The sequence below is a fragment of the Rattus rattus genome, chromosome 4 (genome assembly GCF_011064425.1).
Source record: "Rattus rattus isolate New Zealand chromosome 4, Rrattus_CSIRO_v1, whole genome shotgun sequence".
In the NCBI taxonomy this organism is placed as follows: Eukaryota; Metazoa; Chordata; class Mammalia; order Rodentia; family Muridae; genus Rattus; species Rattus rattus.
In genome coordinates, this window is record NC_046157.1 from 15,626,983 (window position 1) to 16,193,450 (window position 566,468).

The 566,468-nt window shown below is 47.1% G+C and overlaps 3 protein-coding genes and 1 pseudogene across 3 annotated transcripts; all 4 read right to left on the reverse strand.

Annotated features, from left to right (window-relative positions):
- Nucleotides 1-242,223: 242,223 nt before the first annotated feature.
- On the reverse strand, nt 242,224-372,675 carry Xxylt1 (xyloside xylosyltransferase 1). The gene is made up of 4 exons (XM_032900069.1): nt 372,107-372,675; nt 343,263-343,410; nt 302,156-302,288; nt 242,224-244,192 (listed from the first exon to the last, which is right to left on the reverse strand). The coding sequence occupies exons 1-4, from the start codon at nt 372,566-372,568 to the stop codon at nt 243,796-243,798; spliced, it is 1,140 nt and encodes a 379-aa protein (XP_032755960.1). The 5' UTR covers nt 372,569-372,675; the 3' UTR covers nt 242,224-243,795.
- Nucleotides 372,676-379,362: 6,687 nt separating this feature from the next.
- Nucleotides 379,363-487,253, reverse strand: Acap2 (ArfGAP with coiled-coil, ankyrin repeat and PH domains 2). The gene is made up of 23 exons (XM_032900071.1): nt 487,092-487,253; nt 444,744-444,801; nt 441,870-441,989; nt 440,817-440,870; nt 429,392-429,450; nt 427,160-427,343; nt 422,438-422,482; nt 419,196-419,291; nt 417,084-417,158; nt 413,198-413,310; nt 405,214-405,265; nt 403,014-403,114; nt 401,805-401,910; nt 396,224-396,432; nt 395,821-395,890; nt 394,357-394,448; nt 393,421-393,581; nt 392,410-392,502; nt 390,916-391,103; nt 390,012-390,121; nt 388,587-388,697; nt 386,610-386,671; nt 379,363-381,307 (listed from the first exon to the last, which is right to left on the reverse strand). Exons 1-23 carry the CDS (start codon nt 487,142-487,144, stop codon nt 381,207-381,209), a joined length of 2,313 nt encoding a protein of 770 aa, XP_032755962.1. The 5' UTR covers nt 487,145-487,253; the 3' UTR covers nt 379,363-381,206.
- A 42,154-nt stretch (nt 487,254-529,407) lies between these two features.
- Nucleotides 529,408-553,184, reverse strand: Ppp1r2 (protein phosphatase 1 regulatory inhibitor subunit 2). Its single transcript, XM_032900072.1, has 6 exons — nt 552,799-553,184; nt 542,307-542,414; nt 538,826-538,903; nt 538,200-538,294; nt 534,034-534,201; nt 529,408-531,132 (listed from the first exon to the last, which is right to left on the reverse strand). The coding sequence occupies exons 1-6, from the start codon at nt 552,918-552,920 to the stop codon at nt 531,086-531,088; spliced, it is 618 nt and encodes a 205-aa protein (XP_032755963.1). The 5' UTR covers nt 552,921-553,184; the 3' UTR covers nt 529,408-531,085.
- On the reverse strand, nt 542,618-544,814 carry LOC116898753 (annotated as a pseudogene).
- Nucleotides 553,185-566,468: the final 13,284 nt, after the last annotated feature.

Sequence of the window (566,468 nt, forward strand, 5' to 3'; positions counted from 1 at the left end):
GTGAGGCAGTGTGAGTTGACAACTCTGTTTCTGAACAATCCATTACTTATTCAGTGCCAGCCACGACCCAGCAGGTGTCAGAGCTAAAATAAGCTTGCAGGGAAACACCCACAGGGCCTGAGAGACAGGAAGAGTGACAGCAACCTGGACACCAATGAAGGCTAGGAGTGCTGTGTGAGCATCTCCTCCCGCTTGGAGTAGGAGAGCTTACATGTCCCCCCAGTATGCTGGGGGCTATACTTGACCTACCCATATGTAACGACCTTGGTTCTCATCATGACCTGTGGAGCATGTCATTCTCTCCACTGTACGGACAAGCGAGTGAGACCTTGGCTGGTGGTGATGTATGTGAGGGCATGCAGGAGAGAAACTGACAACATGACCACTCCATCATATGGTTACAGTTTTCATTGTAGATACAAGAAAGGGAGTAGCCAGAGGCATCCAAAAAAGAGCAGGGAGAGAAGGAAGTGGATTGGACATGACCAGATCTAGGGAAGGAGGACAGTGAGAGAGTATAGTGGAAATGGTGAGATAGCAAAAGAGAGAATGGAGAGAAAGGTAGACAGACGGACAAAGTCTGAGTAAGAGATGGAGAATGTGTGCATGGTGGGACTAGCTGGGTTATAAGAAGAATGAGTAGCCGAGGTGAGGGAAGGCTATGGACTGGAGGGAGTTTAGGGTAGGGGAGAAGGTGAGAGGGGCTAGGGTGCTAGCTACCATGGACTTTAAATGCTGAGAGAGCTTGTGGACTTTGATATGCTCATAGGCCCTACAGGTGACCATGTGTCCCTTCTGCTAGAGGTAAGGGAAGTGACCTCTTTTGGTAGATGGGAACTGGTTTTACAAGTTCCTGAGGAATGCTGGATTTTATCTAGCCACCAGACATCCTCCCGTAGTCCAGCTGAGCTCATGTCTGGAAAGCTGGACAGCCTTTGAGACCTCACAGTGGTTAGTTACACAAGGACACTGCTCCCACGCAGCCAATCCTGAGTCCAGAGCTCTCTTTTCAGTGACATATTTTCAGGGCAGGTGAGTGGTGTAGTGACTGTCCCAGGGAACTCATTTTGCTATTCGTACCCTCTTGTATCTTCCTTCCGTGTGGGATCAGGGATGGCCATATGTGGTTATGGTAGAGTAGGTAATGCCGTGAGATTTCTGAAGCTAGGGCCAGATGCCCTATAGCTTATTAGCTCTTAGATGTTTAGATGTTGAGAGAAGCCAGGGGCTATGGGAGATGTCTGGCTTCTTGAAGACTACCATGCTGTGAGGAAGCCCAAACTAATCGATGACATGAAAGGTTATATGGAAAAAGATGCCCTGCTTCTCTCCAGATGCTCGAACTATCCCAAGTGAGGCCTAGATCACATGAGGGAGTGGTCATTCGATTCCCAGTAGTGTCTTCACAGGACTCCACACCTTAGCTGTTTCCTGGTGATAACTACAAGAGGCATCATGGAAGAACTGTCCATCAAAGCACAGATGACCCTCAGGATTGTGGAAAATAATAAAGCATTTATGTTGTCCAAAACCAGGCTTTAGGGTAGCCCATTTCTCAGTGACTTAGTGATATGGTAAAACTCAACAAAAACAATTAGGTTTCAGGATTGTTTTATCCATCACAGACATGTCCAGTTTGTGTCGACATTTATTACGTGTCAAGGACTATGTCAAATATTCTTTTTAAAAAAGATTTTAAAAGTTTTAAATTGTGTGTGTGTGTGTGTGTGTGTGTGTGTGTGTGTGTGTGTGTGTGTACACATGAGTGCGGGTGCCTGTGAAGGCCAGAAGAGGGTGTTAGATCCACTGGAAGTGGAGTTACAGATGGTTGTGAGCAACCTGATGTGGGTACTGGGACCCAAACTCTGGTCTTCTGCAAGAGCATTTAACTTCTGAACATCTCTCCAGGTGCCAAGTAAGTGTTCTAATTTTTTTTTTTAAACATTTATTTATTTATTTATTATGTATGCATCATACAGCTTTCTGCCTGCATGTATGCCTGCAGGCCAGAAGAGGGCACCAGACCTGATTACAGATGGTTGTGAGCCACCATGTGGTTGCTGGGAATTGAACTCAGGACCTCTGGAAGAGCAGCCAGTGCTCTTAACGTCTGAGCCATCTCTCCAGCCCCCAAGTGTTCTAATTTTGCTATTCCACTTGGCTTCCATAAGGGCCTTCTGAAACAGTACTTTTGTGGCCCCCACATAGGAGTGAGATCACAAAGTGTTTGTCTTTCTGTGTTTGGCTTATTTTACTTAACATGATACTCTCTGGTTCTAACCACAACACTAACGATTAGAGGATTTTATTCCTTTTTTTCTTATTGTTTGTAACTATCCAGTAAACTTCGTGTACTAGAAAGGTTCCGGCCCAAGGTCACATACGAGTAAGCGGTCAGGCTTCAACTCCTCCACAGTACAAACTCCTAGTGCTGGTGCCTCTTGTTAAGCTTTGAGATAGGAGGCAGGTGACTCTCAGGGGACCAGACTGATGAGCGGACTCAGATCTGGGCATTTGCCTTGGAAATCCTGGCCGAGCTTAGAGGGCTTGTTCTGGAAGGGTCAGAGCTGCCACCTTTGTGAATTCATTCACATGGAGAAACAAATAGCTGTGACCTTTTCATTTTGAAATGTTTTTCAAGGGAAGCCAATGCTGCCAGCAGGGTCTAGATTGATGGCCTTGGATGCGGAGACACCGAGCCTCTACCTGTGTCACTTCAGTTGGCACCTCAGGACAGATCAGTCAGAATCACATCCAGGTTCAGAAAGGTCACATGACTTGCTTACTCAGAACACGTTCTCCCTGACTTTTCTCCCATCTGGATTGCTTTTCTGGTCTGTGGGACGTGGGGGATGTGATAGATTTCATGTCTGTAGGACAAAAAGGGACAAAAAAGGAAAACCGAGTCACGAACCAGAAAGCACCGATAAGGGAGGTGAAGACACATAGGCTGACCTGTTTGCGGCTGCTCCCTCTCCCTTCAGGTGGGCCTTGGGACTAGAGGTCAGAAGAGTGCAAAGTGACTGTGTCTCTGTATAGCATGGCCCCTGAAGGGCGGCTTGAGAACAAACTTCTGGGCAGTGCTGACTTCCTATTGCTCTGGGTCAAGCTCTCCATGTGGAAGGGTTCTCAGCGTCAGCCCCATTGATCTGCTTTCTTCCAGAGGAGCTCACCTTGGTACCTGACCTGCATATCCAGGGCCCTACAGAGGCATGAAACACTAGAGGGGAGGAGAGAGGGTGAGGAGTGTGGCCTAGACAACAGCATGAGGCAGTGTTGAAAGGCAGTAGACGTCCTCTGTCTACCAAGAAGAATCAATTTGGACCAGATCCTACATACCCTTTTTTGAAAGACTTTTTTTTAAAGATTTATTTATTTATTATATATAAGTACACTTTAGTTGTCTTCAGATGCACCAGAAGAGGACATCGGATCTCATTACAGATGGTTCTGAGTCACCATGTGGTTGCTGGGAATTGAACTCAGGACCTCTGGAAGAGCAGTCAGTGCTCTTAACCACTGAGCCAGCTCTCCAGCCCCCTAGCCTCAGCCTCTTAGGACGTCCATCCTGCATCTGAATTCCCTTCTCACTTGGACCCTGCCTTCTCCTCAGAGTCTGCCTGGCCTTCTTCACCATCGGGAAAGCCTGCTCTCTACCCTGGATATTTTGCTTCCCAAGCCTCCCTTTAAATACTGATCACCTTTTGTTTTCTATACCCACAGGCCACACGTGTTATTACATTTACTTACCTCATCTTCCATAGATTGATTCTTTTACTGTCCTTAAATTGGCTAATTTCGAGAGGGGAACAGTGTGATGCAAAGCAGAACCACCTGCTATAAATAGGAGTCACCTGTATGAATAAATACAGCGTTGGCTGCCAAGGGCCTGGACTGCCCTGTGTTTATTGAAGGGAATAGTGCCATCTGTGAAAGATACAGCACAGAGAAACTCTTCTGCAGGGAACCAAAGAATCAGCAATGCATTGACTTCTCAGCCTTCCATTAAAGCTACTTAATGTTGGGCTGAGGGTCACTTCTCCCTCCCACGGTCTGATTTTCCTGTCTTGATAGTCACGGTCGCCCCAAATTCAGGCCTGTCCTTCAAGGGTTTCTCCCTCCCAACGTCTTTCTTGCTGTTGTTCTATGGATATCATTGACTGCTTTCCCCAAATATTTACAGGAACGGGTTGACCTATCTCCTAGATATCCTCAGCTCTGGTTCCAGCCCGCCAGAGGTCTCAGGCTCTGTGAGTCAGTGACGCTGCTCTTTCTGGCATGTGTGCAGGCTACGCCAGCTGCAGGTTTGCCCTCAGCATCTTCTGTGAGGCTCGCTGAACACTAAGTGAGGTCTGTGGTGCCGAGTGGAACTTAACACCTCGTGGCTGCTAACTGCCTCGGGCTTCTCTGAAGATGATTTCGCCGCACTGTATCAAATAATACGCATACAAACAACTTCCCAGCTCGAATCAGTCAATCATCCCTTTCGATGTCCAGCTCAACAAATTCTGTGCAACAAAAGGAATCAGCGAAATCGAATGTGTCTGAAGGCTTGTTGTCTAGAGCTGTACAAGTTAGAGGAAGCACTGGAGACCCATGGACTGAGTAAACGCATTGCTCTCTCACCTACTCAGCAAACCCTAGCAAAACATCTGCTTCATGCTGGGCCTGAGGGGACTCTTGGAAGGAAAAGGGAAGTAAGTAACGTTTCTGCTTGGAGAGGCTCATCATTCAGAAAAGGTGATACCTTGAGAGCAGAACAATCAATGGATTGCAATTCAACGCACCGGCCAAGTGACAGGAGACCTGGGGAGCCCTGGGTTCTAACGGAAAGTTCTGGAAAAGAAATAACACAGTGAGATGACCTTTGAATTAAGCTTTGAAAATGAGCCAGACTTGTCAGAGAAAGAGCAATCCAGGCTAACAAACAACTGGGAGCAGGGGCCCAGAGGCTCCTGTCTGTGCTCTGAAAGGACCGTAGCCAGGGCTGGCTATGGTCTGGAATATCTGTGGGGAGGGACAGGAAGGGAACAGAGCTAGAGAGAGAGAGTGGCAGTCATTAGACCTGAAAGGGCCTTCCTTGCCTAGCAGAGAGGAGTTGTTGGGGTCACCTCAGGGAAGTGGGGTGTAACAGAGGTGGCTGATTCCCAACTTACAGAATTCCGCTGGCACAGAAGGCTGCATGTTCAGCTTCCCATGCAGTGAAGGGACAACACCTGTGGGTGAACAGAGAGCACTGGGCAGGGAATCTAGGAGGCTGCTCACGGGGGCGGGGTGTGGGGGAGAGAGCAGTCGTTAAGGAGAAATGGATCCTTTGGGACATTCTGTAGTTACTCTCTTTGGGTTTGGGAAATGATGGTTGGCGTTTCATCAGCCCTTTTGGACAACAAAGCTGCTTTGAGGATGGAAGTCAGGCATGGAAATGGCAGAGGAAAAAGAGCAGATACCGATCTTGTATGTCATCTCTTCTATGAAAAAAATACACACAGTACATGTGTGTGTGTGCGCACCCAAGTGCCTGAGCATGTGGGTGCACCTGTATGTGTGTGTGATTATGTGTGTATATGTGTGTGTGTGAGCATGCATGTGTATGTGTATGTTTCTCTCTGTGTATGTGTTCTCTCTCTCTCTCTCTCTCTCTCTCTCTCTCTCTCTCTCCCTGGACCTCCAGGTTAGGCTAGACTGGCTGGCCAACAAGCTCCATCTTGCCCCTTGGATCCTCCTTTTCCACCCTCCCAGCACTGAGATTTCAGGCACAAATTGTTACCCTTAACCTTTAAAATGGATGCCTGAGCTTTGAACTCAGCTCTCCCCGCTTGTAAGGCAAGCATTTTACTGACTGGGCCATTTCCCTAGCTCCCCAACCTAAGTAGTTTAAATTAGTTTACTATGTCCAGCTAAAGCATTTGAGAATGACGACAAGCCCCTCTGTCTTCAAGGCCATGCTGATAACTTTCCTAGTCCGGACCTTCTTGTCTCTATGGTGTATTGTTTGATAGTTGTGGCTTTTGTTTTGTTTGTTTGCTTATTGAGTTTTAGTTATTTGATTTTGATTTCCCTGGTGATTTTTGCTGACTTTTTGCTTGTTTTATTTATTTATTTTTATCAGAAAATAGAGTTCACTAGCTACCCAGACTGATTTTTAACTCATGAAGAGGCTCAAGCGATCCCCCTGCCTCAGCGTTTCCAGTGACCAGGACTACAGGCGTGCCTGGCTTTCAGGTCATTTTTTAATGGGAAGTTACACATGTATAAAGTAGTATTATCAAATGCAGGAGCATTCTATACAGAAGTCGTGTGTAGCTTTAAAAATTATGGCGACACAGAATTCGAACTGCAGTTCCCATTTCCCGAGGGAACACTGAGTGTTCAGCTCTATTTCCCCAAGGCTGGGCTGCTGCATACGAAAGGGCAAACGTCTCACATGGCTCATGCCAAGCCCTCTGCTTCCGTTTTGCTTCTCTCAGAATCTTGGCCTTTCACGAACCTTTGGTCTTGGTAGCTCTCCAATGACTTTAGGTGGGTTTCTGAAGTGCATATTTTATGCAATTTTCTAGCTATTGTTGGCAGTCTGATCCGTACGATCTAGCTGGAATTCCAATCACGTTTCTGCCACGGGCACTTAGAGCAAAGGTAGTCTGGTGGAAGAGTGTAGGGAAAGGCAATTGGAGCTTGAGTGAAGGTTAGGGAAGGAAGGAAGATGAAGTTGTCTAGTCCTGGCTGGATCCGTGGGTGGGGGAGGAGCTCAAGACAGACTCTCAGGCCTGGCCCTCTGATGACTTAGGCCAGAGGGTAGGTGCGCCATTGCGACCTTGTGGAAAAGAGCTAGACTTGGGAAGAGGTTGTTTGGATGGAAGTGGGTGTCCTAGGCCAGTGACATCGGCTGTGACAACTGTGGCTGCTGCTCACTGGCAGGGCAGGAACAACTTCCCACGGGAATCTGTCCTGTGCCTTCAGTGTGCACTCGCTGACTAGCAGCTGCGGTCTCCCTCCTTCTACTACCCCTCCCCTTCCTTTTCTGCTTGCTTCTCCAGTCTTCAGGGCAATTCTGAACCAGTCTCTAGAACTCCGATGGGCAACAGCACATTCATTCATAATAGCCAATGTCCAATCACAGAGGTTTCTCCTTGTCGATAAGATTTCATATAAACCCAGCAAGCTTGCACATCTTATCTCTCAAATACCTGTGGGATAGAAGGAAAGAGCTGGAAGGGAGACATGGAATATGGAGCAGGGTGGCTCTTTCAACTGGTAGTATAACATCTATGCTTCATCAAAGCCATGAGGATAGGCAATAGTTCCCAGAAACTGTGAAGCCCAAGAAAGAAACAAAGTTTCCAGGTGTTTATCTTTTCCTCTCCTCCCCCGCCCCCAGACAAACTGCTGATCCTTTCAGTGATGTTGAGTCAATTCCAGGGGCCCAGTATGACTTTCTCCCATCATGCTGCTGTGTAGCCTAAACAGAGGTTTACCCACATTTATTCTTCAGCTGGAGCATCAGGGGCTTTGAGAGACCCTCTCTCCTGGGGGTGGCTTATCCAACTGAAGAACACTCTCTGTTTTCTGCCTGGCTTTAAGGCTGCCTGGTGGACAAACTGCTCACCCAGGGGCAGGTCCCCTGAGCTGGAGGCTCAGAGGCAGAGGCCAGACTTAAGAAGTCCTCAGATCAGTGTGGCTCTCAAAGCCCGGCACAGGGTAGGAAGGGACCGGGACGATGCCTGGTCTGTCAGTTTCTGCTTTCCTGACCCAAGGCCCAATCATGGATGGCCCCACTGGCATTTGGTGTTCTCTCTGGGTGCTGTGAGGAGTCAGGAAGTTAAGTGACTTGATTTATTCTTTGGAAATTTGGCTGTGAATGACAGACATGAAGGGAAGAGATTGTGAAAACAGTTTGGATCTGCAGTAGCAGGAGAGTAGACGGGAACATTGGATCTTCTGTTCACACAGGGGACTGTGGGGGCATGGAGAGGACATAGACTTAAGAGGGTGTGGGCAAGGTCAGGGTGACCTCTAGATGTGCTTCTTTGAGTAGACTCTCATGCATAACCACAGGATTAGGGAACAAGACAGCCCTGTTTGGACCCGTGGTTTCAAATGTCTGTGGAAGGTTTAAGAAGCTGCATAGATTATGAGCTAGAGTCACAGTCGGGGCTTAGGAGAGAGATTTCTTTGGCCTGAGTGGACCTCTCTCTGATTCTCCATACTTCATACTTCCAAAGGTGGACGGTGTCTATGTGTGGGCTGCACCCTTAGCTTACACTTCTGCTCACAGTGTCTCACGATGTCTCTTCTTTGGCTCCTGCAGAAGGCTGTGCTCCGTGGGTGGCCATGTCTGTGATCCCGGCCCCAACAATCAAGCCAGCTGTGCTTGTTAGGAGCTGGAGTTTGGACTGGCATATGCTTGATTACCCCTAAATTTTTTAATGACTCCTTTTTATTACTGTTATTTGAATATTTTATAAATTATTTGAGAGCTTCCTAAGTGTATTTTGATCACATTTACTCCCATCCCTCACCCAACTCCTCCCCAATCCACCCCTACCCTCCTGCCCCTCTCAACTTCATGTCCTTTTTTATGCTTTAAACTTTTTAAATTTTATTTTATTTTCTTGTGTATATAAGTACTTTGCCTGCACGCTTGTTTGTGCATTGTGTGTGTGCCTGGGGCCTGCTGAGGTCAGATTCCCCAGACATGGAATTAACAGATACTTGTGAACCCACGTGTGGGTGGTGGGAATTGAACCCAGGTCCCCTGCAAGAGCAAGAGCTCTTTAACAACTAATGGCTCCAGCCCCTCTTCTCTTACTTCTTTTAATGTTTTAGTTTTTACTGAGTAACCCACTGAGTCCAACTTGTGCTGACTGTATTCTCATGGATGTGGGACTGTTCACTGGAATGTGGTCGACCCACCAGGACTCACCTCCTTAAAGAAAACGGGTTGCTTCTCCCTCAGAAACCACCAATAGCTCCTACTTCCTCCGTGCTAGAATGTTGAGCAGCTTGATCTTGTACAGATTGTGTGCACACAACCACGGCGCTGAGAGTGCGTGGGCGCAGTGGTTCCTGTCATGTACAAAGCACTGTCTGGCTTCAGTTCTCCCCCCACCTCTGGCTTTTACAATCTTACCATCTGATTCTAATTCCTACGGACTGAGACCCCAAAGACACAATGCTTTTCTATCCACATCTCAGAGGCTCAAAGATCTTGCCAACCTATATAGCAACAGGAATCAAGGAAGGCTTCGGGGAAGGGTTGCTGGGTGCAGCAAACAGGGGCAGTGCAGAGGGAGGGAGGAGAGGAGGGCAGATGTTCACAATAGTAAGGGACATAGTGTATGCTCGGTACAGGAAGGACTGGCTTTAGTGGGCCAGGCAGCTCCTTCCTTAATCCATTGGATTGCTTGTTGCATCTAGAAGACTGAAGGGGACCATTAAAAGAGATGAATATCCCAGTGCTCCCTGCCATTTAGCTAGAGGAGGAGAGCTGGCCCAGGGCCTCGAGAAAGGAATGCTGACCGCACTCCAGGGCTTGTTTTATGTCCTAAGTTTATTTGCGAGTCATCGGAGGCTTGGCACATCTGTCTTTCATATTTGCCAGGTGCCGCATGCCGGGCTCTGTACCCAGAAGGTGTTTCGTAAATGCTCAGTAGGGAACTAGCAATCAGCCAAGCAGCCTTGGAGGATTCTGTTCAGTGTGCTGGGGGGCAGGGAGGAGGCTTGGGTAATTTTCCGAAGCTTTGGAGGCCTGGTGAGGCTGACGTGAACTCGCAGGAGTAAATTGCTCACCTCTGAGAAGTGAATGAGCTCTCCCGGGGCACTGAGTGGTTAGAGAAAGAAGTAATTCACTAAATGGTGCCTCCTGCCACAGAAGCGCGCGAGCTTGGAAATTAACTCATCACTGAACATTCCAGAGGAGCATTCTTTTATCAGGATTGCTGGAATCGTGACTGGAGCTAATCCTGAGACACCACAGGCAGGCAGGTCTTGAGAAGCCGGGGTGACATCTGTCCGTGAGTACTTGTGACTATAAAACACGGTCACATTTCAATTCCAGCAGCTCTACCGGGAAACTGAGGCTCAGAAAGTGGAGAGGACCCCAGAGCCACTCCTAGGACCCCAGAGTGGTCCTTGGCTCCCAGAGTGGCTCTGCTGACTTCTCAGAGCCCTGGGGATGTTCTCCTTCCTGATCAGAGGTCACTGGATGTGTGACTGGGTCCCTCTGTTGTACCTAACATTTTATATTGTAGGTACTTCCCCTCTGTCAGCAGATCAGACAAGGTCCTCAGGAGCATTAGAGCCTCCTGCCCTTCCTGGGTAAACTGTGACCAGTCTGTGGTGTCTCTAAACAGCGAGAGCCCGTTAAGAGTTGCAGGTCTCATCCCTTGGTGTGAGAATTTGGTAAAGGAGCCGGGAACCCAGAAAGGGGAAAGGCCTGTTATTTGTCCAGTGTTGTGTGTGTCCCTTAGCCTGGGCACTTCATTATATAGGTTCATTCCAGGTACTATGGGAACAGGGGCTATAAAACTCTGTGGAGGTACACACTCAAAATCCTTGGGCCTCCCCAGTGAGGTTGCTCAGAGGATAAAAGTGTTTGCTCCCAAGCCTGACAACTGAAGTTTTATTCCCAGGGCTCAGATGGTAGGAGAGAGCCAGTCCCAACGAGACGTCCTCTGACTTTCACACATGTGCTATATATGACACACACATGGCCTTATGTACTTACATGCACACACACAAATAAATAAATAATTAGATAAATGTAATTTTTCTGAAAGAAAATACTCTGACAGATGATGTACACTCTGACCGAGTCAGTCATGGCGAACAAATTGTCCAAGTTCTCTTCCGACAAATGGAATTGCTGGACAGAACCGCTACAGCAGCGGTTCTCACCCTGTGGGTCATGACCCCTTTGGGAGGACCCTTTCACAGAGGTCACCTAAGACCTGTCGGTAAACACAGATATTTACATTGTGATCCATAACGGCAGCAAAGTTACAGTTGTGAAGTAGCAACGAAAATAATTTTATGATTGGGGGGTCACCACACTTGAGGAACTGAATTAAAGATGGCGGCATTAGAAGGATGAGAACCACTGCTCTAGAGCCTTGGGGTTGGAGCTGCCCTTGGAACTCACCCACAGCTTTCCTCCTCGCCTTCCTGGTGCTGTTCTACATTTTCATTCCAGCTTTACTGCTTTTTCCCCCCCTTCAATCAGCAATTACTCCAATCCAAGTCTTTTGGCCTACAAAATCACCGCTCTAGACTGCAGCCTATTTCGAGACACCCACTCACAGATAAGCAGAAAACCTCCTTGGGCTCAGATAACTACAGGGCCATTTCAGAGACCTTGGCGGGGGGGGGGGGGGGTTTATCTATGACTTTTCTCTCAATATAGGTCCCTAGATAGTGGGTCAAGCTGCTGCTCTCCCCTGTCCTGGCTGAGGGGGGCTGACATGAAGGTCAGCAGAGTCCAGATGCTGGGCACTCCCTGGGACACAGGCACAAGCCAGAAGGACACAGGGTTAGGGACAGAGGTTGAGGACCAGCCTCTCACCTCAAGGAAGCTGAACTCAGTTTCCCACAAGAGTCTCTTCTTCACTCCTGCCTGTCTCTTTCCAGGAGGAAGGGTCGGAAGGAAGAGCTCCGAGGTAGCTCCTAGGAGTCATGATTGTGCCTACTGGGCCCCGTGTCTATATCATTGTCCTATTACTCATTGCCCCACTCAGATGGGGACGTGAGAGAGTGGTGAGGTGCTCTGCAGAGCAAAGGACAGGCTCAGGTGAACAGTAAGGCTGACTCTGGTGGCCTCGCTAAGGGAACCTGTACTCTGGAGGGAGATCTGCAGGGGTGCGGACATCCAACTTACCCAACAGGATTTTTGGCCCGTTCCTTTTCGCGTTCCCGTTTAGGGCCTGGGCTGCCTACTCTATTTGGCTCTAGGGACAAGACCCAACCTTCTGAACAAGGTCATACGTCCGCCCATGTAGAGAAGAGGACGCCTCTGGCTTCTCTCTCCGGGGATGAAGGAGCAAGTTCGCCTGGTTATTGGAAAGAAAACAGTGGTTGGACCTTGTGGTTCTTCTCACTTCCTGTTGGGTGGGTTGTCTGCTGGAGGCCCCACGGCCGATCGCGATCTTCGGGAACCTTGTGCCCTTGGCCCAGCCATCCTGTGTCTACTTGAAAAGCTCCGGCAGAGAAAGGTCTTTCTCCGCTCCACAGATCTTTGTCCCCATGTGTCTTATTCCTTTGTCTTTTCTCGGCTTTTTACAGAACTGGGAAAGATGAGATTTGTTTTAAAAGTAAGATCTCCTGAGCTGAGCAAAGTGTTTGGAGGTGTCTCTCCTGGAGTTCTGACGAAGTAGGTCAGGGTTATTTGTAGGCCGTGCCCCAGAGGGAAAGCAGTAAGGAAGCTACCTGCTGAGGCCCCTGCACCTGTTTTGCACAGCCCAAGCTCTTAGCTCCTGTTTCTCAGAAGAACCGCAGTAGCTTCAGGCCTTTGGCCAGATTCTGAAGAACAAACAAGGTTTCAGGCAGAGGGAGGGTGGCAGAGGAGCCAGGCAGGGAGGATGATCTGGTGTAACTGGCTACACTTACTGCGCAGGGAGGTTTGTAGAGATGTTGACTGCACCAGCTCCTGGCAGTATTAAATGGCAGGGTAAGGGGTTTCGACCTTATCGTGTGGGGTTATGAAAGCTAAACCCTGGGAGGCATAGAGGTGGTGGCAAGGGACAAGACTGAAGGCCTGGAAGAGGCTGCTGCAGGGACCAGGAGTTACAGTCACTGCAAGGTCACCTTCTGCTCCCCACCCCCTCTCCAGTCCCACTCTCCTGAGCTACTCCGAGTGAGTGGCTGGGGCGTGTTGTTTCCCACACATTTCCTTTTGTACTCACAAACAAATAAGGGCTTCTGGAGCACCCTTTCCTGCCAGCAGAAAAGCTGAGGGTGATCACACCACACCCATGCTTCTAGAACGCGCCCCTCCCCCCGCCCCACTTCACACTATTCAGCAAGCGCCTCCTACCTACCGCTCAGGACTATATTTTAATCCACATATAAAGCTTCCATAATTTAGTCAATCAGTTTCTCACTGATGGGTATTTCGATTATTTCAATTTTTTTTTTAACACGAAAGAAAAGGCAATACAATAGCTGTTCTTAAAATCCACTTCTGTGTACTTACTTCAACATTTATTTTAGCAGAACACAGATGCTCAAAACTAATGCCTTGAGGGCCAGTGAAATGGCTCAGCGAGTAAAGGTGCTTGCGGCCAAACCCGACAACCTAAATTCCATCCCAGGACCCACGTGGTGGAAAAAGACAACTGATTTCCCGTAAGTTGTCCTTTGACCTACACACACACACACACACACACACACACACACACACACACACACACACACACACACCTTGGCACGTGTGCGTGAGAACACACACAAATAAATAGATAAATGTGATTAACATAGTTTTTAATCCAGTAATACTACCAGATTAAAGAGAAGTTCCACTTTAAAATTTTAGTAGGTATGTCTACATTGCCTCTTAAAATAGTTTAGTAATTAATTCTCACTGCTGTACGGATGAATTTGATGGCAGGAAAGGCAGAGTCTGGGGAGACATGGGTGGGAGAATCTTTTCATTAACTGGATCTCTTGTATTGTCCTCATTGAGGTACAAATTGGTATAATTATTTTGACAAGTAATTTAGCAATTATCTTACAAAATTGCAATGCATTCAGTGACCCAGCAATTTCACCACTAGGCATATACAGAAGGAAAATGCCGTCCTCATACAACCATATTACAGCAGCATTCCTGTCAAAAGAGGGGGAGGTACAGAAACAACCATGCCCTTTGACATGTATCCTGGCTAGTTTTAGGTCAACCTGGCATAGGCTAGAGTCATCAGAGAGGAGGCAACCTCCTCTGAGGAAACCCCTCCAGAAGGCAAGCCTATAGGGGCACATTCTTAATTAGTGATTGACGTGGAGAGCTCATTCCATTGTGGGTGGGGCCAGCCCTGGGCTGGTGGTTCTGGCTCCTGTAGGAAAGCAGGCTGAGCAAGCCAGTAACCTTGCTCATGGGCTCCTCCATGGCCTCTGCGTCAGCTCCTGCCTTCAGGTTCCTGTCCTGTTTGAGTTCCTGCCCTGATTTCTTTTGATGATGAACCGTGATGTGGGAGTGTAAGCCAAATAAATCTTTTCCTCCCTAACTTGTTTTGGTCATGGTGTTTCATCACGGCAATGGTAACCCTAAGACAACATGATATTGGATATATACATTACGACAGAAAAGATGAGTGAACCATAGCCTCATATCACTAAATTTAGTCAATACAAATACTATGTAACAGTTACACTGTATTTACATGCAAAGAGTATTTGTAATTAAAAAACTCATATCTCTTACTTTCTAACCTATTTCCTGGCCTCTACAGGTATAGAATAATGAATAAAATTAAGGCGTGGGAAACTATTGCTTACTACTATAAACAAAACCATGCATAAAGCAAAACGTTCTTTTTTAAAAGATTTATTTATTTACTGTGTATAAGTACACTGTAGCTGTCTTCAGACACACCAGAAGAGGGCATCAGATCCCATTACAGATGGTTGTGAGCCACCATGTGGTTGCTGGGAGTTGAACTCAGGACCTCTAGAAGAGCAGACAGTGCTCTTAACCACTGAGCCATCTCCCCAGCCCCCAAACATTCTTTAAAAGCTGTAAACTGATAAGAGTTTGCCAAAGGTGTAGGGGAAAGGGAGGTCTGGTGGAGGAGAGTTATGCAATGAGATATATGTCGACATCGATATTCTGGTCCCTTGAAGCCATTTGTTTGAGTTGCTTACAGATGCTCACAAATCAATGACAACCAATTAGTTGGCTTGCGAGTTAATCAGTCCATGCTGTAAAATAAGACCATTTGTGTCAGAAAAGAAAAGGGAGAGTAATAAAACTAACACCAAGGGATGGGAGATGTGCCTTCAACAGTGGGAGGCAGGATCTCTGCCTAATGGCACATCAGGATTCCCAGCCTCTCAGATATGGATCAGGGCTCTTTCAAGGGATATCGACACTCAGTACAGGGCTGCTGTTACTGGTGAACTCTGTCATACGAAATGTCACAGGTCCCCCCTCCCCCTTAATGGCAGCCCTCTGTGTGCCCATGACATCAGGGTCTGTCATCGTAAAGGTTTGGCAATGATTAGTTTCCTCCTATTCTGTAGGTTCCATTCTTTGGAAATTTTTATCTTATCGTGGGCTGATGGACCATTGGTCAGGGTGAATCAGTATTCCTCTCTGTGGTTTGGGCTTCAGCACGGACTGTCTAGGGTTGGGTGCGTTGACTAGAGGGAAACCCCTTTCTTACTCTGCAAAAGACATGCTCACCTCCATGTCACCTCTCTGTTGCCCCAGCCAGCTGACAACACCCGGAGGCTCCCGGAAGGGCAAGGCAAAGGGCGCAGCAGATTGGAATGGGGAAGACCATCGTCGGGAGGAATTAAGAGGGACCACATCTAGTTGGGGCCCTTTGGTTTTAAGCCTGGGATATCTGATCCCGCCCTGAGGGGTTTCTGCACTGAAACAATCAGCCAGCTCAGAAGGGTAGCCAGCCTTCTGTAGTAAAAGAGCGACTCAGCTACTCCTTGGGGTTGTGTCGGAGTAGGTGGGTCAGGATTGGAGCGTGGGTTTGCATCTGCGCCTGCGTCCTGAGGTTTAGAGCAGAGTGTCTCGGGGAACAGCCGTAATTGTTTAATGACAGATGAAATAGTCACTCTGCCCAGCAGCAGGAGAAGACGGTGAGCTGTTACTGTTATTATTTTTGATTTAGGAAAAGAGCGAATCATAAGGCCTCGGGCCACTTTGCTAATGGACACATAATTCACCAGGTGCTCTCTAATGCTTCCGAGCTAGCTCTCTATTTCTCTCCAGCCTTGGCCTGGTGGACCTGGAACAGCACAGTTGGACTGCTCTGAACAGCAGAGCACGCTCCTGTCCTTTCCCATTCTAGACCCCAGCTTCATGGCGCAGGCAACAAGAGCTTAATTTATACGCAGTAAGATTATTCACCAAAGAAGGCAGAACCACTGTCTTTACCTTTAGACTTTCCTCCCTGCAGATATAAAGATCTGTTCTCTACACTCCCTAATTCCCTCTCAATAAACACCAGCCAGTGACATTGTCTTTGTAATTTGAAGTGTGATCTACCCATGGAGACTGGACTCCCTTTCCAAGCTGCCACCTTGAAATTCTGCTTCTTTCTAAGTTCTAAATCAAATGGTGCCTCCTCTCTGGAACACCTTGCCTTTCCTGGTTGAACTCAGTACTTCTTCTGCACATCCTCCTCTGGGGGCATCTACATTGTGCTGTGCTGGTCTGTGCTGGTCTGTGCTGGTCTGTGCTGGTCTGTGCTGGTCTGTGCTGGTCTGTGCTATGCTGTGCTGGTCTGTGCTATGCTGTGCTGGTCTGTATTGGTCTGTACTGGTCTGTGCTGTGCTGTGCTGTGCTGGTCTGTGCTGTGCTGTGCTGTGCTGTGCTGTGCTGTGCTGTGCTGTGCTGTGCTGTGCTGTGCTTTGCTGTGCTGTGCTGTCCTGTGCTGTCCTGTGCTGGTCTGTGCTGGTCTGTGCTGGTCTGTATTGGTCTGTGCTGGTCTGTGCTGGTCTGGCCTGTGCTCCGCCCTTCTCCATGGCTTGAGGCTCCCTAGAGGGCAGGATCTGAGGTCTCCAAGGTATGACAGGTTTATCAGAGGGCAAGCCAGTGTTAAGGCAACTATAGCTGGCTGGTACTGTGCTTTGACCAGCCTTGGCACAGGGTAGGAAAATTTAGCTTTTAGCTGAACTCGTAGAACAGAGAGAAGGATAAAGAGGCAGACAGGAAGCAGGATGAGGGTTTGTGAGACTTCTGAATTATTATTTTTCTAGGGGAGACAGAATTATAATTTCGTTATGATAAAATTTGTTATAACTTGGGGATTTGCTCCAATTACCAGGCTATTTGGGAGTTTGATGTGTTCTCAATTTGGTTTCACTGAGTACAAGAAACTAATTAGACTGTGTGATTTGAGCTGCTTGTGCTTAAATATTCCCTGGCCTCGGGGAATCTAAACCATGCGTGTTGTCACTAGGCTAGAGGAAGAAGACTGCTTTTTTTTTTTTTTTTTTTTTCGAGCTGGGGACCGAACAGGGCCTTGCGCTTTGCTAGGCAAGCGCTCTACCACTGAGCTAAATCCCCAACCCCAAGAAGACTGCTTTAACCATCATGTACCCACATGTGCGGGCTTCCTGTTTAGTCCAAAGTGAGGGAGGTATCATCATTTAGAATTTGAAACATTTCGTTATACATGATTTTAATTTTCAAAATATTTATAATAACAACAACAGTTGGCCTCCAAACCCAGCTGAGGAATCCAATATTCTACTGCCAAGGGCAATCTGTTGGATTTATCGCTTCACTTCAAATAGTCTCCGTGAACTTGGACCACTTGGGGGAGATGAATATTAGCCGCTGGTTCCACTGCCACCACCACCCCCCCCCAAACACAGCATTTAATGAATACCCACTTATCTCCAAACTATAAAAGAGTTCTTCGAGGGGTTGGGGATTTAGCTCAGTGGTAGAGCGCTTGCCTAGCAAGCGCAAAGGCCCTGGGTTCGTCCCCAGCTCTGAAAAAAAAAAAAAAAAAAAAAAAAAAAAAAAGTTTTCAAAATGAGTAACATCTCTCCATTTTAAGAGCACGGTTGGAAGTCCAAACAGGAGAGGTGGCTTTAGCTTAAGTCTGAAGCTGAGATTCAAACTCAGGCCCAGCGGTCCTTAGGGCGCCATCAAAGATCTCCCAGGAGGCCAGGCTGACTTCCGTGACGGAGCAAATATCCTCAGTGAGTGTCCTCATGCGTGAGACAAGCACCAAGGACGTACGATGCAGCCAGGCTATTTGCCAGGGAGGTTGTGGAGGGCTGGGTCTTTCCTAGGAGAGAGGCCCTGCTGACCCCTTCATGTCCACTAAAAGGCAAACCCGGACATGAAATGCGGCTGCGCAGAGTGGGAGGAACTCCGGTGTCTGAGACAACGCGCATGCTCTCAGATGCAGTTCTGTCAGGCGGTGGACTCCAAGCTGTTTCCCGTGGGGAAGTCAATTAGTCTTTTTATTTTATTTTATTTTATTTTATTTTATTTTATTTTATTTTATTTTTTGAGATTTGGCCTCCTCTTTACAAAATGAAACGAATAAAATTCTCTTCCTGGGTCGTAAAATGATTATACCATTTACTGGATGATGGTGCCTGAAATAATACATAAAACGCGTAACCACGTCCCTCAAAGGGTTGACATAGATAGCGAGTGACAGGATTTGGACCAAAGGCTTAGTTAATGAAAAGTACTGGGTGCACTTGGATAATAGCAGCCCCGAGCCTTGGGGTAAGCTTGTGATTTATCAGGTGCTTTTTGTTTGCTCACTGAGGAAGTGGATGTGTGTCTCTCTACTGGACTAGGGAGTTCCTCCTTACTGTCCTTCATGGGGCTGGGAATGTTGGGCATCGGGTAGGCAGGAAGGTGGTCTGACTTAGGACCTGCAACAAAAGAGAGAAGGGAAAATAAAGACAAACTTCAGGAGTGCAGTTTTTTTCCTAGGGCGCTCTTAAGCAATTACCTTTGTCAGAAGGGCAGAAAAAGCAAGAGGCTCTGGCCTAGTCGCGTGGCCCAAAGAGTTCGTCGGAGGAGACAGAAGAGTAGTTAAAACTCAGCTGACAATTGTGGATTCTAGAAGCACCTCTAATGCTTATCCCAGCAAGCTGCAGGCAGGCTTCTCAGCAGGCGTGGGTGATTGATGGACGTAATATACCACAGCGGCTCTGGGCGGGGCCTTGACTGCATTAGCTCCCACACCCCGGAGTGTGAAACATAGATTCCATTCCGGTCTCTGTGAGTGGGCCTGCCCAGTCACATGTGAGAAGTAGGGAGCAGATCATGACCAAGGACACATGGTAGTAGGGAAAGCAGGGGACCTGGGCGACATGGCTGCCACCAACGATGGCACCTTGGACTGGAGGAGCGTGGGGCCCTGCTGTAAAACTGGACCACTTCTTCCTGTGGTTGCTTATCACATACCATTGATTCCATTTATGATACAGTGGGGGAGGCGGTCAGAGAATAGGTGGTAGCAATATGTAATTCCAGAACCTTCTCGGCTTTGTTTAAAATTTGTCTTCTTTTGTGCCTCTGCCTTATTTTTCTTTGCAGTGTCGTAGTTTTGCGATATTTTGCAGTATCGCAAAATCTGTTTATTGTTTTTCAGAGCCTCTGGCTCACTCAGGCAAAAGGGAGCTTGGATTAGTGAAGGGAACATTTGATTAGCAACTCATAAATCTAACTGGCTCTGAGATCTCGGCAATTTTACTCTTTCAGCAAACATTAGTACAATGGTTGTGCGCAGGGGGTTCCTACCTAACTTGGAAGATGTCAAGATTTACAAAACAGCTCCTGCCTTTCGCTTTCCCTGAAAGTCGAGCATCATGGGATATTCCCAGTAGATTATAGTGTGGACCAAGTTTGGGAATGCCCAGCACCCCAGGGTGACTCAGGACAAAGGGTGCTTAGCAAATCTGGCAACACCGCAGGAAGGACTTTTTCCCCTATCCTTACCTACCAATCATCTTATTAGCAGAAGCCTCTGACTTTCATTTTAATAAAAGGCACTGGGCCTAAGGATATGGCTCAGTCAGCAAGGCAAGCCATCGCATGCAAGCAGGGGGACCTGAGTTCAGAACCCCAGCACCTTCCTAAGCAGCTGAGTGTAGCAGTGCACACCCTTAACTGTAGCATTTGGGGGCCGTTGGGTGAGGGGTGGAGCCAGCAGATTCTTGGAGTTGTTTGCCCTTGCCAGCCTAGCTGATCAGTGAGCTTCAGAATCAATTCTCAAGGAAGAACATGATGGAACGGGGCACCCAACATCCTCCTCTGGCCTTCATGCTCGCACAGGCATACACGCACTACACACACTAGCACACATGTGCATGCACAGACCCCGCACCCTAAAATACATTGGTTGTGATCCACTTTTGCTGATCTAAGGATATACGTAAACTCAAGGATTAATTCAATAAATTCAACCTTTAGGTAAGTCTGAGGAAGTTAGCTGCTAGGGCAGGAAGAACTTGGCAGCAGGTGCAGGGGACTACTGCTCATGTCACTGTTTCCATAAAGGGCCGTGAAAAATACACAGTATGCAGGAAGGGAGGAAGAAATGAGTCCCGGCTTATCCTGTCAGCAGCTGGGGCAGCTAGGCCACAGACAGAGCCTGAGGACATCTTGAGTCAGCCACTCCCTTCACCACAGGAGGGAGGGGAGAGGTCCTCAGAGGCAGTTTGATGAATGGTGTGGTGCAGTGCGTGAATTCCCCTGTGAGCCAGCAACATGGGAAAGCAGAAGCTAGGTCTACAGGGCCCAGGAAGGCAGAGAGTTGAGTGCTCCTCTGGGGATGAGGGTGAATGTGGCTTATCCAAGTGTTTTCTCAATCAGTTTCGTCGCCTCTGGGTGTATGAGTGAAGTGGGGTGCAGTCCCTGGATCCAGAGCCCTACCTTTGTTGGTGCATAAAGACAGCCCAGGGAATGGTTGCCTCTGTGCAAACCTCTACTACTCCCTGTATCAATCCGATTTCTGAATATATATATATATATATATATATATCAACTTCATTAAGTTTTAAAGAGGTTTGCATTGGCTCATGGTTTTCTTTGGGTCTCTAGTGGAGAGTATGTGGCAAAGTAAACTCTGCATTGCATGTCCAGGAAGCAAAAGAAAGAGAGGAGACCATAGCCTCACAATCTCTTTTTAGAGACTTTAATTAATGGTGAAAGGAATACCCATTAACTTCCCTGTAAATGTTCCACAACCTCTCAATAGGTCTAACCTGGGGACCGAGCCTTAAACACATGGACCTTTGGGAGACATTCAACACTTCAACTAGCATACTCCCCTCATGTCCTGGATCTCTCAAAATTTCCCTGGTAAACTTCACTTGCCAGCCACGAGTCAGCTCAGGAGGAGGCTGGGGGATTTTAGACCACAGCCAAGAAAACAGAAGTTGGAAAGAGACGCTCTAACACCACCTCGGGTCATTGTGAGAGGAAAGGAGAACCTGCAGTTCATTGAACAAGCAAAAGGGGTTCAAATCCAGCCATGGATTGCGTAATGACTGGGATATGTGCAGAGAAATAGTCATCAGGCGATCTTTGTCACTATATAGTCTGCTTTCACAAACCTAGGTGCTGTAGCCAAGGTATGGAATATATAGGATACACACATGCACACACTCAGAGACAAAGAATAGACTACTGCTTCTAGACTCTCAGTGAACAAAAAAAAAAATGAGACTAAGTCAAGTGCAAGAGAAAAAATTTTAAGTGTGAGCCCACTGTACCACTGTAGAATAACAACAAAAGTAAAGTATTGTAAATCTCTAAACGAGGAACACATTCATTAGCAAGGATCGCACGCACTTTGCTAAGCATTTGTTTATGACTGATAGTGCAGCGGTGTGTTTACGCCAGCCCCCCCACAAACACGCGAACAAATGTGTTACGTTCTAGAACTCTGATACCCAGGGCACCACTTGGCGACGGGGAGCTTTGATTTTTAAGTCCCATCTTACGGGAACACCATTGTATGTGCGGCTCATAGCACGGTGCATGGGTTACATCAATTAAACTCACCCTTAAAAGGACTAAATCTAGGGCTGCAGATCTGTTGGGAGGAGTGAATACTAATCCCTATCCATCAAGACAATGAACAACGTCAAAAGTTAATGACTCAAGAACTAATATAGACTAGATGTGTGGAGGTGGCTACGGGGAGCTACCATCCCTCTGCTACCACAAAGGGAGTGTAAATACTTGCTTTGGGGGTGGGGGGGGGAGGCTGGAACTAGGCTGGAGAAGGATGGAGCTTTGTCTAAGCTCTTAATAAGCACTCTTGTTTTTAATCATACACGCATTGTTTCGAGGTGTTTAAAAAACAATATTAAGTGCCAGATGTGGTGGCACGGGCCTGTTTTATAATTGGGAGCAAAGATACATCTTTCTTCTCTGTCTCCATGGGCATGGCCCCATTTTGTCAGCAGAGAGGTGTGTAGGCAGGTGGGTGGGTCAAAATCTTCCAAGCCATGGTATCCCCCCTACAGCCGAGCAGTCCAAGTTGCTTGGCTCAACCCAGCCTCTTAAAAGCCCTATAGTCCTACGGTGAGGAGCCCATGGACTGGGCCTGTGCCAGGAGACCATGGACTTGCCTCTTGTCCACGCTTCGGGAGTCTGGAAGCAAACATGAGCAGAGAGATGAGGTGCTGTGCCTGCTCTCTCTCTCCCTTTCCCTTACAACCATGGTCTCACATTACTCCCATTCTCAGCTCCTCTCCACCTTCCAGGACCTGTGGGAGAATGGCATTTCATTCTTCAAGTAATTTATCTGAAAGGACATTAACCATTGGGCCAGTAGGCCCACTGGAAGGCAGTGGGATGCCACCTTGGTGTACAGAGAGAATATTCTTTGAGCACCTAGTGAGACACAGGCCCTCTCTTGCTCTGATACTTGTAGCCAGCTGTGCTCTCTAGCCGGAAGACTGGAGAAACTGGGCAGGGGGAGGAGCAGACCTGGGGTGTGGGGAGGGCTCAACAACAAGGCCAGTTTATTCTCTTATTACCCATGCACCAACATTCATCAGGCAATGACTGGGCTCCTGTCGCTCTTCTGCAAATGCCCTGGACTCTTCAGCTCTTGCTTCCTCTTCTGCTCCTTCTCATCTGGCGGTCCTCTGAAGGTCTGAAAATCTAGCTGTTCTTCTCTGTGGAGGGACAGAGTCCTCAAATTTTATCACTGTGACCCGTGATCTTGTCACACATGACATTAACAGAGACATCAGAAAGAAATCATCATCCCAGAGCTGGGACCAGAGCTCCTGCCCCAGCTCCTTCCTTCCCTTGGGCTGTGTGGCACCAGATAGCTTTTCTCCAGCTTCCTCCCATGGCACTAGACCCCTGGCCACCTGCTCAAGACCCCTCAACTTGGCTCCTAGGATAAGACTCGCCTGAAATCTTCGCTCTTCTGCTTTTGAACCCTCACGAACTCCTAGTTCAGATTCTGTACCTCCCAGCAAATTCCCTGAGATCACTTGGCTGCACTCATTGGCCATTCTCAGTGCTCACTCACTCCTGACTTGTTTATATTTGTTGTGGGTTAATCACCCACTTGCTTAGAGGCTCCCTACACACTACTATCTAAGACTGAGGCCAGTTTTCTGATTTGGTGTCATGACTGCTGCAGTCAAGCTCAGTATGGGGTATTGCTGGGGCTCTGTGTGTCTGTGGTCACTCATAGGGAGTCGCTCTGAAGAGTAGGCCCTGCCTGACATTCTGGTGTCACTCCCTCTGAGCGGGGCTCCATGCTGTCTGTCCTCTTGGGCTCAGGCTTCTGCAGGGACTGGACATACTTGTGCCGTGTAGTGCAATCCTGGTTTTCCGTTTTCTTTCCCTATCCTGGAAGAACTCTTTATTTCCTTGTTCTTCCTTCCCATGCCAGGGAAAAGAGTCACAAATCAGGTCACTTTCTGAGGGTTTGGCTATAAGAGGATTGGTGCTTATATTACCTGGCTGGAAGGCAATTTGTGGAGAGCCTGCGGAGTTAGCACTGATAAACTTTGCTAGGAAAATATCAGAGATTTATGGAAATAGAATGATATCGGTATCTTAATATGTTTACATAAAAATGCTTTCAGATGCAATATTATCTTTAAACAAGAAGTAATTCTATTGTGATTTCCTGGTCTTTCGGCTCTTCCTTACTTTGCTGACCCCCTCTCCCCACTCCCCACCCCACGCCCCCCACCAGACCACCCCCAGCTCCCTTCTCCCATGTCTTGTCTCTTCTCTTTGGAAGGCTGGGTGGTGACTAGGAGAGCTGTTTCGATTGGACATTTCTCTAGCAAACCCCTCTGCCTCACTGAGAGTCTGAGGATAGATTTCTCATTCACCACGATCAATGTCTTTAATCGTATGCTTTTCTCCCCACCCTCCTCCTTGTCTTGAAAACTCAGAATAACGCAAAGCAAACTAAGCACAAGCTGAACAATCAATTAATTTATTTGAGATGGCAAGAAAAGGTCCCAGCTATGTTGTGTTGCCTCTTTCCCTCCCTCCTGCAACTCCCGCTCTGGGAACCAGGGACCATTTTCCCTTCGGGCAACTGTCACATGTGCATAGTGGTAACATTCTAAGGGGGGTCCTCAGTTTTCTAAGGCTATCTTACCCCCCACTCCATGAATAGTCTATTCAGAGGTGAGATGTTCCTCCTTCCCCAGTTCTGCCCTAGGAACTGCTCCAAATTGTGACTAGGGGAGCAAACTGCTAGTGTGGGGGAGAAGCTACTTTCCCTACTCCAAAGTCACTACCAGGGTCACTCCGAGACATTTCTAGTTGTTCCTGGCTCCCCCCGTTAATTGTATTCCTTTTCCTTTTCCTGAAAATAAATTCTTTTCTCACACAGTATATTCTGACTACAGTTTCCCCTCCCGCTACTCCTCCCAGTTCCTCCCATTTTCCCTCCTGTCCAGATCCATTCCCTTTCTGTCTCTCATTAGAAAAGAACGAGCTACTAAAAAATAATAATAAAATATAACAAAACAATAAGATAAAACCAAAACAATCACATCAAAGTTGGATGAGACAAACCAACAGAAGGGAAAGAGCCCAAGAGAAGGCCCAAGAGTCAGCAACGCACACTCATTAGCACACTCAGAAATCCCATAAAAACACTAAAGTAGACGCCGTGCTATAATTGGTGCAGACCCATGCAGGCCCTGTGCTTGCTGCTTCGGTCTCTGTGAGTTCATGTGAGCTCTTCTCATGTTGACTGAGAGGGACTTGCTTCCTTGGTGTCTTCCATTCACTCTGGCTTTTATGCTTTTTCTGCCTCGTTCCCTGAACTCTGAGGGAAGGGATTTGATGGCCATATCCCATTTAGGTCTCTAACTCTCTGAATAATGTCTGTCTTTGGGTCTCTGTCTTTGTTCCCGTCTGCTGTCGAGGAAGCTTCTCTGATAATGGCTGAAGAAGACATCATCTACAAGGATAGCAGGATATCACTAGGAATCATTTTATCACTACTTTTTTTGCTAATAATGTTTGATTTTATCCTTGGCCCTTGGGATATCTAGTCTCTGGTTCTTGGTCACCCCAACAGGGTTGAGTATGGGTTCAACCTTTTGGAGTGGGCCTTAAGTCAAGCCAGGTGTTGGTTGGTTACTCCCACAAGCTTTGCACCATCATTGCCCTAGCATATCTTGCAGACACGATGCCATTGTAGATCCAAGGGTTTGTGGCTTACTTGGTTGCTTGGAGAAAACCTTTGGTGGCGTGCAGAGCGACTTCCTGTATCAAAGATGCTAGGATGCGGGGAGAAGGCTCTACGTAGGCGCCAGCTCCACGTTTCTATGTCTAATGAGTTGCATGGGTGTTATCTTCATCAACGGGGCCTTGTTGTCAGTCTATGAAGAGCAACCTACTATCTCCGAAACAGTCTGGGTGGTTTGGGGGCTCCTATGGAACTCTCTTGGCTAACAAACTCACATAGATGTAACTCAATCCCAATACCGGAAGCTTCATTTGGTGACAATCGATGGCCAATGGGATTTTCTCTCCCCCATTCTTTAGCAATGTCATTTAGACTGCCGACTTATATGTATGTATTTCAGAAACTTTGTACTGTATTAGGTTTCTATACTACCCCTCAAATGCCTCTTAATTTTAGCTGTCTCTCCCTGCATCCCCTCCCTCAACCCCTTCTCTCTTTGCCCTCCCCACTTGGTCATCCTACTCCATCCCCCTTTTATTCACAGCTATCTATTCCATTTCGCTTTTCTAAGAAGATCTGTCTGCACCCTCTAGTCTCTTACTCTATGCTTACCTCTGCAGTTCTACAGAGCTTGGTTATCAGTAATTAACAGGTAATATCTACATATAAACAAATATATACCATATTTGTCTTCCTAGTCTGAGATTTCACCTCACTCACTATTCCTATCCATATGACTACAATTTCATGGGTTTTTATTTTTATGGTTGAGTAATACTCCATTGTGTAAATATTTTCATTATCTATTATTCTGTTGAGGGGTATCTAGGTTGTTTCCAACTTCTGGCTATTATGAACAGAGCAGCACTGAATATGGTTGAGCAAGTGTCTTTGTGATAGGATACCGTCCTTTGGGTATAAGCCCAAGAGTGGTATAGCTAGATGTTGAAGTAGATTCCCATCTTTCTGAGGAACTGCCACACTGATTTCCATAGCAGTTGTACAAGTTTTCACTCAACCAGCCATGGATGAGTGTTTCTCTTACTCTTCATCCATGTCAGCATGAGCTGTCACTTGTGTCACTGACTTTTGCCATTCTGACAGGCATTTCCCTAAGGATGCTGGACGTTCCTTTAAGTGTTTCTCATTTGAGTTTCCTCTGTCGAGAAGTCTCTGTTTAGATCTGTACCCCATTTTAAAAATTGGATTGTTTGATTCTTGATATCTAGTTAATTGACTAGGTGTTTATGTATTTTGGATATTAGCCCTCTATCAGATGTGGAGTTGGTAAAGATCTTTACCCATTCTGTAGGCTGCTGCTTTGCTCAAATCAAATCAATTGACAATGTGTTTTGCCTTCAGAAGTTTTCAGTGACCTGAGGTCCTGATTATTAATTGTTGATCTTAATGCCAGAGCTGTTGGTGTTCTGTTCAGGAACTCATCTCCTGTGCCAGTGCATTTAAGGCTGTTCCCCACTTTCTCTTCTATCAGTATAGTGCATCTGGTTTTATATTGAGGTTTTTGATCCAGTTGGACTTGAGTTTTGTGCAGGGTGATATATATATATATATATATATATATATATATATATATATATATATATATATATATATATATATATGTATTCTTCTGCATGCAGACAACTACTTTGACCAGTACCATTTGCTGAAGATGCTGTGTTTTTCCAGTCTGTGTTTCTGGCTTCTTTATCAAAACTCAGGTGTCCATAAGTGTATGAATTTATGTCTGAGTCTTCAATTCCACTGATCACTGTGTTTGGTTTTGTGTCAATACTATTCCATTTTGGGTTTGTTTTTGTTATTATTACTATAGTTTTGTAGTAAAACTTGAAACCAGGGGTGATAATATCCCCAGCAAGATTATTTTATTATTCAAGATTATTTCAGCTATCCTGGATTTTTATGAAGAACTGAAAATTATTCTTTCAAGATCTATGAAGAATTATGTTGGAATTTCAATGGGTATTATATTGAATCTGTAGATTACCTTTGGTAGAATGACCATTTTTACGTTAACCCTGCCAACCCTTAAGAATAGAAAATCTTTCCATTTTCTGATATCTTTTTCAATTTCTTTCTTTAGCAACTTGAAGTTTTTATCATACAAGTCTTTCACTTGCTTGGTTAGAGTTACTCCAAGATATTTTATATTATTTGTGGCTATTTAGGAAAGGTTTTATTTAGTCCACTTGCCATTTGTGTATAGAAAGGTACTGATTTTTGTTGTTAATGTTATCCATCTAAATGTATCCAGCTACTTTACTTAAAGTGTTCATCAGCTGAAGGAGTTTCCTGGACTTCTTCCTTTACAATTTGTGTTACCTTGGTCTCCTTCAGTTGTCTTATTTCTCTAGGTAAGACTTTGAGTACTATATTGAATAGGTATGGGGAGAGTAGATCACCTTGTCTTATTCCTGATTTTGTGTAATTGCTTTGGTTTTCTCTCCATTTAATTGATGTTGGCTATGGGCTTGCTGTAAGCTGCTTTTATTATGTTTAGGTATGTTCCATGTACCCATAATTTCTCCGGAACTTTTATCATGAAGGGGTGTTAGATTTTTGTCAAAGACATTTACTACATTTAAGGAGATGATCATGTTTTGTTTTTGTCTTTCAGTTTGTTTAAATGGTGGGTTAAATTTTCTAAATTTCATATGTTGATCCACCTCTGCATCTCCAAAATGAAGCCTACTTGATCATTGTGAATGATCTTTTTGATGTGCTCTTGGATACTTACAGTTTGCAAGTATTTGATTGATTATTTGGCATCTATGTACATAAGGGAAAATTAGTCTGTAATTCTCTTACTTTGTTGTGTCTTTATGTGATTTGGGTATCAGGATAACTGTGGCCTCATAAAGTGAACTGGGCAATGTTCTTTCTGTTTCTACTTTGTGGAATAATTTGAGAAGTATTGGCATTAACTCTTCTTTGAAAGTCTGGTAAAATTCTGCCCTGGGTTTGTTGTTGCTGTTGGGAGACTTTTAATGACTACTTCTATTTCACTAGAAAGTCATGGGTCTACTTTAATTGTTTATCTAATCTTGATTTAACTTTGGTAAATGGTATAGATTGAGATAGTTATTCATTTAGATAATGTTTGTCAATATTATTGATTTTCTCAAGGAACCAACTCTTTGTTTCATTGACTCTTTATACTTTTGTTGTTGTTGTTGTTATTTCCATTTTATTGATTCCAGCCCAGAGTTTGATTATTTCTTGCTATCTACTACTTCTCCATTTGGGTGAGATTTCTTTCTTTCTTTGTTCTAAAACTTTCAGGTGTGCTGTGAAGTTGCTAGTTTGAGATCTCTCCACCTTTTTATCAAGACACTTAGTGTCATGAACTTGCCTCTTAGAACCACTTTTGCTGTGTGCTACGAATTTTGATATTTGTATATTCATTTTTATTCAATTCTAGAAAGTCTTTACTTTCCTCCTCCTCCTCCTCCTTCTTTGAGGCAGGGTTTCTCTGTGTAGCCTTGGCTGTCTTTGTACTCATTCTGTAGATCAGGTTGGCCTTGAAGTCAGAGACCCACCTACCTTTACCTCCTGAGCAATGGGATTAAAGGTGTGCCACTGGGGTGCTCAGCTAATTCCTTTCTTAATTTCTGTCTTGACCTATTTTTCATTCAGTAGACAGTTGTTCAATTTCCATGTTTTTGTTAACTTTGTTGTTGTTGAAGTCCGGCTTTAATCCATGATGGTCAGATAGGATGCAGAGTGCAGAATATTCTTGTGTTTGTTGAGACTTGCTTTGTGACCAGGTATGTGGTCAATTTTGGAGAAAGTTTCTTGAGTTGCTGAGAAGAAGGTATATTCTTTTGTGTTTGGGTGAAATGTTGTGTAAACACCTATTAGGTCCATTTGGTCTCTCATTTAAGTTTTTGTCTTGATAACCTGTTTATTGGTGAGAACGGGGTATTGAAGTTTCCCACTATCAGTGTGTAAGGTTCAATATGTGGATGGTTTAAGCTGTAGTAATGTTTCTTTTACAGATGTAGGTGCCCTTGTATTTGGGACATAGATGTTAAGAATTGAAATATCCCCTTGGTGGGTTTTTCCTCTGACGAGTATGTATTGTCCTTCCCTATCTCTTCTGATTAGTTTTGCTTAGAATGGGGACACCATTTTCTTATCCATAAAGAAGTCAGGTTGAACTCTAATTTTATATACTTGCTCTTTTTCACTTGCAGTTTTTAATACTCTTTGTTCTGTACATTTAGTGTTTTGGTTATTATGTGCTGAGGGAACTTTCATTTCTGGTTTAGTCTATTTGGTGTAGTATATGCTTCTTGTACCTTTATAGGTACATCCTTCTTTAGGTGAGGGGAATTATCTTCTGTTATTTTGTTGAATATATTTTCCGGGCCTTTGATCTGAGTTTACTCTCTGTCCCCTATTCTTATTAATTTTAGCTTTGGTCTTTTCATGGTGTTCCAGATTTCCTGGGTGTTTTGTGCCAGGAATATTTTAGATTTAACATTTCCTTTGATTGATGTATATATTTCTTCTATTGTTTCTTCAATGCCTGAGAGTCTCTCTTCCTTCTCTTGAATTCTGTTGGTGAAGCTTGCCTGGCTAGTTCCTAAAATGCTACTAAATTTTCATTTTCAGATTTCTTTCAGTTTGGCTTTCTTTTATTGATTCTGTTTCCATTTTCATGTCTTGACTGGTTTTATTCATTTTTTTCCACTGTACTTTCAGAGATTTCTTTAAGGGATTTATTCATTTCCTCTTTAAGGACCTGTATAACATTCATAAAGGCTATTTTAAGGTCGTGTGTGTGTGTGTGTGTGTGTGTGTGTGTGTGTGTGTGTGTGTTTCAGCTATGTTGGAGTATCCAGGGCCTGCTGTGGTAAGGTTACTGGGCTCCAGTGGAGACATATTGTTCTGGCTGTTATTGACTTTTAAGTTAGTGTCCAGGCATCTGGGATTGAGAAAACTTAATCCTAGGTGGTAGTGTATGGTCTTGTCTTTGTTGGGTGGATGCTTTGTTCCTTGGTTTCTGCTTCCTCTCTGGTTCTTAGGAGAGTGACACCTGCTAGGAAACCTGATAGATGTGACCATTAAAATGTGACCAGGTAAAATGTGGTTTAGAGTATTTGGGAACCTAAGTATTGACACTTAGGAATGGGGAAGGGATTGGGGGCAGGTGTGTGAGGTGGCTCACAGGAATGAGAAAAGGCAGTATGTCCCACCAGGATCTGCTTAGTTAGTCCCCTGGGAATGGGGGCAGAGAGTACAGAGAGGCCATGGCAGAAGGTCTGCTACAGAGCTGAGGAAAGAAACAGGGGATTGGATTTGGAAGATCAGGGGGAAAGGTGAAGATATGCAATGACTTCCTTCCCTGACCAGAGTAGCCTGTGGGTCCCAAGGGAGTACCTGTCAGAGTTGGGGGCTGAGATAAAGTCACAAGTTGGAGGATGGAGGTTAGGAGGAGATGATCTGTGGGATCCAGTAGAGGTGGGTGGGTGGCTGCCACAGGTTCTGTTGCAGAGGTGGGGATGAGACTGAAGGAGAGGATTTGGAGGAGCAGAGGAAGAGGTGATGATCTGGGGCTAGCCCATTTATTACCTGGTCAGACTGGGCTGTTCCCAGTTAGTTTTTTTCTTTCAGAAAATAATCCTGGCTTCTTCTTATTCAGTGAGACATAGCCTTGGTAGCAGGGGTGAAGTGTAAAGAGGGAATGGCAAGGGACCCCTGCCTCCCTCAAGTCTCTGCTAAAAGCCTGTCAGCCACATGCTTTCTCCTAACAGCTCGTGTCTCTCATCTGGATTCATTCAAGACTTCTGACCCACGACCTACAATCAAAGGCTACTCAGACATTTGCTGTGCCCCCAGACCTCATGCAAACATGTCTGGTCTAATTTATGCACACACGCACACATATCCACCTCCTCCAGAGAATATTTTAGGACAAAGTAGGCAGATGGTTTGCACAATCAAACCGGGCATGATTAGGAATTACAACGCCCACACATTTGGTAATCCCGGAGTTACATGCCCCGCAATAGAAGAGAAGGTGGAAGAAATCAGAAGTTCTGTGGGCGGGGCCCGGGATGAAAACACGCGTCTTTGCACAGTGTTTGAAGGAATGCGCTTGAATTCCAGTTTACGCAGGTCAAATCAGGTAGAATGGCTGTTTCCATCACCCTCCCCTGACTTCAGAATGCCTTTACCCACAGGCATGATCCCTCGCACCTGATTTACTCAGGAGCTCGTTCGTGAAACTCCTGTTTTGTTTTCTTGCCAATGTCAAAACTGAAACCTGAGTTCAGAACTTAGCACCGTTGAGGGTCCTGATCATTTTATTGTGAGCTAAGATCTCTGGTCAGACAAAGGCAGGTTCTACTTACTTGTGGGCGGGAGCAGCTTACCTTGTTCGAAGTCCCAGAGATCCATGGTGAATCTTATCAAAGAGGTAACAGCTGGACTAGTTTTAACTCACAGGCCACAGGAATGGTCAGAGTCTTAATTAACTCTTAATTATGATCCTTGGGTTAGTCCCTCAAATGGTTCCACACTTCTGCTTAGAGCTCTCTGACAGGAGCTCACCACCTTCCAAGGCAGCAGTCATGGTCTGAGTGCCCTTCAAGGGTTCATATGATCAGAGGGCTGCTCTCTGTAGTGTGGCTATTGGAGGTGGCGTGGTCTTTGGGGGGGGGGTGAGGCCTATTGGGTGGTTTGGGATTCAGTAAGAACATGAAGCAGTTCTCACATAACCCCTCTGTAGTTCTCATGAAGCAGTTTTCGTTAAAGCAGGGGAATTGGACTGCTATCCCTGTCTCTGATTCGTGATTTAAAATGTGTGCACTTGTCCTGACACATCTCTCCACCATGGCTCTCTCTCTCTGCCATGACAACCCCCATCCCAATGATGCAATGCAGGTACCAGGCCCTGCATGTACTTCCCAACTGTGAACTAAAAAATATGCATTTTCTGCATAAGTAGCCTGCGTCTGATGCTTTGCGATGGGTACAGCAGCCTGTCTTATTGGTTTTGTTGAATTTGTTAAAATCTCTCCCTCTGGGTCAGCCAACCTGTCTCTCTCGCACATGCATGACAGCTCTTCTAGTGCTTGCAGACAGGTCCCGTCTCCCTCAGCCTTGCTCCTTACTCCAAGGTCCCAGTCTCTTCAGGGCTCCTGGAGTCATCACTCTCCAGGCATGAGGCAAATAGGAACTGCTTCCCATCTGACGTGTGCTGCGAATCTGATAAAATTGCTATGGTCAATAAGCTCTCACCCAGGAGAGTGAAGATATCATTGCTGAAGACTCCACCCCTATTGGTGCTCCTGACTATAGGGCAATGCAGCCAAGAAAAGGCTGCAGTTGTGGGATTTGGCGAGTGCCACAAAGCCTATATATTCTGACAGACCCCAGCTCAGGTTGGAGTGAAACAACGACAGATTTGAAACGCCCATCCTTTTCGCTTCTCTTCTCCCACTTCCTCGCCTCAGTCATTCCGGGTCCTCCCTCCTCCCATCCAGGCCCAGCGAGACTTCCTGTTTCCCTCTTTTGAGTATGTGCTCTGATTCCCTCTCATCTTGATAATTGTCCTTGCCTGCTTTATCTCTGGGAGTCTGTCCCTGTCCCCTCCCAGCTCCTACTTCATGTTTATTCAGCTCTCTCCACGAAAAACACAGGCCCATTGAGATAAAGACCTTAATCACTCAGAACCTCAGGAAACTCTCCCAATTAGAGAGCAGCTGAGGACCACAACCAGGAAGAGTTCTAGTCTAAAAAGATCCGTTTACAGGAACCCTTTGAATAGCTGTTGTTTGGGGTTTCTGCCCTCCATCACTGGGCAGAGAATTCTTTCACCTTGTTCAGCTGCTCGGTAAGCATCTGGAGGGTCATAGGTATAGGAGAGTGGAAGGCTGGGAGCTCAGAGTTACTGCAAAGGGACTCCTCAGGGTCAGAGGTCACATCTGTGGCTGAGAACAGAAGGCAAAATGGGCAGGAAGTGGCACACTCCTGGTAGATGCATTCCTAAACCAGGGCCTAAGTGGCTAGGAAGTTCAGCCTCAAGGTGACCTGGCTCGAATGTGTATGCTGTTACACACCACTGTGCGGACATGTGGGTGCTTTGGTATGGAAGGCATAGATATGGTTCCTTCCTAGGTCTCACAGGTGGGAGGGGCCATGCTCAACGGCAGCTTGCAGAGAGACGGAAACCACAATATGTCATAACAGCACATTGCCATCCTCCACACATATGGCATTGGTCCTAGAGTTAGACATTTTCAGTTTGAAGGGAGCCATTTATGTGTTGGAAAAAAATTACAAATGAAAATGTATTGATTTTTTTTTTTTGGCAAATATTCTCCAGAAGCAAGAATTAGTGTTTTCAGCCAGCAAATATCAGAGTGCCTGTTTAGCTACTCATTTAAAAAAAAAATATCTTGTGATTTGGAAATACAAATTTGGGGTCACCCCCTACTCTGCCCACTGTGTGAATGAAGACCAGCCATGGTGGGGACAGGGAACACGGTAAGGAGACATCTATTCCTGGTAGCTCCCTAGAAGCTGTTTGCTGTTAAAACAAAAAGGGAATTTCTGGAGCAGATTCCAAAATTCCAGGCAAATTTCCTCACTTTCAACCACGTGCCATGAGCTCATGTTCTGGAATTTTCCCCCTGTGTGTGACCTTCCCTGTCCTAGACTGGACGTACGGGAAGTGCAGGTGGGGTGTAGTTTCTCTCCAGGCAACTACAGCAGACCTTGGGACAGTTTGAGCCCTCCAGGGAGGTCTTAATGGAGGTAAGCACCCAGAGCCCAGAGTGTGTACTCGTGGCTACCCTGTGGTAAGCACACACATAGACGTCCACATCTATGGAAATATATCTATTCCCGAATTTACACATGAAATAGCAAGGGGCTTAGAACCAAGAACATCAAGCCTGCTTTGAGCACCTGACTTCAGGCATTCATGGAGGGGAGATATGGGTACTTTTAGGCAGATGAGAAGGAGGGTTGAGACCCACCGTTTTACAGATTTCTCTCAAAAGCTCACCTCCTTCCAGACTATGTCCTAGCTTGTTCTCTTCCTGGAATTCCACGCGTATCTAACTTCCTGCTTAGTATAGCACTCACTGTAATGGTAGGATCCTTCCTTTCTCCTGCCTTACTCAGTCTGCCTCTTTCCTTCACACCTCTTAACTACTTCGAAACACTTTTAGAATCTAATCTTCCTTTGCCAACCTCCTGGACTCCTCCCTTGGTCCCATCCTGGTCACCTGAACCGTTAGATGGTGTACAAGATGGCTTTCTTCTCTGAAGCCTGACTACCCCGCCCTCCATGGAGCACCTCTGGGATTCTTAAAACCTGGCTGGGACTGCACTAGCCTCTGCTGTAAGCCATTGGACTCCCTGGATCACAGGCAGCCTGCACCATGTCCCCTCCGCACCTCCCCCCACACCCCTTTTGCACCCCCCCCTCCATACCCCTCCCTCTGCACACACACACACACACACACACACACACACACACACACACACACACACACACACACACACACCCGCCCCACACACACTCTAGCAGCCAGCCTCTACAGTTCCCTGGCTCTGGCCCTTACTCACTTACTCTTGTTTTCAGTTTTCACAAGCTCCTGGCTTTTCAGGCCTTCCGGGCCCACAGTGCCTGTTTCTATATCCTACCTAACCCTCAGGGCCCCAATATAATTACTTTTCTGAAGAAGCTTTTCCTGGGTTTCTGTCCTGGTACTGTCACCTCCTAGAGCAGGGACAGTGTCTCAGCCTAGTGCAGAGAGGGCTTTAGCTTATGAATAGAATAAATTATGTGTCAATGGAACGAGTGAATGAATGAATGAATGAACTAACAAACGAATGAGCAAATGAATTATGATTCCTCCTGTGGTTACTAGGCAGGAAAGAAAAGCAGAAAGATGCTGAACCAGTGTGAAATTACTTGAAGTCATCACCTCAGGACACATCAGAGACCACCTGTGCTCTATCACATCACTGAGGTGATAACAGGGCACAAATACTCCTCGTCTCCCAATCTCGCACCTATAGGCAATAACAACCCTTGAGTAGAGGTAGTACCGTGATCACCGAAGCGGATGCACACGGATATGCTTTCAAAATTATAAAGGACGGTTCAGACGTGCGAGGGGAGTGTCCAGCATCCCCGATGGGCAGAAGTCTCAGTGCCTACCGGTGATTCAGAACTCAAACAAGCATACGGCAGACGTAACGGTCCCATCGTAGTGGGCTGAGTCGTAGCCCTCTGCATCTAGCAGGGTCCCTAGAGAAGGATATGGCTTCCCTTGCAGCATGGGCCTTTGCATAGGGAGCTTCCAGATGGCCAGGGAAAAGAACAGTTCCTGGACTGACTCAGGGTCCCAGTGGGAATGGGCTCTGGTTTGTTGCCCTGTGTGTGCATGCGGTGAAGAACTCTGCCTTCTCCGGCTGTGGCTTGCAGCTTCGGAACCTTAAAAATAGCACTATAAGGATATTTTTAGTGCGTTATCCTGAGGCGTGGCTGGCCCCTGTGGGGCCGAGGGTGACGCATGAAAACAGCTTTGGTCTGTTTGCAAGTGATTCAGACAGCTGGTTTAGAGCTTCAGTAAATACACAAACAAGTGAGGGGGTACTGAGTTCTAACTATAGGTCAGTCCACACCGGCACATCTGGAAAACTGCTTCTAATGAAGCTCAGGTGAGCCTTGGGTCTTGGGACCTTTTACAAACCACAGCGCTGCTTACAGGGGGCTGGGTGCTTCCAGCTGGCGGACAGGACAAAGCAGAATAGCTCATTTTCAAGGGGGAAACTGAGGATGTGAGAGAATGCTTCTCCTTGCCAAAGTTGCATAGTCGATTTGTGACAAGGTGGCTTTTCCAAAGCCTGTGTTTACTTTTCTGTTATTTTGTGTGTGTAGCCAGGGCAGGCAGGGTGTGTGTGTGTGTGTGTGTGTGTGTGTGTGTGTGTGTGTGAGAGAGAGAGAGAGAGAGAGAGAGAGAGAGAGAGAGAGAGAGCGCAATGTTCATGCGCATGCGTGCACAAGGATGCAGTGGTCAGAGGATAATCTTGGATCTTGTTTCTTAGCTACTGGCCTATTCACTTTTGTTTATTCTGAGAGGCCTCTCACTGGTCTGGGGTTAGTCAGGTACCATCAGCTCCTGCCTCCAGGCTGCTGCTCTGTTTGAGCTCCTGCCTGACTCTTAAAGGACAGACTGTTACCTGGAAATGTTAAGCTGAGTAACCCTTTCCTCCCCATGTCACTTTTGGCCATAGCATTTCATCACAGCAATAGAAACCCTGACTTAGATACCTTCCAAAGCCAGTTAGGTTTTCTATGATGAGACCATTTCAACCCCTCTAGGCATTCTAAAGGTCTCATCCGACTTGGTATTCCTGTGAGACAACACCGTTATTCCGATTTTGCAGGTAATGAAGCCAATACTCAGACAGCAAGGAGGTTGCCCACCAGGTCACAATTACGGAGCCCTTAGGCCACACCAGGGTCCTGAGACCCAAATGCTTTGCGTCTCTGACAAAAGTCAATCTCTACAAGTGGATGAGATAGACAACCAGGGGTTATAGCCACAAGTGCTGCAGGTCCTAGCTGGCTGGGAAGGGGTATGCATGGCCTCTGCCTCTCTTCATGATGTCCTTCTGAAGGACAAAGAGACAAATGTCAGTACGAGGGAGAACAGGCTGCACAGACCATGGACTTGTGCCCTCTGAACCAGTTGGGCAAGTGGGCTTTGAGGGTGGGCTGTCTGCTACATCTTGTCCGTGTGTCATCCTACCACACACAGCCGTTTAGCACTGGTGAGCACCACTTCTTTCAGGCAACTGTGTGTAAGCAAAGACACTCCAGATCATCTGAGCCCTGCCTTGACTCTCCAGCCAGTTATAGAGCAATAAGCACAAATCCGTCGCCGCCATCTTGTACCACGCTCTAGGACAAAGACAGACACACTCTGAATTACTTACCACAAGCTGACCTTTCTTTGACCCCTATCATTTTTATTTAAGAGTAGAGAATACAAAGAGGACGGGGTGGGGGGGGCGATAAAGACACGATAGCTGAACCGCTGTTGTCAGGTGACTTCCCGCACCTCCTCCATCTTTTAATGTAAGAGAGCTCTGTACCAACTCTGCCACCTTTACCACGGAAGAGACCTGGAGACGCCCTAGAGCAGGGGTTCTCAACCGTTCTCACTCTGAGCTGCTTTACTACAGTTCTTCCTGCTGTGGTGACCCCCCTAACCATGCAATTCTTTCCTTGCTACTGCATAACTGTAAATTTGCTACGGTTATGAATTGTAGTGTAAAGATTTTGAGAGGTAGAGGCTACCAAAGGGGTCGTGACCCACAGGTTGAGAACCACCACTCTAGACACGTTAGAGCCACACCTGGGTGTGTGGACTCCTCAGCCATCACAGCTTCCAGAGAGAGAGGGGCGCGGCACTTCTTGGCACACATTCGTCTACACTGTGCTGCTGGAAACCCATGTCCGTGACTCGCTGATGGCTGTGCTGCCTTGGGAGCAACCGAGCCCCTGAATTTCATTTCCTTTACAGACTTTTTCCTTTTCTTCCTTTCTTCTTTCCTTCCCTTTCTCCCTTCTTTTTGAGAGTGAAGTAATTTACGTGCGTGCGATTTTCCTAATTGCCAAGGGCTCTAAAATACGAAGCTATCATTTTGTTATTTTGATTATCCAGCGGTCGCTAACATTTCAAATGCCTGTGTTTTTAAGGAAAAGATTCACTTCACTGCTGATGCATCATTGCCCTTAGCTGTCCTTGAACAAGGTGGGAAGAACTCAGGGCGGGCCAGCCAGACTCAGCTCATCTTTCCTGGGACCGGCCTCCTTGCGCCACATTGAGTCACTGTGTCCCTTGATGCTCTGCTCTGTGGTTGTCTCCATGAGCGGTAAAGTGTGTGATCACGCCTGTGATGAACTTAGAGCCATTTAGACAAAACTTACGTTGTTAGTCACAATGACAGCTGCACTGAACATTTGAAAACAAACAAACAAACAAACAAAACTAGGTAGCCTTTCATGACTCAGTCCTCTTTAGTCTCAAGGCCACTTGCAGAGTCCTGGCAATAATTTTGAGACCTCTTCACCTTGTGTGCTAGCCCCGGATTTTGTGGCCTCTATTGGGGAGATACCTTTCTTTCACTTCGTGGCCTTTCATAGAATTTCACCTTTTTACAATAGTGCTTAGGGCCTGATCAGAGATGTATTCCCACCCCTCGTCTTTGGAACCCGCAAATCTCATCAGCTGTGTAGAAAAACCCCTCCACCCCCCACCCCCGAAACACCCCCATCCCTACCCCCCACCCCTCCACCCCCCACCCCCGCCAGTGGACTTGCTCTACAGGAATCCTGGGTTACCAATTAGGAGGAAATAAAGCCCTGGCTCTGCGGGCCCAGGGAGAAGTCAGTCGGAGCTGTTAGCAATTAGACTGTGAGGATCAAGTCCTCACAACAGTTCCTGCTTCTAATTATGTCCTACGCTACTTAGGGGCTTTTAGGAGGGTCTTTTTGGGGCATGGTGGACCTTTGACATCCCTACACCAACCCAGGAGAGTTATGTACAATTCTTACTGGAAGAGTGAACAGAGGAGATGGCAGTGTAGACATCAACGCATGGAGAAACCAGTGCTGTACAGATAGAGGCAGCACAACCTATTGTGCAGGGGGTTCTGACCACGTGACTTCCTTTAGAGGGCTTTTGTTATGGTAAGACTGGCTCTGACACAGAGCCTGGGATTTCTCTCACTGCGACCATTGTCTTAGTGAGTGAATTGGTGCAAACATTTAACAGGTTCTTGCCTTCAGAATGAATGCTGGGAACCAGTAGAGAGGATCTTGAGGTCTCACATTTCCAGAAAGAACAGACAGCTATGCAGCCAGGGAGCGCACCGCATGGCAGTGACCCAGCATGTATACCAGTAAGCTCAGGAACACGGTAGGGCTTCCCAATCTGGCTGCTGCAAAGGACGAGGGTTGTAATGGAAGGCACTGAGTATTCGAGAAACATGTCTCCTATCGGGGTGGTGTCTGGCACAGTCTTCGAGATTGATTAAGAATTAAGGAAGGGAAGGCAGAAAGAGCTAGAAGGAAGTGCATCCTGGTCACAATCTGGAGGCCAGAGCAAGCAGGGCAGATGGGCAGTCACAGCATCTGTGGAAGAGAATAAACACACTGAAGAATAACAATAAAGGTCAAGCTATGTAGTCTAGATTGTCCTTCCTTCCAAGTGCTGGTATTACAAATGTGCACAATCAAATGTGCAGACACTGGTGAGATTGCAATGTAGTAATGTAGTGAGGAAATGTATCTCTATCTCTATCTATCTATCTATTTATCTGTCTGTCTATCTATCTATCTATCTATCTATCTATCTATCTATCTATCTATCTCATACACTATTATGTTAGGAATACTTCCCCCATCCTCTCTCTCCCCACACTCCAAGGACAAGCCCTAGAAAACAGTTACTAAGAGTGAACTGCCTCTAAGGAACGCATCATAGGTAGTCTGCAGGACAAAGCTGAGGCTAAGTATACCCAACTTAGATGTAAGCAGTTCCAGCTGGGTGAGAAGAAACGAGCAAGCTGCAAGCCATCTACCTATGAGTCAGAACAGGAGAGTCTTGGGTGTAGGTGAACAAATTGTAAACAAATGATAGCAAGATGTCAGAACCAGGGAAAGCTCCCAGAAGGTACCTCAGAAACAAGAACCCCCTGGGACAGTACCCACGTATAAGGCTGTACTCAGGGCAAGATCATTCTGTTGACATCCCTCTGTATTGGTTGCCTGCCTGACACACAGGGATGCTAAATGCGAGTGAATGAATGAATGAATGGTCAGTAGGAGTTGTAGAATGGTCCTCAGCATGGTAGGCACAGGTCTCTGTCTTCTGACAAGGCCAGCTATGCTGGAAAAAAGCTCTGTGTTTCATCCATGACCTCCTGGGATCTCATCTCAGAGGCATTTGGGGGGCTAGGCTCTAGACAAGCAATCTAATAGGTAGAAAGGCATCACAAGGCTCCCTTTGTTCCTCAGTCCTCTGAAATGGGGACTTCCTTGGGTATCCATCAGAATTCTAGCAGGGCACCAAGGAAAGCGCACCCACTCCTCCACGCCATGTCTGAATGTGGCTGTAGATAAAGGCACTGTGACGGTGACTAGGGAATGCATTCAAAATAGTTCTCTATCTTTACTTCCTTGCTGGAGACCTTTTGTAGGAAAGGTAGCAGTCCTCGGATGGAGGTTGGCAGAGTGCCTTCTCAACAACAGAATCAACGAAATGAACTGGCTATTGGGCTTCTCACAAGGCCAGGTATGTGGCTCATCCTTGTGTTATTAGACAAATGGAAGGTACCACAAACTGGCTTACATGGTGGGGGCACAAACTGGAATCTCAGAGCGTTGGGATTACTGCAGAGCCCAGGAGGAGAGCACTTCCTCCTAGTTTCTCAGCTCTGTATAGAAGAGGATGTGAGACGATATCCTTCAGATGAACAAAATGTTACCATGATCGAAGAGTCCTTCAGATGCTCGAAGGTACCTGGCAAACGCAATGACAGAATGGGGCTGGACACAATATTTAAATGGCAGATAATCTTGGTTGGGAGAACTCACATAGAGAGAATCCCAACACATCATCCATTTATCCTTTTAAACCTATCATTCAATGGACTTCTAAGTCTAATGCCCATGCTCTGGGTCCTCAGCTTGGAGCTGGTTTACAAGGCACCTAGCAAAACCACTTTTCTCTTGTTCACATGGTACTTTCAGTCTAGAGGGGAAGAGACGGCAGGCAACACAGCAAGAACGTGGGGAGGGTAACAGGAAGTACCTGCTTTTGATGGGCAGCCGCTTGGGAAATGTGACATTCAGGTTGAGACCTAGAGGTTGAAGAGCATTCAGTCAAGTGAAGAGCTTGGGAAAGGACTTGCAGAGCAGAGGAAACAGCTTCCACAATGGTCTTGAGCAGGGATGAACTTGGCCTTGAGAAGAAGACAAGGAATTGGGGGTGGGGAGGTTCAAACGACTTACAAACCAGGAACCTGGTGAGGGCTTGAGTTGTATTGTGAGGGTAATGGGAAATTGCCAGTAGCTGTTAATGAGGCTAACTCCATGGTGGGCTTTAGGTTTTTAAACAGTTTGGTGGGATTGGGAAAAGCGAGAGAGAAAGGAAGGAGTACAAGACAGTGGTTCCGAGTGGAGGAGAGGGGAAGAATGGTGTGTGTGTGTGTGTGTGTGTGTGTGTGTGTGTGTGTGTGTGTGTGTGTGGGGGAGGGGTTCAAGGAGACTAGAAAGATGATTCCAGATGGATCAGACAAGAGTTGAGGCTCAGGGGGGTGTGGTGGTGTCAGAGGGAGGGAAGATCAAACATGACTCTCGCGTTTTAGGTTTAGACAACTGCTCATTTGTCTGAGTCAAGGGCAAATGGACTTGACATAACATTTAAAGATCCCGAGAGGGCAATTTCACCAAGCACTAACTGAGCGAGGCTCCCCCCTGACCTAAACACCAACACCACAGTGGCCTGGTGAATGATACTGAGGCGTTCCCACTCACTCAGCTCATTGATATTGCTGCCCCGACTTTCTGCTTACTGAACTGAAGAAGTAAACAAGACTGGGAGATGGCTCATGGTCAAGAACCTAGATCATGAACTTCATGGGCAGTGATCCAATAGAGAACGAGATGGAGGCAGGCATGGGAACCTGTGCCTGTAACCAAAGTATTAAGAGGTTCGGGCAGGAAGATCTCACATTTGAGACCAACTTGGACTACATGGTATGACCCGATCTCAAAATAAAACAAAATGGATGGACTGTGGTCTCAAACCACAGCATTTCCTGTTTCCCAGAAACCTTAGGTGGGGAAGATCACCACACAGTGAATTTAGGAGCCCAAGCAATAGAAGAGACAACTGACCAGGTCAAGAAATAAATATCCACGGTGGGCAGGTTCAGGAAAACGGAAAGATGATCTCAGGGACAAAGGCATTCTGAGTATCAGTCAGGAGTCAGGGGTCAGGGGACTGGCCTATAACCACAGAAAGAGTTCCTTGGCCCAACCCAGACTTCAAGGGGCAAAGGAAAAAGGAAATGTGACCAAATGACAGCTATTGTCCCCAATAAAAAGCAAGGAATGAAAGGACAATAGCCACACGGCAGAAAGCAGAAAGCGTCCTAGGTTCATAGGAAGACCTTAGGAAGGGAAGTCCCACAGTTGCTGGGGTTCTGATTAGAGCAGAAGGGCTGCCATGTTTATGAGCCTCCCACCCAGTCTCCCTTTCTCTCTCCTCCCCATGCTTGCAAAGCCACAGTGCCCACTTGATAGGCTGGACTAGGCTATGGCTGTAAGGCCTGCCTCCCCCAGATACAGCCCTATCTTAGCCATCGTCAGTCCAGATGACTAGGCAGGACACTGTCACCTGCAGGAGCACACAGATGTGACAATGACAATCATGACTCGTAGCCTTCAAAGCGGCTAGGGAAAGGGCTCAGGCAGCAGTGAGTTGACATGAACCAACCAAGGCAGGATGACAATAGAGAACGCGAACTGGAACCGACTGGTTGACTGTCTGATAGTAAAATATGACTTGGGAGGGAGGGATAGAAGCCAGGGAGGGAGGTTCAGCCAACAGTTGGCCAGGGCTCAGGAACTTCAGCCTTCTAAAGTGTAAGAAAGCTAGCTCCACCCCGCTGAGGGAGCTTAGAAGTGGCTTGTTCCCTTGTCAAACCTCCTGAGGAGCACACAGCCTGACTGACACTTGGACTTGAGCCCTGTGAAATAAACAGAGAAGCAGCTGGGCTGCGGCCATGCTCCTAACCCACAGAAATGATGAGATAATAGTGGGCGTTGCTTAAGACTCTATAGTTGGGGCGATCTTAAAAATAAGCAATAGATTCCTAGTTGTTGGGAAGAAGTCTGAACCCCACTGGGGACTTGGTAACATTGCTGTCATGGTGCCATCAACAGCGTGCGTGAGGCCAGAGACAAAAGTGAGAGTCTGCTGACTGGGTTTGGGAGGCAAGGCTTCTGCAATAGGGAGGCTCCCAAAGAGGAGTAATCCATAGGAAACCATTGAGGGTGTAGTGGGGGATGAGGTAGGATACGAGATCTGAGGGGAGCGGTGGAGAGGCAGCATCTATGTGGCCACAGCTGGTTGTTTCCCTCCTTCCACAGCTGGGGGCACAAAGGTCAATAAACAAGATCTGCTCAGGAACCTCAACAAACGGTCCTGTAGTTTCCCGTTGTCCGAATGGAAGGAGAGAGTGAGCTAGAGGCCATCAGACCTCTAGCTCTAGAAACGGGAGTGCCTGATGCAGCCATCCTGGAGCGAATGGAGGGTCTGCCAAGGAGGGGAAGGGCGGTGGGAAAAGTTGGGGGGGTGGGAGCCGTGGAACAGCAGCACATCATGGGGCTCAGGTGATGGTATCCTCAAAGTATAGCTTTGGGAAATAGCCACATCTGGGGACACGAGTCCTGCTGGCATTGAAACTGTCAAGTATTACAGAAGACGCCTCTGTAATGAGGAAAAAAAGCGCTCCTCCTAGAGGGGGAATCTGGTCTCCTGCTCCTGGAGTTTGATTAGGGGATCACGGGCTGGACATATTTTCAGTCACCCTCATGAAGAGAGCACTCGGGGTAGCTGTGTGTTGAGACCTCCCCAGTGCAAAAGATGAGAGGCTCTGGGGTCAGGGGCATGGCCTGCTGTGGTTTGCCTCCAAAGTCAACAGTCACTATCTACCCATCTCCAACTCTCTAAATGTTTTGTGACTTGCACCACTGAGGAAACACATCTATGAATGGAGCGGTCAGGCTAGATTGCCCCCTGGGTCTGTTTTGCTCTCACAGGCTGCCTGCTGTGACTGTGAGTTCTGGGAGGGCAACTCGTGCCTTGGCATCCCTGTGGAGGCCCAGCCTAGAGAAGCTCAAAGAGCCTTTTGTTGACTCAGATGGAGTACCCAAGAGGGCCTGAGGCTGGCCGCCGCTTGTGACAGGGAGCACAAAAGTCTGCGGGATAGCAAGCGGGCTGCTTGACAGAGAATTTTAAAGTTTAAAATGTTGACTCTTCCTCTGCATTCACTTGCAGGCAACCCCGCTGCCCTCAGCACACTGGCTGGTTGTTCCGGAATCACAGAGCGAGGCAGAAAGGCCGGATGGGAACAAACGCCATGGCCCCTGGCAAAGGCTCTTGCTGTTTTTAAAGGCCACACAAGGCAGGCCAGCCCATGGCCCTGCTGTCCTGGCTAGCCTCCACTGTGTCTTTTAACCACCATGCGCCTCAGCGTTCAGTACCTTCTTCTGGCCAACTGCAGAGCTGAATGTGTTTCTTGGGCCAGTTTCCCAGGGTTCTTTCCTGTAACAAGAACCCAAGCCTCTGCCTTCCAGAAAGAAATTAGGCCAGGGGGTAAGAAGTCATTAGAGTCAGAACCTGTGGAGGGTAGCAGTCAGACCAGATTCATTGTAATCATTCAGAGGTTAATAATTCAACTTAATTATCCACATTAACCTTGATAATCCAGAGACAGCTGGGCAATGAGTGCGCGTCAAAGAGTTTATTTATTTAACGAACGGCATGCAGGCGACTCTCCTATAGGCTGTAGAGCTGGACACAGCAAGTGCCAAGCTGGAAACTCCAGGTCTTTGTCTTCTCACCCCTAGCCCAGTGGAGACACGTGACCTGGGTCTTGGTGGTTGTAAAGTGAAGCAGAGTGAGAGGAAAGATACCGCACAGGGTTCCGAAGCATCTCGTGGGCTGAGGGAGAAAGTTTTATGGCAAAGTGGCATCTGCGGTCATCCTTGAAAACTGGGTAGCCTTTCTAAAGGAGACAGGCAGATTAAGCAGTCTGGGAAAACGACAGTATGGGGGTTTGGGGAAGGTGGTGGAGACCTCGTGTATGATGCCCAAGGAAGAGGAGTTTCAGATGGTACAGCTGGAGTGATGTTAACAGCCAGGGTGGAGGGCTGTGGTGACAGCTGTAGGCCATCGGTGGGGCAATGGGAAGCCACTGGCCAGTTCTGAAGAGAAGGGTGACAGGCTCAGGGACAAGCTTTGGTAAAGTGATCAGGCAATTACACGAGGCTAGAGCACATAACCAGGGGAAATATCGAGGGCCTGATCGATGGGGCAGCAGGTGGTTAAAAGTAGACTAGGCTGGGGAAGGTGTACCAGCTTAGTCCTTGAGACTGAGAACCTAGGCTGGCGGAAAGCAAAGTCATGATGACGTGGCGAGCGAGAGTCCCTCTGACTTGGGGACGAGACGTGGTGTTATTACTGATACCCCAGGCTCCAGAATCGTTAGTACCGAACCTCCCCTCTCATTCTGGGGTTGACTCAAAAACGGGGAGACCAGGAAAAGCGGAGGAGCTACAAAAGACCACAAAGAATATAGTCCAGAAAGGTAGCTGTGTGGCTGGAAGGAACCAGCTTTTCCTCTCCAGTCCTGTGTCTTCACCTGTGAAGAAAGGCTGCTCCAGGTCCCTTCCAACACCCACAAGGCATGGTTCTGTGAGCAATCGTAGAACCCACACTCAAAAGCCCAAACAGATTCCCTGAGACAATGTGTTCAAAACTGGTCAGCAAATGAAGCGATGACCTGCAGTGAGGGATGACAGGAGGTGCCGGGAGGCTAGCAGGTTCCTGGGGTGGGCTGTGGAACGACAAGAAGGGTATTATCCCACCAGAAAGATAGAAACTGCCAACCGGGCAGGGTGGGCTCCTGAGAGTGGCAACTTCCTAGGCTATAGGTGGTTGGTGGGGGGATGTGGAAGCAGGAAGGGGTGTAGAAGAGTGCGGATGAGTCCAAAATGGCTGCTGGAGGCCCGGGAGAGGAGCTCATACCTGGACTTGTAGGTACTTTACGCTCACCTCTCTGAGCGTGGCTGCACTGATTCTAGGAGAGGCTGCCTGAAGAGGGAACGCACACCCGGGTTTTGCTGAGTTCACATGCTCTCGTGGTGTGAGCTAGAAGGCAAGGCTAGCCTCACAGGGAGGGGTGATCCCTCCTGTAAGTCCCCCTGAGGTCTACAGACCCCCCGCTGGCTGAACCGATCAGAAGGTGCGTCTTTAATTGTTGCCTATTCTTGTGCCTCAGCTTTCTCGCAATCAACAAAGCAAGTCAACCAGAAAATTGCTTGCTTCCCAGGGAACAATGAGGACCATCAGCCAGCGGCACCTTCCCCACCCTCCACTCCCAGCCCCCAACTCAGAGCCTCTAGGCTCTGTCTACAGCATGAACGGAGAGCTGGTCTACCCAACCTCCTTTCCCAAGACGCTTCAGAAACTCCAGCTGCTTTCCAAGAAACACTGATCGAGTCTCACGAGACTTGGGTTCCAGTCCTGTGCGTTCTATCTTCTGAGTAGCTTTGGGAGAGGTGTCATTCCTCCCAGGCTACAGGGTATGGTGTCCTCATTCAGAGAGACAGAGAGAAGGGGGCGGGGCAGGAAGAAACCCACTGTGCCTCCTTACAGGGCGATGGTGACGCACAAGTCAGATGGTGGATGTGAAAGCTGGTTTTGCCAGTCACAGGATGCTAAACCACTCACCTTTCAATGACAGTGGGGACGTAGGGGCCAGAATGGTACAGGGCTGTTTCTGATGCACGGCTCTGCAAATATCACACGAAGAGGCGGATTCCTGGTACTAATCGCCTAACTTCATCTGTCTCGTTCAGCTCTGGCTTCTCAAGCTCTCTTGAAGCATCCATTTTCAGCTTGCTGAAGTGTGGGTGAAATATCTCAGAGCACTCTTCTCTTTCCAAGTCTAGCAGCCCCTCCCATTTCCCTCTTCAGAAGGAAACCAAAGCCACAGGACCCACCCTGAAGCCAGGCTCTCGGTGGTTTCACCTGAAGAACGGGGAGGCCCTCGATCTTTGCCATGTTCCAGGCTCTACATCAACGCCTTGGAGATCACGACTTACTGCGTGCATACATATCAGTGACCAATGGTACATTGTACACATTGTCATTCTCATTCCGAGAACCCATAACTCTATGGCACCCCCCCCAACACACCCTTACCATAGGTAATCAATCACAACAGGTAAAAGTCGATTTAAGATAGGCAGATACGGACACGGTGTTAGAGAAAGGGGAAAGGGAGCACTAAGAAAAATGAGTTTTGCGTGGTTATTACACCCTGAGCCAACAAACGTCATAACGCCAAGCCTCACACACTCCCTGAGCATGCAGAAGGACCAGCCCTCGGTTTGAAGTGATGTGAAGCCTGATCCCAAAGTCCAGGGACTTCGAATGAGGGAAGCAAACGGAAACATGGGAGCTCCCCAGCCTAACCTAGAATCTCAGAGAGTGTGTGTGTGTGCATGTGCGTGTGTGTGCATGTGTGTGTGTGTGTGTGTGTGTGTGTGTGTGTGTGTGTGTGTGTGTGTGTTGGCTCCACTGGGTTCTGTAAGACCCCCTCTGAGACACTTTCCAAAGACAGTCTTTCTCCTGGTTCCATATGTGAAGATTTGTACATTGAAAAAAAAAAAAAAAAGCCAACACAACTTACAATTAAATTATTCCCCATCGTCTATGTTTATTTGCTTGTTTGTTTTATGCATGTGTATGTGTCCCTGTGAGTATATGCCCATGTGTAGGTGAGGGAAACGTTAACTGGACTCCGCTGTCACCCACATCTATTCCTCTGAGGCGGGGATCTGCTCTCAACCTAGGGCTCACGTTTTCTTGGCTCAGCTAGAAGCTAGCAAGCGCATCGATCCTCTCAGAACTGGAGTTACAGGCGTGCACGTGAAGTCCAGCTCATTGCATGGCTGCGGGATTCTAACCCCCATTCTCAGGGTTGTGCAGAAACCACCCTTACCCACTGAACCATCTCTCCAGCCCAATCTGCCCGCTACCTCCTGAAGAAAGGCATTGATACCGATACCCCTATCTGCTTCTGTTCGTCACAAGAACCTCAGTCTGGGGAAGCCATAGCATGTTAGTGGGAAGCAGTAGGATTTGATTTCTGGTCAAGTTGGCTCTTTCTAGAGACCTGGCTCTTGGAAATCACAGGCACAACACTCTTTGTGGGCACTTTATACAAGGAGTGCCACACTCTCACCTTCTGGACTCAACCAATTCTCATTCCGAGGATGAGACAAGCGGTGTCCACAGGCAAAAGTAACAGCCAAAGGCCATGCAGGATGATGGCAGATCTGAGACTTGCCCTGGCCAGGCCTTCCAGCCTGGGTCTTGAATCGTTCTCTCAGCACTTAGCCAACCCTTTGGCTGGAGGGCACAAAGGTATAGCAGCTCTCATAGGAGACTCCGGTGCCTGGGTCCTCCCATGCTTTTACAAAAGACTCGAGCAGAAGACAGTTGGTTCCTCTCAGCTGCTGTAGAATTCTGTGCTGTCAAGTATCATGAAACCTGGCAGAGCTGACTGAGACACACTGTCTTCCAGGTGACTCATCTGGCAGCAATGTGAGTCCCAACCAAGGTCACGGTGACATCCAAAAAAGCCCACCTGCCGGTCCCTCCCCAGCTCATGTTTAATCCAGTCTGTCTGTGAAATCAAGCAAGTATCAGTCAGGGCTCTCCTGGCTGGGCCTGGCTGGCACTCACTGGAGGGGATGTTATTTAAACAAAAGGTTTATCATGGAAATGTCAAGTGAGGGAGACAGCGTGCTCGCTCTGGGGGCCGTATTTGCTGTTGAATTCTGGCTCTTGCGATGTCCTTTCCCTTTCTCGTGGGGGGCTGATGAGAGGCTTTATGACACTAGTGTGTGTGCCTTTTATGAAGGTGAGCTTGTGTGCAGTGCTCACAGCAGCAGCTCCACTGTGGTCCTAACTGACGCCATCCATATACACTCACAGCCCTGCTTCTGCAGAGGTCTTGGAAAGACAGAAGCTCTGTAGATGATGGAACTTTAAACTGGGGCTCCCTAGGAAAACCTTCCAATAAATCCTCCGTGTGTGTGTGTGTGTGTGTGTGTGTGTGTGTGTGTCTGTGTGTGTGTGTCTGTGTGTGTGTGTGTCTGTGTGTGTGTGTCTGTGTGTGTCTGTGTCTGTGTGTGTCTGTGTCTGTGTGTGTCTCTGTGTGTGTGTCTCTGTGTGTGTATGTGTATAACCAAATTAAGTATGTGTAGAGACACACACAATACAGACACATATATTAAACAAATAAACTAAGAAAGGTGAAGAAATAAATACGGCTTGCATAGGGCAACCTTTATTTTTCCAACCTCTTTATAAACACTCAGTGTCACTATGTATCCTGCTCTGTGCTAGGAGCTGAGGATGAGTGAGTGAATGGGGAGCAGAGCCATGAACAAGGAGCCACCCTCTGTCTTGGGTACATATTGGAGCCACCTTTATGCTCTTTCGCCACGATTCTGAGTATGTACTGAATGTCTGTTCCCCTCAGAACGTAAGCCCTGCACTGCAAAGACTGTGTCTGAGTTGTGACTCTGAGCCTAGCCCCAGGCGCAGCCGTATTTGTGAACTGAGGCATGGGCATGGTTGATGAGAGGAAAGAAGGGGTTGATAAATGAATGGATAAAATGGAGGTAATGTGTTTCGTTAAATATTTCATACCGTCACTCTAGTCGTTTTACGTGTCTTTCCATAACGTATGCAGTGCCTTCCATTCTATAACAGTAGTTGCCAGTGTCATTGTGTGTCAGGTGTCATGGGCAAGCTGCGTCTTGGCTCCTGATAAAAACCTTACATTGGGGATTGTTGTCAAGTTTTATAGGTGAACAGAACGCCTCCAAGGAGCTGGTATAAGGGTGAGTGTTGCCACAGTACAATCTTACTGTACCAGGCATCTTCTAAAAGGTGAGAGTTTTAAATTTGGGCTTTAAAGAAAACATTTTAGAATGTGTCATTTAAAGTGGCCATTTCCTGGGCCCCTGCCCCAGGGAGGGAGGATCGTGGAGGGGTGCGGAAGCTCGAGGCTTGCCTCCTGGCGCCTTGAGTGTCACGGTATAAAAGGCAACACACCCAGCTGACAGCAGTACTTTTCCATGGCATTTTATTAACCTTGGGGAAACGAGATGCCTTATAGGACAAAGATTTATTTTCTTGGACCCAGGCAAACTAACTATTCCAGTTGCCAGTGTAAAACCACATGCGGGGGGGGGGGCTGGCTTCTGGGGTGCTGTGAAGAGGTCACAGTGTAGTGCAGACAAGGAGACGAATGCTCACAACACAGCGTGATGAGAGTGTTGGTGAGGACTCTTGGGCAGAGAGCAGGCAGTCCGGACTGGACTTCAGCGGAACTCCCCAAGACGCCAGTGAGACCAAGGATGCAGGGCCATGAGAGACCCAACGTTGACTTCAAACCCTGAGCTGGTCTGCTTGGCTTTCGCATGCTGTGCACAGAGAGCTGCAGACTGGAGCATTCTAGAACACATACTGCAAAGGATGACCGGGGAAGCAGAGGCCGGCGGCGGCAGAGAGGTCGGTTAAGGGACACTATCTGGCGGCAGGGAAATGCCAGGCCTGGGTTAAGGCCCCGAGGGAGGAGTGGTGGCTCAATTCTGCTGCAGAAGGAGCTGTGAAAAATACCGAAACCGCTCAGGAGGCCAGGCGACTGGAGCCTTCTGGTTTTCAATTCCAGCCGCTCCTCCTGGGTTCCGCATTTAATCAACCTTTACTGCTGGAATCTAATTCATTTCAGAAGGCATCAGCACTCACAGGGGCGAGAAGAAGAAAAGACCCCACACTGAAAAATGACATCAAGCAAATTAGAGCCTTTTTCTGTCTAGGTTCATCCATCAGTAATAGTGTTTTACTTGGACTTTCAGTAGATAATTCTGAATCTTATTAATCACCAGGAGTAAGGGGATGGCAAATCTTCAGCTCCAATCTACTTGAAATGGCTCTTCAGAGGACTGTCTACGTCTGTAGTCAGTGGCCTGATGTACCATGGCCTGAGTGCGTCCTGGGTCAGAAGGGGGGCATCCTGGGGTTGGTTGTGGGAGTGGGGGTGAGGGTAGAGGTGGGAGGGTAGGGGATGGGGAGAACAGTGGTGGGGGGAGTGAGGGGTGGGACATTCTGGAGTGGAGAGGAGGTGGGAGTGGGGGTTGGGGTGAGGCATCCCAGGGTGAGGGGTGGGAGGGTGGGGATGGGGATACAGGGGTGGGGGATGGAGGTGCAAGGGGTGGGGGTGAGGATGGCACAGTCTAGGCCTCAGAATGTCAATGCAGAAGTCCCCAGGTGACTGAGAAGCTCTGAAGGGGAAGGAGCCCTGACTGTGGGTTCAGCTTCTCAGCTCCAGAACATTATTCCATGAAATCTTTCTTTAACATTTAGTTTTTCTTGACTTTTCAAGAGGATGTGAACTTTAACCGGAAATCACCTGCAAACAAGAGAAGACGTTCACGTTTGAAAAGCCCTACACTCATTTCTATGCCCTGCTTCCTATATGCACAGCACACAGCCCACCTCAGAAGGGCCCAGCCCTGCCTAACCTGACAGACAGTTCCTAGAAAGGGGGAGCCCAAGGTCACCTGCAGTCCTCTCTACCAGGCTCACTCACTCTTTCCCAGGAGAGCTCAGAACTCCTTGTTATTTTTCCTTTCATAGGCCCTGTGGTGGTTTGAATATACTTGGCCCAGTGAGTGGCACTATTGGAGTAGGCGTGGCCTTGTTGGAGGAAGCTCGTTACTGTGGTCTTTGAGACCCTCCTAGTTGCCTGGAAGTCAGTCTTCTCCTGACTGCCTTTGGATCAAGACGTAGAACTCTCAGCTCCTCCAGCACTATGTTTGCCTGGACGCTCTGTGCTCTCACCTTGATGATACTGGACTGAATCTCTGAACCTGTAAGCCAGCCCCGATTAAGTGTTGTCCTTATAAGAGTTGCTTTGGTCATGATGTCCTTTCTCAGCAGTGGGAACCCTAACTAAGACAGGGCTCGATGGCAGAGAGTAGGAAAGTCCTGCATGGCTGTGGCAGAGCCCTGGAAAGTCCTCAGATGCTGCCCAAATAAGTAAGAACAGAAGAAAGAGTGAACCTGTAACAGTGGGGACAGCGACGGGTGTTTGTGGACTTAGGTGAGGGCCGTGTTGTACCCAGAGACGATTTCTTGGCATAAGTGACTTCTGCTCCAGACTCCATTGATAATCACGTTTCTACTTCTTGCCTTTCCCATCTATAAGGGTGGGGGTGATAATAGGGAGCTTTGAGTGGCCCCTAATATTAGAAGGTTCCAATGGGGGTCACTCTCAGGACAATTCACAGAGCACAGTGTTAACATTCTCCCTGGAACATGCAGCCCAGCAGGAGAAGGCAGAGTGGAAGAATGAAGATTTTAGGAGGGTGGTTTTAGAAGCTTGAAAGTCTGGATCATACAACCTCAAATAAGAGCGAGGGGACCATGAGGCAGCCCCTCAGCCTGAGCCACGATTGTAAAACACAAGGTAACAGCACACAGACTCTGTAGGCCAAAGCCCCTGGTTTCCCTTGCTCTCTGCTGGAGCGGCCCTTGAGAATGCCATAGACTCTTGTTAGGGGGAATTCAGTGCCAAATGAATACACCAAAGGGCCCAGTGGGGAGCTTTTGGAGTCTGTACCAGTTTCCTGCTTTGTGCCTTGGAGGGAGGAAGAGAAGGAAGAAGAGGAAGAAGAGGCAAGGGGAGATGGGGAAAAAGAAAGGGAAAAAGAGGAAATGAAACTATATGCCTAAGAGAAACAGTCATAAGGAGAGTTTCAAATACTAAATGAGTATGCACAGTAGTGAGTATCGGAGAACACGAAGGGGTGTGTGTGTGTGTGTGTGTGTGTGAGTGAGTGTGTGTGGTGTGGTGTGTGGTGTGTGTGTGTGTGGTTGTATGGTGTGGTGTGTGGTATGTGTGTGTGTGTGTTTGGTGTGGTGTGTCTGTGTTTGGTGTGGTGTATGTGGTGTGGTGTGTGGTGTGTATATGTGTGGTTGTGTGTTGTGTGGTGTATATGTGGAGTGTATTGTGTTGTGTGGTATATGTGGTGTATGTATGTATATGTGTGTGGCAGTGTGTGTGTGGTGTGGTGTGGTGTGTGTGGGTGAGTGTGTGTGTGTGTGTGTGTGAATAAGGGAGGGAGTGGAAACGGTGAGCCAGGAAATGGATCTGATCCAACTACTGCCTTCAGACGGTTCCTGTAAAATCAGGGGAAGACAAACATGAAAAGACACTGCTCTAAGCTGAAAGGAAAGTCTCACTTCGCCTTCATCTTTAGACATACCTTGCCTCGCACCAGAAAGAATTTTCACTGTAGTTGTACACAAACTACAGTGAAAGTATGGGACTGGAAAGAAGGAATAGCAGGAAAAAAGAGCAAAGGCCGGGTGTATAAACCGGGACTGGGGATTGGACTACCAGATGACACGTAGGCTGGGGGTGAACCATGAACTCAGCCTGATGCTTCAACTCAAGGGAAAGACCTGGTCCTGGGTCCATTAAAGAAGATTCCCTCCATGGCTCAGCAGTAACTTCTGTGTTCTTCCTGATAATCCTAGGTAAGGACATTGTACAATGAAAGAACAGTGTCCTTCTTCCACCTTGTCTGCAAGCATCCATGGATGCTCGCTACTGTGCGTCCCAGTGCATTAGGGTTTCTACTTGACTCTCTCTCTCTCTCTCTCTCTCTCTCTCTCTCTCTCTCTCTCTCTCTCTCTCTCTCTCTGTGTGTGTGTGTGTGTGTGTGTGTGTGTGTGTGTGTGTGTGTAGCACACACGGCATTAAACTACAGCACTGAGCATCTCAAACGGAGCTGATAGGCAATCCATGAGGAGAGAAAAGGAATATCATTTGGGAAAGTGAAAGGGACTTTGCACAGTGTGTACAGGACAAAGAGAAATGGATCCTAGGTTATGTAAAATGGCCTCTTTGTGTTCCAGGCAGAGACCCAGCCTCTCTACAGGAACTGGGCTTTTTTTCTCACGTGGCTACAGGAAGATAGAATCCACCGCAAAGCAATTTGGTGGCTGTGAAAGGGAAAAAATTGGGGATGGTGTTAGAGCATTGGTAGACCCCAGGACCATTCTGTTCCTCTGGACATACTTGGTAATGTCTGGAGATACTCGTGGTCAACCTTGGTTGGTAAGTTCAGCCCTTGGCCATTTTGGACTGTCATTATAGAAGAGGCCATAGCAGCTCAGAGATAGTAAGTTCTAGCTCAAATTCAGTTTCAAGCTGTAGTGTTTGGTTCTTAGTGGAGATGGTGGAGCAGTGGCTGTGGAGAGGTGGGGTGATGCAGTGATGCGGTGATATGGTGATGCGGTGATGTGGTGATGCGGTGATGTGATGTGATGATGTGGTGATGTGATGTGGTGATGTGGTGATGTGATGTGGTGATGTGGTGATGTGATGTGGTGTGCGGTGATGTGATGTGGTGATGTGGTGATGTGATGTGGTGATGTGGTGATGTGATGTGGTGATGTGGTGATGTGGTGATGCGGTGATGTTGTGATGCAGTGATGTGGTGATGCAGTGATGTGATGTGGTGATGTGGTGATGTGATGTGGTGATGTGGTGATGTGGTGATGTGATGTGATGATGTGGTGATGTGATGTGGTGATTTGGTGATGTGGTGATGTGGTGATGTGGTGATGTGATGTGGTGATGTGGTGATGTGGTGATGTAATGTGATGATGTGGTGATGTGGTGATGTGGTGATGTGGTGATGTGATGATGTGATGTGGTGATGTGGTGATGTGGTGATGTGGTGATGTGATGTGATGATGTGGTGATGTGATGTGGTGATGTGGTGATGTGATGTGATGATGTGATGATGTGATATGGTGATGTGGTGATGAGGTGATGTGATGTGATGATGTGGTGATATGGTGATGTGATGATGTGGTGATGTGATGTGGTGATGTGGTGATGTGATGATATGATGTGATGTGGTGATGTGGTGATGTGGTGATGATGTGATGTGGTGATGTGGTGATGTGTGATGTGGTGATGTGGTGATGTGGTGATGTGGTGATGTGGTGATGTGGTGATGTGGTGATGTGGTGATGTGGTGTGGTGGTGATGTGATGTGGTGAGGTGATGATGTGGTGATGTGGTGATGTGATGTGGTGATGTGGTGATGTGGTGATGTGGCGATGTGGTGATATGGTGATGTGGTGATGTGGTGATGTGGTGATGTGGTACAGTGGCACCCAGGCTCTGAGAGGAGTGGTATTTGGCATGCTTGCTCAGCATGGCACAGGAAGTGGCAGCCTTTTCTTGGGGACGGTTCTGTTGCTGTGCTCAGCCACACAGTGGCCTTCCCTCTCCATTAGTTTTGTAGTTCAGCGGCCAAGGTTTGGGCACCATTATCCTTTTGCACTCCTCCATTTTGGTTTAAAAAGCCAGAATCCGTTCTTGCTCTATACACGGATCCATGACTGCCAGACTGTGGCCCTGGCTTCATTTTGCTTCAAGCCTCAGCTCTCTGTAGAGCTCAGCATGGTTCTCCAAGGCCCGAGGAAGGGCCCAGGTCAGGATTCTAGATACTACTCAGTCATTAATAGCCCCCAGCAAGAGGTTCTGTGGCATTTGCCTGGCTCCTTCTTCCCAAAGGAGGGGTGCTCTCCCCAGGGGTTCATTCCTTCTGTCTTCCTATAGACTCTGTGGGTCACTTTTCAGAGGATCCCAGGTATGTGTCTCTTCCTGGAAGCCATGTTAGCCCCAGATATCTGTCTTTTAAATGCCTCTACTTGGTCTGGGATCCATGGCTGTGAAAGAATTGGCCCTCACCACAGCATTCAGGATCCCTACTCCTAGGGACAGCAGCCAAGGTGTAGAGAGAGGGACCATGAATGGAGTTTGCCATGTGCAGGGATGCTGGGACACCTCTCTGGCCTCCTGAGGGACAGCCAGTACGACAGAGCTCTTTTGGCACCAGGAAGCTACAGGTTCATTGCTGGAGCCCTCCAGCTCCTCTTCCAGCTGCCCAGTGAGGTTGGTGGACCCATTGTTCCTTAGAACAAGTTGAATCATGTTTCTTGTGGGCACTAAGGCCTGGCATGCAGCCACTGGCTGTGGAAGGCAGTGTCATGCTGAGTTCCCCCTTTGTGATATAGGCAGGGAAGACCAAACAGGAAACACAACTCCTGGGGTTCCTAGGAGAGGTCTTAGGGGATCGCCCCAGGCTCTATGCCCTGTTTAAAAGGAGGAAAACCCTTCCTTCTGGTTAGATAGACAGAGAGCATTAGCTCTAAGCTTTAAACAAGAGACCTGACAGGTCTTTGTTTCCTTCCCTTAAGTAGCTAGTACATCCGGCACACTGGACCAAGGAATGGGGAAGCTAGCAGGGGACCCCAGTCTCCTCCCCAGACATGGAAGCCCTTGCTGAGGTGTGGGGGGTGTGTGAGCATGGCCCTCTTGGCAATGGCTCTCGTGTCTCTTCCCTCATAGCCTCTATTCTAGCCTGTGACACAGCTGACATACTAACGGGTCCCTGATGAGTTCTCTTTGTTTTCTTCTCCCACGGCTTCATCCCCTTGTTGAGATGATTAGAAGTGACTTCCCTTCCCTTCCAGGAACACCCAAGAAAGGGAAATGGTTACAGTGTTTGGGAATACAGAGCTCTTACTATTTATACAAATGTATCAGTTTGTTAATTGCCTTGAGGTTACACAAAGTAAGGTGAGACTTCCTAACCCCACATCACATTAACAGTGTCTACTTTTCCCTCATGTCTACTTTTACATCCTCCCCTGAAACCTCCCGGTTGATCCAGAGAGTGAGGCAGAAATGGGACATTATTTTTCTAAGCTGCCATCTGCCTCCAGCCCTGCTGGCTGAATTCATCCCCTTCTTGGCTGATTTCAAGAGTCACCTTCATAATCAAAGAACGTTCTCCTGTGTTGTTGGACTTTATTATTTTGCCCCATTGATCCGTTTCTTTGTTTTGGCATCATTTGCTCTGGGAAGATTTATGAAGTCAAAGCAAACATAACTGATTTGATTAGCCAGCACCTCTGTGAGGCTTTACAGCAGGAAAGCCGCCTGCTGCTGGGAGTGTGGCTGGAACCGGTGGGGGGCAGGGTGGCTTGCTGTGGTGGTAGGGACAGGTACTGGCCAATGGGTAGTGGTCCTCACCTGTCCCCCACAGTGGGAAGCCAGAAGGACAAACACAATCATGTCGGATGGAGACAGAGGAGGTCACCTCATTCTCCAGTCAGTCTCTTTCCTTCCCAGCTCTGAGCCTGGACTTGAGGCCCAGAGAAATAGAGTAAGGACCTGCTGGGCAGACCTGAGTTCTGGCTGGGAACTCAGAAGGTCAGTCTGTAAGCTGCTCTTTGGGCCATTTTTTGTAGCAATAGTGACCTTTGCCCTATCACCCTTCCCCTGGTCTCTACTTCCTCTAATTAACAGGAATGTCTGGGCCAGTTTCCCTCCTCTCACGTGTTGGAATCTCATGAAGTGTCACAGTACCTGATGTCCAGGTCTTTTCCACTCTGGCATCATCTGAATTATCTCATTTTCCTGCCAGCCTACCAAATAAGCTACAACCAGATGGACAGATACTGTGTCCTGTGGGTTTTCCTTTTTCTCTTCCTGGATCCGCCAAACCACACCTGCTCTTTAAAGACTACTAGTCCAAAGGTTAACGGAGTCCTCCAGATTCCAGAAAGGTTGAAGCAGTCGTCCAGTTTCCTATTCCTCTTCATGCCCGAGTTACTCAGCTTCCTGTCACTGTAATAAAAATAACCCAAAAAAAGTTATCATAGAAAAGAAATGGTTTGGCTTGGCTCACAGTTTTGAGTGTTCTAGTTCTGTGCGCTGGGGTCCGTGTGCAATAACAGTTGGGAGCAAATGTGGCAGTGATGTCAAGAGTTGGAGCAAAGTGGGGAAAGAACCGAGAGCCTCGCAGCCCACTTTGTGGGGGAGGTGTACCCACGGCCATTGAGAGACAGTCAGCGGCCAAGCTGTAACGGTACTAAACCAGAAGGCTCGTCTCTTTCCTTTGGATGCCATGCTTCCTTGGAGACTCTACTTTTCGTGTCTGCTTCGTGTCCGGTTTCCCCTTGACCTCTGCTCTCTTTTATACCAATGTTGTAACTTCCATAATCTCACAGCTGAACCCCCCAGATCACCTCACACGGCTGGTGAGAGCTGAGCAGCCAGTATAACACGGAGGGCTTTCTAGACAACACAGGATGGAGGAACAAATGGAAGATCTCTTCTCTTACTACTCTACGTGAATTGGGAGGGGATGTCGCTCAAGACCGCTGAAGGAAGAACGACGTCGCTAAAACAAAACGATGGGTTTGGAGCAATGGGGCTGGCGTTGGGAAGTGGAACAGGCAGTCCTGTGAGGAGGGTATGGGGTTGGGGATTTAGCTCAGTGGTAGAGCGCTTGCCTAGCAAGCGCAAGGCCCTGGGTTCGGTTCCCAGCTCCGAAAAATAGAAAAGAAAAAAAAAAAAGAAGAGGTGGGTATGTTCTGAAAACAATGTCGGGAAGGTATGGAGTGTACCTTAGAACTATAGGTTATACTGTTAAAAGATGTGTTAGGGATGTTTAGCATAGTTTTTATGAAAGAATGGGTGATAATATTGAAATTATTGCTTTCCTTGTCCGTGCAGTCCTCACAATGACTGTGAAGAATTTGCCCTATTAGTAAAGTCATTTATAGATATGACTAACACTCAGAAAGGTGAAATTGCCCCCAAACTGTGTAACTCTCCAGCAGGATTTGATCCTAGACCTTCTCTTCCTGAAGGTGGTCATAAAACCTGTCGCCAGGGCCTAACCCCCAAGTTAGGACACACCGAGTGTTTAATTTCACTCCCCCGGATTCTGTGTCAGCAATGCCACACACCTCAGACTGCGTTAATGGGATTGTTCTGCCTGGAGTCAAGGAAGAACCAGTCCTGTTCTGGTGAGAGCCGAGCACCAGTGTCTGGAACGCCTGGCTCAGGGAGTTGGGCAAGCAGGGGTAGCTTCTGACTCCGTTGCCTTCTGCCCCCTTCTGGGTCGAACACCAGGGCATCTTTTAAACGGTGGATACTTCATATTGCTGGGCAAGGGGGCGAACTGGGGTCAGGTTGACTTAGCAGGTGACATGCGGTCTGGCACTAGGGCCTGCTCAGAAAGCGTTGGTCTCGTTGTCTCTGGCTGCAGCTATAAGGGAGGCTGTCAAAGGAGAGCCTGTTCAAACAGAGGCCTCCAAGAGAGCCTCTGATGTTGTTCCTGAGGAATTTGGCCCAGGGCTATTGAGCTTGGAGTACATTTAAAGCTCAAATCCTGGAGCCTGGAAACAGGGTTCTCTGAGCATAATATCTGACAGCTCCTTCCATATTGCCCGGGACCAAAAAAATTATAGATTGCTTCTTCCCCTGGGCACACCAGCATGGAACGCTCTGTGGGGTGCTTCACGAAACTGCAAAGGTCTGGAGGTTAATTATCTCTTGAGCTGGGCATGGTGGTACATGCCTTTAATTTCAGCACTCAGAAAGCAGAGGCAGGTACACCTCTGTGAGTTCGAGGTCAGCCTGCTCTCATACTGAGTTCTAGGACAGTGGTATGTACAGAGATCCTGTCTCAAAAGCACAAGAATAAGACGTATGTGTAGGCTTAGCTTCTGGAATTGCTATGACTCCGGTTTGATATGTCCCCCAGAGGCCCAAGGGTTTGGACACTTGCTCTTCCGTTGGTGGTATCGTTTCATTAGGTTGTGGAACATTTAAGAGGTAGAGCCTAAGCTGGAAGGTGTGGGCTGTAGGGCTGTGGGTTGTGAAAGGTATCCCGGTTCCTTGTTGAGCTGAGGTTTGAAACCCCAGTGACCCTAAGGGAGAGTAGGCATTTCTCTAAACTCCCAGGAAACCAGGCCCCCTGTAACATAGCTACGGCCCCTCCCACAGCCCCCTGTAGAGAGGTTTGTGACCATCGGTCACATAGGAGCAGCACCCCAAGTCCTCCCATATGTAGATGAGGTGTTCCCAAGCTCTCAGACCAAGCCAATAGGAAGTACCTACTGTCATACCCTGACCAACCCCGAAACTGTATATAAGAATCCTATCCAGAAGGAACAAAGATGTGCAAGAATTACTCCGCCGTCTGAGAGCTTCTGTCACTAGAGCTGTAACACTGCTGCTTGGGGGAAGAGATCCGCTCTCCCAAAATCACCACCAGAAGCTCCCCTGCACCCCTCGCTGGCTAGTCAGCCTCCTGCTGGCTCAGCTCAGCTGATGTCTTGGAGCAACTGAAGCGGCAGCGGGGGCAGCGGGGGCAGCGGGGGCAGCGGGGGCAGCGGGGGCAGCGGGGGCAGCGGGGGCAGCGGGGGCAGCGGGGGCAGCGGGGGCGACTCCGCCTCCCTGCTCGAGTTCTCTCGCCTTCGCCTGAACCCTCCCACCTGGCCGGGCCAGAGATCTCCGTGGAAAGCCTCCAGTACAAAGGCCCTCAGTGGGCCAATGAGGTGAGGTCTTCAGGGGTTGTGGCCCAGCCTCCTTCTGGTCCTAGCTCTGCTTCCCGATGGCTGTCATGTTCAGAAGCTGCTGTGGTTGGAGTCTACCCTGTATCTTCTCTACTGTGATGGACTGACGTCCTTTGAACTGTGAGTCAAAGTCAAGCTGCTTCTACCAGATATTAGGGCACAGTGACAAGAAAGGTAACATAAAACACAAAACAAAACAAAAGAAAACATTGAGTTCAAAAGGCCAGACCTTTAACCCAGAAGTCTCTCCTGGCGGCATTCACTGCCATATGCTGACACCTTTAGGACTGTCCCAACTTTCTGGTGGCGGACCTCACAGGACTGAGAGGTGCCATACCCATTCTCCATGTGGATCAGTTTCTTTATTCACACCTATTGAAAGCATCCTCTAGATCGTCTCCCAGCATCCAACCAGTCACCCGCGGGGAGGAGAAGTCCCTACTTTTACCCACCCTCCATCCTGATGAAGCCATTGTGAGCATGAATTTGCAGAACTATTGTCATACTTAAGACATCGGGAGGGCCATGTGGGTGGGCCTTCTCCTGACACCACTTCTTGCTAACTCTCCAAACACGAAATGGAGACGTTCTATTCCCTAGAGATAGTCAGCACCTATCTGGCCAAGAAAGACATACAAACATGAAAAGTACATTTGGAGACCCGCGGCAGTGCCCCGCACAGCAGCTGCCGATCTCCGTAAATGCTGCTGTAGGCCTCTCAGCCTCAGTAGGCTCTCAGGCACGCACCCCCATGCGTTCAGAGGCTCTGTGTGTTTTACAGCTTCATACCCGTCTGCCAAACTTAATTATTACAGTAACTCGAGATCACATTAAAAGACGGTGATGTCCCGCTTTATTCCTTCCATGAATTAGTACTTGTTCCCTCTAGAGATGGCTTCCCGATGCTCACCATTCTCACAAAAGCTGATTGGCTGTATTTGTATTAGAACCTCAGGCATTGGGAGTCCCTCCAAGCTTCCCTATCTCCCAATCAAGTCATATGCAGTCTCTGATCAGGAGAACCTCCTAAAAACAGACTGGCAACTATTACAGGGAAAGAAACACTGGCGTCTTTTTTTCCCCCACCTCCTTTTTGTCCTGAGTTGCAACCCTGTAGGAACAGGCTGACCCTGATTAGTCACACTTTCTCTGAGAGTCCCAATTTTTAATCTGCAAAATGGGAAAGATTGCTGTGGGCGTTAAGAGTGGGGAGAGCCGCGAAAGTGTGTGATAAACTGAACCATCATAAAAATGTGATTTCTTTCTGTCCCATAAGCCTTGAAGAATGGGCGTCTTTAAAGGCCCCAGAGGAGGAAGTGACAGGTGCAGAATCACCCCATAAGTTATGGCAAGGCCTAGAACCCAGGATTTAAAAAGAAATCACATTCAGATTTCTTTCTGCTACCCCAACCAATCAATCAGTCCGTATGCGCTGTGCTAGTCTCTTGGCATCCAATAAGCGCTGAACAACATCCATACATTAATCTTGTGGAGCTCTTCCTTCCTCATGGAAAATACCATTTCTTTTAGGCAGAACTCATGTAAACCATGGAAAGGCCACACCAGGGATGGGAATGGCTTCAATACTTGACTAACTTTATGAAAATCACATGCCCCACATTTAGAGTCTCTGGAAAGTTCTGCAAAAACTGGAGCCAGCCTTGGCCCCCTCCTGTGGCTTCCCCTGCCTACCTCCTCCACCCAACCCCTACCCTGAGCCCCACTGCTCCATTAGTTTTTTCCTCTTGCTGTTTTCTCCTTTTCACCTCTTGTCCCCTCTTTCATTTCTCAGTGATTTAATGACTATGTGCCCAAGTGTCAGCATTTAATTAGTGTCCAGAAAATATTTATTTAGGATGAATGAATGAGTACGTGTAGTCACGCCTCACAGTTTTGGGCTTTCGGTGACACGGGACCTGGTTTCAACTCCCAAGATGCTGAGTGATGTTTGCAGATATGTGGGTGGAGAAAAATATGTGGGCATTGCCGTGAGACAAATATGTCTCAGGAACCTGGCTCTGTGTGGATGTGGGCAAAGGACACAGCCAGGCTGGGGCCTAGTTCCCTGGTTAATATACTGAAGATATCAATGTCTACCTCATGAGGCTGCTGCTTTTAATGTCACCCCCTAGAAGCTGTCCAGTGTAGAACAGGCATGGAGTATGATCAGGATCACACATGATTAGGAACTATCTGAGAAGCAAAGAGACACACACACACACACACACACACACACACACACACACACACACACACACACACAGGACTAACGCTCAGGCTTCATGTCAAGTGGCTTCTTGTCTGAGGGGAGCAAGACATCTAAATCAATCCTGTGACATCCTCTGAGGCTCCGTTCTAAGTTCTGCCAAGCTTGCTCCCAGTTCAGACATGCCAGGGACAGGGGTAGGTGGCCAGACACACTGACTCTCCTGATCTGTGTGGCTCAGAGATACTCTGCTATTCTGAAATACCCACAGACTGACCAAGAAGCTCCTGGCTGACATTCGCTACTAAATCTCTCTGCAACCCAGCCCTACGAAGCCTCTTCTCCTTAGTCAAAGTAGGTCTTCAGCACACGATTATTACATCTGAGCCTGTCTCTGTCTCTCACTGTCTCTGTGTCTCTCTGTCTCTGTGTAGGAATAATCTCTTATGTACTGTGTGACATCACCTGTCAATAAAAATCTGATGCCCAATAAGCTGGGGCAGGATTAGAAGGTGGTATATCTGGTAGAGAGAGAGAGAGGAACTCTGGGATATAATCAGGCACAGGACTGGACTCAGCCTGGACTCAGGGGAAGTTAGATGTATGGTACCGAGGAGGGGTAACTAGCCTTGTGGCCCACATAGAATAGTATAAAAGGGTTAATGTGAGTTATGAGTTAGTTAGAGAACACGCCAGAGCTTATGGCTCAGGCATTAATTCATAAATAAACAAGTTTCCATGTTGTTATTCGGGAACTAGGGCAGGGGTGGAAAAGCCCAAGGTGGCATATCTCTCTCTCTCTTTGTCTGTCTGTCTCTCTGTCTCTGTCTCTGTCTCTGTCTCTCTGTCTCTGTCTCTCTCTCTGTCTCTGTCTCTCTCTGTCTCTCTCTGTCTCTCTCCCCCTCTCTCTCCCTCCCTCCTGTCTCTCCTCCCTTCTCCTTTACGTCTCCATCATCCCTCCTTCTCCTCCTTCACATCTGCATCCTTTTAGAAACGCATGCTTCTGAAATAAAAAGTAAACCTTGTGTTTTCTTTTTTTAAACATGGTCTCTCTATGGGTCGAGCTTGCCTTCAGTCTCCCTCAGCCTCCCAAGTGCTGGGATTACAGTCATGAGTCACCATATCCAACTCTGTGTGCCTTTCCTCTGCTTGAGTGCTTTAAGGGGCTTATAGGAATCTATGCCCCCACACCACATTTAAACCATCACTGCTACCATAGCAGCTGCAATCACATTGTTACCGGCTCGCAGTACATTTTCCATTATTAGATCCTAAGCTTATCGATGGACGGGTCTTACTAATTTTATTTGTCGATGACTCTCAGAGTGGAGCACAAAGCCTGACGTGGGAGAAGGCAAGAAACCATGTTGCAGAAATGGTAAGTGGCTAATCCAGGAAGCTCTCCTAGTTAGGTCTTTACTGCTGTGGTGCAGACAACTTGGAGAGGAGAGGGTGTATTTCAGCTTATCCAGATCGCAGCTCATCACTGGGAAGTCACTCAAAAGTAGGAACCTAGAGGCAGGAACTGAAGCCCAGGCCATGGAGGGTACTGCTTCCTCGCTTGCTTCCCACGGCCTGCTCAGCCTGCTTTCTTATACCATCTGGGGACCAGCCCAGGAGTGACCCCACGCACAGTGGCTGAGCCCTCCTACATCAATCACCCCACAGGCTTTCCTACAGACCGATCTTCTCAAGCGGGGGTCCCTCTCCTCAGGTGACTGTGGCTTGTGTCCAATTGATAGAAACAAAACAAAAAATCAACAACAACAAAAGAAAAAATAGCAATACAGAGGCTGGGGATAAACAGTTGCACGTTTCCAGAGAGCTCTCAAAACTTGGTAGAGTGGGTAATTGCCAGGGAGCTAGCATGTGTGTGTGTGTGTGTGTGTGTGTGTGTGTGTGTGTGTGTGTGTGTGTGTGTGTGTGCATGTGTGTGTGTGTGTGTGTGTGCATGTGTGTGTGTGTGTGTGCATGTGTGTGTGTGTGTGTGTGTGCATGTGTGTGTGTGTGTGGTGTGTGTGTGTGTGCATGTGTGTGTGTGTGTGTGTGTGTGTGTGTGTGTGTGTGTGTGTGAGCTACAGTTGGATTCCAGCTGAGTGGACCCGTGGTGGAGCTCTGACCTTCAGGGTCTGAGAGATCACAAGAGCCTCACTTCAGGATTTCTGTTTGTGTTTCTTTTTACCTGCAAGGAGAGGTGAGGCAGGGGCTTGTGTGTTGCCTGATCCTGTCAGTTGACCAGTTGGTTAATCTTGGTGGGTACGAGCAGGGTGATGGCTCACGGTTCTCCCGCTGCTGCCGTTGAACATGCCACCTCCCATCTGCTTTCCTCCATGCTGACATTGAAGTGCATGCCTCTGCTTGCCTGTCACGTTCAGCTCTCTGAGGTAGCTTCCGGTTCGAGTATTAAGACATTGACGCTGGTGCTGGAGAGAGGACGGTCCCACACCTTTTAGTGCCCATTGCTCTTGCAGAGGACCTGAGTTTAATTCCCAGCAGCTCACAACCCTCCCGCCCAGTGTCAGGCGGCTCACAACCACCTGTGAATTCAGCTCCAGGAGATCTGTAACATCCTCTGGTCTCCTTGGACAACTTAGCTCACGTGAGCACACCACCACCACCACCACCCCTCCACACACGCATAATTAAAAAATAAAATCTTAACAAAGTTTAAGCCAAAAAAGTCAACCTCATACCCAGTTCAAAACTCTTCTTAAGCCTGGCTGTGGGAACCTTCACTGGGGAAGAGAGACAGAGGTCTTGACTGTCCATCTGTCCATCCACCTATTTGTCATGCCTCCACTCACTCCTACTGCAGCTCCCTGGCTGGGGGCCTAGGAAGGGCCATTTACAGGATCAGGCTATCTTGCACGATGGTTTACTATGTCTCTATCTGGATACTACGCCCTCTGCTGAGTTTGGTACCCACCAATCCTGTCTGGTTTATGGGTTACATTTGTATATTTGTGGTCTACATCTCCCTGACTCCATGGAGACCCGCATGCTTGTCATGGCCCTAGAATAGCAGGATCCTAGGTGAATGTCTTCTGAAAAGACCACACACACACACACACACACACACACACACACACACACACACACGCACGCACGCACGCACACATTTTATTTTATTTTTGTAATTCACTCTTACTGGCTTTATAAGATGCTATTATGGTTTGGCTATGGCTTGTTCCTCCGTGTGGTAATATTGAGGAATAGTGGGTGTTAGGGAGATGGGACCTGGTGAGAGGCTATTGAATTAGTGAGGGCGCTGCCTCTAAAGAGATTAACACCACAGATCTTTTGGGGTCTGGTTAGATCCTACAGAAGAAAGTCGTTATAAGAAAACATGCCTGACTGATTCCATAATCTTTCTCTAGCTTCTGGACTCATTATATTCTCTCTGTCTCTCTGTCTCTCTGTTTCTCTCTGTCTCTCTCTCTCTCTCTGTCTCTCTCTGTGTCTCTGTCTTTGTCTCTGTCTCTCTCTCTCTCTTTGGGTGTGTATATGTCTTTCTCTGTTTCCTCTGTCTCTCTATCTCTGTGTCTCTGTGTCTTTGTCTATCTGTTTCTGTGTGTGTGTATGTGTGTGTCTGTCTGTGTGTGTGTCTGTCTGTGTGTGTCTGTCTGTGTGTCTGTCTGTCTGTGTGTATGTCTGTGTCTGTCTGTGTGTGTCTGTGTGTCTGTGTGTCTGTGTCTGTCTGTCTGTCCGTCCATCCATCCTTGTTTTTGTTTCTTTTCTGGGCACCACCGTGATGCCATCTGCCGTAGTGTGACACATTCAGGCAAGTCCTTCACAGACCCAGTGTCAGGCTGTTTGACTTTATGCTTCAGGTCTTCTGTGACAGCAACAGTCAACAGCCATCTAACTAGCTAACGCACCTTTTAAAGAGGTGCCCCAACACGCCCGCCAAACACAGTGCACCTGACAGTCTTCTAAATTATTCTCTTGGTCTGTGGGGGATTCCTACCCAGCTAGCTGGACTCGATGCCTGCTGCTCTGCCCTCTGCCTTCCTTTATCACCGTGAGTCACAGAATGCAGCCAGCCTCCCATCTCACGGTTACCTGGCTCTGGGCTGGCCTCCGATCATCATGTTACCTAATCCCTAACACCGCAGGATGCGAAACTTCTCTCCAATGTATCTTCATCTTCAGGTGGCCGAGCCAGCATCAGGCTAAGGAGTGGGTTCCGAGGTCCCCTTCTGCACATGTTCCCCACTGTTCTGAGGCCCCCTTTCCCAACGCTCCCCATTGTTCTGAGGCTCTCCTGCAGACACTTGGTTTGGAAGAGGCCTCCTACTTCCTCCCTCACAGGAATTGAAAGCCCCTTTTAACTTTTATGAATTTTCTGAATTCGCCGAGCTTTGAAATTGCTGGGCTTACGTTATCGAGGCTATGGGGACATGGGCTCTGCCATCAGCAAGTCCCACCTGGACATACTAATGGCTTTCTGAGAAGGGGGGCAGTTTTGTTCGACTTTCTCTGTGATACATAAGAAATAGACCATGATGGAAAAGAAATGCTAAACTTGCTTTTTTTTTTTTTTTTTAAGAGAGAAATATTTATTATTCAAGAAAGTTTGGAAACTGCAGGTGTTAGCATTTGGTTCCGCCCCACAGTTACCTGGCAAGAGCCAGGTGTGCCCGACTCACTATAAAAGGGGCTGCTCCCCCCTCCCCTCTCTTGCTCTCTTGCCTTCTTGTTCCTGTTCTGTCCTCTAGACCCCTCCCCTCTCTCACCATTGCCCTCCTCTTCTCTCCACATCCTCATGGCTGGCCTCTACTCCTCTTCTCTCTCTCTCTCTCTCTCTCTCTCTCTCTCTCTCTCTCTCTCTCTCTCTCCCCCCCCTTTTACCTCCTCCCCCCCATGCCCTGAATAATATACCTGTGGCTGGTCCCTCAGGGGAAGGGATGCCCCAGCATGGGCCCACAAAGGCTCCCCCTTCCCCTACACCTGACTACACATCCACCAAACATGCTCCTTCTTTCTTTATTTTTATAAAACACAGCAGCAGATGTGGAGAGTAATGATAAAATAGTACTATGATCCGATGTACAATATCTTTCAAGCTAGTGGAGGATTTAATGTCATAGGCTGGCAACTGACTTAGGGCATGAGAACCTTGACCATTTGAAACGCGTGCATACTTCTTTTGAAGTGCAGGAAGGAGAATGAAGGGGCTTAGGCATCTGATTAAACGCTCACTCTGCTGCAAGAGATGTGACTTCTAAACCTCTCCAAGGTCAGCTGGGAAAGGTACTCCCAGCTTACCACAAATTTCAACTGAGCTGGGCAGGAAGACTTTGGAAAACAACTCACACTTGATTTAGCTTAAAAATAAATGCAAGGACTAAAGGGATGTCCCCTGGTGGGAATCAAAGCAGAAAGCATCAATTGCCCAACAAAACCCAGCATCTCAAGTCAGCGGGGACCTGTGTATAGTCTTCACTACCAGGGAGAACAACTCCCAAGGCCGGAGGCCGAGGCAAATGTCTCAGTCGGAAAGGGTATAAACACAGTCGCAACACAAAACGTTGAAAAACAATATAGGCTTTTGATCTGAAAATATCTACCTTAGGTAGGGCTGTGGAAGTGGCTCAGCCAGTAAAGGGCTGGCAGCACAGCACAAACATCAGGATCCCATGTAAAACATGTCAGCACGGTGGTGGTGCTAGCTTAAGATCCAGGTGCTGGGGAGAAAGTCAGGATGCCTCAGGCTTGCTGACCAGGCAGCCTAGCTAAGCCAGTGAGTGGCAGGTTCAGTGAGATCTGGATTGAGGGAGATACAGGATTGACCTCTGACCTTCAGGTGCAGGTGCACACTCATATACATGGTATATACATGGTCCCGTACCCCAGCATGTGAACAGACATACTTACAGATATAAAATAAAATACTGTGTATCGTGGTATAATCTAAATGAAACAGCTTCAAAGGGTAAAACACTTGCCTTTTTTAGATGCCTGTCCCCATAGGGTCAGACACAGTGTGCTACTGTGCAGGCTCAACAAATAAGCATATGCCGGGGAGGCCAGGCACTAGCGTTGACATCTTATAAGCAGGTTGGAAAAGGTCTGAGCATTTTAGCTACAGATTCCCTAAAAAAACACTTAGCTTTTTTGACTTTGAAAATCACAAACGCTGACATTTGCAGCCCTCTTTAAATGTGAATAAACCATTGACATTTCCATAGATAGAATCCCAACCCCAGGGGACCTTATTTCCAATCTAGTCACTCCAGCGTCAGCGGGACTGTGAACTCTCCTTCCCTGGGAGAGTTGCCAGAACGACAATGTTAATGATCAAGGTCACATAACTGTCACCAGGTTGAGTGTGAAATGTCTGTCGTTTATTTTATCCGTGCTTTGCTTTGAGTCCATACTTCGTTGCCAAAGACGTTAGCCAACAGGTTTGTGCTACAGCTGTCCCTCTACAAAGACAGGATGTTGTCGTACAGAGAAGCATCCTCTGGTCCCCCGCTGGACAGTTAAACAGCTGGCTGGGCGTCAGGAACAAACCAGAAGAGTATGTTGGGTGATGCCCGCTCAGCAGGAAGCTGGCCTCTGCCTTCAAAGGACAGCGGTGAGCTGGGAGAAGTAGCAGATACACAGGGGAGGCTTATGTAATGCTTGGGAGAACAAGGGCTGGCGATAGTTAGGGGCTCAGAGGGAAGACGCCCGAGGATGGCTCGGGAATAGAGAGGAAGGAGAACTCACCAGGAGTGGTCAGCTGGTCTGCATTAGGGGTTGCGGAGACTTGGAATAAACAGAAAGCAACTTTGTTTCCCCATCAGAAAAATCTCTTTTGCTTTAAGTTCTGCCGGTAGGGGAGTGGCAAGGACTCCAGCAGAGGTCATGGAGCACAAAGGCAGCCTGGTGCTAAGTGCTTTGGATACACTTTCCCCTTTGATGTCTTTCAGACTGAGATGAAATGTTTCATTTCTCTTAAACGCAGGTAGGAAAACTGAGACTCAGATAGGAAGTAACTCACTTCGAACGGAGGCTGTGAATCTGCTATCTGAGAACATGTTTTCAAAGCTCTGCTTATCAGTTCTCACAGGCAAAACAATGACACCACAGTGCCGTGGGGGGAAATGGTGCCCTTCCTAAGTAAATAGCTCTGGATCAACTAGATGTTCATATGGGAGAATAAAGTTTTGTAACCCCCTACTTCACACAATACCGCATGTTAATACCAGTTGATCAATAAAGGTTTTAGAACAAAACATAAGAGAGCATCTTCATAACCTCAGACTAGATAGTGATTCCTAGGCAGAAAAAAAAATCTGTAACTATAAAAGATAAAATGAATAAAACTGGACACTATTCTAAAATGAAAAGCACTTTATTTTAAAATGAAGAACATCTATTCATCGAAAAATAAGGTTAAGAACACATACTAAAGGATTTCCATAAGACTTGTAGTGGAACTCACTTCAGTAATATATAAAGAGTATCTACAAATCAATAAGAAAAAGATAGGTGATCAGTAGAAAAATAAGCAAAAGATTTGAACACACACATACACACATGCCAATAAACACGTGAGAACTTGTTTGAGGTTATTAGTCATCAGGGAAAGGCAACTCAAAAAACATAATGTAACTTTGGTACACACCCATCAGATGACTAAATGTAAAAAGGTGGGAAGCACCAAGAACTGGCAGAGATACAGACCAGTGAAAATGCTCGAAGCCGTCAGGAGTGTGGACCGAGAGAGGAACTGTGGAAAGCTGGTGATAGTTACTAAACTGGATATGCCCCTGCCTCACTCTGAGGGTGCTTCCATCTATATATATCTTTCTACAATTCTACTCCTAGACGAGAGCCAATAGGATGTGTCTATGTGCTAAACAAGACACACTAGCCTAAGACTCAGTAGCAATAATCTTGACGGTAGCTGAAAACAATGACTCACCAATAGAATGGGGAGAATGGGCCAAACCACGCCCGTGAGTAACTCTTATAATGGGGATTCTGAGCTAGAGAACACAGACCTAAATGAGGTTGCTTTGTACATTTCCTTTCGCTAAAGTAAGTGATGATGATGATGATGATGATGATGCCGCCACCACTGCCGCCCACGGAGCTCCTGCACAACCAAAAGCAATTTGGGGAGAAAAACGCTTATCCAAGCTTACAAGTTACAGTTCATTATCGAGGAAAGAAAATTCATGGGAAGTCCTCAAAGCAGGAACCTGGAGGCAGGAACTGAAGTGGGGGCCCGGGAGGAGCGCTGCCCACTGGCTTGCTCTACACAAAGTGATTGGCTTGATTCAGCCCAGGACCACCTGCCCAGGGCTGGGGCAGTGCCCACCGTTCATCATTAATCAAGGAAACGCCCTATAGAACTGCCCTGATGCCAGAGGCAATTCCGACTGAGACTCTCTCTTCCCAGGCGACTCTAGTTTCTACCAAGTAGACAAAAACTAGCCAACGTTAAGTCCCCAGTGAGGAGTGGCTCTCTAGGGAGGGGTGCCGCAATCAATGGAGGAGACTGGGATCCCTACTGGCTATGAAGGCATGTGGAACGTATAAGAAACTATGAAGACATGAGCACACCACCCTGAGGCCAATGCAGACAATAAACAGACATTTCTGCTGACTGGTTTGCAGGTGGCTAGGGTTGAGCTTCTCTGAGGGTTGCAGATGGGGCTGTCTCACATGCCCCTCCTCCCCTAACTGGCAGTCCTCTGAGGTAAGAGGCAGAGACTAAAGAAAGGCCAAAGGAAGCACCAGGTCTCCTGGGCTCTCTACTTAGAGCTCTGCCTGACTGCTCCCCACATACCCTTAGTGAGGGCAAATCCCAACTCCACATCCAGTGTAAGTGCGGTGGGGAGGAAATATTTTCAAACAATCACCTCAACCGGGTCAAGCACGAAGGGTACAGTTTCTCTGTGTGTCTTACACTTCAGAAATAGCTAAAACACAAAACAAAACAGAAACAGAAAAGGTGAAGGGACTGCTATGTTTCCCTCCTTGAGAAGACATTGCTTCTGAAAGTCTAACAAGGAAGGGAAGATGAGGAGGAGTATTGCTTCCAGTGCTCCATCCACTTCCTGTCTAGGGCTGAGCAAGGGCCGGGTCTCCCTTTCCGAGGCTGGCTCTGGACGGCAGCCTTGGAGTTCCCGGTCCCTGCTCCTTCCCTCAGAGCCCATTGGATTGATCAAGCAGCTTAATAAAGTCAGAACTTTTCAGCGCGTGTGAGAATTTAGAACTCTAGATTTCTGTAAGACAGATTAATCAGCCGTCTGGGAAGATTTCTCACTGACAGCAGAGGCAGCAGGGTTGGAAGCAGACAGAAAACACTGGGAGAGCCACACCCCCATCCCTTGATAGTCCACATTCGATCCTGAGCTGACCCCCTGAGGAGGGGACAAGGCCTTTAGAGAGGTGGGCTTCCCACTGTCAGGGGGACGAGTGTGGGTTCTGCTTCTTCCCTTTAGGGAGGAAACACATGAGCACGTGTTTTATGGTTCTAGTGTGAAATATCCCCAGAGACACGTATGTTAGAGCCGGCCCTGTTTTCTTCCAAGCCCAAAGGTGGTGCAACCTGCTGACACAGGGAAGCTGCCTGCTGCCTGGAGACCGGATGGGGATTGAATTGAGGTTGTGGTATCTGGGAGGGGACCAGTTAGGATGTGCATGCAGCCAAGCAGTGGGGTTAGGGAGAAGCAAGTGGAGCAGAGCCAGTCTTCAGGTATACTAGGTCTGTGGTGACCCTTGGGAAGGTGGCTTGAGCCTATGCACAGAGGTGGCATAACCTGCTGACACACTGAGTTGATGGAGGAAGGGAGGGAGCAATGGAAGAGGCAGGCAGAGTGAGTTCGGGGGTTGGGAATTTAGCTCAGTGGTAGAGCGCTTGCCTAGGAAGCACAAGGCCCTGGGTTCAGTCCCCAGCTCCGAAAAAAAAGAACCAAAAAAAAAAAAAAATGACGTGAGTTCAGCCAGAATATGAAGAGAATGTGTGTCCAGCAAAGTATGGGCCACTGGGAAAAAAGGACAGCAAGGCGTGGGTGGTCCCAGTGAGGGGGATGCTGCCCGAGTTCTCTGTTGCCGGAACAAGACCAGATGCTCGAGAACCACTCAAAAGTGAAGGCAGACAGCCATCTGGAGCGTCTATGAAGTCTGTGTTTAGGCAGGTGTGTGTGTTGGGGGCGAAGATACCTCTGCTTGCTTGCCGGTTTACATCTGGAAGGCTCTGGAAGAACCCAGTTTCTAGGGCTATCCCAGAGGAGAAGGCTGGGTGGTACGGATGGGGTGAGACGACTTCACTGTGGGGCCTCACTAGTGGCTTCACGGTTTCATTCCGTGTGTCTGTATTCCTGCTCAGAATCACAGCTAGAAAGAAACCACCCTTCCTCAGAGTCGCTGTGAGGGTCTGAGGGTCTTCTGCGCCTGTTCTGATGATTGATTGACAGCCCAGCCTTTGCAAGGGGCTCAGGAAGCTCCTCGAGTCACTATGTCTGCCTCCCTAGGAAGCATCGGAAAGATGGCGGCCTTAGCGTGGCCATTGCTTCCCAGGGCACACTGACAGAACACTACAAACCAGGCATCCTGAAGCATCAGACACGGGCAGGGGATAACGAAGGCTTAGTTGTAGAGTGTTGGCTTAGCATGGATAAATCACTGGACCCAAACCCCAGCACTACAAAGACCAGGCGTGGTGGATGGCACATGCCTATAATCCCAGCACTTGGTAACGGAGGCTAGAAGACCAAACATTCAAGGTCATCCTTAGTTAAAAAGCTAGTTTGAGGCCAGCTATGTGAGATTCTGTGTCAAGAGAACAAAACAGGGGGTTGGGGATTTAGCTCAGTGGTAGAGCGCTTGCCTAGGAAGCGCAAGGCCCTGGGTTCGGTCCCCAGCTCCAAAAAAAAAAAAGAGAACAAAACAGCGTCGTCGTCAATGCATTCTTCCACCTTGCCGGAAGTCTGGAATCAAGTTGTTGGTAGGGCCAGGCTCCCTCTGAAGGTTCTACAGACGATTCCGTCCCTAGTTCTCCCAGCTTCTGTTGGTAACATCACTCCTTAGCCTCTCTTGGTGTTTACCCTCTGTGTATCGATGTCCTTTCATTGCTTTCCTATGAGGAGAATAATCAGTGGATTTATAGCCACTCTAATCCCACAGGACTTAAACTAATTATACCTGGAAAAACTCTCCTTTGAGATACAGTCACGTTCATGGGTTCCAGGCATTCGTGAACTTGAGGATTGGCAACCAAGCAGAGCGTGGCTGTTAAGACTCTCCCAAATGCTCATTTAATCACATCACGAATCAGCCACTTCTCTTCCTAGGCATCTGGTTCCCATCTGTACTCTGTGACTGAGGGGCTTGGAGGTGCTCTGAACCCTGCTCTGTCCAATGAGCTGGCTTTCATTAGTTCTGCCCGGAAGCCATCTCAAGTAGGCAGGTCGGCGGTCAGCAGTGAGCCAAGACCCGCGAGGGCTTCTCGTGCTACAGGGAAGGAAAGAGCTTCATTTCTATTGCAGCAGACAACCTAAGCCATTGAAGGTTCCTGAAGCTATGACCCCAGACTGTTGGGTGTGTCCCAGCTTGGTCACTAAGGAGGCTTGAACTCTACTGCCAGAGTAGAGCTCAGAGCTGTAAGGAAGGCCAGTCCCACCCTCCTGTCCCTCACCATTCACAGCAGTGTGCATTCCTGTCAGAGGAGCAAGAAGAAACTAGATTTAGCACGGCGGATTCCCAGGGACATCTGAGGTCACGCACTGGCAAAGGAGTGCTGGGTCAACCCAGCAGGATGCCAGGTGCCAGCTCTGGGGCTTGGCTAAGGAAAAGGCTAAGGAAAAGCGGGAGGAGAGAGGTCAGGAAGAGGCCTCTGTGGGGAACTAGGGACAGCTTCACGGAAGGGCTAGTCCCCTTTGGGTACTAGATCACAGTGACCACAGTGGCACTCCCTCCACCTACATGACTCCCTCTCCACAAAAGCCTTTTATCCCCGTGGGCTTGATGATTTGATTAGCGGCAGAAACATCCATTTGACTTCGAGGATAAGGAAATTAAAGCCGAGAGTGGTACCAGATCACCCTCTTGGAGGGACTGTGCACCGTCCCAGGGACCCTCACCAGGTCCCCTCCCAGTAGGGTGGCCTTTAGAACTCCACCCGTCTCCACCTGCTCACTCATGCAACGCCATAGTACGGACAGTCTGTTCCCTTTCTCTTGTATAAAGGGTGATACACGGGACTTTATAGAAGATTGCTCCTTATTGATTTATAACAGGCCATATAAATGAAATCAGTGTGTGAACTATGCAAACACGGGTTTAAGACAAGCCTGGAGAACTCCTCCCAATGCCTCAGCCACTCCAGACTTAGGTCTTGGAGTGACCTAAGGCTGTGCTGTCCTGCAGGAGGAGGTCTGGATCCTGTCCCGGGGGCTGCATTGGGAGGACGTGGTCTTTGCAAGGCTGTCTTATGCTACCTTACCAAGGCAGCTTGTGTATGCTGAGCTCCTGCTGAGGGCTCTACCCCGGGACAGACAGTGAGTTATCTCATCCTCTGCTTGTGCCTCTGGTGACTGCCGGGCCAAGCTCTCCTGCAGGGCTGATATCCATGGTTTGCTGAGGGAGGTGCTGGTTCCATTGCTGACTGAGGGGTGGTTTGAGGCTTTGGCTAGTGAACTGCATGTCTATTATGCAAATGCCTAGGGTTTGCTTTTGGAATGGCTATAAAAATAGAATAGGTCAGAGCTGAGGAAGTGGTGTTTTATAGTTCTCTGGGAGGAGTGGCAAGGGTCTGATGGTCCTTTTGAGCCCTCACTGCGATTCCGTTTCTGCTCTGGCATTCGAACCAACTTGACCGCAAGCAATCCCAGTGCAGAGACCGCCTCGCTGCCACAGACAGGTGGGGGAGGAAGCACTCAGATCTAAACAGGGGGCTTCTCCAAGTTCACAGAGCTCTTATTTAGTGATTATGTATGAGTAGGAACCATGGGTGGCCATGAAACCACTTCTGTCCCCAACAGCAGCCAGGGTGCCGAGCAGACAATGAGTATCCACAGTGTTCGTGGAGGGCACAGAGCATCAGCTAGGGAAGAAGAAGCCCATGAAGGTGGGCAGGGGCTTCTCGTGAACCAAGCCAGGCTTTGTGCTCTGCATCACTACGCTGAACTTAGCTAATGAAGAAGGTGAAGGGAAAGCAAGACAGAAGCCGGGTGTGAGGACAGCCCAGAGCAAGGCAGCAAGTGGGGGGAAGTATCAGAGAGAGAGAGAGAGAACACGGCTGGAGGAAGTCTAGGAGAGGCAAAGTCTCAGAGTGGAGTTCACTCTCCCTCTCCAAGAGAGCCCAGCCTCACTGGTACTCATGATAAACAGCATGGTGGAGAAAACAAAATGGCTTCCCCACATCATCCCGACACATGTACCTTCATGTGGACTCTAACTGTGGGCCTCCCTCCTTCTCCTGCTGCATCTGTGGGCACAGCTAGGCAGGAGGGCCCTCGGCCCTGCCTTCCTCGCCTCTAAGATTGACATCTGTGATCTCTCTGGAGTCCCTCGAAGGTCCCGATTCTACAGATGCGGAAACTGCCCCCTTCGAACTCCTCCCACGTCCTCACTGAACTTTCTTTTAACATTAGCTTTTAAAGATTTATTTATTTTTATCTTTATGTGTATAGCGTTTTGTCTGCATGTATGTTTGTGCACTGCAAGTGTGCAGTATCCTCAGGAGACAGAAGAGGGGGCTGGGTTTCAAGAGGAACTGGAGTTACTGACATTTGAGAGTCACCATGTGGGCGCTGAGGGTAGAAGCCAGGTCCTCTGGAGGAGCAGCCAGTGCTCTTAACCACAGAGCCATCTCTCCAGGCCCCTAGCTGTCTATTAAGTACTGTTAAACTGATACTGTGAATGGGCTGAGTAAACCACATAGGTAGACACGCCTGTCTTTGTACAGCGGCAGAATGTATCGAATGGCAACACATTTATAGGCTGCGATGATTTCCTGAGATCTAAGCCACTGGGTTTCCGTGATTTTCCATGGTCAGTCTTCACGGCCATCAGTAAACACAGATTCCTTTACTCTATCTCAGTTTCAGTCACCAGTATTGATAATTCTCAGCCCACATACGTACATTTCACAAAACAATAACAGGTTACAGAGTGTAAGAAGGGATTACCGTGACTTCAGGGCTGTCAAACGGAGGCTAAGTGAAGGGAGAAGCAGAGGGATTCCCTTGCTTGCCATCCCATGAGAAGTGACCAGAAGGGCTGCTGGCGGTCAGCGTACAATGTTAGCTGCCCCTTTGTCACTTGGTCCTGCTGAGGCAGACGCATCCTTCACCCCTCTCAGTCTTTGCCAAGCTCACAGGCCTGGGCTCTTGCATATAGTTTTCATGTAGCCATGTGCTTATGTATTCCTGGTTTAATTTAGTATATTGATAGGCAGTCGTTTCAATTTGCTTAAATAAATTATGTATCCGTCTGTACCTTACAGTCTGTCCTGGATAGATGGGGGTTCGTTACAATGCGTTCTGTGTGCCCAACACCTGGGGGTCATCTACTTGTCCAGGGAAATTACCGAGTTACTCTGCCCCAGCACTTACACTCCGAGGAGTGCGAGCTGCCACTTTCTGAAATGGAATCGCTCAGGGCAGGGCACAGCCCAAAAGCCGTCGGTCTGCACAATAGGAGGTACCTGCAAGCAGGGTCAGTCTGTTTCCCTCAGTCAGGCCAGGCTGCTAGGGTTTCAACACACAGCGTGGAGCCGACGCCTTATTGCCCCCAAGAGCTGAACCTCTGCTCGACTGTGCAGGTGAGACGGTAACAGGGCGGTCAGCAGCACAGCTTCAGCCAAACCGTTGGGCATTTCCTGTGTGTTCACGTCACCTCTCACCCTGATCAAACAGGCACTTGAGCTGTTGCTGGTTTACAGAAGGAAGCAGAGGCCCAAGCTGTTAACTAGTTTATTAAGGACGACTCATCCATGACACATGGTGACTGCTGGATGCTATTTACTTGTTTGCATAATGAGACCACCCTACACCAAATATTGGATCCTTGGTGAAGACGAGGCCTACACTGTGTAATGGGGGAGCGACAGAAGAGCAGGAAAAGCGCAGGAGAATTAGGAAAGCGTTTTGTTTGTGAACCGGGTAAATAGAAACCAGAGACAAAGCAAATTTAAACTGTGAGAAGAAAAAAAAAAACCTGTTCATTTTATTCCCTCTTAAGAGCCTGGTTGTTTTGGTTTGGCTTGGTTTGGTTTGGTTTCGGGATTTTTGTTTTGTTTTTGTTTCTTCTTTGTCAGCTTGACGCAAGCTAGAGTTGTCTGGGACTAGGAACTTCAATTGAGAAAAACGCACCTGTCAGACCAACCCGTGGGCAAGTCAGTGGGGCACTGTTTTGATTGGTGATTGATGGAGGAGGGCTCATCCCATTGTGGGCGGGGCTATCCCTGAGCTGGCCATCCTGAGCTCTATAAGGAAGCTGGCCTAGCAAGCCACGGAAGTAAGCAGTGCCACGCTGTGGCCTCAGTTTCAGTTCCTGCATCTGGGTTCCTGCTTTGAGTCCCTACCCTGACTTCCCTTCATAGTAGGCTGTGACAGAGACACGTAAACTAAAACAAACCCTTTCCTCCCCAAGTTGCCTTTAGTGGCAGGCTGTGTCCCAGTAATAGAAACAGAGCTGTTTCAGATTGTGAAAAATCTGTATACACAGATACTTCATCTGCTCTCCGGGCTTGAGAAAATGAGGCTATGTCACAGAGACCAGCCCTGAGTGATGTCTAGTTACACGGCTCACGTGGCCATGTCTTGGTGGAACATGTACTCTTTAGAACAGTGGTTCTCAACCTTCCTAATGCTGTGACCCTTTAATACAGTTCTTCATGTTGTCGTGACCCTCAACCGTAACGGTATTTTGTTGCTATTTCATCACTGTAATGTTGCTGCTGTTATAAATTGTGGTGCAAATATTCCAATATGCAGGGACCATGACATGCAGGTTGAGAACCACTGCTTTAGACTGGCAGAGTCTGAAGCCTGACTTTCGTGCATACTGTGCATATTTTGCGGGGCAAATGTTTTCTGGGGCCAAGCTCTAGAGAAAATTTCCTGTCTGGAGTCTCGGCCACAACGAGCTGGTCATTGCCATCGTGACTACTTGGAGACAGAGTCTTCAGCGTCATGCACCCAAAGAGTTAATCTGATTAGGATCTCTGCAAAACGCCTTTCTAATACCCGTGGCTATAGAGAGAAACTTATGTACCGTGTGGAAGCAACACCTGCCAATAAAAAGCCTATGGCCAATGAGTGAGGCAGGATTAGAAGGTGGAACATCCGGGAGAGAAAGAGAGGATTCTGGGTAATAGTAAGGCATGAGGGCTTCTCCAGGAAAGCCGGCGGAGACGCATGCATGAGCCTGAGGATAGGTGATGAACCACGAAGCACTATTTAAACTAGTTTAAACAGGATCACTGAGTGATGAGCTAGCAGAAACGAGCCAGAGCTATTGGCATTTTCTCATATATAGAAATTTCAGAGTCGTTATTTCAGGGAACAAAGAAACTGAATGGATAAGTCCACAGTTACACAGTGGCAGTATCAGTTACAGCATCGGCATTAGGATTTGGATATTAAAAGCCTCCTCCCCATCCCAGGCTTAGTCATTTTATTAGGAGATGGAGAAATGTAAAAGGTGAAGTGTAAGGAAAAGTAGTTAGGCGATTGGGGTACACTGAAAGGAGTAAGGACGTCCAGGTATGTTCCCATGCTCTTCTTCCCACACACCACGAAGGAAGCAAGGCTTTCTCTACCGCAGAGTCCCACCCAATCACGGGCCTCCAAACCACAGAATCGATAACAGATCATAGACGGAAACTTCTGAATGTAGAAGTCAAGATAAATTTTTCCTCTTCATAAGTTGACTTTCTCAGGTATTTTGTAATAATAACAGAAATCTTGCTAAAACTATTCTCCTCAGGTCACTCAGAAGGTCAGGGCAGCACCTTCCGGGTCATTTCATAGGTAGTGAACAGTGCCAAGATGTGCAGTGGTGGTGGTGCTAGGCCTAGAATCTACAACTCCTCCATTCTCTCTCCATGGAGCTATGTGGAGGGACCCCAGACGTGGGTCAGACATACCTCACACATCCTAGAACCCTTTCGACTCAGCTCAAAGCCATGAGCATTGGTGACAATCACGGACTCAATGTATGGGGGTGATTTATGAAGGTGACAGTGCTCTGGGGCCACAGGGCGAAGGGTGGATCCTGCTGTGGCAGGATAAGGCTGAAGGACCCCTCAGCACATTGACCAGGAAATGTGAGAATATCTGCCTAGCAGCAATCTCATCCAAACTTTAGGAGCTAAGATCCATTTCCTCATCCCTTGCTCTGAGCTTTCTGGGGAGCACAAGAGAGATACCTAGAATCTCTCTCAAGGGCTGGCCCACAGAAAGGAGAGCACATGCCCTCATTCATCCATGTCTTTTCTGGTTCCCCTCTTCTTCGCTTCTGCTTCTCTGAAGATGTCTTTAGTTTCCCGTAGCTCTCTTCTGTATGTCTCCTCAAGGTAAGACCCAGAAGAATAGCGTCCACATTGGAGCGTACTTGTCTTTCTGCAGACACTTTAGCTCTACTGATTCAACCTTTCTCTACTAACTCAGCTACTTTCCTCTTGGCAACTCTCGGCACTGACAGGGCTCATGCCAAGCCTTGCCGCTGTGCCTCACACTTAGCCCAGTGTTTTCCTTGAATACATCTGGATGAAAGTTATCCAGGATTCCACTCCTCAGAGCAGAAACTTAACACCTCTATATGACATGCTCAGTTGGAGTCTGACCCAGACCCGTTGCTCTATACTTTTAGTTCCCTAAGTTGAGAGATGTAGATTCTCTGGAAGACGACAGACTTATCTACAAGGATCACCCTAGGCTGCAATGCACACACGTGACAGGACACATGACCACGACCCTGGGTTTCCTAGCCATAGGAGGAACAAACCGGCAGATCTGGGTATCTTTTCTATATAATAGATTTTACTTTGAAAAATTCTAATTATATTATTTCTCTTCCCCCTTCCCCTCTAACTTTTCCCATGTACCCCCTTGCTCACTCTCAAATCCATGACCTCTGTTCTTTACTTATTTTTACACACACACACACACACACACACACACACACACACACACACACACCCCTAACTACACAACCTTCTCAGTCCATTTAATGTTACCTGTAAGCACATGACCACAGGACCTACCACCTGCTATTGGAAGACTGGTTGGCCTGAGTCTTTAAGCTAAGCCCTTGCCCTTTTACTGTCTAAGCTTCCACAATGCACTGGGGCACCATGATCCAGAGCTGAAGTCAACGTGGTCCTCATTTGGAGAATAGAACATGTCTCAGGAAGAAATGGTCCACCTACCTACAAGTAACTTCAACAGATGCTGGCAAAAGACACGTGTTCCTGTGTGCATGTGTGCATACAGGGGTGGGGGAGAATCTTCAGATCTTATATCAGGTTTGGACAGAGGAGTGGGGCATCTCAAGAGAACCAGAGTTTCATACTGTACTCATTCATTGCTTGGATTCTCGAGTTCTGGAAAGATGGGAAATCCTTGGGTATCTGACATTAGCCCATTGTTTTGCTACTGTAACGAAATAAGCCTTGGTCAGCAGGCTACTGTCTGGGAAAAAGTTTTTATTTTAAATCCGAAGCAGACTACTTTATACGGTAAAGAGGTTTATTTCGGCCATAGTTATAGCCAAAACATAAAGTCTGGGGCCCTCGTCTGTGACTTTATTCTGGCTGATGGAATATCAGTACAGCCCAGACTATCACATGACAGCAGTGTGCTTGTCTGTGCATATCCAGTCTCTGTTTTTCCTCTTAGAAAGCCACTAGGATTCATAATCAGGCCCCGCCCGTGACCTTATCTATTCTTAACAACTTTCTAAAGATCCCGCCTCTGCAAATAGTGGATGGAATCACCACCCTCTTAATTCTTCACAGCAGCGAACCACGAGGGCCTCTCAGATCACACCCCAGCACAGCAGCCAAACTACTGAGGTCTGTTGTGCACTTGGTTTAATGCTTGCATTGTGGGTTCCCAAATTGCACGAGAATCTCACAAGTAAGATGCTGTGGGTCTCTGTCCCCCTAGTTGGTTCCAATTGGTAAATAAAGTTGCTGGTGGCCAATGGTGGGCAGGCAGACAGAAACGGGACTTTAGATTTCCCAGGCAAGGAGACCCAGGGAAGAAGAAGGATTTAGTACCACATGACAGAGAATCGGAATGATCCGGGGTGAGAGCTGCAGGAGAGAGAGCGAACAATCATGTGAGAGCCAGGGAAGAGCGGCCCCAGGGCCCTCCCCCATTGGGTCTGGGGTAGCAAAGATGGAGTATAGATTTAGTAAGTGATAATTCAGGAGTATCAGAGGGGACACATTGGCAATGTGGAAGCTTCTGAGTGGCCCAGCCATTGAGCTGATTAAGGCATATGAGGTATAAAACTGTGTGCCTATGTCTCTCATTCGAGAATCCAGAGCATTGGGGTGTGTGGTGAGGAGCACACGTGCTATGGCCCCTGCTGCTGCCTCAGGGGAGATTAGAGCAGACTAACAGCCAGGGAGACTAACAGGGTGTTGATAGGAGTCTTAGAGTCCTGTGCCCGTGAGTCTGGCTCCTCTGAAAACCTAGGCCCTGCCACGTGACTGGTGCCTGGTCACAGCAGAATCCCCTTTCTCCCATACACCTGTGACTTTTGAATGTTCTAAGAATATATATGACTTTAGAGATCTCAGAAGTAAGCAGAGACAAGAGAGCTTGCCTGGTCCTTGGCTACTCTTCCCCTCCTTTCCCCTCCCCTCTCCTCTCCTCTTGCCTACTAAAAAGTCAATACCATTGCCTTCTCCTCATCCATTACTACCTTGCTCTCTAACAGTCAGAACAGAGAGAATCTAGGCTGTTCCAGCCACAGATGCCAAGACAAAGGCACTGCCAGGTCACTGGCTGTCCCCTCCCTCAGCAGGTCTGTCCCTATGGAGATCCTTTACCACTTCCCAATCTCAGAAGGGTGAGCACTTCACAGCCAGGAGCCAGCAGCTCTGAGGCCACCAGGGTCAGCTGTTTCTAGGACTTCCTGGCTCCCTTCCTCAGTGACAGGGGGTAGGGGGCACCATATAGAGAAATGCAGGCCAGCCTAGCCCTCTCCCTGTGACAAATTTGGGGACTCTGGAATTGCTAGGGTTCTGATAACTTTCTTCAATTCAACAGAACCCAGATGACTAAGATCCATCCAAGACAACACCAAATAATTAGTAGCAAACCACACACTGGCCTCCCCAATTTTCTTGGTCCTCCAATTGGAAAGGAGACAATCTTCCAAAAGTGAAAATCAGAGTTTGCTTATCCACTTCCTTGTTTTGTGTTGTCATTCCTGCTCCAGTGCCCTTGTCTCCCAAGTAGTATCTTCTGATGTCCCACAGTTCCACATTTAAACTCTTGGGAAGGAACAGGAAACCAGTAGCCTCTGTCTGTCTGTCTGTCTGTTGATATGTGTCTGTCTGTCTGTCTGTTGATCTGTGTCTGTCTGTCTGTCTGTCCACCTCTCTGTGTGTGTGTCTGTCTCTCTCTGTGTGTCTGTCTGTCTGTCTGTCTGTCTCTCTCTCTCTCTCTCTCTCTCTCTCTCTCTCTCTCTGTGTGTGTGTGTGTGTGTGTGTGTGTGTGTGTGTGTGTGTTAATATTCATGAATGTCTTGGCTGGAGACTGACACTTCTTAAGAGGACTTTCCAGAGAATCCCTAAAGGAGGGGTGACAAAAACATGAGACTTCCCCACCTCTCTCAAGGTTCCTCTACAAGCTACTCAAAGGCCAGCACTTGTCACTGGGTTCTGTGAGGCTGTGCCCCTCTGTCTGTACCTCACTGGTGCTGGGCCTACAAGCCCTCAGACAGGGCAAGGTCCTGAAAAGAATAAATCAGCAATACTTTAGGGTCCACAAAACAAATTCTCCGGACCCTGGAACAGCACACCCCTCTGGGACATGCTGACTCAGACCCCTTTCTCCCACCACATCTGTGGCTTCTGTCAACTCCCGCCCTCACCATCCACACCATGCAAAGCTCCGTGCCCAGCTGCATCTATCTCCTGCCAAACCTCTTCCCCTGCCATTGCTTTGCTACTAAACAGGGCTGCAAGACATGTGAGGCCCTGCAGGGCCGAGTCCTCAGCCCTCCTCTCGGGTTCTTTTTCCCCTAAGTGACCCCAGTGTCTCCTGGCCACTCCCACAGCCCGAGCACACATGGCCACTCTGACACTCAATGCCTAGCACTGCAGCTGCGGCCTATCTGCCTGGTCTTTCTACCGCCCTGCGGCTTCTGTGACACACAGTGGCAGTTGCTGAAATCCTAGAGCAAGCTTATCTTCTTGATAGCAGAATCCACTGATAATAACACTGAAGAGAAGGGAGGCAGAGACATTTTCAGACTCAGGGGCCAAGCTGACGTTTCTAAGAACCTCATTGGATTCTGCCCAAAGGATACGGTGTTTCAGCTTGATTTTTAAAATTAAGAAGCAGCCTTTAAAACTATCAAATCCCACTGTTGTCTAGTGACACAAGTCGCATGCAGGTTAAACATGACTGAAGCCAACAGCCCTTGAATTTGGATCCTAAATCCTGGTGTCCTAAAGCTGGCGCCTAGGGGAGTCCCCAGCTGTTAGTGCTGACTTTACTTGGATAAACTCTGAGAACACTTCTACTTACTGTTGAGTTTTATTTTCTGCTTATCTGTATTTTCTACACTGTGTACAGCCTCATCTTCGTCTCCAGGGAAAGCGACAACACAGCATTTAAAGTACAACTGCCAAACATGGATAAAACCTTGGCACCTCAAGGGGGAGCAGAGAGGAAAGGCCTCTTCCCTCTGCATGCATGCCTGTGCAGTGAAACCTGGGCGAGAGGGCGGCTTACTGTCCCTGTGGCCAACTCAAAGTCATAAGGAGGAAGGGGAGACGTTAGGGTCTCCGGGAGCCTCCTCTGCCCAGCTGCCGTGTCTCATCTCCCTGCTGATCCGATCTTCTGGAGTCCAGAGGAGCATTGCAGGTGGCATTTCCATCCAGCACTGCTGCTTATAGCTTCTAGGCCCCCAGACAGGTCTCGGCACCGTATATCTCTTTAGGGATAATACACCCCCGAGGGCTGCAGTGTGCATCACAAACTATGCAGTGGTTCATATGCTGGAGGCTTGCAGCAGCCATCTTTACTTCTGGAAGGAGGTGGGCAGATAGGTGCGTACACACAGATGCCGGCCCTTTGTGAGTTTACAGATGTTTCATGAACTGGAAAACATCTGCACGGAGAGATAGGCAGTTTCCATTACTGTTCATAATGTACAAATGATACAGTTTTGGAAACAAAAACTGAGTAAGCTGTTGGACTTAGCAAATGGAAGGAAGGGGCCAGAATATGAGCCCAGGTGGTTAATAGAGGAGTCTGTGTTAGTAGACTATGGCTCGGGTTTACCCTCACACGTGTATGTGTGTGCAACATGTGCATATGGGCATACACACATACACATACATAGATATACATACATACACACACATACACATACATACATAGACACACATACACATACATACACACACTTACACATACACACATACACACATATACATATACACACATACACACATACACACACATACACATACACACATATACACATACACATACATACACATATACATACTCACATACACACATATACATACACACATATACACACATACACACATACACATACACACACATACATATACACACATACATACAACACACATACACACATACACACACATACACACACATACACATACACACACATACATATACACACATACATACAACACACATACACACACATACACACATTTATACACATACATACATACACACATACACACACAAATACACATACACACATATATACACATACATACATACATACATACATACACACACATACACACAAATACACATACACACATATATACACATACATACACACACACACACACACACACACACACACACACACACACACACACACACACCATCCCAAATGTACAGCTTCACTGTTTGAGCCCTAACTGGCCCCAGACACTGTTCACACTTTACCTCTGATAACTGGGACTGCGGGGTCAGGGAGAAAGAGGGAGGCTTTCCTTTTTCACTTCTCAATCTCCATCTTTGGCTCTTCCCATACAGGATAAGAACTAATAGAAAGGCTCTGTCCTCGTTGGTAGGATTGTACTTCAGAACCAAAGCTTTAACTTTTCACACAAATGAAACATCCTTTGCTGTTCGCGCATTTGGGACTCTTGTTTATCTAATGCCCTGGCAGCTGCGGATCTTTCCAATTTGCTTTGGAAGGGAGCCTGGACTTCCTGATTTCCCCCAATCCAGCTCTCAGCTGGGCAACCACAGCAACCACACCCCTTCCTGTGGTTTCCAGTGAAGCCTCCTGGTAGAGAGAGAAGTGGGGAGGAGGGAGGGTGAGGGTGTGGAGTGTTGGGCCCTTGCAGTGGACAACAGTGTCTGATGAAAACAATGTCACTGCACACACAGCTATGTGGCTGGCTAGACCTAATAATAGTGGCCTGGGGAAGGTGAAACATGAAGAGATCTTAAAGCAGTCGGCTCAAAAAGGGGATAGTGCTCAGGTGAGCAGGGAGGCAGGAGAGCCTGGGGAGTTGGGTAGAACCCCTTTGAAGAAGAGGAAGAGGAGGTAAAAGCCCAGGTTTTAGCTCCCCAGCAGGATTACCTCTTTCCCTCTGGGATCCAGAGGGTCTAAGGGTCAGATTCCACAGTGCAGTGGACCCAGAAGGGACTGGGGGCTGCTTCCGCCTGACTTGAAATGACACACGTGCAGGCTAGGCTCTGTCTGGCAGCGGCTTTAATCAAGTTCCTGCAGAAACACAGCCACACTGTCATGCATTACTCCCTCAGAACCGGAGGAGGAGCGAGGCAGGCTGGCCTGCTCCTGGGGTGTGTACCCACTTAGAGATGTTACTTTAATTTCTCAAAAACACTTCCTGACAGCTCCACACTGTGCCCCAGCCTAATGCTGCTACTAGAACAGCTTGGGGGCAGCTGGAGCTGTCTGTCCGACTTGCTGGAGAGCATTAATTAACCATCGGCTATTCTGTCTCCAGGGCCCTCAGCGCTGGGCGTCTCCGGGTACCATTTCTGACTCTGGAGCCATTCCCGCATTCTCACATGCCAAAGAGCCCCCTTCCCCTCCAGTCCCCAGAGAATGTTCTCTTAGCTTCTTGCTCAGCAAACAAGCAATCCAAGCGAGGCTTTCTTCTCCAGTCACTCTGTGGTGTTATCAGGGCTAGGCTCAGATACTACTCTGCGAATGTTTGCATTCTGGAAAGTGCTCAGCTTTGTTAAGGAAGAAGCAATGAATGAGAAGTCTTTCTTTGACCTCATTCAGTGCAGGCAAGCATAAAGAAGGCTCTGAAATGTTATCTGTTCAAAATTCAGGTGGCTAAATATTTACTGAGAGCGTGATTGGTATTCCCTCATTAGCACAGGGTCTACTTAGTATCAGGAGCGAGCTATTGTGCCCTGGCGAGCCCTTGGGAGGAAGCCTGGTCCAGCAAGAACAGGTGTCCCAGCTTCCAAATAGAAATGAGGGTGACCTGAGATGCCAAACTCCCCCTTTCCCTGCCCCTGATAGACTTTCGAGGTGGCTATTCCATTCTATGCTCACCACAAGACCCAGTATCGAGCTACATCTCTAAGCACACAAGCCCTCTTGCAAGGTGGGGTAAATAGTATGTTCCTAGCATGGCCCCTTCTGACATGTTTCTATTACAGTTTTAGGCTCCCTTCTGGGTCGTGAATAGCACAAAAGTTTCATCTGGGTAGTCAATTGCGACCGGTTTGCCGGGGCTGCTGGGAGCTTTGTCATGACATCCAAATTTTGAAGGGTCTCAGACATTTGCTAATGCTGTGGGGGCCACTACTGTACATACGTGTCACGAATCTTGTTGATTGGACTACCACCTCCCTCAGGACACCTGCAAGACTCCCACACACAAAAGCAAACCAGCCTTATCCTCACTGTGCTCCCTGGCTGTCTAGCCATCTAGCTTGTATCAAGATGATTTGCTTTGACTTCTCCTTTGCTGCCCTCTGGGTTCCTCTGGGTCCCTCTGGGTCCCTCTGGGTGGGACTGTGCCTTTCTCATTTGCATCCTCCTTAGGTTGCTCCGTCATAGTGCCCAGCTGTGATGACTAATCTTCATTGTCAACTCAACTGGGTTTGGAGTTACCTAGGAGACACACCTCTGGGCATGTCTGAGGATATCCAGAGAAGCTGAGCTGGGGGAAGATCTGCTCTGGGTCTAAGGGGCGCCACACATGGGCTAGGGTAATTAGGCTGAATACAGAGGATTGCAGGAGATCCAGTGGAGTGCCAGCATGCAGTCATGTACCCCGGCTTCCTGACTAGACACCACGTGACCAGCCACCTCCCACTCCTACCATCACTACTCCCTGTCTTGAGAGATTCTCTTCTCAAGCCATGAGCCGAAATAAACCCTTGCTTTGGTTTCTTCTGTCACAACAAGAAATATATTTAATACGCCGAAGCAGGTGGTCAAACCGAGTCTCATTTCTGGGGACCACAGCTATGGGCAGACTCCGGGATGCTCTTCAGGTCCCGCCCTGCTGCTCCTACACTCCTATTGGGTAGATGCTGCTTCAGTCTGGGGTGGGAGCCACTGGGGTGCTGGGAGTCTCTCTGAAGTGGGACTGGAAGAGGTGCCAAGTAAATCACAGACACCCAGTTCAGTAGCTCTAAGTACAGGCCTGCCCCAACCGTTGAACGAGCTCATACACTAAAGACAAGTGCTATTTATTGAAGTATTTTGTATCTTTTGTTGGCTAAACCTGGCGACACTGGATGAGGATGCCAAGCTGCTAGACCCAGACTCTCAGCCCTGCTCCTCCCACGCAGCTCCCGTGGCTTCATGGAGGAACCGCTTAGAAAAGTGGAAGAATACCAGTCCAGCCAAGCTGGCCCCTTCTATAGCCGTCCTCACTTCGTCTCCTAGTGTTTCCCTGACGCTCACTGATATCCCACTATCTGATTCCTGTAGGCCTGGCTACCTGTGAAAGTCGGCTCCAGTGAGATTCAGTCAGGGAGGACCGGCAGAGCAGCGACACTTTGGAAAGCCCCCGGTAGGCATTTCAGAGCGCTCGGGGCCAAAGCCGAGTCACCCAGCCTAGCACAGCAGCGCTTTGCCCAGTGTTCAGATGAAGTAGGTGCTCAGTAAATATTTACTATCTGCCCAGAGGATGTGGTGCTAATGGGCCTTCTCCACCCATGGCTGTGCTTACCTCATCTGTGGTGATAAAAATGTGTAAAATCAGTTGGCATAGAGCCGTTTCCTTTCCAGGAGCCAATGCTCACTCCCACTGGGCAGAGTGCCCAAGTGCATTAGGCTGATTTGAATTTAAAATCAATTAACACATCCTCAGGGAACTTGGCTGCCACAAAAGCAAGATAAAACTGCATCTTCTTAAGTTAATTTATTCCCATTTAAAGGATAATTAATATGTTTTCATTGACGTGAGCATAGAGAGTAAGGATCAGCGACACGGGCAGAGAAGCTGGCGGTCGATGTCTCGAGACTGCGGCAGGAGCGTTTGAGCCACGCCTGTGTCACACTCCTGCCTCTCTGGTCCGTCTTCCCTTAGACTCCTTTCTGCTCTCCAGTGTTCTCCATCTCCTTCTCGATCAAGGAAGCAGAATGGTAGTCTGCTCCTGGACTTCGAAGTTTGACTAAAGCAGAGGGTCCTGGTGACGAACTCCCAGGGTTGGAAGACAGAACAGCAGGAAAATGGATGGGTGTAATCTGGGTCTGTTTGGGGCGGTAGAGGGGAGACAGGTCCTGCAGAGCTACTGGGCCTTAGGGACAGCGATGTGAACATCACAGGGACTATCAGAAATGACTCCCAGCTCACTGACCTGGGGAGCTGGGGGAGGGAAGGACACTAACCAGCATTTACTTGCAAACAATGACCTCTCAACACTGGATCTCAAAGAAGAAAAGGAGTTTACTGTTTGTGTAATTATTAGATCTCACCAGGCAATGGGGAAGCTGGGAAAAGCGATCTCAGAAGCCAAGAGAGGCTGGAATAGGGTCATTCCACAACAGCCACCAGGGGGTGTGAGTGGTAGTGCATACCTTTGATCCCAGCAATCAGGAGACAGAGACAGGTAGATCTCTGTGACTTTGAGGCAAGCTGTGGTAGGAATTATATATTCTATCTAGCCCAGATATAAGATGCACAATCCTGGTATTTATTTACAAGTTGTAAGCCTGTTCTGAGCTATTCTAACTTACATCCCAGCAATCTGTTCCTTGTTCCTTGCCGTTTCTCCTGGTCACGTGCTCATGGGCCATCGCCTCTCATGGCTGCCTCTTCCTCTCTTTGTTTCCTCTTGCCTCCTTTCTTCTCTCTGTTCTCTCCTGAGACCCCTCACTCGATCTTCAAGTTCCGCCTTTCTCTCTCTCTACTGACCAATCATAGGTCTTTAGTCTTTTAGTGACCAATTTACCTGAAGATCGAGGCTTGCATAACAAAAACTGGAGTATGTGAGAATTCGCTCCTCTTGGGGTAACCAGATCTCGGGGTACAGAACTTAGCATTTTAATACTTAGAAGTACTAGACCAACTCCAACAAGCTAGCCTGGTCTATGTGCTAGGACCCCGCTTCCCACTCCAGAAGAACAGTCGTGACGTCCAACCTTCACTGCTGCCTGAACACTCTCCAGCATTTGCGCCACACCCAGGAACTGAAGTCCAGAGGGTGTGGTCTGAATTTCCATACCATGTCATGTGCATTAGGGGGCAGATGTGGAAATATCTGGCCCCCATCAGACTGAGACGAGAATTTCCTACAAACACAAAAAGAGTCCAGATGATAGGGAGGGCAGGGACGATTCTTATGGTGCCATTAAAGTGGGGAGTGAGGAAGGCAAGGCAGGTTTACACAGAACATGAATTCCATTCTGGTCAGACTGAGTACGAGCCGTAGGTGTTCAGTGGAGCTGGGAGAGACAAACAACCAAGGGGCTCTCCGAAGAGGTTAAAGCACACTGGTATCACATCCTGTCCTGGCTACTGGTGGCTCTTTGAGCCATCCTTTTATTCCTCCTTCTTTAAGGCGTGATATCTTGTGAGATGCCCAGGACAAGTAGGCTTCATCTGGACAAGGTTTAGAGGGACCCTCTTTCCTAGAAATCCAGATATCTGCCCATTTCTGGCTAATAAGTGTGAACAGGGAATAGGAGAAGTTAAGCCGTCAATGGCCAGGGCATGAGGCCAACGTTGACTACAGCTGAGAGAAAAAAGGCAAGATGAATCGCCCCTCTGCTTAGGGCTCTATAGGTTTAATTTCCAAGTTTAGATCATGCTTCTGAGACAGGAACACCTCTGGGGTATAGCAGGGTCTCTGCAAGACTTAGTATTCAGAAGTTTCCACTGGACTCTGAAGAGACTTAAGTTTGCATAAACATCACAGACTCATTTCCCTACCCAAGGGCCCCAAGGTTAAGGGGGCGGCAGAGACAACACACTTCCAGGCTCTCTGAGTGTGGGACAAGTGACAACCTTTCACCCACACCTCAGCCCATCCTGCCCCTCTGCTGCCCACCTGAGAGGAAGGGAGACTCCTGTAGGATGCAGCTGGGCGGGCCACCTCCTTTTCCCCAGGAGGCAGTGACGTCCATCATTTCTAGGAGACAGTGTTACTGCTATTGTTAAATGTTGGCAATAGATTCAGGATTATTCTCTCCTGGAAACTGGTCATGAGTCACCATAGCACATCTTTAGGAAATGGCTGGCCCGTCTCCCAAAACAGCCATATCCCCCGATGAACTGAAGACCTGGTTTACTCTGCACTGTGTACTGGAGTCTGCTGACTGCCCTCGTTAGAAGTGGAGGAAGCGGTTTTGACATTTCTGAGAGAACAGACACCCAGCTTGAGGTTAGTGTCTCGGAGAGCTCAGTCCACCCAAGGCAGTTGCTATGTGATGACCTCATGCCGAGATAGGAGGATTCGAGAAGAGACTATGGAAAGTATCCAGCTGTTCAGCCATACATATACACATACATATACATATACATATACACATACACATACACATACACATACACATACACATACACATACACATACACATACACATACACTTACACACACACAAAGCTCTCTGTCTGAAGGAATAGATATATATATGTATATATACATATATATTTTTTTTCTTCTTCTTTTAAGGGATGGCCACTGAGTGAGCCCTTGAAGGTAACTGAGTCTTCTCCATCCTCACTGGCAGGAAGAAAGCAAGACATCCCTGGAAAGAGGTATGTTCACTGATCCTTGAACTTCAGGAGTCCCATTCTATAGTGGTGGTCATCGGCCTACATACTGTGTGTAGTTGTACAAGAAGGATATTCATGCAGAGTGTTGGGGAATGGACAGCAAGGCCAGCCACTCAGTCAAACAGCCAAGGTGAGCATCAGTGTTGACAATAGAGTCCAGCAGTGAGCAGATTTCCGGTGTGTCTTATCTCTTTGCGGACACAGTAGTGTTCACAGCCTAGAGACATTCCTTGCAAAGAAGACTTCTTGACACTCCCAACCCAACACAATCCATCCAAATGACTAATATTACGAAAAGACTTGCCTTCTCCTGGTCCCTTTGTCTAGGCTTGTTTGAGTGACAGAGAGTTTTGGAGGTTCATGAACCAGAAAAGCATTATCAGAACAGTGGACAGAAATCCCAAGGTTGGAGTTGAGAGCGCCTACGGTGGAAGGCCAGGCAGATCATAATACAAGTGGACAGGAGTACTTTCCAGGGTCAGAGTGAGGCCAAGAGACCAGGAGGAAATGGTCTGAGTGGATGCTGCAGGAATGGGAGAAACACACTGAGCATCCTTCATTTAACCTCCCCAAGGACTGGTGAGAAAGGCATTGCTGGTGCCTCCTCTTACAGGTGAGCAAGGTGGAGGCACAGAGAGGTTAGGTAACTTACCCACAGCTCCCCATCGGATCAGTGGTCAGGACAGGCTTTGAACCCACTCACCCCTCAGTGCTGCCCCATCATGCAGCAGGACGCCTAATTTAAAACATTTCTTTGCCTAGGTTTCAGCCCGTCGTACACCAACCCTGGACCTGGTATTTTCTGCCAAACCTGGCACATTATAAGAAACATCTTTTTTTTGTTTCTCTCTCTCTCTCTCTCTCTCTCTCTCTCTCTCTCTCTCTCTCTCTCTCTCTCTCTCTCTCTCTGGGGATAATTTGTAGCCTTGAAATTCAATTAATGGTTTTCAGAATCATCTTCAGGAAAGAAATCCCATCCAAAGGATAATCTCAAAACAGTAGTAAAATGGATACAAGCAATTAACAATGGTATCTCCCAATCACTGGCGAAGTTCTACTCCATCCCTTCCCCTTCTCTGCTTTATTTTCCAAGTTCTAAGGTTCAAGTGAATGCGGGAATTGTGACGGAATCTTGTGTGATGGAAAGGTGGGTGCAGGACAATGAAATAAATGCCTACAGAAAAGCAACCTTCAGGCCCAACCGAGTGCAAGTCACATGCTTGGTCATCACCTGCACAGATGTTAAGCACACTCTTCTTGAACCTATCTGCATGGTCTGAAGGAGCCGTGAATCAGCCGTTCTGAATACTTTGTGAGGGACAAATACCTTCCTGCCTAGGAATGCGCTTGTCCTTTGGCCGCTAAAGCTTTCCCTTGCAAAGGGTGGAGGACCCCTGGCTCCAGTTGGCTGGGAAACAAGGACATACATTTACCACCATCTGTAACTGGAGTTCATAGCAAGGCAAAGCCCCAGATCAGGCTAATCTGAGGCTCCATAAAGTCATCAGGAAACCACAGGGTTTTGTTGTTGTTTTTTCTTTTCCTCATTCTTTTTCCTTGGCTGTTGCATTTCTGTTGGGAGAGTAAGACTGCCTGCCAGATGGCTGCCCCAGCCCTGGGCAGGACATCCAGAAACAACAGTATCCAGGGTACTGACAGATGTCTCTTTTCATATGCGTGTCTCTTTCTCTCTTTAGAAGCAAGAAAACTTGGTCCAACAGGGTTAGGGTGTTGCTCAGTGGTTGGGTTTATATATGGGGTTTCAGAACCTAATGTGTGTGTGTGTGTGTGTGTGTGTGTGTGTGTGTGTGTGTGTGCGCGCGCGCACACATACACACACACACACACACACACACACACACACACACACACAGTGTCAGGACACTAGCAGCCAGTTGTTGAACTTGACTCATTCTTTTGTTCCTAAACATTGGTGGATAAGCCCAAGCCTGCTGGAGAGCCAACAGCCCTGACCCCTACAGACAGCCACTAGACTTTTTCCAGTTGTATTTCTGAGATAAATACTATTTCTTCATCCAGATAGCAAACCTTTACTATTCGGTGGAAATGAAAATCTTTAAAAAGACCTAAACCTGAGATTTTGTAATACACTCTCATACCCTGTTTTCCCTGATAATGAATTGTCTCTGTCACCTCAAAGGTCACCTTGCTTGCCATAAAATAACAGTTTATAAAGATTGTGAAATATGGCCTTGCTAACCAAATATTATTCTAAACGCAACAGAGCAGATTGCTGTTTAGAAGAAATGTTTGTTGAAATATTTTAAAATGAAATATGATCAGGACGTCAGGTTAAAATGATGTCTGGAATATATGTATTAATCTTCTCTCCATCTCAAAATATTACTTAAAAATGGAAAAGAAATACAAGGGCTGGAGAAATGACTCAGCTATTAAGGGTACTTATTGTTCCTGAGGAAGGCCTGGGGTGAGTTCCCAGCTCTCTCATGGTGACTCACAACCAGTGGTAACCTTAGCTCCAGAGAATCCAATGTCTTCTTCCCACCTCTGAGGGTGCATGCCCATGGTTCACTGACATTCATGCAGGCAAAACACCCATACACATAAAATAGCAAACAGAAAATAACATTGCATACACTTACATACATTACATACATTACACACAATAACATAACAAACATTAAAAATAACAAACAGGGGGCTGGGGATTTAGCTCAGTGGTAGAGCGCTTACCTAGGAAGCGCAAGGCCCTGGGTTCGGTCCCCAGCTCCGAAAAAAAGAACCAAAAAAAAAAAATAACAAACAGAAAAAAAGTTAAAGAAACAGTGGCATAAAGACAGAGTGGGACCGGAGACATCAACATTCCAGAGGTGGCGAAGCAGATAGAATAGTGGTGGGCCATCCTGAGAAAGCTGAGCTTGAAGATGGTAACTGGAGAAACCCAGAGTAGCCTGGCTTTATATGGAAGGATGCTCAGATTACTCAGAATAATGAAGAATTAGACACCAGATACCTCCACGAGTATAGAAGAGAGGAGAGGGGATGGGAATGAAGAGGGTGGTTAAGAGTTGTATGATAAAGTCATGGGCCTCAGCTTGGGCTCTAGCTCCACACAGCAGTCCTGTCTTCTGCTGAAGACTAGAGACTGATCCCCAATGAATAAGAGAAGCAGCTCTCTGTTGGAGGAACACCAGGAAGGTCAAGGGCAGAGAACAGCAATGAACTAAAAGCTGGCGGAGTACAGGTTGGACTTACTGACTTTCTTCTCCACCCAGCATCTTGAGTCTAGGAAACTCCAAAAGGGTATCATTCAAGTAGGAGATGAACGGTGCTCTCCGAGGCAATGGAACAATAGCTCAAGAGAAAATATGAGAATATATTACTATCTGAGCGCTCCAGCCTTGTGATGGAAAACACCATTGATGAACCCCTTGTTTCCTAAGCGTCTGGTTAACTGTTCTTTTCTGCCAAGGTGAAGCCATATCATAGGCTGCGAAGATTACTTAAAAACAAAACAAATCAAAACATGTTTGTTGAACCCATGGGTCCAGAGGCTGGCATATCCACAGACATGGCACTGGTGGGAAGTGAGGGCTTTCCTGTGTGGGAAGTTTGAGGAATGTGTGCAAGCCGCAGCAATGGTTAAGGACCCTCTTTTCTAGATACAGTGACAGCCAAGGATCACCTGGCAGTGATGGTGGTCTCTAGTGCAACAGTCCGCGACATGGAGAGGGAGGGAGTGACTGTCTGGAAGGGACAAGTGAAAAACTGTCCTTAGGTTCCTCTGAGCAACACTGAAACAGAACCAGGAGCCCATACAACAGGATCAAACCCTGTGACTTATGACCATGACAGCAGAAATGAAAGGCTTGACAGAAGAATTAAAGAGTAAAGGGAAAGGAATCTGTTGGATAATAGAGCCAAAAAGGTAGAACACACACACACACATATACACACAGAAACACGCGCACACACACATATACACACACATATATACACACACACAGACACACACACACATATACACACACACATATACAGACAGACAGAGACAGGCGCACAGACACGGACACGCAGAGACACTCGCGCAGACACACACACAGACACACACATACGCACACACACACACACATACACACACACATACACACACACACACACATACACACACATATACACACATACACACATATACACACACATATACACACATATATACACACACAGACACACAGAAACACGCACACACATAGACACACAGACACACACACACACAGACACACACACACACCAGATAGTGTGCTAATAGCTTTACAAACACATTTAGCCTCAAAACAATTCATATAATCTCAGGGCAACACATTTGGTATCATGATAATAATATGTAATCCCAAACTAACATATTTAACCTTAAAACGATCAGGTAAATTTACTGGTTAGAAAAAATAATGTTGGTTGATTAATGATGCAATGCTTAGTCTCCAGTACTTAGGCAGGAAGATCTTTAGTTCAAGGCCAGCCTAGAGCACATTACAAGACCCTGTCTCAAACAGGGTCTGGGCACTGTGATGTAGGATGGTTTTAACCTATGACAAGCAGTGTCGGAGAAGAAGCCCTAACAAGACAGAGTGGAGCTGAGTAAACTGGGGGTCGTGAGCTATGACAATCTCTGCACCATTACGTATTCTACACAAACATGCATTTGTGGGTATAGACACAAATGCACCTCTAAAAGGAATATTTCTTTCTATTCTGTTTCTCCCATTTCTCCTTGCAAAATCTTTAAAGTTCATTTCTCCTTTGGATTGTGTCCCAAAGAACAGTGATTTATCAAAGAGAAAGATAATCAGACTGGAATCCTGCCTGTATAGATCTGAATTTATTCCTGTCTCTGGGAAGAAGGGCAAGGGGTAATTGCTGGTCCTGTGCCCAGAGCCAGACCCAGCAGTGGCCACACAGCTTGATGGTCTAGAGCCCCAGTCTGGAGCAGAGGAGCAACCGGAAAATAAATTAAAACAGGCCTTTTATTCTCTGGGTGTAGTTTAAAGCATGGTAAAAAATCGCCTGCAAATGAAACTGTATAACAGCCTTAACAAACCAGTGCTTGTAATTATATCAACTTGATGGCAGTAATTCTTTCCCACGAAACTCAGTTCCTTTCTGTCTCCACTAAATCTTCCCTGTGGTAATTCTGTAGTATGTATTCATCATGAATAAAACAGAGTGGCCAATTTGTTGCAAAGAACGACCTCACATTGACACATAGAATCCTCTAAGGGTGCTGTGAATACGAGCTGAGTTCCCCAGCTTCTCCGAAGACCCTTAAACTGTCTATGGTTCTTGAAGCTCACTGACAACCCAGGCCTCAGAGAGGCCAGCCCAGCTCTTTGGCTGGGGTCTGGGCACTGTGATGTAGGATGGTTTTAATATTTAATGATCAATGTCAGAGAAGAGCCTAACAAGACACTGAGTGGAGCCAAGTAAACTAGGGGTCCCCAGGGGGTGAGGCCAATGAACCTCTGCTTTGACTTCCTCCCCAAGCCAGATTTTCTGCTCAGGGACAGACGATTGAAGCCAAAATGGCTCTTTTAGGAGAGCAGTGTTGGCTCGGCAGGCTGCATACACATCCCAACCTGCCAGTCAACTCATGCGACCTCTCAGTGTCTCATGATTTCTCTGAACATCTGATGCCTTGTGTGTAAAAGGGTTATGAATTTTGCTTTTAATAATTTTTGGGGGGCTTCTTCTTGTTGTTGTTTTTAGCAATTTTAAGTTACAATGAAACCCAGCTGAGGGTAGAGATTTCTCACATACTCCCAGCCCTCCTGTGAGCATAGCTCCCTCATTACCAATGTCTTCAACCAGAGTGGCCAATTTGTTGCAAAGAACGACCTCACGTTGACACATAGAATCCATTAGGGCTCCCTGCTGGCATTATATATTCTACAAATTTAGAAGGATTTATAATGACATATGTCTACCTTTGTGCTACCACGCAGTGTTTGCCCTGGTTCCCAAATCCTTGCGCTCCAGTAACTCATCTGTCTGTGTTGCTATAACAACGTTTAGGAGACCAAGTGCTATGTAAAGAAAAGAAATTGATCTCTCAAGCTGGAGAGATGGCCGAGTAGGTGAGAGCATTTGGTGCACAAGTGTGAGGATCTGAGTTCAAATCTCCTAAACCCACACACATAAAAAATTTCCTAAAACCTACATCAAACACACCCATGTTTGAACAAACATACATATATGCACGCAAAATCCTCATAAGATGGTAGGGACCCGTCACATGTCTTGATCAGGTCAGTCTCAAGTTCTTCTTGCTGGGTGTGAGGGGTGCTTCCCCTCCCTCTCTTAGGTGACCATAGCTTCAGTGGTCTGAAGGTCCTAGAGGCTTGTCTGGGCTGCAGGGCTGCCCTCCACTGTTGGCCCAGGGTGTCTCAAGAGGTTGTATTTAAGCTGAGACCTCTTGGAGTAGGAGTTGGTTGCTGGGTGCCACAGGAGGGGATGCTCCTCTGACAGACGTCCACTTAGTTGCCAAAGAAAGGGAAAGGGTATGAATGGACTTCTCGTGTGACTTCACTTCTTCACAGAACAAGAGATTATTGGTACTTGTTTTAAAAAAAAAAAACAAAAACTCCTTTTTTTTTCGAGCTGGGGACCGAACCCAGGGCCTTGCGCCTAGGCAAGTGCTCTACCACTGAGCTAAATCCCTAAACCCAAAAAAGAAACTTGGGCTTTTTTTTTTTTTTGGATTTAATTTTTATGTATGTGAGTACACTGTCACTGTCTTCAGACACACCAGAAGAGGACATCAGATCCCCTTACAGATGGTTGTGAGCCACCATGTAGTTGATGGAATTTGAACTCAGGACCTCTGGAAAAGCAGTTAGTGCTTTAACCACTGAGCCATCTCTCCAGCCCCACCCCCCCAAAAAAAACTCTTAAAGTTCAGGATAAAATGAATATTTTCAATGGCGCTTAAAAAACACCTAATCCCTCGAGTCTGGAGAGACAGCTCAGCAGGTAAGGGCACTTGGCTGTTCTTCCAGAGGACTCTGTTTCAGTTCTCAGCACCCACGAGGTGGGTCACAACTGTGACCCCAGTTCCAGAAGATCCAGGGCTTTCTTCTGGTCTCCCATGGCACCAGATACACGTGTGGTATACACATACATTCATACAGACAGACAGACAGACAAAACACCCAAACATACTGAAGAAAAGATGGGCTGGAGGGTTGGCTCAGCAGTTAAGGGCACTTGGCTGCTCTTCCCGAGGGCCTGGGTTTGATTTCCAGCATCCATGCGATAGATCACAGCATCGGAATTCCAGGTCCAGGGGATCTGACACTGTGTTCTGACCTCCGAGGACATCAAGCACACATGAGGCACACATACATATATGCAGACAAAACAGTCACAAAATAATTTTTAAAAAATTAGGGCATGCATGCACGCACACCCTGACCTCTGCTCAGTGCCCTAAGGAGCCCTGGGTCCTTCTGGTCCATCTCAGAGCCGTCTTTCTTCCAATGTGACTTCACACTATCAGCCATGCCAGAGGGCCTCTAATTTTAAACTCTTTTCAAATTTCCCTTGCTTGGTCTTTGGTTTAAGTCGAACGCATTACCTTAACCCTGAAGACACTTGGCACCATTTTGCTCATATCCCAAGTCAAGAGAACATTATCCGAGTCAGCCTCCAGGGTGCCATGTCCCATGCGTCTCGGTCCTGGAATCTCGACTAGGTGTGGCAGGGGAATGGAGAAGGGACAGACGCACAGGCACACATACAGAAAATCTGGGGTGGCCTTGTGCCTCAGCCTGGATCCTCAGCATGTTTGTTGTGTATGGGGAGGAGCTAGCCATTCCCTGTAGGAGATCTCCACAGGCAACAGTCTCAGCCTAGAAACATCTGAGAAAAGGAAGCTGAAGTTCTGCCACACTGGTCAACCGACCGCAAAGATGGTGGTTGACTCAGGGGAAGGCTTTATCCTTCTGAGCCTAACCTGGGGACAAACTTGGCCAATTTCCCATGAAGCCTTGGTCCTTGATATGGCTATGCCCATGTCAACAATACATATTCCCTCATTACACATCCTCTTCGGGGCTTCCTTGACACTCCACATCAGGGAGTCCCCTTCCCCCATTTTACTTAGATTCCAGCCAGACCATGACTGTGCTCATCCCCACGCTGCCCCATGACCCTTTCCCTGCGGGCTCAGGGGCCTGCAGCATTCCACCTGATCAAGGAAACATTCACACAGCTGCATGGACAGCTCTTCCACTGTTCTTCGCGTCATTGTCCCAATTATTACGGGGTTATTATAGGCTTTGAAATTAGAGTGAGATGACATTAAAACAGCAGCAAAATAGCTGGTGGAATTCCATACAGGATTGTGTCTTTAGCCCTAGATTAATAGAACCCACTGCACTTGTAGAAGAGAAGAGAGAGAAAGTCAAAGTCAGGTGGTTTATTAGAAAACACACCAAGGGCTGGGAAACTAAATGACCCTTAAGACCAGGTTCACTGGAGTGTTCGGTTCGACTGTGGTCTTGGCTGTGTTCAGAAGGCAGGCCACACAGGTCACTGAGCTCTTCCGTGAAAACTGAGCTGGGTCTTCCCTGGGCCACTTACTTGAGGCCAGACCATGGCTCTTAGCTGAACTCTTCAAAGCCAAGCAAGAATTAGAATGAGTTCAAAGTCTAAACTTTAAAAAAAGGAATGGGAGATTGATTATATTCAGGCCCTTTCCTTTAAGGACTCTGGTTAGCTCTGATGGGTTCCACGTCCATGCATCTACGAGCTACTGGTGAGAAGAGTCTACTCCACAGTTAGAGACCGGGGAACCTTCTTCCCCCAAAACCATATGGAAAAGCCACAGGCACAAAGCTAACTAGGACTTTGCCACCTCCAGCATCTCCTGCACTGTGCCTAGACAGAATCAGAGAAGTGGGAAGAAGGCACTGTGGGACACCGGGAGGGGAGGAAGAAGCTGACATGGGGAGGAGCTGCCACGACTGCGACCGAGTGTAGCCTGAAAAAGGAGGAAAACTCCCAAACTCCCAAACATTCCGATTAAATGCTTTTCAGAGCTGGCTTGGGCTCAAGCTGTTCTCTGCACCATTTTCTGAGGAGAAAACTCAAAAGAAAAAAAAAAAAAAGGTCAAACCTTCCCAAGCAAAGAACCCATTTGTTTTATTTGTCCCGTGAGGTCTCTTTTATCTTGAAAATTGCTTCTTAAGAGGTCCTTTGCATTTCTAAATAAACTTCAGAATCACCTTGCCAATTTGTGATTTTAAAAATAGCGCCGGAGTTTGTTGCCGTCGTGGTAACTGTGTGTGTCACTTTGGGAAGAATTTGGATATTAATGCTATCAGATTCTCCAATTCTTGTTTCTTAATTATTGCTCAAATTTTTGAGATGATAATGTAATTAAATTATTCCTCCCTTCCTTTTCTTCCCCCAGACCCTCCCATATGCCTCTCTTTGCTCTTTTTCAGATTCATGAACTCTCTTCACGAATTATTGTTACATACAAATACACATGCATACAGGTTCCTAAATACATAGGCACCACCTGCTCCGTCTGCATGTTATTTGTATGTATATGTTTTTAGGGCGTTGGATCTGTTTGGTGTTGGACAACCACTTGGTACTCTTCCCTGAGAAGTCTATTTCTCCCACCCTCAGAATCCAAGTCTTCCAGTGCTCACACACGATATTATCTCTTGATTTGCTTAGATGTTCTATAATTTCGTTAATTTTTAATTTTCAGCGAAGAAACCCTGGGCACACTTTGTTAGATAAATATCTCAGTGGTTTATAGATCCAGAGGCACCATTGTAAATGGATTTTTTTTTTAAAAATTCATCTCCCAACTGTTGGCTTATAGAAAGGTAATTAATATTTGTATATTAGCTTTCTATCTTGAAACTTGGCTAAATTCATCCATAAGTTCTTATGAGCATTCAGCAGGTCCCCTAGGGCGTGCTACACACGCGATCGTATCATTAGCTACCTGGAGCTCCGTCTTCTCTGCCAAGGTTAATGCATCGGTTTGTTCCTTGCTGTGCTGCGGTCCTGTGGGCCTCGGTCAGGGGAGGTTCAGGGTGGGAATTCCCTCCCCACTGACGTGGCTCTGCAGTGTGGCTGGATTGCTTTCCTCTGCAGCCATCCCTACAGCCTCTCCACTGGGTGCCTCCTTCAGTACTGGTAAGTCTGTATGCGGGCCCACTGTTTGCTGGTTCCTGTCTTTTTTTCCTCCTCCCTTTCCTCCTCCTTTGCTGTCTTTGGGAATAATTTCATAATTTCTGGAATATTCTAATTTCCGTGTCAGTTTTTAATCCATTTAACTTTATATCGTGTCTAAATGATTGCCCTATTTCAGTGTGTGCATTCAGTGTACTTTTATTTTATGTGTGTGTGTATGTATATATGATGCATATATGCGAGTGCCTGTGAACTTTCATTTTATGTGTCTGCATGCTGCACGTGTGTGAATGCCTGTGGAGACCAGATCCCCCTAGGCTGCTGGGATCCAAAGTTGGGTTCTCTGCAAGAGCAGCAAGCGCTCTTTACCCTGAGCTATCTCTCCAGTCCCAAATAGATACCCTTAGATTTTCTTCTTTTTTTTAAGAATTATTCATTTTATGTATATGAGTACACTGTAACTATCTTCAGACACAGCAGAAGAGGGCATCAGATCTCATTACAGATGGTTGTGAACCACCATGTGGTTGCTGGGATTTGAACTCTGGATCTCTGGAAGAACAGTCAATGCTCTTAACCACTGAGCCATCTCTCCAGATTTAGATTTTATTTATTTATCTACTTAGTATTCATGTTTTCCACTTTAAACATTAGCATCTTCCAAGTCCACACTGATTTTAACTTCCTTCACGAGGGGCAATGTCTTATAACAAGTGTTACATTTGCACTTTGTCAAAGTAGAATACTATGAACTTTCGTGGAGAGATAGCTCAGTGGTTAAGAGCACTTGCAGCTTTTGCCAAGGACCCAGATTTGGTTCCCAGAATCCATATGGTGCCTCCCAGCCCGTTCCAGAACAACCAACAGCTCTCCTGACCTGCATGGGCTCCTGCACACACACAGTGCCCACACATATGGCATACACAGACACATAACGTATTTTTAAAGTTAAAATAAACAGATATTTAGAACAGTTTTCTATTTCCAGGAAAATTATGGAGAAAATGCTCTCCCGTGTCCCACACCAAATGTGCCTTGTTTCTGCGTCTTCTGTTAGGATTTGCACTCTTGCTACAATTGATAGAGCCAGACATTTCCCGCAAAAGACGTCAGAAAAAACAGAATATTTGAAGGCCATTCTTCCTCAAATCCTTCACAGAACCCATCACCAGAACCTTAATAGATTCAGGCCCACACCAGTTTTCTATTTTCCTTGTATGTGTTTTAGGAAGTTTTTTACTTACCTTCTTTTTAGGTAGGATGTGTTACTCTGCTGCCCAGGTTGGTCTTGAACTCATAATGTTCCTTCCCGGGTCTCCCCGGGAGTGCTGGAAATTACAGCTGTGTGTCACCGTGCCTGGCTTGAGTTTTAGAGTTTGATATTTCAAGGAATCTACCCACTCATCTGTATCACCAAACTTGAGGGCCAATTCCTCATTGTCCTTAAATATTAGAGGACTCAGCAGGTGCAGTGGCTTTTCTATCTGGTTATTGGTGATTTGTGTCTTTTTCCTTTTTAACTAGTCAATCTGCCTAGAGATCTATCCGTTTTATTGATCTCTGCAAAACCTTGGTGGCTTTTTGTCTTTCTTGTTTTCAATTTCTCTGTTCTGTGTTACAATATCTGTTCCTTCTTCGTGGTTTAGGCTGCCTTTCTGTTTTAGTCTCCTAAGATATCTTAGGTAATTGACTTTGGAGGTCTCTTCTTTTTTATCTGTGTAGTCAGTATGATAGCTTCCCCCAAAAACACTCTGCTCCCTCCCGGGGTCTCCTAGAGTTCTATTGATTGTATTTTCATTTTTGTTTAATTTACTTTACAGTTTTGTTCAATTTAACTTGAAATTTAATATTTTTAAAAGTCTCAAGACTTTTTCATTCATGTATGATTGGGAAGTCGATTGTCCAGTCTCAGAGATGATAGGGACTCTGGAGCTATCTCTCAGCCAGTGATTTTCAGTTTGATTCATTGTGGTCTAAGAGCATGTGTTGTATGCTTTCTGTTCTCTCAGGGTGTAGGTGTGTTTTCTGGAATGGACATGGTATTCTTTTATGAATGACACAGACACACTTGAGAAAAAGGTGTATTTTGCTGTTCCAAGAGAATATTTTAGAAACGTCAATAAGATCAGGTTGATTGATAGCACCATTCAGGTCAACTCTGTCTTTATTGATCTTCTGCCTGTGTCATCTATCACATCATGGAAGGGATGTGTAGACAGCTCCGGCTGGAGTACTGTGGTAGTTACATCCACTTCTCCCAGAGTTGCAAGATCTCTGTGTCATCAGTTTCGTTTTTTATTGTTAAATGCACACATATTAACATTTGTTTATTAAACTTCGTCATTATGAAATGTCGCTGTTTGTTCCTGGTAATTCCTCATGTTCTGAATTGCACTTTGTGTGTGTGTGTGTGTGTGTGTGTGTGTGTGTGTGTGTGTTTGTGTGTGTGCTTGTGTATGTGCATGTGTGTGTGCATGCATGTATGTGTATGTCTCTGTGTGTGTGTGCATGTATGTGTGTGTCAGTATGTGTGTGTGCATGTGTGTGCGTGTGTGTGCATGTGTGTGCGTGTGTGTGCGTGTGTGTGCGTGCGTGTGTGTGTGTGTGTGTGTGTGAGATGGGCTGGGTTGTTGTATTTGGGTGTGCAGGTACATTTGTGTTCATGTGGAAGCCAGAGGTCAGCCAAGTTCCCTAGGGACTGTGCCTGAGGCTTCACTATGGTGATTTCTTCCTCTCCCTCTTCCTTTTCTCCTCCTCCTCCTCCTCCTTCTCCTCCTCCTCCTCCCCCTCCTCCTCCCCTCCTCCACCACCACCATCTTCTCCTTTTCCTCCTTCTCTTTGATGGTGTCTGTCCCTGGGGCCTTAGACTAGGCTAGGTCAGCAACCCTCAGGAATCCACTCATTCCTGACTCCCCAGCTCTGGGATCACAAGTGTGTACCACCATGTCTACCTTATCACACAAATGCTAGGAATCAAATTTAGGTCCTCCTGATTGGACAGCAAGCATTGTCCTGACTGAACCATCCCTAACCCTTGAAGAACCTTATTGAAAATTAGTACAGGGATTTCACGTCTGTGGATTGGCGTTAACCCTGCACCGCCTTTTCATCCATTTGCTTCTACTCTGAGGCTTCATATTTAAACTGTGTTATTTCTTTAAATACAGTTGAGTCTTGATTTTTATTGTTTAGATTTAGTTATTTGTGTGTGTGTGTGTGTGTGTGTGTGTGTGTGTGTGCGTGCGTGCGTGTGTGTTTTGCCTGTATATGTTCGTGCCTGGTACCTACAGAGGCCAGAAAAGGGTGTCGAATCCTCTTGAACTGGAGTTACAGTTGTGCACTGTCATGTACATGCTGGGATTTGACCCCGGGTCTTCTGGAAGAGCAGCCAGTGTCCTTAACTGCTGAGCCATCTCTCTAGCCCTGAATCTTGGATTTTATTCAACCCGACTCTCCTCCTTTTCAGTGGTGTATTTATACTGTTCTCACTTAAAATGACCATTAACAGAGCTGGACTAAGAGCTGTAGTGTTTACGAAGGTTTTCTACAGGTTGCACGTGTCTTTTGCACATTTACCCCTATTTTATGTTTCTATAAATTTCTACTTCTAATGAACACATTGCCGTTTCATTTTATCTCCTTTCTTAGGATAGCAGCTATCTTTATTAAAAGTGTAGTTGTTGCCCTAAGTTCTCTGCGCTCACCTTAAACTAACATAAGAACATCTTCAATGCAGCACCACTCCACAGATGGTGTACTAAAGAGTCCCCTACCGTGGTGGCTTACACTAGAGACGACTCTGGGATGCCAATACTTGGTCCTTGGTTAGTGGCACTGCTTGGGGAGGCTTAGGAGGTGTGATCTCTGTTGGAGGAATTATGTCGCTAGAGGTGAGCTTTGAGGGTGTAAAGACGTATGCCCTTTGAAAATGAAAAGATATCAACAGGGCTGGAGAGATGGCTCGACGGGTAAGAACCCTGGCTGCTCTTCCAGAGGCCCTGAGTTCAATTCCCAGCAACCACATGGTCACTCACATGGGGTCTTGGCATGCATTGAGACAGCCTACTCCTATACATCAAATAAATAAATAAATAAACAAACAAACAAACATTCTAGTTTGTTCTCTCTGCTTCATGACTGTGGTTCCTGAAGTGAGAGCTCCTCTCCCTGCTCCGGCAGCCATGCCTCTGCTCGGCCATCATAGACTTTTATCTCTGGAGCGGTAAGTTCAAATGAACTCTCTCTTCTGTAAACTGACTGGGTCACGGTGCCTATCGTGGCGGTAGGAAAGTACTGATTACGTGTGTTCACAGCCATTGCTGTGATTTCTCCCATGCTCTAAGCAGCCAATGCATGGTTACCAATTCCACCTTGAACTAACAGTGATCTTTATACCAAGCACAGAAAAGCTGCAGACTCTGCTTAACCTTCATTTATTTCTTCTCCGGTTGCTCTTTCTTCTGTGCAGATGGGAGTTTCTGACCGAGATCGGGTTTTATCGTCCCTGAAGAACTCTTACTCCCATTTCCCAGGAGAGGGTTATTGGTGGCAAATTCTCTACGCCTTCACTTGTGAATGAAATTGCTCAGCGTCTCCTTCACCTTAGACACATTTTTAAAGGTTTATTTTATTTTATGTGTATGCATGTTTTTACCCGTGTGTACATATGTACATCACATGTATACCTGGCACCCACAGAGGTCAGAAAAAGGCATCAGATCCCAGGAAACTGGAATTATGGACGGTTGTGAGCCACCATGTGGATTCTGGGAGTTAAACCCAGGTCTTCTGCAAGAGCAACAAGCACTCTTAACCGCTTCTTAACCACTGTGCCCTCCCCGCAGCCCCTCGGTCACTGCCGAAGGGTAATCTCACTGGCTAGAATTCTAAGAGGCTGCGGTTTTTCTCCTGGTGCTTCACACAATGCTCTTCTGCTTGCACAGTTTCCGAGAAATCCACTAAAAGTTCTTACCTGCTTGCCTATAGAGATAGTGTCCATTTCTTCTAAGGTTGTCTCTCTGTTTTGGGATTTCCTTTGGAACGTGGTAAGTGTGTTTTTTACTGATTGTCCTGCTCGGTGGTTTCTGGGTTTTTCTCTTCATATTCATCCCCCCGGAAGCTTAACTGACCTGTCTTCAAGCTCAGCGTCTCCTCAGCCTATCTAGTGTCTGAAGAACCCGTCAAAGCCATGCACCCCTCATGCTTTGAATATCTAATCTCCCCACTTCCTGTGTCCTGGAGACTCCATCCCTCAGCTCAGGTGATCTACTCTTGTGGGTTGTCCCCTTTGGATCATAGGCTCCTTAACCCACCAATCACAATTCTCTGAGAGTTCCAGCAGCGGTGCGGTACTCAGGTCTGGTTCTGAGTCCCATTGTCTTCAGTCTTTATGCTTTTCCTATCTTTAAGCAGACCTTAGAACAACTGTGGCTGTTTCTGAAACAAGCTAATACATGCAGGAGCTGAGGTAAGGTTAACAGGCCTTCAGCGCGGGGGTCAATGTCAACATGGCTGGAAGCTCGCCTATGTTTCCTGTGTTCTGTAGAGGCCAGCGGTTTCAAATTCCTGTTGTTGTAATTTTCATCTCTTCTTCATAAGGATTTGGGCCTTCAACTCTTCCAGCTATGACTCCTTGTGACTTGGGGTGGTGGCAAAGTGTCAATCATACAATCCCTAGGTTTTTGTCCCTGGCCTGCGACTCTCACAGGTACATCTTACCTTTCTTATCTCTGTGGCCACCTTAGTTGACAAGGGGCTTGAGTAGATGTCTTCCCCAGGTGAGAAGCAAGACTCTGGTGAAGTTCTTTTCCTTGGCAACACGTCTTTGTTCTGGAGAATGAAAGTTTCATGACAGCTTCTTCCGGACTCCCTGCCAGAGCGGATATCACCCTATGTGAATGATCAAACCTTAACCTAATGGGCAAAGAGACATCAGGTCTTCCCATGAAATACAGCGAGACCTCTGCCTTCCAAAAATGTTTATGACAGAGCATAAGGAAGCTGGCAAAAACACTCAGGTCCAAAACAATTTGCCCGGACTGCTCAAAAATGACAGTGTTGTAGTCTTCTCTTTTTTAAGTAAAAACAAAAATACAACCTTCAGGGGATTATTATAAATTTAAAATGACTAAAAATGAATGGCAGTTAAATGCAAAATGTGATTGATCAGATACTAGATGATATATATATACATATATACATACATATATATGTATATGATATCATATATATGTGTGTGTATATATATATATATATATATATATATATATATATATATATATATATATACTTCAGAAAACCTGACATGTACTATGTCTTGGGTGACACGTTTATATGAAGGTTAAATGTCCTCACATTAACACTGACATAGCATTAATAACCCTACCACCTAGGGTTCATACTTATACTTAGTTTGTGATCTTTCAGACAAGGACTTGTCATGACTACAGACTGTTTTCTCGTGATTAAAGCAAGCTCAGAGATGCTCGCACATTTGTCCGTACACATTTAAATAGAAAGTGGATGTAGTATCTTTGTGTGTCCACTTTTTTTTGATAGAGTACAAAGGAGGCAAAATATTAAAATTTAGCTGAAATAACGTATTTGTTGTACTTGTCTTAATTTGCTTACGTGTGTGGCTGTGCATTATGATAGGTCAGAGGTCAGCCTTGGGTGTCACTCTCCGTTGTGCATCCGTGTTTCTTCTTTTGAGACAGGATCTCTCACTGTATTCAATAGGCATGGCTGCTTGCCCAGCAAGCCCCAGGGATCTACTTGTCTCTACCTCCCCAATGCTGGGATTACAGGCATGCCTCTGCCTCTCCCTCTTTCCTTCTCTCTGTCTGTGTCTGCTCCCTCAATCTCTCTCTCTCTCTCTCTCTCTCTCTCTCTCTCTCTCTCTCTCTCTCTCTCCTCCCTCCCTCCCCCCTAACATGGGCTTGGATTAAACTTAGGACCTGTGCCATCTGCTCAGCCCATGATCTTTATTTCTTTTTTCTTTTTTAAAGATTTATTTATTTTATGTATATGAATACACTCTAGCTATCCACAGACACAGCAGAAGAGGGCATCTGATCCCATTACAGATGGTTGTGAGCCACCCTATGGTTGCTGGGATTTGAACTCAGGACCTCTGGAAGAGCAGTCAATGCTCTTAAGTGCTGAGCCATCTCTCCAGCCCATGATCTTCATTTCTTGATTAATGTGTTCCATTTTCAGAGGGAAGCACACAGTGTAAGTATACATTGTGGACTTCTTGAAACTTGTCTTTAGAGTTGAAAGAACTCCAACATTTTGTTGTAAAATGTTGATGAAAGCAAGGAATGGGCTGGGTCACGCATACTCTGAGTCCACTGCGCATGCCTCAGCAGGCCGACGCAGAAAGTGATGCTGCTCTTTCCTGAGGCCTCTTACATTGGGATAAACAGCTGTGGCTGAGGTCAAACTCTTTGGAATAAATATTGTGCCTTAGAAAACTTGTCCCAAGTCTCAAGCTCTCTAGTGCCAGTGACCATCACAGCTCTCCTGTGTCTCATGAGACCTCCTCAGTGCAACATGGAATTCTCCTTAGGAGCAGAAGGAGTTAAACCTGAGATTGTTCACGGACTTGGAGATTTTCCAAAACAAACAAATATCTCCTTCCTCCAGCCCACTGCCCTATCTCTGGGAAGGAGCTGGCAAACTCAGAGGTCAAGGAGCTGGAAAGCAACCCCAAGTCCTTCTTTTGAAGATTTGCATTATTGGTAGCTCTCTGAGGGCTGGGATGAGATGACTGGGTATGAGGCCAGCTGGCAGGAAGGAACTCCAAGGAGATGCCCCCCCATGCCCCACCCCACCCAGCAGACTCGCTTGCTATCCTGGAGAAGCTACGGCATTGAAAAGCAAAGGAATCTTGACCTAACCCCCACATGTCCTTAACTACTGGTTAGTGTGGGGAGACATCAGGGTCTTCGAAGCTGGCCCCTGGTGGTTTTTTCCTTTTCTCCTTGTCTACACCAAGTTCCTTCAGGTCAGGAAAGCTATAGAATTCTTGTACAAATGTGGTGGGGAGTCCTAAGCGAAACAAGGCTTCCGAGTTCACAGGAACTCTCCTTCCCCCTCAGGAACTCGGAAGTCTTGTTTCCCTCAGGACTTCCCACCTCAGGCAGTGGGGGTGGCAGGACATTGCAAACAGATGTGGTCTCCTTCCTCTTCCAAACTGGCAAAGCAACACCTGTGCCACTTGGGTCAAAGGCAATTTTAAAGTCAAGCTGGAGCATCTGGAAACCACACACCCATACTTGCTCAGCTCAAAGGCAGGCGTTCAAATGCTTCTCTCCTGCCTCTCCTTCCAACCCTGCTCCTCCATGCCCTGTCTTCCTCCCAGGTGGGCAGGCAGCGAAATGAAGGAGATCAGAAAGTGAATTCCAAGATGGCCCAGCTCACCCTAGAATCTTGGCTTCTTGCATCTAAGCTTCCTCCCTTTTCTGTTGCCCGCCCCCAACAGAAAGCAGTAGTGTCTAACACGGCACTAAAGACACATTTCCATATTGGAAAAAAGTCTGGCCTCAAGGCTTCTCATTTTCGTAAAGCGAACCAAAGGAAGGATTCTGAATTCCCAGACTCAATGAGATTTTTGTATAAGGTCTCTGTGCCAGGAGAGTCGTTTTAATTGAAATCTCAGATTTTGAAGTATACCTCGATGGGCCCATTTCATCTGGGGAAGCCAGAGATGTTAACAAAAAAATTTGTTTCTGTTTCCCTTCCAGTTGCTAATAGTGATGTGTTCGGAGCCCAGGGATGTATGTGTATTGTGCCTTTGACTTCATTATTTTAATTGTTTATAATCATCATTATGACACAAAGATTGCAGTTATTTCAATAAAGTCAAGAATTTATTCAGCAATCAACCCCAGATAATGCAAAATTCTACTGATGTTCAGCTCAAATATCAAATGCTATTTCATAAAGAATACCGGTGCATTTGTATAAAGATAAAGAGAAGGGGGATGCGATCAATAGTTTAGTGACCATGGAGAGATATTGCTTTCTGCTTACTGTGAATTAGACCAAGGCATCCCAGTAAATAGGGACAAGGCAGTGACGACAGACCCTTGGGTGAGAGACTAGGAGCCGGTGCTCCTGAGATGAATCAGTTTATGCAGGCCCAGCCTGGCATTTTCAGCAGCAAGAAAGAAACTGTCTCAAAAAGAGAGAGGAAAGTCTCACCAGAGGGAAAGGTACTGAATGAGGGTCAGTGAAAAACTCCACCCTCAAGGGCAGCACAGGGGTCACTCCAAGCTCAAGAACCCTCCCCTGGGACCATGTGGACTTTTACTCTGACCAGTGGGAGAAGGGGACTTACCAGTTCTTTTGAAGTTTAGGCTAGTGAGTGCTGAATCTTCATGTGATAGCAGGGGGTGCAAAACCAGAAGAGTTTCTAAATCCAAGTCACAGCACCATATGAGGTGTTTATAGAAAGATAAAGAGATATGTTCTATGGAGGCGTGGTGAGGTATGGGGAAAGAGGGAGCAGCTGCGGACCCATACTGAGGCATCCCTTCCCCCTGAGGGACCAGCCACAGGATGGTACTGTATAAAATAGAGTTTACTCAGGGCATGGGGAGGGGAGTTAAGAGAGTCGTAGAGGCAGAGAAAGCGGGGGGGGGGGCAGGGGGTGCGGGGGGGGAATAGAGGAGGCCAGCCATGAGTATGTGGGAGACCGGGGAGGGGGACAGGGAGAAAAGGGACAGAGGGGAAAGAGGGTAAGAGAGCAAGAGAGAACAAGAGAGTGAGGAGGGGGCAAGCAGCCCCTTTTATAGTGTCAGGTGTACCTGACTGTTGCCAGGTAACTGTGGGGTGGAGCTTAGACAGAATGCTAACAAATACTGTATCTTCATTGCTCTCACCAGGCTTGACACTGACCATAGGAAGAATTGTCAATGTCCATGATTCGATGAAGAATGGTACCCTGGACTCAAACAGCATGTAAACGCAGAGTGTTTTATTCTGTAGAAGTCCAGCATGCTGGGGTCTCCCATTGCCAAGATGGAGAGACAACCAAATGAGCCTGCAGGCCAGACTTAAAGCACCTAGGGAATTCCAGGGTAGGTGACCTTTATCTTACTCTGTCTCCAGGGGCATTTGGTTACTGGGTGTGGGGGGCAGGACTGGAAACTGTTACTGGGGAGGTCTGGAAACTGCTGCTGACCCATTGTCCTTGCCTCAGGTTAGGTGGCCGGGCAGCTTCTGATGACAGGGCAGTTTCTAATTAGCTGCCTGAAGCCTGGTTTTTTTGCTTTTTTTTTTTTTTTCTCTAGTAACTGACTTACCTGGGTTTGCCTGGAGTTGCCTGGACTTGCCCAGTTCTTAGGCCTAGTCTTCTAGACTGCCATTTTGAAGCCTGTCATGGAGTCAGCACATCTCATCAGAGTAACAGTGAAAAGTAAGGGGGTGGGGGTGGGGGCTGCAGAAATGGCTCAGCAGATAAGAGTACAGGCTGTTCTTCCAGAGGACCCGGGTTAACCCCAAAACCCACATGGCAACCCCAAGCATTTAGAACCCCAGTTGCAGAGGACTTGAGGTCTCCTTCAGGCATCTGTGGGCATCAGGCATGCACAGGGTACACAGACAAACATGCAGACAAAATATCATACACACAAAATCCTAATGTTGTTTCTTAAATCGGAGGTGGGGGGAGTAAATGCTCTAGAAAACTTTCTCTAAATGCTCTAGAAAATTGTATCTAAATGCTCTAGAAAACTTTATTCTCGTGTGTTGGGGCCAGCAGAGCTTCAGAGCTGCTCCAGTTTAAACTGTCACACATTAAGCTATGGTTTCAAGACTGAGCACCAAGTCTTAGAAATTACCATCGACTCCCTGAGCGATTCTTGGCCATAGCATGGCTCGCCAACATCACTGCAGGAAAACATCTCAAGGAAGGTCCGCCCCTCTGTTAACAGCACGGCCTGTGTTAGAGCAGCCCGGCTCATGCACAGCACTTGCAGACCGGAGCACCACGGCAACGCCTAGTTGCTCTAGTTGTGCAAAAGGAGTAACTTACAGATAGCCAGACTACCCGTTCTGCTTTAGATGAGGTGAAGAAAGAAAAATTCCATTAAAATATTGTTGTTTCACATTCTCTGGATAGCTGAGCTTCCTGACTGACATTCTTCTCGGAGCTGGGGAGGAAGCTTGACTCAGCTCAGCTCTGCGCGGAGGTACGGGCCAAATGCGTGGTAGATCAACTCAGCATTCCGGAGTCGGGGGCTAACCCGGAGCATTCTAAACACCCGAGGTCACAGGGCAGGAGGAGAGAGGAAAAGAGTGGGGGAAAGTTGAACTAGGACTAATTGCATGCCAAAGTCCTTGTTCTGGCTCAGCCACTCCTTCCTGGAAAGAGGTGTGTGGGGGAGGGTTGCGCAGAACCTCCCTGCCCGGTTTCCCGGATGTTACTGGCTCCTTGGAGATCCCTGGGGTCTGCTTGTTTACCAGGCTTGAAGGCCCCAGGACAGAAGGATGTGAGTGGAAATTATTCGAAGTAGGACACAAGGAGAAACCAAAGCCAAAGTAAAAGTTTCACATGCAGCTCGCAACTATCATCCCCGGGCAAATTCTGATCAGTGAAGCAGATGTCGGAGCTTTACGGCCTGCTACAACTGTCAAGTGTGTTTCATGGAGTTTCGTTTGTTTGTTTATTCATTTATTTATCCCAGCAATGACATTTGTTGAGAATGCTCCAAAATACCAAAGCGAAGAGAAGAGGCACGTGTAAGGCTTCTGGAAAAAGACATTTAGCGCATTTCGAGCGCACCTCTAGCTATTCCAAAGTGCATTCAGCTCTCTGAAGTCATTAACAGCAAGAGGAACAGGTCCCTGCCAGGAATCTCTCACGCTCCTTCCCACGCGTAGCTGATAAATGGGATCTAGTCAGGCTGGGCTTTAATATGCTTTCCTATCTAGTGGCAACGATCAGTGAGCAGAGAGGCAGAGCCCTGGAAAAGGCAGCGTGGAGAGCTCATGACTTTGGGTGGAGATCAGGGTGGGGTGAATCCCGAGATGTCAACGGTGGACACAATGAATGAAAGGGACCATCAATCTCTGCAGATCTGCTATAGGAGAAAAACTCCAGCAGATTCACACTGTGCAGATCCAGACTACCCAGGAGCCGAGCAGAAACCCCGTCTCCACAATATGCCATTCTGCCAGGGCGCCTTGGGCAGTGTTGAAATTCCTGACCTTGGCATATCTCTGGTACACTGCCTTTTGCTGGGAAGACTGTGGGAAGGGCTCAAGAGGATGGCAGAACCATGCTAAGTCTACCGTAAGCATTGACTCAGAGAGTGACAAGGCGATCAAAGGCTGTTTCCCCCAGGAAGTTGATTTTCTGGTACCAGGTTCAAGTTCTCAGCAGAAGTACATTCTGAGAACGTCCTCCCGCTTGCCGGTTTGGGTCTTCTTAAGTGTAGGGGCTCGACTCATCCCACGTGCTCCTCTTAAAATGATACGATGTTTACCATGAATGAATGGATGTCTGCAAGAAGCGCAGAATAAATACTGATCTGCTCTCTAGGGAAGATGTTGGCATCACACCCACACCAGGAACAAACCGCCAAGGTGCATATTTTACATACCAAAGTGGACCTGGTCCTCCATGTTCTCCCAGCATCCCTCAGTCCCTACCTGACCTATGTCACACTTTACCCTGAACTTTCCAGCTGAGGAACTGAGCTTCTGCTCCCCCAGAAGCTCTTTTTCCTATACAAGACCGAAATTGTGGTGCTCCTTGCCCTCCCCCCACGCCTCTCCTTCTCTCTCTGCTTTCTCTTCCTCCCCCTCTCTGTCTCCTTCCCCATGGTGACTTCTCTGGCCTTGTTCCTTGGGACCAGAGAGTGGCTTCCCAATAAACCTGCCTTTATATAATCTAATATGGCTTGAATTGACTCATTTTGTCCTAGCAGAGGGGTGAATTCTAGACATTGCCAGAAGAGGGGATTTCGAAGAAGATTTTCAGTGCAAAAAAAAAAAAAAAATTGGTAAATGGTGGATCCGGTAGGCTCTCCAGGTGCCCCTAGCAAATCACTACCAGTTACGAACACAACCTGCAATGCCACACCCCCAGAAGTAAGTACGAGTGTACTGTGTCAACTGAGGAAAGTAAGTACTTTCTTTAAAAGGGACAGAAAAAAAGGATCATGGCGGACTGCCTGAGAATGCCTGTGTCTAACTGTGCCATTGCTGTTATGACTATGGTATCCCCAAGGTTCTTGTGCTGCTGAGCCTATTATGGGATGTGATGAAAACTTTTGGAGGTGTGGCCTCACCGGAGGAAGTAGGTCACTTGGACGATTATGGCTGAAACCAGTCTTTTCCTATTTTCTATCTTCTTCCTTTTATTTTCCCAGGTCACACTAGGTAAGGCCATCTGGGAAGAGGGAAACTTAACTGAGGAAATGCCTCCTCCATAGGCTTGGCCAGTAGGCAAGGTTTTGGGGCATTTTCTTGATTAGCGATGGATGTGGGAGGACCCAGCTCACAGTAAGTGGCATCAGTCTGGGGCAGGCGGTCCCGGGCTGTATGAGAAAGCAGGCTGAGCAAGCCTGCGAATGGCTCTCCTCCATGGTCTCTGCTTCAGGCCCTCCCTGCCTGCGGGGTTTCTGCTTTGAGTTTCTGCTTTGGCTTCCCTCGGTGATGGACTAGGACTGAGATGGGCTGCTTTCGGTCTCGGTCTTTATCCCAGCAGTAGAACCCCCATCTAAGACGCTCTGCTTCCTAGACACAGGAGCTGAGTGGCCTCGGCCTTATGCTTCTGCCGCCAGAATCAACAGGGCCAAGGGACAGTGGGCCGAAACATCTGAAGCCATGAACCTAAGTAAAACTCTTTGTCCTTTAAACTGCTTACGCTTGACATTGTGCTACAACAGTGCAGAGTTTAACACAGAAATGCATGAGTGGAAATCAAATCCGTTGGGGGCGGGGAACCTGAAGTTATCTAATACGGGACTTAGATAGTACATCAATCCGAGATGGACCATCTGGAGACCCCAGAGTGGACTCAGGGACAAGGAGCACCTAGAAGTCGCTGGCACACAGAAGCTCGGTGGACACTAGTATGGAGAATACTCATGGCTGAGTGACTATATTTTGATGTGGGCGTGACTTGTTAAAGGCTCTAAGACACATCTTTTCTTGGGAGTCTGAGCTTGAGTGTTCATGGATGACTGATCAGTGTACAAAGACTTACAACCATGGCTTACTCCTGCAGACGTTAATAGCCAGAGACTACTTCCTACAGGACTAGGTGACCCCTTCCCCGGTGCTATGCCGATTGTAGCAGTAGAGAAACTCGCCTGATCCCGGCTTCACTGAACACGTGTAGGTGTCTTTATTCTTTCTCCATCCCCTCCACACTGCTAGCCAGGGTTCCGGACCCAAGTCGTGCAGAACACAGCAGCGTGCTTGGTAGCTAAATAAATCAAAACTCTCTACCCCTGTGAGGCTGGGCAGCAAAAGTGAACTAAAGCCCTGAGACCAGCAAGGAATCCCAGGGGGGAAATAGCAGATAACCGATAGAGTTGCTTAGCTGTCACGTTGGTATATGTGATGGTTTGTATACGCTCAGCCCAGGGAGTGGCACTGTTAGAAGGTGTGGCCTTGTGGGAGTAGGTGTGCCACTGTAGGAGCGGGCTTGAAGACCCTCACCGTAGCTGCCTGGAAGTCAGTCTTCCACTAACAGCCTTCAGATGAAGATGTAGAACTCTCAGCTCTGCCTGCAACATCATGCCTACCTGGAAGCTGCCACGCTCCCGCCTTGATGATAATGGACTGAACCTCTGACCCTGTGAGCCGGCCCCAGTTAAACGTAGTCATTTCTAAGATGTGCCTCGGTCACCGTGTCTCTTATCAGCAATGGGAACCCTAAGGCTGACTACATCTTCACATCCGTGTATGACATTTTCAACTTAGCATGGGCTTATTGGAAGGTAATCTCATAAACTGGGGAGTATTTGTCTATCAAAACCATAGATCAAGAGCTTTTTATGGCTACAACAGTGCCATAAAAATGTGCATACAGGTGCACAACAAATGGGCAAACAACAAAAATCCAGAGGAAAGCAAAGGCAGGAGCTGAAGGTGTAGCTCAGCCGGTAGTGAGCTTGCCTCCGGGGATAAGGCTCTGGGTTTGACACCCAGCATAGGAGAAACAAAAACAGAACTGAACAAACCAAATAAACATGTAAGAAGACGGTCAACCTTGCTCCTAACTAAAGAAATGCAAGTTTATTTATTTTACATCTTGATTTTTGAGACAGAGTTTCTCTGTGTATTCCTGTCTATCCTGGAACTCCCTCTGTAGACCAGGTTAGCCTCAATGTCACAGAGATCCACCTGCTTCTGCCTCCCAAGTGCTGAGAGTAAAGTTGTGCACCACCACACCCAGCCAATTATTTTTTTTTAAATAATGTATTTTTTTTAATTTTTTGAACCAAGCGTTTATTGTATGTTGAAAATACTCCCCTCTGGGGTTAGATGAGATAGACGTCCTCCATAGTCTTAGGCAGTTGCACACTTGTTCCCCAGTTGGTGGTGCTGTTTGGGGAGGCGTGGCTGGGGGAAGTCATCCCTGGAAGCATGGTGGGAGGAAGTCATCCCCGGAGGTGTGGCAGGAGGAAGTCATCCCTGGAAGCATGGTGGGAGGAAGTCATCCCTGGAAGCATGGTAGGAGGAAGTCATCCCTGGAAGCATGGTAGGAGGAAGTCATCCCTGGAAGCATGGTGGGAGGAAGTCATCCCTGGAGGTGCACAGGAGACCTTAAATCCTCACACCATTCCCAGTTTGCTGACTCTGTGCTTTATGTCACATGTCCAATATGTGAGGTCTCACCTCACCACCGTGCCTTCATCCCACCATCATGGGATGGTGGGTTCCTCTTCCAGAACCATAAGCCCAAACAAAACCTTTCCCTCCAGATTGCTTTTGCCCACGGTGGTTTTGTTTGTTTGTTTGTTTGTTTTTACAGCAATAGGAAGCAAACTAAGATGACTCCTTCGCTTTCTCCCTTCCCTCCCCTGTCTCTCCCATCGGTCCCATTGTCATTGTCACTTACACTTTATGTCATTATGTCATACACACACACACACACACACACACACATGATTTCATATACTTTATGTCATATGTCATATATATATGATTTCATGCACTTTATGCCATGTCGTATATATTCGATTTCATGTACATTATGTCATATGTCATGTATAGATGACGTTTGTGCAAAATCCAGGAACCACAAAGGGAAGGAAACGTACAATGCCTGTCTTCCTGAGATGCTTGAGTCACTTAGTATCTCAGTTGCTTCCCTTTCCGTGCAGACAACACAAATTAGTTTTTTATGGCTGGAAAATTCCATTGGCCATAAAAAAAAAACTAGATTTTCTTTCTCCATCCCTAGATTGTTTCCATAACATAGCCGTTGTGAGTGGTGATATGCAAGTTCCTTTGCAACATGATGACACGCCCCGTGGGTTAGCACCCTAACTATTTGGGGTGTTGGGATTCTGTCTAAGCTCCGCCACACAGTTGCCTGGCAACAGCCAGGGTTGCCTGACACTATGTAAGAGGTTGCATGCCCCTTCCTCTCTTTCTCTTTGCTCTTCTCTTTTCTGCTCTCGTGCCCTCTTCCCCTCTGTCCCTGTCCCTTCTCTTCCCATCATCCCCTTTCCTCCCATGTGCCCATGGCCAGTCTTTCCTCTCTTCTTCCACTCTTCTTCTCTCATTAAACCTTTCCATGTGGAACCATGTTGGCTTGGTGTGGTCTGTATGGGCGCGAGCTGAGGTTTAAACCCCAACAACGGGTGCTTGGGCTGGGTTATACGGCAAACCCGTTTTTAGTTTTTGAGAAACTTCAACACTGATCTCCACAATGGCTTCACTAGTTTCCATTCTGAACAGCAGTGTACACTGGTTTCCTTTTGTCTACATCTTCACCAGAATTTCTTGTTATTTGTTAAGGAATACAAGTGTACGCACGCAACATCTGTTCCACCTTTCTGGTTGGCAAGCCTGGTGCTGCCTGGTGCTGACCAGCACATGAGGCAGAGACCCTACATAGAGTGACTTTTAGAGGACAGTCATCATCTTCTGAGCAACAATTTGACCTATATCGAAACTACTAGAATGGGCCAAGAATGGCAGAGGAATGAAGCAGGAAGGTTGTAAGTTCAAGATCAGCCTAGGCAGATTAATAAGACCTTGTATCAAAATAAAAAAAACCAAAAGGGGGCTGAGGTTAACACTCATTGGCAAAGCACTTGCCTAGAACACGTAGCTAAGGGTTAGGTTCCCAGGACAATACCCACGCATTGCAGTTTTGTAAGCACTTACTGCTCTTGCAGAGGACACAGGTTCCATTCTGAGCAGCCACAAGGCAGCTTACAGCTCTCCAGTTCTAGGAGATCTGGAACTCCCTTCTGGCCTCCCCAGGTACTGTGCACACATGCAGGGCACATATTCACATGCATGCAAGATACACATTAAGGAAAAGCCAAGGCATGACCAAGCATGCGATCGGAGCCCAGTACCAGCTGTGCATAAGAAGTTACATAATGGTCCCGTGAAAAGCTCCTTCTGAGACTGCTAGGAAGGCGGAGGGCAGTTCTGTTTCCTGCCCTCTGCTCTGTCCTCTCACGAGCAGTAGGAAAGCAGAGGGCTGGGAGAGACCAACGAGACTTAAGAGAAATGTGAAGGATTTTGTTTCTCTTAGTGAACTGTCGTCTCCCAGCTCTTAAGAAACGCCACCTGCCAAGGAGAAGAGAGTATTGGAAAATCAAGGGGAACCAGTCACAATGACACCACCCGCCTTTCCAGGGACAGTGAAGGAGGCAACACAGGAGCTTTTACAGGTGAGTGCCTAGGGATGCCCTAAAGCCTACTTAAGGCAACACTGCGAACCTTAAAATCCCCCCAACTGCCTTGCAATAGACCAGTTCTCACAGCTAAGTCTTACATCAGAACGTTAAGTTAGCAAAAGGCTTAACCATAGAGAAAATTAGTTCTAAATAACCTCCAGCAAGTTCGTTCTGGTTTTTTAGACTTATTCATCCATAAGTGTTTTGCCCTCATGTATGTCTATGTATGGTGTGCATGTCTAGTGTCCACAGAGGCCAGAAGAGGGCATTGGGTTAACTGTGACTACAGTTACAGGCGGTTGTGAGCTGCCACGTGGGTTCAGGGAATTCAACTCAGGTCCTCCAGAAAAGCAGCCAGCGCTAAGCTATCCCTCCAGTCCCCCTGTTGTTCTAAAGAAGCTCATGCTAACGTCTTTCCCAGCTAAGTGGTATCCTCTGTTCCAAACTTTGCAAGACCTTTCTGGTACACCGTACGTGTAAACCAAATATCGAGCATCTCCAACTTCTCCTGATCTTATCCAGTGATCGTATGGATTGGGAAATGGAACACATTGCCCTCGGGATGAGAATAGCAGGTGTCCTCCAGGCCTGCCGTGATCAGACACAAAGCCAGCCTGGGTGAACAGCTGCGCGGACTGACTTGCGGTTAAACCTGGTGTCTGTCCTTGAAGATCTATGCTAGCAGCCTTCGGATGAAGATGTAGAACTCTCAGCTCCTCCTGCACCATGCCTGCCTGGATGCTGCCATGCTTCTGCCTTGATGATAATGGACTGAGCCTCTGAACCTGTAAGCCAGCCCCAATTAAATGTTGTCCTTTATAAGAGTTGCCTTGGTCATGGTGTCTGCTCACAGCAGTAAAACCCTGACTAAGACACTCACCCTCAGAGTTTTACATGGATTCCGAACTTATTGTGTATCTGGACGGCAATCAAATTCTTTTTTAAAGGTTTTTTAAGATTATGATTATTCTCTCTTTCTTTGCGTGTATGTGTGTTGTGTAGGTTTGTGTGTGTTGCATATGTGTATGTTTATGTGTATGTGTGTGTTGTGTAGGTATGTGTGTGTTGTATATGTGTATGTTGTGTATGTGTATGTTGTATATGTGAATGTTGTATATGTGTATGTTGTATATGTTGTATGTTTTGCGTGTGTTGTGTATGTGTATGCTGTATATGTGTGTTGTGTATGTGCTGTAATTTTGTGTGTTGGGTATGTGTATGTTGTATATATGTGTGTTGTGTATGTGTGTATATGTGTGTTGTGTGTGTGTGCATTGTATATGTGTGTTGTGTTTGTGTGTGTTGTGTACATGTATTATATATGTGTGTTGTGTATGTGTATGTTATGTATGTGTATGTTTTGTGTGTGTTGTGTATGTTGTATATGTGATTGTTGTGTATGTGTGTGTTGTGTATGTATATGTTGTATGTGTGTGTTGTGTATGTGTGTATATGTGTTGTATATGTGAATGTTGTATATGTGTGTGTTGTGTGTATATGTGTTGTGAATGTCTTGCCACATTGCATGTGTGAAAGTCAGAGGACAAACTCTTGAGGGTGAGTTTTCTCTTCCCACAGTGTACGTTTCAGGAAGGAACTCAGGTCTTCAGTTTTGGCTGCAGCACTGTCAGCTGCCAAGCCATCTGGCTGGCTGGTCCTCAGTCAATCTCTTCCACAAGAAAAATACAGCACTTGTACCGTCTCTGAAGCCAGACAGAGCACTTCAAAGATCAGTAGTGTCCCTGAAAAGTCCGTGTCCTAGTGAGCTTTTCTGGGCTGTGATAAACACAGGATCAAAAGCGCCTCATGGAGGAGGGGTTCATTTGCCTTTCGGCTTCCAGTCCAGCATCAAGGGAACCTGGGAGCAGGAACCAACGGAAAAGGGCTACCTCCTGGCTTGCTCAGGCTGCTTTCTTCTACAACCCAGGACCACCTACCAGGGTGGCACCACCCACAGTGGGCTAGGCCATCCCAGATCAATCTTGAAGCAAGAAAATGTCAGGGCTGCAGAGATGGCTCAGCAGTTCAGAGCCAGCACCCACATGGTGGCTCACAACCATCTGCAGCTCCAGTGCAGGGTGTGTGTGTGTGTGTGTGTGTGTGTGTGTGTGTGTGTGTGTGTGTGTGTGTGTGTGTGTATGTGTGTGTATGTGTGTGTGTGTATGTGTGTGTGTATGTGTGTGTGTGTGTGTGTGTGTGTGTGTGTGTGTGTGTGTGTGTGTGTGTGTGTGTGTGTGTGTGTGTGTGTGTGTGTGTGTGTGTGTATGTGTGTGTGTATTTGTGTGTGTGTGTGTGTGTGTGTATGGGGGGTGTGCGGGGTTTTGTTGTTGTTGCTGTTGATGATGGTGGTGGTTGGTTAGTTGTTCTAGGTGACTCTAACTTACGTTGTCAAAAATCTAACCAGCACAGATGGGTTCAAATAGAAGCTGATTCTGTCGTTAATCAGGTCCTGTGACGTTGGACTCACTGTTTCACACCTTGGCACCGCTGTCACTTTAGGCATTAGAGGAGGAGTGCCTGTCGCACAAATGCCTAAGAGTGGTGGGAAATCAGTAAGACACAGAAACACACACGTTATTGGAGTTCCTGGAGAATAAGAGCTCAGTCGTGTTAACCAGCAAGGTCATGAGGAGTAACCTGCCCCCGATGATCTAATCCTAGAAGAGCTGCTTCCAGTCTGTAAAGCAAGTGGCAGGAGCTGAGGAGTAATTGCCCAGCCCCTGACAGGCTAAGCCAGGCGAATAGCCCTGGTTCTCCAGTTCTGAGTTCCAAGGGAGCCTCTGTTGGAGCAGCTCAGGTCCCGCTGTGAAAGCACGGAAGAGCTGCCTCCCTTCATTCCGAAATAATGAGTTCTCTACCCACGAAGAGATGTAGAGGGAGGTTGGACAGCCACTTGCTGGGCATAGAGAAGGGAAGACTCCATCGTCAACAAAGGGCAAAGCCCACACTGCTTGAGGATCACTTCCAGCCTAAATCTCCCTCCCGTACAGAGATATGGAACCTTCCAGAAACTGGTCTTTGCTGCTCCAATCAAGCAGCCACATAGAAAAGCCGTGAGTCAGTCAGCCTGTTCCTGTTGGTCCACCCAGGCTGGAACACACTAAAAACCCAAACAAAACAAGTGTGGCTCTCACAAGCAGAAGAGTGATAAGGGATCTGGTCAGAGGCTTTGCCTAATGACCCACTGGCTGTTTGTTCTGTGGATTCTGACCAGGAATTTACGAGGAAGAATCTAAAGTCTATGATTGGGAAACTGGGAAGAAAGCCATCAGGCCGGGTTGGGAGCAAAGCGTCGGATGAAAGAACGGATATTTGGTAAGAACTCAACAGGCTGCTGTATCCTCCCTTCCCTCAGAGGTGCTAAGGGAAACTACACTGCCTTAACCCATTGCCTAATCTACTTTCTTCTGTGGAACTGAACACAGAGTCCTGGAGACAAGGAGGTAGCCCCACTGCCAGAGATGACATCACTGGGTAGAACAAGCCAAGGCCTTGTGACTCTGACAATGGCTTCGCCATCCCGTGTCACCAGGTCAACCCAGCCCGCAGGAAGACCTCAGCACCTGCGGGTCTGGTGCCTGTCCTCACAGTGACTTTCTGCCACTCTGGTCTTGGGATGATGGATCCTCTCTGCAGTTGCTTGCTCCATTTTCTAGAAGGGGAGGGTGCCTTCCTCACGGCCTCACTTATGGCTTCCTAGCTGCTGGTGGATGGTTCTGGGTATCAGGGACGGCAGCTTTTGAAGTGGACGGTCCTGAATTCAAATAATGCCTTTTGATCTGCATGATCTTAGACAGGTTATTTAATGTCTCTTCGTCCCAGATCACCCCAAGTTTTTTTTTAAAGGTGTGCACACCCCAAGTTTTAAGTGAGCGTGAGACCAGTCATTTTACAGCACAGTCAGGAAGAACAGTTGATCATGGGTATCTGGTACCCAACGCAGTGCCTGGGTGTGGTAGTGGCGGAGCAGAGAGGTGACTGTCATAGGGTCCCTCATTATTCACCTGCTCTGGATTGTGGTAGGGAAGAGTAGTTTCATAAATGGAGAATACCCTTGTCCCCCAAGGGAAGTATGGCTCACAGAGCGGCATTCTCCCCTGCTGTGCACCATCCACAGTCCCTCTCCTTGGTATCACCACCCTCGGACTGTTCTCTCCCCAGACCAGGGGCAGCATTTGTCCAGAATAGGGACATCCTAGGGCAAGCCAGAAAGCAACAGAAGCTGGAGGAGCCAGCTTAGACGTGCTGTCTCTTGGGAGAAGCAGCCATAAAAAAAACTCCTTGCAGCTGCCTCCCTCTTGATAAATGGCCTTCGCTTCTCCAGCCACAGCGGCTGCCAAGAGCCAGCCTTGGTTGAGCGTATGCATTTTCCTCTGAATAGTGACCTCCGTGCACTCTTTCTAGGGATTCATAATCATTGGAGACGCTGACAATCCAGAAGTCATTGCCTCCTCCCAACTCTGCTTTTCTGGAGACAAGGAGGCCTCTGCCTCCTCTGTGAGATACTTTGGGACAGCAACGTGACATTTCTGACACTGTCACTCACAGCTTGCTGAATGCTGACGGACCCACCAGGCCACTGGGCTCCCAGGATTAAGCCTCTGCTGATCATGTAGCTGTTCACTGCTTCTCAGAAATGGAGCAGGAAGGACAGATGGGGACCCACTGCCAATACTCAGGTGAATCCTGACAGAGCCCATTAGTGCACAAAAGCCTGGCTAGGGGGTAAGGCAGGCTCCTTAGCACTGTGTTAGCATCACCGTTAATCTCAGGGAGGCCCAAAGATCCTGTAGAGAACCAGGATTTGGCAGGTGCTGAGAGGGAACAGAGACTCCAGGGTGCATGGACAGAGTCCAGAATGCTCTGTGAATGGGGCAGAAGCCAAAATGATGGGCATGTGCCTGAGGGAGTTCGAAGTTGGTGATGCTCAACACTGCAGCTTTGAAATAAACTTGGGGTTCTCTGGGAGGTAATCAGAGAGAAGAGGAGGCTTGGGGCTACCCTAGTTGGGCTCCCATGAATTCAAGCCCTCCAGTCTTGTCTTAGTTGGAAACCTGGGTTATTGGCTACTAGTCAGGTGACGTGAGTAGAGCACTTGATATTTGGAGGGACAAACCTTCAGGGTCCCCAAGGCTGTACTCTTCCTCCATCCTCTCCCAATACTTTCCTTTCAGTATGAGGAGCCCAGACACATCTGGCCCAGTTTTGGGACAATTATGCCTTCTGCCATCCCCAGAATGAGAAAATATGGACTCAACCTTCTGCCTTCCTTCCACACTTACGATAGGTGGTGTGCTTGCTTGAGCTCCTCCCACCCACCACGCTTCCCAGCAGGCTCTTTTGACAGACGGTCATCTTGCCTAAATGCCTACAACCTGGATGATTCTGACTTGAATCAGACACTCAGTACCTCCCTGGTGCCCTGGGACTCTGGGCTCTGTCTCTGACCCTGTATCCCTGAGGTGAGGATTTTGCCTATCGGGATCAGAGCTGAAGTTGCTCTGACGTATGGGTCGCCAGACCAGGTGGCATCCTCTGGTCACTGTTTGCAAGGGCAAAGTCTACAAAGCGCTGTCTACTCTGGCCACTGCCCTCAGCCACTCTTACAACCCCTGGCAACTAGTGTTGCGAGTCCACATTGGCACCCAAGGTGGCTCAGAGTGCCTGAGCCTCACACGCCTGAGTGTGACTTGTGGTGCAGGCAGCTAGTGAAAAGTGCCCTGTCCTCTGGCCCTGTGCCCCAGCTCAGAGGGGCAATGAAGGCTTATCTGACTGCCCGTGTCCTGGCTGGAGACTGAGATTCAGCGTAATTCAATGTAACACAACCTAAGAGTTTCTTGAGTCCCTAGAAGAACGGTCCCTGGGCTGAGCTTGATAGAACCAGAAGCAGATATGGCCCCAGAGAGATCACAGTGAACGGTTCAGGAGGGAGATAGCAACAGGGGACGTTGACAGAAGGTTTTCCGCACACCGTGCCCTCTATTGGAACTCCCCTTCCTTCATCTCGTCCCCTGATTAACTCGCCCTGCTCCTCCCTCAGCTTTCAGCCCGGTGACATTTCCTTGGAGTCTTCCCTGCCTTGGGTGACTCAGGCAATCCCCTAGCTTTACACTCTCTCTCCTCAGCAGCACTTGTCCCTGACAGAATGTACAGATCTTGGTGTGGTTATTTGATTATTTTATGTCTCCTAGCTGGGCTGATTGGAAGCTCCATAGATAGGTTAGGGGGCCCATTTCCTTCTGCTCTCCATGGAGAGGCTGGGCAGAGTACGGCGGACATTATGAAAATCCTCTGGGAGAACACACGGACGGGAAATGAACAGAGAACTGGGTCACTGTCAGAGCTATGCTAGGCCCCTGGTAGAAAGGGAGGGGGAGATGTCTCGAGGGGACTGGTGGGTGAGGAGGAACTATGGTTGGCAAGTGGAGCTGGGCAAGGTACTCACAGTGGAGTAGGTGCTGGTGGCACTAGTGGCAGGGACAGAGATACTGCCCCATGTCACCTGCTGCAGCCTGCAGATGCTTTTAGGAACCCCAGCCCAGGTAAAACCGGATGCTCCGTTTCACAGCAGAAAAGGATTTTTAGGATGAACCAATAGGGAACAGAGTTGGGGTGTTGAAACTAGAAAGGGTGAGTGTGTTGGTTCCTCCTTTAACCTTGGTTCTTGGAAGGCAGAGGCAGGAGGATCTCTCATCTACAGAGGGAGCTCCAGGCCAGCCAGGAACCTGGCACTCTGAGCCACCTTGGGGCCAATGACTCTCCAAGCAAACAAACAAAGAAAACAGAAAGGCACCCATGGAAAGGGGTAAAAAATGTACACATCATGACTGTGAGCTTCTCAAAATAAAAATAAAAAAAAACGGTAGCTTATTAGAAGATTTTTTTAATAAAATATATCTTATTTGGTCTTTGACAACTGTATCTTTATGCATCTCCGACCCACTCCACCCCCAGGGACACGTCACATGCCCTGCCACCCTCTTCATGCCTCATCCTTTCTTTTTAATACCCATAACGACCCACTGAGTACCGTGAGCGCCGCTTGTTGGAATGGTGACGGACCTAGTTTGCTGGATCGTGTGCCTAGGTCTCGTGTAGGTATTTATATCTACAGTGAGTTCATGGGAGAAATGGCCACACTGTGTCCCAGTGCCAGCACCTCATAGTCCTTCTCTGAATCATACCTTCTTCCTGCAGTGTTCCCAGACCCTCATGGTGGAAGGAGGGTGTTTGATACAGATTTCGCAATTGAGAATGAGTCTTCGATAGACACTCTCAGCACTTTGGCCATGCAATTGCTGACCACTATAGAGAGAAGCTTCTCTGTCTGAGGTTGAGGGCAGCATTATGTGTCTTATATACGTAAACATGAATGTTTAGAAGGTAGTAGACAATGTGTCCTGTAACCGTATATTTTTCTCTGCCTATTTTAATACGGGTTCAACCTCTCCTCTAGCCCACCAGAAGAAGTGGCAAAGGAAGGTTATTAGGATACAGGGGAAGTGGGCCTGTTTAGAAATAATTCTTTGGGGTCATTCCAGCCTTCGTTGTTAGGATATCCACAGTCCACTCCATGAATCAGCGGCTACAGTCCAGTCCATTCGGCAGACACCACACAGGCATCATCAGGGGCAGCTCAATCCAGAAGGCTCACCAACTGGCCAGAGTCCACCTTGGAAGCGGCAAGAAGCCACAGGAACCTCATGAGACGTTCCTTGGTGAGTTTCTCTCTATGACGTCACCACCAGCAAACCTGAACCGTGCAATGTAAGGCAAACCAATATCTGCCTGCAGTCAGTGAGGAAAAGTGAGGTGAAGCAAAGCAAGCCAATGCTCGAGCTCTCACTGTCTGTGGGGTCAGATTTACAATCCCTTCTCACGGGTCCTTCACGTGTCTGCTATAGCAGAACATCCTTTTGCCAGTGTCTGCTTCAGGAAAGCATTCCTTTACGTGTCTGCTTTATCAAAGCATCCTTCCTTGTGTGCCTCAGGAAAACATCATTTGACATAACTTACTTTCCAACGAAACCAGAAGCTTCCACTTCGATGTCCATTTAGCAAAACAAGCTCGTTCGTTTAGCAATAGGTTTCTCCCGAGGGCCTGCAATGTTTGAGCCACAGGCTTTTGACCAGAATAATGGTCTCCGGTGTGAATTCCTTCCTGTGGAGCAGGCCTTAAATCCAACTCAGGGGAAGTTGTTACCTCCCCAGCATTCATACCACTATTGCCTGAGTCAGAGTATCTTCTCAGCTCCTCAGTTTCATATGAACATAACAAGCAGTGTTGGCTGCAGGAAGCCATTGATGTCTTTTTCCACAGCACCCTTCCTAGCACATGGATGATGATGATGATGATGATGATGATGATGATGATGATGATGATGATGATGGTGATGGTGATGATGGTGATGGTGATGATGATGGTGATGGAGAGAGAGAGAGAGAGAGAGAGAGAGAGAGAGAGAGAGAGAGAGAGAGAGAGAGAGATATCCTGGGAAAGAATGAGGCAAAACCCAAGTACACTTGCTGTTGGCTTCTCCAAAGAGCCACAGCTCAGAGTCTTAGCATGAGCCACGTACACCATTTTGTTGAGTTACATCTCAAAAGATTGCCAAGAAACTTTCCTTTTCCTTTTCTTGTTGCTAAATTATAGGGCGCTTTGGATGGGATTATAATCTGACCATATAAAACCGGGAACCACTTGGACTGCACGGAAGTTTAGGATGGATCTTTCCCTATAAATAGGTTTCTCATGAGATTCCTGGAAAAACTTTTGGTCCGCAGCCCTGTTTCTGAAAGTTAAAGGCCTTGTGAATGAGAATTCCTGGGAAGAAGCCTGTCCTGTTGGCTGTTTAGCTAATTAAAACTTCAAAGAGGTGGAGAGGCTGGGCTCTGGCAGTTTCAGGCCTAATTACAATTTATGTGATAATTAGCTTAGTCAACAACCATTCTGTACCCCAGCTGTGCCAGACCTGACATCCTGCTAGGCCTGGTAACCTAACAGCAAAACCTTTGAAATGTAGGAACTTGGACGGGACTCTATTCTCCACCGCACAAGGCCTAAGGATGCTATCAGATAACAGCCAATGCCTGTAGCTGAGATTTCTCCACTGTGCTCCGCTTACTTTAAAACCACCTTGCTTTATCTGTTTCTTTGTACTGTTACCATAAAAGCTCCATGGAACCTGTGGTAATGCCAGCTCCATATTTCTGAGCCACAGCCACCCACATGTTTGCTCCCAAACCAGCTCTCTCACTCCCTTGAGTTGAGAACTGTTGTTTCTGCCTGGAGAGTTTAAGCAAATGTTAACTGTGTTGGAGTTCTTGATTCTCAGCTGGTGAGAGGCTTCAATCAGACTCTGAGGTAATGGCTACTTTCTCTTCCCGTGTCTCCATAATTTCCCCTTTCTGTCTGTCTCAGTGGGAGCTGGGGTTCTCTGCAGCACAGTTTAGGAGCAGACTGGGAAATGGGGTCCAGGGTAGCAAGTTAGAAGGTGGGATCATGACTTTGGGTTGCTCCTGCAGGCCTGCAAGAGGCTGGCCCCAGAAGGGGCTTAGAGGTAGCAGCTCTAAGCGGAACTAAGGAGCCACAGCTACCGGAAAACCAGAGTGGAAGGAGATGCTGGACATTCAGACTAACAGCACCAGCCTACCCGTCAGCTAGAGTGGGAGGAAGGTTGGGACCAGGGGTCCAACTCAAGAGTCTTCCCTCAAGCAGCTGTGTGGCCTCCAGGGCATTCAGGTTGGGTAGCAGAGGCCATGCCTCTCTGATGTGCTACAGCTGTGAAATCTCTCTCCCAGTCTGCTGCAGTGTTCTCTCTCCCTCCTCATCTGGTCTCTGGGAAGGCGAAGGCATCCACAAGAGGGTGCTTGTCATGTAAGGCGTCCGGGACATTTTCTACTCGGCCTCCATGGTCACTCACCAGCCCTCTCCACTCTTCCCTGTGCCTTGAGAGGAGAGTCACTGGGCTGTCAGCCTAACTGACTCACCTTTGGGTTCCCCTGGGTCCATCCGTATGGCATAATAAAAAGCCCGGGTTGCCAGCACCTTGGAGTTTCCCCGAGTGATAAGAAATGCTTTGTTATGCATAATGACTTTTTAAACTTCTTCAGAGCTCATGCTAATGAGATGACTCAATATAGGAAGCCCTGTTTAGCTTCCCAGGAGGGACTGGTCACCAAACAGATTGAATAAATCCTTAAAAGGTCAGAGACAGCCCTACCCTGAGAGACAAAGTTGTAGAGATTTGGGGAGATTGTGTGTCCAGAGAAGGTGTGAAAGCCATGGAAGTTCTGTACCAATCTGCAAGAACACACACACACACACACACCCTCCCAGGCAAGCCTGTTCTGGGTGCCTGATAGTTTCCTGCTACAAGACTACATTTCCCAGCTCTCCTTGTGGCCAGGCTGAGATGCTCTGGAAAGGAAGACATATGGATACAGTGTGGTAATAATTTCATCCCCTCTAACAAACGGGTGGTATCCCATCTTCTGTAGCATTTTGCATCCATACACGTGGGCGGTCAGATGCTCCTTGCTGCAAACAAGGTCTTGCCTATATAAGGTCGGAAGCTTCCTTCCTTCTGCCCTTTCTGTCCCTCTTCAAGCCCTTATTTCCCACGTAATCTATCAATGCTCTGTAGCAAACTGCTGACCTGGTGGTCTATCCTGAGCTCCATAACTTGCTCTATGAACCACCAAACCTGTGGAGAGATTATGTCAGTTCCAGACTGGTGGTCAAGTCATTCAGTGGTGCAGATGGCTAGAGGGCCTCCACTTTCAGCCTGACATCCGAAGTGAGGGCACTCTTGGGAGTCTGGACTAAGTCTGAGAGTGAATACTGAGGTAGGGTAGACAGGGAAGTGGTGAGAGGAGGGGCTGGAGCGTCCTCACTGTCATCTGGATAACGTCTGTTGCCAGCTGAGAACCAAGCATTCCAGCACAGTTAGCATTTACTGGGGAGGTTCCTGGACACAGACGTAATATTCCGCTCATGCAAAAATATTTTCAAACAAGGGTGCTAAAATAACAACCAACCAGGATTAAGGCCCTAGTATACAAGACTTCAAGTACAGCCTCATTTTTCTCCTGGGTATTTTCTGGGAATCTCACAATTAAGACGCAGGTGGGGAAATTTGGGGAAGACAGGATGAACCTCTCACCCAAGAATCTGGTTGGAGCCTTTGCCAATAGAGGAGTAAGAATTCTAGCATCAGGGCTGGAGAGATGGCTCAGCAGTGTATTGCTCTTCCAGAGGTCCTGGGTTCAATTTGCAGCAGCTACATGGTAGCTCACAGCCATGTGCAATGGGATCTGATGCCCTCTCCCGGTGTGTCTAAAGACAGCTACAGTGTACTCATATATATAAAGCAAATAAATAAGTCTTAAAAGGAAACAAACAAAAAAAAAAGAATTCCAGCACCAACTACTTAATGCCTTTCCCCCTTCATAACTGTAAAGTTTCTAGCAATCTCACCAGAAACCTCACAGGAAGATGTGTTCTAACCCCACCATGCAATCAAAAGTTAATAATTCCACCCCAGGCATCTTCAGAGCTTACTCAATTTATCTTTCATGATGTAACTTGGGAGTCACCAAAATAGCGCGCATATATATACATATATATATATATATATATATATATATCATGTGTGTGCCTGTATATGCATGTGTACATATATGTATGTGCATGTGCACATGAGTGTGTGCATATATGCATGCACATGTGCACACACACAGGCGTGTGCAGCACAGCACGTGTGTGGGGGTCAGAGGACAGCTTGGTTGTGGGTTGGTGAACCAGCAGCTGGGGAGTGGGGACTCGTGTGCTGAGCCCGAGCTAGGGTGATCATCCTCGAGGTGGGTCCGGCTGGACGGCTGTCACCACTTGGGGACTCTGGGAACGATGTATTGGGCAGCCTTCCTTCTCTTCTGAGAAGCAGCAGTTGAGGGGAGAGCCAGCTATTCAAGGTGACTCCTGTAGGCAGAATGGAGTCTCCTGATTTGACTCTGTCTCCTTCCCATTTAACTAAAAAAGGCACTTAGCGAACTCTCATTAAATTGTTTTTACATTATCCAAAGTCTCGGGTCAATTAATTTTTGGCTTTTGTGCTCCTTTTCTTCTCTGAAGAATACCTGCATAATTTTATTTTTCTTATTTAAAGTGTGTTATTTTGAGAGTTACCAGAGAACAAATTTCCAACCTCCAACAAGAAGTCTTATCTTGCTGGGGTTTTTTTCTTTTTTTTCTTTTTTTCTTTTTGCATTTAAAGAGCTGTTTGCATCCTTCTGCCCTTCCCCCCACATCTACACTGAGTTTTGCCTCCATCAGATTCTATCCCCAGTCAAGTGAGACGGCGCTGTCTGCCATTTGCAGACGAGACAGAAATGGTTCCTTGACTCACCAGTGGAGAGTGCAGGGTTGCCAGATGCAGGGCAGCATAGGGTAGGAGATGCAGGGGAGGGAAGGTGGAAATGAAGAGTGGGGAGGACAGAACGGTCACCGTCTCAGAGTGGTCGGGGCTCTGCATACAAGTCTCAGACCAGAGAGCCACTGCTCCTGAAGGGCTCTCAGGAGACCTGGGTGTGTGGAGGCGAGGAGGCTCCTGGCCCTTTCTGCACTCCTAATGAAGCTAGGAGACATGGGGAACAATGGCAACCTGAAAATGGAGAGGACCTAGTACTGTGTCTGCTCAGCAGTCTCTCCCACCCTCCTTCTCCTTCCCCTCCTTGCTTGATGCGTCCCCTCCTCCGTGCTTCCCTCCCACTTTATAGAATTTCTTTTATTGATTTTCTCATGTCTCCTGGTTTTTCAGACTTGTATCCTTCATCTATTATATGTCTTTCTAGCCCCTCTGAAGCCTTTATGTACCCCCTTTTCTCTCTATATATCCATCTCGGCGTGTCCAAAACTCAGAAACCCAAACGGATGACAGATTGCTCTGACACAGAGCTGAGGCCCTCTGTTGAGTTTATTTCTGGCCTCAGAGGCCAACTACAGTCGCGTTTGTATCGTACGTATTTGTTCAGTCTCCCTTCCCGTTCCGAGCGTGTTTAATTTTTCATGATGAATTTGTTTTGTCTCCTCCACTTTCCCAAGAGCATCACAGGGAGCCCATTCTCTTCACAGGCGTCTCTCGCCAGTCCTTCCTGCCAGCCCCCCTCCCCAGTGGTGCTCAGGAAGTAGGTCAAAGTGTCAGCATAGCCCCTCACCCACCACACAGGCGTCTAACCTTCTCCACCCAGTAGAATTCTTTCAACTCAGCATAGTGACTCTAAAGAGAGCATGGTGGCCGGAGCAGGCATTATTCCTTATTACTGCCACTGGCTCTCTCAAACGGAAATCATCTAAGTAATAAGAATACCTATTTAGCAAACGCCATCTTAAAATAGTCACTCAATGCTCATACCTCAACACCATTGACATCTAGTTTCTTCCACAAAAGCGCTGGCTTGGCCTGTGGGATACGAAGGCTTTTCTTACTGTTCTCTAACTGTTCATCTTATTCACACAGTTGCCAAACACAGTGAAGTGTCAGGCACTCGGTGAGGAGCTAGTGACAACGTAGATGGCCTCCCGTCTTTGAAGACGTTATGGTCTGACTGGGGAGAGTGACCAGTACACAAGTATATTTAAATAAATATTCATTTAAAAGACATCTGACAGAGCCTATTGTGTATTCAAGCACTAAAACTACAGCAACGCTGACTGGGTGGGGGGTAGTCTGATTAATATTGGAACAGAACTCTGACTGAAATATTCATGATATTTACTCGTGGGGCGGGGTAGGCTCTGTATGGAAGCAGAGTCTGTGTCGAGGTTTCTTAGTGAGTGGCTTTGGGAGTAACAGCTGCGGGAAGAAGGGGGCCATCAGAATAGACAGAGAAAAATGCAGAGACCCAGGAATAGCATTGGCTAAACTCCCTGACTGGGTCAAACTAGCTGGGTTTTGCTGGTCACTGAGTGTGGGCCACCTCAGGAAGGATTTCATCTTGGATGAAGTGACTCTTTGCATCCGAGAGAGCTGAAAGGCAGAGGCTACCAGCAGGCAGCACTCCCCATAGCGGGAGGCATCTTCACTAAAGGGAGAACAGAGAGATAGAGCTCTGTGTCCATGACGTCAGCAATATGGTGAAAGCAAAATCATACAGGGGGTGGGGAGGGGGCTCCTGCACGGACGTATGTGTCCCCCATTGCTTCCTAGGCTGAGTGACAGTTTTAAGGGCACTCACTAGAGCTGTAAGAAGGGTTCTTACCAGGAGATACGCCCTAGCGAGCAGCCAGAATGCCCTCAAATCTTATGATGCCCAAATCTCAAAGGAGCCCAGTGCTTTAGGCAATTCTAGATTACCCAATGGAAGGAACCTGGGCCTTTGAGAGACAGCACAGAGCTGAGCTTTATCCCTAAGCTAATCAGTAGCATATGGAGACATGAGGAAGACAGATTTTTTTTTTTTCAGAGCTGGGGACCGAACCCAGGGCCTTGCGCTTCCTAGGCAAGCGCTCTACCATTGAGCTAAATCCCCAACCGGAAGACAGATTTTTAATTTTGTATCGTTATGTTTACTGGGCTTTAATAGCTGTTTCTTTCAGTATTTCCTTTCCTTGAGTAATACAAGACCCCACCCCTGCCCTTGGAGTGGAAAAGCAATGAACACATAAAGCTAGCTAGAAGGGAGAGGCAGCAAAATGGGGAAGCAGGGGTCTGTGCTATGCCTGGGTATTTGATCCCAGCACTGCCTGTAATAACCTGGAAGGTGTCCACACCTAAGGGAAGAGGGTGGAAAGAGAGACCAAGAATATCAGCCTTGGGTGCTGCCTGCAGACTGCATTCAGCAAAGATATTTAAATAGAACTGGTCAGTTTTCGTGAGGGAAATGGAATAGAATCAGGGAATCTGGTCCTGAAGTGAGGGGAACAGAGGATCCCTCTTAGGACACATTTCCTCCTTTGGGCTCAGTTTTTACCTCTCCATATACAATGGAGCCCCGTATTAGTAGGTAATTGTCTACTAACTATCGTGATAATCTACAAGTCACAGGGGGCCCTGCATAATGAAAATTTCTTTCTTAGACACACTTTTATAAAAAGATTGTGTGTAGTGAATCTTTCCTCTCAGCTAAGCACAGTGAATTAGTCCTAAAAAAAACAAACAAAAAACAAACAAGCAAACAAATAACAACAATAACAACAACAAAACCAGTCATTTCCAGGACTAAACATTTCTACACAGCCAGGGAGCTACAAGGTAGCTGCCATTAAACTGAAAAGAAACGGCACCAGAACGCTAACCCAGCTCTGACAAGGTTGAGAATTATGACTCAGGAGAAAATTCTATATGCAGTTACTGGAACATGGAATTGGCTAGGAGAAAAATCTACTGGAAGTCTGTGCTTAAAGCTGTGGATCATCCAACTCACCCTAAGATTGTAAATGTTGAGCTCAAGGCAAGGGCTGTCTCTGCCAATCTCTTGTAAGGCCTTCAGAACTCTGCACTCGGATGCCTTCTTCAACCCCTTTGTAGTCATTCTATAATGGTTAAAGAACTCTAACAACTGTGAGATGTGGAGTGTGTAATATAAGAATTAATACTAGCAACTGGGATTAGAACAAAAGAGCCCGTGATTGTCAATGGTCAGCTCTCCAGAGGACCCAGAACTAGTTGGCACGTTGCAGCCAATGAAGCCAGCATGGCTCAGGAATTTACTGCTTGATCAATTGTGACAGTGCGAAATGACACAAAACATATCCATCTGTGTCTCTGATACAGAGTGTTCACGACAGCTGTCATCCTCCTGTTCTCAAATGGCCTTCCTCTCTGTGTGCAGGTCCTAGCATCTCTTGGCCTTCTGGGTCTATTCTTGTTAGAGTACCAGTCACACTGGATTAGGGCCTGCCCCAACAACCTCATTCATACTTACTCAGCTCTTCTGATGCCCTTGTCTCCACATGCAGCCACATTCTGAGATTCTGGAGTTAGGGGCTTCAGCATGTGGACTGTAGTAAGCCGTGGAGGGAGGCATGGAATGTCATGGAATACGAATACCACAGCTCCATTGCACGTAGGCATCCAGGAAACCAGTCCAATGGGTCATGAACTTCCAAGCTGTCCCTAAGCCACCACAATCCCTTTCATAGTCTTCTCAGGACTCTAGGAAAAGGGGAAGCCACACGATAGATAGGAGGCCATGGATTTCCCTGGAAGAGCCCCCCACATCCTACATGCACTGGGCTGTAACTAAGGGCCTGTCGCTGTGTTAAGCTCCTAAAAGCTGGGGTCTTTTACGGCAGTTAGCAGGTTCCCAAGAAATCGCTTGTCTTGAGAAGCCTGCATGAGGGAAACAAGAAATGGTCACATGGGCTCTTGGCATGACGCTTAATAAGTTATGACTGGAGTCATACGGCTTAGGCAAAATTTCCAAACACAGGGTGAGAAAACCTGGCACTAGCCCTGTCTAACTGCATTCTCCAGGCAGCAGTTAGAGATCATTCTGAGCTCCCTTCTTGCTGCCCATGGATGGAGACATCAGGTTCTCCACGTGGTCCTCAGTACCAGCCCACCACTTCTGCTTGCCAAGAGGAGACTGTCTGAGAACTTCTAGAATTGCAGAATACACAGGCAAGGACCCGTTCTGAGCACCCAGGGGCATTTGCTGAAAGTCGGTGGTCTGGCTATAGTTGTTACTCTCAAGCAGAGTCATCCTCTGGATTGAGGCCACTCCCTAGACTTTGTCAGCAGAGGTTAAGGGTAAACCTCTCTCAAACAGGTCTAGTCATATTTGTTCCTACAAATGGGGTCGGTGAATACACATTACCAGTGGTCCCCTGCCACTCTTCACCTTTAGGAGGGACATAGTATGGAGCTGGAGCCACACCGAAGACAACAGTTTTTATGCTGACCTAGGGCTTTACATAGGGCAGTTATGTGGGCTGCAGAGTCAGGCAGCCAGGCTTAAACTGCCTGACCACTGGGTAGCTATCTAAAGGTTAGCCGATTACTTTAGCGCTCTCTCTCTCTCTCTCTCTCTCTCTCTCTCTCTCTCTCTCTCTCCCCTCCCTCCCTCCTTCCCTCCTTCCTTCACTCCCTCCTTCCCTCTCTCTCTTTCAGTAAAAGTGTTACATTAGTGTGTGTGTGTGTGTGTCTGTCTGTCTCTCTCTCTCTGTGTATGTCTCTGTGTGTGTGTTTGTCTCTGTGTGTGTCTCTGTGTGTGTGTCTGTGTATATATGTCTCTCAACGTGTGTCTGTCTCTCTCTCTGTCTGTCTCTGTCTCTCTGTCTGTCTCTGTCTGTCTCTGTCTCTGTCTCTGTCTCTGTCTCTGTGTGTGTGTGTGTGTGTGTGTGTGTGTGTGTGTGTGTGTACATGTGCCTGTGTGAAACAGTACATATGTGGAGCTCAGAGGACAACTTGTGGGAGTCAGTTCTCTCCTTCTGTCATGTGGGTCCCAGGGACAGAACTCAGCTAGTCAGGCTTGGTGGCCTTTACCTGCCGAGCCACCTTGCTGTCTCTGTTTCAGCATTCTGAGCACCAGTTTCTTCACTATAAGGAATGGTCTTGCCACTCACACTGCCTCCCTGAAAGGGTTGTATGAGATGACACAAAACAGTGGACAGGACACACTTCGCAGAGAGCTAGCACCTAGCGAACAGTCACCTTAGCCATCAGCACCTCCGCTTGCTAGACCCTGGCTCCCACCCTCGCTGGCACTCCCATTGCTGGTGAACTGCTTTGCAGTAGCCTGTGACTCCAGAGGCTGGCCCTGCCGCCTGCACACCAGTGCTTTCCCCCTGGACACCAGCCACTTCCCACCCCGCAAAGACTTTCCACTCTCAACCTACCATTACGCTGTGTGTTTAAAAATCATTTAGTATGTGTGTGATCTATTTGACATATCTAGCATAATTATTGTCCCAAACCATCTCTAACCTCCCTATGTCCTGCTCACTGCTTTTGTATTAGCTGCATGTATAATTAATCAATGAACTTTGGAGCTGCTGGTTTTTAATAGTCTCTGTTCGTATCAGTCCTTGGGGTCTTAAAGAAGAAGCTATACGGCTTTACACAATATGCAAACTATGTGCAAACAGATGCACTACGGGTGGAAAGGAAGGTGCGTGAGAGGCCCCTGCCCCTCTGGATTGGTGCAGGAGCTCAGCCTGGCTATTAGAAGTGTCACAGGTTAGTGTGGAAGATTTAGGGGCTATCCACACAGGCCCCGGACAGGTGAGATCTCTCTTTCTCTCTCTCTCTCTCTCACACACACACACACACACACACACACCCAGTGGTTCTGGGAGTATAAACATGGCTGGCACACACATACCCTTTCTCTAAGATTTCCCTCCATTTGTTCTCAACTCTGACTCCCCTCCCCAGCCACTCCAGTTCTCTCTCTAGGGGACCCTGTATAATAGCTTCTTAAGGCCTCTTACATCAGTTTGCTGCTAATGGTAAGGTCCTCACTGCATAGTCACATAGGAGCTATGTCCCTCTTTCCCTAAGTCGTTTGTTAAAGGCACTTCAGAAATTTAACAGAATCTTAGGAGTGAATAATGGAGGTCCCTTATTGGGTCTCCTTTTCTGTCTCCCCAACCCCATGTCTACTGATGTATGCATTTGTGTCCCTTAAGGCTCTGTGGTTCTGCCCGGGGGCTGTGACCAAGCTGAGGGTTCCAGACAAAGGGGTGAGCCCTTGGGTCCTGGCACTATTCGACAAGAGCACCCTTGGCTTACTGTTTGAAACACAGGGCTGTGGTGACCGTGTTCCCCTGAGTGCATGCGTTGAAAAGCTAGTCCCTCCTGTAACAGTGTTGTGAGGTGAGACCTTTAAAAGGAATAAGGACGATATATCATTCTGCAGTCAGTTGCCTGGGCTTGCCTTGTGTTGAAGTCGGGGAATGTCTGAGATGGAAATGGATGGAGAATAGCTGGTGGATGATCCCTGAAAACTTTGAGTCTCCATTTGTGTTCTTCATAGATGAGGACCAGGAGCAGCACATATTTGGCCGTGGTGACGAATACCTCAGATGCATTGAGGAACACAGCAACACCTTCATTTAACTGGAGGGATGGTTCACAGCTTTGGGCCAGACTCGAGTCACAGTGGTGGGACCATTCAGAGCAAAGCATTGGTTGGTGGATATGATTTGGAACCTGTGTAACCAGGAAGCTTACTGCAGGGCCCGAGGCCAAGAGATGTTGGATCTTGTCCGGAAGCAGCCTCTGACCAGAGCTCACTTGGATGCCTCCCTCACAGTGCAGGCACGTGACTGGGGCCTGGTTCTTGATATCAAGGATTTAGTCACCACCTGGGACTGATCTACCCTGGGAAACAAGGATGTGACAGTTTTGACCAGCCTTTAAGATAAACTGAAGGGACCTGGCATGGTGCACTATCCTGAGGGAAGACTCGGGTGCAAGTATCTGAGGGACATCTCCCAAGCATAAGGCTTTTCTGTAATGGCAAATGTGCAATAAAACAATGCCTTGCAAAAAAAAAAAAGTAATAAGGACATGTGTTACTCAGGGTTTCACTCGAAGGCAAAATCAGCCTTGAACTCTTGAGTGATCCTCTTGCCTCCTTGGAAGTGTGCGGATGACGCAGGTGTGAGCCCTCACACTGACAAGAATGGGTTTGTTGTGAGACACCAGTTTCAAGTAGTCTTTTACAGCAGCATAAAATGAGCTAAGACGCATGGCCACTCACAGCTAAAGGCTTTAGAAGAGAAACAAATTTCATCTCCTCCAGCGTGGTGTTTGCGGAGGCCGAGCGTGTGGAGTGCGGGTTTCCGGCCATGTGGCAGGTCGTGTCCTTGCATAGAGGGTGGTGTGATTATGTGAAAGCTGTCTTTATATATGGCGAGTGGTCAGTGCCCTGGGAGAGCAGTGTCTGCCTGAGCGTCTGGGCTGGAGAATCCATCAGGGCTGTGCCATGATGCCTGTGGCTGAGAATGTGTTTCCGGAAGAAATTTAGCATTTGAGCTACTGGACGAAGCAAAGATCAACCTCATTAATGTGGCCCAGACAGAATAGAAGAAAGTGTGGGAGCAAAGTGACCTCCTCTTCACCAGCTGAGACCCACACACCAGACTGCAAGTCATGCCATCAATTTCCCTGGGGCCCAGGCCCTGAGACTCAGCTTTCTCGGATCTTCTGCTTGCAAATGACATTTCACAAGACTTCCTAGATGGTGTCATCTATAAGGCCATTACCATACTGAATGTCCACATGTCCCAGGAGCTGGACATGGAGACACTGCTAGATGTGAAGACATTACCTCCTTTTAGCTCCTTTCACATCTGGAGCAGCTGTAGCTACCCTACGTCCTGTCTCCCGTGTTATCCTCTTTCAAATCTGCCTTTTAGATTTGCTAGGACAATTCTCCAGATTCTATTTTCATTCAGGGTATAAGGCTGGTTGGCTAAAAACTGGCCTTTCCAAAAATACTCATGTCCTTACCTATGGGGTCTGTGAATATCAACTCATATGGCAGAGGGTGGCGGTGGATTTCTGCAGGCGTGATTAAAGCAGTGCTCTTCAACCTTCCCAGTAATACAGTTCCTCATGGTGAGGTGACCCCAGCCATAAAACTATTTCATAGTTATGTCATAAGTTTGCTATTGTGAGGAGGAGTCATAATGTGAATCTTTGATGTGCAATCCCTGGGGGTTGTGGCACACAGGTTGAGAACCACCAGATTAAGGTAAAGATTTTCTTTTTTTGGGAAAGGTTTAATGAGAGAAGAGTAGAAGAGGAGAGGAGTAGAGGCTGGCCATGAGCATGTGGAGGGAAGGGAGGAGGGGAATGGGGAGAGAAGGGACAAAGGCAAAGAACAAGGAGCAAGAGCTAGGGTAGAGATTTGTGAGATGAGAGAGTATCCTAAATCAGTCACTGTTGTGTTTATAAGAGAGAGGTGGGCAGGGATTCTTTCTAACCCTCGCATAGAGAAGAAAATGCTATGACATGGACTGGGGAGAGATTTGAGAGATTAGAGTAACGCAGCCATGAGTCAAGGAACCCTGGCAAAGAACGGTGGTGCATGCCTAGAATCACGGCACTTGGAGGCGGAGGCAGCAAGATCAGGAGTTCGAGGCCAGTCTTGGCTACCTAATAAGTTCGAGGTCAGCCTGGGATACACGAGACCTTGTGTCAAAGGAATCATAAATAAAAACCATATCAATGAATAAATAAAGTAAACCATAAACAAGCAAGCCTAAAGCAACCCTGGGCATGTGTGCAGATGGAAGTTAGCCCCAGAGGGAGCGTGGCCCAGCTAGGGCCTTCATTTTGGCTGATGACGTCAGTTTCAATCTTCTATCTTCAGAATGCAATAATTTTTAAGGCACTAAAGCTATAGCCATGTGTTAGAATAACCACAGGGAACTAATACAGCGACGTTGTCATTTCTTACCTACCCAAAACTACTGGGGGTGTGAGGGTGCCACCCTCTTGCTGACAGTTTGACAACACATAGAATACTGTGTTCTATACTGTAGTTCATCCTTATTCCCATTTGAGGACATTACAGCTCAGGCTTCTAGCCCCGGCATAGCCGATGGGACCTGCGCACTGGGCCGAATCTCATTCCCCATGCTTCCCCTGTTCTACCTTCTTATTATGCTTACCTTCAGAGTTCGGCCACGTCACCAGAACGTGTCCACATGAACTCTGCTTGGCACTCTGTGACCGTCTTGGTCTGCAGACCACTCCTTTCCTTGGTTTAGGAAATAGCGCACTGGCGCTTGTATTTTGAGAAGGACCAGTTAAAACGAAGTCTGAGGCCAGGGCAATGGCTTAGCAGGTACAAAAGCTAGCCTGTAAGCCTGAAAGCCCAAGTTTAATCCCCAAAACTCATTTCAAAATTGGATGTGGATGGGTGTGGTGGCACACTCCTTTAATCCCAGAACTCAGACGGAGTGTGGGTGGCTCTCTGTGAGTTTAAGGCCAGCCAGGTTGCACAATCACCCTTACACTCTCTCTCTCTCTCTCTCTCTCTCTCTCTCTCTCTCTCTCTCTCTCTCTCTCACACACACACACACACACACACACTCACAAATACACACACACACATACAATAAATAAATGTTATATTTTTAAAAAACTAAAATCAATCCTAGTAAAATTATTGTTTCATAAATACTGGAATTTCCGGCCCATTTTCTAGTTTCCTTGGCCTTTCCCTAATATTTTCTCCCTTTGTGCCTTTGTTCTATATTGGAGGATTTCCTTTCCAAATAGTAAATTGCTCCTGTAGTACCCATTATCTCACCATGTTTTGAATCTCTCTTTATTGGTCTTAGATTTTTTTTTTTTACATAGTATCCTCTGATATAGATGTGATATTCTCTTTAACTGGGGATAAAACAGTACCATTTTGAAAACACATGTTGACATAGGCTCTGCTTGTTAAATTGCATTCAAGGCTGCTAGGGTCCGCTGGTCCTCTTGATGGCTTTAGGGTCTGCGTTAATCAGCTTCATGTTGCCATAACAAAAATACCCGGGGTAGCTTACAAAAACGAAAAGGTTCGTTTTAGTTCACTTTTCTAGGGTTTCTAGGTTGTACTGTAGAGTGGATCTCGTGGCTGCGAACCTCGGATGGACACATGGCCAAGCAAGCAGAAAGCAAAGACCAAGAAACGAGTCTCTCAGTTCTTTCCCTGTTCTCAGTCCTACCACTGGGCTCTGCTTCTCAAAGGCCCAATCATCTCCCAGTGATGTCCTTTGGGGGGACACTCAATATAGAAACTATGAAGGGCGGTGGAGGCCTGCCGTCGTAGCTAGCTATCCATCCGGGAGTTTAGTTCATACATTCGAGACCAACCAGGGCCTGAATGGGGCCTGAATGAAGCAGCAATGTATAGTTTGGAAAGTATGCACGTTCTTTAAAAAATAAACATACATCCACATTAAAAAAAAAACAAAGCCAAATGGTTTGTACAGAAATCCCCTATACCTTCTCCACCCCCATCCTCCGTCTCCATCGCCACAGTCTCCGTCCCCACTCACCATCATCCCATCTCTACCCCCTTCACCCCTATTCCCACATCCTCCTTCTCCACAGACCACCTCTATCCCCACTCACTGTCTCCATTCTCACTGTCTCCACCCCCGCCCACCACCGTTGCCATCGTCCCACTGGAGGACCAATCAGCAGCTCTGTCCTCGTGGGACATTAGATTTAATGAGAGGGCATTTCGAAGTGTCTGGTCCAGGGTACCCTGTAAAGCGAGTATATAGTCAAGGTTGGGAATCTCTAGCTTGCACCAAGGCCAGGGGAAAAAAATCATGTTTTCTGAGTCACAACTCAGGAACCAGCAATGTCGGCGTCACCTGGAAACACCAGAGACTGGGTGCTTCATAAAGAAAGGTTTATTTACCCCACAATCGTATAGGTCAGAAGCCCAAGAGTGAGTGGCTTCATATTTTGGGCTCTGACAAGGACCTTACAGCAGATGGCATCACGGCAGGAACCTATGAAGAAGAGTTCATGGGTAAAACAGGAATCCAGAGGTGGGTGGGCTTGACTGATTGAGTGACTTTTTTCTCATACCCATTAGACAAGCATTCTAAAACTGAACTCCTCCCCCATGCTAGGTTTGTCCTTTTTAAATTATTATTACTTTTATTTTTTACAGTCCAGTTGTTACCTCCCTCCTCGTCTGCCCTCCCATAGTTTCTCATCCCATCCCCCCCCATCTCCAAGAGGATGTCCCTACCCCAACCCAACCCACCCACTCCATCCCCAGCCAGGCCTCCCCACTCCCTGGGGCCTTAAGTCTCTTGAGGGTTAGGTGTGTCTTTTCTCACTGAGGCCAGACCAGGCAGTCCTCTGCTGTCGGAGTTGGGAGGAAGGGGGAGCTCATACCAGCTTGAGTACGCTGCCTGGTTGGTGACTCAGTGTCTGAGAGATCTCAGGGTCTGGGTTAGTTGAGATGCTGGGCTTCCTATGGGGTCACCTCCTCCTCAGCTTCTTCCAGTCTTTCCCTGATTCATCCACAGGGGTCCCCAACTTCAGTCCATTGGTTGGGTGTAGGTATCTGCCCCTGCCTCCGGCTTGTCCTTTGTATAACAGCTCACTCTTCCAGGAATGAACTGGGGTGCCATAAGGTCATGTTAATCCTTTCCCAAGGTGGTGGCCCCAATACCCTAACCGCTTTTCACTAGATCTCAACTTTTAAAACTTCTGCCACCTCTTGACCACGCCAAGCACTGAGCATCCAGCACGGGAGCCCTCGGAGGATGCACGCAGACCATGCACAAGGCCATCTGCAGCTTAGCACCGTGTTGGGCAGAAGCAGAGGCTCTGTATTGGTCTCTTCTTAATCTACATCAGTCGAGATTGCCTCCCAAGCCCCAAAGAGAACCATTCCTTAGCTGGGTCATTGCTCCTGTGTCTCCATCTCCTTCTGCCTTATCCTGGCTGGTTAGAGCCACTCAGGTCCGCTGTCAGTGCTATCGGAACTGTCCACCAAGTCATGTTCCTTAGCATCTCAAGCAATCACCTCTGACCTCACTTGGAGAGCTGGATGTTCATCTAGAATGCTTTAGATGAGCCAGCCTCTTTGAAGTCAACCCCGTCTCCATCCCATAGCTCATAGTCCATGGCTCTTTCTCACATGAACTGGGAACACGGGTGGGAGGCATAGCTGTGCTCTCTGCTCTGCTGGGTCCCTATGAGATCCTGAGAGAACTGTGGCACTGTGACATCGATTCCTTCAGGAAGCCATGGCACCATCCCGAGGGTCTGGCTCCTGCTGCAAACACCTTTGACTCACCACCAAGTCACTCTCTCCAGATCCTGTCCTTTTGGTTGTCTCTCTGCTCTCCACCCTGTACTACCTCAGGGGGACCCCCTTTCCCAAGCCATGGGCACAGACAGCCTGACTCACAGAAGCACTGCTCATCTGTGGTAACTGCTCAGAGATTTCCCAAGGGTTCGTTCACACGTGCGCACCCCAGACCTGTTCCTTCTCATTGTGAGCGGCAACACATGAGCACACTGGGATCATTTTTGACATCTGTTGGGTAGGACTAGAGGGCTGCCCCTAATGGCAGGATAAGCTCACCCATCACCAAGTGGGAATGGTGTTTGTGAAACTTTAATGTGAACATGAATCCGTTTGGAAGAGCGTTGTCTTAGAGTTTCTATTGCTGTGAAGAGACACCAGGACCACAGCAACTGTTCCAAAGAAATCGTTTACTTGGGGCTGGCTTACAGTTCAGAGGTTCAGTCCATTTATCATCATGGTGGGAAGCATGGTGACATGCAGGCAGACATGGCGCTGGGGATATTTCTGAGAGTTCTACATCTGGATCCACAGGCAGCAGGAAGAACATGAGAGACACTAGGTAGGCCTGGCTTGAACTTCTGAGACCTCAAAGCCCCTCCCTCCTACCCCTCACCCCCTCACCTCTCCACCCTCCTCTCCCCCAACACTGATACACTTCCTCCAACAAGGCCACACCTCCTTCAACAAGGCCACACCTCCTCCAACAAGGCCACACCTCCTTCAACAAGGCCACACCTCCTCCAACGGGCCACACCTCCTCCAACAAGGCCACACCTCCTTCAACAAGGCCACACCTCCTTCAACAAGGCCACACCTCCTCCAACAAGACTACACATCCCACTAGTGCCACTCCCTATAAGTCTATGGGGCCATTTTTATTCAAATTACCACAAGTGTCTTGTCAAATGTCACACTCTGATTTACTATGTCTGAAGGGAGTCTGATATCCTGCATTTCTAATAAACTCCCTGGTGAGGCTAAAGCTGCTGGTCCAGGGTCACATTTGGAATGGCAAGAGATAAGAATGACTACCCATCCCGGGAAAGCCAGCAGAGACTCTGGAATGAAGGATTTACCTGGAGAGGGAAGGTCTTCTGGGAGTGCTGAGAATAAGCCTCAGAAAGCCTGTACCCTCTCATGATCCACTCAACCCTTTTACAAAAGGTCACTGGGGGTGGGGAATCTGTATTGTTCAGCAGAGTGTATCAGTAAGTCCAAGAAAAACAGCATGGACATCTCCAGGAAGGGCTAAGATGTTTGATAAAAGTCACCATCAATTCCTGGGGGTTGGGGAGAAAAAGAGAGTGTTCCCTTCATGCAAGAAAAAGCATCCTGAACCAACTTCAAACAGTGCCATCTTTTGGAAAGTCAAGGACAGGAAAGAACACCGCTCGATCCCAGTGGAATCCACACTCCTCTGAAAGGTGGGACCAAAGCACAAAACCAAAAGAAAAGACTGTAAACAGAAAGAAGGGATTCAGTGATCATAATTTGCAAGGTGTATTGACCTGAAATTTTTTGGAATGAATAAAAAAAAACTTGTATGGAGTAGTGGGATACATAAAGAAAACACACATAGAGACATACACACAGAGAGAAAGACACACACAGATACAGACACACAGAGACACACACACAGATACAGACACAGATACAGACACACAGAGACACACACACAGATAGACACAGATACAGACACACAGACACAGGCACAGACACACACACACACACACACACACACACACACACACACACCAAGCAATAACTTTCATGCAGACACACCCTGTTAGCAACTAGGAGATGCTGGGAGGGAGGTTTTCCTTCAGCTATGACAGCCAAAACAAGGCAGTAAGAGAAATCACTTTGGAAAGTGATAAGCCTCTGTCAGGACAGGAGTGTGCCTCCCAGCAGGGAGTGAGCAGTCTTCACTGTCTGACCCTGTTCAGGGAGTTGCACAAAAATGCTTGTGGCTTGCTGGCTGGGGGGTCAAGTTTAGGTGATCTGACTCTGCCACTTCTGAATGGGGCACCTGAGGCCAGAGCCTTTGAGGGTCTTCTTGCCCTGGGTCCTGAGATGATCTATCATTCTCCCGTCTGTAGCACCAGGTACAGTGAGTCCTGGAAGGGAAGTTGGGGCAGGAGGCTGCAGTTTCTCTTCACTGTCTTCCCCCTGACAAAGGCTATCATCCCATCACGGCATTGCTGCCCCAGCCCAGAGACCCGTGCTTTACCCGTGAAATGACAGTCTTCTACATGGAATGCTTCAGATATCCATGGACATCTGCTTGCAACCGCATATCCCAGGCTGGCCTGGAGTTTGCTGGCCTCCTGCTTCAGCCTTCTAGGGCTGGGATGGAGTGTATGTGAGTGCCACCACACCAAGTCCTCCTCTTTGAAGGGTGCCTTTGCTTTCTCTTTTAGGAGACGCCTTTTCCTGAGCACCACCCAGAACACCTCCATCAGGCAGCACCTCTCCTTCCCATGGCTGACTTCCTATGCAGCAGTGCCAGGCCAGCGCAGTTAGCAATATGCAGCTGCTTCCTGGCCTCTGAGTACCACAGGCATCACCTGACCTCCTGTGCTTCTTATCTGCTAGCATTTATGTCTTGAAAGAATTCAATATGTTGTCGTGAATGTTATCAGATAGCAATCAACTTGTGGACCCAGGTGGAAAACCTCCAGTATTGACTGCATATATTACAGCACAAATCCATTTTCAACAGAAACGAGGAAGAAGGCACAAGACAGGAAATGAGAACCTAGTTTAGAACACAGGGTTCTTTCTTCTTTAAGAAAGAGGCGAGTTACTGAACAGAGCTATTCCCCCTTCTTAAACGACTTTTTAAAAAGTGCCTATTGGTGTCTTGCTTGCGTGCACGTCTGGGCAACACTTGAGTGCGATGCTCACTGAGTCCAGAAAAGGGGGTCAGATCCCCTAGGACTGGAGTTACAGAGCTGTCAGTTACTACGTGGGTGCTGGGAATCAAATTCTCATTCTTTGGGAGAGCAACTGGTCCTCCTAATTGCTAAGCTGTATCTCTAGTCCCTCAAACGGCATCTTTTAAGAGAGCAAATCTCCTTTCAGAACAAGTTATCAGTAAGTATTAAGAATGCAGGGTTGGGGATTTAGCTCAGTGGTAGAGCGCTTGCCTAGGAAGTGCAAGGCCCTGGGTTCGGTCCCCAGCTCCGGAAAAAAAAAAAAAAGAATGCTGGGGCTAGGGATAACTCAAAGGTTAAAATCACTTGCTGCTCCTGCAGAGTACCTAGGTTTGCTTCTCAGCACCCACATGGCCGTTTCCGACTGCCTACAACTCCAGCTCCAGGGGATCCGATGCCCTCTGCCTCGCCTCTGCAGGTACTTAGTACCCATACATGCAAGCCTAGGTAAATACTTGTACACATAAATCTCAGTCTCTCTGTGTCTCTCTGTGTCTCCGCCTGCCTCTCTCTCTCTCATCTTAACTGTGCAAACATTGCCCCCTAGTCACCTAGCACTGAATCATTCAAGGATCAATCTTAAGATCTTGGATGGTCTCCCAGAACAAGGCCGTTCATCAAGGCCTGTAACAACCGAAACAGGGAGACATTTGAAACGCCCAAGCAGCGCCAACAGGTGTGCTGGGAGCTTGACGAGTGCCCACTTGGCGAAGAGACTGCAAGCCACTAAAAACTGCATTTTGCCAAAAGTAATTTTAAAAGGAGAGATGTGTATTACAAGTGTACCAGGTAAAGTAAATAGGTACTTTCATTTTCCAAAGAATGGTCAGTTTTTAAGCTTTTATCTGGAAAAAGATGTGAGAGGAACTATGCCAGAGTGAAAATGTGGAGTCGAGTATATTTTCTTTCTCCTTCTTCCTTTTCTGCATCCAGCAAGAGTCTGTCCCATTTGAAATGATGGCTGCAGGCCCCATGCTGTGTATCCCTTCCCTTTAAGGTGAACGGTTTGATCATTTGTAGAAAATCCACAGCTATGTGCAAATTCTGCCACGTCGATTTTAGGACACTTTTATTCTCTTAAAAATAAGTTCTATATGCTTCAGGCATCAGCTTCAGACCCATACCTCTTCCCAGCCTAGGAAACCATTAATCTGCGGTCTCTCTGTAGACTTCCGTATCTTAGATATTGTATAGAGACGGAATCATGCATGCTGCCTTTTGCAGCTTTCGAGGGTCACCTGGCTATAGCATGTACCAGTACCGCGTGCTTTCTTGCCGTCAGATAACATCCCATGGTGCGGATCCACCATACTTTGTTTTTCCACTCCTCGGCGGATGAAGATCTGGTTTGTCTTCACCGTTTGGTCACTGCGAATAATGATTCCATAAACATCCACGTACAGGTTTTCAGCACAAACAACAGATATTGTCACATCTCCTAGATATATGCCTCAGAATTAAACCAGTGGGTCGTAAAATAACTCCACTTATTCTCTCGAAATAGAAATTGTTTTCCAAAATGGCTGTGTCTGTGGGACCATGAAAGGCAGCCTGCTGACCCTGAAGGGATGGTAGGCATTTCGAGTGACTCTCGGGCACCAGGCTCCTGTCACTAGCCTCAGCCCACCATAGGTTTGTGGCCATCAGTTACATAAGGGCAACACCCCAAGCCCCTCCACAGGTATAGGATGGGACCACAGGTCACTTAGGTTCAAGAGAGATCTCCATTATAATGAGGTACCTAAAGGCCTGGAGGCTTAGCCAATAACCTGTCCTTCCCAGACACTCCTCATTGCAAAAGGCATTTAATCTCAGGCCCACCCTGAAAAGCTGGGTATGGTTTTACTCATCCACTTCTGCTATGACAGTAAATGTCTTAAAATCACGGACTGTCTCTTTTCACTCTGATCCGCCATGGGGAGCTGTGGAGAAGGCCTTCACCTACAGAGCCGCCATCCAATTTCCCGTAGAAGGCCTCTCTGTGCTCCCAGCCATCGGCCGACACTAAGCTCAAGTCCATCAAGACAAAGACTCCCACCCCAGCTAGAGCTCCCCTCTTTTCCTCTCTGCTCCAGACTAGGGCCAGCCCATGGGCCCCCACTTGGTTCACAGCTCTTTTGCAGCATCCAGCGGTGCCTGGGTATCTGAGAGCCTGAGAACCCGACAGCCCCAGCCTCTTTGCAGGTCTGAGGACCCCTGAGCCATCTCCGGCTGTCCTGCACCTCAGACTGCGCTTCTCCACCCCCAGAGCCTTGTCCCAGGGCTTCCCTACAGCCTGACACCCACCTGATGACAGTGTGGGGTAAACACAGTCAAACTTCCTGAGTCCTGGCTCCCGGAGCGGCTGTGCCCTATGGCAGAGCGGACGCGGGACCCCTAACCCTACATGTGCCATTTTATATATTGCATATAGCAATGTATGAAGATTCCAGTTTCTCCACAGCCTTGACAAGCCTTATTGTCTTGTTATAGATACCAAAGTGAATATGAAATTATTTCTTTTTTTTTTCTTTTTCTTTTTCTTTTTTCTTTTTTTCCGGAGCAGGGGACTGAACCCAGGGCCTTGTTCTTTCTAGGCAAGCGCTCTACCACTGAGCTAAATCCCCAACCCCATGAAATGATTTCTTAAGATGGCTGGGTTTTCCCTGATGGTTCACGATTCTGTGACACTTGGCCGTTTGTATATCTTCTTTCCGTTTAGAGCCGGCAGACATTTTCTGTTAAGTTGGACTCTTGTCTTTAAGGCTGAGATTGTTTCTTGTCACCTCAGTGCTGGACATTTACAGCGTACATTCCTGTCGATGTCCTTTTGTCCCTTCCCAGGTTAGCCCACTCGAACTTCTCACATGCTCAGGGAAAATAATTAATTAAAACAAACCCCAAACGATGCTAGGCGTGCCGTACATGTTACTCTAGCACTCGGCAGGAAGATCAGGAGTTCAAGGCCAGCCTCAGCTGGAAAATGGCGGGGGGGGGGGCTTTATGACATCCTATCTGAAACAAAACCAACAACAAAAACGTTCTCTAGTGGGGAGTAAGCAAAGGGCACCTCTACCTATTTCGTGGTAGCTGTTACTGTTGATGCTTTTGTGGCCCAGCCTCTGGGACCTGCCAGAAAGGTGAACGGCAGAACATTATGTGCCCGTGACGCTGTCACGGGGTGCGTCCAGGACACCGGACACAGTAATCATGAGTGCCCGGCATCCCAGACGGTGCTGTCAATGTTGGCTGTTTCCCAGCAGACAGGGCCGGCATCCTCAGCAGCCTGGCCCTGGGCGGTAGCTTAGTTGAAGAGTGGAAACTGTGTTCTCCTTTCTCTTTCTGACCATTTCCTCGGTTCACATCTCCAACTAGCCCAGTGACTCAAACAAGCATGAATGCTTTCTGCCATTGTAACCCAGAAGACTGCTGGAGACAGATTGGGTAGTGACAGATTTCTCTGTTTTCTCCGAGAACGCCTTCCTTATACCTGACTCTCACGCAAGAGTAACAACCCAAGACTGGGAGAGTGGCAGATACAAGGTCTTGACTAACCCCTAACAAAGCTCTGGTTGCAAACAATCCCTGCAGGGACCAGGGCACCACAGCCTAGGCAAAGCCTGGTGGAAAAGGTTTCTGACTGCACAGCGCCTTGTCTGCTTCATCAATTCAAGATACGGTCCTTATAGCACCCGAAAGAGTCCACTGCGTGGCCCAGGGGATACAAGGCTGGTACTGACTGGGTACCCCTCTCTAGGCTCTCCTGTTACCATGGTGGCTCCCAAGGTCACACATGACAGCAAAGCAGCCCAGTTTCCAGTTTTCCCCACAAGCTGGGCCTTAGCAGGGGGTGCAAGGTCTGCCCACACACCATCACATCCTGACTGCCCTAGTACCCAGACGAACTCGTCTTGTTGAGCCGTTTACAAATAGATCAGACAAACATCTCCCACAAGTGTGTGTGTGTGTGTGTGTGTGTGTGTGTGTGTGTGTGTGTGTGTGTGTGTGTGCGCACGCGCGCATAAGGGGTCTGTTAGCCAGATGCTTCCCACACTGGAAGAGGAGAATCTAGAGGAGACTCAACGGGACCATTCAGGAGCAAGTTACACCTCGGTTTCTTAGCACAATGCCCCTCTCATCACCTAGGACTCTGACTCAGGAGCGCCTTCTCTCTCCGTCTCCATCCCACGGGTGAGTCCAGGTCACCTCAGCAGATGCCAGTTACCAGAAAAGCAAGCGGTCAATTCACCCTCGGCCAATATGCAGAGCCCAGCAGGCCAAGCAAACACTGGGGTCGTCTGGTTTGCTTACTGGCGTCGTCTGCAGAAATACTCAGCTTCACCAATGGCAGTGTTGGGTTTTGGTAACTGGCGATAAGAAACGTGAATTTCTCGGCGAGCAGTCAAAGACCAGCTGGTATAATGGAATTTTTCACTTGGTGTTGATATTTTGGGGCAGGATTTGTTCAGGTTAATTGCAAGTTCGTTGGGGTTGAAATGGGGACTACAGAGAGAGGCCCATTGTCTGTCTCTCCAGGACCACTGAGAATCACTGACCACACCCACTTATAAATATGCCTCTTGCCTCTCTGCAGAGGCTCTGACTACTCAGTAATAAACCCTTGGTCTGTGGAAGCAGGTTCTGGCCACAGGTTGACCAAAACAGTTATCTCTGGCAAGGGCCGGGCGGGCTCCACTGATTCATGCAGCATTCCCCAGAGGCTGGATCATAGTCGAGTCCCGCCTGCCACCTTCGGGGACAGAACGAAACACAGCAGCTTGTCAGTCTCCTCCCTCGACATCACTGTCCACCCCGGGAACAGCCAACCTTTGCTCTCCAAGGTGCCCTTTAACGGAGGGCAGTTCTGGCCAGCCCTGCAGGCTGTGGACTGAGACAGGGACATACCAAAGGCTCCTCATGGGCTCTACAGAGACTTGAAACGGTGGTAAAACTGAATAAAAGTAGTCTCCTATGTGTATGGAAATGTCTTATTTTTAAAACCGGGCTCCTTTTTCTTCTAGGCTGGCTAGTTTTGTCAGCTTGACACAAAAACCTAGGGATCTCTTGAAAGGGGGAAATCTCAGCTGAGAAACTGCCTCTCTCAGATCGGCTGTGGGAAAGACGGTGGGCCATTTTCTTGATTAATGATTTATGTGAGAGGGCCTCACCCACGGTGGGAGGTGTCACTCCTAGGCGTGGTGTAAGAAAGCAATCTGAACAAGCCGTCGGGAGCAAGCCAGTAAACGCACTTCTCTGTGGCTTTTGCTTCAGTTCCTGCCCTGACTTCCCCTCAAGATGGACTGTAAAATTAACCCTTTCCTCCCCACATTGCCTTTGGTCATGGTGTTTATCATGGTGATAGAAACCAAACTAGTGAGAGTTTTCAACGGGGTCAACGATGCAGTGACCTGTTTCTCGTTCCACTCCCTTCCTCCCACATCTGAATGGGCTCCTGACTGGGAGAGATCAATTCATGAATGTATTTCCTGCCAGACTCCTTTCTAGGCGCTACACTGGAAGCTTGTGTCAGATGATTCAGATCCTTTCGGGGTGACTACCACTGCTCCCAGGTCAGCCCCACCTTGCTTATTACAACCGCCTACATCCGTGAGTGCAAGGGCCTGGGTCCCGTGTCTTCTCTCGGGAGCAGCAGAACTTCCAACCTTCAAAGCCTGGGAATTCATGTTCCTATGTTCTGGCTTTGCTGAAGGGACTGAGGAGTCCTCTGTCTCTGTAGGTCAGATGCTTAGCAGAGCAGGCTACACCTCCTTCCCCATCCTCATCCCTTGCCTGCCTCTCTCCCACCCCCCACGCCTCTTCCTGCAGGATCAGGTCCAGAGAAATGTTCAGAACTGCTGTCCCCTGCGCCCCCCTCCAGTACACAGACTTTTAAGAAAGAAGGCCTAGAGAGAAGACTTGAATGTGGGATTGGGGAGACCCAGGTCCAAAGGTTACTGTTTTCCCACTGTGTGACCTTGGCCTATTCACTCCCCTTCCTGTGCCTCAGTTTCCTTAGCAGAGAAAGCTGGAACATCTTTAGGTAGTATTCTCTCTGTCTCTTCTCTCTCCCTCCCTCCCTCTTTAGGTGGGCAGTGTCCTCCTCCATGTGTCCACATGCCTGTCCTGTCCTGCTAACATGTTCCATCTCACCACGGGCCTAGAAGCAACAGAATAAAAGGGCCGTTGTAAATAACATGGAGAATGATGGAGGAAGACACACAGTGGCAACCTCTAACCTCAAGTTACATATACACATACGAATTCATACTTGCCCACAAGTGCCCCACCTAAGGAACATGAAGATACACATATACACACATGCATATACACACGTACACACATTCATACACATTCACACACATACATGCATGCACATACACAGACATGCACACATATGCATTCATACTTGCCCACAAGTGCCCCACCCAAGGAACATGCAGATGTACATATATACACACATGTACACCATATGCACACACATATGCATATACATATGCACACACATTCACACACATACATGCATGCACATACAGACATGCACATATATGCATTCATACTTTGCCCACAAGTACCCCATCCAAGGAACATGCAGATGCACATATATACACACACATACACCATATGCACACACATTCACATACATGCACACATGTACATACACAAGCATATACATGCATGCATACATGCACACATATTCATATACACAGGCACACACATTCACACACACATATGCACATGCACACACATGCACACATATGTACTAACGAGGAAATTACAGAAGTGAACAATATGATAATTGATTATTGAAAATTAATGACCAGGTCAGAACAGAAGCAGAAATTCCTGAGTGGGCTGAATTGCTGGGGAAATCACAAAGCTACAGTGAGGCAGAAAGCACGAGGTAATGGTGAACAGCATCAAGACAAGAGGAGAATGGAGAATCATGAGGCACGAAGGAGCCCATGAAGCCACCCATCATGCCTGAGAAACCCCCGGAACAGGGAACCAGAAAGAGGTGGCATTGACTAAAATGATGCCAGAGGACTTTCCACAGCCTAGGGGAGCTAAGGGCCTTGCACTGAAGAAACACACTGTAGGTTCAGGTCATTATGCAGGTGAAGGCAGACAAGATAAAACGAGGCCTGCCATTGGACGAGAAGGAAGGGAAGCAGGAACAGAGATTTTAGAAGGAGAGAGAGAAGCAGGAGAGAGGAGCTAGGAGAATCAAGATGGAGACAGAGGATGACCCAGATCCAGATGGTCTGAATTGCCAAGGGAGTTGGGATGGATTTCTGTAGGCAAATTTATCTTATCTAGGTAGGATGTTTATATCCTTATCAATTGGTTGTGAGTTCATTGTGAGGACGTATTGTGGATTGAGAATTTAACATATAAATCTGATTGTTGGGTTGCAGTTTTTTGAGTCTTGGTTTCACTGGGTGGTTGGGAGTGTGAGCAGAGTCCCTGGCAGGGAGCTGAGATAAGCCAGCCCAGGCTGGACTTCCAGAGCCCTGGTAGCTGGTACCAGAGAGTTCGAGGCTAGCAGAGAGCCACCAGAGAGATACTAGAGAGATAAATTATGGTTAGTTCCATATGGTCCCATGGGTGCTGAAACTAACTCTAGAGACCAGAGTGGCAAGGTGCCATGCTGGAACGGCTCACGGACTGCCCAGGTCAGAGAGTACTTGGAGGCAGAGTGGAGTCGCTGAAATAAATTAGTGCTAGTTCCCATGGAGCCAGAACTAGCGAGAGAGCCACTGCCCGGGTCAGAGAGAGCCCAGGAGAAAAGCGAGAAGCGGTATGCTTTTTTTAACCGCAACAACACACAGTCCATCTAAACAAAGGATTGAGTGGTAGGTGCAAGACTCCATAAGCATGGATCACCTCGGGAGCATGGGCATGAGCTGAAAGGCAGTTCCCCCACCAGCATGGACGCAGCATCCATGGTTTACATCTGTACACACTAAGAAAGATACCTTATGGGGGACTGCAGGCTGACTGTTGCTTTATTTCTGCTTGTCCAGCATTAAAGGACAGGCACCCCTATAAACAAGCCCCCATCTCCTTTTATCGTGTCCCTTTGAGGAAACGATGAAAAAGAATACAGATGTATGAGAGCAAGGTGAAATACCTTTGGGGATAGAGACGGCTTCAGACCCAGAGACACCCCTGGAAGAACGAGAGCAGGCATTTAGTGTGTGGACCAATTGAGCCCAGAAGAATGGCCGTAGACAGGGGAAGGATTAGGTGCATTTGTCTTCCAGGCCTGATAACACAATACCGGTCCTCTCTGCTTGGAAGATTGAGTGGGTGTGGTGGTTTGCATATGCTTGGCCCAGGGAGTGGCACTATTTGGAGATGTGGCCTTGTTGGAGTAGGTGTGTCATTGTGGGTGTGGGCTTTAAGACCCTCATCCCAGTTGCCTGGAAGTCAGTCTTCTAGCTGCCTTCAAAACAGGAGGTAGGCCTCTCAGCTCCTCCAACCCCATGCCTGCCTGGACCCCACCATGCTTCCCACCATGATGATAATGGACTGAACCAACCTCTGAAGAACCTGTAAGCCAGCCCCAATTCAATGTTGCCCTTTATATGAGTTGTCATGGTCACGGTGTCTCTTCACAGCAATGGAACCCAAACTAAGATAGTGGGTATCCCGGCCATGGAGTGAGCAGGGTGTGAGATGCTTCTCTTGGCCTGAGGATGGTGTCTTCTCGCCATGTTCTCACACACGAGCACACACGTGTATCCATCTTCCTCTCAGGACATAGGGCACTAAATAAGCAATGTACACAAATGTTCCTGAAAGAGCTCCCGCCTTCCTCAGGGCTGATTACCAGATTAGAACTTTAACAACCGTGGACAACAGGTTGGAATTTGTTACAGGTTCAGAGCCTAATTACAGTTTATCTTGGACTGCCTTGATCCACTCTAACGGCCATGCCTTGCCCTCGTCTGTGTCTGACTTAACATCTTTGGGACGAAGAGGTAAATGTTTTAGGGATGGATCAACAGAGAACAAGCTTCCTCTAACCAAAAGCCTAAGGGTTTGCTCAGAGCATCCGAGGCCTATAATAAAGGTCTTTCTACTCTGCTGTAGCCGCTTACCTAATGTTTCCACAAAGACATTTGAAAACTGCCTTAATTTACGGCTTTCTTCATTCTGTTACTATTTAAACAACAACAACAACTTCAGACACATACCATGCTGGAACATGGTATTCAGGATAACCTAAATCTGTGCTCCCCAGCCATGCTCTCTCATATTGGGCTCTGGAATGTTCTCTTATCCCCTAGAAAGTTTTATAATTAAACTTGCCCTCTGCAGGTCTCATCTAGAGATATACCCTGGTGTAACAGGGGCTCAGCCATAGGTGAGCAAAGAGATCAGTGAGATCTAATTAAGTATTGACTAATTACCATCTATGTGGGTGGTTTAAAAACACAGAGAAATTAAAATGCAGGCAATCTCCCACACCAGGGCTCGATTTAATGATTTCCCTTCAACTTTACAGTGACACAAAATCCTTAGGAACTCTGTACCAAGTATATCTGAATTCCGAGATTTTCTCTACATCAGGGCTTCTTAAACTCTTCCCATTCAGGGCCCCTGAGGAATTGTGTGAACCTCGGTAAGTAAGACTTTAAAATAGGTGTAGAATGCTAAACGCACCGTAAAAAAGTCTATTTGACAACAATTCTTTGGCATGCATGTCATTTTACCACTTACATTCTGATGAGATGGATGTGACAGCTTTTACCTAAAGACTTAAATCTTGAATGGAGGTTTGCTACTGACACAGATCTTCAACATAGCCCAGAGTTGACTGAAGTTTGATTTTAAAATTGACAATGTTTATTATGATGCTTTGTACAAATGCATAGTACAAAATGGTAGATGTTTAAGGCCATCTCAGAAGCCACTGGCAATCCTGTCCTATTCCCAAGCCAAAACTCAATGGGCAAGTTTCTATTTAGGCTTGTTGTTGTTTGTTTGTTTGTTTGCTTGTTTTTCAAGATAGAGGTTCTCTGTGTGACAGCCCTGGCTATCCTGGAACTCTATTTGTAGACCAGACTGACTTCGAACTCATAGAAATCCTCTCTCTCTCTCTCTCTCTCTCTCTCTCTCTCTCTCTCTCTCTGCTTCTGCCTCCTGAGTGCTGTGATTAAAGTCATGAACTACCATTGTACCATTGCCAGGTGCAAGATTTTATTAAATGCAAGTCAGCAACTCAAAGATCGACTTTTAAAATTAAACCTTCTCAGACAATCCACTGCAAAGGTCCACTCATTCGATACGTACATGCTTTAGAACGGCAGTGGGGAAATACTTAATTTCCTTTTTGCTTTCTATATGTTAACCATTGTATTTCTATGAAACCAAAATGCTTTCTGGGTACAGTAAAAACACAGTCGCTCATAACAGACAACGGTCTCATGTCTGAGTTGAGGTGCTTCAGGCAGGGTTTGTGGGTGCTGCCTGGTATGATGACATCACAGAGCGAAATGTTTGTTATGTGATCACCCTCATGCCATGCAAGGCAGGCGAGGGCTGCCAGGCACATCTTGGATTCATGAGGAGTTTGATTTTTGAATGTATTTTTGGTAATCGCGTGTTGAAGAAACTTTCAACAATTTTGGTGTGACCTCCACGCTCAGTTTACCCAATCCCACATGGGGTTACACTCACTGCTTAAAGAGCTGGGATCTACATTACCATCCTGAATGATGCATCAAATCAAGCTACAATACAGCTCCCTGACAGTGACCAAAGGCATCAAGCCTATCTGTCACTTCGCAACTTAGTTCTCTTTGACCTCCACAAAGTAATGGACATCCTAAATCCTGAGACCCATACAAATTGCCATAGGGGTCTCTGCAGATCTGACTGAATTCAAACTCTTGAGACCAGGGTGAGTGGGCTGGTGTGGGGTGACATTTATCTGAGGTCCTCAGGCCTAGTAAGTAAGGCCAAGGGAGTCTTGACCACACTCAGACGAGGTAGACTAAAGCTACTCAGGAGAGATGGGGTGGTGCTGGCCCAGAAGGTTAAGGAGATGAGACCATGCCTTAGTTTGCTTTCTATTGCTATAATAAATGCCATGACCAAAAGCAATGTGGGTTTGGCTTACACTTCCAAGTCTTGGTTCATTGTTGTGGTTTGAATAGGAATGGCCTCCATAGACTCCTTATTTGAATGCATGGTCCATAAGAAGTGGCATTATTAGGAAGTTTGTGGCCTTGTTGGAGTAGGTGTGGCCTTGTTGGAGGAGGTATGTCACTGTGAAGGTGGGCTTTGAGGTCTCACATGCTTAAGGTAGGCTTAGTGTAGCAATCTCTCCCTGCAGCTCAAGTTGTAGACCTCTCAGCTCCTTCTCTAGCACCATGTCTGCCTGCATGCTGCTATGCTACCCGCCATGATGATAATGGACTGAACCTCTGAATCTGTAAGCCAGCCCCCATTTGAATGCTAGCCTTTATAAGAGTTGCCTTGGTCATTGTGTCTCTTCACAGCAATAGAAACCCTAACTAAGACATTCATCATTGACAGAAGCCAGAACAGGAGCTCAAGGCAGGAACCTAGAGGCTGGACTTGAAGCAGAAGCTATGGAGTAACACTGCTTACTGGCTTGCTCCCCATGGCCTGCTCAGCCTGCTTTCTTATAGAACCCAGGACCATCTGCCTATAGAGGTGGTACCACCCACAGTAGGCTGGGCCCTCCCACATCAAGCATCAATCAAAAAATGTACCATAGACTTGCCTATAGATAATCTATTGAAGGCAATTCCTCAGCTGACCTCCATCTTCTCAGTTGACTCTGAGCTTGTGTCAAGTTGACAAAAATGTAACCAACACAAACCCAAGCCATGGAATATCAACAGCCACAGATAATGGGAAGAGACAAGGAACAAAGTCACAGTAGCCCTGTTGACACTTTCATGTACTCTTGGGCTCCAGAACTTAAGAGAGGAAGTTTCTGCTCTTTTAAGCCACTGGCCATATTGGCTCCCACTAATATTGCTTCTAAGACTTGCATGATACTCATATTTCCCAGGTCCTATGCTAACCCCTCTACCCTGATGATTGAACTGAACATCTCTGGATATCTCTGGATGGTTAATGGGTAAGAGTCAGGTTTCAGACACAGGCAAGCACACAACAGAGTTACCTTTCATCAAGCAGTGGCCCCATCCTTTGAGTCAAATGGGGCAGCAGGATAGCATCAAGCAGAAGAGAGAAGGCTGGTCCACTTCTGCTGTGTGTCAGGACCTTAGGACAATACATTCTGGGCTTAGATACCTCTACCCAGGCAGCACCCCGCCTCTTCCAAGGAAAGGGGGGAAACTGAGCAAAATCCCTAGAATGTGGATGAGTCCGACTGGCAGGAGTGAGAGGGGCTTCTTCTCATTGTCCCAAGGACCTCAGAGGAATGATCCCCACCCCAGCCCACCAGGTCCTGTTCTAAAAGCCACCAGGAATCTGTCCACAATAGTGGCTCATTTCCAAGACAATGTGGAAAGAAAGGAAAAGAGAGGAAGGAAGAAAACATCTCAAATCACTCTTCACCCAAGACCTGCACTCAACAGGGAAAAAATTAAATGAGTTCTGAGGAAGCAGGTGCTCGGTGGCTGGTGGGATGCCAAGTGGGCCTAAGAACACCTGCGGGTCCTCAGGACCCAATAACTAACTCTTTGCTGACCCCCTTTCTGGTTGACACAGAGGGCCTTGTGATCGGATCCCCATTGCTCACCTCTGGGAAACAGTCCCTCTGTTTACCACTCGCCAGTGCCCCAGAACACGGACCTGTGACACCACAGTGGTCTAGGCCATGGGAACACAAGCCTCCCTAGCGTTCACTCACACTGACTGTGGTCCTCAGATACACGCCCGGCTTATTCTCAGACTTGGACCAGAACTTGCAAGAACTTGAGCTCAGCCAGGAAGGCAGCCAACATCTTGCAGGTAAATCCATACTATGGATGGACCGACATCTCAGCAAAGGAACCCCCTAACATCTGCCACCTGAATCCCTTTTCTCATGAGGTACACAGCTCTCATCCCCACTGGGTGCTCGCTATCTGGCTCTGAAATAGCCAGAGGGGAGGAGACTTCACCTTAGTCTCTTGAGTCTCTTCACTTGCTTTGGAATTCATCGGGAGCCCTGGGCACACCTGGTCTCTGGCCTCCTTCAGGTAGATGTGAGAGGTTCCACTCCCTCCTCTTCTCTCTTGCTTTATTCTCTGTCTCCACACCCAGGGACCCAGACACAGCCTCAGCTGTCCATCTCTGTCCAGCCAGTCCCAGTCATCCTGGGACTTGAGGGTTGTTTTTTTCTTTCCAAGTTACATCTCTGCCTTCTGATATTGACGGCCTTCAAAGCAAAATCATGATGCACAACGCTGAAATAATACTCCTGCAAGGAGGAGCAGGGCAGGGGGATGGGCGGTGAGGTAGAGAGGGGGGTGGGAGGGGGGTGGGGAAAATGACAAGTTGAAGAGGTCCAAAGTCTCATCCTATTTCTTACATAGAAATCAAGGGACCAAGAAGGCATTCTGAGGAAACAGAGACTCTGAGGTTTAAGGACCTGCCCAAGGCCACACAGTGCCTTATTTAGTAGAGAGCAATTCTTGTTGGTGACTCACTCAGAAAAAACGGTAAGGACAGGAAGGGAGTTTAAGAGTATTCACGGAGTTGGGGCCAAACCTGGGTTATTCAAGCTAAAAGGTTCAATACCCGCTTCTTGGCCCCATGCAGGTCCACAGGGCCCGGAATCACAGCCCCGGTGAATATGGGACAGGAACTCCACAGGCTGTTGAGAGAAGGTGGCAGGTTACCTGTGTAGGCTTCTGCCACACCACTCTCTCCTCCATACACACCCGTGCCCTGCCAAGGCAGAGTACCAGCCTCTGGGAGGGATACACAGGTAACTGCGGCGTGTCCCCAACCTCAACCTCGGGATTGTCCCATGAACTACTTCCTCTGGGGGCCTTTACATGCTGGAAACCTGGAGTAAGGAACAAAGATAGTTAGTCCCCGACTTTGTGCTCCCAACCGGACATCCAACTTCCTCATGGGTGATTCTAGAATTCTGCGTCCATGGTTCAGCTCTCACAGCCAACTGTGTTAGTCCCTGCAACAGGGGGCGCCAGAGGGAGGCAGCCAGGCAGGAGGTGGGAGCCAGGATCTGCTTCTTCCTGTTTGTTCGCTGTCTCCTTCCTGCAGGCTTCCTGTTTCTTGGGTCCCGTCCCAGCCGGTTATTTTTCATCTTGCAGCCTCATTGGCATCTCTCGCTCTCCCCCCTCCCCAGCTTCAGCGTCATCTCCCACTCTCCCACAACCCGCCCCCCCACACACACACAGCTTCAGTGTTATCTCCCACTCTCCCACACCCCCCACACAGCCTCATTGGCATCTCCCACTCCACCCCCCCCCAAAGCCTCAGTGGTATCTCCCACTCTCCCCTTGCAGCTTCAGTGGCATCCCCGATCCCCCACAATCCCCCCTCCCCCTCCCCCCATCCTTGAACCGCCAACAGCTGGCTGGTGACCTCTGCTCATGGGTCTGAGCTAGAAGAAACGCCCTCCTCTTCCCTCAACCACAGCTGCTTCAATGCCTGTCAGCCTTTGGCCTCTCTGACCTTTTCAGCTACCTGGCTAACTTTAACGTTCCCTGACAGTTCTTTATATGAAGCCTGTTCTGGTGACTGGGCACTGTCACAGTATCTGGAGTATCAAAACCATTGTTTTGAGCTCTCGGGAGCCGTCTCTTAGTCCTCTTTGATAACAACACCCCCTCCCTGACAAAGCCACTCTCCCACCTACCTCTGATACAATGCTACTTAATGCTCAGCGAGAGCAACCTTTGCCCTGCTGTGGCCTGGACACGATGTTGGTTGCAGAGGCAAACATATGACTGCAAACAGCTTCGTGAAGCCATTTCCACGGGACCTATTGTCAGTGTCCATGATTTGATGAATGGTACCCCGGACTCAAACAGTATGTAAACGCAAAGAGTGTTTTATTCCGCAGAAGTCCAGCATGCTGGGGTCTCCCATTGCCAAGATAGAGAGACACCCAAGTGAGCTTGCAGACCTGATTTAAAGTAAAGTACATTAGGGAATTCCAGGGTGGGTGACCTCTGTGTTAATCTGTTGGGTCCATCTCTACGGACATTCCATTACTGGGGTGTGGGGGCTGGACACTTGCTGGGGGGAGGTCTGGAAACTATTGCTGGGGAAGTCTGGAAACTGCTGCTGACCCACTGTCCTTGCCTCAAGCCAGGAGGCTGGACAGCTTCTGAGACCTGGACTTGCCTGGAATTAATTGCCCAGTTCTTAGAAACAGAGATTTAGGCCTAGTCTTCTTAACTGCTAGTTTGAAGCCTACCTTGGAATCAGTCTAGCCTTCTCACTGTAAGTTCTGCGGTTGTTTCCTTCAGGGTCACCCACAGTGGGGGTGGAGGGTGCTGCTTAATGATGTTATCTGAACAAGGGCCTCTCTCTGCTCCCCCACCCTACCCACATCCCAAGTAGGGTTAAAGAGGAGACATGGGAGGCAGGGGGATTCCTGGAGAAGCACTGGTGTTCAGGCAAGACATATCCCAACTCCAGTCTCCTCAGTCAGAGCATCAGAGCCAGAACTTGCTGAGTCAGCTGGACCCTGCCACCAACCTCACCGACCACGATAGACCTTCAATGGCTTCCGAGGCAGAGATTTGCACTCCTAGTCTGCTGCGAATCCTCTCAGAGTCCAGTCAAGTTAGGTCAAGTCACCTTTTTCTGTCTTTCCATTTCAAACTCAAGAACCATGCCCAATTCTTGGTTGTTGTTCACTTCCAGGCCCTTCAACCCCACCCCACCAGGGGGTCAGAGTTTGATTACCAAGTGCTGGAAGGTGGTGTGGAACCTTTAAGAGGTGGGGCCTAATAAGAAATGTTTAGGAAGAACAAACTAATATAAAACCCTGAATCTAAGCTTTTTGGGTTTGCTTCTTTGTTTTGGTTTGTTATGCTTTGAGAGTTCACATAGTATATTTTTATCATATTTCCCCATCCTCCCCCAACTCCTCCAAGACAGCACCCTTGCCCCTCATCCCCAGCCTACCAGCCACCAACCCCTACCCTTCTGAAATAAGACTACATCCTTCTTCCCCGTATATTCCTATCACCTTGCCAAAGGCCCTCGCTGGAACTGATGCCACTCTTTTTGAGCTTTTAGTTTCCCACATGGTGAGTTGAAGAACCTTCTTTTCTTCAGACATGACCTGATTCGTGTATTTCGCTATAGCAATGAAAAATGAATTGAACGAAAAGCTCTACAGAAGGCCAGGGGCTTTAACCCGCTTACTGCTAGCCCCTCCTACAAATCAGAAAACCAGGAGCCAGAGATGACAGGAGAATGGGTGGGGTTGGTGGCAGTCAGGGGCCCACACCTCTAGCACATATGCCGTGGCTTCAGCGTTCCAGATCAAACCCCATCCCACTCTGTTCTAGATGTGTGCTCTTGGGAAGGTTTTATAATCTCTTGGAGTGTCTTCCTCCATCAAAGTGAACCCTTGTGGGGCTGAAGAGACATGAAATGAGTTAACAGTTGTAAAGTACTGGGAACAGTGCCAACTTTGTAATTTACCACTGTGAGCTCTGTCAGTCACCTGTTCTGGGAAACCTACCACACTCTCATAGCCTTGTTAGACGGTTTGTCATCCTTCCACGAGTCCTGCGTGTGGGACAATGTCACAGGTGAGGCAGGTACAAGATAGAAGGAGGCCTGTCATTGGATGAGAAGGAAGGATGGGCGGGAGAAAAGTTTGAAGGAAGAGGAGGAGAGTGGAACAAAGAGAGAGGAAGAGAGGAGGAGGAGGAGAGGCGGAGAAGCCGTGGCAGGACAATGGAGGCTGACGTAAAGATCTCGCTCTGTGTATTTACAGGTTGTTATCAATGTTGTTCTTAAGGGATGGATGGTACTGGGCTTTGTATGTTTAAGTGGACAATTATATCTTATCAATTGGATCTAAGATTATTGTGTTGTGTGTTTTTTTACGTGACGATTTGATGTAGCAAATGTGCAGCGGCAAGAGACACTGGGCCACTGAAGAGTTGGGATGTGTTTCCACCAAGGTATCTAGCAGATATCTTGGGGTACCACAGTGCCAGACCTAATGAGGTAAAAGACACCAATACTTTTTTTTAAATTTTTTATATTTTACAACAAATTTTGGGTTGAAATCCTAGTTAGACAAGCTACTTCTTGATTACAGGTATTATTAAAAGATGATTAAGTTTGTTTTTAGAAAGAAGAGAGTAAAGAGATTACCTGAATCAGGTAGAGATTTTCATCCACGGTTCAGAACTTAGATAGGAAAAAATTAGTCACTAACTCCAAGTAGAGAGTTGTGATGAATGTCTGTAACACCAGGCAGAGTGAATACAGACATATATTATAGAAGTTATTAAGGTTAAAGAAAAATCTGTGGCTCTGGGTAGAGAACTTAACAGATAGATATATTTTGGGTTAAAGTCCTGAGTTTTAAGTTGCTTATTGGTAATAGAATTGATAAAAGGTGTTTAGGTTTGTTTTAAGGAGAGTACGGAGATTACCTGAATCACGTGGGGATTTTCATCCATGGTTCAGAACTTAGGGAAAAATTAGTCACTGACACCAAGTAGCGTATTGTGATATTTACAAGTTATTAAGGTTAAGTAAAAGTCTGTGGCTCCAGGTAGAGAGCTTAACAAAAGGATATATATTTAGGTTATTAAGGTTAAAGAAAAATCTGTGGCTCCTGGTAGAGACCTTGACAGATTGAGATATTTTGGGCTAAAGTCCTGGTTTGATACGTTGCTTATTGATAAAAGGTGTTTAGTTTGTTTTATGAATTATCCCGCTAAAGGCCATATGGCTCATTGATGCCGGCTAGCGAGGGTTTGTGGTTACTTTTGATATTTACCACAACAGGAAGCTTGAATTCTCTTAACGTGCGCTTCATGGGAATTTTGGGTTCATTTCCTGATATCATACAGTACAAAAGCCTATCAGGTTCATTGTTTAGCTTGCTTCCTTTTTTAAAATTTGTTTAATCTTCATAATAGATGTGACTTTGAGTTTTATGGTTATATTATTACTCTGGGAGAGAGTGCAGGATACAAGCTTTTCTGGTTACAGACTAAGGAACAGTATTTTGGGAGAAAGATTTTGTCTTTGTGTTTTTAAAAAGTGTGATTAGGCTCTGGAAACCTCACAGAGTCATACTAATGATGACTAATCCTTCTAATGATGTCATTACAAACTTCTGAGTTGATTACACCTGTGAGTTAAGGGCCAACTAGCAAATTCATGGCTCTGACTTTGTGAGAGTACTTTCAAGATAATATTAAGATATAAAGACAACAGTCCAGATTGTCTTCTATAGATAGATGGTTTTCAAAAATATCCAAAATCCACAAAATTTGAGATTTAAAGTTATTTATCTTTTGTTGAGACATATCTGCTCCTAACAGTTCCCCTTTGGCAGATTTAATGAAGAAGTTGGGCATCTCTAACTCTGGGTGAGGCAATACTTTGTGGCTAGGCAGCCACTGGACAAAACTGCCTGTTTCATTTACAGACTAATGCTGTCCAGAAAAGGACAAATTATGCAGAATAGTTGACTGATAAACCCTGCCAAGACAGGGTGATCTGCCCTTCAAAATCTGCATTTCAAGAGTCTGTCAGTTGATTTTGGGCCAGAATGCTGAAGACTTGTGCTCACATGTTGCTAACAGGGGACTGTGCTAGTGGAGATTTGTCTCTACAACCTCTCAGTTCTGGAAGCTGTGTTAGGCTTCCTTTGTGTATAGTTATTTGATCATTCTCAGATTTCTGAAGGGGTTGAAGACTGATTATAGTCTCATAGCCTATCAGGCTGTTTAACTCTGGAAATACATATTTTATTAGATAGTTATCAGATAGTATACAAGCTAGCCAGGATATAACATAGATTTTAAGCCTTTCTTAAGCTGGAATGGATAATTAAACATTCTGTTTAACTGACAGAGTGTTGGACTGGGTGTTAGATATATTTTATGCTTTTAATTACAAAATGATAATAGTTGTGCTCAGCTTATATTTGAGAGAAAAGGTTTTTTTTTAATTAGACAAAAAGGGTGAAATGTGGGATGATGTCACAGGTGAGGCAGGTACAAGATAGAAGGGGGCTGTCATTGGATGAGAAGGAAGGATGGGCGGGAGAAAAGTTTGAAGGAAGAGGAGGAGGCTGGAACGAAGAGAGAGGAAGAGAGACAGGAGGGAGAGGGAGAGAAGCCATGGCAGGACAATGGAGGCTGACATAAAGATCTCGCTCTGTGTATTTACAGGTTGTTATCAATGTTCTTTTCTTTTTTTTTTTTTTTTTTTTTTTTCCGGAGCTGGGGCCCGAACCCCGGGCCTTGCGCTTCCTTGGCAAGCCCCCTACCCCTGAGCTAAATCCCCCACCCCCTTTTCCATTTTCTTAAGGAATGGATGGTACCGGGCTTTGTATGTTTAAGTGGACAATTATATCTTATCAATTGGATCTAAGATTATTGTGTTGTGTGTTTTTTATGTGCGATTTGAGTGCAGTCGGTGGTAAGAGACACTGGGCTGCTGAAGAGTTGGGATGTGTTTCTGCCAAGATATCTAACAGATATCTTGGGGCACCACAGTGCCAGACCTAACAAGGTAAAAGACACCAACACTTTTTTTATTTTTTATATTTTACAACAACACCTGTGCTTGCATTTTAAATTAATTAATGAATTATTATTATTATTATTATTATTATTATTATTATTATTATTATTTTGGTTTTTGAAACAGGGTTTTTCTGTGTAGCCCTGACTGTACTAGAACTTACTCTTTAGACCAGGCTGCTCTTGAACTCACAGAGATCTGCCCACAAGAGAGACTTGACACTGGTGAACAGAGCTCACATCATTGGATTGGATCTCCTGGATACTGGTGGCAGTACAGGAAAGGGTCTCATTCATTCCTCTACCTTCTATCACAGGGGAGTGAACACTGACAGACCAGCCTATCAAGGCACAGAGAACCCCAGACCACAGTACCATGATTGGAATGGCAAGTTCAGCCTGACAGAGAGACATAGAAAAGTGAAGAGCCCTTACATGTGGGACAGGACAGGCATGTTGGTCAAGCAAAGCCCCATCCAAAAGCAAGCAGTGGAGCAATGGCTTTAAAGGTCTTTTATTTTGAAATCCCTTCTCCTCTCTTTTTTTTCTTCTCCTCTCCCACTGCTACCCAGCCCCCAACCCTACTACCTTTCCCCTTTATTGCTTAAATGAAATTTTACAGGGCCTCCAGGATATGTGGGTTGACTTCCAAGTCTTATCCAGTCTCTAGAGTTGTCATTTTCTGGAAAGAACATCCAAATGTTCTATTCAGACTCACCGAACCCCTCCCTCCCTCTCTTCCTCAGAGACCCTTGATGTAGCCCATTATTTTTAGGTGTGATTGGGAAATCTAAGGCAGTTACTTTAATTAAGGTTCTGCAAACTAAATATTCGTTCCCCTCGTTTTTATTTTATGTGTATTGTGGGTTAGGTCAAGGGAATTTCTTTCATATTCAAAACGTGATTGAGCACAGGTAATTCCCAGAGTGAGGAATAGTACCCAGGTGCCCTGACAAGGTACCTGGAAGCAGGAGAAGCCTGTGACATTTGATTCGCTCCACTGTTCTCACACTTCTGCTTGCATGGTTCCTCCAGGCTCTGTGGAAAAGCCTGGAAGCCTCCTCTCATCTCCACACTTCTGACCCTCAACCCTAACAAAAGTTTGCCTCCCAGGACCCAAAGGCTGAGGCTGTCCCCAGTCCCGACCCCCAAGCTTTCCTCACCAAGCCAGGACCCTCCCTTTGCTCTAGTCTAGCAGGTCGCACAGAGGCAGCCACACTTTCAAAGCCGATTCCCCTTTGGGCTGAAGCTAACCCTAGAGAAAAATGTCAAGTACAAGGGAGAAGAATAGAGTCTATTTTTCACATTCTCCTGGGCTCCATGAACTTCAGGGTAATTAGACAGATGTGAAATGAATCTATGACTCTTTTTAATCCTAGGTCTTCTTAATTGCCTCAGTTGGAAGAGTCATTAATTTATGATTAATGGGATAGCTTCTGTACAAAATTCAATTACTCTGAGACGTGCTGCAGCCTGCTACCCAGACGCTCCGGAGTGGCTCTCACTGTTAATGGCTCTAGGCTGGCCCTGCCTTCTCGCATCAGATGATGTGGCAGACAAAAGGACCTTCCTACAGGCCAAGCCTGGCCCAGGGTCAAAGGGAAACTAGAGAGCAGGTTAAACAGCTGGGTCTAAATCCCAGAAGCAGCTGAGTGAAGCCAGAGTGGCAGCCCAGACCAGTAAGAGCCAGGCAAAAATGCCTTCTCTGCCACCAGGATTCTGTAAGTTAGACTATAAAATGAGAAGACCGGAAGTGCGGTCCCCTGGGCTGCAGCAAGGGCTATGCAAGGGACACCTTGGAGCTGACTTTGAGTTACATGCAGTTTTTCTGCACTGGCCTTGTGTTATTTGAAAGGTTTTTAAAAACAAACAAACCAACACCCCCCCCCAAAAGCCATTATTTTGAAGAATCTCATTTACAGCATCTCCTGCCCTAGTACATAAAGGTTGTCAAGCTGAGCGTGTGATCTGCTCATGCCTCTTTCAGTGTCATTCTGAGGCTTGATCCCAGGGCCTCAAACATGCATAGCACATGCTCTGCCACCCAGACAAACCTACAGACACACCTGCATACCTATGACCACACCTACAGCCACACCTACATACCTATGACCACACCTCCATACCTATAGACAGCTACATACCTATGACCACACCTACAGCCACACCTACATACCTATGACCACACCTACAGACACCTACAGACACACCTAATACCTATGACCACATCTACAGACACACCTAATACCTATGACCACACCTACAGACACACCTACATACCTATGACCACACCTATAGACAGTTACATACCTATGGCCACACCTACAGACACCTGCATACCTATGACCACACCTACAGACACACCTACATACCTATGACCACACCTACAGACACCTACATACCTATGACCACACCTACAGACACCTACATACCTATGACCACACCTACAGACACACCTACATACCTATGACCACACCTATAGACACACCTACATACTTATGACCACACCTACAGACACACCTGCATATCTACGACCATACCTACAGACACCTACATACTATGACCACACCTACAGACACCTACAGACACACCTGCATACCTATGACCACACCTACACCACTCCTACATACCTGACCATACCCACATACCTATGACCACACCTACATACCTATGACCGCACCTACAGACTCACCTACAGACATACCCGCATACTTATGACCACACCTAGAGACACACCTACATACCTATGACCACACCTACAGACACCTACATACCTATGACCACACCTACAGACACACCTACATACCTATGACCACACCTACAGACACCTACATACCTATGACCACACCTACAGACACACCTACATACCTATGACCACACCTACAGCCACACCTACATACCTATGACCACACCTACATACTTATGACCACACCCACACACTATGACCATACCTACAGACACACCTGCATACCTATGACCACACCTACAGACACACCTGCATACCTATGACCACACCTACAGACACACCTGCATACCTATGACCATACCTACATACCTATGACCACACCTACATACCTATGACCACACCTACAGACACACCTACAGCCATGTTTCCCTCGTTTTGAGCATGAAAATTATTCAGACTAAATTGTGCAGAAATCATAGAAGTAACAAGGTCACACCACAGCCCTGCAGCTCCCTGGCAGGCCACTGGGTTCCTAGGAAGACCCTGCTGGGACTCCCCAACCCAGCCAGAGAACCAACAGCAAGTGTTTTTCAAAGCCGGAGACAGCAGGGGCATCCAGTTAGATGAGGTAGGGGCTGGAGGAAATCAGGGATGCAACCATTAAGAGACAAAGGAACACAATGCTGTACCTGACACAGGTAGCAGCTGTGTATGTAATAGGTGCAGAGCCCCTGGCTGCTCAGCCTTTGGGATAGCAAACTCTATTACTAGGAAACAAGCCCAGGCCCTGCGGTTTTCCTGCTGTTCCCTTGATCTGAGGTTTACAGCCTTTGGAATGTAATCAGAGGGCCAGCAAGTGGGTGCCTAGCGAAGGGTGTGGGGTGGGGGGAGGACAGGTAACTGGAAATGTGCTTGTGGATCTCGTTTGGGGGTCACCCTGAAGCTCTAAAATTCTGTGGTGCAGGGGGCACCACCCAGCAAAGTTACTAAAACCACTGAATTATACACTTTAAATAGCTGGGTTTTATGATCTGTGAAACAGACCTCAATAAAGCTGGTAATAAAAACAAAATGAAGGGAAGCAGACTCAACAAGGACACCTCTCCCAGGTCCCAGTAACCTTCCCGCTGCCCCGCTACACAGGCCAAGGCTCCCTCCACAGGCTGCCGGCAGCTGGCTTTGGGGGCTCTCTTGGTTTCTGATTTAACCTGCCACTGAGGCTAAATCTTGAGAAAAGCAGTGCACAAGGAGAAGGAGGAGGAAGAGGGGGAGGAGGAGGAGGAGGAGGAGGAGGAGGAGGAGGAGGAGGAGGAAGGAGGAGATTAGGTTGATACCCTAGTCTTACGGTGTGCCTAGTCCACGTTCTGAAGTTCCTATTACATTAGTTACATAGAATTGGGATTTTTCAGTTATTTTTAAACTTATTGATTTTTGTGTGACCTTTTCCTGCAAGACGAGAACAAATGTGTATTCAGGCCTGAGACCTGTGTTAGGTCTCAGGATGTGTATTTGTCCACAATGACAGTTTTGTCTCAGCTCGACCTGGACTGTAGACAGTGTGGTGATTTGAAGAGGAAGGGACCCCCTAGACATGTGTTCGATTGCTTGGCCCATAGGGAGTGGCCCTATTAGGAGGTGTGGCCTTGCTGGAGGACGTGTGTCACTCTTGGGGTCAGGCTTTGAAGTCTCAGAAGCTCAAGTCACTTTCACTTCCTGCTGCCTGCAAAACCAGATGCAGAGAAGTCTTCTCCAGCCCTGACTGCCTGTGTGCCACTGTGTTTCCCACCATGAGGAAAACGGACTAAACCTCTGAACGTGTAAGACAGCCCCAAGTAAATGGTTTCCTTTATAAGAGTCGTGTGTCTCTTCACAGCAATAGAAACTCTAACACAGAAGTATTGCTAAAAATGTCTACAGTCAGCATTCCTCAGGAAGGTGTGAAATGAGTTCCTGCCTGCCCAAAAGGGACACATGACTCTCCATTGACAGATACCTGTGGTTTGCAAAACAAAATCCAAGATGGCCTCCAGGCTCCCCTAATCCCTATTCCCAAGAACCTATTCTATATCTCCTCTACCCAAACTCCCACCTCCCCCCACAGCTACTCATCCTCCTTATAACCATCCACCCACTTCCCCCACTCCCACCCCTGCTTCTGTAAGGCTGGCCATGTCTACTTCCTTTTCTGTCTGCTCTGGACTCTTCCAGACACCTCTGTATGTTTTTTCTCTCTTATCCTCAGTAAAATAACACTTTCTCTCTAACCTCAGAGCAGCCATTTTGGTGGGTGGTTTCTTAACTGTACCCTCAAACTCAGACACCAATGGCAGACAAAAAAAATTAGTTTGATGGGTGACAAAGAGGTGGTGGCATCGCCAGAAGGCACATCTTGCTAGGATGTCCTTGCTAGGGACAACAACTGACACAAGCTACATCTCCGGAGTCCCATGGCCACCTTGTAGGCAGCTCCGCTGAAGAGTAACACCTGCTCGCCTGCAATCGCTTGCCACTTACAACCTCGGGAAGGGTGTGTGTAGATCTTGAACATTGTACGTGTCCCAAGCCTTGCTTCCTTAACTTCCTAGGTCTTAGCAGCCTTCCTTCATTGGGGAGCGCTGTAATTCCAAGAAACTAGCTGAAGAACACAATAAATACCATTCAAGTAGGGCAGGAGTAGTCCCCAGCAAGATTTGGAGCTTTGTTGGGTGATCAATAATTGGATGGTCCCAAGTGAAGATTGCACTAACCAGGAAGACCCAGCAGCCAGGAACAAACTCAAAACTCCTGTGTGCAACTGCCCTGTTATCCCTCTGATGTGGGAGATCCTGCCTCTCTACAGCCACCATGGCAGGAAGAAAGCAGAGCCATCAGCCTGGCCTGTGTGTGTGTGTGTGTGTGTGTGTGTGTGTGTGTGTGTGTGTGTGTGTGTGTGTGTGATGTGGTGTGTGGTGTGTGTGTGTGTGAAGTGGTGTGTGTGTGTGTGATGTGGTGTGTGTGTGTGATGGTGTATGTGTGTGATGTGATGTGTGTGTGTGGTATATGTGTGTGTGATGTGGTGTATGTGTGTGTGGTGTGGTGTGTGTGTGTGTGATGTGGTGTGTGTGTGTGGTGTGGTGTGTGTGTGTGCGGTGGGGTGATGTGTGTGTGTGTGTGGTGTGTGTGTGTGGGGTGTGTGTGTGGTGTGTGTGTTGTGTGTGTGTGTGGTGTGGGTGTGTGTGTGTGTGTGTGTGATGTGTGTGTGTGTGTGTGTGTGTGTATGTGTGTGTGTGTGATGTGGTGTGTGTGTGTGTGAGTGTGCGGTGTAGTGTGTGATGTATGATGTGTGTGTGATGTGTGTGTGTGTGTGTGTGTGTGTGGGTGTGTGATGTGTGGGGGTGGGATGGTGTGGGGATGTGTGTGGTGTGTGTGTGTGATGTGGTGTGTGTGATCTGGTGTATGTGTGTGTGGTGTGTATGTGTGTGTGGTGTGTGTGTGATGTGGTCTGTGTGTGTGTGGTATGTATGTGTGTGGGGTCTGTGTGTGTGTGTGATGTGTGTGTGTGTGTGTGTGTGTGTGTGATGTGGTCTGTGTGTGTATATGATGTGGTGTGTGTGTGTGTGTGTGTGTGTGCATGTGTGTGATGTGGTGTGTGTGTGTGATGTAATATGGTGTGTATGTGTGTGTGTGTGTGATGTGGTATGTGTGTGTGTGTGTGTGTGTGTGTGTGTGTGTGTGGATGTGTGAGGTGTGTGTGTGATATGGTATGTATGTGTGTGTGTGAGATGTGGTGTGTGTGGTGTGTGTGTGTGTGTGGTATGTGTGTGTGTGTGGTGTGTGTGTGGTGTGTGTGTGAGATGTGGTGTGTGTGGTGTGGTGTGTGTGTGTATGTGTGGTATGTGTGTGTGTGTGTGTGGTGTATGTGTGTGTGATGTGGTATGTGTGTGTGTGTGTGTGAGTGGTGTGTGTGTATGTGTGTGAATGTGTGTGATGAGTGTGTGTGGTATGTGTGGTGTGTGTTGGGTGTGTGTGTGTGTGTGGTGTGTGGGATGTGGTGTGTGTGGTGTGTGTGTGTGTGTGTGTGTGTGTGTGGGATGTGTGTGTGTGGGAGAGATGTGGTGTGTGATGTGGTGTGTGTGTGTGTGAGATGTGTGTGTGTGTGGATATGATGTGTGTGTGTGTGTGATGTGTGTGTGTGTGTGTGTGTGTGTGTGGTGTGGGTGATGGGGTGTGTGTGTGTGTGGGGTGTATGTGTGTGTGGTGGTGTGTATGTGTGGTGTGTGTGTGTGTGTGTGTGTGTGTATGTGTGTGATGTGTGGTGTGGTGTGTATATGTATGGGTGTGTGTGTATGTGTGTGTGTGTGGTGTGGTGTGTGTGTGTGTGTGATGTGTGAGTGTGTGAGTGTGTGTGTGGTGTGTGTGTGTGATGTGTGAGTGTGTGTGTATGTGTGTGTGTGAGTTGTGGTGTGTGTGTGTGGTTTTATGTGTGTGTGTGTGTGTGTGTGTGTGTGTGTGTGTATTTTTACCCAAGCATGGGCAAGCAAGTCTCTTTGGGGGCCAGCAGAGGGCATCAGACCCCTAGAAACTGGAGATAGAAGCAGTTGCAAGCCTCCTGACAGAGGTACTGGGAACAGAGCCCTGATCCTCTGAATGTGCCTCAAGCACTCCTAGCCACCGAGCTTTCTCTTGAGCCCCTGGAAACTTTTTTGGCACTCTGGATCTGACCAGAAACTCTTACTGATTTCCTTCCCACCGATTGCACACGAGAGCATCCCAACCACACCAAGGCAGGCACTATCTGGCCATCTGCTTTGTGCTGGGATGGGTAGAAATGGTTTCTAATTTGTGTTTCAATTTCCCTTACTATCACTAGCAAAGTTTTTCATATACATTTTGGCCCCTCAAATTTCTTTCTATTTCATTTGCTTTATAATAATTCAAGAAATGAAACAGCAGATTTAAATACTTGCATACACACTACAAACAATGTTTGCCTCGTTGTTGTATATATGAAGTGATTCACGGCCCCCACACCATGCCCTGCTACTTACCAGCTCCCTGCTCAGTGTAGGCTGTGATCTCAGTCTATGGACTCTTCCTAACAGCCTAAGGCCACAGGCCTGGTAGTAATCCACACAAGCAGGATGAAGGACAGGGAAAAGGTTCTTCCCCAGCTCCACCCCCAACCCCACCATGTTACCAGGTCTAATTCAAACAAGTAAAATCTATGCTTAACATGGCTTCGACTACTTCCCCTACTCCTTTGCTCATGTATCAGAATGTGCGGTGAGTAGTATGGTCTCCCGGGCACTAACCTCATTTGTGAGTGAGGGGTGATGTGATGGCCCCACTCTACAGTTTTCTTCGAGGAACTCACCCTTTCCTGGAGGACACAAACAGAAAGTGAGTAATTCTATACCTTAGCATGAAACTGGGGGCTTCCCCAGGAGGTGACAACTTAGCCAAGAGCTCAAGGAAGCATAGGAATGTTTTCAGGATCTCCAGAGCCCAGCCAGACCTTCATGTTTGGCTCTGAGTCCTTGGTGAGGGCCGAGAGGAGAGCAACCAAGCTGCATTAACATGGAACCCCACCCCAGCCCAGTCAGTAGCCAAGTTGCTGAGCTTGATACCCATGCCCAGCAGAGACTCCCGGGATTTTATGCCCACACCAACAACAGCCACATCTAACTGAACAATGTCCTAAAACCCAAGAACTAGAGGTCTCAGAAGTAGAGAGCCCAGAGCGCCCCATTGGAAGGCTGGCTGCCGGCCTTGAAGTGAATGGACAGTCTAATTTGTTTTTAATAGCGCTGAAGGAAGGAGGGAAGATTCACTGCTTTAGGCCAGCGCTGCCCCTCCTACTTCTCAAGCTGAGGGAGGACCTAGTCCCTGGGGAATGGATGGTACCTGCTGTTGTTGACAGTTTCCAGATGAGTTCTAGAAGTGATTTGCTGGCCAGGATGCCAACGGTGGACAGAAGCTGTCACACGCACATGCACACGTGTACACTCGGGCACAGGAACACACACTCGTAACCTCTCCACCTTATTTCTGATGGTCTTAGGCAGCACCCCTTTCTAGCACCTCTTCTGGATAAAGAAATAGAGTGTGTACTCCCACCCCACCCCACCTCATCCACCTTGACTCTTCAGGGCAGATTGCTCACCCCAGGGTCTAAAATGCACATCACAATGGTCTTCTGAAAGCAGGCTGATTCTTCATCTTCTTTGTTGTTGTTAGGTCCAAAAGAAACTGGGGACAAATGGCTAACTGTGGTGCCTATCATCATACCAAAGCACGTGCTGGCCTCCAGGCTCACTCAGGATCTGGGGCTCCTCTCTGCTCTTCCCACCCTGCCCCCTACCGTAATAGATCTCCAGCCTGTGGGGCTTACTTCCCCCAGCTTCTCACTCCTGCCATTTCACCAGGTCATGCGCCTGGCCCAAAGATCACCCTAAGCTCAACCTCCCCCATATTTCCAGAGGTTACACCCTCCCCAGAGCATTCTGGGGAAGGGACCCTCTGAGGGCCAGCAGACCTTGAGTTCACTCCCTGGAAGAGATGGGCATGGGAAGGCGGGGACTTCTAATCCCATTGTCCCTACAGAGCTACCCTGGCTGGTGGCCAAGGGTGCCAGGAGATGGACCAGGAGGTCGTCTCCAGGTAGATGAGTTTCTAAGCACTCTGTGCTGTTGGCCTGCCTCACTGCACCTGTTTATTTAACCGAAGCGTTCCGATCACAGTGTCCATGAAGGCTTGTTGACATATTTGAAACTCTCCGTGCCTGGCACTCCAGCCCAGTCTTCCATCTGCCACACTATGCCTTGTATTAATTAAAATGGCAGATGAGGTAAATCCAGTTAATCCTCTGGGGGCAAAGGTGGGGCTTCTTTTTCAGAGGGAGTCTGTTTTCTCTTGCAGAGTGCAATGCTTGCTCTTTGGAGTTTTGCACGGGCATCTGCTGGGCGACACTAGGTGTCCAGCACCTGTTATTGGATAGAGCCTTGTTCCTGAGCATGTTTGAGAATCAAAGAGGCCGTTCGAGCATGTGAAACTGTGAAACTGTTCGTGCATGCCCCTGGGGCGTGTACAGGTATAACTGTATTGAGTCCTGTATGACGGTTCTACATTTGTTTGTGCTGGAGACACCAGGGAAGCTGATCTGCTTGGAATCAATCGCTTACAATTTAAGAGAGAAAGAGAGAGGAGAGACTGACTCAGTGTTTACTGTGAACTCCTTCTGATGGCTAATTACTAGGACATTGTAGTTCTCCTCCTGGATAATTTGGTAGACTGGGAATAATTAATTTTCAGTCTTACTACTTCCTCGTGGAAGGGCCCTGAATTCTTCCGCAGTGAGCTGTTTGTCTCATTCCAGAGGGCATTTCGGGGCCGTGAAAGGTAGGACGCCAGTAGCACAATTCTACAGAGGAGGTTTCCGTGAATTGTATTGGAGTGGAGCTTTCTGGAACAGTACAGTGCAGGGCTTCATGGGAAGGGTTTAGCAACTGAGCCTGGACTCTGGGCACTGACTATGTGTTCTTGGAAGATTAGTCACCCACCTGTCACTCTGACCTTCACCTTGAGACGTGCTTCTTCATTTGTAAACAGACGGTCTTGAATTCTATCGTGTCTTGGACACCCTGCCTCCTAGGCTTCAGGGTCTATTGATTTGGATGTGAATCATGAAGCTGGAATGGATCTTAGCTCAAATTTGAGCCGAGCTTCCCCATCTCCCAGGAGCAAATGACTTGTTCAGAGCATATCAAGACAGAGCAGACAGACAGTTCTATCCAGGGGTAGAACCAGACCCATCCCGTCCGCCTGAGTAAGCCATTCCAGGAGCCTGTCCATTTCCCCTGGGCCTCCTCTCTAGACCTCATTCCTCCCTGAGCTCCTGCCCAACCTCCCAACCCCACACATCCATCCCTCAGAACAACAGGAATGCACACACGCCCAAGGATACTTCTCTGCAGCCAGCAGCACCCAGAAACTAATAGTCAGGCTCTATCCCAGATGTGTCACCCTAATTTTCAAAGGACTAATTTACATTTGAAGGCAGAGGGCCTCTCTCTAAGAGTCAGACTGTGAGCTCTTTAAGGGTTTGTTCCTGTTTGCATTCTACGGTTTGGAGCAAAAGAGGTCAGCACAGGTGATGAGTGGCCAGAGCCAGTATCTCTTGGAGACAGTGGACTTGACAGCAACCCAGAAGGGAAACCCCAGAACTGGTGAATACAAAACCATTATTGGTTTGAGAAATCACTCTCCTCTCACCCAGAAAAGACCAGTCTAGTTGGAAAGGAAGGATGTGACATAAAAACTAATCTGGGCCTGGGGGGTAGAAAGAAACAGAAGGGACAGAAATGGCTCTGAACCCATCTCCCCTCCTCCCGGATCAGTTCTTTAGCTCAAACACCAACTGCTGGCCAGTAACCTTGAGGCTCAGGGGACGATCACAGTGATTGATAACAAATCTCAGCACAGGGTCCAAAGCCCAGCTCCTTGTGCACTTGCTGTGCGATCTTGGTTAAGTCCCAACCACCTCAGACATTGGCTTCCTTATCTCTAATATGAGGATCCTGGCAGTATATTCTTCTAAGCGTTCCTGCGAACATTAGCTGACGTAGTCCTGGCACAGTGCCTGCTCTGAGGGAGGGTACAATCAATGTACCATCATCTTGAGTAAGAGTTCACCTGACCACCAGTTTGCGTGAGACTGTCCATCTTGAGTCTGGAATCAAGCTCTGTCTACAAACTCTGAACATAGACTCAAGTACCAGCCCTCAACTTCCCCTCCCTGGGGCCCTCCATGGCCACTAAACACCTCTTGCCTCTCAAGGCTCTCCGTTTATAGTTCCCAGCACTGAGATTCCCCCTTGTCCTTGGGAAAGCCACACGGCTTGGCTCAGGCTACAGAACCTAGTGGATAGGTCCAGGTCGCCATCCAAACACCATTATCTGTGAACAGCAGACGTGTGAGGCGTGCCTACACTGCTGGAATACATACAGCTCGCCAACACCAGCATGGGGGAGGGGGAGGGCATCACCCTCTTTGTTGTTTCAGAGACTTTGTTGTCCAGGCTTCTACAGCAGGGCTACCCACCTACATACGTCTGAGTGGGTGGTACACACTGAAATCTGTTTGAGTGACATCTCTTGGAATTTCACAGTGTATGACCTAAACAGATGTATACAGGCTTCCTGTCCCCAAACCCCACAGCAATCCCTGTCCTGTTCCTTATGAATAATGTAAGGGCCTCAGGAACAGCTGTGCTAGCAGCAGGCACAGGTAGTCCAAATTAGCCACAGATCTGCTCGTTTGAAACAGTCACTTTCATTTAAAATATTCTAGAGAGAGAAAAAAAAAGAATAGTCATCCCCTCAGAGCCATCTAGGAGAGCAAATGGCTGGGACTGAAAAATATAGCAAGAAAGGTTCTAGAATGTTCATTCAGTATCTCCCTTTCTCCAGACCCAGACCTTGTCCCTTGGTGAGCCTTCCTGATGGCCAGGCACATCGTGACCTACTTTAGGAAGAGAGTGATGGATGTTGCTGTGGCTGGAACTCCTGCAATGGATCAAGCATCAGGGGCATGCCCACTAAGATCGTAGATGGGGAGATGGGGAGAGCAAGAGCTGAGAGAGCACCCCACCCCAGAGACCATGCACCCCCTCACTGCAGAGAAGTCAGCAAAGGGACCCAAACACCACCAGCCTTCCCCCAACAACAGGCCCCTCCCCTTTCTTGCCCTGCCTAATGAGGCACTTTCCATACTTGACTTTGTGTCACAGTTGAGAAATAGTGGCCTCTGCAAAATTGTAGTAATTACACGAGGGCTTCAGAAAAAAATTGCACTGAAGTCAACGAACAGAGGAATGATTTTTAGTACATTTCCCTGATGAATATGTGATTTGGGGCCATAAAAGTTCCATTTTCTACTCGTAGAATGACCACATTTTGTCCTCGTGAGAGGAGGGGAAATTTGTGCTCATTTGTGTAGATCAGGTACCTGAGATATTTGGAATAAGCTACTTCCTCTTTTCTTCTTTCTTAACTACATTAAATTTGTTCTTGGGCAATTCCACACATGCACAGGATGCAGATTAACCAATCTCACCTCATATCCCACCCTCCTACTACCCCACCTACCCCAAGTCTTCCCTACAAACTTCTTTCTCACGTTGGTGTCTGTCTGTTTTGTTCTATTCAGACTGAGTTTAATCAGAACCATCTGTGTGACCATGAGTTTGGATCTGTTCATTGGAGCCTGGTAAGATCCTCGGTATATAAATAACTGAAGACAGTGCAGAACTGGTCCCACCCCTCACCTGGGCATCATGGGAGGGTTGGCCCTGGGGACATGAGAGCAAGAGAGCTGACCCCACCCCTAGCCAGCTGCAGTATTTGGGAGAGTGGGCCACACAGAACAGGAGTTGTGAGTGAGCTTGCCCTGAGGTTATGAGTGTGGGAGAGCTGGCCCTACCACTCATCTCCTGTGAGGTAGTGTGGATGAGAAAGAGATAGCCTCTTCCCCTCTTACCTCTCACCACGTGTAGCAGGCAGGAGACCTAGCTCTGGGGTCATTAGATCAGGAGAGCTGGACCTGCCCGTCACCTGCTGTTGCATGCTGGAGAGCGAGCCCTGCACCTTACCTGGGCAACACAGTAGAGCTGACCCTGATAAAGGGGGCAGAGGCAGGGTCAGGGAGGATACAAGTGACAGCCCCAGGGGTGTGAGCATGGGAGAGAAGGTCCCACAATTTGTCTGCTGTGAGACAGCATGGCATCACTGTGGCAGCACAGACCGGGACCCCACCATGGTCCCAGGTGGCATCACTGGGTACTCACATCAAGCATTCCTCACTACCCTGGACTCTCCAGTTCTGTCTCTCTTCATTGTGCCCACATCCTTCAGTTTCTCTTTCTCTTCTTTACCCTCATCCCTTGCCACCTACAGTAGGTGGAAGAGCTGGTCCTGGGGTCATGAGAGCAGGAGGTCTGGCCCTGCCCTTTACCTGCTTCAACAAGGACCCTGCACCTTGCCTGGACAGCACAGTAGAGCTGGCCCTAGATATGGGGGTTACAGGTGAGCCAGCCCTGAGGCCATGAGCATAGGAAAGCTAGCTCTGCCTCTTGTCTGTTGGGTGGTAGCATGGGTGAGGGAGAAATGCCTTCCTTCCCTCCCTGGTTCTTCGCCATTTATGGTAATCAGGAAACTGGCCTCAGGGTCATGAGAGTGAAAAAGCTGCGACACTCAGGAGAGTTGGGTCACGCACCTCACATGGGTGGCACAGTAGAGCCAATCCTACAACTGCAGGGTTGCTGGTGAGCACAGCCTCGAGGGCATGATAGTGTGAGAGACTGAAGGTTTACCAGCTCAGACACTTCTCAGGCCCAGATCCAGGGCTTTGATTTGGCCCACTCCATCAACGAACTGCTGGAGTACAGGAAGGTGCCAGTCCTACAGATTCAAAACTATAAAGTCTCTATGACACAGGGCAACAACAGGATACTGTAGGCTTAGATTTTTCAAGACCTACTTTAATAAAGGTTCTTTGAATGCTTCAACCTCCTTTCTAGCCCACCTACCAGAAGTAGGGGAAAGAAAAGGTTAATGAGAAACAGAGGTTGTGGACCTGTTTAATAGTTCTTTGGGGTGACTCCAATCTTCATTGTCAGGATATCAGCAGTCCAGTTCAATAGTATCATCGAACACAAATCAGCAACAGCGGCAGCTTAATCCAGAAGAAACCACAAGGCTCCACTAAATCAGCATGAGTCAGCAGAAGTGGCAAGAGGTAGCTGGAACACCACCAGAAGGTCTTTGGTCCATTTCTGTCTACGAAGTCACCAAAAGCGAAGAACAGTGAAGACCATCAGCGAAGCCCAACAAAGACCAGCAAAGTCCTGCTGGGCAAACCAATGCAAGAGCCTCCTCTCACTGTCTGTGGGGTAATATTTACGCTCTTTCTAAGCGTCACATGCCCTCTCAAGCACGCACTCCAGCAAAACGTCACACGCCCTTTCTCAAGACAGCCTCCAGAGAACATGTCTGTTCTTAGCAAAACATTCTCTCACCCGTCTGCTTCGGCAAAACAAACATCACGTGACACAACTGAGTCTCCAAAGAAACTGAGTCTCCAGAAATTTTCACCTCAGGATATCCTAGAGGAGTCCCTGCGAGGTTCCGTACTGATAGAGTAACAGAAGCCAGAGGCCCCATACCAGACCAACAAGTCATTATAATGGACACTTGCAAGCAAAGAAGGGTGAACAAAAGAATTTCCTGTGGGATACACGGTGACTCATTGCAGCTTCCATAACAAGATGATTTTTTCTCTGTTGATGGGGTTGTGGGAGGTTGCAAGGATAAAGGGTATGTATGAGGGGAAGGGGAGGCGAGTGATTTGGGGGTGCATGATGGGAAACTCACAAAGAAGCAATAAAAAGTTTACAGACAACCTCTCAGCCTTCCCTTGTTCTCAGAATCTTGGGCAGCCACACGTCTTTGCATTGACCACCATTCATGGCAAAAGAGGCTTCTACCACCTGGCTTCTTTGCCAGGAATAAGAGTGAAATGTCCTCTTTGACCTTCCCAAAATGAGGTGGGGAGCCCACTCCATCTAGAGCTTGTCTGTAGGATCTCCTCCATGCCATGCATCTTGGGCTATGTGAGAAGGGCACATGGGGGGGGGAGAGGAAGGGGAGCAGCCCGAGTGTATGGCCATAGACTATAGGCATCCAGTGCACCTCAGAAAGAAGTTTGCATCTTCCAGACCCAGGCTTTCTTCTTTGTGGAGCCTTCCTGATGACCCAGCTAGAAGCCATCCATCTTCACACAGGGAGAGCGCTTCCAGTGTGGCAGAAGTGGTAATGTTTGTGCATCCTCTAGGGACACAGGTGATGTGACATACATACCCCAGCCCCCGAGGGACACAGGTGATATACATATCCCAGGCCCCTTGCAATGAGGCATGGCCAGTGACTGAATTCTGTCTTATAGGGTCTAAGTAGAAATGGTCAACACCAGCCTCAACCATGCATTGGCTACTAGTCCCCAGCTCACCGCTGACCAGCCACTCATGCATGTCCAGCATGTCTAGACAAAAGCCAGGGTAGAGCAGTATGTCACTTCTGTCAACAGGGAGCTAGGTTCTCGCTGGCTCTAAACACAGCAAGGGTCTTTACAGCCTCTGAGGCAAGAGACGTTCTCTCTATCCAACCAGATGTGGAGCCACTCCTCCTCCTCTCAAACTTGCTAGACATGACTGCAGTGTCCTGGGTGGATCGTTACAGTTACAGATGAAAACTGAAGCAAACATTCACCCCACTCATCCTCCACCTGCTACCAAACTAACATTTGGGTATGTCTTGATGAAAAGTACTTCATTTATGAAAAAACATTGGCTTCTTGGACTTCCTTTCAATCTTAGTCAGTGTCCTATTGCTGTGAAGAGACACCGTGACCTAGGTTTTGATTACAATTTCAGAGGTTTAGTTCGTTGTCGTAATGGCCAGGAGCACGGTGGTATGAGGGAGACATGGTGCTGGAGGAGCTGAGAGCTCTACATCCAGCTCCACAGGCGACAGGAAGAGCAAGGGCCTGGCTTGGACCCTTAGAACCTCAAAAGCCCACTGCCAGTAAAATACTTCTTCCAACAAGGCCACACCTACTCCAAACAAGGCCATGCCTCCTAATCCTTCCAAAGAGTGCCACTGCCTGGAGATCGATCTAATTCAAATCTATGAACCTATGGGGCCATTCTCATTCAAAGCACCACACACTCCATAACATGTGACTTATGTGACTGGTTCTAGATTTTATCCAGAAAATCAAAGGAGCAAGAAGAGCCAAGGTGATTTTGGGGAGGAAGAGTAAATTGAACGTGTGAATGCTGTTAAGACTTCTCATATCCGGGCGTGGTGGCACATGCTTTTAATCCCAGCACGTGGAAGGTAGAGGCAAGTATGTATCTCTGTGAGTTTGAGGCCAGCCCGGTTTACATAACAAATCCAGGACAGAAGGGCTCTGTCTTGAAAACACACACACACACACACACCAAAACACCAAGCTCCAAAACGACTTCTTGCAGCTGCAGACAGAGCGGTAGTAGGGATCCCCAGCCAGCAGGGCAGGATTGAGGCAGAGGCAGAATCACGTATACAGGATCTAGTTACTGACTCTGACAGCCGTGCCCCATAATTCATAGCCCGCCACTATCATGAAATCATCTGTTAGTTGCCTGTCTCGCCTGTAGCGTGTATGCCTTAAGAGAAGCCTCTGTGCTGTGTTGTACTGCAGCTGCGTCCAGAGTACTTTCTACAGTGGCTGGCACAAACTCAAAGCACAACAAACAATATTTTGAAGGAAAGAAGGCAGCCAGGTAGGCTTTCTCCAAACTTCAGTCATGGATGAGCTCTTTCTTCAGGCTCAACTTCTAGCAACTTCCATGGAGCCTATTCCTTGGTTCTACACACACACACACACACACACACACACACACACACACACACACACACACACACACACACACAAATGCAGATACACACACACACACACACACACACACACACACACACAATGTTATACCATGATTTATGCATCTTACAACTCTCTCTGATTCCAGAGTGTGGTTTTGCCAGTGGCAATGATGTGACTATCAAACGTAAGTAGGCCTTTCAAGCCATGTGTTGTGGTGGGAAGGGCAGCAGGGTAAGATGGTGTGTCTTCCCCTCAGCTTGCTAAGCGATCAGTCTGAAACCTAAACAGGCTCTTACGGTTCAGCAAGATCCACTCTGCTTGGCCCAGGAGGAGCTAAGCATTTAGAAAGTGACAGCACAGGCAAGGGGAGGTGGCCCCTCTCACAGTCCTCACAGAGACAATGCTGCTGTGATTGGAAGGATGGAGTTGGGGTGGGGGAAAGGGAGGAATCAGAGAAGGTGATGACCACGAAGACACTCATAGCTGACAAGAACGTGAGAGTCTCCTTCCTAGAAACAGAAACCTTTCTTATCAAATTAGAGCATGAGATAATTCATTTGTTTTCATTTTGAGAAAACTTTCTGTTAATGAAGGCAGCAGCACTCCTGGCCTCAGCCCTGGCTCAAGCTCTATCACTAGGAGCAAAGACAGCTCTCTCACTCTCTCACATTGGCACAGCCCATCTGAGGGAGGCCATAATTTTCCTTAGGGTTGAGTTGACCCTGGCTTGCACATTGTCTCATCGTAACCAGAACCTGTGAAATACATTCTGATTATTCCCAAAGTCTTTTTTGCTTGATGCTTCCCCTTAGCACCACGAGCAAGAAGCTCTCGTTAAAGATGGTCCTCCATCTTTAATTTGTCAGGGAGCTAACTCTGTCCCACTCCTGCAGAAAAGGATCATGACAGACCTTGTGACAAACCCCATTATGATGTCATCTGGCATCAGTGTGTTGTGCCATCAGCTGCCTGGTAGTTGCCTCATACATTTTAAAAGCTTGGGGGTCGGGGGCGGATAATGATCCTGTGTAAATAAGTGTGCAAGCTGGCAAATAAAGTGTAGAGATATACTAGACATTAAACTACACCCACCCATCAAACTCTAAAGAAAAGAAACGGGTGTCTTAGGGTTTCTCTAATGATGAAACACCATGACCAAAACCAAGTTGGAGAGGAGAGGGTTTATTGGGCTTACACTTCCACACTGCAGTCCATCTCTGAAGGAATTCAGGACAGGAACTCAAACAGGATCCTGGAGGTAGGAGCTGACGCAGTGGCCCTGGACAGGTGCTGCTTACTGCCTTATTCAGTACGTTTTCTTACAGAACCTAGGACCACCAGCCTAGGGATGGCACTACCTACAATGGGCTGGACCCTCCTCCATCAATCGCTAATTTTAAAAATGCCTTATAGCCAGATATTATGGAGGCATTTTCTCCATGGAGGCTCCCTTCTCTCTGATGATTCTATCTTGCATCAAGTTGACATAAAACAAGCCAGGAATGGCAGATAACAAACATTGCATCCCTTTGTCAGGGCTGCATGGCAAATGACAAATGGCTTTACAGCAATAGACATTTACTGTTATGGCCCTGGAAGCTGGCCATCAGGTATCAACATGCTGCCAGGCCATGATCCTGAAAGCTGTGGGAGAAAAACCATTCCTTGTTTCTTCTGACTCCCAGGGGCTGCATCAGCCTGCATTGTGGCTGTGCTACTACATCTCAGCCTCTATCTTCAAAAGACCATGTTGCCCTCTCAGTATCTTCTTCTCTTTTGTCAGTATAGGGCAACGACTGATGTTACAGCGCCCTTAAGTAATCCTCAATGATCTTGTCTCAATTATATCTTGAAAGTCCCTTGATACAAATAATGTCACACCCCCATGTTCCAGGAGCTAGGACATGGACGTATTTTAGGAATCGCCATCCAGCCCACTATACACACTCCCCAAAAGTCACCAGGCCAACCTCCAACTGCTAGCTGTTCAGAATACAGAACTGTTTTCCACAAATTATGTGTCATAAACATCAGGTTATTGGATCTTTGAACAGACCTGGGGGGAAATACGACTGTCCTGTTTCAAACAAGGGGAAATTGAGACCCAAGAAGTTTCAATGACGTGCTGCAACCATATGTTCTCCAGAAATGACACAGGCCTGAGGACAGGAGAGGACAAAGATCTCTTCTAGAGAAGAGGAACACTATTTGCAAGAAAACTTTCTCACTGCAACCTTGGAAACTCCATGGACATCTCTCTTCCTCACCACCTTCACCCAGAAAGGCATGGGGCTGGTCCGTTGCCCATCGTCTGTCTGTCTGCATTTCCCCCTCCTGTCTGAACTAAGAACACATACAAAGCCTCCCTATGACAGCCCACAGGCAGCAACCGCTCAAGGGAAGGCAAAAAAATAACAGCCTCTCCCAGCCATTCCTCAGCTGGACGATCAAGCGTCTTCCCTGGATGGACTGACCAGTGCCTGTTCCGAGTCACTCCATATTGTGTAGCATAGCATTCTCCAGGCTATGCCTTGCCATCAGTGGCTCCATTTTGCCAAGCAGCAGTTTGCCTACTCTGTATACAGAATAATTCTGTATCTTGTTTGTTCAAATGTCTGGAGTAAACGTTGAGACACGGACTGAAAAAAAAATAATCTATTTGTGCAAATGAAAACTGGTCACCCATGAATTTGTCAAATTAAGTCAGGAAAGTATGAGCAACTGGCTTCACCAAAACCATATCAGAAATGAGGATATAGGGATGGCTCACCCCATAAGGCACCTGATGCACAAGGCCTGAGTTCTGGATCCCCAGAATCCACGTAAAAAGCTGTCCACAATGCCACGTGACCACCCACAGCTCTGATGGCTAAGAACAGAAACAGGTAGGACCCTGAGGCTCATTGGCCAACTGCCTAGCCAAACCGAGCTTCAAGTTCAGGGAGAGATCTCTCAAAGAACAAGTGAAGAACAATCAAGGAGAGACACCCAGTATCAACTTCAGGTCTACAAACATGTGCACACTCACGTGTGTGAGCACCCAGTCAGACACATTTACATACCTCTACTAACAAGTCTACCTAACACAGACACACACAGACACACACACACATCACACACACACATGCACACACACACACACACATCACACACACACACACACACATATGCACACACACATGCACACATGTCACACATCACACATCACGCATGCACATGCACACACAACAACAACAATGATAACAATTTTAAAATAAAAACAAAACATGCAGCTGGAGAGATGTCTCGGAAGTTAAGAGCTCTTACAGCTATATCTGAAGACAGGAATTTAGATCCCAGTTGCTACAACAAAAGGCTCACAAAGGTTCCTAACTACAGCTCCAAGAGATCCAATGCCCTCTCTGGCCTCTCTGGGCAAACATACACAATAGTAAAATAAATCTTTCGTTAAAAGAACAGGTCAACTGATGTGTGGCTGAATGAATGAATGAATGAATTAATTAATTAATGCATGCATGAATGAATGCCTCACTCATGTATAAATAAGAATCTAGGAAGCAACGAGGTCAAGGTGCGTGGGGGATAGAACCTTCTGTGGTCCCCAGGATTCCCCAAGTCTCATCTGGGTGGTAGATCCCTGGTATATATTACTGAGACACATGTAAGACTTTCACACGTTACCACCTGTGATGGTTTGTATATGCTTGGCCCAGGGAGTGGCACTATTAGGAGATGTGGCCTTGTTGGAGTAGGTGTATCATTGTGGGCTTGGGCTTTCAGACTCTCCTTGTAGCCAGAGGGGAGACAGACTTCTCTTAGTGGCCTGCAGATGAAGATGTAGAACTCTCAGCTCCTCCTGCACCATGCCTGCCTGGATGCTGCCATTTTCCCACCCTGAGGCTAATGGACTGAACCTCGGAACCTATACGCCAGCCCCAATTAAATGTTGTCCTTTATAAGACTTGCCTCGATCATGGTGTCTGTTCACAGCAGTAAAACCCTAACTAAGACACCACCCATCCATATATTCGCTGGGTATGTGAAAGCCATGCCTTTCCATGCCCTGTCATTCCCTGAGACAATTGACTTCAACAATAGAAGAACTTTTGCAGATGCTAACGTTTCTGTCTATTTTAGTTCATCAAAGAGTTGGGCAGAGATGGCCTAGAATGAGAAATGGCAGGGAAAATACCTAGCATGTTAGAGCCAGATGATGGTGACCTAGGAGACGGTTGAGGGCTGGAAGAGAGAAACAAGGTCACAGAGGGACCTGCTACAGGTAGCCCAGTCGTACTGCCTCTCTAGCCTCAGTCTCTCCAGTACCGGCCTCTCTAGATGGGTGCCCTCCTATACACTCAGAAGCAGCAAGGAAGTTCCAAGGAAGTTGCTCTAGCCATGCGTATCCAGTACATCCTCTAAAGAACTAAAGAAGTGGCCAAGTCAGTTGGCACTCCAAGGTCCCCATTCCCTGATAATTCTGGAAGCTAAGGTCTAGTTTTCAGGGGCCTGTGCCCCTCTGTCACTTTTGGAGGGTTTGTTATGAGAGAGTGATGCGGCAGTCAACTAAAACAAACCCATCTTTCCTAATTTGCTTTTGGCCATGGTATTTTCTCTCGGCAACAGAAAAGCAGCTAACACACTCGGCAAACATTTGCTGACCCTACCATGTGTGAAGGACATGGAGGTAGAGGTGACATGGGCCAATACCCCCTTTCAGAACCACGCTTAGTGAGCACAAGACAGAGGGACCAGAAGGCCACCCATCTGAGTCCTTAAATGCACATCCTGTCATTGATACAAAGGGGTCACAGGGGGTGCACAGCTGCGGTGATGACGAATGCAAGGAGAGGGAGACTGAGAGGGAGACGAGCAAAGCAGTCGCTTGGCCTGCAGAGAGATCTGGGAACTGACCAGTCAGCCTCACTTGGCTCTGAAAGACTGATGGAGAACAGGCTGATAGAGATCCTTACCTCTACTCCTGTGTCCAGCCTCCCAGGAAAATGCCAAGGGCTCTGCAACCCAGGCCAGTCTCTTGTCTACTTGTAGTGCCTCAGAGAAGCAATGGAAGAGGAGAGTGTCTGTCCATCATGTGGCTAGGAAGCATATGGCCATGTCAACAACCACCCAGGTACCCAAACTCAGGGTCGTGGTGGACTGTGGGTCCTACCTCCTAGCTCTGGTGCTCTCTTCAGCTTACAGAATCTCAGCCAGATTTGCTCAGCAACAACCTTGCACAGCCCCAGCAGAGGGACGACTATACAATGGACTGTGCTTAACAGCAGATTCTAATAGGCCAGATAGAGCAGTATTAAGCCCTATTAATCATTTCTGTGGGCTGGTTGATATGAAATGCTATCTTATCTCAGGGCCGCTGGCAAAGCCAAGATATACCCTCTTTCCTCTCTCTGAGACCCAGACTCCTCGTCTCCTGGCTGCAGTGCTCAGCACAGCGGGTGAAACATCCCAGCAGCTTTACAACCGCCAGGTCTGAATCAGGTGCAATTCTACCACTACTGGCTGAAGCACGGTGACTCTGAGCATGCTCAGAACCTTTAAGTGCAATCTCTCAGATCAAGCAAAACATGTGTGCTAGGAAATGATACGGCATTAAATTGGTCTGATGTCTTATATTCGATAGCTATGCAAGCAAAGAGACTTAAGAAAAAATGTATGGAAAACAGGATTTGTCTTACCAAACTGTTCCTTGCCCATGGCTCTCTGCATCTTAGAGGGAGGGAAGGCATAGTGAGAACCAGCTACATCTCCAGGAGGCCAGACCCTGCTTCCAGATAGGATCTCCAGCAGGAAATGAATGGGACACTTCATCAGTGTGGTTTTTGCTCAGAGCACTGTTTACAAGAAACAGAGCCAAGCTAACAGACTGTGTGATGGGTCCAATTATCGAGCCCACCAGGCCTTGGTGCCAAGCTTTGTCTGATGGTATCTTTCGTCCAGAGCTTCTGGGATCACAGAGCAGTTTTATGTACTCCGATGCTTTCACTCCAGACAGATCGCCCCAAACACAGCTGTAGCAGGGGTGTTTGCAGGGCTGACTGCAGGGACCTAAAGATGCTCCTTTGACTGGCCCAGGCTGGGTCGTCACTTCCTGTGAACCGTCCAGCAGCTAAAATGGAGCTGTCAATGCACCTTGCAATGGACTGTCGATATCATACAACCCATTCTCTCCCTTCCCGTCCCAAGGTTATTGTGGAGACTCTGGTGACCTGTGCGGGGGCCACTCACAATCTCACATCTCACGGAGGGGGTTCGCACCCCGGGTCAGAGTGTTCTCACATTGTTCCTCACATGGTTAGGGTTTTAGCCCTGCCAGCCACACAGATCTCTCTCCTCTCCCACTTGCCACCGCCCCTGGGGATCCTGACTAAGCTCTTCTTTCTCTAGTTCTCATTCCCCAAATACCATTAATTCTTCTCCGTCCATTTAGATGCAGTTTGTCATCAGGTAGACCTGAAAACAGTGGCCTTTTCTTCTCTCACACTCAAATACCTCTTCTGTAAACCCTGATTGTCTTTCTTGCCATAAGACTCGCTCAGGAATGGATGTCCTTAGAACTTAGTATAAAGACCATCCAGGCTTCAAACTCAGTATATAGAGCAACCAGGCCTCAAACTTACAGAAAGCTGCCTGCCCCTGCCTCTGCCTCTGCCTCTGCCTCTGCCTCTGCCTCTGCCTCTGCCTCTGCCTCTGCCTCTGCCTCTGCCTCTGCCTCCTGCCTCTGCCTCTGCCTCTGCCTGCCTCTGCCTCTGCCTACCCTCTGCCTGCCTCTGCCTCTGCCTCTGCCTCTCTGCCTCTGCCTCTGCCTCTGCCTCTGCCCTGCCTGCCTCTGCCTCTGCCCTGCCTCTGCCCTCTGCCTCTGCCTCTGCCCCGCCCTACCCCTGCCTCTACCTCTGCCTCCTCTCTGCCTCTGCCTCCTGCCTCTGCCTCTGCCTGCCTCCTGCCCTCCTGCCTCTACCTCTGCCTCTCCTGCCCTGCCCTGCCTCCCCCTCTGCCTCTGCCTCCGTCTCTGCCTCCGTCTCTGCCTCTTCCTCTCTCTCTGCCTCTGCCCGCCTCTCTCTTCCTCTCTCCCTCCTCTCTCTGCCTGCCTCCTCTCTCTCTCTGCGCTCTCTCTCTGCCTCTGCCTCTGCCTCTGCCTCTCTCTGCCTCTGCCTCTGCCTCTGCCTCCTCTCTGCCTCTGCCTCCTGAGTGCTGGGAAATATGTGTGCACCATCACACCTGACGTCTGAGACTCTTTAAATGGTTTTGAGGTAATCAGTGTTGAGAGATTATTGTGTCAGAGATGTAGAGCAAATGCAGCCCAGCCCTGAATGCCACTACTTATGGTAACTAAGGGTAATCCTTAACCCATAATGGATGACTTCTTGGTCCTGAACCTCAGCGAGGACATGGACAGCCAGTGACCTGATGCCGTTTTCTGACAACGGTTTAGATTTGAGAGAAATTCAAACATTGCTTAGATGTGTGTCTTTCTGGCACACGGACTTTCATAAAGATAGTTTCATAACACAGCTACAGGAAGAACTTCACAGAATGACATCCTGGCAGCATGGCTGACATCCTGACTTTCACCTCTTACAGATTCCCGAGAACCTTCTTGGAACCCATTATTCCGTGAAACAACGTGTAAACTGCCACCTGAGATTATCCCCAGGCACTTGAGTTGTGGGCGGTCTGATTGCTACAAAAGACGCCCACTACATCTCTTGCAGCTGGGAGGAGATAAGACAATGGAGCCTCATGAGCCTTGGGGTTGTAAAGAGCCACGTAAAGAAACATCATCTGGACCAAAATTCTCAAAAAAAAAAAAAAAAAAAAAAAAGGACATCAGAAAGTACAGTGGAGGGGAGATCCATTAGGGATGCTGGGTGGGGACCATGGAGCAGGTCAAGCCAGAGAAGAGGAGGTTTTGGCTGTCAAGCCCCTGCTTCAGCAATGCCGTGAACTTGAGAAAGTGGCACCTAAGCCATCCACTTAGGTCCATCTTCTTGCCCCTCTCTCCAGTGTCCAACAGAGTTTCCCTGCTGCCAAATCTCTCTCTCTCCAGGCCTCCTCAGGAGGCCACAGCTATTTCCTGCTTCTCCCCATGGCCACATTCATTCCAGTTCTACACTTTCAGTATTTCTCTACATTAAGCTGATCCATGCTCAAAAGGCTGAGCTCTCAGCTCTCAGACAACAGAATATAAATTTGTTTCAATAATTCCTTGCTCTCTCTGCATTATTAGCAACACCTTGAGGTGAGCTTCCAGGTGAGAGTGCGTTGTGCTGCCTGCCACGTTTTCTTTAGCGGTCTTACCACAGGCAAGTCTACTTTATTAATTTTTCCAGAAATCACTCTTGTGTCTCATTTCTACTTCAATATTTATGCCTTTATTAATTTCTCTTTCCTATTTCTTACATATCCTCCTTTGTACTTTTTCTGTTTCTTGAATTATAAACTTGGGTCATTAATTTTCAGGCCATTTTTAAAAACAAATTTTTATTTAGAGAATTTTATACATGTATACATGTGTTTTGAGCAAACCTACCCATGACTTCCTCCCCCTCCAAACTTTCCCATACCCTCTACCATTTCTTGCTCCCAATCACACATACTTTTTTTTTTTTTTTTTTTTTTTTTTTCGGAGCCTGGGATTGAACCCAGGACCTTGTGCTTCCTAGGCAAGCGCTCTACCACTGAGCCAAATCCCCAACCCCACACATACTCTTTTTTAATGAGTCCAATAGTGTCTTAGGGTTTTTATTGCTGTGAAGGGACAACACGACCAAAGCAATTCTTACAAAGATAAATATTCAATTGGGGCAGGCTTACAGTTTCAGAAGTTCAGTCCATTATCATCATGATAATGGAACCATGGCAGCATGAAGGCAGACATAGTGCTAGAGGAGCCCAGAGTTCTTCATCTTGATCCAAACACAGTCAGAAGTAGACTATCTTCCATAGGCAGCCAGGAGGAGGGTCTGGTTCCATACTGGACAGAGTTTGATCATAGGAACCTTCAAAGTTCACCTACACAGTGAAATATTTCCTCCAACAAGGCCACATCTACTCCAACAAGGCCACACCTCCACATATTCCCTATGGCCCAAGCATTCAAACACATGAGGTTCTGGGGGCGAAAGCTATTCAAACCACCACAAATGGTGTTGTCAATATGCACATGGCTGTAGGGCATCCATTGGCACATGATACACCCACCAGAGGCCACATCCCTGAAAAGTGACTCCTCCTCCCCCAGCAGCAACCAACTACCAATAGCTTATCAGCTGTGGGTGGGACTTCATGAGCACCTCCCTGATTCATGCTGGCTTGATGTAATTTTGTCTGGCTTGATCTTGTGTAGGTCTTAGGCATATAATCCCAGCTGCTATAAATTCATGTGTGCAATGGCTCTGTCATGTCCCCAAAACACTGTTTTATAATAGTTTTCCACAATCTCTGATTCTGACAGCCCTTTTGGTTGGTTTGTTGGTTGGTTGGCTGGTTGGTTGGTTGCCTGATTGGTTGGTTGGGTTTTCAGGACAGGTTCTCTCTATATTGCTATGGCTGTCCTGGAACTCACTATGTAGACCAGGATGGGTAAAACCTGACAGAGCTGCTCATGCCTCTGCCATCTAAATGCTGGGAAGATCTCTGAGCTTTGTGGGGAAGAGTGTGATGCAGATGGCTCCTTTAGGGCTGAGCACTCCACAGTCTCTTATCCTCCACACGCTTACCAGTTGTGAGTCTCTGACTTATTGATGTCTACTCCAAAAGGACGCTTTTATGATGAAGACTGAGAGGTGCACTAATCTATGGGTACAAAGATAACTATTTAAAGGGCCATTTGATACTATGTCCATTTAGCAAATAAATAGCAGTAGGTTCTCCTCCCCCCAACCCCAGGCTTATGATCTCCCTAACTATGGGCTCTTGGCTCACGTTACAGAATTAGGCATAAGCTTCTGAGGTAGATTACATGAGCTTCTGAAGTAGGTGTTAGATTCAATCAGAACTTGGTAGATTGGTTACTTTTATACCACTATTAAACCAATGGGCATAACTTTCAGGCCAGTTGTTAAGATAAAAGTTTCTGTGAGAGAAATTCATATAGAATAAAATCCATCTATTTAACAGGTATAATTCAATGGTTTAATGATATTAGCAGAGTAGTGTGATCCTCACCACAATCAAGTGTAGGAAAATTTTGTCACCCCAGAGTCCACTGTATACCAGGCAATGTTCTCCCATTTCTCTCCAATGCTAAGTCTTTCTTTCCAGACTGTGGTAACAATAAAAGTATTATCAGCTGGTTTTTGTTTGTCCATTTTCTGAATGCTTACTGCCTGATGTTTAATTCTAGACACCCTCAAAGATGTGAAGTGTATCTTACTGTGTGTGTTGATTGAATAACAATGGCCCACATAGGCTCATAGATTTGAATGCTCAGTCACCCAGGAGTGTTGCTATTAGAAGGTGTGGACTTGTTGGAGGAAATGTGTCACTGGGAATGTGCTTTGGAGTTTGAAACACTCAAGCCAGGCCCAGTGGCTCTTCTTCCCCCAAGCTTATGACCTACCCAACACCACACCATGTGTTAGTTGTCTAAGTATTGTTCAGCGATACTGTTGTGTTTTATAAAAAGAAAGAGGAAGGAATATGTTTGGTGGAGGCATGGTATGGTGTGAGTGAAGGTTATCTCCTCTGAGATAACAGGTATAGTATAGAATAGAGTTTATTTAGGGCATGGAGAGGAGAGTTGAGGGAGTAGTAGAGACGGAGAAAGGGAGAGAGAGAGAGAGAGAGAGAGAGAGAGAGAGAGAGAGAGAGGAGGAGGAGAGAACAGCATGAGCAAGTGGAAAAAGAGGAGGAAGGGAATAGAGAAAGGGAGGAAGAGGGTAAGGGAGCAGGAGCAAGAGGAGAAGTGATGGCGCCCACACCACCACAGTACTGAGAACTGAGCATAGGCCTGGGGGAATCTAACAAAAGACATAGCTTTGGGTCATTCATCAAGAGAGAATGCCAAAGCTTTACTGAGGTTCACACAATATATACACCAAATCCACCAGGTAGAAAGACCCCGGAAGCACAATGGAAAAATAAGTTTACGTTCTCAGGATAAAAACAGGAACACAGAAATGACTCAGGAATTTGTTGTTTGGCCGTTTTAACCACAACTGCTACATTGTGTGCTACAGCCTTGGGCAACAAGCTAGTGGAGCAATTCATCCCATAGGGGTTGGGGCTGGGTTCAACAATTCCCCCTTTTTTATTTATAAATTAGTGCCTGTCTTGGGTGACTCATGAATGTCAGTGTCTGCCTTACCCATCATTGGGCAGCCCACTCAGGCCTCACGGACCCCCTGTCTTAGGTTGACAGATACCCCTATGGTCTTACCCATCCTTGGCTGCCTAATTTTTATACATCAGTCATATCTGAGTTGATGGTTTGCCTTCCGTCAAAGATAACATTATCTGTCGACTGACAGCTTGGCTCTGGGCTTGTTTTCTGCCCAGGTGACAAAGAAAAAGCACAAACACAAGGGCAGCTCCAAGAGCAATAATGCCCAAGGAGAAGGTGCCAATAGCAGCTGTGATGCCAAAGTCTCGCTTATGACAGTCAGGATCAGTTGATTTTCTCTTGAATGATTGACAGGCAATGGAACTATGCCTTGGATCCGCACAACCAGGGCAGAGTCCTCTGGTCCCCAACAGCTTCACATATTCCTGTGAAGAATAGTCAAGACTATCTCCAGCATTAGTACCATTCCAAACCACAAAGAAAAATGGAGGAATTACACAGGTGAAGGAAGAGATATAAAATTTTTACTAAACCTACTATTTTCAAATTTAAGGGAATCTTCAAAGGTGATAGATGTATCCAAGAGGCAGTGGAATTAAAAGCTACCCCCTGTCTTAACATCAGAGGAGTGCCATCCAGGCATGTAAGAGGACCACAAAGACACATTCCAGGGGGAAGTGGAGGAAACAGTGTGTCCTGCCTATAACTGTTCTTGTACAAGTTTATGTGTTGCCTCCAATTTTTTCAGAGAAAAGAGGCCACTGCTCCACCCATACAGGATCATAACAGGAAGCAACTTAGCAGTGACCCCCGTGATAAACTTCCTAATCCCATCCCACCTTCATGGGCTCAAATAACTAGGTCTCCATCAGACAAGGTTGAGGGTCCCCCCTGTAGGTACCACCCCAAACCCTTACTGGGGGGAAATTCCTGTTTATGCAGCATCCTCTGTACTGGTTGGGTGGTAACCACCATTCCCATATGATATAAGATGTCCCTCCTCTATCCCGCAGCAGCATCTCTCTGAGCTGTCTGGGCGCACTGCTCCTGACATTCTCCTCTCCATATGAGACAATCTCCCCAAGACAGCCCTGTCCTACATAATTGTAAGTAAAGGGAGCAAAGGGACCATAAGCAGAGCAACTCCTTAAAACTCAGAGGAACATGTTGTCTAACAAATTGACCTGCATTGTTGGTGTCTGAGACCTCAACAACAGGATACACTGCTCCCTGTCAAGGGGGAGGCTCAGGAAAAATTACCCCTTTACTTGGAGCCTTAACACCACTCCAAGGAAGGATAGGATTCATAGGCAGGAGGAGCAGTAGCTCCCTCTTCTTTAAAGAAGGGATTTTTACTAGGAGGACAAGATTCTGATTTTTTAGCAACCCTGCACTTACTAATCTTCTTTTTAAGCTCCTCCATTTATTTTTCTAATGTCTCTACTTCATCCTCCTCTGAGCTTGAATCTTGATCTGAATCAAAGGTTTGTGAAGACTTATGGGAGGCATCATCCTGTGCTGCTCCAAATGTTCTTTCTATCTCTGACATTTATTCTTTATTTTAGCATTAGTACTCAAGAGAGCATCCTTGACCAATCTCCACAAAGAGAAAATGGCAACAAGAATGCTCTCAGAGCCATCTCTCTGCAGTGTTTTTTGCAAATCTGTCTTAACGTGTTACCAATCAGGAATATTAAGTCCTCCTGAATGAACAAGCCAGGGACTAGTCTTTTCTAAAGTTTTAATAAATTCTTTAGCTGTTTTTACCTTTATCTCTGTTCCTGCTGTTTGAGCAGAGCTACCATCTAATCTGTTGGATATAATGTGGAATTTGAGGTTCCCATGGAATGATCCTTTTACTTACTGCGAACTAAGTTTACTTTTGGTTCGACGCTGCACCACTCACCCAATACATTCCTTTTGCTTCACCAGCCAGCTTCTTGGAATGATCCTGTCAGGGGCTCCTCACTTTTCTGATCTCAGTAGGACCTCCACTTGATAGTGCCTGTGCCACCATGGTACTGAGAACTGGGTGTAGGTCTGGGGAAATCTAACAAAAGACACAGCTTTGGGTCATTCATCAAGAGAAAATGCCAAAGCTTTACTGAGGTTCACACAATATATACACCAAGTCCACTGGGTGGAAAAACCACGGAAGCTCAGTGGAAAAACAAGTTTACGTTCTCAGGATAAAAACAAGATATAGAAATGACTCAGGACTTTGTCATTCGGCCATTTTAACCACAGCTGCTACATTGTGTGCTACAGCTTTGGGCAACAAGCTAGCGCAGCAATTCATCCCACAGGTGTGGAGGCTGGGCCCAAAAGAAAAGAGAAGAGAGCAAGAGAGAGGAGGGGACATGCAGCCTCTTTTATAGTGAGTCAGGCACACCTGGCTGTTGCCAGGTAACTGTGGGGCAGGGCCTAGATGAAATGCCAACAATTACTATACACAAAAATATAAATTGTTTTCACACACATAAGCTCACTTCTTTAATCAAATGGCTAAGTATAGAAAAGTTGTTTTTAATTACTGAGACATCTCTAGATTCTTATTAGTGAACATGGGGTGTTTCTTCACTATTGGTTTGCTCTGGTTTTTTTAATCAGTCCTCCAAACAATGGCATGGGTTTTTCTGTCCAGGTTTTCCTTGTGTTTGCTTTGCTTTGCATCACTGCAATAAGCAACTGTGTATATGTGTCATTCATGAGTACATTCTTTGTTAAATTTAGACAAGCTCACATTCTCCTCTACCTTCCCATACTCCAGTTTCCAGCCTCGCTGGTCCTAGTCATCTCATTCTCCCTCTCTTAAACATGGTGGGCTGTGTTCTCATCTCTGTGAGATTCCTCTCATCCTAGATTCTGGATTAGTCCTTCAGCAAAGGATTACCACTTTTACTCTTGGAGTAAATCAAGCTGATAAGCAGCCTGGGCCCCCCTTTTATATGAAAGCTTTGGCTTGTGAGTCTCCATCCTTCTGGGTTATACAGATTCAAACCTAACCTGTGTGTGTGAGACGCCTGGTCCACCAAGGGCCCTGCAGAGGACAATCTGCTTTCCTATTATCTTGCTGAGCTAGCAGACAGGTAGCTTTGTTTCATTTTGTTTCCTAACCTACATTTTCCCTGTAGGTGTGATCCTCTGAGGACACCAGCTGAAGCAGGTTCCCATCCTGGCTCCCTCCCTTACATAGGATAGACCTTGTTTTCTGTTCCTTGGTGGGCCTGAAAGCCAGAGCCATAGCAGGAGAGGTTGTTTGCTCCCTCACAGTCTAACTCACACACACACACACACACACACCCAGCAAGCCACTCATCCCAGCAGAGCATGTCAGCTATATGACATTGGATCCCTCCCTACGCTGGCTGACATATTTCTTCCAGACCTACACTTAGCTCTTCATTGTGTGGTCTCCTGGGTTAAGTCTGGTCAGGTGAATGCATTGTGTTTCCTGTGGTTTTATTCCCCCTGAGCTCTGCAGTAAGTAAGCTGACCCTTCCGCTATCCATCTGCTCAAGATGGGCCATTTGGGGATAAATTAACTGTTCCCTAGAAGAACTGTGGTGTTTTAAGTTGGTTGGAAACCCTAAAGATGGCCTAAACCAGAGAGAAGTGTTGGTTTCCCTGACTGTCCCAATACCTTCTAGTCAGGGCCTGGTACTGCTATAACTCTTTCCTCTTTCTTTCACTCCATGCTTCTTTTTCTATTGCAGTTAAAGATGTCTACAGATTGTAGGTTTCTTAGCAAAGCTCAATATCCAGTATGGAAATAGCCAAGAATAGTTACAATACATGGACTATAATTCTAATACCAATATTTTCAGATGGAACACAAGATCAAAATATTATTTTTTAGTTAGTTGTAGGACTGGGGAACTTCTGGTGTACTAGGAAAGTACTCAGTAACTGAGCCATGTCCCCAGACCACTTTTTGCTTTTTGAGACAAAAACTTTCAATAACTTGCCCAGGCTGACCTCTTTAGCTCAGGCAGGCTTTGAACTCATGACCCTCCTTGCCATAGCCTCCTGAGTAATGTCACTGATGGCCATTGTTAGAAGTAACTCAGACCAGAGATGAGCAGCTCTCTGTGACTCCCTACTTAAGCATGAGTAAATGAAGGTTCTTTTTAGTCTTTGTCCTCCCGTGCCGTATCACCAGCAACTGCTTATTAAACAGGTCAGGGATCCCCTTGCTCTAAGAACATTGTTCCTTTGTTTCCCCGACATGTGGAACTACTTCAGTGTTGCTGATCTCCTAGTCTGCTAATACCGGGCTAGAGAGGGAGATAAAGCCATACATAATGTGCTGAATTGTAGTGTGAGGCCTTGCTCTACATGGACATATTTCAGAGCGTTGGGACAATGCCATGAGCTGCTTGCTCAAGATAGAAGATTTTCTACAAGAAAGATTTCTTAAAATTGGGGCTGTAGGTCATGTTTGCAGGCTGATGTTTGCTCACGGGTCCCCAAATGGATGTCATCATGGTGGAAGAAGCTGGAGGAAGTAAGTGGAACGACCCTAGATCTGCAGAATGCTCAGAGGTCTTGTGACTTCTGAGGTAAGCCCTATTGAAAACACCACCCTGAGAGCCAGGCTGGGGCATCTTTAGCTGCATGCCAGTATGGAACAACTTCATAACACTGGACAATCTGTCCCCTCTCTATTATTCTAGGACACTTAGTATGCCCAGTACCTAGGTGGGTGCATCTCACAATCAGGTAGAGATCAGTGGTACCTTTGGAGACAGAACCATCCAGAACATCCCCTTCCCTTTCTGCTGCCGACTTCGCAAAGCTGCTTCTGAGACGTAAGGATGAAATGCAAATCTTGAAGAGAAAAAAAAAAAAAGCACAGCACTTTCAATAACCCAGAGTCAACAGGGAGAATGTAACTTCCGTAATAGAAAACTCAAAAAGTGTTCAGCAAACAAAAAAAAAAGAGAGAGAGAATATGCATCAAAATGACATTCTGTGTTCAGTCATCCCGCGACGCCTGCTCGAGAGAGATAAATGCGGCAAACTTATCAGCCAGCACTTTGGAGCATCTGCTCAGTCATAATTACAATGGTGCTTAAGAGAACTGACCCGGAATGAGAGCACCCGAATCGCATCATCTCTTCCAAGGGCGCAGCATTTTTCAAGTCCTTTCCCTCTAGGAAGCTGACAGGCAAGACACTGTAATTCGAATAGGACGGAAGTAATCTCCTTGTTAAGTTCCTTACAACACTTAGAATCACAAAATCATAAAGCCTCAAGGTCAGGAGGGAAACTGAAGGTTATTTATTCCTGCTGATTCAGAACTCTCCTTCACAATACCACAACCAGCTCGGCTCTCAAAGCCTCAGGGATGGGAGTCCCCACCCCCACCTCCAGGCTAAATAGATGACCTGTTCCCCACAACCTAGAGGCAGAGATTCCCTGGGATGAGCGCAGGTTTCCTATGGACTCATGATGAGACACCGTAAGAGGCTTGTCAGCTTCTCCCTCCAGCCGATTCCCTCTCGAGAGCTCCCCGTGTCTCTTACCCACTGCATTAAGTCCTATCACCTCGCCTTTTCTCATCTTTCATGAAGATTAATGCCACTACAGTGAGAGTAGATTCGCATCGCAAGTGAGCTTCTGATGAATGGATAAGTTCAATACCCCTGCCCTGCACTTTCTTCTCCTTCCAACTTCCCCATGGAAAGATACAGCAAGAAGTCATGAGCAAGATGCAGGTCCCCAGACACTGACCTTACCAAGCTCTAGAACGGTAATAAATAAACCTCTACAATTTATAAAGAACCCAGTCTTGGGCATTTCGTTACAGTATCTCATTATGGTTCTCTCTCTATTTCCCTCATTAGGGACACTGAGTTTTTTTTTTTTTTTTTTTTTGTTTTTTTTTTTTTTTTTATGCACCTTTGGCCATTCATGTGTCTTCTTTGGGGACTGCAATGATCCTCAGTCTGTCATCAAATTTCATATTCATTTTGCTTAGCTCTGGAGAGATGGCCTGAGTCAAACCATAGAGAAATGCAAGAAGTAGTTCAGAATGGAAATAATTGGTGCTCTGGAACAGACTGTGCTAAGTGTGGCTAGCCTTTCAGCTTTAATATCCTGACATTCTTACAACAGAACCACTTTCTTTAAAGTGGGAGCCTCTTCCACAGGGATATCGCCTTCCATACAGGCTGTATACAGGATCCAGGTCTAGCTCAGACAATGTTCCCCACACCCTACAGAAGTAGCCACGGAGAACACAAAGTAGAAAGTACAAGTGCCTGGAAATTTGAATCCAATCAGCTAACAATGTGCAGTCCTGCAAAGCGGCCGCTTGCTTTTCCAGACAGAACCTTAACTTAGCAAACATAATTAATTCCACCCACTGGCCACAATGTTCCTTTCCAGTTCACTTCAATCCAGGGGTCCTCCACCTTGGATACTTATTAAAGCCATTTGAAACACTGTTTTAAAAACATGGCCCAATCTGAATAAAACTGGGTGAGGGAAGGAGTACAGGTTTCTCCGCAGAGCTAGGAACCACACTTAGGCTACCTAGAGGACTCCTGCTCCAATCCTGTGCCAGCAGCATGGATTCCTCTCCCCAGGCAAGATAAGTCAGAGGCTTTCACTGTGTGTTTAAATGTAATCTTCCCCAGCCTTCTCTTTCCCACACCCACCCAAGGTGAGAAGTGCAGAGATGAGAGAGCAGGGGGAACCTGGGAGTCAGAAGGAGGTGGAGGTGGGATTCTGGCAAGCAGAGAGAGGCATAATACCAACCTGAGGTCTGTAAACTAGGGTGCAGTGACCAAATTACCAAAGTGGAACATTTTTGTTACAAGGTTTATGTTAACTTTGCTTGGGATTATTTAAAAACAAAAACAAAAACCAGCATGTTAATGGTTTTACAAATCCTGAGAAAACAAGGTTTACATTTCAGAAAAGTTTCAAAGAGAGTAAACAAAAACAAGAAAAAGGAGTGGTATTCAGAGAGCAAAGCGAGCCCTGTGATTACATCATTAACTTCTATTGAAAATAGTTTACCTCTTAGCTGTTCTTAAGCACAGTGTCTTTTCCTGGGCAATTCGGTTTTGTTCTCTTTCTCCCTATCACAGACTCAGGTGGCCAGCCTGACCCAAAACAGAGGTTTTGGATAAAACCTTTAGACCAGTGGTTCTTGTAACCCCTTTGACAAACCCCTATCTCCAAAAATATTTCCATTGTGATTCATAACAGGAACAAAATTACAGTTATGAAGTAACAACAAAAATAATTTTACGGTTGTGGGTCACCACAACATGAGGAACTGTATTAAAGGGTCACAGCATTAGTAAGGCTGAGAACCACTGCTTTAGCCAAACATGCTTGGGTCATGTAGGCAGGCCAAATCCCATCTCCAGGGCTAGCTTTTTAGTAGAGTAAAACCACACATGACCATTTCCCCAACATTACTAAGTCCCCAAAGACATTTGGATCTCTGTAAGACTGAACCCAGAGATCTGAGTGGGGGGACAAGACAGTAAAGAAAGCTTAGTCATAAGGGAGTTTTAGAAGAGGAGAGTGAGCAGAGCTTAGAGATAAGAGATTTTCAGTTCATTTGCTTGTGCTATGGTAGAAGTTGTCACAGTATGTGAAGATTTGGAAATCAATGTCCCATTTCTTGGTCATTAAGACTGAATATCAAGCTTATACCAAGGCCAAGCCATAATACAGTGAGAAACCAGTCAGTGAGACTCAATGTTATTGGAGTTTGAGGAGGGGAAAATATTTAAGAAGGCAGGTGGGAGAAGACTAAAAGTCTAATTTTGAATGGGAAAAGCCCATGATTCATTTGAAGTAGGGGTAAAGAAGCCTGGATGGGGCCCTGGGACGAGAAGGGGTATGATGTGGGACACAGTGTAACCCAGGATGTCCCTAAAGGGTGAAAGGCTTGTCGGGGAGATGCCCCAAATCACAGTGAAGAGACTTCCTTTTCAACGCGATGGGCACCCAGGAGGGCATAGGGAGGCTGCCTTGTAAGACTGGAAGTGAGTCTTAACTACCAGGAGACTCCCCCAAGTAAGACAGGAGAACGGAGTTCGATGCAAACACAAGAGGTTTATTTTCCGGCGCGTCAGGGTCGACCTTCAGTCAGCCCCTCATGGTGAGTGACTAGAAGGTGACCCCAAATGGCTATAACAAGCAGCTCTTATACTTTTTAGGGGTACAGGTTGCATCAGCAAGGTTACAGTTTAAACTGATTGGCTAAGCACATTGACCTTTGAATCTATTGGCTAGCAAGCACATGACATACATTTGAACTCTATCTGGGACCAGAGGGTCAGGTGACTATCGGTCAGTACATTCTGTGGTTTTTCAAGAATGTCCCTGCTCCTCCCGAGAACTGTGGGTGGAGAATGGTACTTGGCCTAATCTTGACCCGAGGCGGTGGGTGTAAAGCTGGCGAAAAGCCCTTAGGGTCCTTCACAGGAACTACATAACCTACCTATTTTCTATCAGGCCAAGCCTCTTAATAGTTCTTACACTTCTGTAAGAACTAGGGTCCCTCAGCCTGACACCAGTGTGACTTTTGTGGAGCAGGCTCCATTGAACCAGTGAGGGACGTAGAGAGAGACAGAGCAGGCATCTCTGAGAGAACACTTACGTGAGCAGGCAAGGAGAGACAAGAGGGTAGAGCATGTAGAGGAAAGAACTGGCCGGAGAGGCCATCTCTAAGCTTTAGAGTCGGTATGGTAGTGGCAGGAACCAGCATCAGCAATGATCTCTGCCCTGGAGGATCAAAGGCAGTTTGCTTACGTTAGGCGGGGCAGAGCCCATGGGTTCCCAGTGTTTTCCTCCCAGTTTTTGGCACCAGATATAAATGAGGGTGCAGTGAAACCACCAAATTGGACCACTCTGTGGGTAGAAAGGTTTATTGGGGATTAAACTGATGAGCCTATCTCTCAGGGGGCAGAGAGAAGGAAAAGGGCAGAAAAACAAGCTGGTTTTGTATGGCCGTCAGCAGGGGAGGGGTCTTCGAGCTATTACAGACTGATTGGATTACCCAGGAACTAGATTCCCTTGCCCAGGGTACTGCCCTTTGGGAGGTCCCTGGTAAACAGAAACCATGTAAGATTCTCGTAGAAACCTGGTCAGGCTTCTCCAATTCCAGACCTTCTGTTTACCTGGTCAGTCTTTCTCTTTAAGATATTGTCACCAACAACACCATTCTAGGAGCCCACTTTGGACTTAATAGGGACATGTCCTGGCAGCAAGGTCCCTGTGTCAGATCGACACTTGTGAGAGGAGACTAGCCTCGACTCTCCCAAAGAACTCAGAAGATCAGCCATCAATAGGTAAGCCAGACGGAGTGGGCACAGAGCTCAGGACAGGAGCATGTCAGCAGCTGGCAGACTGGACCCCACCGGCATCTAGACACCCATCTCTTATACAGAATAGAAAATGAGAAACTTGCCTCAGCAAAACAGAGAATTGCTGGGCACGGGGACACGGGCCTAGAATTCCAGCTACTGTGAAAACAGACAGGGAAATCACTACTCCAAGGGTACTAGGGATATAGTATGAGGTCAAGGCCAGCCAGAGGCACTTGGTAAGACCCTGTCTCAAAAATAAAAAAAAAATATCGAAATGGCTGAGGTGCAGCTCACAATGGGAGGGGGTTTGCTTAGCACATCTAAGGTGCTGATCCCCAGAACCATAAAAAGGGAGAGGTCTCTCTAGCCCATAGACTAGTCCTACCTCCCCAACAAACACTGGTCTGGTAAGCACTGGTCTGGAAACCATAGCTACAGAAGGAGCCCTAGACTGGACTCAAGGCTGACCTGACCCTGGTTCCCTCCAGGTCAGGCCTGGCCTCCCAGCCCTCTAGCTTTCCTCATCTATGGGGCAAGAACTGAACTTCGCTAACTCCAAGATCTTGCTCTCTACCTTAGGGCCTTTTCTCTCCAGCCCTCTCTCTCTCTCATTCTAGAACAAGCAGCTATTTCAGGGACAGCTCCGAGAATTAAATACCAGAATCCTGAGGGAAATGGATACTCTCTATAGGACACGTTTTGCAGTCACCTTCCATCCCCAGACAGCCCCAGGGATGGGCTGAGCCCTAGTGAGTTCCCTCCTCCTGGCTGCTGAGTGTCTGGGCTCCCTCCCCAGACTGAAGCTCCACTTCTTGCCTCACTCAGGAAGCAAGAAGTGCCCTGAGAATTAAGCTAACAAGAATCCACCCCTACTGGCTTAAAACACAGAGAGCATGAAGCACAAAAGACTATTCAGATTACAGGAGAGTTCTAGAATTCCACTCTCCTCACCCAGCTTCCTTCACAGGTTCCCACCTCCTGTGACCACACCCACCCACCCAACAACAGGGACATCCCACCATCTCTCGTCTGCTCCAGTACCCAGTCCAGGGTACCACATTGTTAGGGCACCTTGTGTGCCTCCACCACAACAGTCTTTCAGTGCTGTCATCCTCCATCAGGGCTCTTTAGCATGAGTGTCCACTGGAGCTGCCTGGTCAGTCAAGTTGCCAGGGCCAGGGCCAGGGCCAGTGCTAATTGCACCAGACCCACCGCCCCGATCTGCTGTGATGGGACCAGCTGCTCTTTTCTAAGGCCATTCTGAATCTGATGCTCAGCCACCCAGAGTTGAGAGGGGCAGCTCTTAAAATTCCCATGTGCCCACTCACTCTGTCATGTGTGTCTCTCCGTATGGGGAAGCGGCTATTCGTAAATTAATCTTTAATGACTCATGAATATTGTATACATTTCTTACATCCAGCTCACTGCTTCTTTATCAGTATTTCACCAGAACTCAACAGCACGGCTAAAGGCTAGGCCCCCTTGTAATTAATCCCTCAGTATTACGCTTTCCCCTTCTCCAGAGCTACAGACGTCTATTCCTAGAAACATTAGACAATGGGACAGTGTCTGTTGATGATGTCATGGAATGTGTGACATTAAGCAGTAAGTTTTTTCTTTAAAGATCTTAAACTGTTTCTCCAGTGACTTGCTAAGCCTCACTTGAATATTTTAGTAGCCTCAAGGTGTTTTGAGGAACGGAAGTACACGAACTTAGTTACCTATGGACACATAGGATATTTCAAAGTTTTTGTTCTTGGAAGTCTGGGTCATGCCTATCTTGAGTACAGCCTAGTAAGCCTCACAAGATAGGCTTTCCATTAATAAACGTAGCTCATTTTTTTCTAGCACATTTTTATATTTAAAAGCGAATGCGTTTGAGTGGAAGTAGTCCGTCTCCAAGTGGGAGTGGAGATGTTAGGTTTCATTTTAGTTCACTCTTGTATGCTCATCCCGGACAGCTCCCCTAAGTGGTTCTTCAGCCACTCCCCCAGCAGCAGGTATGAGGGGACTCATTCCCTGCATCACTGTCAAAGCCTGACTCACTAAACCTCTGTCTGTCCCTAGAAGTGATGACTGTCATTTCACTCTTTTCCTTTGTAGTCACATGACAATCTTAATAGAACAGGACATCAAAGTTCAAAGAGATTCCAGAGATCATGTGCTCTAACCTTGCTGCTTTAAGAATGTTTCTGCTACACAATTTACATGATGTCGTCACAAAAATGTTTTCGTTATGTGTCATCTCTATAGTAATACAGTGAACAGAAGTTAAAATTCCTTTTTGCTGAGAGAGGAACTAGGGTTAATAGTCAGCCCATGTAGTAGCATGTGTTCTCATGCTAATTATGTTACCCCAAATCTAGTTGCAGTGTCCCACACCTAGGACTGGTCAAATAAAGTTACCGTTGGCCAATGGCTGGACAAAGAGACAGAGGCAGGAATTTTAGGATTCCTAGGAAGGGACCAAGAGACCAAGGAAAGAGAAAGAGGGCATAGGAGACAGACCAGGCTGGAAAGGTGCAGGAGGGAGAGACAGTGGACATGTAGGTGCAGGGGGGAAAGTAGCACCAGGAGGGGCTGCCCATCAGGGTTCAAAGCAGCAAAGAGAAAATATAGATTTAGAGTATTAACTCAGGAATATCAGAGGGGAATGTGTGTTGGCCATGTGGAGTTAGGGAGTGGCCAAGTCACTGAGCTGTTTAAGGTATTTGAAACATAAGGCTGTGTATGTATGTCTTCCTTTCGGAAATCCAGAGCATTGGATGATAGTGAGAGGTGTGCAGGCACCCGCCAGGAAGTTGAGAGCAGATTAATCCAATACCACACCAGACACAGCCAAAGGAGCTATTTACCACAGGTAGATTCCTGTATGTAAATACATGAGTACAGTAAGCAGTGGTTTTAAGGTTATTAAATATTTATTTTTAAGGCTTACTTTATGTGCAGGAGAGTTCTGCCTGCAGTATGTCTGGGCACCCCATACATGTTTGGTGCCTGAAAAGGCATAAGGAAGATGTTGGATCCCCTGGAACTGAGTTACAGGGAGCCATGAGCTGCCACAAAGGTGCTAGGAATGGAACCCAGGCCTTCTGGGAGAGAAGCTCTTAACCACTGAGCCACCTCCCTCTGGCAGTAATGGAGTTTTAGATTATTAAGAGATACCTGTGTTTTCCTGCACTTTGAATTTATTTTCTCTTAACAACACGTTTTAGTACCTGCTCCTTATCAGCACACACAGACTTATTCCTCTGCTTTCACTACTGCATAATTTATAGCCTGAGACGTATTAGTCATCTATCCTGCGTAACAAACTCCCCTCCTGTCTCCAAATTTAGGGGCATGTACAAAAAGAAACAAACCAATGAAAACTCCCTTACCTCACCTAGCTTCTGAAATTGGCAACCCTGGACCAGCTTGTACTGGTCGTTGTGGTCAGGGGCTCTGCAACATTGTAGCTGAGCTGTGAGCAATGGCTGCTGTCATCTGAGGCTTCAGTGGGGCTAGAGATTGACGTATGAGATAGGATGGTTCACTTGCATGGCTTCAGGCAGTCATCTAAGTTCTGCAGCGTGCAGACCCCTTCAGGGCTGCTCAAAGAAAGTTCCCCTACAGCAAGTGACAAGGGAGGGAGATGGAGACAAAGAAAAAAAGAGGAAGCCCCTGTCTGTGTAACCTAAACCCAGGAATGACCTGTTACTCCCGCCACGAACTACTGGTCATGCACAGCAGCACTGGTTTAGGGTATGAGGGGACCAGGCCTGGGAACACCCTGAGGTGAGTGTCACTAGAGTCTGCTTGGATGCACATGGACTCTGTGCTCTTCTCTCCTTCTCATGGCCGCCTTCAGGCTCTTGTGCTCACAGGCGGCATCACCGTGAGCTCTTGGGCATGCGCCTTGATGCCAGGTTCTTGGAGTACGACTGGTAGGATTGCTGTGAGAAGGGTGACAAGGTCACACTACTCACTTCCAAAGACCAGGATGGTAACATCAATCACTAGACTTCCAACCTGGTTCAGTTCCAGAGCCACTCCTGTTTGTGGGAAGATAAACAGGAAGTAGATTGTTAGGCTCCCAAACCCAGGATAAGCAGCTGGGGTACCTGTTTAACATATCAAAGCAGACCTAGCTGCCAGGTTTTCCCAGAACCCACCAGTTTCTACCAGTTACAGGGGCCTCCTGGCTGGCATACCGCAATCCATTCCCTGAATGGCTGGGTTGCCACCCTTCTGTAATCCAGCCATTTCAGTTACTCTGTCTCCCCACCCCTTTTTTAAACCTTTTTGAACCCTTCTTATTTCTTGGTCCCCTGGTCTCCCCTCCCCTCTCTCCTCACATGGCAGGCCCAGGGTGATGTTCGCTCTGGACTCAGATGCCTCTGTCTCTGCCTTTTGCGCTCGCTCTCTCTCTCTCTCTCTCTCTCTCTCTCTCTCTCTCTCTCTCTCTCTCTCTCTTTCTCTCTCTCTCATCTACCATGAGCTTTCTCCTCCACCTTGGAGCAGTCACGCCCTTCTCTTTAATATCTTTTCTTCATTCAGTGATCTTAACAAGTATCTTAATATGTAGCTGCCAGAAATTCCAATGGTTGGTTCCTAGGCAGGAACTGGCATCGGACAGACTGGGTTCAGCCCCGTGACCATGTGTAAGCCACACCTCTCCTAACACTGTTTCAGCTGTGACACAGAGGCTGCAGACACGCCTGGTGACGTATGTGATCTGGCCAGGGGAGTGCTACTGCTTTTAGTCTCCCTACTGAACACAGATTAATAGTTCTTCAAGCTCCTCGAGTGAATGAACTCCATTTTCTAAAAATATATTGTGCCCGCTGGGCTCATTTTGTCCCGTTTTACCACATTCCCAGAGCTCTGCTTTTTATGCCAGCCATTATTTTGTGGCCTGGGTTTCTTGTTGTGAATGGTTCAGATGTTTGCCGTGTGGGGTGAAGTGTGATTGAAAGTCTTGTGAAACTGCAGCCCGGCCTAGCCCATCTCCTGTGGCAGGTGTGGGGCTAGTCATAAAGGCTACTGTCCCCATAGACACAGCTTGAATCCTCTTCATGTCACAATACACAGCTTCAAAGGGATCTGGGATGGTGGGATGGGTGGATGGTGAGATGGGTGGATAGGTGGATGGTGGGATGGTGGATGCATGGTTGGTAGAATGCATGAAAGACAAGGGATCAGTTTAACTGTATCAAATGAAATAGCTTCTTCACAAAGAACATTTCTGGAACATTAGAGAATTGCCTGGTCAGACTCGGATAAGAATCCTCAAAGGCCCATGTGTTAAAGGATTGTCCTTAAGGGGACACTTTTGAGGGATGGTGGGATCTTTAGGAAGTGAGGTCTACTGGGATATCATTGGGTCACTGTGTGTGTGCCTCACGGTGGCTTATGGGCCCCCTGCATCGTCCATTTTCCTTCTTGCTTCCTGGCTCATAGTGTAAGGAGTTTGCTATGCCCAGTGCTCACACTATTTCCAGCGCCTCCGTCAGAGACCTAAATAACGAGGCCACTCATTTATTGACTGGAGCCTCAAAGCATGAGCCAAAGCAGCTTCTCTCCTTTTTAAGTTCACCGTGTGGTTTTGTTCTAATGGTGGTGAGCTGGCTAATATGACCAGATGGTGATATCCAGGTCGGGAGCTCTGGCCTGAATATCTGTGCCAATCCAAAGTTCATGGGCTAAACCTAATTCTCATTATTCTTGTCTATGACCAAGTGGTGCCTTGGGAGGTGACAGGTCATGAGAGTGGAGCCAGCTCTTGCCAGACAGCCCATCTACTAACACGTTGTTCTTGAACTCACAGACCTAGAAGAGTGAGCAATGTGTTGCAGTAAATATTAAAAAACTTGCTAAACCTTTTATCCCTTGCCAGTGCCGGCCCCGGTGGGGCCGCAGGGCACTGTGGGGTACCTCTCTCTCGGCGGCTCCACACTGCCCCCAAGTACTCGCAGACCCAGGCGGTCCTCTAGCCGTTCCAGCGTGGCACCTGCTTTCACTCACAGTTCCCTTGGCGGGTTGTTACCACATAGAAGAATTTTGTTACCGCAGCCAACCAGACAGACATAGGTGAGCTGTGCATGATTCGGACACCCAGTAGAAGAAAGGCTGGGGTGTGGGGCAGCAAAGAGAAATGGGTTAGTAAGCAATCAGGGCTCGTCGTGATGAGCTTAAGGTGCCCGGGAGAGCCTCAGAGGAAGTGTCTACTCTTACTAGCTGGCTAGTGCATGCTTTTCCAAGATAGCCTTGGGGTTCCTGAGCTTCCTAAGAGAATGTCTGGGACCTCTGCTGTCCTCTAGAGTCCAAAGGCCAGACAAGAACAAAGACATAAAAGGGCTGTGACAAGCATCTCAGGGAAGAGATGTTTCCCTTTCAAACCTGAAGAGGACTGGCATCTGTTACCCACCTCAAGCTTCTGAGAAGGCAGGGAACACAGCACAGAAGCAGCAAATGTGGGTACCCCTGCACAGCCCCACCGCACGCTGGCCAACAGGTCTAAGAAAGATCGTGCTTCCTGGATAGGGGGAACTTGCTGGTCTCACTAGCCATGATCACTTTCTTCTAAACTTGGGGAGCTGGAGAAAACTTGGACCTTTGATAGTCCAGAGGGTGGTATAGACCTGGAAGGTCTAGGGGAGAAGGGTAGGGCCCTGGGGTGCCCAGCCTGACCCAGCGTTGCCCACCCTGTGGCTTAGCTTGGGGTTCCATACTGCGTAGCCACACTGACACAGCAGTCTGTCATTCCAAAGTATTTCACTGCGCTTCCTCAGGAAGCATCTTGCTGAAAGATAAATGTTGTGTGTGTGATCAAACAGAATCATATTTATTTACTTTACTTTTGTCTAGGACTGAGCCAGGCCAGACAGGTCAAAGGGCAAAATTATGAGTAGTTAAGATGATCTCCAGAGAAGCCTGGAATTTCCTGTAGGCACAAATCTGATAGAAGAAGTTGGGGTCTCCTGGGGGCTATGACAGGGGTTAGGTACATGGCAGCCTTGGGCCCCTTGGCAGGAGGGGGATCCTCCCACAGTGGGGAGGGCCCTCCAGCTGTTTGGGAAACCTGATCATAATTAAGATCACTTTCAGGGAGCAAAAGTACAAACCCAGGGACATCCAAATACACTTTACCTGTAGACTGTGCCCAGGAGGAGGTAAGGGGAGGAGAAGGTAAGCCTGTGGTCTAGCTATGTCAGAGCCAGACTTAGCAGGGTCCTCAGGCTTCCCTTGATACATCTTGAAGAAGAGCGCCTTACAAAGCTGCTGAAAACCCCATACCAGGCACCACTGGGGGAGCAAGAGCATCCATGTAGGGACAATTGGAGACCTTTATTTATTGGAGTGACTTAAATGGTTTAGAAATCATAAGACTTTCTACAACTCCCAGTGTGTCCAGCCTGGGGTTTTTGGAACAACTCAGTACTAATATCTTGACACTCGGGTTGTACTTGACTTTTCTTTTTGCTTGAAACCGACTTCTTTCTGCCGCCATCTGGTTTTGACTAGGCCCCAGAAGCCGGGCCACCCTCAGAAGACAGTAAGTTGGGCCATTTCTGGTGCTTCAAAATAAATCTACCCAGAATTACACAGCTGAGTCACAGGCTCCTAAATCCATCCACCTACGCTGGAACCACCACCATGCTGCCAAGAGCACACATCTTGGATTTGAACTTCTCATTTAGTGGGAGGTCCAGAGTTGGGATAACCTTTGTTCATCGGTGTTCCTTCAGAATATCCTGAGGGGATACCTGCTCTGGGCTAGGTCCTCACTGAGGGAAGATGTAGAGATGGCTCCTATGCCTCCAGAGTTTCGGCCCAAATGCAAAATGGATTGCAAACACCTACCATGAGGTCTGCCTTAACGGAGAGGGGAGCTTCAGGTGCTGGGCTATTTCAGCACTGCTCACAGGGGCACAGCTCAAGCAAAGTCTGAAGGAGAGATGTGTCCCTTGTGCCTAGCAGCCCAGTGCAAGGAGCAGTCCCAGGAGTCTACAAAAGAGAAACTCGGGCAGCAACAGGAACTGAGCTCTGCCTTGGGAACTGTGTGAATCAGCACCTGGACAAAGCAGGCCCTTCCCAGGAAAAGCAAACCTAGAGCATGAACAACTTCCGGCTGGAGGATAAGCAAGGATCAGAGGCCATCCAGTCCACGGCATCAGCATCATACACCCATGTCCTTGTGCCCTGGGGGTCACCATCAGATGAGTTGACTTCCAAGAGAGTGGTTAATGGTTAGACATGTACCATACCCCAACTCTTAGCCCCTGCACTCAGTGCATAGCCTTCTCCACAGACCCACACTACTGGCAGCCACTCTTTGCTGGTACCCAATATTTGTCCTCCCTGTCTTCTACAGAACAGTTAGCTGACCTCATGGTCGTTCTGGGCTTTGATTGCCCAGAATTTTCTTCAGCAGATGTGGCTATGTGGGTAAGTTCTAAGCAAGAGATAAGTACAATGAAATGGGAACTTCTGGTTTCTTTGGGAAGTCAGTTATGTCAAATGATGTTTTGCTGGGGCACAGAGGTAAAAGGATGTTTTGCTAGAGCAGACACAAGAAAGGATATGTGATGTTCAGAAGGAATATAAATATGACCCCATAGACAGTTGGGGGCTCGAGGAGTGGTTTGCCTTGCTCCAACTCCCTAGTCTTCGATGACTCATGTATTGGTTCGCCTTACATCACATTGCTTAGCTTCACTTGTGGTGACTTCATAGAGAGGAACTCGCCAACAAACTTCTCGTGAGGTTCCTGCAGCTTCTCCAGCTTTGGGCCAGTTGGCTAGCCTCCGGGTTTCTTCTAGATTGAACTGCCCTTGCTGGTTCCTGTGTAGTGTCTGCCAAGTGGACTGGACTGCAGCCGCTGACTCATGTTTGGTGTTTGCTAACGATCTGGGTTGAGAACGAAGAGAGGAATCTCCCAAAGAACTATTTCTAAACCGTTCCACTTCTCCCGTATTCTAACAATCTTTGTTTTCTACTACCTCTGGTGAATGGTGGGCTAGAAAGGAGGTTGAACCCCTTATTAAAGTAAGCTGATAAAAATATATGCCTACAATACAACTTCAGGCATTTTCTTGTAAATTTTTATAGCCTGTATGTGAAGGTTAGGGGACCACACAAAGAAGTCAGTTCTCTTCCTGCTATGGTGTCGTTTCTAGGGATTGAACTCTGGTTTTCAGGTGACAAACACCTGTACCCGCTGAGACATCTTGACAGGCCCTGGGGACATTTTCTTAAAGGGAATTGATGTATCTTTCTCTTTCCTTTTTACTCTTACTGATATTAGAATGAGGATGGAATGGCTAAAACTGGGGAAACCATTTGGGTCATAGAGTAGTCTTAGAGATGAAGTCCTATTTAGAAGAGAAAGAAGACAAATGGCAATTATGTGTCCCTGACCCCACAGAGACAAAGACTTGGTCTGTCTTCTGATATTTCCTTAGGAAGATAGTCTCCTGTCTCATTTGAAAACATTTGTTCCTTGGGACTTCTCTAGTACTTATAGTCAAACTTACTTATACATGATATCATTTCCCCAGGTATCAAACCTAATTGCCTGCAGGTGACATGTCCAGAGCACCTCAGTGCAAACCAACCTTCCTGTCCCCTGCACTATCACCACCTCAGTGTGAACTGCAGTAGGCCTGTGTCCTACTGCCACACAGGTGCTCCCAAGTGAGGCTGTGCCATCTGAGTGTCTCACAGGTGTTCACAGGGGAGGCAGGAACAGCGATTTGGTAGCACAATCGTTCTTGTGCTCATTACTTCTGCAGAACAAACCCTAAGACTGCCCAAACCACCCAGAGACGAAGGGATACCTCCTAGGGCATGACTAGCTGTATCTGAACTGTGCAGGGATACACGTCCCCTCCTGGAGATGCATCCCCTCCTGTCAAGGTTCTGCTGCACCGGAATTTGCTAATGCACCCTGCTTTCCTCCAGAGCTGAGCCCCACAATAAATGCTTGCGGAACCCTTCGGCTGTTAATGCCCGGAGCTCTTTGCCAGAGGGATCGAACTGAATCTCTGCCACTGGACATTCTGTAATGCAGAGGCATCACAGAGAAAGAGAGGAGCTTGGCAAGGTCCTTCCAGGGGAAGTCGTGGCCTGCAGTGGGCATCAGACCAGGGTGGGTAGCACAGAAAGGACCTGTCAGGATCTAGGCTCTCCACATTCAGCAGGACACGGAGCTTCAGCAGGACAGGGGATAGGGAGAGCTTTGCAGCCCAAGAGCCTTGGCAGGGAAGCCAGGACTAAGAAGGTACAGGGAAAATTCCTGGCCAGCATTCAGTTCCCACCCCACCCAGAAGCCCAGGCAGTCATCCCAGGGAGTGGCTTCAAGGCCTCACTCCTCTGCCAGCATTACTCCATTAAGTCTCACAGCACTCCCTTGGGTTAGGCAGCAATCTCATTTTTTTTTTTTTTTTTTATGATGGAGATGGAGGAGAATTAAAATGATTTCTTGGCTCCCTGCTAGGTAGGAGGAAACCTCATTGCCCCAGATCTACAGGATCCCAGCAGAGAGTGAGGGAAGGATTCTCCTTTGGCTCTAAGATGGCCGCTCTCACTCCCCACATTCACCCAACAGCTTTGCACTGGCCACACACGGCGCCTCACGGAGAACAATGGCAGCCGTTGCCTCTTTCAACTGATGAGGAGCTGGATGACCAGAGAAGGGAAGCAATCTGCCCAGGGTCAGTCAGCATTACAGCTCGAGACCCACATCCTTCCTTCTAGAGCCTGCAGTTCATCGGGACCTTACAGTGATGGGCACGTGACTCGTCTCCTATGCTCAGCAGCCTTCAGCCCCTTGTTTGTGATGTGTCCAAAAGGACAGGGAGGGATGGTAACAGGCAGAGTGCTGAGCCAGCCATGCACCGAAGATTCAGTCTGTGCTATTCCTGAGGATGGAGTGGGCTTTAAGGAGAGGCTCCTGAAGCAACTTCCAGGCCAGCCACGGACCATGGGTCCATAAAAGACCCTACCACTCCCTTTCAGGACAACCAGGTAGGTACCTGACCCTGCCCAGCCCAGAACTCCTAGATTCCTGAATGGCTCTGGCTGTCGAGGTATGGCTCACTGAAGCCGTCTTGTACACGGCGAGCTCAGTCTCACAACCCACACACTCTGCCTGTACTTTCCCAACTCAATTCCCACTCCTACCTCCCAGTCAGAATTCGAGGTCCCTTGGGCCTCCGCCTGCCCACTGTTCTTGACGGATGTGTATTTACGTTATTCAAACAAGAATAAAGCCAGCCACAATAGTAATCCTAAAACCAATGAGACTCACAAGTCACGGACGGGTCCTAAACAAGGCTCTTTGCAGGGATAATGGACACAGGCTACATAGCCACAGGGGACCCGGAGAGGGACAAGCCAGAGGCAGTGGGGTGTATGTACCACCTCTGCCCCTGGCCTCTTTCCTTGCTTCCTATTCTTTCTGTCTTCCCAGTGTTCCGAAGTGTGGGTCAGGAGAGAAAAGAACCGCTCAGAGCAGTGAGCTGTATCACATACATGAAAGAGATCTCTTATTACTTTTTTATTAACTTCAGCCCACAACTTCCTCAAAAGACAGCTCCCAGGACTCCAGAATCTAAGTGCTTTTGAACACGAAATCTGATTTCTCAGATTTCCTCCTCCTCAGGAAAATAAAATGGCAGCAACAGTAAGCTCGCTGTTCTGCCTCCCCAACCCAGCTCTGCTTGTCTGGAAAGCGTCGCCGTCTTATCCCTGCATCCCCGAGCTCTTTAGAGACTCCAGAAAGCTGCCGGTAGCTCACAGATCGGTACAATGTCTACACAACAGAATCAGGAGCTTTAAACACACTCAAGCTTCACCCAAACCAACAACTCAGCCTGGGGCAGGTACAGCCTTTACACAGCCCTCCTCAGTAATTAACGATGAGGCCCTCCTCAGTAATTAACAGCGCAGCCGGGTGGGGTCCAAAAGTCCGAGGGGTAAAGGTGGGAGAAGGAAGTCCTTCTTACAGGAAAGTACCCAGCTGATGGCCCAGAAGGACCCAGAGACCTAGCACCCCACCACATGGCAACCACAGGTGGGGGTAGGGGTGGGGTGTCAGCTCATCAAGGATGCTAAAGCCACCAGGAAAGGGGTTGCCAGGGAACCAGATATCCACACCAACTCAAATATCCTCCCTTGATTTACAAGACAAAGGGAACTTTTTTTTTGTAAGAGAGCTGTGGCCATCTGCCTTGGGTTATTAAATCCAGTACCGCAGAGAAAGGCTGCCTCAAGCCAGCTGCCTCTTGCACTGATCCTATGAAAAGGAGGAGGGTCTCACCATCGAGGTAAAATCCTTGCCTAAATCTTCCACTGGATGAAGTATCTGAGCTGTCAGCCATCCTACAGAGGAGCTGGGGCACCGGGCATGTGAGGAAGGGGTCTCAAAAGTGCCCCTGGGCTTGCAGAAGTGTCATCTTATGGGAAGCATTGGGACCCCGGGGGCTCTCAGGAGTCACAGGCAAAAAGACAATGTTCCCCTGCCCTCGAGGTTGCAGCAGGGGTTTTGGGGATGGGAGTGTGGGGTGTGGAGGAGGGGTTGCTAGTGATGTCTATCACTTCCGAGGGTGGTCTCAGGGTTTTCCTATGGGGTGAACAGGGTGAAGAGGGGTGTCTCTGGGCTACTTGGCTCTGCCCTTTGAAACTAGCAGAGTTTCAGAGACCATCTTGAGTTCCTGAGCTGTCATGGGCTCCTCACTTCTCCCTACTCTCCTCAGAGTGGCCAGTCAAACCAGACCCAAGAATTCCAAGGCAAGCCCGCCCACTTGCTGGTATGCTCTGGCTATCATAGGGAGTTTCCAGAGCCATCCTTGGTCCCTCCTTCCATATCCTTGCATTCCTCACCCCACCTTCATGCCCACGCTTTGGGAAGAGCAACAGTCCACGCTCACATCCAAGTCAGAAGTACTAGGCCTGCAAGCTTCCTTCTCTGCTCATTCTCACAGAAGCCTTGGATCGCTTGGGAAGCTTGGAACTTTTCCTATGTGTAGAAGCATGCTAGGTACTTTTCTTATGTTGGAGGGACTTCACGTCATGGCTGTGGACACACGTGCAGACAAAGGAACAGGGCTGCTTGAGGAGAATATCGTTAGGAGGCCCTCTTCCAGGACTGGAGAGATGGCTCAGCGATGACTCAGTGGTTAGGAGCACTGGCCATTCTTCCAGAAGTCCTGAGTTCAATTCCCAGAATCCACATGGTAGCTCATGACCACATATAATGGGATTTGATGCCCTCTTCTGCCATACAGGAGTATATGTATATAACAGAGGAGTTTATGTATATGACAGAGCACTCATATACATAATAAATCTTTAAAAACCTCAATATCCTAAAACCTCAATTATGCCTGACTACCCAGGAAGTGAGGGTCTTCCAGGTCCGAGCAGTTGCATTTCCCTCTGAGGCCCAGGGAGAGGAAGGATCCTATGGCTGGAAGGAGCCTGCTCATTGACAGGAAGCCAAGGAAATGATCCCAAAAATGCTTCTGAGGTGTCTCCTCATCCCTTGGTCCTCCAAGCCTCACAAGGGGCCAGGGTCAAGCCTACTCTCTCCTCCCTATGATCTCCCCCTGCCTCCCACTGTGCCAGGAGCTCCCGGGTCTGTCTTTCCTCAGGATGACTGGTATCTAGAGTACACAGCGGGGACCTGGAAAGCTGCACCTACAATCAGGGACAGAGACAGGGCTTGGGGACTGAGTCATTCATACTTACACTCAAAACAGAAAAGTCCTACCTGATGCTGTCTCAGGTGAGAGGTGGGGAGATGGTCTTCCACAGAGGAGGGGTTTCAGGTTAGTTCATCTTTGCCAGTTCACCCCTGACTGGGGCTTTAATTACTCCGTAGGTCTAGCCTCTCTCTGGGTGGTGCTGACCTCTGACCATCTGTGACCTCACCCCATGTTTTGCCACCTGCAGAGTGTGAGGGAATTAGTGTAGGACAATCTGTCTCACAGTGAGCTCCGAACTCAGCAGCAGCAGCTGGGAACCTATTAGGCACATTTTCAGGCCCACCTGGGACCACAGAACCAGTAACCCTAGAGATCGGGGTCCAACAATCTCTACACCCCTTCAGATGACTCCAGCTTGGGCCACACTGTACTACTAGGCCTCAGACTAGGGCCGTGGTAAGCATTTAGACTCCATCTCACAGTGCTACTGGATATCAGGCCTCTGGTCTCACAGTCTTTCTGGGCACTGGAAGGCATGGGAGACTGTCTACAGCAAGGCTTCATCTCCTGGTAGTTCCTGGAGCATTTGGTAGCCGGCAGCAGGTAAATGTTCTCCTGGGTGTTCACCACGTCACCATATCCCAGGACCACACTGGAAGGTGCTCCAACTGTAGGACTCCTGGGGTGACTGTGTCTCTGACATCCTGTGCTCGGGATACATTTGTAGCCCAGAAAAATCAGAGTGGATGATTAAGCTGATGGGGGCTCCATTTCTGTAGAGCAGCTCTCCTTAAAAGTTCTGTAGTCAGATGATTTTGAGTGTGCTAGGAAAAGGAGGAGGAGGGGTTGGAGAAGGAGAGGGAGAGGAAGAGAAGAAGAAGAAAAAGAAGAGGAGAAGATGAAGAAGAAAGAGAAGGAGGAAGAAGAGGAGGAGGAGGGAGAAGAGAGAGGAGGAGGAGGAAGAGGAGGAGGAGGAGGAGGAGGAGAGGAGGAGGAGGAGGAGGAGGGAGGAGAAACATGGATCTTTCCCACAGAGCCGATTAAGTCCTTTAGCACACTGTGGAACATTAAGAGTGTTCAAGAACAGGATCCAGTGTGAGAACAATTCTTAAACATTCTTCCAAGAAATCTTTTAGACCATGAAATCCTACTTTCCCCTCATTAAATCACTCTAACTCTTCACATCAATAGGCCTTTCAGCCAAACACAGGGCTGGGCCAGACTAGAACCCTGCTCCACTGGTGCTCTTCAGTTTCACAGGCTGGGAACTAGGTCGTTAGCCTCCAGGTAGTGTCAGAAAGTGAAGTCACCATCCATCCATTTACCCACGCCTCATCCATCCATCCATCCATCCACTTAACCATTCACCCACTTACCCATCCACTCATCCACCCACCCATCCATCCACCCACCCACCCATCCCCCTCATCCATCCATCCATCTATCCATCCATCCATCCATCCATCCATCTACTTATCCATTCACGCACTTACCCATCCACTCATCCATCTACCCACCCATCCATCCATCCTCTCACCCATGGATCCATCCATTATCCATGCATCCATGAATTCATTCACCCATCCATCCATCCACCCACTTACCCATCCACTCATCCATGAAGTATCTGTGGTATAAAGTTTCCAAATTCCAAACTGGTGTTACCAGTGTGGGACTGGGTAAGGAGGCTGCTGGGTAATCTAACATACCTTCCCATGGTGTTTCATTGAGGTAGGCACGTGCAGGGATAGCTTAGCAAATCAGACTTAAATTGACATATTGTTTTCCCAGCAAAGCACTTAGCAACCTTGGACAAGCTGCACACATACCCCTCTCCCAGCAAGGCAATCAGGCCCCTCGAAGCAATGGCTCCCTAGCAAATTAGTCATGCCCGCTTTGTGGCCTGTAATGTCTAACTAAGAACTAGGCATAGTGAACAGAAAGAAAACTGTGTTCTCAAAAATGAACTTTTAGGTGAAAAATCTTATTGATCACCTTATGACTATGCATAATTGGGTGTGCAAATGATTAAAAGCAGATGCATTATGGGGAAGGACATTTACAGTAAACAAAGGCTTATATAACTCAAGCCTGTCAATCAAAAAAGGAAACTACCTGTCCCCTGTCCCTTAGCAACCAACTCTTCCTCCTCTTCTTAGCCCAATAAAATAAATTCCCAAATGGTCACCTGGTGCTGGTGAGTACTCACCCAGAGCCCGCTCTCTCCTGGGGTTTGTGGCCTATACGTTTGCATTGCTTCTGAGAAAAAATCCTGCTTGCTTTTAAGTATTTGTGTGTGTGCATGTATGTGTATATGGGTTTTCGGTTCTTTAAACAAGACACCAAGCAAGAATCTGGAAACATCTGGCCCCAACAGAGACTAACCGCACCACCACCATGCAGATATAAATTTAACCTCAAGTGCCTGAACAAGCACAAACTACAGTAAATAACTAAAAATAGGTAAGTTTCAAATATTATCTTTGCTTTAAAGGTAAACAGAGGGCAAGGTCTAAGGAAGCAGCACAGTGTAGAACACGCCTAACATCACTGAGACCCAGGACGCGAGCCCCAATACTACATATGTAAGCGATGTGAAGAGACTTTTTTTTTTTTTTTTTTTTTTTTTTTTTGGTTCTTTTTTTTCGGAGCTGGGGACCGAACCCAGGGCCTTGCCTTCCTAGGCAAGCGCTCTACCACTGAGCTAAATCCCCAACCCCGTGAAGAGACTTTAATTGAAGATTTATGCGATTTAATTTTTAATGATGTCCTATCCAATAAAGAGATGACAAAATTCCTGGGCAAGACACATTTCTCCTTGACAAGAGAACACCCGGGTCACACACCAGAAGGCTCTCCACCGGGGGCAGGAGTTGAAAGGCCACAAGTAACACAATGACAGTCACCCATGGCAAATCCACTCTGCGTGGAAAGGTCAGGGTGGCAAGCTATGTCTAAAGGATATAAGGTTCTACCGCACTCATGGCCCCCAAATAATTTCAGTTTTAGTATTTTTGCAGGGTCCACAGTATTAGCTGAGCGCTCCTTCCTGCTTGAACCACAGTCCTCTGGGCTCTTCTGAGCCCCCCTTTCGTGTCCCTGTTAACTAAAGATCAGTACAGAGGTCAGAGGAAATAGCATCTATCCTGAAAACAAAGACTTGCAGTTCCTGTGCATTGAATCAGCTCAACCAAGATCAGTGGCCCATGCTGCAGATGCTGGGGGAGGGCTTTTGTTTTGTTTTGTTGTTTAAACGGGGGATTTCCAAAGCAGATGTTTTTGTAAGCAGCACATTGCCTGGGCAGAAATCCTACATTGTAAACTCATCTGGGAATGGGTTAACAAGCGTATTCCAGCTGTCAGATGTTCAGGGCCAAGGACGCTGACCCAAGGCTCCTGATTCAGCAGTTCATGCTAGCAGGTGTGAGAGCCTTCCGCTCTGAAGCTTCCTGCCTCCTTGAAACTCTTAGCCCGAGTTACTTTCCTCTCACATCCTCTACCATGGTCTCATCCTCAGATCAGCACATCTAAGTGCTAGGGAGGCTGGGACCCGGGACTGCTTCTCACTGTTTGCACACTCTGCTTAGGAACGTTAATCAGTCCTGGAACTTTAGATATCAGTGACTTCTTTTGTCTAAACATTTAGTATAAATAGCTTTATTTAAGCCAAAGAGAGAGGCAGGAGGAAGAGAGGGAGGAGGAGGAGAAGGAAGAGATAGATAGATTAGATAGATAGATAGATAGATACATACATACATACATACATACATACATACATACATACACACATGCATACATGCATACATGCATACATAGACTAGATACAGAAATACATAGACAGACAGACAGACAGACAGACAGACAGAATAGGGAACATAGTTGCAGTACTCACATTGGCCAGTAGAGGGTATCAGCTCCCCTGGAGCTGGAGTTCGAGGCAGTTGTGATCCACCTGATATGAGTGCTGGGAACAGAATTCAGGTCCTCTGCAAGAGTGGTGCCTGCATATTCTTAGCCTCTGAGCCTTTTCTCTAGTCCCTAAATGAGGAATGTCATATATTACCTATTAATTACTTACTGTAGGAAATATGCTTTATTATTCATGTATTCATTTATTTGTGTTTGCGTATGTGCATGTGTGTATGTACATGTATCTGTGTTGCACATGCGTGTATGTGTATGTGTGTGCACCTGTGTATGTATGCCATAGTATACATGCAGAGAACAGAGGACAACTTACCAATGTTGTTCTCTACTTCCGCCATGTAGTCCTGGGGGATAGAGCACAGGTTATCAACCTCGGTGGCAAAGGCCTCAGTATTTTATTGATATGATTATGTTAATATCCTTCACTCATAGCAAACATCTTTTCTTTCACTAGTGTTAATGATTTCAGTTTGCTTAGCTTGCTCTTACCATCTGGCTAGGTCAACCCATACCCTTAAAGTCTGTCACCAGAAGGAAGGTTTTGCATGGTTGAACTCATCACTAAACTTTGCCAGTTTTAGTCTCCTCCAGGACTGTCATGCCCAGCCAGCTTCCTCCCCCTCCTTCTTCAGCCTTTACTGCTGTTCTGTCTGCCTGGGAGCCCCCTTCAGTCTGCCATGACCTCCTGCCCCCTGGACATTCCCTTCAGTCCGCGGTGGCCTCCTGCCTCCTGGATGCCCCCTTCAGTCCGCGGTGGCCTCCTGGGCGCCCCCTTCAGTTCGCGGTGGCCTCCTGCCTCCTGGGCTCCCCCTTCAGTCCGCGGTGGCCTCCGGCCTCCTGGGCGCCCCCTTCAGTCCGCGGTGGCCTCTTGCCTCCTGGGCGCCCCCTTCAGTTCGCAGTAGCCTCCTGCCTCTTGGCGCCCCATGCATTCTTTTGTTTTCCTTCCTCATAGGAGCAGTTTTCCTCCAGAAGTTTCCCTGAGATAGCTAATAGGAAACTAATATCCTGGTATTTTTGTCTCTGAAGATGTCTCTAGTCTCTGTTCACCTTCCGTATTCTGAAAGATACTCAACATCCCCTCTCTGATAGTCTAGTATTTCACGTTAATTTCACACATGTCATCGTTCCCTGCAAAGCAGGCGCGGCCTCCAGCCCTGGGAACTTCTCCTTATTAATTCTTTGGTAATCGCTTTCCTACTTTCTCGTGTTTTGTTTTCTAGAGTTCCCATTGGACAGAATGTGGAACTCCTTCTTGGTTTGGTTTTCAACCGTTGCCTCCCTCTGAATGCTTTCTTGGGGGCCAGGGAGGGTTTCCTTAAACACACTGCCTGACAACCCTTATCTTCTGCACACTGGATTTTCCATCTCAGCCGTCGGTTCTAATTCCCAGGAACCCTTCATGAATCTGACTGTTCTTCATAGGTCCCATTTGTCCCTAATCTTCTTCAGGAAGCCATTCATTCGACATTCTCTTTCCCCTTGTGCATTCTCTTCCCACTGAGCGAGTTCTCCTCTGACTGTTTGGATCTCTGTCTTCTGTGTGGAAGGCTTTTTCCTTGGGTGTCTGATGAACCTTGGCCATCTGGTGATGGCCAAATGCTAACAGGAAACCTGGTTGCAAAGATGGCAGGAGACTTGAGGGCCTCTTTGTAGGATGCTAAGTGGGGTCCCCTGTATTTCTACTCAGACCTCCAAATGTCAATCACTACAGGTTTTTCTGGGTAGCTCAGTTCCTACAGAAGGGTGCTTTGAAATACCTGTCAGGGGTAAAAGCTTGGCTGTAGTCAAGCTGGACCCCCAGGCGGGACAGCCCTGGTCTTCAGTGTTCATCCTGTGCCAGCTTCTTGCTTAGTCTGACTTCCCTATTCCTCTCCTGCTCTTCAACCTCCCAGGGTCATCTTCTTCAGAGAATAAAGTCCCAGTCCCCGGCCTGAGTGGGGACTGCCCACTCACTGGTGGGAACCTGGGTAGGGACACTTTCCATACACGTTGTCATGCTTTATCCCCATCACCAGCTGCGGTGTCCTTGGTCATCCTTCCTCTCTTCTCATCTGGCCCCTCCCACTCCTGTTCCTCCTAGGGCTTCCCCAGGTAACCTAGCTCCTTACTGTCCACAGCTCTGCCTCTTAAGCTACGGATGGAGGTGTACTCTCTTCTCAAGTAAATGTTGCTTGCTTTCCCACCCATCTCCGAGGGGCATGATTTGAAACTATAGGCATCTTTCAATTCATTAAGCTTGGGTTTCACCTCAGGGCTTTGTTCTCTTCTGTTTGGGGGTGACTTCTAAAGGGTGAAGGGGAAGCCACGTGGCCTCAGTTCCTGAACCCGACCATACAATTGACTCCCAGAATTAACACATCTTCTGAAGCCTCCCCAGAACCCAGCTTGTTGGGGAGCTGTTTGTACTTGTTCAACAGACACCTCTAATCCCCTCGTCGGTAACAGGACACTCACAAGGCATAGTCACATGTGCCTTTAGTCACAGAACATGAGAGACTGAGGCAGAAGCGTCTCAACTTTGAAGCCAGCCTGAGCTACATCGTGGGAACCTGTGTCAAACGGACAGACAGACCAAACCAAAACAGGACACTTGATTTCTTCCCTCCTTCAACATCGCTCTTATTCTATTCTTTTCTGTCTTGATAAAGTCACCCTCCAAACTGTCCTAGCCAAAAGCATAAGGGGAGGGGGGTGTAGAGAGCCTGAAAGAGCTTCCTCTTCCTGCTTCTATTAGTCAGGGCTAAGGGGCTGCCCCCCACCTTGTCAACACTAATTAAGAAAATACCTACAGACTGCCCTCAGCCCGATCTTCTTGGAAACATTTTCTCAATTGAGGTGTCCTTCTCTCAGGTGACTATCGTTTGTGTCAAATTGACAAGTCTAGCCAGCACGATGCTCATCCCAACCCTGCCTACAGCTCTGATCCTAAAAGGCCTGATGCTCCCCTCCAAAATTCTTTCTGCTTTTTCTCTTCCCACCCACCTTAGTCTGCCTCTAACCCAAGCCCCTGGCACCTTGACCTAAACCGTTTTATGCCTGCTACCTGGTCTCCATGATGACACTCTCACATTTCCACTACATAATGCCCAGGTCCTTCCTTCCTGCAGCTGAAGGAGCCCTTGAGAACCCAGCTGGGGTGCCCTTCTCTTTATGCCTTGAGCATGCTGGCCTTCTGGTCACCCCCGCAGTGTGCTGGAGTTCCTTGTTTCTGCGTCCCTTCTGCCTGTACCCCACAGACCTGCCAGAACTATCTCCTGTTCATTGCCAGTCCTAAAAAGGCCAGCCCTGACAAGACCATCTAGAACTTTCCAGAACTCTCTGTCAAATTGCATTTGGTGTCCTTTGCCACTTCCTGAGATGATCAGTCACCCGCTTCCTTCCTCGTGGTCTCTTCCCGGGAGAGGAAAAGCTAGCTGCTGACTGAGCACTGTCTCTGCCTTCATGCAGAAGGCGTCCATCATGGATGTGGGGGCTGGAGGCAAAGCCACACCCAGAGCCATCCATGTTCGTTTCTCCGTTTACTTTTACTTTTAGAGACAGGGTCTTACTATGTAGTCATTGCTGGCCTGGAACTTGCAGCGTAGACCAGGCTGGCCTCAAACTCACTGGGATCTGCCCTCCTCTGCCTCCTTCCTGAGTGCTGGGATTAAAGAGGCACCCCTCCGTGCGTGGCAATGTTTGGTTCTTTTGTTTGGATTTAAATAAAAGGAACGAACATTTCATGCATTTCTAAGTATTTTTACATTAGTATCAAAGCATTAGGCTTTGTCAAGGCGTCTTCACACACACATGCCAGGGCTCTCACAGGGCCAGCAGAGCTGGGACTCGGAAATCCTCTGGCCTAGTGCCAGTTCTACATACAGTGTGAATAACTTCGCCATGGTGAGCCTCAGTTTCCCCTACATGTGCAATGGTGTTAATCGTTCCTTTCCTTCCCCTTTTCTTGAGGGACACGGCTGTGAGGCAAAACGAGGTTAAGAAAATAAAGGGCCCCACCTCCACCAGTGCTTGTTTGTGAATTGTGAAATCCTATGACCCCCGGGGTCAGGAGAAGTTCTCTTCACCATCACCACCCCCACACCAGGAAGGGAACGGGAAGTTTGAAAGGCAGGAGAGCAGTGAGAGTGACCCGCTCACCTCCATAGTACAAGAAGCAGCCCGGCAGCCTAGAGAGGGCTCATTCACGGTCACAGATGACATTCTTGGTTTCAAGGAAAGGAAATCACAGCGTGTTCTGGTGCTGGCCTGTGCTGTCACAGCCCCACGGCGACAGCTCCTCCTTTACTTTGCTAAGGTCATAGTCTTCTTCCTCTTTAACAACATCAGCTATAATTTCCCTTTATTTGCTTTCTAAAGCTTTTGTTGATCCCTCAGGATTTTGCCTAACCATGACCACGTGGGAACTGACCAGCACACAAAGCAAACCAGCAGGACTGCCCCTGCGAAGTGTGTCTTCATGGCGCTATTATCTCCTGCTAGCATTGCCAGCGCCAGCACAGACCCAGAGGATGCCCCTCCCCAGTCACCTCCCCAGTCACCTCTCCCTTCTTGGGATGCCCCTCCCCAGTCACCTCCCCCTTCCTGGGATGCCCCTCCCCAGTCACCTTCCCCTTCCTGGGTCTCTGCTCATCTCCACGCTCCTCGTGGTCTTCTGTGGTGCTTTCTGTAGGAATCAAGATCACCATGTGGAAAGGAGAAAGAAGGGCATGGTGGGAGGTCAGAAGCTTCTCCTGACAGCCCAGTCCCGCTCCCAGAAGTGGGCCGGGTACTGGGGCTCAGGAATGCGAGCTGTATGTGAGGGAAAGGCCTGTAGTTCCAGAATCTTGGGACTGTCAGGGGTAAGCAATTGCAGCCAGCACAGGTCTGACGTACTGGTCGTTTCCACCTCCTTTCTACTGGCAGGCACCCCACAGCCTTTGCCATGACTTCCCTAGATGGTTCTTCTGCCTTGAATGTATCTCCCCTCTACCGACACTTCAGGATCACCTGTTGCTGTAAAATTAAAAAATAAAATGCTGTCTTTTATCCCCACTAGGTCCGGCACCGCAGTGCCCCGACATATCTGGTGGATCTCTTCATCTCAGTCAGCAAACCGTCTCACCTGCTCTGCTCTATCCCACATCACACTGCAAAGGCTTCCCTCTGAACCTGGCAACAATCCCTTTATCCATCCAGTTCCCAGGGCAGGTTGCCGCCATGCCAGACATATATATCTCAATTCTGTGGTGGCCCAGTGTCCCAGCTACCACATACTCTCTTAAACTTAATCCGCCACAAGAAAGAACACACAACACAATAACCTCTGATCCAATTGACAAGATGTAATTGCCCACCTAGACATACAAAGCCCTGTACACATCCATCCCTTAGGAATATTCATAACAACCTGTAAATGTGCAGAGTGGAATCTTAACGTCAGCCTCCATGTTCTCTCGGTCACTTCCTCTCCAGTCTCCTCCTCTTCCCTCAAACTTTTCTCCCGTTCATCCTTCCTTCTCGACCAATGACAGGCTTTGTTCTATCCTGTACCTGCCTTCACCTGTATGACATTCTACAACCACCCATTGCCCCAGCAGGGATGATAGAGCATCTTCTAGTCAGATCCTAGGTGTGATGGTTTGCACATGCTTGGCCCAGGGCATGGCACTATTAAAAGGTGTGGCCTTGTTGGAGGAAGTGTGTCACTATGGAGGTGGGCTTGGAGACCCTCCTCCTACCTGCTGGAGGATGCTCAGTCTGTTCCTGGCTTCCTTCAGGTGAAAATGTAGAGCTCAGCTCCTCCTGCACTGTGCCTGCCTGGAGGCTGCCATGCTCCCACCGTGATGATAATGGACTGAACCTCTGAACCTGTAAGCCAGCCCCAATCAAATGTTGTCCTTTATAAAACTTACATTGGTCATGGTGTGTCTATTCACAGCAATAAGACCCTAACTAAAACACTAGGAATCATAGAACAAATCAATCACTTCATGAAAATAAGTCACTAAGCTTGATGAGAGGACAAATGTGAACAGAGATTCAGCAATGGCCGGGGAACTTGTCTCTCATGGGTGTAGGTTCCTGAGTCTCCCTGGTTGCTCAGACACTCCTATGTCTTCCTCTTCTGCTCCTCACTGGGACCCTCTGGGGCAGGTGGCCTCAGGCCCCCACCAGCTCTTCACACAGTGTTCCACAAATCCATGGCTGCCGTTTTCCTCCTAGGAGTGTGTTACGGTTTCCCCTTATTCCTGTGGTCGAACATTTAATCGGCATCCACAGCGTGCCAGGCAGTGTGGTCCAGACACACTATTCCTGCCTTCAAGGTGCACAAGTGAAGGCAGGCACTGTGGTTGAGGGGAAGGGGGGAGTCTATATGCAATACTAGATGCCAGCCATGCATCACAGTAGTGAGAGAGCACTGGAGAATAAGGCAGACCTCTTTGTGCTGAAAAAAAACGTGCAGGTTCCATAGATCACCCTGCTAGCCTCACCTTCCCACACTCCTCCTGTGGCATTTCCAGGGGACACGCCAGGTTAGGATCCCAGTTTAGACAATGCCCACTTCGTCTCTTTGCTTCTCTGCCATTCAGGCTCTACACCGTCTGCAGGCCATACCCAGGACCACAGGACGCCAGCCTCCTTCCCAGCCCACGATAGCTACTTCTTCCCTTCTTCTTCTTCTTCTTCTTCTTCTTCTTTCTTCTTCTTCTTCTTCTTCTTCTTCTTCTTCTTCTTCTTCTTCTTCTTTCTTCCTCCTCCTCCTCCTCTCTTCCTCCTCCTCCTCCTCCTCCTCCTCCTCCTGCCCTTCTTCTTCTTCTTCTTCTTCTTCCTCTTCTCCTCCTCCTCCTCCTCCTCCTCCTCCTCCTCCTCCTCTTCTTCTTCTTCTTCTTCTTCTTCTTCTTCTTCTTCCTCCTCCTCCTCCTCCTCCTCCTCCTCCTCCTCCTCCTCCTCCTCCTCCTCCTTCTTCTTCTTCTTCCAAAATTTGTAAGATTTCTGCAAGAAGGCATCTGATACTAACTGGGGTCTAAATAAGCCTTCTTCCACCTCCAGCTGGGGAAGAGGAATGAAAATATATATATATGGAGGTGAGGCAGGGGAGGAGAGACAGGTATGCTGCTCTTGACACAAAGGCACCGAGGCACATCCAGGGGAGCCCTCAGACCAGGCCATTCACGGACCTTAAAAGCAGGATGGAAGATAGCTGTCTCCATGAAAGTATTCCCATCCACTGTGTGGTACCAGGAGCTGTGGAAAGCTGTGACACATGGTGCTTTGGGTGCCAGGAGACTGTGAGATCACCACCCGGGACATTTCAAAGCGTGGGATGACAGAAAGGGGGTGGTGCCTTGGAGGGAGGTTTGGAAGAAAGGTAGGAGAGCCACAGAAACCCAGAAAGAGGGAAGACTAACGTAACAAGCTGTCATGGCTTCCCGGCTTAGAGATAAGGAGAATTTTCCCAGGGGGTTAGAAGGGATGAGATGGATCCACGTTTGCCACAAAGCTGTCTGCCTGGGACCACGAGCGAGCCCCTTCCTATTCCAAAGCCTGTGTCCACTTAGCCTCAGGAGATAACCAACCCTGTTGCCACTGTCTGTTGCCTGAACAAAAGACGACTAACTACCTCCCAAGAGCACCCATGTCCTGAAAGCACAGACGTTTTAGTCACCCTGTAGGGACCCAGTCTTCAGCTTTGTGCCTCTGTAAAACCATCCTTACCTGGGCTGGCTGGGGAGTAGTCACATCTTTTGGAAGACTCCGCTATGATGATGACCCACCTGTGTCTCTACACAAAGACACACGTAAACACGCAGAGGCGTGCAGAGAAAGCAAGGCTCCTGCTGGAGAGGGTGGGAGGGGATTGGAAGGCAACCATGGCCACTGGGTCAAGAATGAAGGTATTGGTGTTGAGGCAATGCTCGGAAGTTAAGAGCACCAGCTGCTCTTTCAGAGAACTGGAGTTCCATTCCTAGCACCCGTGTTGGCAGCTCACAACCACCTGCAACTCTAGTGGATTCACCAGTACCCGCATGTGTGCATGCATGCACGTGCACACACAAGTACATATCCTTTTTCTTTTTTTAATTGACGTATCAGCTCTTCCTGATGTGGGGGCTGGGAGTCAAACTCAGGTCCTCTGGAAGCATGTACTCTTTACCACTGAACGTCTCCCCAGCACTCCTAAATGAACACATTTTAAGAAATAAAAGCCTCTGTCTACCTCGTGGTCCCTCCTGGTTTGGTTCCTGGATCTACAACCCAAAGAACTGCTCCCCTGGCCCTCGGGGAACAAGGACAGGGAGGCTGACACAGGCGACTGGGTGAGTGTGTGAGGCGGAAACTACACGGGAGTTCCTCAGGGGAAGCACTGTGGGGAGGGAGGAGCAGTGTGTTCAGGGCTGGTGGCAGGCAGACAGTCTTCACGTGACTCTGTGGGGTGACAGCAGTGTAGTCATCCTTATTAAAAGGTTCCCTCCGGGAAACCCTGCTAATGTTGCAGCACCGGTGGATCTTTGAAGATATTCTGTGGTGAGGAAGCCAGCCACAGAGAGGTGACTACAGTAAGATGTCACTTTTATGGGCGTTTCTAAAGTCATCGAGTTCATAGACACAGGGAGTTATAGTGGTGGTGGTTTCCAGGAGTTTCAGGGAGGAGGAGATAGGACGCCATTGAACGGGAATAGAGTTTCCGTTTTGCTAGTTGGTAAGGCTACAGAGAGCGGTACATCATGCGAGAAATGTTTACACCTGCTGAGCTGTGTACTTAAAAATGGCTAAGACGATAAATTTTGCATTCTATTTTTTTTTTGAGACAGGGTGGTGTTTTTTAATTAATTTAATTAAAAAAGTTTCTTCTAAATTGAAGCATTCCTCCCCAGAGGGAGAAGGTTGGTCCATTCTGGGCTCTCTCTGGAGACTTGAGAGTCAACACACTTTGTAAGCTCGGAGAGCGGAACCTTTCCAGATGCACATGGAATGGAGGCAGTGAAGTCCTCGGGAGGAAGGCAGAGCTGCCCACCAGAGACTTGGCTCGGCAGCCCGGAGGAGACTCTTGTCTGCAAGTTGTGCTCAACCTTGGTTGCAGCTGTTGTGAGGCTCTCACCCAGGCAGCGTGGGGTTTGTAGCGATGCAGCTTCCTCTGAGTTGTGTGCGCTCCTGGTATGTGCTCTCACCCATACTCCATAAATAACCAATATACTCACCAAGCTGGACGTAAGTTGAATTGTTTCTTTGGTCTGTCATTGGCTTTCTATAGACATCTGTCTATTAGAAGTCTCACGCAACATGGAGTGGTGAAAGAGAGGCAGCTATTTCAATTAAGGCCATAGATGCCAAACAAGACGGCCACATTGTGATATCGGAGACACACAGGAAACACTTTGGGATGACTGTCTGTTGGGGAACAGGAGTAGGATATGGTGGTAAAAAAGAGTAAAGCTGAGAAGCCCTACTGGAGCAAGAATGGGTATGGGGCATGAACTGAAGTGTTGGTAACTTGTTTCCTCTGGGTCCCCAGAGAGGCTCCCTGCCATCATGGCCTCACATAGGCTACAGCCAGACATGTTGAGCCCAGGGAGGGCTGGAGCAAACCTTGCACTTCAGCAGGAAGACTCAGAGGAGCAACTGGCCTTGGAGGTATATGAATATGACTACCTAACCGGGCTGCCTCTGAGGGTGCAGGGCATTTAGCAAGGTGTGTGTGTGGTGGCACCTTTCCCTCAGGACAGGGTTCAAGATGCTCTGGGATCTGAGACACCCCTCTCCTCCACCACAGCAGCCTTCTTTCTGTGCCCTAGTCTCAGGAAACACCTCACAGCAATAGTTGGGTCTGCCTGGAGTGTCCCCAAGGCAGCTCATCCTGGTCACCTAAGCCAGAACTGAAGCCTCTGTGCTTCCCTCAAGTGTAGGACTAATCTGCTCTATTCCCTAGTGGCAGCTGTGTGATTTCCTCACTGCCTACCCAAATATTCTGGATCCTCAAATGAAAACACACACACACACACACACACACACACACACACACACACACACACACACACGAGAGAGAGACAGACAGAGAGAGAGAGAGAGAGAGAGAGAGAGAGAGAGAGAGAGAGAGAGAGAGAGAGAGAGCCTTCTGTTTTAATATATGTCTTAAACAGCACAATGGCTGTTTAATGACTCTCAAACTTCCATGTAGCTAACACCTCCCCTCCAATACTCCTGAATTTTTACTTACTAAAAATCTATCCTCCATCTTTGCTGCCCAGACCCAATCAGGGGAGCAGTCCCTGAGGTCAATCTTACCTGGCTCTTACCTGGCTCTTATAGAGTTCTCTGTCTTCCATAGCTTTCCTTGTATGGTGATTCTAAATCCTCCTTCTTCCTATGGTTCTCTTGCCCAAGAAATCTAAAGTTCCACCTTTGTCTCCCTGCCCAGTCATTGGCCACCAGCAACTTTATGTACCAATTACAATCAGCTTGGGGTAGAGACCCTCAGCATCTCACATGCAGACATATGAATTCCTGTGTAATTTTATGACCCAATTAACAAAAGCAACAAACCAAATCTACAACATTTCACCCTTTCGTCCATTAACAAGGCCTTTTCTTTCAGATATACATTGCACACAGTTATCACAATTATGTAAACTATAAGGTATGATATGTACTAATAACGACCAGTCCATTAAGTTTGTCAATTTAGGGATGTTACTGTAACATCTATCCTAACTTAAGAAGTTTACAGTTCTATACCTGAATTTTGTTTTGATTTTAACTGGCATTAACATCTGAAAAACATCCTTTCGAATCTACATCATCTTCCTCAATGCTAATTCCCTGGAGCGTCTGTCTTCAGCCTTCTGGCCCAGAACCATCTGACAGACCTTAAGTGAAGCAGGAATTATGAAGGACTAGATTACCCTGTCTTGGCAGAGCTAAGCTGTTGACTATCCAATTGTGTATCCTTTCCTGGATAGTACTTTTTGTCTGTAGATGAATTAGGGCAATTCTTGCCCAGTGGCTACCTTGTCACAACTGGAGCCACTCTATATGGAGGTTATGATGTTTAGTATCTTCTTTGAACTATGAAGGGGGTACTGTCAGGAGCTGATATGTCTCTTAAAAATCTAATAATAATGAAAAGATTATAAATGTCATATTCTGTGGATTTCTGATGTTTTTGAAGACTATATAAAGTGTATCTGAACTGTTAAACTTTGACTACTCTTAGCTATTTCTATTTGAATAATATTAAAAACCTTATTATAGTTAAGTTGAATCTAATATAACCATGAGTTTAATATCTGGCCCCTAACTTGCATTACTTAATCATCCCAAACAGTTTGTAATCACAGCTACAGAAGGACTGGTTCAAACTTGTATTCTTAAATGAGTTGTATAGGCACAATGCCTATCTTAGAGTAACAATATTAATTTCAGAATTTGTATCATATATAAAGATTTATATCAACGAAAACCTTAAATCTGTATCAGTACATAAGTTCTGTACCAGTGTCAGAAATTATAACTTAAATTTTGTATCATGTATAAAGATTTCTACCAAGGTAAGATTATGACTATACAATGTTTTGTTTAAGAATAAATTTAGTAATCGATTCCATATATTTCCTCCCTGTCCAAAATTATGACCACTTCCAAATTATCCCTTAAATGGACTACCTATCTATAATTTGTAAAATAGCCATAACCAGACAACCAAACCCAAGGGATTGCGATGAGTCTTTACAACTTCCTGCTGAATAGGGGTGACAAAAACATTTTTTTTTTCTTTTTTTCGGAGCTGGGGACCGAACCCAGGGCCTTGTGCTTGCTAGGCAAACGCTCTACCACTGAGCTAAATCCCCAATCCCAACAAAAACATTTTTTAAAGGGGTGGAGAGGTGTTGTGGGAAATAATAAAAAACACACCATCCCACACTACGCCAGGCACCGGTGGGCCACATGGCAGTGGCAACGTGTTCTCATCTCCACAGACTCTCTGAACCTTTCCTCTGAAATCGTTCCACCCAATTCGCTAAGCTCCCATGGAGGGTCGCTACCATGCCAGCTCCACGCATCCAAAATCCAAAGCTGGCTGGGGTGCCCCGTACCTTTCTCTGGAACTCGGTTGAGTCGCCACAAGAAGAAAAACACCACACAATCTTAGTTTAGAATCAACAGGTAACATAATCGCTGGGCACAGCAACTAACATCCCAATTAGTAAGCCATTCTAAATTAAATCCTCTGGTAGTGGATTCCAGTGGGTCCACCATCTAAAAGGGGCTTCTAGTTCATTACATTACCACAAGATCACCCTGTTCAAACATCCGCGAGTCCCTTTTTTCCTCCTCTCTTCCCGCCTCTGACCTGGAAGTCCCACCTACTCCTCACCCAGTGATTGGTCCTCTGAAATCTTTATTCATTAGGGGAAGGTCCTTGCCACATTTCACTCTTTCTGTCCAATTAAAAAGGAACTTATCTTTCAAGTGTAAGCTGAACAGAAACATTACCATTCTGTAATTTATGAAGTACACAAAATACACCTAACACCCAGTCCATCATTTTTGTCAATTAAATAGAACACTTTGCTATCTATTCCAACTTAAGAAAGGCTTAAAACCTATATGCTATGTCCTGGCTAGCTTGTATACTCTCTGAAAAGTATCCAATTAAGTGTGTTTTCTCAATGTTAAATAGCCTGGGTAGGCTATGAGATTATAATTAGCCTTCAACCCTGTCAGAAATCTGAGAGCAACTAATACTAACTGACAATAAAGGAAACCTAACACAGCTTCTAGAACTGAGACACATTGTAGAGACAGCTGTCTACCTGTACAGTCCCCTGTTAGCAACAGTTGGAGCATCAGTCTTCAGCCTTCTGGCCCAGGATGATCTGACAGACCTCGTGAAACAGGAATTATTAAGGACTGGCTTATTCTGTCTCGGCAGAACTAAACTGTCCTGTCCTGTAACTTGTGTTCTCTCATGAACAGTTCAGGTCTGTAGAAGAAATAGGCAATTTCTGCTCAGTGGCTACCTTGCCACCATGTATAACCTCACCTGGAGGGAGACACTCAGTTTCTTCTTTGAATCCACAAAAGGAAAGCAATTAGGAGCAGATATGTTTCAATAAATGATAAATAACATTAAATGCCACATTTTGCGAATTTCTGATTTTTTGAAAACTATCTATGTAAAGTAATCTGCATTGTTGTTCATTAACTATTCTCAGCTGTTTCTAAATAAAAGATCTAGCAAGCACCCTAGCAATTAACCCAGGGCCAAGAACTTGCTATCTGTCCCTTAACTCATCTTGCTTAATCATCTACAGTTTGTAATGGCATGAATAAAGGGACTGGGTCCAAGCCTTGTACGTTTAGATTTTTGTAACAATAGGGGAAATTTATGCCAATGAAAACCCCGATTCTGAATCAAAACAAATCCTGTACCAATGTGAGAAATGATAACTTCAACTCAGTCACAAATACAAGGATTTCTACCAAATGAGATTATGGCTGCAAATCAATTCTAGCTAATTCCTCCCTGTTAAATCGTGACCGTTTCTAAATTCCCCAGAAAGACAACCTTAGAATAACACCTCCAGACCCCCAAAGTCCAGGGAACCGGGGCGATGACACTTCAAAGCTACTTCCAGCTGTATATGGGTGTTGAGATATCTTTGGGGGAGCATAGGGAAATGGGGGAGTTGTTTGGTCTTAAGAAGTCCACACCAACGATTGTTGCAGTCTCCGATGTCTGTGTCCTGACTGGCTCCCACTGAAAGAACCTGAGATCAGGAGGTCAAGCAGGTCAGCTCAACATGTCTGACGATGAGACTCACCAAAGCTGTACGTTCTGTGGTATATAAATCTTGACACAAAACAAGATATGCTTTGTTTGATTCTCTGGAATCTAGTCTTCGGGGTGGGGGTCTCCCTTCATCCATATCTGATCCATATAACTCTGGAAAAGTGTATAGACCCTAATCCCCTTTTCTAAAAATGGAAAACATTTCTCCCAAAATAGCATGTCCTTGAGCCAGTAACCAGAAAAATCTTTAGCTTGACCTCTCTTACAGAGAAACACTATAACCACAAAACTCAAAATCACACCCATTTTGAAAATTAAAACAATCCAAAACAAACAAAGTAAACTGAAACACTGTATGAGACTGACTATTCTTAGGCCTTTCCGATTTGCCATGTCAGGAAATTAACCCAAAATTCCCGTGGAGCACACAAAGAATGAGTTTCCTGCAGAAGTTAATATACCATCTACCTGTTATGCTCTCTACCTGGAGTAGCAGACTTCTACGTATTGATAACTTTTATAACAGGCAAATATCACTGTTCTCTACTTGGAGTCAGTGACTAATTTTCCCTATCCTAGGTCTGAACCGTGGGTGAAATTCCCCACACGATACAAATCTATCCTAAAAGAAAATAAACCAGCCTTTGAATAAATCATACTCCAATCAACGTCTGCTAAGGGAGCAGGTAGCGTCCATTCTCTGCTCTCTGGCTCTCTGACTTAGAGCAGCCATCTTGTTTGTTTTCACAGCAGGGGACCTCAGAGCCTGCAACTAGAGAATCGCCCTTAGGTTTCTTTGTTTAAAGGTTCCCCCTGCTTGAGTCCACTTGACATGCCTCTCACTTAGAAAATAAAACTCTCTCAGGCTGATAATCTTAAATTTCTAGTGAATTCTTGCCTAACATATTGGATCACCACCTGTTGTGGGAAATAATAAGAAACACACCATCCCACACTAATTAGACAGAAAAGGTGAAATGTGACAAGGACCTTCCCCTAATGAATAAAGATTTCAGGGGACCAATCACTGAGCGAGGAGTAGGTGGGACTTACAGATCAGAGGGGGAAAGAGAGGAGAAAAGGGACACGGAACTTTTTGGACAGGGTGAGCCTGAGATACAATGTAACGAACTAGAAGCTGCCATTACATGGCGGACCCATTGGAATCCACTACCAGAGGATTTAATTTAGAATGGTGGACAGATTTCAGGGCAAAGGGTCAGAGTCTGCCGAGATGAGAACACACTGCCAGTGCCATCTGTACCACCAGTGCCTGGTGCACTGTGGGATGGTGCCCCCGTTTTTTTATTATTTCCCACAACAGGGAGGGGTAGGAAAATTAGAAAACAAATGCTTTAGCATCTGTTATCCAGTCTCTGTATGTTTAGAAGGCTCAGGACTTGACTGAAGTTCTGGCAGGATCTGTCTGGAAGGCTGAACTGAGATCGGGAATCAGCAGCTTTTCCTGAAGCAAGTCTCTGGAAACAGCAGCAGGAAGCAGGGAGCTAGAACAGCAGGTCCTTTTAGCATCCCCACAGATGAATCTTGTCAGAGCTGTATATTCTGCATTCTGTAATATATGAGTCTTACAACCAAAATTTTAGTACTATTAAAATATTTGTATGGATTGTGAAGGTGCACAGATCAGCTAAGGATTTTTGTTCCTTGTTTGAGCAGATGAAAGAGAACTATCCTTTTCTGAGTTAGTACGATCAGTAGCCAATTGCAATAAATCTTTATTTATTTATTATATGTTGTCTAATTTTAGCTGAAGTTTTGGCTAGAGACATTTTTATGTCTAAGCCAGTTGTTGCCATGTGGAAGAATCAGCAAATCAAGTTACCTATCCTGTTCGATCTTCTCGAATTCTTCATTTCTGTAGCTAAGATCTTCAGGGGGTCTTCCCCTGTCATATCTGATCCATGTCATTTAAAGAGGGGTCCAAAGTATTCTCTTTTTTCCTATCATCACAAATACAGAGCCTCTCTCCCAAACTCGCATGGCTTTGGTCCAGTAACCCGAAGTCATCAAAGGTATAGATTGATTTAACTTAGCAGCCTCTCTCTCTCTCTCTCTCTCTCTCTCTTAAAAAAAAAAAGGCTTGCCCTATTTTGACCTCTCTCCCAGAGGATTTTTTTTTTTTTTTTTTTGAGCTGGGGACCGAACCCAGGGCCTTTATGCGTTTGCTAGGCAAGCGCTCTACCACTGAACTAAATCCCCAACCCCTCCCAGAGGATTTTTAATATCATGACCACCGCATGCATTTTGAAAATTAAAACAATTGAAAGTAATTAAAGCAATTTAAATGAATATTTGTATCCACTGAGACAGTGCTCTTTAACTATCCCCTGTCCTGTTCTTATACAATTACTTTTTAATAGTGAGATCAAGGCCTAAATTTATTTATTCATCTATGTGTAAATTCTCCCTTCTATGGAGATTAGTATCTGTGGGTATATATGTCCCCTTTCTCTTTATATAGCTTGAGTTAACATCCTTTCCTATGTATTTAACTTCAATTAAATTTCCTTCTACTTACCGTATAAGCTTCTTACTTTGTCATACCATGCTAAGCAATCCCAGAATTCCCGTGTAGACTATGTTCAACAAACCCAAGTGCTGCCCTGGCGTAGACTTTTTCAAATTTCTTTTAAAGAATTTTTCTCATTTATTTTATTCGATCTCTGTGCCTTTGTTTCCTACATTCGAGATCAAAGGCCCAGATTTCGGTATCCCATGTTTATTTAAAAACACTTAAATTCCTGTGACCTCTCTGTAAAAAGTTGGGCCAGGGAGGCCCTTTGGTAGCTGGGCTCAGAAGCTAAAGACAAAATCTCATCTGGTACAGCTGCGGGGAGAGCACAAGCAGGGGCCTGCGGGCAATTCTTTCTTGATGGCAAACAGCCCTCCATCCTTTGCCTGCATACAGCAGGGATGGAGGAGGACTTTTCTCAGAGGTGTGAGTTTGTCTGCGTGATAAATGGCTGGGGAAGTCTGCCTTGCACGTGTTAAGCACCGCTGCTCCACACATGGCTGGGGGCTGAGGTGCTCCTTAGACGCCCTGTGATTTTATACAGGAAGAAACTGAGGCCTGGGTAGAGGTTTATCTGAATGTCGACCAGCAAGTTACCTGTGAGCCGAGGCAGCCCTGGACTGCAGGGTGACGGGAATAACTGAAAGGGGGGCCACCCGCAGCACATGTGACCAACTCCAAACAGCTGGAGTTTATTATGTTCACGAGAATATTTAAGAACTACCAGGCTTTCCTTGCACCGTGTTATGTCACACTTTATCAAATCCTAACACATCTCTCTCCTGCAAACATCTGTTGCAGACCTCTAGCCCCTGGGTTCAGAAATGGGGGCAGGGGTGGCCTTATTTACCCAAGGTGGTTCAGGCAATGAGGACAGCTGTAGTTTCAAGCAGACAGACCTCTAATCTGAAGTTCTCACCACTGTCCCTCCCTACCGACCTCTAGATCCAGGGTTAGCCTTCCCGACTAGCCAGTTACTGTTAAAATGAGAGGTTTGGGTAGGTCCCTGCTTACCCGTGGTGTGCTCCGGGCTGAGCACTGCCGAACCGACCTCTCTCTACTATGGCTCAGTGATGCGGTGCTGTGGGGGGTGTTCGGTCTGACACACATACAAGACTGAATCTCATCAGTACGCCAGCGAGCTTTCCGTATGCTATCAGCACACGTGGAGTGGGCTTTGTGTGTACACAAGGGCGGCACTGTGCGGGAAATGGAAGCAAGACTAGCGCTGCTTTTACTAGATTACATTTCTTTAGAGAAGGGGACAGCCATGGGAGAGGTGAGGACCAGAGCCCACTTAGCCCAGACTGCTCTCCTGTGGAGACATCCATCATGGCTACCCACGAGGTGTAAAACGGGAGGATACTTCCTGGTCGCTGCAAAGGAGAGTGGTTAAAAAATGTACGTCAGGCTGGAGAGGAGGCTCAGCGGGTCCAGGCGCTCGCTGCCAAGGCTAAAAAAGCAGGTTTCATTGCCGGCACACGCTCGGTGGGTGAGAACTGGCTCCCACAAGTCCTCTCACCGCTACACTGTAGCACAAGGCAATGTGGGGTGTGTGTGTGTGTGTGTGTGTGTGTGTATGTATACTGAATAAATGAATATAATTAAAATTATTAAATTTATAGCATATCATATATGTTGTAAGATAATCAAGAAAATAAGGAATTAACATAAATGAAGATAAAGTTTTTATATTCAGAAATGCTGTCTGGATTTCCGCCCTAATTATATGCACAGACGTTGTAGACAGTGAAGGAAGGGTCTGTGCACCACACGGAGCACAGTACTTTAACTCTGTATGCACAACACAGACCACAGCAGGGCCCCGACCAGAAGCCGGCTCTCCAATGTCTGTCAAAGACCACTTGGGGTAAGGAAGGAATTCCCCTAGCTTTTGCTAGTCTGCCTGGGTTTCCTATTGTCTATGATTCTACCATTAGGTCAAAGCTGCTGGTGACAAAGGAGTGGGAACTCCTGAGGGGTGATCTCAAAGTAAATGGCGGGGGTGGGGGGAGATGAGATGGTACAATGGGGTTGTAAGGTGGAAGTGTTGTGGAACCAACTCCACAAACTTGTACTTGTGTTGTCTCACACTAACACATGCACACATACATACATGCGTGCACAAGTGGGAGAGTCTGTTGTGCTGGGTACCTACCTGGTTTACTGTTTTTCTTGAGTAACAGAAGACACTGTAGCTCTGGAAACACTTTAATTCTATTTATTGATTGATTGATTGATTGATTGATTGTATGTGAGTACACCGACACTCTCTTCAGACACACCAGAAGAGGGCATTGGATCCCATTACAGATGGTTGTGAGCCACCATGTGGTTGCTGGGAATTGAACTCATGACCTCTGAAAGAGCAGTCAGTGCTCTTAACTGCTGAGTCATCTCTCAGCTCAAGAAACACTTTAATTCTTGATGAAAAATTCATCTGTTATTGTGAGTTTTAAAAACTTCCTGTCTCTTAATCCCCTCCCCCATTGAATGGCTGTCTTGTGAATGGCTGAAGCATGGTCTTTGAGGAGTTGAATAAAATACAGAATAGGCCTGTTCTTAACTCTTTCTCTTTTCAGACATACATATGCATTTCATGTATGTACCTGTTTGTACACAAATACATAGAGATGCACACATACATGTGATTAAAAAATAAAAGGACACATATACAATCTTATTTGTGTATTCTTTACTCACTAGCATAAGTATTTCCTGGTACATGAAATATTCCTTCAGATGATTCCTAATATATCCCACCATATGACTGCAGTATGCATTATTTATCTGCTTCCCTAGCCAACAGTTTCCAACATTTCTGTAAATAAAAAGCTTCAGTAAACGACACAACAGAGGGCCCATCCATGTCTGTTTTCATAGCTCAGTTTTCGAGCTGGGATGAACTTGTTGAGGTTTTCATGATTATTATCCAGGGCACACAGAAATCCTTAAGCCGACGCCTGGCGCACAGCAGGCATCTGAGAACAGACGCTATAAATAGGACGCCAAGTAGCTGGGCGAACAGATGACCTGGGCCCAGCAGAGGGCTGGCGAAGGAGTGTGCCACCTCACCAGCATGAACGGAACTGGAAGGTCTGGGCTAAGGAGCCAGCGACATCTGGGCTTCTTCCTGGCAGCAGATGAGCCTGCCAAGAGCTAGAATGAGACAGTTCTGCATCTGGAACCAAACAGGACAGCACCACCCAACTGGCAGCCACCGGCAGGCCTTCCGGTTGGTCCTTTTAGGTCTTCTGGTTGATACTGACTCTATTCTTCTTTCAGAGCCCTGTGCCCTGGACACTGCAGCCAGAGAGCAAACGCCATGACTCAGTGTTCTCAAAGACTAGTGTCTCTCATGGTAATTACGGACTATACAGTAAGAACCTCCCATTTATTGCCTGAGGCTACAGACATGGCCTGTGGGGACTTCCTGTGGGCAGTTGACTTACAGAGTCCATCACAAGCGTACATAGAGAAATGGTACTCACTTCTGGGAAGGGAAATTAGGAGTTTGTTTTCTTTCCTCTCCAGGGACTATGATGAGACTAGGAGGCCACCTCTTCCCAAGCTCACCCAGTTGTACCTGAGACCTGGTTGGCTGCTCCTTGGAGTGAATCTAGTGCACGCCGTGGCATGGGCAATCTCTGTCCTTTGATGATAGATTTGATTCCTTAGTGGTCAGTCCCTGGGGCAGGTGGACGGTTCTGGGATACAGTAGGGGTAGAGCTGCGAGTGCGACAGTAAGCGGATTCTTACGTGCTCAGGCTTTATCCAGGCAACCTGAACCAGGCAACATGAACGCCTGGAGGAGGTGCAAAGCCTCCTGGGAAAGGACTCGAGAAAGGTTTCCGCCCTGGGCTGCTTGTTAAAACCCTGACTCGGCATTCAGTGCTCACTGGGAGCCCAGCAGTCTGTTCTCTCACAAAGCATTAGAGCCTGCCGCTCGGGATGCTTATTCAGTCTAGCAAAGCCAGACCTTTACAAGGGTTCTGATTCTATGTAGACAGGGGGGCAATTTCCCTTCCTTCCGGATCTTCAACCGCCCATGTGTGTCCCAGGATGCCCGGAGCGAAACAGCCTGAGTGCCAGGAGGGCTCAGCTGAGCCTCTCTGGATGGCGACCGTGGGGACAGGAACCAGCCAGCTGGGGAGTCTGCAGCACCTGGCCCCTGGAGGGCATCCGAGCCGAGTCTCTCTCTTCCCAGGCCCGGGAGCCCCACTGGCATAGCAGGCGAGCTGGTGCCTAGTCCTCCGGGATAGGAGTGTTGCAGTTCCCATGGTAGATCTTGACGTGGCCCTCACAGTGAAAGTATGCCGGGAAGACGTCGCTGTAGCCATGGTCCCTCCACCAGGTGCACAGCTGCCGGTTCCAGGTGCAGTCCAGCACGTGGAAGAGTTCTGGGTGCTCCATGCCGATCATGGTGAAGAAGTCCTGGTCCCCCAGGTGGCCCCGGAAGTGGTACTTGTCAGCAAGCTGCTGCACCCACGCAGGTTCCAGCAGATGGCCGTAGAGCGGAGACTGGCGCATGGCCTCCAGGTTCAGCAGCATCACTCCACTGTTGAAGCCAGGGAGTCCTTCAGGCGGAGGGTCCCCAACTCTGGTCTTGGGGTTCTCGTGGCGGAACTGCCAGAATGTGTGCCTGTGAAGGGAAAGGACACAGAGTTATCCCAGTCTGGGGTGAGTGAGCCGTGGCCCCTGGGCCTTCACAATGACCACTCCTCCCTCGGTCTCTCAGAAACAAAAGCAGGGGGGTCCGAGGTTCAGAATCTACAGCATCTCGCAAGCCTGAATCCAGGCCCCTAACTCCAGGTCTTGGGCTCTCACGTCCTCGATGACCTCAGGGAGACCATGTTGATGAGATCATCACTGTCACTGCCACTGTGTTAGGGTCTGCAGAGATGGCAGGTCCCGGACGACATGCTGAATGGGGGCTACTCCTCCCCAAGTCTTGAGCTCTGTGAGATGACCCACCACCACAGAGCTAGGAAAACACTGCCTGAGGAGAAACTTGCCCTAAGTCACACGCTGGTATGAGCAGAAGCAGAGACTGAACCCCGGCCTTTGGGTCAAAGTTCACATCCTCCAGAGGGTAACAAGGTAAAATCCTCACCCTGTCTACGGCCTTGAAGAGGACATGGCACGGGGAGGTGGGGGCTGAGTGACAGATGACGAAGTCATAGGCAGCCAAACTCACACTGACCCCAGCAGGCTTTCCCCTTTACAACAAGCTTCTTTCATGACCCTACGCCTAGCATAGGAGCAGCTAAGAAGAGGCTGGGGTCCAGAGACAGCTCTCAGCAGACGACTGCAAGTTAGGGTGAGAAGCGGCCATGTGGAGCCACGTGGGGATATGGCATTCAGGAGGGAACGCCACCGCAACTTCCACATTTCTCCAGCAGATTCAGAAAAGTCAACCTAGGCTCATGTACTGTGACAGCTGGAGGGACCCTCCTTGGCCTTTATCTAAATACTTGCACTTGGAGGTGGAAGGAAACATCTGGAAATCTTCCTGTGATTGACATGCTTAGAGCGCTGGTCGTTCTGCATTTTAGCCTTGAGCATCAAGATCTTAGGTGCTGTAGCATCTGGGGATGGGCCCCCAAACCTGTGCTCAAAGACAAGGCCCAGCAGCAGTGCCCGGGCCAGGCAGGGCGAGCCTGGGCCCTCAGGGTAGGGAATACACTGTGGCTACACCGGCTAGAGATGCGTCGTAGAGATGCTCACCGAATCGGACGCAGGGGAAGTGTAAAACCAGAGCCCCGGCATGCAGGAGCTGCACCAGGCCCATCCTCAGTTCTAGCACCTGACTCCAGTAAGGGACAGACAAGCCTTTGTGCTCTCACGTGTCAGAAAGGCAGCTGACAGTTTGATCTTGGTAAGGGAAAAGCATGCCCGTGGGACACCAACCAATGCAGCACACAGGCCCATTGTTAGAGTCCAGTCAGGAATGGCTTGAGAAGAGCCGGGAGCAGGCTTTGATCTGGCGCCTGCCAGGCTGATAACAACCTTGGCAAAGATAAGCTTCCAGAGCAAGCTGAGAGGCTGTGGCCCTCCAGGCCACAGAGCCAGCCATGATGGGTTGCTAGCACGTCAACACGTCAACACGTTGCCATCCGACCCTACTGTCAAGTGGTTAATTTCAGAGTCAGGTTACAAGCCAACTACCTCTTCCAATGGTGGAGACAGGACATTTAGCAGGGAGGAAGAGAGATCAATGGAGGCTCCATGCTGCCCGCTGCTTCCTCCCTTCTCTGGCAGGAGACCTCAAAGAGATCAGGGTCTGGCAGGAAGGACGGGGTCCTCAGGTGATTCTACCCCATCTGTGCTGCCCAGACGACAGGAACTCGGGAAAGAAGAAAGGACTATGAAAAAGGGAGGAGCGAGTCTTGCCGCCTTTGGTGGTGGGTGGCAGCAGGAGGCAGGCTGAGGTAAGGCTACTGAGTTACTACCCTGAGCAATCTATCCACCATGGATAAGCCTCTGGTGTGCTGAAGGGGTTTTCCCCCTCAGCAAGTAGTCATCGGTCAGGGCTGTGTGGGGTACACCCTTGCTTGGAAGCCCCCAGACCTTCCCTCTCATATCAAGAGTGACCAAAATGAGGCTTGCAAGAGGAAGAGAGGACATGTCCATGTGGAAACTATAACCCAGGTGGCTCCCTAGGAACACCCACCACAGCACCCACCACAGCGCCTACCACAACACCCACCATAGCGCCCACCACAGCACAGTGCCTACCACAGCGCCTACCACAGCGCCCACCACAGCGCCTACCACAACACCCACCACAGCACCCACCACAGCGCCCACCACAACACCCACCACAGCGCCTACCACAGCACAGCGCCCACCAAGGGACAGCGCCTACCACAGCACCTACCACAGCACCCACCACAGTACCCACCACAGCGCTCACCACAGTACCCACCACAGCGCTCACCACAGCACCCACCACAGCGCTCACCACAGCACAGCGTTCACCACAGCACAGCGCCCACCACAGCACAGCACCCACCACAGCACTCACCCCAGCACCATGCAGGAATGGTACCAGGCAGGCAAGCACCAGGCAGAGAAATTCTATAACAAAGAGCTAGAAAGAACCAGATCAACACATTTTTGATATATCATGGACAAAAAGGAACAGGAAACTAGAAATGCAAGTTTCCCAGTGTGTCTGCTGAAGCAGAACCAGCCTGAAAGGGAACTGAACTCCCCCCAACCCAGCCAAGCACAAAATGACCTCTTGTGTGCCCTGGTCAAAGTGCTCCCAATCTCCCAGATGAAGCCAGCACAGAGGACGCTGGATTGGCTGGTTTCACCCGCCTCCATGGCCAGCTTCACAGGCATGAGAACCGTACAAGGAGTACAAGGATGTGGCAAGCTGAGCTCTCTCGTGGGTGCTGGTGGCCCCAGATCTCCCCACCCCCCATGAAGGCGGGATTAAGGGTGGACTGCATGGCCCTCTCCTATTCTCCCTACACACTGGGGTCTCTTGTTCTCCTGGGACACCGAGGTCTTTGGTCAGTTAGGGGGAAGCTTCTGACCTCTGCAGTTCCTTTATCTCTGACTTCCTCAGATTCCACAGGCTAATGTTCCAAGGAATGGCACCTGAATTCCAAACTCATTTCTGAATTTGGCCAACACACCTGAAGCCAAGAGGCCTGGGGACCAGACACCGAGACACAGAGCCACTGCTGTCATGATACTGGCTGTGAGGGCAGACCTAAGAACCACTCTGAATCAGCTCAGTACACAGCCTCAAACCTGCCCTTCCCTCACAGGGGCCTGGGCTGGCTATGTCTGTCCCCGGGACTCCTGACGAATCCAGTTATGTGGCTCTGAGTCCTATCTTCCAGAAGTTTCTTGGGCAGCTGCCCGTGTTCACACCCATCCATCTGCCCTCTGTGCTCTTGTTCCGTTCCCCATGATAGCTGGGTCCCATAGTAGCAGGGATTAGGTTTTTCCTTCTCTTAGGAAACGGTTTTCAACTGGAACAAGCCTTGCACATATAGTCATTGTAAATAACGAGTCCTTCCAGAAGTCAGTGAGGCCTCTGGAAAGTACACATGAAGGCCCTTCAAGCCCTTTCTTCCTGATGGTACATTCCCTGGAAGGGGCTGGGTATCCAAAAGCCAAAACCTTGCATGGGCCATGGAAGGAAAGGAAGCAGGTAGGACACACACATGCCCTTATTTGGAGGCCCTCGTGGGAAATGTGGGTTACAAACACCAGCTCTGTTTGTAGGCCAGTAACTGAGTCAGCAAACTCCATATTCCTAATATGGAAGATAGCACCAGGCAAGGTTGAGCCCTCAGTTTCCCAAGCTAAAGGCCTAAGGGTATGGGTAGGGCAGTCCTCAGTGGTGGAACCAGGCTACCTGATAGGAGAGGAGGAAGGGATCCCTGGGAAGGAGGCCCAGCAGACCCCGTAGGAGACACAAATGCAGAGCTCTCCTTGAGGAGCAGTAAGTCCTGACCTTCCTGCCTCCCCTCCCCAAAGAATAGCCTCCGCTCAGCCCCTCTGGCCAGCATGTTCTGTAGACTTATGGTACCTGTGTCCCTGGCTCAGCCGAGGAGGGTAAGAAAAGCCCTCAGGGCCAGAGGGCCTCCTGGCGACAAGGCAGGGAGAAGGGAGGTGCTTGCTGGGGGAGCAGCTACCACATTCCTTATTCTATGGATCAGGACCACTGCTCATCCACTGAGCAGGGGACAGAGCAGAACACATCCAGACTAGGTATCGGCGTGGTTTTGAACTTTCATCACTGAAGCCTTCAGCTTGGGAGGGAGGGTCATGCAGGGCACTGGGGTGTTGTTGTAAGAACCATGCTTTCTAGAGACTCGCTTCTGCCCCCACCTGCAAAGTGGACCTTTCACTTTCCCCCTGTGTCCCTGAAAATAGGAACACCAGGCAGCCCACCCGCCAGAGACTCAGCCAGTCGGGACTGCGGTGTTGAATGTAGGATGTGGTGTAGCGCTGCCTCCGCAGGCTGTGAGGAAGAACACCCTCCATGCTGCCCTGGCTTCTGAAGTGTCTTCAGCCCAACCTTGACCTCCACCTTCAGGGGGTGATCTGTGTGTGCAGCTATCTCTGGAGAGCTACCCTACTCCACCACAAGTCCTTCTTCACAACAGTTACATCTGATGCCTCCATTCCCAAGGAAGGTGGCATTCAACAGTGCTGAGAGCCTCAGCAGATGGAGTTCGGGGGACGCACTCCTGTAGAAGTGAAGATGGGGAACCGATCAGCGCTCGTCCTCATCTCACCCATCTTCTCCAGGCTCAAAACAGGGGGGAGGGAGGCCTGGAACTCCCAGGTCCCTGATTTTGCTGTTGCCAAGGGGCTGAGAAAATGTTGTCATGGAAGGCTGGAGAGTGGCAAGAGGCTGTTGCCAGTGACTAGACAGGGACAAACGGGAGTCCAGCAATGTGAGTGCTGAGGGCCTTAGGGACAGACAAAGTCCCAAGTCAGGGAAGTCCTGAGTGTGTCCTGTTGACATGGGCACTGCCACTTCAAAGATGCCAATGCTTCGCCCCACAGTGGCAAAGACTTACTGGGTGAGGTTCAGGAGGGATGGCCGTTTCCCCTGGGAGACTGAGTGCAAGCGAGGGACCAGTGTGTGCGGACTGGTAACTAAAGCGTTGGCCTCCTCCTGGATGGTCACAGAGTCTGCATGTAAGGCTAGCCATCCCTCTACCTAATAACCACACTGAGGTTCCGGGTTGCTGGTGTGGGAGCTGTGGCTCCCGCAGTGTGCATGAACCTCACCAGATCCCTGCGTTCCTCTATGAGTGTCTGTCCTTTATTCCCTGGTCAGGGCTTGGGGACTCATAGGACGAGATAAGCAGCAGCATGTGTCAGCCAGCAGGAGACGTCCAAAGCCCCCATTCTCACCGAGGTACACTGGGTACCAGAGGATACCCGAGGGCAGCAGCTAGTCATCACTTAAGGAGCATCTACTGAGCTCAGGAGAATGAGCAGAACACCCCACACCAAGGTGGGAGGCAACTGTGGGCCACTGTGCTGCTCAGGTTGTGGCCTGCTGATGTAGGCTGGGGACAGGGAGAAGATAAGTCTCTCGCATGGGACTTCTGGTGGGCTCTGGGAGCAGAGGGGTAAACAGACGGTGCCCAGCAGTGTGCCCAGGAGAAATGGCTTTGTCTGCCACTGTAGGCACTCAGCCACAGGAGGGCTGACTCTGCAGATGTCTCTCCCTGCCTGCACAGCTTGCTAGGGGTGTGTACCTCAGCAACCAGCCCTTGTCCACCCAGCCATCTGGGAGTTTCTGTTTCGACATGGCTTCCTGTGCCAGACCTGGGTGTGCTAAAGGTGACCTACATTGCTGTCTGGTCCCCACAGCTGCACAGGCTAAGACCAGTCAATCTCTGTGGGCTACAGAAACAGGTGCCTGCATCCTGGGGGATCCTGACGGCAAGGCCTGGTAAGCCATGAGACAGTTCTCCACACAGCCATAGTCCTCTCAGAGCCCCGAAGAATTACATCACCAGTCTAAGGTCTCCCTTCCCAGTCAGGCCCTGTAGCTCTGACCCCTGAGGCGCTGTGGAGCGCCCACCCACCGCACTGCAGGCTTCGGGTCATGCCACCCGGGAGTGGGTTCTTCAACCTGCACACACCTGCCTGAGCACAATCTCAGTCACCAGGCCTCTCTCCCACCCCTGCTGCACTGGAGCTGGGAAGACAGGGGGCGGGGTTAGGAGACGGCCACCAGTCCATCCTACAAACAACCGCGGAGCATGGCGGATGTGCTCGAGTAGGGCTGGAAGAGCTGCGTGAGGGCCTAGAAAAGGGGAAGGGCAAGCCAGGGCGGTGGGGCCAATAGCAGCAGTGCAGGCCGGGAGGGGCGGGGATATAAGGAGAAGATACGAAGCTGTAAGCAGAGAAGCCCAGCAGGTGCTGAAGAAGGCACCTCAGACCCCTGAAGATGGCGGCCTAGGGGAACCCCAGCCACCTGTCCCCTACACGAAACCTGAGCCGCAGATACTAACTCAGGCCGTGGGGCTCCTCCTCTGCTGCAGAGATCTCCGAGGAGCCACAGGGCCATACAGCCTCGCTGGTCTGCACCCACTCCGCCCCTTCCAACCACTCATCAGCCAGCCCTGTGACCCAGGTAGGCAGTCCAGGTGTCCCCAGCAGGCCTTCCTCCCATGTCCTCTCCTCACCGCCAGGTCTTCCTCTAGGCTTTATCTCCCCATGTGGTGCCTTCCACACTCAAGCCATCAGCATCGGGCTCTCATCTTTTTAATTAAAAAAGGTTTTTTGTGTGTGCAGTCAGAGATATAAAGTCTCAGGGCCTGTTTCCTTTGAGTCTGAGATGTCCCTAAAAGTCTCATGTGCTTGAACCCTTGGTTTCTAGCTACTGTGCTGTGCTGGGCGGCTGTGTACCCTTTAACGCACAGGCTTGGAGGAGGAAACGGGCCATCTGGGGTGGGCCTTGGGGATAGAGCCTGACAGTTTCTGACCCTGATCCTTGATGTCTGGTCTGCTGAGATGTGAGCAAGTCTCCTGCTCCTGCTGCCTCAGACAGGAGCCACCCCAGACAGAGATGTTCCTCCATGCCATGTCCTGCCCACCCTGAGGCTGAGCCAAAGCCAATCCTTCTCCGAGTTGTTTCACTGGGCACTGTGTGGCAGAGATGAGGGTGCCCATTCTGCCTGTCACTCAGGCATGCTGACCTGAATATCATCAGGCCAAGCACCTCGGCGCTCACACCAAAACCCCAGTCTTGCTGCCTCCCGCCCTGGTCCTTCCCGGGACTCACCCTCCACCTCCCACTGCCCTGTCATCATCACAGCCTCATACCTGCAGCCTGGCACCTCCTTGCTCATCACCGCTACCACCATCGTCCTTTCTGCTCTACCACTGGGGCACCCTCTGCCCTTCCTCACCTTGGCCATTTGACCTACACACATTACCCTCCACCAACCTTGCCCCGGTGACACTCTGGTCTAATTACTGAAACAGGTCCCTCTGTGGAGGCAACACCCTGCTCTTACTGTCTGTCCAGTGCTCTCTGGAACGAGCTGTTCACATCCCTGATCAGTACTCTCTCCTGGCTCTGCCGGGCCGGCTCCTCCCCTTTTGAAGCTGGCCCCTGTGTCTCTTAGGGTTGAAAGCTACAGAAGGTAAGAGCTTGACAGTGCACAGGAGGGGACAGTGACCTTTGGGACAAGTGAATGAGTACAGGATACCAAGGAGCAGGGCATGCTGGACTGGAGAGGATACGAATGGAACAGACAGAGGGGAGGCAGACAGTGTCTTGTCAGAGAGGTTAGAGGGAGGACAGGAAAGCCAGAGCGAGCCAGACTGAAGGGAGAGGGCAGGGATGAGAAGAGCTTACTGTGGCTAGACTGTTGAGACGTTACTAACACTCACACTAATATCTACATGACTGAGTGAGGAGAAGCTGTCGGCTCCAGCTTCTAGTGAGGGAAGCTGAAGTAGAGACAGGGGGACTAGGCTTGGGGATTTGCCATGGAGAGGGGAGCCCTGGGGCCTATCTAAGGCCAAGGCTATGGGGAAAGTTGAGGAAGGTGGAAGATGAAGTAACCTATAGAAAGGAGGGGCTGGAGTGAGAACAATTTGATGTCAGCACCAGTTTCCAAGGATCCTTGGGCATTCCTCTTTGGGATAAGTAACAGACAGATAAAATGGCTTGCTGGGGCCTGGAGGGTGTGATTGGAACCAAGCAGGCAGAGGGAGCCTGGAACACAGCTTCCCGGTGTTTGTCTGGGGAGTCACAGAGGCACTGGCTGAGATGTTGGCCTCAAATGGATGAAGTAATTGGAGGAGGGGAAATCAGGCTCTAACAGCCGTGGCAGGGGTGCACAGCATGCGAGAGATATTGGAGGCAGAGTTCAGGAAGAGAGGAGACATCCTGGACCACTGAGCTGTGAGGCCTCCCTCCCCCAAGGTTTAGAGGGAGAATGAGGGGGGCTGGACCAAGAGCCAAGGAATCCACATCAGTCTTGAGAGGTCCAGGGACAAAGGTTAGGCAGGCAGGGTCCCAGAGAGGCCTGGCCCTCTAGGCCATGCCCTTCCTACTACTGGCCCAGAAGAGGCCTCACTGATGGCTGGGCACCTCTGTCAGGGATTGGCTCAATTCTGGAGAGAGTTCTGGGACTCCAGTGACCACGAAGATGCAGACTGGACCAGTGAGCATCCAACTCCCCCCCCCCCAACACATGGCCTGGTCTAGGCTGTGGCCTTAGCTTAGAACACTAATCTTACCCATTCCCCAAATTTATGCCAAGGGGAGGGATGTTTATCATAGGGGTTGGGGGAATGAGCGCCAGTGTCACCTTTGGAATTGGCTCACTGCTCCCAACAGCCCCACGGCATTGGAGGTCACAAGAGAAAGGGCCAGGGACACATGATGGGGTGTTTCCAGGACAATGAGCAGAATGTGGGTGTGTGTGGTAGGAATACCAGGGGTATGTGTGGAATTTGACCTTGTGTCTCCAGTTAAACTCCCAGCTACAGCAATGCCCTTCGCTGAAGGGAGTTCTGATCCAAAAGCCAGAGGTGCAGGGACTTGCCTCACTTAGATGCGAGGGCACAGGTATCAGGGCCTCAGGAGCCGCGACTTCTTAAACCCAGGAGAAATGAGGGCACCTTCCCCACCCACCTAAGCAGACTCCGTCCCGCTCACGTATCTGTGTGTGGGTTTGGTCAAGGTACCAGACAGTGGCAGCGCACTGACACGAACACTGGTCACCTCACAGGTCATGCTCAGAGCAAGGCCACTGTGGACTAGAGCCTGTCACAGAGTGGTCCTGCTTAGACACCCTGTGTGGAAGTGGGCTCATCTGATACCCCATTGAGATACAAGTTCCCCCTCAGAAGCTGAACCACTGACAAGCTCCCAGGGAACGCTGCTGCTGCTGCTGCTGGCCCAGGGTCTACTCAGAAGAAAAAGGAGCTGGCTTCTGTTTGGTTGGTTTGGGTTTGTTCGTTGTTCTTTTTCTTTTTTTAAAGATTCATTTATTTTTATGTGTATGAATGTTTTACCAGTACATATGTCTGTGTGCCATGTGTCTGCAGTGGCCACGGAGGCCAGAAGAAACTGTCAGATCCCCGGGAACTGGAGTTACAAATGGCTGTGAGCCACCATGAGGGTGTTGGGAATTGAACCCAGGTCTCATGGAAGAGCAGCCTGTGCTCTTGACCAATGAGACATCTCTCCAGCCACCTTGATCCCTTTGTAATTAAAACATTTTCTCATCGTGTGTGTACATGCATGTGTGTATGTGCACGTGTGTGTGTGTGTGTGTGTGTGTGTGTGTGTGTGTGTGTGTGTGTGTGGTGTGGTGTATAGAGGCAAGCGGGCAGCTCTGTGCGGTTTCCTCCTTCCATGATCATGTGTTTCCAGGACGGAAGTTGGTGGTCACGTTTGTATGGTATACACGTTACCAGCTGTGCCACCTTACTAGCCCTTTTAAAATTGTTTTTCTAGAGATGAAGACTATAATAGTATCATTATTTTTTTAATGGCCATAAAATAGACATTATGACAAATTGAAATGTTTTACAAATTCTATATTAACACTTGTTACACCCTCTTCCTCTGCTACAGCCTTTTGGGGAGGGGGCTCCCAGGGAATGAGTCCTGGAAGCAACAAGCTTATGGCCATGGAACAGATGTGAGTTCAGGGGATATCACCTCCTTCTATGGCCAGCGCATGACCGAGTCAAGAAAGCAGGGCTGGCTGTAGGAGCAGCTGGACTCAGCTTGGACCTCATTCGAATCCTGGCCCTCTGCTCATCACCCTGGAAAAGGCACGCCATTCTCCACCTCCTGGCTTCTATACAGAAGCCCCTGGCTTCCTGACTATATGCAAGGATGGTGGGAGGACGTCATGGGATAATGGGGCAGTATTGGACATGTCTGATGAGACCACAGAAGCACAGGTGCAAGTCAAGCTCGCTGAGCAGTGTGGTTGCCAGGCCTACCCCCTTTCTGTGTTGTCTGCGCTGGTGTGGGCTCTGCACCCATCAGCGGGTGACCTTGGCCAAGCCACTGCCTGTGCTGGGTGGGGTCTCAATTCCCAGTCTGTTCAGTGGACTCATCAGCTGAAGCCTGGGTGCCGGGCCAAGATTGGGGTCTATGGGCCATGAAGCTTGCAGAAGTGAAGGCACTGCTCCGCGGCAATCATCTGTCCTTGGATGCCGCCAGCTGCGTGTGCTAAGGGTTTGGTTACTTGCTTTGCTTCAAACCTGATTCCCATTGGCAGCAAAGCCCCTGGCATGTTCAGGATTGGGGTATGGGTGGTCTCTAGCGGGCAGCATCTCACTGCTTGCTGTTTCCCAGGCGTGGCCCATGAGGCGGTCACTGACCGGATACACTTCTGCCCAGTCCTCACTTTTCCTTCTTAGTGTCTGTAAGAACAGTGTTCTGGAAACAGGTGGGGGAGTGATCAGTTTTCTACCTCCTTCCTTCTCTTCCGGGTGGTCTTATGAGATGGTGCTTGGCCTACCTAACCTCCCTTAGGGCCACTGTGTGAGGAGAAGGACTGGGGCAGGAGGAACAGCCAGGGAGGGAGCATTCTCTGTCCCCTGGAACCTCTTCCTTCTTTCATTTTGGTATAGAAACATGGAGTCTTATGGTAGTGGAGTCTTCCCTGAAGGCACCCTTTCCCAACCTAACGGCCTTGTCACAACCACGGAGCTCAGCGTCCTCTCCCTAACACGGTCTACAAGGCCTCTGCATGGCTCCCTCAACCTGAGTCTGTTTTCTGACCAGTTCCTCTGACTGCAGGATCACGGTCTGAGGTCTGAATGGTGTGACACTCATCACTAGGGGGCATCTCGGTGGCACCCTCATGTGCTCTCCAGCCACTGTACGTGTTCCCAGTCTCAGGACTGGATACGGGAGATGGGGCAGCTGGTGATGCTGGCCTACAGGGCCCTTTTTTCTAGATGGCCCAAAGGCAAACATGCCTATTCTCTTTCCTGACCGTGGCCAACCTCGCTTCGCCCACGCTCACAGGCCGCTTCCCTATGGCCGACTTTCCAGGGAGATGCTTCTCCTTTTAAACCGCGATGTGTTCCTTGGCTCCCCGGTAGCAATGTTCTGCCTGACTCCACCTGGGCTTCCAGATGATGCTCCTGAGTCTCTGCTGGGTCTGGGGTGCCCCACGAAGGTGGAGGAGACTCTGGTGGCTCTCCCAGCCTCCTCCACCTGTGCTGGAGTCAGGTGTCTACACAGGTGCCAGCCTCCTCCCACCTGTGCTGGAGTCAGGTGTCTACACAGGTGTGCCAGCAACCATCTGGAACTGCAGAGCACATGGGGGACGAAGAATGTGGCCTGGGCTCACCCAGACTAGACAATGACGACGAGTGTGTGAGTGACTGTGAAGTGTGGAACTTAAAACCCAGATCAAAACTGGCAGGAAAATTAGATACCAGCTCCAGCCACTGCCCAAGGAAGGCAGTTCTTCAAAAACAGCCCCGGTCCTCCTGGACACGAGTCTCCTAACCTTTCTTCTGGAACTCTGTGCCTGTGTAGACCTTTCCTCTTGGGGCCCAGCTGCCCTTTATCTTCTTCCCTGTGGTAATGCAGGCTGCTGAACTGCTGATCAAGGAGAGAGTGTCATCATCAAGCCATGTTCACGTCAGCTGGGCATGCGTTGGCATCTAGCCCACACTGTGGAGACGGCTATAGACCACACACGCGGCTACAGGAGAGCACAAGCTGCCCCCTCAGGAAGGGCAGCTCTTCACCCACCCCAAAGAAGTTACAGAGCCATCTGGCTGGAAGGACAGAGTTCTCAATACTGGCTTCCTCTCTGAGGTCTCCATCAGTGGGAGAAGTGTGAAGAAACCTGGGCTGTGGACACACCTTGGAAAAGGAGCATTAAAGGAAAAGCCAGCACACCCAGCGTGGCCAGGCCAGGCCCCTTAGAAGCCCGGAGCCTCCAGAAGCCCCTGACTGGCTGCACGGCTGAATCTATACGCCCTCAGCTAGCCGGCATCCTCCACTGGTCTCTTCTCCCTGGTCTCTTACTAACCTCCCAGAGATCCCCTGGCCCTTGTCCAAGACCGAGAGATGCCCACCTCGGGCACAGGACTCTGTTCGGTGCTGCCAGGCCTCCCGGCCTCTCCTGCTCGGACCAGGGGCCATCAGCAAGGCAGACACAGCGCCCATCTCACACACAGGTGGGCACCTGTGGGATCCTGGAACTGAACCTGATGCTGAACCACGTTCACAATCCTCTACAGAAGGACAAAGCTCCCATTGAGGGTGCTCCCTGCCGGCCATGAGCCTCACCGTTTTGGGATCCTGGTCTGGATGGGGTGGGGGTCGTGGTCCCTGCAGAGGCCAGCTCTTCCCATCTTCGGGTCATCCTTCTTAAGACCACCTGTTCCACCCAGGAAGGAACTAAGTGTGCACGGTGGGGCCCCTCAGCTGCCCTGACTATAAAGTGTTTCTCCTTCCCCAACACTCCCCGAGACTCCTCCCTCAAGTCCTCTATCTTAGCAATGTGTACTCGCAGCCTCCCCTGGGCCTCCTCTTACATAAGAGCTCCTCTGGTTTCACTGTGCTTGTGAAATGTGTGTCTGGGGAATAGGCTAAATGAGACGAGATCAGCAGTGTCGGCACAGTCACGTGACCACACGTTTGCACAGTGGAGGAGCAGAGAGAGGACTCTGAGCAAGTCAAAGTGTGTCCTGCTCCGGCTCCACAAGAACTCAACGTTCTATCCCTGAGGGCTGTGAGGGCCGTGAGGGCCGTGAGGGCCGTGTGTGGGATGTGCTGACACCTGGGTACCTAAGAGCGCAATCTCTCTTCCTTTAGCTTCAGACGGCTCCCCAGGACAGGAGGAGGTGTAAGGCATTAGAAGACTGGAGAAGGAGATGAAACATCACATGACTCGGCTGTGATGGAGGATGGCCTGCTTCCTTCCTTCACTGGCCAGCACTGGGTGAGACAGTCAGTCAGTTAGCAGTGAGTGGGAAAAGCCTGAGGCCTGGCCTTGGATTCCCAGCACCCGGAGTGCTTTCAGGGATGGATCACCCTGCTAGGTAAATCTTCAAGTGTCCTTGTTACCAGCTCACTGAAGCGTGCACTAGGACCACTGCCAACTCTTGCAGAGAAAAGATCTGCAGAAGGCTGAGGCACCCAGGCATGGCAGCCTTCATTGCAGGGACACGGGGTGCCCAGTGAGTCTCAGGGCAGCGCAACAGAAACAAGCCAGGTGTGTCCAGAAGCCACTCACTCAGCTCTGGTAGGAAAAGACGCTTGGACAAGCTTCTTCTCTGGAGTATAAAGCTCCGTCGGCTTCAGTGAGGGCCTTGCTTGTTGAAGGATGGATGTGGCCCCGTGAGAGTCTAGCTGAACAGGTGACATTCAGCAGAGTTCCTTCTAGGAGCTGAGGCAGAGGGGGGAGAGATGAGCAGCTTCAGCAAACACTCACTCCCCTGAGCCTCTCCTACACCAAGCAGAAGCAGAAGCAACCAATCCCTTCAACCTTAGCCGGGAGCTCAGGCTAATCTCAGGTTCAGAAAGTACCCATGAGTTCATGGTGAGTAGGGGACTAGAGAGAGGTGCTTAGCCGAGTGGGAAGAAATAACACGTTCCTCAGAAGCCGCCTTCTGTTCCAGTGCATCCTGGCACACGCAGATGCACACCTGGCTGCCACACATCTGTGCACACGGATGACACACATGAGTATGCATGCACACTCACAAGGGACGCACGCATATAACACTTTCCCTGTAGTCTGAGTCAGTGTCTTTCCCTGGGGCCAGCCATCCTCCAGCTTCAACTTGGTAACAACTTGGTAACTTCCCACAGCTCTTTACCTCCGTGCAGTTCCTTTCAGCTGGCAACTGAAATTAGGACAAGGAGACAAGTATGGTACAGCTCGGTTTTCAATCAGGATACTTTTCCTCTGTGGGTTTAAAATGAATTAATTCTGACTGAAACTATAGGGACCCACACAACAGGAAGGCCACCGACTCATTTGAACTCTGACGGAATGGACGATATTTTGCTGGAGGTTAGAAAGACTGATCCCAGAAGGAACTGTCTCCAAACTTCAAAAGGAAGGGGTCAAAGCACTGAGACTGTGAACGCCCCACGCCTTCCTCACATTCAGTGCTTCTGATTTTGACTTTGCTATGGTCCTAAACTTCTGCAGTCGGCCGGCCTCCACACCTGGGACTCCTCATTTCTCTGTTGCTTGGAAAGAAAATAGGAAAGGACAGTGGGTCTGCGTGGGGTGGGGCAATCTGCTGTCGGACGAGCGTTGACTCTCAGTTGGGAACAGTCACTGAGTCCAGTCTAAGCCTTGCAGGTCGTTGCTTTACAAAGTGATTTTTACTTATGTGCTGCTTTGCTTGTGTGCGTTCTATGCCTTTGCCTGGTGCCTCTGGAAGCCGGAATAGAGCACCGGATGCCCTGGAACTGGAGTGAAGATGGTTGTAGGCCACCATGTGGGTGCTGGGAATTAAAACCACATTCTCTGGAAGAACAGCCAATGCTCTTAACCACTGAGACATCTCTCCACCCCCTCATGCTAGTTTTTCTGTAATACACATGGCATGCATGCACATAGGGAGCTGGCACTTCCTTCCATAATTATTATCTGCCAGGTACTTCATGAAAATAAGCTATTTCACTTAGTCATTATGAAACTTGGAGGCATAGGTTACAAATATGGCAGTGATTTTGACAAACCTGTATATAAGCACCGTTTTACACATTTACATATTTGAACTCTGTCTGTGCAAGCTTTGGAGGTGCATCTTATTAAACCCTTTTTCTAGATGAGGAACCTAAGGCTTACAGGATGTAAGGATGTCAGTCAAAAATGTCCTCTAGTAATACTGAGACCTCTTCTCAATGCTTCACTGCCTCTCAGGGTACGGACAGGGCCAGGCCACAGCCCTACTCTGAGACAGCATAGCTACCTCTAGTTGGTCAGGGGATTGTGTGTGGGGGTAGGTGGTGGGAGAAGGCTCTTCCACACATTAATCACACAAGGAAACCTGAACCCAAAAGCCCTCGATCAGATATTCCAGACAAAGGGCCCTTGGATGGGACATTGGTGATGGGATTTCCCCGCTGGCTCTGGATGGGAGCTGGGGACAGCATGAGTCAGGGGCTTCTAACGGCAACAGAGTGACAGGAGACAGGTATAGAACTCCACGTGCATGGACCATGTAAACCAGGCAGATTTATGAGGCAGAGGTAGATGAGAGCTTACCACAGGCTGAGGAGAAAGAATGAAGGGCAGCCAGTACGGAGGATGAGTTCTGCTTTGGAAACAGAGAATGGCAGTGGTGGGACATTGCAGCAGAATTAATGCTACGGACTTAAAGATGTTCCAAATGGCGACTTTTATGCTGCATATATTTTAGCAATTTAAAAATGTGGCAGAGGAAGGCAGGTGTGACTTTAATCCCACCACTAGGGTGGCAGAGGCAGGTGGATCTCTGTGAGTTTGGAAAAAAAAAATCTGACAGAAGAGAACAAGATACAGGATGCAGACAGAGGACCAGATCTCCTGTCACTGTTCCATGGTTGAGATCTCCCTCGGGTCTATAGTCCTTTTCCAACACAGAATCGTGGATAGCGGCTTCCTCTCATCCTCTGTCCTAGTGCCACAGGGGTTCCTCTACAAGCCACTGTCAGCTGTGTTCCTTCGGGACGACTGGGCCTGGTGTGCAGCAGGAACACAGTGCCCTCACCTGAAGCTGACCCCCTTCAGCTCTACTGCAGCCGCTGTAGGCACAGATGGCCACCAGTTTCCATGTTTTCCGGAGCCATGGACACCAACAGGAAGCTGTGGCAGCAGCAGCTTGTGTAATTAGCATGGAATGTTCTGAGGCAGGCAAGAGCACGTGGGGTAGAGACAAGTTCTCAAACATGCTCTCCGTGGAAATGGTTGTTTTTCCTCTCTTTGCCCTTCTCAGGAGACGGAAATAACAAACCCTGAGAGGAAACCAAGCATTCTGCACAGCTCCACATGCACAAAGCGGGCCTGCGGCAGGTGCATGCGACAGCCGGGCATGCTCCCCGTGTCGTCATCACGCGGCAGCTCTTCCCAGAGACACAGAGGTGTCTCATCACAGAGACTGCCCCAGGGCCATCCAACTGGGGTCCACACCGTCAGCCCAGGTGCAGTGACTCTGCCGAGGTGACACCCAGTGCTGGCAAGAGTCCGGCACAAACCCCTTTCCCCAGGCTACTGAGCCAAGCCACTGCCAGACGATGCACAACCTGATCCCACAGCTGCAGACTGGGAATCCTCCTCAGTGTAAAAGCTGCTTTTAGAAAAAGCTGCTTTTAAGTGTTCCTTGGGTAAATATTTGAGATTTCTTTCTTTTAAAAAAAAAGATTTATTTATTTATTTTATGTATATGAGTACACTGTAGCTGTCTTCAGACACACCAGAAGAGGGCATCAGATCCCACTACAGATGGTTGTGAGCCACCATGTGGTTGCTGGGACTCGGGACCTCTGGAAGAGCAGTCAGTGCTCTTAACCACTGAGCCATCTCTAGCCCTGAGATTTACTTCTTGCTGGGCATAAAAAGGAGAGGAAAACAGATGTAAGCTACAGGAATGGACATTGTAGGAGGATCCTAGATGGTGAAAAAAAAAAGTCCCCGCACTGTTGCTCCCACCAGGTCACGCTGGAGGCCATGCTCTAGCGGTGAATGCCCACACTGTCCTGCCCTCACCTGGAATTCTGATGGCCACACGGTCAGGGCTGGACCTCCTGTCTACACACCCAGCACCGGTCTTGTCTCCAATGGTGTGACCTACTGGGAATGATGTAGTTGTGGCTGTTTTGACTGCCAAGACAACCAGTGTGACCTAGCCGAGAGGCAGGTGTTTGCTGTCCATTTGTCCTGACATCACAGTGACGCTGTACCCCCCCCCCACTTTCTGAAGACCCCATCCCAACTTCTTAGCCCAGGCCATGAGAAGCTGGGCAGTCTGGCCACGCCCTGCCCACCTCAGGCTCCTCTGCTCCATTGTCTCACTCATGCTCCACCCACACTGAAGTCCCTGATGACTCTGCATACGCCATTCTCACCAGGGCCTTAGTTGCTGTGCCCTCCTCCCTCCCCACCCACACAACCACCTTTTAACTAAACCACAACCTAGAGGCCAGTTCCTTTGTGGGGTCTGCCAGGACTCCATATGCCACTCTGACCCACTGAGTTATCAGACCATTGGGGATAGAGATGGTGTCGTCGTTCTATATCTGAATCCCTGCTGTTAGCTCAGTGCCTGGCACAAGGCAGGGACCCAGTCTGCACTCACTGAAGTGAGTTCAAGTAGATACACTTTCACCAGCAAATGGCAAGGAGTGAACTTGACTTTCCCAAGAAAGGTCTACATTGTATCTACACAGCCAGGACTCCCGCCAGCATCTGTGAAGAGCTGGCACAATGCCAGGAGTGCCCATGACACAGCACATGGCCACCAGGCCTTGACTAGGGAGCAGCCTGCTATCTTCAAAGTCGCGTGGGCCACTGCCAGAGCCACACAGGCCTGGCCACACACTGCCACACTGTACATCCTCGGCCTAATCAATTCACAGTCCAGAAATAACAATGGCTCACAGTGCCTTCATTAACCTCCCAGATCACACGGGAAAACAGCCTGAGGAGCGCCTCAGGGAACTGCAAAACATCGCCTGCTGCACAGCCTGCCTGGCCTACCGAGCTTTGTTTTATTTGTTTTGTTTTGTTTTTTATTTTGTTTTTTTCCTTCAAGAAATGTATACAATTTCTATCTATGTGCTTAGGTAAATATTTAAAAACATTAATTAGTCCCAGTTGTATACTATAGATTTCAGTGCAATCTGAGTATAGTATGGTGGTTAGAAATGCATCTCTGATTATCATGTTTCCTGACTAGAAATGAGAACATCTGGCCCCTTACTAAGATAAATATATGAAGTTGGGATACATCAAAAAGTGTGTCCTGCATGTCTTAGTTTTTCAACAGTTAGCAAAGAACTGATTTTTAAATTGTATGTGTTTAATGTCTACAGTGTGGCATTTTATATATACGGAAATGGTTATCATAGTTAAACAATTAACTTTACCCACATTTCTTTCTTCTATTTGATAACAGTGTGACTGAGAAGGAAGGCTTTTTGATTTGTCTGCTTTTTAAGCATCTGTAGAACTGAAACAATCCCACTGTACTCCCAGGTTGCCTGATGGGGGCTGGCACCCGACAGTGCTGTGGGAGGTAGGGAGGAGAGAGGGGACACCTGACATGGGAAGGATATCAGACTGGGGTTGGGGACACCAGGCCATGCCTAGCTTCCACATCAAGTGGTTTTATTGGGAGGAAAGGGGAATGCAGAAACATTACCACACCCCAGTGGCCAGCACTGATTGTTTCTGGATCCTTCTGAAGCTGCACAGGGCTGAGTCCTGGGAGCTCAGAGTCCAGAGGACCCTACGTAAGGTCAGACAGGAACTACATTTAAATCAACAACCAAGCCTGTGCCTTTAGAATGGCTGACTGTGCCTGTGCTTCCAACTTGACTCAAGGGGAAGAGGAAGAGGCCACATTTTGTGTGACCTTTAAAATCTCTCAGGACAGCCAGCCAGAAAGCACTGTGGCATAGGACTTGGGCAATCAAAACAAAAAAGGGGAAGAAACAGTAATATTCTGTCAAGCAAGCAATACAAATGGTGCCCAGAATAAACCTGTCCCCAGGCTGCTTAAGAAGACAGGAGCTGACCGACTACCTCCGCTCTGGTGGCTGGACAGGCTAACATGCTCGTACCTAAGGGTCTTACTCAGCCATGTGACCTTATGTTCTAAGCACTCACTGGTCAAGTGAACGAAGACTAGTATTCCTACAAACTTATCTCCTACTGGTATTTACCTTTTATATATTATTCTATGTGTGCTATTTTATACACCACTACATGTATGATATTTTATACATTACTACATGTATGCCATTTTATACACTAATACCTGTATGCTATTTTACACACTACTACATGTGTGCTATTTTATACATTACTACATGTATGCTATTTCATACATTACTACATGTGTGCTATTTCATACACTACTACAAGTGTGCTATTTCATACACTACTACAAGTGTGCTATTTCATACACTACTACATGTATGCTATTTTATACATTACTACATGTGTGCTATTTTATACATTACTACATGTGTGCTATTTCATACACTACTACATGTGTGCTATTTCATACACTACTACATGTGTGCTATTTCATACATTACTACATGTGTGCTATTTTATACATGACTACATGTGTGCTATTTTATACATGACTACATGTGTGCTATTTTATACATTACTACCTGTATGCTATAACTATGTCACACCTTAGATTAGTCCTTCTTCTCAATGCTATGGTAAGTAACTGACAAGGAAGAGCTTAAGGACGGTTATTTGACTCACGGTCTGAAGGAAAGTCAGTAATGAGGAGGAAGGACTGAGTCCGGTGGTTGAGCTGTGGCCGCAGGAGCACAGAGCTTCCGCACAGCCAACGGGTCAGAGAGCAGAGAGCGATGATACTGGCACTAGACTCACTCCCATCTTCTCCCCTCTTCCTGTTCGGTTAGATCCATGGACTGGCACTGCCCACATTCAGGGAGATCATCTTCCCTAACCTCCCGGACGCCTTTACAGGGGGTGTCTCCTAACTTAACCAAGGTGAAAATGGCAAGCAAGCACCACGGACGAGCTCACGGATTGAGTGAAGGAAGGCTCATGGTGAATGGACGAGAGGAGCTAGGACCACGGTACTCACCACAGCACCACTCTGGGTATACAGTGCCATTGTGTGTGACGACCTTGAGGAACCATGGTGTGTGAGTGGGATGCAGGGATGCTAGACCAGGGGCCATGGGACTTCAGAACCAGAGGAAGTCACAGCAGGATGCAGCAACTCAGTAGTAAGTGTTACATGGAGTCACGGTGGAGGCACGCATGTCTGTGCACACTAGAGGTGTGTGAGCCAGGGAGTGACGGGTGACAGAAAAGCATTGTCACGGAACAGCTTTCGATGACGAAAGAGGCTCAGTATACCCTTTATGTAACACAGCAGGAAATAGGAAATAGGTTCCCACGTTACACTAGGCCTGCTCTGGGTTGCAAGGGCTACTTCTGCAGGGCCTGACTGCTCTGGGGGGGACGCTGCCGGACGTTTCCAGAAACCAGAGTCTACACAGCAATGGACTGGAGACCTACTTCAGCTGGGGACGGCAGGATGCACGTGTGCCATTAGACCAGCACCCCAGGGCCATCCTGCTGAGACTTACAGTGTCCCCAGTGACTTGGGCTCACCTTTCCTTTCTTCCTGACACTTGTCCCAGTGTTAAGGACCTACTGCCTCCCATTTCCTGGCTTTCCTTGTGGTGACAGCATCCCTTTTAGAGGTAGTGTTTGCATGCTCCATAGGAGGTTTCTGATGAACGCCAGGCAGCACTGCCCCGCTATAGATGTCGCCTTTAGCTGTAGGATGGGACCACACAGGTACCGATTCTAGAGGGGGAGGAATGCTGTAAGCTAAATATGAGCTCTTTACATCCAGTGTCCAGCCTGTCATTATTAAATAAAGTGACAGAAAATAACCACGAGTTAATCACTGATAACTCCAAAAGGTAAGAAGGCTTTTGTGGAGACCAAAAAGACCTTCTTTTGTTATCCACTAGTGTTCTCTTGGAGAACTGTGACTCAGTGTGCACTCCTTCCCCTCTGCCTCTCCCAGGCGATTAACCATCGATTAACCATCTCCAGTTTGCTTAGCCTCAGAGTGGCATCCAAGTCTGTAGGCTGAACATTTACAGAGCACAGCCAATCAGTCTGTGGTGGGGGAGGAGCCCATACAAGGTCTGCATAACGACCCAGTGCAACTCAGGAGAGACCCCTGCTGGCAGTGAGTGACACTGCAGTCCTGCTGTGCATAGCACAGGAGGATTAGGGAGGGTTGTCTAAGAAGCTGCTGCAGGGTAGGTGAGCAGCAACCCAGTTTTAATAGAAGCCTCATTTATCTCCCCACTGTTCAGCTACCTCCAAATCAGGACCCAAGTGTATGGCCCCCATCCTGAGCTCCCAAGAGAGGGATCCTCTTTGCATTCACTCTCCTGGGTCAGGTTAGAACCTCCAGGTTCTCCTTTGGAAGGACAGAGAGAATAGTAAGGAGATGCTCAGAGCCCTGGACATCTGGCCAAGCAGCCCACAGACAACGGATAAATGGCTCCAGGATGGTAATAAAGTTAGAGACTCCTTAGGGTCCTTTTCTGTTGGTAACAGGATTAGGGAATAAACAATGGGGGATTCTGCCCTATGCCTTGAGGCACACAGCGCTCTGGTTCTGTCTGCCTAGCAGGGCCTTGAACTTCAGCTTCACTTTAGCAAGACAGCAAGCTGTCTCCTCCCAACTTCAGAGGAGAGAAAGTCTGTGCAGTCAGAACTAAACCTCACCAGTCCTCCTGAGCCTCCCACTTCAAGCTGACCACCAGGGCTTCATAATCTCATGTCCTCACGAGGCACGCAGGGTGGGAACACCACCTAGCTTCTTAAATGGGAGAATTTGAACTCTGAAGTGAAAAAATTACCTGCTTCAGCTTCCACAGCGGCTCCCTTCTCCAGTGGGTGCTACCCAGTGCTGGGGTCGGGGAGACTCCGTGTGCAGCAAATAAAACTAATGCCACATGGCTTTACACACTGAATCACATCAACTCTAATACGAGTTTTAAGGAAGATGGCTCTAAGGGCACTCTGCACACCACTCCCCACGGGGACTCTTACTCCTCACTCCGTAGACAGACACCACAGTCAGGAGATCCTGGAGACCCAGAGGCAGCCCTGGATAGCCAGACATACAAGTGCATCGTCACAGGCCTCTTCTGTCAGTGCGTTTCCCTTCACTAAATGTAATCATGTATTGAAGACAGTTCTACAGAGATGGTAACTGGAAATGCAAAAACTGCAACCAGATTATAGAAACATAAAACCAGATATACCCAAGGATTTAGCACGACTGGAACCTTCCTCAAGTACAACCAGGCTAAATCTCTTTCCCTCCCGTCATTTGCAATTTAGCAAAATATTTCTTTGTTTAAAAAAAGAAATATATCTCCTGTTTGTAAAACATATTCAAAGTGAAACTCAATCTCTTCTCCCAGTTCTCTCTTTTCTCTATCTGTCCCTGATAAATGCCTAGGCGTGTGTGCCTACAGGAGATGCACGCACACATGCACACACCCATGCCCCCCCCCACACTCGGCAAAAATGCTGTGACTCACCCTAGTGATGATATAGAGCTGTGCTACGCCGGCCTGGCACTGTGACAAGGCTCATCTGCAGTGGACTCACCACAACCCTAAGTATATTTCCAAACTACTGACCAGGCAGTGAAGTCTTAACTAAAAATGGGCAGACCTAGAATTAGAAACCGCCCCTGTCTGGTTACTCCCCTAATCCATGTCTGCATTACAGCAGACGCTGCGGTGTTGTAGATCTCGGTCCTGGACAGCAGCCCCATGCAAAAGGCATGTGCTCTGTGTGCGCAGAGCAGGGGGACATGCAGGACTCCCTAGGGCTGCAGGGCCGAGTGTTACCTGCTGGATGGCTTAATCAATGGAAACCCTCATTCTCCAGCTCAGGCTCCTCCTGGGGTTCTGCTCCAGGTCTCTGGATGTGCCTGCTGGCAATCTTTGCCCTTTCTTTTTTGATAGAGCACTGACCTCTGCCTTCATTTCTGTGTGGCATTCTCTCCATGTGAGTGCCTGCTGTAATCTCCTCTCTCTGTGAGGGCAACCGCAGTCCTGGATCCTGATCTGCCCCACTGATCTCACCTCAGCCAATGGCATTGTCAATGAGCCTGTCCTCCAATAAAGTCACGTTCTGAGGCAGGACATCAACATAGAAGCCATTGGGAGCTGAGGGGGCCAGAAAGGGAGAGAGGAAGAGAGAGAAATGGAAGGAGGGAGAGACAGGCTGGGACTCGACTAACCTTTGGCTGCTGACTGCCACCCAGCTAGCCTAGTTCTCTGGGGTAGAGGTTTGATGGTAGCAGCATTTCCTATCAGGGGTGCAGCTGCTGTGGAGGCTGCCTGGATTTCAGGGAAGAGACGTAGTAGTAGTGACCACTCGGGATATTCCTGTATCATTCCCTTTACCCGTCCACTGCTTTGGCTGCCAACTTCATAATGATACATTTTTCTGTGTATCATTATGTGTTCGGGCTGGTAAGGTTGACGGACAAGACTAATATATGCTGTCCCCGGAGAGTGGTGGAACTGTATTATCTCAGTTACAACAGAATAGAATTCTCCAAAATATAGACTCAATTTAAAGTAGAAGTGCAGTGGCCTGACTGCTGCCCCCTGAGGGAAATGTGTAAATGTGGATATTGTTTACCTGCCTACTTGTGTGATTTCTGTTCAAACAGATCGCGCCTGCTACATATGCAGAGAAGCCGCTGGGACTGGCTAGAAATAACTCAGGAACTGATTTCTTGTACATGTACTTGGTATTACAGTTGCTGCAGATGTGTTGTGCAAATGCTCGGTGCTAAGGTGGATCAATAATAAGCACACAGCTCGGCCGGTGTGCAGGAGGAAGCAGTGTGTCTTAACGCCAACGAGACTAGTTCTCACTGAGCAGCGGACGGGAGCTCAATGTCATCTGGGTGCAGCCTGGGAAAAGACTTCCGTGATCTCCTGTAGCTGAACACTGGGCAAACGTGGGGTGAGGCTAACTGGATGCTTCAGAGTCTTGGACCGTCAGCCCATACTCCTCAGGCAAGACAAAGCCAGTCCATGGAGCCCGCCCACTTGCCAGGAACACGCACACAGGCACGCATGAATGCACGCACGTATGCACCTCTAAGCTCCATTAAGCAGATCATGAGTTTGGGAGTCTGATCCATCATCCTGGAAGAGGGGCTGGCCGCTTTTGGGCCTTGCTTCCCGTATGATGAGAACATATCTAGCGGTGCTGAGAAAAAGCATTTGGCATCAGCATCCCTCACGCAAGGCCTGGCCAAAGCTGGCTCTCGGGCCATGGGACTTCCTGACATTTTCTTTTGCCACAGTAAGGGCAGAATCTTCTCAGGAAAGCCTCTGCCTCATTGGCTCACAGGATTTAAACAGAGGTGAATTTACAGCGGGGTCTCTGACGGCTCCACTTCTGGATCACTTCTGACAAGTATGTAAGAAGTCGACGTAATTTTTCCTGGAGTGGCTGGTCTGCTAGAGACATTAACACTTGCTATGTGCTGGGGCTTGTTCAGAGGAGTTTACACATTTTAATTTTTACTGTAGCTCTACAAGAGGGTACCATCCTGAATTTTACTTGACAGATGTGGAAACTAAGGTACAAAGACCTCCGTCAAGGTCTCAGAGCTACATGGCAGTGGAGTAAGGACCCAAGGCCAGGCTGTGACGACCCAGCACCCATGTCTTATCCACACCACTGTGATGCTGTATTTGTGAAACTCCTCTCTCTTACACTGATTTGGATTCCTGCCACATATGCACTTACCTTTTATTTAGCTTTCTACTTCACTTTCTAATCATTTACTCAACACACTACAGACCTAGAGTTTCCTTGGAAGACTACACTATGTCCCCAAGACTCAATGACAAGGCAGGAAGGGACCCAGTGATGACCACGTACACTTGAAGAGGACGAGAGGAGCACATGCAGCCCTGAATGCATTCTGAGTTTCCATGAAAGGCAGCCAAGAGCCAGGAAGGAGCCTCAGTGGCAAGAATAGCACAAGCAAAGATAGTAACATGAACACCGGGCACAGCCTAGAAACAGTGAGCGTTTGTCCAACTTGGCTCCAGAGTGCAGAGCCTACGCCAGGCCATGAGGCCTCGAGAGCCAGGCCCAGGGGAGTGAAATTCCACGAACACTCCAAGAGCCAATTAACAGTGAGATAAAAATCTGCTGGGGCTCTCTGCATTCCGTCCTGTAACGGTGGCAACTTATCCTGAAGAAATACCCCCCACCCTACTTTGAACCTCTCAAGGAAAGCTTTATAGTGGACCCCAGTGCCAGTGGACCCCAGAACTCAGCTGGCCAGACTGGTTCTCCCTAAAACCAGAGCCACATTTGTGCACCCATGATGGAGGGAGGGCCTGAGGTCTCAAGGATGACCTCTGCTTGGAGAGCTGGGAAAGATTCCCAAGTCTCCTGATATCAGATTCAAGTTCTCCTCATATCCTGCATATCATAAACGTGCCAGTGTGGGGCATCTGCTCTGCACACAGCGCTGACTGGGATCTGAGGAAAGGAAGAGGATGGGGCACTCAGCACTGAGCACTCTGGATGGGGCACTCAGCACTGAGCACTCTGGGATGGGGCACTCAGCAGTGAGCACTCTGGATGAGGCACTCAGCAGTGAGCACTCTGGGATTGGGCACTCAGCAGTGAGCACTCTGGATGAGGCACTCAGCATTGAGCACTCTGGATGAGGCACTCAGCAGTGAGCACTCTAGGATGGGGCACTCAGCACTGAGCACTCTGGATGGGGCATTCAGCACTGAGCAGTCTGGATGGGGCACTCAGCACTGAGCACTCTGGATGGGCACTCAGCATCGAGCACTCTGGATGGGGCACTCAGCAGTGTATTACCCACGGATGAGGTCTCTACTGACGTCTGTTTCAAAATACTCCCTTCTACCCCCTCTCTATTTCAAAACCAATTCTTGCCCTCAGGCTCTATTCCCCCACCCCAAATGCTGACTCCCCCACCCCAAATGCTGACTCCCCCACCCCAAATGCTGACTAGCAATACCCAAATCATCATTAATTCTCTAGCACTTGAAATGCATTTGTCTCCCAAAGCCCATGTGTTACACACCCATGTCAGAAGCAAGAAACATGTCTGTTAATTACAGTGCTGGGAGAACTTTGCGTGCTCATGCATGGAGATGAGATCACAAAACTAGACACAAATCTCAGTGAGTTCAAACAAATGTCACAGGCCCTTAAGGCAGAACAGTATAGAACCTCACATCTGTCACTAGACGAGACATAGATTTGTATCTTGACTACATGTTCTTGACTACACACCTTCCTAAGGCTTCTTCTCACCTTAGGAATACTACAGAGCAATGAGGGATTACTGCCCACACATCAGGCCGGCACAACCAGAAAATGACAGCTGAGCAGGAAAGAGGTGGTTGCATAGACTGCTAATAAAAATGAAAATTATTATGGGCTATGGGCTGAACAATCTGGAAACATCTATCAAAATTATAAATCTTCCTATCCTTCAGCTCAATATCCCTACTCTATGGAATCTACCCCTGGGAAATAAAAACTGTAATTCACAAAGACACACAAACACATTTATAAATAATGGCATTACTTATACATTAAATAAAAAACCGGAGGCGAAGTGAATGCCCACGGAAATAAGAATGACTGAATAAAATATCGACTACCATACTCTAGAATAAATAAGAATGAAATACGAAGTGTACCAGTAACTCCAGAGATGTTTTATGAAGTATCGATGCGCCGCAAAAGCACCCTCAGGGAAGGTGACTGATGTGATCCCAGCTGTGTCATTTTAAAGGAGCTTGTGCACGTATGTTGTGTGTATTTAAATAATTGACTGTAGATGGTTTTTATAAGAATAAATAATTGGAGATATTACGATGAGTTATGTGGAAGGGAAGAAGGGAAGGGGCTCCAGGCAACAGGAGGCTGAGGCTTCTGCTGCCCATCCCCTCACATTCCACTCACAAAGCTCTTTGCTAACTGTTCCCACTGTCTGCAAGGTTCTCCTGAATCTAGACACGAGATGTCACCCCTCCTTCATTCTCTCCTCTCTCACATGAGCATCTGGAAGGAACAGCCACACCCCGACGGAGCAGATGTCCTCAGTCAGCAGTTCCCTTCCAACAGCAACCACTGCACTCCTACGTCAGCAGCCTCTGCACATGGAGGAAGGCTGAGGCCAAGGCAGCAAACACAGGGGTCCCTCCTTCTTCCACTCTGAGATTTCTGCTGGGCCCAGTTCTCCTGGGCAGCCACTGCTACTGGTCAGAGGGAAAGCACTAATCACAGGCTTCAGTGTATAAGGATGGCCACCCCAGGCACAGGACTCAGGGAGATGCTCTCTAGCCCCTGTCTCCCAAGAGTGTCACTGGGAAATGTCTGTGGGGAGGAGTTTTCTCTAACTGTGTCCTCAAGAGAGTTCCTTCTCTCACTGCTGAACTCCCTCCCCAGATGCCTACTCACAGGGAGTGTTTGCAATGCACCCCACTCTCCCCCAACCCCAACACCAGGCACAGACCCTACTACCTGGGCTTTCTGTCTTAGCCCTACTCTTCCCACAGGCAGGTGCTGGGCGCCTCCTCCTGCGTCTCCTGGTGCCAGGGCAGCTGCTCCTTAGAGAAACAGCAGTTTGGACAGGATGCAGGCAAACTCCCCAAGGAGCTCCTGTCACCCCGAGAAGTGTGCAGGAGTCATGGGACAGTGTGGGGTGAGGCGAGGACAGTCCTAAAGGCCTGTCTGAAACCTCAAGGGAAAAGTCCATCCTTTAAAGAAAGCTGACTGTGCCCCTGCCCCACAACTGCTATCACAGAACATGGATGGACGCAGTTGCATCTAGCCTGGGTTCCCTCCTACCCTTCTCTGGCACCAAGGACCAAGGCTGTTTTCATCCACAACACAAATCTTCCTGGAGAAATATTAATGCTTTATGGTCCGTGCTACACTGTAACACCACTGAGTCTGCACAGCCTTGGCTCGCACAGGAACGACACATGGAGGAATGGTTTGATGCAAGCATGCTGTCCCCCAGAAGACAAGCGGAACACAGTTTCTTTACAAGCACTGCTGAGGCACTGCAGGCCAGCACCAGTACTGGGCAGATGAGCACCTTGACGGACTGGCCTAGGCCTCAGGGCTACACTCTGGAGACTGGGAAGGGAGTTGGGAACCACAGTGACCTAAGCCTCCGAGTGTAACCTGCCCATTCAGAAGTCAAGAGGCCGGGCCTGGAGACTTTCTAGAGAAAGCTTTCGCAGACAGAGACAACAGTGGGTCCCTGGTGGTTCCCAAAGAGGTGGAGATGAGGTGTCTAGTTTTGGTTCTCTCGCTTCAGTGGTGTCTGAGGAGTGTAGCTTTTCCTTAAGGTTCTGCTGGCAGCCCCACAATGTCAGCTCCCAGTACGAGCCTCCAGTTTGTTTTGGTAAAATAGAGACAACTCCTATGTAATAAAAAGAAACAACTGATCCAGCAAGGAGAGACACATCATCACAGTGGAACCATAGGATTCTCTATAAATCTGATCCCATTATTTCTGCTGAACACAGGCGATGAAAGGTATTCCCTGAGAGCTGGGAGGCTGGAATCAAACAGCTGGGACTGGGCAATGGCACTGACTCTTTCTAGTGAGATGAAGAGAGAGAGGGAGCTGGAAACTGAGGATTAAAGGCACTGAGATGGAAGCCAGTTCCAGCCCTCTCTCCCTGGTAGGTACCAGGCACGGGGAAGACGAGCAGTGTCTCTAGCTGCGGTCCACCATCAGCTGGACACTGGAGCAAAGCCCATGAGAGGACCTCAAAGGGCTGCTTCATCCTCACTACCCCAGAACAGTGCTGAGTCTCACGAATGCCTCTTTTGTTCTGTGAGCACAGAACTCACAAACATTTTTTAACTCTCCTGTGTTTTCCTAGCTGTTTGTTCTTTTCTCAAAGGTCCTAAGAGCCCGGGGAAGGTTCCAAGAACAACAGCTGGGGAGACCCTCTGCAGTTGCAACAACAAGGCAAGGGCCAGGCTGGAGGAGAAAAGACAGGAGGGGTCAGTGGGCTGCTTAGGGGCAGCTGTGGCAGCAGGCTCTGTCCCTGGCTCGCAGGCCGCCAGGCTGGGAAGGTCCTGCTGTGCCTGCAGGACCCCTGCTGGATGACTGGGGTGTTGGCAGCCTCTCTAGGCTCATGTTCCAGTCAACACTCACATGGTCAGTCTCTCTCCTTTCAGAAAGTGAAAAGTTTAGAGTTCTAAAGCAAACATCGAGGTCGAGGACAGGATGATCTGCTCATAGGACTGAGCCACATCCAGCAAAGGTCAGTCCCATACTCCTGGGGAAGGGAGTCCCAATATCTGCCCCTCTCTGCTGCTCCAGGGCCTCTACCCAGCCTGACGAAAGCTTGGTCCAGAGTTCTGGTCCTGCATGGAGTCCCAGCTCTACCTTATCAGGGTGTATGAATAACCCATGTCTTTATTTTCTCATCAGGAAAATGGGGCGATATTAATATCAGTTCTGTACTAAGTGACATAAGCATGTGACGTGTTGAGCACTGACACCTAATAATGTTACAGATGCTATAGGCATCTGTCACACTACAACCACTATCCCAACAGTGTTTCTCCTAATGGGCCTGGGTCCATAAGCAGTGCCCATGAAAGCAGACTTGACACTTACTGCATCATTCTTACTTCCTCAGGACCCTTTGGCTACGCTCGGATCCCCTTGTCTAGGCTCTGGGTGCTGAGGGGCAGGATGAAGGCGGTTCTGAACAGCTCTTGTGCTAGGAGAACGTGGAGGGTCAAGCCTCACAGCTCCTACATGCCTCCCTAGCTGAGCTCTGTGAACTAAGAGATCCAGCACTCACCTCTGACCTGCGAATGGACTACAAGCTCCTGTCTGCCACTGCTCCTAGGTAAGAGTCTGTGGATTTCAGGCAGGTGTGGGGGCTGGGTCACAGCTTTACAGCCTGTGAACTGTTCTTCCTCTGTTGTTGCCTTGCGCTGCTCCTTTGGGGTCTAAAGGCCTAGAGAGCACAGCATCCCAGCTCAGGCCACTTGTGCCTCCTTTATGTTTGTTTGTTTGTTTATTCATGCATTCATTTATTCAAGTGTGTGTGTGTGTGTGTGTGTGTGTGTGTGTGTGTGTGTGTAGCTGTGTCATAGCATGTGTCCAGAGGTCAGAGATCTTACAAGAGCTGGTTTTGTTCTTCTGCCATGTGGTCCTAGGAATTGAGTTCATCTTGTCCTTCAGGCTTGGTCATGGGTATCTTTGTCCACTGGGCCATCGACCTGGCCCCTACCTTTACTTCCAGACTGCTTATATAAGAAGCTCTCCTGAGTCACCAAGGGTCGCCCCTGCTAGGCTCTGAACTGGCCCCATGTGTCTTTCTACCGGCGGATGCAGTCTTCTCTTTGGAGTACAACCTGGGCCTGTGCATTGCTGCTGAAGCCTTATGGACAGAAATACAGCCAAAGACCACCACGCTCAGAATTCAAGGACAGCCTAAAGGTAGGGACACGTTCTGCCTGATCAGATAGAACCATGGAGGCCTGAATCTCTGCATCCAGGGTGGGAGGGAAACACCCATGATCCTGACTGACTCCCACTCCGACATGTGCTTCACGGCTCTCCGTGTTCCTTTTCACACCTCCAGACTGTCAGGAAACAGTCACCCTGAACAGTCTGGTCCTCTGCCACGGGGCTTGCTTTCCCACCCTGCCTGTCTCTGTGCCCACGGTGAAGCTGCAGAGCTCCTCAGTGAAGCTCCAAAGTGAAGCGTCCCCAGAGCACCTCCACCTCTCGTGCTTGCGGAATCCGTCCTGTCCCAAAGAACAGTGTCCCAAACTGAAGCAGTGGAGGGCCTGCAGCTGAGCCATCAGCGGGGAGAAGCGAGCTGCATACACAACGGCTCTGCTGTCAACCGGCCCTCTGATGCTGGGCTCTCTAGGCTTGAATCACTCACCAATGAAGAGAGAGTGACCACCAAGGTTGTCCTTCAGTCTTGGAAGCCACCAAGTCCCAGAAGCCAGCTCTGGTAGCCTCAGTATCTGGTGAGGGCCCCTTGCTATGTCCTCAAAGTAGGAAAGTGAGGGAGCGCTGGGTCTCTTCTAAATGCAAATCTCATTTATAAGTGTTCCACCTTACGGCTCAGACTGTCCTCTCAAAAGTTAGGATTTCAACACGAATTGGGGGAGGGGAGCTCAGTCTATTTCCTGTGTTTAAGGAAGCACAAAGGACTGAAACTAAAATGCAGATGGGTTAAGGAAAGCTCTACCCCTTGCTCCCAGGTTCCAGAGAATGGCTGATCCCAGCTCAGTGACTACCCAGAGGCTACCCCACGCTCTGCACCCTGTAACAGGGGGTGTGATGGCTACAGAGGGAGGAGAGGGTTGGTTCTACAGTCCTTCCCTAAGGAATAGGCTCAATTCCACAGCGAGGTCAGGAGAGTTTGAAGAAGCAACCGGTACCAAACACCACAAGGTAGCAGGGAACGCGTGAGGGAGTCTCTATCTTCCCTTACTGACTACTGACAGAGCGTGAGGAGCCTGACTAGCTGACCCAGGGCAGCCATGCTGACCCAGGGCAGCCATGCTAACCCGGGGCAGCCATGCTCCCCTGGCATCACGGGGCCATAAGAACAGTCGGTGTCCCGACACCAGTGTATCCAGGAACATTCAGGAATTCAGAAGCAGGGAACCAGGGCTGAGTCGGGAGCCCAGCATCTCCCTAGCTCTACAAAAGACCATGGAGGAGGAGGAGGTGACCTTGACTCTTTTCTCACTTTTTCTCACTCTCGTCTATTGAAAAAGGAGCTGGGTTGGATGTTGTCTATATTCTCATTTAGAGGTGACGTCCATCATTCTACTGGATGGGAATGAGGGCCAGATCCAGCCAGCTCAAATGAATTCCACCGATAATTTTAGGTATCTTTAATATGTAAGACTCAAACTTTAAAAGCCCTTTCTCAGCAATGCTAAAGAGTACAAGCCTCTACTCTCTAGAACAAAGGCTGGTCTGAAGCTGGCCACAGGCCTCTCCCCAGGACCGCCTCAGTTGAAGGTAGACAAAGGAAGCTAAGACGTTACACATTCAACCATAGACAGGTCACTGGCTGACCAGCTCTCCAAACCCACCATCTTCCAACGTGGCTAATGCAATTAGAGTGGGACTAGTCTCTATCAGCCATTCCTCTTCCAACTGCCGAGTTTAGGGGACTCTGGGAGAGCACGGTGTATTCCTGCCTGGATCATTAGCATCTCTGTAACAGAGAACTTTCTCGCTGTGACTTCTCTGGAGGCAGAGGACGCTGAGTGAGCGCAGAGGCTGGAAGGGCTGTGTCTGAATACACTCGTCCGCTCAATTATTAATGGACTTGCAGCACTGCTCAAGCTTCCAGGGACAGATGGCTTGGTGAGCTAATAGTTCTGAGACCAATTAAGCATGCTAGTAGATTTCAGGGCAGTGCTGCAACTGTGTCTCAAAACACCAGAACCCACGGTAGGAAACCCACAGCCTGGCATGCTCCTTGCTGGAGAGTAAGGCGTCTATGTGCTGGTTGCTGGTCTGGACGTAACTAGCAGCACACAGATCAGACAGTCCTTCAAAAGCCTGTGGCCCTTGGACTCCACGGTCCTTGAGCCTTAAGTGTCATGAACCAGAAGTGATCTATGTCTAAAAATCAATGCATTCCCTACTTTTATGTTACTGTGGTAAAACACATGACCAAAAGGAACTATGGAAGAAAGTGTTGGTTTAAGGCTCCATGGGGTTGAGTCCGTCACAGCTGTGGGAGCTATGGCAACCACTGACGAACACGGTGCCAGAAGCAGGAAGCTGTGAGAAGACCAGTCGCATCTTCAACCACAAACATCAAACAGAGAGAAAATTGGCCACAGGTTCACCAGGTTGTGAACTCTCAAAACACACCCCCCCTACCTTGTGCTTCCTCCGGCAAGGCTGAACTACCTTACCAAGTATTCAAATGTCTAAGCCTCTGGGGGACATTCTCTTTCAAACCACCATAGTTCAGAAAAAGGTTATCCTCAATAAATCTAGGCAGGACTGTGGACTTAAGGGCTTCACAGTCTTCACTGCACTTCATGAGAGGGGATAATACACATGCACAAATATACAACACACACACACACACTATACACATACACACAACACATACACACACACCACACACACAACACATACACACACACACACACACACACGCACGCACGCACACAGACTTCCATGTTCATAGGTTCCACATCTATAGATTTATTTGACTACAGACTAAAAATAGAAAAAACAACTGTACCTGTATTGAATGCATGAATTTTGCTGTCTTTACTCTGAACAATCTAATAGCAACTACAGACAGAACACTGCTCCCAACTGAGTATTATGTTTCTTCAGATGACTCAGTGCGTGGGTGGGGTGAGAGTGGACAGTCACAGGCTTTAGCATTCTTGTGTGTGGTGTGGGGGTAACTGTGTACACAACCCAAGCCTCCCAGGCTTGTTTGATCAGGAAATTCTATTTTTCTCCCCACAGCATGATCTGTAATCGGGGTTCCTTGGAACTCACTTCGAAAAGTGTAGGTGTAGACCACAGACTTGTTTGCAGACAGAGAGAGAGGGCCAAGTACAACACAGACCCTCTCCTAAGTGACAGGGAGAGCAGAAATGTTGCTTCCTCCTGCATCGATGTGGGAACAGAGCGATGGGGCTGGTGTGTGTCAAGGCTAAGGCCACTGTTGGAACTCTTGCTGCACCATGGGCGGCCTTCATCTGGCACCTGTACACTGAATGGGTGCCTTAGTCAGGGTTTTACTGCTTTGAAGAGACACCATGACCAGCAACTGTTATAAGGGAAAATATTTACAGCTTCAGAGGTTCAGTCCATTACTATCACGGAGGAAGCATGGCAGCATCCAGGCAGATGGTGCTAGAGAGGTCGCAGCGAGTTCTGTCTTGACCCACAGGCAGTGGTAGGTGACCGTGTGCCACACTGGGCCTAGCTTGAGCAAAAGACCTCAAAGGTCCCACCCCTGAAGGGACACACTTCCTCCAACAAGGCCACACCTCCTGACAGTGCCACTCCCTATGGCCAAGCATTCACACACTTGGATCTATGGGGGGCCATTCCTAGTCAAACCACCACCGTGGGCCACTAGGTACCAGATGTCCTCTGCAGGCTCACAGGTTGAGTATTTGACCCCCGGCTTGTGTGTGACACTATTTTGAAGGCTGTGGGACCATTACAGGTAGGGACTGGCTGGCAGAAGTCAGGCACTAGGGGTAGGTCATACCTACTACTGTTTCAGCCCGTTTCCTCTGCCTTCCATCCACCTCAACATAAACAAGCTGCTAACACTCCTGCAACACAGGGGTTACCTCTGCCATCTTGCCTTCTGTGGAGTGGACTGAAAGCCTCTGAAGCTGTAAGCCTGTCCTCCCCCGAGTGCTCCTGACAGGTACTGTGTCAGCATGGAGGAAGGCAGACCTAGAAAAGTCTCTGCCTGGGACCAAGGTGGCCAGGGTCTGAAGGCCTGGGTAGTTTTTGGGTCTTTGAACGACAGCACACTAAGCTGGGTAACAGCCAAATGCCTCTGGCTAGAGGCCTCTGCGCCTGCCTTTTCTAGCCAACCCTCAGACCTGCACATCTGACCCCTGCTCTGAACCCTCACAGTTCCAGAATCCTGCACTACCCCCTCCATCCAATATGGCCTTTCTTCCCGACCAACTCTTACCTGCCTTCATGTTAAGCACCTCTCCCTGGTCCTCTCCATCAGCTGTGGCTCAGTGCAAGGCCTTTCCTATGGGCTTAGAGACCTTTACCACACACAGCAGCAGCCATTACCCGACCTGATGTGCTCCTTCATTAATCTCTATCTGCCTCTTCAGGTTAAACCCCTGGCACACAATAAACGCTCGTGTGGAAGAATGACTGAATGAACAAATGCACAACACTGAAGGGCTGGTGTGCACCCAGTAGAAGGCCAAGTGCTGGCAGTCATTTCAAGTTCCTTGGGAAGTAAGAAGGCACCTAAATCATAAAAATGGAATAAAAAACTTAATCTTTAAACGATGGCTTTGTACAGCTCTCTTGGCATTTATGTTCATTCACTCCTGGAGAGAACACTGCGTTGGAAAGGCTCTGACCCCGGGCAGAGAGAAGTAGCATTAAAGCCCATCTCCTCCCATGGACTGCAGAGTTGGGATATGCAGTGAAGGCCTACACTGCACAGCGTATCACCCCTGCCCTTCTGTTAGAATCTGGGGCTGTTGTTACAGTTTTACTGACGTATAATTCACCTGTGTAAAATGTTTACCTCTGCATCCATGTTGGTCCCTTCTAGCTGGTTCAGAGAGGAAACACAGCCTGGTCCTTCGTGTCTGGCTTAAGGCATCTTAATGATTCCAAGGTTTATCCACGTTGTAAAATGGACAAAATTTGACTTTCGTGGTCAAATAGTATTCCATTATACGACTCCATCACATTTTGCTTAATTAATTTTTAAAAAACAAGCTTGTTTATTTATTTGTTTTTTGAGACAGTCTCACTGTGTAGCCCTGGCTGTCCTTACTCCTTATGTAAACCATGCTGGCCTTGAACTCACAGAGATCTGCCTGCCTCTGCCTCCAGAGCAGAGATTAAGGAGTGAGCCACCACTCCCAGCACACTTTGTCTCTGTCTAGTCACTGACAGGTACAGGACTATTTATTGTTTTGGCTATTATCATGACACGAGCACGAAGGGTTGTGTATGGGCATGTGTTTTTCAGTTCTCTCGGGAGTACACTGTAGGAGAGCAATGGAATTCATACAATTCCATGCTTGGGTTTGAGACGTGTAGACTGCTCTCCACAGGAACCCATCTGTACTCCCTCTGCAGTGAGTGGGAGCATCAGTGCCCCACACCCACACCACACTCACTGTTGCCGTTTTCATCACAGCTGTCTGAGAGGTGGAGTTGCCTCACATAGATTTGATTGACATTTCTCTGGTGACTAATGATGTACCTCTAGCCATGAGCTTTCGGCCATTTGGATGTCTCTCCCGACATCTCTAAACATTCAGTGTAATGTACTCCAGCCCTAGACTTCTGTAGATAGATGTATTCTTTCTGAGGGCGCTAGGCACCTGTAGAGACCACTCGGTAGCTGACTGAGATGATGACAACCTCATCAAAGAGGAGGGGTGTGCAGCCTGTTGTGGTCTGTAAGCTCTCGACTGCCAGAGAGGCAGAAGACAGAGGAAGCAGTGCAGACAGCAGGTGAGATCAAATGATTGCTTTTTCAGTCAGGAGCAAAGTGCTTCAGGAACTGAGGGCAGGAAAGATGGGCCTGCATCTGAGGGGTGAAGTGCCCGTAATCTGGAGCTGGTGGAGGACATGCCTGGCTAGGAATCCCTGGAGGCAGGAAGATGTGGTACCTCAGGCTGCCTGAAGGAAACATGAAGGTTCGCACCACTGGGAATGTGGACAGATACAATTGTATCCATCACAGCTCTCAGTGAGCGCCATTTCAGGCAGTGGAGAACGGAAATGCAGGGAGGGAAGGTGGAGAGACCAGGGCGAAACCAGGCACAGGGGCTTCCACGCTGTGCCAGGTATGGCTCTGTCCTCCATGCTGCAAGGGTGGCAGCACAGAGTCAAATGGTGACAGAACTGCCGAGGTCTGCTCAACTCAGAGCCTCAAATCCAACACCATAGCCACGGTCACAAGGCTGTGTGGGGCCCTCCCTCAGTGTGTGACTCTACCTGGTTCCCTTAACTACAGCCTAAGCGCAGATGGACAAAGGAACCCCTCCCATTCCGTAACCTGTTACTTCTCCGTGGATCGCTGCAAGCCAATGACTGCACATACAGGCATTTAATGCCAACATTGCTCAGTTGCCCCAGAACTGGAAACAGACTAAGAAGATCTTGTAACCGTGCTCCTATTTCTAGCCAGTCCTCTGTGTCACCAAGTGTCTTGCCTTAGTGTCTGCAGGATGGTGGGCAGTTTCAGTCAGTCCTGGCTCCGTATCATCACTAACACCTCACAAGCTTGGACAGCTGTGACGCTGCTGCCAGCTGCCCTGAGCGCAGAGATACACAGCATTTGGCTATTGATAGCACAGCTATTTCTGCAGCAAAACTCACAAATCAGCAGTCACAAAAATGGCTTTGGAATCTGCTGCAGCAGGAAAATGCATCCCTGTGAGCTCCACTCCACACATAAGATTCTCCAGTCATTACCATGCTCTGCCCTCGGCTGTAGCCACACATCAATCATGCAAGGGAGAGATGGGCGCCTCCTCTTTAAAAGGCAGGTGCCCCACCCTGTGAGTGTGAGTATTCTCTATACTGAGTGTTACTAGTGAGCCCTGCACACCCAAGCGAGTTTTACCATAAAAGATGTTAACAGGACATCATCGTAGTGGAGAGGAAATGAACTGTGCTGGATGCATGGCCCTCCTTCTAGATTTATGATTTTGAACAAATTCTGTAAAATGGGGACACTATCTCTCCTGCCCATCCTCCATGGGCCTCAGCAAACAGAGGCAGCAATGAAGGACGCCCAGGGAGGGGTCAGCATCAAGCAGGGCCAGGGAAATGCTGCTGGAAGCTGGTGGGGTGTGGAGATGCTGCTGCCAGGCTGAGGGCCTCACTCATAAGAAAGCAGGGATCCGGGGGCCGAATGTGCAACCTGCTACAAGGGGTGTGGGGTGGCAGCAGGGGGACAAGGAGAGCAAGGGACAAGAACACGGCTCTGGTCAGAGGGCAACAGGTTCAACCCTGGACACACATTTAGAGGCTGAGACACGTGGATGCCTTATTTTTGTCTTTCTATATCTCTGCTTCCTCATCTGTGATATGGGGGGGATTGGAACACTGTTGACCTCATGGAGTTGGGCTAACATCTGAGTGCTTGGGACAGTGCCTGTCCTGTGTGATGCAGTCATTAAGTACAAGTCGTCATTGCTACAAAGTAGGTTCTGCTCACCATTAATCTAAGCTGGGCCAGGGAACAGAGGGCTTTGGGGGCACTAATGACATCAGCCTTCACTGGGATGATGCTGTGAGCCTTCTCAAAATAAAAAAGAGCCGAGAGCCAGGGTACTGCCATGTTCTCATTCTTTCTTTACTTAGAGGCTTGGAACTGACACCACCCTGGAGAAGCCCGGTGGAGTAAGCTCCTTAGACACTACTACTACCAACAGCAATGGTGTTGGAGGAATACAACGCGGGGATGCAGCACAGAGGTATATGCAAGGTTCATGCAAGTCTGTTCATCACCAAAGGCCAATCGCTAATAGACACAGCAATTAAGAGACTTCTGGGCAGGTGGTGAGCATCAGCTGGGTTTGTTTTATATCCCAACAGTCCTGAAACATACAATAAACCATGACTCTCATCTTACCAAGGAGGAACATAAATGAAGACTCTCTGGTTAGTCTGATTGGTGCAGGACATGATGTCAATCTCGACTGTCAAACTGCTTGAACTGCAGAGCACCTAGGACACTGACTATGCACACCTTAGGATGTGTAGAGAAGGCCTGCCCCAGATGTGGGCACCACCATCCCACAGGCTGGGGCCCCAGCAGTGTCAGGATCTTTTCCCTCGGCTTCCCAGCCACAGACTAACTTGGCCCCACCCCCTCCCTGATGCGACATGCTGAAGACATGAGCCAGAATAATTCTTTCCTCCCCTAAGTTGCTTCTCTCAGTATTTGGTCACATGCACTACCCTCTTCCTGTCAAAGCTGGGTTTCTCGTCAATGAATGCAGAAGCAGCTACACCCTGCAAACTGAACCTTTCCTTTGAGTTCTAGTGAAAATAATTTTACACTATGTCATCCCAAAGCCCTGCCTGGGGTAAAGAGGAATGCAGATGGCGGTGTGGCACTGTCCCTGGGCCCTGGTAGAACCAGGCAGCTCCCAGAGGAGGAATGTAAGGCAGGGGGCGGAAGCCGGGGCCCTTCCTGCTGAGCTGGCAGACGGCTGCTGGGACAAAAAGGAAAATTAATTTTCCTGAATGGTACAGAGTTACAGCAGCTGACATCTGCAGGAAGAAGGCTTGGCCAGCCCTGGGGAGGGAAGAGGGGCCCTGTGAAGGGCCTTTTCCCCTTACTTAAGAATTCTGTAGGCATCAAAAGATCTGGAAATGCTGTAGGCAAGCATGTGACCAATGCCATCAGGAAAGAGTTTCTTCAGTGGCAGCACCTAGTGGGCTCTAAAACACATCTGTACCAAGAAAGCCGGTTGTTCAGCCTCTGGCGTTAAGGCACTCGTGTGTAAGCAGTAGACTGTGATCACAGCCAATGGCTGCTGTCTTAAAGGCCGGTAGGGATTACAGACAGGCCATCTAGTTGCATTGGCTCTTTGAGCCCAATACCCTTACTTCTCCAGTACTCGCCCAGCACTCATGTCTTTACACACGTGACAGATATTAATTCAGCCCAGCATCCTCATGAGAAACCTCCTGGTACAGATAATGTCCAGAGCGCACTTGGCTTAAATGGCTAGGGCAAGGCATGCGCGTAGGTGAGTTCAAGTCCAGGCAGGCTGGCTCCAGTCTGCCGTGACTTCCCCACTGGGCTCAGAGCATCCCCTCAGCAGAAGTCTGAGAAAAGAGAGGGAGTAACCCAGCTTCCAAAATGGCAGCCAGGCTCTTCCCCTATAAATGCCAAGAGCTCTCTCCCTGCCCCAACTCCTAGAACCTCCCAGCAGGCCAGGCTCTGCAAGGCCACTGTAGAACAAAGCCACACCAGAATTCTGTGCACCCAAGTCCAAGGTTTTCAAGATCTGTGTAGATTAGTCTAGACCGGTGGTTCTAACCTTCCCAGAGCTGAAACCCTTTAATACAGTTCCGCATGCTGTGGTGACCCCCGATCATAAAATTATTTTATTGGGGTTGGGGATTTAGCTCAGTGGTAGAGCGCTTGCCTAGCAAGCGCAAGGCCCTGGGTTCGGTCCCCAGCTCCTAAAAAAAAAAAAAAAAAACAAATAAAATTATTTTACTGGTACTCCATAACTGTAATTTGGCTACCACTATGAATCATAATGTGAATATATGATATGCGGGATATCTGATATCTAATCTCCGTGAAAGGTGTTTGACCCCAAAGGGCCCTGACTCACAGGTTGAGAATCACTGGTCTAGACACTCAGGTATCTAGGGTTTTAGTTCATTTCTGTTCCAATATAAAATTCAAGTTAAATGACAGCTGAGGCACTTAGTTGGTCCCAGAGCAGCCACAGCAAACAGGAAGCCCTGGAAGGTTCACCAAGTACGCCATGGCCTTGAGTCCCAGCAGTCAGGGAGCCCTGGAAGGTTCACCAAGTAAGCCATGGCCTTGAGTCCCAGCAGTCAGGGAGCCCTGGAAGGTTCACCAAGTACGCCATGGCCTTGAGTCCCAGCAGTCAGGAAGCCCTGGGGAGCAGAGCGCTGAGAATCAGCACCAATCCGAAGGCACTGCTCATACCCGGTGGGAAACCCAGATGGTGTCTGTCCTGCACAGACAGCGGGGACGGGAGGAGGCGACACGCTGGGGTTGATGGCTTGGGGAAAGGTGACAGGACTTGCTTTATGGTTCTATGGGGATGGCCAAGTCAGTCATCAACTAGAGAAATGACAGAACCACAGGAAATCTGGTTCTATTTTATCTTTCCAACAGAGAATACAAGCGAGGAATGGAAAACAGGAGCTTTGCAGTGGGCATTGGTGTCTCTGTGAGCCTTGACACATCCAAACCTCTCTTCTAATACTGCCAACCCGATGCTTCCTTCCTCTGCCCCTTTCTCCTGACAGCCGCTGACATCATGAAGTCCTTGCTGATCCTTGCACCCAGCACAAGTGCATGACCCTGGCTGCCCACCAGACCGTGGGTGAGCGACCTTCTCTGGCCAGCAGGGCTCAAGCACAGGCCCATGGAGATGAGCGCTGCTGTGAATGTGTGCACACATTTGTGGGTCAGGAACTGAGCAGGTCAGCCTCCAGGAAGCCAGGACAGGAAATAAACTCAGAGGAGTGGCTACGGGAAGAAGACGATCAACCTGGGAGAGGAGAACCCAGAGAAAGCCTCTCCAGGGAGGAGTGCAGACATGACCCATGTGGCCTCAAGAGAACACAAGAGGACGAAGAGCAGCAGACACAGGAAAGCACACTTCAGTTTAACAGAGAAATGCATTCCCATGAACTTGTCCAGCAATAAGATAATGGACTGCTTCAGAAGGGACAGGTCCCCATAGTGGCAGGTCATTAAGCACAGGCCTGATAAATCATGGATGTTGCAGGGAGGGTCTAACATGAGAAACAATGTTCTTAGGAATCCATTCCCAAGACTGTAATTCTATGGAGAGAGGCAGTTAGGCCTGGTGCTCACACTTATAATCCTAGTGCTGAGGCAGGAGAATTGCTGCAAGTTTGAGGTCATCCAGGGATACATAATGAGTTCTTGACTGGCTGTACTACAGATCCTGGGCTACACGCTCTCAAAAGCAATGAGATCCATCAATTCATCTTTCTCATTCTAGGAAAAAGGAAAGGAGGCTGAATAGGAAGGAAATTACTTGAGTCACTCTACCCAAATCTACTCCCCACCTCCTCCTCCAACAGCCAGGGAGGAGCATCAGACAGCTCAGTGACAGGAGGGCGGCAGGAAGGCAAAGCACCATCAGTTGCCATCTCCAGAGACGGTGACACACTGGCACCCCCTCCATGGGAAAACCCACGCTGGGTCTGAGCGTACAACCAAACTCAGCACCAGGAGGGAAAGATACAGAAAAGATATTTCACTTTTGGGGAAAACAAGAGAGTCAAATGGGGTTTCTGAGAGAGGCTTCCTTTCACCTTGGAAGATTGAAGATGGGAGGACAGGCAGATGAAGGGACAGACAGATGGATAAGAAGTAGGTGGATAGACAGACAGACATGTAGATGAGGGGACAATCAGGTAATAATGTGGTGAATGGACAGACAGACAAGTGGATGAAGGGACAAACAAATGTCTAAGACGTGGGTGGATGGACAGACAGATGAGCGGATGGATGGATAAGTTGCAAGCAGAAATTATTATAATGCATCCATTATGCTAAGAGCTGTTTTAATCCAAGGCACACTGCCCTCTGGCAAGACGTACTGTATGCCTACCTGGATACAGTTCGTATTCAAGCCCTCAGCACTGAGATTTCTTGATGTTCTAACTCCCAGGCGAGACCAGCCATGTACAACTGATCACGACATCACCAGAGAGCAGAGTGAGCTGTGAGAAAAAGCAATCAAAACTGTTTTGCTGTAGAGACATGGGAAGGCTGGAGCAGAAATCTGGCTCTCCCAAATGTGGTCATTACACAAGGCTCAGACACCAGGACAGAGGCTAGAATGCTATTAGTCGTTCTAATGAAAGGCCATTACCCTTGCATGTAGCTACATACTACAAATCCCAGAAGGGGCTCACTTCCCCAGGATGCAAGATAACTGGACATGGGGCATCAGGCCTCTCAACTCTAGTCTCCTTGCTCAGGAAACACAGAGAAGAGCCTAGGAATGTCCTCTGCCTAGAGGTCGGGGTCCTAGGACACTCTCAGTGTCAGAGCTGAGCTGGCCCATGCCGGTGTACATGTTGGGCACCAATGGCCCAGGCCTGCACGGGCGTCTTTGTGTCAGTGGATGGGAGGGGATGAGAAGCGGAGAGCATGTGGCCGCTGCCTCGCTGCGCCTGCACGGTCTCTCCCCTACATTCCGATGGGATCCTCTCCTCCCTCCTTTCCCGTCAGCCCCTCAGCGCTCCCAAAGCATCTCCAGACCTCAAGCACAACTGGATGCTGCTCACAGAAGACTAACACAGGCAAGCTCCAACATACGGAGGGTCTGGTGACTTACCCTTTATTTTCTTCTAGAATTACATTCCTGGAGAGGAATTTTGCTTGGTCTGGTGCTTTCTTATTAGTTAAGTCTGAGGTTACTTGGAAAAACATCTAATGAAATATTTAAAACTTATCAATCAGAATCAACAACTGTTTCAAGAAATGGGAGAAAACATCTGAAAAGCCAAAACAAGTCAGTATGGCCTCAGAAACCATCAGCACGGAATCTGAGATCAGCTAACTGAGGCTTCCAGGAGCCCAGGCCAAGCGTGGCAGCAAGAGCCGGGTTTATACCAGATCCGCCTGGCAGTGGCCAGCCTCCATCTGGCACACCAGTATGATGTTTGGCTAAATCGCTTACTTAATTGTTAATATTTAAACATTCCCAACAGAGATTTCTAATCTCCTTAAAAGAAGAATCAGATGTGACAACACTGGGCTAATATTCATGTAAAAATCAAACAACAACAACTTACTCCAAAATAACACCCAAACCAAAAAATCTTTCAACAACCAGGTCATAGAAAGACTTTCAATCAATTTCTTTCCTCCCCTTCTCCTTTTTTTTTTTTCCCCCTTAAATCTTCAAAAACCTGCATTACTTCCTGGAGGTATTTTCCTGAAATTACACTGTTCCAGGCTGTATCCTGAGCTATGATTCACAGAAGGCCCCTCCTGCACGTTACAATAAGTTACACTCACCAGATTATCATTTGTTTGGTTTTTGTTTTTTTCTTTGTCTTTTATTTTTTTAATCATGGGCATGAATCAGGTATTCTCTCATTTTATAGCAACAGCAATAGTTCATGCCCTCTGACCTCTGTGAGGGACTGCCTGTGGACTGGGGCCTGGGGATCTTGCAGCCTGGTCTGTGCGGGTGGCCGGGAGGTACCTGTCTGTACTCTACAGCCAGTCACACGTACTCCTGCTCTGTGTCCCCACAGAGCTCCCTGGGTTCTGACAAGCAAGGCTGTTCCCAGACATGTCAGGCTCCTTTGGACTCTACTTCTCCTTGTATGAACAGCACATCGTTCGATCCTATATGATGCTTAAACCTTGGACAAAGGAACATGAGCAATGTCTGGGGAGACGGCTGTAGACGGATCACACTCTAGTCCTCCCAAGCCCTACGAACATCTTGGCAAGAGAAGCAGTTCAAAGAAATGTGGGTGCCCCTCCTCCACTATGGTTTTTATTCCTTCTAAACAGTCAGATTCATTTTTAAACCTCTGCCTGTATCTACCAGTTCTCTGAAGGCCGAATACCAATGAACTACAGTTACAGCACTATGAACACTATGAATTCTCGTTCACTGACAGCCTGAGCAGAGTGCTGGCGCCATGTTGCCTTCTTTATGGTTCCAAGTTCAGGAGACTTGGGCCAGTGAGGATAGCGTGGTTCTGGCAGTGGAGAAAGGATTTCCATGCAGACACTGGGCTTCACTTTATTAAGGGAGGCAGTAACTATTTTCACAGGGCCAAGGGGACTGAAGTGGAGGCAGAGAAGCAGTCACATGCACAGCACCTTTTTCCATGTGACTGACATTAACGAGGTCCCATGAGCGTCTCTGAACTGAGTCCATCAGGATGGGTTCTCATAATGAGGGCTCGTCTGCTAGGCAGGGACACAGCAAGCATCCAGGCCGGATATGCTAAGCAACCCTGGCTCCAGCATGCGGTCCTTCTCTTACATCCTGAGATCCAAGAGTTCCGAGGGTGGGGACAGCTGCGAGAGCCAGGTTCCCCCATGAATGCTCTCACATACTCAGCTTCTAGATAGGAAGGGAGGGCATAGTGAACTCAGCCTCCTTCAAACACAGGAGGGGCAGGGACTCTGCGTAATCAATCATAAAAGGCTTACAGACAGGAGTCACGAGGCACTCAATCAAAACGAAGCGCAGTCCGAACACTCGATGTCACTGCAGTAGCCAATGCTGCTGCTAACCTGGAGGTATAGGGGCTTGGAACTGATCTCCATGTCATTTTGTCACCTGAAGAAACCTGTGTTTGAGGTGGCCATGAAGCCATCAAGAGGCACCCTTTGTACATAGCCCATCACATTGAACTCAGTCCTTTATGTATGCTGTCTGCCACAGGTTTCTTTTACACATGAGACACCGGGATTCAAGTATGTTATCTGCCCCCTTGGGAGGAGCATACACACACACACACACACACACACACACACACACACACACACACACACACACACACACACACACACCCTCTCTGACCATGTATGCTGCCTAGGTTGCTAATACAGTTCATTCAGTGAGATATTTATTTGACAAATGAAAACAGGCCCTAAGACAGCTTCTGCTATGCAGAAGTTGTAGCATTTGTCCAGCCCCCTTCCCAGTGAAGCAACCTGGAGAAGCACTTCCCCGCATGGCTATAAGCCTCTGGAGGGCAGGGCCCGATAGCTTTGCCTAGCCAGACCTTCCACAAATGCCTAATAAGTTTTCTATTTGAGCTCAGAGCCCAGCTCTGTAAGTGCATTTCTTGGCTGATACAACCAGCGGAAAGACAGAGGGAGGAAAGAAGAAGTTCACCCAGTTCTTTGCTTTGTGGAAGCAGACTATACTGGGGTTGGGGATTTAGCTCAGTGGTAGAGCGCTTGCCTAGCAAGCGCAAGGCCCTGGGTTCGGTCCCCAGCTCCAAAAAAAAAAAAAGGAAAAAAAAAAAAAAAAAAAAGGAAGCAGACTATACAACTGACAGCCACTTGGCAAAGCTTATAGTCTCCACAGCAGACTGTCTTTGCGGCTCACCAAGGCACACCTCTGACCCTGGTTCTGACATGCTGTTGACACTTGTTTCTGTCTGTTTCTCGAAGCTTTAGCAGGGAGCCGAGGTTGGGACACACCATAAAGCTTATTTACCTCATGGTTCTGGAAACTTAAATCTGGCGAGGGCCTCATGACAGCATCACAGTAGAGGGTGTGTGTGTGTGTGTGTGTGTGTGTGTGTGTGTGTGTGTGTGTGTGTGTGTGTGTGTGTGTGTGTGACATTCCAAAACAGCCAGCCAGAGGGGAGGGTCCAAGTCTGTTCTTTCTGTGTCAGGCACCTCATGAGAACTAAGCGCAGAGTCCCACTAGAAGCATTCGAATTTCTTGGCAGGGAGGCACCTTAATGAGCTGAAGGCCTCCCTTGAGGCCCTACCTCTAGGTGCCCACTCCCTCTCATAAGACCACAGTGGAGAGGGACCAAGGACAGCCTATGAACCCTTAGGGACAAGTCCTATCTAAGCAGCAGGTGGTTGTCCTTTCTTACATTTACCTGCCCTGCCCTCCCTACAATATCACCTAGAAAACCTCAGAATTCCTAACAGCGCCGGCTCCTGTGGCACAAACACATGGGGCCAAAAGAGAAATCGAGAAGAGTGTGTCCCATAGGTGGTCTTTAAAAAGAAAATCTCATGAGAGCGCCGTTTCTATAAGAAGACCATGGTGGGACCGGAGAGCGACACAATGGCCAGCCATGCATTGGGTGGCATCCTCATTACTCAGCACACGTCTTCTGTGCAGCTGGCACTTACTTCCCTGCATAGCAGGACAGAGCATGGACCGCCCTCACCCCCTCTGTCAATCATGCTTTCAAGACTGCCCATCACTCACCACATTGATCTCAACCTTTGGGCGGTGACTCCTTTCAGGGGAGTCTCATATCAGACATCCTGCATCTCAGATATTTACATTATGATCCATAACAGTAGCAAGATTATAGTTATGAAGTAGCAACATAAATAATTTTATGGTGGGGGGGTCAGCACAACATGAGGAGCTGTATTAAAGGATCAGAGCTCTAGGAAGCTTGAGGAATACTGGCTTAGGATGTGGTAGATCTTATTTTAGGATTCAGCAAGGCCAAAGCCCTGGTGACCTGATGGGAGAGGACCTCAGGGGCTGTGTCTTCAGACACAGGAAGCCTTCGCATTCTACCCATGCTCACCTCTCAGCAGCACACGCAGACGCCATACTTCCCAGGTCCTGTGACTTTGGATGGCATCTGGATGCTCCCAGCTTACACGGTGGACTCAGGCACCACGGGGGGACAAGCACATCAACAACAGCTTTCACTTGGGTTCTCTTAGATACTACTTTTTCCTTTTAAAGTTCCTCTTCCTTAACAACAAAAAATAGCCTCACAATAGATGCAATAGACTTTCAACCTCTCCTGAGACACCTCTATCCCCTGACCTTACGAAAGTCCTTCCTATAGGACTGCCTCCAGGCCAGACGGGTTGCAAACCAGTTTTCTTCAGAAAGATCTCCATGGAAAAAGATGACAGGTCCCTACTCTTTCACTCAGACTTAGTTCTACCAGAAATTGGTTGTGTCATGGAATATCTTGGTTTCTCAATCTATGTTCCATACAAAACCAAATTTACATAATATCTTTCTATAAATCCAGCCCTACAAAGGATAATAGATGTAAAACTCCAACACAAGGAGAGAAACTACACCCTAGAAAAAGCAAGAAAGCTCCTTATAACAAAAACAAAAGAGAGACACACAAACATAATTCCACCTCTAACAACAAAATAACAGGAAACAACAATCACTATTACTTAATATCTCTTAACATCAATGGACTGGATTCCCCAATGAAAAGACATAAACTAGCAGACTGAATACATAAAGAGGACCCAACATTTTTGCTGCATGCAGGAAACACACTTCAGAGACAAAGACACTATCTCAGAGTAGTAGACACACTTTCTCAGCACCTCATGGTACCTTCTCCAAAACTGACCATATAATCTGTCACAAAACAGGCCTCAACAGATACAAGAAGATTGACATAATCCCATGCATCCTATCAGATCACCATGGACTAAGGCTGGTCTTCAATAACAACAGAAAGCATACATATATATGGAAGCTGAACAACATTCTACTCAATGATAACTTGGTTAAGGAAGAAATAAAGAAAGAAATTAAAGACTTCTTCGAATTTAATGAAAATGAAGGCACAGCATACCCAAACTTATGGGACACAATGAGAGCAGGGCTAAGAGGAAAAGTCATAGCTCTGAGTGCCTCCAAAACTGGAGAGAGCATACACTAGCAGCTTGACAGCACACCTGAAAGCCCTAGAACAAAAAGAAGCAAATACACCCAGGAGGAATAGAAGGCAGGAAACAATCAAACTCAGGGCTGAAATCAACCAAGTAGAAACAAAAAGGACTATACAAAGAATCAACAGAACCAGAAGCTGGTTCTTGGAGAAATCAACAAGATAGATAAACCCTTAGCCAGACTAACCAGAGGACACAGAGAGTATATCCAAATTAACAAAATCAGAAATGAAAAGGGAGAGATGACAACAGAATCTGAGGAAATTAAAAAAATCATCAGATCGTACTACAAAAGCCTATATTCAACAAAACTGGAAAATCTGAATGAAATGGGCAATTTTCTAGACAGATACTAGGTACCAAAGTTAAATCAGAATCAGATAAACCATCGAAACAGTCCCATAACTCCTAAAGAAACAGAAACAGTTATTAAAAGTCTCCCAACCAAAAACAGCCCAGGACCAGATGGGTTTAATGCAGGGATCTATCAGACCTTCATAGAAGACCTCATACGAATACTGCTCAAACTATTCCATCCACAAAATAGAAACAGAAGGAGCACTGACTAATTCCTTCTATGAAGCCACAATTAAGCTTATATCTAAACCACACAAAGACCCAACAAAGAAAGAGAACTTCAGACCAATTTCCCTTATGAATATCGACACAAAAATATTCAATAAAATTCTCACAAACTGAATCCAAGAACACATCAAAACGATCATCCATCATGATGCAGGGATGATTCAATATACGGAAATCCATCAACATAATCCACTATGTAAACAAAAAAGAATAAAACCACATGATCATCTCATTAGATGCTGAGACAGCATTTGACAAAATCCAACACCCCTTCATGTTAAAAGTCTTAGAAAGATTAGGAATTCAAGACCCATACCTAAACATAGTAAAAGCAATATACAGCAAACCAGTAGCCAACATCAAACTAAATGGGGAGAAACTTGAAGCAATCCCACTAAAATCAGGGACTAGACAAGGCTCTGCCCTCTCTCCCTACTTATTCAATACAGTACTGGAAGTCCAAGCCAGAGCAGACAACAAAAGGAGGTCAAAGGAATACAAATTGGAAAGGAAGAAGTCAAAATATCATTATTAGCAGATAATATGATAGTATACTTAAGTGACCCCAAAAGTTTCACCAGAGAACTCCTAAGCTTGAAAAACAACTTCAGCAAAGTGGCTGGGTATAAAATTAACTCAAACAAATCTTCCTCTACTCAAAGGATAAACAGGCTGAGAAAGAAGTTAGGGAAATGACACCCTTCACAATAGTCACAAATAACATAAAATACCCTGGTGTGACTCTAACCAAGCAAGTGAAAGATCTGTATGACAAGAACTTCAAGTCTCTGAAGAAAGAAATTGAAGAAGATCTCAGAAGATGGAAAAACCTCCCATGCTCATGGATTGGCAGGATTAATATAATAAAAATGGCCATTTTGCCAAAAGCAATCTACAGATTCAATGCAATCCCCATCAAAATTCCAACTCAATTCTTCATAGAGTTAGAAAGATCAATTTGCAAATTCATCTGGAATAACAAAAAAAACCCAGGATATCGAAAACTATCCTCAACAATAAAAGAACTTCTTGGGGAATCACCATCCCTGACCTCAAGCTGGATTAGAGAGCAACAGTGGTAAAAACTGTATGGTATTGGTACAGAGACAGGCAGGTAGATCAGTGGAATAGAATTGAAGACCCAGAAATGAACCCACACACCTATGGTCACTTGATCTTTGACAAAGGAGCCAAAACCATCATCCAGTGGAAAAAAGATATCATTTTCAACAAATGGTGCTGGTTTAACTGGAGATCAGCCTGTAGAAGAATGCAAATCGATCCATTCTTATCACCCTGTACAAAGTCCAAGTGGATCAAGGACCTCCACATCAAATCATAAAACCAGATACATTCAAACTAATACATTCATAGAAGAAAATGTGGGGAAAAGCCTCGAACACATGGGCACTGGGGAAATTTTCCTAAACAAAACACCAATGGCTCATGCTCTAAGATCAAGAATCGACAAATGGGAAAGGGAATAACACTCGAAATGTATATAAGAAATATTCAAGTTAATTAAAAAAAAAAAGAATCGACAAATGGGACTTCTTAAAACTATAAAGCTTCTGTAAGGCAAAGGACACTGTCATTAGGAGAAAATGGCAACCAACAGGTTGGGAAAAGATCTTTACCAATCCTACATCCAATAGAGGGCTAATATCCAAAATATACAAAGAACTCGAGAAGTTAGACTCCAGAGAGTCAAATAACCCTATTAAAAAAATGGGGTACAGAGCTAAATAAAGAATTCTTAGCTGAGGAATATCAAATGGCTGAAAGCACCTAAAGAAATGTTCAGCATCCTTAGTCATCAGGGAAATGCAAATCAAAACAACCCTGAGATTCTACCTCACACCAGTCAGAATGGTTAAGATCAAAAGCTCAAATGACAGCAGATGCTGGCGAGGATGTGGAGAAAGAGGAACACTCCTCCATTGTTGATGGGATTGCAAGCTGGTACAAGAACTCTGGAAATCAGTCTGGCAGTTCCTTCGAAAACTGGACACTGCACTACCTGAGGACCCAGCTATACGTCTTCTGTGCATATACCCAAAAGATGCCCCAACTTACAACAAAGACACATGCTCCACTATGTTCATAGCAGCCTTATTTATAATAGCCAGAAGCTGGAAAGAACCCAGATGTCCTTCAACAGAGGAATGGATACAGAAAGTGTTGTATACATCTATACAATGGAGTACTACTCAGCTATCAAAAACATGACTTCATGAAATTCATAGGCAAATGGATTGAACTAGAAAATCTATCTTGAGTGAGGTAATCCAATCACAGAAAAACACATATGGTATGCACTCACTGATAAGTGGATATTAGTCCAAAAGCTTGGATTACCCAAGATACAATTCACAGACCACATGAAGCTCAAGAAACATGACCAAGGTACGGATCCTTCAGTCTTTATTAAAAGGGGGAACAAAAATATTCATAGGAGGGGATATGGAAACAAAGTTTGGAGCAGAGACTGAAGGAATGGCCATTCAGAGCCTGTCCCACCTGTGGATCCAGCCCATATATATACAGCCACCAAAACTAGACAATATTGATGAAGCCAAGAAGTGCATGCTGACAGGAGCCTGATATAGCTAATTCCTCAGAGGCTCAGCCAGAGTGTAACAAATACAGAGGTGGATGCTAGCGGCCAGCCATTGAATTGAGAATGGCATCCCCATTGGAGGAGTCAGAGAAAGGATTGAAGGAGCTAAAGGGGTTTGCAACCCCATAAGAACAACAATACCAATACCAACCAACCAGAGCTCCCAGGGACTAAGCTAGACCCATGGCTCCAGCTGCATATGTAGCAGAGGATGGCCTTGTTGGGCACCAATGGGAGGAGAAGCCCTTGGTCCTGCCAAAGCTGGACTCCCCATTGTAGGGGGATGTCAGGGAGGGGAGGTGGGAAGGGGGTGGTTGGGGAGGGGAACACCCTTATAGAAGAAAGGGAGGGGGATGGGATAGGGGACTTATGGACAGGAAACCAGGAAAGGGAATAATATTTGAAATATAAATAAAAAGTATCCAATTAAAAAAAAGAAGAAGAAGAAGAAATTGGTTGGTTCAATCTCAGCTTATTTCTGAAAGACACACAAGGACAAGGGCCCAGAAACTCATCTGCAGGTGTCAGGGAGGGTGTCAAGGACGGGGGAGAACTGGTCTTTTATCTTCGTGTCCTAGTTTACAAATGCTAAGGAAAGGGGTGAATGGCTGATAGAAAGCATGGCCACATCCTAGGGAACATTAATGTACGTCAGTCAGGAGGCTTCCTCGGAGAAATGCCAGTCACATTAGCATCCTGATACAAGACGATGTAGAGACACAGAGAAGGCCAGCAAGTGAGATGTCTCTTGTCAACGAGGAACTGGCAGACTGAACGAATGACAGGGAACACGCAACAGCTCTGCTCTAAGCCAGCACAAGCAGATAATGTAAGTCTTACAAAGAAAGGGATGGACAATGATATTTTCAGATTCAACAGTATGGTGCCTGGGACTGACTTCGGAAGCCTCTGTGGGAGACGAAAGCGTGCACAGAAGAGAAGAAACAGGACCAGCTACCATTCTTCGTGCCTGAGACCCTGTGGTAACGGATGGACTAAGATGCAGTCCATGTCTCTATGTGTTCAAAGTTCACCATGATAAAAAGTGAAAGGGAAAAAAAGAATTGTTCAGGAAATTAGCAATGTTTGACGAACAAAGACTGAGTCTGGCCCAGGGTGCTCGTAACACTGCTGTGTGGACACACCTTATTCACAAGAATGTATAAAGCAGGGGTTGGCTGGGTTTGGCTACGCATGTCTGTAATGGCAGCACTGGAGAGGCTGAAGCAGGAGTCTTACAATTTTGAGGCTAGGATGGGTTTTCTCAAGACTCTGTCTCAAAAAAATAAAATAAAAAAAGAAGAAAGTTCATTTACCCATTGATAAATTTACAGATTAAACAAACAAACAAAAAGCCAACAACACAATCCTTGTATAAGTAATAAAATGTATTTTATTTCTTTTTAATAATTACCTTTGTTTGTCTGTTGTTTGGTTGGCTTGACCAGGATCTGTCTACATAACCCAAGCTCACCTCAAACTTGCTTTGCAGCCTTGGCCAGAAATGGACCCACCTTCCTCCAGCCTCAGCCATCCAGGTTCTGAGATAGGCATGCACCACTACAGCACACCAACTTACTCTACTTCCTTAGTCCAGAAGGAAGGCGCAGTGTGGTTCAAATCGGAAACTAACATCTCTGTAGGCCAGAGACGGAACCAGGAAAGAGCCATGCTCTGAGCTCTGGAAGCAAGCAGGGTAGCAGCTCATCCACCACAGGGAAACAGGACAGGCATCCAGGCACAGGCAGCAGATGGACGGCAGGCTGGTGTGTGGAGGCAGGGGCTTGCTAGAGTTCCCTTCTCTCCTCCCAGTCTCCTCCACAGAGACCACCCAGGACACTGCCTATTCTGTTATCCTCTGGGTTTCTGCTCCCCTCTTGGGATATTAAAACTTTTGTGTCCCTGTAGACTGGTCAGTAACATGGTAGGCTTCTGTTCTGCAAATTCCTTGCCTTGTTTAAGGTGTGTAGTAAAGGAAAATCTGGCATGTGCAGATGCTACACTGAGAGTGATTGCTTTGGGGGAGGAAGGAAAGGGAGGATACAGAATCTATACAATGTCAGTGACCAGGAAGCTAGGAGTCACAGCTTCTCAGTTTCCCTAACGAGGCAGACAGGCTCTTACGGCAGGTAAGAGCTTCCTCAACCCCAGAGGTGTGCACCACTAACATTACCCTGGCCCTACATACATACAAGGAAACAAGGGCTTGGGTGCTAAGTGACTGCTGGCACCGCAGGCCTCTCCAGGGGCTCTGCTAGGAGTTGGGTGGCTCTAACACTACATTACTGCCACTTCTCATTTGTTCTGTGCCAGGAAGTATAAACACATCATCTAATTTGACCCTCCCTCAAGTGTGCTATGACAGTGTTATAATCAGCTAGAGAACCTAGTTTCAGAGAACGTACCTAACTGTCAAGATCACAGAGTGGAAGAAGTGAGATCTCCACGTCCTCCTCCTACCTAGCATGCCCCTAAGCCCTTCTTAGGAAGGGAATAAGGCAAGTGCAGAGAAGCTGGACAGACATGTTCATCCCAGCATCTGGAAGGAGGTGAGGCCGGCACAGGGCTGCTGAGAGAGCAGCCATGCTGCTCTAGCCATGGCTTCATGGTGGACCTGGGCTTATTCAAGGATGCTAGCCTGAGGGCTGGAGACAAAGCTGCCATGCCGAGGCTCCTCAGGCAGGCAGCTCCAGGGCAAAGTGACCTTCACTGGCTGCTGCCACTCAGGCTCCAGCCTTCTCTCCGACAACCGCTAGAGTTAGGAGGAGCCCAAGACCTGAAGCTAAGTCATTGCCAGGCTGCCTGGCACTGTGGCCTTCTCAATGAGCTGGGCCAGCTTAGCTCCTAGCTCCGGCAGGGTGGTCTTCTCTGGGCTATGCATTCTGGGGAGGAGCCCACACTCACTCTAGCCCTTGGTACCCTGCATGTTCCCACCCAGGCTCTTGAAGGAAAGCCAGGTCACTCTCTTCTGCTAAAAAAGATCTCTAACTGGGGTGGGGGGCTGGGAATGGGTTACCAGATTTAGGAAAAACAAACAGAATATTCTGTTGAGTGTAACTTTCCAAACTAACAACAAATAACAAACTAAACAAATGGTTTAGGTTTGTCCATCTAGAGCACATTTATCATGCAAACCAGTATCTGTTGCTAATGTGAAGGTCCACATCACTGGTGTCCATTGTAGGTGGTGCCTGATAGAGTCAGGGGTCAGACAGAAGTCCATGAGACACAGATGACAGGACGGATGGATGGATGGATGGATGGATGGATGGATGGATGGATGGATGGATGGATGGATGGATGGATGGACAGATGGGTGGACAGACAGACAGATGGATGGATAGACAGACAGGCAGAGCGAGCTCCCTGAACTCACATGGAAGGCACAGAGGACCCTGTGACTTGCAGCACAGCTAAGACTTCTGAGCCCAGCCTGATGCCGTCATGGCCTCTACATCAGCTGCTTTAGCTGTTCTATGACCTCAAACTAAATTCTACAGGAAACACATAAAGAAAGGAGGCCCAACTGCTTCCTGGACTTCTAATGCACTTACAGGAAGCCATCCCACATATAGCCATGTTTGTAAACTTCAAGTGTGGGTTTGCAGAGCAGGCCTTAAGGGCTCTGTTGTTTGATCACTCACCCCAGTCAAACAGAGCACCAGAGAGGCTCGCCAGGGGTCCAGTTCCTAGCAGAGATGCACAGAAAATCAAAGGGTGGAAGGGCAGTACTCTACCCAAGACGATGCGGTCTCTGACTTTCAGGTGAAGAAAGTCATGGTTGGCTTGACCAAACTGTAGCGGGCACCCAGGGAGAAAAGCCGTTCTCTATGTGTACCCCAATACTCCCTGGCCTACAGCACTGTCCAGAAAGTAGTCAGTGTGATGTGTTTGTGGGGAAAAATTGTGAAAAAACCATTCATCAAATGCATGGTGGGAAATACTCCCCACCCTCTGCAAGCCTGAGACATTTCACAACTCACAATAGAGGGGAAGTCACCATAAAAATGACTTGCTGTGTGTCCTTTGAAGTACAATACTGTGGGACAAGTGACTATAAAACTTACACAGCTGGAGGACTGGAGCCCATTCCTGCCCAGTGAATTTCCAGACCCCAGTATGCTTGCTTAACTAGTCACGGTGTGACCAAGCTACAGCATTTGTTAGCGGATTCCTTCTCCTCATGGACGCTATCAGACTCCACTTACAAGTCCCTGCCACATCGGGATACTTGGGGAGGCCTCTGAGCACCAGCTGCTGGGGAGGGGCTCTGTCTGAGCTGTAGGTCCCCCATAAACTGCATGCCTGTGTCTAAAGAGCAGGGGCCACGCCCACTCGGAAGAGCCCAGCTTCACCTGACCTTGTGTCGGTGCCATTAACTAGACTCTTCTCTTCTTCCCACCTTTCCTTCTATCATCCAACCCTGGCCCCTCCATGGCCCCCAGACAGGAAAGGACCCCAAAGCAGGGATCAACTAGCAATGATCTTTCAGGTCCTTGGGTTCTCCAGTTCCCACATGTATGAAGGCTATGTGCACACCCCACCCCCAGCCCAGTACACACATGCCATAGTCATTGTCTGCCACCAGCCAGACGGTTCTCAGGCCCAGCAAATACTGAAAGTGCACAGTGTAGCAGGTGACCCCTGGATGCAGAGCAGTGCAAGACACTCATTTGCAACCTTATTTATGACGTCTTTAGTGACATTTACGGTGTGTGTGTGTGTGTGTGTGTGTGTGTGTGTGTGTGTGTGTGTGTGTGTGTGTGTGTGTGTGTGTAAATGTCTGGTTACTGAGTGGTGAGCCAGTAGCAGGCTCTCCTGATCCTCATTACACACAATGATAAAGATTCAGAAAGTGAGGGAAACTTCATCAGAACTACCACCTTTCAGCTGTTTCCTTTAGGAAAGCCACGTAGTGATTTAAGGTCTACCACTGTAAAAGCCGAGTTTTGCAGAAAACAAAGTTTTGGCCACGATTCTCTGTCACGGACTCGATGTGGTTTTCGTGGATTACAACGAGAAGCTCCAACCCTGTCTCGAAGGTGCTGGTATCTGCTCACCAACGTCCAAACGTCCTAAGGCCTGTGTCTGAGCAGGAGGGACCTCGCTGCATACAACAGCAGGAAGAGAAGCAGGGGAGAGGAGCTATGAGCACCAAACCTGAGGTGACAAAGTCTGGAGCTCCTCTGCTCCATCTTAAGGGGCGCCAAGGTGACAGGTACGGTGTCAGCTGACTGAAACCCAGGACTTTACACTGAATGCTGCCTGCCCTGGGAGCAGTCTCTGTAGTCAACATTGCAGGTTTCCCCTATCCATCCACAACCCCACTGCCCGTGCCCGAAGGCTGCCCAAGGCTCCTGGAGCAGGGTCAGTATTATGTAATGGGAGCAGCCCACAAAGCCCCAGGAGCTATCGCCCATTCGAGGCCTCCAGGAATTTCCTGTTACATGATTTGCAAAGAGCCACCACCAAACCCAGCCTGTCTCTTCCCCTCCTTTGTGGGGGGAAACTCATGCTCTGAGTCACTAGATGCCAGGGCCAGCAGCTCTCTGATGACTTCTAGCTCCTCCAGGATTTCCGCAGCACGGGTGGGAGGAGGGTGCGGGGAGGGGGGAGGGCACAGAACAAAGGGCCCCAGGAGCCCAAGGAAGGAGAATTCTAGGTCTTCCAGAGCAAACTTGATCAGCTGGCTTGGGGGAGGATGTCAATCTGTCGGAGGTGCGGGTGGGGAGGGGTGAGTCAGCAACATGGCACACTAGAGCCTCTGCAATGAGACAAGTTTTGAACCAAAACCTACTTCTGCTATTCTTACCTCCTCCTCTCTCTAGACACAGTGTATGTGCAACACGCACATAAATCACTTCAGAGGACAAGGACACCCCCTTTCTGTCCCTAAGATCGGTGCTGGCTTTGGAGAGCTCTCCTTGGTTGTCCCTGTGACTTTTAGCTTGCCTTTGTGCTTGCCTCAGTAAAGACTCATTTTGTTCTGCCTATCAGCATATACAACTACAGTGAGTTTTTTGTTTGTTTGTTTAGGGTGTGTGTGTGTGTGTGTGTGTGTGTGTGTGTGTGTGTGTGTGTGTGTGTGTGTGCGCGCGCGCGCACACACTATATAGTACTTAATTGGGTAGGTACATTTATTTAACATTCTGATGTCAAGAACATTTCAGGGGCACAGAGAGCAGGAGCCTATCTCCTGGCTTCAAGTACAGGAGCTTTTCTGTGCTACACACTTGACGAGGAAGTGCTGCCTCGGGAACAGAGTGCAGGTCGGCCATGACCAGCACATACCACTTGGGTCTGGAGCTGCTGTGGCTCCCTCTGCACCACTGCCGCCCACTCTCCTTCTGTGTGACGGCACCATGATGACATGAGTAACAAAGCCCAGAGCTCTGCTCGGGAGGGTCGATCCTGACACTGCTGCCCGCTGAAGCCCAGGGTCTTAACCGTTGGAGCTAAGCCAGAGCCCACAACATGAACAACTGGGCTTTCCGAGGAAGACGTCTCAGAGTCCCCCACTCTAGGGGCAGCCTCTCCTGCTCCAGACCACACCCTCTCCCTGCCCGTGACATCGCCTGTCAGCTGTAACATGTTTCCAAGGAGTAAGCACAGAGAGACCACCACACGGTTGCATCCGAGCGGCCGTGAGTGGCAGAAGAGAGACAGGATACGAGGGAGCCCGCGAGCGTCCTCCAACAGCCAGCGCCTACCTGTACACAGGCTGCATCTCTCTGGCTATGCCGATGACAGCACCGGGCAGGAAGTTATCAAACTCCTCAAACAGCTCTCGGATGTTGGTCTTATACTTCAGATCAAGGTCCAGCTGAATGATCCTCAGGATCTCTGCAGGAATAAATTAAAAAAAAAAAGAGGTAAGACTAGGAGGGTATGGTACCGTACCTCACTGGGATCTGGGACAGTCTGGGCTACAAATGACACACACACACCCCCCAATAAAAATGACATCCTGGGAGGCTTGGCACCTAACACAGTAAAGACAAGAACATAAGGCCACCAGCTTCCTGAATCACGTTCAGTGACCAGCAGCTCTAGCTAACTGCAGAATCCATTCTGCTCAAAACCAAGGCCCATACTCCTGTCTAGCCTGGGATCCACAGACCTCTCTGCTAATTGCAGAACCCACTCGGTTCAAATCCAGGTGCCCTGTCTAGATGGCTGGCCATGTGTGGTTCACTCCAAAATGCCTGTCCTGAATGACCAGCAACATGGAAACCCTAGGTAAAACTAAGATACCTAGGTGGGACACAAGCGTCAAACAAAGGCTTCCAGAAGAGAGAGGTAAAAGATACTATCCTATCTGGATATATATGTCCTGCAAACCTCTGGAAGACTTCTTGGAGGAGGGCGATTTGGGCTGGGCTCAGTGTGGACAGGAACGGGTGGGTGAGGTAATTATCCGTGCCTCACTGTAGAGCATGGGGTGCTCCCCACTGCTCTCAGCCATCCTTCCTTGGCTGCTCAGCTGCAGGTGTCACAGCTCTGGAGGCCGTTGTCCCTAGAAGCCCTCTGAGGACAAGACCATGGCGTAAGCATCTTGTCCTCTATCAGTGGTGCAGGATTTGGCATTTGGCAAACACTCGGGGGTGTTCAAGGAAGCAATTGGCATTCTCCAAGTTAGTTTATGAAGAAATCACAGCTTACAACGTAAGGGAAACTGATTCATCTGTTCCTTGTCCTAGTTTCCTTTGTGGTGCAGGAACAAAGCCTAAGTTCACATTCTATGTGACTTTTCTACAGCAAAAAAGAGCAAAAGTTACATCAGTGAGTCCAGCTGCTCAGGACACAGCACAGCAGAGTGGCCAGCTGCTCTGTCCTCCTGGGCAGAGGGTTTGGGAAGAGCGGACTGCCCTGGCCAATGAGCACCCATGGCAGTCAGCATCGTACCGACACCCCCACAACAGGAGCCCAGAGGCTGCTCCTCCCACCCCCCCCCATCCATAAACAATGAGAAAACCAAAGCCCAGCAGTCAGGCCTGGCTGCTGACAACCCAGTTCCCTGTGTCTTGGGATCAAAAGCAGACTCAGGCCACAAGGCAGAGACCCTGGTGCTGGCCCTAGGGGAAGACAATGTTTGCCAGGAAAGAATGTCCTAAGGTGAAAGTTACAGCCCCAGGTTCTTGCACTGAGCTATCAATGGCCATCAGGGCCTGGGGAAACCCCACAACACAAACATTTTGTCAGCCATCTCTCTTTCTCTTGGTTCATTGCCTGTGGCATGAACATTCATACCCAGATCTCAGGTGTCCCTTAAATACAGCGAAGCAGAGCCCTAGTGACACAGGGACAGGACACACCACCATCTCTAGCAGTAAAACCATGTCACCCTGGTTCTGCAAATAAGAGCATTTGGCCCGTGATGCTGACGGTCTGTGAAGGTAGGGAAGGCATCATCTTTGTGGCCCCAAAGAGCACTCTGTCAACCTCACATTTCATCTGCCTCCAATGGAAGAATTATTCCCATTTTTACATCCAGAAATACTGCCCTAGAAAGATTGAAGACAAGGGGCCAGGGAGAGTGGTTAACAGCACAGGCTGCTCTTCCAGAAGACACAGGTTCAATTCCCAGCACCCACATGATAGCTCACAGCCATATATAACTCCAGTTCCAGGGGATCTGACCTTTTCTGGACTCTGTGAGCCCCACATGCACATGGCATGCATATATTCATACATACATACATACATACATACATACATACATACAGCCAAAAACATTCATAAAATACAAATAAAATCGAACAGTAAAACAGACAAGCCAGGCATGGTGGCAGACACCTGTAATTCCAACACTTGAAAGGCAGGAAGATCAGGGGCTCACAGCTAGCCTCAGCTACACAGCAAGTTTGAGTCCAGCCTGGGCTACATGAGACCTCTGAAAAATAAAACAAAAGGCTAAAAAGCAAGAGCCCAAGGGCACAGAAGGTTGAGTGGTGGAGTGGAAATGGAACTTCGACTTGACTCGGAAGCCCAATACCCCAAGCCCCTTCCAGCCCGAGTCTCCTTCTGACCAGAGGGTCTCAGATGCAGACTCTTGCTCCACTATTCACCTCCCCAGGAGCGTACAGAAGGGCCAAAGACACGGAGAAACGGAAAGAATCCTAGGACAGCCGCCTGGCCAAACCCAGATGTCAATGGAAGACATTAAAGACATCTTCACTTTCGATTCCTCGATACTGAAGCCATCGGTGTGTCAATGCATAGGAAAGCCGGTCTCCCACAGCATCCTCTGGGTGCCCGGGCAGCACAGTCTGCAGCAGCTCTGGGGAGGTCCTGGTGGGCTATCATGGTCTCATCTGTTCCACATTGCCAACACCGCCAACCATCCATCACTGCCTCGGCACAGACGTACACTCCTGAAGGACGTGTGCACCGGAGGGCAGACCGGACGCGGCTGCTTCTTTGATCAGAAGCTGACTGGCCGCCTGTCTCGGTCCAACTTTAATATTTACATCAGTTAGGGAGCCCTGGAGAGACTTCCTGAAGAGCCCCTTCCCTGTCCCTGGTAGAGCCTCTCTTAAAGAGCCCTTCCATGACTTGAGTGCTTTCCCTGCTAGGAGGGGTCCAATATCCCCCACAACACAGGAATCTGAGAGGCCTGAGCACTACTTATAACTCACTCCATCTCAGAGAGGTAGAGCTAGCCATGTCAGCCCTGCATTCAAGCGCAGTAACCAGCTGAAAAGGAAGCAGGTGCAGCTCACCACGGCACCCAGGTGCAGGACACCTGGCCAGGGCTGGGCAAAGGACACCCCCATCTGCTCAGGGTCGTCCATAGCCCTGGACAGCCTGCACTGTCACATGGGCACCTGACCAAAGGTCTCATTATAAAATGAGGAAACAAGAAGCCAAGGCCTAAATGTCACTGCTGAAAAGAGGCTGATGCTTGAGGTGGGTGGGGGAGGGGGGGACGGACACTGCAGCTCACCAGCTGATGCTGGGGGGGTGGGCACTGCAGTTCACCAGCAAGGGCAGCCTTAAGGACCTACTTCCCGGACTCTGGTCTTGGCAGAACTACCCCTCTGTAGGAACTACATCTGGGTGGTTGTATAAAAATGTAAGAAGACACTGCAGGGAAAGAGGTTTCTATGTGGGGACAACCACAGTGACAATCTCAGGCAGTATCCTCATCAGGGATACTGATGAGGACTGGTGACAAAGCCACACAAAACTAAGGACTAAATGAGATGATGGTCCCCAAGGCAAAGAGTAGACAACAGCGGTAATGCATAGGGAAGAACTGGGGAGAAAAACGCTGAAAGGATGTCTTAAAAGGAAGGGTACCGGTCAGACTGGTTAGACATCTTCCTCCAAACTCTGTGAGAAGACGACAAAAGAGGAGGGCAGAATAATCTGAGACAACAGTTCTGGAAAGAACTACCCTGAAACACTACTACAGTCCTAGTAATAATGGAGGCCAACCTACCCATTTTACAGATCAGAAAACTGAGGGTCAGGACACTCAAACAAGCTAAGAAGCAAGGCTGATTCCAGAAACCCTGACCTCCCTAACTGATACTCTGGGGATCCAACCTCATCCATGCTCTCCTAATGTGGAGAGAGATGCCATGTGCCACGAGCTCTCTGGTCTGGAGCTTGGTGTTCACTGGGATATCTCTGCTCACCTTTACTCTCTTGACTCCAGTGTCAGGCCAAAGACACTGCTCTAACCAGAACTTGGCTCTACTAAGCTTGGAAAAAGAAGGACAGATGGAACATGCTGGCTATAGCTATGGCTTTCTAGACCTCTGTGTTTCCGCCACTATCACCACAGCTGGTCCTAGCAGCCCTCTCCGGGGTTTCTGACTGTCTCTGGACTGTGGAAGCCAACACCTGCTACTAGGGTTCAAGGCCAAGCCAGGCAAGGTGGGACTGTGCCACAGAAGGTCACAGTCATGACATCCAGACTGGCTGGGACAGTCCCAACTCAACATTCCCCTGTGGAAACAGGCTGGGAGCAGGCCATCATCAGCTTCCAATTAAGGCAGCCTCAAGCATGTCATCTGACTGGGGATGGAATTACAAGCCAGACTGAATGCTTAATGGCACCCCAAAACAAACAAGAGAAAAGGTTCCAGAAGGGGTTTTTAAAACAGTCGGAGTTCATGCCTTTCCCTACCCCTGCCTTCCCCCCGTCCTCAGAAACAACTCCTGGTAGACACAAGCTAGCACACACAATCCAAAGCACAATGGGTGGGAAGGGATGAGGAGAGGTGGAGGTGAGCATAACCACCGTGGTAGGAAACACCATGAGAGGAGAGACAGGCTCTCCCAGGGAGCTCTCACTGACATGGCCCCAACTGGCTTCCTAGTGCCCACTGAGTGTCTGCAGTGAAGGGAATGATGTCCTGTTCCATGACTCCAGTGTTCGACGGTTCTGGAAGAGGATGTCTGGAGAGTGGCTTGTTTTTCCTGTCCTGAAATACTGCAGCAATTTGCCACCTTATCAGACCTGCTGCTTTTTAGCTGCTGTGGGCAGAACTTCTGATCTGTAGGAGCCAGAGAGCAACTAAAGGGGCAGAGATCCCCCACCGATGAGAAGTCATGAGCCCAGAGGGGAGGTCTGGAGCACAGTCCTTCTGTGTCTTATCAGCCTGGCTTCTCCCTTTGGGGGTGCTGTCCAGGCATGAGAGAGATGTGTCCCTAGTGGGTGGAGTTAGCACTGCTAGTCTTCACATCCAGTAGGAAACTTGGGTCCTTCCCAACTGGCTCTGGCCCTGACTCTCGGAGCACCCTTCACGATTCCCTCTGCAATGAAAGCCCCAGCTGCAGGGCGGCCGGCTGGCCATGGGAATGGATTCTCTGAAGAAATGCAGCAGAATATGCCAGGCGTCCAGGGCCTTGGGAAGATTCCTGGAGCTCCTCCGGCTTGGTCAGATACGCACTTCCTCTGTAGAAGCAGGGAGAAGGCCCTGGTGCTAGGCCCATGCTGGGGTTCCTACCTTTGCCAACTCCGCTAAGGCACCGCATTATTGCAAGGGAGCATCAGTAGCTTCCACTTCCTGAGGTGGAAACACAGGCTCAGTGGGGTGTGGCGGCTTAGCTAAGGAACCCACAAGGAAGCAACTGCACAGGGCCTCCCTGGCCTCTCAGAAAGGCCTCTATTTCAACCCTATTCTTTAAACAAGCAAAGCTCCCATAAAAAGGGTGAGCAGAGGACACCTCCAAGTGACCGAGACTTCTACAGACGAACAGGGTCTGCACTTCCTACAACAGCTCCATCATCACCCTCCTCCCTGAGGACTCCGAAGGCTGGGAATATCCCTTCACTGAGCAGAGACCAGTGGAGAAGCTCCTGGAAAAGGGGACTAATGCCGGCAAAGTTGGAACTCTCCATGGCAACAGACATGTGCAATTGGAGTGACGGGACATCCAAATGCAGGGGGAGGTTGACAGTATCACTTCTACCTGACAACTGGAGGGGAGGTTGAGTCATGTAACTGAGCTGTAGAGCTAGGAAGTGAATTCACACCAAACACATGGGGCTCCAATATCTTCCCCCACCCCAAATCCACATTCGGCCTTCCAGGCCTCTGGATGCCAGGGAAAGGCCAAGTCTCAGAAATGCAGGTCTGTGGAAGACCCAGCCTTCCGAACCTGAATCTATGACTTCCACATTAACAGCTGCTGCTTACACTTCCCAGGAGGGGACCTAAGAATGATCTATACACCCTGTGACCACCTCCGGGAAAGACTTGGGGGCTGAAATTAATGTCCTTAGTCAACTTGATCCATTAGCTTCACAAAACATTCTTTCTCCTAGCCGTACTCAGCCTTCTTAGAACCAGGCATGGAAATATGAGTGCTGCAGCTCAGCCAAGACATGGTCTATAGCTCTCAGCTCCTGATGTGTAGGTCAAACAAGCTTCTACAGAGAGACATCAGGACCACACGAGTCTCTCTCCTCAACCCCAGCACTCAAACTGGGTGGAAATCACAGCTTTAGTAAGCAATAGAATTGACTCTGGATTTAGCCAAACAATACAGACACAGTACCCAGTCTCAGATTTCTTTCACTTCTATCGCTCATATAAAACTATAGCTCACACCCGTATTTTGTGATCTGTAAAGCTACCATTTCTATAGTGTGGAGCCCCCATGGTACCTGTGAGTCTTTCCATATAGATAGCTTTGCGGTACCTGCCAGAGACACTGGGTGAGTGTAACTGAGTGTGAGTGTGTGTGTGTGTGTGTGTATGTGTGTGTGTGAGTATGTGTGAGTGTGTGTGTGTGTGTGTGTGAGTGTGCTCACAAAAGCTGGAGCTCTCCTTATGTGAGGTGGGAGGTGGGAGCACATTTCCCTTGGCTCACAGGGGTTGATGGATTGAGGCCTGGTCTTGCTCTTTGCTACCAAGAGGGTTTTTCATGGACCCTTTGGAGGCAGAAACTATAGAATCCAGTCCTCTCTGGATAGACTTAGCAAATGTTTTCTGAACACGATACCATTGGCTTGCCCAAATCAGCACTGTTTGACTTCCCAGGCTTCTCCTGCCAAGGTTCTCAGGAGTCCTGGGGCCCTTGTTTCTAACCTGAGCTTTCTTTCTTTCCCTGCCCTGACCATGTCCTCCTCGCTGGCAATGGGGCCTTCAGCACTTTAAAGATTTAGTTTAGATGCGGGAGGCCAGTTAGCAAAGCCTCGCTCCGTCAGCTGCAGCTCCTCACCCTCCCTGGCAGCTGACTTTCTCATGCCTCCGCCCGGCCCATCAGGGTCTGTCTACCTGTGGCTGTTTGTTCACGTGACAAAGACAAGCTCTCAGTATTTGCTGTAGTGAGTTGCAATTCTCAAAGTGCAATCCCAGTTCACAAAACTTCCCCTGTGCTTTGGCTGGTTTGCTCCTGACAACAACCCTGGATCAGTGCACCACGGTGACAGGCTCAGAAACATAAACACGGCGTGTAAGTTACAGTGGTCTGAATACACAGAAGACTCAAGGACATATGGCTGCTCTACAGACTGCGAGGCCCGGGCTTTCTCTCTCCCATTCCACTCCCAGACATGGCTGCCCCACATTCTGTATACTGCTTGACTGTGCTGGACACAGATGCTTACCCACACAGGTCCCTTACTATGGTGCCAGGGCCAGACACAGTTTGCATCCCACGTTTTAGCACCTCTGCCTTGCCTGCACCTCTGGTAGCTCTGAGCCTGGGCAGCAGTTCTCCACGGTGAGCAAGCCTGGAGATTCACCCTCCTCCAAGTGTTGCTCCAAGCCCTTACCACTGTCGCCCTCAAGGTGAGAACAGCCAACAGGGCACGCAGACGACCAAAGAAGGACTGGGTCAACACGAGCCATTTCTCACCAATGAACAAGGCGGACTGTTTCTGGCAGTCCTCGACTACTGAGGGGTCCACTCCCTCACTTTCTAAAGTAGGAGAAAACCAGTTTTCATTAGTAAGACGTAATCACCCGAGGTAGAAAGCTGACCAAGGAGTAGCTACTGGATCTAATTCCATACGGTCCACTAAAGCGACAGCTGGGATGAAGTCCTCATGTGCTGGGATCTCATGTATCCCTCACACAGGGCTTCCTGGCCCATCTCTGTCTCCTCCTCCTCCACTCAGTGATGCCCTGCTGTTTTTGCACACTCTCCATGTCAAACAGGAATGGCGCAGAAGGTAGAAGAGTTCAGGAATCAATCTTCATTTAAAAATAACTGCTCTCCCCGGAAGCAGGAGCCACACCGGTTTCCACGGAGAAAGCCCATTTACCACTTCCTATAACACTGCCCATAACTGGAAAGATTCTATGGAACTGTACTTAAGCATAACGTCATTCATTCCCTGGTAGTAATTAAATTTTAGCTTAGTTTAATTAATTTGGTTTTATTTTACTTTAATTAAAATCTAAGTTACTTGTTTTAATTTTAATGAAGGACTTAATACACAATGCCGAATTGACAAAAGCACAGTTGAAAACGAGAACAAAACAGAAACAAAAAGGTTTTGAACTCTTAACTCTTTCGGCACACACTCTAAGAACAAGACACCCAGGCCACAGAGCCGCTGAACTACGGGGATTGACACCGGCAGCGCAGGGCCATCAAGTCCGCCTTTGTCAGCTGTCAAAAAAACAAAATGACACTTCTGTCAGGGACTGCCGGCAAACAGTCGTCAGAGCTCCATACTCCTTTGGTTTTCCCTTGTCTTTCATGAGCTGGAATAACTTAAGGGGTGATTTCCCAAGAGATCCCCGGGTTCAGGACGGCTAAGGTTTCCTTGTGATCAGGACCGGCTTCTGCACCTATGTTGGGAACACCCAGGAGCCACACTGGGTCCCTGCCACTGGGCCTTGTTGTGTCCATTTGTCTCAGCAGTAGTGGTGTTACCTTGGATCCCTGAAATGTTACCTTCCTTGTCTTTACAAAAACAGCATTGTGTAGGAAAACACGTTGAGACTGTGATGGGGCTTGTCTAGATACAGAGCAGTGGCCTTCTGCCGCCTCCCTCCCTCCCGCCCTCCCTTCTTGGCTGACATTCTAGAGCAGGAGCTGGCCTATGAGGATGCAGGCTTAGGGCGCCTGTCCTTTCTCTCAGCAGCAGTGTCAGTGTGGGGAAGGTGTGTCGGGAGCACTTTACAAACTAGAGACCGTTTTCTTCCCAAGCTTGTCTTTTAAAGACACTATACAGTGAGTTCTGCCTTATTCAGTGAAACAGATACAACATTGGGAAGAACTACATTGTCCTCACTGATGGCCAGCCAAGGTCACAAGTCACACAGTGTGCTAAGCGCTGTGGGGAGCGCAAGGCTCAGAAATGACCAGCACTATGTCTAACCTCAAGAAACGCAAACCCAGGATTTTCATAACACAGTCTCTGCTGTTGTTTCCATCTTGTCCTGGCCTGAAGAGTCATGGCCATCCTCACAACACCCAGCAAGCATGGCACGTGGCTGGTCCTGTTGCTAGGCTGTATGGCAGCCCACTGAAGGGTAATCATGGCCAAGATCAGCCTGCATCCTCTTTATAACTGAGGGGACAGGGTGTGTTCTTGTCACCATACTTCGTGACCATTTAATATCGCCAAATGACAGCTAATATGAACTTAGGACCAACTATGTTCCAGACTGGAATGTTTTTCAAAGTCTCCCTTTCCATTTTACCAATGCTTGAAAACTAAGGTTCACAGCAACCAAGAACCTACCTATGGCTGCAGAGCAAAACCCCGGGCTCTGCCTAGAGGCCTTTTCTGCATTCCTTTCACCTGGGCTGTGTCTATCCACGCACGTTTGCTAGGTATCTGTTGCTGTGTAGTGAGCCTCTGACTGAGACGAGAAGAGCGGTGGCTCCAGAGAGCCGTAAGCCGTGTAGATCAACAACAAGGCTTTGCTGTGGATGGTCCTCATGCGATCTCGGTGACTGTGAACAACGGCAGCAGGGCTGGGCCATCAACAGGGTGGCCAGGCTAGGCATCCAAGACGACCGTGCATGTTGCCAGAAGTTGATTCAGGGCTCAGTCGTGGCTGTGAACCCTAAGTGCTCTTGTGTGGGTTGTCCCAGAGTTCCAGCTTTATCTGGTATGGCTGCTGTGTTCTAAGAGGGGCTTTGTCAAGGACAGGTGTTCCAAGAGACCCAGGTTTAACCACAAGGTCTTAGTGCCCTGGGAGTTAAGGAGCGCACTTCCACTATATCCTGTTTGTCACAAACAAGTGAGAGGCATCTCAATTCCAAGACTGAGGATAGGGGGGTGAACGCTCGGAGGTACAGATCATGAGGTCATCTGTAGCAACTATCCTTGGCCATAACAGAATATTACATTACTTTAAATTTACCTATTACGCTTTTCCAAGTTTCCTACCATATATACTCCCCTCAGTTATAAAAAGGATGCAGGCTGATTTGTTTCTGTGACTTCAATATCAAAAGTAATATACTGTAACACATGATTATCAGCATGTAAAAACATGTTAATATATGTATAATGTGTGGATACATATATTATTCATGCAGCTAAAACATTAGAGTAGAAATGTCTAATTACTTTGTAAATACATTTTCAAGGTGGTTGTATGTTGTCTTCAAATTAGAACATTTTAAAAGACAGTAATTAACTACCACAAAGAAATTTGTTTTAGGACATGCTTAACAGATTTGAGGTTTTGACATGACCAGGACTTTCTTTATGATTTTGTCTTCAAGCGGCCAAAACTTCTAAAATCATTTTCCTAAGCTAAGACCAGCTAGACGCTCCTGCCTGCTTCAGCTCCGGTTGATGACTGTGATTCTAAAAGCACTTTCTCAGAGCAAATGGCAACATCAGGTGGGAGTGCCTCTCACTGTACTCTTCTCCTGTTGTTGATTTAACCATGCCCCTTCCACCTCCTGCCACCTCAGCTCCCTGACTGGCACATCTTGAAGTTCACGGCAATGGCAGCATATTAGGTCTCAGAGCTGGGAAAAAGCACATCTGTTAAAACAAGTCTTTCTGGGAAGTGTGAGCTTGTGTCCTCGGTCGGAACTCTGATAAGAGCCCAACACTGAGGGAGCAACCTCAGAGGCAGTGAGGACGCCAGGCCATGACTGAGAAGTTCAGCCAGTTCCTGTGAGGGAGGTCACTCAGGCCAAGCAACCCGTCCATGAGATGTCAATGAGTTGCCAAGACACGATGGCTGAAGGTGAGAACTAAAGTTGCCACTGTGTAAACACAGACCAACTTAAGTTTAGACACAGCATCTAAAGCAGGCTCTGTGAGCCCTGGTCAGCTTGTTAAGAGCCAAGCAAGGAGAGAAACTATGCCTGGGCAGGAGATGCCAGGCCATGCCAGCCTTCCCAGAGGAGGGCAGCCTCTAGCCCAGCCTGTCTCCTCCTGCAGTCCACACACCCATGCTCTGGGAACCCAAGGGGGCACACGTGGAGCTGGTCCATGCTATTTTTATCCAGTCACTTTCCAACCATAAACCCACACTTCACATTTCATTGTTTTGGGTGGATTAAGAAATTCCACTTGGCCTTTCTTGTGGTTTAATTTCCTGCATGCCTGTCTGAAGGAAAAACTCTGCATTCCTATGGAAACAAACAACATTTAACCTGTTCTTAGCAGCTGGTGTGTGGTTAATGGTGGCATTTCTAAGTCTATACTACTCTGATGGGACGCCCCCACCCCCACCCCACTTCTCTTCACACCAAAGCAGGAAGATTCCACAGGTCTGCATTTAAGGTCTGGCTCCTGAATACAGGGCAGGGCAATTTATTTTGAGACATTCTAGACTTGAGAAGATGGCTCAGCAGGTAAAGTACAAAGCCAAGTACAACATACACCTATGAAACCAGCACGGAGGGGGAGACAGGCAGATCCTGGGGAACTGCCAGCCAGCATACTGTATGTAGCTAAGACCTGAGTTCTAGGTCATGAAGAGAACTTCTCTCAAAAAATAAGATACCTACCCGATGACCTTCACAGATTAGTGTATTCACACACATATCTACACACACACACACACACACACACACACACACACGCACATGCACACGCACACACACACAGGTGTGAACTACTCAAGTGCCTCCGTACAATCACACAAGAGGTCTCTGCGGTGCTGCTGGAGTGAGTGCTCATGGCCAGTGCTCAGGTGCAGAGGATGAGCCTGGTTACGGGAGAGCCACCCATCTTGAAGGCATTCCCTAATGACTGCAGTGACGAGCCAGGAGTATCCTGCGAGCACAAGACACACTGGACAGACGGACAGGAGGAAAAAAGAGCTGTCTCTCACGGTCAGGGGCAGCCTGAGTTTTGTTTTCTCTTTGAAACGCTCACCTCTTTCCTATCTTGCACAGCTAGATGGATACACTGTATTCCTGTACAGCTAGATGGATACACTGTATTCCTGTACAGCTAGATGGATACACTGTATTCCTGTAACGTAACCTATCAAAGACTCTGTTCATACTGAACTGGGATTTTCTGCCCAAGGACAAGCCTTTCCCTTTTCTTTAAGACAAACCCAGAACTGTGCCCTCCTTCCCTCTGCACCTCATGGGGGGGCTCACAATATAATAATGAGCACAGAGAGGAAAGTTAGCAGGAAAATCAGTCTGCTCAGGAAGAAAACCACTCCGTCAGGAAGCTGAGAGCTGGCTGAACCCCTGAGGGGTGGGTAAGTCCATGATCGCCTGGGTGGGGAGCGGGGGTCTGGGTTAGACCCTCTGAGTGCACCAACAGCTGCAGTAAGCAACATGTCTCATGGGACTAGGACACAAAATGCCTTTCCTGGTGAACACTGGGAACTTTGCATTCTTGCAATCAGATGGCATTTATAAACCCTCTCTGTCCACTTCCTCCACAGGAAGAAGAGCTGGTGCTCAGGGAAGGGTGGCACTTACTCCAGTGCTGGTGCTGAGAGGCAGCAGAGAGAAGGAAGGTGGCAAACCGCAGGCTCACCACGCCCCTACTTGGAAGACCCGACGTCTCCCTACCTGGGTGTAATTCTGGCAGCCCCCGGGCACTCTGGCTCTCCAGACTGTCCCCCATTGGTAAGACGAGCAATGTGAGGGATGGGACAGAGCACTCAGAGAGCAGCATCTCCATGAATTTTAGGCCAGGACCCAACCTCTCTGCTTAAGGAAGAGCGCTGTCTCCATGCCGACGGCTCGTGCCCTCGGCATCTGTCTGGCGCCGCTGCCCTACTTTGTGTTACTAACACACTCTCACCAACAGGGCTGAGCACAGCTGCACACTCGGGCAAACCAGGCATAATGAGGGTAGACAAAGACCACTGGAGCCGCTCTCCACCTCCACCCCACCCACACGCCTGTACCCAGCTGGGGTGAGGATGAACAGCCATCTCGAGCAGTGGTAACAGACAAGTGGCCATGGGTGCCCTCTGCAGCCTCTCAGCCAGCTGGAGAAGAGAGAAGACTGGAGAGGTGGAGACCAGGAAGGACAGGGGATTACTGAATCAGGTGACAACACATACACTATCCTGCACTCGACTGTGTGGCGTGAAGAGATGAACTGGTTATACACAGTGGGGATTATGAAATGGTAACAATAGCAGGATAATCCGAGAAAGTCTGAATTGAGGCCCAGAGAGGACCAGGCAGTCATGAGCAGTGATGGCAGGCAACCCAGTCAGCCTGGCTACACTTTGTTCCGGGCTCAAGAAACTCCATTTACCAAGGTGAGGAAAGGGCAGGTGGGGAGAGAAGACCAGCTGTGTGTGCTGTGCCTCGACACACGCAGGTGGAAATCCCAGGCACAGCGGGGTTGCAGGTAGGACTGTCACACATGCTGCGCTCTTCTGTCATGTCAGTCATGCACACATGAGTAGTGCCTGGCTACTGGATGGTGAGCAGAAGCAGTGGGTGCAACTTCTGCAGTGAGGCACTAAGTTCCATGTTCTAGATGGTGTGGACTGGACCCTGGTCTTGAAAGGTGTTTGAAAGGTACCTAGAAAGTCACTGCACCAGAGTAAAATTTGCTTGGAAAAATGCACACATGTGCACATACACAAACATGAACACATGCAATACATATGTATTTATTAAGGCATTGAGATTTTAGAACTTATTTATCAGTTCAGCCCAGCACAGCACAGCCTCCCCAATATAGAAATCATTAGCTTATGGTTAGAAGCGAAAATCAAAAAGACCCTTTACCTGCCCACATGCTTAAAAGACGGTATAATTTTAACAGGAACCCCTACCCCGGAATGATCTGTAAGGGAGGATACACGCCACTGCCCACCCTGGGGTGTGCCTCATAACCTTGGTTAGAAGGGGGCTATGTCAAAGGTTTAAATCCCCTCTGGCAATTCCGATGGTCTAAGCCTACAATCTGGGAATAAGTGGCACAAAATCAGACACAGAGTTGATCTTGATCATAAACTCTATGTCTGTTACCCTATGCGTGCTATACAAACGTAACAATTACACTTGTGCTATCAGTAGGCACTGCGTCCCTGACATGCAGTGTTCTTTGATTAATTCCTCTAGGACAGTAAGCTCCCTCTGCTTGTGTATCTCCTCATGTTCTGATGATGGGCTGCAGAGTAAAGAGTATGACATTAATTTATATCTAGACATAGCCTCGCTCTCTGATATGCTGCAGAAGGCTGAAGATTAGGTTGGAGCTGATAATGGTAATATTTTAATAGATGGGCATAGAAGCCACTCCTCTCACAGAGGGTGGTGGGTCTCACCTGTAATCCTAGCATTGGGGAGACTGAGGCCGGAGAACTGCCACAAACTTGAGGCTGATCCAGGCTACCTAGTGAGTTCCACTAAAGAATAATATTATCTATTTAAGAAGAGGCACGGTTACCATAGCAATACATCTTACACAGAGCACACGCACCCAGGAGCGGATGGAAATAGAATTTAAGATGAGGACTGGGCCAACTATTCAAAACCAATGCGAGTTTAGAACTCTCATCAGCAGACACTAACACATTTCATCAAGGAACTGATAAAAGAGAGAGAAATGCATCGCCTCAATGGATCACAAAGCAGAAATGCAGGGTGGTACAGGAGTTTGTCGCTGACACAACCTGGTGAGACAGGTCAGGGCCAGACCAAACTTGGTGATGCTTTAATGGGGTGACCAAGGAGCTTTGCTGTGGCACTGTGCTAACCAGCCACACAAGTCCAAGGCGAAGAGATCCTCTCCTGTGGCAGGCTCAACAGTAAGGAGATGGGAACTGGACTAGTTCAGTAACCAGAACTAGTTACAGAAATATGAACACACATGCACGCATGCGCATGTCAAAATTAATTGAACTACACACTTAAGAATCTAGGAATTTCACGTCAGAAGAAAACATGAACGGTCAGTGTTGGCAGTCCGACTCCACCATTGACAGGGGACTGCTTATAGCTTCTAAGGCCTCCCCTGCCTCTTCCTCTTGGACCTATATCCAGGTGCGTGGAAAAGAAAATCTAGATAGTCTCCTCTTTGGTGAAAGCTGTAGATTGAAACCATTCAACCCCAGCTTCTGCAGTACCATTAGCCCAGCCACAAACTCTGCCCCTAAAATCCCTCCTTCCTCTTCCTTCCCTTCTTCTTCTTTTCAGACCAGTGTGAGAGGCCCATCCTGCTTTCCCCAGAAAGCCCACTCCATGGCCTCTACATTCAACCCATAGTCATGGACCTGCATTAGATCAGCTGGGACGAATGTTCTTACACATGGACAATGCTACTACCGCGCTCTCCCAGTGTTCACCCCACATGCAGTGGCAAACCTGGACCTTACATTTTAGGGGGAACAGGACCAAACAACACAGGCTTCCAGACAGTGAGCGGTCTGGAGGAACTTCCAGTGGAGAACACACGAGGAAAATGGAGCTGCTTCTCCTGACGGGATGCTGGCTTTGGATCTAGGAACAAAGGAGCAGGCTTCTCTGCTGAGGTCAGCAGTTGGTATAGGCATCAACATACAAAAGCAGGTTTTAGACGAATAAGAAGAAACTGTCAAAAGTCAAAACGTGCAAAGATGGAAGGCCCTGCCTCCGGTGGCCTCTGGTGGCAGCAGTGACGTCTTCAGGACACTGAACGTCCCCTCTCTGAGATCAAAGGTCCTAGAGATGGCACCGCAGTCTCCTACATCTAAAATTCTCTGACCCAACTCAGCAGCCCCCCACCTCTCCACTACAAGTGCAGTACTCAGCCCCGACAGCAGAGCTCGGGGGTCGCAGGCTCGGCTGGGTACGATCTAAACTCGACCCTAATCCCAACTGAAGAAGAGTCATTAGCAGGAGGGCTCTGTGGACTGTGGGCGCCGTGTAAGGTGTACCATTGGACAGTGAGTAGCTGGGAGAGATCAGGGATGGAGATGAGAATCAACCCTCAGGATGACGCACTTGTAAGGTTATAAATTCATAACAACCACAACAGTTCTGGGAACTAACAGCCCAGTCTATACCTAAGAAGTTTCACCCTTCCTGAAAGGGAAGCAAAAATGGGGATTTTTTTTTTTTTCTAACTTTCACATCAACATGTAGCACAGATTTGAAAACAAGCCACAACTCCCAAATGATTCCCTAGGGGTGTGTGTGGCTTTTGTCAAAAGACCCCTGCAGCTGCACTCCTACAGGGGGGCCTGTGTGAAGCCTTCTCTTCTGCCTTCCCCTTGCCCCACCACACAGAGGTAGGCTCCAGGTTGGGAAAGGTGGAGTTAGGTGAAAAAAATATGCAGAGAGAGACAGGAGGAGCTGGGACGACACCAAGCAGTGAGTGAGAGGCCAGGAGGGGGCAGGAAAGGCAGAGGAGGCTACACCTGAGTTACTTGAGCTCTGTGACGCATGCAGCTGCCATTCTAACTCCAGAGCCTTCGAGAAGCCAAGGGTGGGAGGTCACCCACAGCCCTTCAGTAAGAGCAAGGACCGTAGCCTGGCTTCCGGAAGACCAGGAAGAACTGTCAGAGGTTTGCAGGGATGTTCTGTCCTTCCGCCTGCCTGGTTCTCAGGACGGTCCACGCTGCGCCTCCCCCACTGCAGAGTCACTTCCTGTTTTTTCTCATTTCATCAATCCCTTGAACAATTTACTGTTTCTTTTTGCCCCCTGCACTGGCCCTGGAGATAAGCAGGCAGGCGATGATGGTCAGACTTTATGTGGTCCTGTCTGGCCAAGATCCCCAGCCACTGTCACCAGTGTGGCCAGGCTCGAAAGACCTACAGCATGGTTGCCACTCCAAAGGTCCAGTGGACAGGTGTGCGCACTGGACAGGTGTGTGCACTGGACAGGTGTGGGCACTGGACACGTGTGTGCACTGGACAGGTGTGCGCACTGGACAGGTGTGCGCACTGGACAGGTGTGCGCACTGGACAGGTGTGCGCACTGGACAGGTGTGCGCACTGGACAGGTGTGCGCACTGGACAGGTGTGCGCACTGGACAGGTGTGCGCACTGGACAGATGTGCACACTGGACAGGTGTGCACATTGGACAGGTGTGTGCACTGGACAGGTGTGCACACTGGACAGGTGTGCACATTGGACAGGTGTGCTCAGTCTCCTTAGCCAGGGAACAGTCACGGCTGCACTCCTTGGGGGACTATAACAACCCTAGCCCATCACAGGATTCTCAAAGCCAAAGGCATCTAAGAGTTGAGCTATGAAAATATAAAATGCTATGGTTCATTCCTACCTGAAAATGAAGGCAGCCCCCAGACAAAATCCTAAAATGTCAAGTGATTTCAATAAAGACACCATGGACAACACTCTTGAGGGTGGAACTCAGGCTCAAGAGAGGAGAAAGAAACAGCATGCTCGGCCGTCTGTGGGAGGGGCACATTTTATTCTACAAGTCAACACATTTTGGAAGCTTGCCCCTCCTGAGGGTGCACTGCTTCTTTTCTCAGCTACAGACAGGGGCTAAGTGATGACACCGTTCCCTGCTGGGGTGGTTTGCACAGGAATGGCTGCACAGGTCCTGTGTTGGAATGCCCGGCTTACAGGGAGTGGTGCTATTAGGAGGTGTGTCCTTGTTGGAGGAAGTGTGTCATGTAGGGCGGGCTTTGAGGTCTCCTATGCTCAAGGTCCACCAGGTGTGGTACAGTCTCCTCTTGCTGCCTGTGGGTCAAGACGCAGTACTTCAGTCCCTTCTCCAGCACCATGTCTGCCATGTTTCCCACTATAACGATAATGGACTGAACCTCTGAAACTGTTTTCCTTCATAAGAACTGCCCTGGTCATGGTGTCTCTTCACAGCAGTAAAGCCCTAACTACGACACGAGCCAAAGAGCGTCCTTCACGACCGTATGTACTCAAGGGTCTTTTCCTCCCCTGACCCAGTCTCTGTGTGCTGCTTGGTTTGGTTAACTCTGTGTTATTCTAGTGAGCGTCTCAGGATTAAGGATGAAAACCAGATGATGAAATAGTGAGTGTTCTATGAGTTCTGTTTGACTGTTTGCCATGGGCCACCGACCTAGCAGAAGCTTTCTCTGCACCCAAGCTCACTTGGTGATCCTGACAGCCTTGAGACTGCTATGCTACTATTGGCCTAATTCCTCCAGGAGGAGGCTGGGGCCCAGTGGGTCAGCACCAGAAGTTTAACCCAGTCTGACCTCATAGTCCATTTGTCCTCCCCAGTCTGATGTCATTGTCTATCTGTCCTCCCCAGTCTGACCTCATAGTCCATCTGTCCTCCCCAGTCTGTCCTCCCCAGTCTGATGTCATTGTCTATTTGTCTTCCTCAGTCTGACCTCATAGTCTATCTGTCCTCGCAGGGCTGGTGTCATAGTCTATCTGTCCTCCTCAGGCTGACCTCAGCTGACCTCACAATCTATCTGTCCCCCCTAACTACTGCATCATACACAGCAGCCAGAGGGAGGGCACTACACTCAAAGCATCCAATTAACTCACAGGCACCCAGGCTGAAGTTAGGTCCAAAAGGATGTTAGGGTTTGTCCTGGGAGCCCTGCTTTCACCAAGAGCACCCATAAACGCTATAACATACTATAAGTATACAGTACATAATATATACTTTCCATTTCAAGAGATACCCCACATCTTCTGTCAGGAACTGTGACTATCACATTTGATTAGCTGATTAACTAGTGTCCCTGGTACCTATCCATCATCTTCCCACATAGCCAGATGTGCACAGGGCAAGCCACTTAGGCTCTTCGTGCTGCTTTTCTCAACTTCCAGACGGGAAAACTCTGAGCCCCTGAAGTCCCACCTTAACTGACGGCTATGCTCACTGGGAACAAGTGCACAGAAAACAGAACACTGGCTAGCAACTAGTAACTGCTCAACACATGTCAGCTGTCAGGAGGCTGGCATGGCTTGTCACTGATGGCAACCTGCTCACTGACAAGGTGCTGGCGTGTAGCACTTCCATTCTGAAAGTTCTGAGTCAGTCTCTAGAGAAATCAAGTAACCAATTAACTGAGCAAGTCAATTAGTCAATGCAGCAGTCAAGTCTACAAAGTCAGACTCTAGGTGAGTGCAGGGTACTCCGCCCACTGCCAGTGGTCTCCATTAGTCCTGTGGGGTTCCGGTCTTGGGAACCCAGCAAGAAGCCACGTCTGCTTTGAACCCAGCAAGAAGCCACGTCTGCTTTCCCCATCAGGACTGTGAAGAACACAACCCCCAAAGTCACCAGGAAGGGAAGGAAATGTAAACAAAAGAACAACAGTCGGCCTTGCATTTCACACCCTTTATGTTAAATATACTTTTTAGACAACAACAACAACAACAACAACAACGGTTTTTGAAAGACAGCAACAACTACTTCTCCTTAAAAGGTCAGAAGAAAACTGCCAGGGTAGAGCCAGCAAGACAATGCTCTGGACCGGAGAGATGGTGTTTACTGAGAACGTACCCATGTGCCAAGTGTGCTTCAAGAATGAGGGTTTCAACCTCTGCACATAAGGCAGAAAACAGCAATCATGTTGATGTATGTATAAACATAAAATGTTGATACACACGCACACGCATGCACACGCACACACACACGCAGTATTTTCATTTACTGTCTGTAAAACTCAATGATATTGTTTGTGTAAAGTATAGTCTCGCCTTACAAAGAAACTAGAACCAGGGTAGAACAATGGCTGATGGAGTTCACACAGTCAGTCAGTGGTGAAGCTACCTTCACGTCTGGGAACTCTAGATTCATTTCTCTGTCCTGTTCACCATGTACCCACTCAAGTCTTGTGCTCTCCCAGTGCTGGCCCTAAACTCCTGGACTCCCCCAGCGCTGACTTCCATGAACTGTGGCCACTGTATAAAGTCCTGATTCTAGGAATTCAAATAAGACAGATTGTTTCCAGAATCCTGAGAGTTCAGGTCTCTCTAGCCTGGGGTTTGCCAACAAGAGAAAGTATCATTGTCAAGGGACCCAGAGCCCAGTCACTACTCACCCTAGACCCGGAAGAGAGTAAGCACTGGTCAACATAGACCCTAGGCTCTCCAGACCCAAAGACCAGGCAGGAATCAGTATGAGGGTTGGATAGCTAGAAAAAGCTGGAAAGCCCGAGACCTCCCATGGCTGTGGACCTGGGTCATCTGTGAGACATCTTGATTTGGGAAGAGAACGCCATCTTAAATTCTAGAATAAAAAGAATCTTCTATTTAAAAACAGGTTACATTTATAATCTAGAAAGGAGGGGAAGAAACCTAACAGAAACCTCCAGAGCCCCTTGGGGTGTGTAGCACTTCCCAGTTCCAGGAAGCAGTGGGTCTGCAGCTTTGTCCTCTGAGGTCCACCAGGAGCTTCAGAGCAAGAGCTGAAGTGGAGCTCATGTGAAACCTCCCTCACAGAGCTCAGCGGGGTCCTTCAAGAATGTGTCTCACTGTACCCAACATCCTCCTCTGGCCTCTGTATGTGCATGCATGTGCACAGTCCCTGCCACACATGTGTACACGCCCCACTACACACAACACACACAGGGTGTGTCCGTTCAATGTGAAGGAACAGTCAATGTGGCAACCCCTTTACTCTCACACTGAGTCTCTCCACGTTTCAGATCCCGCTTTCCAAAGCGCTAAGAACAGAACGAACAACGGCCTTTACTGCAGTGTGCACTCCGCTCTGCACCTTTGCTTACTCTGCTTTGGATCCAACTTGGTAAGATCAGAAAAGCACAGCCAGAGCTGGGCAAATGGCAGCAGACTTAACCAATGAGCAGAAGTCGCTTCTTCCTGGCTGCAGCCACAACTGAGGCCTCTTAATAGACCCCCTCCTGATCCTGAAAGTCTAAGAAAATCCTGAAAATGGTTCCAGGTGCGCGCACACACACACACACACACACACACACACACACACACACACACAACCTGTAAGTCTCTTCAGTAACAAGGCCACTCCCTCTTCAGACTTCCCCTCTCAATCCTGCAGCAGGTAACCAACCGTCAAGTACCTGGACCTATCCTAGGCAGTCTGAGTGGAGAAAGTGTCCTGAAGCAAGTGTTTACTGCACATGAAGAGATCTGAAGTTTCGTTTCTCTTCAGTCAGAGCACTCTCATTGTCAGCAATAAAATGGTCTATGCTAAAGAGACAAGCTTGTCATTTTATCCGAGTGCTAAATCCTTCCAGCATGGTATCCCTGAGAGGCAGAGCTCTATTTTTTATGGTACTTTTCCCCAGACTGTACAGGTCAGAAGTCCAGGCAACTCTGCGAATAGCTCCCTTTGCAGAGATAGTTTCTCAAATGACCTTTCGGTTACTGATGTAAAAGAGGATCGGTGGGGAAGGAAGAGGAGGAAGAGGGCAAGGAAGCTGTGCCTGGTGGAGCAGGCCTGTGACCCTGGCTGCATTGGAGCTGACATGGCAGTGTCACAAGTCCAGGGTCTGTATGGGTCAGGGAGTGAATTTCAAGTTGGCCTGGGTAACTCAGAACTTGTTCCAACGAGGAAAACAAGAGGTGGGGTACACACAGAGTCCATGCCTGGCTTAAGAGGCACTGGTTCAGTCCCCAGTGCTGTACCGGGGCAGTGGAAATCCACCCTGTAACCCATAGTGGGTATACAGGGGCAGGGTATACAGGAATACTCCAGAGAAGGTCTGTTCTGGAAAAAGAAGAGTGGTCAGGGTTTGGAATGCCAGTGTCTTTGACCTTAGAAGAATGAAGAATGGAAAAAGAGCCCAGCTGGGGAACATTCTCCCATGATAATCTGATTAGTGGACGATGAAGCTCCACATCTGCAGTGCAGTGGGGAGGGAACAGATAATGCAGGGCCATGGCCCTCACCAACACCAGGACAGTGACCAGGGCAGGAGCCACGCCTGTAATATTTCTGGGTCCTGCTCACAGAGATCTGTTTTTTCCTGTTAGTATCTGAGGACTCTCAATGACCATGATAATGAGGTCATTTATGCTACTTGATAAAAATAAGCTTCTGACTTCTGATGCCCTTGGAGCTGAAGGTCTGCTCTGAGGTCTGGTGGTTAGGAGGGCCAGCCCAGTCTCCAGGTACTGAGGGAGGCAAAAGAAGAGTTTGGTGTTTCTTCACTCTTGACATTTTCTAACTCTTGCTTCCCTAAGAAGCGCTCACACATTCACCAGGATGACGCTCATGCTCCAAGGCCAAGAGCCCTTCTTGTCCATTTTCTTGCTCTAAGCTTGTACTCAGACCCCAATCTCGGCCTCCCTGCCAAGTGTAAGGACTCACGGGTCTGTGCTTCCTCCCCAGGCTACCTCAGCTGCCTTCTGCCAAGTGCTCCAGAATTTAAAGTTACTACAGGCTGTTCCCGGGCTACCCACAATTCCCTTCTTCAGGCCCCCCGACCACCATCCTACAAATACAACTTACTGAGCTCTGACACATGTCTGGAGATCCTGACAGCCAGAACATCCTTTCAGCTCCAGCCACCACAGGGATGTATGAAAAGCACTACATCCGCTATAACTACAAACCACGTCACTCCTTGGGTCCAAATCCATTGAAAGAAGCAGACCCCAGTGTCCCCAGCCCTTAACCTGGTCTCCAGGCCCTGCATAGCCTACTACACAGCTCCTTCCTCTGCCCCACAGCCCCAGTCTGCAGCTCTCTGTGCTCTGACAGTACTAGTAGGCCTTCTACACTCCCTCAGTTGCAGGCTGCACCCTCCTCCTTCCACTGCCTCCTGGCCCATAGAAGTCACCTCCTCTCTTCCTCTCCCTTAACACCTCCTGCCCGCTTAGGCAGCACTTGCAGCTCTCCCCATTGTTTTCCCCTGGTTACCCCCAACCACCTGCTCCAGTCCTTGGATGAGGTCTCTCTTGGTCGCACATGAGGCCCCATCTGTCTCTTTGACCCAGGTGTCCCTAGCACCTCAGCAGAATTTAGCTCCCTGTTGGAACTGAGGACCCATGCACGTGCATGGGGTGGGACAACAGGGAGCACTCTGTCATGCACCTGAGTTTTCTCACTGGCATCAGCAACTGCGGTCTGTTCTCCATTTTGGCCTGTCCACTGTCTTAGGAGACTTCAATTTATCCAGAGAGTGAGAAGGAGCCATGAGTACACTGACCCACGCCAACAGTCTCCTAATGACCCGTGTTGGGCTTACTGCTGTAACTCACAAGCTGAAGTAAACAGGAGAAACACTGGAAGCTTCCCTAGGGATGGTCTGTCTAAGCTTCTCTGCTTTTAGCTGCTTTGCTGGTGCACTGAGGTAGAGTCCTGTTGATTTCAACTTTTCATTTGCATCCAGGAACTCATGATGCAGGCTACATTCCAGTGAACATGTTTTTATTAATCTGGAAAGATCTGGAACCGAAGGCATGCCTAGACATGGCTAACAAACGTTGTATCTTAGTAAGATGGGTGTCAGGAAACAGGTAAACATCACTTCTGCTCCGGGCACTTCAAGAGGACTCCTGGTGCAATATCAAACTCTAACTTCCAACTACAATTCTTTCTGTCTGACAATGAAGAAAGCCACTGTGACAGGTGCTGGCCAGGAGGGGGAAAGCTACCCAGAGGCAGTGCATTCTAGTGGCAGCTACATCTGATTTGCAAACTTTCTTCTGCTGTCTTACCTCCTTTCCAAAGCAGGGCAAACCGGGACCCAGGCACTATTGCCCCTCAGAAGCCCTTCAGAAATGCAAAGTCCTACAGTAGCCTCACCAGGCACTTTTCAGATCAAGAGCCACTGGCTGCACCCCCAGCCCCCACCATTACATCCCCAGGAACTGGAAACCCAGTTATCACAAAGGGCCTTTCCAACTCAGGGTTCAATACCTCTCACAGTTCTGTGCATCCTGTGCGATCTCTGAACCGCAGTCTTAGGCCTGGAAGGACACAAGGTCTTTCAGTGCCCAATGCCATGTTTCATTTGCCTCACATCAGAGCCATCAGTCCATGAATTAACTTGACAAAGATATGTCACTGCCATTAGGTAAGCCCTGTAGAGTAGCACAGGCTGGCCCTGCTGAAATAGAGTGCTTTAGAGTCACTGCATTTCTTTGAGTCTTACCCTCCTCACATCATCACAATAAATGTTACCCTATGGGTCACTATGTTGACTAGGCTGAGCATATTGGTCAGTGTATTCAATCCTCTGAAACCTTTTATATGAGCAAACCTAGTCCAGAGACTTGTGCGGCATGCCCAATAAGCTGCACAGACACTGGCAACTGCTCAGACACCAGGCTGAGAACACAAAACAAAATTAACACTGAACAAAAGCATCTGTGTCCACACACTATAGGCAAGACTTTGTAGACCAATAGCATTAAGAGTTGCATACTAGGGCCAGCCAGATGGTTCAATGGGTAAGGGTGTGTGCTGCTAAGTCTGGGACTCAAACAGTGGGGACTCCCTAAACTGTCCTTTAACGTCCACACACTCGCTGTGGAATGTACATCACACACACATACATACATGTACACACACACACACATGCATGTACACACACATGCATGTGTACGCACACACACGTACACACATGCATGTACATACACATACATACATGTACACACATATACGTGTGTACACACATACATGTATACACACATACATGTGTACACATGCACGTACGTACACATACATGTGTACACACATATGCATGTGTACACACATGCATGTACACACGCACACATACATATGTACACACACGTGTACACACAAATGTGTACACACAGACACACATGCATGTGTACACACACGCACACACACGCATGTGTACACACGGACACACATGCATGTGTTCACACACACGCACACACATGCATGTGTACACACACACACGCACGCACACACACGCAGCTTCACTGCTTTAACATGGATACTAGGGACAGAACTCAGATCCGCATCCTTGTGCAGCAGTACTTCACCAACTGAGTTATCTCCCAAACTGAAATTCATTTTAAATGAAAACTACAGCAGCTGCTGTGACAATGGTCCCAGGTTTGTGGGGAACCAACCCTCTGAGAACAAACTCTTAGCACTTCTCATGAGCATTTCTGGGTTTATTTCTACTGCTCTTCTCGATGTCCTGTTGGCATTATGATTCGAGACGTCCACGCCTTGACATTTTCTCTGGGTGCCCACCTCCTCTGTGGGTGGTAGCCATTATGGACTCCTCCCTGACTGGACTCTCTCAGGCAACTACAATTGTTCCCGCTAGGAATCCCACTGAGACATGACCGGATTTTTTCCAAGGACAATGCCTCTTTCAGCTTTTAAACATGAAAACCCATCTTTTTCCTATTTGTTCCTTTTTTTTTTTTTCTTCTTTTTTTTTTTTTTCTTTAAAAAAGGTCCAGATCCCAGGGAAAGGGCACTTTGTGTGGTAATAAAAGGGATTCGCTGAATGACTCTTCTCCTGCCAACCTTCTCAATTCAACACAGAGCTCTCCAGAGCAGCTGTGCAGCAGGGTAACCTGTACTAGGACCCTGTCCTCCCTGTACAGCTAACTCAACCTCTCAGACAGCCATGCCTGCCAGGGCCCAGACTGAGTCCTGATGTTCAGAACACACTCAGAGAGCTTCTAGGAGCCTGGGGCTTGGGAGTTCTAGTTTGTGTTACTTTTGCAGGGGTAAAAACCTCAAACAAAAGCAACTCAGGGAAGAAAGGGCTTATTTCAGCTTGCAGGCAACAGCCCATCATGAGGGGAAGCTAACACAGGAACTGAGGCAGAGACCATGAGGGAACACGGCGGTCGCTTACTGGCTTGTTCTCCACAGTCACTCAGTTGCTTCCTCATACAACCCAGGACCCCTGCCTAGCATGGTACTGCCCACAGAGGGCAGAGGCCTCTCACATCAATTAAGAAGATACCCACAGGCCAATCTGATGGAGGCATTTTCTCAGCTAACATTCCTTCTTCCCAAGTGACTCTGGTCTGTGTCACCAGCACACTAGGCACGACTGCCAGGCTACAGGCCTTCCTTGCCCACCAGGCTACTCTGGAATGTGTCCAAAACCTGTCTGTGTCCTTGCTTGGTACTGCCGTTTCCTCAAGGCTGCCCAGGGCTGTAACCTGTTTGTCTTCCTCGCTTCCTGACTTCAGGAAGCTAAACCCCAATTACTAGACAACAGTCTAGTGGAAGTGCTGGGAGGGGCACCTAAGTGCTGGCTTCTGACACCATCCAGGAAGCCCCCACAGCCCTCCAACAGCACTGTGTAGAGATGGCCTGCCCAGCATCTAAACCATCCAGGGCAGCCGCCAGTAGTCACACATGACCCCCATCCTCTGTGTGCTGAGGGCTCAGACTTGTTTCCTTTGCTTTTGATTAAATGGATGTAAATCCACCTGAGGCTAGGGAGTACCTTACCAGACAGCAGCACAGCCATAGAAACTAGCAATCCCTCAGGTGCTGGGGACAGCAGAGAGTGCTCAATGGTCACTGGCCACTCACTGGTCCCATAGCTAAGCTCACAAGGGCCCTAGCTTCCTCTCCATCCCCACAGTACTGCCCTAGATCAGCAATGCTAACACCCAGAGATCCCTCTGAGAGCTCTTCCCTCACATAACGGCAGCAGCTTTTAGTGGGGCACAGCAGTGAAGGGCAGGCAGAGACCATATGAAGCAAGTTCTGTGAAAAGGACGAAGCCTTTGTCTTCCGTTTGTGACTCTACACAAACGATATGCTTGAGTCTGTTGTATAATTTTATCATTACACTAAAAGTTTTCCCGTACAGAATGGCAATTTTTGGCTTATTATATAGCCGAACTACATATAAAAAAATTAAATTAAACAGACATATCAGACAAGAAAATGAGGATTATTAAAAAGTGCTTTGCAGAAACTAAAATGCCGAAGTAATGAGGAATACTGGGTAAGAGGAGACTAAACAGTCTATAATTGCCGGCTAAGCAAGACATTAACTTCACTTCATGGAGAAGACGTTTTTAAAGTAGCGTAACTGAAGACAGAGTTAGCAGGGGAAGTGTCTGGTGTAGGGACTGGTATGTCCCTCTTCAGGCCAGTGCTGGTCAACCCTCTCACAGCAGAACCACCTGAGTGGGGACTGTGCAGCACAGCAGTTACTCCCAGGACATCCTGGCCTGGAGCTCGCTCTCAGTCCAATTAGCTTTTAAGTTGAAGCAATAAAGCTCGCTTCCATTTTCTGTTGGAATATGAAAATGCAGTGTTCTATCCGACTGCTTAGGGAGTCTTCCAAGGAAAACAGCACTCGGGAGTCACATGTGTGCAGCTGAAGACGGCCACCAGCACACTGCATCTCAAGACACATCCTCGACACTCCAGGAAGCCGCTGGTCCGTCCACCCTCTACTTGCCAAGTACAGTTCTCACCCCGCCTACCCAGTGTCAGCAACGGCCTGGCTTATGCTATCTCCAAATCCTCTGCCCAAAGCAAGGAGCCGCAGGAAAACAGGCCTGGATTGTGCTCCAGTTTCATAGTCTGGGGTCTTAGGTTCAATCTTTAGTCCATTTTGATTTGATTTCCATAGGAGATGAGAGGGTGGGTCTAGTTGTCTTCAGTGTGTGTGTCAACAGCGTGAAGCACCATTTATGAAGCAACTGTCTTCACTGAGAATAGTCGGATGTGTATGCACTGACTGTTCTGGGCGCCCTCCTACCCACTGCTCGGTGTCTGGTCCCAGCTATCACTTGGTACTATGCTGTAGAGCCAGGCAGGACAGTGGCCCTGCTTTGTGGCTTTTCATTGTCTGCTTGGTTGGTTTGAGGGCTTTTTGCTCAAGATTAATTTGGCTATTTGTGGTCTTTTGAAGTTCCACACAAATTTTATAACAACATTTGCTTCTGTGGGGAAAAACGGTTTATGTAAGTTCTCCTGTCCCTTGTGTTTCGTCAAGCCCCATAGCCTATGCACTGCACGCTGTGTCAGGACCTACACAAAGGCAAGCTTATCAGTATAAGAACAATGGGCTCTGACAATAATCATTTAATCTCTGTATTCTTGAGATATGCATAAGTAAAAAGCATTTTGTGACTAAGATCATTTGTGCCCTCTTCTGATCAGCAGGCACACTGTTTAAATACATTTGAAAGTGGCCAGATAGTTGTGGTGCACACCTTTAATCCCAACACTTGGGAGGTAGAAGCAGGAGGATCTGAGTTTGAGGCCAGCCTGGTCTACAGAGGGAGTTCCAAGACAGTCAAGGCTATACAGAAAACAAAACAAAATTGTCTCAAAAAACAAAATTGAAAGTTCTTAATATAGTTCTCCATTTCCCACCACCTTGCCTGTTGACTAACAGGCTTCTATCACGCCAGGACCAGACCAAGACTTTGTTTAGAGATGGTATTTTGATATAGCATTATATTTTTTAATTGCTTTGAATAGTATGGCATTTTAGTAACAGCAACTCTTCCAATCTATGGCTACATTTCTATTTATTTAATATCTCATTGACTTTCATCATAGATATATTTCACCTCCTACATTAATTAACTTTCTATCACTGTAACAAAATACCAGAAACAGACTAACTATACAGAACAATAAAGTTTATCTGACCTATAGTTTTAGAGTTGCTATTGAAATACCATATTATAGATACTTGTGAGCCACCTCCAGCCTCCTTCCCCTCTCACTTATTGAGGTTTTGTCTGTTATTGTCTACTGTAATGCTAAGTGCTAGCCCCCACTACCTGGAGTCTGCAACCCTGACCCCATGTCAATTCTGATTGTTGAATAAAGATGCCAACAGCCAATACTGGGGAGAAAGGCAGGGTTGAGATTTCGCTGGCTTGCAGAAGAGAGGATGTTGCATGAGGAGGGAGGAGAGAGAAGCCATCATGGGATAGAAGAAAGTGCAGGAGGGGGGAGGAGAGCCACAGTGGGCTAACGTCCAAAAGTACATGGCCCAGAGGGATGACCACTTGGGTTAGGAGCAGCCCAGATGGAACATAGCAAACAGTAAGTGGTAACTCGGGGTTATCAGTAGGAAAGCAGACTCTAACAGCATGGAGGGTAGACAGCTGTCCAGCTACTGTGTTACCTAAGGCTATTCAAAAATAAAGGCTGTGTGTGTGTTTCATCTGGGAACAGAAATGGTCTAAGGTGGGGAAGAAGTCCCAGGCTGGAATTTTTACTACACTCGCCTTCTTTTCCTCTCCACTCAGATACCTCACGTTATTACAGGTACATGTATGGGATCTCAGTTTGTGGTCTCTCTCCCTCTCCTTTTTAAAATCACTCGTATTCAGTCATGGAAGTTTCACCATAATGACCAAGTCTGATCATTTCCACATACCCCATACCCCTAAACACTGTTACTAGACTGAGTTTCTGCCCTTTTAATATCATCAGCATAAAGCTTTGGTTATTAAATGTCGATGTTAATTTAGAGAGTGTGGTGGTCTGAATAAAAATGGCTCCCATATTCTTGAAGGCTTAGAGAGTGGCACTATTTGAAAGGGTTAGAGGCGTGGCCTTGTTGGAAGTGTGTCACTGGGGGTGGGCTTTGAGGTTTCGAAAGCCTTAGGCAGGCCCAGTGGATTTCTCTGCCCTTGCTGCCTGTAGATCTAGATGTAGACCTCTCAGGTCCTTCCTTAGCACCATGTCTGCCTGTGAGCTGCCGTGCTTCCTACCCCAGTTAAATGCTTTCCCAATACAAGCCCTAGTCAAACACTTTACTTTATAAGAATTGTCATGGTCACGGTGTCTTTTTACAGCAATAGAACATTGATTAAGACAGGGAGACAGACCATAGTCTAACCATAGCAATTCTTTAGTATTCCATAAAACTAGACGATTTTTTAATTCTTTACTAGAAAGAAATGATAATTGTATTAAATTATAGGTATGCCAATGACTGAAGTGATCACTACCTAAAAAAACGATGGACCAAATCAACACATCTGTTCCATAAGTAAGCAAGTAAGTTACCATGTGTTAATAACAAACAAAGAAAACAAACTCAGATCTCCCCCATTGGCCCTCAGAGCAATGCTGGGAGGGCCCCATGCCAGACCCACCCACCATTAGCTAGATAATGGAGAGACTGATTTTAGATGGATCACAGGCTTGACTCTCTGCTTCCCCTTATCCATAACATCTGATCGAAGAAGGATGACTAACTCATGACAGAAGATAATCCAGTAACTACTCAACTGGGGTTTGGGAAGATAGTGTGTATCAGATTTACCCAATTCTGCCTGCATTTCCTGAGCGTGGAATAACTGTTGATTAAAACAACAACAACAAAACACCCTGGAAGAACTTTTGGGAAGGAAGGGAGACAAATTCAGGAGTCACAAACTTGCAACAGCAATTCATAAAATGGATAAGTTGGTGGAAGTAGTGGGTAGACCCAAAGGACAATGGTCACGCAAACAGAGCTCTTGCTGTTCATCCTCCTTGGCATTCAAAGAGTTGAAGAGGAGCAAGCTGCCCAGGCTGGAAAGGCCAAGGGCACAAGAAGCTATTGCAGGCCACGCTATCCTCAAGAGTAGGAAAGGTTGCTAGGTGTCTGGAGTATGGACACTAGATGCAGGGAAGTTTCATCTGGACCACATTAGCAAGAGCAATACAAGCATGCACTTACATAGTATCAAACACTTATGTGTCAGATATCATCTAAACCACACACATATGTATGTGCACACACACAGAAAAACAAGCATACACATAGACACACTCACAGACAAGCACAAACACACACTCTTACATAGGCACATACACACAGGCAGACACAGACACACTCTCAGACAAGACATATACATACACATACATACACACATTCATAGATAGACACGCACTCATAAACAGGCATACACACATTCTTAGACAGGCACACACTCACTGACAGACAGCAGTCTCCCTCTCTCTCTCTCTCTCACACACACACACACACACACACACACACACACACACACACTCCCAAATTCAAAGTACTATTTTAAGCAGCTCCATGACCAAGTTGCATTAAGCACTGGCTTGCTGCTCCCTTGTTCTCAATCACCGGGCACGCATAGCAGAACCTTAGACGCCCGTCACAGGAACAACAAAGCTCATGTTGGTCACAAGGACGCTGCACCCACAGCTCTTGGTAGTTAACTCGGGTACTGAAGCTTTCACCACGAGGAACAAAATGTTCCCACCCTTGCCTCTAAAAATTGCTCGCCACAGAAAACACAGACAAAATCTACAAAGTCCTCAGATAGCAAGAAAAGAAGAAACACTTCAAGTTAGGAAGTAAATATTGTTTGGCATTTTGCCAAGTACACAGGCCAGAACAAACCTCTATCAGAGCCAACTGATACAGACTGGCTGCTGGGAGATGAATTCTATCTGCTTCATTACCAGGACTGAAACGGTTCTGGGAATAATAAGGGCTGGGAGGTCTGAGTGCTCGGACCAGGCCTGGGCAGTCCACAACACACACTAGGAAGGAGCCTAAAACGGTCTACAGTTTCAGAGGTTCAGTCCCTTATCTCAGCAGTGTGCAGGCAGGCATGGCGCTGGAACGGCCGACAGTTTTATATCCATTCAAAGGCAGCCACAGGAGGAGGACGCTCTTCTGCACTGGGCAAAGCTTGAGCACTAAGAGACCTCAAAGCCCACCTACACAGCGACACTTCTTCAAGGTCACACTTAGTCTAACAAGGCCACACCTCCTAATAGTGCCACCTCCCATGGGCCAAGCATTCAAACTACTACAGCATCTTTTAAAAGTAAATCCTGGGCTAGAGAGATGTGCAGCTCAGGGGCAAGAACCTGACTGTCCTTCCAGAGGACTCAAGTTTGATTCCCAGCAACTATGTCAGATGACCCACAACTGCCTGCAACTCCAATTCCTGAGGGATCTTCTCCATTCTCCAGCCTCCGGACACCTGCATTCGTGTGAACAAATGTGTGTGGTGTGACACACCTGCAATTCCAGCACATGGGAGGTACAGGCTGAAGGAGTTCAGGGCCAATTTGTACCAGGACAGTCTGGCTCAAACAAAAAAACAGACAAAAGCCAAACTGGATATGCTTGACTTGGGGCAATGTTCGTGGCCTGCTGCCCTGAAGAACAGCCCCGCCAGGGAAGTGGGGCAGAGTTACCAAGTGCCTGCCTCCAGTACTTTCTGTAGGACTCTGCAGTACTATCTCAAATACACCCACAGAAAGGAAACACACACGGCCTGGCTGTTGCTAAATAGTTCACATGAATCGTGTCACTCATGAGAAGATCAAGAGCACAGTCCTACTGCCAGCAGTGGGTAAGAGACGGCCGCAGTCCAAGAACCTATAGATGAAAAGAAAGGGAGAACTCATACACTGTGAGGCAAGGGTGCAAACAGTAAGCTACCCTGGGGAAAACTGTTGACTTCCGACAGACAGGTAAGTACCACAGAGCCCAGCAAATGCAGTCCTGATCATATGTACCAAGAAAATAAGACTTATGTTCACACAAAGACCTGTACACAGATGTGTACATAACCACTGAAAGCTGAAGACGGCCGGGTGTTCTTTGGCGGATGAATGGTTAGGCAAACTAAGCTACATCAAAGCAGGAAATACTACTAAGCATGGATTACTGAACCATGCACTAACTTGAGAGAATTCTCTGTGTAGCACGTTGAGGGAAAAGAGGCCACTCCCCAGAGATGACACAATCCGGCCTGTATAGTGCTCTTGCTGTCACAAGAGCCTAGAAATAGTAAAGTTGAATAGTGGATACCGTGAGCTGAGAGACTACCAAGGGGAACAGAAAGCCCCCACCCCCACCCCACCCCCAGATCCACCTGTGGTAAGGAAATGCCCCACGCTTGAGGACACCAATGTCTGTATCCTGCTTGTCATGTCTACTGTAGTCTTGCAAGATGCTCCCTCTGGGGCAAAACAGAGAACTCTGTTGTATTTCTTCTTTAAACCACACATTAACATAGAACTATCTCAGCAGAGTAAGATTCGAGAGCTCAGCTGGATGCCCCAGTCCATAGCTATATACAGTCAGTCTCAGCCATGACTAAGTGAGGACCCGAGCCCATCAGCCTAGCAACTGTTGCCCTAAGATGCTCTCCGACCACTGACCAGAAACATCAGCTCCTTAGGACGCTCCCTCCACATTTCACTGCACAGCATCTAGTCCTCTGAAGTGCTCCAAGGGAGAAAGGAAAAGGTACCCAGGATGGAAGCCACTGTCTTCAATAAAAACCATGGAATCAATGTCTGTTACACTTGTCATATTCTACTCATCAGAGCCAAACCAAGAAGCCCAGCTCAACACAAAGGAAAGGGATGTCACCAGAGGCCAAATACAGGGGTGACGATGACAGGGGCTATCTCAGAGGCTGCCTGTAACACCCCTCAAGGAGGGCATTTTTCAGGCAGCCCCTCCTTCCTCCCTCTCCTTATAAACATCTGTATAAACATCTAATGCTCTCACTAGAAATGGAAGTCACGAGGGCAAAACCCACATCTGGTCCACATCTTTCCCCTCCCTGTTCTTCCACGACTAGCATGGCATCCAGTTCCATGGCTGCTGTGTACCAGAGAGTGAGTGGTGGCTGCTCCCCACATTCTTGCTGGAGAAGCAGCCACACATGGGTGGGTTTGGACCATGGTCCACCTCCTCTGTCCCAGCTGTACCAACAAAACATAATAAATAAAAGTAAATATGCACTCTGGGACCTAAATAGGCTGGCCAAATGATTCTCTCCCAGGATCTGAACTGAAAATATGGAGAAGTGAGGCTTGCTAAGGGGATGGCACAATGAACCAAAGCCCCCACTCCACTTCTGTTTCACAGAAACAGAAAAATGTTTTAAGCAGAAAGGAAGAATAGAAACATGTGGGTAGAAATAATGTCACAGGGGGCGGGAGGACCACATACCCAAACAGTCAGGTCCCCAGAGTAGCCCGGTGCTCCAGTTACAGCCCCTCCCATAACAATCCTCTTTCTCAGTGACTTTGAAGTTCCTGAGATGTCAGAGGAGCCTGAGCACTTGGGCAGAAGACAGGAGAAGGCATTTCCTTGACACTAACACCAGCTCCGTGAACATGCATACTCATCACAGGGCCTGTCAATGCGTCATTTCACAGCCCTGTGATTAAAGCCTACAATGGACAAACCTTACCACATAAATAAAATGTTTTGTTTTGTTTTAAAGCAGGGAATAGGCTGGGTGTGATGGTTCATGTCTTTAATCCCAGCACTCCAGAGACAGAGGCGGGTATATACCTGTGAATTCAAGGCCAGCCCAGTCTGTAAAACAAGTTCCAGGACAACCAGGGTTAACGAGACCCTGCCTCAATCAATCCATCTATCCATCCATCTGTCAATCAGTCAATCAGTCAATCAATCAATCAGAGGATAGGAGAATAGCTCAGTCAGTAAAGTGCTTGTTGCATAAGCATGAAGACCTGAATATGATCCCCAGAATTCATGTAAAAAGCCAAGAATGTCGCTTTCATAGCACTAGAAGGTAGGCAAAGGCTGTTAGGGAGAAAAGTGGCCGAAGTCTTCCCAGCTGTGAACCCTGTGGACTGCAATAATGATTAGCATGGCAAAATCTTTGCATGGGCGCAATCAGGGCACAGACGTAACAGGCGTAACCACCTGCTTTCTGGTTGGCTTTAAGGCCCACTCCCCAGGAGGAAACATCTGATAAGGCAAACCTGAGCAAGATCCCATGGCCAAGATGACAGCCCCACTGTGAAAGTACTACTACCACTGTGTTAAGCAGACAAAGCATTGCCTGCCCTCTGTACTCCGAGCACATTGCTGCAGCTCTCAGATTCAGGCATCCGGAAGGTCCTCTGTGCAGTGGGGTAGCTAATGCATAAATTTACAACAGGTCGAAGCACAGAGAGCAAATGACTGCCATCTGTATCAAAGCCCTCCCCAGCAGCCAGGGATCACTGTGGAAGTGGGGGCAGAAAATCCAAGAAAGTCAGAGGCCGGAGAGGGCCAGAGCAAACCAGTCCTCTGAAGCCAGAACCAGCACTCACATACTCATAGCAGCTCTGGTTGCCTGGACAACATCTTCACAAGACCAAGCCAATCAACATTCTAGCACGGAGCTGGGAGGAATTCATAGCCTCTACCCCTAACTGAGGAGCCATGACACTCAGTGGCTTTTGGGGGGAGGCAGATCGTGGTCTTACAACCATGACTAATGTGAGCAGCACAAATTGGACTCAAGGGGTCACCCCAGAGGTCAACTACCTCAAGGAAGAACATCTAGTTTCTGGGTCTCAATCCAAACAGCCTACATCAGCTCAAAGACCTCGCCCTGTTGAGTCCTCTGAGATCCACTTGCTTTTCTGCCACTTTGCTTCCTCTGTCCCCATCCCCTAAGAGACAGCTTTAGTTTAAACCCCAATAAACTATTCTTGCTACCCATGGAGTGGTCCGACCTCGCTTACTCATTATTGTACCCAACTCCCCAGCTCAGTGCAGCAGTGAAGACATTTCCCTTTTCCTCTCAAGGCTAAGGTGACTCCCAGCACTAAGCAGGCAGGCAGACAGAGGAGGTCAAGATAGTATGGCAAACAGAAGGGACCCAGCGAAAAGGAAAAGATGAGTCGGCCTGGAAAGTGGGACAGCAAAGTGTACAGGTGACTAGACTCTATCTTAAGAAGCTACTTTGAAGACGGAGACCATGATGAACGTGGGAAGGTAGGAAGGAACAAACCTGAGGGAAAGGGGCCAGAGCAGAGCAGCTGAGGTACCACATTGCTGCAACGCTCTCCCCGTGTGACCCATGTTTCCAAAATGCATAGAGACCAAGAGAATACACACAGCAAACAATTCCAGAGGTGTGTGGTGACCACACTTGGCAGACTGAGTTCATCACCACCCCGTTAGAAATAAGTTTGGATGGAGTGTCTGGACAAGGCAGACTTTACTCTGGACCAACAGTGTGCTTGAAGAGCTAGCACACGGAGGCAAGGAGTGCACTGGGTTTTCAGTCTAAGGAAGGTGGTTATCTGCCTTTTCCCCACCGCCTAGGGTCTGACCTGACGATCTTCATCAGCTGGGTAGTTGAGAAAGAACTGGCACATAGGAAATGAAGCAGGAACGGGAAAGGACACCGCTCCAAGGTCACTACACCTGGCCACTGAATTCCTGGATTAGAGCAAAGGTTTCCCTGGGTGGGAGCAGAACATTTGCAAGTCTTACAAGGTGGAGAGGTATCCTAAAAGCATCCTAATTCCTTGTCCTAAACACAGTTTATAGCTCTTAACGAAGAAATTAGGATTTGACATTGCTCACTGTCTGAGGAGGTCATGTGGGGGTAAGCCCAGGCTGCCCATCCAGCACCATGCCCCGGAAGGCCTGCTGTGCAGTCTCTCAGCCTTGGCCTCCCCACTCCTCAAAGCTTGCCTCCAGACTAACTGAACTGGCAGTGTCTAGTCTTGTTCTCCATGAAAATAAGCCCATAGCTTCCTCCAAAGTCCTCCAGGGCAGAGGCTGCTCATGTGACCTCTTGCTGTGACCACACTCACTTGGGTTCTCCTCCGTCCCCACCCCAAGGGCACTCAGTAGCACTGGCCTCCGTGTCCTGCACACCACCAACTGGTTAACCTCCAGTCGATAAAAACAAAACGCTAGCTGGAGCCTTGGAAAGTTAAAAGCAGAAGCCTGTGGAGGAACTAAGGGTGAAAGTCACCACTCAACCACCATGCCACGGTCTCCACTCGACGAGAATCAGCTTCCAGCCCTGACACAAGAGGACTGGGCCACATCACTATTTTTAGTATTTATGAAAATCTGCTCAGCTGTGCCCCATCAGGGTAAGAGGCACCAAATGGCTCCGCAGAGCGGCTGCCAGCAAACAGCCTCCACTGAACTTGGCGGACACACATTCACGCCTCTGCTGTGACCCACACAGATGTTTTCACTCAGGCTGGGGCCCAGTGTCTGTTGTTCCTTTGTCCTCTCCAACGTGAGAATGTCCTTCCTCACGCTATGCTCAACACTGACAGTCGGGGGCTTCCCAACTTCACCAGAACCCAGAGTCCAGAGTGTTTCCTCCTGTGGGGCCTCACAGAACGGTGGTCTGAGACATTCAAATCCTGCAGGTGCCCCACCTGCAAGGGCCACCCAGATTGCACAGCACGGCTTGCATGTCCAGTGCATCTACGGTGGCTCAGGAGACACCCGAAGCTACTGACTGGCCCCTTATCAAAGTATTTCCCAATGTATACCTAACGTAAGTTTACTTCACTTAATTGGCAAATACGTACTGGGTGCCTACTCTACATCTGGATTGTTCTCAACACTGGGAACACACACACGTTCCTGCCCTGGTGGAGCTTCCGTATGGGCAGGGCAGACAGATGGTCCAAACAGGGCAACACATATTCCCATAGAGTCCTGCCAAGAGGCACGGCACAGCAAGGTAGAAGTGCTCACCCAGGGATGAGCTCTCCAACATACCACTGCTGAGGCAAATCAAGTCAGGAGAGTGGAGAGAGAGGGGCAGAGAGGGATTGAAAGGGAGAGTAGTCACAACGAGGAATGAGAAAAGCTGGGGTGGCTAGTGTAGGTGATGGCAGGTACCCCAAGAAGTAGAAAGGCCCAGAGACCAGACCCTAATGACTCTAAGGGACTTGACAGGCAACACAAGACAAACTATGAGAACAGAAATCAGGAACTCTGCCTAGGGAGACCAGTGCCCCATATGGCTTCTCTTAGTGACTCCCCAAGGTCATCAAGTCAGTGAAATGCAAGGCTATGGTCTGCAGCTAGCCCTACCAGATTCAGAGTCTGAACTAGACAATCTGTGACATCCTCCTCACAGACATGGGGCACAGAAAGCAAAGGAACCCAGACATATCATGGGTTCAACCCATAGGACCACACCATAGGGACACATGAAACAGCCCTTAGGCCTCCAAGCTTCTATCCCACAGCTGGTGGGATTCAAAGCCATACATATATCAGGATACATGGGAGGGGCCAGGCAGAAGACACATGGCTGTCGCCATTCATTAACAAGACACACACAGTAACTTCCTTTCTCAGCAGCGCATCTAGGAAGCATATGTGCATGCAGGTGCATGGCCTGACTATGCAGAAGTGAGGCAGGCATCCCTGAGGCCTGCTAGTCCCTCCCTGGACTGTAGGTTGTTTCTACAGAAGCCACAGTTAGAGGCCGTGGTTAGAGGTAGCAGATTATTGGCTACCATGGAAACAGGAACTCACTCGTAGTTCAAAGCCAGGGGCAGGGGACTTGGGGGACTCCTGAGCAGCTGCTTTTGACACAATCAGGATTTTAATCCTCTCAGGAGGTGCTTTCACTGGCATGTCACCCAGAGCTGATGGTTCCTCATAGCCATGTCACGCAGGACAGTGACGCCAGCGAGCCCACAGGAGCTGATCTTCTCTCCCTGCAGCTCCAGTTAGCCACACGTTTCATTTGTTATGGCATAAGGTGTTTTTAACGGTGACAAAACTAACACGTGAACAGAAAGAAAGAGAGAAAAACAGAGAGTGGCCAAGGTCTATGGAGGGATAGCAGACATGAACAGCAGGATGGGCTAGCCAGCCACATGTGACCGCTGGAGCAAGCAAAAGCAAAGCATGGGCTGAAAAGAACTGAAGGCAGCATGCACGCCTGGCCTGACTTTTGCTCCTCTGCGGACACTGCAGGGTCTTATGACACTGCTTCAAAGGGACAGTTAGTGCACAGAACTCGGGGTTGCTTTCCCGCCCCTATCCCACCAGACCGTTTTGCAGGGTTATAGCAGAGGAAAGGGTGGAAATGAGGGAAGCTTCAAGGAAGTGTGCAGAGAGATGCACTAGAACTCAGGTCTGGACAGCAGAATAAAGTGCAGAGGAGACCCAGCTCACCCAAGCCTCTGTAGGTCTTCCCTGCCAAGTGGGAAAGCAGCTGCCTAGAAGTCTACAGAGCTCCACAAAAAGTCAGCAACCTGGGCTAGAAGGCAGCACAGAAACTACTCAGGCCAGGCCACACTGGGGGTTCTAGGCAGCTGTCACACATGGCTTTGTAAAGATCGCCTTTGGCTTGGTAATTCCACCCTGGGGAAGACATCCTGTGAAACAACCTTAAAGAAAGAAGATAATCTTTCTGCATGTGCACATCCGCCATAGTCTAATTTGCAATATTAAAAAGCCAGTGGAATGCACTGAGCCAGCCCAGGAGAGGAGACTAACAGGTAAAGTGAGCTAAGCTTCATTTGGTTAACAGACGCTCAGGAAGCCTTCACAGACTAATAACACACAGCATGGGGAGGTGCGACAGTGTGACATTAGTGGCTTTGCTGGTACCCTCGCATGCTTGCGTGTTCTCTGAGTTGAAATGAAATCAGGTTCACGTCCTGACACGCAAGAAGAAGAGTCTGAATGCCAAGTCCAAATCCTTAAAACACACGTAAACACACGTCAGAGACAGAAGAGAGCAGTAACTGGGGAGGCTGATCTTAGGTGGTGTAAATACATAACCTTTCCTACTTATTACTGTTCTCAGATATTTTATGAATCCTTTAAAGTGGAAGAAGCAGAGACAGGTGTAACTGGAGTGGCACAGCACTTACGTAGCACACGTGAGGACCTGGGTAGGTCACGAGGACAAACACGGTTTTAAAGTTCTTTAGTACTTGGGGTGACCTTATGCTACAAGCATTAAGGAGGGCACGAAGTTCACAGAAACGTAACTGGAGTCTCTGGAACTCTGGTCACCAAGTCCGTTCACATGGCTCTGGGGTCACAAGCTTAATCCTGCCTCCCAGGCCCCACCCACCTCACTCCCACTGTCCTGAAGGAGGAGGAAACAAACTAAATAACCAAAACAGCAAGAAAGCAGCGGCTAAACAGGAACGAAGCACAGAAGTAACGTCTACGGTGCACACATAAGCACAAAGAAAGCACAGAGGTAAGGAACCAACTCAGGACAGCATCCGTGATGTCCGAAAACCAAGTGTCCCTTGGAAGAGTGCAGGCCTTCCGAACCGCCTGCTCCGGGGGACCGCACAGTGGTATATGGCCACCCTTTCATGCAGCTCCCGACCTCCGGGCAGAGCACAGCCCAGACGCTGCAGGAAGCACAGTGCTGCTTGCTCTCTCTGACCACAGAGATTTAGTAACTCCTAGTAACTGTTCTTGGTGAGTACATCCTGGGTATATAAACGAATAAACCTCTGGAAGCACATTAACACTTAGCTAAAGAAGGCAAGAAAACCCTGGGTATTTGGGTTAGAGGAGCTCCTTCCACTTCCTGTAGGTCCCAGATGGCCTATGTTAACCATGAACCATGTATACAGCAGAGCAGGGGCCAGCGCGTGACCTTGGAACAGGAGCCACATCTGTACTGGGCATTCCCATAAAGCTCTCCTCTGGGTCATGAAGAGACAGAAAGCTATCTGGAGAGGCAGGGTTCTAAACCAGACAGCCACAACTTCAAACTCTAGCTCTACCACTTGAGTGACTATGTAAGCCATAAGTAGAAGACAAAATCTTAGTTTGTGTGTCACTCACAGGACTAGGAGATCAAGCAAGGGGATGTACTGGTTAGTTCCGTGTGTCAACTTGACACAAGCTGGAGCTATCACAGAGAAAGGAGCCTCAGTTGAGGAAATGCCTTCATGAGACCCAGCTGTAAGGCATTTTCTCAATTAGTAATCAAGGGTGGGAGGACCCAACCCATTGTGGGTGGTACCATCCCTGGGCTGGTGGTCTTGGGTTCTATAAGAGAGCAAGCTGAGCAAGCCAGGGGAAACAAGCCAGTAAGTAACATCCCTCCATGGCCTCTGCATCAGCTCCTGCTTCCTGACCTGCTTGAGTTCCAGTCCTGACTTCCTTTGGTGATGAACAGCGATGTGAAAGTGTAAGCTGAATAAACCCTTTCCTCCCCAACGTGCTTCTTGGTCATGATGTTTGTGCAGAAATAGAAACCCTGACTAAGACGGGACAAAGCTGTACCTGGCTCTTTGAAGGCACCTAGCCCGTCTCCCTCAGAAATAGGGGGTTAACCATACTGAGCCTAGAAGTGTATATAGAGCCTGACACCACAGAGCCATTGCTCTTGGCCAGCCAGGTTACCTTTGGGCATGATCTGGTGCATAGCAACCGAGAGGAAGAAGATGGAGTCGCTGTAGTAGGTCCCTGAGCCAGCACTGAAGTACTTCTGCATGGCCTCCACGACAGGGAAGAGCTTGTCTGTCAGCACAGCAACATCATGGAAGATGACCTGTAGAGGGAAGCAGGGAAATTCCAACAGTCAGCCAATCGTCTCTCTCTGAGTTCCAAACATCTGACACACCTGAGCCCAGGAGACAGAAACCGACAGGGTGGAGCTAAGAGGGTGCTGGGAGTGACTGAGGACAAAGGAAGTGGGGAAGGACACTAAGGAGCAGAGCCCAGGCTGGCAAGGACACTGTTGGGGATGGGGTAGTGGACATGTGGAAGGAGAGACAAGGAGTGGCCCGGGTTGCTTCCTAGTTTCAAACTTCATGACAAAAAGCCTGGCTCCCATGCCAGCAGGAGACAGGGCAGGTGTGGGCACCGCCGGAGACATTGTCAAGCAAGTGAGCTCCACTCCTCACCTTCTCGCCGTCCATGACTGCCCAGGTTTATCACACCCTGGACCTCCAGAGCCTGTGGTCATCATGCCCAGCCTACGTCACTGGCTCCCCACCCAGGGCCTTCTGCTTTTCCGCTTTTGCTCTAGATTTCCCATGTTCTTATTTCTCTCCAAACTACCTCTTTTCGTTCATGCTTATGTCTGTCCTTGGTCACTTCCATTTCTAAGCTACTGAGCTTAGTTTAGCCAGGAGTGGTGGCTCGCTCCCATGAGTTCTAACACCCCAGAGGAATAGAACCCCGTCTCCAAACAGCGTTTTGCTCCCTGAAGTCGACGTCCTTCTCTTTAAAGCCGCACGGCCTGCAGGCTTTGCTCTTTCCTGACCTTTTGCTCCCAAAGTGCTGCCCTCTTTCATCCCTGTTCAGGCCATTCTTTTTCCTCCGGCCTTCTCTTTCTGAGGCTTGCTATTTCTCAACACCAACCCAAATTACATCTCTCTCCCACACCTCGTGTAGCCTCTGGCCCGTCCTGTGGTTTCCCTGTCAGTAAACCTCATCCCGAGTGTCCTCTGTTGGACCTCATGGTCACTTTCCAAACACTCAGATTTATATTTTTCTTCTTAGCTTCTAAACCTCCAAAGCTCACTACCATCAGGTCCAAACCTCCCAGCAAGGACTGGACTGGTGGCTAGAAGTTCCTTCCCCACATGCATGCATGGCTAGAAAAGGGTGAACCTTCACCCTCGCCTGCCCCATCAGCTGCCCCTTTATGACCTGTAACCTTGTAAACCTCCACTTGCTCTTCCCACGTGTGGAACTCCCTCTCCAGCCTTCCCTCCAGCTTTCACACCACCTCCCATGATCCTCCAGGCCCCCCCTACTCCCCATCGTGCATGGGGCTTCACTGGCTATGACTGTCCCCTGCCCTGTAACAGCTGGCTACATCTGTGCCAGGCCATGGACACGGGTCTGTAACCTGAAGAAACAACACTTTGAGCCTGACCCCTTCCTGGGTGACACAGGAATGGCAACACTTACCCTGGTAGTGGCCACTGAGATGACTGAGGATACGCACCCAGCTCATGGCTGCTAAGCTGCTCTCACTCCTTAGCCTCACATCCTACCCCTGCCTGTGTTCTGGCCCCCTCAGTCTCTCTCCTCACAGATCAGCCATCACTTGTGTGATAGCCTTCCCAGCAAACCCACATCATACCTCCAAACCATCACCAGGGGCTGGAATAGACATGGCGCTAAAAGCACAGGAGGGTTCTCAGGGGCCAGACACCTCCACATTCATTAAAGAGGAAAGGGAAGGGTGTGTGCGTGTGTGCCTGAATGTGTGTGCACGCTCAAGTGTGAGTGTGTGTGAGGGGGATGGGCTATACATGAGGGCAGGGCCTGCCTCAGCCACAGCCAAGCCCATAGAAGCAAAGTACTGTCAGTGGCCTGCCTACCCAGCCCCAGCCTCATACCTCCCAAGCTTTCCCAGTGACAACTGTAGCCAGTCAGCATTAACAGACTTAGTGAGGACAAACGGACTGTCAGTACATTTGTTCCACGGGCTGTTTAGCCAACTCCCATGAATATTTCAGGTAATGAATCTACTTAAAGAAAAATGAATATATCCCAAGGATATATCCATACAGCAGGAAGCAAGCCACAGACACCAAGTGTGAATCAAAATGCCCAGTCTCCAGAGCAGGAAGCCGGCTGGCCTGCAGACTATGACCCCTCCAGCATCATCAAGGCTAGACACCATGGCCCCCAGCCCAGCCCAGGCTCCAGCCTGGCTGCGGGCTGCAGAGCCCCACCTCATGAGCTACAGGAAGAGCTGCCATAGAACCTAGGAAGCCAGCTATAAAGTAGCTGGTTACTGAAGGCAGCCAGCAGTGAGTAGGCCAGAACAGTGTCTTATGCAAACGTAAGAGTGTGATTTACAGGGATACAGACAATAAAATCAGGTCCCGACTTGTAACACATCTTAAAACCTTAAAACCTATTACTTATAAAGCATTACCCACACTCAACCTCAGATCTTCCTCCTCAAACCCTTCACACTGACTGAGTCACCAGAGCATCCATCTGTCACATGCAGGACAGAGCCCATTCTGAGCTCATGAAGAAGCTTCTGGAAGTGTATGCCCGCCCCCATCCCCCCCACCCCCGCCCCCGCCATGACTTACCAAGCGTACAGCAAGACAGTTGGTTTTCTAATCAGCTTATAATCAGACACTTGTAAGCATTCACTAATTTCCTCTTATCAGTGACACTTAAAGGATTTGTTCATAACAGTATTTCATGCCAATGATTACACAGTCTATCAGGGATATTAACTAAGTCTGTAAATCCCTTTGCCTCCTTTTATTTTAAAAGTCTAAATTCAGTAAAGACAAAGTATTCGTATTCTAAGTATCCTCAAAGAGTTTGCTGTTCAAAATAAAGTATGCATGGAGGAAGCTCTGTGCACCATACAGACAACTAGAAAGGGCGGTTCTCAAGGGGAGGAGGCATCTGGCTTCGTCTCACCAGGCACAGCACATTCTTAACTTCAGCCTTAGACACTGGTGCAACCAATCAGAGCTGATCCTGTGCCATGCGGGGGTGGCCACTCACTCTCTGTGGCAGAGAGGCTGGAAGAGTCTCTGAGGAGCTAAGCGCCCCCAGAGCCCCGCCCCCAGGCCCTTAGCTCAGAGTGAGCAAAACTCATTTGTCAAATGACAAGCCCATGGGGAACCAGACATGACCACGCTCCAGGAGCCAAGGCGGCAGGTAATGAGCTGGCTCTGGGCACAGGAAGACGCGGTTTCCTGGAAACCCTGAGGCTGCCAGGAGAGCAGCAGCTCCTGCAGCTGCAGGCAGCAGGGCCAGTCAGCCCGGGGGAGGACTGGGGAGGTCATCCTCACCAAAGGAGAGAAGAACACTGCCAGGACAACCATCTCTGGTGCAGGGATGGCATCCGTCTCCCCAGGAACGACAAACGTCCCTCCGATTTCCACAGGATTCATATCCAGCATGGAAGGATGTTGCAGCAACACCCAGACTCAGACGACAAGCTCACATCAACAGAACTGTCCAGCGATGGGGACAAGCAAACATCCGCCCTCGTTTGCTTCTTGTTGCTGTAAAGACACGTGACCAAAAGCAATGTGGGGAGGAGGGTTCCTTCATCTCATAGGTTCTAGTCCATCATCAAGGGAAACCAAGGCAGGAACTCCAGACGGGAGCCTGGAGCAGCGACCACAGAGGAACGTTCACTTCCGGCTCTCCGTGGGCTGCTCAGCTGCATCTGATACGGCCCAGGCCCACAGGCCCTTAGTTACCTTCTACAGTGGGCTAGGACCTCCTCTATCAACCACCAATCAAGAAGCTGCTCCCACAGACATGCCAATCAGCCAACCAAATGGAGGCAGTTCCTCAACTGAGATTGGTTCTTACCGGGTATGGATAGGTTTGTGTTAAGTTGATTAAAAAAAAAAACAAAAAAACAAAAACAAAACCCAACTAACCACTGCAAGTCAGTACCATGTCATAGGCACCAAGCCTGGCTGGAATCCCTCCGGTGATAAGGGATCAACGCCTCCATAGACAAAGGTATCTAGTAAATCCTGGCTTTGACGGCACGGTGTGCTAGGTGCTGACTTCCCATCTCAGGTGGGCACACAGTCGTGCCCGAGGCGTACAGACAGCCGCTGGCACTTTTAGTAAGTTAGTGTGCTTTCCCTTGCGAGATCTCCAGACACAGGATATCTCTAGATATCAGAGCCACACGGCCCTTCTGTGTCCTAGCTGGACTGAAAGAAATTACGGATGCCGTCCTGCATGCTTAGCCACTCAACTGCCAGGCACAGCCCGGAGCCGAGCGCTTATGTGGAGGACTCCTGGGGTTACCAACCACCAACCTAGCAAATCAGTGAGTCTGGGTTCTGTGACTAACCTTGTCTAAAAACAAGGTGAAGTGCCCAAGGAAAACCCCTGACAGCAACCTTGGGTCTTCACACACATGCACACAGATGTGCATATGCCCATGTCGCTCTCTCTCTCACACAGAGCAAGAGAGACAGGGACAGGGAGAGAACCAACTCCTTTTTTTTTTTTTTAAGATTTATTTATTTATTCCATGTATATGAATACACTGCAGCTGTCTTCAGACACACCAGAAGAGGGCATCGGATCCCATTACAGATGGTTGTGAGCCACCATGTGGTTGCTGGGAATTGAACTCAGGTCCTTTGGAAGAGCAGTCAGTGCTCTTAACCACTGAGCCATCTCTCCAGCCCAGAGAACCAACTCTTTTTTTTTTTTTTTTTTTATTTTTTTTTTTTTTCCAGAGCTGGGGACCGAAACCAGGGCCTTGCGCTTCCTAGGCAAGCGCTCTACCACCGAGCTAAATCCTCAACCCCGAGAACCAACTCTTAAAGAGGTCTTAATGGATCAGAAAGTCACTAGAAGGGACATGTACCTCAGCCTGGGAACTGATTTTCTCCAGGCCAGTCCCTGCTCACAGCCTCCCCTTTAAGGCCACCTGGAAAGACATGGAATAGCAGGTAGGCCTTTCCTGGTGACAAACACTGGACACATTCCCAAAGGGGGGCTGCTCTCCCTCTGAGTGTTAACTTCTCCCGTGGAGAGGTAAGCACCTACTCACCTGATTTGGGTATCAACAACAGACCAAAGTACCGATCTGACCCAAGCTAGTTTGCTGAGCCAGTCACTGTGCTTACTGACGAGAGCATGGTCAGGAGCTACTTAAAGGAGCACGAGCCCTAAAGCAGCCAATTTCCCCAAAGCCAGTATGAAGATGTCCTACAGCTGCATAAACGGAGTCATGGCAGCACGATGCTTTGTGCACTGTGTAAAGGTTATCCTTGTGTTATTCAATGCTGATTTCTCTGCCCTCACATCTGCTTACAATCCAGACCTGGCATTATATATAATGCTTATTCCAAGTATCTCCTGTTTCAAGTTTGTGTAAATAGTGCTTACCATTTATCCTCTGCCTTGTCAATAAAAGCTGATCAACCAATGGCTGGGCAAAAGAGAGAATAGGCAGGACTTCTGCCGGCCAGGTGAGGGGAATAGAGGGAAGAGTTGGGGGGATTCAGTCACAAGGAGGTGGAGAGGAGACAGCATAGGAAAATATATCTAAAGCCCAGAGAGCCAGACCAATACTAAAATGCAGTACCTCGTGGATTTAGGCTGGAAGGTTCAGAGGATTAAAATAGATCAATGACTGCCCAGGTATTGTGAAATAAAGCTTGACTAAATAAATCTATCTCATTCATTTGAGAGCTAGCCGGAAGTAGAGAAAAACTAGACACTTTTAAAAACACCACCATAGAGTCCCCCTTTCAGTCAGCCTTCCACACGAAATAGACTAACAAACACTTTCCCAAACCACTGTGGCAGAACTACCCACAGCTGGGAGGGAGGTGCCAGGGAGAGGCTAAAGCTCAGGTAATAGTCTAGGGACCCTCCCCACCCCCACTCCTATAAGGGAATGTCCACAGGCCTGACTTTGAGGGCCGCCTGCAAGTAGTCACAGCTGTTTCTGGTGGAGACGGTAGCGGCCATTATGATGGGGCTGGGCAGGCAAACAGCAGCACTCTACACTAAGAAAGGCAGGGCCTCCATTATCGTCCCGACCCAAAAGTACTCTTCAGGACAACTGGGAGGATAAGTAGAGCAAACTGAGTTGTTCTGAGGGTTGCGGGTGAGGAGTGGGCTCCAACCTGGGCTGGCTGGTTTCACAGACTCGCCACTAACCTGCGAGCTCAGCCATCAAGTCCAACAACTCCCAGGAGGAAAGGTGGCTCCTGAGGAAGCATCCATCTGCATGACGGATGTGAGGCCTGCCTCTGTGCGGAAAGACAACTAACAAAGCCTCAACCCTACAGACGCGGCACACCGCACACCGCACACCGCACACCGCACACCGCACACCGCAGGGTCTCCCACTGGCTATCTTTCTTTCCATTTAGGTTCCAGGGCACAAGATCTCACCTCTTACCACAAACGTAGCTAAGAGCCCCAGCCCAGGAACACAGAAGCGAAACACACATTTACACACACATGCATACAATCTGTTCTGGCCACCACATCAGCAGCTTCAGGGTTGTCTGTGACACCTCTCTCTCACCAGCTGACACAGAATGTTTTGACGTTTAGTCAGTCGTTCTCGGCCTGTCCCCAGCTCTTGGCTGGCTATGAGGCACAGTGAAGGCAGGACCTTGTCTGTCCACTCTTCGCTGCTACACGTGCGCCTGTCAGCAGAGCACATCAAGGCCAGAGGGGCTCAGCAACCACTGAGATTCGCTCACAGAGTGGGGAAGATGAGCAGAGTGGGCAGAACTCACCAGTCCAGAAGGGAGCCTGCAGGACTGCTCCCAGGAGAACCCAAGAAATAATCTGGGAATCCCTCTGGCCCTGAAAGTACCAAAAAACAGCAATTTCTAGTTCACGGGACTTATTCTAAACCTGCAGGAACACAGCCCTTCTTTTACCTTTAACCTACTATTTAGGGTGCTATAAACATCCAACCAGGAGCTGCTTCACAGTAACCACGCCTGGTTCTTCAAGGTTACTTCTAACATCATGTCAGAAGTCTTCCTAGACCAGGGAGCGACAGACGGACCTGTGAGTGACAGACGGACAGGCCTCTCTGGTTTAAACTCTAATGCGTCCCCGCAACAGCACTGGCCATGCGTAGCACATGCTGCCCTCTCCGCTAACTTGAACTTTGGAAAGAACGGCCTCCTGGGATGAGAGGACAAAGCTCCGCCTTGTTAGTTTTAAGTGGAAAAGGTAAAAGTGAGATCTTAGGAGAAAAGAAACTGTGAACACTCCCCACAGGCCCCTGTGTGACTTTTACCACTTTGCAAGATGTCCTTCATGACTGGAACTCAGCCTGACAGAAGTGCAAGCAGCTAGAGAGGAACCAGAGCCCACCGTCTAATTCCTAAAGGCATTTCAGAGAGCTGCTCTCACGGCCGCTTCGCTCACATTCAGAAGAGAGAGCCCTGTGCCTGGTCCTCACTGTGTTGACTGGGACAGCACACCCCGCCCCTCCACCCATCTCCACTCACACTGTGCACCATCTGCCACCCCCAGGTACTCCCGTAGGAGTCCCCAGCATTCTAGCTTTTATCACCATTTAGGTTTTATCCTCAAACTCAGAAACCTCTTTTGACAGAGGTAAGGAGAAATACACCCCAAATGAGATGGGCCTCAGGGAGAGTGCATAATGGAAGGCAAAACCAGCACCAGGGGACCTATGCCTCCAGCACGCCTGCCAGCTTCAAATGCTGCCCCAGGGAGTCTTCAGCTTCAGTAGACACAGGCTCTCACAAAGGAGCCTGGTTACCCAATAAATGGTGTGCACTGACCCCGGGAGTCAGAATCAGGATCTGGAATGAGGCTGGGGGATGGTACGAGGACCCCAGTCACCCTGAGAAGGAAGTGGCAGCTGAGCCTCTCTGTTGGATGCCGTGCACAAACCTCCAGGAATCACCCTGCAGGGAGAGCACCCAAAGTCAAGAACGAGGTATCAAAGACGTCCAGAAACCATTTCCTGTGAGGAGAGCCAACACCCTGCATCTAGCCGTGAGGTCAGATCCTTCCCTCTGCTCAGTGCCATCTCTCAGGAGGCTCCTCTGCTAACCTCCTGCATCACTTCCTCACCTGCTGGCACTGTGTCGCTCAGCCATTCGCTTTCCCTAGGGCAGTCATAAAGTAAAAGCTAAGCCTTTAGAGCCCCTACCTTCTCACTTCTCCAGGAAGCAATGTGGACGGCTTTCAGTAGCTCGTTAAATCTGCCCAGAATGTAAGCTCCACCAGGGCAGGCCACTGTCTTTGTCTGTCTGCCTCTTCCCTTCTCTGAGGAACCCAAGCTCCTTCACAGTACCCGGCACGCCCAGAACCCACAGTAAATACAGGCTGTTGAGTTTTAGAGAGCAGAAAACTCGGCATAGTGCACACTGATCAAGGAAAACAGCGTTTCTTTGTCACGAGTTGGTTGCAGCCCCAGGCTATAAACCTGAGTTCAGCTAATGACAAGGGACTCTGAGCTCACCTCGCAAGCTGCAGGAAAGCAGACCATTTGGCTGAGCACAGGAGTTTAGTAGCTGAGGAGGAGAGAGCTGGTCATAGGGGCCCTAGATACTGCCTCTGTCAAGCCAGTCCTCCCCAAGACCAGCTAGCCTCTGAAGGCTCATTCCCGAAGCCGTGGCTAAACGGAACGGCAAGAAGCAACACATACACAGCACGTCACACGTCACACACAGCACGTCACACGAGCCGCTACTGAGGTTGGTTCAGAGAGGGCTTGGCGATGCTGCCCTTCAGAAATGAGCTTTACTAGGAGAGAAGGCCTCGTGATCAGGGAAGCAGTCATCAGGCCTTGAGATGCCAAAGTATTAAGGAAAGGTCAGTCCATCACATCAGGGACCATATGACAGAGCCTTCAAGGAAAAACACTTCTCCTCTAAGAAAACCTTAAGGGGAACTTCATTAAGAGGGATAGCAGTCATGTGACAGTCATGTCAGACAGGATGTCACAGGGAGACCTGGAGATCTTTTACGTTGTCTCTGCAGTGACAAGAAGTTCTAAATCGTGTATAAGTCGGGACAATGTGACAAGGAGCACAGAGGAGCCAGCAACTGGGTTAGATCAATGGCTATGAAGCCACAGCACAAACAGTGTCGTAACTGCAGAAACCTGTGCTAGCCTGCTTTCATGTTCCTGTTGAAGGGTTTCTCTCATCTTACAGCTCACAGTCCAACCTGAAGGGAAGCCAGGGCAGGACCTGAGGCAGAGACTCTGGAAGAAGGCTTACTGGCTTGCTCACCATGATTTGTTCACCTGCTTTCTTAAATAACTCAGGGCCATCCACCCAGGGTGGCACCTCCCACAACAACTATTAATCAAGAAAATGCCCCCACAGAATTGCCCACCGGTCAGTCTGACTTCTTCAGGCCATAGGATCAGGCTGCTTGACTCAGCTGGCATCTTAAAGGGGAGGCTTGTGGTTTAACACCACCTTAAAGGGGAGGCCTTTGATTTCACACCACCAATCCGACCCTCTGGATTAAGACAAAAAAAACTGGACCCAGTGAAGTGGGCAAGTCAGGTCAAAGGAGGGCCAAAGCCAGGCCCTGGGCCTTTACACCCAGCTCTGGGAGGTGAACAGATAAGGCCCAAGTAAAGGGCTTTGCCCACTAAGACTGGGCACCCCTCTCAATAGGAGAAAATTACACCAAGTGTCTACCCAAAGCCTGCCAGCCATGGTGAACAGCTGCCTCCTACATATGCTGAAGCAAGGTTTGGGTGGCAAAGCGAGAGCCATCTTCTAGGGGAAATGGTAAAGCCGGGTCTGCCCATAACGAACCACTACGTAGCAGCCTAAATGGCCAATGAGACCCACATGTATCACAGCAGCAGTGAATTTTAACACCATCAAGTGGAGGGAAACAAGTATCAAAATGATATATAGGAGCGTCTCTATAATTGCTTGGTAACACAAAGCATAACCCCAGGTTTGCTCTCTACTGCAGTGATAAACGCCATGACCCAAAGCAGCCTGGGATGAGAAGGGTTAATTTCACTTCCACTTCCACATCACAGCCCATCATCCAAGGAAGCCAGGGCAGGAGCTCAAGGCAGGAGCTGAGGCAGAGACAGAGGAGCACCGTAGACTGGCTTGCTTTCCCGCTGGCTCAGCTGCCTTTCTTACACACAGCAGAACCACTTGCCCAGGACTGGCACCACCCACAATGGGCCAGCCCTTTCCCTTCACTGTTAATCCAGATAATGTCCCATAGACTTGCCGACAGGTCAATCAGATAGGGGCACTATCTCAACTGAAATCCCCTCTTCCCAGAAAACTCTAGCTTGTGTCAAGTTGACATCAAAACTGACCAGCACACACAGTATATACCACAAATGTATATGTGAAATGAAAAGTAAAAACAGACACATTTACAAGACATGCGACTTCTTTCTCATCTAGGACAAGGAATACCCTACAGGAGCGGGCTGAAGACACAGGGTGAGATCCAGCTACAACTGTCTTCTACTTCTGTCAAGAGAACCTGACTCACATACGGCAAGCGTTGGCGCCCACAGCAGGGCTGTCCTCGGCATCTGGGAAATGTCCCCAGCATTAGTTCTCCCACATCACAGCTGAGCTGTGCCCGGCTGGGCTCCCAACTTGAGTGACGAGTAAATGATCAAAGGTGAGCTGGGGGAGCCTATGGGAGACGTTCTCATCCAAAGCCTGATACATCCTGAGATCCTGTCTCAAAAGGTCAGAAACTCACAGAACAGCTTATAAAATAAAGGTGACAGCACACTACGCGAACACTAAGTATGAAGCACACAGTGAGATCAGAAGCACCATGACCTGACCTACACATGACATATCGGTCCCATAAGTGAAGTGAACAGAGATTAACTCCACAACCCCAGCCATACCAAAATTACACCAGCAAGTGTCAGAGGGGGACATGGGAATGTGAGGAGGGTTTCAGAACATGACTCTTGGCTTCCTAACCTCTGGGGAGGCAGTCAGGAAGGCCCTCGGGGTCCGCTGCCCACCTCTCTCTAGGCATCTCACATCCTCACAGCCCTTGCTCACCCTGGGTCTGGGGCCAGGCCTCAGAGCACAACATTCTCACGGGCCAGCAACATGTTCCCGCATACTTCCGGGCTGTAACAAATCCCTCCAGAGTTGTGTGAATCAAGACCACGTGTCACACAGGAAGACGAGAAACCAGCAGTTGTAGAAACCAGGAGGTTAAACAGCAAGAGCTTCCAAATTTAACAAAAGAAACCATTTTGTTTCGCTTGCTCTAAGAAACCTTCCAGCTCTGAGAAAGCCCTGCGAGTGAACGGTTACATTGCTGGTGCTTCTGGTCAGAGCCAAGATTCTGGGAGCCTCGAGGACCAGAAAGGAGGCAAAACCAACCGGCTTTAGGCCCTTGGCAAGGACTGCTCCCGAAACTTAACTCACCGTTTGGCTATTTACACTTCGCTGGGGTCCAAGGCCCTGGCCAGGTTGAGTTTTCAGCTGTGACAGGGAGAGGAAAAGGCTGTCCTCCAAGATGTGCCAGGGATTCCAAGGACAGGCTCTACCCAGGAGGCAGAGACAGGCCACAGGGTGGACAGTGCCCCGGCTGGACTGTGTCTTGTTACCCAGGGACTCTCCACCTTCCATGAGCTCCAGCAAGCATTCCCACAGGGACGCCCTAGTAGATGATGGAGACCCAGGCCTTGGCACACACGTCGGCCGTGACCAGCACCACCAGTAATTAGGGAGCAAAGCCCACTGTACACTGCCATCTGTTGGGTATAAAAGGAGGGTCATCTCCTAACATAGCCAGCGTCTCACCTCCCCTAGTGTCTTCTCAACTGCTCCAGAGCCATATCCCACACCTTCAAGCTTGTTCCTCTTCCACTGACAAACTTGTGGCCCCTGGGCTCAGGCAGTCATTCTTTAGCCAGGACACAACTGAACATAGTGTGTGGCTCCGGCTTTCTCTGCACACACGGCCAGGCTTAGGCACGGTGCCTGCTACAGAGCTCGGCTGATGCGGATAAGCCAGTGGCAACCTGGTGGGCAAGGCCGTGAGAAGGCACGCCAGGGACAACCGTGGCTACCCCAACACAGGACACGGACTCGAGAGACCTCTCAGGAAACAGGGTAGCCTTACCTATGGGCCCTGCCAAACACCTACTGGGTGCTAGACATGGACAGTCCTTTCCCCACACTCATTCACTTGATCTATGTGTCCCTTATGCAGCTGAGGAAGTCACTCATAGAAGGAAAATAACTACCTAAGGCCCCTGGGAGGATGAGGGACAGTCAGAAGCTGAACCACACCCACCTGAGCCGACACCAGAGTTGTTCAGCAAATCCACCCCACTCCCACACAAGGCCACACAGGAGGGAGGGAGAAGCCGACATGGTCTCTACCCCCAGGTCCCCGCATCTGGCCCTCTCCCAGTGTGGCAGGCAGAGAGACAGCAGGGTGACGGCAGCGTCAGTCTAAGCATTAGAGGAGCAGGCATTAGAGGGCCAGGCGGGTGTTTGAACTGGATAGGAAGCCAGGTTTCATCCTGTTGTTGTGATAAAATAACCTGAAAACCCCAGCGTGGGAGAGAAAGGGTTCATTTGGCATCACAAGTCCAGGTTACCGTCCACCACAGCAGGGCAATGGACGTGCCGGCCACAGCTGATCTCATCACAGCCAGGCAAGGGCAGAAAGAGCGACTGCACTCCTAGGACGTTGGGATGTCAAATCCTCCAGTTCCTCACTCAGCACCTGGTAAGTTAACTTCACCCTAAAGGGCCTGGGCCCGTGCCTCCAGCTCTGCCACCCGCAAACAGAGCTGCAGCTCCCCTTAGCCTCTCCACAGTCCTGCATCTCCATCTCCTGGGGCCTCCACTGTCACTGTTCCTCACCTTGGCTGCTCTCCACGACTCCCTCAGTCCTGTGTCCTTCATGTCTGCCAAACCAGTACATTGTGAAGGTCACTTACGACGTTGCCAGTTCTGCTGCCAGCCTGAGAGGGAGACCGGCCTCCTTGACTCCAGCTACGTCGGTTCCAGTGTGGAGAAATACTCTTCAGTTCCAGTGTGGAGAAATACTCCTCTTCTACCTACCAGCAGGGCGGAAGGCCTCCTTACAGTGGTGCTGAACGCTCCATCGACCAGGACGTCTGACCTCTGACCAAGCAGCCTAACACCATGCCTCCTCAGCCAAGCAAATCAGTCCATTATCTTTAAACAACTTCCCTCAGACTCTCGGGACATGAGCAAAATGAAGGTAGGTTCCTAATCAAACAGCATACAATGGCCCCTAGCCCTGTGCCCAATGGAGTCCCTGCTCCCCCCGAAACCTAACAAGCTGGACCCCAGTGTCTGTTTCTCTCAGCACCCTCGCAAGCTCCCTACTAGAACGCCTCATTAAGCTCTGCTCCCAGCTTCCAGTGTCCGTCCTAGCCAAATGTACCAAATGTCTCCACGTCACCCCTGCCCCAAACAGTTCTAACTTCTGCACCAATTCACCTCTGTTCTGGGATAAAATACCCTGACTCCAGCTCAGCTCACAGGTTACAGAGTCTCCACCACAGCAGGGAAGTCTTGATGCCGGGGACTTCCCGCAGCAGCCATGTCTGGTCAGCAGCAGAGAAAGACGCCCTCATGCCGACTACTCATCTTTTTTTTATTTTATTTTATTTATTTAGTATATATGAGTACATTGTAGCTGTCTTCAGATGAATCTATTATAGATGGTTGTGAGCCACCATGTGGTTGCTGGGAATTGAACTCAGGACCTCTGGAAGAGGAGTCAGTGAGTGCTCTTAACCTCTGAGCCATCTCTCCAGCCCTTTTTAAATGTGTGTGTATCTCTATGAGTGCGTGCTGTGCGTTCAGGTGCCCATGGAGACCAGAAGAGGGTGTCAGAGCCAGAATTACAGCTGATTATAGGCCATGATGCTGGGAACTGAACCTACGTCTCCTGTAAGAGCAACTGCTGAACCCTCTCTCCACCTCATCTCCACTTTGATACAGTCCAGGACCCAAACCCAGGTCCCGGTGCCAGCCACAGTGGGTGAGTTCCCATATCAGTTCATGTAATCAAGCTTGTCTGTCCCCCACAGTCATACCCAGAGGCCAATCAGATCTAGACAATCCCTCCCTCACCAAGACTCCCTTCCCAGGTAGTTCAAGACTGTCTTACGTTGACAGTTTAACCCTCACACCACCAGAGAAGGAAATATCTAGAAATTTCTGGGTGCCATGTGGATCCGCTCACCAGGCCCAGAGACCATGGAAAAGGCACAACGGGACTGCAGCGGACATGCAGGACCAGGCAGGAGGTAGGAATGGATTCTTAGTCCACACAGCTATGCTCCATCCCACTCCCCACCTCAGGACCCACAGAGGCCCAGAGCCAGGCAAAAGACATCAGCGCTTGGAGTGGGAAGAGGACAGAATGACTGAGCCTGCACCTGGGGCAGCCCTGATGGGAGCCACTCCGGGGTACATGTCACAGCTGTCACTGCACACAGAGCACATGAAGAATGGCCACAGGAAAGTGAGATTAAGCAAATGCATCCCACCAGGAAAGAAAACTGAAGATGTAAAGATAAGACCTAAAAGTCTGGGAACAAACCAGGGAGAGGGTAGGCAGGGAGACAGGGAACCCACGCAGTCCTGGATCCCCTTGTCCCACTGTGTGATTGCTGTGATTTGAATAACAATGGCTCCTGTAGGCCCCTGTCTGAATGCTTGGTCCCTAGCTGGTAGAACTGTTTGGGAAGAGTAGGAGGGATGTGGCCTTGTTTGAGGAGTTGTCAGTGAAATCACTGGGAATGAGGTTTCAAAAGACTGTGATTCCCAATGCACCCTGCCCCAGGAACAAACCAAAGAGAAGGTGGGCAGGGGGACATGGATACCCAAGACATACGTCCTATTTGCTGATCCGAAGTGAGCTCTCAGCTAAGGGTACTGTCTAAGCTCCACCCCCACAGCTACCTGGGAACAGCCCGGTATGCTCCGCCCCACGGTTGCCTGGCAACAGCCAGCTGTGCCTGACTAGAAAATGAGGGTTGCTCACCCCCTCCTCTCCCTCTTGCTCTCTCTTGCCCTTTGTCTTCCCTGCTCTCTTCCCCTCTTCCCTGTCCCTTCTCTCCCCATCTCCCCCTTCCCTCCAGTGCCCATGGCCGGCCTTTACTTCTCCCCTCTTCTACTTCTCTTTCGGTGCGTTCTGTCTGGTCTTGAGCGGAGACTTAAACCCCAGCACTAGCTCCCTGCCTTTGCTCTGCCATCTCGGACTCTAACCCTCTGAAACAGTAAGTGCCTTCTCTTGTTAAGTTAATTTGGTTATGGTGTTTTTATCACAGCAAAGAGAAGTGACTAAAAATGCCTTATGCTAGCCACTTGGCTTTTCCTGGGCCCCAGTTTCCTCAAGGTAACTTGGAGGCACTAGACTTCTTCCTGCGACCCGGGGCCACGTAAACGCAGGGGGTACGTCCACACCAGAGTCTACAGGATGTACTGAGAAGAGGCTCCCCACTCCACAGCGCACAGCTGGCGCAGGAAGGAGGGTACCATGCCCTGGCTCTGGGCCCCACTGTCCTGCTTTTCATAAATCACTTGAGAACGCTCCCCCAACTGTGTAAGTCCCATGTGTAAGTCACATGTGTAAGCCCCTGAACAATACAGAGAGCACCCTGGTCACCATTCCCTGGGGCTCCAGATCTCACAGGCCATCCCCTGCTTCAGAAGGGTAAGAAGGAACCACCCAAAGCAACAGCCATTAAGGCTGCAGTGTTCCAAGGTCAGAAGGTCAGAGGTCCAGTCCAGTTCAGGTGCTCATGGCCATTCCGCTCAGGACTCTGCCCTGGGCCGGGGGCAGCTGTAAACTTCTTTTAAGAGAAAAGCATTCTGCAGACCATGGGCAAGACCAAGGCAGGCTCCAACATGATGCCTGCTCCTCAGGGGCTTTCACCTGAGGCCACTGCTGTAATCCTTGCAGGGAGAACTGGGGAGTCCACTCCCCTCATCTCCTCAGGAGTGAGGCCAGGCAATCAACCAAATCTCCCGCAAAGACGACTGACTGGCTCTCTGAAGCTCATTCCAGGAACTACCCCAGGAAAAGCTAAACAATGGCCTCTTCCCTCATCTCCTAGCCTCTGTTCAAAACAAACTCTAGAACATGAGCTTGCAACTTCCTGGTACCCATTTTAGACCCACCAGTAAGAGAACCTCTCATGTGACTCAGGGCTGGAGAGTGCCCACCATCCTGCCAACATCAGCCTGTGGCACTACAGGGAAATGACAGGAAGTTTAAGGGCAGTGGGAGTTGTGTGTGTGAGATTTGTACAGGCAGCAGAGGCCAGATTAGCACCTGAGGTCATCCACTCCCCAGCCTGACCGGCAACCAGGGGACACTCCTGTCTCTCCGTCCCCAGCACCAGGGGTAAAGGCAAGGACCACACGTTGGTTTTACGGGGCTGCTGGGGACATAGAGTCAGGTCTTCATGTTTGCCCAGTAAACAGTTTACCAAATGAGCCATCTCTAGCCCACGTGGGAGTTCTTACGAAGTGGAGGGGAGCCCTTGAAGGGAACACTGACCTTTCTTTTCCTTTCTTTCAATTCTCAACCAAGTGACCTGGGGTCTCCATTGGGTGTTCCTGCTGCTGCCATCTGACGCCCCACCACAGGCCTATACAATGCCTTTGTTTGACTATGGCTGTTACCTATTGGTGGGCTAAGACTATAACTTGATGGTAGAGCATTTGCCTAGTATGCGAGAGGCCCTAGACTCAATTCCAGCACAAACAACCAACCTGACTTTACAGACTGAGAATCCTTAGTGACTGTGATGGAGAGGATACATTGTTACTGTGATGGAGAAGTATCTAACCCATCACTTCCGGTGAGAATCTAAAGCTCAGACACTGAGAAAGCCATGAACTCAGCAGGAGCATCCTGGGCTGACCCTGTCCGCCATGTCTGGGGCCAGGGCAGGGGCTGAAGGCAGGAACGTGCCAGCAGCCGCTCTGGGCAGATTAGGAACTCCTAAGCTCATACAGTGAGAGAAACAATAGGAGTCCTTCCCAATAGCACTAGGGTTCCTTCACAATGATACAAGGAGGGGCAGTGGCGTTCAAAACCTTAGGAAGACCATCCTGGCTGGTCTCAGGTGGGGCAACCCCTACTGGAGAGCAGATGTCAATTGGGAGCCCTTCTCATCAGCGTGATCCCACAGGCCTAGGATGTCAATTGGAGCCCTTCTCATCAGCATGATCCCACAGGCCTAGGATGTCAATTGGAGGGCCTTCTCATTAGCATGATCCCACAGGCCTAGGATGTCAATTGGGAGCCCTTCTCATCAGCATGATCCCACAGGCCTAGGATGTCAACTGGGAGCCCTTCTCATCAGCGTGATCCCACAGGCCTAGGATGTCAACTGGGAGCCCTTCTCATCAGCGTGATCCCACAGGCCTAGGAACCGTGCTCACAGAACACCTGGGAGGGGCACCTGCAGTCCCCTCACTTCCTGTAGCCGCAGGCCACTGCTCACCCTCACTACCCACATCTACTCCTGCACCCACTCCACCTGCACTGAGCCTCGCACATCATCAGAGCTCACGCCATGGAGACAGACAGAAGAGCCGGTCCTGCACTCTAGCAGCTGGTAAAGAGGCCAGAGTCAAACACCAGGGGTAGGGGAAAGGACGGATGGATATGGGGTGCATAACACAATAAAAAAGCAGCCTGCTGGGGAGTGTAGGACTACAGACGGCAAAGGGGTGACAGATTCAGGAGAGGAAGTCCCAAGCACACACATGGGTGTGAGGTGAGCCCTCCAGAAGCTGGGCAGGCAAACTGAATGCAAGCCAGGCACCTGGGGCGCAGTCGTGCCTCCCTGTTGCTGGAGGATTTGCTAATCCAGGCAGCAAACATTCCGTCAACCAGGCTCCCCTGCCCCCTGCCTGCTCCACTCTGCCAGGCAGAAGAGTCAGGGGCCTACCATCCCAGTGGCCTCTGTCTCTTTTTTTCCAAATTACTATCAATGTCGTCCTCAAAGGTCCTCGCTCCCCCAGGCAGCCTCTGCATCCTCCTAGGCAGCCCCAGGCACTCCAGGAACCCCCTGCTTTGTCTTCTGGTCCCTCAGAGAGAGGTAGCCTGGGACACCAAAGCCAAATGAGCATCACGCCTGATCCTGAGCAGGTGTCCAGTGAGTCCCTTCTCGGATTGCATCTTGGTCAGGACCCCACAAAGCTGACCATTTAGGCAGGTCTCACTGACCCCCTCCCAACCACACACACACACACACACACACACACACACGCACGCACACACATGCACACACACACACACGCACACACGCACACGCACACGCACACGCACACGCACACGCACACTGAAGTGGGCAGGAGCTGAGACTGTGGGCCTGCCAGCAAGCTTATGAGAAGTGTGGGTCTTTGGTGACATGACCTTCTTTACACTTATCCAGTCCTTCAGGATCACAGTCTGTGTGCAATCAGACCCAGAAAACACGAGGTAAGCATCACCTGTCAACTGTTAGTTCCCGAGCGTTCCAATGGAGCTCCTAGAAGCTGATCACTCAAGCCTGCCCACTAGGCCTCCGAGACACGGTAAGCACAGACTCGGGCTCTCCCACTGACTGCAGAATAGCTGGCAGGCATCCACAGAGCCTGCACCCAGGACCAAGTGGACAGCTGCGGGCTCCGAGGGGATGAGGAGAGCGTGATGATTAGAGCCTCTTCCTTCCCACAGCAAAGACACGTGTCTATGGCACAGATACGATCTATGGCCTCTCCTCCCCCTCCCCCATCTCTGATCTCATCAGCCTGATTAGTGCTTACAGGAGAAGGCAAGGATACAACAGAGTACCCAGTAAAGCACCCAGTTCCTGCTTCTAGGACAAGCAAGCGATGCACTGGAATGGGTGTAGGGAGCAGACCAGGAAGGAACACTGTAGCTTAGAGAACTGTGGACAGCACAGGGGCTCCCTGAGGTAAACCTGGGCAAATGCTATTACTGCAAGCTCGCTGTGCCACCCTCCAGGTGGGTGAGCCTTCTAGGATGCTGAGAAGGAACCCGCTCTCACACACCTACTCAGGAACGGGAAGCAGCAGCCTCCGACGATGCATTACTCACTCACTCGCTGAGAGCCAGGTGGGCCCTGTGCTATCAGGGCAGCTTCTCCCACAGACAGCTTGGAAGTCCATGAGGGGGAGGGAGTCAAGAGTGGAGGCTCACAAGTGTTACACCCAGGGCAGCCGCTCCCAAATGTCACATACTGGACTGACTTGAACCCAGGTCCCAGCCTCCAAGCCACACATTCTTGCCCTGGGCATTTCCCTGGAGGACCCAGGGCAGACTGTTAGAGGCAGGAAGGGCAGTGAGCAAATGTGAGAAACAGAGTGTTCCCAGCCACAGGACCTGAGAAGACCAAGAAGGGGAGGAGGGGACAGATGGGGGCACCTCTTCTCCCAGCCTGAGGCCTCCCGTGCAGGGTAACAGGTGCACTTCATTCCACCGGAGAGGATTGCTTAATTGGGGCTTCTAAAGAATAATCACCCCCAATAAATGAAACAAATGGCTTTAATTTGGAGCACATTAAGTTAACAACAAACACGACACCAGCTGACATGGCCTGGCTCAACCGTTCAAACCAGGTAGAGCTGCTTTCTGTGCTGCAGCCTGAGAGGGGGAATCCCAACGCAGTCAGCCAACAACCCGAGTAGGCCAGCCAGGGCTCCCGGCAGGCCCAGCTCCAGTCAGTGTTCCCACATCTGAAGCAGGATCCAGGCTCAGGTGACAAGGAGAGGGTATGTCGGGGGCGGGAAGGGGGGGATATTACAAGGCCTGCTGAACAGCACCACCTAAGCTCCCAAACTTTCTCCCTATCTGCACTCCTACCACAGAACCGGATCCAGCTGCCCTGGAGGCCCATTAGCTACATTCAATCAGTCTCATCAACACTGTTTACACTGGACAGGAAGGAAAAGACCCCCGAGTCGCCACTTGGCAACCTTTCTTTGGTCCCTCTTTCTAGTGGCGCACACCGGTAGGATTTGCTGAAGGAGGCAGAGGCAGGAGGATCACGAGTTCGAGGCCAGCCTGGGTCCCTCTTTCTAAAGCCGCGGAGTGGGGCCAGTGAAAGCGTACATTCATTGGAGACCCAAAGGCCAGGCGCCGAGCAAACTAACACGGTGCGGCAGCGCCCTCCAGCGGCCAACTAGAGACAGTGGCCCTCCACTACCCAGGCTTTCCAGAAGCTTGTGTGATTGATGTGCCTGGGCTCCTCCTCATGCAGGCCTGGGCGACAGTTTTCCCAAAAGACTGTAGACCCCAAAGTTACACAGAGGTCTCCCCCAGTGCACGTCTCAAAGCAGAAAACAAAAACGTAGGCCACCCAAGGCATAAACGCCCCAGTACTGACCCAGGCACAGAAGAGCTGGAATGCTAGCCCAGGGTAGATAAGGTATCTAAGAGACCATAGGTCTTCCCAACCCAGACAGTCAGACACAGAAAAGCCAAAAGCAAGGACTGTGAGGTCCACTAACCATGTTCTTCTAATTACACAGGTTTCTACAGATGCTCTAAAGGTAGGCAGAGGAGAGTCAGAGGAGTTGGGAGGTTGTGTCTGTAAGAGGAGCTTGGGTTGTTATGGTTCTAATATGAAATGCCCCTGACACTCAACAAAGGAGAATCGTGTGTTGAATGCTCAATCCCTGAAGTGCCGTTCTGAGGTGGGGCTTTTAGGGAGGGAGCACATCTCAGGAGCCCCGAACACTGCACTAACCTTTCGATGGACTCACAATCTGGTGGCATTATAGGGATATGGTGGGGACTAGAGCAGAGGGAGTATACAACGCAGGTCACTGGGCGGTCAGTGCCCTCCGCATCTCAATCGGCTGTAAGCAGCCTGGCTACACCCTCCTATCATTATGATGTCCCACCTCACCTCAGACTCCAGCGATGGAACTGATGGCAATTAACTATGCCCCACTTTGGTTTCCTTGGGCGCTCTCAGTGACAAAATGTGGCTAAAGGAAAATCAGCACTGAAAATTGGCTGGTGTTGCCCCTGCACTGACCACCAGGCCCACAGGTCTTTGGAAGTGGCTTGTGGGAGAAACTTGAGACTGTCTGGGAGAAGCCCTGGGGCACTGAGAGCAGAGCTTACTGGTGATTCCATGGTCTCATAGCCTATAGCAAGGCCCCCCAGCTAAGTCCAGAGGCTTCAGACAGGGAAGATGCCCCCAGCCCACCCAAGAGTGAGAGGCGCTATCCCTTACCTTTAGGCCACTCACGGTGCACTCTAGAAAAGAATCACTACATTTTGTCCATGCCCAGAGATTTTTAGTAAAGCTTAACTTTAAAATGGCATAACAATCCAGTGAATGAGTGACAGACAAAGCAGGGTGTTCTGGGTGCTTTACGGCACCAACTGGAGCAAAAGGCAAGCTTGCTTCTGAAAGAGTTGCCGTTTGGCAATAGATTAAAAGTGTGTAGTAGCCAAAGAAATAAGAACCATTAAAAAGAAACAAACAAACAAAAGCAGGGCAGCAAGACAGCTCAGCAGTAAATGAACTAGCTTTCATGGCTGAGTGTGTGATCCCTGAGCTCCACATGGTAAAGAGAATGGATTTCCCAAAGTTGTCCTCTGACTTCCACACAGGCTGCTGTGACGTATATACACCCAGACCCACACCCCACACACACAATAAATAAGTTTTCATTTTGTGTGTGTGTGTTTATGAAGAAGCTAAGTCCATCAGGACAACAGGAGAGCTACCTGGAAGGACTCTCGGAAAGCGCCAACCCTATCCTGGGGTTCGAAGGTCTAAGAATACGAAGGACCAGGTGATTGTTTCCCCGAGTTCAGCCGTCCAGAGTCTCAGAAGCGTCTGTGACCTAAGGGGATAGCCACTGTTCCAGCTGAAGGCAAACGCTGGCACACTCCATGTGATGCTAGTTTTGTATACACACCAAATATACAAGTTATAGATTTGGAGGCTGGCAGCCCTTGAGGATCATACATGAAACTGTATGCTCCAATGGAGACTACGACAATGGTCCTCAACCTTCCTAACGCTGTAACCCTTTAATACAGTTCCTCATGTTATAATGACCCTCAACCATAAATTATTTTGTTGCTACTTCACAATTATAATTTTGCTACTATTATGAATTAGAATGCAAATAGCTGATATGCAAGAAACCTGACATGTGACCCCTGCACAAAGGTCATTGGGCCCCAAAGAGATAGAGACCCACAGGTTGAGAACCACTGCTCTAGGACCTTGAGGCTAAAGATCATGAACCATTTGCCAGGCAAAGTCACAGGTAACAGGCACAGGCTGGCCAGGAGAGAGGTCATATGGCCTGGAGGGTCCCAGGCACTTCCTGCTCGCTCTATGCCATGAGCCTAACCTGCTTGAGATGGAAAGGCGTGGGTCCTGTAGTCCTGTCCCCCCTGCCCTGTCCACTGTCCTTTCAGAACGGGAACGTTTGCCCTATCCCACAGTATGCTGGAGTATGTAACTTGCTTTTTAATTTTACAGGGGCTCTCAGCTAAGAGTTTGCCTTCAATCTTTTTTTTTCTTTATCAATACTGGAACTGTGCCTATAAAGACTCTTATGGACCGAATGCATTTACTCTGTAGTATGAGCCCGGAGCCTTTGGGGACTAGGAAGGGAATGCTGGGGGCCGGATAGGAAATGCCTCCTCTAAAGCTGGAGGAGGGGGAGGGAAACGTCTAGAATTCCAGCACTCAAGAAGTGGGGGGGCAGGAGAACCAGTTCAAGGCCGTCCTGACTACATAGTGAGTTTGGGGTCAACTGGTCTGCATGAGATAGAAAGGACGAGAGAAAGGAGCAGAGAGGGGGAGGGAGGAAATGAGGGAGAAAGAAAGGGAAAAAGAAAAACACTCCCACAGTGGAATATTACTAGGTGCCAAGGTGTCAGGGAAGTGTCAGGGTTCTGACCTAACCAATGGGACAACGCATAAAGTGTGGGCACTACTGTTAAGTGCGGGGAAACTGGGAGGTGGGACCTAGCTGGAAGAAGTCCCCAGGGATGTGACCTTGAGAGGCTTCCTCTCTGTCTCTGTGCTTCTCTTGTATCTGTCTCTCCTCTTATTCCTCCTCTTCCTCCTCTCCTTCCTTCTCCTTCTTCCTCCTCCTCCTCTTCTTCCTCTTCCTCCTCCCCTCTCCCTTCTCTGTACTCCCTTTCTAACTACCAGAAGAGGAACCACCACACCTCTACAGCATAAAGCTCTCTCTCTTCATGGGCCCACAGGAACAGGGCCAAACAACCATGGGCTGAAACCCCTGGAACTATGAGGCAAAGTAAAGCCTTCTTTCTCCCCACGCACCTCTCTTTTCCTGCCTCAGGTATTGTGCCGCCATGGAAACACTAACTAGCACACTGAGTGTGCAATCCTGCTAAATGCATTTATCCAACGGCCCTTACCAGCACATGATCACCTCACAGTAACTAAGAAAATGCAAATCAAAACCAAATCAAACCAAAAGACCAAGATCAAAACCACAGACCAGTGAGGGTGCAGAGCCAGGCCCCACACTGTGCCTGCAGCGGTGAGCGATACGGCTGCCCTGAAACCAACCTGGCCGTTCTGAAGACCTCTGTTCTAGGCCCAGGTTATACCCAAGACATCTAAAAGCTGGTCCACCCCGAACTTAGAAGCAAGCTTAGCATAACTGCCCCAAAGGGGAAGCCAAGAGAACTCATCAGGCCGATCCATACCGTGGAATACCATCCAAGTACAAAAAGGGACGAAGTACTGGTGTGGTACAATGTGGACCTCAAGAACGTTAGGCTCATCCCTGTCGCCCGGTGCCATATGGAAGACACCCAGAGACCCCAGGCGCCGCTGAGAGGAGCAAGTGGGAAACGGAAGAGAAAGAAACAGATGTGGGCACAATGGAGAGGCAGAACTGGAGGCTGGAGGGTAGTGAGGAACGGCCTGGTGTGAGGGGAGGGCTGTCTGTGTCAACGTCCTGGCCCGTCCATGTAGGAAGGTAGTGGCTGTTCTGCTTATGTAGCACACGAAGGGGCAGTGGTCATTTCAGACTCAGGAACAGAGGGTGGGTTCCCAAAACCTGACAGATGAAGGTCATATCTGCCTTCCCGGGACATTCTGGAGGGGAGAAAAAGACTTCAAACAAGTCCACGGGTCAGTTACGTTCTCAGACATCCGGGCACACTAATAACTCAGCCCTCTCTCCTCATCCTCTCTGAAGAAGCTGCTCCTGCAGGGATTTCCTTCTCCCCTCCCCTCAGACTCTGCTCCCTCACCTCCTTACCAGCGAGCCTTCCCAGGCCACCTCCACAGGGCAGCCAAGTCCCCACCCTGAACATCTGCACACCCCCAGCTCCTTGTCTTGCTTTGCTTCTCTCCATGGAACCTGCTCTGTTACTTATTTAAAACGTAGCTTCTCACACGTATTTCCATGGCGGCGGAATGTGAGTCCCCAGAGGGCTGTACTGTGGCTATGGTTCACGGGAACCCAGAGCAGTGCTTATCCAGGGTAAGCATTCAACACCTGCTGGGTGGATAGACATGCAAATGAGTACGGGCCACAAAAGACAAACGCAGGGGACAATGGGAAAGATGGGGCTCATGACGGAAATGGTGATACCTGAGCAGACAGAATGGTGACAACACAGGACCAGCGGAGGTGACAACACAGGACCAGCGGAGATGTCAACAGTGGCTGTGTAGGACTGGGGCTGCTGCTGAGGGCCGCTCACTGAGCTTAGTTTATCAAGGAGACAGGGGAGGAGGGCCACATTTGATTTTGGACAAAGTCAAAGCCACAGAAACCCTGGGCTGAACACAAGCAACACAGATTTGCTGGTTCGAGCTTCAGCAGCCATCCTGGGCCATGACGAAAAGGGCTTACCCTGGGAGGGTGAGACAGTGATCTAGAAAGAGCCTCGTGGCTGCATGGGGCTCTCACGCCAGCCAGAAATGCTTCCCTCCAGACCATTTAAATGAGAAACCAGTCCAAACGAACGTGTGACATCAGCTTCTTGTCGGGCTTTCTGGGTACACCCTGTTGGATCTGACACAGTAAGAAAAGCTGACGGAAGAGCTAATTAGCGAGGCACGAGGGCGCACGCTTACAGCCCAGCACCAGGATTTCGAGGTTCAGGCCATCCCGGGCTACAAAGCAAAACCATAGAGAGGTAGAGGTCAGAGTCTACTTGACACAGGGACAAAGGAGGAGCTCGGAAGTGAATCTGCAGAAAGGGACACCCAATCTCAAGCTCTAGGATGACAAGCTAGAGAAGGAAAGCAAGGCTGGATGTGCCAGGAAACACAGGAGACCTAACTGGAAATCATGTGGTACGGTGACAACGGCACCCTCCCAAGTTGGCTGAGGCAGAAAGAGAGCATCACGGGCAGCAGAGGCCAGGGAGCCTGAGCTGGCTCCAGGAGGTCAGCAGGAAAGCCTCAGGCTCATCCCAGAAATGCCTGTGCCTCTCCATCTAAATGCACATCCTAGGCACCACCAGGACAGTGTGGACCAGAGACTGGGGCATGACCCAGGAGGTTTTTAGTATTATTAGGGAGCATGTGATTGTAGTGGAAAGATGGACTATCCAAGCAGCTCCTACATTGGTAACTGGGACACAGCAGGTTCAGACGTTTGGTTACAAAGTACTTCCACGGTCAGGATATAACAAGTTAACATATTTCGAAATTTTCTCTCTAAGAGTCAAAATGAGACTTTTCTGGTTACATGAATGTTTCTTCTAATATTTAATTAACTGTAACATAACCCAAGGTTACTAAAACGTTCTCTATTTATTTCCGGTGTTTATCACTTGAAGATGACTTGGGAATGCAACTGTGAGCATAGACACAGTCCTGTGCCAGCTCTGTATCTTGTGGACATGACGGCTGGGTACAAGCCCCAGGCTGTCTCTAGAAGGCTGGGTACCGAGGAGCCACCTCCAGAGACAGACAGACAGACAGACAGAGACAGAGAGACACAGAGAGGTAATCTTCAAAAGGGAGAAACTGTAGTCTGGATGCTGTTCCACCTTAGGCCACCTCGGAGGCAGCCACTCCCCGGTGGCCTTGCAGAGTCTGTTCTGAAGATCTTCAAGCTGCTTTGACCTGTTCGAGACGTTCTGATTCCCTAATCAGTGCTGAGAGAAATAAGTTCTTGAACAAAAGATGCCCATACACAAAGAGTGTGGTGTCAGGGGCAGACAGGGCAGCTAAGAGATGTCAGGGGCAGGAGTGTGGTCAGCGTCACAGCACTTTCCTAACACCGAAGGACAGAGTTGGAGCACGTTCTAGGAAGACTGAAGGCACGGGTGAATGGCTTGTGGGGTAGGGAGCTTTACAAAGCCCAGCAAGAATTAAATGACAGCAAGTGAAGCAAGCCTTCTTTGGGGAGCAGGGGTACCTTTTACCACAGAAACAGCTTCACAAAATACAAATTTATAATCAAGGGGGTCAATGTGACCCCAAGATTGATAAGCCTTTAGCTGCCTGCTGCTATCTGGTTAGAGAAGTGGTTCTCAACCTTCCTGATGCTGTGACCCTTTAATAATAGTTCCTCATGTTGTGGTGACCTCCAACCATAACATTATTTTTGTTGCTACTTAACTGTAATTTGGCTACCGTTTGTAATGTAAGTATCTGTGTTTTCTGCTGGTCCTGGGTGACCCCTGTGTGAAAGAGTCAGTCAACTCCCAGAGGGGTCTCAACCCACAGGTTAACAACTGTTGAGCTAGAACCACTAGCTTACACCTCAACAGGAAAGGTGACAGTCCCTTCAGGTCATTTGCAGCTGCCACCAAGCTTTGTGTAAGGGCTTGCAGCTGTCAGAGATGGGCTCCACAGAGCAGGAAACACATACTCCAAGACAGCAGTCTGACCTTCAGGCCAACTACAGGGCAGGAACTGTGTAGGGGCAGGTGATATGGCAAAGCACCACGGCGGGAAAGTATCAATGGGAAAAACACAGACTCTTCAGCCGTGGGTCCGTCCCCTGCACGTCTCCAAGGAGCTGACGGTATTGGAAGAGCAGCAGGATTTGGGATGGAGACAGTACTCCAACACTGGGAATGACATGAGCTTAGTTAGGCACACGGGCTAGGCTACAGGTGCATACCTGATGAAGGGCAGGAAGCGCACCTGGAAATGCAGAGCAGGCCCCAGCTGCTCTCCCTGCAGCAGCAAAGCATGCTGGTCTTCAAGGTGACCTGGTGAAACCCAAGACCTGCCTAGACTGGCCCTGTGGTCTTCTCCCTGGAATAGTAAGGTTTCTCCAATGTTAGTTAGAATGCTGGGATCAAACAGGGACAGGCTGAGTTATCTCTGGAGACTGCAGATAAGCAAAGCAGGATAGGCTCTGGAACAAACCCCTGGTGAAAGACACTTCTAGATCCTACAGGGTGAAATTCCAGTCCAGGTACTCTTTCCTGACCATAGCGGTTGTCCTATCTTCAGTGCTATGAGGGGAGCAGGAATGGAAAGGTCCTTCAGGCTATGGAGGGTCGGGCTTGGAAGGTTCCCGAATGTAAGGGCATACTCGATATAGTCAGGAAGCCAGGTGTGGTGGCACACAAAGAGTGGAGCACTCAGGAGCACTGGCACAAGTTCGAAGCCAGCCTGAGCTACACAATGAGTTCCCAGGTTAGTTTAGACTATGGAGTGAGATCCTTTTAAAATAATAATAATAGTCAATCCAGTCAGGGCTATGCATACCAGTGATCCAACACTCGGAGACAAAGGCAGAAAATGACTGGTCAAGGCCAGTGTGGTCTGGAGAGCAAGCACAAAAAACAAAAGAAACTGAAGGCATAGCCATGAGTCCAGGAAAGAGAGTCAAGGAAGAGCTCTACCAAGCAACAGGGACATGACTCTAGTCAACACAAAACTGCCTTGGATCCCTGAACACAGCATGGTCCCTGGCACCAAGCTAGGTACAGGGACAAGGAATTCTGCTCTTGCCTCAATATCTTTCACCAACATCAGATTCCATCCTTAAAGACCATCGGCCCCTCTTTCCCAATAATCAGACTCTGGACCCACTCCGGACAACCAATGCATCAAAATAGATAGGGCAAGCAAGTTGATGAGAGTAACAAGCTCGTAGGTCAAGAACCCAATCCTGGACAAACAGAGGCAGGTGATAAATCAGAGGCCAGAAGAGGTGGGAGCTGCTGGGAAGTCAGGTTGGTGGGTTCAAATCTGTATCCCTTGGAGCTTTTCCTCTAGAGGAGGAACCTGTGGCTTATCTAACTGGTTCACGCATCCTTAAGGGCAAGAGGGAAAAGGACACAGAGAGGACATGAGATTCTCTCCCTCCCCCACCCCTCCCCCAGAATACTACTGAGGAGTTCCAGTTTAACCCTGATACTTCTAGAGGCCTCCCTAAGATCCTGACTGGAAGACATAGCTCAGAGTGATGACTATTGGTGCCTTCAAAAGGGACAATTCCATTCTCAGAAGTCAAAGAATATGAGAAGTGTAGACTGTAAAGGCACTTCTTATGAATGAACTCTGGGAAACTAGCAAAATAGGGCGGGCTGATCTTTCAGGAAACAGTGCGGGATCAAGCGGGAGAGGGACTAGTTAACGCTGCCGATCCATCCCTGCTAGTCTGACTCTAGGACACGCCCCCAGACCAGATCTCCAGGACGCTGGACACGCATGTGCAGGACAGGGTAGAGGATATTAGACAGGCTACAGGCACAGGAATCGAACACCGCTCACTGGAGCTACCAGTGACAGCTCAGAGAACAGACGTGGGCCATCCACCTCTCACCTTGCACTTGAAGCCGGCGGCAGGCGGCAGGAGCTCCCGCAGCAGGGCCTTGGCCACCTCGCGGCTGGCCTCTTCACTCACGAAGTGGAGGTTAAGCACCTCGTGCGGCTCGAACTTGGCGAGGCGCAGCAGGGAGCGCAGCGCCACTCGAGCCTTGGCCTGCAGCGCCGCGTTGTGCTCCGCCTTGGTGAACATCATGAGCAGGTGGTAGTCCACCGGGACCGCCAAGCCGCCCTCCAGGTTCTTGGCCTTGGCACCGGAGGCCGGTGCCGCGGAGCCCCGGGCCAGCTCTGGCACGGGCGGCGTGGGCGCGGCGGCCCCGGCGCGGGCCTCCTTCAGCCTCTTGGTGGCGCTGGAGAAGGTCTCCCGGCCCGAGCCCAGGTAGTAGAAGGCGCACACTGCCAGCGCCGCGGCCAGCAGCAGTGCGCAGTAGTGCGAGCGCACGGCGCCCAGGCGCGCCATGGCCCGAGCGCACGCGGCCCCGCCTCGGAGGAGGCCCACGCGCCGGAGCCGGCGGCCCAGCAGCCGGGCCCACTCAAAGCAGCACTCCAGGGTCCCGAGCCCGGCAGCCGGCGGCGGCCATAGCGGGGGCGGGACCGCGCTGCCCAGAGCCAATCGTGACCGTGGACACCTAAAGGGCGGGGCCATCGCAGCTTCGCAGCCGCTAGGTCCTAGGTTCCGACGGGTTAGACGCCAGCTCTCCTTTGCAGATTTTGGAAGCCAGACTAGAGAGGCTAACGCCAGACCCTAGAATGAGTCGGCCTGCTAGAGGGGGAATCTTGGTCTTGAAATAACAAACGCTTCAATATAAGACTTATATAGACAAAGCTACCTTTTCTATCTCCACATTTTGTCTTCTCTCTCTCCTCCTCCCTCCCTCTTCACTAGTTAGGAAACTACCTAGAGTTGAAACATTTAAACCAGAAGGTCCTTCTTGTTTCACACATAGGTTTATTAACACCCCAAATGAAAATGGCTTTCCCCATCTCCCTTCACACCTCTGGGATAACCCGGAGAATATCCATGGCCAGCAGGGGGACTTTACTGTCCAAAACTGTAGTCCCTGCAGAAAGCTCCCGAGAAACACAAAAATTGTTTAATTGGCTTGCAAGACTTAAGGGAAAGCATGAGAAGTCCCAGAAAGTTTTGAAAAATCTTAACTGGGGCATACTGAGTGACTTAACAAAGCACTAGCCTGCAGCCATTTAACCATCATCAGTCAGACAATGCCAGGCAGACAAAAATTCATTAACTTCAGGTTTTTAAGACTTGGCGATATAACAAAAGTTCTGAAGGAAATTGGTCTGCATGCTTCAAAGCGGTGGAGGTAAGAATGCTCAAATGTTCCCGAGTACACAACGGGCTAGCCTTGCCCCCGAGGATGGCATTCACCTGCCCCAGCATCACGTGCTTCCAACTCTGTCCTTTTCCACTGGAACAACAATTCTGAAAAGCAGCCAACCTCTGAAACAGGCCCTGCGGGTTCAACACATACTACTCACCACCGGCAGGGGGACCCCAAGAGGGCAGAATGATCACAGTTGGTAAAGTCATCTGATCCTCACAATTCCATGATATGCAGATATTTGCAACAGGCCAAAGCATGTGATTTCCAAAACACAACTCATATTCAGTGAGTAATTCAAGTTCTGAGTTTTATTTTCCATGGACACATGGGACAGGAAGTCCAGGCCAGCTCTACTGCTGCCAACTATTACACACCCAGTGGTTACGTGCTTACTCTGAGAACAATTATGCCCAGATGTAAAAGAAAGGCAACATCACCATCGCAGATAGGAAAGACAATAAGGTGCCTGACATTGAATAACTTAAATCCAGGAGACATTAAACTTACCAAAATAAGTGTAAATATCCAATAGCTATAAAAAAAATTTAGTAACTGCAACTTTTCTGAGGTGTTTATAAATACTACCCCAAATCTCTAAATAATTCTGCAACTTGTACCTTTTAGTCCCCACCCATAACATCGATCAAGTGGTTTGTCTCTGTTTCTCTCTCTCTCTGTCTGTCTGTCTCTCTCTCTCTCTCTCTCTCTCTCTCTCTCTCTCTCTCTCTCTCTTTCTCTCTCTCTGTCTCTCTGTCTCTCTCTCTCTGTCTGTCTCTCTCTGTCTCTCTCTCTCTCTCTCTCTCTGTTATTCAACAATTTTTCAACTGACTTATTTTCAGACATTTAGCCCTTTAATTCATGCCAAAGAAATAAAGCAACTTAAACCAAGGTCAAGAAAATACTCAAATGATTCTCAAAATAATCTGCCTGATGCCTGATATAAAGAATAAACCTCGACCAAACCAGCATTTTTATTTCCAGAATTTAACCCTAAGTTGTAGCTTACCGTGCCTTATTCGCTGCCCGTGGGGAAATTTAATGTTGTGGCTTAAGTATACCACTACGGAAACTGCAGCGGTGGGTTCGTGGCAGCCCCTGAGTACTAAGCTGACCAGGAGCACCTACTGATCCCAAGCACAAGGGTACCCAGGACATAGTGAAGAAAGAGAGGCCCTGCTCTTGTCTGGAATGTATTCTCACGGGGAAATTAGCAAGTGAAAACTCAGGTGCAGGTAGGTGACCTTTTCTCAGCTTAAAATCCACATACTTGGGTGTATCACAATATGGCTATGTAGACAAAATCCTGATGTGCACCATTTAGGAATAAGTTTAACTTTGGCCAAAGTATATCATTCCTGACCAGGTATCAGGTTTTTTCCTGTGGCATGCTTTCCGTATCTACTTCAGACCATGGCTCATGACCTCTAAACTCCTTCTCATATAGTGTGGGGGCTTGAACCATCACTAGTGATTCTATGACATCCACCTATATACCACCTAGTCCGTGTTTCCTTGTTGAATAGACTCCAAGAGAACAGTGGATATTTTCTATTTTTTTTCATCAAAAATATTTCCAATACTGAACACAGCATCTGATCCACTGAGAAAGCTTCAGAATTCTTACCTATCAAACCAGCATTTCACGTCTAAGAATTTATCTTTGTCCTGAAGAAATAACAATATACCAAAATACTTAGCCCTAACAGATAAAAACGTGGGAACCTGAGATCACAGCAACTTGGCAAGCTGAAGCAGCACCGTGCTCGGCTCAGAGCGAGCTGGCAGCTTAAGCTGCCTATGGCCTGTGTGACTAAGGTCCTGGCTCCTGAAGCTCCATCTCTTAGAGCTCGACCTCTGAGAGCAAAAAGATTGCTACGAAGTAATCACCAGTGAGCTGCTTAAGCAAGCACAGTGCTGTCCTTAAAGTGATGATATTCAGAGGCGGGCAGATCTCTGATTTCAAGGCCGGCCTGGTCTGTACACAGCAAGTTCCAGGCCTGCCAAGGCTAGCGTAAGACCATGTCTCAAAAACAAGAAGACCTGGGGTTGGGGATTTAGCCCAGGGGTAGAGCGCTTGCCTAGCAAACGCAAGGCCCTGAGTTCGGTCCCCAGCTCCGAAAAAAAAAAAAAATGGAAAAAAAAAAAAAAAAAAACAAAACAAGAAGACCTGGCTGTTCAGCAACTGCACACAGACAATTGTTTAATGCAGAGAAAACCTATACATTTAAGAGACATATTAGCCAACCGCAGTGTGTGAACTGACTTGGGAAAACCGTATTTGAAACAAGTGAAAAAAAAAATCTGATAATTTTCAGCAGTTTAAGGTGCTGAATCATTACACACAATCCTTTCAAAGATTCACACTAAATGATCTGGAATTTGGTCCCAAGGGCCTTGGCTTGGTGGGTATGGGGTCCAAGGAAAGAAAAATGTTGCCATGAGCCTGTGACTATGAAAATTACTTTGGTACATCTGAAAATTCTCACGTTTTACAACTATTCCCCCATCTAAGGAAAAGAAGGTCACAGAGCAACAGTCTGCTGTTTTCAGTGCATCCAGACCCAAGGCTCTAGAAGGCCTTCCATACCAAGGCAAGGCAAGCTTCCTACAGGCATTGGTCAAAAAGAACTTAATCTATAATCCACCCTGCCCAGAACAAGTCACTAAGCACATGTGGCTACTGAGCTCTCACAGTGTGGATTATGCCTAAAACCTGAACTCACCACTGCCTAGTGTTGATTTTGGACTTGTGCAGACTGGGCAAACAGCTCAGACAATAAAGTGCCTGCCACACAGCATACAGAGGATCCACATGTGGCATCAGAACCCAAGTCAATGTCTGGCACTTTGGCACATACTTATAAACCTGGAATGGCCACTAGGGAGGCAGAGGTAGGATCCTTAGGGCTCACTGGTCATCTGGCCGAACTGACAAGTGCCAAGCCATGGAGAGACCTTTCCTCAAATCAACAGTATAAACCGCCTGAGGAGCGACGCGTGTGGAAGGAAGCACACACGCATGTTCACCTGCATGTGAGCATACATGCACCCACAAACACATAAGCATGCACACATATGCATGTGAAATAAACAAGCAACTCTGTAGCTAGTGGATTTGATTTTAGACGGCACAGGTAAGTGACAGAATTACAGATGACTTTCTGGATACCCGAGTCTTGTTTTCTGGGTAAGGTTTCTGAGTGCTTGTTTGCCTGTTTGCAGCAGGCTCACGTTATCTAAAACTGCCCTGCCTCTAACTCCTGGCACGCTGAGAGTACAAGCACACGCCATCATACGTAGCCCTTTTCTGTGACTCAGACTTTCTTTTGGCGGTGATGATGTACTGTGTTTGCAAAACAAAACAAAAAGAATAAGAAAGAAAAGCAGGCTGTTTGCCTCCATTGAAACACTTGCTGCAGGTTCTCCTTAGAGACTACTCTGAAATGAAATGCAGGGCTTAAGACTGGTCACTCAGGGTATGGGCCGACTTTGTAGCCTCCGATGTGGGTCTGCTTTTCAGCTCTCCAATCCTTCCATCCCATTCACACAGAAGCAGGGTCTGTTTACTAAAAGGACGGAGTGTGGCTGGGCTGCAAGATTCGAACTCCAAGAGACGTATCAGCTATTATGGGAGAAACAGAAGAAGAGTCCAAAGTCTCTTTAAAAACCAAAGTCTGTGTTCTTTAGTGCATGAAGTAGGGGCTGCAACATCTCTGAAGTCAGGAAGAACATATTTTAAGTATCAATGTAGATTTCTGAACTGAAGTGATCGAATGTAACACTGTTCGAAAGAAGTTGGAGCATTTACAGTAACTGTGCCAGAAGTGAGATATTTTTATTGACTTAATATTGTAAATTTTCAGCATACAAAGTAGTCAATATATTTACAATTCTTACATAATGTACATTTTAGAATAACTATAAAGATAATGTACTTTGCTTCATTTACAATGACAAACTACAGTAAAACTACATTCATGAATTAGATACAAATCCCCTACATACTAATAAAAAGTAATGGAGTGTTGGTTATACATTCTTAAAATCCTTTCTCAGGTAGCATGAAATAGTACAGATGATCAGCCTTGGCGACTGGAATGATCCAGAAACTTCACAGAGCACAAGTAAACATCTATTTTAAAAGGCGCCCATCATTTCTAAAAGCTAACCTTTAGCCTTCGTGTAAAATGGTGCTAAAACCTTGGAACACTGCAAGCTTTCCCTGTAAGAATTAATTAATACCCCAAATGAGGCTGAGGAATGAGATAGAACTAGAAAATAATAGTGAGAAGACCAACACGAAGAAAAATTGTATTCAATTGAATCTTTCTCTGTCCACATGAGCCCACACACACACACACCAGTCACTCGGAGGTGGCAGGGCTCAGCCAGGCAGAACCCAGCCCCCTTTATACTTAGTCTCATTAGAAAACATTACAAAGGTAATGAGTGGTGAGTTTAACTTTCTAAGACTTCCCTTTGTTAATGCTTTTCTATTCTACAATTGATGCTTTCAAATTCCAATCTGTTCCTCTAAACTTCACAAGGAGGTTCTCCACAGTATTGCAAGTTCCTGTCAGACACAGGGAAAGCTCCTGTTTTACAGCGATGCTGGATCCGTTCACACACAGATGCTTTTGAAGCACATGTCAGACCTCGTCACGGGTCGGCTTAGCCTCCAACTAGCAAAGCAAGTGACCATCTCTGCAAAACAAGAGCAGCTGCCTGGGAATGGAGACAGGGACAAGGCTGACAGCGACCGTGGTCTCAGAAGTCCTCCAAGTGCTCCCGTGACACCAGGAGAGAAAGGGCGATGTGAAAGCCCAGCTGAGTCATAAAGCGCAGGAAGGGAGGTTTACGGCTCCCTTTGCTTCATCAATCACTTTGTGTGTCAGAAACCCTGGGTCCAAGGAAATGAACTCGGTTCTTATGGGTATAGGACATCATTGTAAAAACCACACAGCCCTGGCTAATGGTCAAATCGCAACCACACAAAGAGTTCATTTAAATGGGCGACCTAGGAATGTCTAATTACTCAAAGTGGGTAGCAGTTTAGTTTTAAACACAGCTTGGCTTATAATCGTATCTAATATAAAAATAATTTTATTTTTAAATACTCCTAACATGATCACAAATTTAAATTCTGTAAAATGTGAGTGTATATTTTTTCCCCAAACATGCACCTTCGCTGTACTAACGTACAAGTCGCAAGCTGTGTTACTTTGGGGGAAGAAAGTACCAGAGTTCAGTAAACTACAGCGGACACCAGCATCAATCAGCTAAGCACACTGCAGGGCTGGAATTGACTTTTGAGGGCTGTGTTAAAAATAAACTGGAAATCTCAGGAATCTTCAGCATGGGTTGCAATGGAGCCTGGTGAACGGCTGCTCCATCACCGTTGTCTACATCCACACTGAAGTTGTGCCTAGGAACCCTTCAGAGCGCCTCTACTGTTCTGGCAGTAACCCAGTTTTCACATCAATGAGAGCATGAAAAAGAACTAAGAATAATGAAGAATGACACCATTACCAGCATGCCTGTCCTGGAGAGACAGCAGGCCAATCAGGAGGAGCAGGCTGAGTGTCTGGCCGGCACCGTGTGCGCTCATCTCTCTAATGCTCGGAATGCTCCACACGCCACAGAAAGCTGTTAGTGAGCACAGCACGACTCCTCTAAGGGGCAGCCGGCCTCCTTATAACTCTTCATTAAAAGCCTCGCTACACTCCAGCCCTTTCTCTCAGCCAGTTTGTCAGTACATTGAGACAATGAAGTAAGCCGCAGCAATACAGTCTTGTGGCCAGCCTTTCCACAGTACTAAATGATGGAGCTCAATCTGAACTCTCAAGATATTCAGAACCATGACAGTCTTTAAGGCATTTCACTTGAACCTTTAAGGCTTTTTTTTTTCTTTTCAAAAAACATGCTAGTCATTAAAGGGCAGCAGATACTACTGAGGGCCACAGTCAGGAAGGCAGCGGGTCCAGAGGAACTGCCCCAAGCAGCGGAACCAAAGGGAGTCCCACCTGCACCTTCACAAACAAGACAGGAGCTCCAGGAGCGGCCAAGGAACGGCCAAGGGGCTCTGTGGAGGAGAGGCGGCCGCTTTCTTCCCTATCTTTAGCCTATTTCTCTTCCTTGAACATGTTTTAGGACAATAAATTTCAAAATACATACCAATTAAAATATCACAAACGAGTCCTTTTTCCTTTATCAAAATGCCTACAAGGCCAGATGACCTGAAAGCCTGAGGTGAGACAGCAAGGACAAAATCCTTTCACCCTGTGGGAGTTTGCATTTCCCCAGAAACAAATCACAACAGATTCTTAGCCTTGGTGTGGTGGCTTACTAAGTACTGCATGTTTGCAACTTGGCCGAACCAGGGGGCCTTATCTGGGTGGCAAATTTATTTCAATAGAATTTCTCCTTAGATTTGATTTTATATTTAATTAAAATAAAGCTCTATATACTGTGGGGAAAATGTTAAAGTGTTTACTTAATTAACTATAATTTTACATACATCTCAAAATGTTCCTGTGACGCTGAGTATCGATGCTACTTACAAATACCTTGTAAAGGGTTAAGCGCAGTCAACAGTGCTGGCAATGAGTGAGCTACAAGGCGGTTACTCCATCCCGTCCTTCGACAAAACACATCGAGCAGAGCTGGGACCAGACAAACTCACATGTGCATAATTTTGGAACTCAAAAGGACTTATTTTACTTAATTCTAAAGCTATATACAAGATACAATTTAAAAGAATGTATACTGTTGTATAGTACACAAGATAAATGTAGAAAAAAATAAAAGGACTTTATTGCTGGTAAGTTTTAGTATAAACAGGAAAAAAATTAGCTTTCTCTTCCATTACATGGAGATTTTTCTTTCACCAAGAGTAACACTAAAAAATATGTATCTTAAAATGGATTAATTCCAAATATAAAAATGCCCTAAAATATTATCTTTGACATCACCGTGTTTGGATGAAAGCCCAATTTTGCAATAGTCAATTTCTGAAATCCGGTTTTGTTGCACTGATGATCTGTCAAGGTTTCAGGAAGTCAACCTGACAACAGAAGCTGAGCTAGGATTCTTTGGGTGATGGAAGAAAGAAAACAGTAAAAGCTTCTCTTCACTATGAGACAAAAGAAATCTAAAGAGTGAAGTGTGGTCTACTCACGCGGCAACCGTGTAGCTGGGGGGCTGGAGGACAGTGACACCTCTGAGCAAACACGGTGCGAACCCACTGGTCCTGGTAACTGCACTGCACACTGTGGGTACCACGGCCAGAAAGCACACATACCTACTTCTGAACCACCAACTATTATGAGGACAGCACATCCTCCAAGCAGGTGAGATAACTGGCTCCCACCTGACGCAGACACATGACTGAATGTTCCCAGGGGAACCAGAGTACCACCATGCATGGCAAAGGATGGAGGGGTCTCCAGTGTAGCACCTCAGAACTTAGAGATGCTTAGATCTGGATACAACTCTATATAAAAGCACAACCCAGTTAAAAAAGGCTTTTCTCTTCTCAAATCAAAGAGGAACTACAGTGGATTTCTCCCTTTCCCGTTATGAGAGATCGTGTTTTCATTTACAAAAATCCAAAATGAATGGGTACCATTTTTTTTCCAAACGATTCAATGCCTACCAAAACTAAGTGGAATTAAAGTAGTAAAAAATGTGTGAGTTTCTGCTTGCACACATTAAGAATTCACCAAATTTCATAGTTTCCCCCTTTTAAAAGGATCAGAACTTCTGTGAATCTTGCTGGAAACGATTGAGTTTCTCTGGATTATTGGATGCCATTTGAGAAAAATCACGAAAGATATCCTGGTAAGTTTCATCACCTGTGTAAAAGGAAAATAAAGAGACTTTTAAATTCTATACAGTTCAGATATTAATAAAACAACATTCACTTTTACTCATACTACTTTAAGATTCATTACATTTCCAGTATCATTTTTTTTCTTTTTTTGGAGGAAAAAGGCCAGCTAACAACAACGCCAGAAAAGTGTGTAGGAAAGGGGAGGCTATACCTGGGAGAAGGGTCTCAGACGCACCGCGGAGGGAAGCTCAGAGTTAGAGAGGAGCGAGACGCAAGCGGTTGAAAGCAAGGTGAAGAAACACAGTCGTTAGCACTCGAAAGAAGGGAGGTTACTTGAAATGAAGTAAACAGCACATTTTTATAAGGAAATACTTTCTTGGATAAAAGTTAAAAGAAATGAGTAAAGCCAGATACTGGTGATGGTTCGGATGGCACCCATTACGACGGGCTGCTGACAGGCTGGCTAGACATCAGGTGGGAAAGCTTCGTACACTATCACCAACTAGAAGCACCCCGCGCTGAAACAGTTTGTAAAAGGGAGCTCACACACATTTTGAGGTTTAGAACTAATGTATCTCATCTCCTGTTCACTGAACTCAGTAAACAGAAGGCCATAAAGCTGCTATGAAATCAGAGCTCCACAGCGTCTCCTGACTTCTGAGCAAGAACACTATGCAGAACGGGAAAGGAAACTTGAGAATTTGCTCACACGTGTGTGTGCTCAACACTCTTGTGGAGGTGGAGCATATAGACAAGGACAGTATAGCGAGCCGAACGCGGTCCTCTTGCCCAGGAACTATGTACACAAGTTCAGATTAACCCCTTGAAGGAGAAATCTTATTCTGGACGCTGCACTCATGATAACTTCCTGCTCAGCACTACCTTGGTACAGACTCCTGGCACACTTCTGGTCACTTGAGCATGAAGTACAGTTTGGTGTGATTCTTGTCACCACGCAGTTTTAGTGTTCCCCTACGACACCATGCGTCCTATTTTATGACAATCTTGTTATTAAGTTACTGTTAACAGTAAACTCTGCAAGTCTTTGAAAGCAAGATTGTGGGAGACACAGGCGTCATACCAAAAGCTAGAGAATTAGAAAATGACTGAGGAGCAGATAGAAGTCTAGTAAAAAAGTCTAAAAACATAACAAAGATTTTAATAAAAAGATGTTAGTGCTCTTAACATTTAGTGCTTTTTAACATTTAGTCTCTGTACGAAGCAATTTATTAAAATCCTGGAAATTTAATCACTACATGAAACAATCGCCTGAACCCAATCAATCTACTTTACAAGGGAAGTACAGTGGGAAGAGTCTCTCGGGCGGCTGGAGGCGGTCATGGCCCACACCATCAGGACTCAGGCACACACACTAAAGGGTACTCCACTGCCCAGTTATACGAAGGACAAACTAACCACCCATTCCTGTGCTTGGCCATCCTACTGGACACAAAATAACCGAGAGCAGCGCAACATTAAATAACAATTAACAAACCATACAAAATACTTTAATTCTTTTCTCTTTTTAGATGTTGAATTAAAATATGTAAAATATTTATTGTAAACATTATAAATATTTTAAAATACTATTCAGATAGTCTAGAATTTTACTTTCCAAGAAAGTGTAAAGTGCAGATTATAATACAAAAATACCACATCGATTTTACCAGTCAACACCAGAAATAACATAAAAGGCACACATTACATATTCGGGAAGAAACAGGAGAAGGATCTAGCAGATGCTAACGCCAAGTCGTTCACAGATAGCACCAGATGAGCATTCTCAAGTATTACAACAGTACAATGGCAATATATGGCTTCTACATTCAGTGATGCATATTCTGTATAACGAGCTGTTTTTCTTTATGATTTTCTAGTGTTTGATTTTAAATCACCTAGTATATATTATACAAGTACGTTTTTAGTAAAACCATTGTACCATGCAAAACTAATTCTAAGACCTTTCATTCACTGGAGTAAACACGTCCTTGGAGGAGAGTGTGGTGCTGTAATCATCATTGGTTTCACAGACTGCAAACATTTAAGAGTTTCATACAATACAAAAGGAAGTTTCTAGTTCCACACACAAAACTCGGTAAATTCAGTTTTTTAAAGTTACTAATGCTCTATTAGTATGCTAACTTCCTTAGACCTCAAACTGTGTTGTCAAAAGCAACAACTGTGATTCACTTAAAATATCCAACACAAGGTGAACTTCATTATCTAAACTTTAAGGGAATTTTAATCATTTGAAAAATTTCTCGAGGCAAATCTGATTTGTCTGAACTAGAATACATAAACAAGATTCTGGAATACATTATCCTAGACTCTTCCTATTAATACACTGAACAGTTCACTACAAAAATCAGCTAAGCATATTATTTAAGTTACTTAACCACATTTTTTCCCATTCAGAACGTTCGAGTGTTGTATGTGCCTGAACAATTCTGAAGTTTCAATGTATACACTCCTATGTCCCACTGACAAGTGTCAGCTTACTTCCGTTTCCCGTATCCAGAATATTCATCTCAGCAGCAGTTAGCATGACTGAAAGGGTTCAGTGACCTCATTCCTGAGGTGATGTGACACCCACCCTCTGTGACCGCAGCCATCATCCTACTCCACCAGTTGGGAGTATTTTCCTTCTACAAATGATTGGACAGGTTCCAGAAGCTCCAAGTTCACATGACCAGAAATGGCTCCCTAATGCAGTGACGCCCCACTGGCTGAGAACCTACTGACCCTGACCCTCGGGAAGGCCCAGAACTGGAACTAGGAAGCACCTAACTGATTCCCACCACTGAGAGCAATGTGCGCTATCCCTCACCTGGCCAGGCCTCCTAAGAGTTCTAAGGCTGCTGAAAGAGAAGCCACCTTCCTTTCAGAAGCCGTGTGCTCTTACTACTGCCTTCCATGAAAATGGGAGTCCATGGGGCTGTAAATACTAAAGTTTAGAGATGGAGTTTCTTAGAGGTAAGTCCATGAGTACCAAGCATCGTAACTGGGTCCTTTAAACAGTAGGCCTGGCACTGTCAAAGGACGGACAATTCCTGTGCCTCCGAACTGCAGAGTTCTGCTGTTTCCTTCCCATGGCTCCGAAGCCGCCAGGCAAAGTCTGCAGGCAGAGAGCTGTGGTGGAGCCAAGCACACCTGACGCACCAGGAAGGGCAGAGAAGGGAAAGCACCAGGAGCGCAGGTGCTCGCCACATCACGCCTTTAAACACTGGGCCCTAAAACTGAGCTTAAAATCTAATTATTTTCAAGATACTTCTCAAATAGTTTCTTTTAATCTTATTTTTAACCTGGTATCGTTGGCAGAGTTAATACTTTTCAACTTCTAAATTAAAATTTAAAGATGGTTCAAAAAATGTTTTAAAGTGAGGCCTGTTTTCAGGTTTTCATTAAATTGAAAGAACAATCTTTTCCTACCAATACCTGGAAGTTCCTACACTTACACACAACTGCACATGGACAACAGTGAAAGGGACATCTGAGCACTCCAGGGTGACACAGAAGAAATTCAAGCAGAACCAGAAGTGAAGCCAACAGGGAGGTCCTGTCCTTGCAAGTCCCCAACTGCAGAGCCAGGGGCGCACTGACTGCCGGCCTCTGCCATCTGACTCGCCAGCTGGGCAGGCATAGTTAAGCAACTTAAGGAAGGTGCAGCTGGCTTAACGATTACCTTTACAATCTCAGGAGAATACAAATGTAACAACTTAAGGAAGGTGCAGCTGGCTTAACCGTTACCTTTACAATCTCAGGAGAATACAAACGTAACAACTTACAATCTGCAGTTCACTGCTACCTCACAAATGTTAGCTCATCTCTTTGATCAACTTTTATTCAAAGTGCTTAAACTTACAAAGGCCTCAGAAGTGGCCTTGTAATACTATCATTTAAAGATATGTTACAAAATTAGAGCTTATTTAAGAGCTAACATTCAACTCTGAAACAAATGGTTGAAATCCAGAGTTAATGCTGAGTCTGACCCGTATTAGCACACTCACATCTCGGAGTATCCTGACCTGGTGGTACACTGAGTCATAGGATTAAAGTGAAACACCCTAGATAAGCAGTCTCTATCTGATCCAGGCCCCTTCTTGTTCCTTATTATATCAGGCCAAAAATAAATAGTAAATCCAGTCCTCTGAATAGAAAAACCCGGCCTCACACTGACACAGTTAGAGATTACTGTCGTTAAACTAAGTGGCTGAAGATAACAGAAAATACAGAAATTTCAGAATATGCTTCAGCAGTGATAAGAGATGCTATCAGCAGGCCACTTCAAAAATAATAATATAAATATTCATTTTCATAAAACAAATATATTTTTATAAAACAAATAGACTCATTGCAATGTGAATGTCTTTCTGTGGGTACTTGAATCATGAGTTCCTGACATGGTTAGTACTCTGTGTCTGACTGTAAAGCAGATTAGAAACTCAGACACTCAAATCCATGAACTGGAATGCGTGTCACTTCCTGTGCAGATGGCTAGCCAGCATGTGTCCATCAGACGGAAGAGTTGTATTAACTCCTCTCCCTTTCCTTATGCCAGGACCCACAGGTGATAAGCACTGAGGTGACCATAAATTGACATTTTTCTAGTAAGTCTACCTTGCCATCAGGTTTACAAAACACTGCTCTAAATACATCTACTGACCCCCAAAAATAGGACATGATTGCCTGAGGCAAAGCTACCATAAACTTTTGCCTTTGAAACTAATTTATACCCACTGTGGGCGTTTAACTTACTCATAAGTTTTTACTTTAAATCTTCAACTCATTCTCAGACTGGAATGCAAAACGCATCAATAAACCTTTCTTGGCATTTTCCATACTAACTTTTTATGTACAAAACACATGGTGATTTGTTTTTGTTCCCTGAACACAATGTATAGAAATTCCCTGAATAACAAAAAGAAAAGCATTTTGTTATCTTCACTGGACAGCTAACGAGAATCCTTCGGGAAGCTGCTCTCTGCACATTAGAGCCTGTTGGTCAGCGCACTCCCTGTGGAAGGCTCGTGGAAGACATCTATCTGTACAGCAGCCAGGGGCTCTGCAGCCAGAGCTGACTGAATACAGTACAAGTGTACTGAAATAGAAACAGGAGTCTGTGGGAAGGCCCGGGATTAGCCACCCAGGCATTCGGTAAGTACAGTACAGAAGCTAACAGCTCACAATTTACAAGTACATTTTAAAAGCTCTAGAACACCACACCAGTTAGCTAAGGAACTATGAGTCTTCCAATTGTAAACTGATAAATTCCTGAATGCACTTTTTATACTGCATTTCAGTATGATTGTTAGTAGAATATTGACCTGGCTGTCCATAAAGTCCTTCGGATTCCCGCATTTCCTCATTCATTCTTGCTAAGCGTAACCTGGAAGGGAAGAAGACGAGCTCTTAGAGGCAGTCGCACAAGTACTCGTGGACAAATGAGCAGATACACAAGCATTAGTACATGTGGGCAGGCACTGGTTCAACTATTCCCGTACTGGCGTCTTTACTGACAGAGAACTCTGGGTGCTGGACCAGCACCTGCAGAACAAAAACAACTGCATCTCGCCTGCCCTCCTATGATCCTCATGAGCGAATAGTGAGTGACCCATATTTAGCCGTGTGCCTACAAGACTTTAGGTTGCCTCCTCTGGACTTCAGGATTCCTGGCTGCTACAGCAACCTGATGAGCGATTGCTTCTACGGTGGGGAGCACAAGCCTGCTGTTCACTGGCTTACCCTGAGTGAGAGAGTCTCCGGCACGTGGGAAACCTGCTCCTTCTAAATATTGGGAATATATTTTGATATACAAGTACTGTAGTGAATAGCTAAGGATTACTAAAATTTTCCTAAGGTCACCATACTGGTCATACACTCTTTGGAGGTTACTAACCCTCAAAATGGAAGACAGGTAACACTGGATTAAAAAACAAGCATTTCTTCTTTTTCTGAAAACAAAACTCTGCTACATGGAAGGTGTTCTCTGTGGTGCCTGCCTGGCCCTAGAGGCTACCACGCCATCTGCAGCCTTGCCAGAGCCCTTGCGCTCTCTTCTGAAAGCTCCATCTGGCGACAACAGCGTCTGCCACTGGCCTTTCCCTTCACCTCCTCTAGTAACCGTGTGAACTAATGATGGCTCCTACGTATTCCCCTGCTACGTAGATTCTCTGAAAAGGCTCTTGACTACTTGGCTTCAATTATCAACTTAATATGGGCCAGAGTTATCTGGGGGAATCTCAAATCAGAGGTTGTCTGGATCAGACTGGCCTGCGTACATGTTTGTGGGCATTTTCTTGATTGCCAATCAATACAGGCAGCAACAACCTTCACAGTAACAATAACTCCTCCCTGATGGGAGTCTCATTGGCTAGAGGTTAGGTGAAGAGGAACATCACAAGTCCAAATCTCTCAATGTAAGCTTAAAGCAGCCACAGGGTTCTCTGAACTGAGAGCGTCATGGACGCATGTTTCTACTCAAGACCAGAGGGATCACCAAGCCTGTTTCCTTTAGCCCAGAATGGAATGATCACATGACTTAAAACCTGCTTCCATTAGCCTCAGGAAATGAAGTACAGCTGACAATATCTCATTTCTAGGTTCTAAGTATAACACACTACTTTGATCTAACATTGCAAGCCAACTGAAAATCACCAGACTCTCCATTAGATCACGGTAAAAATAATTCAAATATTGAAAAAGATGCATTTTGTGTTAAAAATAATCATGTGCCCATGTGAACAATTTGTTTAAAAGACTGCTGTCCCTCCAGCTTAATGAGCCTCTCTTTCTAAAAGCAAGGGAGTCTAATTACCCATTGCTCCACCCATCCCAAGCCCAGCTCTGTACTCTAAAGAGAGCAGTGGGGGCAATCATGGCTCTGCAGGGCAGCAGAAGTGGCTGAGAGTCCAGCATTAGAGCAGACACTCGGTGCGAAGTTCTAGCTTTAACAGTTATTAATTCCCTGAACTGTCGGAGCTGAGCCTCCTTGCCTTGAGAGTGAGGGTGCTAAGAAAACCGCCTGTCAGAGTTCCTGTGAGGAACAAAGGAGCCTGTGTGTTTAGAGGGCGTGCACACCCAGTGTACCCCGCAGAGCAGCACAGACAGAACAGGGAGCTGAAAGCTCCCAGAGCTTGGTGTAATGGTGTACGCCTTTAATCTCAAGCACTTGGGAGGCAGAGACAGGAGGATCCCTGTATTTCAAGGCCAGCCTGGCCAACATACTGAGCTCTAGGACGACCCTCGCATGTACATGAACAAGCAACAGGTAGCACAGGAAGTAGGTAGAAGGGGACACTTACAGCGTTACTATGTCAGCATTGGCTGCTTCCACAGCTATACTCAGAGGGTCCTTCCCCTCTTCATCAGTGGCATGTTGATTGGCACCTCGCTTTAGGAATAAACATACCTGCCTGTTTAAAGAAACAGCATTTCTCAGACAGTATGAAGATGAAAAAGATCCATTTCACCTCCAAAACTAAAATGTTCTACCTAACTTAAACAATACTGTTAGAAAATTCTTAAAGCATCCTACAACAGTCAATGAAAGACTTTGATAATAAAAAATGAGTGAAATCTTTACAAACCCCAAATATACTGCTTAGTTCATCTCTGTACACTAGCCATACTGGTTAGTTATAAGTATATACTAGCTATTATGGTTAGCTTATAAATGTACACTAGCTATACTGGTTAGTTACATCTGTACACTAGCTAACTGGTTAGTTAGTTTATAACTATACTAGCTATACTGGCTAGTTATAACTATATACTAGCTATACTGGTTAGTTGTATCTGTACACCAACTATACTGGTTAATTACATCTGTATACTAACTATACTAGTTAGTTACATGTATACACTAGCTATACTGGTTAGTTTATAACTATGCATTAACTATACTGGTTAGTTGTATCTGTACACTAGCTCTACTGGTTAGTTATATCTGTAGACTAGCTATACTAGTTAGTTACATGTATACACTAGCTATACTGGTTAGTTTATAACTATGCATTAACTATACTGGTTAGTTGTATCTGTACATTAACTACAGTTGTTAGTTATTATTGTCAACTTGACATAAACTAGAGTCCTGGAATGTGGGAACCTTGGTTGAAACGTCGCCTCTCTCAGACTGGCCCTGGTTGTTGACTGACATGGAGGAGGCCCGCCTCCTGTGGATGACACTACCATAGGCAGGTAGGCCTGGCCACAGGAGAAGAAAGCAGCTGAGGGCTTGCTTTAAGAACGCACAATGCTCGTACATCCAGCCCCAGGGGACCTGACACTGTCAGCCTCCTCAGACACTGCCTGGTGCACACACACCCACACACAGACATACAGTAATTAAAAATAAACTAGCTGATTAAGCCGGTAAGCAGCAGTCCTCAGCGGTCTCTGCTTCAGTTCCTACGTCCACATTCCTCCTCAAGTTCCTTCCCTGCTTTCCCTCCATAACAAACTGTGAATGGAAGAAAGAGCTAAACGAACCCTTTCCTGGCCCACAGCACTTATGGTCATGCTGTTTATCACCACAGCAAGCGAGAACGCAGATCGTGGTCTCCCTTTTGAATGAGAACCTGTAACTTTCAGATTTCACCATGACATAAGAATACACTCTTTTGACAAATTCCATATAATAACCTTAACTTGAGAAAAAATAAAAACGTATTTTGATGTAGTTCTAAAGATGAGAGCTTCCTGCCTATCTAAGTGCTACTGCGTACCCTGTGTGTCCTAAGACGGTGGCGTGGTGCAGCGGTCCCCGCCCTTGGACATCTCTTTGGTTCACATTAGCACCATTCTGCAACAGGAACTCACATGTCACCAAAGAGCCCTTGAAGGGAAGAAGATGACAGTGTATAAATGCAAACAAGAAAGAGCACATCTGTATGTAAGTAGCAGAGAAATAAGTTAGACTTGTTTCTTCCAAGAACTAATTAATACAAAATTGTTTACAGTTTCAAGTCCAGCAAAACACACTACTCCCCGGCATCATCAGAATTCTCTTCCAACTTCCCCTCCCAGGTCAGAAACAACCACATGATGCTTGGGATTCACTAGTGAGAGAATCCTTTATTTCTAACCCCTTTAGAACAGTAACATTAATGAAGCTTTGTTTAGAATTTATGCTATTTTCTACTTTGCCAGATCAATGAAAACTTCAATGCATTAATTCATACCCTTCATGCAGCCTAAATACATTAATTCACACCCCTGATATAGACTGAATGCATTAATTCACACCCCTGATATAGACTGAATGCATTAATTCACACCCCTGATATAGACTGAATGCATTAATTCATACCCCTGATATAGACTGAATGTATTGATTCACACCCCTAATACAGCCTGAATGCATTAATCCATACCCCTAATACAGCCTGAATGCATTAATCCATACCCCTAATACAGCCTGAATGCATTGATTCACACCCCTGATACAGCCTGAATGCATTAATCCATACCCCTAATACAGCCTGAATGCATTGATTCACACCCCTAATACAGCCTGAATGCATTAATTCACAGCCCTGATACAGCCTGAATGCATTAATCCATACCCCTGATACAGCCTGAATGCATTAATTCACAGCCCTGATACAGCCTGAATGCATTAATCCATACCCCTAATACAGCCTGAATGAGTGGCGTTGCTTGGTTTTCATCTGAATTAGCCCAGTTCACATCTGCACCATGAGCCAAAGCTTCGGCCATTTTGGGAAGGTTTTTTTCATACGAAGCCCTATAAAGCTGAAGTCCTGGATTAAGATGTTTAGAGTCGAGAAACACAGAAGATTCTTGCCTTTCTCCTTCTGGAAAGCAAAGCACAAATACAGTAATAAGAATGTGCTCACCCCACAGGATGCTAATAGCGTAACAAGCACAGAGAGAGCTTTCGAGAAGGAAGGGTTCTGCGGAGTGAACGACAGTGACTGGAAAGCAAAGTGAAGATGAACTCAGAGATAACTTCAGGACAGTAAGTGACTAGGATTCCGGGGAGAGAGAGAGAGAGAGAGAGAGAGGGGGAGAGAGAGAGAGCGCGTGCGTGTGTGTGCCTCTGTGTGTGTGTGCGCGCGTGTGCGTGTGCTGCTCAATTTTGAAAGAGAACTCTTCAGCTCATGATGTCAACATTGTGACATAAGAAATGATGAATGGTTATTCATCTGTACCAATGAGCATATGAGAGATTCATTATTTCTTACAGACTAATCATTATAGTGTTATCTACACTCTGAAGTCACAATTAATTAGACTTGAAACTGGACATGTAGGAGAAATTTTATTACATTTAGTGTCCTTGTTTCAGGGCGGATAGATGTGAGTGTGGAGGCCATCGGACAACCACTGGGAGTTGGCTCTCTCCTTCCACCAAGTGGGTCTCTGGCTTGAACTCAGGTCACAAGGACTGGCAGCAGGGACCTTTGCCTGCCGAGCCATCTCACCAGTACATTTTTAAGTATTTGAGAAATTCTTAATGCCTGCTGTGTTCTATTAGGGACTGCTGTGAAATATAATTCCAGACACAGTTCCTCTTATAATTAGCAATGCTGCAGGAAATGTTGTGACATTTCTACACATGTAACTCCTTCCCCTGTGTTTTATGTTGCCTGGTGCCATTAATATCTCAGAAATTTTCCTTTAGTAGGTCTAAATCTTATAGTAAAAGTTTGGGAAAGGACAATAAAAACACTGGAGAAGTTGATGTAGGAAAATATAATAGCAGAGTTGTTCTTCAAATGAATACAAGAGAAGACAAACCCAGTCCTCTCAACTAAACAAATGTCGCCTTTTGTCATCTGACGGGAGGCAGAGTGGTGGTCAGGGACTGAGATTCTGATGGCCAGGAGAGGCCAGTTACAGAGGTAAGGAGACTGGGTGATGGGAACACCAATACTCCCACAGGCCACAACTCATGCATCAGCCACATTCTAATACATCAACTACGCTTCCTCCCCTCCCCAACAGGAAGGTGGACAGCACGGAGGAACGACCCCGGATATCGACCTCTGGCCCTCGTGTGAGCACACAGAGGCAAACACACCGTAGAAGAACTGACATTTGCCACATGCATCTGATGACAAACTCCACCAATCAACACGGGCTTTCACCAGGACTCACCGGGCTCGTATAAGCTATTGGCTGACACGGTGGAAGGTAAAGACTCCCGTCCATCATCAGAGCACTGCTGGATCCCACTGTCATTACTTTTGACTGTGTTTAAAAAAGAAAAAAAAAAGGCTAGAGATTAAAGTTCCCGTCACTTAGGAAAACGTCTCCCACAAGCAGCAAGTTACAAAATGAGCTGGTAAATGGAAACATGGACTAATCGCCACCAGCAACGAACTTACTACAAGCCTAATCCTTTGGTAACTTAGCTAATTGGAACATAAAGACGTCACAAGGCCTGAAAAGAAACCAACTTTCAGAGTTCTAACACATCTCATTACCCCACAAATGCTGGGAGTAGCGAGGCGCTTAATTTACTGAATGACTGTGGTGATGTCCTGAGACAATGGCAACATTAGAGAAATGGCCACACCGCACAATGACCACTAGCACAGACTGGGAATGCTCCACGACAGTACTTACTACTACGCAGTTTTGAAGAAGTATCAAAGTAGGAGAAGAGTGAATCTAGCTCATCAGGACAGAACAGAGACTCCCGCCTGGCCTCGTCGCTATTTACAGCAGCCACTGGGGACATGCAAGTTAGCAAAGCACAAAGCAGGCCGTAAGAAGGGGGGGCAGGAAAAAACGTTACTGGGGAAGTGTAGGGAGAACATAGGAGGGAAAACAGTGGTTAACCAGATACCCAGGCTTTAGGCGTAATCAACTTATAATCCCATCTCCCCTGGCTATGAAGCAGCTGTACTCTGCAGAGCACAGACTGTACCTAGTAATTCAAACCGGGACTATCTCAGGTGACAGTCTTAAAGACAAAGAAATCCAGTTTTCCCTTAGAAAGCACAGAAAGAAACAGGCCGCTAGTATTTGTAAAAAAAAAAAACAAAACAAAACAAAACAAAAAAAAAAAAAAAAAAAAAAAAAAAAACAGAAAACCCTACAATGGCCATAACCATGAGATTTAAAAAGTGGTTTCAGCTCAGGGTAATATCACAGGTAAAATACCTGGGGTGTGGACAGACACTCTGGTGTGGCTCAGCCTCTGGTCCTCACAGCTCTTGGAGATGATCCTTTTCTCCTGCTCGGAAGGTGACAGCAATGTAGAGTATTTATCCACGAATTTCCGCTCCACATATTTTGCTCTGATATATGCCTCCTTCTCCTGTCTGGGAAACAGAAGAGAGACAAAATGTTCTATTTAGCCCCTACTTCTACATGTAGGACTAAAAGTCTCATTTCACAGTCAGTCTGCCTTTCTCGTCTTCAGAAGCTGCACAGAGTGTGTGATTAACACTTGCTGAACTAAGTCAAATCATGCAAAACAATTCACAGTAGATGGTAGAAACTTTATCTTTGAGAAATTAATGAACAGACTACTTGTATGGGGGTGTGTGCACGCTTGTGTGTGCACATGTGTGTAAGCTGGCACATAAGAGCCCAGAGTTCAACCCCAGGCACCGTCTTCAATCACTAGCTTTTTTTTTTTTTTTTTTTTTTGATATGGCCTTTCATTGAACCTGGAACTGTCTAAGCCATTGAGATTAGCTGGCAGGCAAGCCCAGCAGATCCAACTGCCTCCCCAGCACTGGGATTACAGGCAAGCTCTGACATGCCGCCATGCCTTTAACATAAGTGCTAAGGAACCACACCAAAGCCTGGGCCTGAGGAGTGCTTCCTCTTAAATGCCTACCACTGACAGAACTCGGAACCACCCGAATGGCAAAGAGCTTTGAGGTTCCTGTGTAGAGTGATTTTATGATTCGTTGTCACCTGAAGACTACAAATGATTGACTGCCCAGAAGGCACATGGATCGAATGAGCACACTGCAGACAGACAGTCACATGGAAACAGAGTGATGACTTCTAAACACTCCGCCACAAGGTTTGAAGTCACACGGGATTTCTGACTATTGAGGAAACAGCACATTAAGATAATCATACCTTTGTCCTGGCTGTGGTTTCTTTACTCCCATTTTTTCCAGTTTAGCTTCATAAACACGATTTATAACATCGTTCCCCAGTTCACACATAAGCTATTTGGCAGGAAAAAAAAAGCACAAGCTAAATATTCAAACTCCTACAAATAAGTTAAACTTTTAAATTCCTTTAAGAGGGAACGACTAATTCCTCTTTACAGACTGCAACTGTGCATTCCACAGGGGAAGGTTAAAGTTAAAATGAGCCAAAGGCCAAAGTTTGTTAAATAGTTCTTCATCAGAATACTGTAACTCCTATAACAGATAGCATCCATTCATCCATCCATCCATCCATCCATCCATCCATCCATCCAGCCAGCCAGCCAGCCAGTCAGCCAGCCAGCCATCCATCCAGTCAGCCATCCATCCAGCCAGCCATCCATCCATCCATCCATCCATCCATCCATCCATCCATGCACCATCCATCCATCCATCCATCCAGCCATCCATCCATCTAGCCAGCCAGCCAGCCAGCAGCCAGCCAGCCCAGCCATGCATCCAGCCATGCATCCAGCCATGCATCCAGCCATCTATCCAGCCATGCATCCAGCCATTCATCCAGCCATCCATCCATCCATCCATCCATCCATCCATCCATCCATCCATGCATCCAGCCAGCCAGCCATCCATCCAGCCATCCATCCATCCATCCATCCATCCATCCATCCATCCAGCCAGCCAGCCAGCCAGCCAGCCAGCCAGCCATCCATCCAGCCAGCCAGCCAGCCATCCATCCATCCATCCATCCATCCATCCATCCATCCATCCATCCATCCAGCCAGCCAGCCAGCCAGCCAGCCAGCCAGCCAGCCATCCATCCATCCATCCATCCAGCCAGCCAGCCAGCCAGCCAGCCAGCCATCCATTCATCCAGCCAGCCAGCCAGCCAGCGAGCAAGAGAGCCCACACCTCTGGAGGCACCTGCACTTGTGTGCACATCCACACAGAGACTCAAACACATACACATAATTAAAAACAGTAACAGTAAACCTCTCAATTAAGCCACATTTATCACCTGTCTACCTATATGTCACTGTGTATCACAGACTACTGACTGCTATGCCCATGCTCGGACAGGATGTCGGACAGTAGAGCATCACACGCAGGTAGGTGAAGGTTAGGTACTGCCAACTCAAGGACAGTGAATTAAAATGAGGCGGGTTTTAAGACGTCCCTCACTCCTACTTTATAGGAATATTAAGATTTACCTGACGGAGTTCGCTGACCTTGCTTACACACTCACTAGGGATTTGAGTCCCACCACCCAGCAACCACTCACTCCTTGTGCACTGCTACAGAGCTCTTCAGACTCTTCCCCCGGGCCATCTCCTTCTCTACTTCAGTCTTGACTTCCCCACTGTTAGCTCATCTCAGGGACATGAGATCTACCATCACCCGTGAAATGTTTTCATGCAAATATTTATCTCACCTTTAAGAGCTCAGGCTCCCAAGTGTCTAAAGTTAAAGATCTCACTTTCGAAAAATGAACCCCGAGACTCCTACATAGGAAACAAGATAGCATTATTCTTAATATGAAATGATTAAGCCACTCTTTGTGCATTTACCCCCACACACAGATGGCACTCACATATAAATATGGATGGACCCTCTGGTCATTAATGAATGAACCAAAGTCATCAAAAACATGTTACAAACTAAAATTACCCACTGTATAAAATGTGCAACTATAAACTAATAAATTAGGGAACTATAAACTAATAAATTAGGGAACTGGGAAAAAGGCCCACTAACAAAAAACAGCAACAACAAAAGTACCCACAATAATTTGCAACAAGTATTTAAGCCAAAGGAACGCTCCACTTTGAACCCACCGATGAATCCCAGAGCACTCAATACACAAGGTAATGCCCAGGTTGATGCTGGCCCAGCGGGGGTCTGCGAGACCACAGTCGCAGCAGCTGGTGTTGCCAGGGATACACTGCACACGCTGCAGGGCACTTTCTCCTTTCAGTAATTTCTCTTTAGACTCACTTCCAGAATCTAGGCTTCCTGTCGATGGAGACGATTTCTTATCCAGTTTCTAAAAGAATTAACAGTTATTTGGTCTTTTATTGCTTTTTGTAAATGACCGTAAGAACTTGCTGCATGTTTTATACTATAAACAAAAGCTTCTAGCCCATAAATTAAGCATCTATTTCCACAGGCATTATTCTAGGCACTAGAGACACAGAGGTTTTATGAACAGACTTCCCCAAGGAGGGGGAAATACACACATTTACAGTTGGGTGATGACTGACAGTGAACACATGAACAAGACATGAGGGCAGAGAGAGGGAAAGGCAGGGTGGGAGACGTTCTATTATTAAGACCCAATAATAAGCTATAATCTCGGCACTTGGCAGGCTGAGGCAGGACGATCATAAGCTGAGCCGTCGCTGCCCAGGACAGCCCTCTCAAAAGAATGGAGCAAGTAAAAGGAAGAGAGTACTCTATGCCACAGTCCCCCAGAGTGTTAACTACAAGCAAGTTACTCTAATTACCACAGTTAATAAATAGAAGAATTATGCTATGACACAGTAAAACGCTATAAAATGTATCATTTCATAGTGAACCAAAAACAAAACACGATATGCAGAAAACTAATTTTCGTAAGTACACACCAATAATAAAGACTCTTTAATAAGCAATGGGCTTCACGCAATAATCACCAGTCAGATGTCAAGATGTAGCTCTTGATTTTGAGCACCTAAAGGTACAGTCTGAAGACTTCATGCTTAGAACCGCCCCACCGTGTACAAGCCAGTATGCTAGCCAGAATCACTGCAGACAGAATTTGATTGTCTTTTCTGAAAACAACACAGCATTAGGGAGGCTGAGCAAACATGTAATATGGGGATGTGGAATTCCCGAGGCGTGAGAGGGGAGAAAGGAGAGCACCCACTTCAAGAACACAGCCTTGTGCAGGCCGCTGGACCCTACACAGGGTCCACACACCTGCTTGCCTGCGTGGGACACACGTGAGTCGATTTCAGACACAAAAACAATGGCAATAATGGATTATGACACGCTGAATAAAAGAAAAGAACACAGGAACGCAGCTAAAAATTTGTCACAAATTCAAATTCAACTGGGCAAGGAACAGAATATTTACAATTTCAAAGTACTTCCCCCACAAAATACCTATTCCCCATAGGTCAGAAGAGCCTCACAATGGAAAGATGGGACAGATAAAACTATGTGCCACTTCAAAGGGTGGCCTGAGAACACAGTGTTTACATACAATGTTCTTCCCAAATATGTAAACCCAGCTAAATAATGAGTCTGTGATTTTTCAAAACTTTTGAGGTCAAAGGTCAGACTAACCCTGAAGCCCTAACTACACCCAACTGAGGGAGTCGTGAGGACTACCACACAGTTTTGCTGTAAAGAGCATTACTGAGGCAATCCTTAAACACGATGTTTTTGGGGACTGAACGGTGGAGACGGATCAAGGACGACGTCTCCACTGTGATGTCTGTACCACAACTGTGCAAGAGATCTCATCCTAGGCTCGTGCAAAGTGCTAGCAACTTACTCTCAAGCAGTGAAGGGGAAGGAGTTATCTGTACTGTGTGCGGAAATTCTACACATTTGAGATTTCAAAATTTTTTAAAATACATCTGGTTATCAGAAGATGCTTGAAATGTAAAATTAACTAACAGAATTATCATCTATGGAAAAGGTACCAGTATTTAAAGCATATTGGTTCATTCCCAATTTCTTTGCTAATGTTTCTGTTCCCAATAAGAGAGGCTGAGAGCTAAAAAAAGCATGCTTGCTCTGGAAGCAGAGACGTCCCAGGGTTCTCTCCCTAACCCCAGGCCAGTAAGGGACTATCTCTCACATAACTAAGAACGAATGGAAACTCTTTCTCTAAAGGAGAAATCAGCTGGGAGGTCAAAGGCAGGAGACAAATGCACACACGTTCAGTGCTAAGAGCCCAGCATCCACTTCTCCCAGCCCATTCCTTGTGCCTGTGGAAGAGATCGGGGAATTTTCCTTTGGGAAAGGCGCTTTTGCTCAACACATAGTCCAAATTAAAAAACCTTATATTCAACAAAATCTTAGCTATGTGTTCAGGGTGCACTCTCAACTTACAACAATTAGCACATTACAAGAAAGCCAAGAAAAACCTCTTATAAAACAATTCTTAATCTAGTTGTTTACAGGATTACCTAAGAAAAAGGTTTTTTGTTTGTTCGTTTGTTTGTTTTTTAATTCATGACTCAGGATACCTCCCTACGAGTCAGGGGGGCCTGGAGGCACAAATACCACAGGCTGTGGCCACTGCTCTTGTTTACCCACGGTAACTAGAGGGTTGCTGAAGACACCACTCGCTTTGGATGCAGAACAGAGAGATTAGCCTCCAATTGACCAGGAGCCTCTCTCCTTGCGGGTCGCCTTACAGAAATCCAGAAGCTGCTGAGGAGAGAGGAGACATCACTAGCCTCATCCAGCCCTGGACCCTGCATGCTAACAACACCGACCTGATAGAAAGATGTACCCACAGGTACAGTAGTGCCGTCATGGTTTGGGGTCCACCAACTCCTTTCTGTAGGAATCTCAGGGCTGTTCCACAGAAGGGATTTTGTGCTTGGTCAGGAACCTATAACATGGGAGTTCATAGGCCGTAGGGGGAGACCATCCTTACTGTACTGCTAAATGGCCGACCGTCAAACTACTCTAAAGGTTTATGCTTGGACTCATGTTTTGTGCTACTCTCAACTTGGTTCGCTAAGTTTCCTTTTGCACAGAGCAGGGGTTAATGCAGAGACTCACAACTGATCAGGTGCAGAATATAAACAACTTTGAGCGCTCAACTGTGGATGGCTCATCTGATTCAACCTCCCACCATCCAAGGCTCAGGGGAGAAGGGAGGGCTGAGATAATATCAGAGCTGGCAGACGGGGAGGAGAGCTGCGAAACCCTCAGATTTGGACGGCACATGGTCACTGAAAGCATCACAAGGTCAAGCCAATCAAAGTCCTCCCGTGGATGACAGGTGAGACCACGAGGTCCCACCCCTTCCAGAGGACCTACTGGCAGGCGACGGTTGCTGAGGGAACCTCCCTCCTGTGAGGATGTGGCTCATGGTATGTTGTTGCTCATGCCTCAGGAGGCAGCCGCACACCCACATACTCACGGGCAGTACTAAATGAACTCAGAATGATGAACAACAAAAACGTGAAAAGATGAGAGAGGTGGGAGCGGAGACACTATGGAGGGCTTGAGGAAGTCCTGGCAGGTGAATGTGATTGATGTACATTATAAAAATGTATAGGATTTCTAAAGAACGTGAAAACGATCACTTTCAAAGACAAAGTAAATAAACACCATTTTAGGCATGGATGGTACTTAGCAAATGAGAAGTGAAGGTTCAGTACTACCACCATGAGAAAATAACAGAGTCAAGAAACAATGATCAAAAAGGAATTCTTGAAAATTAAATAGGTTCCAGCAGAATGGCAACATGCAAGGAAAAACAATGACACCAGTTCAGAAATTCCAGAGAGAGAGTTGGAGGAAAGAAATAGGAAAGATGGGTAATAAGAAAAGCGGCCCTGAAAACTAAAAACCAAAAGAGCAGAAGAAACAACGTAACGCTATGTCTCCCTCGGCTCCACCCCTGGTAAGGACAGGGTTTCTCTATGTAGAGCAGGCTGTCCTGGAACTCTCTCTCTCTCTTTCTGTGTAGACCAGGCTAGCCTTGAACTCACGGAGATCTGCATGCCTCTGTCTTCCGAGAGCTGGGACTAAAGGAGCACCGCCCAGCCATAAAGCTGTTTCTTTTTTTTTTTCCCCCCCAGAGCTAGGGACCGAACCCAGGGCCTTGCGCTTCCTAGGCAAGCGCTCTACCACTGAGCTAAATCCCCAACCCCCATAAAGCTGTTTTTTAAGAATAACTGTTTCCAACCTAAGAATTTTATACCTAGCCAAACTACCAAACAAATGTAAAGATGAAAACTCTCTGCTCTGGAGAATGTGAAATCACAAATGCCTCACTTTCTGGAAACTACTGAAGGAAGTCCTCAAGCTTTTAATTCAATAAGGAGAAACATGTGGGTCAACAGAAAGAAAGGAACATTAAAAAAATGACTGTGTAAGAAAGCTGCAGGGTAATAGCTATACTACGCTGAAAGTTTGGGGGTACCTGGCCCAGAGATGATTCAGGTAATAGAAAACACTGAGGGCCTCTTCACTAACGTGTCTTTTTGCCAATGTTCTCATCATCTGTCCAGGTAAGCTGTAGACTGAAGAAATTCCTTCTCTGAGAATGATCAGAACAGTGGTTTTCAACCTGTGGGTCGCAACCTCTTTGGGAGTTGAATGACCCTTTCACAGGTCACCTGAGACTATCAAAAAACATGGATATTTACATTATGATCCATAACAGTAACAAAATTACAGTTAAGTAGCAGCAAAGACAATTTTAAGGTTAGGGGTCACAACTACACAAGGAACTGTATTAAAGGGTCACAGCATTAGGAAAGTTGAGAACCACTAGCTTAAAACAAATTGTTCCATCAATGCCTGCTTAGGAAGTTTCTAGTTTGATCTGCTGGGAGCCCCAGGTTTGCCCACAATAACCTTTAAACACTCCTGTTAGCTATCTGTCACTAAGCATATGCCTTAGCCCAAACCTAATGACCCAAGAATGGGTCCATTCCTCAAGGCTTTTCTTCATGGACAACAGGGCTTTTCCTTTTTTTTTTTTTTTTTTTTTTTTTAACTTTTATTTAGTATTGATTTAAAACTAAACTCACAAAGTACTCACTATTGACCAAAAGAAAATCAAAATATTCAGGAGAAAAACCGCTAGCATGGGAACACTTTATTTCAATCTGGAATACACACTCAAATATTACAATAAAGATATATCTAGATACCAACAGAGAACAGTAGGTAAGGGCTGGAGATGCAGTTCAGGTAGAAGAGTGCTTGTCTAGCATGCACAAGCACTCGATCTCAAACACAGCCTGAAATCCAGTGTGGAAGTGAACGCCTGTAATCCCAGCCTTCAGGAGGCACAAACAGGAGGGTCACAAGTTCAATGTCACCTTCACTACACAGTGAGTCCCACGTCAGCCTGTGCTACATGAACAATCAAGAAAGGAAGAATAAAAGAGAGGATGTAAGAAATGGGAAAAGTGGGGTTGGGGATTTAGCTCAGTGGTACAGCGCTTGCCTAGTAAGCGCAAGGCCCTGGGTTCGGTTCTCAGCTCCGAAAAAAAGAAAAAAAAAAAAAAAAGAAATGGGAAAAGTGAGTAGGGAAAGGAGGGGCACACAGAAAGATAAACAAACAGAACTGAAATCTAAAAACATCTCCATTTATAAAATCATGTTCTCTTAAAAGGGATGCCATAGCCATACATTACAAGTGAGATCTAAAACACTCACGACGCCTCTACTAACCTCTGATTCATCGCCTTTCTCTCTGTAAGCAGTTGCAATACTGGTCTGAACAGCCTTAATCCAGGCCTGGCGAAGCTTTTCGGAATCTGCCTGGAGCATGCAACTTCTAAAAGGAAACAGCATCATTTTGTCAGACAATAAATCACAAGGGGAAATCCGCACGCTTCTCTCACTATGTGTACTGGTGTCTGTGAATGTAAGCCTGTGCACCACTGTGTATGGACATCCCTGAAGGCCGGAAGACGGTGTAGACCCCAGGCCTGCAGTCACCGACAGGTGTGCCACCACCGTGTGTTCTGGACGTGAACTCTGGTCCTTGGGAAGAGCGGCTCGTGCTCTTAACCCATGAGCCAGCTCTCGAGCTGCCCCGTAATAATTTTTAGCAAAAAGTCACTTAGTTGAAAGAAGGGTTTCAACGTTCATCTATCTTTTAGGCAAGTATGATTGTGACAAAATCAAGGTATAAATAAAAACATTACCTCTTAAAAACAAATTACCTATCCCAAAACTTAAACATTATAAATGATCCGAATGCAGTGGCACACCTGGACCTCTGCGTCTCAGGGCTGGAGTGCTGGGTTCCAGGCCTGCCTGGGCTATGACAGAGCAGACTGGACTGTGTAAGGAAACGCTGGCAAAGGGTGTGTGTGCATACACATGTGCTACGCATGTGAGTGTGTATGTGTATATGTAAGTGTATGTGTTCTCTCACATTTTCTCCCCGTCTCTCCCCACAAACGTAAGCAGAACATTCCTTTTAAAAAATGGGTATAAATCCCATTTGTCATATGCTCTCAATTCAACATAATATCACAAAAGTTTCCCATGGACCAGGCTTGGTGCTACAGACTTGTAATCCCAGCTACTCAAGAGGCTGACACAGGAGAATGACAAGTTCAGGTCTTGCTATCCATCAGGATATAAACGGTAAAACTTACCAGTTTAAAAGGGCACATAAATGATGCTTACAGAGGGGCAGAGCTCAGTACTCGGTGCCTGCCTAACAGCTCACAGCCCACTGAGTAAATAAGTAAACCCTGCAGGTTTCAAAGAAGACGACTCACGAAGAAAAGCCGGATAAACACGGATAGAACATCTGTATTTGCTACTGGAAGTCATGTTCAAAACATTAATTCTATTGCACTGAAACTGTAAATCGGGTTTCTCACAGAAACATAAAAAGTTCTCAAATTCTTGCCAACGTCTTACTTTGTGGGGGAGACGACCTCAAAGCAGAACCGCCGCTCGATGTCTTCGCAGTGCTTCACTGTGCAGAGCCTGAGGTCTTCCACCACCACAGTGGGGCTGTCCTGCAGCAAAGAGACGGACCCAGGGTCACCAGCTCAGCCTTCTGCACCACCGGCAGCAACCACAAACTTCAAGCACAGTCCCGGAGACGGACTCTAAAGGATCTCCATTTTATTCTCCCGTCGCTGTGCAGAGGTTATGCAGCTAAGGGAGGCGACTCCACATCATTCGGTTAATCTGTCTTATCAAAATCTGTATGTAAATTGTGTGCAATCATTTACAGAAGGGACCGGCCTGCAGCGGGCACGTGTAAGTACTCAGGCCTCTCCTTGTCCGTCCTCTGCCCACTCATGCCCACTACACCACAAGCTACTTCCTCTCCCAAGGAGAAACCTTCCATGAAACCTGTGTTCAACAGCCCAGAGAGAAACAAGATATTGATACAGTCTTCTTAAAATTCTTACAAGAAAGATAAAAGATTTTATCGTTTTCTAATTAAAATACCAGTACAAAAATCAGAAGAAAGCACCCAGGGCAACTTGAGCCTGTGCTTACTGCAGCCATCTCACAAGTGGGTGCCTGCCACCTCACAAGTGCTGGGTACCTGCCGTCTCACAAGTGGTGGGTACCCACCACCTCACAAGTGCTGGGTACCCGCCGTCTCACAAGTGCTGGGTACCCGCTGTCTCTGGCTCAGACCACGGCTCCAAGGCTAACTATGCAAAGCAAGCTAGCAGTAACAAATGTGCCATCTCAGTGTCCAGCATTCTTACAAGCCGTCCTGGTACAGCTCTCCAGTACATAAAATCCCTTCCTTGGAGTAAGGCTCCAGCAAACACAAACACAAGCACAGCAGTAACAGAGTGCAGGGTTCCCGTTTACCTTATTAACATATGTATTTTGATTTATGTCACTTTAAGGTGTTCTATACTGTCACCACCTGACCTTAGATAATGTGTACGAAAGACTTACTGTCTGCAGCCTCAGAATAGTACCATAGGACATCAGGTTACCCCTGCCGCAGGACTAACCAATGGAATTAGTAAAATAAAGGGAATAATCTTGCTACACAAAACATCTCCAGTCTAGGAATTAAAATTTCACATTGGAGCGGGGAAGACGGCTCAGTGGCTAAGGGCGCAGCCCTTGCAGCAGACAGGTTTGGTTCTCACAGCCCCCAGCTACCCATTCAATTCCAGCAGACCTGATGCCTGCCCTCTTCTGACCTCCACAGGAACTGCACGCGAGTGTGCAAATCTACACTCAAGACACACAAATACATGTCATAATTCAGAATAAAAATAAAGTCCTAATGAAAAGGGGTGGAGAGATATCGCAGCAGTTAGGGGCACGAGCTGCTCCTTCGGAGGACCCAGGTTTGATTACCAGCATCTGTAAATCCAGTTTTAGGGGATCGGAGGGCCACTTCTGGCCTTTGTGGACACTGTATACATGATACATAGACATACATGAAGGCAAAATACTCCTACACATTCAAAGAAGTAAAAAGAAAAAAAATGTTTGAAAAGAATTCATGATTGGAGAACTAAAAAAAATGGCTCCACCTGGAAGGGCACTGAGTGCACTGAGGACCAGGGCCGGCTCACGGCATCACATCAGGCGCCCCACAACCATCTGTGACGCCCAGTCAGGTCTCTGTGAGCACCTGCATGCACATGCAGAGATACATACGTACACATAATTAAAACATGACAATGACACACACAGGGCTCGGTGACGCAGGCCTTAGTCCTACATTCTGGAGGCAGAGGCTGCCAGATCTCTGAATGAGGCCGGGCCAGCATAGACAGTGAGTTCCAGGCCTGCCAGGGGTGCAGAGGCAGACTGTGCCTTAAAATAATAATCTGGTGCCTCTGGGGGAAACTGCAGCCGCACGTACAAACCTGCAGTCAGACACACGTGTACACACAGATGAAAATGAATCTTTTTTGAAAAAAGAATTTAGAATTCAAATCACTATGAAAGTTCGAGGGTCACCAGCTCCCACTCCACTTGTAATATAAACCCAAACATAAAACCAGAAAGCAGTCACTTCAAGAGTTTTGCATGTGGATATTTATGGACTTCAGTGTTCACAGAAACAAAGAGCTAAAACCAGAACTCACCAGCTTTCTGCTTTACTGCTTAACAAAGCACCTACCTTAAACTTTTTCTGGTAAACCAGCTGATTGTTCTGTATGGAGAACCAGCGTCTAGACAGAGAGGAGACAGTGAAGATCACACACGTGCGGTTGGTTACTCTGAGCTGGGGACGTTTGGAGAACCACTGTGCTGTCACGACTGAGGTGTCTAACTACTGAAAGCTCGGAATACACATCTTAACCTCACGGGTTAGGGAGGTGGACTCGCTGTTTGGGTTCATTTTATGTCATAACTTTATATCATCACAAAAGCTTCTATTTTTCCCTGCTAAGACCATAAAACTGTCTTTAAGGTTCAAACATGATAGTTTTATTTTTGAGGTGTTCAAAATAATTACAATCTTTTTCCTCAAATATCAACATTGATGATATAGAAAACAGCACTGTGAATAAAATGACCAATTATAAAAGTAAAACATTAAGATAAATGGTAATTTACTTTCAAACCTTCAGAAGTTCAGCAAATGTTTGACTTGATCAGCAAAACGAGAGACTAATACTTTGAACTCTATCAAAGAGGAGATGATCACAAACTTCATTTCAAAATACTTCTCAGGAAAGTAATGTCACCACATACAATCCTCCCAACTGCCTAATGCCTCTCCTCATTGCTATAAAGTTATTTGGAAAACAATTTGCTCACTATGTTCTTTAGGAAAAAAGCTAGGCAACGTAAGCCATAGCCACTAACTCAGTAAAGTAATAAAGGGAACTAAAGACATACCAGATAAAACCAGTCAAAAGCCATTCACAAAGGAAGCGAACTTCTCACCAAGCACGGAAAGTGAACAGTATCTGAGCAGTTATTTTTAAATTAGTTTCATATGAGATGATTTTTAATTAGTTATTAATCTATTAGCAGACAGAGATTCTACCTTTTCATTGATACTAATACAAATTACTAGAAATTGTATTTTGGTGTTTTGATTTTCTATTTTAAAACTTTGGTCATTTCTCCAAAGCTGAGAGACCAGAAGACGCCTCGGTGGTTTTTCGGCCTTGTACGGGGCGGGGGTAGGTTTTCTTGCCACTTGAAGACACAACAAACCTTTTTCATCGAATGAGAGTTTTGTTAAATAAGCATCTAAATAAAACAAGGTAGGGTGCGGATGAATGCAAATCAACAGACCAGAAAAGGGAGAACTTCCAGGGTCGTGCTCGGGGGTAGGCAGGGTTAGAGACGTTAGAGAAACTCCTACACAGAGCGGATGGCGCAGCCTGGCACATGGATAACGTGCAATGGAAACGATCTCTCCATCTGATCCAGTCCTGTCCTTAGAGCCCACTGAGGAAGGTGACCTACATCAGTAACACCTGCGCATCACAGGAGGCCTCTTACACAGTTTGGGGAAACTACTTTTATTGAACAATGGGATGATGTCACATCATCATGTAAACTTTTCATGCTTCTGAGGGCCACAAAATTATTTTTTCTTTTAACCTTGTCCATATTAGGGCAGTATTTCCTAGAAATAGGAATAATAATAATAATAATAATAATAATAATAATAATAATAATAGTAATAGTAATAATCTAGATTAAACTGTCTCTGTTCCATCAGGAACTATCCCTTCAATTATTAACCTTGTGGAACATGTGTATTTCTGAAGTTCAGTTTCTCTGACATTTATGTGCTTCTGGGTAACATTCTTGTAGCATCGGGTTTTGTAACATACTTAGAAAAGACAATACAAAGTTCTCTTCATTTGTGACCTCCTTAAAGAAAACATACTATACCCGGAAGGGAAGAATGGAATTACAAAGCTGTATCTGTCTGACACAATCCTCCTTCGACCACCACTAAAAACACACATCTGACATCAACCAGAACTCTAGTTAGGTACATACAGGGCATTCAGTTTATGTGACATACATGTAATGTAGGTATCTGGGCAGTGTAGGCATGTGCTCTGGTGTGCATGCACATGTATGCACATGCACATGGAGTCCAGAGGACAACCCTGGGAGACTGCCCAACTTCTTTGAGACAGTGTCTCTCATGTTCACAAACTGGGCTACACCTGCTGGCCACCGAGCCCTGGGATCTATACATCTCTCCCTTTCAGTGCTGGGATTATGAGCACAGGCCAAACGTGGCATCCGCATGTGAGTTGTAGGAGATCAAATTCAGGTGTCATATTTGCAAAGCAAGTATTTTACTGACTGAGCTTCTCTCTAACCCCTGGAATAGAGGTTTTAATTGTTCTATAAAATAATCCTAGTGACTCTAATATTGCTAAGAAAGAAAAAGTGTGGTGAAAGGCTCACAGCCTATGAATTACACACACACGAACACTTAGCACCTGAAGCACTTAGTATAGAAAATTTTACTACAAAACATGCGACCAGCGATCAGAGACCAGTTATGGGAATCACCTTGCTGTCATAGTGCACCGTCCTCAAGACCAAAACGGGAAGCATAAAGTGTAAGACAGTCTCTGACTTCCTCTGTAAGAAAGACAGACACATTGTGGATCTATCTCAAACTGAACTAATTTTGTATAATTTAGACCAACATGTTACATTTATTTTTAAAAAATTAAATACTATCACCTACCAAGGAAAACCTCTAGGTGACAAAATCTGCATCAAAGGGAAAAATATATTTGTAAAAGTCAAATATATTTTACCATGTTTGATCTCAATATCAAAAATATCGGTAAGAGTCACAGTTTGGAAGAAGCTTTATAAATGACCTGACATGAATCCCGGGTTCATGTACATACTCAGGTGCCTGACAGATAACATGTAATCAGTGCACAGGCCAATGCACTGCACAGGCCAATGCACTGCTTCATCTTCAACTCAATTTGCTGCTTTCACAGGAAGAACGTGATAGAACAAAGAAGACCCAGGCCGTGACAACAAACTCTTTCAACACAATCAGTGGCTACCTCAGGACTCCTCACAGTTTGCTACTCTGTGTTCCTCATAAAAAACAGAAGCCAGCCATAGTGTGTTCCGACCACTGAGGCTGCATCTATGGGGGTAAATGTAAGCACATCAACTGTCTGTTCCCAGTTCAAATCAACTAAGGACATGGGCCATTAAAAAGTGCAATTCTCTTCCTCAAATAAATACTCATACTTCCTTTCCAATTTAGAGTATGAAGAGATGGTTTTATCCATTGCAAGTAATCCAACTGAACGCAGGTTAATTAGGCACTTTCTCGTGCTTACAGAAGAGACTGGGTAAGAAGAGGAAGGGCAGGAAGCCATTTGGTACCTGATGTGATCGGGCTTTTTCCTGTCATGTGAAAAAATGGGGCAGGGTTAAAACAAAAGGGAAAGGCGTAAAAGAAAGAAAACGCAAATGTGCAAATAAGCAAAGGACCAGCATGGTACAAAAATAAGACAAAACTTAAAGAAACCAGCTTAGCTAATACTCACAATGCGGTCACAAGGACCCACGCGTTCGATTTACTAACATAAAAATATGCAGTTTGTAGTGCTTTGATTCTTAAGAAACGGAAATACTTTGAAAACATCTGAATTATTATATTACTGTTACCTTATACATCTATTTGGTTCTCTACCTCTACGGTCCTGACTAGAAAACACAGAGGGCGTGTGCCACACCTGAGCAAGCTGTGCCTGGGGTAAGAGGAAGATCTCTACACGCTTATCACAGAAGCCCTAGGCAGAGACAGACGTTTTGGAAGGAAAGCAGGGTTATTAATTAAGAATTTCAATGCCCACCCATCTTCATCAAATGATAACAGAGACTCTAAGGCCACAGATAAATATGATTCTCTGATTGCTTTTAGGGGAGGGTGGGGAGCAGGAAGATGGAGGCAGGCCTTGGGCTACACAGTCCAGGCTAACCTTGCCCCCCACAATTCTCCTACCTCCCCACCCCAGGAGCTGGGGCCACTCACCTTTGGTGCGTGCACACTCTTCGCACTCTTACCCACGTCGGCACTATCCAGAACATTCTGCTTTAAACTCTATGTGATGCATTTTTTGCACTGAACCGTATTTTCTGGGCCAGCAAAGGAGTCTGCTTCCTTATTAGCCTTTCTACCTTAGTGCTAAACTATGTTTAAATTATTTTCCTTGTTATTCTTTTCCAAATTCATTATGAAAAGCAAAAAAGAGAAACATAGATTCCACTGTTTAAAACCTGAATCGGGGTTGGGATTTAGCTCAGCGGTAGAGCGCTTGCCTAGGGCGCAAGGCCCAAGGTTGGTCCCCAGCTCTGAAAAAAGAAAAAAAAAAAAACCTGAATCGGCACTGCCATACCAGAAAAAATTACTTAATAAAAAGCTCAGTGTGCCAGACATTGTGGTTCCTGACTTTAATCCCAGCATTCAGAAGGCAGAGGCAGGAGGATTTCTGAATTTAAGGCCATCCTGGTCTCCCGGTCTAGAGTGAGTTCCAGGCCAGCAAAGACTACACAGAGAAATCCTATCTCAAAATTCTTCATGGTGGCAGACCTTAATGCACCCAAAGAAAACTTAAGTCACCCTTTGGTGTTAGTGTAGCACTTGGTTCTTGGACCCAATCACACATATTCAGATCTGTAGGTGCTCAAGTTCTCTATGATAAAATGCAGCGTTTGCACAGAATCATAATGTGTGAGTGTGTGAGTGTGCTAGGAAGACACAGACGAAAGGAAGAAAGGGAAAGGGAAAGGGGGGAGGGGGAAGGAGGAGAGAGGGGAAAGGCAGAAGAGGAGAGACTCTGTGTGTGTGTGTGTGTGTGTGTGTGTGTGTGTGTGTGTGTGCGCGCGCGCGCATGTGCGGGTGCGTATGTGCATGTAACAGAAAGACTCTTCCCATGCTACCCTCCTCTGGGCTCAGGCGGTTTCCCCACTAGGCCTCTTGAATTAACTGAGACAATAAGCCTACATCCAGCTCCATCACCTTACAATTGCTATTATAATGTAAGTGCTAAGTAAATAGTATCATTGCATTGTTTAATCCTTACAATAAAAAAAAATCTCTATATGTTACCTACAGAGTTGTTTTATCCCAAAATTCTGATTCTCAGTTGGGTGAGTCCGAGGTGTAGGATCACACAGAGGGCTGGCACTAGAGCGCACCTCTATGTACAGATGCCACAGAGGAGAGAGGGTGACTGAGCAGGACGGAAAGGGACGTGAACTTCCCACCCTTTTGCCAACTGCTCTCACACAGAAAACAAAAGCTTCATGCTACACTGTGCAATACCAGGCGCTGCTTCTAAAGCCGAACTGTGAGTTACGAAGCACGAGGGAGGATTTTTTACTATTTAGGAATTCCTAGTCACTCATCCCTCAGGAAGGCGACCCTTAATAGCTGATGGTGAAAATATGACACAACCTCATGAAATTACAGGTAAGATCAAATGCACAGTGCTGGGATTGTGCCTTAGGGTAGCTACAAAAAAGGGAACTTTTCTTGAAAACAATCAAACACTATTTTTGAAAAATCCTTAAGTTGTGAGCAGAAAAGCTTAGTGTCTGCAGAGACACTTCTGAGACGCTTTTTTTTTTTTAATTTATTTATTTTATGCATGTGCGTACATGGTCACTGTCTTCAGACACACCAGAAGAGAGCATCAGATCCCATTACAGATGGTTGTGAGCCACCATGTGGTTGCTGGGAATTGAACTCAGGACCTCTGGAAGAGCAGCAGTGCTCTTAACCACTGAGCCATCTCTCCAGCCCACATTTGCAATTTTTAACATTAACACCACCACAGGAAAGCTCTCACTAATAAAGAACTACTGTTCTTTTTTCTCCCATTTACACGATTCCCTTCTGCTATATTTTGTATATGATCTGTCCCCCAAAGGCTTCGTGCTAGATCCGGCTCAGTGTGGGCGTGGTGGCACTCAGGGTGGTGGGACCCTTAGGAGGCAGGCCTTATGCTGGGTGACAACACCATTGAGGCCATGGCCTGTGCAAGGTGCCAGTGTCCTGCAGTAAGTCTGTCCCGTGAACTGGTCATTTAAAAAGGAGAAGAGACCCTTACCTGATCTTTGGCTTCCTGTCTCGAGGTCTCAGCCATATACCTCTCCTACTGAAAACACTGCCCCTCAACCCAAGCTCCCTCAATGGAGTCTCCCAGTCTGTAATCTCCAGACTATAAATGATGAGAAAAGTAAACCTCTTTCTTTCAGTCGTCTTGGTAAGCCTCTCCCTCCCTGCTGAAGAGGAAGCTGACCTACGGTCGGTGATTGTACTGGTCCAGGCGGCTCCTCTGAACAGCAGCCTCCTCTCTGAGGGGATGCCTTTCACCCTGCAGACCCTGGCACACCTACCACAGGATCTGCAGCTGGATTTACAGCTCCTCCCTTCTTGATTTTCCCTTTGTTGTAGCATCCATGCCAGTTAATACGGCTCCAAAGACAAATAATAAAAATCCGAAGTTCCTCATCTGATCAGCTACTGATTTTACTCCAGTGCTGTGAGGAGCAACGGAATTCTCCACTAAGACTCGCTGTGTTCAGTACAGAGTCTGAGATCACATCTCACACTCCCAGGGATTCACTGCATTTTCATTTTCTTAGACTTTCAGGAGGTAGTTTGTAAGTCTGAAGGTTAAGTCTCAATTCTAACATTATGCTATAAACCTATGTTGGCTAAATAACCTTATAAAATCCACTGCATACTAGCGGTTTCCACTTTCCTATGCTAACAACAGAGTTTGTAAGGACGGACATAAAGGGGCTATTAGTTTACATTTTAGCTCATAAACACAATTTTGAGTTTTCATTTTCACAGTATGATAACTGGAAGCATTATTGATAACCTGATCGCTATAGCTGGTCTTCTAGTAGTTATGTCTTATTCAAAAGTTCTACATAACTCAGAGCGTAATGATAAATATCATTATTGCTTCCAGTGTATACTGACTCTCAGAGAAAGATAAAATATTTCAAATAAAACTACAATATCAAATACTAGATAAATGCTCAACAAACTGCTGACATTCAGAAATGTCACGGGATTTTTTTGAACTTCAACACCAAGAAACCTAAGCAGGAAGGACCAGGCCCACTTCCCACGGCACTAAGGTCCCACTTAAGTGAACGAAGTGGGCACCAGATGGACTTAAGAGAAGACCCTCTTCAAGTTGGTAACATCCATCTTAAAGAACAGCCCCTTCCATTATTACAAAATTATCCTTTTTTTTACTAAAAAAAGGGGAAAAAAGAAAAGGCTTTCTTGAACAGATCAATCACTAAGGTGCAGAAGGAACCCTGCACCAAGCAACCCTTCAATGCCATTTGGTACGAAGTTGCTTTGCCTCTCATATTTATATGGTAAAATGTTTTAGATATTCTTTTTTGTTATACTTTGCAATTTTAGATACAGGATCTTACTATGCAACCCAGGGTGGCTATGAACTCAAATTTCTCCTGCTTCACCTCTGAAAGGATCACAGGTGTCTCCATGACACCTGGCTATAATTCCAGTCTTCTAAGACATCCAATGGCTTTATAGTTTATAAAAATTAATTCAGCAAAAATTCAAAACTTTTCTAGCACTCGAACTTACAAAATGAAATAATGGTGGCTGTGACTTACCACGTTCTACGTTAAGTGGTGCTATACAGTCCGAGTAGTCAGTGGGTTTAAGACTCACACGTAAAGTCCGTTATTCCTTCCCTCCTTCCCTCCTTCCTTCCTTTATTTCTTTCTTTGTTTTTCTTTGTTTTCTGTGTAGCCCTGGCTGTCCTGGAGCTCACAGAGACCCACCTGCCTCTGCCTCCCCAGTGCTGGGAGGTGGCATTGCTGCCACCACACCACCTGGCCACAAGGAAATTCTTAATAAAAGATGGGATAGACTTTAGTTGTTATAGCCCAAGCATTATAAGGGCTGGTTTTCTCCTTTAAGCCTTAAGTTTCAAATCTAAAAATTTGTGTTTTCATTTTTCACCTGGCCATTTTGTAGAGTTTAGATAGTTCTGAAGGAGAAAACCGTGGGTAATTACAGGGAGAGGCCAAAAGTGGCCAACATGTTAGCATCAAGACTAGTGTTGGAAATCCATTACCTGTTCCACGTTTTGAAGGCGTTGCTGGCTCGTTTGAACAGATACCCTTCCATGACAATGCCATTTGCAGCGTCTACATTATACTCTAGCTTGGAATCATCACTGGAGAAATCCTAGACAAAAATACCACAGGAGTTCAGATGACTGTGTTCCCAGAAAGAGAAATTTATCTAAGGAAAAGAACTTTTAAAAAAAGTTTGGACTAAGACTTCCGTAAGAAAGGGAAGGGGGCGTGATAATGGAGACATGCCTCGGCACCTTAACGGTTCAGCCACTGCGGTAGAGCGGCTAAGACGATGACAGAGACACACTTACATAAAACATGGCGCAGGAGAGAGACTGTAAGAAAAGACCCCACACACACACAGACACACAGACACACACACACACAGACACACAGACACACAGACACACAGACACACAGACACACAGAGCAGCTGGTAATACTGGGTACAGCACTGTTGCTAGAATCTATGTGAGCATCTTCATGGCCTGTCTGTCAATTAGGAAGGACACTCAAAGGACACTGGAGAAGAAGAAAACTGGAACTGGTGGACAGAGCCAGGGCATGTGGTGCTCAGGAAAACCTGTGCTTTACTGCAGACCCCAGACCACTCAGCTAAGCTTGGTGAGTGGCAGGAGCTAAGGAAAGGCCTCCCCACTGAAACTGCAAGTGAGACCAGAACCGTTAACACCACCACCATTCAAGACTGCTCTAAAGGTCCCCGTGGACGAGATAATCTAAAACGGTGAGGGGCTGGAGGAAAAAGCACACTGCCCTGCTGTTAATCGTGGAGAGGACTCTGTACACAGAATGTTCTGAAGAACTCACTATCAAGAGCACTAACAAGACGGTTAGGATAAAATCAACCCTAATGTACCAGAGACAGGCAATGACTTTCTAAAGGGAGCATTTACGGAAGCATTTGCCATGTAAGTGTCTAGGAATAAACCCAACCACAGATATGTAAGAAAATCACAAAATCTTATGCAGATCATTAAAGAAAATACAAACAGCAGGTAGGATGAGACTGCGATGTTGTACACAGTATTATATACCAAGCACCTGCTTTCTCACAGGTCCAACATAACCTCGAAATTAAAAAAAAAAAAATTACTACTGTGTGTATCCGAGGGGAGGACTAGCAAACCCCACGGTACTCATTGAGGTCCAAGGATAGGCTTGTTTCGGTGACTGAACCAGGCTCCAGGTTTATGTGCTGAGCACTTTACCTACTGGGCCATCTTCCCAGTGCCTCAAAAGCTCGTTACAAACAAACTTGCTCCTGACGTCTGTATGTCTACAAGACTCAGTCTGCAAAAGGAGAAAACACAGATGGAAGCCTCGCTTCCCAGGCACGTGGAGCTGGAAAGCTGGGGACAATCAGACAACAATGTGTGACATAATTAAGCCAAGAGGTCAGTGGGGTGGAAGAGACAGCCCAGAGGCTGGGACAGAAGGTGTCACACGACATCAGAGGAAGAGGGCTATATTAACTAAAGATCAACACGATACTGATACAAGGAAAGTAACTCTCTACCCAGTACCTCACAGGAACCCAGCTGCACATGAATTAAAGGGCTAACGCTTGCCTGTCAGACAGGATGCCTGAGCTCAGTCTCCAGCAAAGACAAGCGTGAAAAGCAAACGTACGTGGGAGAGGTAGTCGTGATCTTGTACTGGGAAAAAAAGCACCAGACACAGGGCTGAAAACCACGAAAATCTAAACCACACATATCTACGGTATATGAAGAACTTGGTCACCAATTAGAAGGCCTGGCAGTAGGAACATGAAAAGCAAATAAACATTAAACAAGTCATGTATAGACACGATTCACTAGTCACTAGTGGTGCATAATTTAAACCAGTGAGATGTCCATGTCCACAGTGCAACAGTGAGGACAACGAGAACCCTCACTGCTGCCCACCAGCATGCTCACCTCGCAGGGCACGCACGCACGAGTGCGCGCGCACACACACACACACACACACACACACACACACACACACACACTGGTACCATAGCTCGACCCCATTAGCATGTACATATATCTAAAGACAAGATATGTGAAGGCACAGGCAGGACATAGAGGGGCGCTCACGGCAGCACTGTTCCTCACATTGATCAATGTTAATTGTTAGAACACCTTAAAACATTTAACAGAAAAGCTTTCCCTTAAACTTTAATTGACTAGATTTTTTTTGTTTTTACCTGTAATGCAGCCTGGGTCAGCATTTAGGGGCAGAGAAAGTATTTACAATAAGCAAAAACAGCATTATTTTCTTAAAGAAAAACAGTTGTATATTGTTTAAAGTCAAATAATCTCAGATTTAATAATTTAGCAGCCTGAGGCTAAATATATATTGAATTTAACCAACAACATATTTCTTTAAGTATAATTTGTCATTTTACCAAAAAATGACTGAATCTACTTTTATCATTCGATAGTAATGCCATTAAAACAAGCTAGTCATCAAAATACCGTGCTGTATACCCTAAACAGAAAGGGCCAGCTGCAGTCACAGCTGTAACCCCAGAACTCTGGAGGCTGGGGCAATGGATCAGGAGTTCAGGGCCTGAGACACAAAGCAAGACTCTTGGGAAGAGAGAGGGACAGCAGGAGAAAAAGAGCAGGTCATGAAGACCTGAAGGTGGGATGGTGGCACACGGGGGTAATCCTAGGCACGCAGGAGGCAGGGGTGGAAGGGCCATGGACTGGAAGCTAGGCTGGGCAGTACAAAGAGCATGTCTTTGTTTTAGACAGGGTCTCTCTGTGTAGCCCTGGATGTCTTAGAACTCCTCTGAAGACCAGGCTGGCCTCGAACTCATAAACCTGCCTGCCTCTGCCTCCTGAGTGCTGGGATTAAATGCCTGTGCCACCACTGCGGGCTTGAAAGAAAGCAGGGCAGTGGCTTCATCCTATAATAACTAAAAGTAACTGATTTAAAGATGGCTGAAGAGCAACTCTTTCCTTTTCTAAATGTTACTTCTCTTTGAGAATGAATAATCCATTAATTATGGTTTTATATACTTGCAACTGATTTTGCTTTCATTTTTTCCCCATCTTCTATGTCAGATCCAATCTGAGTAATCTATAATCAAAGATGCCTGGATTCCTTATCATCAGGGGGGCAGATTCTCACAGCACGCACAAGTTTTATATGAGTATATTCCATTCCTAATGCGCCTTTCATGCTCGATTACAGCACGGATACACCTCAGACTATCTAAGATAAAATACTATTATCAGGCTATGCTCTGGACATACAAGCTCAACTCCTACATGAAGAAATGAATACAAATTCACTATTGAATTCTCATTTTAAAAACATTTGTCAAAAAATGGTCTAGCTAGGCTTAGGCAATTCAACAAGCAATGAGGGTTCAAAAGTAGGTGCTGAGCAGCCCTGGAGTGGCTGCAGCAGGGGGTCAGTGAGAGAGAGAGAGACAGACAGACAGAGACAGACAGAAAGAGAGACAGAGGGAGGGAGAAAGAAGAGGAAGGAGAAGGATATGCACACATTCTCTATGTCTCTCTGTCTCTCCCTCTTGCTCACTCACACGCATACATGTGCAAACACTTTGGCAGGAGGCTGTCAGTATCCTAAATGAAACCAGGAATAATATTTAAAATGTTACCGGCGCAACCTTTAGTTAAGCTCCTGACAGGTTAAGAATACTTATAAACTGGTTCAAGACCGCAGCCTGCTAATGTTTTGATCTGAAGAGATAATGGAGTGCACACGTTAATATCTGAAACACTTCACTTCTCACAGGAAGGATTTACTGCAACAAGCAATGGGTGGGGGGGTTCTGGGTAACAAGGCTGGCTGGCCCACACTACTGTCCCTGTGAGTGGAAATCAACCTATTGCTCTCACGTACCTTCTGCTGGATCGTAGAATGTTTTTGCTCCATTTCTCTTTTCTCCTTTGCTGCATCCACAACCAGTCGATCCAACTAAGGGAAGAAAAAAATTATAGGCTTAAAATTTAAAAAAAAAAAAAAGGGATTTTTTTAAACCATATTCCAAGGCATTTTAGAGATAAGCATAAATCACTTGATTAAAGCTAACCTAAAACAGCATTTTTAGCTAAACCTTCCAGTAGAAATTCACAGTTTTCTATATTAACTCTTTTTTGAGAAAGCCCGTATCTTAGGGAGAAAAGGCTTCCAAGCAGGGCTCGCCTTGAGCATTCCAAGGGTGCGTGTTCCATCCTTGAAGGACAGGGACGTGAACCTACAGAGCCTATGATCTACTCACAAGATGCTGGCTGCTGCAGATAAGGCAAAAACAAAACAAAAGAACGCACACATAAAAACAGGACTTCCCCCTTCTCAACAATACCAAAAGGCAGTGCGGCTGGCTACACTAAACAGGGCGAGGGTCACAAGTGCACATCAACAGCGGCACCCACCAGTAGCCACACATCATGTTTCCAACTTGTCTTCCCTGTGTTATAATCTAATCTAAGAGGTAGACTGAGTAACTGGCCAAATAAGTAAAACACAGCGGGAGCGAGGGAGGTAGCAAGCTTGCTTGAGCCCAGGAATTAAGACCAGACTGGTCAACACAGTGAGGCCCTGCTTATAAAGGTTAAATTAAAAAAAATAATAAAAGAATATCAATCCCATGGTTCTAGAGTTTTTACCTACTAACTCAGCTACTAAGATCATCCTACTTGGCCACAGACTCGTAAGAGAGTAAAGAGGGTCTGACCCTCCCATCAGGCCTGGGTCGCAGGTCTTGGCTGCATGTTTCCACACCATCCTGCCCTCTCCTGGGGTACAAAAACTTGGCTCGTCCCATTATCTATTTTCTCCTCTTCCCTGATACCTAATTCTACCAGATCACTTTCTGACACCCTTGCCATGAGTGAGCGGCTCAGACGGACACAGGATGTGCCTGCCGTTCCTAGGGACTGTCCTGCAGCAGACAAGCTGTGTCTTTCTCCTCCCTCTCTTCCTTCTGCTGGCTGGGGTCTGAGATGATGGAAAGTCGCCTGGGAGGACACAGCAAGCCTAGGCGCGCAGTGCAAATGGCCTAAGACCACGCTTCCGACCTTACGGATGTCCTTGTGTCCTCAGTGTGAGCTGCACACAGATCCAACCTCAGCTGACATACACACAGAGCCATCTGGCACAGAGATGAACAATGGCCCAGTGCAAGGGACAGGAAATCACTGTGCGTGTCGTCCCTAGGGCATGCTGCACAGAACCCACCTTCCATCCGGTCTTCTGCCCTCCCCAGACACTTTGATCACTGGGTGGTATCCCATTCCACTCTTACCCTTTCTCCATCCCCTAAAGTCTGTTTTTTCTTTATCCCAAGAAAAACTTCCAGATTAATCCTATTGTTTCTAAAGCTCGGTGGTTCATCACTCAGTAAAAAGCAGGCTGGAGGGACCCAGGCCATGTTATGGTAAGGCACATGCACGGCACGTACAGGTCCCTGGGTCTGAGACACAGTTCCACGAAGAGAGGGGGGCGGGGAAGACGCCTTTGTGAAATAATGATACTAAATGGTCTTGGGAGCTCCAGGATCCTAAGACACTAGACTTTCATTACCCTAGGAGTCAATATAAATTTTTTGAAAATAAAAAAGAGCAAAGTCCTAAATAAAAGGACAGTGACTCCATTATTCAAGTTTAAAAAGTAAAGGACTAAGTCCTGCTACTTGGACTATAAAAAGCAGATGTGTGTATCTCAGTGTGCCTCAGTGCCCTCCCCCACCCCAGTGCCAGGATCGGGTGTGCACCGCTCCTGACAGGAGAGCTGTTTTAAGCCTCTTTCTCAGTTCCCTCATGCTCACTACGAGAAGCATTTTTACCTTTAAGTTCATTTTTGGTTGAACATTCAATCCACATGTAAATGTCCTGCAGTGTCAAAGTCCTTATGAAGTAAGTGAGAAGCTGGATTCCCGATATGTTAAACATCCTCCAAGACAGAAATGTCAGCAAACAGTACAGAACTGAGAGACCCAGGTCGAGAGATTACCTGTGCGCCAAGATCTTTCATGTAGGGCCCAAGCTCACTGAACAGGTCATACCCTTGATGGAAGAAGGCCAGATGTGCATACATGAAGGACAGCATCTAGGGAGAGAGGGGCTTCAGATCCACTGCAAGAAGCTTCAGAAAGCTTGCATCCACACCTTTAAAGGCCACTCCACAAGACCCCAAAGCATCAAACCTACTTAAAACTGAGTTTCTTGAGGCCTTCACCAATATTTGCAAAGACAAAGAGAAAACAGTGTCTGTAAGAGAAATGCCCAGTGGTCTCACATTTACACCTAACTAAAGATTACACAGGGAATTTAAGTAATATTCTCAGGGGCATCACTGTCTTACGAGAAATCCTTAAGTCCATTAGGAAATGTCAGTGTGGTCTTCCCTAAGCAAAAAAAGAGGTGAAATGAGAAAATGTGGAGTCCCCAATAGTAGCAAACACAGCCTGCTGGGGTCCCCAGGCCCCAGTGAGCTGCGGGAACTCTCAGTTGTTCATTTTCCTAAGAAATATAAGCCAGTGTGGTCAACATAGACTTTCCTCTTGTTAAAAACATATTTATTTGCTGGTTTATGTGCTGTGTGTGTACATATTCGCAGCCGCCTGGGGGCGGGTGGAGGTGAGAGGACGGCCTGCGGGAAGGATCGGTTCTCTGAGGCTGGACTCAGGACACCAGGCTTGGCCAGGGTCTTCCTGTGCTGAGACACCTCGCTGGCCCTGGAAATTCTTCACATCTATTCCACAATCCAAAGCTGACATAAGGACTGGGGTGGGTCCCCAGCTATATTTTATTAATCCCCAAAAGAAAAGGCACCCTAGCCTTTTTTATTAGTTACATTTTACATGAGAAGGAATTATATAATTAAGTGCGTGCAAAGACTCTCCTAAGACCTGTTTTATTTTTAGCAAGAACAGACATCTGTTTAATATTCTGAAAACTAAAGTAGGCCATAAGACTGTTAACACCAAAGAATCCTCTAAAAACACTGTTATCAAAATAGAAACCAGTTAAACAAAATTCAAAGATTAATGATTAAAAACTCACTCATATAAAAATTACTATAGCATTAGAAAACGGTAATAGTTATACAACTGTGGCAAAGATTTTAAACCACTGAATTATAAGAAGGAAGAAATAGTGATTATATAAAAATGTAAAACATATGGACACATCAAATGCACATCTGGCTTATCAAGGACCAAGTGATAAACCAGGACACAGTAAAGGGTCAGTGATCTGAATCTGTAAACGATACCACAAACCAGTATAAAAATGAAGGCTCCCGAAGCGGCCCAGAAAATACATGGGGAAATGATCAAACTCCTCACTAACAAAATGCAAATTCAACAAAGAAATCCCATTTTTGCCTATCAGACCACTGGGCAAGTGAGGAGGCCGGACAGTAGGGCTCACGTCTGTAGAGAACGGCTATTCTCACACACTGTCGATGAGAACGTCGATAGGCCTTGAAACGTGGTAGTATTTTTAAAAAGCCTTTTCCACATTTGAAAACTCTGATGGGGATGGCAAGACAGCTCAGTAAAGATGGCCCTAGTCCTGACATGCTGAGTTCAAGCCCCTTCCCCCACAGTGGAAAGGAGAACCTACTTCCACAACTTGTCCTCTGACCCCTACGTGTCCACCGTGGGGGACACACAAAAAAAAAAAAAAAAAAGTAAATAATACCTCTTTAACTAAGTAGCATCTTGTCTATAAACGCAAATAAAGCAATAATCAGGTCCTTAGGACGATCATCATTACAAGGAGATGTTTTTAATGTGAAAAACATGAAGAACTGCTTAAATATCCATTAAGGATGATAAACTGTAGTATATTCAAGGCCAGCCAGCTTGGACCTGCAAATTTTACACCTCTTTATAGATGGCTCATGAGCCAAGAATCGCTTTCAACTTTTTAAAGAATTGCTTTTAATCTTTTAGATGATGGAATAAAACTTTTAAAACAAAAATGTAAAAATTATATGAAATTCAAACTTCTGTGCTCACACATCAAGTTTTACTGAAACCAGCCAAGCCCAGTCATTTGCGTACAGGCAGGCGGGCAGGTTCAGTACAAGGACACGGTGAGTACGACAGGCCACAGGGCTGCAGACCCACCGCATTCACCAGCAGTGCCCTTTCTTTCTTGTCTATGCAAACGGCAGAGTTCCGGTTGCCCACAGAGGCCATGGTAAGGCATACCCGAAGTCTCCACTACTGGCTGTCTGGACAACATGGCTGGGGAGAGGTGCCCTCTGCTATAAAACGGGTGCATGATACCACAGAGTGGAATGCAGTGTTAGGACAGAGCAAGGTGGAGACAAGGCCTGGGCAGCTTGAACAGCAACTGAGAACAAAACTGCTCCAGCCAAATGAAGAGAAATCCCCCTGAAGCTTCTCACTGAGAAAGGGCACAATGTACAGCCTACCCTCCTCAGAGAGCAAGCAAAATCTCACTGTCACCGTAGATCAAAAAGGTCCGAGGAGGGGCTGGAAAGATGGCTGAACGGTTTAGAGCAGAGGACTTGGCTTAGCTCTCAGCACCCACCTGGTACTCACAAGTGTCCAACAGCACCTTCAGTTCCAGAGGATCTGACGCCCTCGTCTGACCTCCGGGGGCACCAGGCATACACATTATACATATGCATGTGTGTAAAAGGTTCATGTATATAATAAATAAATCTTAAAAAAATATTTTTAAAAAAGAAACTTGGGGCCAGACAGATGCTCTTCTGAAGGTCCTGAGTTCAAATCCCAGCACCTACATGGCAGCTCACAACCGTTTGATGCCATCTTCTGGTGTACAGATGTATATGCAAGCAAAGTACCCATATACATTAAATAAGTAAATAAATCTTTAAAGAAGAAACTTTCAAAAAGCAAATACAATTAAAGAGAAAATTCAAACTGGTAATCATATTTCCTAAGTTTCAAAATAATCCTGAAATATTCTTACTGGTTCCAGCCACCACTTCCACCTACTTTCAAAAAGCAGTAGGTATCTAGAGCACATGAAATATTGCATTGGAATGACAGAGAGTGGGGAGCACACAGTGGGCATGTCTTTGGGAAGCAGGCCATAGGTTAGCAGAACAGACACAGAACGGGCTGTACCTTGAAGCAGATGGCACAGGAAAGAGAAATGCTAACAACAAGAGCCCCTGGACAGGGTGTTATATGGGGGCTACAGGCGCACACAGACAGTCACAGGGAGCAGCATTCATTAACATCTTACTGATTTCAGGATTTCCGATCTCCTTTTTGATTGAAGCACGTTAATCTGAGGGAAAATACACTTGGTTAGTCATTCACGGATTACACTAATGCAGAACACGAGATTCTAAACACGCTTGTCCTAACGATCCCAATACAAAGGAAATCAGAGCTGGTGTCTGTCTTCTGGCTTAAAGGAGCTAGGACAAGCAAAGCAGTGAGCACTCAGCCACACTCACACTCAGTGAATAAACACTGAGCGCTCAGATTACAGCATCCTCACGGAGCGCCTCTGCCACATGAGTGTGCGACACGGCCTCTTCCTCCACCCTCCTCAGCTACTTGAAGATCAAGGTTCAACCACAGCGTTGGTGCAAATCCTCACCATTTGCCACTTTCCGTCTTCTCTGGGCTGCCTCTGCTTCCCTTCTTGGCTTCCTACAGTCCCTTCTCCACACAGGTACCAGAGTGATTTATGTCTAGGGTTAAATCCTGCGACCTCCTACCATTTCCAACACAGGCCCACTGTGCCGCCCTCCGGGGCAGAAGTCTAGTCTTCTGCTGCTCTGCCCTGAACGTTTTCCCAACAGCACCCATCACTATCCCGCAGATGCCTCTGTACTGGCTGGTCCACCTCCATGTCTGGAGGTTCTGCCCTCACGGCTTAAGATGCTCTTAAGTACTTAGGCCTTCAACTGACAAACGCCTTCTTTTACCTGACTCACTATCTACTGTATCAATCCTACTTACTGATAGTATTTATAACTACTTCTCTTGGTTTTTGTTTGTTTGTTTAGACAGGGTTTCACCATGTAGCCTGGGTGTCCTGGAACTCACTTTGTAGACCAGGCTACCTGGAACTCACCAGATCCCCCTGCCTCTGCCTCCCAGCACTTACTTTGTGTTTTCTTCCTCTGCCTTTCCCCCAGCTGAAGTATAAGCCCTGTGAGACTGGGAGCTTATTCTCAGTCCCCGCCCCAAAGCAGAACACAGACAGCACACCATAAGTGTATGTAAAGTAATGCACTTAAGTATTTTAATTATGATCGACTTATCAAAACAGCAGCACATTCTGAGCTTTCCCAGGAGTAGGGTTGAAGCTCAGTGGGCAGAGTGTTTGTCTGCAAGTTCAGAGCCCTGCATTCGATCCCTCCCACTGCCCAAACCGGGAGTCAACAGAGGCAGGAGGATGGGGTGTAAGGTTATCCTTGGCCAGGCAGTGAGTTGGAGGTAGGAGGGCAGGCCCTTAACTGTGTCTTTTGCAACTGTAGAAATTCCTGACAAGTATTTTCATCTGTTCTTAAAAACTGCTTATTTGCATAAAATGGTGATGCAAAAGAGTCTCTTCACGACTTGTTAAGATTGCTAAAAGATTACAGAACATTTTCCAAATGTCTTCCTCACTGAACTCTTGGTCTACTGTAAGGGGATTTTAAAACACAGTCTTAAAAACAAGAACAGACCCAGAAAAATCTAAATCCAACTCTCTTCCTTACTGCTGGTTTCTTCCGCTGTTCGCTCAGCTCTGAGGAGCATGGGGAACCCCACCCTTGTCCCTCCCCCTTCCCCTCCCCCACTCACGCTCAGACTTAGGCTCATGCTGCCTTCTGTATTTGGAAATTTAAAGAAAATAAAAGTTCACACTCATGGAGAAGGGTAAATCCAAATACACACAGGAGCCGAAATGCCTTACGCTTTTGGGTAGCTGTTACCTATTATTCTCTAACACAGCCACGTTTGCAAAAAAAAAAAAAAAAAAAAAAAAATAAAATGATCCAAGAATTCCCATGAGACATACAAACTCATAGTTAGAAGGGAGTGAGCACGGAAGCCATCTTAGTACTGTCAGATGACCTCTCAGGAAATACATAATTACTATGTTTAAGTTTGAAAATAATGGATATTTTAGCTAAACACCATTACACATAAAATCCATAGCATTACATCACTCACTCTTCAAAAAAAAACAAAAATCGTGTACCACCTATTGTCCAACCACCGGATAAAAGCTAGAGACATATTCTATTGTAGAAATAGAGGACTCAGATTACGAGCATGTGGTGTGCAAGCATGAGGACTTGAGTTCAATCCCCAGAACCCTGGTGGAAAAAGCTAGTATGTTGGCACGTGATTAAAATCTCTGCCCTGGAGAAGGAAAGAGAGCAAGGTTCCTGGAGCTTGCCAGTTAGCAGACCTACCCTAGCTCCCGGCATGTGTCAAAAAAAAAAGAAAAGATAGATATGGACATCTCCATGGCAACCGAATTTGCCCTCTTTCTGCTTTCATATGTGCACCTGTGCTGTCCTTCTAGGCACAAGCAGCAGAGCTCAATCCTAGAACTTACACCAGAAATGCATGGTAAGGAGTGTTTGCAATCCCAAAGACAGACAGAAATAAGGATCACAGGACCCTGCTGGACAGCCAGGCTGGACCAGCTGATGAGCTGCAAGACAATAGGGACCCTGTCGGAAGCAGGTGGAGAGCACCCCTGAGGATGACATCTGAGGTGCCCAGCCTCACACACATGCACACCAACAGCTAAGTAACACATTTACAGGAAATGTGAGTGTGGTGTTCAGAAGTAAGCGATGGCAGCACAGACATGGGAGAGGAGATGATGATCCGTCCGTCTGTCTGGAGACAGAAAATGACCTGGTATTGGGGTCAAGAACGGACAGTGTTGAACACCTTGGATAGAGAGGTAAGGACGGGAGAGGCGGTGTAGGGAGGACAGACTTCAGACAGAGGTCAAGAGGGACTCCCCAGATGTCCTGTTGGCTAAACACAATCACTTAAAACAAGGAGACTATCTCAACAGAACTCACATTTTAAGCTGTCACAGGCATGAAGAGATGAGGTCACACAGACAGGGGGAAAAAGACAGAAACCATTTTGGAGAATGATGTATGCCTATGTGTGACACGTGACGGTGAGGAATTTCTGTGGAAAACAGGTTCTGTCAAAGGACATGAAGGAAATGTCCGAGAGTCAGGAACCGAGCCGAGCACGGCCTATGAGGGAGTCAGAGAGGAGCAAAGGTGGAGGACAAGACAACCAAGGGGGAGCCATGGCGGCGGCATCCCAGGGGGACAGGGAAGGCGTGCAGGCTAACGACTAAACCACAGAGCTGTGTGTGAGCCACTCCAGCGCGGCTCACAGAGGGCTGTGGGCTCACTGCAGTAGGGGGGGCAGGAACGGGAACAGCAGGAAACAGAGGGCACCATCATGGAAGCCTGAAGAGGGGCAGAGGGAGCGTTACTTCTATAGAAAAGGAAAAAAAGAAACTTTTTACTTACAACATGAATGTACTTAAAACCAAGACTTCAAATTAGCTTCCTGTTCTGCTCGGATCATTTTTAATCACTAATAAACGCACTCCATATGCATTATCATGAAGTCAATAATCCTTGAGGACACTGCTGTGATTTTATAAAGAAAAGATGGTGCCCCGTACCTTAAAACGTCTACGCTCTGACCTGCACGACACTAAAATCATACTGAGCATGTGCTCACGTTCTGCATATGTCCGAGGCCCTCGGGAGCCTAAGCTGTAGAGTAAGCTTTAGTGGCTGTCGGAATCCACTCAGTGAAGAATCAGAAGTGTGGCAAAGATACCTTACAGGGCCTGCAAGACGCTCAGTGGGACAAGGCACCTGCATCCCTGGGGATGACATGGTAAAAGAACAAGTTCCCGAAAGCTGTCCTTGGACATCCACACATACATACACACACACGCACACGCGCGCACACACACACACACACACACACACACACACACACACACACACACGCTGAAATGCTGGCAATGGACTCTGAAGAAAGACGTAATGAATGTTAGGCTTAGGGATCCTCATGACAAATTTCTGTGCAGTTTTAGCCGTGGCTTCTGACTCAATAGCTAGGTCCTTCTAACAAGGACCAGGGCCCTCAGAGGACGATCCAGCACTGGGAGCAGTGGTGTCAGTGGCACCAGCACAGCCTTGTCACTGTGCTTTTGTCTCCAGCCTCCAAAGGCAGTCACCCCTCCAAGGGACTCTGAATTTCACCTTCAAAAGCAGCTGACAAACTCCAGAAACTCACTAACTTGGACAGTTAGTGAGGCAGATACCACTAAAGACAAGTGGAGCACACACGTTCACGTTGCCAGGAAAAATTAGCACCGTTTAAACCTGATGCTCAGATAGCAACTAAAGAGAAACAGGAACAACGCTTCAGAGTAAGATATGGGAAGATAAGACATCTAAATATACACAGTGTGTGTGCGCATGTGTGTGTGTGTGTGTGTGTACGTGTGTGTGTGCATGTGTGTGCGCGTGTGCATGTGTGTGTGCATGTGTGTGTGTACATATGTGTGTGTGCGTGCACGCACGTGTGAGGGCGCACGCGCACGCATGTGTACTGCATATGTGCGCTCGCATAGCACGCACAAAAACAGACAGGTGAAAGTGTTCCGTAAAATGTCATGTTTCCCACTGGAGGTAAAAATACCCAGCACTCTGAAGATTGAGGCAGGAAGATGGTATCAAGTTGAGAGTAGTATAGGCTACACGGTGAGTCTGAGGCTAACCTGGGCTACATACATACTGAAGACCAGCAAAGACTACCCAATGAGTTTAAAGGCCAGCCTAAGCTACCTCAAAAAAACATTAAATCAAATAAAAAGCATACTTTACTCGTTCTAGTACGACTACCCAAAGGAGCCTGCCAGAAAGCTGCCCCCGGAAGCCGTGAGGAGACGGGGTACCTGCAGGACATAGTCGAGCGCTATGTGCCGGAAGCACTTCCGCGTGGCCGTGAGAATGTTTGCAGCCTCTTCAACCTCGTGCTGCTTGTTTCTTTGAACTTGGGCGTTTTTTACTAGAGCGTTTTCCTTTTCTTCACTGACTTTTTCAAATTGTTTCTTGGCATCTTTAAATTTTCTAAGATCTCTAAAAAATAAAAATTTAGTGAAAGTTTTTTCAAAATAATCTTAGAATTTAACCACAGCCACTTCCCCTTCCATGCTCCATCAGACACTGGCAGTCACCGCTAACCCATCCTTCCGAAAGTCCTAGTTGTCACTTACCTGAGAAGTCTGGGCAAAGGAAGTTCAGAGCTAGGATTGTGACTTGGGAATATTTATATAGACTTTGAGTTTCCACCTTAATCCAAAACTCAAAGATAAAAGCTCAAAAGGTTTCAGATTTGGACTATTTTAGACTTTTTTTTTTTTTTTTTGGAGACAGGGTCTCTGTTTAGCCCAGGCTGTCCTGGAACTTACTCTGTGGACCAGGTTGGCCTTGAACTCACAGAGATCCATCCTCCTGCTTCTGCCTCTCAAGCACTAGGATTAAAGGTGTACACCACTAGAGCTAGGATGTTTTAGATTTCTAATTTTTGGCTTATAGGACTGATCATTCTGTGTATATAAATCCTTATAAAGTGAGTTAATGTTTCATTATGTAAATCTGTATGACTCAAAATGGAAATAATGATAAAATTAATCTAACAGAAAGATAATTTTCTAAAGATAGATTCAAACATGCACATGGTTTAACCATGACACTGTTTTTTTTAAACACCAGTGTGTGTATGTGTGTGACTTCCTACAGAGAAATACAGATTTGAGTGGCCTTTCCCGAAGATTAAAATTCATTTACCTTCCAAATAAATCCTACGGCCCTGAGAGGTATTTTAAAACATACTTTTGATTTAAAAAACTCAGCCCACCTCAGGGGCAGCACACCTACACTATAACTCTAGGAGGGAGGGCTGTTAGCGCCAGGCCAGCTGGGCTATAGAGCAGGATTCTGTCTCAAAACACAGAAAGAAAGAAAAGATAAGAGGAGAGGAGAGGACAGGAGAGGAGAGGAGAGGAGAGGAGAGGAGAGGAGATAAAAGAAGGGAGGAGAAATGACCTCTTGTTAGAAGGAATTTGTCAAAACACAAAGAATAAAATGAGGTCTTTGAGCACACATGTTCACACGGGTGTAAGGAGCTGGCCCAGTGGAGGCAGAGACAGGCCTTGTCTGAGAAGATGGAGCCCTGGCTCTCGCATGCCCGATCATGTGACACCTCTCTGCCACTCCTTCTACAGGAAGCTCACAAAATAAGCTCAAGACAGATGGTTTTAATTATAACAGATACATCTTTAAAACTATAATTTCTAAAACATTCCAAAGTTTTTAATGTGTGTATCTAAGAGTTGAAGCATTGTGAAGTACCTTGTAAAAGCTGCTGGGACACATCTTGTGGGACAGTCTAATGAATGGGCAGGACTGCGGATCCGAAGCAGAGCCCTTGCTTAACATGGAAGGATGGGGGCGGGGGGAGACCCACCCACAGTGCTGTCTGAAAAACCCCAAACCCAAAAAACTACCCACAGCAACAGATAATGTGTGACCCTGCTCCTGGTAGTATAATGCCCTCATTTATCTTTAATATTGTGTCTGAATTAACCTGATACTTGCATAAACTCTCAGCTGCAAACTGTAGGAGAAAGGCTAGATTAACGTGGAAAAGAAGAACTTGTCAGGTTTGAACTTAATTTTTTTTTCAGTTTTATTTCATATGTAAGCACGAGGCATCTCTTCCAAAGCATCGCAGGTAGGAGCACACTCTCTTATCTATTACACCATCTTCCTTCAAAGAAAACACCACATCGAGACTAGACAACCAAGCTTCAAATACACTAAGTATTTCAACCGCCCTTGGGGCTTTCAAATTACATTTTTATCTGCACTGAGAAAACTTTCTGGACTCCCATATGCTCAAGGTGAATCCGATTCCCTTACAGACGCAGAAATGAAACACGTTTTACAAAGCAAACATGCCAGTATTTGAGACCCATAATTTTCTTTTAGCATCTTTAGCCATAGCCGGGCCACGCCCCCACCCCGCCCATCCCCGCCCCCACCCCAATCCACGCCCCCCACAGCGGCGGGCTCGTTATTCCCCACCCACCACCCACAGCACCTCTTAAGGACAGCTGACTTACTCTTTGACAAAGTTCTGAAGCTGGGCCTTAATTGATCTCTGAGTTTGGTCAAACAGAATCTACAAAGTAAAACACAACAGTGAATGTTAGAGAGAAAATGGAAGGTAAAAACCACATCGCCTAGCCAACACCCCTATTCCGATGACACCTTGTTTCTTATTGACAACCAGGAAACAAAGTGACAACGAACTTGAAGCCAGTTTTAAGCCAATTCTACAAGCCTCAAAAATAACTTGCTTTTCCTCACTACAGAAAAGAAACCATTTCAATTCTTCAGACTTTGGGAGACAACCCAACGGCGATGCAAACTCCTCTCTCTCCACGCCAGCTGAGGACAGCAGCACTGCCAGAGCCCAGCCAAGAGTTTCCACTGGGAAGACTTGGGAACATAAACAATGGATGTATTGAGTTCCAGTCAGCACTACTCAGTCCTGCCGGTCAAAGCACAGCTTTGAGTAGAGAGAAGAAAAAAATCTCATTCCTCAAAACCGCTTCACCCAGGTGTTACGGTACCCAGCACTGATGCTTCACCACAGAAATTCTTTCAGAACTCCAAGTGCTTTCAGAATTTTCAGAATGACTTCAAATTCTGGGTTTGAAAATGAGGTTGGGGAAACAATACACAAAACAGACACACACACACACACACACACACACACACACACACACACAAACCTTATGAATAATCCTAATTTAAAACACTACCACACCTGCCTAATTTGCTTCCAGAAAATGTTTTTTCCTTGCATCCTATTAAACATAAGCAACAGAAAAAAACTATAGAAATCAAAATGGAGCTAAATAGACAATTGCTAAAGAAAAAGAAACCAATAAAATGGAAACACGGTTCTTTTGAGATTATAAAATGGAAGTGCAGGGCGAAGGCTGTGACCAGAAGATAGAAAGGGAGCAGCCATCGGGCGGTTTCCAGGCTGCTCAGTAAAGTGTCCCTAAAGCAAGGCAGGCGCAACTGCAGGAGGAGGCCGGGCGCAGTGACTGGATGCAGTCAGTTAAGTTATCTGACCAGTAGCTGCTACCCTAGAGCCCAGGCTCTGCTGGCAACCAAATGCCACCCAGGCAGCTTTACAGGGAAGGGATGCTATGATGGAACCTGCAAGGTGGCCACTGTCTCAGACCCAGCTCTCTTCAGTGACACGTATGACGCTGTGGCAGGCTCAGAACTCTCTTGTTTCCCTCGTCTGAAGGAAGAGGGCTGTACAAACAGCTATCCAGCCAAAGTGATGAAGGGAAACAAAAAGTCACAGTGCTGGCCACTTAGGAGGCAGGGAATGGCCTTACCATAGATAGATATTAAAAGGATAGCGTGTGTGGTCGGGAACTAATTATAAGCCTAAAATCAACAGAAAAAGGAGCACTTTTTTTTTTTTTTTTTTTTTTTTTTTTTTTTTTTTTTTTTTCGGGGCTGGGGACTGAACCCGGGGCCTTTGTTTTCCTTGGCAAGCCCCCTCCCCCGGGGCCAAATCCCCAACCCCAAAAAGGAGCACTCTTGCTTTTGAAACATAAAATCCACCAAAGCTCACTAAAAAGAAACCGATAACTAGCAGACTTAGGATTTAAAATCTTCATTTCTCATAAGGTCCAGCTGGGCTTGGATGGTGCCCAGCAACCCAAACCAATAACCGCTTCCTATTTACCTGGACAGGACCTGGGCTCGCAGAAACACCCAGAGGTGAGTTCCCACAGCAGCTGTGCTCACCACTGCTGAAAATGCAAACAACCTGAATGCCCCTCACCATGAAATGGAAAAACATTAAGACAGCAATAAAAGGGAACATCTCGTAATGCACACAAACAGAGGAATCTCGTAGGTAAATAAATCCTACTCACGACACCTCACAGGCTACGGTTTATACGGTGTTTAGGGAAAAGCAAAACTATAGGTGTAGAAAAGAGGTCAGCCATTTCCAGTGGAGATGAGAGAGGGCAGCTGACAGGAGCTGGGGAGGGGCTGACAGGGGCTGCAGTTATCCTCACCTTAGTGACACAAACACACACAGTCAAGACCTCTAAAGCTCTATGCCACAAGAGATCAGCTTTCATACATGTAAATTAAAAATAACAAAACATGTAGAGTGTGCCTTCTTAACAACTCAGTGCAATTTCTATAGGTACAAAAGATGACATCTTACCAAAAAACAAAAAAATTAAAGAAAAGCAACTTAAAACTATTGCATTTATACCCGATCTTAGCCCAAAGGCCCAGAAGTGCTGCCCCCAGCAATCTTAAAGAACACACAGACCAAGTGTGTAACACAACTCCAGCTCACACATACTGGTGGAGACAGTTGTGATCAACTTTGGAAAACTGTCTCCAAGTTTTGAAGGTTTTGCTCTCTAATGATAGTCAATTTTTAAGGAATGTCTATGTAAAGGAAATTTTAATATTTAAAATGAACATTTATATTTGATCAGATTATTTTTCTGTACTTTTCTCTTAGCACAGAACTCCTTTACTATGCAAGTACAAATTCACATGCCATCCTGAAATGAGCCTGAGACATTTCTATAAACACGACGTTTATCTACAGATATGTGTGTTATATATGTATCATGTGTGTATTTAGCCAGCAACTCTATCAATAATAGCCAAACCTTGAAAAAAAAATACCATGGCCCATTGTGATGAACAAAATAGGTCCACAATGTTTTCAAAGATTTTTTTTTTTCCTTTTGAGACAGGGTCTCACTGTGTCACTCCAATGTCCTGGAACTCACTACGTAGATCACATTTGCTTCCAAATCAGAGATATGCCAGCCTCTGCCCCCAAGTGCTGGGATTAGAGTACCACCACACCGTGCACTTTCTTTTTTCTTTCCTGAGATCTGCTGCCCAGGCCTCCAACTGCATGATAACACTCCGACCCTCTGGTTCACCCAAGCAGCTATGACTCAAAGGCCACACTACTTAACCTAGACCATCCACAAACTCTGGCAATCCTTCCTTCAATCCTCTTCTCGGGTGGGAGCTGTCGCCTGCTTCTTCCAAACAGTAACAGAGACTTGACGGAGCGACTTCTGGGACTGGGTCTCAGCAGGCACCAATGTCCCCTTTGCCTTGTCTTGGGTCACATTTGGAGAGTAACGGAGTGTGCCATCAGGACACTCATGTAGCCCTGCAAAGACGGTCCCTGGAAGACAGCAGTGGTGGCACACGACTTTGATCCCAGCACTCAGGAGGCAGAAGCGGGCGGATCTCTGAGTTTGAGGCCAGCCTGGTCTACAGAGTGAGTTCCAGGGCAGCCAGGGCTACACAGAGTAACTGTCTTGAAAAACCAAAAAGAGAGGTGTGGGAGGGTGTGGAGAGGGGTCCTAGGTAAGGAACTTGGGCCTCTGGTTAAGAGGGATATAATTAAAACACCTTAGAAGTGGACCTGTCAGCCCATGTGAGGACTTGAAATGACTACGGTCCCAGCCCCAGTACTTAGGCAGGGTCCAGTGAAAGCCATCAAGACAGAGCCAGCCACCCAAGTGAGTCTCACCCAAACTCCTAACTCAGAAAACTCTAAGGTGCAGGTGCTTGTTATCCTCAGGCCGAGCTGAAATACAGGGATAGATGATACAGTCATCGACAAGTGAGTGCTACAGGAAGGGTGGCGTAGTCATACGATGCAATGTCACCGAGTAATTGTACACACTATTTCAATAACTGAGTGAAACTTACTAGGACACCCAAAATCAATCAGACTGCAGATCAGGAACTGACTACGAATGTGGGCTGAGGACAGAGAAGGAATTACAAAGAGCAAAAGAAAACTATGGGTGCACAAAATATGCCAAAGCTTACCACAATGTGTAATTATGCAATATGTATACTGGTCACTGTAAAAAGTGAGTGTATACCAAAGGAAAATGTATTTTGAAACTGTAACATATCATCCACGCCCTCTAAAACACTGCACTTCCAAAATAAAAGTGTATATGCATTTGAACAGCAAGAGAAGTATTTTAAGAAAGTCATTAGTCACTGTGTCTTTCTGAAACATGACGCCACTATGTAGTCCAGGCTGGCTGGACACTGATTATGTTGCCCAGGCTGCCTTCAAGCATGTGGTCTGCTGCCTCAGCCTCCCAGGCATGCACCACTGCGCGTGGCCAGCCTAGGTATCTGTGAGCAGGAGGCTGCTGATGCATGGGCAACTGAACACAAGCTGTCCCCAGGCCGACATCAGGACATACAATTACCCAACGACAAACTTGCCCAGTGCTCAGCTGCTGCACAGAACTGTTTCAACTCGTTCTAGAGGTTCATCTCACTTCCTGGTCTCGGATGTATACCTGCTAAGGTATGCACTTCTTTCCATATGCTGAAAGTAAACAGCTACGACAGCCATCGAGGGAAAGCAAGGCTCACTTCCATTTCTAGAGATGTAACACAATTGCTGTGAGCAACCACATACGGCAAATAACCAACAAAGGTTTCCTGCTAACGTGCCTCGGTCTCACTAAACTGCAGAACAGAGCTCAGGACCGGAGAGCCAGTGCTCACCTCAAGCCATTTCCCCTCGGGCGTGGGTCTCATCAAAGCAACATTCTCTCTGAGATGCCGAGATGCACATCATAGATGGCAGGCAAACCACTTCAGAAAGTCATCAGGGGAAAACCAGACAGACAGACAGACAGACAGACAAACCAGCTACAGATCTACAGTAACACCAGCCCTGCTTCCCATCCCTGCCATTATTTAGGGTTCAATGACTGAGACAATGTGCTGTAAAATCTTGACTGTAGAGAACACAAAACCATGCTTTCCAGAACTGAGTAAGGGACAACGCGACGTTCTGACTCTGCGGGGTCACTGGGTCTTTTGAACAATCTCATTAGGCCCTAATACAGAGTTAAAATAACCAGCAGGCGTCTCCGTGACCCTCAGTAGTGGCAGTCCTGGTAGTCACTGTCGTTCTTGTGATAAAGTAGCTGAGAAGGCCAGCTTAAGCAGCGTTTACTCGCTCCATCACGGTGGGAAAGACATGGTAGTGGGAGGACGTGGCTGTGACAGCAGGAGTACGACACAGTTGGCCACACTGCATCTGCAGTCACGAAGCAGAAAACATAAGCCCCAGTGCTCGCTCCATCCCCCTCTGCCTTTTGCATTATTCTGGACCCCAGCCCATGGGCGGTGCTGTCCACATTCAAGGTGGATCTTCACCCCTTAGTTAAACCAGCCCACAGACATGCCCACAAGACTGCCGCCTATGTGACTGGGTCCTGTGAACGGCACCTAACACAACACTTCTAAGTATGACATTCCACCTCGCTTCCTAATTCATCTAACTTCCAAAGTCCCCTCAGACTTACCAGATCCAACACTGTTGGAAAGCCCCATGTCACTCGTAAGACTCGGACCATGTCTTAATTTTGAGGCATAAAATTAATAAACAAGTTAACTATTTCTAATATGTAATGAGACAAAGTAAGTGTTCTCACTCCAAAATGGAGAACTGGGGACCTGGTAAGGATCAGACCAAAACCCCCTTGGGGAAACATAAAATTCTGTGCTGCATGTCTAGGGCTCTGGGCACCGCTGAGGCTCGAATGGCCTTGGGCAGCCCTGCTTCTCCAACTCTTGGTCAGGTTGGCTCCACTTGTCCCTGCGACTTTCTTCTACTGATATACCAGAGTCCTGGCATCTCCAACCTCTGAGGGTCTCAACTGTAACTTAGGGTTCATCTTCAAAGAACCTCCTTGAATGGACTCCAACCTTGCTTCAGCAGTTTTCTAGAATCTTGTAAGATACCACAACCCCAGAACTGATACCACATGAGCAGTGCTGGCAGGTTCTGATGTGGTGCCCTCTACCACATCTGGACCTCTATGTACCTTGGTGGCTGAAGCTGGAGAAACAAACACTCCCCTAGAAGATTGTTTCCACGCAAGGAAACCCTTCCCAGGCATTCTCAGTTCTTTCTCCTTTTCACATGCTGTATGGTGCCTTTCATGGTGGAGTCTCACCCTTACGGCGCTTCAGCTCTTGTCCCAGGAAGAAATGTCAGGACACCCTTAACTGTGCTTATCTGTGTAACAATCACGGGGCTTTCTCTACACTCTGCTCGTCCAGGACTTTAAACTTGCCACACTGCTCATGTTTTTCCTACTCTTCATTCTATATGTGCCCCTCCAGGTGTACACTTGGCTGAGAGCAATGAGCAGTAGCCATGGCACCGCCTGAATGCTCTGCTGCCTTGAAATGTCTCCAGTCCAGTTAGTTCCCTGCTCCGGCTGTCTCAGGACACAGGCAGAGAATGAATAGACCGTTTCCCGGAATGTAACACGAATGGCTTCTAGCTCAACTCCTAAGACTCCTGAAGAGGGAGTCGGGGGAGTCTACAGACAGATTAAAATGGGCAGAGGATGTAGAAAAAGTGGAACAGGCAAATGTCTGTTTGCCTGTAGAAACTTGTAATTCTCTGAACTCGTATGAGCAGTCCTCAGCGTCCACATTCCCCACAGTACTCTGAATGCCCATTAAGTTCTCCTTGCAGGGCTTCTGCGGCCTGAAGTTCTAGTTCTAAAACCTACCAACCACATGAACAGGTTTACTACAGCAACAGTCCTGCTTCTTAGAACCAGATTTCTGTCTTTGTAACTTTTCTTATCACTGTGACTGAGGTGACTGAGGAAGGAAAGTTTATACTTGGCCACAGCGGGAGGCAAGCCACAGCAAGGGGAGTGGCTCTCACAGGTGGCAGGGCTGTGGGGCACAGGTGGCAGGGCTGTGGCTCTCACAGGTGGCAGGGCCGTGGGGCACAGGTGGCTGGGCTGTGGCTCTCACAGGTGGCAGGACTGTGGGGCACAGGTGACAGGGCTGTGGGGCACAGGTGGCAGGGCTGTGGGGCACAGGTGGCAGGGCTGTGGCTCTCACAGGTGGCAGGGCTGTGGGGCACAGGTGACAGGGCTGTGGGGCACAGGTGGCTGGGCTGTGGAGGACAGGTGGCAGGGCTGTAGGAAAGCCGAGGACAGATGCTGGTGCTCAGGGTGCATCTGCCTCTTTATTCTGTCCGTGAGAGAGCTGTACCTATACCCAGGGTGCGCCCTCCTTCCTTGGTTAAATCTAGAAATGCCTTTACAGACTCTCCAACATATTTTACTCAAAATCCAAACAACTGACAATGAAGATTCGCTACTACAGGCTTCAACAGGCAAACAAATGTCTATTCGCTCTACATCCTCCGCCATGCCAACCTGTCTACAGACCTCTTCTGTCCCTCTGCAGTCAATGGTTCTCTACTGGGTTAGGCATTAATATCAAATTGCTATCAGAAATCAAATTGCGCACACCTGAAATTCCAGCATCTGAAAGGCTGAGACAGAAGGGCCATGAGTTCTAGGCCAGCCTGATCTGCCCAAGAGCTCACCAAACACCTCAGACTAGGAATGCAGTCACTGCCCAGCAGGCAGCAGCACACCTGTGGGCAGACAGTGACCAGGAAGCAGAAGCAGGAAGATCACAAACAGGACAGCCAGGGAATGCAGTGAGCTCTGAGCCAGCCTGGACCATGTGAGACCCTGTCAGGAACAGAGGGAAGGGAAAATGAGATTAGAGGGGAAAGGAAGGAAGAAAAGGGAAAGGCAAGGGAGGGGAGAAGTGAGGAGAGAAGCAGGGAGGGAGGGAAAGAGGGGTGGGAGAGGATTAAAATCCATGTTTACACAAGTCTTCAGGCAGCTTGTTTCTACGGTTACATTAAACTGCAGGTAAGGATGACCTGAGGTGATTTACAGAAAAAGAGGAAAGACAGACAGACAGAGAGACAGACCCACCGACTGACCAGCCACGCATTTCTGGATTCCTCATCCTTGCTACCAAAGATTCTGACCTTAATTAGGTCGGTTTACAAAACCAGCTCATACACGTCTGACCGCATTGAGAAGAATCTGCCTACCGCAGCTAAATCACTGACTCAGGTCCACTCACTCAGAAAGTAGCCCATAGTGGCTCTCACAGTCCCCAAAAGAGGCAAACGATTAAGAGGAGCAGAAGTCAGCACACTTCTGGATGGTAAGGAGAGCCTTACTCCTGAGATATGCTCTGACCGCCACAATCACGCACCCTTGTCATGAGTACAACACTCAAATGAGTAAAGCTGTGTTCCAATAAAATTTGAAATGGAAATAAATGAAAAATAAAAGCAAGGGACTAAATCTGGCCTGTGAGCCATAATGGGCTCTAAGGGTGACTTTCAGACTGGCCGCTGGCCTCTCTGACGATACTGGGGCTGAGGCTCTGCAGGGCCGACAGGCTTACAGCTGATCTGGCGGTGCTGATGTTCCTGCGTCAGGAACCACCATTTAAGCAGCAGACTCTGATGTACACATAAACTCAGAGACTCTTGGCAGCATGCCCAGGTCCAAGCCAGATGGGGTCCCAGCACTAAATAAGAGGGGGAAGTGAACCCAAGCTCCCCGTGCTGACCAAGAAGCTACTCCAACTGCCCACCACCTGCGGAGGAAAACTTAGTTCCTCCAATGGATTCCCCCTGGGCATGCAAACCTTACTTGTGGGCAGGCCCCATGCCCAGCAGTTGAGGGGCGACACAGAACAAACTCAGTGTTATTTCTGTACATTTCTCATCTTGGGCATTTCTTATCTTAGTGGTCTTTTTCTCGTATATTGTATCGTTTCTAACTGTGTACATGTGCGTGCATGTGTGTGTGTGTGTGTGTGTGTGTGTGTGCGCGTGCGCGCGCATGCACACACGCATGCAGGTGTCTATATACTGTGTTGCTTGTTTATCTTTGCATTTTTGTTTTCTAAAGAGAGAAAGAGAAGGTGAGGGGTTGGAAGGGTAGGGAGGTAGAGAGGTGGGGAGGATCTGTGAAGAGATGAGGAAGAGGAACCATGATCAGAATATGCTGCAAGGGAAAAAATAGTTCCAATTCAAAAAAATAAATAAATAAATAAATAGAATCAGAATCTCAAACTTCACTAGTGATTCTCAAAACTGCCCTACGTCAGAATCACCTAGGGTACTTTACAGTGGCCTCAGGTCAGAGTTCTGACATGGGCGTCATAAATAAACGCCGGACAGTTTAGTACAGGAAGTCTCCCAGCATACATACAACTAAGCACTATATATTAGTGTTTAAAACTGTGATCAGCATGAACTGACAGCCACCACAATTCTCCCAAGTGTGCAGAAGTATGTCACTGTACGACCAAGAGCTAATTCTCTTATCTTCGATTTGACATGACTGTGACTCTTGCTTTGATCAAAAGATTGTAGCCCAGGGGGAAGCAATGTGACTTCTGGACCTTGGTCTTTAGGAATTAGAGGTGCTAAACACCCAGGACTCCAGCCGGCCTTAGCACCAGACACGCTGACAAGCCACCCAGGCAGAACCAAGAGCAAAGACAGGCTAGCCTCCTCACATCCTGCCCAATAAACAGGAGTGTGTGTTTCCAAGTTGCCAAGTATGGGAGCGGATGTCCAACACTGAAAGACACTGACGGTTATGGTTTGCAAACATTTTAAAGGTGTAAACCAGTCGATACAACTGCGGTTTCGACTGCTGGGCCCTACTTAGATGCTATGAGATGACTTCCTCTGCTAACTTTCAGTTACAGACGGAATTATTCTTTTAGCAAAGCTATAAACCTCATCCCTTTTTGTCTCCATTTTGAATTACCCAAAACTATCAAAGATTTCAGTCCTACCTCAGGACCACTGCTTGTATTATTCCTAGAACCATCTCTAAGAATGAAAGTGTGAACAGCCAGTGTAACCTTCAGCACAATCACACTGTGCAGTAGACTGACCTCTGTACCAGTTGTTGCTTCTTGGCAGTTTTACCTGGCTTGTGGTGATGGTTAATCAAAGCCTTTCCCAACAAAATGTTATTCTTCCCTATTTTTAGCTATTTTTTGTTTTATGGTTTTTTTTAAGATTTACTTATTTATTATATATGAGTACACTGAAACTGTCTTCAGACACACCAGAAGAGGGCATCAGATCCCATTACAGATGGTTATGAGCCACCATGTGGTTGCTGGGATTTGAACTCAGGACCTCTGGAAGAGCAGGCAGTGCTCTTAACCGCTGAGCCATCTCTCCAGCCCCTATTTTTTGTTATTGAAAAGTTATGTATGCAAATGGAATGAAATGCACTGATCTAATTTTTTAGAAAGAGTACAGGTCTACAGAGACTCAAAGTCTCTTTTGAAAAATCCACTTTCTAATCATAAACCTAAGTAACACTAAACTAAAGTGAGCTAGTACTTTGCTTTATTTACTAATTAATTTTAATATATCGATATAATTTAAAATATCATACACAGTATGCACATCCACACAAAAACTATCCCCAACCTCTAAGACTTACAGCATGTACTCGTGTGTTTCATTGCTAAGCAGATCTACCTCACCACTGATTTCTGTACATTGAACAATTTTTCATTAATTATACCCAAAAGACAAATATAGTAGTTCAAAATTATCTCCCTCAACCTAAATCTTTTTATCTCAAAATTATAAATTAATGGTAATAATGACTCGCAACACTTAAATCCAAGTGATCATTTCCTACCCAAAAACCACGCGCTCTAAGTCTCGGCAGCATAACAACAACCTCCTTCCACAGGACTGCACGCACCAGAGCAGGCGACCGCTATGTGGTTGCTAACTGCAAGCTAAGGCCAAAATAACCCTTAGGACTGCAGAAATCACACATGAAATCACACTACGTTATGATAATGTTTCCAGGGCCTAGAGAAACGGCCTGGCGGTTAAGAGCACTGGCTGCCTCTCCAGAGGACCCAGGTTTGATTCCCAGCACCCACACAGTGATTGACAACCACACCCACACAGTGATTGACAACCATTGTAACCCAGTCCTAGGCGGAGCTGATGCTTTCTTCTGGCCTTGGTAGGTACCAGGCACATACATGGAGGCAAAACACTAGTACACATAAAATACACATAAAAATAAACACATCTTTTTCAAGGCAGAAGACTGTACATGCCAGTTTTTGGAAAAGCTAACTAGAACTAAAAATAAATATTGATATGTAACTTCAGTTACAATATAACCAGCCCAACCCTCACCTCACCCCCCAAAAATGACACAGAGTCAAAGTGGGAAAATAACTTTAATGGGGATTAATTTATAATATTAAGTTTATTACGGAAAATAGAGTATCATTTTATTTAGTGGAGTAACCATGGGCAAACTATCCATAAAATAAATAAACTGTCCAGGAAATAACCCTTTGACCCACGGCTCAAACACACAAGGTCTATTCTACTAGAACTGGAAATAAAGCCAATCTCTTTCCTTGTTCCCTGCCATCCACACCTATGGAGTATTTTATACCACCCCAACATAAAACCGATCAGGTCACCAAATGAGTCGTGTCCTAAGACTGATGCTTGAGTTGCCACCAGTCCCTGCATCCCCCACCACACATACTTACTGTGTGGAAATTGATCATTTCCTGAAGACTGTCAGAAAACTTGGTCAAACTCGTCTGTAAGAAAGAAACCAAAGAAAAAGTAAATCATTTAACATTTATTAAAGTAAGTCACAAAAATATTACATTAGCATTTCTGACAGAAAATTCAAATTATCCTGTAAGCAGTAACATTTACTTGCAAGGACAATCTCAATGGCTCACTGGACATGCTCTGCAGGGGTCATCCCTACTATAAGTCTACATGTGACAACATGTGTCTACATGTGACAACATGCAGAGGCCTAGAAAAATCAAAGAATTCATTAGTACTGACTTATCCACAGTGTGTACAGCCCTAAAGGTTTGATAGCATTCATAGTGTGCCCTGTGAGCGACAGTGGTCAGATAATTGTCAAAACACACCTGCTACTTCACTATTCAGTTTTCAAGATGGAAAAAACAATCAGTAACACTACAGAACACAGGAAGGGACCCAAGCTAGTCCAGCACAACAGGCCAACCACACGTACATACCAAGCATGCAGTTGGGTCCTGCTCTTAGCATACTAAGACTCTGTTCGCCGCACCGTCAACTACTGCTGCCGGTTTGTTCTTGACCACTGGCAGCTACATCAGCTCACCCACCCAAATGTCAACTTGAGTACTGGAAAGCAGGTGAGGGCAGTGGTGCTAACTATGCACCCAACACATCAAACTTCAATGTACAGCTACCTTAAAAAATGGAACTGCAGGCTGGGCCATGGTGGCACCACACCTTTAAAGCTCAACTCTCAGGAGGCAGAGGCAGGCAGATCTCTGTGAGTTCAAGGCCAGGCCAATCTACAGATTAAGTTCCAGGATAGCCAAGGCTACACAGAGACGCCCTGTCTCAAAACAAACAAACAAACAAATGAACAAACAAATAATCAAAACCAAACAACAAGAAGTGCAGAATATGGCTCCAGGAAATGGCAGCCCTTCTGCTTGCTGTAAGCATCAGTAAGGTTAATCAGTGCACAGTCACATGCTGTTCTGTTGCGCCGTCTCTGTACCTGTAATTTTAGCGATACCAACCTCAACCACAGCGTCATTGCTAGAATACTGGGCCAGGTCCCGAATCCCATTCATGAACTGTTTATTTGCGGCACAAAAGGCTTTGCCGGTATCAATCATCGCGATACAAAGTTTCACCAGCTGAGAAAGGGAAAAGAAGAGATAAGAAAGGACTGATCTTGTAGTGCCTTCACTGAAGAAGAGTTAGCCTTGCTGCGGGAGAGAGCCTACTCAATACAAATTACATTTCACAAAAAAACTAGAAATTACTGTAAGAAATTTTCCTTTGCGATTTAGCTCAGTGGTAGAGCGCTTGCCTAGGAAGCGCAAGGCCCTGGGTTCGATCCCCAGCTCCGAAAAAAAAAAAAGAACAAAGAAATTTTCCTTTGCTTTACATAATAAATTCACAGGAAGAGTTATACCAAAGGTCAGCCTTTTAGGACCCAGGGGCTGTCTGACTGCACACCACCTTTTTATCAAATCCATAATGTAGGCTCGTACGTGTTTACTAAATCTAGAAGAGGAGTCGGGATGGAGTCACAGTAGAGCACTTGCCCTCGTGAACAGCCCTGAGTTCAGTTCCCGGTGCGCATATGCACAACTACGACTAGAGGAAAGGAGGGGTGAATGGGCAGCAGTGGTGACAACGTAACTAGATGTTTAACTGTGGGACGCTGGGGTAAAGGGACATGGACCCGGTCATAGTCACTCTGCTCAGTGGCTCACCGGCAGACAGACGTCTGAGACGACTACACAATACTGGAAACCACTAGCAAAAACGTATTTCTTCCCCAACGCCTGCTTTGGGCACTGAATAAAGCCTCAGAACTGAGCGTGCACCAGCCTCTCTGGCTTCTCCCTCATTTATGCCTCCACTGTGACTCATCCATGTGAAAGCCGTGTGACATGTACAAGCAATATAATCCGATACACAGAGCTGGGGGTGTGGCTGTGCTGCAGAGGCTGCCAAGGTCGCTACAGGCGCAAATCCACTCCCTCGCGCCACAAACAAAGACAGCTCTACCTCAGGTAAATAACAGCATTCAACGCACAGGGGAAAATCAGATTTTTAAAAGTACTAAAACTTACTGAGATGGAAATCCTTCTGTGTGCTTAGAAAATGTCTGCAAGAATCCATAGAAAGCTAGGACAGAGTGCTTCTCTAGCAAAGGAATCAGATGGGAACAACTTTCACTGGGTCCACCTCTTTTGCCTTTGAATTTTGTCCCATGTAGGTAGTGTTACTCAAGAAATTAAATATCAAAACTAATTAAATTAAAAGGAGAGGCTAATACATAGTATAGCATGATTTAAACAGGATTTTCAGGTCAATCTACTCAGATTCAAATCCTAACTGCCACCTAAGAGGGCCTGGTGACCTTGACAAACCTGCATTTCTTCACCTGTGGATGATAACAAGGGTAATGGTGTGAACATACAAGAAGCTTCCATCCAGAGAGACCACGTGAAAAATCCCTCAGCAAAGCAACTACAGGTGCACGGCCACTGCTCAGCAAAGCGCCGGCCTCCCGGCTTTCTCATGGACACTCACTCGTTTCTGCTTTGCTTCATAGGAAACAGAGGTGGAGGACAAGCGAAAGGAAGCGGCAGTGGAGGATTTGCACAGAAAAGGATACTTTGATTGCTGCAAACGGACAGGTTGCTTCTGGATCAGGACGGAGAAATAAAAACATTCCCACCAGGCAGGGTGAGGAGCACTGTGCCAGTCTCACAGAGCGGTTACCCACACAGCCACAGTGCGGGCGAGAGCCTACGATCCCCAGGGAAATGCATCTAGTGTTTGGACTCTGCAGCCGTACCAAGCACACTGCACCCTTCGTGGTGTAGAGTACATCATTAAGCTTCACGTAAGGGGAATCCTACTGGGCAAGGTGGTGTCTGCACCATAGCTCTAAGAGGCTGAGGCAGGAGAATCACTAGCACAGGGGTTGAAAACCAGCCTAGACAACGAAATGAGACCCTTGCCTCGATAATTAAAAGTGTGAGCATGCTTACTTTTTACTTTTACTTATCTTTCATGGAAGCAGCTGACTGATACGATCGCAGTCATAACACATAATCAGAAGACAATCCACAGAGACAGAAACGAGCTTAGGACACGCAGGACAGAGGGAACTGGGAAGCAGCAGCGGGCTCCTCTTTGGAGAAGAGGAAAATAATCTGGGAATGAGACCAGGGTAATGACATCCAACAGGTACAGTGTAGGAGGCCACTGTCAGGAGAGGTGTGCTGGGCATAACGCCTGTCTCTAAAGCAGGAGATGTCACCGAACAGCGTTAGAAAGCGAAGTCTGAGCGGATGGGCGGAAGCCATGTATTTCTCATTCTGAGGCTTCTGACTGGCACACAGCAGGCAATGCCGCATGGACACACACCCAAAACCACCATCAGTAACAACAGAGAGGATAGGGACCAACGGACGTTTACCCTTACATAAATTCAACTGTAGAACTATAAAGTGCTTTAAGTTCTTCTGGAATTGGATTAAAAATGGGATGAGCACTTTAAATTTTACTTGCATTTGAACCTGGCCACACGGACACTTACACAAGGATCATCCAGGTTATGTATAAAATCCAGTAAGTATCAGAAAAGACACTGAGATCGTCCGGATGGTGAAGACGTGAACAAACTCCTAACAACGTGAAGGAAGCTCTGAGAGGCTCTGAAAGGAGGCGTGGACTCCAGCTTTGACGATCCATCTTGAACAGGCAGGTACTCAGTGTCTCCAGCCTTCGTTTCCTCACGCAGCAAGCTGGGGCAAGAGCAACTCTCCTCACAGAGATCCCAAGTGAATAAACCACCACTGTGGCGGGCGCTAACTGCTTATTGTAGGAAACAGGAGTTACTGATCTCAGCTTAGATGTACACTTACCTTGTCCAGTTTTAGTTCCAGCTCAGCCACATCTCCTTCTACTTCTTCCAAAGCAGCCCTAGGAGAATCGGATAGAAAGCAAGTTAGTTGTCTCTTTAAAGGTACACTTTACTCTTAAAAAACCGTGAGAGCACAGACACGAATGGTTAAAAGTTATCCTTTATGTAAAATGACAGTAACACAGAACCACAGACTGTCATGCTAGCTTTAACATTCATGTGTAAACATGTATGTGGGTGGGGATGTGCACATTACACGAGTGCCCATAGAAGCCAGAGGTGTCAGACCTCCTGGAGCAGGAGTTGAGACGTCTGATACAATGTGGGGGACTGAATCCGGATCCTCGAGAGGAGGAAAATGGTCTTAAAGCCAAGCCATCCTGCCACCCCCAGGCTAACTTACTTTTAATCACTAACACAGTTCAAATTAGTAACAGTATTCTGAATTGTTGTGGTTTTTTTTAATTGAATTAAGAATATGTAAGCAGGGGTTGGGGATTTAGGTCAGTGGTAGAGCGCTTGCCTAGGAAGCGCAAGGCCCTGGGTTCGGTCCCCAGCTCCGAAAAAAAAAGAACCAAAAAGAATATGTAAGCAGGAGCATAAAATACAGAAAGGACACCAATCAAATAAAATCAACCAAAAGCCTAATTTCAAAGAAAGAAAGAAAGAAAAAAAGAAAGAAAGAAAGAAAGAAAGAAAGAAAGAAAGAAAGAAAGAGTAAAAATGTTTTAATAATTGAGCCTTAACCGACTCTGATTTGTAGATGATGAAGTCTATACAACCAAAGAGCCAGGCACTGGCAATCAAAGGGGCTTTCACTATGAGAAATAAAAATAAGGGCACTTTGTCTCTTGTCAATATAATTTTAATATAGAAAACTCTACAAAGGTTAAAGGATACAGAAAGAAGTAAGCAGTAAGCCAGAGGCTCTTAATGGCAGTGAGAAAGCAACCAATGCTACAGCAGGCTGCATTCCAACACTGGAAACCTCTGGGGAAAACAGCTCCAACACTAACAGTGTGTGTAGCAGAGTGTACGCTACACCTTGAGTATACTCCTGTGTGTACTGTGCCTACACCTTGAGTATACTCCCTGTGAGTACTGTGCCTACACCTTGAGTATACTCCCTGTGTGTACTGTGCCTACACCTTGAGTATACTCCCTGTGAGTACTGTGCCTACATCTTGAGTATACTCCCTGTGTGTACTGTGCCTACATCTTGAGTATACTCCCTGTGTGTGCTGTGCCTACATCTTGAGTATACTCCCTGTGTGTACTGTGCCTACATCTTGAATATACTCCCTGTGTGTGCTGTGCCTACACCTTGAGTATACTCCCTGTGTGTACTGTGCATACTGCAACAGGATCCAAACCCTCAGGTGTACCAAGTAGGCAATGTTCCACTGCGCACCGACCACAACCAAACACCATTTTCTTACCCCTACTTGATGTCCGAGCAATTTTCCAGCACGTATTTTAAGAACTAAACAAAACTTGTTTTGATTGGACAGTAATGGAAGACTACCTTCCCATTCTGAAGCAACACACTAAACAAAAGAAAGGCAGACATTGCTGGTGGGAGAAAGAGGAGCACTCCTCCATTGTTGGTGGGAGTGCAGACTGGTACAACCACTCTGGAAATCAGTCTGGAGGCTCCTCAGAAACCTGGACATTGCACTGCCTGAGGACCCAGCTATACCTCTCTTGGGCATATACCCAAAAGATGCTCCAACATACAACAAAGACACATGCTCCACTATGTTCATAGCAGCCTTATTTATAATAGTCAGAAGCTGGAAAGAACCCAGATGCCCTTCAACAGAGGAATGGACACAGAAAATGTGGTACATCTACACAATGGAGTACTGCTCAGCTATCAAAAACAATGACTTCATGAAAGCCATGGATAGAACTGGAAAATATCATCCTGAGTGAGGTAACCCAATCACAAAAGAATACACATGGTATGCACTCACTGATAAGTGTATATTAGCCCAAAAGCTCAGATTACCCAAGATACAATCCCCAGACCACATGAAGCTCAAGAAGGACAACCAATGTCTGGAAGCTTCAGTCCTCCTTAGAAGGGGGAACAAAAATATTCATAGGAGGAAATATGAAGACAAAGTTGGGAGCAGAGACTAAAGGAAAGGCCATCCAGAGACTGTCCCAGCTGGAGATCCAGCCCATCATACAGACATCAAACCCAGACAATATTGCTGATGCCAAGAAGTGCATGCTGACAGGAGCCTGATATAGCTGTCTCCTGAGAGGCTCAGTCAGAGAGTGACAAATACAGAGGCGGACGCTCACAGCCAACCATTGAACTGAGAACGGGGTCCCCACTGGAGGAGTTAGAGAAAGGATTGAAAGAGCTGAAGGGGCTTGCAACCCTATAAGAACAATAATATCAACCAACCAGAGCTCCCAGGGACTAAACCACCACCCAAAGAGTACACATGGACAGACCCATGGCTCCAGTCACATATGTAGCAGAGGATGGCTTTGTTGGGCACCAATGGGAGGAGAAGCCCTTGGTCCTGCCAAGGCTGACCCCCACCCCCACCCCGTGTAGGGGAATGTCAGGGCAGGGAGGCGAGAGGGGGTGAGTGGATGGGGAGGGGAACACCCTCATAGAAGAAAAGGGAGGGGGAATGGGATAGGGGGGCTATGGATAGGAAACCGAAAAGGGGGATAACATTTGAAATGTAAATAAATATCTCTAAAAATAAAAAAAAAAATTAAAAAGAAAGGCAGGATATAAACCCCATTTCCTACTTCTGCTACCTGGATGACCTCTGAATAAATACTTTATCAGCTCCATCTGAGGACACACATTTTTAAAGCTTTTAACCTAAGTTTTTCTGTATGCATGCACCATTATCAATGAGATCTTCTCACACGTGTTTCAGGAGCCCCGGGGGCGGCACACACTTAGCACAGAGGCAGAGCACTTCTTCCTGACTGACAGCTGCCTGCCCACTGTCTTTGAGTGCCCTCCACACGACACACTGCAGCCTTGGAACCATAATCCTCACCCTTACCCTACACCATTTAAACCCACTTCACACCTGAGAGCAGGTATCTGTGTGAGGATACTGTAACTGAAAATGAAGATGTACAATACTCAAGACAGTACAGAGATGATGGTGTCTTTTCCTTAGGTAATAGAGCAAGTGTCTGAATGAGGTCGCAAGGCATGTAACCTGGCACTCAGGGCACAGAGGTGAGAGCAGCCTTGAGCCTGGGAGTTCTAAGACAACCTGGGCAACACCCTCATCTCAAAATAAACACACAAATGAAGTTCATCTTACTCACTGGAGAATATGTGCATGAGATTAAATTATTACACTGAGAGAGAAGAAAATTACACAATAGGATAACATAAGCCAAAACTCGTGGGAAAAAGGCCAAAATTACAGGTTCCATTTCTTCCACAGTTTAAAATTTAACATTCCAAAAAAAAAAAGAATCAGGGGGCTCAGTTGGTAACACAGTTGCTCTGTAAGCATAGGCACCCAAGTCTGATCCCAGAGTCCACATGAAAATACCAGGGGTGATGGTGTGCACTTGTAGTCCCAGCACTGGTAAGTGAAGACACAGGTACTGGGACTCTCTGGCCAGCCAGAGAAAGTCTATCTCCAAGGAGGAGGATACCTCTCCTCCAGCCTACACACACACACACACACACACACACACACACACACACACACACACACACACGCACGCACGCACACACGCACACAACAAGCATGCACAGACACACACATATGAATAAAACACATGCATGCAAATGCTTACACATACACATAAATACATGTACATGCCAGCACACACATACATACACACATATATACACGCAAGCACACATGTACGCATATGTTCCTACATAAGACCAAACACACATGCTCACACACACACATGTACATATATCACACACACGAACAAACATGAACATACACACATGCTCTTATACATGCGTTTGTTTGGGTTTTGTGTGTTTATTTTGCTTGTCTGAGATGGGGCTTCTCTGTATATCCCTGCTGTCCTGGAACTCACTTTTTAGACCAGACTGGCCTCAAACTCTGAGATCTGTCTGTCTCTGCCTCCCAAGTGCTGGGATTAAAAGCGTGCACCACCACTGGCCAGCCACGCACACACTTTTTTAAAAAAAATCAAACTCGGTCTGTAGCTCAGGGTAGAATGTTGTTTGGTAGGAAGTACAGGTAAAAACCCTGGGCTCCATCCCAAGCACAGACTTTAAAATGTAAGTGCGTTTTTTTCAAAAGGCCACTCAGCCTAAAGATGAAAGAAAATATAAGACTAAGCATAAAAATAAGCAAGGTTAGTGATAAAGGACTACTGATGGTTCATTCTCTCTCTCTCTCTCTCTCTCTCTCTCTCTCTCTCTCTCTCTCTCTCTCTCCCCCCCCTCCCTCCCTCCCCTCTCCTCCCCCTCTCATTTTTAATGTTTGCTTTAGGTTTGGGAGGATCTCAAGTTCAACATCAGCCTGGCTACTTTTTTCAAGACAAACACCACGACCCTCCACTTCACTCTTGGCAATGTCCTTACAATGGATTAGCCAAACTAGGTCATACAATTGTGCAACAAAAATGCAGGAACGAGATTCAGGATCACTAATAAGCACACAAATGTCCTCCAGCAAAAAAGCAGGCTGAAGACTGAGTCTTGACTGCCTGCTAAGGAGTTATAGAGTAACAATAACTATTCAAAGCATCACAGAGGGCTGGCTGGGACGCAGCTCACTAGTAAAGTACTCCACGATTGTGAGCCCAACATCACACACAACAAGTCGCACGTGCATATGTGCATGAGTGCATATAATGCATAGATCTGAAACTAACATTTGTAGCTCTTGTTTTGTGAAATGGCTCTATTCCAAGAAATTATATACACACAGAATAAGCATTTATACTCAAACTGCTGTGTGTGTCATGGTTAAATACAATCCCTAGCCAACTTCCTCTTCCAGCTCACAGCCTTTTCCAACTTGAGCAATACTGGACTATTCTTTACAAAGAAAGAACAAGGGCCAGACCCAGGACAGCTCACTGATCCAAAGACAGCCAACCCTGTGACTAATGGCCAAAAAGCAATGACAAAAAGTCCCTACAGCAAGCCACGGCTCCCCGTGATAGTGAGCATAAACCCTGGAAAGCTGTTTCCTAAAAGAAATCTCTCACTGAATCATTTATATCATGAATGGCTACTTACTTACCTGGTGAAGTCCGGATCCGTTCTGTCTGCCTCTGTGTGGCCTTTATATGGAGGGGCAGGGAAATGCAATTATTATGACCCTGACTTTATACCTCAGTAACCAGATGGACAAATTATTACGCTTCCATTTCATCTACAAAATACAGATAACGGGTCTCCTGGAAGAAGTGGGACTGATTTTGAAGACTTGGAAAACTGTAGTGAAGCGCCAGGCCCTTGGCACCACACGCTGCTGCCGCCGACCTCCTGTGCTGAGTACACAGCCAAGGTCCCCTAAGCCTGACTCCAACCCAGGCCAGAGGACTAGGAATGACAGCAGGGTGCTGAAACACACGCTTGGTTCCCAGAGTTGTCCTCTCAGAGCCCGTGTAAACACAGGAAAACCCACTGAGATCAGAACAAAAGCAAGCCAAGGCTTTACACACAGGAGTTCATCCCCAGGCACCACAAAATAATAAAAGTTGCTTTGTGTTTTTTTAAGTCTCACTGAATGGAATTAAAAGTTCTGCCTTCCCCAATTATCTTAGATCTATTATAGCTACTCCTATTTTCTCAAATTGCAACCAACCAAACTTGCAGGCTCCACGGAGAAACTCTAAAATGAATAAAAACAAAAGACAACGGAAAAGGAGTAAATGTGAGAGGCAAATCTTCACTCTTCCGGTCAATTAATATGAATCCCTGAAAATATGGGAAGTTTCTCAGGCCTGCCTCATCACCCACACAAGAGAAGGCTCCGACTCGTGCGCCTACAGTACTGCTTTAAAGGAAACGGTCTATTAGAACAGCGTTCTAAACAAGCCTGACACCTAAATTTGATTCTCTTTTTCCCAAGCAAGATTTTCTTTAGGCTCTTGCTTGCAAATTAGTTAAAAGCAAACAAGCAAGCAACCAAAGAGTGAGTAAACAAACACAAATGGTAAATGATGGAGTCTTTTCTGTACCAACACCCTCCTTCTCCCTCAGAGTCTCCTCTGTGGACAGCATGTAACACAGGAATATGAAAATGGAAGTGTTTTTCAAAGCTATTTGAACGACAACATTTAGGAGGAAAAGTTATATATTTCATACAGATTACAAAATACTCTGCCACTCTCCCCAAATAAAAGTAATTTTTCAAAAGAAAGGGTTATAACTTAAGAAACATAGTTCTTTATCTTTAAAGTCCTCCCCTGTCAGTATCGTCCACAGTAAAATGACAGGGGACGGGAAGGAACGCAGCCAAACATGCAGCAGGCCAAAGCACAGGGCTGGAGTGCAGGGAAGATGGTCGGTGAGAGCTCATCCAAGTCATCACACATACATCACTCACTCTGTAAATCTCAACTCACAGAGACACCGTGCCTTGAAAAATGAGAGAGACAGAGACAGAGAGAGAGAGACAGAGAGAGACAGAGAGAGACAGAGAGAGACAGAGAGAGAGACAGAGAGACAGAGACAGACTTGTTTGTTCTGTAGACTGTTCCGTTCTGCACACTGAAGCCGGGGCAGGCAGAACTGCACACAAAGGAGCGTCTGGCCTAGCACTCACTCCACTTGTCTCCAGAGAGGTGTGTGACTTCGACAGCCACACCTGGCGTCCCCTCTGCATGGCAGACAGCAGCTATGTCCTGTAAGGTTTATTACGTGCAATGGCAAATATTCTCTATTGATAGGACACCAGCGTAAAGAAATTCCAGAAACATTAATCAGGTGTGAAATCATCTTATTTTCCCCCTCATAAAACTCAATACTAGTTCAGCAAGCTATTTGAATATATTCCTCCGCCCCTAACAGCCTGTATTTCCTGTTTAGGGAGTTAGTGAATTCAAGCAGGGGAGATGCCAGGATAATTACCGTGGGAGTTAACGCCATGCCACAGAAGGCCCACTTGTTCCACTGAGATCAATAATCAGCAGTGACAACTGCTAACCCATCCTTCACACCTTCAGGGTTAGGGATGAATGACGGGAAGCCATTCCAGAGAGAGGAAAGGGAGAGGTGAAGGCAACGCACACACATAGGCTTCATAAAGCTGCCTTCAACTGAGCCCAGAAGACAAGAGTGGAAAGATTCTTCTGTGTTAAAACCACACGTGTGCACGTGCACACGTACACACAATACACACACACACTCTCATACACACTCACACACACACATATACGCACACACTCTCACACTCACACACACTCACATACACACACACATACACACACACACTCACACACACACACACACACACACACTCACACACACACACACACACACACACACACACACACACACACACACACACTCACTCACTCACTCAGGCAGGCAAATTTCCTTCAGAAGAAACTTTTAAGGTTAACATTCTACAAGGTCACTCTACTCCCAAAAACGACTTATCAGTGCTCCGGGGTTTGATAGAAACATTACTAAGTTTGGGGCACCGTATAGAGATAAAATCAAACTTACCCAGGCCAAACTCCGGTGCTTGCATTGCTCCTGGGGGGCGTGCATCAAGAGCTTAGAGGTAAGAGCACTGTAAACATCATGGTCTGTAAAATCGAAGAAGGCATTCTCGTGCGGGAAGGACGCTATGGCCGATGAGACTACCAGGCTGCCTGAGCACCTGACAGTAGCGGAGCACAGACTCCAAGGAAGAAGGGAGCAAGACGGGGGGCTCCTAGAGTCGGGGCTGGTGCTCCATCTTTCATAGTGTACCCCCCTTTTCAGGTTAATGGCCAATAAGAACGCAGGACCCGCTGGAAACCACAGCAGGTTAGAGAAGCACAAACTCAGCCTCTCAGGGTTCTCTCCTTGACATGGTGGAGGCCACTCTACAACCACAGTTACAACCTTTCCAGGTTCCTCCTCGAACTAAGCATACCCACAGTCAGACCTAAACCAATTAAAACTAAACCAAGAACTGGAATAAATCTTAGGAGACTGCTGGATGACAAACCTTGCAGTGAGACTACAGCAGCACACTAGGCAAAGCATATCCAGTGCTGTGCCCTAAGAAAAGCCTGCGGTCTTACATAACTTATAGCATGGACACAGGATGACACACGCTTAAGAGTCTGACAGGCGAGCTTTGAGGGCAATTTCATACTGTGAGCAACCTAAGAGGGTAAAATTCGTGAAGCCCTGGCTCAGGTTAAAACTACACACTGCCCAGTTCCCCACGTCCACCCAGAGGCTCGCAGCCAACTGTAACCCCAGTCTCCACGTCCACCCAGAGGCTCGCAGCCAACTGTAGCTCCAGTCTCCACGTCCACCCAGAGGCTCGCAGCCAACTGTAGCTCCAGTTTCAAGGGCTCCAACGTCCTCTTCAGACTCCTTGGGAACCTGCGCTCACACGTCCCCTTTCCCAGACACAGATTTACACAATTTTAAAAATGAATAAAGTCATACCTGTGCTCACTTCGGATATGGAGCCTGCTAGTCAATATTGTTAGGTTTCAAACCGGGGACAAATAGCTGAGGTCCCTATTTATCATCAAAGAGAGCCTGGCCACCCGGTTCTCCTGGCATCCCCCAGTCCCCACCAGTTACAGGCGCCTCCTGGCTGGCATACCCTGAACTCTCCAGGCGGGGGCGCTGAGCTCCCTCCCTCCACGCAGCTGCCCTTCTCTGTACAATCTGACCATTTGATTGCCTGGTCTTTTTGTCACTCTCTTTTGGGTCTCCTGGCTGCCACAAAGGTTTCCCTCTCTTCCCTCTCCCCTTCTCCTCCCCCCTCTCTTCACGTGGCCCAATTCTGGCTCATGTTCACTCTGGACTCTCCCAATGTCGCTGCCACTGGTTCTCTTCTCCCTTTTACCTACAATCAACAACTTTCTCATCCACCATACCCAGGAGCAGTCATGTTGCTTTGGTTCTTACTTCTTTTCTTCATCCAAATATAACCAACAGTAACTGTGATTGCTCAGTAAGTCTAGACTATGAGGTCTAAAGATGGGGACCGTAGCTCTCTTAGCAATCCATCCTAGTTCAGAATGAATGAATGAATGAATGAATGAGGGAAGGAAGGATGGAGGGAGGGGAAAGAAAAAGAAAGGTGTTTAGGTTTGGCCGGTTCCTAGGTATTGCTAAATTCTGTATCTGAAGGTCTAGGCCTCCAAGGAAATTCTCCTTGTTGGGCAAACTTTGTTCCTTGATTTAAAACTATTGGTTAAATAAAATTGGCTACAGCCAATTACTGGAGAGATTGGAGGTAGGTGGGTTTGGAATGACCTGGCTTGGGTGGGGAAGATAGGAGAGAAGAGACCAGAAATAGAGGCTGGGAGAATGAGAGGAGAGGAGAAAACCGCAATGAGGGGAGATGGACCAGATGTGGCCAGGGGAAACAGCAATATTTGGGGTACACTGTTGGGGAGGTAGCCAGATCAGCAGAAAAGTAGATTAGGGGTGACCTTCCCCCCCCACACCCCCAGTAATTGTCAAAACCAAATAAAATGACCAGAGTTTGAGTCTTATTTATTTGTAAGCTGGTCAGGGATAACCTTCAGTTAGCTGTAGTACAAAAGGAAAGGAAAGACAAGACATGAAAACTGGACTATGGATGAAAACAGGAAAGTCAGTCTCCTTCCATACACTGGGATGAACGCGTGCACCTGTACCTGATCATTAACTGATATTTCTAAGACTCGGAGATGAAGGCGGAGTCTCTGTGAGGTTAAGGCCCAGCCTGGTCTACAGAGCAAGTTCCAGGACAGCCAGACAAACAAATGAGACGTGTGTATGAAGCACTAGGGCATGGGATAGCTCTGGACTTGAAAGCTGACCTTAGTGGCTCGTTCTGCTCTTACCAAAGACGCAGGCTTGGTTCCCAGCACTTACAAGGAATGTCCCCATGTGCCTGCAACTCCGCCTCCAAGGGACCTGATGCCCTCCTCTGGCCTCAAGAGGCACTGGACTAGTACACTGATCCACGCACACACACAGAATCATGAAAAGGATAAATCTCTTTTGGGTTGGAGGGACAGTTCAATGTTTAACCGCACTTTCTAGTCTAACAGAAGAACCGGGTTCAGTTCCCAACACCCACATGTGGTTCACAACCATCTATGATTCCAACTCTGGGGATCTAACACTCTCTCCTGGCCTCTCTAGGCACTGCACTCACACGTTGTACAGACATACATGCAAGTAAACACTCATAATCCATAAATAAAAATATGTATTTTTTTTAGCAAGAAAATAAAAAGCAAACTTTTTTTGGAATGTTTTGAAAGGTCCTGATGGAAGCCTGACAGGGGAAGAGTGTGCAGTCACCCAGCTCCTCCTCCAACACCATCACCACCACCACAGAATTGCTTCCATGATCCTCTCAAAGTATTCAACTTAAAATCAAACATTTTAAGCCTTTGAACATTCAAGGGAACTTTAAACATTCAAAACAATAGAGGGAGGGGGCAGGGATTTTTTTAATGCAGCTGAGGGCTGGGAGGTACCTTAGTCAGTAAAGGGTCTGAGTTTGTTCTCTTGTGCCATAAAAAGCGGAACATAGTCAGGAGGCAGAGGCAGGCAGATATTAGGGATTGATTTTAAATATTTATTTATTATGTATACATCATACAGCTTTTTGCCTGCATGTACACCTGCAGGCCAGAAGAGGGCACTAGATCTGATTACAGATGGTTGTGAGCCACCACATTGCTTCTGGGAATTGAACTCAGGACCTCAGAAAGAGCAGACAAAGCTCTTAACCTCTGAGTCATCTCTCCAGCCCAGGGATTGATTCTTATGCTGACATTCAATTCCACTCCCAAAAGGCCAGGTTCCCAGATGTGGAGGGTCTCCACGCCCAGCTGGATTTGATTAACAATAAAAACTGCCGTATAGCCAATGGCTAGGCAGAGGAAGATGGGCCGGGACCTTTCGGTTTGTGCGGGCCAGGAACTGAGAAAAAAAAAGAGACAGAGAATCTCCATGACTTGAAGAGAGATGGATCACATTTAGAGCTGCAGAAGAAAAATTGTCTGAAATGCAGATGACAGGGAATGCAGCCCCCAAAAGACCTGCCCAGAGCGTTTTGGGCAGCAAAGACTAGGGAGCTAGGGCATCAAAGATAAAACACAGAATTACAGATCATTAAGCCAGGATTACAGGAGGGAAATGTGTGCTAGCCATGGGGAGGAGGGGAAGATTAGCACTGTCCAGCCTTTGAACTAACAAAGGCATTTTAAAGTGTGTGTGTGTGTGTGTGTGTGTGTGTGTGTGTGTGTGTGTTCGTTCCATTGCCATATCCAGATAGCTCCTAGGAGGATGCATGCCTTAGACCAGCAGAGAGCCAAAGCAGTGTAGCCAATTACCACTACAGGTAGATCTGAGTAAGATGTGAGTTAGCGGCCAAGGCTACACACAGTAACAATAATAGCTGGGTACATTTGTAATCAGGTAGAGACAGGTAGATCCCTAGACTTGCTAGTCAGCCAACCTAGCCTTGGTGACCTCTAGGCCCATGAGAGATGGTATTTCAAAAACAAGGTGGATGGCCTCTACATGCATGCACATACATGAAGCTCCATGTAAATGAACATGTGAGCACACTCACACTCTACAACTGGGATGGAGATGTAATCAGTGCTGACATGAGTAAGACCCGGGTTCAATCCTTATTACATCAAATAATTACAAGGTTTTAACAAAAAGATCAGGCATGATGGGACGCAAGTGTTACCCCAGCACATGGGAGCTGAGGAGGAGATGAGGGAGCGGGGGAGGAGAAGCTCAGGGCGACATGAACTACAGGATGAGGCTGTCTCTAAGAGAGATGAGTGGCTGGCTGGCTGGCTGGCTGGCTGGCTGGCTGGCTGGCTGGTAGGTAAGTAGGCAGGCAAAGAGGCACTAGATCAGTAGAACCACTAGAATAATAGTAGAAAGTTGGAGTCCTCCCTTTTCTCTAACAATGAACAGCAGCAGGTATGCCCGGCTTTGGGTCTGAAAACGATGACCCCTGCCATCCTACAGCCATCCTCAGGGAGCTTAGGCAGCAAACAACGAACAGAATAAGCAACCAACGAGATACAGTAAGGGGCTGGGGTAGGGCAAAGGGTAAAAGAAACTGGCCTGGGTTACGACTTTAAACAGGATAACCTAGATAGCACTTACCAAGAAAGCAGCATTCGACCAAAGGCCTGGGGTAAGGCAGTCTAAGTCATCAAGAAGGGCTGTTAGAAAACCGACCAATGCCCTGGCGTACTGAAGAAGGCATCAGAGCCAGGACAGACGGAAGCAAAGGAAAGAAAGGGCCGAGGAGAGCCAAGGAGACACTATCACACTGAGAGTCTAGATAGAGGCCACAGGAAGGATTCCCGTGACCACTGAGCACTGACCATCTGAGACACGGACACAGTAGGATGATTTTTGCCAAGGCTCAATCTGGCTACTTCAGAGTGTAAAGAAACCAAATAGGAAGCAAAGAGCCCAGCTGGAGGCCACAGCGCCGCCCACTGAAGAGAGGAAGGAAGACGGCCAAACCCAGTACCAGCACGGTGAAAACTTCCCAGGTCCTGGGCACCAATGCAAGAGTCCAGCCTAAAGTCCTTCCTGATGCACGGGGTGTAACATACAAGCACATGCATGTGTACACAGTGCACATAATCAAGGGCGATGCCATCCAGAGCACAGAGTGTAGATTTATCTGAAAATACTCAGTAGGCATCTAAGCGGTGAGAGCAAACAGGTGGATAAAATAACAGCCCGGAGCCTAGGCCAGAAGTGCAAGATGGAGATGTGAGAGCAGAGCTACAGGCACAGAGACAGTACCAGCAGACGCCAGAACACACGGCAAGGCTAGCCTTGGCGCACCTCGATGTTAAAAGCCAGAAGTTTAGGGTGGGCCTGGTGGACAGCTGCAGCCGGTCCTGAAGGCGCTCACTGAGGCAGAGAGACCTAGGCATCCTGAGCTGCACAGCAAACTCCACTGCGTGTAAAAAGTAAAGACGTTAAAGCTAAGGAAAGGCAAGGTTAAGAGGGCAAGGTGGAGATAACTGACAAGGACAGCAGGAAAGCCATGGGTGTGTGGTACAGAAACAGGAAAAGCTGAGCGAGGGGCCACCGAGCTCACACACAAAGCCCCTCACGGTCACCAGGAGGAGCACAAAGACAGGGTTTCCCTGTGTAGTCCTGGTTGTCCTGGAACCAAGTAAACCAGGCTGGCCTCAAACAATCTGCCTGCCGGATTAAAGGCACAAACCACTCTCGGCCCGGATGGGTTTTAAGAGGATTTTAAAAACAGCTTTGCCAGGAATGGTGGTGCATGCCTTTAACCCCGGCACTGGGCAGGCGGAGGCAGGCAACTCTCCAAGACCGTGGTCAGCCTGGTCTACAGACTAAGCTCCAGGACAGCCTGGTCTACAGACTAAGCTCCAGGACAGCCTGGGCTACAGACTAAGCTCCAGGACAGCCTGGTCTACAGACTAAGCTTCAGGACAGCCTGGGCTACAGACTCAGCTCCAGGACAGCCTGGTCTACAGACTAAGCTCCAGGACAGCCTGGTCTACAGACTAAGCTCCAGGACAGCCTGGTCTACAGACTAAGCTCCAGGACAGCCTGGGCTACAGACTAAGCTCCAGGACAGCCTGGTCTACAGACTAAGCTCCAGGACAGCCTGGTCTACAGACTAAGCTCCAGGACAGCCTGGGCTACAGACTAAGCTCCAGGACAGCCTGGTCTACAGACTAAGCTCCAGGACAGCCTGGGCTACAGACTAAGCTCCAGGACAGCCAGGGCTACAGACTCAGCTCCAGGACAGCCTGGTCTACACACAGAAACCCCACCTCGAAAAGACAAAAAGAGAAAACAAAACAAGGAAGAAAAAAAAGCAGCTTTCTATATCAAAAACACTTAGCACCTGATATTTTGGTGAATCAAAAATGTACTTCTGAGGTGAAGTTATGTGGTTTTAAATAAAGTTTCCAAGAAAACATAGTGATTAAATTATAGGCGGCCCAAGAAACTAAAATGAGAATAAGCCAGGTGCGGCAGAGGATGAGGAAGGCTGGAGAATGTGTGAGTGTGTGTGTGTGTGTGTGTGTGTGTGTGTGTGTGTGTGTGTGTGTGTGTGCACACGAGTGTGTGTGTAAGGCCAGCCTAGACTACACACTGATTTTATATATATATACATATGTGTGTGTTTTATTTTCTCAGTATCATACAATCACTTTAACTGTATTGCTGTATTGCTAGAATCAAGAATATTTGTGACCCATAAGATAAAATATTTTGTTTTTAACATAATTCTCAGAGAAAAATGTAAACCACTACACATGCTTTTAAAGACTATTGTCTGGGTTAAATCTTACTGGACAAACTAAGTCCTGAAAAAGATGGAGAGAGAGGGCTGTGTGGCCAGGCCAGTGGGTGAATGACCTTGCTGGAGTCAAGGGCTGACCTGCAGCACGGGCTAACTTCTAAGTAGCAGCCATTGCTTCTGCGTACCAAATACCAGATTTACAGGCAGGAGCGAACTACCATGTGCAGCCACAGTCTGATTTCTTAAGTAAAAAACCTTCACCAGCTTATTAGAAACTTTGGTCACAAATAAATACCTGTCTTCATTTAAAAGTAAATATTTTGGGGTTGGGGATTTAACTCAGTGGTAGAGCGCTTGCCTAACAAGCGCAAGGCCCTGGGTTCGGTCCCCACCTCCGGGGGAAAAAAAAAGAAAAAAAAAAGTAAATATTTCTCAAAAGAACAGGAAGACAAACCATAGTCAGAGAAAAAATATTTACTAAGCATTTATTTGGTAAAGGACTGTTTGCTCTAGGGACACAGCTCAGTGGTAGAGCAACTGCCTAGCATGCTCAAGGCCGTGTGCATGCCCTAGTACAACAGAAGGAGAAAAAAATGCAAACTAATACTAAAGAAATGTTAACCAAAATATAAAAGGAAGTTAAAACTCAGGAATGGGTGAGCAGAAGGTCCGAGACTCTCCCTGAAGACGCTACCAGACGGCAAGTGTGGGGGGGCACGCAGCAGCCTCCTATCAGCAAAACCCAACAACACTGAGCTCCTACACACTGAGAATGATCAAGACCGGAACACTGCGGCATCAGACTCGGGCCGGACACAGAGCAACACCGCTCATTCACAGCAAGGCAGAGACGAAAGGCTGCACACTCGGAAATCCAGTTAGCAGTTTCTAACGAAATCAAGCAAGGTCATACAACCCTGCAACAAGTTCCACGGAGTTAAAACCTCATCCACACAATCAAAGGCTGCACATGGCTGCTCTAGCAGCTTTGTTCAAAGTGCCAGACAGCAAAGCAGCCATGCTGTCTTTCAGTAGGTAAATGGAAAAGTGTGGAATACCCACCCAGGCAGTGGGCTACGACTCACAGTAAGAAGAAATGAGCTACCAAACCATCAAACATGTGAGCCAGGCCTGGTGGCACAGTCCTATAATCTTTACTACTTGGGTGGCAAAGGCAACAAGAGCATGAATTCAAATACTATTTGGGCTTCAGAGCAAGTTCAAGACCACAATGAGTAAGTCAGTGAGACCCTATATCAAAAGACAAAGCCAAAAGAGGGCTAAGGACATAGCTGAGAGGACCTGCCTAGCACATGCAGGGTCGTAGGTCCAAACCCAAGAGACATGGAGAAACCTTTGGTAGTAAGTGGAAGAAGTCAGGACTCACGATTTCAGATTCTAAACGTTTCCCTTAAAAAGTAAAATTATGGACACAGTAAAAGGACCAGTGGCTACCAAAGGGTGGGGGAGAAGATTAAGAAGAGGCAGAAAGAGGATTTTTTCCCACTTAGTAAAATTAGTGAAACTGTTCTGTATGGTTCTACAACAGTAGACGCACGCCATTTTCACATTACCCAAACCCTGAGTGAACCTGACTGGAAGTACAGACTTTGGGGAGGGACATGGCTTTAACAAAGGCACCTCTGGTGCAGGATATGTTTGTTGGGGCAGAGGGTCTATAGTATTTTTTTTTTCTCTGTACTGTTTGCTTGATTTTGCTGAGCACCCAAAAGAAATTGCCAGACACCTGAGTCCATTATTTAAGCAGTAAGCCCGCCTTCAGCAGACAAAGGTAAGTACGCTGACAGGGTAAGGAGCATTCAGAAAACACATCTGCCCATGTCAGCAACATGTTTGTTAAATATTTTCAAATTTAGAGCTTTAATACTACTCACTTGACAGCTTTTAATATATAAAAGAAAAATTTGCTTAGAAACATAAGACATGCAAAAATTATATTTCCTATGCAGCAGTAGAATTTAAATTTTTTCAAGACATGAAAGATGAAATCTTTTTTTAAAAAATCTATAAAAATGAACACAAAGGGGCTGGAGAGATGGCTCAGAGGTTAAGAGCACTGACTGCTCTTCCAGAGGTCCTGAGTTAAAATCCCAGCAGCCACATGGTGGCTCACAACCATCTGTAATGGGATCTGATGCCCCCTTCTGGTGTGTCTGAAGACAGCTGCAGTGTACTCGCATAAAAAAATGAATACAAAATGTAGATTAGGAGAGGTTTTTGACAAAGCATTATAACACTTGAAGAGTACAAATCACAGAGAAAAGGACAAGCAGGCCAAGAGAGGCACGCGTGACAATACCAACTAGCCAACGAAGAGGGAACTTGAAGGAAGCACGAACATGAAAGATGCCCAATCTTACTATCAGTTAAGAGGACTGGTGACCACCACTCTACCGCCTTTGTCACGCTAGCATGTGTCACGTCCCATCACACTCTGACAGGACGCCACTCGTCCTGAGAAAGGGATAAACAGTGTAAAAGGCAGCAGAACAGATTGGACAGGCAGGACAGACTCCCAGAGTTGAGTGTGATCGCACAGGATTGCCACCCAGGCTCCGGAGGCTGAGGCAGGAGGACTGTGAGTTCAACAGTGAATGGGCTTTATTAAGGCCAACCCTAGAGGAAAAGAAAGGAGTGGAAAGATTTCTAACCACTATAGAAACAGATCAGCTGAAAACTTACCAATTTTGTCACCCATCACTATTTTAACTGTGGAGGCAAAAAGGTCCAACAACAAAGCAGTTCTCCCAGGAAAGATTAAGCACATGCCTCTCTTAAAACACGAAAGGAGATTACAGCCATCTGCAAGAAAGGTAGCACTAACATCCCTCTCCCACAGCATCAGGACCTAAAGCTGGCCCATCTCCTGCAGATGCTCAAGACACAAAGACCGACCACCCTTACCTGCTCTGCCATGCCAGCCAATGCCCATGACTGCACAGCAGAGCAGCTTCCCTTCTTCCCACACGCTCCAGTGCTGCCCCACTTCGGATGCTAACCACTGTTTCCCCCAGCTGACCTGCAGCAGCCACTCTGAGAAGCTCTCCTGTCCGCCGAAACCTAACCTCCCAGCACACCATAGTCATCATGATTCTGGTTTTTTGTATTTTTCTTTTACATTATTTCTGTGTAAGCGGACACCATGGTGCACACATAGAAGCCAGAGGGAGGTGGAGGTGGCTTTCTTCTCCCACCGTGTGGACCCTTCAGGCCTATCGACTGAGCCTCCTTGCCAACCCCAACCAACATGTTCTCTAAGGAGCACAAATAAGAGTACACCCACAACCCCAGCACTTTGGGGGCTGAGGAGGGAAGATCAAGAACTCAAAACTAGCCTAGGCTACACAGTGAAACTGTCTTAAAAAGAGAGAAATTAAAAAAAGAAAGCATTGCTGGCCTAGATTTAACATTCCTTAGTGGTTTTCCACTCTCCTCAGGTTACAGACTGACCATGACTCCATCTACACCCTTTCCCTATATTTGGCCACTTTGAATTCACTGTCCTCTCAAGCAGAAGCCTACCCCTTGGTGATTCACAATCACCCTGCTAAATACACCTTACAGTAAGAGTGCCCACTATCCACACAGCACAGGCGTCTCTCCATCTGCCCCAACATTACTCAGATTTCTATGTCAATTTTACTCATTTAATGCCATTTTAAATTCCATTTCCATAATTCTTATTAGATGAAAACTTGCATAAGAGCAGGATCAGAGCCTGGCTCAACACTAGAGGGCTAAACCCCAGCTTCATGGGCTAATGGACTGAATTTTCTTCAAAAAGTAAGAATTACAATTTTTAGCAATTTTCTTTTCCTTTTCTTTCAAAAAATCCATTTAACATATTGTCCTCAGAGAACATACCAGACGTTGACCTGATGCACAGAGCCACCACACTTGTTTTATTTGACAACTGTAGTTGACCTGTGTGTGGTTGTTGCCCAGCTTGCCTGAAGAAACATCTTCAGGGCGGCTTTAAACAACTTCTTAACCAAGGGACAACGCTGAGGTCCGGCTACTGCTCAAACAGCACTTTCCCATTACTGGTAAGGTTCTAGATGTGATCCTCAGAACCATCAAAATTGTAGTAATAATGATAAAATAAATAAATGTCTATGAAGTGGTTTATAGTGAGAATCAGTCCTTAACTGGTGTGCAGGGCAGGCCTACAGAATTGAGGAGATAAATAGTAACTCGGAGAAACATGTAGCAGACCTAAGTGAGAGCAGCCTTGAGGGTGTTCTTACTGCTCAGACAGATGCTTTGTGAATGCAGATACTGAGGTTTGTTACACAGTAACAGTGTCCTTCCTCCCTTCCGGCCTCTCCAAGCACGATGAATCAACTCACACTTGCGTCACCTACATAAGAACAGACACACCTCCTTACACTAAGGTCTTAGACTTTTGATATTCAAGATTTTTTTTTTTTAATTCAGTGCTGGGGAGAGAACCCAGCGCCACACATGCTAGGCAAGTGTTTTAGAGACCAACAAACCTACAAATACAGTCCTACTCTTCTGAAACAGTCTCCATGCTGCCCGACTAGCCTAAAACTTTCCACCTCCACCTCCTGCCTAGCCAGAAACATGGGCTGGGATTACAAACCATCACACACCCAGCAGTTTCTCAATGTCTGTCAAATGCAAGAGTTTAAACAATGGCACCTCGTTGTCGGCTTACTTTGCATTTATTTACTTAATACAAGAAGTGAACATTTTTAAGTTTACAAGTCATTCACCTTTGTCTCTTTTTCAACTATTTATTAGTCCATTGTTTACTGTATCAATCCATCCTGAGAATTTTTCCAGTTAAAAAAAAAAAAAAAAAAAACCAGATGTTTTACTGAGACATAATTCAAATAACACACCCAGTAACTGAGTGTGCTCACCTCCCATCACCTAACTTCAGGGTATTCTCATAACTAAAAAGATCCCCAGCTCCATCAGTGACTCCTTCCCTTCCCTCTTCTGCCCCAAGACCAAAGCACCCTTAAGCTTGCTGTCTTGATAGATTGGCCTTTTCTAGATATTTAACTGGAAGTATAAGCCTTTTTTTTTTTTTAAATAGCTCTTGGCTGTCCTAGAACTCTGTTCTGTAGACCAGGCTGACCTCTAACTCAGAGATCCACCTGCCTCTGCCTCCCCACACGAGCCACTACTCCTGGCTTACAAGACTTTTAAAAATACCTTTAAAAAAAAAAACAAAAAAAATACCTTTAAAATATAGAATTTAAAAACTTTCACACTTTCCAAATTCCCATAGGAAAGGGTTAATACTTTGATAAGGCCAAATCGATTTCAAGGCCATCTCTGGTGTCATGCTTCGCAAAGCTGTCCTGATCCTAAGGACACAAGCACCCTCCTCGCATGTATTTTCCAGGAGCACACAGTTTAGATTTTAACACAAAACTTATTGCAACATCTTAACCCCATTCGCCTGGTCAGTTGTCTCTCACATACTTACCAATCCTTTTCTTTTTGACTTATTTTCGCCACTCTCTACACTTACCTACATTTCTTTTGTCTACTCTGGATCTTTAAAGAATTCTTTCATCTGTTCCATGATGAAGTCCTGTCCTTTACAGCAAGCTTTAAAGTCTGGTTAAGGACTCTGCTAACTGCTATGGTTTTAATGTTCCGGACGCTGTGTTCATTGGTATTGACTTTTAGGGCTTTACACTCACATATTTATTTAGTCTTTATTACACTTATTATAAATTAATCTAGGAAGAATGTATACTTGCACAGAGGAGTCGACATTCCTTAGTTACATTTCTCTCTGGTGACACAAGCTTACTTTTAGGGCTGCTTTGGAAGTGTCATTTGTTGCATGCTAATTAGCTGCTATTTACTTGCTGCCTTTTGTTATTAAGTGGGGTTCCGCCTTACATCTTTCGTTTACTGACACAGAGCAAAGTTACTATCTTTATCTCATACACACATATTCAAAGATCTTTTTATTACTCTATTTATTAGATCTGCCTTATATTTAATTAGACCTAATTAACACAAGCTGTCAGAATGTACATCCACCTCTGTCTGATTACACTCCACAAGTTAAGTATCCCAGAAACACAGTAGCCATTTCCACACCACAGCAGACAAATTTTCAGAGCCACCAACACAGGAGAGGAGAGCGGCAGGCCAGTGTGAAAGGGAAACATATCCACTCCTCACAGCCACTCTATGACAGGCTGCTGCTGACCGAACTCCAAACACTAAATTTGTCTTACAAGTCAACATGCCCATTTTCCCAAAAACTGTATTTCAAAAGAGGCATATCAAAAATATTACGGTGCTTAAGAGGAATCTCACTAACTCTAGAATAAATTATAATATGCAAATGTGTTGTGATGAACTCTCTGAAAAGATTTTTGTTACAATGTTAATCCGAGGACAAAGGAGACAGCTGTCCTGCCTCTCGTTTTTAAGGCACTGGATACTCTTTCCAGGACTCAACATGGAAATAACACTGAAACTGCTACTGCAGCGGACTCTGATACTCAGGCCTCCCTCCTGAGCCGCAGAGAGCAAGGCTGTTTGCTCTCTCCTTTCCTCTTTAAGTACTCCAGAGGACCTGCTTTCTCCAGTTAGATGAAGAGTTACAAGACTTATTCTTAGGATGCCTATATAGTTTGTTTGTTTGTTTGTTTGTTTGTTTGTTTGTTTGTTTTTTAAGTGTGCTCACACTCACTGGGTGTGGTGGTACATGCCTTTAATTCCATCACTCTGGAGACAAAGGCTGGTGGAGTTTGAAGACAGCCTGGTCTGTATAATTAATCCCAGGCCAGTCAGGACTACAGAGAGAGATACTGTCTCAAAAAAAAAAAAATTAACCCTATTAGCCTGGGGTTCCTATAAATTTACTGACAATATGGTATGTCATTATTTCTGATGACTGTATTACTGAGGGCTCTTATTGCAAGATATAAAGAATATAAATATAACTATCTAATACATGGTTAATGAACGTGATGCTCACTCCTGCATTCCCTGCCCCAGTGAGAATACGTCAGTGCTATTCCTCAGGAGAACAGCGAAGCTTAAGCTTCTAGTGCCCAGACCACAAAATGGATTGGGACAGCCTGAGTTCTGACTCTGCCATGGATCTGTCACATGGGTCTACTCATTTACATTTGACTGACTTATCGGTAACTACAAATGTTAGTTAGCCTATTTCTCTCAAGGGCGTTTCGAAAATCCCAAACTCTCTGAGCTGTAAGGCATCCTAAAAATAAGCCTTGTAACTCTTCGATCTTAAAAAAAAGGAGAAAGCAGGTCCTCTAAAAACTGTTTTTAAAAAAGAAAAAGGAAAGAAAAAAAGAAAGCTTTACAGATAAAGAACAACTGCTACTAAGAAATAAGTTCTATGGAAATTTAGGGAGAAAGAAGCATAAAGTGAGCCAGGCTGCACAGACTTTAAAAGAGGGAGCAAGAACCAAGAGTAATGAAGACGAAGTGAGAGCACAGCAGAAGCCGCCTCCCAGGAAACAAGGAGCTGGCTACGGTCCTGCACTGCAGGAAGGGAACAATGACCTGTACCACAGTGAAGTAAAAAAACCAACAGGGGCTCTCACAACTGTAGGGATTCCAAATATAGTGCAAATCTTTAAATTAAATCAGAGTCAGGAAGGTTCCATCAACACCAACATTATATGCTACTGGCTAGAAAGATGACTCAGCAGATAAGGGCATTGGCTGCTCATCCAGAGGACCCAGGTTCAATTCCCAGCACCCATATGGCAGCTCACAACTGTCTATAACTTCAGATCCAGGGGGTCCAACATACACACAGGCAAAACACCGATGCACATAAAATAAAAATATTTTTTAAAAAAATGTTTACTGAAAGCCTCTCTGTTTTACTTAGCCAAGGTTCCGAAGACATCTCTACCTACTGCGGCCATAAAACCAGATGAGATGCTAAACTACGAAGACAAGGCCCTCAGCTGAGAAGATTATGAGAGGGAAGCAAAGTTTCTTGATATCTTAGGGCTCCCACGGCTGGGATGAAACACCAAGACAAAAAACAACTTAGTTTACAGCCTGCAGACCATCATCCAGAGAAGTCAGGCAGGATTCTGGAGGCAGAGGCTGATGCAGAGGCCATGGAGGGTGCAGCTTACTGGCTTGCCCGGCCCGGGGTGACACCACCCACAATGAGCTGGGCCCTCCCCCATCATCATCAAGAAAATGCACCCCAGGTTTACCCACAGGCCAATCTGACAGGGGCATTTTCTCAGCTAAGGCTCCCTCATCTAAAAGGACTCCAACCTGTATCAAGTTGGCATAAAACTAGTTGCACACCAGAACTTAACAAACTTCCCATCTTTAACTGTTTTTACCAAGGATGAAAACAGGAAAAGTTTGAAAAGTTCAAAGATGAGTTAGAAGTTTGGATGAAGCCATTTCTTTTCTTTTTTTTTTAAGGATTATTTATTTTATGTCTGTGAGTACACTGTCTCTGTCTTCAGAAACACCAGAAGGGAACACTGGATCCCCATTACAGATGGTTGTGAGCCACCGTGTGGTTGCTGGGAATTGAACCCAGGACCTCTGGAAGAGCAGTCAGTGCTCTTAACCGCTGAGCCACCTCTCCATCCTGTGAAGCCATTTCTTATCACAGAACTTTCAGGGCCATTCCCAAATTGGACAGCAGACAAGGTCCCTTCCTCCTTTCACCTTCAGGCTTTCATCGTGCGGATGTCACAGGCTGATGGCTGCTCCCATTACTCTGTGGGTTGACTGTGAAAATCCAGACTTCCACCTGACTGGAGTGGTCCACAGGAGCAGCAAAGATGGCTCCAAACACAAGTGTGCATTGTCACAACTGCAGAGCCAGCCTAGCGCTGCCTCAGGCTGATTTGTACGGTGGACGGCAGACACTTCTACAGAGATTCTGGGAACGTCTCACCCCCAGAAGCTGAGGAATTGGCGGGAATACTGCAGACAACCAACCAAAGAGCATTTACCCCAACAAGCAAAGGTCAGCGACTCCACACTGAAGGCCACAGCCTTCAGTCTGACACTCTTTAAGGGGTTTTTATTTTTCCTTTAATAGCTTTGCTGGGATATAACTGACATAAACTGAACATATTTAAAGTATACAATTTGGTAATCTTTTAAATATATATACATCCACAATCCACAGAATTCAGTAAAATAAACTTACTAGAACACTCCAGAGTCCTCGTGCCCTTCTGCAATCTTCGCTTTCCACCTCTGCCTGGGATACGTAAACTTAAGTTGCCAACAAGCTCAGGAAGGAAATTAACATACACTCTTGGTGGCTGGAGTTCTCCCACTCTGCACACTTACTGGACTCATGGACTCTGTAGACAGTGCGATTCCATTTTGGAGACACACATTTCCTTTATACGTTCATCACACACCAGTTCTTTCCAGTTCTTAAATAATCTGCTAAGGAACATTCACACAGAAACCTTTGCATGGATATATGACTTCTAGGGGAGGTGTACTTGTTTATGGATGTACACATGTACATATAAGGTGTGTGCACGCATACATGCCTGCACAAGCTTGGTATGGGTATGGGTGCAAGCTGTGAAGGCCAATGTCACGCCAACCTTACCTCTTCAGCCAGGCTCTCTTCACTGAGCCTGGAGCTCACCAGTTCTAATAGGCCAGCTGGCCGGTGAGCTGCAGAGACCTGCCAGGCTCTGCTTCCCTGAGATTACAGGAGAGCACTACTGTACCTAGCCACTCCACCAGAGCCAAATGCTCAGACCCGGCTCTAACTTTTCAGGAACGTGTCAACTGTTTTTCTGATGTGTGTACACACTCTCTAACACTACGCCATCTGTGTCTCCCAGGTGTCCCTCCTGTCCACTCTCTAACACTACACCACCTGTGTCTCCCAGGTGTCCCTCCTGTCCACTCTCTAACACTACACAACCTGTGTCTCCCAGGTGTCCCTCCTGTCCACTAACACTACACAACCTGTGTCTCCCAGGTGTCCCTCCTGCCTGCCAACACCTGGCACAGGAGGCTGAGTTCATTTTTTGTCATTCCTCTTGGGGTTGTTTCAATTGTACATCACTAATAACTAATAAAATTGATGGATATTTCTCACCATCATATAAAGGTGCTACCTGAATAGGAAATTTCCACCAAAAGGTCATGCAGTAAAAACTGATCTGCCATTGACAGTCTCAGGGATGTCATCATGAATGGACTGTTGCCCTGGCTGATTCACTGCCTGACAGCATTACTGAGGTGTGGCCCCAGGGGCACTAGATGTAGGGGGAAGCAGGTCAGTGAGCATGTGACTGTGAAGGACACACATTATCCCAGTCACCATGAGGTGAGCAGCTCTGCTCTTCCTTGGACCCCTGACACAATGCTCTGCATCATCATGACAACCCACCAACGGCCACGGACTGGAACCTCTGAAACCATAAACCAAATTCAATGTTTCTCCTTGTTTTTCAGGTATTTTGTACAGTGACGAAAAGCTAAGTAACATAAAAGACTTTTACATTTCAATTTCTAATTATTTGATACCAGTACACATAAATTTATTATTACAAACTCTTGGGAGTTTGTTGTCAGTTTAGTCGATTCTATCAAACGTATTACATCTAAGACCATGTTGTCTGCTAACAAAACTACTTCCTCCCTCCCTCCCCTTCCTCCCGGCCCCCACTGACAGGGCTAGAATCTGTAACGTGTTGAATTCAGGGGTGAAGCACACACACACCTTATCCCTCATTTAGGACTACAGCATCTAGCTGCTGCCCAGGTGTATGTGAGCCGTGGCACTGTCACAGATGCCCTTAACAAGTTAGCATTTCCTTTTCATTCTTTGTTTGCTAGAAACTTCTGCCTGAGCTATGGAATAGTCGGTTTGTCAAAGGTATTTTCCTGAACATATGAGATGACTGTCTGGGTCTGGTTCTGCTAATGTAGCCAATTACATCAGTTGCCTTTGAACTTTACACCCAACTCTCATTCCTGAAATAAACTGCACTTGACATGCCATCTCTTTTCATATTGCTGGATGTAATTTCCAAGGCTGTGAGGGCAGTGTTCCTGCCTGAACTGGACCCGGGGAAAGCTGCAGCTCTCAAGGACAGGGTGGGGAGAGGCTCCCGGCTTATCTGCTGTCTGAAGGAATTTGTGTGCAACTGACATCACTGCACCATTAAATGTTTGATTAGAATTAGCCCATAAAGAAACATCTGGACCGGGTATTACTTTCTTGCTTACTAATTTTTAAACTACAAAGGCTATTTTTAAAAGGATATAGAACTATCAATAAATCTATTTCCTTATAACTGAGCTCTATTGCAGGAACATTTTAATTTCATCCAAGGTACCAAATTTTAAGGCATTAAATCCTTTATATTATGAACATAAATATAAGAATATAGTATATCAAATATATAGATACAAAATAATATCACATTATATTGTTAATACCTGTAGAATCTGAAGTGACAGCCAATATTAATAATTCACAACCCTAAAAGATCAAAGCTTTCCCGTGCCGATGAACTGAATCCCAAGGCAAACTTCAAAGACTCCTCTATCTAGGACCCAAGGTGAGGGGTGGGGGGTACACAGCTACAGCAGAGCCACCGGACCCCAACACTTAGCAGGGGTTGGGGGAGCTGGGGTGACAATGGATTATTACAACTGTAAGGCTGGCCTGGGCTACCACGTATGGCCCTGGATTTCTGTATGTGCATATGAGGCAGTGGAGAGACATTTGCCAAACACTTCTTCCCAGCACTTGACTGCTAGAAGCATTCTGATTTACAATTTGAAAACATTTGTTCTGCAGTGACCTAATAAGGAAGAGAGTTACAGACAGGCAGCAGGTAGAGAAGTATGCTGTGCTGGTAAATATCAGGCTAAACAGAAAGAGATTCATGCCTTGGGATTTACGTCGGAATGACCCACAAATACTTTTCAGAGTATCTATGCCCAAGACTCTTGCCCACCCCCCAAATTCTAATTCAGTAGGCCTAAACTGTTCTGGAAAAAGCTTCCCATGTGATTCTGACCACACTTCTGATTCAGAACTGCCTATGTGGTCACATGGATGACTTCTCAAGTGACCCATTAAACATTAAAATCAGAGAAAAGTATGATGACACATGCCTTCAATCCTAGGACACAAGAAGCAGGGCCAGGAGAAGCTCATGTCCTGGGCCATCATGAAGTACAGAGTAAGAGCCTTTCTCAAAAATGATAGATAGACAGGCCAACACCAAAACATTCTTAATACTGGGAAGAGGTTCCTAGGCAGATACCAAATCATGTGTTAATGTCTCTTAGGATCTAATCTACCTCCCCATACGTCACACATGACTTCAGTAACTATTTCTAGCCCTGTGGTCAGAGTACAGCTGCTGGATCCCAATCAAAAGAGAGGCCATTGTTTGCATCTGCTGGAATCATAGCAAGGCAGCAGCAGCCATGCATCTGGGCTGTAATCATAGAAAAGATTACATACTGCTCACACAAGAGCTGACTGACAAGCAAGATGCTCTCCCATACTGTTCTACGATTCTGAGTGGAATTTTGATTTACACGGATTTGTAACTCAAACAGAACATTTCTTTTGCAATAACTAGATTTCCGCCATACTTAAAAGGGTGTGGATTTGGGGTGGGTTTTTTTAAATAAATACTATAAGAATGTAACTATTTTTTGTTGGGTTTTTTTTTTTTTTTTTTCAGAGCTGGGGACCGAACCCAGGGCCTTGCGCTTGTTAAGCAAGCACTCTACCACTGAGCTAAATCCCCAACCCCGAATATAACTATTTTTAAATTTCCGATGTTGGGCTTCTTTTCAGAAGATTCAGAAACACAGTTTTTGCTAAGAATTCTTTGTATAACAAATATTTAGAAAGAATGTCTTTAGTATAAAAATCTTGACAATCTTATATAAAGAATTCCTTGAAAAGAAAGAAACATTTGGAAAATCTTCACATACAATTCAACATTCTGGTTGGTGTGTGTGTGTGTATGTAACATGAACTATCAGAGTTATGCCTTTTATAAACTTACAAAGTGAGTCAAGGACACCAAAGCAGAGAACAATGCGTTCCTCTGTACCCCATGAATTCACAAGTATCAGAAAGTTGGTACACTTGCTTCCTATGGTCCCGTACTGTTGCTATACTTTAAGGGGAATCTCGCACACTGTATTACTTTTCGGATTTAACAAATGAATTGTAACAATCCCTTCATTATTACCAAATACCTTAGTTTTGCTTCTTTGTTGCTATGACCAAAAGCTACTTAGAAAGGAAAGGCTTTATTTGGTTCACAGGTTACATATAGTCCATCATTAGGGAAGCCACCCAACTGAAGCGAAGACCATAGAGGTATGGTACTCAGTGGCTTGCTCCCCACGGCTTGCTCAGCCCTGCTTTCTTGTACGACCCAAGACTACCTAGCAGCTCATGGGTGGCACCACCTACAGAGGGCTGTGCCTTCCCATATCAATCATCAATCAAGGAAATGCCCAGACAGGCCCACAGACCAATCTGATGGTGGCTATTTGTCAACTGGAGTTCCTTCTTCCCGATGAAGCTATAGTTTGTGTCACGCTGATAAAAACCAACCAGCAAACCGTATACATAAGGAACTTAATGTCTCATACCCATCTCAGGATTAACGTTCCCAGACTGTTGCAGAATGTTTGTACGACTCATTTTATCCAAGGTTGTATCTTTTTGTTCCATAGTGTAATACGATAAATAACTTGTCTGAAATCTTTGGCATGTGGCTGGGGAAATGGTTTAGTGAGTTAAGTAAGTGCTTGCCCCACAAGCATTGAGAATCTGAATCCAGAACCCCAGCACCCACAGAAAGGAAAGGACACCTTTCCCAAGTAAGATTTTCTTACTGGTTTTTACTGATTGTGCTGATTCCTGTAAAGAATACTGGAAAATTGGGGTGGGTAAGGTAGCTGCAGGCATGTGTAAGCCCAGGGTTCAATCCCACCAAGAAAAGAACGACTAAGGACAGGACAGAAAGCACAACACAGCCAGAAACGAAATGTCAGCAGTCTTTCCTTTTGAGGACAGTGTCCTGCCAGGATCAAACCTAGGGCACCAGACGCTCCTGTGTGCCGGCCGGTCGCCTACCACAAAGCTACAGGCCAGCCTTGCAAAGGTGTTTTCACTGACACACAAAAAACAACTGTCGCTGTTTCTCAGCTGCTGGAGGATAGACGCCATCACCAACCACACAGTGATCCCCAGACCAGGAAGTCATGAACAACCCAGCTGCATCAGAGGAACAAGCAGTCACCAATGTCCTCTGCTGGAAAAAAGCACTAAGACAGACTTTCGGGGAAACTAGCCAAACCGTGCAAGACGCCACCAAGTGTCACCTGTATACACAATGGGAGCAGATCCCATCTGGTGGCAGCAGGACAACCTGTGTGATTTAGGGTTCCTAGGACCACGCAAAGAAAAATGAGCCCAAACACACTGGAAACACATAACCCGTGGGAGAGAAGACCTCAAGAAAACAGTGGGGAAAAAACAAAATGGAAGCGGGGTGCAAAGAACATCGCTGGAGCTGGACAGAGACAAGAATGGCAATCTGCAGTCACTTCATCTGCCAGGACCACGCCAGGTTCAAGAGAGAGGGCTGATAAACTAAAAACTATGAATGCCACTGTGCAAAACAGGGTTCCAAGTTCTCTTTTACATTTAAACAGTTTGATGTTCAAATCAGGCCCAACATATCCAACTCAAACATCTGCCATTTCTCTATCCTGAAAACATTCAAATATTTCCTAACTTTGTTAACATAAAGTACATAAACACAAAACTGTCCACAGCCACTCCACTGTGCAAAGGCACAGTCCCCTTACTCCTCACTGTGACGCACGCAGTGGGCCCTGATCAGCATCTCTCCATCGCTCCCTCCCTCAGGTCTGTGTAACGTGTGTGTGAAGCCGTGTCATATCATGCATCCTATTATTTAATCTACGTGCTGATCTTGTCGTCTAAGTACATCCTCCGTATAAACCGAGCTCATGTCCTCAGGCTTCCGGGAAAGGCACAATAATGTATGGCTTAGAGCGTGGCCAGTAAGAACGATGCCAAGGACCAAAAGCAAACAAGGTCTCCTCCTCATGTATGCAGATTCCAAATTCTGCAGATGCTCCAGACAGACGGACAGACAGACACTGATATAAAATGATGGCCTATTTATATATAGCATACACTCTTAGGTGTGTCATGACACTGAGTATGTAAATAGTTGTCATATTATTTGACAAGAAAAGTACTCATACATATTCACTTCACACACAATCTTTCTCTTCTAATTATCTTCCCTGTGTTGGCTGAGCTGCAGATACAGAACCCATAGACACTGAGAGCTAACTGTACTCAACGCTACAGTTACAGGGCCGAGGGCACAGAGAGGAGAAGAGAAAGCAGGGAGGGGGCTTCCTGTAGACAGTACGCAACTTTACGGACACTGAAATCTAAATAATGTTCCTAGATCATAGGATCTCTTTTTTAACTTTTAAAATGTAAAAGCTGAGCTCACAGGCAGAAATTAAGGGTAACAAAATACGAAAAGGAAACAGAAACAGGTGTGACCTCTTATTTAAGATTATTCAAAATCAGACAGAAGAGTATTAAGTTGAGCACAGGCTCTTCTGCAAAGGAGTCCCATGTGACTTCTGCACTTCTGTCAGGCAGAGAGGCCACAGCTGGCCAAGTCCTGACTTAAGATCACTCAGAAGCAGGGGCAAACTGAAATCAAAATTGCTTCCTACCACTTAATACCCCTGTGTCACATCTGTTCCTTTGTTTCATGTCTCTAAACTGGGCTGACAATCAGACACCTCGCCTGCTCGTTGTGAGGAATAAACATGGATTTAGGAAGGGCCTAGTATATGTGAAAAGATTCAAGCGTGTTAGCCATCTTCTTTTTTGGCCTTTGCCTTTGCAGTGCTGGAATCAAATCAGGGGCCTTGCACATACCTGGCAAGCATCCTACTCCTGAGTCATCCCAGGCCCTGACAATTCTATCTTAATTGCTAAATAGCATTCTACTTGGCCAATGTTCTAGGTTATTTTGCAGAATTCCTCCTCTACCCCAATAAACAATGCTCCCATAAATACCCTTGTATGCATTAACTCCACTGCCACACTCGCCCTATTATTGCTCAGAAGGCAGAAGCAAATGTAAAATTATCAATCAAAATATCTCTTTTTATTTGTTGTTAAAATCTGTATGTTGGAGGATGGATGTGGAGGTCAGAGGACAACCTCTATAGAGGTGGCTTCTCATTCCACCATGTGGTTCCCAGGGATCAAACACGCGTTTGTCAGGCTTGGTGGCAAACGCACCTCTTCCCACTGAGCCATCTTTCCAGGCCCCAATATAGATGGTTTTTAAATTGCGAGTCAGCAAAATTCAAGACCAGTCTGGGCAAACTAGACCCTATTTCAGGATAAAAAATAAAAACTGTTCTCTAAAGTACTTGCCAGACAGACACGAGACAGGAAGTGCAAACCCCAACCCCCACACACACACACACACACACACACACACACACACACACGCACACACACAGTGACTTTTCTCTATCCTTTGAGCTGGGTATTAAGAGAATATGATAGTTAGCATTGCTAGTCCAGGCATAACTCTCAACTGCTTAACTTTCCTGTACTTTGAACACACAACTGTGCTAACCATGACAAGCTATAAGACACCCAGGGTACACGGAAAGAGACAAATGAGATACGGGGTGGAAAGGACAGAGAGATCCAACAATTTCAGGGCCTCGGATGCACGAAATGGAGGAGCCGTGCTAGAAGGGGGTCTTCCAACCTCAGCCTTCTGGGGGGTGAGGGGGAGCGGTGTGGGGATGAGTCAGAGATGAACCATCCAGCCAGGCTCTTTTCCAAACTTGTGACTCCTGAATCATAACCAAAACAAAAGGGCTGTTTTAACTCACTTGACGTTGATTTGTTACACACAGCATCTGATAACCAGGTGACAATTTAACGTGTATACTAATCTTTAAGGTTTTAAATCTCCAACTCACTGTGTCCTCACAAGGATCCCTTACAACAGCACTACCCCTGTGACCCAGGGACTGCTAAAAGCAGCGCCTCCCTCAGACACAGCCAGGAACTTGCTATGGAGCTCAGGATAGACTTTACTCCTGCCCTTCTTGCCTCCACCTCTCTAGTGCTATGATTGCAAATGTGTGATCCCGAGGCCAGCAGGTCTTCAGAGATCACTGATGAGCACAAAGTTCACTGGGTGAGTGTTCATAAGGTTGGTATAGGGGTGTTTGGGGCGCGGCTGAGTTAGGTCTTTTGAGACAAAACTTAGAGGAAGGGCTTTTCAGCTGTTAAAGCTTCTTATGGAACAGAACACTAAATTAAAGTAACTCCGAACACCTGTAAGTTAAAAGCCATCTTAAAAAGAAGGAAGAAATGTCAACAGGAAAAGTTTTATTTATTTATGTACACCTATTTCTGGTTAACACTACAAAAATCAAAATGGTTAGTCCTGTCAAATTTAGCTTCCTATGAGTAAACAAGCCACACACACACACACACACACACACACACACACACACACACACACACTCACACACACACACACACACACGCACACCATAATTTGTAAAATACATGATTAAATTCCACTAGTATTCCTCTTAGTGTTCTAGCAGGTAAAAGCACTTGCTGATCTTGCAGAGGACCCACATGGCAGCTCCCTACCACCTGTTCCAGGTGACCGATGTTCCTGCCTCCTCAGGTACCAGGCACACACATTGGTGCACATACACACGTGCAGGCAAACACTCATGCACATAAAATAAAAATAAACAAATCTTCACAATCAAGGGATACGAATGTGTGTCTCACAATACCTACTGCAGCCATGAGTGTCTCGTGATGTGAGGCCATCCAACGCCCGTGTGCCAAGGTGGGTGAGATGACCAGCACTGGCACTGTGACATGGCATCAGGCACAGTGACCTTCAGGCCATCCTGGATTGCGAGCCCAGTGGTGTTGGTAATGAATATGAGGAACGATTTGTCTAGAATGTAGAATCCCCGACACGTGTCTACTGAGTTCTTCCTGATCAGTCTAGACTTGCTTTAGACGGGATCGGAATCTTGCTTCTTCAATATGACTGAAAATGTGTCAGTCAGCAGTTTCTTCATCAGTAGAAGCAACCGCTGGGAATGTTACAGTTTTCAGCCCCAATGCACGCCTAAATCTGCATGACTGTCCCTTATTTGCAATCGAATGGCTGAAGTCTTCATGCATGCTGAACACTGCCTGCCCCGGCACACTGAAACCCACTAGAAAGCATTCTCTGTTCAAGTTCCACCACAAGGCTTCTCCCATCCTGACTAGGTCTTGCTACATGTTATGTCTGTAGCTGTAACATTTGTTACATCTACTTGTTTGTGCACAGTACTCATATGGAGGGGCACAGGACAGCTCAGTAGAGCCAGTTCTCAGAAATCAAACAGGTTGTCAGGCCTGGTGACAAGTGCCTATACTTACTGAGCCATCTCACCAGTCCAATGTCTGTAACTTCTGCTGGACAGCAAAACTCACAAAAGCTTATTTTGTAACCAGATGTGGTAGCTCACGCCTATAATCCTACCAAAGAGGCTGAAGCAGGATTGCTATGGTTCTATGTAGCATAAACTACAGAGTGAGACCGCCAAAAACCAAAGCAGGTGCCAGCAAGACTTCTCATCGGGGAGATCAGCTGCCGCCACACCTGACTGCCTGACAACCTCGGTGCGAACCAGAACCCACGGGACAGAGAGAAATGACTCGTAGGTTGTGTTCTGACCCATGCTCGTGCACGTGCACGCACGCGCACACACACACACACGGTTTTTACATTCATTCATTTCAGAGTAAAGCTATTTTAAATATTTTTAAGAACATTCTGGAAACTTGACACAGTTCTGTGCCTATCGTCCAGACAGTTTCAAGCAAGCCTCACTGCCTCTTCTCCTACGTGACGCACTTTGCATCAAGTAAGTTAGAGGTGGGGACTCAGTCACACCGCTCGCTTACCGTTGCTGTGACCTAAGCAGAACCCACTTAAAGAGGGAGGAACTTATTTAAGCTCTGCCTACCACAGCAGGAAGCTACAAACAGCTCAGAGCCAAAGCCTAGAGGAGGAACTGGGGAATCCAAAGCCTTGAAGTTACAACACTGACACCTACTCCTCCAGCCAGGCTCCACTCCTCAAAGCATCTACACTCTCCCAAAACACTGCCACCAGCGAGGGACCGAACATTCAACACAAGCTTATAAAGGCCATATCATGTTAAAAGCATTAACATTTTATACCTTCCATGCTGCAAAATAAACTTAGCTACCTCTGAGAGTCATAATGGTTCCTACATTGCACAGAAGAGCAAATGCAAAATGCTATGTCCAACATCCTGGAGCCCACAGGGCAGCGTCACCCTCAGACTGCCATACATCTGCCTCTGTGGACTCCCACCCTGCCGCATACTTCCCACCTCTCCCCCTGAAACCCTTCCAGAAGTCTCCATGATCCTGCAACCAGGATCACACGGATGATGACCCGGTCGGTACCACCTTGGACCATCACATGGTTGCACTGGCTTCTGAGTTCCTGGGCAGCAGGGTACAGTGAAATGAATCCTGGGAAATCACTTTCCTGGGCTGCAGTCTGCAAACCATGTACCAGGGCAATGCTACCATCTCGAGTGAAAGTTTCTTAATGAGCTTACTTATCTATACCCTTGAGCCTGCTGTGGTTGAAGCCCTATTCAATTCTGGGGAAGCACTTAGGGTTAAAAGTAGTCAGTGATACTAAGCCACAGCTGAATGCTAGAGTACCCTAAAAATACTCCCTCTACCACAACTAACCCACAACCACCTTATTAATCACCTCTTGCCAAGTCTCAGGCCATGAACAGAATGTATAAAGGATCTTCAACAGCTATTCCCCAAGGAATCCTTCAACCTGAAGCCTGGTGAGCCTGGCCTCAGCGTCTGCGGTATCCTCAGCTTTCTGGTCTGAGCTCGCACCAAGGTCATCCGCTAACCTGTTTATAGCACTAGAGCCCCCGTAGCCCACTTCACCAAACTTTTTCACAGCCCTCCCACAAACCAGTTCCCACAGGCTTCTGAACCACATCCCAAGGTAGTCATGGCAATGGACCTACTTCTCTAGTACCAATACTCTGTCACATCACTGGGACTGAAATCTCTGATATAAACAACATAGGAGAGGAGGTATTTATCTGTGCTTGTGGTTTCATAGGGTTCACCGATGGTTGCTCTGCCTCACGTCTGTGGGCAGAGCATCTCAGTGACAGAAAGACACAGAGGATGCTATTTGCCCTGAGGTAGGTAGACATGAAGAAGAGCTAAAAGGGGAAACCAGGGCCAGGCCTTTCATAAGGGTAACCTGAGGATTCTACCTGCAAGCAGCCCCAATCTCCAAAGTTCCCTACTCCCCTAAACAGCACTGCTGCTGGCGTCCAGACATCCGACATGATGAGCTCCCGAGAGCGGCTCACACACAGAATGCTGCACATCTCCGCAATCTCAGCCTAAGATCACCGCGTTTTCTCCCCTCATGGAGAATGTCCGTCCTTCCACATAAACGAAGCACTCTATGGTTTCTTTTGGGCATTTGTAGATTACCAGCACCACTATTCCTACACTTTCAGACCCTTTGGGCCACTAACAAGTACAATGAAAGTTGCTTGAACCCAGAACTACAATACCACCCAGTCCACGTGATAATTAAGACAGCCAAGTAGCAGACACTGTAAACATACACTGGGAAAGGAGGAAGTGACATCCCGGCTGGCTAGCTCAGGATAATGGATTTCTTTCACCGTGCTACTTGGGAGGGCAAATTTTAAAACAGAGTTTCAGGGTGGGGACATGGCTCGGATGGGTATTAACTCCCAGCGCAGACTCATGAGGACCTGAGTTCAGATCCCTATACTAAAGTAAGGTGGGCACCCGGACAAGCCACCTATAACCAGGGCTGGGAGCATAAAGACGGGCAAAGCCCTGGGGCTCGTTAGCTCCAGGTTCAGCGAGACTCACCTCCGAACAAGACAGACCAGACCCCAGTCTCAAAACAGAGACCAAGCTCTACGTCCTGGAAGTCTCCTTGCTGGCCAGCGCTCTCCTCCAACCAGGACATTCTGTGCAGGCTGCTGAGGAAGAACTGCCATCAACAGTGCCACTCAGCTGTGAACCGGTCTCCAAACCCACCAGCCAGCCAGGCAAGCTGTGTCCACCGGTGCCTAACAGCAAGTCTGCTGCGGAGCCATTTTCTGACTGGACATGGGCGCTCACGGCTGCAGGGAGGGAAGCTACTGCTGCTGCTCTGCTAAATGGACGTGATGTATCCATCAGATTATCATCTAAACAACTGTTGATGCCTGCAGACAGCACTGCTGTCAGCCCTGTTAGGGAAGCAGCTCCCTTTTTTTTGCAGGTCTGTGGTAACTGCAGAGGTGTATAACCGGTCGGAGTGATGAAAACAGGCAGCTGTTGCAGAAGCCAGGCACCTGCACCTTCCCCGTGAAGGCTCAAGGGAGCGGCAGCAGAGAGAGTCAGAGTCAGAGGAAAGAGAGAGACAGCAGTGTGGAACGCTGACTTCCAGACATGCATGGCGTCGCACTTAGACGAGGAGCAGCTGCGATCACCTGCACACGGTGTGCACAAGAGTGGGACTGTCAACACCCGGTCACAGAGAACAGAGGGGCTCGAGGGGCCCCACCACTCCCTGAGGATGTATGCACAGTTAATGGCTGAGGGGGAAGGGGAGACATTTCCTTCAGTGGCGTGACCACTGGAAAGGGCCTGTGCTCCTGCAGGCATCCCGAAGGATCACCAATCATGAAGGTAGAGAAGAGCAGAAGTGAAAAGAGAGGAGGTGAGCGGCGGGGGACACTGAAGGGTAACAGTGGATGAGTAGGGTCATGTGCTGTGTACATGGACGACAGTAGTGAAAACCATTAACCCATTATTAGATATAACGGATAGGTACTATGAAAACACAGTAAGGGAGAGAGCAATCCAGGAAAATGCCAACCTCATGGCCTCCAATGTACATACATGCACACGCCTCTGTGAATGTATGTATACAACATGCATACACACACAAAGAAAAAATCAAAAAGCAGCATGAATGTTCTGGTTTATATTTTCCAGATCTTTCCATCTACTGTTTTCTATTTTATTATTTCTATTGTGTTTACACAATGGGGAGTTATTGTGTACCGTGGCACAGATGTGGAGGTCTATCTACAACACAAAATCTTACCCAAAACGGGATTTTTTTTCTCTAGGCTATTCTGGGCACAGGTAAGGTTTTGTGTTGTAGATAGCCTTTTTTTAAAAAAAATATTTATTTATTATATACAAGTACACCGTAGCTATCTTCGGACACACCAGAAGAGGGCGTCAGATCTCATTACAGAGGGTTGCGGGGAATTGAACTCAGGACCTCTGAAGAACAGTCAGCGCTCTTAACCACTGAGCCATCTCTCCAGCCCTACATTTTTCTAGTAGAGATGATTCCTAGCTTTAGCCAGGTATGGTAGTGCATTCCTGTAATCTCAACACATGGAAGGCAGGAGCGGCAGAATGTCAGTCTGAGCTACACAGTGAGACCCTGCCTGAAAAAACATAACAATAGTAATAATTCTACTTCACAAAATATGTTAACGATGAGAAAATCCAGAATGAGGTCTGGCACACCAGAAAAGTTTGCATACATTTCTGTCAACTTAAATTGATTAAATTGAATGAAAAATTAGAAACTTCAGTAAGAATCATCAGGACTCATGACTTTGGTACATGTTAATTTCATTATATCACTTCTAAGATAAAAGCACATTTCCTGTTATCCTTCTGCCCACTCTTTTTTTAGCATAGAGAGAACCAGTTGTCAAGGAGTTTGTCTGTTAAAAAGAAGGGATATAAAATGGCCTGAGGCCAGCTTCACGGCAGAACACAACTAAGGTGTGCATAGCCATGTTTTGTTGCAATGTGTTTCACCGCTAAAACTTCTCATCCAAAACATCTGTTAAAAGATGATTTATTCTGTCAGGTGGTGTGGTGAACGTCTTTAATTCTAGAACTGGGGAAGCAGAGGCAGGTGGCTCTCTGAGTTCCGGGCAAGCATTGTCCACTGAGTTCCAGGACAGCCAAAGCTACACAGAGAAACAACTCTGTCTTAAAAACAAACAAAACAAAGGAACAAAACAAAGTATCACTACATCACCCTAGGTGGCCTCAAACTCACAAGCTTTTTGCCCCTGGCAAGGGCCACTGTAGTGATGACCCAACACTCCCAGCTTAGAAATGATTTGGATTACAAGTCCTGAAAATTCAAACAAAGGACTACTTATAGCTCCAGCACAAATCCAAACTTCAGTAAATACTAATTAAAATGTCTCTGTCTCCCAAACATTCCCTCTGGAAAACAGTGCACTTAGATACATGTGCATTCCTCCAGACTTTTATAACAAGACTTTGACCTTTAAGTTTTTAAACTGGTATTTTTAAAAACTAAAGATAGAGCCCAAAGTTACACAATGAAATGTGCCCCCACAATCTACTAGCAAAATCCAGAATACCCAGCCCTGGAATGCAAGAGAAAGCACTGAGTTTATTCAAATGACCAAAAGTCGCTGTTTCAACTGCAACATCCTTTTCTCCCCGTTTCAGCCGGGGCCCTCCCACTCCCTCATCAGTTTAACAGGAGAATGAATGCTTTAACCTAGACCCTCCCGGTGAACCTTACCCTCAGCAAAATCTGAGTTTGGTAGTAAGTCTACAGCACCCAATGTAGTTACATGAAAATGCTATATTTAAATGGCTTAAGATTCACCTCGTGAAGAAAAATTTTTATTTGATAAGGTTCATTATTTAAAAGCATGGAAATAAATAAAACATCAATTAATTGGCCTACATAACTCAATGAATGTCTATACAGTTAAAATTCACATTTTGATGGTAGATAAGTGCACACAGTCAATACGGATAGTATAAGAGCCCCACTGCTTCTGTTCTGGTTTTTCTTAATTTTTCTTATTATTTTATATGTACGGATGTATGTCTGCATGTATGCTTGTGCACCACATGTATGCCTTGTGCCCAGAAGAGGCCACTGGATCCCTGGAACTGAAGTTACAGACAGTTCTGAGTGGACATGTAGGTGGCAGGAATCCAGCCCAGGTCCACTGGAGGGGCAGCCAGTGCTCTTAACAGCTGAGCTGTCTCTCCAGTCCCAAAGTGAATAAGGGCATTGGGGCAAAGGCAGTAAAGTCAGAGACCAGTTCTTAGGATTTCTTCTGTTTTCCTTATTTTTCTTGGCAACGGCAAATAACAATTGGCTTTGTCTGCATGTGTCTATGTGCATGGTATGCATGTGTGCGTGTGTGTATTTTTATGTGTTCAAGCACACATGTGTATGTACATATAGAGGCCAGCAGTGGCTGCTCCTCCGTCATTCTCCACTTGATCCCAGAGCTCTCTGATTCAGTGTCTAGCAATCCAGCTTGTTAATCTAGCTGGCCAGCTTGCTCCAGCGGACCCACCTCTGCCTCCCAAGGGCTGATACTGCCAGCCCAGCATTTACCAGTGGGCTGAGGATCCACGCTCCAATCCTCAATGTCTATAGTCAAGGCTCTACCCGCTGAGCAATCTCGGCCCACGTGACAGGGCTCCGGTGAGCTGGCCAGACTAGCCTCCAACTCACAATCCTCCTGCCTCGCCCTCTGAAGTAGATGGCTTATAGGTCTCACTCATTCCCACAGCTCACAGATTCTCTATTTTGATAGTTTCAATATAGCATTCAAAATCCACCTAGTCACTTAAATTACCTTCATCTAATATATACATGATGTGAACGAATACTGGTAAAATATCCTATTCGGACACAAGTCAAATCTATATAGTGGCAGTCACAGGAAAATTACAATTACTGAGAATGTGAACAATGGGGTGTCAATTTCTTGGCACTGTTCTCTACTGTAAATCTAATCTAGGCCCCAAAATGAATACAAGATGTGGGAGCTCTTGGAGCTATAATGTCCGTTCCCAGTTTGCAGCTGACAATAATTGGAATGCCAGAAGCTTAAAATCCTAGAAATCTTTACCTTCTTAAATAGAGCAAATATTACAATCAAGTTGAACAAAAAAGTTCACCATATCACACCATGCAAACTGGTATCTCTAATTCTTTTTTTTTAAAGATTCATTTTTTTATTACATATAAATACACTGTAACTGTCTTCAGTGTAAATACACACCAGAAGAGGGCATCAGATCCCATTACAGGTGGTTGTGAGCCACCATGTGGTTGCTGGGATTGAACTGGGACCTCTGGAAGAGCAGTCAGTGCTCTTAACCACTGAGCCATGTCTCCAGCCCAGTATCTCTAATTCTATGTCCAATGGTTTACTTTAAAAGTTAAAGTGTCGGGGTTGGGATTTAGCTCAGTGGTAGAGCGCTTGCCTAACAAGCGCAAAGGCCCTGAGTTCGGTCCCCAGCTCCGGGAAAAAAAAAAAAAAAAAAAAAAAAAAAAAAAAAAAAAAAAAAAAAAGAAAGAAGTTAAAGTGTCACAACAGGAAAGGCTAGACGCCTATTCAAGGTTCTTCCCTTAGCTTGACTTTACTTTTTTCTTTCTCTCTTTCTATTTTCAAATCAAATTTATCCAAACCAGGAGAACACAAAGCAAACTACTGTGGTTACTTGGCGTGAAGACGCACAGCTGACGGATGGGAAGATGTCTCAGTTGTTGCTGCTTGCCACACAAACCTAAGGAACTGGGTTTGATTCCCCCGAAACATATGTTTAAAAAAAAAGAAAAAACAAACCGGGTACATCAGCATACCTATAATCCCAGAGCCCGGAGACAAAGATGGGAGGATCCCTGAGTACTGCTGGCCAACCAGTCTAGCCAAATCAGCAAGCCTAGGGTTCAGTGAGAGTCCGCTCAAGAGTCAGTCAGGTGGGAAGCAACTGAGGAAGACACCCAGTGCTACCTCTGGCCTGCACAAACACACACACACACACACACACACACACACACACACACACACACGCAGAGAGAGAGAGAGAGAGAGAGATTGAGAGAGAGAGAGAGAGAGAGAGAGAGAGAGAGAGAGAGAGATTGAGAGAGAAATATAAACAGCTGAAATCACATAAGCAAAGTTTTCACAATAAGCAGAACTTTCTATGGTATTGTTTTAAAATTACTTCATTTGCAGCCCCGAGAGTAAAGCAAGCCTCCAAGGCTGCCCTAAACAATCTGTGTCACTGGGGGCCCTTCAATTCACCAGGACATAAAACTGTCAAAATCTAATGGCAACAACAGTAACGAAATCAAGTACAGAGCTGTGTTTTGTTTACAAAGCTCTAACTTCAAATAAAACTTGCACCTAGAAAGAAACAAAAGGCAAAGACAATTTGTCCTTAAGTTTCCTCCAAGTTCCTCCCTCTGCACTTCTCCTCCTTCCTCTTCTTGGAGAGGAGAATGGGATGCCAAATTAACAGTCAGAAGGCTGAGTACAGTTAGTTCCTGGAGGGTGCAAGAATTTGCAATGCGTGCCTGGCAGGGAGCTCGGTGGGCGCACTGGAGCTTGGGCGCGCGCTGGCGCACCACACACAGACACACAGACAGACAGACAGACACACACACAGAGACACACACAGACAGACAGACAGACAGACAGACAGACACACACACACACACACTGCTCAAAGGAAGCTTTCAAGAAATGTCACTATGTAACAAGTTTTAAGGTCTTATTTAGGCCTCAGGCCAGCCCTATCCAGAACACTGTAAAACACAACCTAGAAAAGCTCCATTCTCCAAACCAAGAGTTTGCTGTAACACTCAAAAGGGAAAGAACACAGATTCTGGACCCCCTCAGCACTGCCGCCTCTCACGTGGAAGGCTGGCCAACCCATGTGAATCCAAATGCCACCACATCAGTTTTGTGACAGATCCACTGGGAGCATCCGACTGTGATCCAGGGCTCTCCAGGCCGCGGGAAGAGGAACACAAATGCAATCTTCGGGGCCCTCCTACTTCCGTTCTCAAAACAGAAATGCCGTCTCGCCCACTCAGCCCTGCACCTCTTCCAAAAGCTTCGACGGAAAGCAGAGTAGACCGTGGCGGCGGTCAAGGGTGGCTAGAATAGGTGGTTCAAAGCCCCCCACCCCCACCCCCAGTCCCGACTCCATCGACTCTGCCTCCAGCGCTGCCCCCTCCTCCCGAGCCCGAGGCCGCGGAGTAGCGGGAAGAGGAACTAAGAGACCCGCAAGGATGCCCAGAAAGCTTGCGCGCGGAGGGGGTGGGAAGGTGGGCTCCAACGCGCAGCGGAAGGAAAGGGAGAGGAAGAGCGCTAGAGAGGGACGCGACTTTTGGGATTCGGCGGTGCCCTGGCTCGGGGAGAAGCGGCGGCGAGCCAGGGCTGAGGAGGCGACGTCCCCTCTCGGCCACGCCTCGGACTGCGGGCAAAAGGCTGCGGCCCGCCCCGTCGGAAGGCGCGGACTGCGGGTCCCCGGTACTGCCGGGATGGCTGGTGCTCCCGGGGTGGGCGGTGCACACAGATCTGCCGGTGTACCCTGGAGCCGACGGTGCACCCGAGGTCGGTGGGTGCTGCCAGCGGCTGGAGCGTGTTCCCTGATCATACGATGCTCCCGCAGCCGGCGGGCGCTACCGGGGCTAGCGACTGCTCCCCGGGTCGACCAGTGATCCTGGGGTCAGCGGCCGCTCCCCAAGACCGGCTCTCACGCCCCGCCGCCAGCATAGGCGGCTCCGGGAGGCACTAGGAGACACGGTGGTTACCTGAAACGGGGCGAGTCCTTCAGACACTCCTCGAAATCCACCGTCATCTTCATCTTGCCTCCGTCTGGCCTCGCAGGCAGCGCCGGAGAATCCACGGGAGCTGCGGGACCGGGGTAGCGGTGGCACCGGGGATCCGGGCGGCGTCGGCGGGCGCTCGGCTGCCTCTAGGGCTGCGCGGAGCTGCGGAGGGCGCTGCGCTCCCTGGGCATAGCAGCCGCGAAGACTGCAACGGCTCGGCAGGCCCTGGCCGCCTCTTCCTCCGCCCCAGCTGAGCACCGGCCCGGGGAAAACGCCCGGGAGTGACAGCCGCGGTCAGCCAGCCACCGAGCCGCGGCCCCGGGAGGGGCTTCCGGCAGCACCGCCCGCGGGAGGTGCACGACCACTGCGACAGCCAACTGCAATGCGCGGGCGTCGTTAGGCGGGATGCACGGGTTGCTAGGAGGCCGACCACGCAGGCGCCCTGGGAAGGAAGGAAGTCACGTGACCCGCCTCGCTCTCTCCACCCCTCGCCCCGCCCTCGGGTCTAAAGGGAAGAAGTTCTCTTTAAAGCAGTTTTGGCAGCAGTGTACAGAAGTCTGGAAGCAGGAATTATGACAAGGAAAAGACTAGACTAAGCCTTTCAGTTTAGAGAAACTGAGAGCAGGAGATAACCTTTTGCTTATTGGTTCCACCGCTTAGTAATTTGGAAATTGCTCCTACATACATCTTTTCATGTAATCAGAGGCCATTTCCTGGAAGTGCAATGGCTAAATCATATTAAAATCACCTTTAAAAGTTTGGGAGTATCCGTGAAAATGCATAGGTGGAATGTTTTAACCCAGAGGCTGTGAAAACCTGCAGGCAAACTTCTAGGGTTATCGTCTAGCTTTCCCACTTTAAAATAACAGCCCTGATCTGATAGGAAGGGTTTAGTTGACAGAAGTACTACATAGTAATCATCTTGTAAGTGTCGGTGCATTTCTTTACAGGTTAGTCAAAGGTCAGGTCTCAGCCAGCTCACATTTGCTATCTAAAGTCTATATAACCTTTGACCATTTGCCTGTATGCTATCTTTTCCTAACCTCCAGCTATACCTTGATCTCTTCTGCTCATTTAGAAGGTACCAGGGTAATGCTGAAACTTTTCAAAGAATACGCAGACATTATACATGTCTCCTCTTTCTTTAGAAACTTGATTTCATTTTTCAATTTAATTTTACATGTCTATGATAGACGTAGGTCCTCTCCATAGCTACTAACTACATACTGTTAAATGCTCGGTGTCCTCCAGTGTACCAGCTGGTCAGGCTGATCTTTTCAAGGACTGTAACTTTACCAAGAGAATTAGCCAGTTATACTACATCGAATTGCATTGATGATTTGCCATAACTAATCATATATAATAGTTTATTGTGTCTTTTAAGGCAAGAGCCTTAAAAGTGGTACTGGGAGTGGGGGCAGTCAAATAAAAATTCAACTGTGGGAGTATATCTTAAATATGAGGCCAATGTAGGCTACATAGTAACATCCCGTCTCAAAACCATAAACATAGTAACAAAAACCCTGGGCTACTGGCACAAAACCAAGCGGGGAGAGCATTGGGATAGCACTGAGAATCAGAATGAAAACCACACACTTACACCACCAAATCTTTGACAGAGATGTCCAAAACCCGGGAAGACACCCAACATCTACCTCTATACCACAGTCACTTGAACCACCTATGAGCACAGACATGTGCATATACCGCAAATCTACACCCCAAAAAAGCTTCGACATAGGATTTTTTATTTAAAAAAAATTGTTTTAATCTACGTAAAGAGACAGACTATAGACTGGAAGGACCGCATCTATAATCTGTAACAAAAAAGGGGGGGTCTGTGGGAGCATCCAGGGTAAGTATACTGGCAAAGGCTCTCAAACCTGAGCTTAGTCCTGAATTCCATGATGGAAAGCACCATGATCGAGGTCGTGCTCTGACCTCTATTCATGCAGTGGCCCATTCATGTCCACACTTGCACACTAACTCTTATTTATTTTTCGATGTATGTGTGTTTGTCTGTGTAAATATATACCACCTGTGTCCCGGTACCCACAATGACCAGATGGGAGCGTCCAACCCCCTGAAGCTGGAGTTATGATCAGTTGAGATCTACCTGATGCCAACCCCCTGAAGCTGGAGTTATGATCAGTTGAGATCTACCTGATGCAAGTGCTGGGAACTGAACTCAGGTCCTTTGACAGAACAAGTTTTCTTAAGCATTGAGCCATCTCTTCAGCCCCAACACACACACACACACACACACACACACACACTACTATAAAAAGAAGAAATGCAAATTTTGACTAATGGGAAAAAACCTCCAAAAGTTAAATACTAAAAGGAAAAAAAAATCTAGTAATAAGTGGAATAATGGGTTGAATAGACAGTTCTCAAAAAAATAAAATAAAATAAATTAAGCGCTCAGCACCCTTAGTCATCAAGGAAATGCAAATTAAAACAACGCTGAGATTATATTTCAGAATGACTATCAGGAAAACCAAACGTGAGAAATGCTACCGAGGGTCTGGAAGAGCCGAAGACTCCTATACCACTGGTAAGAATGGAAACTCGAAGTCAGCATAGAAATCAGTACGGAGGTACCTCAAATACTGCATTAGAGCTATCATCTGGTCACCTATATATAAGAAGCCCTCTAAGTCAGCGTACCACAGACGGACTTGCACGTCCGTGTCTATAGAGGCACTGTTTAACATAACCAAGAAAATGAAACTACCCTTGAGGTCTAACAGCAGATGAATAGATATCGTGATATTTGCAGGTAAATGGATTGAACTTGAGGTCATTAGATTAAAAGTGAAGTTAGACCTGTACCCATCACTTTACACAATAACCAGTTGCAAATGGACCAAAGACCTCCATCTGAGACCTGCAACAGCTCATGGCCTACATGACATGCGTGAAGAAGGATGCTCTGGATAGGACTCCATTTGCCCGGGAATTGGTGCCAACAATAAACAAGTAGAACTTCAAAAAAAAAAACAAAACAAAAAAAAAACCTGAAAGGCTCCTGCACAACTAAAGAAACAACTGAGTCAAGAGGAAATGCACAGAATAGGAGGAAATCTTTGCCATATGTCAGCTAAACGTCGGGCATAGGCTTAGCATCCTTAATATATAAAGAACTCAGAAAACAAACAACCCAATTAAAAAAGTAGACTGTGCATCTGAACAGAGAATTCTCAAAGGAAGAAATAAAAATGTCTAAGAAATATCTTTTTTAAAAAAAATGCTCATCATCCTTAGCAGTTGAGAAAATGCAAATCAGAACAACTGAGATTGTAGTTAGAGTGGCTGAGGTCAACAAGCAACAGATGCACGAAAGAATGTGGAGAAAGAGAACTCTGGCTCACTGCTTCGGAGGTTGCAAACCTATGCAAGCCACTCTGGAAGTCAGCGTGGAGAATTCTCAAAAAGCTAAAAATAAACCTGCCACATGCCCAACTACAACATCCTTGGCTTATGCCCGAAGGACTAGACATCGTACTCCACAGATATTTGCTGAGGGATATAGAAATGAAATAATCTAGATTCATAAAGACAAATACAATATTTTCTCTCCTGGGCAGAATCTACATCCAGACTTCTATGTTCATGTATGAAAGTAGAAAGCGGAAGGAAAAGGTCTGAAGAGAAGGGGTGGGAAGAACAAGAGAAGGTAATGCTTTTGTTTTGTTTTGTTTTGGTAACTCGACACGAGATGACATCATCTGAGAAGGACTGTCAATTGAGGAGTTGCCGCCATCAAACTGGCCTATGGGGAAGGGGGTGGGGCTTTTTCTTGACTAATGATTGACGGATGCGGGAGTGCCCAGCCCACTGTGGCTGGGCAACCCATAGACAAGTGATCCTGGGCTGTATAAGAAAGCTAGCTGGGCGAGCCGTAAAAACCAAGCTGGTAAGCCAAGGTTCTCTATTCTCTCTGCTCCAGCTCCTGCCTCCAGGTTCCTGCCTTGGCTTTCATTACTAATAGGTTGTAACCTGTAAGCCGCACAAATCCGTTGCTCTCTAAACTGTGGTGTTTTCTCACAGCGACAAAGCAAACTACGCAGAAATTGGTTCCGGAGAATGGGCTCTTCCTGGGTCAGACACGGCCATGTTGTTTTGCTGAGGACTGTGAGAGTGTATGGAACTTTGGGCTGGGAAAGTCATTAGTACTCAGAGCTCAATGGGCCACTCTATGAGACCTTAGAAGATTAGATGTTGAGAGAAATGCAGATGACAGGGGCTGGACTTGTGAAGCTTCAGAGGGAAACAGAGACTCTAGTTAGGACTGTTTATGTGATATATCTTAAGAATCTGTGGTTTCTGGTCAGCTGAGGCTGAAGAATCAGCTGTGGTTAAAAAGAAACCAGTATCGCCATAGTTAACTTCACTTTATTGCAGTGGTTCTCAACCTGTGGGTCGTGACCCCTTTGGGCTCCATGTGTTTGCCTAAACCCATCGCGATATTTACATGGTGACTTATGTAAGTAGCAAAATTACAGTTACGAAGGAGCAACAAAAAATAATTTTACGACGTGAGGAACTGTGTTAAAGGTGCAAGGCCTGAGGAAGATTGAAAACTAGGGCTTTATTGGGATAATGGATGGTGGTTAGGTTGGGCTGGAAAATTAACCGTGGTTATTAAGGAACCAGCATCACTGAGGCAAAAATCTTCTGGGAAGTATTTCTTCGGGATCAGCATCCAGAGACTATGTAGAGGAGGGCAGGTGGAGGCAAGGCAGTACCTCGAACTGGCAGCCAAACTTGGTAATATGTAAGTGTCTCCTATATGCCATTGGGCCTTCTCCTCTAAGACACCTGTGGTAGGTCTTAGAATGGAAGAAATTCAACAATTTTCATCTCGTAATAATGGAAAGCGAGGGCCCCTGTATATGAAAATAGCATTGCAGGTGACTCAGGTTAGGCACAAGCTCCATGATGCTGGTCTCTTAACTGCACACTGCCCACCCCAGTATTTGCTTGTGCAGTATGAAGGTGACTGTACACTACCACACTGGCCTAGTATGCACCTGACCCCAGGTAAGAGGCTCATTGCTACCACTAATAAAAGCACACGGCTCAAATGTCACCTCCTTGGGAGTCTTTTTAACTCTCTTTTTGACGCAGTTAAAGTTAGTCACCCAATCCATACTATACCAATATAAGTTGGTGGACTTGGTGGTGCATGATTATAACCCAAGCACTTGGGAGTCTGAGGAGGATCGTGAGTTTGAAGCCAATCTGGGCTGCATAGACAGTTCCAGGATAGCCTAGGCTACATAGACAGTTCCTGGATAGCCTGGGCTACATAGAGAGTTCCTGGATAGCCTGAGCTACATAGGGAGTTCCTGGATAGCCTGGGCTACATAGAGAGTTCCTGGATAGCCTGGGCTACATAGAGAGTTCCAGGATAGCCTGGGCTACATAGAGAGTTCCTGGATAGCCTGGGCTACATAAAGAGTTCCTGGATAGCCTGGGTTATATTATAGTATTATCTTTTTAAACTTTTTTTTAATTTAATGTATATGGGTACACTGTCACTGTCTTCAGGCACACCAGAAAAGGGCATCCGATCCCATTACAGATGGTTGTGAGGCACCATGTGTTTGCTGGGAATTGAACTCAGGTCCTCTGGAAGAGCAATTGGTGCTCTTAACCACACATATGGGATTCTATCTCAAAAAATCATTATAATAATAATGAGACCAATAATAAAATTATGTAAATGGTCAATTAAACCTTTCCCAAATTTATTCTTGTAGCGTTCTCAGACTTTCTCCCTCCAAACCCTCTAGAATCCTGAACACTTGTAGCCTTTCTTTCCCAGAATGCCCTGGGATTCCTTTGAGGGTCCTTTTGACTACGCATCTGCTTGAGCAGAGGTTGCTTAGTATCCCTTCCCCGGTGTGTTCCTGGTTTGGGATGTGTGGTCAGCATTTTATAACTTACAGTTTCTATCCCATCTTCATGCAAGAATTGCTCTTCTGAGGCTGTGTCATTTAAGCATATCACCGTCTTGCTTTTCTCACTGCTGTCACCCTCCAATTCCCTTGGAATTCATTGTCTTTGCTTAGCTGATTGCATTGATTTATCTAAAGAAAATGGGTTATGGTAGAGGGGTTTTGTGGTCAGACAATGGCACTGGGAAACACAAGACTCCAAGGCCTCTGGGAACTGTTCTCCCTCTCCTAGAATCTCCCACTCACCCACCCGGCCCCTTGCGTGTGTGCGTGTGTGTGTGTGTGTGTGTGTGCATGTGCGTGTGCGTGTGTGTGTGTATGTGCACCACATGTGTACCTGGCGCCTTTGGAGGCCAGAAAGGGCATCATATCTCCTGCAATTGGAATAGCAGATGGTTGGGCTCCCATGTGGGTGCTCAGAACAGAATCCTGGTTCTCTACAAAAGCAGCAGGTGTCCGTAACTACCGAACCATGTCTCTAGGACCTTCTTTTCTGTTCTTCGTGGGCCTAGTACCTGCCTGGAACTTCTGTTTTCCATAATACAGCACCGATCCTAGAGTCTCTGCAGACCAGGTACCAGCCAGCCAGCAGGTAATGCGAATGAATGAAGTTCATTCACAGAAGCAGTTCCGAGTGGAGGAAGCTCCGAGGCTGCAGACAGCATGGTCCCTATGGAAGGTCAGCCCTGGGCAGTGTTTAGACCTTCCAGTTTCTAATCTGACTCTTCACAGAGCTAGATTTCAACGGAAAATCTCCCAGCTTTCAAATGTCGGCAGCACCTTTAAGTTATCGAGTTGCACTGACCATTAAAAAGAAGTCTCAGGGACACTTAGCAGCTTCTATGGGTTTTGGGTCCTGATGGGGCTTCTCAACCCTTGCTCCCGGAGCCGTACAGCACTTCTGTCTGCTGCCAGGTCCCTGGCAAGCAAAGAGAGGGTGGGATCACTTAAATGTAATTAATCCTTTGTCTGGGGGTGGGGTTAGGGCTGTGGACAGCTAAGTAGCTAACAGGGCAATTTCTCTGTTGACAGCCGTGTCTTATAAAACAGCTTGTAAACACGCCTGTTCGGGACTTGGGCCCCTGACTCACAGAGTTCCACCTCAGCTCCTACTGTCAGCGTGTGCCCCCGCTTTGTTTCATTCTGTATCATCCCTGGGCTCTACTTTACCTTAAGCTCTGGGGATTTGTTTTTAAGAATTATTTTTATTATTTTAAATTACGTGTAGTTTATGTGTGCCTGCACACGGGTGGGTCCAGGAGCCAGGGGAATCAACTGGAGCTGGAGTGGCAGATGGCTCTGAGCCATCTGATGTGGGGACTGGGACCTGAGCGCCGGTCCTCTGGAAGAGCAGCAAGTGCTTCGTTCACTGTCGAGCCCTCTCTCCAGCCCCGAGCTCTGGGTTTTCTGAATGAAAGAAACAGTTTCTTCCCCCAAGAGTTTGCAGGCCTTGGTGAGTTCAATGCCAAGAGCATACAGGGGGCTACTTAGACACTGAGACCAACGTCTCCTCTGGAAGGGAACGAGGGTTCTCACATCTGTGGAGATAAAAGGAATCCTGCACAAGTAAGAACAAGGAAAGGACAAGAAGGTCCCTCGAGGACTTCTAGTCCCCATGACTGAAGCACAGGAGCGGGGACGCCCATGGTCCTGAGGAACTAGAAACAGAGCAGTCGCCTTTGGGGAAGACGGCAGCTGGAGAGGGAAAGGAGCCAAGTTGGGAAAGGTCTTGGTTTTGGGTAAGTGAGGAGACAAGGACTGACATAATGTGATCCTCAGCTTAAAGGGGAGTGGGTCGAAGGGACAGAGATGAAAATGCTGTAAGCCATTTTGAGTCTTTTCAGCCAATAGCAGTTACAGTCAGGAGCCATTTGGGAGAGACAACCAAAGACGTCTAATGGACAACTGAGTTCCAGAGAGGAGGCCAGAAGAGAGCTCTGGGTTTCCGGTTTGGTCGAGGAAGTGGGAGATGGCTTATAGGAAGAGGAAGTCTGTCTGTCCCGGTATATGTACTTCAGGCAAGCCTTAAATGTTCCCACCTCGAGCCTTACTAAAACGTTCCACACAGAAACTCGATCTTCTCTGCCTCACGTTCTTCATTCCATGCTGAGCCTCTCCCCCTCTGCCCCCATCCCGACCCCACCAGTGCTCTTTTCCATCCCTGGGCAGTTGGTGTACCCTCTAGATTTGCCTTCCTATACTCTGCCTCATTTCCTGGGTCATTTCCCACACCCAGCACTGCATCAATCCATTTTCCTTTGGCTTTTTCCATTTCTGGTCAGAGAAAACAAAACTGGAAGCTGTGTGTGTGCACGTGCATGTGCATGTGCGTGTGCATGCGCGTGTGCATGCGTGTGTGTGTGTGTGTGTGTGTGTGGTGTGTGGTGTATGTGTGTTGTGTGTGTGTGCTGTGTGTGTGCTGTGTGTGTGTGTGTTGTGTGTGTTGTGTGTGTGTGTGTGTGTGGTGTATGTGTGTGTGTGTGTGTGTGTGTGTGTGTGTTGTGTGTTGTGTGTGTGTGTGTGTGTGTGTGTGTGTGTGGTGTGTTGTGTGTGTTGTTGTTGTGTGTGTGTGGTGTGTGTGTGGTGTGTGTGTGGTGTGTTTGTGTGGTTTGTGTGTGTGTGGTGTGTGTGTGTGTGGTGTGTGGTGTGTGTGTGGTGGTGTGTGTGTGGTGTGTGTGTGGTGTGTGTGTGTGTGTGTGTGTGTGTGGTGGTGTGTGTGTGTGTGTGTGGTGTGTGTGTGTGTGTGTGTGGTGTGTGTGTGTGCCCACACTTCCACATGCTCTCTCTACCACTGAGATGTACACCCCAGGTATTTATACAGTTGCTTTGACTGTGTTGTAAGAGTGGCTGGGCAGGGCAGCTACTGTGGGAGGTGCATCTGCGCTGTTTTCACCAGTAGGAACAGGATGCTGGGTGCTGTGGCTATCTCTGATCTGTGGCTAGATCGGGGATATACTGGGGAAGTGGCTGTTCTCAAAACTCATCATTCTCCTCAAACCTCCCGTGAACTGTGGCTCGCTCCTCTTGTGGTCTGTAGAGACCTGTGCCTTGTCACTGGGAGCCTTCTGTGGTCCCCCTGGCTCCCGTGACTATTTACATTCCCGTCTTCGTCTTCCGTCCTTGTAGCCCAGCTGTCTAGGAGGAAGTTGCACATCTTCCTGCTACTCCTAAGTCACAGCACCACACCCTCCGTTCTCCTCTGAGAAGAGCTGTCAGCTATCCCCTCTTGTCCTGGTCTCTCGATTTACACTTTAACTGGCCATTTTTATGTGAAGACGGGAGAAACTAAATCATACATCTATATCAGAAGGGCTTTATTTCATTCTGAGTTACCCCAAACATAGGGTCTATGGTAGGTGGGGTATAATCCAGAACAGGGAAGGCAGGCTCCGAGGACCCTGAGCAGGATTGAGAAATAAGGCTGGTCAAGCCAGCCGGGGTGCTCCCTCCTGACTGCCTTTTCCACACGGATGCTTGCTTCACCTGCACACGCAGGCAGGTCCAGTGCCTCTGACATTGCAGGAGCCGGCTCCCACAATTACCCAACCAACCAGAGGGAACAGGTTTATCTCTCGGCCTAAATTCCGAATTTTTCTGGGGCAAGTATTAGCCATCCGTTTAGTCAAGGTTGGGTGTGGTGGCACAGGCTAGTAATTCCAGTACTGAGAGGTCTGAGGCAAGAAGGTTGAAAATTCAAGGCCAGCTGGGTTCTATAGGGAATTCAAACTAGCCTGAGCTCCATAATGTCTCAAAAGACTGGGGAGCTGGAGAGACACTTCCATGGTAGAGGACTTGCCTGGTGTCCCGGTTATTTGTGGTGTTGTTGTTGTTGTTGTTGTTGTTGTTGTTGTTGTTGTTTGCTTTGACACATACTAGAGTCATTGGGAAAAAGGAACCTCAATTAAGACAATAACTGCATCCAAGTGGTGGTGCACACTTTTAATCCCAGCACACAGGAGGCAGAGGCAGGCAGATCTCTGAGTTTGAAGCCAGCCTGGTCTACAGAGTGAGTTCTAGGACAGCCAGGGCCACAGAGAAACCCTGTTTGGGAAAAAAACAAAAGGAAAGAAAAGGAAGGAAGGAAGGAAGGGAGACAGGGAGGGAGGGAGACGGAGGGGGAAGGGAGACAATACCTCCATCAGAATGCCTGTGGACAACTCTGTGAAATATTTTCTTATTTTTTTTTTTAAGATTTATTTATTGTATGAGTACACCATAGCTGTCTTCACACACACCAGAAGAGGGCATCAGATCTGATTACAGATGGTTGTGAGCCATCATGTGGTCCCTGGGATTTGAACTCAGAACCTCTGGAAGAGCAGTCAGTGCTCTTCACCGCTGAGCCAGTGGTCTCCAGTCCCGTGAAATACTTTCTTGATTGATATAGTGACCCAGTCCACTGTGGGAGGTGCCAAACTTGGGCGGGTGGCCTGGGGTACCTAAGATAGCAAACCAAGCAAGCCAGGGGGAGCAAGCCAGTAAGCAGTATTCCTCCACGGCCTCTGCTTTAATATCTACCTCCAAGTTCCTGCCTTGTCTTCAATCAATGGATTGTGACCCGGGATCCACAACCCAAATAACCCTTTACTTACCCAGGAACTGTAAGATGTGGATATGTATGCCCCACATGCTCTAGGCTTGTAGATGTGGTCTTTACATTCTTTTGACTTTGAGCTCTTGAACCTTGCAGCCCTTGGGTTCCACTTACTAGGGACATAGTAAATAATGAAAGAATTGAATGACCAGATAGAGTCCTCCCCAGAGCGATGTCCTCCTCATCCACATCCCCATTGTCCACGCAGCAGATCATGAGCTCAGCTAATGAGGCCAGTCTGCCAGGAAGAGAGAGAAAATTAACTAAGATACAAGAATCAATGTTATTCATTTGCCGAGCATAACCCTGTAACGGAACCGTCCTCGCTGTTTACTGGACCTACTCTTCCTTTGTCTTAATTCGGATGTGAGAGCCTGACCTCCAGAATCAGGGTTTCCAGGGCTAGAGTTTAGGTGTGAGTCTCAGTGTGAACTGTGATAAACGGCCTTCAGCTGAAACCCAAGGGCTGACTAGGGTTCATCTAGGACTTGGTAGAAGCCCAAAGCATAGTAGGCGCTCGCTAACTACAGGTAGAGTTAGAACTGAAAGAAACAGCCTGTGTTTAAGATGTGGAGGCCAGGGGTTGGGGATTTGGCTCAGGGGGAGAGCGCTTGCCTACCAACCCCAAGGCCCTGGGTTCGGTCCCCAGCCCCGGAAGAAAAAAAAAAAAAAAAAAAAAAAAAGATGTGGAGGCCAGGTGGCTTCCATAGGCTTAGATCTCAGACTGAACACTGACCAACTGTGGATCTCTTACTGTGGGGACCATAATTAACAAACGTAATTGTTCCTACTCCTGCTCAAAACACCTTCCTGCTAGTACATTGGAAGGAAATTCCCTCTCTGCTCACCTGTGACTCTACAGCTCTGAGGTACCCAGTTTCCAAGGATTTTCCCCCTAATTTCCTTCTTTGTTTGCTCTTGTGACGCTGGAAACAGAACTATATCCAGTCACTTCCTCAGCTCTTGACCTAGCTGTAGTCGGTCTGCTTGCTCTCTGGGTGTCTCCTCACACATGACTGTCCCCGTTTAACTGGCCTTCAGATCCCGGTAACTTTTTCCCATGTACCAGCTCTGAGTTTGTCTCTGCGTTCCAACTTCAGGAGCCTTGCCTTGGGTCACACCTTCATTATTTCTTCTTTAGATTGTTCCATCCCCCTGCCCCAGATAGCGTCTTAGTTAGTCTGAGTGCCAGTCTCACACATTCCAACTTAGCCTCTCTGCTCTGCTACTAAAAACTCTCTTAAAAGTTAACTAGGTCACATCACTCCAAAGCTCACCATGGGATCATCCCACTAAGGTTTCCTGTCAGGGCACACAGCAATTGTCTCTGACCTGTCTCGCTACCCCACTTCCATTCTTGCATGACCAATTCCAGCCGATAGACTTCACACCCTTGTGGCCATGGCTTACAGACTTAGCAAACAGTCAAAGCAAAGACTGAGATTTCTATAGGAAGGGAACTACCTAGTATGAGTAGGAGTCCACAGAAGCATTACTCATAGTAGATAGAAACTAGCAACAACTCATGTCCTCATCTGCAGACAAGGAGATGTACAAATTGTGGTATGTCTATACAATGGAATACTATAGAGCCATTAAATGGGATAATTAAGATAGATGAATTACAAACTAAGCTGGGCTGTGGTGGCATATGCCTTTATTCCCGGAACTCAGAAGGCAGGGGCTGGTCGATCTCTATGAGTTCAAGGCCAGCCTGGTCTATAAAGCAGCTCCAGGACATACAAAGATACATAGAGAAACCCTGTCTCAAAAAAATAAATAAATAAATAAATAAAGCAAACATTTTGCTGAATTAAATAAGCCATTAGCAACAGTATATACTTTAGGCTTCTATTTCTATGAAGCTCTAAAAAACACCAAACTCATCTATAGCAACTGAAAATGCATCAGAGGTTGTCTAGACAGAGAGTGAAGAAAGACTGACTATAAGGAGAGTGTTAAAGAAAACTGATTGCTCTTCCAGAGGTCCTGAGTTCAATTCTCAGCAACCACATGGTGGCTCACAACCATCTGTAATGGGATCCGATGCCCTCTTCTGGTGTGTCTGAAGACAGAGACAGTGTACTTACACACATAAAATAAATAAATAAAAAATTTTTTTAAAAAGGCACAAGACAATGTTTGGCTAATGGGGATGCCCTATATCTTGGTTGTGGTGGTAAATACACAAGTGTGGGTATTTGTCAAGACTCACAGACCGTGCACCTCCAATAGATTCATCTTAACTTATATGAGTCATTAACTCATGTAAATGTTTAAAACTTTACGAACGACCGTCAGTGTAGAGATCCTGGTTTGAGTTCCACAGAAGCAGTGACAGGCCTGTAACTAAAGACCAGAATTATTCCACAGAAGGCATTGTGTCTCTGCCACTCCAGATGTCACCACCTGCCCAGCACTGTCACAGTTCCAGAAAACGAAACGCAGCTCCCATGGCTGCCACTGCTGCCCCAGTGGGATCCTGCACAGCTGCAGCTGCTCTTCTCATGGTTCAAGTACAGGTCTAGGAAAGTGCTTCACCCTGTGTCTGAGGCTGGGAGGGAGAATGGCAGCCATGTCCTGGCTTTGACGGTGTCAAGGCAAATGTGCTGTGTAACCTGAAAAGCTCCTTTGATATCCAGAACATTCAAAGGATATTTGTTGGCTGTCAGTTGAAGATGGGTGGCTTCAACAACAGAAATTGTTGCCTCATAATTCTGCAGGTGAGAAGTTCAAAATCAAGGTTTTGGTAACCTTGGTTTCTTCTGAGCCTCTCTCTGGCTCACAATGGCCTCCTTGCTGTTGACTCCTCAAGCAGTCTTTCCTGTATGCTTGCCTCTGTGGCATGGCCCTTCCTCCTCATAAGGACACCAGTCATTTTGGATTAGGACGCCACCCTATAATCTCATTCAACCTATAGTCTCTTTTTAAAAGCCCGCCTCTGGCCTGCAGGGGAGAGGTCAGTAAGGAGTGACTGCCTGGCATGTTGAACGCCCTAGGTTTGTTTCCCAGCGTTGCCAACCTCGGTCTGAAGCAGGATACGTGCTACTCATCCTCAAGCCACTTCAGTGCCTTCTCCAAGAGACTGCCACTCTGGGTTTGAGCCTCTGACATGCCCTTCTAATGTCCCTGTGTGAGCTTCAACCATGATGCTGATCACACTGTCTGCCTTGACTGTAAATTCAAGGGCAGAAGCTGACGTTTGTCTCTGTGCCCTGTGTGTAGACAGGGCCTGGTTGCAAATAGATGTGCCATACATGGAACATATGTTAGGATTTCCTGCCACTCCTTTTATCAAGAAATGATAATTGTTTAGAACAGTGGTTCTCAACCTGTAGGTATCCACCCCTTGGGAGGGGGGTGTCAAACGACCCTTCACAGAGGTTGTACATCATATGTCCTCCATATCAGATGTTTTCTCTGTTATTCATTTTGGGTTTTGTTTTTTTTTGGTTTAGTTTTTCAAGGTAGGGTTTTCTATGTAGCCCTGGCTGTCTTAGAACTCTGTAGGCTGGCCTTGAACTCACAGAGATCCATCTGTCTCTGCTTCCCATGTGCCAGAACTAAAAGTGTGTGCCACCACTTCCTGGCTACATTACAATTTATAACCGTAGCAAAATTACAGTTATGAAGTAGCAATGAAATAATGTTATGGTTGGGGGGTCACCACAGCATGAACTATAATAAAGGGTCACAGCATTAGGAAAGTTGAGACCCATCGGTCTAGAGGTGCCCACATGTACTGCCTTGTTTCCGTCTTCTGGCTGTCCCCAGCATGCACATGTGTGTGTGCATGTGCTTGTGAGCGAGTGTGTGTGTGTGTGTGTGTGTGTGTGTGTGTGTGTGTGTTGTATATAGGAATAATGTAGTGTGCGTGCCTTGTACCCAGGTTGTGCAATAGAACCCTCCCAAGTATTGAGCTTCACCAAAGAACTAACTACTGTCTTGACTGTCTCCTATTCATCCTTTTCCCTTTTACTTCCTTGACTTTCAAATTTTACATTTTTTTTTTACTGGGGTAGGGGAGTCATGCTGTGGTTTGCACCTGCAGAAGTCAGAGGACAAGTTGTGGAAGTCAGTCCTTTCCTACCACCATGTTAGTCATCAAGCTTGGTGGCAAGCACCTACTTCTGCTGAGCCCTCTCTCTGGTGGCAGTGATTCAGATGAGAATGACCCTCATAGGCTCAGAGGCTTGAATCCCTGGTCTCCAGTTGGTGGAACTACTTGGGAAGGATTAGGAGATGTGGCCTTATTGGAGGAGGTATATCACTTGGGGGCTAGCTTTGAGGTTTCAAAAGCCCATGCTAGTCCTAGTGTCTCTCTATCTGTTTCATATTCGTAGATCAAGATGTGAGCTCCCGGCTTCTACTCCAACACTATGCCTGCCTGCCTGCCTGCCTGCCTGCCTGACTTCCTACCATGCACCCTGCCATTATGGTCTTGGACTTGCCCTCTGACACTATAAGCCCAAATAAATACTTTTCTACGTTTCCTTGGTCATAGTGTCTCATCACAGCAATAGAAAAGTTAACAAAGCAGCTTTTCCTTTTCTCTCTTTTCTTCTCCCTCACCCTCCTCCTTTATGCCCTCTCCTCACTTACATCAACCCCCCAGCTCTACAGAGCTACATCTCCAGCCCTTGTTTTTACGTTTATGTATGCATCAACGATATCTATGTATCCTTTATTTCTTCTCATTTCTCCATTTTGTATGAGGGAGACAGGGCTTCATGATTCTCCCAAAACTTTCTGCTCTGTAGTCGAAATTGTGTTGGTGAGATTCACTCATTAATGAGTTCTTCATACTCCTCTCCACTGCTATTTCATTATATTTCAGTTTTAGTTTTCTTTTCAGAAACCATTCTGCTGCTATCAGGCTGATCCGTGTCTCCCGTGCACATTTGCAAGAGTCTCCCCAGGTAGCATCCTTAGGAGCAGAAATGCCAGACTGAAGGCAGCTTGTCTGCTGAGCAGTTAACAAAAAACGTGCACTCAGGCCACCTTCTGTGAGTTCACACCCCACACGCGCCCACCAGTGTTCAATGCTGTCAGACGCTTTGATTCTTGCTAATCTGACGTATAGAAAGCAAAGTGCTGAGTTTTGTCTTATAACATTATCACAGATACTGACTTTATAATGTATGTTCCTTAAATGTCAATGAGATTGAAACCATTTCCACATGCTTTTTGGCCATTTGTGTTGCTTCCTCTGTGAAACGGGTATTTCTGTTTTCAGGTGTGCGTGCACCTGTGTGAGTCTGTGTGAATGTGTTTGTGCGTGCTTGAGGGTGTGTGTGTGAGTCCGTGAGTGTGAGACACATATCACATGGAGGCCAGAGGTCAACCTCAGGTATTCTCAGCAGCCATCTATATTTCTTTTTTTAAAGACAGGGCCACCCACTGAGACGTGGGGCTCCCAGATTAGGCCAGGCCACTGGCTTTTGAGTTCCATGGATCCTTCTATCTCTGCCCTCCCAGCTCTGGGATTACAGACACAGCCCTGCCCTGCTTCTTATGTGAGTGCTGGGGCCCACACTCAGGTCCATAGGCTCAGTACTTTCCTGACTGAGCTCTCTGCCTTGTCCCTTTTCTTCCTTTTTCTCTTGCTTGATTGCTTTCCCTTCTCCTCCCTCCTCCCTCCCACCAGACAGGGTCTTTATGACTCTCCCGCTGGCCTTAAACTTGCTACATATCTGAGGATGACCTGAAGTCAAGGTCCCCCACAACCCCTTAGTGTTTTAGTGCTGGGATCAAAGGCATGTGCTACCCCTACATCCCTTTTAGTAACCAACAGGCACATCTGCCACACATACGCTCCTCCTTTTGCAAAGCAGAGCAGATAATAGGACCCCCAAACTTCCTTCCCACCTGCACAGAAAACAGGTACTGAAGGTCTTGGCTTAGGAAGAGGAGCCCGGTTTCTAGGCAGCCCTGAAAGCTTAAGATGTGAGAAGATAAATTACATTCCAGAAGGAAACAGCAAAAACATTAACCACTGGTAAGGCTGTGCAGGCAGAGAGGCTCTGTACCCTCACAGCTGGCTGGACAAGACCCTAGGAGCAAATTGGCAATAGACGTCATAACTTCAAAATATGTGTCTGTGTATTCTGAGTTTACCCTAAGAAAAAGATATGCGAACATATGTGAGTGCATGCTACCATGTTGTTAGCAAAGTAGAAAATGGGGATAGACTAAACTTCTTTTTTTTTTTTTTTTCTTTTCTTTTTTTCGGAGCTGGGGACTGAACCCAGGGCCTTGCGCTTGCTAGGCAAGCGCTCTACCACTTAGCTAAATCCCCCACCCTATACTAAACTTCTAATCCAGTGGCTAACCCAGCGTCTCAGGGCCAGGACTAGCACAGTGGTAGAGACCACAGACATAAGGCTTTGGATTCAGCCCCAAAGGCAGTCACAGCACAGCTACAGAGTAGCCCGCAGTGTATTATTATTTCTAGGTAAGGAATGAGAAGCAGGGTCTGTGTTGATGTCCGTAGCCCATGCTGCCACCGAGGGTCAAGCGGATGTCCATGGTCTATGCTGCTGAAGCTGTGGTGGAGCCTATAGGCCCTGCACTGCTGATGGGGGCGCGATGACCTGAGTGGCCTGCTGCCCGAGGCCATGATGGTATCTGTGGTCCAGGCTCTGCCTCCAAGGGCCTTGTCTGGGTCTGTCGTCCTGCTGTAGCTGGGAGCCATGTTTCAGGTCTGTGCTGCAGAAAACAAGAAGGCTGCGTTCGCTATGATATGGATGTGACCTGTGTGCAGGGTGAGAGGAGGTGACGTGGAAGGCTTCTGGGAGCCCCTCTCCATAGCCAATCCCCCCTTCCCCTACACACACACACACACACACACACACACACACACACACACACACACACACACACTAACAGCCTAGGCAGCAAAGAGAACTCACAAGAAGTGTTCCGGGGAGACTGAAGTGTGGCTCTCCCCAGTTGACAACCTTCTATGCACAAACAGGATGGGAAGAATCACTGAGCGTTTGACCATGCTCCTATATAGATAACACAAATGAGTTCTCTCTCTCTCTCTCTCTCTCTCTCTCTCTCTCTCTCTCTCTCTCTCCCTCCCACCTCTGTCTCTCTCTCTCTCTCTGTGTGTCTCTGTTTTTCTCTCTGTCTCTCTCTCTCTCTTTCTCTCTTTCTCTCTCTCTCTCTCTCTCTCTCTCTCTCTCTCTCTCATTTTTACTTTGGCTTTTTTTTTTCCGAGGGGTCCAAGGATGAAACTTGAACATGGAAGGACTGGCTGGTGAGTATGATTGGGACATATGATGTGAAATTCCCAGAGAATCAATAAAAATGTTACATTAAAAAAGTGAAGAAATGATATCTCTCATGTAGAAGGCAGTGTGAAGGACTTATTACAGGTCTTATTATGTAGCCCAAATTGGCCTCAAATTCATGATCGACCTGCCTTTCCCTATAGAATGGCAAGATTGCAAGCATGAGGTACTATGCCTGGCATGGCTCTGTGCTACTATGCATGTCTCTTTGGGTTTGATTTTTGTTTTTGTTTTCCACTTTGCTTTTTAGCACATAGATTGCTTTCTATAATAGGAACAAGTATTTTCAACTTAAAATTTTAGGGACTATTATTCTCATACCTGTGGATCACAGTTTTTTGGGTTTTTTTTTTTCTTTTTTTTTCAGAGCCAGGGACCCGAACCCAGGGCCTTGTGCTTGCTAGGCAAGTGCTCTACCACTGAGCTAAATCCCCAACCCCGATCACAGAGTTTTGAGTTAGTCTCTTTTCATCATGTATACTCTGCACCTGTCCTGAAATTTAAAATACCAAACAAGGACGGTCTGGTAGTTGAGGGTACATTCTGTCTTCTGAGGGTCCCAGGTTCAGTCTGAGCACCCACAAGGCAGCTCAAAGCTCTCTGTGACGCTAATCCCAGGGCATCCGTCTCAGTCAGGGCTCTATTGCTGTGAAGAGACATCATGACCAAGGCGACTCTTACTAAAGAAAACATTTAGTTGAAGGCTTGTGTACAGTTTTAGAACTATATCCCATTATCATCACAGCACGGAGCATAGTTGCATGCAGGGCTGCACTGGAGCAGTAGCTGGGAGCTCCATCCTGAACTGGAGACACAGAGACAGAGGGGGGAGGAGAACTTGGGCTTTTGAACCCTCAAAGCCAACTCCCAGTGTCAAAGCCCATCCCAGTGACACATTCATCCAAGACCTGGGGTGGTTTGAATAAAATCAGCCTCCATAGGTTCATAGACGGTGGCACGGTTAGGAGATGTGGCCTCGCAAACACCAATCCACGACACTGTTGATGATACTCTGTGATGCTTGCAGACCGGAGTCTAACATGGCTGTCCTCTGAGAGGCTCAACCCCAACAGCTGACTCGGATGCAGATGCTCACAGCCAAACAGTTGATGGAGCTTGGGGACTCTCACAGGAGAACAGGAGGAAGGACTGTGGGCTCTGAGAGGATAGGAACCCCACCGGAAGACCAAGGATCAGCTAACCCAGATCCATGGGGCTCTCAGAGACAAAGAACACACATGGGCTGCACCTAGGCCTCTCTGCATATGTAGCACATGTCCAGCTCTAGCTTCATGTGGGCCCTGAAGAAATGTATCCTGGGCTGTCCCGAAAGCTGCTGCCTGTCTGTGGGATGTGTCATTTCAGATGGGCTGTCTTGTCTGGACTCGGTGGGAGAGGATGTGCCTAGCCTCACAGAGACTTGATGTGCCAGGGTGGGGGGGATACCCAGATGGCCCCACCCACACAGAGTTGGGCAGAAGGGTAGGGGGAAGGATTGTAGGAGGAGGTAACTATGAGGGGGGCAGTGAGGAGAATTAAAATAAGTATAATATACATGTAAAATTAAAAGATACATATAACTTGTAGGATTGTGGGCCCCTTGTCCCCTCCATCACAGGGCTCTGCTGATTGGTGAGGTGGGACACAGGAGTCTGACTACACTTACCCCATGCTGTCACCGGGCTGGTGTTGGGCCATAGGGAAGACCCAGAGCACTGCTTGGGGGCGGGGAAAGCACAGTCTGAGGCAAGGGACAATGGAGCTGGTTCCAGGGGTCCGCCGGCCTGCGAGGAGCCAGGCCATGTGGTTCTCAGGCTCTTGGACTTGCGGGCACCACTGGGAGCCACGGAAGAGGTGAGAACAGAGTGGTGGCCCACGGGCTGGATCTAGCCCAGGGCTGGGGGAGAAAGGGAGAGCTCTGGCTGGCCCCAAGGTGAGAGTCCTCGGCTTGACAGTGGCAGTCTTAGGCTTGGTGTCGGTCACCCCTGAGAGCGCAGAGAGGCCTTCCACCGGAGAAGGCAGCTCTATAGGCAAAGGCCTTCTCCATGGCTCCCCACAGCAGATCCTGATGAAAAGAGACAGTCTGCGGTTCCAAATCAATTATGTGTAAAACCATGCCCCAGTTCTCAGGGTGGGCCTGAGATTAAATACCTTTTGCAGGGAGGAGTGTCTGGGAAGGACAGGTTATTGGCTAAGCCTCCAGGCCTTTAGGTACCTCATTGTAATGGAGATCTGTCTTGAGCCTACATGACCTGTGGTCACGTCCTCTACCTGTGGAGGGGCTTGGGGCATTGCCCTTAAGTGACTGACGGCCACAGATCTATGGGAGGCTGCAGCTATCGACAGCAGCTGGTGCCCATGAGCAGGCGAAGCTCCTACCATCCCTTCAGGGTTTCTGGGGCTTGTAGTCTTAGTTCAACCGGGGGCCAAGCTACTGTTCACAGTCCCTCAATAACCCACTGAATAAACTAAGTAAGGCTCATAGGAGTTCACAGAGACTGAACAAACAATCCAGGAGCCTGCATGGGTCTGTGCTAGGTCCTCTGCTTATAGTTCCGGTTGTGTAGCTTGATTTTAGGGGACTCCTACCAGTGGGAGCAGGGACTGTCTCTGACCCTTGGGTCGTTCGACCTCCTACTGGGATGCCTTGATAAGCAATCGTGCCTCGTCTTATTTATGACCATCTTGTCCTATGTTCTTAGGCTGTTATTTCTGGGAGGCCTGCTCATTTCAGAAGAGGCAGCAGGGGAGGGTGGGAGGAGGGGATGGAGGGGAAAGAGTGGTCTGGATGCATTGTACAAGAGAAGGATAAATTGGGGGAAAAAAAGGAGGTGTGGTCTTGTTGAAGGAAGTGTGTCACAGGGGTGGGCTTTGAGGTTTCAGATGCTCGAGCCAGGCCCAGTGTCACTCTCTCCCTTCCTGCTGTCTGCAGATCCGGATATAGAACCCTCAGCTCCCTCTGCAGCACCATGTCTGCCTGCGTGCCTCCATGCTTCCTGCCACAGTGGCAGTGGAGGGACGGAGTGAGCCTCTGACCTCTAAGCCAGCCTCCAATTCAATGTTTTCCTTTATAAGAGCTGCAGTGATCATAGTGTCTCTTCACAGGACTAGAACACTAAGAAGAGGCCATACTTCCTAATCTTTTTAAATAGCGCCATTCCCTAGTGACTAAGCATCCAAATAAATGAGCCTATGGGGGGAGGGGGGTTCTTTTTTTTTTTGGTTCTTTTTTTCGGAGCTGGGGACCAAACCCAGGGCCTTTCGCTTCCTAGGCAAGCGCTCTACCACTGAGCCAAATCACCAACCCCGGGAGGGGGGTTCTTATTCAAACTACCACAGCATTCCGTGTTTTCTTCTGGCTCTGACGCCACCAGACTTGCACATGGTATGCAGACATACATGCATGTAAAACACTCGTATGCGTAAAAATAAAAAGTCTTTGAAAAATTTAAAAGGGTTAGGTGTGGCAGAGCACTCCAATCGCAGCATTCGGGAGGCAAAGGCAGATGGAGTTCAAGGCCAGCCTGTCTACACTGTGAGTTCTAAGATAGCCAGGGACACAAAGAAAGACCCTGTCTCAAACACAAAACAAACAAAATTAATTAATTTTTTTTAAATCAAAGAATAAGAAGTTTAAAACAGTAATGTAGAGGAATCATTAATAGTACGCCAAGACACAAGGCTTGTTTCCATCTTTGTTTGGAACAAGGAGAAGACAAAAAGTGTCGCGATTCCCCTCAACAGATGAAAGCCCTCACAGCAGCATGTGGGATGGAAGAGAACACGTTTTTGAATTCCAGTTCTTCAGACAGCCCGCCATCGCCACCGGAAGCCGCCATCGCCACCGGAAGCCGCCATCGCCACCGGAACCCGCCATCGCCACCGGAAGCCCAGCTCTCGTGCTAAATCCACGGCCTTGAGCATGTTCCTGGAGGAGCAGGCAGTGTCATCACAGGGACGTTTGGGTATGTATGTGTCCTGAGTGGACACCAAATGCTTGTCCTTCCTTCCTTCCTTCCTTCCTTCCTTCCTTCCTTCCTTCCTTCCTTCCTTCCTTCCTTCCTTCCTTCCTTCCGAGGTGCTGGGGACGGCAAGCAAGAGTTGGTGTCTGCTGAGCAGACGCTGTAGCGCCGAGCTCTGTATCCAGTCCCATACTCTATGTTCTAACGGCTACTGCGTTGTTTATGGTGTGTGTCAGCTGTGGGGGTGACACTGAAGCAGACCCCATGAGTGAAGCACATACTCTGCTCCTGAACTAGCTAAACCCTCGGTCCCTTGCTTTTGCAGTTTTCAAATGAAATCTGGTGTTTCCAAATGTCCAGGTAATAGCGTGGGAGGGGGACGGTTTTGCTGCATTGCATATGCTCCTGACACTTTATTGTACACACAGAGCGGGATGTGATGGAAGGTAAGCCCCTCCCCCGCCACACGCACACACACATGCACGCACACACGCACACATACACATACGCATACACATACACACGTGCACACACACACACGCACGTGCACACAAACTGCTACAGATCCCAGCAGGACTCAAGCCTTAGACTTGGAGCTTCTTTTCTCAGCTGCCAGAGGCCACCACCGCAGTCAGTGTGGACGCTTCCAAATATCATCGTTCCGTTCTTTTGCCTCCAAATCCTTAGGCCGCTTGTGTGTATAAGCATGTAGAAGTAACCTGTCTTTTCTTCATGTGAAGAACTCGCTTCTACTAGATAAAGCCAAGCTCTTCACTTTCTGGATTAAAATTTAAAATGCATTAGTTCTTTTCTTTATCAACAAGGATAAAGTCAAAGTGCTGCCTATTAGGGAACACTGAACTTGGTCCACCTAACCCCTCTGCCAACAATGACCTGGAAATGCCTCCTTCCTTAATCTCTCAAGACAAGGTGCCTACTTACTGCTGTCTTCCCTTTAAATGTGTTCAGAGTCCCCTAAGAAAGGGCCTTAAAAAAAAAAGTTTCAGCTCACCAGAGAAAAAAACACTCACTTAAAAACATTCTAATATTGACATTTCTAATGTTGACCTTACCAAAATGCATACTTGCCAAAATACTTTTGAGTCCCAAGCCACACATCTGGAAAAACAGATGTGTGCGCACTGGGATGCAGTGGGAAGGGAGATGTTTCTAGTTAGTGACAACAGAGCACACAGAGTAAACTGTTAGAGAAAACGTGGTCTTAAGTGCAGGGCTCACCCTAGCAACCTCCATGCCTCCAAGTGTCCTGAATCTCATCACGAGTACCTTCCTCAAAGCTGGCCACACTGTAGCTGCAATGGCATCGGCCTGGAATGGCCCCTACAGGCTCATGCTTTGAATATTTGGTCCCTATCTGGTGGCTGTGTTTTGGGAGGCTGTGAAACCTATAAGAGATAAGGCCTGGCTGGTGTGTGTGTGTGTGTGTGTGTGTGTGTGTGTGTGTGTGTGTGTGTTGGGCACTTTGAAGGTTATATCCCAGCTCTGCTCCCAGCATGCTCTTGGATTCCCCCTCTGCAATTGGTTTCCACCTGTGTGAACTCCGCCATGCATTTCCCACCGTAATGGGCAGCATAGCCTTGAGCCAAAATAAACCCCTTTGTCTCAAGGGTTTCTGGCAGGTATTTGACCAGAAGACAAGGAAAGTACTAGATTCAAACAATAGAAGTTCACCCTGGCTTCTCTGGTCCCCGTACCACAGCTTTGGGGCCTCATAATCATACTCCTGGCCCTCTCGCCTTTCTCTGGGAACTGGAAGATGTATGTGAGGGAAATTAACAGGCAACACAGGGTCAGTGGTATGGCTGCCCCAAATAAACTGCAAATGATGCGCCAGCGGCACCCCTCCTCCATGCTGGGTACAGGATGAGCAGTTCAGCAGAGGTGACTGCAGAATTCGGGAGCCTCCCCTTTCTGACGGACATCGCAACTTCTTTTCCTTTCCAGGTGATTCCATGATTGGCAGCTGAAGACACAACGAGCTTGCGGGACAAGAAGCAGAACAGGTTCCCTGAAGCAGTGTTTCTCACACTTGTGAAACCAGGACTTGTGGCCAGAAGTGCACATCCCGGTGACCCACGAGAGAGGAAGCAGTAGACACATATTGGCGAGGTAGTCAGGGGCATTGCCAATGAGCGGCGGGCAGCTTGTCAACTGCGTGACTCTCGGAGGCAGTGCGGTAGGCGGCACTATGGAGATCACCGATTCACACCTCCTCATCCTTCCTCCTACTCCCTGGCTTTGGAAACACAAAGTACTTTGGGATCTGGAGTCGCCTCCCGCAGCTGCTGAGCTGTGTGGCTGTGCTGTGCCAGTTATCCCCGCCCCCCTCCTACCCCCCACGGCTAACCCTTGAGGAATGGTTTTAGTCTCTTCACTCTCTGTGGCCCTGGAAAGACATCTGGCCACAATGCCCAAATGGGGGAGATTTCCTTTAACTTCCTCGTAACTTCACAGAAAGGCAAGAATGTCAGAGATCCTGGAAAAGGCTCGCCCCGTGACCCAACCAGCTTGCAGGACAAGAAGCAGAGCGAGTTCCCTCAAGCAGGGTTTCTCACACTTGTGAAACCAGAACTTCTGGTCAGAAATGCGCATCCTGGAGACCCAAGGGAGAGGGTGCAGCGTATGCGCATGCGCAAGGATAAATGTGAGCTTGAAAAAAACGGGACAGGAATGTCAGAGGCATGACTTTCCCTTTCCAAAGCACGCATTCTGTTTTCTATTATTGCTTTTGCAAAGCTGTTTTTGACCTATCAAGTTGGTCTGTGGCCCATTAATGAGTCACAACCTGTAGTTTTTAAAGCGCCATTCACAGCAGCAAAAACTCGTTGTGCTCTTCGACACAGAACCATCGAACCTCTAGCTGTGTAGTGAAACTTTCTGTAAATAGGACTAATCATTCTTTATTCAAAGACGAACTCGTAGTCTTTGCAAAGCTCTTTTCAGGCACCAATTATCTTTCCCTCCTTGTCATTCTCTGGTCTGAAACTATATTAAGACTTTAAAATGAAAGCTCAGCGCTCTGGGGCAGGATTGGGAATTTGAAACCAGCCTTGGCTTCAGAGCAGAACCCTGTCTCAAAAAACCAACAACACACACACACCACATGCACACCTCACACATGCACAAACAACTCACGTATGCACATACATCACCTCCAAACACACACACCTGCACAGACACACACACACACACACATGCACAGCACATACATCCCCCCAACACACACACACACACACACACACTCCACATGCAGACCTCACACATGCACACACAACTCACACATGCACATACATCCCCCCAAACACACACACACACACACACACACACACACACACACACACACGAAACAAGATAGGTCCTATCACGTTATGTTCCCCATTAACCTTATCGACATCTCGGTTGCCAATAACCATCATAGTAAACCCACACACACTACAGCACTGTCCTGGCATGCATCTAAGACCTACGTGAGTCACACATTCAGGGTCACCAGCATCTCCACCTTACTGAGACGGTAAGGTAAGCGCTGAAGGCCCACAGCATGGATGGGGCAGGGACAAGGTTGAGCCCAAGCAGCTGTCAGGATCCAGAGCCTGCCCTGGTGGCCATGAAGTCACTCTTCTACCCATACTCCAGCTTTTTGTAATAGTGTGGTGGCCTCCTGGAACTGCCCCTGTGTAGTGCAGCCTTCTGGACACATCATGACCTTGCACATGCAGCTCCCTTTGTCTGCAACGTCACTGCCTTCATTTCACTCGGGCTTTTTTGGTCTTCCTCCTGGGTCTCTCACCCTCCCTTAAGCTGTCTGGTGTTCCCACAGAGCTCTTTCTTTTCTTCCTGCCCGTTTCTCAACTGCCCATTCAATCCGCCTAATAAATTATTTACTGATCACTTATGATGCAAGGATCGAGTATCACCGGGGAAGAGGAGGAGTCTCTGCCTCCAAAAGCTTGGGGACTATAAAGGGGGAGATGGAGATGACCAGGCAGCCACAGAGGGTGAGGTGGCAGGATGCTCACAGAACAAGGCACAAGTGACTATTTTTGTTAAGCAGGGGATAGGCTCATAAAAGTGACACCCCAGCAGGGAGCAAGGGGAGTGCTGGGACAGCCCTGTGGATTCCTAGGGGTGAATCAGTCCAGGAAGAGGAAGCCGCCGCGCACGCACGGAGCCTGAATGGAAACTGTAAGAACAGCCAGGGGCCAGCGCGGCTGGAGCAGAAGGAACAAGGATGCATGGGTAAAAATGAAGTCAGGCACTCGGGCAGAGCGGGTCACCATCTTAAAACCTGATATGACCTGGCAAGTCACTGCGGGGTTCTGAGAGAGGACCGGTATATCAGCTTCCTGTCCGACATCCTGTCCCTACGGTTACCACAGATTTCGTTAATTAAAGCAGTGCGAGTTTATTCTCCGATTCCAGAGGTCGGAAGCTAACAGATAGAAATCAGCATGCTGACAGGGCTGTGTTCCTCAGGACTCACAAGGGGAAGATTTGCCTCCCTGCCTTTTCGGCTTCTAGAGGTTCCTTCCCTCCATCTTCAAAGGCAGCCACAAAGCAGCGGCTCACAGTTACTCCTAACCACAGCCAGGAAGGCTTCTCCCTTTGAAGGACCACTTGAAAAGAACCAGAATAGTCTCTCTGTGCCCAGACACTCATTCACATCTGGAAGGTGCTTCAGTTATGTAAGGTAATATACTCAGGGGCAGGGGATGTCTAACATACTCAATGTCTAAATAACACATTTGTGTATCCAGAGATTAGGGCATGTGCATGGGTCTATTACTTTGCCTGTAACTAGGAGGAGTGATTTTTGTTTCTGAGCTAAGAGCTGACTATGTAGCCCAGGCTAGCCTGAAACTGGAGATCCTCCTACCTCAGCATCTTGGCTTCACGTGCCTGACCCCACAACAGTCTGACATCAGTTCTAAGAGGTCCACTTGTTCCTTTGTGAGGAATAAACAGTAGGAGACAGGGTGGTCATGAGGAGACCAGTTTGGAGATATGGGTAACCCAGGTGGGAGTTGGTCCAGGTTAGACCAGGTACCAACAGAAATGGAGGTATCCCCAGTTCAGAGCTACTGTGTTGAGTCATATGGGTCAGGTGCTTCCCACAGTGTCTTGAGCCATCAGAACGGTCTTCTGAAGCAATCCTCACAAAATAAAGCCGAGGCCCGGAAAAATGAAATGGTTTGTAAGAGAAGACCAGATCTTCAACCCATCTTGAAAAATGAATTCATTCTGAAGAAGTAAACATTTGGGTTTCGCTGAATATTCTAGCCACATGGGGAATGAGGAAAGAACGGGTTTATAAATATTTCAAGGTTTAGCCATGGATAAAAACATGTTGGTCTCTGACACAAGAGTTAGAGCCACTACTAATTTTAAAAAATCCAAACTATCAGGTCCGTCGTGGCTGCGGCTTGCTTGCTATGATGTCTGTAGCAGAGAGCAATTTCAGAAAGATTCTCTCACCACCACAAAGGCAAGGAAGAAATAAACAGATGACATCAGGCAAACCAGGCTGGCCCCGAGTTCTGAGGGGGAGGGGATCTGGGTTTCCCTTTAGTCCCAACCATCTATGAGTCAATACATTTCAAGTATTGATTTCAGAGACTAGCTCGACTATAAAAAGTGTACTACACTGTTTTGTCTAACTCTAAATTCCTTTTAAAGAAAAGCTAAATTGATTCATTTGATTGACACCTGTGAGAGGCCCAGTTCTATTCTAGTCACATGAGGAAGACAACACACACACACACACACACACACACACACACACACACACACACACACACACACCCCTGCTGGCTTTGCCTTCCAGCAGAGGTGAAACAAACAAACGGTAAATCGTTTCAAGAACAGGACACAGCTCCGGTTGGTAGAGTACTGGTCTTCATCCCGAGAACCAAAGAAACTGGGCATGGTGAGCGGTGTGTGCCCCGCACTCTGGCACTTGGAGGTGAAGGAAGGAGAATCATAAGTTCAAGCTCAGCCTTGGCTACATAGAAAAACAGCAAGAGGCAGACGATGAGAGTGGCGAAGGACAGCTAAGGCGGGGCAAATGAGACAGAAACTGGAGAGAAAGGGCAGCTCAGGCAGGGGGCTTCCACTGCTGAGGAGGGAATGAGCTTGGGATGTGGGAGGAAGAGAAGGGGGAAGGTGGGAAGGAGGGGGAGGGGAAGGGAAAGGGGGAGGAGACAAGGAAAGGAGGAGGGAGAAAGAGGGGGTGGGGAAAGAGAGAAGGGGAGGGGGAGGAGGAAGGGGAGGGGGAGGAGGAGAGCAAAAGGAAGCATGGTGGGTGACTGCGGCATATGGCAGATGCTGCTGACAGACACGTCAAGTGGAGAGCTTGGGGTATGTTCTCGGTAAGAACATAGCGTGCACAAATGGCCATGTAGAAGGGACAGCTGCAGCGATGACTTGGTACCCTAGGCTCTATCTGGGTTGGATTATTGGATGTGTTACTGACTGCATGGCCTTGTCATTCTCAGTGTCACTGTTTGTAAAATAGTGGTAATAACAGAACCTACTCTCTTTCTGTTGTTTTCGGGAGAGAGAGAGAGAGAGAGAGAGAGAGAGAGAGAGAGAGAGAGAGAGAGAGAGCGCTCATTCTGGAACTAATGGCTCAGTGTTAGCCATTGGCTATTAGTAATTGAGATGTTCAGTGGACCGAGTTCCATGCCGTGGGCTTATTTCAGGGGATGCAATTCATTTTGAAGTGCAAATCTTACTTATGGCCCTAAAGAAAAGAGCCATGTTTTTATGTATCTGTTTCTGGTGTTTGGGTTGAATGCCCTTGGAAGCCAGAAGAGGGCATCGGAACCCCTGGAGCTAGAGTTACAGATGGTTGTGGGTAGCTATGTGGGCGCTGGGAGGTGAGGCTGGGTGCCCTGCTAGAGCAGCCAGAGCTCCTTCCGACTACGCCGTCTCTCCACCCCTTACGCACTTCTATCTTCTTTATGTCTATGAGTGCGTTGCTAGAATGGATGTCTGTGCGCTGCGTGTGTGCCTAGGGCCTGTGGAGGGTTAGAGAAGAGCACTGGATCCTCTGCAACTGGACTTACAGAAACCTGTGAGCTGCCACGTGGCAGTGGGAATCGAGTCTAGACCCTCCCGTCTGCAAGGGTAAGTGTTATTTTGAAACTCTGAACCATCTCTCCAGCAACCCCTTATGTGTAGCTTTAGCTGGGCCTAGAACTCACTGTGTAGACCAGGCTGGCCTCCAATTTAACCTGCTCTGCCTCTGAGGTCCTGGGGTTAAAGATGTGTGCGCCACCAGGCCTGGCCCAAAACAATGCCTTTTAAACTGAAAGGCTAGTGTATGGGTCTGTGTCTGTGTCGTGTCGTAGAATTTGGATATTCAGCAGGCGAAGCCACCCCAGAGTTTCAAACAGCAAGGTGCTTACTCGGAAGGAGCTACTGGATGGAGCCTTCTTCTCGACGGATGGAGTCCTCCCCGTTCTTTCTTAATTCATGGCGTCTGGGTAAGAAGTGAAGATGGGGTCCCGGTTCCTTTGGCTCCCTAGAGACGGCCTGTGCGTGGCACACTTGTATTGTGTTGGTTTTCAGGGACAACCAGGACTGTTGCGTGTGGTAACATGGCAGCCACGGTCTTCCATCACTGACAGATGAGCCCATATCCGCAATCCACCCCAGTCCATTTTCGGACATTTTTTCCTTCACACTGTTTAACAGTGACACTGTGGCTATTTCAATATAGGATGGAAATTAATGTACAACAGCAGAAGGCAAACCTCTGCAGAAGGCCAACCACACCGCCACCTTTCTTACTGTGTTCTCTCTCTCTTTTTAAAAAAGATTTCTTTATTCTATCTAAGTATACTGTAGCTCTCTTCAGACACACCAGAAGAGGGCATCAGACATCATTACAAATGGTTGTGAGCCATCATGCAGTTCCTGGGATTTGAACTCAGGACCTCTGGAAGATCAATCAGTGCTCTTAACCACTGAGCCATCTCTCCAGCCTCCTTAAAGTTGTTTTTTGTTTGTTTTGTTTTTGTTTTTGAGACAGGGTTTCTCTGTGTAACCTTGACTGCCCTGAAACTCACTCTGTAGACCAGGCTGGCCTCAGGGTGGTTTGCCTGCCTCTGCCTCCCTGCCTCCCTGCCTCCCTGCCTCCCTGCCTCCCTGCCTCCCTGCCTCCCTGCCTCCCTGCCTCCCTGCCTCCCTGCCCCTGCCCCTGCCCCTGCCTCTCCCTCTGCCTCTGCCTCTGCCTGTCTCCCTAGTGCTGGGATTAAAGGTGGGCAACCTGCCCAACCTGTTCTCTTAAACCTGAATAGCATCCCAAACCAAATTCTCTCCAGAAGCAGCAGGTACATGTGGATAAGGAAATGCTGCTAATCAAGCCTTCCGACATCGAGAAAGGAAGGGGGAGAGCCCCGGGGATTTATGAAAAGTTGACAGAAACACTGCTGGTTTGGCTTATACAAGAAGCTATCCTGACCACTGGGCAAAGCAGAACCCTCCAAGCCCCTCCTCCCATGGTTTTGTCAAGACAGGGTTTCTCTGTGTAACAGCCCTGGCTATCCTGAAACTTGCTGTGTAGACCAGGCTGGCCTCAAACTGACGGAGATGTGCCTGCTTCTGTCTCCCGAGTACTGGGATCCAAGGTGAGAACCACCATACCTGGCACAAGTCTCTTTCTGACAGGGTCTCACTCTGTATCCCCAGCTGGCCTGGAACCCGTGGGTGATCGTCTTGCCTCTCCTCAGTCCTGAGATTACAGGCCTGAGCCACTGCGCTCAGCCTCCTACTGTAGCCTGTTCTAACCACTGTTTGAGAAAGATGTAAAAATGTTTTGTTTTTATTTTTAACCTTTCTAAATCCAGGCACCCAGTGCCTCCAGAAAGCTATTTTGGGGTGAAGATACAGTGTTCTGACACCTCTCTCTCTCTGAAAATTCCCCACATCTACTGAAGTGAACATTTTCATCTCCATGGGCTCACAGGCCTCTGAGCAACAGAAAACACCGCTGCATTTCTGCTGACCAGCATTGGGAAGCAGCCAGCCCTTCGAGCCAAACCTACTCCAGTCATCCTTGAGGGAAGAGCCCCGATCACTCACTAGTCCCTGTCTTCCTCTGACTACGGTAAGGTCTTGCCCAGGGAGGAGAAGCTCAGCTGGAATCACACTGCTGCTGTTTCTCTTGGATCCCAGGTGATTTTGCATCGATTGGTGACCCAGCAGTTAGTGTCTGGTGTCCATCTCTAGAGATGAGGAAGAACAACGATAACTTCTTTTTCCAAATTTTTTATGCATGTGGGTATTTTGCCTGAATGCACGTATCTATACTGTGCGCAAAGTCTGGTGCCCACAGAGGCTAAAAGAGGAGCATCTGATCTCCTGGAACTTGAGCTGCAGATGGTTGTGAGCTGACATTTGGGACTCAATTCCTCTGTAGGTGCCCCTAACCACTGAACTATCTTCCCAATCCCTGGAATGTTTTTTGTTTTTTGAATAATAGGTCCAAAGCACAAGAATCTTTGCAAACTGTTTTCTTGGTACTCCCACCTGTATCCAGTTGTAAACTGCTAACAAGGTTCCATCATTTCAGATCAGAACCACATGTTACTGCTTTAATCAGGAAGATGCCTCAAGTTGAGAAACCCAGCACTCCCTGTGTTCTTTCGCGTGTGTTAGAGAGGATGAGAGAGACATGATAGCTCAGGAAAAGGGCGGCGGGAACACACACAGTGCGGAACAACATGACAAAGGAGGAATAGACGTAATGTAGCAGGAGCTCGAAGGAGCCGAAAAGCACATGTGGGAAGGCGGACTGTAGGAGGCGGAATGTGACTTCCGAGAGCAGAACGGTAGAGTTGGTGTTCAGACACAGAAGGCCTGGGCTAGGCTCGAGAGAAGAAGAACAGCTTTTACCCAACCCAGGGGACACAGAGAATAGAAACGATCGACTAGAAAGATGGACCAGAGCCAGGCAGAATGGACTTCAATTATACCCTGCTGGCCAAGGGAGCCAGGAGCTTTTAGCCTGGGAATAGTTTAATGTATGGCCATAGCTGCTCTTAGGGGGTCATTATCATCCAGGAGTAGACAGGCATAGACTAGCAGGAGAGGGAAAGAGGAGACATAGTATTGGAAGGGTAGAAAGCTCAGAGTAGCTACAGAGAAGCTAGACAAGATTAAGGAGACCAACCTCCCCCCCAAAACAAACAAACAAACAAACAAACAAACAAACAAACCCTGTGTCTGTATGGCACATGCCAGAGTGAGGTGAAAGGGCCACAACACCCATCTTTACTTGACGAGCCACTTGGATGGACTCTTGGGTGAGACTTTAAAGGGAACTGAGTTTACCTGGGTTTGTAGGTAGTGGGGTCAAGGGAGAGCATCAAGGGGTTGCTATGCAGCATGGGGGCGGGGCGTCACTATGCCCCTCCTCCTGGACAGCATTGTGTGCTGGGGAGCATTGGGAGTTTTGTACACACTGTTAAACAGAAGAATGTGAACTCCAGACCTGCTTTTTCTCAGACCCCCCTTTGGACAGCTTGCTTTGACTGCTGAGTCCAAAATTAGTCCTGAGCTGTGCGGTTCTGTGCTCCAGTGTTCTGGGAGGCAGCGCTGGGATCGAGCCTTACAATCCTACCGTCCAAAACTTAACATAAAGGGGGTGGTAATTTTGAATGTTTTTCTAAGTAGCTTTTTTTTTTTTTGACAACAGTAGACATTTTAATTTGTATTGTAACTAAAATTAGAGCGCAGGGACTTGGTAATAAGATGTGTGAACAAAGAACTCCAAAGTTTGAGGCTCTAACACAACACACACCAAAGCCTGTGACTGAGAAAATTTTCTTGGCCATCATGCCATCTGCTTGGAGACTAATTAAAGGCTTAAAAATAGATGATCTTTGCAAGGCAAACAAAATGAAAATAATGGGGAGTATTAATATAAATCTCCTAAGCCCACACACAGAAAACAACGTTGTGTTTTAGGTGCTCTGATGAAAGAGTGAGAAGACGCCTCAGTGAGAGATTCAGTGCAGAGGCCGCACAGAACGGGAGGGCCAGGCTACCGAGAGGCACCTCCACAGGTCTCCTCTCAAATGGTTACGGCTGTGATTAATATTTAAACAGTCTCTTATAACCACACACAAGACACGAGCCTCTTCCCAAGGCAATGCTACAGGATAACCGTAAGCATACGAGTCCCCCAGTCCACGCTGCTCCCATCTTTATTTTACAGCTGAATTTCTTGAAAAGCTGCCCCACTCGCACTCTTCATATCCTCATTCTACCCGCTTCTTCTGGCCCGCAGTACAGCTACTTGACCATTTTAATGCCAACAAAGCCCTCCTCACAAGGTCACAGATGGCCTGTGTCACCCTAAGTGTGCCGAGGACTAGTGGGACCCCCTTGTCATGGCAATTAAGTTGCTTCACCTGATAGACATGCGCCCCTCAGGTCTGAGCCCCGTGCCCGATTCCCATCTTCATCGCCTAAGTATATCGTCTGGCTAGAAGTCCAACAGGTGATCTTTTTTTATCATTTACAGTAATTTGCAAAGTCCACATGTTTTTACTCTTTCACCTTTATATAACAAATCCAGAAGGATAAAAAAACGAGGTAAAATGTCCTTTATTTTTAGGCTAACAAAACCATGTATATTTATGATGGACATGATTTTGATCCATGTATCCATTGTGGAGGTAACATCAAACTGCTTGACATAGCCATTCCTTCGTGTGTGTGTGTGTGTGTGTGTGTGTGTGTGTGTGTGTGTGTGTGTGTGTGTGTGTGTATGTGTATGTGTGTGTGTATGTGTATGTGTGTGTATGTGTGTGTGTGTGTTTGTGTGTGTGCACATTGAGGACACTGCTAAAATCCCTTGGTAATTTCAAGCACACAAAACATTATTAAGGTTAGTCATGTTCTATACTAGACTCCATGAACTTACTCCTCCATCTGATTAAGATCTGTACGCAAGCCAGGTTTGGCGGGATGCACCTGCAGCGCCAGGTACGCAGGAGGCTGCAGCTGCTCCAGAAAACCCTGGGAGACATAGTCAGACCCGCTTTTAAAAGGAGGGCGAGGGAGAGGTGGCAAGGCGCTTTAGCAAGTAAAGGTGACCAAGCTTGATGGCCAACGTTCAATCCCCAAGGACCCATACAATGTACAGGTTCTCTCTGACCTCCACACATGTGCTGGGTGACAACATGTGCAGAGTGGAAAGGAAGACGGGAGGGGAACGACCTTACGCCCTCTGATAAACAACCTCCAAGGTTTTACCCCCCGTTCTTTGTAAGAGCCATTCTAACTGCTCTCTGCTCCTCTTGACGTTTTTATAGATGTGTGATCGTGGCCTATTTGCCCGTGCTTGGCTAATTTCATTTTGCACACTTCAAGTTTGTTCATGGTCTTGCCCTCACCAACCCCAGCAGTGGAGACAGAACTAATGACTGTCCTTTACTTCTCCACTGAAACACACTCCCGGCTCCAGAGTTCCTTTTTTAAAAGGCTGATGGCTCCGTTGTACGTACCCACCACTCTCTCTTTATCCATTCTTCCGTTTGCAGACACATAGGTTGATTCTGTATCTTGACTATTGGGAAAGATGTGTTATGATGAACACCAGAGGGCAGGTTTTTCTTTTAAGTTTTAAGTTTACATTTACTCATTGGTCTATGTATAGCACACACCTCCACTCGAACCTTCAGAGGTCAGAGGACATGGTAGGGGGATTATTCACCTCCCATACACCAGTGGGTCTTGGGGCACAAACTCAACTTGTCAGGCCTGCCAGCGAGCTCCTTCACCTGTGGAGCCATCCACTTGGAGGAGATGTGCTTTTCTTCACCGTAGGGATTCCATTCCCTTTGGATATATGATCCGAAGAGGAGCCGCTGAATTATGTGGTAGCCCTGCTTTGTCGTCTGGGAGGATCCTTTTGTTTTCCATAATGGCTATGTTAATTTTCAGTTCCATCAACAGCCTGCAATGGTCCCACATCACCACCACCACTTGTGACGTCTTTAATGCCTCTGCAGGATCATTAATACGTGTACTGCTATGTTCAGGTATTTGGGCAAAAGAGAAAGCTAGTGTTTGAGATAATAGTCCTCAAATTCAAGAAGAAAAGACAACCTGGACCAGGAGAATGTATCTGGAAAAACGCTGTTACTTAAATATATAAGGAATTCTTGAAACCCTACACTAAGAAGATCTGATTTTAAAGATCGGTCAAAGCTATGAAGACACACATCTCACTGATAATTCCTATGTGGACGATGCTAAGCATAAAGATGCTGCAAAACCCCATAGAAAGAACAACAATTATCAACCAACCGGACCCTCAGAGCTCCCAGGGACTCAACCACCGTCCAAAGAGTACACAGGGATGGACCCATGGCTCCAGCTGCTTATGTAGCAGAGGATGGCCTTGCCAGGCATCAGTGGGAGGGGAGGCCCTTGGTCCTGTGGAAGGCTCCTGTTGATGTAGAGGAATGCTAAGTCGGTAAGACAGGAATGGGTGGATGGGAGGGGGAGCACCCTCATAGAAACAGGAGGAGGGAGGATGGGATAGGGGATAACATTTGAAATGTAAATAAATAAAATAATCAATAAAAAAAGAGAAAAAAACAAGATGCTTCGAGACAAAAACAAAATTTGACAAGATGGCCCATAGGATGTTCTCAGAAAAATACCAACTAGGAAGTATCACCACGCAGTCACAGAACAGTCGAAACCCAGAACACTGTCGGCAGCAGTGGTGACGAGGAACCGGTGATTGTGCCCCTTGCCTCTGACCCGAAGGAATTCAAAACTTGCATCCATGCAACCCTGCAGAGACGTTTCTGAGCAGCTTCGCTCCTAAGCACCCAAACCTGGGAGTGGCTAAGATGCTATTAGTAGATAAATTAATAAACAATGGTCATCCAGGCAATGAAATATTCAGCACCAAGGAGAAATGAGCTACTGTACCTCGGAAGACAGAGGCGCCTCCCTGCCTGAGCATTAGACCAGCCCCAGCATGGTGTGGAACAGAACCGTTTCTAGCTCTGGGGTCAAAATGCATCAATGAAAAAAAAATGTATGATTTAAATAGACTTTAGGCCCACAGCAAGCTTGAATAGCAAAAGCAGAGAATTCCCATATTCTCTGTAGCCCTCCCCCCCATAACTACCTCTGCCCACTACCAACGCCCTACACCAAAGTCTATAGTTTACATTCGGGTTTCCTTTTGGGTTTGGACACAAAACCAACATGGATCTACTCCCATGGAATCATGCAGCATGGTCTCATGGCCCGAGAAATCCTCGGAGCATCATTAACTCCTCCTCCCCTGAACCTCTGTGACCCCTCACCTTCAATTGCTGGCATGATTTTGATTTTCCTAGAATGCCCTACTTGGGACAGAGAAACAGAGAAAGTCAATGAACCAATCCTTGCCTCTGGGGGACTTTCCACCTGGTGAGGAGGTCAGGCAGCAAAGCGCAAATCAGAGGAAAGGGTTTTTAGGGGGAAGGTAGGTAAGAGAGCATGTTCCCCTCTTGGGAAACTACATTAAAACCTCAGGAAGAAAAGTGTTAGGAGTTAGAGAATATCTCAGGCAAGGGAACTTTAAAGTTCCCAAAACAGGGAAGACTTGGGAGGAACTGGGGAAACTAAAAGACAAAAGCAGCAATCATTACTAAATAGAACACACGTCTTGAAGGGGTGGGAAGGCCGCTAGTGTCAGAGCAATCTTAAGTCTTAAGAATACCAGTTCTGAAGGGCTTTAAGTAGGTTGGCAACACATGCTGTGTGAACTACAAGACTAGGGAGTGGGGAGATGAGAAAGTTATCATGGGAAAGGAGACAAGTATGGCAGCTTAACTGAGACCTCCAGGGCAGACTGGGAGGAGAGACCAAGGCATTGAGTGGATGCCTCTCTAGTGGCCTTAGTGAGGCTTACTCATTTCATTTGCATATCTGAGGGGGAGATGGGTCAAGGGCTCAGAACTAATGTAGTCCGAGTTGCTAACTCAGGCTCAGTGCAGGACAGAGGAATTAAGAATAATCTGAAAGAAAAGCTCATTGAGACAGGGCGCCAGTGTAGGGAGCAGACGCTTACGGAAGAACTCACATCCTAGCCCTCTGTTCCATGTTGCTAGCACGTGATTTGCCTTCACTCACAATAATTATGCTATACATGTGTGTATGTTTTCCCCTAAGAACCAGCCTTTCCACCATTGTGTGCACAACGCCTAGCAAAATTCCTGGGCACACACTGTGTTCAAAACATAAAATTCCACTGACTTTAGTCTAGCTCCGAATTTGAAGTGTAGAATCAAAATGGAGAGATGGCTCAGTGGTTAGGAGCGTGTGTTGTTGTTCTTCTTACAGAGGACTGACTCCAGTTCAGTTCCCGGCACCTCTAGGGCTGTTCCTGACAACTCCACCTCCAGGAGACTTGAAACACTCATCTCCTGTCTCCAAGCACACCTGCACTCACTGGTACATACACGGACACACACACACACACACACACACACACACACAACTTTAATTACTACTTTAGATTTAACTTACTCTGAAATTCGGTCACTTGTCATCCCCACCATCCCTGGCTACTTTTAGATTGAAGGCAGGGTGACAGTCGATTTATGACACTGGATTACAGACTTCGCAATTTGCCTTGAAAAATGCAGAGAAGAGTAATACTTGCTTTTCAAATCACCTTAGGAAAATTAGCCAGCGTGGGATTCCCATGCTGTATTCCTATGACTCTTTCCTCGCTTCCTAGACCTCAATAACCCAACCTAAAGATTAAAGGGACTGAGAAATTTACTGTCAACACCCTTCCCCCCCCCCATGTGTTTTAACCGATGAAATCCAAATGCCTTACTATTTCTGATTTTTATGGTAGTTGACTAAAAGTATCTTAATTTGGTTTTAAGGAAATCTGCAAGAAAATCTGCTAATTTTAAAATACTCATTTTGGTGAGATGTGGTGTCGTGGGCCTTTAATCCCAGCTCTCAGAAGGCAGAGGCAGAGGGATCTAGATGAGTGAGGCCAGCTTGGTCTATATAGCAAGTTCCAGGGCAGCAAAGATTACTCGAGACTTTATCTCAAAAGACAAACAACAAACCAACAAAAGAATGCATCTTCCTCCAGTTGTCCCTACCAGGAGGGAAGCATCAGATGGCTGGGAAGAGTGAGCAAATGCTCACACCACCCTTGCTCTCCCAAGGCAATTCTCCCTTCCTTAGCGAAGCACAGAGAAGCTTGAAAATCTTTATAGATGAGAAAGAATCTTAAAGCCTTATTTCTCCATTTAGCTTGGCATGGTGCAGTACAACAGAAGAAGTGCTTAGCTTTCAACCGAGTTTCTCTTTTATGGAGGGAGACGAGAAGAAAATACACTCTAAGTAATTGCTTATGCACGAAATACTTGAGAGAGCAATGAAAACAACTCTGGTCGCTCGTGTGTGTTAGCTCGTCACTAGTAACATTTGCTGAGCGGATAATTTTATTTAAATACTGCAAAGTTTTTAGTAATCCGTTTTTGCTTAAAGTCAGGTCAAGTGATATAGATACAAAAAAAAAAAATCAGCTTGCACAGTCTATTTCTAGTCAACGCTGTCATCAATCCAGAAAGAACTAAATAGGGGAATAATAGTTTATCCACTTCCAATTTCAGTAACTCCCGTTACTAACATCTGAAGTGCTTGGCAGACTCACACTGACAATAATTTGCAGTTGGGCAGCTGTGATAAAATCATGACTAAACAGTTGCCAAATCCACCTTCACTGACCCAGTCTCATCATTACCTCCCCCGATGATGCCTCCAATAAGAACCTAGATGAGTCAAATACATTTCAAATGGAGAAGCTAAAAGTCAAAGTAGCCAGGCTAAGGGACACCAGCTGCAGACACTGGCCGATTAATGCCTCCCCAGTGAGCAGCATGTATGCCATCAACTGGTTAGGAAAGAGTTGACCAGTATGGGCAGGTATGGGCAGGGCATCTTGGAAACCACTGAAGCAATAGTCACCAGGCACTAAGCTACAATGGCTTATAAACACCCCTCCTGCCTAGAAACTCATTTTACAGTTTCTTGCCCAAGATATAGAAAAATTAATCTTACACTTGTCAAATTACATATAAGCCAACTCTTCCTCTCCAGTTCATGTTCATCTTCTATAAAGCCTCGTCTAGCCCAGCCCTTTGCTTGGGATGTTATGGTAGAAAAGGTTGAGTGGCTTTCGTAAAATTAATTTGAAAGGTGCTATGTTAATTATTTGAAACAATTTCCTTTAATCAAGGTTTATAACTGGTGGGTATGTACGCCTTTAATCCTAGTACTCAGAAGGTGGAAGTAGGTAGATCTCGGAGTGTGAGGGCAGCTTGGTCTACAGAGTTCCAGGACAGGACGGAGAAATCCTGTCTCACTAGCATCAGAGCTGGGCAACGCCATGAATGCAGTCTCGTGGACCCTCTTTGCTTGCCTTCTTGGTTCTAGGTATGAAGTCAGGGCTTTAAACAGGAGTCCTGCTGTTACGCTCTCCCCAACCCGCACAGCATGGATATGATCTCCCTAAAGGGAGAGGAGAAAGTACTCAGCATGTGCAAAGCTAGGGACATTGTGTGGGATGAGAATGTGGTGGAACACACTGAGAGCTGATGGTTCAGGTACCTGGTTTTTTTTTTGTTGTTGTTGTTGTTTTCTTTTCTTTTCTTTTTTTCGGAGCTGGGGACCGAACCCAGGGTCTTGCGCTTGCTAGGCAAGTGCTCTACCACTGAGCTAAATCCCCAACCCCGTACCTGTTGTTTTGAATGTTTATTTTACATGTATGGAGACTTTGTCTGCAAACCATGTGTCCCCGCTAGGAGGGTGTTAAAAGCTCCTGGAACTGGAACTATAGATGGTTGTGAGCCATCATGTGCGTGCTGAGAAGTGAACCTGGCTGCTCTGCACAAACTCTCAGTGCTTGCCCTTAGCTCTGAGCCATCTCTCCATCCCACGCTGGTTTTTGTAAACCAGCATAGTACCTGACTTTACAATACTGATTCTATGAAGGAAAAACAAATCAAAACAAACAAAAAAAACCCTGGTTCTGAGTGATCTTACAGTATGTCGAAGACAACCAGTCAGCACACATGCTTCTGATTTTTCTAAATATTCGTATACATACACCTATTAAGGCAATTTTCCATTTTTCAGATTAAAAAAAAAACAAAACAGGGAGATAGCTCAGTGGGTGAAATGCTTGTGTAATCACAAGCACCCAGGTTTGAGCTATAGAATCCTTATTTAAAAAAACAAATAAATAACAAAACCCCTGGCTTGCTGGCCAGGAAACCCTACTCTGAGACCCAGCTTAGTGATGTGGATGGGTCCTGAGCAATGGCACGGTTGGCCTCTGCTCTCTACATGTGCACGTGCCCCAGGGAATGAGCATCTGGACACATCAAGAACACATTCACCTACCCAAACAGTCAGAACTACTTGAACAACATTCCTCCAAAAGGGGACAGCATGCACCCGTGATCTACAGTTACTCGGAAGGTACAAGTGCTAAAACTGCAGTCTGCATCTAAAAATGCATGAATCAAAGATTATAAAGTTTTGGCTAGTTCTGTAGCAGAAACCTGCCATTTTGCAGGCACAAAGGGTCCAAAGTTGAAGAGCTTTAATGAGAACATTTTCCTTACTTGCCTGCTTTCTGTTATTTTGAGGATTAGAAATAAGAAGCCTATACCATGCTGAGCAAGAGTAAACAGGGTCTTGATAAGCGGCAGTTGTCATTTCACTTTTTTTTCCTTCATGAGAGACATCACTGGGTTACCTAAGTGAGTCTTGAACTTGTGATACTCCAGCTCAAACTTTTAAGCAGTTGTAATTATAGACAAATACCACCATACCCAGGTTCTGGTATCAGTTCCAACACTGCCCAAGATCTACCCTGGTGTCCACCACACTTGACTTATGGAATATGCTGATAACTAATTAAAAGAAAACAAAATTTAGCCAGGCAACAGTGGCACATGGCTTTAATCTCAGTGCTTGGGATCTCTTGGGGGGGGGTGAGTCTGATTTTATAAATGGATCAATTTCAGATTATATATGTGATACTATGCTTAGTGCATGCCAACAAAGGGGAAATACTTAACATTTTGCTATACTCACCAACATAAAAGTTACTAAAAGTGGGTCATGTTTTAAACTATTTTCCCTACTGATTTTGTGATGGGTTAATGATTAAACTGAGGTGATATGATAGTGTTACACAGGGGATGTAATTTAAAGGTTGATAGTAAGATTCCATTTACTGTGGCTAGAACTGACCAGTAATAGTTAACTTTCTCCAAAGGGGGGGAAATAAAGTTTAAAAAAATTTACAGAAGTGCACACCACAAAGCACTCATCTCTATCACAGACACACACACACACACACACACACACTCACACCCCCACACCCCCCACAGAGAGACGTCATGCCATGTCTCGTGTGTGGAGTTGGTTTCCTCCTCCCACAATGTCTCTGGGGGTCAAATTTAGGCTATTTGGCAAACTTTTTGACCCATTAGCGTCATGTTACAGGCTTAGCACCCACCTCCGTGGTTATGGGGAACCAAACCCAGGACTATAAAAATTCATCTTGTTTTCCATAGTCTGGCACAAGGTCAACTAGAATAATTCAATGAAAGTATTTAATGCTATGTCTTCATGCTCCTGGAGTCCGCAGATGGAGGCTGTGTGTCCTCTTCAATTACTCTCAAGCTTACTTGCTGAGACAGGGTCTCCCACTGATTCTGCAAGGGTGGCTGGCTCGCAAGTTCCAGGGAGCCAGTGCTCTCTGCCTCTTTAGCTCTCCAATTAGAGATGTATGAAATATATGGCTTTTGGGGTACTGGGAAGCCAAAACCAGGCCCTCATGCTTGCACAGCAAGCACCAGACTGAGCAGGCCATCACCACAATGCCCTGGAGGAAATACTTTTTTTTAGTTGCGTTTGACTACCTAACATGCTACAGACATGCTATTAGGCCTATGTCATTCCTCTGAAGTAATTATCTACTTTGTGAAACCAAAAATCTTACTTGGGACTTTAAGTTTTAGGAAACAACTTACAGAAAACACGAAGAATCAGATGTTTAAGTCTTACTCTTTGTCCCACTGTACAATAGGCCACTTCTCAAATATAAAGAGTAGGTGGAACTTCCCAAGTATACAGTCAGAGGGAGGGGCTGGAGGGATGGCTCAGCAAATAAGAGCTCTGGCTGCTCTTCCAGAGGACCTGGGTTCAACTCCTATTACCCATAGGGGAGATCACAACTGTCTAACTCTGGCTCCAGGGGATTTGACAGTCACCTTCCTTGGGCTTCCACAGGTACAGCATACATACAAGCAGTGCAGACACACGCTGTCGGCAAAACCCCATACACACACAATAATAAAAAACAATTTGAAAAGAACACAGAAAGAGCACATGTCTGGGTACATGAACATATTCACATACATATACACAGTCAGTTTCCACATCCCACAAACAGGCTGGATTACAAAGATGAGGTATACACTGCTGATGTGTACATCAGAGGTTCATGGCTAAAGTGTTTGGTTAGAATACTGCACTAACATTTCAGAGCTTCTCTGGTAAAAAAAATCCCATTAAAAAAAGACATTCAAAATAAGCACATTCTTCTAACAGTAAAGACACTTCCCACTTTTTTTATTTTGACATCATGATAGTTCCATAAATTTAAAGTGGAAGATAGCTGTTCAATAAAAGCCATTTCATATATATAATATACATAAGTTATTTTAAAAGTCTGTCATATAACAGATTGATTTGGTGCTACCAAAAACTTACAAATAAATGACTACAAAGGAAACCATTACTAAACTAAGACACACAGGAACAACGCTGCATTTCAGGGGGAAAAAACCCAAATAATTTCTATCATGTTAAAGGAATCACGTTCATTTGTCATTGTGTGCATAATCATATTCCCTTAAAGCAGACTCCTCAGAACCTTTAAATTTAAAAATGTTCAGGTATAAGTCTTTCTGTACATTCAAAAACAATCATATTCTGATTACATACAATGCTTTCATCGTGCAAAAAAAGCCTTAGTCAATTGTTTTCTAAGGTCTAACGTCAAATGAACCAATATCAGCCATTTACTGAGCAAGCTGTCAGTCAGAGAAGTTCAGAGATCAAGCTGTTGAGATGCCCTTCCTGCCACAGTACGGCTACTACTAGCTCTGGTTCCTTCGTGTGTTAGAACTAGCGTGAGAATTCAGTGCTGCAGCAGATGACAGACTACGCGAGAAGAGTCCCTCACGTCCAATAGCCTTTGCCATCCTATAATACAATTTTCACACCTCTATGTGTATAGGCAGAGAAAGTAGGAAATCAGAGCAGGCTAAGCCAGGAATATAAATGACAAAGGGACACTAAGATAGCCATGGTATTAAAAACCTCGTTTGAAGCCTGCGCAGCACCAAAACAGCAGGGCAGGTACCAGTGCAACTTTAACCTGGTCGTTTATTTCAGTGTGGATGGGAATGGGGGAAACCAGATTGGATGAAAAGATTTTATTCCTTCCGAGCACAAAGAAAATCAACAGGAATTTTAAAGGTCATTGATCAGAAAATGAACAATACCTCTTAGAAACCTCAATTAGCCAAAACAAGCTAAAGATAAATGCTTAAAAAAATCTTTCAGCCTAAATATTTATCCATCTACATATCCCACTTTATGAATAGGCTTTAGATTAAAAGAAAAAACATCAAACTACCCCCCAAACATTTTATAAGAGGTACCACCATCTAGAAGTGACAAAAATAAATAGTTTCCCCCATATTATTTAATCTCTAAAGCATAAAAAGCTATATAACATCTTATACAAATTAACCAGTGTTCTTACAAAAGTAAAGCAGTTTTGGACTACTAACATTACACTGTATTTGTGGTGAAATATGAGGCACAAGAATATATGCATTAATTAGGCATTTTCCGTCTACTCAGTCTCTATGGTCTTAATTCTTGGCAATATATAACTGGTGTGTATTTTGGTACATAGTCACGAGTCGTAGAGAACAAGAAGCAGTGTGGTATAAGTAACAAGGTTTGTATTTGACAACGACTGCACTGATGAACACGTTTATGAACTTTGTGATTTGTGCTGCAGATTGTCGCCTGCAGTAGATCCTGCAAAGATAAAGGAAGAAAGTCAGTACCTTGCCATTATGGTTTGAATATGACATGCCCACAGGATCATGTGCTGAGGGCTTGATCTACTTGAGAGGCACTAAAAACTCTAGGTGGTAGAGCTACCCCAGTGGCCCTCCATGCTCACCATGATGCTCTCTGCCTCACTACAGACCCACAGTGAGAGACCTGAGCACACGTGGACTGAAACCTCAGCCCCTGTGAGGCCCTCTGCCCCAATCCTCCTCTTAGGTTGCTTCCTCCAGTATTTATCAAAGCAAAATCAAAGCACCCCAAAGACACAATCAACCCTGAGATGAAATGCCTACATTAAAAACTTCCCCTGGCATGGTAATATGCAAATAGAAAACAACAAACCAGTATGTATGTTTGATGTAGGCTAAATTAGACTAATTTCAAAGGATCTAGAAATACTACTAAATATTCTAAAAGTAGGAATATCTTGTGTAGACAGAGCGAATGGGACAGTGTGAGAATCACAGGAGAAAAGTTAAGTGTTACAGCTCCAGTTATCTGATACTCAACAAATTCACTTCAACTGATAACTGTAAAATACTGACCGGACTCTACACACTTCTCCATTTATGGAAACAAATAAACAGGGATGGAGCAAAAAGAAGGGAGCAGAGGGAAAAGAGGGAGGGGAGATTAAGGGAAGCAGCGAGTTTTACTGAACATAGGAGCTTTGGAGGCTGGTTAAGAAGACCCCATGAGTAGACGAGAAAAAACCTGTCTTACGCCTTACTGCACAGTTCCCAGCCTTATGTATAGTTCTGAGGCCATGACAGTTAAACTCCTATGTGAGAGTACTTTAATTCCCACTTTAGAAGACTAAGAAACTGGCTAATACAAAACTTTATACTCTACTTACCTGGGGAAACACATCTATATATACAGTTTATGGAGTTCAATGTCTTAGAGGCAGAGATGAACAAAAAATCAGTTATGTATTTCAGGAGTTATTTATTAAGCACAGATTAGTGCACCCCTCAGACCTCATCACAGAAGCTTCTTATACAGCAGAGACTGCCTAATACAGAGACTCCCAATTGGTTAATGTGCAGAGTAAGTGGTCATGAATGCTTAGCCAAGACTCCCCCAAGCCCTAGCAGGGGAGCTCCTGGCAGCTCATGGCTACTGGGGGAGAGTCAGTTTTCTTCAGAGATGTGGGCCCTGATTTGTCCATGCTCCAGGGGATGGCACCACACCTATGCACACGCAGGCAGCAGTCACTGGATTCAGTGGGTTAAGAGAACATTATAGGAGATGTGGTTGGAAGTGATCTGAGAGGAGTTAAGACTTGGGGAGTGGGCATGACCAAAATACATGCAAAATTCTCAAATAACAAAGAAAAATATTTTTTCTGAAAAAAAAAAAAAAGGTATTAAGAGAAGGGGGAGAGATTTTTTTTCCCTTTACTCTTTATCATTGTGTTGAATTGGGTAAATAAATTTCAGCAGCAAATGAGGAATGTTCCTAATTTATCACCATACTCTAAGAGCTGCTAGCAAAAGGGAAAGTCTGAATTCAGCAGATGAGAAGTTACTTGAGTACTTGGGGTGGGGTGGGACCAAACACTTCAGGGCAATTAGGAGACAGTATGTTAGTGAGTGGTCTACCACTGGAGCATACCCCAGTCCATAGTTTTGATCAATTAAAATAGAGGAAGACTTAACAATTACTAGGATGAAGCTTACTCAAGTTAAATATTATAATCCAACACTATAATGAGATAACTTACTATCTCATATCATCAAATTATTATTTCACAGTATGTAGCAAATATAACAACTATTTATTTGAACCAGTTTAGGCCCCAAGGATAAATCATACTGCCACACACACAAAAAATCAGCGTACAAGTATAAAATACATGTAGTGACTATACATTCCATCTCCCACAGTGAAGTAGAATAACCACTGAATTTTTGAGCCAGGCCTTGCTCTATAGGCCAGGCTAGTGCTGGGTTACAGATGTGCACTACTGTACCTGGCTCCCCTTTGTTAAGCACAATAGCTGAACAAAAATGGGGGCTGGGGTATATACGTCAGTGGTAGACATATACAAGGCCCTGGGTTTGATCCTTTACCTCAAAATCAAATGAAAGAAAATATAGTTCCTGAGAGTACCATGTGTTAGGCTTCGGGAAATAATTGTCTTAGACTTAAAAAATAGAAAAAAATAACGAAGGAGAAGTTGGACATGACGGTGGGTGCCTGAAGCCCCAGCACTCGGAGCGGAGGGAGGTGGAATGAAGTTCTTGTAGGCTACACATCTTGGCTTTATCTCAATTTAAATAAAAAAAGGAAAAAGAAAAAGGAAATCAAAATTCAAAATAACTGTATAGAACATGCGGTATAGAAATGTCATGGTGGCTAGTGTTTTCCATGCCAGTTCTTGGGCGGCTGAGACAGGAGAACTGCTGTGATTTCCAGTCCGTGTTACGGTATAATACCATCTCACCAAAACCAAAACCCACATTAAAAAAAACAAAAACAAAAACAAAAAGTATATGCGAAGTTTAATCTTCAGCTGCAAAAACAAACAACAGAAAAATGGGTAAAAAGTTTTAAGCTTTAATTTAGATTTTCTTGTTAAATAAAATATGACTTCATACAATCAAACCAAATATCCTTACTTAAAACTAAGTAAAGGACAAGAAAAAACAAAACAACAATCCACTATATAGCATATGGTCTTATTAAATTAATTTTAGGCAATTTATTTTGAAATTGGTCCCAAGGATAAAATTGTAGAAACACTGACACAATAAAGTAAATCAGCAAAATGTCCTGAGGGATTTTCCAGAAGTTTAAGCCGAGTGAACTATCTCAGGCACAGAGAAGCACAGCCCCAGTGACACTGTTAAGACATCTGACCTTGATTTGACTCTTCAATATTCATGCTGTCTGCATCTGCAGTCTCTGACATTTCTTCATCTTCGTCATCATCATGTAGGTCTTTTGAAATTAACTGTCTGGCTAATTTAATATTCAGTCCTTCGTTGTAATGAAGCTTCCTTTTCATTTCAAACTGCCGCTTCTTTTCTATAAAAGATTTTAAAGCTTAGAAGGTCTCACTTAAATGTTTCTATCAGCTAACAACTGGTCTTGTGTGGCAGTCAGGTAGTTTGTAATAAGACCATACAGTCTGCAAAATCTAAAATATTTACCTTATAAAAACTTGTGCTGGTTCTACTTTATTTAAATGACTCAAGTATACATCTCAATCAATGAACAGGACTGGATAAAACCATTAGAAATTTTGGGAGAGGGGTTGGGGATTTAGCTCAGCGGTAGAGCGCTTGCCTAGCAAGCACAAGGCCTTGGGTTCGGTCCCCAGCTCAGAAAAAAAAAAAAAAAAAAAAAAAAAGAAAGAAATTTTGGGAGAAAAATTTAAAGACAGAAGAAAACTCTCCAGTAATACTTGAATGGGAGGCAAAAGGTAAATCATAATCGTTTGTATGAAGAATGCACACAGCCCACAGACATATACACAATACAAACAAGATGCAACAACTAGCAGTGGGTAATTCAGGGCCAAGAGCTCTGAGTAATGTACTTGCGGTCCGATGCACCATTCCCCTGTACCCCAGAGTTCTTTATGCAGCCCAGGATGACCTACATCTCCCAGTGCTTCCGCCTCCCAAATGCTAATTAATATTACAGGAATGCACCAGGGCTGGCAATGGTGAAGGGGGCTGTCCTCTGGCCTCCACTGGAGCATGCACACACACTGGAGCACAGGATGAATAATGTGCAAACAGATGAAACAGGCCCACGTGCCGCTTCACTAAGAAACAATCCTCACATTAAAAAACTGCCATGACTTAGAAACATAATTAGTAGCAATTCAGCACAACTGCTACATTGTACTAAAATAACTTTATGGCTCAATGGTTAAGGGCACTGGCAGAGGTCCTGAGTTCAATTCTGGGCAACCATATGGCGACTCATCACCATCTATAAAGGGATCTGATGCCCTCTTCTAACATGCACATGTACATGCAGAGAGAATACTCATACATAAAAAATATATAAATTTCTAAAAAAATGAAGAAATACAAAAGGATTCTAAGATTTGAATCCAAGCACCCATCTAAAAAGCCAAACACCCAGTATCAGGCACATGTACTTTCTTTGAAACAAGAAATAAAGGGGCTGGAAGGATGGCTCATATATTTTGTGAAGTGATTTCCTACTGGTAGAATTACTAAATCACACAGAAGTTATGTATAAAACACATACATAAAAAGCACTTGGCAGCCTCTTGCAGAGGATCTAGGTTGAGTTCCCAGCACCCACGTTTGAGCTCACAGCCATCGCTCACTTCAGAGAAGCATGAGTTTGATCTCCAGCACCAAATACACGAGTCACAGTGTTGCACATCCGTAACCAGGGAGGCTGTCATAAGCTCAGCCTAATCAGTCTGTCCCAGTCCCAGTAAGAAATCCTCTCAAAACATAAGGTGGACAGCTCCTGAGGAGTGACACTTCCCCAGACACACGAAAATGTGCACACACAACCTATGAAATCTGATTTCACAGAAAGCTGACAACAAGTCATTTCAATCTCTCTTTTTTAAAAAACAGGTTTCACACATCCCAAGCTAGCCTCAAATATTCAAGGGAGCCAAAGATGACCTTGGCTTCTGATCCTTTCTTCTGCCTCATGCTGAGCTTAGAGCATGGGCCACTGGGCCCACATTATGCAGTGCCATGGATGGAATTCATGGCTTCTTGAATGTTAGGCAAGTTGTATTATAACAACTGAGTCATTCCCAATCCCATAATCCTTTGATTATTAATATTCACTTTGCAATTAAACAACATAATACAACATTATGCAATAAATAAAAGCACAGGTTTTTATGAAACCCAACAAGGCTAATAATTTTCTTTTTTATATTTGTGCAGTAAGATTTTTAAAAGGCACATGTCCTGATTCCTGCAAGTTCCCACTCTGTGCAGATTCATAACATCTGTATAATTTAGTAATTCTACCAGTAGGAAATCACTTCATAAAATTATATTAATAGGCCAAAGTTACCCCTGCAGGTTGACTCGTGGAGCTACAAATTGATGGATAATTACCCTTAATGAGAACTAATAAGTAAGTCAATAAAATCCCCATCCTTAACAGATAAAAGTTGGGGGAGAATAATGTGGAAAACACTAGAGACAACTTTTATTGAACACCCCCTTCAGTGGCTGCTGTGCTGTCAGGTCTCGCTAATGCTGACAATGGGCTTGGGCTGAGAACCTGTCAAACAAGCTCAGAGTGCTACCCAGGTGTTCTATCGCTGAGCTACAAGCTTTTGATTATTTCCTTTTAAAAGAGAACAGGACAACTATGGGTAAGTCATCCCTCAGTACCTGAGGGATTGGCTCCTGGACACTATGGATGTTCAAATACTTCCTGTATAAGGTATAGTATGTGCAAATAACCTACACACAGGATGTATTTGTTCAGTCATTTCTAGGTTAAATTCTATGTAAATAGTTGCTATGCTATATTATTAGGGAATAATGACAAGAAAAATATGTCCATCTTTGACACATGGACTCATTTTTCTTCCCTCAATATTTCTAAACCATTGTTGCCTGAACCTACAGGTTCAATACCTACAGATACTAATCAACTGGGTATTTTATATACTTGTAAAGATATTTTTTGGTCAGGCAGTGGTGGCACTTGACTTTAATCCCAGCACGCAGGATGCAGAGGCAGGTGGATGTCTGAGTTCTAGTTACAGAGCGAGTTCGTATGTGCAAGTGCCCGAGGCTAGAGGTATCAGCAGCTATGACCCACATGACATGGATTGTGAGATCTGAACCCAGGTCTCCCAGAAAAGGACTCTGACCTAATTTTTTTTTTTTTTTCTTTCTTTTTTTTTTTTTCTTTTTTCTATTTTTCGGAGCTGGGGACCGAACCCAGGGCCTTGCACTTGCTAGGCAAGTGCTCTACCACTGAGCTAAATCCCCAACCCCGACTCTGACCTAATTTTATCTTGAAAAGATAATACATTCACATGGCTCTAAAAGTATAAAAAACAGCAAGATAAAACATTCCTGTATGAGCAGTATTCCATGTAAACAAAGTCTGCATAAGCAGCAGTGTCTTAGCTATGCATGTTCTGTCTGACCACAAGAGCCTCTTCATCCTGTAATGAGAACTTCCCTAGCTTTTCTTCGAAGACTCGGTGTTCCACAAGACTATACAGACTTCATCCTATATTTTACCATCTTGTTTCACTGGATAAATTTCCCTGTTTTTGTTTGTTTTGTTTTGTTTTTTCTTCAACACAGGGTCTCAAGTGCTCAGGATGACCCTAATCAAGAACGAGGGTGAACTTCTGATTTTCCTGCTTCCATGTCTCTAGGAGGAGATTCTAGACAACATAGTTTATTTGAAGCTGGGGCTCAAATTCAGGGCTCTGTGCATGCTAGGTAAGCATTTTCCCAACCGAACTAAATCTCCAGCCATGCATTACTACCTTAAAACAGAAAAGGCTAGAGCACTTGCCTAGCAAGCGCAAGGCCCTGGGTTCGGTCCCCAACTCCGAAAAAAGGGAAAAAAAAAAAAATTGTTTTGGGGTTGGGGATTTAGCTCAGCGGTAGAGCGCTTGCCTAGTGAGCGCAAGGCCCTGGGTTCGGTCCCCAGCTCCGAAAAAAAAAAAAAAACAACAGAAAAGGCACAAGCAGCAAGACAATCTACCTACCCACTTGAAGATCATTCAAATACTAAATGATACTAAAAAGCATTAATTTTATAAGTATTTACCAAATATCTACATTTTATCAGTCACTAAAAAATACAAAGAAAGGGATATTTGCAGAATACTTGGAATATGGTTACTATATTTCGTCCAAGTCCTTCAAATCAGGGGAGAAATACTATTATATAAGAAACTCACATGTGTAGAATCTATTTTCTATTGTTTCCTACTTTCCTGCCCACTACTTCCCCAATATGAAAGTAATTTCTCAATCTTCCAAATAAAAATGGCTAGCATCACTCTAAAAGCAGCTGAATGAGTAACCTACCTCGCTCTTCAGGGGAGAGGTCATTGTCTTCCTCTCCACTGCTTTCTTGTTCCCGAGTCCGAAACTTTGGCTCGGAGCCCTCCGCAGCAGCTAACCTACACAGTATTTAGGAAGATATTAGAAACTGAGGCACTCAATCTAGTTAGATGACTCATTCAACTTGAGTCATGATAACATCCCCACGATCAACAGCCTAGCTCTAGTTGATAAGACAACATGAGAAAAAGTGGGAAGGGATGCAGAGGCAGTGAGGACAGCAGAGTGGGTGTGAGGAATCGATGAACAGCAGTAACTTATAGCTGCTGCTCTCACACCTTACCATGCAGGTAGTAGGATATTTACCAATCGCACCATCACGCAGGGAAAAACAGATTCAAGTTTTCAGGTAATCTTCACCTTCTCACTTCCTGTGTGCATTGATACTAACTGCACACTGTAATTTAGTTAAGGGCTGGGGATCTTACTCGGTGGTAGAGCACGTATTTAACATGCAACTCTGGGTTCAATTATAAGTAAACCCCAAAACCAAGATAGGCTTAGCCCTTCACTTACAAATGTACAGGCAGCACACTATCGAATGTCTTGAGATGGAAAACTAAAACTCCCTATGGGAAATGCATACTTACTTTTTCGCTAAGAGCTCTGGAGTCAAGACTTCTTTGCCTTCTGAATCACTATAGACATCTTCATCATCACCTATCATACTAGGACAAGAAACATGTTGCTATTAACAAGCACATTACTAAAATGGATACATAAAAGAAAACTGAATAGCTAGAAAATCGATTGGAAATACAATTGTATTATTTAATTAAAATTACAATTTATTTAGAGGTTTGATGTCATCTTTGAAATTTAACTTTAAAACACTTTCTACTCAATACACATAGTTAGAGACATAGCATTGGGCTGGGAATATAACTCAGTGGAGTGGCAGGAGTCCTTGCCTGACATGCATAAGGTCCTAGAGTTCAATCCCCAGCAATAAAAAGAAAGTAAGTTTAACAAGAGGGGGTAAAAAATAAAGAAAGAAAAAGAAAGGAAGGAAGGAAGGAAGACAATCCCAAAGTACAGAAAACTCAAATTATCTACAGAAAAATAAACTAAAAATGCAAATTTTTGTGTCCAATGAGAAAAATAGACAAATAATGCAAAATAACCCTTTTGTTGGTCTTAGTATTATTTTTCGAAGAACTGTCTTGCTATGTAGCCTGTCTGGCCTCAACTTCGTGATGACTGGAATTACAATTGTGCACTGAGAATACTGAGCTGGTTTTAGAATTTGTGTTTATGTATGACCATTAAGAAAGAAACGGTCTACATGGACATACACTAGGAAAAATAAACTTAGATCCTGTGGAGGTTAATTCTGACTGCCAACTTCACTGGATTAAGAAATGCATAGAAAACAGAGCCAAGTGACACCCCCGTCCCGCCTCTAAGAGCCTGGGCAGGATGCAGGACTAATCCGTACACGCAGTGACAGACTCCAGAGTGCTCACTGCACGCTCACTTCTCTTTCCTCTGCTGAGATTTCTGGTGGGCTCACGTGCAGCTTTGTCATATCCCTCTGACTGTCTCACTAAACAGCTGATACACTACTGAATCCACGGGAGAAAAGGAAAGGAAAGGAAAAGTGCCCAGAGAATTAGCCAAGCACAGTTATTGCTGTGTCTGTGATTGCACTCCAGAGTATCAGGTCAGAAGGCTCTGGTCCAATCAACAGATTAATCCCTTGCCGGATTCAGGACGGCATTCTTAGAAACGTGTGCAAGGAAGAAGGTAGGACCTAGTTGAAGAAAAAAGGTCACTGAACTCCACTGATTTGTTTTTTGTTTTTGTTTTTAAAGAAAGAACATGCAACTGATGAGTGGGAAGGTGGGGGATCTGGGAGAACTTAAGGGAGAGATTATGATCAAAATAAATGGAATTCTCAAAAAACAAAAATATTTTTAAAAATTCTCTACCACACAACATTCCCTCTGTGATGGTGTTCTACCCCAAAGTCATGGGGTCAGGCAACCATGGACAGACACCATGAACCTTTGAAACCATAAGTCAAGAAAAGTAGAAATCCTTCTCATGTTTTTGGTGTCAGGAACTTGGTCACAACAATATAAAAGCAAACTAATACAGGCCCTAAAGCCCTAATTAATAAGATTTAAAAGTTAATTAGCTTTCCTACAAATAGCTAATAAAAACTTTGCTCTCATGACTATAAAAATAAGCAGCCTCAATTTTCAAGCCACTGAAGGAATTTTATGCAGAACTCAACTACATAAAACAAGAACCTGCCGGTTTATACATTTATCCATGGAAATGTGAACTAAATCCAAGAACATTTAGGATCTGAGTAGAGCAGGGTATAAGAAATATAATTTTTTTACTTTTTAAAAAGATTTATTTTTTAAGTATGAGGACACTGTAGCTGTCTTCAGATACGCCAAGAGAGGGCATCAGGTCATATATTACAGACTGTTGTGAGCTACCATGTGGTTGCTGGGAATTGAACCCAGGACTTTTGGAAGAGCAGTAGTCAATGGTCTTAACTAACTATTGAACTATCTCTCCAGCCCATTTTTTGACTTTTGTAGTACTGTTCAACAGAAAAGTCTAGGTTACAAATGAATTGTATGCACATATTAGAGAATATAAACTAATATGTACACTAACAGCATGAGACTCTTAGTTTAACATGATCTTTTCATAAAAAGTATTTTTGTTATTGTTAAATAAAATGTTTTAAAACAAAACCAATCTCACGCAAGCTATGATAAAAGCTAACTGATAAAAGCTGATTTTCTTTAATAAGAAAGTCCTGACTTTGCATTCTGGTTTGATAAAGGGTTTGAGACATATATCTCAATCACTCTGTAATGAATAGGAAAAGGGTATAAACACTTCACTTATTCCTTTCCTCAAAGTTCATTACTATTTAGTTCCATTATCTGCATCTTCTGTTTCACTTTCTTTCTGGCAAGGACATTAGCATTTTTATGTGTATTTGCACGTTTTTACTAGCATCGCACTGTCCCATTAATTGAAAAGATAGCCTTTTTTGTTGATGTAACTCACACCCGACCTTCACAAAGCCCCTGGTAACATATGAAGTGGGCGTGGTCATATAACTCCAGGACTACGGATGTAGGTATGGATATCAGAAAATCACAATCATCCTCAGCTACACAGCAAATGCAAGGCTAGCCTGGGCTTCATGATATCCTGCCCACAAAATTATAAAAATAAATCGAAGCACGTGACTTAAAGACTTAGCCGTAATCTCCACTAAGTGTCCTACCTTTTTAGAGTCTGTCCTGTCTCGTGGTGTCCATGAGTACACTATTTTTACCTCTTGCTTACTGCTCTACAGTATCACTTCACGATTATTTTTAACTGGACAGAGGGGCTCATGCCCTTAGCATGAAGGAGGAGGATGCTAGAGGACTACAAGGACTTCAAGGAAAGCTTGGGCTTGACAGTGAATTCCAGACCAGCCCAAACTAAGTGTGATCAGATCTCAAAATAAATAAAAAAGAAAAATCCTGAGACTTAACATAAATCAGAACTACAGCATCAATAAAAATAAGAACACAAAACTGCCTATTACATAGCTTCCCCCTAACCCCTTTTAAACAAAGAAAGCCTCGCTTTCTACTTGGGGAACTAAAAACCTCAACTTCCTTTCAAAAAGACAAAACTTGGAGCTGGAAAGACGGCTAAGCAGTCAAAAGCACTTGCTGCTCACCAGGGCCTGAGACCTGAGACTGGTCAGCACTCAACCAAGCAGCTCACGCCATCTCTACTCCACGTGACCTGACTTTGGCTTGTAGCCTCCTCAGGCACCTTCATACATGATAACACACATAACAGCAATGGGAAAAAAGGGAGGGACATTGGTGTGCATCAGCAGCTGACAACCATCTAGGTGCAGTAAATACTCACTACAGCAACAATGTAATGATGTGAAGTTACACATTATTAGCAAAAATGTATTCAGGCATTAACTAGCACTCTGGTAAGAAAGTAAGACAGATCTGAAGTATCTGTTACTTAGTATCAATATGCAAATGAACACGCCACAAGAGAAAGGGTGTCTGTGTCACACACTTGTGGTACGGAGTGTCTGGCTCGTCTATCTTCATCAAGCCATAGTCTTTGTCAGCTGGATGATATGTTGCCAGGATGTTCATTTCATCCCACTTCTGAGACTTTTTACTGAAATTAAGAAGAAAAAAAGAGGCATTTAGTATCCATATTACATACATTTAGTATCCAAAGTTACATAATTTCTATCAGATCCTCCAAACACTATTATGCTATGACATACTTAGATTAACTTACTACGAAAATAAAAACAATTGAAATATCTTCCTGTCCTATCTTAATGGTTACGTGCTTTTACACACACATACGCATACACGAGCACACACACAGATACAGTGTCTCATTATGTAGGAGTGGCTGACCCAGAACTTGCTATGTAGAAAAGTCTGGCCTTCAACTCATTGAGCTGTCTGCCTCGCTGGAATAACAGGTATACAACACCATACCCTGCTATGAAATTTTCCTTAATTAAGAAAACCTTACTAAATTCAGATACTGCCAAGATCACAAAAATTAGAGATGGGTTAGGTTTTTTGTTTGTTTTTTGTTTTCTTTTATCAGAATAAACCACTTTATTTTAACTCAGTCGCAATACAGTTAGTTCAAGGAAGCCAAATGCTTGCCTAGTAACCAACACTACAAGCCTCAGTAAACATCTACAGTTAGATCTCTTTCACGGCCATTCTGAAACAATGGAGCTGTTAGAAATAAGGGTCCACACGTGTAACTATCACTTATATAGAACCAAGTTTACATTTCTCCAGCTTGAATTTCTTGATTAGATTAAACCATCTGCAATCCTTCACTGCCGTAGCACCTCATTGAAGCCCTCACAGAGCTTGACATCGCTCTGGTTCTGAGCACACTCCAGAAAGTGCTTGATCTCTAGAGAGCAAGGTCCATGAGACTGCTGGTCCTGCAGCCGGGCTCCCTGAGGCTCCTGATAAGTGATGTCAGGCTTCGCAGGCTCAGCATTAGCCCCTCTGCTGAAGCCCCCAATGATGGTGTGACCCAGGGTGTGCCCACTGCAGAGCCCACAGCCACACTGGCTGCTGAGGGGCAGCAGCAGGTGAGCCAACTGCAGATGGGGCAGCGGCTGCGGCTGGAGGCTGAGCTGCAGGTGCTCTTCTGGGAGAAGCCCTTACCCGAGGGGCCCGGCTGGCTGGAGGAGTCACCCGGGAAGTGGGGCTTCGGCTTCCACGCAGCATCCTAACTGCTTGCAGTCTCAGTGTTCAGAGAAGACAAACTACCTTTGTTTTATTTTAAAAAGTTTTGAGACAGTGTTTCTCTGTGTGGCCCTGGCTGTCCTGGAACTGAAGAGATCTGCCTGCCTCTGCCTCCTGAGCACTTGAATTAAAAGTGTGGGCCAATCACACCTGGCTTATAGCTTGTTTTTTTAATCTACAAAATAACTTTGCTAAGAAATAGCATGTTCAGGTTTACTTAAATGGAAATAGATGTGACTCGGGGATATCTTGTTACTATCCACTCAATAAAGTCATGTAGCTCGTGTGCTCCGTTTTCGGAATCCTTTAGGCATGTCCATGTATTAATTCCACACATATTTAACAGTAAGACCCAGGCCCTGGCAACCATCATCCTCTTTTTCTGGGAATCTGACTACTCTAGGTACTTCATTTAAATGGAATCATACAATGTTTATCCTGGCTTAGTTCACTTAAGACAGTGTCTTAAAGGTCTGTCTATGGTGTAGCATATGCCAAAATCTTTTTTTCTAAGGCCAGTTAGGAGTTCAGCTAACTAAACATTTAGAGTGCAACTTTACAGTCTCACCCTTAATTTCTTTAATAGGTATAAACTGGCACAGATACTCACAAGTAAGCTTGAAACTACAGCTCAGAATCTCTTCACTCAGGAAAGTCAAAATCTTACAAGCTTGTAATAAACCAAAATGTGACACATGACTTTTAGGCATAGAAAAACAGTTCAAATGCTTTGTTATTACGAATCCAGCTCATATGGAGATTTATCTGAATTTTTAGCAAAGAAATTAAAATGCCACCAATACTCATTTAATCGGGTTAGAGCTGAGTTAGCTGGGGTATGCAGAACTTGATTTAACAGTACTCGTCTTCTCAGACAGGTAACCAACCTATCACGTTATTTTATTTTTTTTTGGTTTTCTGTGTAACAGCCCTACCTGTCCTGGAACTCACTTTGTAGACTAGGCTAGCCTCAAACTCACAGAGATCCACCTGCTTCTGCCTCCTGGGTGTTGCTGGGATTACCAGGCATGTGTGCCACATTAATAGTGACCTCAGGACAGAAAAACAAGAGATTTCAGTGTTATCCTAGTCCTACAATAAGACTGTCCACAAACAACCTCAGTAATAGTCCTTATGGAGTTGCTGATGTGATGTGTCAACTGATGTGATGTCCATGAAACAAACTACAAAACGGCATGCAAATACAAAGTTTATGATGGGGAACAGGGTTCAAGAGATAACCCTGTAATTACAAGCACTTGTTCTTGTGAAGGACCCAAGTTCAGTTCCCGTCACCCACATGGTGGCTCACAACCATCTGTAATGGGATCTGACACCCTCTTCTGGTGTGCATGAAGACAGCTACAGTGTACACATAAAATAAATAAACCTTTAAAAAAAAAAAGAAAAGGGGTTGGGGATTTAGCTCAGTGGTAGAGCGCTTGCCTAGGAAGCGCAAGGCCCTGGGTTCGGTCCCCAACTCGGAAAAAAAAAAAAAAAAAAAAATAAGTTTCCATTGCTTTTATGCTGGCGGATCTTTTATTATTATTACTGCATATATATATATATATATATATATATATATATATATATATAAAATGTGGGGGGCTAATGTGTGGGGTCAGAGGACAAGTTGAAGAAGTCAGTTCTCTCATTCCATCTTTATGTGAGATCAAGGGATGGGGAACTGCTTTCACTCTGAGCCATCTCCAGTTTAAGAACAGAAATTTTAAAAACAAATTGACTTTCTATTTCTAGGTAAATCTACATTTTCAGAAATTTTATTTTGCTGAAAAGCTAGATACATACAAATTTCTGTTTAGAAATCATTAGATAGGGCTGGAGAGATGGCTCAGCAGTTAAAAGCACGGACTGCTCTTCCAGAGGTCCTGAGTTCAATTCCCAGCAACCACACGGTGGCTCACAACCATCTGTAATGAGATCTGATGCTCTCTTCTGGTGCGTCTGAAGACAGCTATGGTATACTCACATACATTAAATAAATAAATCTTAAAAAAAAAAAAAAGAAATCGTTAGATATTATTTGCTTAGGAAGCACATAATTCAGTCTGTTTATAGACAAATTCCAAGGAAGTTCATAGTAAAGAATAAGTCGGAGGTAGCTCAGGGGTTAAGAGTGCTTGCTGGTCTTCCAGAGAACCCAGGTTCTATTCCTAGCACTCACATGGCAGCTCACACCCAAAACTCCAGGTTCAGGTGATCCAAGCCCTTCGTGTGGGCTCCAGACACCAGGCACACATGTAGTGCACAGATATACATACAGGGAAAATATCAATACACTTGAAAAACAAAAATGAAAAAATCTAAAATAATTTTAATTAAAAAAAATTAAAGTAGAAAAACAATCGAGTACTATAATAAAGAAGTAATTCATTTATGCTTTTAGAGCAAGCTCCAGGGATCCTTCCCGTCTCCATCTCAACTATGAATACAGGCACATAACATACCACTATGCCTTTTTACACGAGTGCTGGGAGTGTAGGAGATGGCTCTGTTAAGTCTAGCTACCTGAATTCAATGCCTAGAACCCATTTAAAAAGAAACAGTTGCAGGTATCTGTAACTCCTTTATTGGCAGATGGAGGAGGAGAATCTCCTGGAAGCTAGTAGAAACAAGAGCAACTGACCGTACACTTCACAAGGTGAAAGGTAAGAAAGAATGGACCCCTGAAAACTGTGGGATCAGCAGGTGCATGCTCTAGTGTGAGCGTGTGTTCTCCCTCCCACCCCACAAAACTTAGGTGGATATTTGGAGTTTAAAGGGTGTATCTAATATGAGGGAAGAAAAATCAACACTGTAAATTTTTGTGAGATAATGACAAAACAAAAATGTAGAACACAAATTATATTTTTTTTTTTTTTCTTTCTTTTTTTTTTCGAGCTGGGACAACCCAGGGCCTTGCGCTTGCTAGGCAGCGCTCTACCACTGAGCTAAATCCCCAACCCTATATTTTCTTTAAAAAATTTAAGTGGCTTATCTATTTTTCCATGCATTGGTGTGTGTGTGTGTGTGTGTGTGTGTGTGTGTGTGTGTATGCCATTTATGTGTGTGTGAGGGTGTCAGATCACCTGGAACTGGAGTTACAGTCGTGAACTGCTATGTGCATGTGCTGGGAATTGAACCTAGGCTCTCTGGAATAGCAGCCAGTGCTCTTAACCACAGAGCCTCCCTCTAGCCCCAAATTACATTTTCTTAAATTTAAGAATAAAATTTAGTAAGTATAATTCTAGTACCCTAAACCATTAATAACTTGAATTTTTCACATTTTCTTTCTACTCTGTATCTTAAATGATATATAAATATAAAGTAGTATATTTAAAAGCACATCTGTACTGTATATAAGCTATATACACTGTATCATAAGATACTTTTATCTTCTTTTTTTCCCCCCGGAGCTGGGGACCGAACCCAGGGCCTTGTGTTTGCTACGCAAGCGCTCTACCACTGAGCTTTTTTTTTTTTTTTTGTTTTTTTTTTCGGAGCTGGGGACCGAACCCAGGGCCTTGCGCTTCCTAGGTAAGCGCTCTACCACTGAGCTAAATCCCCAGCCCTCTTTTTGCCTTCTTAATAACTGAATATGATAGAAGTTAACTAATGTTAGGTATTTAGATGTAATCTAACACATTTATGACAGGCAGAAACATATTCATATATGCTACTTGCTGATGATTTTAGGATAACTTGCTATAATAGCCTTCTTTTCAGAAGGGTTCTTACTATGCTATTCACACTGCTCTTAAACTTACAGATTCAAGTAGCCGTCCTGTGTTAGCCTCCCAGACAGCTGCAATTCGAGGTAGGTGGCTATTATTATATTTGGCATCTAAAATATTTTATATCAACACCATGTATAATGCCACCAATAATTATCAAAACATGGCTGGGTATTTTTCCTTTCCAACTGCGGAGTATAAAGCAGTATGTAAAGCTCTTCTGCACTTATCCCTCGCTATCTAATAACATGGCAACTACTTACTTTACACGACTGAACTGTTTACATCCTTTGCACAGCAAATGCAAGTTCTTCAGATTAAGAAAAGCAAAGCACATTACACATAAAAGTTGAATTTACCTAATCTATAACTACAATATATCTGAATTTTAACTTTTTCCTGTTTTGTATTTATTATGTTCTACTTTAAATGAAATTTAAAGTCCTACATTTTCAAAGTTATACTAACCTTCATTTCCTCAGTACAAACTCAAGGGAAAAGAAATCCTAGAAATGTTCACGTTCAAATCCAAGAAAGATTATCTTCAAAATGGGGAAGCAGGGCACAAAAATTAAGAATACAGGCTACTAAATTGCTAATTCTTAGGTAGAAAGCAAATGAAGAGAAGAAACGGTCAATAGAGACAATGTACCTGGACATTAGCATCCCTAACATTTTAATGTAATTAGTGGCAGAGTAACAAAACCCAAGGAGCAAACATGAATTCAATTAAAATATCATCCTGAACTACACGACACTATCATCTGGGTCACAAACTCCAGACAAAAATAAGGGTACCAGGAAATGACAGATCTGCTGTGATAGCTACCACACTTGCTGATTTGATTTCAGTTCACCCTGGGATGACAGGTTTGCAGACTGTTTAAATCTTGTCCTGGGCAGTCACTTCTGACTTTCACTTTGTTGGTTCAATGTTGCCATCTCAAGGGCCTCCCAGTACTTTATGCTGCTTCTCCTGGCATATTTGATACTTTTGGCTGTGCTCAGAGTGGCCAGCCAAGTTTTGCTTCAAAGTATTAACTTTAATTTCCTACTTCAATAAACAATTGTCTTTTTAAATAAAGATTCAAGGGCTGGAGAGATGGCTCAGGACTGCTCTCCTAAAGGTCCTGAGTTCAAATCCCAGCAACTACATGGTGGCTTACAACCCTTTTCTGGTGTATCTGAAGACAGCTGCAGTGTACTTGTATATGATAAATAAATAAATCTTTAAATAAAGATTCAAGACTTTGAAGTCTGAAATCACAATTAAAATTAAACCAAACTTAACAATAAAGCAAACAAATGATAATTTTTAGGAAATAACCTTTTTATTTTAATTGGCTTTGACTTTTAACACTCCACATTCTTGAACAGACAGAGACAATATTAGAGCATAGTTGTATCTTAAATTATATCAGTGGAATTCAAGCATCTTGGGAAGAGGGGTGTGCGTGTGTGCGTGCGTGCGTGCGTGCGTGCGTGCGTGCGTGCGTGCGTGCGTGCGTGTGTGTGTGTGTCACACAGCCAGACTGGCCTTGAACTGGCTATGTAGCTAAGGATGACCCTGAACGTTCATATCTCCTTACCTCCCAAGTGCTGAGATTATATGTGAGGGCCACTGTCCCTCCCTCAAGCACAGTTGTTTTTTTTTGTTTTTGTTTTTGTTTTTTTAATTTTTTGGATTATCTGTGGAACACCCCTGGCTGTCCTAGAACTCACTCTGCAGACCAGGCTGACCTCTAACTCACAGAGATCCACCTATCTCTGTCTCTGGAATGCCCAGCTTCAAGCACAATTTTTAAAAGTTGAATTTACCTGATATACAACTATAATAGAATCTGGTTAGCAAACTCTGATGTAGACTATATAAACTAGCCTGAGAGGCATAAAAAAATTAGATCAGTTAAGAATAAGGTACTGGGCTCAGTATTTTGACTCCTTGAAGACTTATACTACAGTACAGGTACACACATAAATCACTGGCAGCCAGACTAATAAAATCAGTGAGTAGTACAGACAGGATTCAGATTAAGCACTAAACTACAATTTCTAAGACAGAATTTAGTAACATTTAACATATTTCTGATAACTGCAAACAAACATTTTCACTCCAAATCTAAAATATACCTTAAAATGGATAGCATTTTATAATCAGTTAGCAACTTTTTTCTTTTTCTGGTGACAGTATCTTAGAATCTTAGAAGCAAAGGGCGATGTTTTCAATGAACAGCACATGCATCACTCAAGATGCTAGGCTATGACCTCATAGGATGTACATTTCACGGGCAGTATCCTGAAACAGCCATGAGAAGTCCACAATCATAGGAGAGAACAACGGCTTTTGAAAGTGTTGAGAGTGGGTACCAGGCTGCAATGTGTAACTGCCCAAATATGGTTTGTGGAATCTTTTGTTTGTTCGTTCGTTTGTTTAAGACTGGGTAGCTCTGGCTGTCCTGGAACTTCCTCTGCAAACCAGGCTGACCTTGAACTCAGAGATCTACCTGCCTCTGCCTCCTGAAAACTGGGGTTAAAGGTATGCACCACTACACCTAGCTTGAGTCTATCTTTTTTTTTTTTGTTTTTTTTTTTTTTTCCGAGCTGAGGACTGAACCCAGGGCCTTGCGTTTGCTAGGCAAGCGTTCTACCACTGAGCTAAATCCCCAACCCTGAGTCTATCTATTTTTAATTAACCCCCTAAAACTAATACTTGACAAATGTCATCTGAGAAAACTACTCAGTGGACCTGACATTATCAGTGCAATCAGAAGAAGAAAACAGCATATGTTAAAGATTGGCATGTGCCTGCTTCTTTTATCTCTAGAGGTCAAGGTGGGGGAACTGCAATTTCAAGGGTATCCTGGGTTATATAATAAGATATTTTTTAATGTAATAAATCACTAAGAACAAACACATCTCCAAATAATTTGTACCTGTGTGTATGGGGTTGTGGGGAAGAACAACCCTAGGTGTAAGTCCTTGCCTTCCTTGTTTGAGACTGCATCCTATCTTTTTCCAGATGTGCTGGGCGAACTGAAGCTCAAGCTTCTGTGGATTCAAGGATTCTCCTGTCTCTGCCTCCCATCACCCTGTGTAACCACTGGGATTACAGATGTGCACGCTATCCTCTGGTTTTACATGGGTTCTCTATTTAAACCTAGGTCCTCACACATGGCCAGCAAGTGCTTTACCGAATTCTGAGCCGTCTTCCTCAGCCCCTCTGTTCAGGTTTAAGTACTACAACCAACAGTATGCATGAAAGTATGAACTATAAAGATACATTGGAAGTGTTTCAATTTTTCCTTAAGAAAGCTCTCTGTAAATAATCACTACAGATAGTATCTCCAGTAAGAGCGGGCAGGAGAGAGATAACAAAGAAGCAACTGCATTGTATATGATAAATCCTATTTACAGGTTTTCTATTTGGGAATTTCCTTATTGGAATCCTTCTACAATCTTAACACCATTACTGAAGGGAGTTTAGTGGATGCTCAAAGACATCAGGGGGAGGAGAATTTTTAACTGTCCGCAGGGAACATGTTGCCAGCTGGGGCCAAACATGGCAAGGCCCTGCTTGCTGTTTTTGGCTCTCACATTATTAAAAGTGTTCTTTGACTTTTCTGTTATAACTATTAACATACATTCCTGAACTCCTTGTACAAAAGAATGAGTTTCATTGACCTTTTGATACATGTACATCACATACTTTATACAGTGTGTGTCTTCCTTTCCCTTCCCTTTCCATGTTGGGGATCAAACCCGAGGACTTGTATATGCAACTATATGTATACAATAATGTAGTTTTATTGCTATAATTTCTTTGTTTTACCATTTTTAAATAGTTGATTATGGAAAAGCTTATCTTTTACCAGTTGGGACCATACACACATCATGAACTTCAATGAACTATGTTTGGTGGGGCCTGCTGAACTTGGGCTACAACTACAGTCAAGGCAGTCGGTCAACTAGCTTATAAAATCCTTTTTAAGTGAATCTTTCCTGCCAGGAACTCTTTCAGAAGGAGCAATTTATCTAGTGGAGTCAGTCTCATTTAGTGGTATTGGGGGGGGGGTAAATCTTGGGCAAGCATGGGAGTCAGAGATCTAACTGATAGAACAGTGCTCTAGATCATAGAGCATCAAATCTGAGGATGTGAGTGAAGGGTGCAGACAACTGAGATATTTGATAGTTGGACAAGTCAATGAGGACCTATCCTGCTGCTTGACAGTCAAGCTCTGGTGAGCGAGTGCCTTCTGGACTTCCTGCTACTATGCTGTGGCATTCGGTTTTCCCATGACCCACAACCTGTCAAAGCACTTTGAAGCAGCTTATTCCAAGGACAGCTTGGAAAACTATGAAGGCACACAGTTCTCCTCAAAGAATGGGGGAAGGTGGTGTTGCTGGACAATGCTAAATCCTTTCCCTGTCTCTGCGGGACACAATTCTAAGTTGAATCCACAAAAGGGGTTTTCTCCAAATTTCCCATAAAATTGTTTCCAGCTAGTTACTCTTAAAATTCCAAATTAGATCCTTAATATAGGAGTGCCCTACTTCTAAAAGTCTAAGACTTCACAGCATTCTCATTTTAGTGCTACCTCCACGAATTTCAGTAATTTTTCTTAAGCCTTGTTTCTGAATGCAAGAGTTCCTATTATAATTTTAGTAACTTAGACTATTCGAGGCCCCCTTAGAGTCTGACCCGGTGGTATAATTAGTTATACCCTAGACGCTGTACTGTCACACTATTTTCATTGAGCACTGAAGCCTGGGTAGTTTTCTCTGTAGCCAGAACACCTCTCTGTTTTTTCAGGCTGGAATATTTTTCCATTATACATATGTACCATAATTAATATTTCACCAGTTCTCACTAATGGACCTTGGGCGGTTTCCAGGTATTTACTAATACACACAATGCTTTACGTCAATATCTCAAGTTGCTTCTCTCTGAAGAATTGCGTTTAGATATGCAAAACAGGACCCAAAACTAGATAGAAAGCACCCAAACCTCTAGCTCCAGGTACAAAAATATTTAGCAACAGTAACTTTCCATTAAATGCAGATGACTGATTTTAAAATTTTGGTTTCATTTAGTGCAGAGATAATGACAGACCAGGAACTGAGAGACGAACGCAGTAAAGTGCTTAATGGAGAAATAAATGTGTTTGTGCTTCTGGTTGTTTTTTTAAAGTGTTGATCTCATTAGCCTGAACCTAGATTGAAACTGAAGGGCAAAAAAGAAACTCCTTTGCCGAAGAATTTTAGCTACCTTGGCTTAGGCTAGGGGCATAATAAAAGCTTAACAGTTAAAGCTTTGAAACTTCAATCTGATTCCTTAGCATTCCGAAGGACACGAAGTTCAAAAGCCAGGCTTAAAATGTGCGTGTACTTAGAAAATAAACGAGACAAACGCCACCGCCTCTGGTGGCTCCGGTCCCACTCCACCCCGCGGCCGGAGGGGCAAGGCTAAGGCCGGCTCCCCGTAGCCGCCTGTCAGCCGGGAAGGCGAGGCTTCCAGGCCGGCCTCCCGGCTCTCACCTCAGCTCCTCTTCGACGGTCCGGCGGGGCTGTTCGGCCGAGGCCACCACCGAGGAAGTCGTAGAGGTCTTGTTCTTCAGGATTCCCTTGATGGGCCGGTGCGAGGCCGTCGAGGCCGCCATTGCCGGTCGCTCCGGCTGCTGGCTCAGGGTCGCTGCTGGCGTGGGGTCCCGGAGGAGAAGGGGTGGGCACTGCAGAGACCCTCCAGGCAGCCGTGGAGCCCAGGCCGGGCTAAAGCAGTCGCACCCGCTGTCGCGGAAACCACTACCAGCGTCTCCCGCACGACACAATGACCGCAACGCCACAGCCGACGCCGCGCGGCGGGCGGCCCTTCGCCGCCGGCAAAGTAGCCCGCGGCCCGCGGAGGAGGCCGGCCTAGTGGCCCAGCGCGGGAGCGACGCGGATGCAAAGCCAAGCCCGGCCCGCCCTCTCGCGATATCTAGAGCGGGGCGGGGCGAGAACAAAGCCGGCCTTCTTGCCCCGCCCCTTCCCGCCCGCCCGCCCCGCCCCTCCTCTGTGTTAGGTCAGCTGAGTCCTGACCCAGCAAGTGTCAGTGAGAGAGCTGTCTGCCTTAGAGATCTACTTCCTAGCACTCTCCCATCGCCGTATGAAACCTTGTTGCTATTTCTGTCTTATGACAGAAAACTGAGGCTCACGGGTGACCCACTCCACAAAGATAAGAGATGTTAGCTGACTGAACGATATAGCTCCCGTTTCTATTTAATCTTTGTAATCATCTTTTTCTTTTTCTTTTCTTTTCTTTTCTTTCTTTTTTTATTTGCAGACCAAGCTAGTTTCGAACTCACAGAGATCGACCTGCCTCTGCCTCCTGAGTGCTAAAGGTCTGTGCCACCACACCCAGTCCTTCGTGATTTAACTTCCTACTATAAAATCATAGAATACCAGTATTGGAATGGTCCTCAAAGATCTATTATGAAGCCACAGAATAGTCATTTTTGTGATATCACAAAAAAAGCCTGCCTTGGGATAATAGAACCTCTTCATACCATTGGAGAAGCAGACGGACAGAAAGGAGCCACCACTTCCACACAGTCCATCCATAGTATATGATGGCCACAAGGCAAAGTCGGTGTGGCACTGGAGGACCGGAGTGGTGCCCCTACAAACCAAGGATCAACAAGACATCAGAAGTCCGGGGAGCCACTTTCAACAGATCCAAATTCTCAGTGCTCTTAGAGGGAGCCAAGTCCCCTGCTCTCGATTTGGGAATTCAAGCCCCCAGTACATTTTCTGTTGCTTAAAGTTTCTCAGGTGTGAAACTTCGTTGTCCCACCTCCTTCAGCCTTCAAGTCCATCACACAGTTGTGTTTGTTCCACTACTCTGTCCTGATCAGACCTCTCAGAAACCTATGACAGGCCAGAGCAGACTAAGGCACGTGGGAATGCCATTGCCATCGGATCGACCCCAGTCCTCTGGGACCTTAGACAGCTAGGTGTCTGGTAAGAAGATTGTCCCAGGGATACCCACCCATACCATGAAAGGGTTATCCAGCCAGAGACGCCAGAACGTCCTCCCTTCCCGGGCTCTGACTCAGGAAGCCTAGATGGAGGAGATTCCCATCGACTTGTTTGCTGGGGAGAGGAAGGCAAAGTGCGACTATTTTTAAGCAGTAATCTCACTCAAATAAGAGTCTTTTGCCTCGGTGCCTAGCAGACAATACCGTTTGCTGTCTTTAGGGCTCTGTTCCCGGGAACAGCGTCAGGTTTCCTGAAACGGGTCAGATTTTCCAGACTGGCCCCTGGCTGAGTTCCTGCCAGAGGAAGGCCTCACTAAGGGACAGGATGCTGGTGGAGGTAATGGAGGGGAAGTGCACAGGAAGGTGAGAAGGGAAGCAGCTTTGCAGCTCATCTTGCTGAATGTGCTCTCCTGGGATTTCTGAGGCAAAGCTATAGAGCCACGTCCTTGGCTTGGGGCCCACCTCTGTTCCCAGTCAAATGTTTCATCCTCCCTCTTGGCTGGGACCTTCCAGTAGATCCTGTTAGAACCTGGCCGCCAGGTCTGAACCAGAGGCATTGGAGCCCAGGGAATCCACAAGCTGCCTCTTCTCACTCTGCTTCCTGTCAGAGCCTAGCTCAGCAACGATAATCTTGTTTTGAAGAGAAGACGCAAGACTTTCCTTCATGTTGATAATTACTGGGTCACTCGCTTTGTTCCTGCTTGGCCAAACTGAGCTGTGACTGGGCTCATAATTGAGCATCACCCTGCTTGGCGAAAGGGAGCCTTCTAATGAACGTTGAGGCCACAGCATGACATAATGTGTTTTATTACAGGAAGCTGAAAGACGCTGGGTTAGAAGGTTGTTTCTCTGAGAAGCCTTGGAAAATGTTTCCCTCATCAAAGTTAGACTTTTGCTTCATTCTCTTCTATGCTCGATTCTATAAAAAGTGAATAGAGAGGAAAATTCCTTAGAAACCAGCATGGGAGTTTGGCTGCAAGCTTTTGAGTACCAATCAGGTTATCCTCGCAATTTAGAATAGTCGACTCACTTTATACCTCAATGTAGCCAGAAGATCTCTAACTGCCTCCAAACAGAAGCTCTCTCCCCATCCCTCTGTGAGGCTGGCCTCCGGAGGGAGGAGGTCTCCTGGAGCAAACAGTGCAAGCACCACCTTTGATCACGCCGGTGCCACATTTCCAGAGTGACTGCTTCGAGATGGAATCTTCCAGTTTGGATTCTGTTTCTGGAAGTAGCTTTTAAACTCAAGGCAAATCACGAGCATCATTTTAAAAGAAATTAGGGCAGGTGAGATGGCTCAGCGAGGCAAAGTGTCTGCTGTCAAAACTGACCAGAGGTGGATCCCTAGGACCCACACGGTTAAAGGAGAGAACTTCTATGACCTGACCTCTACACATATACATGTACAAACACACACACACACACACACACACACACACACACACACACGTAATTAAAGAATGAACATTGAATAAAATGGTCTGCCAGGCATTCTTTCAAGATTTATTTTTTATTTATTTGAGGTATATGAGTGCTCTATCTGCCCATGCAGGCATCAGACCTCACTGTAGATGGCTGTGAGCCTCCATGTGGGTGCTGGAAATTGAACTCAGGACCTCTGGAAGAACAGGCAGCGCTCTTAAACACTGAGCCATCTCTCCAGTCCCCATCTGTGTTTGAACATTTTGTGGTGATTGCCTGACCCAGTGCAGCATATGGAACAGGAAGAGAGATGCTTTTAATGCACCCTTAGCATGCGGCTTAGTCAGTTGTCTTTCTGTCCCTTGGGTGGACTGACTGACTGCTAAGGCCAACAGTGTTAGAGTTCCCATCCAGAGCAGGATTCTAAAGTCCAGAGCTGGAAGTGGCTTCAGCAGCTGGGTCCGTCCTGCAAGGCTAAGCTAGCTCTCTACCTCAGGCCCATGAGCGTGCCCCGCCCCAACCTCCGGAAGATACACAGAGGTTATGACTTAATGCCCACCGAATCAGCAGTGGCTGATTGCCAGAATAGCAGAGTGTCCTTTTTCTTTTCAGGTAATTCCTCCCTGGGCAGGAAGATCACAGATTTTGCAGGGGCAACATTATCTGATCAAAATACAAAAAGTCTTAGAAAGGGAGACAGAGCCCCAAAGGGTGCTAAGAACAAAGATGAATTATTCTCTGCTTGAAAAGTAGCTTTGATGTGCGTCCCTAGAACTCTCTTCTGTTGCTCTTCAAAGATGGTGTGGTAGAAGCTTGGGAGTGACCAGGACAGCTTCTACGAGACAGAGTACAGGCCCTTCTCAGGACACAGAGCTTTCACTGGCCTAAATGTTTTAAAAATGAGTTACTCCCGGAGAATCTGGACAAGCGGTCCCTTTCAAAGCCTGTGAGACCAAAACTGGACAGAGCCAAAATGAGCTGCTGCGATGTGGGGAGTGGTTAGCAAGAGAGGTGAATTTGTGCTTTGGCTAAATTCTGAGTTTATCTTGGGTTCGGGTAACAGTCACTCCCGCGCCTTTGTTTGTTTGCTTGTTTTGTGGCTGAAAGTTTCCCACACGTGGTCACTGGTTTGGTTTGTAAATCACTGAAGAAAACAACAAACAAACAAATATATTGTAATTTCATCGTGTCAATTTGGCCAGGTTAAATGACAATTTATTATTTTATAAACTCATAATGGGATAAGGAGCAGACTTTGATTTCAAATGCAGAGGCCAGGGCGCTGCGGGAGGGAGGGCGTGTTCTGATCACAGACCAGGCCCTGGGTTTCACCCCAGCACCTTCCTCACCTACTCAGCACCTCCCCACTTACTCACACAAAAGTGAAATGGCTCAGTGAGGTAAGGCGCTCGCCACCAAGCCTGGCAACCAGAGCTGACTCCGGAGACCCACATGGAGAAAGGAGAGAATTGACTCTCACTGGTTGTTCTCTGACCTCCACACACATGTGTGACATATATGTATGTGTGCATTAGAACACACGTGGGGTTGGGGATTTAGCTCAGTGGTAGAGCGTTTGCCTAGCAAGCACAAGGCCCTGGGTTTGGTCCTTAGCTCTCGGGGTTTAAAAAAAAGGGGGAGGGTTGGGGATTTAGCTCAGTGGTAGAGCATTTGCCTAGCAAGCACAAGGCCCTGGGTTCGGTTCCCAGCTCGGAAAAAAAAAAAAAAAAAAAAAAAAAAGAGAGAAAGAAAAAAACACACATGTGCACACACAATCCGATGTACATAAAAATAAGTAGCAGCAAGTCCCGGACTACGTGTGATGGATGTGGGTATAAATACTTCACGGAGGACGTTAAATGCTTTAAAGCTAGTATAGTCGTTCTTTATAGCGGGAAGCCTTTTCAACTGTGTTTGCATTTGTGCTACTTGGAGATGTCTCAGATATGGAATTTTATTCTTTTATTTGATCATTTGTTATGTCTGGGCGCTCTGCTTCTCTGTCCGTTTGTCCCCATGCTACTCTCATACTTCCCGAGAAATTGGGTTGCAAAATGATTTCGATGGGTTAACAGCTTCGCCGTGCACAGTGTTAAAGATCAGGACAACGGTCAGTGTATGTAAAGATGTGTATGTCTCTCCTCTGTTTACCTAAGGAACCAAGTATCTAGTGGCTGCTTGTCATGTAGGCCAAAGTCAAAATCCCATGAGCCTTTGCAAATTGGCAACATCTGTTCCGCTTGATTCAGATTCCTTCTTTTCAATAATACTTTTATTAATTTTGAGAATATTACATAATGTATTCGATCATATTTATCCCCCCATCCCCCCAACTCCTTCCAGATCCACCCCCAACTCCCTACCAGCCCAACTTCCTGTTTTCCTCTTTTTCTCTCCTTTGTTTTAAACCTTCAAAGACTCCTTTATTTTCATGCACACTTCCTTTCCCTGTGTTCTTTGCACTAGTTACACTGTCTTTTAAAAGGTGCCACTGTGCCCCGAAACACAGAGGGTCTGGCATCGAACATAGAGCGCATAATAATTTAAATAACACCCGATACAGACAGATGTGACAGATGCTTAGAGGCCTAAATATGGGGGAAGCTGAGATGTTAGGACCACTTAATCCAGGGAGTTCTATCTAGGCCAGCCTGAGTAGTTAGGAAGTAAGATCCCACTTCTCAAAACAAACAAAATGAAACAAAAATCCCACCTGGTTAGCTAAGTAGGAAAATACACTTGTGAAAACAGTGTACGCGTGCGTGCGTGCGTGTGTGTGTGTGTGTGTGTTGCCTTTCAAATAAGACCTTTATAGAAAGGGTTTCAAACCTAAAATAACAAGAATAGGAAATGCCACCCCACCACTTTTTCATGAAGGAGCACACTTAGTTTGTATGAAATGTTATCCTCAGCTCCTACCCTAAGGTCACTCCCTTTCAAACATTACTTCTTTCTCTGACTCCTCGGAAGCAAAGCTGGTTCTGTCTCTGTGAGATTCCCCAGGAACTGTCCTTGTTTCTCTGTCTCGTGTACTAGCATTCTTTGGGAGTCCATCGCTCTCACAATGGCCTCTCTGTCTTCTATTCTTTTCTAGTGGGCAAGCTTCCTGACCATGATGTCCAACACAGAAATTCTCAACAAGCATTGGGTAAATTGGGAAATAAATGAATGAATTGTATCAACGGTCCTCCTCCATAATGGCTTCCGATACTTTTTTTTTTTCATATCTCTAATCTAGAGCATTCCAGGGCACAAAAGAACTGACTGTTCACTGGTTCTCATATTTGGGAGTGTTGTGGTATCTTACATGAAAAGTGAGGCCAAAAGAGGCTGAGGATGTGTCTCAGTATCATCATAACACCCTGAGTTTAATATTTAGCACCTCTCCTGAAAAAGAAGCCCATGTGAAAACCAACTTTTTCTTTCAACATGGCACCTGTATGATTGTTCCATAGGCAATCAATTAGATTATTTCTTCTAACCGTCTGTCATTAATTGTGTTCCTACTTGGAAGCCAAACTCTGTCCAAGATAGACATGTAGTCAATATTAATTTTGCCCTAATTTTATAAAAATCTACCCCTAATACTCTGACAAGCATTTGTGTATGTAGTGTGTATATGTATGTGTCCATGTCAGTATATATGAATACATAAGTACACACATGTATGATGCCTGTGGAGGCCAGATGTTGACACTGGTTGTCTTTCTCAATTACTTCCTATTTCACATTTTGAGACATGGTCTGCCCCGGCTAGTTTTATGTCAACTTGACACAAGCTAAAGTCACCTGACAGGAGGGTATCTACATTGAGAAAACGTCTACATAGGATCAAACTTGAAGGGAAGCCTACAGGGCATTTTCTTAATTAGTGGTTGATAGGAGAGGGTCCAGCCTAATGTGGGTGGTGCCATCCCTGGGCTGGCAGTTCTGGGGTCTATAAGGAAGCAGGTTAATCAAGCCATGAGGAGCAAGACAGTTAGCAGCACCCCTCTATACCTGTGCCTCTCCACAGGCATCATACATGTATGTGCTTATGTATTCATACATACTGACATGGACACATACATATAACACATATACCTATACCTCTGCTGCTCCCAGGTTCATACCTGGTTTGAGTTCTTGTCTTGGCATCCCTCAGTAGACTGTGACTCTAGATGTGTAAGCAAAATAAACCCTTCCCTCCCCAAGTTGCTTTTGGTCTTGTGTTTCATCACAGCAATGGCAGCACCAAGACGTGGTCTCTCACTGATCCCGGAGCTCATTGGTTATGCTAAGCTAGCTGACCCATGAGCTCCAGGAATCTGCCTGTCTCAACTCCCCACCCCAGTTGTTGGGTTATGGACAGTAGTTGCTATCGTTAACGGAGGCTAAGCACCCAAACTCAGGTCTGCATCCTTGTGTGGAACACACATCACTAACATCTCCTCAGCACCGTTCAGCTGTGCTGGCTAATGGCAAGTCCGTCTGCCCCATTTCAGAAGAACTGAGTGTCAAGTTAGCATCCTTAAGTGTGAGATTACATTCTGTGAAGAATTAGAATGTAACTCAATTAAATCAATGCTCTGATAGCTTGAAGCAGAGTTTTAGCCACAAATGTTTTGGCTCCCTCACAGCCCTCATTGAACCTCTTTCAATCTTTCCAGGCCCTGGGACCCAGCCAAGCCCTTCCTTCCTGGGACAGCAGGAGCTAATTAGGCCAGGCTGGCCAGCTCTTAAGAGTCAGGTGGTGCACAGAGACAAGTCTTTTCATTCCTCAGGGAGGCTCACTCACTAGATTTGCCATCCTGTCAAACTCAACACACCTTGGACTATAGCCTCTGTCCGGACCATCATCCTGAGATATCTCCACGTTCTTCTGCCTTTTTGGCTATACATTTCACCTCCATTCCTCAACACCAAACTGCTTCTACTGGATTCTGTGCAGAGTTCTTGGTACCAAAAGTAGTATGGGCTGGCCTCAACCGATCAGATAAAGGGCGGCCATCATATAAATATGGGGTTGCGTGGGTCACATTGGCCTCTACTAAGAATTAGCCTTTTATTTGGGGGATTTAATGGGAGGTTCAGGAGTCGTCAGGTGGGGAACATTTAGAAGGTAACAGAAGACCGAATTCTAGGGCTAGAGAGATGACTCAGTAGCTAAGAGCACTTGTTGCTCTTTCAGAGGACCAGAATCAGTTCCTAGCTCCCATATCGAGTGGCTCACAATACCCTGTAATTCCAGTTCCAGAGCATTCTGATCTTTAACTTCCTATGCTGTCCTCGAAAACAGCGACTTATCCATGAGCCATGGTAAGAAACTGAGCTGTCTCCTGGCCTCCCAAGATTGTTTCCACCATTGTACCTCAAGACAAGTCCCTCCTCCTTCGTTGGCACCTACATATTCTCTTACAATTGTTGTCATTTGGAAAGTTCCTGTCAGTCTCTAAATTTCATCAAGAACTTTGGTTCAGTCTTTTCTTTGATGGTTGGTTGGTTGGTTGGTTTGGTTTGGTTTGGCATTTAAGAAACATTTATTGACTATCCGCTGTATCAAATGATTTCCTACAAGGCATGTGAAGTATTGTTCTTGTCCAGGGGTCTTGATCCACTTTGTTTTGTCACCAGTTACAGACTTAAAAGACAGGAACAATCTCAGGTCCAGCAGGTGGCAACAGGTGACAAACTTATTACAGATGAAGAAACATAAATTTTGATCGGTTGTTTCTAAAAATATCAGAAGTTGTGCCTCTAAAGTCTCACCAACATGGATGCCTAAACATGGGCTGAACAAGAATGACAATAGAAAATGCTAAAGGAGTGGGGAAGCCCGAGAGGCCTCAACCTGATATAAAGAACTGCAGGCTACTAAGGAATGCTGAGAGTGGGAGAAAGTCTTCCCCAGGGAAGGAAGAGCATTCAATAGCAAATGTTCACCCTGAAAACACACATACACACACACACACACACACGTACACACATGCACACACATACATACATACACACACATGCGCACATGCACACACGTGTACACACACACATACACACATGTGTGCACATGCACAAAGGGAAGGGAGAAATGATATAATGATAATAACATCATCAAATATTATTACATATCAAATTTTTATATAGAGTATAAAAACAAATATATATTGTATACACATTAATAAATATATAAGTATATACTATATATAATTATATATAGTATATACAATATTGTATAAAAATTGTATATGTTCATAAATGCAATATATAAATATGTATATATCAACGTTATATATTTATGTACTTATCAAATACATATAAATTATCAAATATTTTATATATTATTTTTAAGCCACATGTACTTTCTCTCATAGTTCTGAAGGCTTTTCTGAAATCAAGGTTGCAGGTAGGACACACTCCTGGATGGAGTTTTTGTTTTGTTTTTGTTTTCGTTTTCTGGTTTTTGAGAAGAAGTCTTACTATGTAACCCAGGCTGTTCTGCAACTCACTGTGTAGACCAGGTTGGCCTTAAATCTTTGGAAATCTTTGTGTCCCAGCCACCCAAGTGCTGATAGGTGTCACCATGTCCGGACTTCTTGTTTCGTCCCAACTTCTTCTGTGGTGACCACAGCTGTCTTTCCTTAACTCACAGATGCCTTGCCCTAATCTCTGCCTTTGTCCTGTAAAATTCTCTCTGTGTGTTTCTGGCTTTTTGTGGTGTTTTCTCCTCTTCTGAGGACATCAGTCAGACAGAATTTGGGCATATTCTAACATCCTCATTGCAACTTGATTCAGTATTCCAAGACCCTAGTAAGGTCACATTTACAGGAGCTGAGGATTAAGGCTACAATGTATCTTTTAGGAAGACACTGTCCATCCCTAACAGTCAGACAGGAAGTGAGGACTAGGTACAATCAACGGAAAAATGGAAACCATCAGGTAGCACTGAGGAGATGTGCCATCTAGACACACACACAGGGAAATTTTGAATTAGTGATGCCTGAGAGGGTTGCTCCTTTGGGAACTGCAAGCAGCCGGCTGAGTCTCAGTTTGGTGGCTATAAAGGATCTTGATTCAACAGCAGTATCAATGCGTCCAAGTCCGTCTGAAGCTACCTCCTCACATGAATGCTTGCATTCTTTGGAATCTCACTCATGATTGGTGGCAAGTTGTCATTTCAGATTCCAAATCCCCACCACTTCCCACACGAAGTTCATCACTAAATCCACATAACTCTGTCTCCTGAAAATCTCCTCCCTCTGTCTTTGCTTTTTCAGGTCCCCATTGTAACACATCAGTGTCTGGACAAGCGGTGAGTGGCTCCTCATTGCGTGACAAATGAGGTGGATTGTCTGCTGAGTACCACCAGCCTTTCCTCTTCAGACTCTACCATCCATCTCTGGGCCACCCTGTGGGCAAGTGTTTGCTTCCCAGAGGACACCAGCGTCTGACCTGCTGAGTAGGAATGGGATGTTTTTTCTATTTTTTAGTGTAAATTCATAAGTTAGTATGTCTGGTTTTTCAGTCCTAGTTAATTTTGTTTTTGAGGTTTAAATCCTTCAACCACTCTCTACCTTCAGATCGAAATCTGAACTCCTTTTTGTAATATATGGTGATTCTATTTTTCTATCTATCTATCTATCTATCTATCTATCTATCTATCTACCTACCTACCTACCTATCCATATAATCATCCATTTGTCTATTTATTGATCTGTCATTGATTGATCAATCTATACTCTATCACTTATCATCTACTTGTCTATCCATATAATCATCTATCTATCCATCTATCCATTTGTCTATTGATCTATCATTGACTGATCGATCTATCCTCTATCACTTATCATCTACTTGCCTATCTATCTATTATCTATCTATTATCTATCTATCTATCTATCTACATATCCATATAATCATCTATATATCCATCTGTCATCATCTATCACCCATCTATTCATTTGTCTATTGATCTATCATTGATCGATCAATCTATCATCTATCACTTATCATCTACTTGTCTGTCTGTCTGTCTGCCTATCTATCCACCCATCCATCCACCCATCCATCCATCCATCCATCCATCCACCCACCCATCCATCCATCCATCCATCCACCCACCCACCCACCCACCCATCCACCTATCTGTTCACGATCTGACCCCTGTCCACCTAGCCATTCCTCTGTCTCCCACTGCTGTCCCCCAGGCCCACACACTTGAGTCCCTTCCTGAGGTAGTCTTTCTTTTGCTTTTCTTGTGAAAACAGCTTTGATGTGTTTCTGGAGGAGTCCTTGCCCGCCTCATCTCACAATGCCCTGTTACGCCCTGATTACAACCTTCTAATCATATGTGATCTTCAAGTCCTATGTTGTAAAGCTTGATTTCTTGTTTGCCTTTTCCTTTAGATGGTGAGCAAACCCAGATGTGTCCAGATCAATTCTCTTAGAAGCAGAACGTCAGAAACACTGTCCTTTTTAGCATCTATGGGGTATTGAAGTTTGCTCTTTCACACCCTTCCTTCCTTCCTTCCTTCCTTCCTTCCTTCCTTCCTTCCTTCCTTTCTTCCTTTCTTCCTTCTTCCTTCCTTCTTCCTTCCTTCCTTCTTTCCTCCCTTCCTTCCTTCTTCTTCCCTTCCTCTCTGTTCCTCCCTCTGTTCCTCTTTCTCTCCCCTCCCTTCCTCTTTTCTTTCTCCTTCCTGTTCATACTTTTTTATTTTTATTTTTATTTTTTATTTCTTTATTCACTTTGACCATTTGTATTTTGTATTCTTGAAAAAATTGCTGATTTCCAGAGCCATTAGATATGAACTTTTTGTACCCTGTCCCTTCCAGGAATAGGTTACTTCCATAGGAGGGGGCAGGGGTCTTCAAAACAATGGGACTCTCTTCAGTCCTCTTGCTTACTTATAGAACTAGAGGGTAAGAGCCTGATGCCGAAGACACCATACACCTCCGTTTAAAGGTAGAGAGAAAGCAAGCTGACTGAACTAGAAGCTCTTCCTTGTTCATGAGCTTTCAAAGGGCTGGAAGGTGCTGCACAGGCTGCTGGGGGAGGGAAGACAACAATTATTTTCCCCAGCAATGAAACCTACAAACTTACAGGGTAAGGTGCGCCTACCTGTGCAACAGTGGCATGGCTGCTATGGAGTAACCAACCTCTCACTGATTGGAACTGCCTCGTGCGTACTGTAAGCCTGTACAATGGTGCCTGGGCATGTCATAAGCCCAAGGCGGGGAACTTACACTATTGGGTAACACAGCGTCTAACTGCCATCTAAATGTATATGTAAGAAAGAGATTTGTAGAGAGGAGAGGGAGGACACAGGCAGTCCTGGGAAATGTCAGAGACCGATAGGTGATAGTGGACAGAATGTATCATGTGCACGTATAAAATTGTCAAAGAACAATGAATAAAAATTAGAAATGAGAAAGTATAAATATTTTTAAAAGAAATGAGATACCCAAATTAATTTTCATGTATTCTACCTCCCCAGTCCGCAAACTAAAATAAATAGCATGATATCTGAATACATGTCCAAATCCAAGACACTCAGGAAACTCTACCCTTATTAGAGGGGAAAAAAAAACATATGTTAAATTTGTATCAAAACATCTGTTATTATACAAAAAAAAGGGGGGGGTCAAGGAGATAAACCATTTGAGGTCAAAGAACTCAGGTCTTACGCAAGATAGGCAGCAAGTCCTCAATCATTAATTTATATCCCCAGCAGGAAGTGATATACCCCATCCCCCACCCCAGTGCCAGAGATCTGGCCTAGGGCCTTCTGTGGCTATGTAAGCACTCTACCACGGAACTACATCACTAACTAATGTAGTACGCAACTCGGAGTTGACATACATACATGGGTTTATTTTGGGACTTGGTAATTCTGAAAACAAGGACCAGCTACCTCCCTGCCAACCTAACATGGGTGTTAGGGTTTGTAGGCATAATTCAGAGTCAAAAGAATCCTCATAGCAGAAGGCCGAAACCATTGTGCCTTAAGCAGAAAATCCCTATAATTGGTTGTATCGAACTGAGTAATTTAATGCTGTCTTTTCTGGAATGTTCTATAGATCCTATTTTTAGAGTTGTGCTTCTTTCCCTTGCAGTTTTTGTTTTTTGAAAGCGATCATTATTCTCCGTGCTAATTGCTTTTCTCTGCGGTTTCTTCTGTTTCACATTTAGGAAATACCATCCTGCTACGTTGAGACACACTTCTTAGAGTGCCTATTAGTTGAGCCTAGGTTTTTTTGTTGGTGGTGTTCGCTTTGTTTTGTTTTTTTCAGAAATAAGATTTTCCCAAAGAGTCCAGAATTCCCAATTCCCTTGGCCTCAGCCTTCAGAATGCTGGGATTATCCTGTGCGAGCTGCGGTACTCAGTTGGGAAATGACTTTCCTTTCTCAGGGGCCGTGGTGTTCAAAACAGGGTTTCTCTGTGTAACTGCCCTGGCTGTCCTGGAACTTGCTATGTATACCTAACTGGCCTCGAACTCACAGAGATCCGACTGCCTCTGCCTCTCAAGTACTGGGACTAAAGGTGGGGCCAACAAGCCTGGCGGGGGATGGCTGTCTTCAACGTGCTGTGATAGTGGCTTTGGCCATGCTGCACACTGTAAATCAGTAACATCAGTTATTGATGAATTATGAAAAGACTCGTTACTGCCAGGTACTCTTTATTCCCTGCACTCAGGAGGCAGAGACAGGTAGATCTCTGAGTTTGAGGGTAGCCTGGGCTACAGAGAGAGTTCCTGGATAGCCTAGACTACACAAAGAAACCTTGTCTTGGGGGGAAA

What these genes read in the sequence shown, in the direction of transcription:
- Xxylt1 (XM_032900069.1), bottom strand. Translation starts at nt 372,568, where the DNA reads ATGGCGCGCCTGGGCGCCGTGCGCTCGCACTACTGCGCACTGCTGCTG. An exon ending in CCGCCGGCTTCAAGTGCAAG is followed by an intron (nt 343,411 to 372,106) that starts GTGAGAGGTGGA and finishes TTCCCTCTACAG; the next exon opens with GTCATCTTCCATGATGTTGC. An exon ending in GAGATGCAGCCTGTGTACAG is followed by an intron (nt 244,193 to 302,155) that starts GTAGGCGCTGGC and finishes TTCCCTTCACAG; the next exon opens with GCACACATTCTGGCAGTTCC.
- Acap2 (XM_032900071.1), bottom strand. Translation starts at nt 487,144, where the DNA reads ATGAAGATGACGGTGGATTTCGAGGAGTGTCTGAAGGACTCGCCCCGT. An exon ending in GCCTTCAAAACGTGGAACAG is followed by an intron (nt 405,266 to 413,197) that starts GTAATGGATTTC and finishes CTCTCTGTCTAG; the next exon opens with ACGCTGGTTCTCCATACAGA. An exon ending in AAACCACAGCCAGGACAAAG is followed by an intron (nt 393,582 to 394,356) that starts GTATGATTATCT and finishes TCTGTTTCCCAG; the next exon opens with ACAGGAGAAGGAGGCATATA.
- Ppp1r2 (XM_032900072.1), bottom strand. Translation starts at nt 552,920, where the DNA reads ATGGCGGCCTCGACGGCCTCGCACCGGCCCATCAAGGGAATCCTGAAG. An exon ending in CCAGACACTCCGTACCACAA is followed by an intron (nt 538,904 to 542,306) that starts GTGTGTGACACA and finishes TTCTTGTCCTAG; the next exon opens with TATGATAGGTGATGATGAAG. An exon ending in CCTCTCCCCTGAAGAGCGAG is followed by an intron (nt 534,202 to 538,199) that starts GTAGGTTACTCA and finishes AATCTTTTATAG; the next exon opens with AAAAGAAGCGGCAGTTTGAA.